Consider the following 576,716-nt stretch of genomic DNA (forward strand, 5'->3'; position numbering starts at 1 on the left):
AGCAATACAAAATTGATGAATAAATAATATGCTAAAAGTGGAAAAATATACTGCTGAGTAAACGAGTTGGTTGCTGCTGCTTTCCAAATGCCTGAGCTTTAGCTAGAACACAACTCATAAACCCAGAGATTTTCAGTATTGTTTTAACAATTTCCAGCTCTGTATTAAACTATGTGTACCCTCATTCAAGATAAAGTATTGGTGTAGTAAAATAGTTTTATTCCGTTGAAGGAGAAAAACGTATATTATTAAAAACAAAACACACACCTGGAATTTTCTGTAACTGTTCAGTTTTCACCATGTACGCAGTGCTCCTAATCATAAAACAGCTCTGTAGATTTTTGAAGGTTTAAAATATACTTTTTATTTTCCTGGCAATTACGAAAGATTGAAAGATCCCATGGCCTTAGGTAGATTCTGAATGTGAGCTGAGATGTAGCTCTGCTGAAGGCACATGCCACTTGCCTTTAGGCAACATGCAACGGCCAAGAATACCAAGCAGGGAAAATGTGGCTGCTGTTGTTAATAGCGGTTATTACAGCATGGTTGTGCTGCCTAGCTTGGGTGTACAAAGTTATCTTTTGCTCTCATCAGTGACACGGAAACACCTTTGCTACCCTGTGACCTTTTTCCGTGAGTTTTCTGGTGCTGTAGGTACAGCAGGTTGTGGTTTTACTGCAGAAGAAGGAAGTTCTTGGTGTTCACTTCAGAATAGACTTTGCTACATGTTAGGTTCATGTGGTGAAAACCATGGCCGTTTTTGAGCTCAGTAGCTTAAGTAGAGGCTTCGGTGCAATTAGAAATGGAAATGGGATGTAGAAGAGAGCTCAGGGCTCTGAGATGACTAAGGGAGGCGCAATGAAAAAAGTGAGACAGCTCCGAGACTAAGAAAGAAAATAGATGAGAGCTAAGGAAGTCGATGAGGAACAGTTTACTTCAGTCAAAATAGAAACCAGTCCTGGATGAGAGGAGATGTCAGAGAGAGATATGAGATAATATATAGTCTAGGTGATACAGAGCATTCTGCATATTGTGTTACTGAAAACAGCTTCCCAAAGGACTCTGGAGAGTTCCTGACGTCCCATCTCCTTCCTCTCCCTACTCGTTATCTCTTCTCAAGTAATGCTGCTTGCTTAGCTGTTTTCTTTAAACTCTTTCTTTCAGAATATTCCAGCATTTCATAACCTCAACAGTGCATTTTTTCCAAGAAGAAAGCTCTTATGCAAATACCCCATGGCACCTGGACCAGTTGTCCTAAGGCACCGTGAAGATCCAGTAAAAAAAAATCACCTTGATTTCTTGTCTGTAGAATGCTTCTTCCTAGAGTATAAGAGAAGGCAAAAGAAATTCTCCACAGGAGTTTAACATTCTGATTTCCGTGTACGTGTCCTGTCCTGGTGATTACAGCTGCTGCTCACATGGTGCTCTGAAAGGAAAATTTGACGCTGTAATTCTGAAGCTGAGGAAAAAGTAGAATTAAGATTTTGCCTAATTAGTGCTACCTTTCAAAGGTCTATTTTGAGCTGTCTTCCTCCAGCCTGAACTGTGTGATAGTTTCCGAAAATGTAATTTAATCATATCTGATTGCTTGTTGGAGTCTGCAATTAACTTAGGTGCAGGGGAATTAACAGTATTTGCCAGGTGCTGCATAATTTACCAGGAGCTGCTTGTGCCACATATATGTAAAGTGTGTTGGCTGTTTAAATTTATTGGCCAGAATATTATAAGCTTATGATTGACTAAATTTTATTGCTTCCTTTCATTTCTGTCCCCAGGATGAATCAGCCATGAAATACCATGTAATTATATACTCAGTACTACCCAACTATCCCTTGCAATTATGCCGCATTATAGCTGTTATTTTGGAAGATTCAAAACTACCTATCGAGGAAGTTATTTTTGGGATGCATTTGATTGCTAGGATGAAGCTAAATCTTCAAGTAATTCTAGACATGATATTGAATAAACATCCTCAATGAACTCATTGAAAAAGTAGCTTTCATCTCGGAAGACCTGTGAAATCCCTTCCTATCTAAAAGGGTAGAAGTCATTTTAGAAAAGATCTTGTTCTGTTAGGACTAACATTTTTGTCCTATTTGGGAGTCAGTTCTTGCATCGGTTGTATAATTAAAAATAGTAAGAGGAGGGAAAAATTGGCCGACTCCCTGCAGGAAGAGTTGTGGACTGTTTGGAGTGCCTTTCTGAGATCCAGATTTGTACCCTAATCCTACTCTCAGGCCTTCTTGCATTGTAAATTGCTGAATACTGGACAACCTCAGGAGACTTTCATGTAGTCTTTGTGCTTCTTTTTTTTTTTTTTTTTTACAGTGTCGGGAAGGTAAAGCTTTAGAGGAAAGTAACCCTCAGCTTAAGTCTTGGTTCAGGAATGAGAATTGTTACAACTTCCATGTCTCACTAGCTAGCAGAAAGGTTTCTACTGTCTGACACCTCTCTTCTCTGTCAAACTTGGAAATTTGCACCGTCATTGAAATTCCTTAGAAAATTATTGTGAAAAGAAATTGGGAAGGCAAATATTTTGACTGGAATAGTTGTCTAATCTAAACATCAGAAGCAACTCTGAAATTTAAAAAGGTCATATGCACTCTGCGGTGGTCAGGAGCTTATCAGAAACCATGGCTTTAGACACCATTTGTTGGAAGATCGTGCCATCAACCTGGGCACAAACGACAAAAAGGCTCTTCCCTCACGGTTTTGTCAGTCAGACACGCACGATTATACAGCTCTCATTTCCCACGTACAAAACAAGTGAATTCCGACAACAGAACAACGTGGGGATCTGAAGTCAGCTCTGCAAGTCTTGTATTATATGTTATTTACATTGAAACCAGGAAGAAAAGTGCTTGTTTTCATGCTTCTGAATCCATTTACAGCCCTTTTTCACTGTTCATAAAACTGGTGAATAATGTCTTTCACTGAAAAGACTGTGCAGATCTCAACTTTCCCAAGGAATAATGCATTCCCATAAAGCTGTCGCAGACTCCAAGAAGTGACAGATAAGAGGAAAACAACACAAATCCAACAGACTTGACAGTTTATTGTTGTGCGAACCAAACGTAATTGATGTCACCGTATCGGAGACTTGCAGGTGTTTAGATTTTAAGATGACATTTGAGACTGTAAAAGTACTATTTGCAGCAAGAACCTTGATAAATATAATACTGTCTGAAGCTCTGTGTGCCCCCCCCCAGCTGGTGCTTTAGAAGAGGAGAAAAGGTTAATTTAATCACATCCAGGGAAGTTAGCAAAGTTACTTACTGAAGGCTTAAAAATGAGACTGAACTGCCAAAACCTGCCAACTGCTCGAGCCAAAAAGGGCTGCCAAGTGGTGATTTGCACAAAGTGTGTGTGTGTGGAGATCCAGAAAGGCCAATCTAGAAAGTCAGATCTAGTTTTTGAGGGGTTTTTTTTTTTTGTTGTTGTTGTTTTTTTGTTTGGGGTTCTTTTTTTGGGGGGTGTATGGTAAATTCTACACACTTCAGGGAGCAATTGTCCATGGAAACTCGTGTCCCCTTCAGTTTGCAGCCTTTCTGGAAGAGCCCAAGACTGACTTCTCAAGTGACCCCTGAAGATCAGAGAACAAGATCATGTATGGCCAACTGACTGATATTTCTCTGTGTATATATCTAGATTTAGATACTTGACATCCTCCTTCTCTGCTTATGGAGGAGTAAGAGGAATATTCATTCCTATGCTTGCCCCTGAGCTTTTTTCCCATTCTGCCATCTTCTACCTGGTTTTGCCTACCCACTTTACCTTCTTCTGTTCTCTCTTATTTTCCTTCCTTCAAACGTTTAAACTATTGCATGTTGTTTTCTGTCTTTTTTTTCATCACTTTGTATATTTCTTATTATTGTTCCTAAGTCACTAAACCGGCTTCTTTCCTGCCTTGCAGAGTGAGCCTGTTTGGAGACATCACCTGCGATGAGTGATTTCCCGAAACACCGACTCAGTGGAGCCATGGCACAATCACGAAGGTTAACTCCCCAAAGGTAATTAGAAATCTCTCTACCATTTGATTACCATAGAAGCCTTGTTCCTGCCAAGGATGGTCTTGTTAAGAAGATGCCAAGTTTCAAGGAAGCAATTCAGAAATGCAAGTCGTACATTAGCAGACTCCTAAGCAGAATGTAACAGATCATAAAAACTTACAACACTCAATGCCCTCCTTGAAACAGGATTGGAAGGCAGTGATCCCTCATTGCATGGGAGATATTAGAGAAATGATCTTGCAGCGACAATTCAATAACTCCTAAGTTAAATCTCCTTTTAGATTTGAAGATGTTTATACATATATAGCAAAAACTTAGTTGAGGCAACAGATGCAGTAAAGTTTGCAGAAGCTACTCTGAGCCAGTAAAAAAAAAAAAAAAAGGCAGTTGATTTGCCAAGAGAAGCAAACACAACCCAGTATATCACACCAAAAAAAAAAAAAAAAAAAAAAAAAAAGTTAAAAAGCTATGCATAGTGAAAACCTAGAAATTTGGGTTTTAAAATGCTTTTATTAAGGATTTCAATTCAGCTGGGTTTGCAGAAGTGTTGATGCAGAGCTCTGCCTGCCATTTTGCTGGAACACTGCAGGTGGTTGAATATACTGGGAAAGATACATTTCACTGGGAACTTTGAATTCGGATTTTCCTGTGAATTGTCACAACTGTGTTTCAAGTACCTTGGTGGGCTGATACAGGTTTTTCAATGTGTTTCAGAAAAATCATTGTTATTTATTGCTTTGACTGAGTATGAGGAGACTTATCACCATTCTTTAATCTCTTTGCAGGTTTTCAAAAAAGCTCTTAATATACCACCTCATGTTAAAAGTTGTCAGCACCGTTGGCAAGCACTATAGAGGAACACGAAGGAGTTGTACTTTTCTGGATGTGATTAATTTTGGCACAGTGCTTGTTCCCATGGCTGAGCCCTGCGTGCACTGCTGTTCTTGTCAGGTTTGTTACGTGTATTTTCTCTTTCCAAGGTATTATGTCTTCACTGTGAAACATCCATCCAGACTCAGATTTGGCAAACTGGGTCTGAATCTAGCAGCATGTTGGTTTCCAGGAAAAAATAATTTGTTCCCTTGGAAAGAGAGAAGGGATTTGGATTTTAAAATGCTTCATTGTATTTTACAACACAAAACTCACTTTACATTTCTGTATGTAACATTTCACAGGCAGTTGCTTAGGAGCAACCTTGATGCTCACTGAGTAAATTATAACATGCGATGTGAAACTTCACGTTCTCTTTTTAAATGTTAAATTCTTAGAGAGTAATAATAGCTTCAGAATTTCGATGTTCCGAACATGACTGTTGACAATATGTTTTCCTTTCTAGCTAAGGGCAGTATATAGTCAGTGGAATTTTTAAGCAGGTTTTCCTCCCTAGGAAATTAGCCTTGAAATTATAACACAGCTAAGGAAACTGAGTAAAGACACAGGTGCTGTACATAATCTCCCAAGCTGTCTGTGAGAGACTTAAGAGGAAACAGAAGTGACTTAAAGCTTTTCTAAACTAGATTCTGTGTATACAGACAGAAACCCCTATATGGGGTTAATTTGAACATTCAACTAGTTCACTCTTTTGTTTCTAACAGAGGTTACATAGAAAATTCAAAGAAGCTCATATTAAACAGAGGTCGGATTTAATTGCCTCCATATTTATTTTATTTCTTACCTCAACTTGCTAATAAAGCATAGAGCTCATCATGGATATGACACAAATATGAAGCAGGATTAGTATTTAATACTGTGGTAACAGTCTCGAGTCAGATCTTCTGGTGGTGCATGAAGTGAACAATGTAAATAGCTTCTAAATATCAATACAGTTTTATTGCTGGGGGAAATATATATATTCCTGAAAAACCTGGATGATCAGTGCTAAATCTTGAGGGAAGTGTTTCTATTTGCATTGCAATATAAGCAATTAATTTATTACTAGTTGTCTTTCAACTGCTGTAATACTTTAAGATAAATGGATGGTTATCTCCAAAAGAAAAGTCTGTCACGGCCAGGGCAGGTCTGTGGTAAAATGGGAGTAGTTCAGTAGTGAACATGGAGGCTATAGGGATGTGTCTTCCAGGAATGGCTACCCATGGCTTCACTATAGCGATCCACACTTCTCCTGTTTTATCTTGGGCATAATTTTTTTACTTTATATAATACTGATATTCTGGGAAATTGTGCCTTCATGAAGGGCCTTTTAATGATAATAATGGATATTTGGGTGTGGTTTTGTGGCAGTTTAAGAAAAAAAAAAATCCTCCTCAAAAATACATATTTAAAGGAGGACTTCATATTTTGTTGACACCAGCAAACTCTTGATTTACCACAGATGAAGGATACCAAGTACACAGTCCAGGAGTCATAAATTCTGCTTACTCTCGGCTCAGTTCAGGGAGAGATTGCAGCGGTGATGTCCTTCCAGTTTCATTCTTGTTGTAAGTATTAGGATTTGGGAAGAGCTGACTATTTTTGTTCACGATATTTGGTGCTCTGAAGCTGCCAGCTTAGATGCTTGTTGTAAGGTGAATTATTGTCTGTTAGGCCTGGGGTGAAAAAAGTTTCATAGAAAGTAGAAAGCTAAGTATATTTTTGTAATAAAATAATTTTGAAATGAAAGTAATTCTTCTGTTTCTTGAATTGTTATTTCATCTGCTGATGAATAGGGAATGGTGTGCTGCAGTAGTTCTTATTTCAGTCAAATCTGCGTTAAGTTATGGTACAGACTTCAGCCCAACAGATTTAACAGTGTGTTAACTAGTCAGAGTCATCGTTATTAAATTATTATATTAATCATTGTGATGTTTCTGAGCTTTGTTATTCCAGTTAAATACAACTTTCTAGAAGTTAAGGGCTTGATTGTGTGTTACTTGGTTATTCAAAGCTGTTGGTATGCAGCTTTCAGCCAGTATATTTCTGATATGGTTATTGGCTTAAAAAAAAAAAAAAAAAAAAAAGACAGTTGTATATTTTAATTTTCTGTACTGCCAATATTGAAGGAAGTCTCCCTCATTTTTTGCTCAGGGAGATAACTCAGCTGATAACCTTTGTATAGTTCAGAGACTCACTTCATTGCTTTCTAATAGAGTTTCTGGAGAGTATAGATTTAGATTACAATGTCGAATGACCATAGGGCCTCAGGGAAATATGTTCTCATTAATGGACTTGTTAATGATTATCATTGAAGGGACGCTAATAGTATCAGATGTAAACGTTGTCACAGCCCTCTATCTTTATCAGGCAGATATGGAGATGCATCATTAATTCACACAGACTGATTCTCAGAGCTGTGCAAATGGATGATGCGGTATGATAATGTCTGAAGGAAATTAAAAGCTGTGCGTTATCAATTTAATATTTCAGATGACTATTTCCAATTCATACGGTCTAAGAGATAAGAGGAATTGAACCGTGACAGTAGTACGGATCATTCAAAAGAGATCAAAATCAGACTGTGCCTCCATCAGTTCCAGCTTCGCAGTGGTTGAGAGGGTTGTGACAAATGCAAACTTGTACCGGTGAAGTCTCTCAGCTGAAAAGTTAAACACACATACGCTATATAAACACAAAAAGCCTATGGCAATATGAAACAGTTTGCAGAATCTAGAATAATTTTAAAACAATCTCTTTTTCAGGAGTTACGTTTATTCAAGTACAGTAGTATCTTTTTTTCTTTATCTTGACTTCAATGGGTTTATTCATAATGCATTGAGAGCAATAAATCAGAATCCGTCTGAAATTTGTAGCTTTTGACACTACATATTAATAGCAAATTTGTTAATTCTTTGCTCAAATGTTATAACCATTTGATTATGAGTATTTGGTTGGGAAGCAGTGGTGGTGGTATTTCTTTGCTAGGAAACACCCTGGATTATTTCTTTGTTGTAATCACCTGAAATATCAGTATTTTCAGAACAAAGGAAAAATGTGATATTTTTTTTTTTTGTACGCAGTCATGAAGGTAAGCTTTTAGAAATAATAGTGCACTTATAACTATGCTGTCACTTTTGTTGGAAATGGTAAAGAGCTGGGTGCTAAGATCGAATCAAAAAGTTGCTTTTCAGTGATCTGTTTTGATATCAGCCTGTCCTATTGGATGGGTCTCCCTCAAGGGAAGGGAGGTAGAAGAGCAGATTTTACGAATGGTAACAGTGTTGAGTTGTCCTAAAAGGAGGACAAAATATGAGCAGCTAATACTGTCACTTGTGCTGAATTCTAAATGGTTGTAGAGTCCTGAATGAGGGAAATCACCAAGGGCAAATGTATGGGGTGTAAATGAATTTGCCTTTGAAATGGCAAATGGGATGTCCCTACTGAAAGATAAGCAAATTTAACAAACTACGGAGATATTCTTTTACGCCAGTGAGGAATTAACAGAACCCTGAACTAAGCATGTACGTCAAAGTAGGGAGCAATTGATTTCATATAGGAGAAAAATCACAGGATCGTGTAGAATAATGAAAAGATGAAAAGCACACTACTAGAATGCTACACACCATTGAAAGATACATAAATTCTCTCGAGTCTACTCAATTACATTCCTATTTTAGGAAAAAATGCTGTAAGAACATTTTTTGTGTGTGTCTCAAGGGTAAAGCTGCTACAGCATTAATCTGTTACAAACTATCAAACTTTGAAAGAATATTAGTGAAGTACTTTGGGAATTGATGAAAAGAGTCACAAGGTCCAGCTCCAGAAGAATGCTATCTCAGTCCACGTGCCCTGTGCTTTTATGGGTGCAGGTGAAAGATTACACCAAGTAAGGTCTTGCAGAACTGGAAAAGATGTAAAAACGAATATTGACAAAGGAAATTTACATCAGAGACTCTTCTTTCAAGCAGGACAGCAGCAAGGGAAGTTATCTGTGAAATCAGATCTCAACACATCTATGGTAGAAAATTCACGCTTAGTGCTATGCTCCCAGCAGCCAGCCTTGAGGGGACACCAGCCGTGGCTGTGCTGGCTGGGTTCGGTCGGCACGTGTAAGGTGCCACAGTTACTCTACCTGTTGCTAAGGCAGTGGGCGAGCAGAAGCCAAACCACAAAAAAAGTTAGGTAAGGCTTCAGTATTTTTAGCTTCACAAGAGGGGAAAAAAAAACAAAACTGAAGAAAAGCTTTATTTCTGGTATTTCCTGCCCACACTTACGTACACTTGATCTCACAGAACTTATACGTTGTTGATAAATCTATGAAATGAAGTATTCCAATTACTTATCTCTAATTAAAACATACAAACATCTGAAATTGGTCCAGTGCTGCTATAGATGTCATTTTATTAAATTATTTCTGTGCGGCAAGAGAGGAATTGGTGCTCTTTTTCTGAAGTCTTACGTATTCCTCTGGCACTATTCTTGCAGCAATACACTCTGCTCCTTTCTGAATTCCCAAGACTGGAGAATAATGCTCTCTTGCTTCCTCTCAGTTGTTTGGACATTGTCTTTTGTCCGGGGCTGCCAAACCTTGCAGATTTTTGAAAATGTGGGGAGTGTATTGTAAGGTCTGTAATGATTACCTGGCTTGCTGTGAAAATGTGGAGAAGTGAAACATTAGCATTTTTCGTGCCATGTGAACTCTACTTTTCACAAAGGTAGTTCTCTTTCTCTTATCCATACTGTTTTGATGTGGGTTTTATGTTGCACTCTGTGCAAGGTATAGAATTTGCCACCTATTCATCTCAGTCTCTCTGTCACACTTCTCACCTGCTTTTAATTTCCCCTTAGGAAGTCACTTTCTATCCCCATTGCAAGATTCTAATTTTAATAATCCTAATCTATCCAGAGCTTTTTCACCCAAGAAATATTTCACCGCACACATCACTTAGTGTGTTGATATTTCTTGTTAGTATGCAGTGTCAGGTTAGCACCTCTAGATAACCTTGATAAATTAAAAATTGGCTTATCAATATTCAATCAGCCTAGCTCATTTATCCAAATGTCTGACTTCCTTTCTGTCAGAGCTGAGCTAAAAAGGCACTGCAAAAGCAAATGGAATTAAAATTGTATATTTTCCTTTTAAACAGAAATTAAATCAGTCTGCTGCTATTGTCACCTTAAATGTCACGGTTTAGCAACAGTGAAATAATATACAGTGGTGTATATATATAATGATATCACAAAATGTTAATTTTCATCAGACTTATTTTTTGAATAAAGTGAACATTTAATAAACACTTCATCAAGAAAATTAGGGAAATGTGGGTCTGGTCTGCCCAGTTCTTTGTATTACTATTGAGTCTTGCTGATTCTTCTATGTTATTTCTTAAATTTATGGAATTTTCTGTCTTCCAAAGATCTGGGGGGCAGGTGAGGTGAGCACCTCCTGAACTCCTCTTCTTTTAGCATACCAACAGCTGCGTAGTTTTCCAAATCACATCTCCCTTCACCTTGTGCTTCATTGCCTTTGCAGCTTAGAAATCCTCAAACGTCCTTTGTGTTTGCACAGCAATTGTTAAACAGCAGTTTTCTGTAACTGTCCTACTCAGTCCGTCAGCTGCTTTTACTGCCTTGCACCAGTGCCTGCTGCCCATCATCTTGATTTTGCAAGTTGCAGCGTAAGTTATTCAAGGGAAACAATAGTGTTTTTTTTAACATTATAACAAAATCTAACAACACATGGTGTGAAAGGACAGGCCTAGAGAAACTCAGCAGGGCAAGGTTTGCAAGAGCCGTGGAGATGCCATAGATAGATCTGGTTGTTAGTAGACAGGTGGGCAGCAGCATTATCACTGAAGGGGCTCCTCTCCTCTCCCTGTGTGAGAGCAGCTCCCTGATGTTCTGGGGATTAGGCAGGAACCCTGAAGCTCCAGGATGCTCTGTGATATATTCCTAAAAACATTCACGTGCTCCTTGCTCAATGACTTTCTGTTGATGAAAACTGCCTACGCTGTCAGTCAATAGAAGCAAAAAAGAGGCCAATCTTTTATCTCAATACATAGACCTCATTAATTTACGTATAACATGAACCCTGAAGGCCCTAACTCATAAAATGAAAATTTCCTGGGAGTTTATCACCTAGGTTCATTTTGTATGTTTACAGCTGTCCAGGAAACAGACGGCATCGGCAATTCCTTAATTTACTTCTGTTTTCAATGTTCTCTAATTTTGTGTTGAAAATTAATTCCTGATGGAGCTCCAGAATTATTTGGGTTGATGTTTTTTGTTATCCCTGTTGCCAACTCAGAAATGCACTGTGAGCACTGCTTATTCTACTGAAGTTAACCTACATGGGGGTTTACATTAAGATAGTTAAAGTTATTTCAGCCCTGTAAATTGAAAAACGGAAGGTCAAGCTATTTCCCTTTGAATTAATGTAAGCAAAATATTTAAACAAAACCTTGTGGGTTTAAAACCTTCAATTTAAAAGTAAAAACCTTGCTGTAAAAAGAAAAAAGAAAAAAAAACAAACCAAAAATAATGGAAATTTACATGAAATATTTGTATGTGTTTGCTTTGCAAGGAATGTTGTTCTCTGAATTTAGCATCCTGGTGAAAGACTGAATTATTTGTATATTTCTAATGGCTTAACTGATGAACTGATTCAAGCATTCAAGTACATTTTGTATACCTAGACTGCTTCCATGACACTCTCCTTATCTGAACTTGACACAGCCTTATAACAGAAACCTAGTAAAACATGGAAGACAGAGTCAATTAAAAATAATTTTCAGGAAAGTCCCTCCCCAGATTTGAAAGTTTTCCTGGAAAATAGGCAAAAAGATCAACATTTTATTCTTTAAAATGTCCTGGTAATTTTAAAAGCATTACCTAGTAAATTAATTTCTGAATTTTGCAGCTGCCCAAGAACACTAATATTATAAAAAATTAAGACTGTTTTCTTAACTTAGAACTTTTCTTACATTAAAATTTGCCAACTGGTGTTTAGTAACTTCTCAGAGAGTCTTTACAAACACCCCTCCCCCATTTGAGTTTATTCATGCCCTAGGTCACTCATTGATTCTTCAGCTATTCTTGCCTTTCCCCATCCCAAGTGCAGTTATTTTAAAATTAAATAACTATGAGATGGTTTTAATTAAATCCTGCCAAGATTTAAAGGTTTGTTTCACTTTGAAAGCTCAGTACAATTGTTGCTAATTTTAAAGGAACCAACAAAAATGCTTCAGCCAGTCTATATGCACCATGGAGAAAAGATACAGGAGGAAATGCAGGCAAGGAATCACTGTTTGTACTTTTCTATCTCAGCAAGTTGATGCACTTTTATATTAGACAAATATTTTTGTGAGTTTCCTAGTGGGATTGGCAGTGCATTTTTAAAAAGTGAGCATTTGCAAAGCATATACAATATCAAAGATACCATTTGATATCATCAAAATCTTGCTCTGCTAGTTTCACTGTAATCTAGGTAGAAATGTAACATAGGAATGACCTTATTGTATGGTTTTGCATCAATAAGTTCTTTGTACTTTGGTCCAACCACACATTTACCCTGGGTTAAAGCTGCTAATTTGAATTCTATAAAACAATGGCCCCTTTTTTCATTGAAACAGTGCAGAGAAGCAGTGCTGTCCTGCTGCTGATGTTATTGATCACCAAACAGACTTCTAGAAGCAGGAAGGAAAAACATGCCCATTTCAAAGCTTGGTTATCTGCGTTTAGGATGCCTGGTGCTTCTTTAAATCACCAGCCCTGCAAAGCAGGGGTTTTGTGGTTAACCTGTACCTTGTCAGTGCATCAGACTGCTCTTTTGTGTAGTTTCTGCAGGCTAGGCAAGCCCCCAATAGGGGTGGATGGCTGGAAGATGCTCCGTGTCCTCTTCTTGGTAACTCATCTCCTTCCACTGCAGAACCAGTTTTTTCTTTAGGGTTTGGGATTATGGAGTAGGATGGAGTAAATTAAAGTAGCTGAAATGAACAGCAGGTGAGGAGGGAGTGCATCCTGGGACACTGGCCAGAGGATGGAAGTCAAATACTATTATAAAAGTACAAAATACTTATGCATTTGCATAACACCAAAGAGGAAAAACACAATTACCACTAACAGAAGTTTCAGATATCCAGACTGGAACATGATTCAGTGGGTGGGAAATTTTGGTAACCACAGCAACAGTAGGCAGCTTCAGCCTACTGCATCCTTGCAGCAGGAATGTAATAGAGCAGCGGTGGAATTTATGCTTGTTTCTTGGAAAAGTTGAACAGATCCTAAGGATGATATTGGAGAACAAAACTCTTACTCTTTCTGAGTCTGAATTTTAATAGAAAACCTAAAGTTTCCACACAACTTACTATCTTGTAATCAACTAGTCGAAAGTCTGTCCAACGAAGAAGAGAACCTCTTTGCTTTCATTTTGCAGTTCCATGCTAGCCGAGATCTGTGAAATGTATATTTTCATGATACTGTACTGGAAGCTGTGCTTACCTGGCTGTCTTTATACTATGTATTTCCTTTTACATATATAGAGATATATATTTATGTTACAAATACATAGAGATATATACGTATTTCTTTTTAGACAATGTTTAAATTTCATAGTAATCCACATTTTGAAGTTAACCTTAAAATCTGCAGTTATAACTGCTCTTGCTACTTCAACGGTATTAACAGATTGGATTACAACTCTGCCTATATTGCTTTGACTTTTGCAATACCTGTGATGTACGTTAGGGTTTAAAATCAGGTCTAATAACTAAAATGTGTGCTTGGTTGATAGCTAGGCACATAAAGCTAAAGGGAGATATTGTCTGATGAAAGTCATGGTAGTTACATACAAGGAGGGCTATCTAATGTCCTTATGATGCACTGTTTTCTTAATTAGCAGATTATCACCTTCTTCCTAAGAGTCTCTGAAGGTCTGGCCAAAACCCACATGCCCTAGCTTTACCTGCCTGCTTCTTCTTGAAGCATCCATTAGCAGAAGGTCCTAAGCGCTGCGGAAATATTGACTGTTGTTGCATAAATAATGGTGTTCTGAGGTACAGAGGGGTGACCCTCCAAGCAAGGAGGCTGTCAGTGGCCAAATCCACAATGTCTTGGCCCCTCTGTCTCCTGCCCTTCACTCAGAAAGCACTAATTCCTTTGGGCAACTGCAGGGGGAGGGAGGGAGAGAAAAAGTATGAAAAATAAAACTGATTTCAGTTTTATAAATATAGTTTTTAATAAAACTAATAAAAACAATATCGGGGTTTTTTTCCTCATACACAAAATGAAGATCAGTTACCTCAAAATACCGAAACCTTAAATCCAAATTCAAACCAGTTTGTTTAATTTTAAAAAAACAGTGGGTCGCCTTATGTCTTATAAAATATAAAATTGCAGAGTACTGGTTTTATCTCCTAATGATGGAAGGAGGGAATCAGATCTTTTGATGGGAATGTGGAGGTGGAAAACAGATGTGCTTAGGGCATTTCATGAGATAGCGTGCGCTGTAAGGTTAATGTACACATTAAAATACGTAGCACCTGTAGCCATGTGGAAGGGGTGAACATGGTGGCTGGCTGGACTTTCTTCCAAAACTGAATTTCACAGGAAGACCACACTGGTGTGTTAAGTCTGTGCGAGATGCTGGTGAGAGATGTATGTCAGCCTAACCTCAGGCAAGGGAAAACAGCCAGGGTCTGACAGCAAAATGAATCATACTATTTTGTGAATTTCTTTAATGTCCCACTAAATCAGATGGAGAGCAATTTGGCCCAGATTTAGCCCTAAACTATTTACTTTCAAATACCTTTCCATTAGACAGTGCGGAGCAAAGAAATGAACTCACTTAATGGATGCAAATTAAGCTTTTTCTCAATCTCTGGTTATCAATGGCTTTGTTGTATATTGACTACCGTACACATTTACAGGACTCCACAGATGAATATTTGCTGAGAAGGAGGTTTCAGTTGCTGCAATAGCTCGGTTGCTTGATAAGGCCATGTGAAGATACATTTCATGGTGGACTTTCACAGTATTCTTAGAATCTCTTTTAAACCTTCGAAGACGCTGAGCAAATTGCAAGTTGGGAGCATTCTTGGTTTAATGAGAGACCCAAATATGTTTGTAGTAGAAAAATAATTGGAGTGTTTGGGTATTATTAGTAATACAGACTTAGAAAACAGTATTTAGGAATTTTCAGTCTCCTTCTGCTGTAATTAATGCATATTTCATTTAAACAATTCTTAAAATATTCTCTCATTCTGTCTAGAAATTTTCTCCCATGAACTAGAGCTCCTTCAATGTAAGTGATGATAACGATGCCCTGGTTTTCATCTTAGCCAGTTACAGGTCTAATATGTGAATCATCACATATTCTTTGTATAATTGCCATTTCTGTCCTATACTTCATGTTTAGATGAAGTAAAATTGCTCTTATTTGTTCTCTATGTGATCCGACCTCTGGCCTCATTGGAGAAGGAAAAAAAAAAACCAAACCCAAATCATTTATTTCATTTCAGCAACTAATAATTCTAGGTTTTATTTCAGTCGGGGTAAACCTTAGGAAAAGATTTCAGTGTAGCTTCTGAAAAGAAAATCGCTTGAGCTGAAGAGGCATTAATTTCTACTGTGCTTTCAATTTCCTCTGGCATTTATGGAAACTGATAACTTTTAGAATTAACTTCCAAAAAGCTAATTACCAACACAAGGACACAACATATATTTTATCCTTTCTCATGGATGCATATATGCTCACCATCAGGTAGGAAGATACACATCCTTTACCTTGACAGACGGGTTATATATGGAAATTATATCCTGGTTTACTTCTGTTTGTGAGTTGCCAAGCATTTGGTCATCTTTGTGTGCCTTGCGATGGGTCTTTGGTTTTTTGACTTAAGCAAGATTCTTGGCAGACAACCATTTTGGTGGATGGCCACATCTGCAAATGATACTAATTAATAAAGTTTCCTTGCCTTCTGCAAGGAAAGAGTAATTTATAGTTGCATCAAGATGCTAACCCTCACTGGAGAAAGTACTATCTAGCAGGATAATTGGCATGGATTTCTTTCTCTAGAGAATACTGAAGAACCAAAACAAGGTAAAGGGTTGATTGTTTGGGGTTTTTTTTGAGTGTAACTAAATTCATACCTCAATTGCAGGTTTTTCTGCTAAAAGGTGTGAAGGTAAGAGCACTGGGCTTCACTCCTGAAACTGAATTAGGCTACAGTGTTAGCTTGCATGTCAAGCTTGACCGTGAGGATGCCTGCTGTTAATATCAAGTCAAGCATGACTTTGGAATAAGCTAAGTAAAAAGTGAGTTTACCTTTGCTCTCATCAGTTTCTTTTCATGATCACAAAGATATTAATGCATGAAAAAATAATTTCTGGCTAGTGATCCAAAATGCAGTTCTAGGCACGTATGGGAAAGCACTAAGACTGCTGGGGAATGACCCAGTCACCTCCAGAGCTGGGATGGCAGTGGTCCTCCTGGCCTTCTCACTCATCTCAGATCTCATGCTGTGTGTCTGCTTGCCAAGTGATGCTCTCCCTCAGCAGAGCCTGCCCAGCGAGAGTGTATTTCCCTGGGCACTTTGGTGATGGATCTCTGTGGACCCACCAGCTGGGCTGGGTGCTGATGTGCTGAGCTTAGAGAGTCCTAGTGTGTATCCTGGGTCTCCTCAGCTCCCCGGGGTGCCCTCTGCTCTGTCTCTGTGAGAAGAGTGCAAGTAAACCCTCAACGATTTAAACTTTTTAAATATTCTTAGGTAGGTAACAAAAATCTTCTTTAGACAATTAAAATTTAGACAATTAAAATGCTTAGCGATTAACTAAGCAGCTGATCGTGGCCAGCCAGTGCTGGCAGAGAATACTGGTGACTTTTATTTTAAAATGAGAAAATGAGAAACCTTGTAACTGAGACTTCTTGCTAGGATGAGAAAAACATTTCTTTGCCTTAACGTTGCGTTGTACATATTTTTCCACTTTAATGATAAGAGTAGCCAAAAAGCGTGAAAAAAAATCTATAATTAGCTCCAGCTATGTAAGTATAAATCCATCTGCTAGTTAGCCTTTAGAAAAAGAGCCGTTTATGTTAAATTCATTAAAACTTCTCCATTAAAAAAATGAGCACCCATGAATTAGTTTGACAGGAAAAAACTGCTGGAGCGTTTGCTTGGATTTGGCTTGGTGTGCTCCCAGCCTTTGTCTTCACTGCAAGCGTTGCTGCCAGTTACTTCACCCAGCCTAGCCACAGCCTTGGAGCCCAGAGTGATTTGATTAACAGATGATAAATTACGCTAACTCGAACCGTAGCTTGTGGTTGAAGTCCCACTGCATTATTGCTTTGGTTCTCAGCAGAGTTTGAATATTATACCACAGGACCTTCGAGGCTGGCAAGTTCAGATTTGAAGTGTTTCTTTAAGTTAGAAATATCAGTGACTGGATGGGAGTTTGTTTACAGTAAATATATACACGTATGGCTTTTGCTAATGTTGCAATGAAAGGAAGCTGAATAAAGAGGTAAGTCACTCAGATGTAAGCAGCTCATCAGAAATGTTCACAAAGTTGACAACCAATTCGGCTTGTGAGGCCGAAATGTTTTCATTGTGAGGTGTCAGTATTCTTGACACAAGCTGCTGCTTTTTTTTTTCCTGTTTACAAGAGAAAAATCTCCCCAAAAATCTACAAGTGTTTTTTTCTCTCAAAGCACACTCAAAGGAGAGGTGCGAGTGGGGAAGGAGAATGCTAAAATATGAATAGAATTTATAGTATCCCCTGTTCTCTTTAAGCAGAGTTCTCTGTATTATCATGAATTTCTGAACTCTCTTCAGAAGCTGCAATACTGAAGCTGATTTATTGTTATCTTTGCTTCAAAGCAGTTTAGACCATGACCTAAATTATCTGATTAATAAGCGAGTTAGCTGTGTGTTAAGTCCCACGCAGTTCAGGTAGGGAACTGCCTACTGCATTTATCTGTTTGTGCTCAGGAGAGCTTCACTTCTTCTGCCTTCTTGGTTTCTCTAAAGGTAAGCGTGCAGGGTTAAAAGAAAAAAGCTGTAACACTGAAGAAGTACTTATAATTGTGTTTTAGCAGTAGTTTCTGTCAACTTCATGACTACTATTCCAGGCATCCTTTGCCTGGTTGTTTTTTATTTAACATTGGCTAGTACACATTTTTCTGCACTTTTCCCTCTAAAATTTAAAGAAATTGAGAGCTTACAATTATTCCCCTGTTCATTATCACCCAGGCTCAGCTTGATTGAGTCACAGGAGATGGGAAGGGTAAACTAGAAAAGAAGAAATACACAAAAAGATGATGGTATTGCCATAAGTACCTTCACAATGCTTGTTGGAAACACATAGAAATGAATTATGTTATAAAGAATATTGTGCTTCCCAACCCTTGGATACTGCAAGTAAGTTTGTACTTTGCTCCCAAATCTATTTATAGTTCCTAGATTATGTGAAGTCCTTATGAAATTGTTTAGTACCCATGGTTACCAAACACATGTTGTAAACTAACACAATTCTAGTGCTGCGATAGATCAGCAATTCTTTGTCTTTTTTTTTTTTTTTTTTTTTTTTTTTTCAGTATTCTGGTACAAATCCTTACAGGTATAGATAATTAAATTAAAAAAAAAAATATTTCCTGTGTTTGCAATAAGCTGTATCTAATGTTACCTGTATGTATTCTACATGGCTTTACTGTCAGCATAGTATTGTGGCATTTTGGAAACATAAATAGTCTTGGCCTGCATTGTATTCCAATGAAAACTGTCCGTCTTTAGGACACACAAATTCTAAATAAATGAGAAAGAGCTGAAAAGCCTTCATGCTTAAATCTAAGATGGAAACTGCACCTCAGCCACATAAACCTTCCTTTTTATTGTCTTTTTCTATTGCAAATGTGAGCAGCCAGCAGCGACTGTTGGAGCTATAATAATTGTAGCGTTAGAGGTCCTGCGATATTTTCTTCAGCTGGTAAGATTCACACTTTTTTAATGTTTTGTTCTTTTCATCTGATGATTCAGGAAATGTGTGAAATTGAGCGAGGGTGCTGTGTCGTATGGATTCTCTGTGACAGAAAGATAGGGATAGTCACCAAAGATTTCTACAGCTATGAATGATTCCCTGTGAAGGGAAGAAAAACTGACATAATTGGCATACAGTGAAATTAAAGCTATTATTTCTTGATCCTGTTGTTTCTTTTTTCTTCTTTTTAATGCATTAAACCTTTGGGGGTTTTGTCTTTCTCTTGGCACCTCTGATATGTATCTCTTGCACACATACAAAAGTTGCATCATGCTAATGTGAACTATAACAGAAAAAAATATTTACAAACTGTGTTAGTTTTAGCTACTCCTTTCCTGTTTTCCTCTAATCCCTTCATATGCACTATGTATACATCTAATTAAATCAAGTAGCAAAAGCCAACATGACACCCGTATGTATCAGTAATTAGCAAGTACAGTCTGATTGCCATCAGAAGCGGGTAATGTTTTGGCACTAATGGGCCATTACAATAAGTGGGCATTACAGTCCCGGCACTTCTTTAGTGTAATCATCTTGTCCTGTGCATTTTCTGTTTTTCTTGCTGACAGCAGCTTGACGTAAAATCTCAACTAAACCAGGTAATCCATCTGATCCAAACCTGCTCGCTAAGGAAAAACTGTTGGGAAAAGGAAGTATTTGGAATATCGTTAATATTTCAGAAGTATGTTTAAATCATCTAGGCTTGTATTGTTTTCCACTCTAATCATGCTACTTGCTTTTAAACAAAAGTTTACAGGAATCCGTTCGATTCACAGGAGACCTACAAAACTGTAATGCATATATTCATTCCTATGAACTGTTTATTGTATCATTGCAATTCATCTCCCCCTTCAGCTATGTGTGGTATATGGTAAACACAGTAATTGGAAACATATCTGAAACGCCTGTTGCTCTAAATAGATTTCTGGAAGGGAGGGGAAAAAAGTAAATAGTTTGTACAGAGCTTTATTTGTAGAACATAGATTCTTGTTTCATCTGCTCGTTCTTTTCTAAGCAGTATACAGGGACTGGTAGGGGTAGTGTTGTTCTTTACCAATGGATAAAAAAATCACTTGCTGCACACTTCTGTCAGCATTTATGCTGTCTTTAGGGACTGGGAGGCTAAGGTAAGAGAGGCTCGTGGCTGGACAGGAGACAGCACCTGGTTCTGCCCTGGCTCAGCTGTTAGCACAACCTGCCCAGTGCTGAGCCTCGCCAGCAGCAGCTTCTCTTCTGCCTCACAGCGTGGGGCTGGAGCCACATCAGGCATTTTGCAAGGGCTGTGCAGAGTGGCCTCCCATCAGGAACGACTGAGCAAACACCCACTGTGCGTGTAGGGTTGTTTAGGAAGGGAGAGACTATTTAATTACGTGCTGCAAACCACATTATACCTGGAAGAAAGACAATTTTCCCTTCCCTTTTTAGCCTGGCTATGAAGCTTGGCACAGCTAGAGCATGGGAAGTCTGTGGGAGGAAAGTATTGTATGTCTTGAGATATAGGATGCCAACAGCTATGAGCCTCGCTCCCCATTTTATACCTCCCTTGGGCACAGCACGTGAAAGCAGCCCAAAGCTGCTAACGTAAGAGTGTGAAATGCCCAACTAGAGAGTGGGCAGCTGCTCGGAGAGTGAAATGCGGTGAAAATGGGTATGTCCAAATGGATATGTGATTGCACTGTGCTCCTCACCCCACCGTGGAGGAGCTCTAAGGTGGGAAAAGTGCAGCCACTGGCCTGTGCGGGAAGGACCCGCTCCCTCCGCTGCTTCCCCGGCTGCTACTACCTGATGCCTCCAGCCCACATCAGTGCAGCTGGTGCTGGCATCACCATGGCTCTGCCCTGAGCGAGCCCAGTGTGCCAGCGCAGGCTGCAACAGCTCAGGAGCTGCTCCTTGCTACCTCCTGGTTCAGGCTTGTTCTTCAGGAACTCCAAGTTATCCCAAACTGGAATGTGTTTGGGCAAATGCTTAGGATATGTAAATCCAGGACAACACTAAGGTGGTGATATTTGTGATCTGAGCCTCAGTATACTGCTGACAAGCTGATCTCAGCATCTGTTGTGTGAGATAATTGGTGTGTCTTGGCTTTGTGTCTAGCATTAGGCTGAGCAGAAAGATGAACATGCTGTGCAGATTTAAGGTTAAGCCAAGAACAACATTTCCATGAATGTCGCTGGAAGGAAGTTTGTCCGCAGCATGATCGTGCAAACGTGATGTGTCTCCCCATGAATTGTTTACTCTCTTCCTTCCAGATACTCTTAGGTTCTGTGTGGGTTTGTTTCTTTGTGATTTATGTGGAAAAATACCTGTCATCACACCGTTAACAGTTCCTGGACACTGTTCTTCTTTAATGTCACTGTCATCTGGGCCTTGTGAGATCACTCCCATTATAGGCTTGGGTAGTCGAACTCTTTTAACATGCAGTATTTGGTCTGTCTATCTAGAACGTTGCATGAGTAGTTTTAACTACATCAGCTGTGAGTAAAGCTATAGTTATAATCACAGAGCAGCAGAAGAAACAGCAGGAAAAACAGATATTCAAGAAAACAGGTAATTGATTGGAAGAAAAAGTGAATGAAGCCAAATCTGAATATGAGATTTTGGATTCCGTAGTGATTTATGCTTTAAAATCCATGTGGTTTTGGTGTAACTTGCAAGTGAAAAAGACTAGTAATTGATATCAAAGACCTACCTGTGGACTTTAAGTTGGGCTATGAATAACAGCAGGAACATCTCTATGTGCAAAAGTGATCACAGAAAACTTTTATAACTGTTAAGTTTTAATTGTAAAGGGGTTGTTTTGGGGTTTGCTGTGGGGTTTTTTTGTGTGTGGGTTTTGGTGTTGTTTTTTTTTTTTGTTTTTGTTTTTTTGTTTTTTTTTTGCTATGTCACTTGCTCTTCTGTAAAGACTTTCAAATAACTGAGAGAATTTACCAAAATTTTGAAACTAAACATGCTGGACTCTGTTAACTTCTTGCTTTTGCCTTGTCATGAGCAGTGAGATGATGGGCATCAATAGCAGTGATTTGAACTGAACATTTTAGCTTCAGATTTCAGTATTTATGGAAGGAAGAATACCTGTTTTATTGTGGTCCTCACGATTCTTGAAGTCATTCTTGAGGCATTTGTAATCAGATGCAATTTCTGCAATGGTAATGGGGTTTGTGAATTACTTGCAGACCTATCTAAAAATCTTGCTCTTGAATCTTTTTTTTTTATTTTCTGTAGTGATTATTCTCCCCCCACCCCACTCACCCACCACCCTCAAAGTAAGTTTGTTTTAAAGCCAAGTTTTCCCAGCTGAAACCTGCTCTCTACGTTTTTCCTGGGCTCACCACTGCAAAACTCATATACAGGGAAGGAGACTCTGCATCAGCTATAACAGAATTCAGGCTGAGTAAAGCGTATTGTGCTTTTCAGCAAAATGCTGTTTCTCCCTCCTTTTTTCTCACTCTTAAGTCTCTCCATTTACTTTATTTTTAATATATATATATATATATATTTAAGTCTGAATGTTCTTTCCTTCACTTTTTTTCCTATTTTATTTCCTCCTGAGTGGGATTTGATCCCAGTAGAGCTGGGTTTCAAGCTGATCTTCTAGAAACAGGATTTGGTTGGCTTAGACATTAACTACAGTAAATAAATTCTCCTCTTTAATATTCCTAAATTTAAAGTGAAAACTCAATTTCACTTCAGGAGATGCTACTAACACCTCTGTAACTTCATTGTTTAATAAGAAAAAAAAAGAACAAAAAGACCTAGAAACTTGCTCTTTATTTGTACAGATCTAAAATCTATGGCAGTTTCATACTGTAAATCCTACAATAATACTACAATTTCACACTATAAATCTGTAAATCATAAATTAGAAATGTAGCCTGTAGCTATATGACTGTGTGCAGCGGTCACATTTTTCCAAGTTTTTCCTGCAATAATGTAAGTCTTCTTTTAGTCTCATCTGACTACAGATTGTGTTGGCGATGACTTGGTACAAGGCACTCTTCCTTCTGGTTTGAAACAACATGGTGCTACAGTCCTATGGACAAAAGCAGAGCTCAGAACAAGTGGGCTGTGCTAACAGAGGGTGTTTACAATGGTCTGTGGATGATGATAATGGCTTTATCCATGGTCCTTACTTTGTTACTTTATCTTTGCTTTTTACAGGACTTCCAGTTAACAGATTGCATATGCCATTCCACTGAAGTATGAACTGTTGGTCAAGTCAACAAAGTCTTGCAACCTCCATGCATGGCAGAGCATGATCTTGGATATCATCAGCAAAGACTGTGAGTTCCTCCCAAAAGAGGTGCAATTTGTTTTCCAGGCATTAAAATGCAAGGTTGGTAGCAGAAAAGGGAAACTATGAAAAAGCACCGAGAATGCAGGTGCTTTGCAATAAAACCTGAGCAGACAGGATTTTATTTCATTCTGACTCTGATGACACTCTTCATTTAATCTGACAGAACATATTTGGACACACCTTTTCAGTTCTATTACTAACTTTTAACCGCTTTTAATTAAGATTAGATTTGATCATCACTGGTGTAAATAAATCTTCAAGCTTGCTTTCCCGGTGAATACAGTGAAGATGCCAAAACTGCTATGGGTTAGAATTATTACTGGGGGAAGTTGTAACGATTAATGGTAATGGATTGGGACGAAGAGTAATTAAACAGTAAGGAATTTTCCTATTTCATTACGTTTGGATTTCATGAAATCACTAGGTGAAGTTAAGCTTGCTTTGAAATCAGTAGGAGGTTTGCTTTGGACTTTAATGGCAGTGGATTTCACCCATCCCATTCTACAGCTGTCAAAATCAAAAGGGAAAACAAAGAAAACAATCTTCTTGTTCTTTTTGATTACAGCTGTCCCTCAGAAGCTGCTGACTAGCATTCTGTTCCTGCATGTATCTCCTGGAAGGATGGTAGATGTACCTGCACATGCAGATGCATTGCGGGTTTGTGCATCAGTTTTTAGTGCTCTCTAGTGGTTTCATTTTCCTTTTCCTTGGGGTTCAACATACCATTTACTAGACAAGCATGGTCCTTATCTCCTTTTTGTGGAAGACATCATATATCTATTGTGCATGTAAGACTAACTGTAGCAACATCCAGCATGTTCTCGAGACCATGTCCTCTATTTACAGTCTTTAAATGAGGTGACATGGATGTTTTTTGGATTTATTGTTGTGTTGTCAGCGGGTTAATTATCCCCTTCTCATTGTCCATGCCGCTGCAGCGATTTATTTTACACAGTTGGCGTCATTCTGCTTTTTTTACACAAAGCTTCTGAAGAAATCATGTTGCAGTATAAGCAGGGTTTCAGAAGCATATTTAATCCTTCTTTTTGCAGTAGTTTCATTTATCTTTTTAATTTTATAATTCACGTCGTCAGTTTTGCAAGAGGTTAGCTGCTCTTCTAACAGAGTATTTTACTGCAGCATCTTGTCATCATGAGTCTTTGTGCTGTCAGATGCTAGTCTGCCTGTCCTGAAAGCTTCCCACCCTCTGAGATACTAGCTGCATGGTTTATGTCCCAGATATCTTTATGTTAACTCTAGCCTATGTATTGTTAAAGATCTGGACAGATGCTTGTCTGACATCTCTTGAGCCTGCAAGAAAAAAAATATGCTAAAGGGAAAAGTACTTCAGTGAGAATGAGTACGTGTTTCTTCTTAAATCAAAGTTTTAGTAATTTCTCATCGGCCGTCTCAGAACATGCAAAACATGTTTTTGCAGCAGGAGATCTCCCTAAGGAAGGCTTTCTCAATTCTTGCTCAGTGCTGGCTGTGCCTACTGTATGACACTGCCAAAATGTTTGATAGCAGATAGGACTTCATTTCAATGTTTTATTTATTTTTGGCATAAAGTGTTCTTTAAGTGGTAACATCTATCTGTTCCAGGAAGCAGGTGTTTCCTCTGTCACTATCCATGAGGGGTAATAAAATAACAAGTGTACTCAGAATTACCTGGGATAGAAGCACCAGCTGATGTTAGGAGAGAGTTCCTATCAGGCTGTCAGGTGTAGGATGCACACCTGGTTGGCGGTGGTCTCACAGCTCCAGTCTCACAAGACTGAGCAGTCAGTCTCCTGAAATGAGGCAGGTATTACAGCACCTTCCAGTCTTTTTGGATCCTAGACTTCAGAGGTTAATTTCTGTCCCTCTAATTTCCTGGTGAGTGATGATGAACATGCAAACCTTACATTTGTCTCTTAGTCAAGAGATGCCCTCCCACATAAATACAGATATATTGGGAAATTTTGGTATATACTTAATATCAAACTAATTTTAACCTACTATGTTGTGGATTTCTTTTTTTTAATTCGGCATGCCACATCGTCTTACAAGTGCCAGGGCTGTTTCTTAAGCAAAGACTGAAAGGAATTTAATCTCATTTTAAGTTGCAGCTCTGTACAATTTAGAAGTCTGTAGCCATTCCTCATATTCTGGGGAGACCCCAGTGAGGGTTTCCATCAGTATTCCATCCTAAAATGAAAATGAAAATAATTCTGAGTTATGATTTTGGATACAGTTTATAGGATAACGTATGCATGTATACGTGTGTGTGTGTGTACCTGTATTTTATATATATAGGTATAAAATAGTGCTTGGTAGAATGGTCATCTTCTGTTTGCTTGGAAAGAATTTTTTTCCTCTTGCACAAAATCATTTTTCTTTGTATTGATCTTTTGGTTCTTGGCATTTTACTATCATAAATCTAAACAGGTATTCTTCCAAGGGCTTTTTTCTCTTACGCTCAACACATAGTGTCATGCAGGATTGGATCCCTTTTCCTCTTGATTTGTTCTACAGAACAATCCTAAACCACTGACTTTGTAAAACGGTGATCGATTCCAGAGGGACAGAGTGATGCTGCAAATACGGAATTACAACCTCACCCCTGGCTTAGGCACTAGAAGAAATGGGTTTCAGGGATCTACGTGTTTTCATATGTGTACAAATATCTAATGTACAACAAAGAAAAAGCAAAGGAGAGGACTGTTCGTTTCTTTTTCCGTAAATGTACTCTTTTCTTTTTGAAGCTTGCTGCAATGAGAAGGCTCAACTTTAATTCTAGTGACCTGAAATACAGTTTCTGAAGAGTCTGAAAGGCATAAATCATCTCTGGCACACAGGTTGCCCGCAGGAGGTGAAACGAGTGTCAAACTGAGGTTCCTCTTTAAGAGTTAAGGAGATTATATGGTGCTGTAGAAGCCCACTGTGCAATTACTTCACTTTCGTAGCCACAGATTGCTACTGGAATCCTTCTGTCTGATAGCGTTTGATGAAGCATTTAACATTTTGAATCCCAGTGGACTAATTCAGTTCAGAATGAATCTTGAATATTTTAACTGGATGAAATGCGTCTGAGAATTGATTGTCTCAATGTGCCATGCTTTTTTACCTTAAGAATATCTCAGGCATTTTAAAAATATAGTATTGAAAATTCCATATGCTGCTAGTGATGCTACAGAAGATTTAAAAAAAAAAAAGAACAACTTTCCTTGGTGGCTTTGGCCATTCCTTTTTCATCATGAAGTATGTATTAGCTCTTTGAGGCAGCTGAGCAATCCCTTTGTCCTGGGCACTGAAAAGCATAAAATCACTGGCAATCACTTTGCCATTGTATTTGGAGATTAAAGGACAGGACCTAACAAGTGAGGCAGACCTTGAGTCAGAAGATGAGGTAGCATCAGGTAATGAAGCTAAACAGTATGTCTAGCACAGACTGGCTCTGAATGAATTCTTAGCCAGTCAGCCCTTTGCCAACCTGTTTGCCCAGGTAAGGTCTTGATTTATCTTTCAGGTAGTATTGATTTTTATTTTTAAACTTTAATTGGGTTTTATATTCAATTTTCATTAAGAGTTGTGATGGTCTTGTACTCTTCCAGAAATGCATAAAGAGCACACTGTGTGTTAGAAAAATCCACCTGGACACCTGCTCCTGTGGTTGCTCTCTTTACTCCCATCCTGCCACCTGAATGGCCTGATCCTGGCAGCACATATTTTTATCAATTTATAAATTTTCTAATGTAAAAAGCAGTCTATAAGGGTTTATGTGACGGTCTTGAGATGACTCAACTATTGGCTCGCATCTCTGCAGCAGAAGGCTGTGGTTTCCATTGCCACCTCATGTACTAGGCTCATGCTCAACGCTTGGCACTGCATTTCAGTGACAGAGGGTATTTCATTGTGGAAGATGTCATCATGAAGATGATATGATGAACTCAGCTCTATTGTTTCTCCATCTGGAAATCACACACACACACACAGACAGGAATACTTCAGAAAGAGCAGGAGTTTAACTTAGGGCACTGCCAAACGTTCCTAGAATCATTGCCATGGCGATGTGCATGTGAGATGTTCAGTACATGACAACCGTGTTTCTGCCTGAAGAGTTTTTGCAGCATCACTGTCTACATCATTTTCATCAGTGTACTGCATCTGTTGTGCCATTTGTAAAATGCTCAGATTTCTATTACCAGAGCAGAAATTTGTCTTCTGTGCGAGTGACAGCGATTGTAACAAGTCAGCTGTGCTGCTGCCGCCTCTTCCTACCTCTGGAGAGGCATAGTCTTCCTCTTGCTGCAGCTGCGGGGTGAAAGGCAGTTGTAGAAGTTAGTGTGTGGCACCACTGGAGCATTTAAATCCATCTGCCAAGGGAAATGCTTTAGCTGATTGCATGTTTTTCAGTGATCTGGAGACAGAAATTCTTTTAATTGTGGTGCATGATGGAGGCGGTCACAAGGGGCCAATACTGACAGTTTATAAATGTCTTTAGTTAAAGGAGCTTGATGTATCTAGGGAATATAGAAGGGGTTTGGTTCATTAGAATAGTCTGCTTTTAATCTGCACTTAAAAAATTCCCACTTTATTTTTCTGAAGTCTATACAGTGGGTGTCATCTGCATCTCTCCATGTAACTCCCCGTTACCCCAGCTTTTCCATATTTCTCTGTAGAGCTTTCTGCCCGTTTCCTTCCTTCCCGATTCAGAGGAAGAAAGAAAGAAATCTTTCAAGTCATTCTTCCCTGTTTGCTTCTTTTTCCTTTGTTTTGAGAAAATGTTTGACCCTACCTATGAAAACTGTGATAGCTGAGGACCAGACTTCAGCCTTGTGTTTTCATGTTCTTCGGCAAGGAACATGCTGATGAATCCACCAGATCTGGTCATAGACCATTAATGAGCTCATTCTCACCCACTGAACTTTGACAGTAGCTTTCAGATAGGTTTGGGGTTAGGTATACACAAAGAAAAGGCTTCTGTTTGTTCTGTTCTCTTCAGGCTGGGCCATTGATATTATAGCACACAATATTTAGTGCAGTAGATTTTCACGCATTGAGGTCAGAACTTGCTCCCCTTAATCCTGAAATTATAACATGATCATTCCAAGACAATCTTTGCCATCGCCTTTCTACCTATCTACTTTCTGATAGTCTAAATGGTACTAAGGCACCTTATTGCAAACGTTTGCCCTAAATGGCTGTTTGGTTGGGGTTTTTGAGTTTCCTTTAGAAGTCTGCTTAAGAACTATACTAAATCAAAGCTGTAATTATATGTGAAGTCTTGCATCAAGATGATGTGATTGGACAATATTCAGAGTGCAATTCGGATGCTCATAGTGTTAAGAAAAATGAAAATTAAAAAACCCCAAGCCACCAAAGCAACAAACTCTAATCCATAGTTTCTTTGTATTTTTAATTTATATCTAAGTGATAATAATGAACACTTGTCTGCGAATGTGCATAGGTTTTATGTGAACAGCACTAAAGCTTGCATCGATGAGTTCCTATAAATTAGTCTTTCTTGTAAGTTTTTAATACCTTTGCCTTCAGTGACTATGGAAATAACTACCAAACAACTGTTTTTCTGGTGGTATGACAGATTCTTCCATTTACACTTGGAAGTATATGGGCACGGACAGCTGAGAAAATACTAAGAGGAAAATGAAATGTCAGGAAGCTCTCAGGTTAGAACACTGGTTGTCATCTGGCATGAGGGGTAACTAGAGTTTAACCTAAAAGCGTTGTTTTCTGTTGTGTATATCAGTGTATATTTTAAAAACACAGATATTTTGTTAGTGTTTTTGTCAGTTTCTGACTGTTCAGTGTTAGAGGGTCAGAATTATTACAGGTCATGTGGGTTATTACAGACAACACAAATTATTAATAAATGGACAGTTAGTCTTATTCCAGTATTTTTAGCAATGTAAAGAATTAACTGGAATTTATGACCAATAATACTGGGACAAAATTGAGGTTAAATAGCTTAAAAAGCTTTGTAGTGTACACAACTCCACGTATGTCGGATGTTTATGATCCCGTTGGACCGAAGCATCGGCGAGTGCTGTCTTACCCTTCTCGCAGCTAGAGTTTTGCTGCTCCTGCAAGTCAAATACCATCATTGGTCCTGTTCTGAAACGTATGTTGGCATTACGTAATGAAAATAGTTTTGAGCAAAGGTGTCTGGCTACTGAATACTGTCATGGATTTATACCATAGCAAATGCAAATATTCTCAGCTAAGTATGACATACTTCTAGTATCTACTTATACAGAACCATAGAGGTTTAATGCTTCTCTGGGGACATATCTCAACCTGCAGCTGACCAGTGTGCCAAACTTCTTCAGTAACTCTCTAGGTTTGATTAAAACTTAATTAAAAATTATTTTCTTGATAAATCAGGTATTAGGCAAAGCTATGGTCAGTAGTGACACTTCATTTTACTACAAATATTCGGTGAATGCGTTGGCTAGGACTGTTGGGTGATGGACCCATTGCATATTACAGTGAGTCATGCCAGCGACCAGGGCTAGGGGCAGCGTGCTGTGAAGTACGAGCCTTGCTGATACCAGTCGAATACTTGCTTGCTTCTCCCTTCACCACAAATCTAATTTTAAAGAACTATTAAAAACACACTTTAAAGGTATATTGTGATGACCTATTATCCATATGCAGGGGATACCAGGATCATACCAAGGATACCATCATGTTCTAAAATGCCAATATTCACAACCTGCTGATACTTTGGAGACCTGAACACTTCTCTGTCTCTGAGCTCAGAAATAATGCTTGATGGAAGTTTGTGGAAAATCAGTTCTGAAAAATATTGGCAAGTGAGAAAAAATAGGTTATTTAGCATCATGAAGAACATCATGCATCTTTATAGGTAGTATAATGTTCAAGTAAGATCATTTTTGTCCCTGCAGTTCTCATGACACAAAACACCATTGAAAATGCTAAATTACATTTGCCTTATAGTCCACAGAAATAAGAGAGATGGCATCTTCAAAAGGGTCTCGTGTGTGAGCAAAGTTGCATATAAAATAGGCTCCTGTTAGGGAATTTAAGTAGCTTTCTTCTTTGAGAAAAATATGGCAGTTAAATGTTCTGCCAAACTTTTAGTAGGTTAAACCACAAAGATCTCTACAGATATCTGGAAAGAAGCCACTTTGGAACATGATTTTTATCAACAGGGATTAGAAGGAATGATCAAAACAAATCTGAAGTTTTAATAAACAAACAAGTTTCCATCTTCATTGCTTGTTACTGTTTCCCTCTTACGCTATGCAGGTATTGCCAGATTGCAGGTAGCAGATGGGATTCTTGTTCTTCATTAGACTTTAATATCACTTCATATATATTTAAAATTTATAACAGGCCTCATGAATTCAAATGAGACGTTACAGTCCACAGATAGAACTGCAATAACAGTTATACAGCTTTTAGAAAATAGCCAACCCCAGGTGTTGACTCATGAATATTTATACACATCAGTCATCATGGAAGCAAAATACAATTTGGACCTGATCCTATTCCCAGTAAAAGGGATTAAAACCACCCAGAAACAATCCTTTAAAAGACATCTGAGAAAAAAATAATAATTCTTCCCCATTCTCTTGTGTTTCCCCAAAGAAATGGAATGGGGGAGACGGATCAGAAAATTAAAACATGACATGGTATTGTTTATTTTTTAAAAATTATTGAGAGGCTACATATTTTTCCTAAATTTGGAATATATTCTTATCTTAAGACATGTAAACAAACTCTTTTTTACACACAATTTTTTGAAATTGTGTCACAATGTTAGAACGTAAGCAAATATTCTTTGCATGCTAAATTTCAATAATTAAAGTAATTTTTATGATGCCCGTGGAAGTAAAAGCATGCATAATTTTTTGTTAAGTCAGTAAAGATTTTGTTTTATAATGCTGGAATACAGCCAAATTTATTTTTCTCAATTAAAAAAGCACTCACTCAAACCTGAAAAATTTCTATTCCAAAATAGGTTTTTTGGAATGTTCTAGGGGGAGAAAAAACAAAAAAAAAAAAACCAAAAAAGGTCTGTAACTAAACAAGATAAAACTAAATACCTGGTTAAAACAGGAGCTTTGGGCCAGATTCTGACTTTATTAGCACCCTGATAGCTACTGGGATATTTCCATAAAGTAAGATTGTTGGAGGTCTGCCTGGTGACATTGAGGTCGGTATCATGCAGGCAGATGTCTGACGGAGCAGAGGTGAGCTGCAGGGATTTTTAACCATTGGGAAAGCCGGGCAGTTCAACGGATCAGGAAAACAGGATCAAAACCGGACTTTACTTTGAGCTTACATTTTCACTCTTTTCTCATTTCTACTCGTTCCTCATGTCTGCTTTTCCTCCTGAAACCAAAACTCCTTGAACCAAGGAGACAGTAAAAGGTGTAGGAGAAAATGCTTGTGGCAACAAAAAGGCATGCAGCTACCTGAAAATAAATGAGGTACCTTTTCTATCCATTTAGAATGTAAATAAAAGCTTGTGAAACGCAATTTCTTAGAAAGACCCAAATCTGTTCTTTTTTTTTTTCTAGTGACTGTGGATGATGATGGAAGTCGTGCAGAACTGGTGACTGTGTTCTATGCCTTTTCCCAGCAGCCCATAATTTTCCTGCGTTGGCAGGTAGGATATTAAAGTATTAAAGCACTAATGATCAGCTCAGTCTGGTAAGTCTTCTCTATCTTCAGAGTTAAAGAACTGTACTGAGTTACAGAAGACAGTGATACAAGTGCAGTAGCCAGCAAAATTAGAAAAGAGTCACTTCTCATCTGTTTATTTCAATATGACAGTTCTCTGGGAATGGAGGAGAAAAGGTTGATTTCATGAGGTGATATCGCTGCTACTTAGAGGACCAGAACTATGCACTAAGAACTTGGTAGGTGTTCAGTTGTCTTTCAATTTTCTAACATCTGCCATCTTCCAAAGCTAACTACAGTTTCAGGAGCAATGTTACCTGAGTAAAACTTACAAATGTAAGAATTTTTTTTGAAAATATGGTGAAAATGGTACTTCAGTTCACTGTGACTTATCTTGAGGCCATATTATAGAAGAGTTTTTTAGTAGCCATTATATATTTGTGACAAAGACTTTGAATCCCAGAAGATTTACAGAAACCACATACGGATGTTATTTCATTATTCTTCCATTTAAAACATTTCACACTTATTTAGGTAACAGAAACAGTATCTGATTTTGGTGTTTAAATTTTAAGTGGGGTATAGTCAGCGTAAAAATACTTTGATGGAAAAAGAATTAACTTGGGAACTATTTTTAATGTGCAGTCAAGCCAAGAAATAATTGTTAAAGTTCTGCTTTAAAGGACATACAGGAGGACATATATGAAAACTCTTTCCTATGCACGATCAGAGAAGAACACTAAGTAGACTGCCCACGGGGCTATCATATAGGCAATCCTGCATTTTCTCTCATTTATTCTTGTTAAATGTGTTTTCAATAAAATATGAAGTTCTCCTTGAAGAGCACAGCGCTACATGTGCACAGGGCAATGTGCAGGTGACACATGACATTGTCATTACTTTTTTCAGTACAAGTGTGTAAGGAAGGGCAACCAGTTTGTATCACGTGGTCTCAAGACTGGTAATCAGGTACAGGCAAGTTGGGATCGATTCCATATCTAAGAAGGGATTCGCATCAGCAGGAGTAAGTGGCATAGAGGAGTTAGATGGCTGTTTGCAACCTGAGATCACGACAGAGCCTCAGCTGTGTTTGGATATCAAGGTAAAAGCAAGTGGTGCAGGCACCACAGGGTGTCTGTATCACCAGGGAATGTGGTTTGTATTTGCTTACTAACTGTAACTGCTAACACAAGTCTGCAATATCTAGAGAAACAGCTTAGTGCATATTAATTTATTGGAATTGCACAAAACAAAGCAGCAAGTACAGTTTCCCATGGACTCAAACAATTAAGGCAAATTAAAATAGGTTAAAACATCTATCTGTACTTATGCAGAAAAGGGATTAGGACTTAGATGTAACAGCATAACCTTGTACAGCTGTGTGTGAGGCAAAATTTGGAGCTCTGTGCTGCATGATGATTAGAATTCATACAGAAATATTGCTTAGAGAGGAAAGACAGAATCACAGCATCACAAGATGGTTTATATTGGAAAGGGCCTTGAAGATCACATAGTTCCAACATTTTAATTTATGTCTTCTGACTAATTATAAAGAAATGCGACATGCAGGCAGCATAACAGAAGAAAAGGATACAAGTCCTCCGAAGCTATAGCAGTTACTTTGTTACCATAAGGAACACCATCTTTAGTTTTACAGTTTCATGGCTCTGCATTGCTAGGATTGATAATTTCCAGTACACCAGAGCAATAGGTTTGTGTGGAACTTCATGAAATCTGGGTCTTCATCAGAAATGGGGTAACTGAATGTGTGCCATGTTCAGATTAGCAATTCAGGTGAACGGCAGTCCTCCAGAGAGACCATAATGTTCCCTGAGAAAATATAATTGAAACGTACCAGCAGTACATTTCATCCAAACAGCAATGCTGGAGATTGATGTGCTCTCTAGCCACAGAGCAGAGATACACTAGTGAAGACAAGCTTTGCCCTGTTCCCAGCAATGTGCTTTAATTCTGATGCATAAGGGCCACAGGTGGATCTGGAATAAATGTTTTGCAGCAGTAGAACTGCGTTTGAGGGACCATCGGTGTAGGCAGGACAGCAGTGTGGGTGTTTCATGGCTTTCGTCTGTATTGGTGGGGCTGGAAAGTGCTACATGATTTGGAGCTGAGAAATAAAAGTATTGGCAGGCTGGGGGAGGAATCCTATTTCCTTCTGACTCCATTACTGAACCTGGCAGCATCTCAGATGCCAGCAGGGATGATATTCTATATAATGTGGCTAAACCATCCATCACAGGGAAGCAGATTCCCCATCAGCAATAAAGCCTTTGTCGGACCAGTTGCTACTGGCCTAGACTGGTGGGAAGCGCTGGCTTCTCCCTCTGCTCACAGCACAGCCAGCTAGCTTTCCCAGGCTGGGGTTAAACAGCATTGCTGCCCGGCAAAGCATTCGCCTGGAGATAGCGACATCCTCTTCAGCCTGCTTCCCCTCTTCGTTATATATCCTGCAAAACCGTATAGGGTGGCTGTTTTCTGCCCCAAGAAATGACTGCTTTGTGCCGGGGTGGGCACAGGTGATGGTGAAGCCGAGGGAGCGTGGTGGGAGCTGCCGCCCTGCCTGGCTGCCCAGCACGCACAGCCTGCTCGGAGTCTGCTCCCAGACAGCTGCAAACTGCAGTCGCTTTCCCCCTGTTCCAAATGTACCAGAAACTTCGGAACATTTGGTTTCGGTACAGCTTATTCTCCCTTCACGACTGGCACAGTTATTTTCATCTGCTCTCCCAGCCGGTTTTCCCCTGGTCCTGCCTGATAGCAGCAGTGGGAAGTAGGAAGAAATCAAAACAGCGTTTTGCAAGGCTTAAATGCAGTAATCCAGCCTCCTCTTACGTGCTGAATAAATGCCGAAGAGCTTAGTAACTGCTCGGTCACGTTCAGTGGGGTGCTTCGGCTGCAGCCCAGCAGATAGGCAGCGCTCTCCTTATACTCGTCTTCTGCCACTGAAGACCCCGACTTTAGGAGTGGATCTCTGTGGAGTACTTCGATGGCGTTGATCTGGTTAGATCACACCTATGTCAATCTGTTCTGTCAGCACCTGAGCAGGCGTACAGCCTTTACAATTGGTTTCAAACCCTTACCACGATGCATTGTAGAAGCATATAAAAAGTGCAGCAGGTCCGAGAGCGCTGCGATGTGTGGGAGACAAGTTTGTGGTTAAAACTTTCTTCTGAAAAAGTAGTTGTTACTTTGCACGTTGTTTAAAAGTATATTTAAATTCAAAGGGCAATTAGATGATTTGGAAGGGAAAAAAACACCCCATGTCATAAAGTAGTATATCAGAAACTCGTATTACTGTAGTATACATTCATGTCTGTACTTCTGCTCCTCAGTGGGAAACCGTGAGATAAATTGATTTAAAGGGGGGAAAGTAACAGATATATAATTCTTGTGTTTAATTTTACAGGCCAGACTGAAGAAGAGCGCATAAAAGGCATACCAGGAGAGCTTGGCAGCCTGCACAAACCTATGGGAAGGTAGAGGGCGGAAAATGACACAAAAAACATGGACAATACTTCAAGAGAGTATATTTGAAGAAACTGGAGAAAATAAAGGCAAGTCAAAGAAAAAACACATACACACTCAGAAGTTTGTTTTAACTTTACTGTCAGCAGCTGGTGTTTAAGTTACTCAATATGTAGAAATCATACATTTTCCTGATTTATTTGACCATTTATCCAGTTTATACCCCAGCATGTTTTGATATGAACTTTAAATACTACTGGTAAACAAAAGAAGAGGATCAATATAATAACTTACATTCGCTTTATGGATTTAATTTTCTCCTCCTCTTTTCACAGTGACCTGGAGCTAGTACTTTAAATATCCTTGGCTCCAAAATACAAGACAATTCATATTTATGTCAAATAGTTAGGGGTTTAGATAGTAAGTAATACATTCATGTGCTTTGCAGTTAATACCTGTTTCCTGCTTTTTCTTGATATCTTGATACCTCTCCTTCCTGCAATCACCTCTGTGTGCCATTTAGAAAATATAGAAGCACCATAAAGACAAGTTTTAAAAGAACAATAGTGTTTTAGCTAAAGGAAGCCACAAAACCACTGCTGGGCTCTGATTAAACTGGGCTCTATGGCTCTGATTAAACTGATAGAGCTGATTCTAGGTCAGCAGATGAGACATGCCTTCTCAGTGATATCAGACCCTCTGTCATCTTTGCAGCCACTCTGTTTTTCTACCCACATCACACAAATTTATGTCTGTACACACCATTATTACACTGAACACAAATGAACGGAGAAAGAGTTTCCATAGAATGTTAGTTAACTGTCCATAGGAGCAAGAAAATGAAGTGGGTTTGCATGAATTCTGTACTGTACTGTCATCCCGTTTTTGTTATCAGAATATTTGTATTCCTTAGTTGTCTTTTGAAACTATACAGTGTGTTCCTGGTGAAAAACCAAAGATGATTAAGAGAACAGATCAGAGCAAGTATATTTTCCCAGAATAGTTATCCACAGTCCTTTGACAGGGTTTGTTAGTATACGTGTATAGGTAATTTTGGATGCAAAGGCATACAGATATACTTTCCTTTGGTTCTATGAGTACATCAGTTTTCAAGTTTAAATTATTGCTTTTAGTAAATAAGATGCACTTAGTAGATGATGTCTTTGTTATCTAATTGGCTAGAATAATGACTACAATTTGGCAGCAGTACCATTTCTTTCCCTATCTATCCCAAATTCAATTAAAAAAAATCTATTTTTGTGATACAAGTGACAATCTATGATAATTGCATTATAACAATTTAAACTACAACCTCTTTAATCTCATGTAATTTAGATGCATCTAAGGAAGAGTGTTTGAGGTACAAATTTTGTTTTCTAATATTGGAAGTAACATATGTAAATGGAAAGTGAATTATAAAAGTTTGTTTCAAATTACTTTTATGGCTGTGTAATGCTCTCTGTTAGATTGGTAGTACTTGAACTGTGCTCAGAATTTACAAAATTGTCCGTTAGTATATGATTAGCACTGTTATTTGTTTGAGTCCTTGTAATCTTAGAAGCCTGTGTTTAGGGATTTATTTTATCTGACGATAAAATGAGAAAACAGATATTAGGGAAAAGACTGCATTTGCGATGAGAGCTAGCTAATAGTTTTATCAGTCTTATTTTCTGCTCCAACATTTTGGCTAGAAGACAGGTCTAGAGACTTGGGATAACCTCACAACTTTATAGCTTTTAAAATGCTTCAGGAACCAGGAAGAACGATATGCTTTCACTTTGGAAACTATAGTTTCTGAACTGCTGTCTCATTCCAAACCAAGGCTAGGAGGAGAATGTCCAAAACAAAGAATCAGCTGAAAACTGAACAAGCTATTTTTGTGTTTAAGCAAACACAGAATATTAGGAAATGGTTAAGTGAATTACGACAAGAAGGGTGGGTAATTTGACCTTTTTGGCTTCTGCTAGATTGCATGCACTTGGGTAGGATTTGACACAGGACACCAAAAGTACACAAGAGGTCTCCAAGGAGAGTTCAAGGTCCAACATGTTCCTCAGTGCAGACACTGGCTGCCTTTTAATGGACATATTTTGCCAGCCAGGAAATTCTGCACAACAACAATGTCGTAGCAGAGTAGGTCTGTTGGATTTGGGTTTCAAGGAATGGATAAAAGTAATTATTTTCCTTAATTAGTTTCCCTACCCAGTGGGGTCGGTTGGTTTCTCAGTTTTTAACAAATGACACTCTGATTCATTTGTGTCTCCTTACGTTTGAGCAACTGGAACACGGACACGGGGATACAGCGAGCACGTTTTGGTTTATCTCAGTAGCACAAAGCAGCTCTTGCGGTAGTTGCTGCTGGGTGGTTACTGGTCTTCCTCAGGGCATTGCGTGTCTGCAGCAGAGCTGTGGGGAGAGTTGAAGCTCGAGCCAGCAGCCTTCTGCTGTGCTTGGGGAGGACTGGCAATGTTTCTGCTGCGTATTTCATTAGCATTAAGATGAAGCAAGCAGGCAGCATTGCTTTAAATACAAAGTCATCTCTCCTGCCTACTCTGGCTGCCTCTCTGAATTTTTCCTGATGCTTGACCCACTTATTTGGATCTATTCACCCTCCTACACGGATTTTTTTTTTCCCCAAAATTTCTGCAGAGTTGTTGTGCATGTAACTATGAAAACTGGACTTTAGAACACTGTGGAGGTTTACAGAAAATGAACCAAAGAGGTTGTGTTTTTTGTTTGTTTGTTTTAGAAAGTTGTTTTTATTTTTAAACTAATACCATGAGCTTCTGAGCATAAGACATCATCTTTTAAGGCCTAAAGGGAAACTAATGAACTGATTTGTGTAGGTAAAGGAAATATTTCTGTTTAGGAGTATATCGTGCATGAGATACTTAGCTAGACATATGGCCAAAGAGCCATTTATTTCAAGTAAGTATTGCATATATTTTATGCTAATTATCTTAACAGACATTAATTCCATCAGAGACAAATTAACCGATAACCCCAAATAACTTATGCTCGGTTTTCCTCACGTTGTTAGCTTAGATTTCATGTCAAAAGATTGATTGTTCTGCTTTTTCATGAAGAAAAATAACATAAAACCAGTCCTACATAATGTCATCACAGGTGCTCCAGTCAAAATACCTCTGTGCAGTATGACAGTCACAGGGCGAGCCTTGCTGATAAAGAGATAACAGTCTGCTTTCCTTTAGAGGCAGATCATTCATATCACGACACGAAACGCAAAATGGCAATAGATATTGTGACAAATATTCCAGCATCTCACATTTTGGTACCAAAGCCCAAACCACTTTGATCTGATTTTGAGATTACATAGTAATATGACCTTTCTTCTACTGGAGGAGGCAGCGGGTTCCACGTGCCCTGCCTTCTGCTCCGTCAACCATATCTCAGGAAGCATGGGAAGCAAAGTTATTGCGTTGCCCTCTATGCAAGCCCAGAAATGTGGAAAATGTTCCCCCTAATTCTCCCCACTCAGTCCTACTTCATTTGGTGAATGCAATGAGTCAGCTTGTATCAATATGGGATCATCTAATTGCTTATTGAAAAGAACAAGCTTGAAATAGCTTTGGCTATCTAAATACTTGGCTTTTTTGAGGATAAAGTGCTGCGGTGATGGCGTGAGCCTCAGCCTGGGCTGCATGTGTCTTCCTAGCATTGACACTGGATGGGTATACCTAGTTCATCTCTTAAAGCTTCCCTGCTCTTTGTCCCAGACTAACCAGGTTAAAATGAGGTTAATTTTGTCTGCACCATGGTTGCAGCATGCATTGCCTAAGGTCAGAGTAGTCCCCGTCTGATCTGCTCTAACTCCTTGCAGGTGGTGCAACATACTGCTCTCTCCTTGGGTTTTTAGAGACAGCTGTGTTTCTTGCATTGCTCTTAATTATACTGGAAAAGTAGATGCAAGTCAAATCATTTCTTTCTCATTTCCCTTTCAGATGTAAATGAAATGGTTAAAGTATAAGTAACGCGATAAAGTCATCAGGTTCCACAGTAAATTTTCTTTATATAATTCAGTGAGAGACTGTTGGTTTTAAGAGATCTAATTCAATAGGTTTCATCAATAACTTCTAAACAGAAATAGGATCACATCGTCTCGACTACAAAAATATCTGACTAATCTTTGTGTGTTGTGTTTTGGTTGGTTGTTTTTTTAACCTAAACACAGCTTTAAATCGCAAGGATTGTGGATTTATATGCTTTTCATCATAGTTTCTCAGAGGTCAAAATAACATGCAGACACTATGCAGCTGAGATGGCGTCTTTATCTTAAACATTTTGGGAACAAAATACTTGGTAAGGGTGGTTAGTATAAAGAGTGGAAAATTAGGGAAGAAATTGAAGTTGAGACAGTCCAGTCTGGTGTACCTCTTTCATTTGCCAGTAAAAATGTTTTTTTTAATACTTTCACAACTTTAATATCTCCTCATGTGAAGTTAATTTAAATAAATGATTCTTGAGTGTATCTGGCAATTTCCAAAGGCTAAGATGACCATGGGTGAGACGTGATCCTTAATTGCATGGAACTCCTTTAAACCTATACAAAGCTGAAGCAGGGACACACCTCCATAGTGGTCATCTGGGAGAGCTCTTTAAAAGAGTGATTGGAAAGGAAGATATCCTAACTTAATAGTCTAATAACGTTATGGGGGTCATTACAGTAAATCAGAAGTTGCCACCTTCTGGTTCCATAAAATAAATAACTGTAAGTGAGAAGGCTCATAATATATTGAAGCTCCCCTACTGAAGATGACCACAACTGACACATAACATGCAGTTTTACAAAAGGGTTGATTACAAAATATTAGAATAGCCCAGTATAAACAGCTGCCACAATATGTCTTGCAGGTGTAAAGGGACAGAAGAATCATGGTCCCTTCACTTATGTGCTGTATAATCTTGATGTATAAATGTAGCCTTAGCATATGTGCATCTTTTCCTTATCACCACTCGCTTATACCATTGGTACGTATTATGCTCTGTGTGCTTTTTATCCTCTATAATCCTTTTATTCTCTCTGTGACTTTGCAAATGTACTCCATAATGCTTTGAAGATTAATCCTATAATTAAAGGACAGATAAATAATGAAATTTTGGGTTGCTCACACTGAAGCAGCATGTACAATCTTAAACCATTAAAATACCTCTAAAACTGTATTTCACTTGAAGTAACAAAAGTACCAGCTAATGTTTTCAAAAGCAGGACTTACAGCTGCTGATCCATGACATACCAGCTAAGCATAAATATCATAACGTATATTATGCTTTGGCTGGAATATACGTCACTTAAGGTGTAACATCCCTACTATTGTCATGTGACTGTAGAAACACTTTTCCTGTTTACTAAACAGAAAAGGCTTAATTTTACCAGTACACCAGCACAAGAACCCACAACTGATTGAAGAGGCTGTGATGTGTGCTGAATCAAAATCTAAATATCCTACAGCACAAATGACTCCAGCTCCTATTTGATGCCTTGTCTGCCTATGGATAAGCTCATTCAAGTGGAGTCCTGTTTCTTCAGTTACCAATTTGATCTGATAGCTGCCTTCATTTTGGAAAGCTGTCCCACAACTCCTGCCGTAACTAAGCCATCCCGCTGACTGAACAATAATAGACTAAGCAGTCCTGCCTGCCACCGGGATTCAGCGAGGCACAGATGGAACTTAGTCATCAGATGTTTGAGCAACAGAATACCCTGCTTCTAGTCATTTGTACTGAAGTGTTTCACCTGGGGGATTACTTTATCCACTTGATCTCTTCAGTTTTGGCTTGAAATGGAACCCTGGTGGTGACCTTTTGTAGTTAATGGTCCATCAGATATCACTAGGACTTCCCTTAACTTGCAGCCGGGTAGGGGGGGCGGAAATGACGTGTTAAGAAAAAAATATGATTTTTGTCCTTTTTTTAGATAAAAAGCTGCATCTGTCATAGAAGTACTGAGCAAAATAGCGTCTGTCCTGTGAGTCAAACCCTGAGGCCAGAACTGACTGAATCGCAACAGATGTTTCACTAACTGCCAGCGTACCTGTAGGAAGCCTGACCTTGCTGGGTAACTAAGCACATGCAGTTTTGGATAAAGCCAGAAATACCATGTGCATTGCTTGAAAAAGGTTGAACAATATATTATAATGTACCAACCCTGTGCAAGTTATGTAGCGTAAGGGGGAATTTCAGGCAAACATGAGGGGGGAAAAGAAACAATGGAGAAGGTTCAATGGAAAAGGGTTTTATTGAATCTGAGGCCTTGACTGGAGAGGAGGAGGGGATCCAGAGAGGGTTGATAGGCTGTGGGAGGTGGAGCTGATTGAGTAACCCAAGCAGCATAGGCCATGCCCAAAAGTTCTTGGCCTCAATACATCTTAGCGAGCCAACATCCGTGAGCTATTTCAGTAGGATGACCTGTCATCCATAGATAGCTCTCCTTTTTTCCCTCTCATTCTCTGCCTGCAAGAAAGAACGCTCACACAGTTGCCCTACGTGATTTTTTTGCTTTTGGCAATCTCTGCTGTAAGGGAAAATAAAGAATCGAAAAGCAGTGCCCTCCCCATGGAACAGGTAGCAAAAATCTTGTAATCACTATTAGAAATCTATCGGTAACTGGAAGTAGGAATGTGATGGTCTTTCTCTTAGAATTTAAGAAAAGGTGCTGGACTGCCAAGATTAACTCTTGATGCTAGTGTTGGTCCTCCTGTGTTCCTTCTGAAATGTAATTTCTAAAAGAATTCCTGTTGCCGCAAACTTCAACTTTCTCACTTCCTGATTACTACTCTTAGCAAGGTCAGGTTGTAGGTTGATTTGTTATTTGGAAAGGTATAGAATTAAGATTTCTTAAAGGCTACCAAAGGCTGAAAATTATAGAAACAGTTCCAGCAGGAGGCGTGCAGTTGACCAGAACAGTGTTAAAGTCTGTTCTTAAGGGTCAGCTCTTGTGATATCCCAGAGTGATGAAATTCTCACAAAGCATAAGCCTTCTAGCAACTTAGTTTAATGTCTATATACTTGTATATATATTAATATATGTGTGTGTACGTGCATCATTTTTGTCTTTTCTTAATCTTTTTGCATCTGTAGAATGGGGTATGAGGGGAAAGGGGGACAGGGACAGGTGGGGGGGACACCCGGTTCAATCCAACGTTTTACACAGAAAGAGGGTAGCAACAAAAGAACTGGTTTAAATGGAGAGTAGCAAAGCCACATCTGTTGAAGCACATTGTACTAAGGACAATTTTTAGAAGATTCTGTGACCTTTGCAAGTAATGGGTCTTTGTGGCTGAAAAGCCAGGTGTGGATACAGGCAATGCAGAGCGAACCACCAGCACAACCTGCAGCAGGTGAAGCGGCAGTTCGGTGTGCTTTTTCCTTCTTTATTGTTTCAACACTAAACTTTCTCTTGCTTGTGCTCACTCATGCTGTCATAGCTTCAAGTATGGTAGGTGCCATTCCTGCTTACTGTAAACTGGCACAGCTTGAGAAACCAGAGATCCTGGCACTTCATATAATATACACGCATACATGTGTATGTATAAAGTGCCAGATTCTAAGCGAATGGTTTGTTATGGATTTTCTAAAACACAATGTCAAAATGACTTGTGTCTTTCATGTCTCTCAGTTATGTTCCTAAAAGGTGAAGCAGTATATAACTTGCCAAAATTGCTTTTCTTTAAAGTATTTGCATTGTAGATATTAAACATAGAGCTCTTTTTATGCAGCTGTTGCAGTGTGTGCTGATATCTTATTTGGGACACTAACACTCGATTTTAATTCTTCTCCTTTCCTGACAGCAGTCCAGAGCGCAGCCCTGAATTTATGTTGTTAATCCAGAAAACTTGGGATTGTTAGTACTGGCACAAAACTGTCAGTGTGACAAGCATGCAGTTAGGACTGCAGAGTGTAAATATTGCAAAAATAATTTTAAAGCACGTGCATGAGGCTGCAAATGCAGCAATTCATTTTCTTAAAAATATCTGCCTGCCTAAAGGTTGTGGTTACACAACTAGCTCTGTAGCACAGGAATGATTGTTAATGATAAATAGGATTGTTCGAATGTTAGAGACGTGCAGGCATTTTACTACAAGTTATAAATGCCTTAGGGGGCAAGTTCAACAAAGTGACTGTACAGACGTGAAGTAAGGAATGCTCAAACATGAGGAAGTGTTCAAACATTTATGATTTAACAGCACCTGCCTGAAAGACCACAGAATAAAAACATCTGTACGAGTTCCAAAACATTTGTTTGTACGTATGTATGCAAATAATTCCTGTTGTAGATGTTTAGCATGCCTTTAGCATTTTTGTAGTACTGAAACACATGTACGTTACTTTGCATCAAGATACCCTGATTGTAAGTAAACAGTTGAATGGTGCTGCTGCCACCAGTTCCCCAGCCTCCTGTCCTGGTGCAATCCCAAAATGTTAATAGCCAGCTTTAATCCGACTCAGACTTTCCCAAAGTAGGAACCAAATGTTTGTGTACTAATTAAAAATGGAAGAAATGGGATATAGGGCCTTAAAAGAGGAAAGATAGGTTGGGTTTTGCTATAATTTATTTTGAAGTTTATTCATGGCTCTACCTTCTTTTTAAGTTGATCTGAAGGATTACAATTTGATATCATGTAGTGCTATAAACCAACAAATTCTTGCTTAACTATGTGGATATACTTAATCTGTGATACATGTTAAACTCGGAACAAAAAGCAAAAGCAACGTTCAAAATCCAGATCAAAATGAGGTACATCGTGGGCCAGGATACCTGCGGCGTAGCACTGGGGGTGGCTCCGGGGAACGAGGGCTCCCGGGGTGGGACTCCAGCAGAGCCCTGCTCAGCCCGGGGAGCCTGGTGGGGACCTGGGCTCACCCAAGGGGCTGTGGCTGAAGATAGGCTTGGAGAGGGTCAGGGCAGGCATTGGGCTAGAGGTAATATCCCCAAGCATGTGATGCATGCATGGGAAAGGGGCCTGAGGCTGACCTTTGTGCCAGACCGGAGCGGAGAGTGCACAAAGTGTTCCTGGTCCTGCTAGTTGGGTGGCACCCTCAAGTGAAGAGGTGGGTGCTGCTGCAGCAGGATTTGGGGAAGCAATGCTTCAGAAGCATCTCAGTGCCAGCATTTAGGCAGGAAAGGCAGTGACAGCTGGAAAGAAATGTTGCTAAGCAAATTATAAAAGCAAAAAAAGTTGCTGCTCTTTCTTTGGAGTATTTGGTTGAAGTCAACAGCAGCGCTCCTTTTTCTGCTTGCTTTCTTTTGATAGGCAAAAAAGGAAGAACCTGGGAGATTCTGCATTGGCAAAATCAGATCAGTTAATTGCACCGTTAGCTCGTGGAATGCCAGTGAAAAGAAGACAGTTTTGAATAGGGCCATGAGAAGGGTTAGAAGGGCCACGTCAGTGTAGCTCTAGCAGGCATGATATGTACAAATTAAAATACATAGCTGGCATGTTTACTTTCTTATCACCATAAACATTCTTTTTTGCATCTGGAAATTTTTTTTTTTTTGCAGGCTTTTGAGAAGCATTTCTGACTAATGTAAAACTGGCTGTCAGAGTGCCTGCCAGCCTGCTACAGAACTAAGGTAAGTGCCAGGCTCTGACCTTGTCATTGCAGTGGGGTTGTCGCTGCTTAGACGCCAAAGTACGTTTCTTTAGACTAGAACCTCCTCAGTGTTTCTTTAATGTCAGTGAAATCACAAGTGGTATAACCTAGGTGATAAATTCAGAGCATACTCCATTTTTATTTGGACATTAGCCTATGTTTACAAAGTGTCAACATTTTAGAGCAGGATTAGAAACTCCAGGTTTCATTGAAAATGCTGTCTCCGAAAAGAAAATAATTTTAAACCTAAATCAGATATGAGAGTAATATGAAGAAGGAATAGAAGTTTAGGATCTGATTCACACCTAAATCTAACAAATGTGTTAAAATAAACTCAAGCTTGTCATTTAAGCCGGAGTTTAGAAGGTAGAAAATATTGTATTTAGACTCTCCATAACCAGGCACATGGGGACAACCTTTAAAGCACTAGCTGCCCCGAGGTCACAGGGACCTGTGTTGGAATAAATCATTGCCAAGTAGATGTGGAAATACTCTGCTAGAAGACACTGCAGAAAGCCCTATAATGACTATCTGTGGTAGGCAGCTTTATGTAGTTCTAATAATATTTTGATTATTCAGCTCTGATAGTTTTTAAGCATCGGCCTATAAATTAGTGAAATAGTAAAAACGGACATTTTGATTACAGGGGTAAAATCACTGGTGAAACTGAAAAGAAGCATCATCAGTTCTTTCACTTCTCTGCTGTAGATACGGGCATCGCTGTGGAACGTCTTCCACAGCAGCCCATAATTAGATACCCATTTTATATAATAGATGATAAAATGACAGCTGGGAGTGGGGAAAACACCCTGGGAATTCCAGATGTGATCTGAAGAATATGTACTGAGGTGAATATATTAGAAGAGAATTTATTTTTTTTATGTTCGTATTTCAGATTTTGGATTTACTGCTAAGTTCAGCATCATGCAAATTGGCTCAGAGAAGGTATGACTCAGAGTTGTTACAGTCCACAGAAATATTTTCCTTGCCTTTATTAGACTTTTGATCAGTCCTAACTGTAGAATTTGGATGGCCTTAAGCAGTAGCTTGCAGTAATTTACACAGACATTGTTTCTGGTATTACCAAATACTCTGGAAGCCTGATGAGGATATATATTTGGCCTCTATTATGCCTTGAAGTAGGAGCATCAGTTAATTAGCTATCAGCTGCAATTTCTTTGTTTCTACAATGGAATAGCTTACCATAAAAAAATATTTTTAGATTATTTGTTTAGATTAATTGTTTAAATATACCTGAAATAAAGTGGCTTAGGGAAGAAATTCAAGATCCTTTTCCTAATTGCTTAGCAGGCTAATGGAAGGCTGAATTGCAAAATTACTTGTGCAAAGAAACAAAGATTACAGAGTAAATAACCGAATATTCTCTCTGCCTCTAGGTTTTTCTGTGTTTTTTCAATGAAGCTCCATTTAGAAAAGGTGATTTTTTTTATTTTTTTTTTTTTATCCAGAGTATGTCTTTATGTGGATAACATTCTGATGACTTATCTAGTGTAATAATGCTGAATTTAACATAACATGTCACACCCATTAAATGTGTCTAAGGTAATTAATATTTCTGGCCTCCTGTTTAACAGAAGATATGTAGATTGCATCATCGTCTTACTATTGAGAGTTTATAATTCTGGATTTGATTTACATTGGTGTCATTCGCACAAAGCAGCTTATCTGTGCATATCTACCTCTTTTCATGGTTGGGAAGATAAATGTATATTTGATAGATCCAGGCTGTATGGTTTTTGGCTGCTGACTGTGAAACCTTAAGCTTAGTAAATTGGATTTTAGTGCAGTTCTGTTTCAGCAAACTCAGTGAATCCCAAGCAACTGTGATCTCAGATGCAATTAGGCATTAGATATAGCTAATGAGTAAGACAGCAAAAAAGGATATCATGAGGCGGGATTATAAGGGCTGAAGTTTGCTTTCAAGGAGGAACTTTATTGGCTTAGCAGAAATACCCCCACAGCTAAAGCCCTTGCCAAGCTCATCACCTTACACTCAAAGGATAAAGACTTCCAAGCATCCTGGATACCTGCTCCATCTCTGAAGTCCTCTCATTTTCAGGGGACATCGCAGACCTTTGAGCATGGGGAAATGCATCTGGGAGTACCTACATGCCAAGGCTATGGCACTGTAATGTGATGAAACTGTGGTTTACCACTTTGGGTTTCCAAATTTTAGATTATTTTTATTATTAACTTTATTTTTTGGTTTGTTTGTTTGTTTGTGGGTGGGTTTTTTTTTTTAAGAGATACTTTCTTAAAGGAGTTGTGTAGGAGCTGTCCAGGACCGCTCATGCTATGTATTGAAAAGCAGCAAATCAGAATGAGAAGTGGTAATCAACTCATCTTGATTTAATATAGTTACTTTATAGAGCATGAGCAGCTAAAAAGAGTCAACAGCTCTGGCAGTAACTCTGTCATTAAGTCTTCCAGACCAGACTGAGCAATGCTGCTGCACCCAGCGCTGAGCACATCGGTCCTAGGCAGGAGCGCTCCTGGTGACAGCTCCACCGCTGGAAACCCACGCCAGGCGGTGGCCCTGCTCACAAAGAAAAGCCAGGCAAAGAAATCAGAAATAGGGAGGAAACGGGAGTAGAAAGGGATCCAGGCACAGAAAAATGTCTTTCTCCAATTTGTCTCACTAGCAACTGCATTCAACTATCTTTCATTAGATGTACAGTCTTCCTCACCGTGCTGAGTATGGACAGCAGGTTTGTGAGCTTAGCTGATCTGAAGGTTTGTGGAATCTTCCAATTCCAGGTGATTCTGTGGTGAAAGGCTAGAGGAACGCAAGAGCACCGTGCAGAGTGTGAGTGGAATATTCCATGAGTATGTCTTGCTCTGTGGATCTTTCATTCTAGATTCACTGTATTGAAATTTGCTCTGGTCTGGTAGTGAATTAAATCTGTTCCTGGTGGAGTTGCATCAGAAAGTCTTTGAAGAATTCTTCATGCCTTTTTTTAAGGAAAATATGATGCTGACTACTATATATCCCAGTTCAATATTTCACACTAAAGCTGGAAACATCTATAAACATGTCAGAGTTGTTTGGGTGTTTTTTTTCCATAATATCAATAAGTGGGAAATGAAAGGCCAAAGTAAGAGTAGTTCTGTTGACTTAAGAACACTTTTCTATATAAGTTGTTGCTAATAATGAGGAATTTGTTGGCTACCTGGGAATGCTCATTCAACACCCTTACCAGGCATGCTCAAAATGACCTAAAGTTGAAGAACTTGTATTCATTATTAAAGCAATTAAAAATGCTTATGTTAAAACTTCAAGGAAGGGCTGAAGATTTCCCACTAGGAAGGTAAGAAGAAAAAAACCCCAAAAACTCAAATTCATGTGTCATTAGAGATTGATTTCTCATAAAACTAAGCTGCTTGCAAGAAAACAATATTAAGATGTAAACCAATTAAAAAAAACAGTGAAGAAGAGAGGGCTGCTGGAGGTTGTGACAGGTCATGTAAGCCATCTCTGTGCCTGAAGGAAGAATAGAATAGTGCTTTTAGAGCAAACCTGAAGGCGCTGTGCTTTACATCATCACTGAAGCTAGTTAGGCAGGAAAATGTAAACATCTCTGATTCGAGCAAGCAAGGCTTTTCACCACTTCCTCAGCCTTTTCACAGTGGTGGTGGCTTATTTTCGCTCATCCGTGCCAGCAGGCAGCTGAAGAGGACAGCATGGAAGATAAGAGACCACAACAGCTGGTCACGGACAGGCAGCCTCGTGCATCACTGCTGTAGCTTCAGTGGCCGAGGAGGAGGCAGGTTTGCCCTTTCTGCCCAGCAAATCCATCACTGCATTAGTTCTCCCCAAAAGTGTCTTCCGTGACTATATACCCTACCTCAGTTCTTGCAAAACTTATTATTGTCTCCAAATATTGTCAGGGTCTTTCCAGTTATTTTCAAATTTACTTTGTTACCAGACATCTGGAGTTTCTCTGTGGCTTTGCATTGGTGCTTCTTGTTGTTACCTTGTAAGCAGCCTGGAGAGAATGGCAGAAACGTCTCTCAAATATGCCATACTTGCAGACAATTCTCACCTTGCCATTGTCCTCCCAGGGCAAGTATTTGGGTAATACATTTTTCTCTTGCTTTCCATATTTTCCTCTTTAGAAACGTCATTGACAAGAGCTACTAATGTCATTCTATGCAAATATAAGGAGAAAGGAAATAATTTTTTGCACATTGGTTCCTTGCAGAATTCCTGAGAGCAGCAGAGATGGTGAGGAGGGTAGTAAGAAAGACAGGTAGGCCAAGGTAAAACAGCAGCCGTTTTCCAGCCAGAGCAGCTTTCCAGCTTAGCTAGTAATATTGACTAAAGTCAAGACACGCTTCTAAAGAGGCCATTTCTACTCACCATAATTACTTCACCTTACAGTAATGCTAATTCATTGTCACAGCACTCCTCTACATAGAATAACATCACTTTACATTTTCCAATAAATTCAATATATTCTGAAATTTACTAAGGCAGTAAAATTTGTGATTCCACACAGTAACACATAGCAATCACTATTTACCATAGAAACCCCTCATAATGAATGCAGTAGTAGGGGTTAGTGCCGATTTTAAATTTAGAAGAGACCGAATTTTCTTCTGAAATTACAATTTGTATATTCCCAGTATATCTAGGTCAGTGCAGTTGTTTAGTGTATTTGGAAAATTAACTGCTGTGTACATTCTTCTACAATGAAAGAAGAAATCCACTGTATAGCACTGAAGCCTTTTCACTTTGCTCCCTCCTCCCACCAGGTAACTACAAAGCCTTGACTGGGCAAACTTGCAGAGAAAGCAATGCCTCTTTTCCACTGAAATAATTTTACTGAGGCCAAATGGAAGGCTTAAAAAAACATTACTCAGGAAATGATAAGAATTTATTCAAGAAGAATGTAAATGCGAGCATCTGACCTTTTTGAATGTATTCAATTCCGGTATTCCGTGCAAGCTCCATGAGGATCGAACCTTGTACTTTGCATTTGTAGTTAAAAGATTAGGGCTTCCCTTCAGCTGTTACAGCCTGCATCTAGTGGCTTTAAGAGCAATCTGCAAATGTTTACTAAGCTGTGAGGCTAAAGTAATGATTAGCTTTATTTGCTCTGTTTCTCTTCAACTCATTCTCTTCAGCTTCTCTGGTTCAATTCATTGGGCCGTGAAGTGTTGAGTATCTTCTTGGAAAAAATGGGCCATGTGGACCAAAAAGGACAATGTTCAAAGACTCTAGAAGGTTTGGGAGCCATAGTTCAGCCTTCGCTTAAAGGAAACAAAAGACACATGAAAAGAGTAGCCTACCAAGGTAGACAGAAGCCTTGTAAGGTAAACCAACATGTTATAAAACTAGGAGAAAAAAGGTCCACTCCCTCTTTCCCGCATGAGATAACATCCTTGTTTAGATAGGAGAAGCTGGTGTAGCACAGGTATGGCAGCTTCTGTCAGACACTTCCCTCATGCAGAGACCTTTTGAAAGGTGAATCAGATTGAGACTGACTCTGCAAGTGGTTTGGGCACCTGTGGGGTTGTAGGTTTTGTTTTGTCCTCAGCTGAGAGATACAGCCAAGCTGTTGCATGGCTGGTGGTAATACACTGATGGCATAAACAACGGCAGGTCGGTACATATCAGAAATGCAACATTCCTCCAAGAAAAAATGTTTCCCAGAGCTACTGCAGCTTCCTCAGGGATCTGACTGAAGTAATTCTCCAGGATCTTAGTAACACCTGTGCAACATGAAGGCCATCTCAAAGGGCTTCTTGTTCCAGGACCTCTTTGATCCTGAACCCCCTACATCTTTCAGAGAACTGCAGAGCTGGAAACCCATTTAAACTTTTCATTTGGAATAGCAGTACTCAGCTGAACTGACATCAAAGTAAACTGGCAAATTAGCTATGCATTTGTATGCAGTGCTCTCACACGTGTGTCACTCGGGGAAATAATGTGGCCTTGCTCAGCAGGATCCTAGAAGCTGCTGCTCTGTGCTGTGCTGAAAGTAATTTAGATGTATTGTGCTTCTGGGTCCTTCTCATTCTCCTGTTCCCAAAAGGCATGATTGCTGTTGGAAAAATATTAAAAAGTGGTATTTTTTGAAGGTGACTTGAGACTTCAAAAGCTCTTCATTGCCAAGCTGCTGGGTAGTTGGCCTCTCTTAGAGAAGTCAGCAGAGAGCAGTGCTACAGAATAAACAGCAGCTCGGCATAACCCTTACCTGAAATAGAAGATACGCAGGCAGGAGAAATGCCTCGGCATGTCAGTAATAAAGTCCTACAACTCAAACTGGAAATCCATAGAAGCAAATAAAGTGGTAAAAAGGGAACAACACAATAGACAAACACATAAGTGAAAGGATAGGTCCTGCTAGTAATTTCTGACTCTTGAATCTACCTGCCCCTGGGTTATTTGTCACTTGGCATAAACGTGCACGTTGCTTTATATGTTGTTGGTGTGTCATAGTTAAGTAACCTTTTGGACTATATTGCATAAGTAATGTCCCCATTATGGCTGTGCTGTACTCTATCACAGTAACAGATTAACTATTTTGGCATTCCTGCTTGGATTCCACATTGAAGTTCAAGAGCTTTCTTCCTTCATTCATTTTGTCATCAGCGAAAATTAATTTTCTTGTATTCTCCCTTCTTACCACTTTTAGAAAAACAGAAACCGTCTGCTGGCTAGTGACTCACTGAAAGGAAATGAACATTCCTTCTCACTGCAAGGTGGTATTAGCGACAGTAAATTCTCCCATGACCTTATTTATCTATCATTTACCATTCAATTCACAGTTATGTGTGAAAAGCTGTGATGTATCCTATGATTACCTAAAAACAGGTTAGAAAACATTGGGTGAAAGTGATGGTTGTTTTTAGGGCTTCTTTTGTATGTATGAAAGCTGGTGGGGATCTTTTCCATATTTTTCAGAATTATGTCTGAATGTAGACACGCTTTTTAAGCCAACCTGTTAAAATTAGGCTGCTTCTTAAAAATAAATAAATAAATAAATAAGTGAGTAGGTTTTCAAAATTTCTGGAAACCCACAGCTCTCACTGAGGTCAATGAAAACTTTGGGATACCAGACTTTTTGAAAAGATGACAAATGTATTTAGGCTGTAGCAAAAAGAGGCTCCAGAGACTTAATGGTGTAGAGATTGCCCATCTACAGAGGCATTTACTAACAGAAAATAGTCTGCGCCAAAAGATCCTGTTCTATTAGATACCTCGCTTTGCATTATAAATTATATTCAAACTGCTGGTCACATAAAAATTATTCAGACTATAGGAGAGAAGCGACTAACAGAGTAACAGTCATTCTCACTGCACCAGAGCTGCAAACCTCCCACTGGATGGAACGTGGCTGAGAGGTATGTGAGAGCTAAGGGGTGTTGTCAAGGCACATTAACCAACCCATTTCTGTATTTCTGTCATCATATCAAGGTATCTTTGGCTCACACTTTTGGGGAAGATTTAGTGTTTCAATTCCTGGGTCTGGAAAATCTTGGTAACATCTGTATTTTGACAGCTGCCTTTTAAGAACAGTTACAATTCACCCCTTAGTGTTTTTCAAATACGAAGGCACATTTTGTGGAAAGATAATCTACCAATGCAACAGCTTTGTTTTCTAATGGGTAGTAACACTACCAAAGATTAATGATAACATCTAGTTGTTTGGTTGGTGTCTTACACAACCCAAACTGTGGGGAGGGGTTTAAAACAAACAACAAAAAAAATGAAAATAGAGGATCCATTTTGGGTTTAGTCCATAATGTGGGGAAATTGCACACAACACTTACAAAAGGCAAAACTTCGTCTCTGTTGTCCTTGGATTCAGAAGAGTTAGATCCAGAGGAGGCACGGGAGAGAACCAGCTCGTTCTGCATTGCTGTCCATCCACTGTGTAACAGCCTATGGATGCATCCCACAGAGCAGGTAAACTCAGAGGGTTTCTCTAATCGACTCAATCTGCAAAACGGCATCTGCCCTGTGGCAAAGGTGTGAAACTACTAAGTTCAGAACCTTAAAAGTGGTTTTGAAATAAAGAGGATGAGGATGAATAAGTGAGAACATAACAGGAAGTTATTTGTGCAATTCATGTTTATGTGTGACAAAGCGAACACAAGAGAACCTGTAAAATATTAGTGGAAAGTAGGTAGCAGGAGCTGCTGTACCAGGTGCGTACTGTATTTAATTTCTTTGCAAATATTAGCTGTTTGCTTTTTTTTTGTTTAGTTCGATATTATCCCTGATATGTGCTTAATCCACAGTCCAAAGAGTCAATGGAAAGCTTTACAGTGGTTTAACTGCTGGTCAAGCATCATATGCATTTTAATTAAATTCAAATGTTAAAAGTCAGCTGTTGAAGCCAGACTAGGTCTTTCTTCTGTTTTGGTAATAACTTTAGGGGATAATAATTGAGCAAGTTGTTCATTTGCAGACATTCCCCCTTACCTCCAGCAGTTCAAAAGCATCCAGTTTACTAAGGCTTCTATATAAACTGAGAAATTACAGAATAATTGACAAGAAAATGTCCCAAAGAACACCAGAAAATAGCAACGGAGTGATTACTTGAGTGACATGGAAACACATATTTGAAATCTACCTTAAATTCTATAAAGAACAGGCAATTTAAATTCAGCGGAAAAGGTTATACAAGACTGAGAGTTATGCTAGCCACTGTTTTACTGCATTGGTTTTACTGCATTGAAGCTGCATAGATGTGGATTATTTATTCATTAAATAAATCTTGTGTTCCTTCAACGTAATACACATTTAGTTCAGAACTGGTGCAGAGAAACGTGGAGTTTCTGCAGCGCAGTCGGTGCAAATCAAAGCTGCTCACTCTTTGGGCTTTTCCATAGCTAGCACTGAGCTGGGAGAAGCCGTGAGCTGAAACGCAGATGTGGTCAATCAGGCACCTGTGTGTGTGGGCATGCTTTTCTGTGCCCATATTGGAGATATTTTGCCAGCAGAGAAGGGACGGAGAGTTGAGGGAAAGGAGATCTGTATTTAAGGAAAAAAAAAAAAATCTTTCTTGAGGTTGCACATCCATCTGACTGGCAATAATGCCTAACTTTTCTTGTTGAAAGATTTTTATTTTTTTTTTTTTACTGAAAATGACATAGTTCTGGCAGAGTACATAGAAAAAGTTTTTGAGACAGCTGTCTAAGAGGCATGTGGAATCTGAATTTCCCAATTGCTTGTAGTTACTAAAAAGCGCAGCAACGCTGCTGGTACGGTACACCAATTCGAACTGTGCAGATGTACCACATATTGCAGTAGCTCCCAGCCTGAGGCGTTCGTTGCTAAATTCGATGTCCAAATGACTGTAGCAACGGACAATGGAAGTGCTTTAGCAGAGATAAAAAAGTGCATTCCCCCTTCTTTCCAGCTGTTTACTAAAAATTCTGAAAATGTTGATCCTAGAGAAGAAACATAGCTCTATACCATAAACGTACAATGCATTTGTTTAGCGTTTGAACCTTAAATTCTTTAAGAACGTTGCACAAACAGTGGGTTCTCCCCCCTTACCTCGCACCAGTCCTGTTTAGCGAGGGCTTGATCAGACCTAAACTGTTTGTCGCTGTGTCAGTGTTGTAGGGTTCAGTGCTTAACAGGAGTGTTGGGTTATATGCTAAAGAAGCATATGGCTTTGCAAATCAGGGAGGAATTTATTTAGTAGTAGAATTTTATTTAAAGATTGCTCATTAATTCGTTAAATCAGCTTTTGGTTACAAGTATTTGCTTAAGTTTATGCAACATAAATTGCGTACAACTACAGCTCAAATTAAATCTTATGAATAATGTATTTGAACAAATACGGGCCTTTAATGTGTTTGCAGTTGATTTGTAGTCAGTTCATAATTTTATGCCTAAGCTCATTTTTTCAAGTTGTTAACTCATTTAAGTTAAAAGTGGGATTTTATATATCTCCAAGTATTTACTATGCACTTTTCAGGCTGTATGATTTATTTTTGAGGTGCTTTTTTCCTCTCCTTGGAAGTCTCTGAATGTCCTAACAGCCTCCTGAAAGGTTTACTGTGTTTGAGTTCAGTGCTGGTAATGGAAAAAGAAGTGTAAACCGACGAAAAGCATTTCTCTGCTTCTTGTGCAAATATTAATTCATGCAATGGTTGTGCTATCATCTAAGAAACTCTTTTGCATTTCTCCTATATGAGGATGATTGTGTCCAAGTATTCGTGACTAAATAAATAATAATATGCATAGATTGGCATCACTCAGATTAAAGAAATAGAATGAATGATGAGAAATATTCTGAGAGGAAATAATTTTATTGCAAAGTCATGTTTTCTGAAACAGAAATGTTTGTTCCAGATCAGTTTCTGAGAAACTGCTGGGAATGCTGTTTCTGGAGCCGAGTGTCCTGGCACAGCCCTGCTCACCCTCGCTAGCCCTTTTGAGTGGGGGGCAACCCAGGTACTTCTCTTGTTTCTTCTAACTGATCTGTTTCAGCTTGCTGTAGTTGAAGTTTCTGCTCACCACTCAAGCCCTCGCTCATCATTCCGTTGCCCAGAGCCTCCAGTCACACGTGTCCTTTGAGACAGCCCGCTCAGAGATAAGAAGCCCGCCAAAATGAAATGGCTGTTTTCTGTCTCATTGCTTCACCCAAGAGGCAGAGTTTTGGGTGCTGCAGGTCTGTGGGCTGGGTGGGCAGCACCGGCTCTGCAGCCAAAGGGCTGCTCATCCTCCCAGTAAAGGAGAGCCGCTGTCCCAGCACAGCCACTCCATGGCCAGGTGGGGCTCACCTGGTGGGACACTTCAGACGTTCCTGGGGGTGCTGAGGCAGATGGTGCTTGGGCCTCTTAGAGGTGGGAATGGAAGGGGAAGAGGGAACGGCAGGCTTTGGCTGGGAGGTGAGGCTTCAAATGTCGTGTTCTTACACCGTGTGTGTGTGTGTGCGTGCGTGTGCAAATGGTGCTTCTGTTTCAGTCGGTGAGTGCTGGGCACATGCTGTACAGGAGAAGGAGCAGCAATTAATACAGCATGTGCTTTGTCCCAGAGTGATGTTAATTTGCGGTAAGGCCACTTCAGCAGAAAGAGCAAGCAAGTCCATAACAGGCAATGAGGGAGAGCGGAACACGGGAACCATGGGAACGCTCTCCAAGGCACAAGACCACTGTCCGAGCTCCTTGTTCCAAGCCTTGGGCTTCGTTGGGGCTCACGTCTGGGGCTGTGCAGTTACAAGAGCAGTGCTAACCCTGAGGAGCAGCCGTGGCACTCTCCACACGAGGTACGAAATAAAAAAAACTACAGCTCTTCAAAGCTTTCACACTGCCTTCTGAAAAGCTGCTTAGACAGAAATGTGCTCTGCCATTTTTATCTGTGCTTTGCTTAGTACTGTCACGGCTCTGTTGACTTATGTTCTGATGTGATTTTTCCAGTGCAATTTTCCTCTCCTGGTGAAGAGTTAAGCCAGCCCTTAATATGACTATCTAAAAAAAATTAAAATAAATTTTCTGTAAGGATGCTGCTGCCTATTAATATGCCTTGTAATTAGTACATCCTGGATCTGTGTCGAAGAGGCAGAATTGCAGTTAACCTCTTTGGCTGGTGGGAGTTCCCTGCTGGTGTGAGTGGTGGAGGAAAGCCACGTGGTGGGGGCTCTGCGGCTGTGTTCCCTAGCCCCTCTGGTCTCTGAGCAAAATGACTCATGGTTCGGTTTCCACGGATCAGTGGCCATCATCCTCTGTGAGGAGACTTAGTTGCCAGGACAACTGTTGCCAAGACAGACTGGTTTTCCTTGGGAACAATTTCAGAGCGTTATTTCTGTACCACAAACCATCTCCCGTGTCTATTGTTAAAGCCACGTGAGAAGCTGTTGGAGACTTAGCTCCAGGTTGAAATGAGGAAACAGTAGGAAGGAAAAACAATTACTATTGTTTACCAAAAAGGAGTTTTCAGTCCTACACGGAACTGCACAAAGTCTGTGGTCTCTCAGACTGTCCCTGAACTCTGCAACCGTGGGCCCCAAAGCCCAGTGTTGGAAGCCTCTTCAAGCCATGAGATCAATATGAATCCCCAAGCTTTTCTCTTAAAGCTGTGGTTCTCTTTAAAAACGTCTAGTTGGGAATAGGATAAGGTCCTTGGGGATATTCGTTATTGCAGTACATAGCTATATAAGCTCTTATGATTGAGTACGGTGGCTGTGATCAACAGCCTGCATGTGCTGGGAGCAACAGATTCCACTACCTCACCCAGCCTGGGAAATGCTGGTGGTGTCGGAAAGACTGATGTGCCCTCAAAGGAGTGCTCTGTTCCCTTCAAAACGGCTTGTGAGTTTTATATCACCTGAAAGATTGCCTTAGCTTTGCTTTGTCAGTGCTGTAATGTTAATAGTATATTTGCAACAGTCAAGAATCCCTTTTGTTACAGAGGCTTTGAAAGTTTATGATTCAAAACTTTACCATTGCTGTATTAGCTTCCAATTTTTTGCATGAAATACTTTTGGTTCAAGTGGAAAATGTCTTTGATTATTATATGATATTAGGTAATATTCAGCTGAATGGATGTAAGCTAGTTAAATAGACAAACCACTCTCCTGAGAAATACGAAGCAAACAATTTTAACGCTGTTCTTGTTGTCCACCAGAGGTCACTTAAGGCCACTTTATTCATTGTTGGCTGTGCTGTCACTTGCCTAGTTAGCATCTGTGTTATGGATCAGCCCTGCAAATGCAGGTCCTGAAGACCCTACTAATGACATTGAATCTTTTCTAGAATCATAAACGTTAGGAAACAGAAATGCAAAATCCTGCTGAAACATAAGAAAAATAATGAAAAACTGTAGGGACTTCATTGATCCCATGATTTCAGCACATAATCTCAGAAACTACAGCATGCTTTGCAGGCTTTGCTGTATGTATTAAAGAATTTTCAGTGCAAACGGATGCTACCCTATATTACTAAATCTATATGGGGTTCCTATGCGGATTCTTTTCTGCTCAATCTTCACAAAACATTTCTCAATGTGCATTTGAGAAGCAAAATGTGTTTACAGCTTCTGATACTTCAACCATGCGTGAATCTCAGGTGTTGCATGCTTGCAGAGGCCTTTGCTTCACAAATTTTTGTTGCAACATGAAGAAAACCCTCAAGAAGCCTTTACTTGACCGATCCAGTGTGATCAACTCATCCACCTTTGGCAAAAGATGCCATTCTGCATTTTCTATCAAGGAAGAATGAAGAGCTGGAAATCGAACATGGTGTTTTATGAACACTTAAGCATCAAAAAATGCCTGTGTTTGAAGCAGTCTGAACAGAAAATAACCCAAATTCCATTTGTGTTTCATTTACAGCAGATGAAAGAAAAGCAAAGGAGAAAAAAAAAAAAAAAAAAAAGAGCGAAGGATGTTCCTATTCCTCCAAGATGAATGAAGGGAAGAATATCCCCATTAGTCTGTAGACGCCAATAGTCAGATTGCACTCTCTGAGCTTTGTATGGATGGCTTTTTTTTGGTTTGGTTTGGTTTTTTTACTTTTTGATGGCAAGAGTTAACCACTTCTTGCACAGAGTAATATAGCACTGAACAGTTTGGCATCACACAGCCATGTAAGCATCAGCATTATTTATTTTTTTTTTTTTTTACAGGTGAGTAAATGTCAAGGTGTGAACTGTGGTTTTACTGTGAAGCACTATGATTTATCTTTGTATGGATATATGCTGAAGGGGGGAAAAAAGCATTAAATGCTCTGTCTCTCTAGCTCCCTAATTATTCTGATATTGGGGCAAGATTGTAGCTGCTTTCAAATACAAAAGTGTAAATATGTCATGATTTTACACTGTGTTTAGTTTTCCAGTTGCACCGATGCATTAATTGCAGATGTCAAACAGAAAGCTGGGTGAAAAGTGGGCTGGTGGCTTGATAAAAACCCTTCCTGATTGATGGATGGCCCATACACAGATACATTCCAAATGGTAAATTCCCTTAAATCTGAGTGATGGTGAGGACAAAAGTTGTTTGACTATGAAGTCAAACTTTTACAATATGAGCAGAACAGCTGACTAGGGATGGTAAGAATAGCATCTTGATGTTATCTTCTTTCTAAAACTCATGCTTTTGAAGCTCAGATCACTTTGAGCTCAGGTAACAAAAAGCTCAGTCAGCAAATGTTCAAAAGAAGAGGAGAAACTTGGTGCATGTGTTCTTAATAGTCAGTACCCCGAGTGAGGAATCCTGTGTGAATTGTAAAATTTGTTCTGAATCTCAAACAGAACTTCCTCTGACTTCAGCAGGTTGTTTGGATTTTTTTTATTTTATTTTTTTTTGGTCTGGTCTGCTTCAGAACTGTCCTCCCTCTCTCACAGCTTCTGCAAAGACTATCTGCTTGGTCTTGCAAACTCCAAAGTACAGACTCAGCACCTCTGAAAAGTCTGATTTTAATAAGAAACAGGAATAGGGTTTTGGTTTATAAGCTTAAATCTGGACGAACATGCAGTCATTTAAATTTTGAGGGAGTGAAAGTAGTACAAAATTCTGCTTTGCTCCTGCTTTGTCAGCTGTCTGGCCCAGGACAGAAAATCAAAATTATCTGACTCTCATTAATGTCCACTGGAAACTTGCTGGACTCTGCTTATTTAGGTCTTTATTTTTATACAGAGGCATGAACTCAGAGTATTATATGTGCTGATTCTTATGCTGTCTATTTTCTACCATGAACGAAGGGTGAGACTTTAATAATAATTACAGTATTGTTCCTATTTCTACCTATCTGTGTTATTACTAGGGCATCGTTCCTAGTGTGTCCTGCTATATAAATTTCCTCCTCTCTCACAAGCAATTGACACTTTCATCTTGCTCTTAATATACAGAGTGGACACAAGACATCCAAAGATTCTGTCATTAATGAGGGTTGACTCAGGGTATCAGCCCAAAACAGGAATGAACTGTTAATCTGCATAGTCTCCGTGGCAGGCTGGCAAGTGAAAAGAAATAGATGAAGAGCTTCAGCTCTGCTTCATCCTTCTTACTGTGCAGAAGTTCAGAGGCACGGTAGATTTCACAGGCAAGGGATAAATTGCTACCCATTCAGAAGAAAAAGATTCTGCACACAGGACAGCTTCCACTTTATATCTTCCTAAGAGCTCTAATTAAACTCACTGTATGAGCACCTATTAAGAATGGTGCTCCATAATGCCCGGTCTGAGGTTCTTCTGAAACAAGGTTATTCCTAGGGTTTTGTTCTTCAAAAGTCTTTAATCCTGACTCTAGTTGTCTCAATGAAAAGTTTGAAATGCTTTGTAAACTCCTGGTTTGGGGATAAGAGCGCTCTGTTGGTCTGACATCAAAGTGAATCAATGAGCTAGCTGTGCATATCTACCCACTGCTTTAGCCATAGATCCTTTTGCAAGTGTCTAGAAACTGTCACCCTGCTATGCTGTGATGAAAATAATTGGATATGGCTCCCACTTCTGTTATTCCCACATGATACTGCTGCTGGTGAAGAATACTCAAAACTGATGGCTCCAAAGGCAAGTCTGAAACTTCAAAAGCCAAGCGTTCTCACGTGCTGAGCTGCTTGCTTCTCCAAGGAAAACTGCAGAGCGCTGCACCATATATCAAAGAGCAGCCAGACATAAGACCATTCCCCCAAATGAACAATATGCAGAAAGAAGGTACATTCAAGGATCTATACGGTGAGGAACTCGATACTCAAACTGGGAATCGGGAGAACCAAATAATTCTGGAAAAAAAAGGTAGGCTGTATAGAAATAAGGAGATAGAAAATGAAATTACAAATCTAGTAAAGACAGACATTTAATAATTTGGGAATACTAAGCCACCTACCCTTATCATTTTTGTTTGTTACTTGGCGCAGGTCACTTGGTTGGTTACTTGATGCAATGGTCTTGTGGATTTGGATACTACAAATAAACATGCCGGGTTTGCCACAGCTTAGTGCCATTTCTACTGTGTGATAATGTTTCAAGATGGTGTCCTGACCAGGTGAGAACCTAGGGGTGGGGAAACTGCTGAGAATCCTATCTGCTTTATACTTCTGCTTTTGCAGGCGAGCAACCTTCAGGGAAGTTCAACAGACATTCAACAAGCCAGACATTTTTGTGGGCTACAAGGTTACAAGTCGAGCCCTGGATTCCATGTGCCGACAGCATATAGACACCATATTTGGTTCTTGGCCAAAACAACAAAGGTCAGTGTGAAAATTTCAGCTTCCTATTTAAAAAAAAAAAAAAATAAAAATAAATAGATCTCTAGTTCCAAATCTCCGTTTAATGATGTTGGCTCTGCAATGTTTTTATCAAATCATGGCTGACAAACAGCACTGCTCTGAACTGATGTTTTCATTTTCTTTCTACTGAGACGAAATTTATTCTAGCTCCTAAACAGGAAAGATACAAAGGCAGCCTGACAGCCTACAACCTCTCTATCTGATACCACCGTATCAGAGAACAACAGCCCAAGAAATGGGATCTTGGAAACAAAATCACTCCTGACACTGCTGCAGGGATGGAGAGTTTGAATTGTGTTTTGCAGCTGGAGGCATCTAACAGACCTTCCACTGGGCAGTGAAATTTTCTGCAAGCAGAATTGCCTGAGACATCCCTTTCTCAGCGTTATATTTTATGTTATTAATTTTGCAGAGCTACCCATGGCAACATCCCACACACTGTTCTCGCTACTGTATTTTTCATGTCCACACAGTAGTACCGGAGCCAGCTGGACAGTACAAGCTCTACTGAGAAGTTTATTCTAACCACTAACTGTATCACTGGCATTATAGGAAGACAAGTAGTAAGTGATTTACTTTAAAGTTTAAAGCTATATTCGTTCACCCCATGTTGTTTTTTTCCAAATTCCGTATCCTATTTTCAAACATAAAAGTGTGTGTGTGAGTTGGACAGGTGTTTTCCACAGATAATTCAGAATATATTGCAGGAAAGGCAGTCACTGCAGTCAGGCAAGCCTCAAATATCCTTCTCTCTCCTAGGTTATTAAAAAATTAATCCATTGACTGAATAAAGGAAAAAAACTTACAGTCACAACTTTCAGTGCCTCCAGTTGTTCTGATTTTTTGGTTGTTCATTTGTACTGTAACACAGCCAATGTCTGTCCAAGGCCAGGCAAAGAGCAAAGGGCTCCCTCCGAAAATGTCATATGCAGTACCTGTAAATAGGGGTGGTAAGATTGAGGTAGGCAATCATTAAGATTGTGCAAGACAGAGATAAGCCAGTAAGCAACCTCTTCCCAAAATAAAGCTCGAAATTACAGCTTTTAGTAGAAATTTAGGGGATTTTTTTTTCCCCTCTTGGTGGGCTCATCCTCATGGTCAAAATCCAGCAGGTTTCTGTTCCGTTTCTTCTCTCCTGCATCCTATTGTGCTGGCTGTCAGGGAAGCCAGTGGTGCAGTAAGAGTTTCACTGTGTAATGATCAAGTAAACGTGCTGGTAAGTAAAAATCTCTTTGGCTGTGACAATTTGACCACACTGAGGCCATGCAACCCTTGCAGGTGCAGGCATGCTGGTTCAAAAGGACTTTTGCCGGCTGCCCCACTGGAGCACAGCAAGCTGAGGACTCTTAGCAGGACGTAATCTTATCAGTTTAACAGTCCCTGACTATTCTCTGCATAATCTGCTTTTGAGGAGCTGTTTCCCTAGTACTTGACTTAGTAGAGCTGTCCTACGCTGTCAGACTCTAAGGGTTCAGGTTAAGGACTGAGAGCTGTCACCTCCAAGACTCGATGTGGAACAAGGACTCCCAGTTGCCTCTTGCAGGATCCCTTCTCTGCTGTTATCTGCATCAAGTGAATTGTGTCCTAAAGCACTTTTTATGGAGGAAGAAAAGAATTACCAGAGATCTTTGTCTTTAATTAGGAACTTCCAGAATTAACTATATCCTAAATATAAAAGTCTCACATCATCTTTCAAGACCTAATTCTGATCTCCGCTCAGAAAGTCTGAAACTGTGCAAGCCTTGGGACCTGAGGGCTGTAATTGCACCCACACTCAGTGGGATTCTTCATGTGGGATTCTCCACCTTTTCTAAATATAAATATGGATTGCAAAACCTGCTTTTTCTGTGTTAGCTCCCTAAGATTTACTCCATTTTTTGTTACAAGTTTGGAACATTTTGCTTTTTTATCTAAAGCATTGTTGGTACAAACTATAGTTAGTCTCATTGGGAAGCGATTTCACTGCTAGGAAACCCTGCCACCAATTTGCCAAAGGTAAACAGGCACTTCGGCTCTCCTGGAATAAAGGATTGGGGCAGTCAACTTGGGAAACTTTGGAGGTAAATAGATCTTAGCTCCTGACAGGCAAAACCAACAAAGGTTTGTGTGAGGCTGAATCTCTGCAGGGAGCAGGCTTCTCTGAGAGCTTAATTTTTTTTTATTTTCAAGTTTTCTTTTATTGTGCCACTGTGTTGAGCTTTGTCTTGCTGCCTTCATGGGAGACAGCAGCAATGTCAACTTCCCCAGTATTGGATAACTGACATAGTATAAAAATTCACATCAGGAAGTCCTTAGAGGGCTGTTAAGAACTGGCTTGAGACCAGGAAGCTGGATAAGAAATATAAACCAGGATTCAAACTTAGTTATCTTAGTTAGCTAAATACTTTTCCTTATTTTTTTTTATTGTATGCCATTGCCCCAAATTACAATGTGAGCCTAATGGAGGAAGCACAAAGGAGCATATAGAAAAGTGGTGCTTTTAAAACTGTTTTTTATCCTAATGATAATATTCTCACCATAATATGCTAGTGATTATACCTTATATCGTACTTTATCAGATGAAACGTGACGGGGAAGCTGCTCTCTGTGGGTAATCTTTTTTGAAGCTTAGAAGAAAGAAATAATTGAGGTGACTAGCAAAATTCATGCTGGATTCCATTTTTTCTCTTTAACCCAATCTGACAACCAAATGATGCTTCCTTACACTTGTTTCTCATTTTGACTGGTAGATCTGGGAGAAAAATAAGGCAAATTCACCTAGGAATGGGGCTTATTTACTATAAAAGTTTGTCAGCTCATGTCCGTGGTAGCTTCATTTTGGTGTTTCTTCAAGTTAAACACAGAATACATGGGAATTTGATGGTTGCATCAAATCTGACCCTCATACTAAGGACAAAACCCAAGCTGCTGTGGTGCAACTTGTCAGAACATCACACGGAGCTTTACTTTACGATATTAATGCCTGTTAGCTTTCTGCTCAGAGAGGGCAGCAAAGCATTGCAGATCTGGGATGCAAGAGGACTTCGGCTCTGAGGTGTAAGGCTGAGGAAGAAATCTGTCTTCTAACATGCAAGGTCTGAAAGGAGAAATTGGGAGGCAAACAGATCATTGCTGCTTAAACACACTTAAGCTTTTTGTCCCTTAAGCTCCTGGTGTTTGCTAGTAGTGGAGATGCTATCAAGAGAAACAACTTAACCACTCTAAGCTTAGGCATACAGCCATCCTGATAGCTGTGGAAAGAATAGTGCCAGCAGAAATACAGCAGCTGGAGAGTTCAGGATTCATCCCAAACTGGAATATCAAATAAGTAATTTAGCATGAAGAGAAGTGCTTTAAATTTAGACATACAATGAAGAAAACACTGGAATGGATTTACAGCACAGTGAGGTTGATGACTATTGCTATATGAGGTATTTTCATTACACCTTGAGATTTTCAGATTCTTATAAGCTTGGTTGTTTGTCTTCTGCTTTCCATTTGTAAAGGTACAATCAGAGGCTAGACAAAATGGTTCAGACATTATCCCTTCTTCTTGGTCTTTTGCCTGAAGACAGGAGTGTATTTCCTAGGCAATGCAGGCAGCGCTTTCCTAGGCAGCACTTTAAATAGATGTAAATGGAGAGATTCATGAAATTACTCTGCTTGACTTGTCACAGATCTGTGGACTTGGCAATGACTCTTCTTCAGCCTTTCGATACCTCAGTGCTTTGGCTCTCACTGTTGATGGTAACAGGTTCAGTTAGCACAGATAAACACAAAGAGAAAATGTATTGCTGCCCAGTACTTCAGCGCAGTGCTCCTGCAGTCAATGGCTTGCCTGGCAGAGATGGAAGAGATGGTCCCAAAGGTGAGAAGGGAGAACCAGGTACCGGACTATGGCCATTTAGTAATATCGTGGGTTTGACACTCCTTATCATCCCTTTAGTCTCCTTTCACGCCTCCTTTGTTCTTTCATTTTGTCATTTTACTGCTCTCCTTTCCTTCTGCTCCATTAACCTTTTGCAGGCTCTGTAGCTAAAAAATGCTTTCTGCATTTATAATGTTCCTCTAGATACTTGGCTTTTAATAAATAAAAATACACAATACATTTTCTCAGCAGCCCATAAAACAGAGACATAATGAGACTTTAATCTGATTGTACCATTTGTACTCTGAATCAGAGAGTTCCCTGTGATACCCTACTTAAATGGTTATTGCTTTTTCTTTCCAGGGGCCAGCTCTCAAAACCAGAAATCACGCTTGCGAGAGTTGGCTGCTAATCTGATGACCATAACTTGATTGCTCCATACTCACTAAGTCCCAGCAACAGAATTCCCCCAAGGCATGATTTGTCAGTTAGGTAACTTTTTTCATGCACTGCTGCAAACAGCAAATAGAACAGCAAGTGGTTTCTGTCATGTGGTAGAACCAAGTCACCTGCTCTCCCTAGTTGCCAAATCATCGTTTCTGTCCACACTTAATAAGTACATGTGGAATCGTACACTTTCTCACAGTGTCCAGTCTGTTGTTATGTGTATACCACACATCTTGTCACCTGCTCTCCCAAGTTGCCAAATCATCGTTTCTGTCCAAACACTATGTTTTGTATACATATGGAATTGTATACTTTCTCACAGTATGCTGTCTGCGTTGTTATATGTATGCCACACATCCTGGAATTAGATAACTGCTTTTCAACCTGCAAGCACACTCCCATCCTTATCACTACCACTTGATGTGAACTGTGACCTATATTGATATTCCTTATAGACATTTTCTGGTCCACATACCCTCAGCATGCCTTCTGCAATTTCATGGTCGACGTAAGTAAAGCCAGCACTATCTGTTTCAACAAACTGCTTCAGGAGGCATCCTTAGTCTTATGATTTAGCTCATTTGCTAGATCATATACTGTGATGTGTGATTGGATTGCAGCTGAGGTATATTGGCTTTCTGGTTTTAGAGCATGGGTGCCTCTGCAATAACATGAGACAGCATTTATTTCATTGGATTTTCAGTGCCATATGTAGGTGTAGTAAAGATTTTTTTCATCGAAGTAATGCATTTCCTAGAAAATTAAGCTTTCCACAGGAACAATTCAATTTTCCTGAGCTGGATGTTTGGGTTGTTGGGTTTTTTTTTTTGCTGAGGAGGGAAGGAGTCAGTGTCTTCTACTCTCTCTAAGGACTAAGAAAAAGGAGTGGGTGAAAAACTTACAAAACATTTTTTATTATTATTATTTTAGATCAGACTCTAGAAGAATTGAGAGGTCTACAGCATTTCTTTAGAGAAGTAGGACCTCTAGGAATAAAAGGACATTTGGGACCATAAGGAGAAAAAGGAGACCATGGAAGTATGAAATAAATTTCTCATGTTTTTATAATTTGGTTTTCAACGTTTTAATGTATTTTCCAAAAAAATATTTGGGTTATATTATCTTTTGAGGAGAGGCATGATTTTCAGAGGTGTGAGGAGCATCAAGGTAAACAATCTGTTGCATAGCAGATGAGTTGACCATCATAACTGGGGGGGAAAAGTGTCTGGCATGAGTCCCTATTTCATTGCTGCCTGTGGGTGAAATAACAAAGCCTCTATTTCAAATCATAAGCAGCATTTTTTCTTTCATTCTCTGCCTGTTGTTCATGTGTTTTTTACTTCAACTTTAATTATGTTTTCATGTGCGTTTTGCCTTTGAGAACTGGGCTTTTCTCTCTGAATAGAACATGACCTTGGCAGTCCTGAGAATTCAAAGCCCACCTGAACATTCATCCCGGTCAGGGATAAGGCTCTGCCAGTGGGACAAATTCCCATGGAACAACTCTGCCTGTGGATTCTGCTCTGGAAACCAAACAGCACGCTCGCATAGCATCAGGTTACAGAGAGCTAAGCATCTCTGAGACAGTTGTTCTGAGTCATTTTACTATAAATTACTAAAAAAACACCCTTAACTCCTAATTGTAATAGCCGACGACCTGCAGAGACAAGTAACTGCTTTGGAAACAAAAATACAGGGGTTTGGAGGCTGGATTAGACAGATAAAGGTAGGGTCCGACCACTGATTAGTTTTCTTTTTGGCCTGTTGAAATGATGGACATGTTTGTGCTGGGGAAGGAGTGGAAAACAGGAGGTTGAAACATATGTTACACATTTCTCTTGTGTTGCTCATGGGAGATGGTCATTAATGAAACGCTGTCTCACTGAGTACATCCTTCCTGAACTGACTGACCTGCCAAACTTTAAGGACCACTTTGCCAACACACAGGGCAGGGGCTTCCTTACATGGACTGCAGGATCAGCTACTGTCCTCCAGGTGCTTATGCTTTAAGCATCACATTGCATTTATTGTCTTGCCTCAGTTCTAGATAACTTTCTAGCAGTAGACATGGATTGGGATGTTTTCTGCCTGGGCCTGGCTGCAAGTAATTTCTCAAGAGATACGGTGTGAAAACTTTCAAAGACTGTCTCGTCAGTGCACTACTAGTCCTGATAGAAAGTCTTATGGCTTTTTTTTTTTTTTTGAATTGGTTGGAAGCAAATATGCTGAGGTACTAACAGACTGACTCCTGTTCTTACCTCTGCTGTCAAGAGTGGTTCCAAAGAATGTTTATCAGTATGGTGATAGGTGCTTCATATATATATAAATTATGCATTTCTATATTATTTCCATATTAGGAAAAGCACAAAGTCCATCACTGTTTTTAAATTAACTTGGGAGGAAATGACACAGGGTGCAATTTACCACATCATGAGCGTTAGCAGGATAAAGCCATATAGCTCCCCACCACCCGCTGGCCCTCCTTCCAAGGGGGCGTATTCCCTGGAGAAAGCACAACGTTGTAGCTATAGTTGTGTGTAAAGCCTGAAAGTTAACGTGAAACTGGGGCAAGTAACTGAAGAGCACAGAGAAGCTGAGCAGCTGGTAGCTGTAACCTCTTCAGGTAGCTCCCTCTTGTCCGGCGTTGATGTATTAGTGCCCTAGAACAGGGTGTCTGAAGCCATCGTGGAGGTTGTACCCAGCACGGAAGGGTAGCAGGTTCCCTGCCCACAGGAGTGTTGTGCTGGTACCATTCCCACAGTGTTGGGGGAAAAGTTAGCTATGCATATGTCCCAGTTTTTGAGTCATTGTTATAAGGTGGGAGACTTCCTTCACACCAATCCCAAAAACTTCAAGACAATAACAAGAAACAATTTGCCCATTAAAGACAGCTGCTAAATTAACAGGAGCTTCACTTTCCATTGGCTTTTCATGAAAGCTTGTCAAGCACATGAGCTATATATTCCTACTTCTCCTAAGATAATTCGTATTTCCTGAAGAAATAGCTTCCCAGGCTCACTAACACTGTCCCTATGTCTCCTCTTTCTACTCTGTTGCTCAAGCCCTGAACTCCATTACAGCCCCTCAGCTTCGGTTCCTGTGACAAAGCTGATGAGTACAGAAGATCTAACTGCAGCTCTGTTCCTTTGTATGATTGTAACGGATCTGTGATTTTTGCATTGAAACCTGGCAAGCTGTTTTGTCATGCTTGCAATCTGGGCGTGAATTCTTTCAGATCCTAATTCGAGAGCTGTGATAAGATATGAGCTGGAGATGGAAAACATGAGAACGCGACTTGTGATCCAGTTTCCTGGGAAACTCCAGTTTTCTTGAAGTGTGGGCTTGATATTTTCAGGTGTCTATTTTGTTTAACTTCTGCTGGGTTCCGCCTACTCCTTCAATAGTCTGTTTGTAGCTGGTAGTAGCTACTTCTGAAGTACAATTGTGATATGGGTAAATAACTATAGCAAGCTCAATTTTTGGTACAATACCATTATGTTCACTTTTGTTTCAAGCTTTGATTTGAAAGACCATCAGGAGTATTGGCAAAAAATATTTCTCTCAGCTGGAAAAGAAGATACTTTTGACAAGGGAAAATCCCTTTGTGCAAAAGCTGGAAGTGCACTTGCCTGTGCTAGGAAAGAGGCTGAGAATACAGCTTTAAAAGACTTACTAAGACCTTCACAGCAGGCTCATATAGAGATACTGATGAACTGACTGAAGGCAGGTTTGTGTATATGACTGGAGGGGCTGTAGTTTACAGACACTGGAATGCTGGAGAACCAAATAACCTAAAAACTTAAGACGGTGCAATAGTACAAGACTCCAGCAAATGTAATTATATTAATTGTCCAAATTCACGTGCCTTAATTATCTGTGAATTCTTGAGCTGATGAATCGAAGAAAACCCAAAGTTTTTGTTCTCAATTATGTGGCCGATATAGAAGTGTCTTCCCCAAAAAGTGGCCTGGAGTAAACAGAGCCTGAGTGTATTTATAATTGTTTTCTTTTTCACATTCAGTTTTCAATCTCTAAGTAAAATAGAGATCTAATTTTTTTCAATTATTATGAATTAGATTGCATTTATCATAGTGGTCCTAAGGTTAATAAGTTATAGCACGCTCGGCAGGCTGGTTGTTATACCTTCCTATGAGTTCCCCATAAATGCAGCGTGAGGGAAGCATTTTTAAATAACCTTCAAAGTCAATGATTTTTTTTAATGTATTCTGTCTTTGAGCTGAGCTGTAAACTTGGAGAGATTACTCTCCACATGTTGCATCTGATACATTCTTTTATCATGTAAAGAGTGGACAGTGCATACAGTCCTATATTACTTCAGTATTTGATGATGACTTTGTTCCTAGTATGCTTTTACTGTAGTTTGCAAATTCACTGATAATGGTCACTTAAAGCCTAGAGTGGTATTTGTCATCTGGATACAGAGGTCTCTTGCACACAAGTGGTTACTGCAATGCAGATAATTTCTTTTTTGAAGTTTCAGCTGTTTTCTTGCTTTTTTTTCTCCATGTGATAGGAAAATGAAGTGTGCTGTAACTACAAAGAGGAATAAAAGAGTAAAATGCCCAGCCAGGTTGCTTTATGTGCAGTGGAACAACCACAAGAGAACAAGATCTTTTTTTGGCAATCTATAAGCATCATTTGAAGTACAGGTCATATAGATCAAGACATATTCAATAGAAAGCAGAAAAATTTTGTCTTAAACACAAGAGCCCACTGGTGAAGTGTACTCCAAGTGGAATTTAGCTCATGCAGAAAAACAGCAAAATGTTTATTAATGTTAATTTATGTGAATAGGTCCTTAATGTGAGAGAAGTGATACCATACCTTTGTATGATTTTCTTGATGAGAGCTTCTTTCCCCTCGAGTGAACTGCAAAAAGGTGACCCACAGACTGGATTAATTAGGATTAGATGAATACCGTGACAACAAAGCCTAATACCAGAAGTTTGCCAATTAAGAACAATGTTTGCATGCAGGCTTTAAGTTTTTGACCATGGGAGAATAGAACATTTTCAATTCCTCTTCCACTTAAAGACACGGAAGCAAAGTTCCTCTATGGCAAGAAAGGTTGTGCCTACACTGGCCAGGTATGTGGACCTATGGAACAACATATCTTTACAGAGGGGCATTTGGTGCCCGGCTCATCTGTTTTATAGCCGGTTCTTTTCATTGCCTAAGTCAATGTCTGTCTTTGTGAGTAAGGACATTTCTTTTCTTTGCACCAGATTATACAGGTACTCAAAAAAGCAATTACTGAAATTGGTGAAGGTATGAATTTTCTAGAGTAGAATTTATCTGCTGATCTGCATCATGTTCTCCTTGTCATTACTGGTGACATACCTTTGCAGTTCTCAAGTGAACTGCATTCCATTTCTTGATTAATTGGTGTCCTGCAGCTATGAAAGCAACTGTTTAAATTTTGCCTGGGAGTTTTTAATCAGTATTTATTATATGAGAGCACATGATATGGTGCAATATTTAAAAGACAGACTTGGGTTAATTTAGGACAAGAGACATTCTAGAGAGTCGGTACAATCCTGTTGGGCTTCCAGTGTAGGCATTAGTGGTCATTCAGTCTCCAATGCATTTATTTGGAATGTTTATGTAAGTCTACTTTGAGAATGTGCCTAAAACCCACTGTGATATGTTTTGTGACCATTTCATTTGGAGCTGGACTAAGAGCAATGATGTACTATGCCCCCAGTGCATTAGCCAGTAGGTTATAATGACTAAACTGCTGATGTGAAAAAGATTCAGAATAGTATTTTGCAGATGTGAATGATTGTGTTCTTTCAATTCAGTTTTTCTAGAAACATTATTCCTAATTGCCATATCAATCACTCTCTCTAGAGTCCAGCTCTGGAACATAAGACTAATTTTTACATGACTTTGCCCAGCAAATCTCCAATACAGTTGGTAGAAATCCATGAGGCATCTTGTAACCTTATGTTACGATTGTTCATGTTTGGAGAGCATGACACATCATTCAAATGGGATCTATGAAAACTGCACAACTGTTTGCAGGCAAGTGGAAAAATAATCTTATGCTAAAACATTGGGAGTTCACAAAAGCAGGACAGAACATTCATACTGTTATGCTCACTTTCATACAGCCCAGAGGTACAGATAACTAACTTTTTTACCAGGCTGTGTACATGAAAGGTGTATTTGGCCCCGGATGGGTGTATAAGGTAAATCTGAACTGCATTTCTTGAATCTGCTTGGAATAAATGCCGGTCAGCTCATTTCTTGTGTCCTTAAGCTCTTGGGCTTCAGTCTGGTATCACTTTTGCTATTCCAAACGTTCCCTGTCTTGTAGGTTTACACTGGTGTAGACCATCACAAAGTTTACATAGATCATCACAGAATCATAGAATGGTTTAGGTTGGAAGGGACCTTAAAGATCACCTGGCTCCAAGCCACGGGCCGGGACACCTTCCACTAGCCCAGGTTGCCCACAGCCCCGTCCAGCCTGGCCTTGAGCACTGCCAGGGATGGGGCACCCCCAGCTGCTTCTGGGCAGCCTGGGCCAGTGCCTCACCGCCCTCATTGGGAAGAATTACGAAGTAGTAGTGAAGAACTGCATCACGTAGGCTCCCTGGCTGAAACACCTCCAGTGCAGAAGGGAAGCCCCTAGCTTCCCTTCCTCTCTAGAAAACCAAGCTCTGCTCTGTATTGCACTGATGGAAATCCATCTCTGGTGGTGTTGCCCTAGAATTGCAGCTTTGTAAGTAAAAGTATAGCTCTGTTAGCCTGGGCTTACCCAGTGAATGGTCCTGTCCTGAACCATTGCTCAGAGAGGCAGAATAGCGGTGTTGAAACCTGTGAGCTTTTGCAGGCCATTGTGTCGATTCAGGCTTAACTCCTGACTGCACACAAGTCCACAGGGCAGGAACGAGACCTAGCTTTTATTAAGTCATATTGCTTGAAACTTTTAAGCTCAGCAAGGTACCATCTGATGTACCCTAAGTTCCAACCTTCCTCACCATGTATGCTGGGGACACCTTTCTTCAGCAGGTGCTGAAAAGAGAGGAAGAAGTTTGAAATTATGTTCTATTATCTTCCAAGAGGCTTAAATCAGCATCCCTGATGACCACTTAATTTTGCATTAATTATAAACTAATCTGTATTTGCTGTTATACCCCTGATTAGAACCATCTCATTTGGTGCTAATATGACCTCTGCAGAGCTGCTGAGTAATTCAGGATGAGAGCAGCGTTTGTTAATCAGCTGCTGGGTTTATCTTTCTAAAACACAATTTCAGGCTAAGTACAGGCTAAGGAAAACCTATCCTGTCACATGTGAAAAACCACAATCTCGGAAAAGCTCTTTTGCTTCTTTTTATTTTTCAAGTGGCAATTTTCAGCGGGAGCTACAAGGTGGAAACGGGAAGCTATTTCAATCAGTGGCAACTTGTATTCCCTGCTTTATTTTTTAATTGTAACACATAAATATGGGGAAAGGGGTGGTTAACATGCTCAGAACAACGGAGAAACACGCCCTTTGCTCTGGCTTGCTTCTTAGTGTGAAGGCATCACCATCTATGTGAAACACGCAGAGAAGAAGTGTTACACAGGGAAGTCTGTGGCTTTAAGGTTACCAAAGGGGCTCTACCCTATGGCCCAGCACCTGGAGACATAAGGAAAGAAAAATAATCCCTGAATTGTAGTTAGACCAATAATGCCCCGGAGAAGAAATAAGGCAGGAGAGCCTGGAAACCTAAGTGCCGTCTCCTATCTCTTTCAAGCTCTCTGCTAAACCTCAGCACTAGCAGCATGGCTGGGTCCTCTGTGTTATCTCCAGGGAATTAATTTATCCTGAGGCACCTACAGTTAACATCTCTTTTCATGGTCTGTGACCCTGGTGATGTTTCAGACATCAGTAGCTTGAGCTGTTTAGATCAGTGCTTCAGGGTAGGCAGTTGTGAGAGCTTTTTCCTGGCTGGCCGTGGGCTCTGGTTTCTTTACGGCTTTCACTGGTGACACACTGCCCCACGGAGCTGCACTTACCCTTATCCTGCAATAAGCTTCTGGCAGCTTTGCAGTGGGAGGAAGACTGCTGTGTCTAACAGGCTGGTGTGCTCTTCCAGTGGGCTTAAATACAGATAAAATGTCAAGCAGCTGGACTAAGTATACAGAATGTGAGAGCGGAGGGCAACCCACACGTAGGTGTCTGATGCCCGAGTCTGGGTGGGCTAATGCTGGGCTTCATGGAAGTGGGCGTGCAGCAGGCTGAACTTCAGTGAGCAGCCTTAACATAAAATACTACTACGGAGCCACAAAAAATGTGTATGTATACTGTCTCACAGGATTCAAAACCCTAAAGCTGCCCTCTGTTCCCGTGTTGTTTCGTCTTAGTTTGGTCTCCTATTCACCCTTTACTATTTGGATACTCAGGACAACTTTACCTTGATGGGTCCGAGTTGTTTACATTCCTGTCCCACCCCACCTCACAGCTTGTACTTGAGCACATTTCAGAGATGTGCCCAAGGCAACGAGAAAGGGAAGGAGGGGTAAAAGCACCTGCTCCTGCTGCAGCTTTCCCTGCCGGGCTGCCCGGCGCTTGGCATACCTCTGGGCAGCACCTCTGCCCCTCCCTCCCCTCCGCACTGTTGGCCACCTTGGCCTTGTGCTGAGATATGTATCAAAAAAGGCTTCGTGCAACCTTCCCCGCCCGCCCCAGGAATTACTCTCCAGCATATTTTCCGTTGAACTTTTCTTCTGATATAACAAAGGAAGCTAAACTACTCCAAGCTGCCTTAGCTGAGAAGGGCAAAGCACCAAATTTAGTTGGAAATCCTGAAATCTCCTAAACAACGCTGTAATGAATACATTGGTTACTGTCTTGATTATCTCCTACTTTGCACTTTATGGATCCAAGAACACCTGTGCAAGGGTGTCCCACTCAGAAGTGGTTTGATCAATGCTACTTCGTTTATAGATCACAACCTTTTAACCCCTCTGTTTCCCCTTATGCCTCCCCACCCTGCTTAAGCAGCTACGTGCATTCACAGAAGCAAGGTAAAGAGCGTAAAAACAGGAAAACAGAAAGGCAGGGGGGGAGAAGTGATGCATTTTTTGAACCTTTTTACCTTTTATTATAGACAGCTACAGCTAAACTTCCTAAGCTTGCTGAGTAGACCTTTTATTTGTGCATCAGAAACTAGCAGAGCAAACATTATCCTGAAGCCTCAGATTGTCCTCTCTGCGCTGTATTTTTCTAGGACGGGGTGTTTAGCTGAAAGCACAATTGCCAGCATCTGGAGAATCTCTGATTTCACTTTCAAGACTAAAGCATGTTTCTAGCTTTCATGACTAGTAGTGAAAAAAAGTTAAAAGTCTTTCAATTCTTTGTTCAACAAAGAAAGTGAAAGTGTTTGTTTCTTTTTAATCTCGTATTTTAAAGTCTACCCTAAAGCAGAACTTGTATTTTTAACAAACGGGGATTAGATGCCAGGATCAGCATGGGCTGCTGTGGACACTGTGGGGCGAGAAGAGCTGCCAGCTCATCACGCAATAGCAGTTGTGAGAAGTTTCAAACGTTGTCTGCAACACTGAAGTGTATTATATATCACTTTACTGAAAATTGTATACTACGCTCTGTCTTGAGTTACTGGGAGTTCTCCAGTGGTTTTGAATGCTGGCAGCCGGGAGGTTTATCTTTGTCAAGTGCTCTCGGAATAGTTCTGAATTTGGCCTTTATTTTTGGCACATTGTGTGAGGCGTTGGGAAGTATAATAGTTTATGTCATTTATCTCTGTTACAGTGGCACAGTATGTCACTCTGGGAAGGTAAAAGAATGTAAAAGATGGGAGTTATTAGACAGTTGAGCCCCATTTGTGTGGAAACATAGCTGGGAAAAGAGATGCCTGAGGAATGTGATGTACCATTTGCATGGTAACGCTGTTGCTGAAAGAGTCAGGAGCACAGTTGTTCCCTCCAGGTTTTGCAAACTAAATTTTAGAAATCAAATACTTAAAATCCACTTCAGCTTTAGAGGATTGCCCAAGATAATAGTGGAAAGGGACTGAAAGGGGCGCTCCGTATACCCAGCAGGCTGGGCTCTGCACAGGGCTGAGCACGCAGCTGAAAAGGCACAATTAGGAAAAACCTATGCTACGCTGATTCTGATTTTCTAGCTTGAACCCCTGGAGACAGTTTGGTATGACAGACAAGCAATGAGACTGCTTTTTTTTTTTTTTTTTTTAAAAAAAAAAAGCATAATTGAAGTGCTCTTGTGCAGATTCCCACTGCTGACAAACAAGCATATTCCGCCCACCAGCTGCTCATGCTGCAGGTGTGTCCCTGTCGCAGCCTGGTCCCTCACAAAGCTGAGGCTACAAGGTACTCAGCCCACTTTTATAGAGAGGATGCTACAGCCTGCTTCCCTCTCATGAACATAGGCAAGAATATTCAGAGAACAGGCAAGTATAAGGCTGGTGATAGACATGGGAAACCACCAAGGCTTTCAGGAGATGGAAGAAAGGCAGGAAAAGGAAAATATTATGAGCAGAACAGCTGCACCCATGATTTAGCACAGTTACCCGAGACTATAGGTCTAGACCTTTAGGTAGGCTTCACTGTACTTGTGGCATGTGTGGTACCCTGATGTGAACAGGCTTGATATAGTTTGGGACTTGTTTGGAATCTCATGCCTCAGCTAAAATGAATGGAAAAAAACAGGCAACAAAAAAGCACCCAAAGCTGTGCCGCAGTTTGGTAACAGTATGGGTAAGCCAGCAATCTGTAACAACTTCCATACTCACTGCTGGGGAGATAATATTTGAACTAGCTAATGGCTTCGTAGTTGCATGGTACATACCTGTGTTGGGACCCAAGACAAAATGACCAGAAGCTGCTGTTTGCACTTTTGCATTTCGGATGGAAAAAGTAATGGAGACGCACATAGACCACTGTACAGGCATGCATATATTCGTCACACGTAGCAGAACAGGTTTGAAATCTCTAGGGCAGGCTGCACTTTGTATTGCCTCACTGAGAACAGGACAAGTGCTCTTTAACCAGGCAGCGAGCAGCTGGAGCACAGGGGCGAGATTTCTGCATGCCAGCCTCCTAGAACGACTCCTCAAATCAGAGTGGTGAATGCCACACCAAATTTAAACATAAACAAATAAAATTCAACAGGTAGGTGAAATGGTTATTAATAATTTTGTAGAGTTTCTCTTGTCTTACTAAGAAAAATGTTTAAGCTTCAAAACTGCACCTAAAGCTGCTATACAGGCTGTAAGGAGTGACCCCCTTGGAATAACAAAAGTATATTTTATTAGTTAAGTAGTTGACATTCATAGTTATTACAATTCTCAGAGTTATTAAACATGCTCTTTGATTTGTCATGCAAGCTAAGTCTGCTCTGTTTTAATAACCTACTAAACAGTTTTAGTTTGAATCATTCTGGCCTCAAGCAAAATTCAAGATCTCCTAGTTCCTCCCAAGAGAATCTGAGATCGCAGGGCTCTGTTCATTCCCATTTGTTTTCTTTTTATTTCTCTGGGTCTTTATTCCTTGCTTTTATTTGCTAGATGAATTCCAAGGGGCTTTAATTAGCTAGCTAAAAAAGAAAATGCACTACTGAAAGGAAGCAGATGGGAATGTGTTTCTTCATGCAACTTGCGCTGCAGGTTGCAGTGGCTTGTGCCCTGGCTGAAGGACCGTGCTAGGTGGCTGTTATCCTAACCAGCAATGGAACAGCCCACCTTTTCCCTCTCGATATCCGATTAGAGAGAAGAATTTCCTTCCAGTGATTTCTCAGCCTGTCCTTCTCCAAGTTTTCCCATCCCGTACTGTTTTTCATTCTTCTCCTCCACATTTTACGTGCCTAAGGAAGCTTTCAAAAGGCAATTAAGTACACAATCCCTTTGAAGGTCACTGGAAATCAGAAGATTTTTGGAAGCGCAGGTGTTAGGTGTGAGACTGAAAGTCATTTGCATGTTCCAACCTTACTACATAGTGTTCCCTGAACCATTCTGTTCAGTACAAGAATACTCTTTGCTGATGAAAAAGGGGAAAAGTTAAGTACTTGGCACTGTTTTGTTCTGTTCTGTGTGGATATTTTCGTGAAATCTTAAAAAAAAACAATCAGGGGAAAAATACTACTGGATGTTACAATGCTTTTTGAAAACGCCATAGATTCGGCTGCTTGAATTTCAGTTACAGTGCAACAGTCTTCTAAGCCTCACAAGTGAACAAATATATTATGGTTCATTGTGCTAATCTTTCAAGTTCTCGATATCAGTTTTTCACATTTTATAATCAGAGCAAGACTTTCAGTATAGCCCAGACTTAACAACAACAGGCAAAATGGTATAAGAGGAGTATAGTTTCAGCAACTATTATATATCTCATACATATATATATGGGGATATATAAGCATGGCAAAAGTTTGCAGGGACAGGTCATACTTTTTATTAGGGCACCAAACGTAGGCCATAAGCTTCTATTTTGGATGTGAAGAATTTTTGTGATCACATCTCACCATTTTTTACTGTGTCAAAGATGGCGAAAACACGAGTTACTGTTCTTCAGGGAGCATCTCTAAATATGTGTTGAAGCAATGCAACAAGCATTGCAAACAATGCCAATTTGGTGGGAAAAAAATTCTCTGTTGAGGGAATCCTCTCAATTTTAACCTGTTTCCTTAGTCAGTTGCTAATTATGAAGTGAACTTGCCCTCCAATTACATCCTTTGTATTATCTCTTAGCAGATGAGTAGTCTTGATCAAATCTCACTCTGTAGGAAAATCCAAAGAATTTCAACAAGCCCTGTTTACTTTCTTTAAGGGTTTGGCTTGCAACGTCTTTCAGAGAACTTAGCAAGGAAACTGTCTTGTAAACAATGAGCAAAACTCTAAGCATCTTTCAAAATTTCAATATCTTTTTTCATCTAGGATTTCTGAAAATTTAGTAATAAACAAAATTTCTGCAGAAAATTGTGAAATACCTCTCTTTAGTAGTTGGGCTCCAGAATATTCTGTTGTGGATGCCCAGCTACAGTCAGGGAATGCTCAGGGTGAAAGGAAAAGGGTTTTAATAGATGTATCTGGCCCCTCGGGGAGCCAGAGCTGCTTCTCTGGAGGTGAAGCACAAAGCCCTCAGTGGGATTGCAGAGGCTGGGTGGCTGCACGGCTGTGCCTGCCCAGCCCAGGCAGGTGCCCCAGAGCTCTGCTTGCATGGAAACTGAAATACTGAAGTGCCTTAATATCTATCTGCTGCCAAAGAGAGAGAAAGTGTTCCTCTATAATTTTGCACTAATTAGAATCTACAAATGTGCCATTACAAAAGAAACAGATTCAGTATATTAAATGCTATATGCTTCAAGCAACACAATTAGCTAAAACATACAGAGTTTTGTGTTCAATCTCCTAAAAAGTTCTGCGCAAAATGAACTTCTGTGATACCCATCATCTTAATTTTCAGCTCATAACGGCAATAACAACCACGATATGTGGTGCTTCCTGGGAATTTATTACCAGTTGGGGTCCCCTCAGTAAGATGCAAAATGGCTTCATTTTACGGTGACCATCAGATCTTAACAACAGCTTGGTGAGTTTATTATTTTCATGTGTAACTCTGTATTTTCTGCCATGTGTTTTCAATAACACATTTCTCCCAAGGACTTTGAATTTCAATTGCAAATCAAATGTTGACAATGCTTTTGGATATATACGTTGTGACACTTATCAGCAAGACATTAGATGGGCCATTTCCCAGCAATAGCAATGTAATAACAGTTTAGCAGGATTTTTTTTTGCTATCTGCAGGCAAGATTATATTTATTTTAAATTGATAACAAGGGCCAGGTGGCTGTTTATAAGGGCAAGATATGAATTACGAGCATATGTTTCCTAGGCAATGTTGGCCAGTGGCTGCTCAAGCATAAATTGCTTCCTATTACCACTTTGGATAGGAGGGACACAGTACAGTTCATCTCCATGGGAACACGACATGGCAGGACACCTCTGTGATTACTCTTCGCACTATTTCCAGTAAAAAAGCCAACCCAGTATTTATTCCACCATGACACTACTAATTGATATTGCGGTGTGTAATTTTGTTGTGTTGTTGGCCAAGGATAAGGAATCATCTCCCCGTACTGTCGTGTAGCGTTCCCAGAGGGCTACATGCTTGGCATGGAAGAAGCAAGGAACTACAAAGTCAGTAATATGGCCTAAAGGATATACAAATGAATTGATGCTGGGGGGGTGGGGAGGGGGGGTGTGGGGAATGGACTTTTTCAATGATCCTAGGGATAGCATCTCCCTAAACTTTAGTTCCTTTAGCTGTGAGAAACAGGTAACATATACAGACCTGCTGGAAATCATTATTAGGTTGTGAAGTTGCAATGAGATTATTTCTGGGATTCTGTTTGTTTCTAAAAGGACAAGTCAGATGCTGATTACAGCATGGTTCAATTTTTGCTAAACCTGGAGAGAGAATATGAGAAGGGAGAAGGTGAGAGTATTTGTCCTGCCTCAAGGAAGGCAGAAGGCTCTCTCTAAAATCTGCTATGCTATGCCAAAGCAGGAGCTGCTTGCTGGTTTTGTTCTAATGTGCTCTGGTTGATTTTCTCTCATTTTTTTTCGAGGTGTAGAAATAATCGTTCGGTCAAAATGACTTGTCTAACTGCTTGCTTAACATTTTTGTATAATCCAAGAGGCCCCTTTGCTGATGTCCTCTAGTATGCTGATAATGAATCTGTGCTTTAAATCAATTGCTTCAAGTGTATGAGGAAGAAGGAATGAGATATAATCTGAAAACAAAGGACGAGTAGTTCTGTTAACATAGTTTTAAGTTACAAGTTTTTGGCAGGACAGAACCGTGCCTGGTTTTTTAACAAAAGCTCTGAAAGACCTGAGCACCCCTTTTCTTGGTAGTATAGTTTGAATTTGCTCTTCCTAGAATGGGAAATAGATTGAAAAGGATGTGGGTTTTTGAAATTGAATTTCTTGAAGTTTAATTTTTCTTTTTGTCTCTTAAGCTTATGTTTTCTGTACTTCATAAGAGCAATGCCATGCAAGGGCTCTTCAGTACAGTGTGGTGGTGCCAGTTTTTTTTAAATCCGCTACTCCAAGCTCTGTTCCCCATCTTTGCTGTCCTCTCTTTAGGATTCTCATCATTTATATTCAGCATTCCTTCTTCTCCTCCATCCACCTACTTACACCCAAACCTAGGCATCTCTGCCCTGGGATCCACTCCCCAAAACAACTGTGTGTTACTAGGCTGACAGCATGTCGGTGGTACCGTGCTTGTTCATAAATATAAACATGGCTCATCAGCAACTACATTCTTCTTGTGAGATGCTTATCCTCAAGTTAAAGTGGCATGTCTAGCTTACACGCAGCAACAATACAAATGTTAAGACTTACCCACAGAAGACCTTTCAGTATTGGCAGTGTAGTAAGGTCCCACACTCTCTACATTTTTCATATCTTATTCCTGCATGGATGCACTGTAAACTAGCACAAAACTAATTGCCAGTGTTTGTTGTTTTCCAAAGGCAGGGGGACTGTTGACCTTCCCGAATGTATTGTTTAGATTTGTCTCAATAAATTTAAACTGCAAGCAGGGAGGAGACAGCACTTTATCCATTGGGTTGTTTCATTACTTAACAGGGCACATGTGTTTAGTTCCCTATATTTCTGGTGAGGGCTTAAGCTGATGCCAATGAGTCTTCTTAAAATGGACTATAGGCAACAGAGTCTGGATGATTTTAAGATTTGTAGCAGCAGAGCAAATAGATTACAGTGGGAATACTAGACAAATATAGAAAAAAAGAAGAATGTTGTTTTGAACAAGGTAAAGATGGAGAATTGACTGTACCTCCTTACCACGCAGATGCTGTGCCAAGGACAAGCCCAGAGACCTGGTATCAGGAACTTGCAGCACAGCAACACATTTAAGCTTGACGTCTCACAGACTGCTTAAATAAACTAGTGTGGCTGCACAGCACTGCATTTTACGTGAAAGAGCGAGGCATATCTTTACGCAGATCAGGCTGTGATAAGGTGGTTACTGATCAGCTCATTTCAAAACAGTGTGCTGAGCAAAATGGAGAGTTCGCTTTGTTTTCTGAAAATTAGAGGTTTGAAGTCTATATAAAATTGGTTCTGATTTTGAAACCACCTTGGCAGTTATCAGTTTCCAAATTACTCTTTGAAGAGTGGCATGCACAGCTGCTATATAAAGAAGCAGGCTTTCTGGGTACAGGGCATCTCTGAAAATCAGTTTTTCAAAGATGTTTTTCAAATTCCCCCAAGTTCTCCTTCGCTAACACTTGAGCCAGGCCATTGCGGTGTTTGGGTTTAATTTGCTGGCATTAACAACACAGCGTTAGGGGACATCAGAAGGAATCTTACCGTTCAGAAAGGATCTGGGGCCTGCTGAAACCATTCCGGTTTCCCTGGCTGGGTTTTGTGCATGTTAACCAGCTGAAGAACTTCAGCCCTTACTACACAGGTTTACCTATAGATTTCAGAATACCGTGACCCCTACCTATTCTACAGGGTTGCAGAAAAAATATTTGCTTGCTTTCTTCCTTATTCTAGTATATTTGTTTTTCTTAATCCTCTGCCACATAAGCAAGGAAAGTAAATCTAATTATTAAGTAATCTCACATGCTGGAATACGTTTTAGATTTCTTATCAGCTTCCATTGTGCAAGTATAATCTGACTCATGGGAGAAGAACTGTTATCAAACGTATGTTTCTTTGGAAGTTTTGGTACAAGATAATAATTTATAAAGTTTTTCTACATCTTAAGCCATTATAAGTCATGTTTTGCTCATGCTACGCGTGCCTGAATGGACAGAAATAGTGTGTAGCTGGTGGGGCTTTACTGATTTCCCTGATTAATCTTGCAATTCTTTATTTAATTTTTCTATTAAGTGTAAACTATATTAGGTGGAAGGAATAATATAAATCTGCAAAGATTTACCATGCTGCTCATGTATCAAAGTTGTATGTATATGTGGGGAGGATGTGCAGGGGCAGGGATGCCACAGAAGAGCATTAACCATTACAGCTGCTGCAGAGTTACCTGGAAACTGGATTTGTGTGAGACTCTGTTCTAGTTTCGGCTGGTGGGATTAGAGGTTCTGTAAAATGACTAACCTCCGTTTGAAGATTTGCTGCATATCGGGTAGAGGAAGGACTTGAACAGATCATTTTTAACACATATTTGTGAGTGTTAATTGATCGTTTGCTAAAAAGGACACTGGTATTGCCTCAATTGGCTGCCTTTCTTTTCTTTTTTCTTTTTTTTTTTCTTCTTTTTTTCTTGGCTTTTTTTCCCTTTCTTTTCTTTCCTCCTTTTTAAGATGGAGAACAAACCAAGCCGAGCACTTTTAACTGCAAGGAAAAGCTCACAGTTGTGAATGGAAGTGGATTTAAGTGACTAAGTGACTTCTAAAAGGAATCACAGAAACATCGAGTACACACAGCTAGAAAATGGTGTTAAGGTAAGTACATTAGATACAGAGATGGGAAGCAAAGTCTACAGTTATTATCAGATCACACTATCTGGAAGGTAACGTGCTTCCTTGCTTAACAAGAGCACCTTTCCTTCTACAAAAGCCACTCGTGGTCATGTGCCATTTTTACTTCTTTAAAAACAAGAAATTTTTACAATATCACTTAGAATCATCAAAAGTTTCTTTAAAATGGTATACATTCTGTATGCATCTAAAAATCTGGAGTTTTCTAATAGTTCTAGGTTGTTTTGTCTCCAGCTTTGGCTTTCTATTATAAAAGAAAGAGACATTTCTCAACACTTAAAATTGTTCTCAGTATTTACATACTAAGTGTGTAAGCAAAACCAAAAAGGCTCATTCATGATCCCATTATCCAGTCCCTACTTGAGGGTGTCATTTAACAGACACACCACTATATAAATGTGGAACTTGGGTGAACTGCCTGTTCATTGCACTTTGAAGGCAAAGGGTAAGTTGAATTTCCTTTTAATAAATCACAAGGGACTTCAGCTAGAAGGCAAACCTGTTCTTTTTAATTTCTGTGGTCATATTTCCATTTTAAAATGAAAATTTCCTTTGTTAGTATTTTTTTACTTTGCTTGTATTAGCAATTTTAGTAGATGAGGAGATGGTTGAAGGACACCAGATTGTAATGACTGATGAAGGTCATTAAAACCAAAGAGCTGTTTTTTCCTTTTTGCTGTATAACCGCTCAGGACTTTGACTCTGCATCATAATCCAATTATGAGCTGGATGCAGCGGTCCATTCCCTGAATGATCAGCACCAGATGAAGAGTACCTGTTGTAATTGCATTTCCTTATCTCAGGGATGTTAAGTATTCCTAGCTACCTAAGGTAGGTTTCTGTTAGAGACTTTAATAATCTGCTCTCTGAGTCATTGGCCAGCATTGTCAGAGGTGTCTGCTAGCCTTCAGTATAGCAAAGGGTAAACAACCTGAGACACTTCAGATTCAACACATGAAACTTTTAGTACAGCATGTGCGTTCCTAGGTGGACTTGAAATTTCCGCTTGTTAAAGTGGAATAGGAATAGAGACGCTGCTATTAAACAGATTCTATATGCAACAAAATGCTGAAATTCATGATGTGATTGAATATTCTTATGTTCAAGAGTATGTCCCGCTGAATCGATATTGAGACATTCCCTTTGAAAAAACAAGTGAACTTTGCCCTCAAAAATAGTTGATACTGATGCAGATTTAGAATAATGTCAAAAGCCTTCTACGATGGAGTCAGTCTGCAAGACAGAAACAGTCCTTTGTTTTTTTTAAAACTCAGTCCAGTTTTAGTTTATCCATTTTATAAATGGTAATAATAATAAACTGATATTTTTATTTTGCTTGGCTTATATGCTTTAAGACAAATACCTTGTTTTAACTGATGAACCCAGGTGTTAATAACCTTGCAGCATTCAAGCCAGCCAAAGTTTTATTCCCAACTCTAAGTGGAGCCGATTTAGAACGTATTATGTGTCAGTTACAATATTCAACTTTTTAAGGATAGAAGTTGTTAAGACAGCCTCTCTAATTTGTGCCAAAAGAAAAGTTAAGTCGTGGGTGTTAAGTTAGATATTCTGTGTGAGAGTCAACCCATCAGGGTCATCTCATTAGAAAGGAATACCCATTCTGGCATCTTGAACCTTTCTTTATCTCTCATTATTTTAACCGAATGATGCCAATGATTAGATATCTCCATGCCATAGTCTCTTATAGCCCATCAGTCCAGGTTTTATAACTGCATTTATAATGCTGCATAGCAAAGCTGCATTGTAAATCCATGATCTATATAGTTCCAGAGTGCTTTTTAGTCATGGTATCTCAGCACTGAAATTAAAACTCTACTTAATGTTCTATCTGAAAGGATAAAATAAGATGAATAGGCCTATTGCCAAACAGCAAAAATGTATTTTCTACAAGACTAACTGACATTTTCAAGCTTGTGGAATTTTGTTCAAAACAAGATAGGAATGTCAATTGAGCTATAAAATTTTGCCCATGTGGAAAAACCCTATCACTCTACTTATTTCAAATAAATGTGTTTCAATAGTACTGTGCTTAAAGAGATTGCTAACTAGCTCTGAACCACCACAACAACCACTGTAACAGATTGTGCCTTTCAGGTTGGCAGGAGATGCATCTATGTTTCATTGAGTGATTATAGCCCTTACAGACAGCTAATGGCTTAAGCGTGATCGGTTGCATCTGAGCCCATCATTTCTCCGGGATTAATCCAACAAATAGTCAGTGATAGCAAAAAGGATAATTTGTCTTCACTACTCCCAAATGTGTGGCTGTCGTTTGGTAATGAGCATACCAATCTCCATCAGTTTAGAAACAGGTTTGTGTGTAAGCCTTGCAATGGTAGCAGAATAAATCTGGGTAATCTCTTATACCTAAACTATAGGCTCTATTTAAACAAGGGAAGAATTGTAATTTTCAAGAAGGGATGAAGGGACAGGAGAAAAAAAAAGTGTTCTGTTATATAAGCCAATGCCTACAATTTCTTACAGAATCATTACCTGACAAATCTGTGGGGTTTCTTACAGCTGGCCTGAGCAATCATGTTGTCTTACTCGTCCTACATGCTCACAGCAGTAGCTGCTTTGCTAGTGACTTGTGATGCACAGCATAAAGGTCCAGGGATTCCCGGGCTGCCTAGAAAACATGGCCTGAAAGGACAGACATATCTGCCTAGTAAGTACACTTCCCCCCCCCTTTTTTTTTTTTTTTTTTTTTTAAGAAGTCCTTGTCACGAAGGCTGCATGAATAAAAACAGTTATAATACAGAAGGACATGTGCCCTCAAGGAAGGAACTGCATTAAGCAGAGGCAGGAAAACTGAATGGAGGAAATGGTCAATTAAGTATTTTTTTTTCCTAAAATATAGGCCTCCTCTCTTCTGGTAGAGGTGAGGAAATGAACAGGTTATCAATATGTAAACATGTAAATATAATATATATATACACACACACACACAAATCTTTGTACTTCTTTTCCATTGACTTTCCAAAAGGAATTGCTTCATTCACTGCAGAAGCTTTTAAGTATGAAAATAAATATTAATCAAGTTTTTACAAGTGCAATTAAAAGGAGTCTAGCATGTTTCTCTAGTATTCAAAGATGGTATGTGCAACAGTATTCTGGTAAGGAGCACACTTTGCACTTTCAAATTTTCTAGGTAGAAATTTTTTGTTCGGGTCCATTACCAAGGCTAAAGCACTATCAAAATTATTCATACATGTAATGCATTTTAGTTTCAGATTAATTTCCATTTTATCCTGAGGTTCCCAAAATATGCATCAATTGGAAAGAAAATTATGCATCCCTTTTCCAGGGGATCCTATGAGACCTGGAACCCTGATGGGACCTCCTAGAAGAGGCAATCGTCCTTGGGCACAAGGTGAGAAAGGAGCAAAGGGGATATTGGACCAACACGTGAAAAAGGCTGATGTCCGTGTAATGTTCTGTTGGTCAAATATGTTGTTTTCTACAGTCTGTGAAGTGCAGTGAGAGCTGCAACACTGCAACTCAAAGAGAAGGAGATGCAGCAATATTTTGTACTTCGATACTGCCATTTGTTTTAGTTGTGAATAATGAGAACACGATCATGGGAGCACACTAGTAACTATTCTACATGTAGGACCTTTGCTACCCACAGAAATTTGTATGAAAAAAGTATCTACCTTTCCAGTGAGTTCCCTTCTGCAGTGAGCAGTGCTGGATGGACTGTATTTTACACAGTCTATGCAGAAACCCTGCTATACCAGTGTTTATGGGTACCATTTAAAATAAAATCCCATTGTAAAACCACAAAGCATCCACCTAGCAGATAAAAACCAAAATGGCATGGTGCCATAGGAACTGTTCCCTCCCCAAAATCTCATTTGTTCCTGTTCAGTAACAATTATTAGAATGAAATAAGAGGAGTGGCGGGGGGGCTCAGCCTGGAGAGGAGGGGGCTCGGGGGGGCCCTTATCGCTCCCTGCAGCTGCCTGACAGGGGCTGTAGGCAGGGGGGGTCGGGCTCTGCTCCCAGGGAACAAGGGACAGGACAGGAGGGAACGGCCTCAGGTGGCACCAGGGGAGGGTTAGATTGGGTGTGAGGGGACATGTCTTCACTGAAAGGGTGGTCAGGCACTGGAACGGGCTGCCCGGGGAGGCGGTGGAGTCACCGTCCCTGGTGGTGTTTAAAAGCCGTGTAGATGTGGCACCTGGGGACATGGTTTAGTGGTGGGCTTGGCAGTGCTGGGTTAACGGTTGGACTCTATGATCTTAAAGTTTTTTTCCAACCTAAACAAGTCTATGATTCTGAACAAATTCTCTTTGGTAAAGCCACTTTCACAGACACGACAAGCATAAGGCTTCAACCTAAAAAAGTTAATTTTCTTCGGTGCAAAGAGGAATTGTCAGCATTTCAAAGGGCTGGAAGGTTCTGTTTGTTTGCTTTAAGATACATAACAACAGTGTGAAAAAATACTGAGGAAATATTTATTTTACACCAGATGTTAAAAAAATCCATTGTATGCTAATTCGTTTTAGAAAATAATCAGGTTTATCCAAGGAATATTTCTTATCAGCAGATCCTAGTTTTGTTTTTGTGTAACTTCTGTTTTTATCTGTGTAGCTCTACCTGAACTCTACAATGCTTTGGCAATATTGAAGCACCGACTTTCCCAACTTGAAGGCGGTAATTTTTCCCATTTTTACTTTTTCAGCTCACAATCACAATTTAATGCAATAGGCAATATTAATTATAGAACCATAACTTGCAGGAAAGAAATCACACTTGGCAATGGTACTAAATCCCAGCCTCCATTTTCTCATCCAAAGCAGGGGAGATCCAGACTCATTTTTTCCTGGAGAAGCAGATTTCTCTCAGGAACACTACCGTGTATTCATTCAAGTTTGATTTAGTAAAAAACCAACCAAACAAACAAAACAAAAGAATCACACTGAAGTTGCACTTTCCACATGGATTCATGGGACCTCCTCAGCTTTGTATCACATTGCTAGTATTTTTATCTATCAACAATCAGATTGTTAAAGGTGGGTAAATTGTTTTGTACAGAGAAGGAATTAATAAAAATTATCATTTCTCTCTTCCATGTGCACAAATTGATCCTCTCTAGGGAGTGCACACAATATAATAGGGCCGATGGCGTCTGTAGCAAATGTTAATGGGGTCATCCTTGTTTTGGAGACCAGGAGAGATGGTCACAAGCAGCATAACAACATACTTAGTCGACAACTAGTGAATTGATAAAGTTTATATTTACTCCTCTTCATCCCTTACTCTCATCAGTCTTGCCCTCTGTTCCTCTTACCACTTTTCAATTTCTCTTCCTTTCTTGATTTCTCTTCCTTTGCTTTCTCATGAATATGCCACAGGAAATTTGAAAAGCTAACTAGGTTTTTTCCTTTCATGTTTTAGTGCTTGCTTTGAATGGGAAAATAAGAGAAGCAGGAGAGAAAATAATTGCCAGCAATGGGAAGGTAGTTGGTTTTACATCTGCACTAGAATCCTGTGAAAAGGCTGGAGGAACTCTTGCAAGACCCACAAACAAGGAGGAGAATGAAGCTATTTTGAGTTTTGTGCAACAGTATAACAAATATGCTTACTTGGGCATTAAAGAGCATGAGAATTCAGGTCAATTTAGGCATATATATGGCACACCTCTAAATTACACCAACTGGCACAGAAATGAGCCTAATGGCAAAGGGACAGAACAATGTGTAGAGATGTACAGTGATGGGAGCTGGAATGACAAAAATTGCAACCAGCATCGCCTCATAATCTGTGAATTTTAAAGACTGGCCCTTCAGCCACCTCAGAGTACCGAGACAATGAAATTGCCTGTGGCTCAGGTTTATGCAATTTTTGCAATTATTCAATGTCAGAAAATCTAAAATGAATCATCTTACGGTATTTTTTATCCTTAAGAAAATGCCAAATGTGGTAGCTGATTAACTTTAATTAAAGTGTGCCTAGTCTGATGTGTTTGTCTCTTTTGGAGGGTTGGGAATAGCTTGGAAATAATTTTTCATGGCAGATCGTCACTGTAGCTTTGTGAAGATCTAAGGAAAATTCCAGGGTTTGGCTTGGGATATTGGAAAAGTCTGAAGTTGAATTGTTTCTGCCTTAAGAGATGCACAGAGGTTGATCTCAGTGGAGCAACTATGGTCTCTGAGTTTAGGGTTTGTATTGTGTCATACTGAAGCAATCACCAATTCATTCAGCATCCATATTTAACTTTTGCTTTATAAAAATGTTAATATTACCAGTTGCAATTAATTTTCATAGTTTCAGAAGCTACTTTCAATAAAACACTAAGGTAAACATTGTATTAGATCCATGTAGACAGAGAGATATGCGTATAAAATACTAAAGATTGCATTTTGTTACTAAAACGTCGCATTCCCCTACAAAACTATGACCATTGCAGTGTCAGAAGGCCACCTGTCTTCTACCAAACCACTGAACAACCACATAATATTATGGGGGGGGAGCAGGTAAGACTGGAAGTCCAAGCAGTTCAAACACGAGCTATTTGTCTGCTGGTGTCGTGCCGAGCCACCACACAGTCAGACTGATAGCTCATGTGATCAGCTGGGATCAAGAAGCATCTTTTCACAAAAGATTTTCACCACTACTCAGTTTGGGTAGCTGGCGAGCAGTGGGAGCTCAGCAGAGCACCACAAGCAGCAAATCCTCACACCCCTACCTTGCAGTGAGAAAGTCCTGGCATCAGCCCGTTAACGTTTTTATGCCACCTGAGGCTCCCCTCAGGAAGAACTGGAGGCAAAAATATATGCATAAATACTTCTACTTCATCTTCTCCTCCTTCCCTATGTTTGGCTCCAAGCAGGAAGCCCATCGGAACCCAGGCTTGAATCTGGGCACTGTTGTCCCTTGTCCCTAGCCTGCAGTAGGAAAAGATGGGATCTATTCACGTGGTCATTTCAAGCCCTATGAAGCAGGGAAGCTTTCGCATCTTCAGATGCAGGAGGCAAGGGGATGTTTTTGGCAGCAAAGGATTTATGTCCAGCGCCAGCATACAGCACTCCAGCTGTTCTGAGAGCAGGCGGGGACTTTGACAGTACACCCAGTGCCAGGTGTGAACCTGCTTTACAGAATAGCTTCCTTTCACACCTCTGACCATGATACCATTTAAAATGGGGAGGGAACAGATCACACCATGACCAAAACTGTGACTTGGGTTATTCTGAGAAACAAAAAGGCTAAACTAATGCCTTTTAAGCCTGCTTGAACGGGTGGGAGGTTTACTTAAAACTACCTCTACCTCTTGCATTTTAATTATTAGTATTTTAATGAGTAAACCTTGTTAGCAATTTCTGCGACTTTCAGCTGCACAGATTCTTTGTTAGAGCAAGGCGATTACCTGGCATAAGGTGGCATCGTGGTGGAGAAAGACAAAACAGAACCCCCCCACTCTCCTAAGATGACCTTTCATTACCTGAACCCATTTCAGAAATTCATTTACAGAGATTTCCAACTAGATTATCCTATTCCTTTACTTAATAGATTATTTCCACCACCTTTGTGTTTGCAAAATGACTATACAAATCTCATCTTGTTAAAATCCTTAATGTGTAAAATCTTAAAATGGCTTAAAACACTATATCAATCACCTATTTCTAAACAGATTTAGACTTTAAGACTTGGGTGCTTTTTATCCAGTTAAGAAAAATAAGATTTTTTTTTTCAGTCAAAAGCTATTTTTAATCACATCAATAAGTAGAGTATCTAAGCTAGGTCTCAGAATCAAATTTCTTTCTGCTTAAGCCATTAGTATTGGGGGGAAAGAAAAAAAAAAAAAAAAAAATCAAACACACACATGCTGCTTAAAAATACAAACGCCCCAGATCCAGTCAAAGAACTGCCACGGAGCCCTTACCACTTGGTAAGGGCTGTAACCACTGAGAGCTGTACCATTTCAGGTAATTGAATGAAACTCCGCAGTTATTTTCATAAATTCTCTCCATAAAACATCATACTCAGCTCTTCCTTTGCTATAGTCAAGCCTTCCCCCTGTACCACGCTGAAGCCGCCCTCCTTGTTCTGTCCAGTCTTGACTGTGCCTCGTATTTCAAAAGGACACCTGCCAGTTTCCTGCCACCTTTATAAAAGAAGACCTGTGTCCATTTTCTTTTTCATGGCCTCTTATCCAATACTGATGAACTTCAGAGAGGAAAAAAAAGGTCCAATGTCAACCATCATACGCAGAAGAAATAAAACTGGCTAATAAAAAGCAATATTCTACAGACAGGCTTGGAATGTATTTGTATCTCATGGGTTTCGTATGTGGTAATTAAAATCCTGGTGAAGGTACCTGCACATTAGAATGCTACTTGATTATTCCTTGCACTTCCACAGAGGAACAGAAAACTATCCAGAAATAATTATTTTGGTCTTTTAGATGGCTTTATTTTTTTTAATAATATGTGTATAACTCTATTAAACCCTCAAATGCTGTTTAAAACACTTTAAGCATTTGTCTATTTTTTGTGAAAGATCTAAATTCTGCATTCATGAATGGAATTATTATTTTAAATGGGCAGAGATGTCAGGCAAAAGAAGAAATAGAACACATTCTTTCTGTGTTCTGTTATTGTAGGATAAAAAATTTTGATAAAATCTTTCCTTAAAAATGCAACGAGCAAAAATAATCCTCGGTGCATAATGACCAGCCTGGGAAAAATCTAGGTTAGTCTTTTTTTTCTTCATTTGTAATAGCTGGCTGCAGAAAAGCAACCTAACAGTAATATCTTTAATCAGAAAATAACTTATTCACTGCTCAAATACTATAAAAGCAGATTTTGAGAATTAAGATCTTAGTACAAGTTAAAAAGTCATAAAAATTCAGTCTCTTCTGAAGCAAATGGGTTCCGCATCACCTAAGAGATATTTAATACAACTGTTATTACAGTGTATTTAACAGTGAGAGTTTTGTCTGGCCATAAAAATGATGGATATTGATTTCAGAGAGAATCCTCTCTGGTCTAGGGTGATATCCCCTTTTATAACTGTATAATCTAATTAGGTGATTTAGCTTAGAAATACTATTAGCAATTTTGAGCACTCAAAACCGTCTCCCCCACCGCCATCAATCCCTACCACACATAAAGAAACTAACCTTCGATTACAGCAAATAAATATTTTCCTGTGGCTTCCTTATTTCTGTAGAAATTTGATTAAAAAAAAAAAAACAACTCCCATGGTTCTTACAAAACTTGAGAAGTGGTGGAAAGACTAATGGTTCTATTACAACTCTTCCGAACCAGAGGAAAGCAATGTGCTTGTAGGTATTGTCTAATGGTATAACAGACGGGTTTGTCTGGACCTCAAAAAGTATCGGATTGCAAGCGACTTTCGTTATCAGAAGTTGAAATGTACCGTTATAAAATTGGATTAACCAACAGTTGTACAAACATACCTGAGTTTAAAGCATAATCAATACAGGGTGCCTGGAAATTAGAGTAGCACCTTTGAAAATAAAGGGACTTTGATTTGATTTGAAGTCTCTGTTAGGAAACCAGCGTTTGGCAAAATTTGGCTCTAGGGGGATATGCCAGGTGTGATGCCAGGTGAGACCTGGCGTGAAACTTTCACCCACCCCTGCCCTTGTGGCTCAGGAGCCAAAAGGAACTGTACAGCAAGGGTGCCTTAACCCCTGAGGAGGCTGCAGCAATGGTAATGATGGTAGTAGAGGCTGCAGTGAACAATTTAACCTTCTGCTCCAGAGAACGGAGGACGACTGCAGAATATATGGAATAATAGTTTCATCTGGTACACAAACATGAGCGTTCTTTTCCCCTCTCTCATTAGGATGCTGTTTTGCTATTAACAACTTTTGAAGAGATGAGATATTGTCTTGCTTTCTATTTCTAATAACCACAAAACTCTTTTGTGTTTTTCAGCTGAGCTGCACCAAGTGACATACCAGAGACAGCTAGTGACCTCTGCTTGGATCCCTCACACAAATCAGTGGAGTAAGATGGTGGTAGTATTTACAAGCACTGATCACACTGTCTGTGGGTAAAATTAAGATTTTCTGCTCTAAAATGCTGCTCAAAACAAAAAAAAAACCCAACCAAACAAACAAAAAAAGCTATATTAAAATTTACCATATCTTTGAATTCTTTCCTTCCTGTTTTTAAACCTCAACAAAAACAGCCTCAGCCCTCCTCTGAGAAGGCAAGATACCGGGTCCCATGTGCTCTGCGCTCTTTCTGATATTGCCACGTGAAAGGGAGCTGCTAGGAACAGTCTGACAGTGATTTGGAAAAGAAAAGGAAATGCAGGGAAGCAGAGGACAAGGTGGTGGCAAGGTAGGATGGAAACAGCAGCAGAATGGCATAAAATCAATGTAAACAGAAAATACAAGTGGGGTTGGCATCACTTAAATACAAACTAAGGGAACAAGAAAAGAATTTTCAAGGTTATCTGAAGCGTGACTAGCACTATAAAAAAACCAAAAACCAACAACAACGAACTTTCAGGAGGTTGAGTATCTAAAGGAAAACCTAACACTCATGGAAGGAACACACACCCACTTCCAAGAGCTGAATTTCAACTCTGGCATCTATATTTCTTGAAGCGGCCAAGAAAGCAGTGTTGACCAATGTCCTTAGCATGGTTTGCACTTACCTACCTACATTGTGCAACACAACCTACTGCCAGAATATCCTTCATTTGCTGCACTAGCACTGAAATTCTAAAACCTCTTCATGACAGATGTGGAAACACAGAAGAAAAGCTGCCTCAATACTCAAAAATCTTTTGTTCTTTTTCAGAACTGTATCTTTGAATCTTTCCAAGTCTGTGATATGCAGCTCAAAGCAAAAATCAGAAAACAGTTTACAAGTTATGATAGTTACACAGAACAGTCTGTTAGGCAATCATAAACAAGCATAGTAGAAATGCAAGTATTTTTAAATATCTATTTTAGCTCGCTCCAGCTTATCAGTACACTGATGAAAGTCAAGACAAGAAAAGTTTAGAAATTATCAAATCTACATCACTTCTTCCCAGGAGTCTATCACGGAAAAAAAACCTTCTGTCTCCCTCCAGGTTTCCCAGGCCATCAGCCAGCTTGTGGAACCCACTCATGGAGGCCAAGCCTCCCACTTGCCCCACCTGCGGCTTCTTCCAGATGCAGCTGAAGTGCTAAAGCTGGTCTCACCACGGATGCAAAGACCCAATAGTCTCTGCCAGTGACTTTTCCTACGGTTCATCTGGATCCCAGGAAATGGCTTGCCTCATGTTCTTTCTTTTGGTTCTTGTTTGGGTTTGTTTCTTTTTCTTTCCACCCCATAAAACAATCAGAAAATGCTTCTAACATTCTTTTGACTGAGGTTAAGTCAAACACTCAAAAGAAACTAAGAAATGTAGAATTTAACTAGAAACTTTAAACAAAGGCTACTCATGCAGGTTTAAAATGGCCTTCTTCTGCCAGGGTACACACAACTGGGTCCTGCTTTTTTATTTTTCCCAGGGCTGGTACCTCTTCTGGGGCACACAAACAGTGAAGCAGGAGTCAATCAGGCTTCAGTGGGCATAACGCCAATGACAAAGGGCTCCACATCAGTTGTTGAGGTAAGTATGAAAGTGCAAGCTACAGGCACAGACTTGCTCAGATCCAGCAGCATCTTCCACTAATATATGGATAATTATGGATAATTTCTGAATAAAAAAATATGGATATTGCTCGCATTCCCCACCTCATCTCAAAGCATCTATTCCTCAACCAACTTGGCTGTTAGCCTTCCTGCAACATCAGGATGCTGGCCTGACACCAGAAGGACGGTATGACCACATCTTCCCTTTCTGAAATGCAGCACAGCCTTAAACTGCTTTCCTAGAAGTCTCCATTGGACAGAAACAGCCCTCAGCGGTAACCCTCAGACACCTGGCAACGCAGCTCCATCTCACCAGCTCAGCATCCCGAGGGCTCTACCTACAGCACCGGTTTAGAGCAGCTTTTTCCTTCACTGAAACACCTTTGTTCTGTTGCATAAAACATTATTTATGATATATAGACATCCTCTGGAGTATAATTTATTTCAGTACATGCTTCTGTGCCTGTTACCTCTACGTGTGCTGCAAATGTACTGTTGTCTTTTGGCTTTGCTCTACAGTTATGAGATTTTTATTTAGTTACAAGGCTTCAGTAATTATCACTGATAAGCCCTCAGTCTGTAATGAAAATGATGGTGATGTTCCTGTTGCATATTATATTTCAGGTGAACTTCTTTTGGCTTGCCTTCAGTGACATTTACAATTTAACATTTACACAGCCATTTAACATTTACGTTAGGGGGTTCAAATATGTATTGAGAAATTGCTTTGTTCTGTTCCAGCATTGGGTTTTTTTTAAAATATGTGAAAGTGTTTCTACAAGTCAAGAAAGTACCCTCAAATATTTTCCGCACATTTTAAGTGTTTACCTCTTGAAGAAAGCACACGCGCACACACCCCATCACTGAAGTTAAAGTGCATTACACTTCTATTCAGATGCAAATTCCTATCATATTACATGCTCTTTGTATTTCCCGTAAGTAACTAGGTGAATCTCAAGTTACATGCCCTATAAATTTGACCATTTAATTAGTCGTCTTTTTTTTTTTTTTTTCATATTGTAGCTGCTAGGTAAATTGTACATCTTTAAATAGGTTTCTGTTTAAATTATGTTGAATCTGATTAAACTGTATCACAAACCTTTCCACTTTGGATTTTTTTTATCTTTGTGTCTCAACATTTGTATTAAAACTTCCGCCTGCTTTTACAGAGGATACCACCTGAGGTGAGGACTTTAAAAGATGGAGGAATAAGCATTAAACAATTATTTGCTCTTAAACCATTTGATAAAGGTAGCACGTCCCAGTTTATCTTAACCTGGCTTTCACTTACTAATTCAGCCATGTGTATATTGCTCCCCTGTCAAATTAGGACTGAAACTATTTAACTTTTTGTAGGGGAGAAATGGCATATAATGGTATCTGCTGTACAAAAAAGCACTTTGAAAGGGATGTGGGTTTTGGTTGGAGGAGGGTGTGTGTGTGTGTGTAGTGGGTTTGGGTTTTTTTTTCCCCAATCTGTAGACTAGCAGACTAGGTCTTTTGGAAAAATATTTTATTTATTTGAAATAACCTAACTTTGCAACTACATCCATGACACTCATGTCACTGGAGGCAAAGCCTAAGGTACATAAAACTTCAAACTTAGACAGAAAAATTTTGAAACATTGAGTTTTTTTAGTGTAGTACTCTACGCTGGATAGTAAAGCAGCCTGTTTTATATCTGGCTTTAAATAATGCTGTCTCCACAATTGTTCCACAAAATCTTAGGAGCAGCTTTGTTCCTGTTCCCATGCTGTGCTCAACATAAACCTGCAGGAATTCCTTTAACTGCCCAGTTTCATGCACTTGCCTGAAGATGGGATAGGTGAAGGATTTATGCCAGGTGCATGCAGTTACCATCTCTGTTTTTATCTAGATGTACTGTTGTGTTCTATTCTCATGCTTTGTAAACTCAGTGCTACCTTGTATAATCTGATGTGGGTTGTACTCTATAGAAAAACCCCAGATCTTTATTAATTCCTTGTATGAAGCAAGATGCTTAAACCTCTCCTACTTAATGACACAACAGTGAGATTCACAGAGAAAAGGGTATCCTTTCCCATTACACAGGACGCAAGAAACTTGTTGCTAGGTGTTAGGTTGAAGCTGCGAGTGCTTAAACAGCCTGAAAGATTCTGTCAACAATCCCTAGACACAGTTAAAAATCAACTAAACCTACCGCACAACTGCCAGCGTTTTGCCTGGAGTGGCTTAGTCACTTATAGAGTGAAGACTGACTCAGTTTGCTAATTCAAGTTTTCCATAAACATCACTGCTCTGCAGGTAGTTTCCAGGAATGCATTCCCTATCCTTGCAAAGATCAGTGTGTGAAAAGATCCCCCATTTGAAGCACAGCAGAAAACTAAAACAGGTCAAACAAACATTTTAGCAGTTCGTATTAATTTCACATGATTACCCCTGCTTTATCTCGAAAGCCAAGATTCAAACTATAAGGCAAAGTGCCTAATAGCTGGGTTTGTTCATAGGTTTCCTACCATTTGTTGATAATGAAATGGAAAATGTTAGCTGTCAGTTAGAGCATTGGATTTCCAGACTTGAAAGACCGTGCCTGGATTACTGGGCATAAACAAGCTAAACAAAATGGCTTCTTAGGGAAAAGGCAGAACTTTCTGCAGTTTTATTGCATTCTGGTTTATTCCATTTACATTGGGAGACAAGAGAGTAATAACTCTCAAACGCAGGGAGGAGAAGACTAGTTTTTCATAACTAGTGGGAGACGTCTAGGTAACAGCTCTGAAGTATGGGTGCAAGTCAGAAAATGATCGCATCATTAAAATTCCCCATCTATGCACAAGTGCTCCATGGGCACCCCATACTCCTAACAAACAAATAAAATGAACACTAAAAACGTACCAAACAATCACAACCAAATCACATCTAAGATCTTATGATCGTACTCACTTAGGACTGACATGCACCCCTGCATACTGCAAACCCATCTCAGAGAGCTTACACAGAGTCTCAAAGAAAATGATAATATACTTCTTCTGAAAATAGACCTCCTCATTTCCTTTCCTCCTTTTCCAACTTCTTTTGTGCTTCACCTATTTCATTGTCTGTGTATTTATGTGTTTCTTCTCTTTCCCCTCCCCTCATGCTTCCAGATTTATTTTGGCTTTGGGGGATTGTCTCTTTTTTTCTTTTTTAATTTTTGGTTTCAAATTTTCCTCTCCTTTACCTCTTCCTGGATTTAATCTAAAGTTATGGAGGAAAACAGCAGGAAGTACAATTAGCAACAAAGTGACCACACAGCTATGCATAAAAGCTTATCAGCTTTCACTGCATCTTGCGGTCCTCCACTTGGAAAAGATAACAGCAGCGTCTGGAGGAAAAAATATTTGCTATGAAGAGAGGGGTGTCCATGCTACTATAAAAATGGCGAGAAGCTGGAGGGTCTATTGCCACTCAGAGGAACGCTGGCAAGAATGATGCCATTCTCTCCATTGTGAAGAGTTTTAATACCTGGAGATATGCCTACCTGGAGATAAAGGAAACCCTAATTCCAAGCAAATTCTAGTTCCTGGATGGTACACAGCTGAGCTATACTAACTGGCATTTAAATGAACCTTCTGGCAAAGGGGAAGGGGAACATGTGGAGGTGTACACTGATGGCACAAGGTGCAACCAGAATCACCTTATGCCTGCCAGCTTTAGTGCTGCTCTCTGGCGAGCTCCCTGGGCTGCACTTGCCTATCCCTTATCTCTTTATTCATAGCTAGTGAACTCAGATGATGCAGCATGAAAAAATAAGTTGCTCTTTCCCAGCCTGCCAGCCATAAAGAGGAAATTACTTATAATGAAAGCACTGGCCTTTTTGGCTGTTCTGTCAGTCATTGCCCACTTGACACAACTGCCTATGGGTTCCCACTGCTCCTTCAGCCTGCTAACTTACAACAAGAGCAAAAAGTAAGATTTCTCAGGCACATAATGAAAGTGACTTGCAGCCACAAGATCTTCCGGCACCCCTTAACCCACAAGCCTCTAAGCTGCGTGCATTTTGATCCCTTTCTGGAAGTTTCCCTTACCAAGTCTACCTCTACAGACACTCCTGCTACCACTGCTGTTGCGCCGGCTGCATTTCTTTGGCCATCTTCACCCATAGCAGATCCCCTGACGGAGATATAAGCAGTGCTGCTAGGGTGACGCAGAGCTATGAGCACAAGGGGGACTCACCCACCTCATCTTTCCCATGGAAAAGCTTTGGAGTCAGCACGTCTTTAACCTTTGTATACCTGAAATGTGGTGGCCAGAAGCCACCTGTCTTGAGCCCCTCAGGCAAAAATCTCTCCTAAAAGAAACCTAACACTCCCCTAAAAAAAAAAAAAAAAAAAAAAAAAAAAAAAAAAAAAAAAAAAAAAGAATACCAAACCAACACACTTCTAAAAAAACACCAAAAAAACACCAAACCTCTTAATCCCTTTCCTGACTCAAAATGGTAGCAGCACAAGAAGCCCAGGGTGCCACACCGTGCAGGCTGTGTGCTTATGTGGTTTAAGAAGATCAGTAGAGATACAACAAGGCCTTTTTTTTTTTTTTTTTTTTTAAAGCTAGATATAGAGAGGTTCAAATACAGCTAATCTGTGGGCACCACAGAGCTGCTTGTCAAACCCTTGCTGGGATTCCCCTGGGCCTGTGTTTCTAAAGCAGCCCGTACCCTGCACTTGCTGCAGAAAGTGCTCAGAGCCCTCACGCTCCAGCTCGAGCTGAGGCATTAAGACAAAGCTTTCTGAGCTGCTTTACTGCTGAGTCCAGTCACCTACCGAAGCTGAGTATTCCCAAGGTTAGATCTACAGTTGTGCAGTTTAACAGGCACATCCAGAGAAACCCATGATTTATTTTTTTTTCTACCCTCCCTCTAGGGCAGTTGACTTCAACATAGCTAAGGTGAGTCACAGAAGCATTTAGGTTGGAAAAGACCTTTGAGGTGATCAGTTCCAACCCTTAACCCAGCACTGCCAAGCCCACCACTAAACCATGTCCCCGGTGCCACATCTACACGGCTTTTAAACACCTCCAGGGAGGGTGACTCCACCACCGCCCCGGGCAGCCCGTTCCAGTGCCTGACCACCCTTTCGGTGAAGACATGTCCCCTCACACCCAATCTAACCCTCCCCTGGTGCCACCTGAGGCCGTTCCCTCCTGTCCTGTCCCTTGTTCCCTGGGAGCAGAGCCCGACCCCCCCTGCCTACAGCCCCTGTCAGGCAGCTGCAGGGAGCGATAAGGGCCCCCCCGAGCCCCCCCCCCTCCAGGCTGAGCCCCCCCAGCCCCTGCCCGGCTCTGGACACGCTCCAGCCCCTCTGCGTCCCTCTGGCCGTGCGGGGCCACAGCTGGACACAGCGTTCCAGGGGCGGCCTCGCCGGTGCCGAGCGCAGGGGGACGGTCCCTGCCCCGGGCCTGCTGGCCACGCTGTTTCGGGCACCAGCCCGGTGCCGCTGGCCTCCTGGGCCACCTGGGCACGTGGGAGGCTCATGTTCAGCCATGAAGGTTCTGCATAAGCTCCATGACATGGTACAAAGGCTGGTTGAGCACCTCAGCATGCCTCCACGTATACAGAAAGCCAAATGCCTGGCTACCCGTCACACTGACGTGTGCTTTGTCAGCTCCAGCTTGGTCACGGAAAGCTGAGCAAGCGAACACCCAGTTCTAGAGCCAGACCAGCTCCTCTCGCCCTCTGTGTGACAGGGGCATGGAACACTCCCAGCACAAAGGTAACTGCTTGGAGGGAAGGTGAGCTCATGGTTGGTGTGAACGCAGGGGCTGCTTGGAGCCTCATCGCTGCACACTTCGCTGCAATTCCAGAGCAGCAACTGGCCATGCACAACAATCCTTAAATCCAATTACTCAAATATTTTGAGTACACATTCTTGCCACCTGCTCTGTGACAAGGCATTGGTCTTCCTGGCCTTCACTCAGCCCTCTGCTTGATGTCACAGTTCGTGATTCATTCTTGCTGCTGTTCTCTGCAAACCAGGCAATTTATCTTACAGGTATTTATTCAGGATGATTAACGCAACAGGGCCAATGTCAAACTAAGACAGCTTTTTGCTCAAACAATTCGGCACCTGCAGGTGGTCTGCCTCCACAGGTTACTTAATTATTCACTCCAGCAAGATTCAAATCCTCTATCACAACAATCCATGCTAAATAGGACCACATTTCCCTCTTCCAGGAATTGTAAAGTTATCCCAACATATGCAAAGAGAAAACTTTCCTGAGCAAAGTCCTCAGTTTATCCAGTGCATCTGTTCAGCACTTGAGATCTACAAGCTGTTAACTAATGCCTTATTTTCGGACAACACAGCCAAAATATAAACTAGTGAATCCTGTGTCATGCAAGGTCTAGGCAGACTGTTCAGTCGCTATGCTAACCCAGCTGAAACAGGTACACGGAGGGGAAATGAGGGCTCAGGAGTCCATAGGCACTGCTTCACTTTCAAACTCAATTCTTACTCTTACTCACAACAGTTTTACAGCTCACCCACCCACAGCCTTCAGCCTTGCGTGACTCTTGTTGTGAAACTAACTCTGCCACAAGCATGAGGAAACCGGAACACAGGCATCACCTCATACAGTAGTTTTCCACTCATCGTATTCCAATAAAGTTTGGGAAGTTTACAGTGATTAACATCAACCTGAGAATGAAGATGGACCCCTCCCCAGACACTTAAAGCCATGGTAAGTTTTTGTTATTTTATCCTGCTTATCTCTGGGGGGTTTAGAGTTACCTCAAAGTTAGAGCTGATTGCAGGTGTGTGAAAGAAAGTGGCTTCCTGCAGTGTCAGTCTGAATGTGACACAGCAGAAATGTCCCCCCACCACCTCACATTGGGCATTTTCCTCTGTGGCCTCCCAGGGAAGAGGGAAAGGACTCAGTGAGTTACTTCACAGCCACAGATGTCAGCCCCCTTCAGACACTAGCTACTTGCGGTACTAGATAAGGACCAAAAATGCCAAACAAAGCAAATATTTCTCACCCTGCCTATGGCTGCTCCCTTAGCAACCCTGCTGTCAGCAGGCAGGTCTGGAACCAGCAGTACCAGCCTGAGAGGTAAATCAGTTCAGCATTTAGGCACCTCATTTATTTCCTAAGTCTGAGTGAGGCAGCACAGCATCCTCTGATTTGTAGAAAGACAGGACTCCCCAAGGCTGGCAACCCCTCACTTCAAAGTTATTTCCTGAAACATTTATGAACTTGTTTTAAAAGCCTAATCCACCCTATCCTGACCTTAAATACTAGTTGTGCCTTATAAGACTGCCACTGTTTGCCATGTATTTGTGAGTACTTGTGCACGTACTGGACCACCCAGCTTGCTGACAGCCAAGCTGCCTGATGATGTTCACTTTGCAGCCAATGGAGAGCACCACTTCCAAAGGTGAGAGTAATGACACCACCACCAGAATTACGCAAGATTAAAATCTTACTAAGTTTAAACAAGATAAGTAGACTTCTTGGAAAGAAACTGTAAAAGGAACTTGGTTTTGGCAAGATCAATGAAATATTAGTGTCAAATATCAAGAGATAGAAGTCGCATGTCAGATATGGGGGGGAAAGTGTTACTGAACCTCCTTTATACAGCCGAAAAAAATTCTTTTTCCCCCAACAAATGTTCAGAAAATTGTTTGTAACACTATAAAGATATCCATCATGCGAAAAATTCTCAACAGTTACTTTCTGTAAAAATACCCTAATTCATATGTTCTGTAAGAACATAAGTTTTGTAAGTTTTTTTTTAAAAAAACCAAAAACTATTGCCAGTTAAGTGACTTGAAGGTCTAAAGGGACATGCTTGAAGTCTGAACTTTGGTTTCGGTCAGTGCAAACACACATCCATTTGGATGTACCCATTTCAAGAGAGGTAGTTGCACAGACTTCACTGTTCCCACCGATGGATTTTTAACCCAGGCTGCATTTTGGCCTTGGCACCTTTCCTCGCCACCAAAGAAGTGCTAGGTGCAGTACTGTGCGCAGATGGGAGGGCCAGTTCTCAGGGACTGTAATGCAACCCCCCACCCCCCACCCCCCCTTCAGCAGCATGGAGCCGAGCCAGAGCTAGCTTAGCTAAGCCTCCAAAAAGGTTTCTATGTACTTTTTACTCCATAAAATAGGTACTACAGCAGCCTGACCATAGCCACAATATTTAAATAAACCTCAGCTTGTACTTAGCAAGTGGGTTGTTGAACATACGTAGCTAGAAGAGAGTTGGGTGTATGAACCCCTTGGATCTGCAGTAACCTTAGGGACATCAGCCTTCACGCTCTGAAGGCTGCATGTACTACTCATTAAATAACTTAGATTCTGACTAGCTGTTACTATCAGATTATTCACTTTAAGTAAGATGATATACAAGGAAAGCCTAAGTGGTTTCCTGACAAAAGAAAGGGCCATCACTTTTCACAGGTGACTGTCTCCCAAGGCAGCGTGTACACGTGTGAACAGCCAGCTATTGTTTTGCTGATCCTGAGCAAAGCGTAGTCAAGGCAGAATGGCTTCATCCCTTCCTTGGAGAGGATTGTGCCACTTTAAGAACACCAAGTGGGAGGTGATATAGGCACTGCTGTACAAACAAGTACCTGTGCATGCTGCCACACTCACCAGAGCCTCGCACAGCTGAGGGGATGCTGCCCTCGCCCTCCCTGGTTTGTCTGGTAGGTTGGACACCTTCTTCTCTAACATGTGGTTTTGCTGCCTGACAGAAGAGGGTGGACACCCAGAGTGACTCGATTTTATCTACAAGACTCGCAAGACACCTTAGGACGCTGAGAAGGCGAGGGTGGACTGAAAAGAGCTGAAAGACTACGGGACCCGCAAGCTTTAGGGAAAGCCAGAACTTATTTCAGGTTTGCATCTTTTCGAGTTGGCTACATTCAACTCAAATTCATCTGCAAAGAGAGCTGAATTATCTCTAACTTGGTTAAGAGGTTGACAGCAGGGAAGGGATGAAGAGGAAAAATAATTTATATGAGTAGCAACTCTGTATTTAAGTTCACTGATGTCAAAAATAGTTTGCTAAATGGTTATAGTTATGCCTGCAAATGCACTGTGTAAAGCAAGCCTTTATTTTCCTTTTAAAGTTTCAAGACCTTTGGCTTGTGTAAGTTTACTCAAAAGTGTTTAAAGCCTGAGTATTTCTGAACAGAAAATGTCTACCTGACTCATAGACGCATATAACCTCTCTCTGCGATACATTCAAGAGTCAGAAAATTAAGACCATATGCCAAGAACTCTAAAATAACACGTAAAGCCACCTTATTAGCTGAAATACAAAAATCAGAATTGACTTGTTCATAAAAATAAAAAAAAAAAATAGTGATTTATGCATATTTTAAATGACATCTGGGAAACTTCTGTTGCATTTTAACTTTCATTGTAGTTACCTGCTTACTTTGGAAGTGAGATGAAACACACAGCAACTAAAGGCATGATCAGCAAAATCCCAGCAGTGTGCTATACTACTTTTGCATTATTAAATATACTCCATCTTACCTTCCTTTAACATCTCAGAAATTTTATACATCTGATTTCTACACCCAATGTCATATAGGTTTTAGACTTCTTTAAGCTAGATTTGCATCCCATAGTGACTTTACTTACGGAAAGTTAAATATACATGCGGTTTACTTAAATGTATATCAGACTAAACAACAATTTGCTTTATAAAAGCTGAAATCCTTTTAAAAATTAATACTGAAATGTTTATAATTAGCATTTCACTCAGTTGTTACTTGTAGAGGAGATATTTATAACACAAGGAAATTCAGTTATATTTCTTTTAATATTTTATGATTTTGCGCAGTTTCATAACAGTCACTTGGATTGAAAGGTTTGGCCCTCTAGAGATTGAAGCAGCATTATTAGATCTTTCTGAGGTTTTACACAATCGAAACACAGCCTTTTCTCTAAGGTGCTAAACTCACAAATTTGATGTCAGGTTTTTACAGGAGTTTTATGTGACGCTTTTAACTTGCAGTACAGTTGTTTCTTGATCATCATCCTCAGTTCAAGTCAATTATTGTGCAAGAATTCCAGGTCTGGAAACTTTTCACATTCCTACCTCTGCTTATAACATACAGGCACAGAAGCAGCATAGGGATTTACATTTCTGCAGCTGCACACTAAGGACATTGCAGCACTGATGACCTCTTCAGAACACTAGTCTAGACACGTGTAATTATCTTTAAATATTAATAGAAAGTTGGCAGTTGTGTTAGAAAACATGTACACAGTAACACTTGTTTGCCCTGCTCAAAGGCGAAAGATTTAAATCACAGCGAGTGGAACGGGAAGCAGAACAAGCTCATTGCTGTCGCTGGTTTAGCCCTTTTGACTTGTTCTTCTGTCAAATAAGTACGTGCCTGAGAGAAGGCGTTCACACCTCTGAGAAATGGAAAGCATTCTGCAGCTCCCCTCCTGCTAAAGCAACTGAGGTCAATCTTTGTATCTAACTGGGCAGTTCTCACAGCTAGATAACAAATCCCCTCCCCATCGAGAGCTATGAGCACTGCCTCTGTAAGATACCAGAAATTCAATATCACATATCTGGGTTTATCTGATATCATTGATCAGCATAACTTAGTGGCATTGCTGACCTGCTAAAGTATGAAAAATTATTGCGTAAAGAAATAACTAATACTCAGCCTTTAACATTTCAGATATGTTTTTGTTTAGTACTATTGATTGTGGGGTTTTCATCCAATCTGACTTTATTAATCTCCACCAAATAGCAACTGAGCACTGTCACTCGATTACACAAAGGTAAGACTGTGGCCAAGAGATTCTCAAAAGTGCTAATACAACTTCGTTATATTCTTTTGTACTGTCTGCTCTAGCATCAGCCTGTTTCGGTAATAATGAGACTCCAAGCTTATGCCGAGTAGGACCCTGCCTTTGGGGATGGAGAAGGAAAAGGGAAGGATTATTTCTCACTTACTTGATTGCCAAACAGTACAATGAATGGCCGAGAGATCTTGCAGGAAAATTGTCCTGGCTGACTGGCCTTTCTTAAAGCCACAGTCATTTAAAGCCACAGTCATTTTCTTTGGTGTAGGGATAATTTTTCTTTCCTCCTCTCCTCCCCCCCCCCCCCCCCCCCCCAACATGGAATGTGGGAGAGGCTAAATGAGTTGTGATTCCTTGACAAGATCATGATAAACACCAGTGCTCTGCTACCCACTCCAGGGACAGCAGCAAAACCAAACCTCCCAGTAAGTGTTTCCAGCCAGGTCTTTGCAAACGATACTGCTGAGATCCATATGCCTACATTTATCAGTGTTTTCTTGCTTACAAGAACATCTGGGGTAGAACCTAATGCTGTTGCCAAGAGTTCCAAGTAACACTAGAAAGAAAAATCTTAGAGCAGGCCACCCAGCACAAAATTGAACACCAAATTCACCTGTTTGGGTATTAGTCAAGGGTCTAATTTCCTCAATGTGCTTCCATAAATACTCAGACACACAAGCCTACAAGCAAGTACCAGCCTGAGGCATGTTTATGCTTGCTTTACAAATATTTAGCAGCAAGGTTTTTACTCAGTAAGAGCACTAAGTCATTCACTGGTAGGGAATTTGTTCTGTTGCAGGGACCGAGGTCTAAACCTAAATCTGCCTAAAGTCATTCACCTCCAGAAACCATCTGAGAGTCACAGGACTTACACAGAATCAGTTCTTTCCAAAAGCACATAAATATTGGTGTAAACCTGAAATGCTGTGTTGAGGGAGACAAAGGAATTGCAGGTTTTCTGCAGACGAGGAACAGCAAACAGTCTTTGCCCGCATTTCTTGTGGGCTTCCAGCTGAGTGAGTCTTTTGCTCTCAGATGCTTTTGATTGACGTTAAGTGCTGTAGTTACTAATCAGGATATCCTGACAGAAACAAGAGGAAAATCTATTTCGATTCACTGACATGAAACAGACCTTGCAAACTTTGATCCTTTCTGCCTTTTGGCAGCGGTACTTACAAATTTCCTAGCCTCTCAAAGTATTTTTTAAAACATTTCTGTTCCCAGAGGTTAGCCAGCAGTACTAAATTTGTGACCTCTCCCAGTAGAGAGAAAATAATTATGACATGACAGTCAGTTATCCTGAGGTTTGGAGGACAACAAATTGTATAAAGAGGTGCCAGTTCAGACACCAGATCATCTTTTTGCCCCATGGAAGACATCTTCAGAAGAACCACAACTGAGAGCAAGTAACAGCCTGGGAGGCCACTGCCTTCCACAAGCATCTTGCTCAGGGACCTTCTCATCTTACAGTGACCCCTGTAAGCTTTGGAAGGCTGTCTTAAAGCTTTACACTACTTCTGTAGACTGCAAATAAGCCTTTTTGCATAAGAGTATTGCTGCCTTCAGCATTCAGCCTCATCATATATTGAGGAAGTATAGCTTCACCATCTAGTTCCAATAAGGTGATTAAAACATCTGGGTTTTCATAAGGTTTCCCTACCGTTAGTTCTCTAAAATCAAAAGACATTCATGAGTAACTTGGAGGGAAAAAACGCAAAGCTAGCAGAGAAAAATAACTGCCTTTTTAGTACAGGTTTATTACAGCTAGAACCAAAGATTACATTCCACACAGCACTACCTGCAGCAGGCAGGACAAGCACTCTTAAGTATTTTCAGCTGGTGGGGAATGATTGGGGCAGATTCCTTGGAGGACAGAAGCCACAAAGCAGCTGTCTCAGCTGCACCCTGCCCACCTGCTCCACTGCAAAAGAGCAGCCCATGCCAAAGAGTAAAGCACCCTGTCTGCCTATACATGGTTTTGCTTTCTCCTAATAATCAAAAGTTAAGACTTCAAATCAAATGGTGAAAAAATATTTTCTGGCTTTTCTGTATTGCAGCAGACTGCAAGCTGGCAAACAAGTACATCAGCTAAATACACTATAGTGCAAGTCTTTTGTTTCCTGCTTATATAGTCCTCTGCAACAGTTGCGTGCCGTGATCTTAAAGATATTGCAATTCATAAATGGATCTTTGCTAAGATAAGGGGAGCAGCGAAGCAATTGACAAGCTAAGACATACATTTTTACAAGGTCTACTTTGGATCGCGTTAAGCATACACGGTTAACTAAGCATACCAGCTTCATTTCCAGAATTATGTAACAAGGTTATATATATATATATATATATATAATTTTGTTTTCTGTGGAGGGTGTAAGGATAGAATTGTGATTTTCCTAAGGGAAACATTCTGTCCACCATGCTAAGATGACTCCTTCCTTAGTGTCCTAAAAGGTCTTCCATCAACTATAGCTCAAAGAAAACCCCTTTAAATTCACGTAGCCCTAGGGCAAATCTTAAATTAAACACTGGAAATAGAAGGTACGCCCAGAAATCACACTTAATAGGCCTCTTTTTTCCCCCTCCCCAAATACCTTTATTATTGTATACTTCTCTAAGTTTATTGCATTCCATTTGTGCCTTCAGCTCCAGTCCTTGCAGAGGCCTTTACTTTTCTACCCAGTTGCTAAAGTTAGGGGATAGGTCTAGAGCATCCTTCACTGCAGGCTATTTTGTGGTTTAGAGACCAGGTTTGACGTGCTCACACATTCACTCATGAGGATTTTAGTTGAGACAGAACTTGCAAAGCCCCAGTGACAGCGTCTATTTCTTCTGAAAGAAGCACTGCTGCTTTTGTATTTCTACAGCTATGTTCTGGTTGACCACTATTTTGATTTATTCATATGCTCCCACCATCAAATTTTAGAGGTTTAGAAAGTTGGTAGGGCTGCTGGCTCTTTGGAAAGATTATTTAACCACACACAGCCAGTGTGCATCAAACAGTGAAGATAAGAAACACCTTGTTAACGAAGCCACCCCAGATCTCTTACAGCTGTGCTTAATGAAGCTCAGGCAAGCGGCATTCAGAAGGGGCATTAGGTCATGGGCTCCATCCAGCCTCCATCCCTGCTGCTTGCACAGCACCACACTTCAGCACACTCACTTGTCAGTGCACCTGTATCTATTTGGGATGGATTCCACTGCCATGAATGTACTTTATTTATGATGTATCTTACTGAAAATTATGTAATATAGTAGTACTGATGCATGACGCGACCCTCTTATCATACAGGCATACTTATGAAGGTTTGCTGATGTATTCAGTCCCCAAAAGACCAAAACAAGCTGCACATGCACCCCGGGGCTGTGCAGCACTTGTTCACTTACAAGCTAGGAGCCCAAAGCCTTAAGACATGAGAAGGAGTTTGCAAGACTCGTCATTAATCTAAAACTTGACACAGCCAGGCAAGAGCTGAGGTTCATGGAAAGGTCTTGGTACTGCTGTGAGGTAGGTACCAACCCTGGCTGGGTAGGCACAACTGAGTCTGGAGAGAGCATGCTTCCCACTGTCAAAGCCTGTGTGTCTCTCTCAAAAAAGGCTGAGCTGATACCTCAGGAACAAGAGGAGAAGGTAAATGAGAGGTTGGCACCAGAAAGCTACAGTCTGCCCCAGCAGCACAGCCCAGTCCATTTAGCAGCCCAGAGAAGCTCCACCTAGAGCCTAGCTAACAGCCAGCCAGCCTTCATTAAGGCACAGCACTGCCTGAACCCTCCAGGATTTGTTGCCAGGCACCTGCTGCTTCCCCTCACAGGCCACAGCACAAAACTGAGCCGAGAGAAATTTTAACACCATTAAGCCAGGTACAAAATTGCTGGCAACTCATTAGCTTCGCATGCATACTTAAACTCTTCTACTCCCTCTAAGTAAGCATATTCTATCAATCCTGTTTCAGTCTTCTCCTTCACACAAGGTCAGGATTTAGCACCAGAAACCTAGTTTACCACCCACTCTGAAAAAAAATAGACAAACCTGAGATCTCCAGTGTCTTTGAAGCCAAACTCCCAGACTAAAAGTAGTACTGAAGCCTCTCAGGAAACCTCCTTGCTGTCAGGGTGCAGAGACAAGACATCAGGAAGAACACAAAAGCCCTGGTCACCACTTTTTTTCACTTTCCTCACAGCTTCGGCTCCGTGATGGCTTTCAGGTGTGTGGGTCCTGTGCTGAAGGAATTGCATCAAGCCCTCCATCAACCAGACACACCTGTTAACAATTCTGGCTCCTCGTCTCAAAACCAACACAACTTAACTCCTTCCTAGCTGGCCTACTCTTTCTTTTTCTATTTTGCAAAATTATAGACTTGAGACTTACTAGCTCTGCCTCTTCTCTGCATGTACATCCCGCTGCTTGGCTGCTAAACCACCCTGCATCTTAAGCTCATACTTGTTTGAATAAATCATTTCAAATAGAAATCAATTTTCAGCAGTTTCATTAAAATATATATGCATTAATTTTCAAAGCACAAAATTCTTTACTGAGTGTCCATTGAAGCTTTCTGGCAAGCAAAAGGTTTTTAAAGCCTACTTTATATGAAGAAAAAAACCCACACACTCCGACAGCAGTTAACTTACAGTTCTCCCTCTTCTTCAGCATATCCTTTTATTCTCAGCTTTAGCTTTGATGCATGTCAGTGTAATAATCATTTTGTGTCATGATGCTCTAAGTGGGAGGGGAGGGCCTCAAAAATCAAAGTTTTGAAGACAAAGTGACAAAGGCTTGCCCAGGAGTCGGGCACGGCATTCCAGGGTGGACATAGTGTCTTACACCAGCAACAGCAGCAGAGCCAAAAGGGAAAGGCAGGCTGGCGCTCCAGGGAGGCTCTCGAGGGGAAAGAGAGAGAGCAGGAGCTCTGCTAGGGCCTGCAGCCAGGGAAAATGGGGTTCTTCTTCAGGATGAGAAAATAATAGGCCAAGGAGGCTGACAGCCCTGTGTTGGCTAAAACAAATCTATACAGGTGCAACAATTGCAAAAAAGTAATGCAGTATATTTTTTTGCTTTACAGCTTCAGCCTCTTGGCATGAAGGAAACCATGTTGGAGACGAACCTGGCCCTATGGGAAATAATGCTGGTCATTTTTGCTGCCGTGCTGATAATGAGTTTCCTCATGTTTCTGCCCCCCGCTGCAGTGGTGATCTGGAGAATGAAGCACGTGCCACAGATCTCGCTGCATGGCTCTGTGTGAGGCAGCCCTGGCACGAGCCGTGACACCGCCAGTCCCTTGAAAGGATGGTTCAGAATGATGACAGCTCTCAGGGTCACTCTTACTGCCTAGGATCCATCCAAAAGCAATAGGTTTTCCAGCCTATTGCTGCTAAGTTCCTGTGGAAAGAGAACATGTATAGTTTTGTCCTCATTTACCACAGTTCTCAGCACTTTGCCTTCCATTCTTTGGCTATGTTGTAATTACTGTTGTTGGCTTAGTTCCTAGACCGACTTCTTCTCTTGCATTATAATGGACTGAAAATAAGACTGGAAAAGAAGCAAGCGTGATACAGCATTGTATTCCCTTAATTTCAGGAAAGCCTCCCTTTCTACTAGTTACACTGTAAATATTATCAAAGCCTTGAGCTGATGTGACTGTCAGTTATGCAGGTGGACATACCAAAAGCTCGGAATGTACTCCAGGAAGGTAGTGGTTTGGTCTGGTTTTACTGTGAAACCTAAAAAAAACCCCGAAACCCGAACTCATGACAAATGGGGTAATAAATAAGCATCTTGCGCTTCTCTCACCTGATCTGAAAATTCGCTAGCCTAAAATGTTTTTCTTGTCTTTCCTTATGCATGAATTTCCTGTCTCTGCAAATCCAGAGTGCCAGAACACAAAGCCCTCAGCATCCCAGGGTTAGAGCAGGAGCGTGAGGGATGGCCCGATGCTCAGACATGCCTGGCCAGACACTGGCTCGAAGTTAATGCAAACATAGAGCAACTATTTGCCTGAACTACATTATGCAAATTTACTCTGGGAAATAATGTGATTAAGATTACTTTAGTTTTTAACTGTTGTATAGGTTTATTGGTGCAGCTTCCCTTTCTCATATATAAATAATAGCTTGGACGGCGGGAATAGAACAAAACTGTTTCTCTGCAAGTTCATGAAAAAAAAAAAAACACCCGAACAACCCAATCTCCAGCCTAATGTCATATTCATGCCAGATCAAATTAAAGCTTTCCAGTCTAATTCCTCCACACTCTGGGACGCTCATTAGAAGGATTTCTGAGGCACAGAAGTAACAGTTTCTGTCAGTTTACAAGAGCAATGGGTTTGATTTCCTCATGAAATTCAATGCTGGGCTGCTTTGCTTTTGTTGGTTGGTTTGGAAAGCCACTAGAATTGCTTAATATAACTCAGAGGAAAATGGTTTTTAGCACCAGTAGGAAAATGATACTGGGAAGTGCTCAGTGCTTCAGCTATTTTATTTGAGCATCAGCAGATAATGAATTGGCTGGAAATGACTCAAAGACATTATAATTTCATTTGATAGAGATTATTTGTTTGCCAGAAATAAACAAACCCACCAGTGATTGAAAAACGTTGCTTTTCTTTAAGACTACAGCACTTTTGTCTCCAACACAATGACTTAAGCTACTGCCTCATCATTTATAAGCAGCCAACTCATCCCTTTGTTGGTGTAATTGCCTGCTACACTCATAGTCATATGACTGTCTGGTCCCAGGCCCAAAAGCAACCGATGGTTTTTTTGCTAATGATGACTGCATTCTGAGCCTGAAAGATAGTGGGTAATTTTATATATCTGAATCATTTCACTGACTGACGAGGTAAAGGTCAATTATACACCATGTACCGCATAACTGGGCTGTGTCTGAGAGATTCACAGGAATAGGGAAAAGGTAAAGAAGAGAGAGGAAACACAAACAGATGAGCTGGCTGCCTTCAGATCTACGGCGTCAGTGTTTGCTCAACAGAAGAAAATTAAAACAAAACCTCAAGTACGGATTCCACTGAAAAACAAGCAAGCAGTAACTAAGTTTCTTGTTTAGATTTCATAATAATTCACATGCTTGTCTGTTCTGTAGCTACAGCTCCACACAAATAAACAGGATCACCAGAGCTAAGTTGTCTTTGGTCTTCACTTGCACCGGGTGCCACGTGGACAACAACCCCTGTTTTCTGCTCTTCCCACTTCTTACTCCTTGCCTTTGGTTTTCCAGAGCACACAATGCACGTGGAGGGTGTGCAGGAGAAGTGTAAAAGAGGCAGAGCTCACAGAAGAATGGGGATTAGAGCAGGAACAAGAGTTTTTTGTATTTCATGAGATGAATCAAATACAAAAAATCACGGCTATTTGTTCTTATTTAGAACTGTTGCAAATGCAGATAACCAGCTAAATTTTTGCTAACTTTGGCAACAGCTAAACCTGCCCCAGCTTAAACCAAGTTTAGAAAGATAATGAAGGGAAAAAGTGGAGAGGATGAGTAGCCAGAAGCTGTGGAAATATTGGACTAGGACCAGCAGCTGCCCCAGCCCTACTCTGCTGAGACCAGAGCATCTCAGCAGGTCAGCCCAAAGCCCTAGAGCTCTACCCTAAGTATTGTCCATCCCAACTCTAGCACCAAGCAGGCCTTGTTTGCTTTTGTATTTTCCCTCCAAAGCTAAGCCATCGATTGTGGTACCCACAACATGGGCCTAAGGGAGGCCCCGCAGGTGTGTGCCGCATGAGCCCAGGGAGTGCAAGGAAGTGTGATTGCAGAAGGGCACGTGCAGCCCTGGACCCCACATGGCAGGCACAGCTCTTGTTGGAGCAAACCAGGGGTCAATCGGATTTTCTTTCCAGAACCACCACGGTTTGATCCCACAGGGTTTGAGCAGAGGAGACTGAAGCTGATCCCTGGCACATGAACTAGAGAGCTTCTCATGCAGGTCCCTCAGCACCCACCTCCTTCATCTTTATAGCAGAGAAGATAGGATGCAAATACATGTGAATTTAGGCCAGTCTCAGTTCTCACATTTTGTACTGGACAGAGATGTTACATTTTTCCTGCCATTTTGCCTGGTTACAGCAAGCATACAGGGCACTTTTTGACACCTAGAAGTGGATTGAAGTATACCTATAGTCTGTGTCTTTCTGTGGGTTGTCCTCAAGGTGGTAAATAAGGGAGAAACCTTTCAGCTGTCGCACCAATGAACTGCAGTGCTCCAGGTTTGTAGCTCATGCGGAACACAGCCTGATGTAACCCCCAATCAAGCAGGCACATGAGTACAGAATGATACCCCTGCAGCCAGTAACTGTTGTGACTTGCATTGCTTTAATGGTCATCAGAGCAACAATAGTGATTAACTGGCAACTGTAAAAGCAACTAAAAGTATGGCCCTTTCTCAGTAAAGATGAAGCCTGACAGAAGATGATTTTTGATAATTATTGTGTTTAATGACCACATCCATTAACCATCTCTAATTCTTATTAAATTCCAGCTAGACAAATTTAAGCCATAGAAGTGATCTTTCTTTGAAACATCTCTGCCAAGAGCTACGTGATCACGTTTAGCCTATATATCTGTATCCAAGAGCTGAGGTCAAATTGTGACGATGATCTCTAGTCCTTTAACCAAATAAAAGCTGTATGTTTACATGCCTTAGCCATGATTTCACTGCTCCGCTTCTCTTGTTGAAATACCCATGCCAAATTGCAAATGGCCCGCTGGTCCGTGGCACCAGCTTTTCGCTGCTAGTAACCACAGCTGATACAATCAGCCTCCTTGTCACGGTCGGAGCTGTTGATGCCTTGCTCACTGAGCTCTTTGAGGAAGATGTTTAGCTGTTCTCTCTCAGTTTCAGCGAAGGCTAGCGTGTGCAGACAGGTGCTGTTGGCGGGGAAATAGGCAGATTTAGCTCCACTGATGGCCACCTCAGAGGCTGGAAAGATCAAAGATGAAAACAAAACAAAACCGAAAAAAGAGCAGCTGAATGATTTAGCTTAGATTCATCCTAATTGTTAAACAAGTGCTAGCATTCCCATTTTCTGGACTAAAGGCTTCAACCTGGGATGAAAGTGCCTAGATGATTGCTTTTGGTAAGCCTTGCAAAACAACTGCTCTAGCACCGACACACTGTCAACAGTAAAATACTTTGCATTAGCCGTTGAAGAGGTAGGTTGGCCCTTTTGTGTATCTATCTGCACATTTATTTTTAAATTAAGGCAGTAACAACGGAGTCAGACAGCGTGCTTCAGGTCACAGATTGCTCACGGGATGCAATGGGAGCAGCATGAAAACCCCTGGGCTGCCACATGAAATAGGCAGCATTGCTGGCTGGGGGCCAGCTGCTGGGTTTTATTGTGTGTACATACAGTGCATAGTGCAGGTGTTAGCCAATTTCGCTGAGGTTCTTCAAGTACGGTTGCAAGCTAAACATCAGTTTTATGTTATACTGCTGTCTGTCAGGGTCACACAGCCCTTGTGCAACATAGTATTTGTGTTAAGACAATACCTATTTACCGTTTTTTAAAAAAAGTGCATCTTCCCACAAGCATTGCATATGTGTTATGTTTGCTACCCCCAGCTGAAAGAGCAGTGCTCAGGCCTTCATGATAATTTTAAAGCTAATGTGATTTCTTGTTCAAAAATTTACCAGCCCAGCACTAGCTCTTACAATGTTACACGTGCCAAGAAAAGAGAAACTTCTCTTGCCTACTTTTTTTAAACAAAACAGATGGAGCCTCCTGTTCCTGTGACCAGATGTGCCTGAGAATTACTCACGGATACAAACAGCCAGTGTCTTGTCCCCAGCAAACTGTGTTGTCCAGGAAAACCCAGTGGTGTTGCCACATACTTCATACAGTTTACTTCTTCTAAGGAATTGAAAGTCATAACCCTTGGGAAACAAAGATGGGGAAAAAACAAACAGTGTCTTAGTCTACATCATGGCAACTGTAAGTTGAAGAAACATCAGTGAAGGTCTACACAGATTCTACAACTTCTCCCTGCCCCAAAGGAGAAAAAAAAAAAGGTATAACAAGGAAAATCATGCATTACACAATAAATACCTGCAAATGGGTGAATAGATACAGCAGTAAACCATGAATGTTACCTGGTTGCACATGGGTTTGCAGTACTGTGTGTTGTCAATGGTGACACACACCAGCCCACCATTTCTAGGGGCTAGTGGGAGTGGGCAGAGAGGTAGCTGCTTGCAAACTGTTGGGTGGATTAGAAAGAAAAGATGAGAGTGAGAAAACAATATGTCAGAGTGCAAGTGATGATGAAAGTCTCCCCCCTTCCCAAGCAAGCCATAGGCATAGTCATTGACCCGAGTATGGGTGATATCTGCCCCCAGTACCTGACTCTGTCAAAGTAAATATTTTTTTTTTCTTTTCTTCCAGCAATACCCAATTTTTCCATCACTTCTCCCTGTGACAGCAAGTCCTTGTCAGCCCCAGTTACACTTTAAAAGTGGCTCCAAGCAGCATTTGCATTCACAGCACTGACATTCAGCACTATTGTGGCCAAAACCATCCAAATATTTCACTCCCAGACACCAGAGCGGCTCTTGCTGCAGGGCAGCGCATGCCCTGCTGCCCCTGCGGCTCTGCACTGCTCTTGGTGGCAGGGGTGGTGACACCCCATGCCTGGGTGCTGCCGTGCACCCCAGGTGCCTGCCAGCACAGTGGCTGAGCACCCTTGTTTTCTGGCTTGTTGCTGAGATGTCTTTTAGCTTATTCTCCCCACCCCCCATCCTCAAGAAATGCAGACACTTAGCTCACTCTGACTGTAGGTTAAAAACGTTCTTAGTGCTTCTCCACCTCCCCTTTGTTCAACACCCAGCAAAGAGGAGCATCAGCTTGGGGGAGGGCCTCACATTTCTGTTGGACAGGGCGCACGAGATCAAGTATTTCTTGCAGGGTCCAGACAAGGTAATTGACTGAAGCTTTTTCACCTTTGGCAATCATTTCATTAAAGCATTTTGAGTATTTCTATGGAGTTAGAGGAGAAAAAGGCTAAGATGAAGATGAAAGGCCTCCGAATTAGTTTATGAAAGTGTTCAAATATTTTTATTTTTTTTCTAAAATGCAGAATAAGACCCATCCTGAAAATTATATAGCTTTAAGTAACACTAATTTCCCTACAACATTTTTGGAAGAAATCCGGTAACGTTTTTTGAAAAAAACTTGCTAGATAGGGTTTTTCCATTATATTGAGTTCAAGAGGGAGGACTGGTATGGGTTAGGGTTTCTTTTTGCAATATACAAAAAGATGCCCTTATAAACAACTGTATGTATCTTTTTTCTATACAAAGTACTGGTTTGTTATTCTTATCTTCTTAGTGCTGTCATCGCATAGACTTTCTCTGTGTGTATAAAAATATACATTTGTAAACATGTGTAAACTAAAATGTTCCCGTGTGTTTATCTAAGCTCCATGCCCATATAAATAGCTTTCAGTCCATATGTGCATGCCTATGCACATATGTGGATAGTGCAGAGCTGTGGTAAACTCCACAACCAAACCACAAATGTGTGCCACCATTATAACTGACACCAGTTACTTTGAACTTACACAGATGCCAGACAAAGAGCAAGACCAATTTTCCGTAGCAGCTGCTGAAGCACCAGCCAGCAATGGCTAACTCCACTTCTCAGGCTGAAGCTTACAGAAACATTGTTGAAAGTGATGGGCATCAGCCATACAAAGACAATAATATAATTAATAACTCTAGAGGGAAAAAACCTCAAAGACCTGGGAGAACATCTCCTTGGCAAGTGCTGCCCTCAGCTTCCCTGCCCCACCCCACCCCCCTCAAAAAAAAACCAAAACAAAACCCAAAACAAAAAAAAAAAACCAAAAAACCCAAAACAACCGTGTGATGAGAACGATGCTCCAGGTAGAAGCTCAGTATGTAGTGGTATGTGAACCCAGCTCCAGCTATTTGTTCTGTGTTATTGTTTTACAGGCAGAAGTTTTAACCGTGTGTGAAAATTTTTATAGGCTCTGCCCTGGTATTTCTTTACCATTTCTGCCATATTCAAGTGTCACTGTCTGATCAGTCCCTTGTGATATGCCTCTCCCATAGAAGACAGGCACTAACTCATAAAACATAGGCTTTCATTTGACTGTCTCTACTAGTATTTAAAATATTTAGCACTTCTTTACATTTGAAAGTGGGATTGAAAAAAACATTATGCATGGTAAAGCAAAAGACAACAATCTGGATCAAAGCAAAACTAGAAAATACACCTACAAGGACTTTTTTTTTTTTACTAGCAATAGCAGGACAAAAGACATGGCAGGTCAAATGACACTAATAATTTTTTTTGTTTTTTCATGTTGCTCCCCTCCTCACCATGTGCTCTTGTTTTGAGCCAGGCATTGGTGGTGCTTGCCCAGCCAGCACATCTCATCTGCTGCACCGGCACCCGCAGCAGGGCCCTGCTCGTCCCACCACCAGATCCTGGGCTGGCCAATGCAACCAACCTCTTACCTCAAGGCTCTGATTCACATCATCTACGGTTGCACTTTTGCATTCACTTGGACTGGCAAAAGCTCTGACATCAGCAAAATCTGAAAGACAAACAGAAGCTGGTACACAGCCAGGTAATAACCCCTCCTGCCACATGAACAAACCCCAGGTACCCCACAACTGCACTTGTTTATCAGAACTGTGCCACTATTCTGTAGTCTTAGTACTACCTTGTATACCTGAGGCGATCAGGGCTCAAATGTGAATTAACTGTGGAAATATTGATTTATTCTAAACAGTCGGCTATCTGGCTGCCTGTTTGTGGCCACCCAGGGCTCGGTTCCCAAGCGGGATGCTTCACTTCTCTAAGACATCCGCTATTTAACTAATTGTTAGCTATATTCAGGAATGGTAATATCTTACCTCCAAAAAGGACTGCTAAACTTGTAAAAAACAGTGTTTTCCCGAGCAGGCAGGAGCTGAACAGCATTTTTTCTGTGGGAGACCAGGGGCTAGTCACTTGTCGCTTGTGGAGCCTAAGAGCTGAAGCACTGGAGTCAGGCACAAAGCTGCATGTGGGTCACCAGTTGTTTACTGTGTGGCTGGTGTGATAAGGCATTAGGGGGATGCAGCTATTGCCCAACTTGCTGGGAAGCTAGCGGAGAGTTTGCCAGCACGGTTTAGGGAGGGCAAGGGGAGGTCTTTCATCATGGTACTGAGGCGGTCTGGCTTTCCTGCTGCTGCCAACCCCACAGAGAAATTTTCAGATTAACTGATTTACTGTAAACATGTTTAGTGTATGCACACTCTGGCATGCTCTTGCTCTCTCCCCACCTCTCTCCCCTGCTCTATCTGTCTGTCTGTTTGTTTGTCTGTCTGTCTCTCTCTCTCACTCACACACATATAAAGACCTATATAGAAGACGTAAGTATGCCCTACCTACAGGGCTGAACTGTGTATCTCATGCTCCAGGAGAAAGCTCAGAACATGAAAAGATGGTTCAACTGCTTTCGACCAAGGGGATATGCTCTATACTCTGTAGCATCCAGAGCTTAGCTACTTGGTAGCGAGAGCCGTTACATTTCCAACTTCCAGCTTCTGGGTTATTAAATACAGATATATATTTTTAATTGAGCCATGAACCTCATATGCTTATATCCATTTGTGGGAGAAGCTCATAACTAGCAAAATTACCACAAAAGTTCAGTTATTTCTACCCTATACATTTACTAGCAGATTAATCCAGTTACCCCGATAATGCTCATGGTTAGGGGTGTGACCGAGCCCATCTGTAAAATGCAGGTTTCAGAGTCATGATCATTCAACCAACAGCCTGTCACCCCTCCAGCCTCTGTGCTGAGCTCACCTGCCCGCCCAGCCAGCGAGACACACACCCACTCCCCCTCCAACAAACCCTTTAGTGGCTGGTATCGTCACCGCCAGAGCAGAACTGCTTGTCTTCTCTGCAGATGTTTGCTTTTGCTGAGACAGGGATGTTCTGCTTTCATGTTACCTTACGCAACACATTTATTTAAGCAGCCCTTTTTCAGGTTTCTTTTCATTTATTCTTCAGCCGCTTGCTTCTGCTAGTGGTAGTACAACACATTATGACCAGGAGATTCTGTAGTGAAGCCAACTGTAAGGTCTCCATCACATCCACAAAGACATGCTGCCTTAGGCCATGTCAGGGACATCTTGATAAACAGGTCCGTGTAGGACTGTAACACTTCCACAAACCAGCTCTGTGGCAGCCTGAATGGCGACTTCCTTATTATTAGTAAAATGTCATTGTATACATTACTGATCGGCAAAAGTTCATTAACAAAACAAGTTAATAACACAGGCTGAGGTTTGTATTTCTAGGCAGACCAACAGGACCCGGCTCCAAACGGTTTAGATTTTTGAGGCTGACACACACAACAATCTTCTTCCTTGTGAGATGAGCAATATACAGCTGGGAAAATAGCGGCTGGGAAATTCTTGCCAATACATTCTTTAAGACGCAGCTGTGCTTTAAGATATTTTCCTGCCAAAATGTATCCAGGTGCCCAACAAGGGCCACTGATTCATACTGTAAGTCCTTGGGAGATCAGGAGCGACACAGAAACCCACTACTTGTTCATCTCAACTTATACAGGACATATAAAACATTAGCATAATTAATAAAATGGAGCAACTTCTGGCTTGAACAGATAAAAGTTGTGTCTGTGACATACCTGAAGAGGATGAATGGCAGCTTTTCTTTAATGACCCTCTTTCCACAGCAACACCGGTTTGGGAGACACTGTACGAAGGAATTTAGTTAGGACAGAAGCAGGGGATGGCAACATTTCTCCAGTGTAGCAGATTTAACAGTCTGCTGCTGAAACCACAAAGCCAGGATCGCCTCGTGGGTTAAACCTCCCGATTTAAACAAACCTGGGCTTAATCCGCAGTTCTTTGCAAAAAGTAGTTTGTCACTTTGCAGGACAATACACCTTGTTCTCAGCCTAGACCCTACCCAAACCACCGTGCACACCGGCCACCCTAATCTGTCAGAAGGAAGGCTGTCACCATCTCCAGCAGGGGTGACAGGGTACCAGCACCCACACTTAGCTCAGCCCGGGCACGGACAGGGCCACCGCTCCGCACAGGCTTGCTCCCCCAGCTGTGGGGGACACAGCCACCTAGCGGCTTGTTCTTCAGTGAGGGACTAATTTAACCTCATGCTATATATATATATATATATATATATATATATATGGATGCTTTGCAGTTCACAAAATCACAGCACGGTCAGGGCTGGAAGGGACCTCTGGAGATCACCTAGCCCACCCCCCTGCCAAAGCAGGCTCACCTGGAGCAGGCTGCACAGGGTGGTGTCCAGGCGGGTTTGAGTGTCTCCAGAGAAGGAGACCCCACAGCCTCTCTGGGCAGCCTGTTCCAGGGCTCCGTCACCCTCAGGGGAAAGAAGTTCTTCCCCATATTCAGAAGGAACCGCCTGTGGTGCAGCCTGTGCCCGTCGCCCTCGTCCCGTCACTGGGCACCGCTGAAAAGAGCCCGGCCCGTCCTCCTGACACTGGCCCTTCAGGTATTTGTCGACATCGAGAAGATCCCCCCTCAGCCTTCTCCTCTCCAGGCTAAACAGGCCCAGCTCCCTCAGCCTTTCCTCCCCAGGGAGATGCTCCAGCCCCCTCAGCATCTTCGCAGCCTCCGCTGGACCCTCCCCAGCAGTTCCCAGTCTCTCCTGAACTGGGGAGCCCAGCACCGGAGCCAGCGCTCCAGCTGTGGCCTCACCGGGGCAGAGCAGAGGGTGAGGATCACCTCCCTGGGCCTGCTGGCCCCGCTGCCCCTAATGCCCCCAGGGCACCACTGGCCTCCTCGGCCACCAGGGCACACTGCTGGCTCGGGGGCAACTGGCTGCCCAGCAGCACTGCCAGGTCCCTCTCCGCAGAGCTGCCCCCCAGCAGCTCAGCCCCAGCCCGTACTGGTGGTGGGGCTGTTCCCCCCAGGTGCAGGACCCTACACTTGCCTTGGTGGAACTCCATCGGGTCCCTCCACACCCAGCTCTCCAGCCGGCCCAGTCTCGCTGAACGGCCGCGCAGCCTTCGGGTGCACCCGCCGCTCCCCCAGCCCGGCCCCTCAGCCTTGCTGAGGCACCCTCTGCCCCTCGCCCAGGGCGCCGGTGGAGAAGTGGAACAGGGCTGGGCCCAGCGCTGACCCTGGCAGCACCGGAGCTACAGGCCTCCAGCTGGGCCCTGCGCCGCTGACCACAGCCCCTGAGCTCTGCCCTCCGGCCAGTCCTCGGCCCACCTCACCGCCCGCTCATCTGACCCGCGCTCCCTGAGCTCACCCGCAGCCGTGGTATGGCAGACCGCGTCACAAGCCTTGCTGAGGCCAAGGTAGACATGGTAGTTACTTCTATGCTCTTTATTTTATTCCAAAACTACACCAAACCTAGAAAGCCATGCAATAAACCTAACACTTGGCAGCAAAAATTTTGAGAGAATGCTTTTCACCAAGTTTCTATTACACACAAGGTCTAAATAGCAATCACATGTAGTGAAAGATAAATTCAGATCACAATTCCAAAATCTAATAAAATTCAGTTATGTTGGTAAACTAAAATCCTACAAGAGTATAAAAGGCTGAGTTCAGATGGACCGTTTTCCTACAACATCAAAAACCAACTAGAAAAAGAGGCACCTTTACATACATGGTAGGAAAAAGCTTTTTATTCTATGATTGTTGTTTTATGGGGGAACACTTATGTTTCAAAACCACAGGTAATTGAAACACAACAGTAACAGCACATACGCAGTGAAGGTGATTTAAATATTACATATATGTTAACATCTTCTATAAAAGAGGCTGAGATACAGTTATGTGGTGTTCAGCCTTCTCCCCTCAACGCAACCCCCAGCTGTATGCAATGCTAACTCCAGTAAGGAAATTGGACCCCAGAATTTCCTGTTGTCTGATTAGAAGCAAGAGATCTGCTGATCTTTAGTCAGAGTTGGGAAAGTTGTCTTTGCTTTTGCCCGTGAAAGGTTTGAGGTTCAGCCACTGGTTTGCGTACCTGAGTCATACTTCACCTTTATAAAAAGAACCAACAGAGCAGCAATAAAAAGTAAACTGTATTTTGTTTTCTTACGCTGATTAAAAAAACAGACTCTGTCCTTTATATCGTAGATGACGAAAGACACTGAGGGTTAAAAAAAAAAATCAATTTCCAAGAAAATATCCTTTTCTTTCCTTCCATTTAAAATCTAAAATTCCTTTCCTTGAATACAAAGCTGTCAAATTTTATTTTTGGAAGCATCCTCATCATTAATGGACTTCTCTTCCTTTTTGTTTTTAAAGGGTGACTGCTAGTGTCAAAACACAAGTTTTTTAGGCACCTCCCATGAGAATTCATTTCTTCCAAAGTGACCATAACATGCAGTCTTCTGGTAAATGGGCTTTTTTAGGTCCAAATCCCTGTGTGTGTAATAAAAAGAAGAGAAAATTATTCACATTGAGATATTTCATGATAATTACATTAAAATCCTGACACCGATACCTATTTCACATCCTTAGTTAAGCAAGCATATTCTGGATATATAAGCATACCAGCGAACATCTCCAATGGAGAACCATAAAAATGACAACAAAACTTAAATGTGAAGTACTTTAGGGCTACAGGAGAAGATGAAATAACCTTCAATTCCTTTTGTAAAACAAAACATATCTTTTTTTCACAGCAAAATAACTTAAAATTCTTGGAATATAAAAGTTGTTTTATTTTATTTGAATTCCACATACTATATAAGGCCAAATGTTGAAAGTATATGCTTCATATGAAACTTGAAAAGTACATTTGTTATACTAAAAGATATGGCACACTGGTAGATCTGTAAAAAGTATCAACAGTGAAGTCTGGCAGAATGACAGAATGAGGGAAAGTCTCTTGTACTGCATGGAACAATCTCATGTCAGTTCAAGAGGCTGACTCTTACATTGTAACATCTAATGGCTTTGTAAGAAACCGTTTCTAGGATGTCATCATCAAGATGTTTTCCTTTTTATGTGTTTCTGTACCTGACAATGACTCCAGGCCGAAGATCAAAGTTTTTGTGCACAATGTCCAGCAGCTCTTTCTCTGTTTTTTGGGAAGTTCCGTAAGTGAACAGTGAAATGGACAGTGGATGAGCAACCCCAATGGCATAAGAAACCTATGGCAAAAAAGACACCATCGTTAGCAAATAAACACCACACCTCAAAGGGCTACAGTACACCAAAGAAGAAAGCATTCATTCATGAATCGTTTCAGGAAAACTAAGGCCTCTCCTCCACTTCCATACTTGCTCAATCTGTATTTCTAGAAAAAAGAGAAAACTTGGAAAATGCTGAGGTCTCAGGATAACTTTCTTCCCTGTCAACCAATCATCCCATGATCATTTCCGTGACAGTACGCATCACAGGGTTGAGGGCTCACTAAAAGTCCAGAAAAACAGACCATAAAATGAAAGCTAAATGAAAATTTCCACCTTCAAGAAGCTGATAGGCTATTAGTGATATTGCAGTGGCCTTGAACCAAGCACATCAAGGTCTTCCTTCCTTCCTTCAACCCCAAGCCATCACCAAGACTGCTTCTACTACAATGTCTTGTATGATGTGTATTCAAAGCTGAAAAGGAAAAACCTTTCTGAGACAAGCCACATTCATAGCAAACCATACCTGCACCAGAACGCGGCGACAGAGCCCAGCTTTCACAAGAGACTTGGCCACCCAACGGGCCGCGTACGCAGCTGATCGGTCGACCTTCGTATAGTCTTTGCCAGAAAAGGCACCTCCTCCGTGGGCTCCCCAGCCACCGTAGGTATCCACAATGATCTTTCGACCAGTAACACCTGCATCACCCTGAATCAGTAAAAGAATTTGTCTGGTTTTGCAATCCATCTTATTACAAGTCTCGTGCAAGGCTATGCCTCCTCCTGAAGACTACAACAACATGTAAGTTCACCACATAGGATTAATGTGAGGTAGTGGAAGGAATGAACTTGTCTCACCGAGCTACAACAGTGGCTATAAATGTTCTTTAAAGCCAGATTTGTAAAACAAGCCATTCATAAACTGTGTTTGGTAATCAAGCAAACAGGCTTACACTCAGATAGCCAGAGCATGCTGTCTGTTTCAAAAGTCAATGTTCCAGGCAATATGGCAACTTTGGCTTTGAAGTGACCTATCTACCACATCCAAACTGAATACAGAATATTGCCAACAAGCTATGTGCTATAGAGGGACCACTGAGAGATTTTACACTGTTAGAAGAAGAAATAAATAAAATCAGGCTTTGACATCTTTTGGCCAAAATCAGAAGTTGTGTGACTATTAAACAGCAGATGTCTTTTTGTATTTATTATTGAAAGGTATGTCAGTGCTACCTTATGTACACCATTAGACGAAGGCTGGCACCCAACACTTCCCGTACAATACCATTACAGAGACCGTCATGCAAATATGTCCTAAAAAACACATTTTCAACTCCAAAATATTTATAGTCTAATTTAAACTATACCCAACAGGTATGGAGTAGTAGGCAATTATACGTAATTGGGAAAGAAGGATTATTTCTTTCTAAGAACAGATACTTAGAGGTGAATATTCTAAAATATTAAATAAAGGATGCAGATAACCTTCTAACTGCCACACAGCTATCCTGATTGCTTCTCACAAGTACTTGATATTTTCATTTTATCTTGGTTAGATGATCACTACCTGGTTAACTGTCTGACCCCTCAATTTACTAAATGCTTAAGCTTTCTGATGTAAATGGAAACAAGTCAAATTTGAAATTCAGTCTCCACCTGTGCAGGCAAGTTTGGAATTCTTTGTCTACAGAATATCATGTCAGTAAAATTCAACTGCTGGAATGTTTGCATGGCAAACACAAGTGAGGAGTCAAAGTTTTTCTTAGAAAGACTGTGCACATACACAGAAGAAAACCTTTGGCACTGTTTGTTCCAATCTGCTAAGAAAGCAGTGAGGTGTAAGCCTGAATGGCAGATAGCTGACCTTGCCTAAAGGATCCTGTCCTCCTGGGATTCTCGCAAACCTTAACTTGTGATAGCACAGACAGTTGCACTAAGGACACCTGGTGTGCTAACAGAACTGCAGAACTGAGTGGGAGGAAGAGAAATGTACAGGTGAAAGGAAAAAAAACCCAACCCCCCAACCCCACCCCCATCCCACTTTAAAGGTGCTGAAAGAGCACAAATGCATTTGTAAAGTGTGTGGAAGTCAGTTTTGCAATGACTGTAATGTTCTCACAATACCAGCGGGTGTTGCTGTTGGGAAAATGGCGACAGCAGCAAAATGACTAATTTTGCCACAGCCAGAATTCAAGGTACCACCAAGATCAAAAATGTAAGGTGAAAATCCCAAGCTAAATACACATGTCTCCCTTAGGTGAACTGCACTGGTGATTAAGACAGCCTTCTATAGCTAGAATTGTTAAAAATGAGTAATACTTTCATGAAAAGAAATCAGAAAGTTCAAGATGTAAAAGACAAGGAAAGAAACAGTTATTTTCTGGTTGCTGCAATGCTATTGTAAATTGCGTAAGTGATGATAGCAGTTGTAAGGCCATGGACACACAGGGAGATTGACCCATACTAAGTAAACTTATCCCAGGTTTAAAAAGCTGCAAGCAGACACTGCAATGTGCCTGTGTTTGCATGTGCAAACACAAGCAATACAGTTCCACCACAAGTGTAGAAAAGGTATTCCCGGCTGGCTTACCAAACATAATTACATTACATTTTTAAATGGGTGCAAATCGGTGCACACCTGAAAGTTTTCATATGTGTAGCCTTTTTGTAAGTAGCTATGATGGCTGCATTGGTTCACTTGCTCCAAAGTTACAGTTCAAGTTTGCCTCTCCATTGTCCATAGTCTAGGACGTCAATAATACACAAAATTACAGCAATGCAACCAATTCAACTACCAACTACACAAAACCACATTTTTTTGTGTAATCATTATTATAACGATTGATCTCAACACCTTCCAACTTGTTCCACTGCACTAATGTAAAAAAGTCACAGCACCTTCGAAATAATTCTGGCAAATTCCAGTAAATGAACTGGACCTAATTTCAGGAAGGAGCTTTGAAACTTTGCTGTGATAGTTCTGAAGACTAAAACATTGGGAAAGATAATTTTGTTTTTGAAAACTAAATCTCAAAAGTCCTGCTCCTGCAGAGCGTGGAAGTTCTGCCTGACTTCTGTTGAGTGCAGGATCAAATTATATATCCCAGCTTCTGCATTGCCTAGATAAAGCAAAAGCAACATTTATTTTCCCACCAGGAGAAGCCTATCAGAGCAGACCAGCATCTTCAGCTCTCACTGGCGCCAGGTGGAACGTGAGACTACAGATCTGAAAACCAGGTTCACTGTAAGAGATGTGTCTCTTGGCCGTATCTCTGTAAGGACCGCTCTCCATGAGAAAGGTCTGCGTGTCTCACTTGGTGCTGGGCTTGAGGGTGTGAGGAAAGCCAGAGCTGGGCTGTACATTCCACATGCAATGGAAGCTTCAGCTCAACTTGCCTGCCTAGTGACAGGATGCATGACATAACCATGCCTCAAAGGTTACTTTGGCATACAGCACATGAAAACCTGGGTGCTTCTCCCATACATAACTGCAGTTTTATATCTATATCTATACATAACTGCACTAGGCAGCTTGCTTCTTACACCCTAGGACAGACATGCCAAAGAGCTGAACATTTCTTTAAAGACAAACACCCAATGACAAAGGCAAGCTGATAAAAGCCCCAAAATAATACAACACAAACCTGAGGCCCTCCAATAACAAAACGTCCACTAGGCTGAAGGTGATAAATAGTTTTCTCATCCAAGTATTTTGCAGGGACAACAGCTTGGATCACGCGATCCTTCAGGGTCCTGCGCATATTCTCCAGCGAAATGGTTTCATCATGCTGCACAGATATCACAATGGTGTGAACACGCACTGGGATGACTGCTCCATTCTCCTGGATGTACTGAACTGTGACCTGGATAGAACCAGGAGAAGGAGGAAGAAAAAGAACAAAGTTGCTATAAAACTTATTACTGGTCTACATCAAATGTCGTGCTGTGCTATTCTAAGAGGAAATTTATAGCAAAATGTCAATGCTGACATTACAACAATTACTGCGCGCATTGTTGCCAAGGTATGAGAAATGAAGCCTGTTTTCTCATTCTTCATTTTTGCTGTGCTGAGAAAAAAAAAATAAAAAGACTCAATATGGACAATCTGATTTTCTATGTAATTGTCCAAAATGTTGTCTTTTGGTTGGGATTTCCAGTGAAACTCCCAAGCCTCAGAAATTTATGTTCTCAGCATATCTTCAAAAAGGCCAACCCAAATCCCTACGTATAAAAAAAATCCTTTGGATCTCCTGTCACTTTTTCAATGAAAACCGACCATTTAGGTCTGAAGGGTTAAATGTTTCTTCACCAGTAGGTGGTTCAGTGCTCCTAGCACTCTGATACAGGTTAACCACCTACCAACACTCAAGGAGACAGTATCACAAGCAGTGGAAATGTGTTATCTGCTACTTGTACGTTATTCTGATACTCTGAACAACATCAATTGCTGTCTTTAAATATACTTAAGATTTATGGAAAGGAACAGTGTTAGCTTTCAACTATTTGGACTATCCATAGCAGTATTTACCTGTGTCTTAGAGTCAGGCCTCAGCCAAGGAAGTTCTCCATTACGCCTCAGCTCTGCTAACCTGGCATTCAGTTTATGAGCAAGAATAATTGTTAGAGGCATACATTCTTCTGTCTCATCTGTTGCATAACCAAACATCAAACCCTACAGGAGGAGAAGACATACTTCAATCACTGTTGAAAGCACTACAACCAAAGGCGGCGAGATTTCATCTGAAGCAAAGAGTAAACAGTACCCTCAGGTTTATTTTTTACTGTCTTACATTGCAGTGCAAGAAGCCTAAACTCAGATCAGGCTCCAACATGTTATGGTGTAATGAGAAACAAACCACATTCCTAGAATTTTTCACTGAAAGCCTGAAGGTTTACATGTTGAGCTGGAAACCTGGACAAAAATGGAGAAGTTTCTGTGAAAAAATCTGGTTCTTTCATAAAAAAAAACCTCTCAACCTGTTGGAACAAAATAATTTCAGGACTATTCTGTCATGGGAAAGGTGTTATAATTAGCCTGGAAACGCTGTAGAGGCTTTTATGTGCAAGTACAGACACACTTATACTGCAACTGGCATCTGAAATTTCAGGGGAATGGGATGTGAATGCTCCATGAAGGACATACCATTCAACAGTTTAAGGCACCTGCCTCAGATTTTCAATGCCACATGCTTCTAGTCACAGCTTCTACTGCTTTTCAGCCATGTTCCCTGCACCAGATTATCATTTGTTAAATAGCGTTAGCAGCATTTTCTTTCTCCTCATCCATTGTATGTTGTGATAAAAAAAAAAAAAAAAAAAAAAAAAGACAGGAAGGTACTTTGATACCATTTGATACTTTTGAGGCCATCAAAATGCCAAATAAAGTCAGATATCTTTTCATCTTACGTAGTATTATGTCCCCATGACAGCATAAAAGCATTTTAATTTAGTCCTCAAGGGCTTTTTGAACAATATTAGCTTGGCTCCTAGACTCTGATATCTCCACTTATGATTCTCGACAGTATTGTTATAAACTAGATATTACTACTAATGACAACAGTAGTAAATGTTAAACTCACTCATATTGGCATCAGTCAGATTATGGAGTTTTTATGGTAGCATCTTTCTCTTGGGAACATACCATAATTATCTACATGTGTTATTTAGCTCATAGAAATGCAGCTTGGACAGTCTTAATTATGTGGAACACCTATTACAATAGCTGCCTCTGGGAAATAAATGAGAATGAAAAGTACTCTGGTGTATTTGCCTTCATTGTACTAATGCTGAAGACAGTTGAAACAGCGCCTAATTTTTTGCTGTGTAAAATCTCAAGTGCTCAGTGAAAGTGAAAAAATCCTTTGTTTATTCCATCTTACAGGACAAGCCTGGCTGCAAGATGAATGCTCTAATGAATCTAAAGCTACTCAACAGAAACATGAAATACATATGCAAAAGACTTGCTAAGTTCTAAAGGACACATCCTTGGCTACTACAAACTGACAGAGCATTCCTGACTTGCATGGAGTGCTATGACAAACACCGGGCAAAAGTCTGTCCTCTATGGATTTCTAACTGTTTTAATAAAAAATATGTTCGCTATTCTGGGGTAGCCAAGATGGAAACATGGAACTCTTCACATGGGTTTGGATTTAGAAAATAGGGCAATAAAATGGGATAAACTTTTTCCATTCAGACAGCTTTGATGTTTTTGATGTGGTTAGGTCTACCTGATCTCCGGCACCAACATCCTCTTCATTCCTGTGTAGATGAACACCCTGGGCAATATCAGGTGACTGCTGTTCGAGTGCCACTAAAACATTACAAGTCTTGTAGTCAAAGCCTATTTGGAGAAAAGAATAGCGGTAAATTAGCTTTTTCTGTCACAATTAAGTAACATGGAACCATATGACAAAATTTTCATTCTGAAGGGTACTGCATTCAGAACTCAAAACTTAAATTATTTTTAGGTTGTTGGGTTTGGGTTGGTTTTTTTTGTCAATACAACACTTGAAACCTTTTCTGGGAGGAGGTGGGGTATACAGGGTTGCCTTTATTGCTTGTTACTGCTTGTTTTCTCTTGCACTGGTACCCTGTGCCAAGCCAATTCATATTATGAATTGTTAACTGCAGAAAAGTAGTCTCTAAAAGAAAGTAAATAATGACCCTCTCCCAAATAAATAGTATTAAAAACCTCTACATAAATTCCTAGGCGCTGATGTTTTGAGCAGCTGAAGGCTCTGCACTCTGATATATTATTTGTAAAGCAGCATCTAGACCTAAACCTCTTATGAGAGTTCATGCGAGAGCTACAGAGAGGAAAAAAAAAACAGATTCAAGTCTCACAACATATTTGGAAGTGGGAATGTATTTACATTACTTTCAAAGACTAAAAGGAAGCTTTTAAAGAGAAATAGAAAGACTTAGAGAAGATTGTGGCAAAATTTTCCACCTGTTCCTAGGTGTATTAATAGTAACTTGCTACTCTCCAAATTCAGCCTTTCCTAGAACTGTAGCTACTGGCAGCTGCTGACCAAACTCACGTTCAGCCAATACAACATCCATACACATCCATATGCATATGATCCACTTGGAGAATGCTCTTCACCCTCTTTCAAGTAGGCTATGTGGAAGAGAAAATTTTATTTCTGCGTGCAATTGTTTGTTTTAACTTTTTGTTTTACTTCTGCATAGAAATTGTTTTTTATGGGTCGCTGCATCTTCCTTTATAATTTTTGGCAGTTAGGATAAGAAGGAGATTTATGACCTACTACATTTGCCAGCATTTTCTGAAAGCACTGCTGTTATGTGACAGTAGAGGTAACTTGCAGATGTGCTCCTATAATATTCTCCCACCACAATTTCCCTGCAAATTCAATAGCAATTAAAGGCCTGCAGGAAAAAACTTTTTTTAACCAAATGCTCTTGAAAGATACACTTCACTGTAACAGTGGAATATTTGTAATGTATAAACAGATACATGGCAAACCAGAAAGTTTAATGTGTCTTTTTTTATCATTTGTACGTTACACAAACTGGATTTGGACTGCAGACTCCTCAGCGTAGGAGTTGTTCAGAGCTAAGTGAGTACCTTGCACAGTGAGAACCCGCTTTACGCCTGGGAATTCTAGGTGCTACCACAATACAAATATATAATGGTACAATGAAATTAACTAGGTTTCTTCTTCCCTCACTTTCACATCCAGATGCATCGATCGGCTTCCCAAATGGATAACTAAGATTAAAGTTCTCGCAGGTTTGAAGGAGTGGTAGGTTCTGTGGCTCAAGTTGCCATTAACTATCCTGGCCTAATACTACAGTTCAAAGTATATTCTGCCTAGTGCCTTTCAGTTTTTCTGCTTACTGGGATAAAGCCAAAAGGTGTATCACGTAGTGTCATGTAAGCAGCTTTGACAGAGGATATTCAGTTTTTATCAGGCTTGCTAAAGCCCGTGTATGGAAGTGGTGCCAGACTTGGGCTGCAGTTGCCTATCGCTTGCCCTTCAAGGATTTCATGAGTTTTTCCACCAACCTTTAGCTGAGTCATCATAGCCAATATGTCTAATTGCATCTCGGACAACTCGTTGATAATCCACAATAGCACGAGATGTGATCTCACCACAGAGCAACACCATTCCTGTCTTACATACTGTCTCTGAAATGAGAGATGAAAACAGGATTACAACAGCAGAATAACCCAGCCAACTAAGGCAAATAACGATGTTTGTGATGATAGTGATTTTGAGAGACTACTAGATATATACAGTGTAAGTCCTTTCTACCCATATTTTTAGTATTATTAGCTCCTTCTACAACAAATTCTTTTCATATCCACTGTCTGCCTGACGATAAGGAAAAGACCAATATGTCCAATTTACAAATGGGAAAGTCAAAACACTGAGCCTGATTCAGCGATATGCACAGATTTTAGGGAAATACAGCACTAAGCCGTGATTTCTAAATCCACTTCGTCATTCTAAGATAGATACTGAGGCTAAATAAAACTCAGAAGGGATCAACTATTTGGAAAACTTGCCTCCAGTCCCAGGAGGAAGAATCTGAAGATGGGGTTTAGTTACCTAATACATGAACTGGGCTGAAAACCTGAGAGCTGATGGTACAACTCTTTCTGAAGAGATTTTTTTTCAAACCAGTAGTTATGGGCACTTGGACTGAAAAATTAATACCTTATTAAATACAGTAAATGAGCTTTTCAACAAAACATTCAAATATTCTTTAAAAAACCCACTGTAATGAAGCCAAATCTGTTTCTCCCAGGAAAATTCAGTCCACACACAAAATAAACTATCCTACCCTTCTACAGCCTGCTTAGGCTTTATCGAAACTTCGTTTCTTCTCATCTCTCCTTTACTTGAAGACTGTAATTCTTACTTAATTTTTTGAGAGCAAAATGAGTTAGCAAATGCTAGCAGCATGTTCTCTGCAAACATCATTAAAAAAGAACGGTGACTGGGTGCTGACTTAAAGCAAAGCAGCAAAGAACTTACCACAAGCAACCTTGGCATTTGGGTCCTGCTTGAGATGGGCGTCTAGTACAGCATCGCTGATTTGATCACAGATTTTATCTGAAAGACATCAAAGTTGTGATTCAAAACCATAGCACTCAAATAAAAACATGGACTGTTTGTGTTTCTTTGAATGGGTAGGCATTTCAGCAAGGAATTCTTTTATTGCTTAGTACTGGAGTATTTAAAGTTAACTAAGTAGAAAAACATGAAACATCCTGCAATCAAAGTCAGTAGATGCAACGGGGAATTAATTTACTGGTGTAAACTAATACTGACTATAACTTTATCTGTAGTTTTCTGCACCTAAGTGTGAAACAAGTATGTTATGCATAGATTTACCTGAGAGGCCCGAGAGGCTAAGAGGCTTTATTCCCAGCCTTCTCCTTCGCTAACACCACGAGCCAATACAGCACACACTCCACATCAGCAGCATTCTAACAAGGTCATATTCCACCACCAGCTTCCATCTCCCCAGCAGAAAGTTAGAATGCACCGGACCAGCACTGCTGGTAAAACCTGAGAAAGTGTTTAAACTAGTACAGATAATGCGCAGCTCAGAGTCAAGTGCCTGTTTCACCTTTGCTGCTTTTCACTGCTTCCTACTACCCTGCAATGCAAACCTCTCAATACTCACTGCAACCCGCCTAAGGCAGGGGGGCGAGCAGCACATGCAGAAAGCAAGAAGGGGTCACCAAGCAGTTTGCCTGAGGTAAATCTTGAGTTTATCTTCAGTTACATCCCATATACAAAGGTTTCAGCTGAGGTTTACCATCATAATCTTTTCTCTTTTTCTTTCTTTCTTTTCCTACCATTCTAATAAATAATGAATCTTTATCAAATAATGTAGCTAATCTAAAAGGCAGCACGCATAACAATGCCTTCCACATGAAAATGGTATTTTTTTCTCATATTTTGATTGTATTCTTGTTCAAAAAAGTGTAGTATTGCATACTATGTTTAGATGTTGCCACAACATGCTGTGTGGCAAAATAATCTCCTGCCTTGCCATTTGCAGCACCATGTGTTGGAAAGCAATGTTTTGTAACAGTATGTCATTAGAGACTTAATACATTTAAAACCTCAAGTCAAACTAGTTTCTCATTTATTTTCATGAGGATGGTGTACCTTTAGCTAAGAGAGACAAATCAGACTAGAGAACTAATGTGATCCTGACGCTCTTACCTCCCATATTAACCCCTTCAACACAAAAGACAACTAGCCAACGTAGGCTGCATTGGCAATGTCCGTCTTGCAAGAGCTGTGCATGGATTATTAAATTGGGACAATTATTACCAAACAGGAATCAGACACCATTCTTGCAATTCAGTTAGAAGTCCAAATGAACCTTGTTTAGCAAGACTGGGGACAAAGGTAGCAGAAGTTATCAAAATGCATCTCTGCTTGCTCTCTTCAAAGTTTCCATTTTTATAAGGAAATATAGCCATATTTTCAAGCAGAAAATCCAAAACATATTAATGAATATATGTAATTTTTTTATTACTTGCATGGGACAACAAAGCAACTGGTATAGGATGACCTTCTTAGTGCAGGTTCAATGCCCTGCAGTAAACTCCTAGTGACTGGGACTGCTTGGTAGTCTTTATTTCAATGTCCGGAGTTTCTATGCCAGGAACAACCTCTATCCCTGTCCTTGCTCCACATGAAGCATGTCCCACCTGCATTAGATGCCAGTGTCCCATGTTTGTCTAAGTTCCCTATATGGCACATAGAAGGGTATTATATGCCTTCTTTCCAAAACATTCAAGAAGAGTGCAGGCAATTCCATATGCCTAATTCATCCTCATCTCTCCTCATGGCACCTACTTGGTACAAAGAACCTTATGCTGGTTTTGCATGCTGTGGTTGAAATTAATTTATAAACTAAAATTTTCATGAAATATCTTAAGGAAGCATTAGCCTTACTAGGTAGTGAAATCAATAAGTGAAGATTTAACAGGATGCTTTCATGGTTTTGGGTTTGTTTTTTTTTGCATGAACTGTATCATTAGTACCTACCGAATTTCAAGGATATTGGTAGATGGAAAGGCAGCTCTTTTGCTTCCCTCTCAGAGAAATAACACGGCAAACACTCACGAACAAAAAGCGCAGTCCACATTTACAGAAGGGGAGAATTCATCTTACAAAACTGTTACTCCAAGAAGATCACGACAGAGAATCAGATTAACAGTCATCCATAGAAATTAAGTTATCTCCATACAATAGCATTAGTGAGACTGCTACAGAAATGCTAGATTCTGGTGGTGGTGTTCCAAAGGTGGCATTACAAAGCAGTGGGAAGGCTTAGGGCAGACTGACAAGAATGGCCCCAAATCAGAAGAGATTCATCTTACAAGATGAAATCAATCAAGCTCAATCTAGTTTTGAAAGGCTGAAGGAAAGGTGACCTACCAGAGGAAATCTCTATAGGCACTGGAATCACAGTCTCTAAGAACTCAAAAATAATATGCTGAGAGAAAAGGTTTTGTCTGATGGACAATAAGGTAACTACAGTTGATAGCTGAAAATTAGAGACACAGTTAAAGATTCAAAAATGAAAATCTTAAAAAGGTGAAAGCCATTGAAACCATTCATTTCGAGGTGTGCAGGATTCCTTGTTCCTTCAAACCTCTAGATGAAAATCGGGTATTTTTTAACAGGTATGAATGAATTTCAACCATCATCTACAAGCACGTTTAGAATTATTGCATGAAATATTATTACCCAAGTATGAAGGTATGACCAGATATCAAAGGTCCCTTCTGGTCTTTAAAATCTATGTGAGAATTTAATAAATTAAAATAATAAATTAGAATAATTCAATCTGCTATACCAATAGCACACTTTTAGATTAAAATAGGCTGAGACAAATCAGTTTGACAATTCATGTTGTTGGTGCAACACCCAGCAGCTCTAGTGCAACTAGATCCAAATACAGCCACAGATATATCTATCCAGCCTGGAAAGAGAAATCTAGCTGAATGATTGGCTGAATAATGCATTAAATTAAAGGCATGCCTATTAGTAAAGGTCTCTGGTGTAAAATAAAACCAGGCATTCTATTTTTAGCAATGCTTAGCAGGCTTTGTGCACCCTTCATTCTGTTCTTTGAATTTCTCATCTCAAACGACACATTTCTTTTATTAGTTGCTAAATGTGACAAGATAGGTTTGTCCATTATTTCCTTCCTTTTTTTCATTCCTTCTTTTTTGGAAATGGGGAGAGTATAATGGACAACTTGTAGTGAGGCTTTATCGTCTAAAAAAAAAAAAAGATGTAATAGGTAAGAATTCAGTTCATGCATACCTTCATATAGCAAATTACTATCCAATAGGACAAATACTGCAAAAGGGATGTCCATGCTGAGGATTTCTTAACTGAGCAGGAAAGTATTAGATAACCACAAATTCTTTTCATTAAATCCAAACATCTCACAGACCCAGCCTTATGGCAGAGATGCCAATTAGCTGTAAAGCAGCTCTTGCTAACTATACAAGGAATGAATGAGTCTAGGGGAGCTGATGAGAAACCCTACTCAAATGGCCAGTTGTCAAATTACGAAGCAAAGGAAGCATTCAACAACAAAAGTGATCTCCAATAATTCGAAGGAACTCCACAGTTTTCCAGATAGCTATATGTAAGTTTGTTAGTTGAAGCTAGACTATGTAAGAGCCCAACACAAGCCACTACATCTGCAAGTTCTCAGGATCTCCCCAAGAATTCAGTTTCAGGGATTCACCTCACACACACACAGAAAAATCTTTGAACAGTAGTAACAACTGAAAATTTAATTCAAAAAAGCTCCACCCTTCGAAGTACAACAAACAGGTACAACCACACTCCTAGCTTTGATGGGGTAGTAAATATAATAACCACTGAAAACTTCAAAAGGTAAGGTTGGTTTTCTTAAAAACATGTGATCATCAAAATAAAAATCAGTATTTTCAATGATACATTAATTATATCAACAGAAAAAATAATTTAAAACTAGAATATGAAATTATATTTTCTAAATATGATAAACTGAGCAATTCTGAGTTTTCTGGTAAAAAATTAAAACAGTGAAGAAATGCAGATACTTATCATAAGTACTTCATCAAAAAATTTTCCACCAAAAAATGTTTCACTAGAAAGCCTGAATAGCTGAATTGTGCTGGTTTACATTTTTCCTATTTAAAAGACTCTTGAGGAGTGCTAGGTGATAACCGCAGTAGTACTTCAATATTAACACTACACTGTTTAAATATCTTGTACATCTGTTCTCTTTGTTCAATACACCGTTTGCTGAAGTATTGTGTATACTGTTAAGTATATATGAAGTTAGATATTGTTAAGTATATATAATGTTAGATATGAGACATGCAAGCATCAACTTGCTGGGAAGATCTGCATTTTCTGTTTGTTCTGTTGGGTTTTTTTTCTTTTGCGATTTTTTTCCGTGAATATCCAGAAGATAAACATATGTTTTTAATAAGGTTGAAAATCTAAATATCTGAGGGTGGTTTTGGCAGATGTCTTCTCTTATACCTTTAAAGAGATTCCTTGATACTTACTGGAAAACTGAATGACATTCTGTTTGCGGGCAATTCCACCTGAAGTCACACCAGATAGGAGAAGGAATTAATCCTAAGTGGTTTGGCACCTGTAAGACATTGTGGGTCAGAGAAACACACAATGCCTTTCAAAGCACAGTGAAACCATTGTGCACCATGGACAGACACTACTGGACAAAGCAAAATGGAGCAGTGACAAAAAAACACTATCTAAAGAAAAAAAAATACCAAACTTTCTCTCCCCATGCTGCTATCTATGTGCTTTTATTATATTGAAATAAAGAGATCATGTGTTAAGTCTTCAGAGAATTTGGAATTTACCTCACTAAATGCCACGATTAAAGACCTGGAAGGAAGTCCCAAATTTCACACCCAAGTGATTTTGGAGAATTTGGACTGAGAAGATGGGATAAACAGACTCTTCTACAATACCTGCACATTAATTATTGCCAGCTACCACTTGCTTCTATGTAATCTGGGCTTCTTGGCAATACACAACTCTTAGGCATTGCACAGGTATATGGCTGCTCTCTGTATACCCAAATAAATGCGTATGTAATCGCTCCTGCTTTGTTTATTAAGAAGGAGGTCTCCCTTAAAGCATTCAATCCCCAGCTAACGTAATCAGAACAATTCACATTTCCACCAGACAAAGACCTGCTTCAGGATCTTTACTTCACATAATGCCCTCTGGCAAAACTGTACTATCACATACAGAAGAGAAATAATCAAGAACACACAAATTACCCGCTTGGTAGCAAAGAGAGGAACTCAAATCTCACCCTAAAATTCCAGTGCTACTGACAATGTCAGAAGCTCAGTTACAGCCTTGGCCCCATTTTAAGAAATAGCCAAGACTTTCCCAGGTGATAAAACTTAATGGCATATATACACCTCTCGTGTAAAACCGCAGACAGGGAAAGGGGGGGTTGCCTAGGATGTAAGGGTGAGCACTGCTGTCAGAAACCAGAGCTATCGCTGAGACCATTAAGACCTATTGCTGGGCTGTGTTCAGGAACAAGAATTTGCAGGAGCACCCAGAGTTACTTACTGTCAATCTGACCTCCCCTGACCTGGAAAATCTGCATCTTTCCTTCATCATAAGCATCTGGGTTTTCAGTACCCTATGTGAAAACCTAGGCTGCTTAACAAAGTATGAGCATCACAGTCTTGAATACATCCGAGTGAATTCCAGCTTTCCACTCCCTCTACAACAAGCCTCTCAGGCAGCCACTCTGCATTTCCCCGCCCCAGAGATCTGGTACCCTCTGCCCACGGGAGGATGCACACGAATCTGACAAGTGATAACATCCTTTCCCAAAGGCCTGCCCAGTACTTCAGCGCAGGATGGAAATAATGTTCATGGGGCTTACAAGAAGGCCTGCTAAGGGCCAATAGAGTTTTTGGAGATAAAGAAAGGAATGTGAAGAAGAAGTAAAAAATAGGCCAAATTCTAAAACAGGAAACAAGACAAAGAGAGAATCAGTAAAGGAAGGAAACCAAGGGACAAAGCTAAACCTGGGGACTCAGCTGAACTCCCCCTGTTCTGAGACTTATCTATTATTGACCCATGGGATTAACAATAATGATTAGAGGAGCATAAATTCTGACCTGTCATCTTTGGAAATACAATCATCCACTTAAAACTACCATATTGTAGAATGTCATTTTTCCTACGAAACTACACTGCGCTACAGACGCTGAATGTAATTATATAGAAATTTGAGATGGGACCTATGTCCCAGGGACCGAATGGGGTTGTCATTTTCTGATTGTGTTACATCAGAAAGAACCCCAACTGGCTTAACCTGATGTAGCTGCCTTGACATTGACAGAGATGGACTCAATTGCATCAGCCATGGATTTGATGTGCAGTAATAAGTTAATATTATAGAAGAGTATCAGAATTATAGACACAAAATTCTCATTTGTGACCTTTTGATTCTCTGCTATGCCATTCCACCCATTTGTGATTTATTCACATAGCACAAGTACAGACCTGAAAAAGCTTTATTATAGCAAAAGGTGCAGCATGCCAAATTGGCTTTTAAAAATAAATACACTTTTCAGGACATCAAACAGTCTATTGTCCCCTGGCCTCATTTGGGGGGACACTTGCTGTTGACATAAGGTACATGTTTATGGCGGATGAACATTTGTTTTCAATAAAATCAAACTAAGCTCTGCTGACCATACAGAAAGTTTAGCAAATAACTGTCCACTATTTGCTTAAGCAATTCCATATATTGCATCAGATAATGGTATGGGGGGGTGGGAAATCAGCAACTTTGCCATGTACAGCTGCTGGGACCATTGATTTTTAAAGGCTTTAAAACAGCCTGCTTAGAGATATTCCTGTCATGGGTGACAGTTTTAGAGCATAGCATATATGCAGGACAGTTTCACAAGGCTCCTAAAGATACGGAACTTGAGAAGCAAGCTATGCGTTCTTATCCATATGTGAAACTCGAGTCTATCAGAGTGATAGTACTGTCCCCACAGTAATACTGAAAGAAATTCAGATGAAAAGAAAGGAGCAGCAACCATAAACCCTACTGCCCTCCTCAGTGTAATACACACCCAGCAAAAGTACGTAAACTCCCGCTGGAAGCACCCTAGGTATAGCGGTTCTATAGTCTATATGGACAAGGTCCAATAGAAATAAAGTAAAAAGCGCTCTGTTACAAATAACTTCCATAATAAGATTAATAGTAGATGAATTCAGGCTTTTACAACTTTTAAAATGAAAATATTACTCTTTTTAAACATTTGCCAGAGCTGGTTTCTTACCTGGATGTCCCTCTCCCACCGACTCCGATGTGAACATGAAAGCCCCTTCATCATCCAGCGTGTAATCACATAAACCATCCACTGGCCCATTCATGACTGTGATGCTTTTCCTGACGGATTATTAGAAAGTGGTTGAAGAGTTCTAACTTTAGTGCCTTCTCTTAAAGGAGAAGGTTTTTTATCAGCACGACTATTGCTGTCTTCACTTATTACCTCTTAGACTAACTTGAATTTCAGTGTGTGAAGTGAGCATGTGCTTGCACCTGTGTACACACGCAAGGAGTATGCATGTGCCTGAAGTCTGTATCCCTACCTAGCCTGATCTGTCAGTCCCTGAGCTGCTCCTATATATGGAAAAGTGAAAGTGCCTAGATAATCATGTGAGGAAAATGGAAGAGCCCATTTCTTGGCAGGGGAGTTAGTTAACTTTAGGATATTTCACTAATTAACTCAGTTCTTGGAAACATTCTGCATTCAACCTGTGCAAGACTGGTTATCTTAGCAACTCAGCTGAGCACGAAGTAACGCAGGAATACTGGTGACAGTTCAGGTCAGCTGCTTCTTCAGTTTGTCTCTCCCCTAATTCTGGGATCTATGGTGTGCTTCCAACTGCGTGTTGTGGTTTTACAAGGATAGATTAAAAATATGTAAATGCATGTCTTTCCTAGCAGAGACTGGAAGAAGTTTACTGTGCATCATGTAACTGCATTTTCATGTTACTTTTTCATCTCCTGAAAAGTACAGTTCTCTCCTGAAATATTTTTTTTTCATTTCCATTCATTCTTCATGCACATTTGAGAGACGAAACATCTGATAAGATCTAGCGTGATGACTGCTTCTCATTCAGATGCAGACCTCTCCCTTCAGCCTTTGCTTTTCTTTTCCTCTGTCCTCTCTCCTACTAATTCAGATCCATCTTAATTCTTTTTGTATCGTATTCTCATATTATATTCCATAACCCTTAGAAATACAATGACTGCCACATCTGAGTACTCAGCACTTGTTTTGCTACTGAAAATTACTTCTAGTCAGATGGCTCGTGTCTGGAATATGCTGATGGTATGACAGGTATGAAGACAGATGGCATTTTGTGGGTATACATGTCTTTAAGTTAGCATACATTAAAAAAAAAGTAAACCTACCCATGGGGCAGATCCAGAAAATGCCCAGCATTACTGCACCATTATAAAATAATGTAATTATTCTTAATTCCTTTAAAGAAACCACCCTAGTCTCAGTCTCAGACCAAATCATTGGTCTACCAAAATAAAAATTTCCCTTTACTTCAACAAACACTGAATCATACTCTCTTAATCATTCAAAGTGCATCTGATACTTGGATTATAATGAGCAACACACTGCTTGTTCAACAGCCCTTGCAATTTTGACAGCAATGAAATCCTTAGAACTCATCAGTTTAAAAACTGACTTAGTTTACTTCAAAACCTTGGTCAGTATTCTTTTCAAAGATCACTTTATACAGCCCCTTGGAGTCTAATTTCTTCACTGTTACATATTTAAGTAAGAATTCATTAGAATTTTCACTTTCCACCTACATTCCTGAAAACAATAACCAATGCCTGTGAATGTTCAGCAGTTATTTGCTGTAGTATTGGCCCCTCTCTAATTATCATTGACATGGAATTGTTAACTTCAAGGACATTTTCTTGGTCTTCTGCTGTATAGAATTCATTTCACAGGATGAAAAGCACTAGTTGTACTTAAAAATGCAGAATTCACACATCAGATACACACTATGAGACATAGCTTTCTCTGGAGTAAACTGTCATCACCCTACTGACACGAACATTCTATTCCAGTCTGAATAAATTATGCATTAACACCAGTAAAAAAAATAAATAGAATTTGTAAGAAAAACAGAAGACCAAAGAGTAACTCATGATACTAACCGTAGTTAAATGGGTAACATTCAAAAATTATATTAACTTTTAAAGTAAAGTAACACCAGTAATAAGCATCCATTCTTAAATGCAAATGCTTTTTCTTTATGTAAGCACCGGAAGACAGGATTGGAATACATGAAACACGTCTGACAAAACCTCTTTTTATACACATAAGAGTTTTCATTCTAATTCCACAAACAATCCTCCCAAAAAAAGCAGAAAAGATTGAAGATTGTCCGTTTGTGAGTTCCATTCTCTCTGGCTTCTGTTTTTGCTTTCTCTTGGTTTTCAGTGCCACTTCAGGACAGAAATTGCATTTTGGGAATCTGCATTTTTGTTTTTAAGGTAACACTTAAACAGAATGCAGAAGCAAGCGTCTCACATAGTCCTCTTATCCCATATAAAACCAAAAAAGCACAAGTTCTTAAAATGCTGTAGAGTGCAAGTTATTTGTCATACAAGATTAATGAGTTACAGTCCCCTTTTTGGACTCACTTCTGGTGAGTGAAATGCATTGGTCCTTGAGAACTTTGGAGGGTCACCCTTCCTTAAAATATCCTCTCTGGTAATAGTGTTCTAGAAATGCTGCACACCTGCATTTCACATAGCTTGTGTAAAAACTCCAGCCTGAACAGCTTCCAGTTGTGGTTTTACTATCAAGAGCAACACATTTGCTTTATGTCCACGAAGCATCTCAGCATGTTCTCTTCTAGGACACCTGCGACCAACTCTAAACCACTGCAGGGTTAGGTAATGTTTAATTTGGCTTTTCTTCCCAGACAATTTGACTTGTTAAATATTTGTAAAAACTTAAGATAGTGCTCTACCATCATGTCTTTCTGGCACATACCTTCTGCCTATCCAAAAAAAAAAAAAAAAAAAGAGGATGATAAAATAATGATTGATATCAGTGTTTCTCCCTATTCCATTTTATTGATAATGATTCACCAGTCATGTAACAGGCTTCCAATTTTTTTGTTAACTTTATTGCCGTACTCAACAGCTTTATGGGCTGAGCCCTAAGAAAGTCAGTTTCTCTGCAAATCAATTTATAATTTGTATATTGCCCAGCATTGTAGTATCTTTTGACTACATTCTATAACTTTTACTCAGAAGATACCTAATGGCAAAATCTTCTCAACCAATACAGCTCCTGTGCTTTGAAATGAGGTGAAAGACAGGAAAATCACAATGTAATAGTATCACTGTCCTTCTGTATTGCTCTAAGTATTTATTCATACTGACTATAATGTCCGTTGTCACCACTGGAATAACCACACAGTGAAACTATTAACTGTAAGTCTTCATATTTGGAACATCCCACAGTTTTGCTACTTTTACTCACAGGAATCCTGCAAAACCATCCCCCTTCTAGTTCATGTAACACTTAACAGCTGTCAGAAGGGATGGTTTTATCGTAGCCTTGAGAAAGCGCTGAAAATAATGATGTGAAAAGATTTAACTGAGAAAAGAATTTTATGAATGATTGCTATTGATGCTGCTGATTCTCTAGACAGATATGACTAATAAATTGTCTTGACCTTCGAACTCTCATGACATATTCTCATCTGATCGTTTTACTTGCTCATCCTCTCCTTTCCTACCCTTACCTGATTTTCTCCTATACTCCCCTTCCCTCTTTTTGTCTTGCATATATTCTTTTGATTAAAACACATATCCCTTTCTTTGTTTATCTTCCTTTTACTTACTCCTTTCCACCACCCTACCTGTCTCTACTGATGTCCCATTCATTTTATAAACCAGTGAGAATGGAGCCTTCATGGATGAATGGTTTCTGTAGAAATGAGAAAATGTGTCTGAGCTAACGGCTTACAGAAAACACAGGTTTAACTATCACAGCAGAAGGGGAAGGAAGAAAGTAGGCATCCTTATTCAGTACAGGTTTAGACTCACTCACTTTTATTGTTTCACCACCATGGAAACTTTCAGGTGACTTCTTTTGAGTGAGGAGGAAATTGTATCAAGAACTCTGAAGCACTTCTACATGACTAGAATCAGTCGTGGGAAAACCATTGCTTAAGCTATGCAATTTGTCTCTCTCACCACAACTCTCAAACGCAAAGGACAAGGACTTGCTTTGCAGAGAGCACACACTTCACAGTAACTGAAAACTGCAATTCCATTATCATTAAAGGACTCAAACACGCTTAACTAACAATATACAGAAACACTTTGTGCATACAAATAACACATAGGAAAGTGTTTCCCTAAATACTTCTCTTTTGTTATCTCAACTTTATCATCAGGCAAGACTTTATTTTACTAAAGTTAACTGTTTAACAGGTTAACAGTTTAAGTTTTTATCCTGCTATTTTGTTATCACTTTATAAAACCATGCAAGGAATTCACTCCTAATTCATGCCTGTGGGGAAAAAAAAGTTTTCCAGGTGTTTACAAAACCAACTTTAATACTAGTTTCATTTATGCTGTTTAGTAGAAGTAATTCATATAATACAAATAGTGTTGTTTCACCACACTGCAGTTACTAACTACAGTTCACCTTTTTTCCTGTTGGAAATAAGCACTAAATTATGCAAGCCTCATGGGCATGCCTTTGAGGGCTTTTTGGTTTGTTGGTGAAAAGACTTGATTTAGTCTGTACCTTTTGGGTTGGGGGAGGTGGATGTTTTGTTTTGCTTTTAAAGTTAACATACAGAAAATGTTAGCTGGGTTTGTTTCTTTTGCACAAAGAACGACAAAACTGGTCAGAGCAATAAAGGTTGAACGTCAGGAACTTAACACAGAACTCCCACCTGCTTCAGAACTCTCAGCTCTGTTACCTGAAAATGAGAGCGGCTCAAGGCCTCTCAAATGTGCAGGTGTAGAATTTCACTAGCCCATAAACGTTCAGGTTAAAATAAATACCGTGGGGCAGAAAAAAACCTGTCGTGACTGCAAGAGGAGAGGAGGTAGTATGTATTCTGATGGGCGCTCATCACCCAGCGTTTGTTCTTTCACATCACCTTTTTCCTTCTCTGGAGCACCGGACCTCCTGCAACCTCCACACACAACCATAAGCAGTTCAGATCTTTCATTCCTGAGTTTTCTGATACCTTTTTGAGTAAATACCAGATCCACTCAAGCAATTTCTTGGTGTGCAATCTATGTAAGTTATTCCACAGTTACTTCAGCTTCAGAGAGATTCTCTGCTGTCTCCCATCTGCCTTCCCCTGCCTAAGAAGTCTTTCATTACTAACATCAAAGAAAATAATTTTGCTCCTCTCCCATGTGCTTGTCCTCTTTGCATTCATTTGACCTCTAATTCTCTATTCTGACACATCACTGAATCATGGAATCCTTGAGGCTGGATGGTCTCTAGTCCAACCCTCTGCTCAAAGCAGCCCCAACTTGAACAGGTTGCTCATGGCTGTGTCATGAAGTAGCATGTGCTAGGGCCTTAGACGTGAAGTAGCAACTTTGAGTTGCTTCTGAGGAAATATTTAAAGCTACTTCAGGGGCTAAATTCTGCCTTCACCCAAGTTAGCTGTAGTCTTGGCACTAATTTCACTAGAAGCATTATTTCCACAGAACTGGAAATCTAGGTAGAATTGAATACAACTTAAAGAGCTAGGACTTTTATTGAGTAAACAGAAAATTAAGTCTCAACCTCTAGATCGTTCCTTAAGGCTCTAAATGAAACACCTGTTTACAAACACAGGCATTTTTAACACCTCAGATATACACCTCAGTTTCTTCCATAATAACAAATAGAAAAGTCTGTTTTCTAATCAGTCTTCACAAATTAGCATTGTTGTATCAGAAATGGTGGAAAAATAGCAAGATTAGTTAAAGTTTAAGGTTTCCCTTACGCTGATTGTTTTTTATTGCTTCATTTAAACAGCATTAAACCACACTGGTATATAATTAGTTCTGCCTTTAGTCTTTGGCAATTTTTCCTGTTTAAGTTATAAGCTCTACAGAGCAACACAGAAGCATTTGTTTGTGTTACGTCCTTACGTGGAGTCCTGTTACAGCAGAATCACAAATCCCCTGGGTCCCCCATAAATGATGAGGGGGTAGATGAGAAGGAATGGAGCCCTATTCTATCTTTGTCTCACACAGCAAAGTTTTTTCAGTTTGCAAATGTAAGAGTATATAACTTACAGATTTAGCATTTTGCTCATATGCTATTATGCTAAGTTGAATAAATTAAACCATTCATTGTTAAAGTTATGCCTTGGACAGGGACGGAAAAATCTTTGATTAGGAACAGTCTCTCTTTAACCTTACAGAAAGCCATCTATGCATTTCCCCTGGATGCTTTTTCCAGTCGATAGTCAGTTGTTTGGCTGGAGAAAGACTGTCATCTGACATGTAATAAAGCAAAACCCTTAATTTCAATTGCGTAGGGTGTGACCACACATCAGATACACGCACAGCCACAGTTCCTTTCGGGGAGAATAGTTAGGACTCCTTGCTGTTCATGACAGGTCTGATCACCTGTCCAGACTAAACCCCATTTACAGCCATAGATTTAGATCTCAAAAACAGTTTGGCTAGGGAAGATCTGTACGACCTGCTTCCACGTGTCTTGTGACATTATTAGTGTATATATGTAAACCATTAGGATTTCCTCAGTACCTTAGGAAACAGACTGATGCATTTAAACAGCCATTACCCAAGAGTTTTTGCTGCAGTGTTTCACAGATGTTTACAGTACAGGTGGTCTTTGGACTTTGAAACAAATATTGACGCTAGTACATGAAGTCAGTTTTCAGGAACCTATCTGCAAGAACAGTTGTGGAATTCGTAAATTCTGGCTTCCTGACAAGGAACATTAGGTTAAATTCAGGCACTCTTGACTTTTTCTAGATAGGTAATGCCAGAAGAGACTCTTCTTTCATGTGGTATAGGACTATAATCACTTTTCTGAAACATTTAGTGATCAAAAACCTTCATAAGTCTACCCTATATGCATAGTGTATGAGAAACAATAACCAATATTTGCAGAAATACCTCTTTTATGCTTGCAATGAAAATATTTACATACTTTAACTGCTTGATACAGGCAAGCACATCTACTTACACACTCAGTACTAATCTAGTAAACAATGCATAGCAGAATTTTACATTCATTTTGCATGACTGAATAGGACTGCATAATGCTGTGAGCTGCAGAATTACGCTTGTATGGCTATCTGGAGAAAAATATATAACACACATCCAGCAACACTTTTTGTCATGATTCCTATCCGTAGGTTATTCACAGCTTTTTCACAAATGCTCCCACCATCACTGCTACAGAGCTCAAACACGCTAGTGGTGCTCAGAGGTCTGCAAAAACTGCAAACTAAATCTGATTGGTCACAATCACATTTCAGAAATTCACATTTCTGAAATCCCCCAACCTAACCTCCTAACTAACTGTTCCTACAGTTGGTTCAGCCAGGGAAGGCTGCCATTGAAATAGCAATTTCACTTACTCCACCTGGGCAAATATATTAGCAAACATCATTATCTTTCATCTGTGTCTGAAAGATTTTACTGCAACTAGTCATTTAGTAGTTTCAGATAAACAAGGATGAAATAAAACACCGCCAACTATATTCTTAGATATCTGTCTAAACAGGGGATGTTGTTTAATGGATGAAGGGTATGTAGCATCAACCAACACAAGTATATAAATGATACCAGACAAAAATGCATACAGTAACCAGAACACACAAACATTTCTACAGATTCCCATTCACAGATGGAATATAGAATGGAAAGTTTCAGTCTAACTAAAAGATCTTCAGGCTTACAGACACAGTTGCAATCTCAGAGTTTCATTATGAAACTTTTTTAAATTCTTTGCCCTGAAACAAACAAAAAGCCTCAGGATGTTTTCCAAATTTGTGAATAAATTTGGTTTCTTAAGACAAAGCAAATAAGAGTCCAACATCTATTACTGCAAGCTACTGACATTTTAAACAGCATTCTAGAAATGCTACCTTGCAATGTTTTGAATTAGTATTGTAACTTTATGTTCAGACGCAACTCTGGGGAATGTCAGCAAAAGCTCACAACATCTGCAGTGCAGGATATCACTATGCCCCCCGCCATCTTTGTTTTAGCTTTATTTTCCAAAGATTATCAAAATTATTACACTATTAATTGATTCATAACCAACTAGAAAGAAACAATAAGGGTAAGATGTCTCTGAAAATTTTCTTTCGTATGTATAAATATATATGTATTTGTACACATACTTTCTCTACAGCATAAGGAATTTTTCCTATTACTTTATCACTAAACAAGTATTTTGACACCACGGGATGCTTGAAAGCACCGAATCATGACAATACCTTGAAATAAGATAAGATGAAGCTGCTTAGAATAGTTAGGCTCCAAACTTTCAAGATGGTATCGTGGAGCTTGTTACAACTATTGTTATAAAATTTCATATATACCCGTTTAAGAGCACAACGGAGTCATGTTATCTATGCCATTGTTTTTCCAACAGAATACTTACCATAAGAGTGAAATAGAAGTAATACCCTTTCCAAAAGCATTTCTTTTTAAATTCACGTGCAGGATTATCGGTTTAAAATTTAAGAAAAGAGAATCTTATAATGTTCCTTCCAAAATTATTAGTAATAAAAACATAAGCACCTAGTGGCTTCTTATTCCCAGTGTTCTTCATGACTGACAGCCTACTCACTCTATTGGAAAACAGAGAAGAACCACCGAAGAATGATAAACCAAGCCAGGCACTTCTGCTACAAGTAGATATGTAACAACTTTGTCTTTTCTGTGAGGGCAAATTTTTACCCTTCTGCCAAGTGGCACTAGGTCTTACCTAAGAACTAACATTGGACTTGTGAGGTGTAACAACCTCATTTTGACCCTTAGCCACAAGAACACTTTTAGCAAAGAGAAAGAAGTGTCAGGACTAAGAATGCCACACCTTCCCTGTTGTAATGAAACATGCAAAAAATACTAAAACTAACTAAACCTTCTGAATACGATCTGGTATTAGTGTGAATTAAGGCTATAAAATTCAAAATCTGGTTCTTAAGGATTAAGATCTGTAAGTTTTTCACTTCTGCAATGAAAGTATTCAAGTTATGCTCATCACAAAAAAAAAAAAATAAAATCACAGCACTCCAGGAAACGGACCAGTAACATGAGATCTCAAGGAAGTAGACCCAGTTTTAGTCCTGTAAAGGGAAACTGAAGCCTGAAGTTCTACTATGCAGGAAAGAACAGAACCACCAAGTATTCTCTTTACCTTCCTAAACTCTACCCTACATAAGAGTACCCATGGGTAGTGGCTCATAGCTTAACATGTGCAAGAGCTGCTCTGAGGCTGCATCTCTTCTTCCACTCCAGTATTTTCTCATTCATTGGTAGTTCTTTTCTCCCTCTTCCAGCTTCTCCTACTAATGGATTTCAGGAGTGCCTTAATTTTCTGAATTCATACCAATCATTGATTCCGTTTCCTAGGCAGAGGGTCATTTCCTGTTTCTGAGGTTGACAACTTACAGAATTACTACTACTGCTCCTTTCTTATTTTCACAATCCACGTTGCTTGTAATTAAACACCAGTGTTGCCTTTGGTCTCTCAACAGTTAGCAAAGAAGTCAACCAGAAAACAGAGAACAGAGCAGACCTGCCATAAACAAAACCTATCAACTATTCCTATCAACTCTTGAAAGAAAAAGCATTTGAACCATACATATTAGAATGTATGGGCAGTGAAGTGAAAGTCCACCACACTTCCTGCTTTTGAAAATTAGTACTGAAACTGGCACTCATAAAGCACTGCTCTAAGACGTCCTCTCTTCTGTATCTTTAGAAATCTTGGCTAATGAGAAAACTAATAGTAAGTCTATACTGCGGTTTATTATTAAAGATTTGCCAGTTACCAACAGCTTAGCATCCCAACAGCAACAGTCAGAGAACAAGGCCTTTGGAGTTTTAAATCGATCAGTTCTATTTTGTTACGTCTCCACCTCTGCAGTACTGTAAAAATATGTCACTGGGATTCTGCAAATCTTTAGAAGCAAGGCCAGCAAAGTGATTCCAATGTGTAATTATTTTTAAGACATACAGATATTCCCACGCAGCTGGCATGAATGTTTTACCAGCACTCAAGTGGGAATCCTGCCAGTAAGTACAGACCTGCCCTCCTTAGAAACTAAAATATTGTCTACGCTGACAGAAAACGAGAACACAGAATTCATTTCCAGATTTTGAATTCACAAAAATTCAAACCTGTTCAAAACTGCAGGTTTCACTTTTACAGCTTATATCATTGAAATACTGTAAGTAGTAAAATTTTCTTTTACTTAATACTAGGAATTTATTTGTCCTACCAAAGCAAAATACAGAATAGTCAATGGATCATTTTTAAAGGTTAGATGGCTCTTGGATTTAAAAAAAAGTGCGAAAAAGAATATTGGTGTATTGCTCCCAGCAGCATGAGCTTCCCACACATACAAGTAGCAACTTTCTTGTAGTCACAGAATAGTGAGACTTGTAGCTGCTGGAGAGACAGCTGAAGAAGCTGTGGCAAAAAAAGGAAACCTGCCTTTATAGTACTCTATGTAAAGAGTCAGGCCAAGTATATAGAAATATATAAGTCTGGCTGTATTCTCCTGGGTTTTTGTACCAAGGAAAGCTTGTGCACATTCTAAGACAGACTTGTACACCATGTAACTATGCTGAGTTTCCAAGTGCTAGTTTGAAAAAAAAATAAAAATTTAAAGAGTCAAGTAAAGGGATAAGGGGAATAGTTGTTTGAGTTAACAGTGGCCTATGCCTGAGCAGTGGTGAAAACATTTATCCTAAAGATATAGAGACCAGTGTCTATAAAAACACAATCTATTGAGGTAAGAGAATAGTGTTGCAGAGGGATGACTGATCATCATTCTTGCTGAGAAACCTGACTAAATAATTTTAAAATACAAGCAAATACAATAACACTTAACTCAAGCCCAAGTGAGAGACAAAACAGTAGTGCATTTTCTTCTATAGACTCCACTTAAGATACATATGCCCACCAAAAAATGTTGAAGAACAGCTGTCTCAGGATTTCGCAGCAGTCCCAGCCCTAGAAATTTTCAGCTGTTAGTGCCTAAGGGTAACTTTTCAGTGCAGCTAGGTTTACAATGAAACAAACAACAGATCCTGTTTCCAGGGTTACTATTATCAGCTAAATAAATAGCATTTTTTAAACTTATCTACTAAACACATCAGTGGCAAAACCGCAATTGCTTAAGATAATAATGAACCAAATACAGGTGTGTCTGCATGCAGCCAGTCATTTCTGGAAGAAAGTACATTCAGGAGGTGGAGTAGAAATGAAGCAGAATGATTGGAGAAGCCCAACACACTCCCAGGAATGTGACTTGAAACAGCAAAGGGGAGCTGCAGTGGGAATGATTTATTGCCTGAATGTTTCCCCTCTCCCACCCACCCCACAACAATTATTCTCATTTCATTTCTGCAGTACCTTTCCTTACATGTAGTTTGAGTCAATCGATTCTCTCATGTTTTAATGTTAAGTATATTAAAAGTTTAATAAATAGGATACAGCTTCTCAGAGGTAGAACTTTCAACTACAGCTTTTTCAGTAACTTCAATGAGAACAAAATTCAGGTTCTTGCAAGACTACTTTCTCAAGGCACCAAAAAATGTTTTGCTTCAATTTTTTGTGAAAACAAACCCACTACAATCAGCTCTATAAGAGCTGCAAATGATTCAGTTCATTAAGAAAACCGGACTAGCCAAGATACTGATCAAGTTCAGACATTCTCCTCCTGCCACAGAAGCAGCTGATTTCTTTGTCTGGAATCTGCTAGACTATGTCTAAATTATAGAGGAACCACTGAGTAAAATAATTCCTTTTGTCCAGAAAACAAATTGCTGAACTCAAACAGCAGTGGAATCTTGCATCAAACTAAAATCACATATTTTTCACACTTAACTTTCTCAAGATTTCAGAAAAAAAGTGATAGTCCTTTGTAATAGCAACTTCTGTTGAGATCCATGAATGACTACGTGCAGAAAGCAGCAAAATCTCCTTGGAGAGCTTGTTAAAAGATACCTAAACCTTCTAAATAGTCCTTGGAGAGGGTAAGATTATTCAGATAACTTTGATATGACATCCCTAAATACTTTTTTATTTTTCCTAAATCAAACCCAAGCTTTACATCATCATTTAAAGTACACTGAAATTTTAAATTATGCCAAATGCAAAACAAGGATATAATTCTGCATCAGCACAGAGACATCAATACAGCCTTTGTAATAAGTAACAACTCAAATAAGGTTAACCAAGAAGCAGCAAACTGCAACCTTCTCTACTTATTACTTGACCATTTACCTGTGGATTTACTTTCAGGTTATCATAAAAACATGCTTGGTATTAATACTAAAAAAAAAAAAAAAAAAAAAAAAAAAAAAAAAAAAAGAGGACTGTGTTAAACCATTTATTTACCTCCTCTTCAGTTAACTCATGTCCATACAGTCAAAAGACTAACCTAAGGAACTGGTCAGCACAACTTTTATATTTTTTTTTCAAAATGGCCATTGACTGTGAGAGCTCTACAACTAAAGATAAACCAAAAGCACTCAGCATTTCCACACAGGCCCTAGTAAATGTAATTTTTCATGACATAGCACCTTCTAGAGTAACTTATTTCAAATAAAAAAATAGTCATACAAGTGACAACAATTCTGATCTCTGATCCAAGTTAAACGCTGACTTTGGTTTATGATAGTGATTCTACAAGGTGCAGGTTAACGGGGAAGACCCACAGCCTTTAAGTTGAATATACATCTCAGAGCTCTCAAATTCTGTGAATCTGTCTCTTGCTTCTTATAAAGTTTGCTACACTGTGACAGCTCAATTAAGTGGCACATTCCTCTCTTCTCCGCTTTTCTTCCACTACTAGCCCAGTAATACCTATATATGCTTATAATTGTATAGCTTCTTCCATCACATGAATTGAAACAAGCAGACAAGTATAAAGCACAAAGACCGCATGAGGGTTTATAATGGTAATGCCAGAAAACAAACAAAAGTTTAAAAAAAAAATAATAATCAAACAAGTGTACTGGTAAGACATTTTAAGAAGTGGATCAGTCCTTATCAGCAGGTAACAGGTTTAGACTTTTCAAGCTGTAGTCAATAGAAAACACTGTTCTTTATCTTTAAGTACAGGAAAAACTTCACAGAAGTAAAGCAATTAATAGCTGACTTCAAATATGACTAAACTGCATTAGCAAAGTTCAGGGGAATTCAATTTTACATTTAATCCAGACTAATTCATCCGACTCTCATTACCATTAGTAAATTACTGTATAAAGCTTTTGCTTACAAAAAGATAAGTTAGTTCCTTTAGACTATGAAAGAAAATCATCCATCATAAGAGGCTGCAGACTTAATAAAGCCTGTTCTGTTAAAAGGTAACATTAAAATGTGCTTGCTACAACATGTATTTCTCCTTGCATGAAAAAAGCTTCTCACATTGCAGAGCTGTTTCCATCTTTGTGAGCAGACTGATAGTTAATCTGATTCATTTTGTCCTATTCTGGGCTTCATATCTGTTTTCATCCTTATGCTTCACTATTGCTGGAATGAGAACAGCTGTGAACGGGCACGTTACTATCAGCACATTCTTTGGAGGATCTGTACATGGGGTCTGATAGCAGCCTAAATAAGTTGCTCCCGTTCTGAAGAAAGGAAAATGACAATTTCATAAATCTTCTGTCAGTATTTAGCATCTTATTTTCAGCAACATTTTCCATCATCTGCTTCTGAATTCCATCTTCTTTGTTCCACAAAAATGTGTCTGAAGGGAATGTAATCTGTAGCTGAAGTTGCATTAGGTAACTGCATTTTTTTTTCCAATATATGACCTTAGATTTTATGCAGAGGTTAAATTGTATTAACACTTCTGAAATTGCATCATGTGTGGTAACAATAAAATAGTATCTTCTCTTCTGTTCTTTGCCTGTTCCAAGCTCTAGCTTGCTATACTCCAAAGAAGGTTAAAGTTCAGAAGGAGAAGGAAAAGATGATTGTAAGCTGCCTTAATTTCCCTCCAGGCTTAGACACCCAAGCAGAAGTCATCTTTGCTGTGAACTACATTTCTAAGTTACCTACAGGCTGTTTTGCACCTTAAAGCATGGAGCCAAGAACTGTCTATCCAGCCTAAGAATTCCTATAAAGCTACAGAAGGTGATCAACGCACAACTCCTGAAAAATTTCTATAAATAACATTTGAAAAACTTGAGTCTTCTGTATGTAACAGCAAAGAAATAGGTAAACTGGAATCCACCATTTTATTTTGACACTTGCTAAGCAATTTTCTGATAAAAGTTTCCATCCAAATATTCAATATTTATCTAACAAAGAGAATGGGGAATACAAACTGCAGGATCACAAAGAAAAAAGTCATAGTTAAAAATAAGCTGAAACAAAATGACAGCAAGTTGTAGTTTTCCTGGATTGTAACTGACAAAGCCACCAGTGTGTTTATTTAGGATGCACTCTAGTGGACACACAAAATCAAAGAAAGATACAAATGTTATGACAAGATAGAAAGTGAAAGCTGCATGTTGGAAGTAGTAATAAGAATTATTTTTGCTTTAAAATACTGCCTTGTAACTTGAACATATTTCCTGATTAAATATGAAGGCTGTATGAAATTGTCACAGTTGACATGACTGGACATAAACCGCAGATGGACACAAGTTACTTACCACTTTTTGAAATTTTTAGTCTAAATAACAAGAATCAGTTATACATACTGGCTCAAAAGAAAACTCCATCTATTAATCCAGTTACTCTATCCCTTTGAGATTGGCACAAGAACCTGCTGTGCATACAGTGTTAACAGGTGTAATTACATCTGTAGTATCTTAAAATGCTATTTCAACTATTACTAATAGATAAAACCATAAAATGTGACAAAAACAGTTTACTGGAATATCAGCCACAAGGGCATATTCACTCCACAGAAAAGGTTCTTGACTGTCATGGAAATCACAAACCTATACCAATGCAGAATGAATGTAGACAGCAAAGCCTGACCACCTCGTCACAAAAGTAGTTCCATTTCTCATTACTTAAGAAGTTACACAAACATTTCTGCACATTTATACTTGGAAAGTGAAATTTTTCTCTTTTGACATTAAGGATGTTCATATAAGATGTGCCAATTAACAGCATCCAAAAAGCAATGTAGCAATAAAAAGGGCAACAGGACTTGTTAAATAAACGTATTTTATTATTTTTGAGGGCAAAATGATGTATTACTATACTAAAAACCAATAGTGCTTATGCTTGTCTTTTTAAAAGTTACTAGGATTATGCCTAGTATGAGCTACATGAACAGAACAAGTTATTTAGAGCAGAAAAATACTTATTACATGGTTGACCTTTGCTTTTTGGGCATATAGATATTTTTAACATCAAAATCCTTAAAACTAGATATAATATAAACAAATCAAAAGAGAAATTATCACAAAAATCTCTTCCATGCCAAAACCGATGCAATGAATGCACTAACTATGCACTGAATTTGTAATAAAAGTATTCTCACTCTATAATATTGGCAACGACTTAATGTTAATTGTCCGACTAACCTGTATTATTAGAAGCCATTGAGATGGAAAGGCATGTTTTAGCCAAGACGCATAGGATTTCTTAATGCTGGTGTCTTTTCCATTTATAATTAACAGACACAGAATATTCTTGACAACCTATACCAAGACAACAGCCATTATAGAAATTTGTTCTTATAAAACTTAATGCAAGCTTTAAGGATTATAAAACTTATTTTTTATCAGATAAATATGGATCAAAATAAATATTCTTCCAAATTTTTTTTAGAAGTAAAGCTTTGAGAACTAATGATATTTAGTAAAAACACAGAAGTAATTTTGTGATCTGCAAATTCAAGAAAAATGCAGAAAAATCACTTTAAGACTTGACTAATCAAAACTGATATGCAGACACTTGCAACTCACCTAATATCACATAATAACCAGAAAAAGGTATTATACACAGCAAACACCTAGTGTTACAAGAAGCACCTCATGATTTGTAAGACAGAGAAGATCTTTTAGTACATCTGTCTACTAAGTCACAGAGTTCAATTTATCTCTTCCAGATAAACGGGAAAACCTTGTGATTTGATTTTTGCATCTAGTTTTATGTGCAGAACCCCCTCCATCTTCTAATCCACAGAGCATTCCCTCTTTCTATTAGAAACCGCTCAAATCCTTGAAAAATCCTTTTTCAATATCTTTTATTCTTTTAATATTGATTCAAATTATCATATTGTAGCCTCTACTCCAAAATAACCTTGACTCAATTATATCTACAATTATTATGATTACACTGCAAGAATCAATGCACAATAAGTAGAAATATATTCACTGCTTTCATTTCAATTGCAGTTTTCTTCCTGAGTCAGCTGTGCTAGCTACAATGGTTTCAGAACAAAAAGAAAGCATCACATGGCAGAATTAACAGACTTTATACAAGCACCCAGAAAGCACAGAAACGGAAGCAACAGGTATGTAAATCAGCTCTCTATATAAAATACATAAATATTACCCTTCAGGTTCAGCAAGTAATGAGTAGAAAAATATATTTACTGCTTTCAGATCAGTTGGGAACTTTCTTGTTCTGCTTCTGCCATGAGATCTGTTATACTCTACAAAATAAAAAAAGAAATTCTATCAGTTACCAGCATTAACTGAACTTCATAAAAAGTAAAAAAGAGGGAAAAAAACCCACATGACAGACCATCAATATAATTATGACCTCTTTCATTCAGTGAAATACCATGAAGTTTATCACCAGACTTTTGTTATAAAATCCAACGAATCTGGATGAAGTATTAGGATTCTGAGAGCAGTACAGTTTCAAGAGTACAAATCTATATATTTTAATTTTATTGATCTGTTCTTAATTTTTAGTTTAATTCAACATACATATCACTGTAAAATCTGAAATAATATTACCAAAGGCCAATGTAATCCAACTTTAAATGACTTCAGGCATGAAAACTTGGGAGACGGCACATATAACCAGCAGCAGGTAACTTTATTACTCGTTTTCATAGAATCATGAAATGGTTTGAGTTGGAAGGGACCTTAAAGATCGTCTAGCTCCAAGCCCCCTGCCACCGGCAGGGACACCTTCCATAAGATCAGGTTGTTCACAGCCCCATCCAACCTGGCCTTGAGCACTGCCAGGGATGGGGCACCCCCAGCTGCTCTGGGCAACCTGTGCCAGTGCCTCACTGCCCTCACAGTGAAGAATTGCTTCCTAATATCTAGTCTAAACCTACCCTCTTTCAGTTTAAAACCATTCTCCCTTGTCCTATCACAACAGGCCCTACTAAAACATCTGTCCCCACCTTTCTTAGAGGCCCCTTTAGGTACTGGCAGGCTGTCCTAAGGTGTCCCCGGAGCCTTCCCTTCTCCAGGCTCAACTGCTCCAGCTCTCTCAGCCTGTCATCACAGGAGAAGTGCTTGGGCCCCCTGATCATCTGCGTAGCCTCCTCTGGGCTTGCTCCAACAGGCCCATGTCCTTCTTACGTTGGGGGCCCTAGAGCTAAATGCAGCATTCTTTACTTCTGTGAAGCAGTACGTAGTACTTTTCACATCTGGTTTTGCAATTAACTTATTTAAGAATGCATAAAATATGCATGAAGCCTCAAGAATACTTTCTAATATGTAATTATCAGAAAATTATAAAAAATGGGGCTATACAACACCCTGAGAACTCATCTGATTTACCATAGTGAAAAAAACACCTCTGAAAACCTGATCCTAAGAATAGTCATAAGTATGTTCATAAATATATTTACACCTATAAAACAGGCTATTATTAAAGTAACCTTAAGCATAAAGCATATTAATATCACAATATAAATTCTGAGCTAGAATTACTCTACTGATACCAGAAATTAAGTGGGCAAATTATTAAGGCTAATAAAGGAAAAAGGGTTCTGATAATGACATACTAAAACTAATACATCAAAATCTCAAGTCGTACCACTTGGAATACTCTAACTGGAAAAAGTCAGATAGATATGAATATCTTCATGACCAGTGAATACTCATAAAGCCGAGTGATTTTGCAATATTTGGTATCATTTGTTAAAGGTATTGCCATGCCTTACAATAAATGAAGGCTGACTCATATTCTCTCATTTCCCTGGATTGTCAAGTATAAAAGGACTAATAAAAAAAATTAAGTAAAAAGCTGGGTGTAGAATATGCCTGAGGATCACAATACAGAGGTGTAGTTGTATTATTGAAAGCACTACATTCATGTTGGCATAAGGCTCAGATAACCTGGTTCTCTGCAAGTCCTAGCCGTAGCGAGCACTGTGTGTCTTTAGTATCTGGTGTTATTTGTTCAACGGTTGCTCACCTATCTCCGCACAAGAGTGCATTCTGCTATCCAAAAAATATAATTCACACCAGCCAGAAAAATATAAATAACTTCGGTCACTCAAAAGCAAGTCATCATTTGTGATTTAGTACATGTTGTATATGACTGTTCATACAGCAAAGGAAGGCTGCCTCCTCTCTGAGGATATTCATATTCTCATTTGTAACATGCCTGAATACAAAAGCACATTTTAAATCTTGAGGATTTAGTCAGCCATCACCACAGTCTTTTACAAGGGCTTAACTTTTACCAGAAAACAAGCTATCGGCAGTTTGCAGGTTGTGGCTAAAATACCATCCCTTAAAACCAAATGAACCAGCAGAGTCTTACCTGCAACAGTTTTAACCTTTGCACAGAAAAGCAAATCTGTAAGAATCAATCATTTATAATCTCCCTGTTCTTTCTAAACACTTACTTCTAACTGTTCATTCTCCTCAATTCTGGTCAGATTAGGTACTCCAGCTTTATCTGTAAGTTCAGCTATCGTCTTTCCAATTTCCTATGGTAATGGAAACCAGTTTCCAGTTAAAAGTATTCCACGCCGTGAATAATTGTTTATGAAGAATATTTCAGATGTGTTAAAAGCACATTACATATTAATATAAAGAGAATACTTTAGATGCATGCTATACAAATGTATTGGTATGTGAATATGGTCTTTGTATGCTCGTTAAGACTACTTTTACCAGTTTTTTTTAAATACCAGGAATTTTGGTTTAAATTTATACATATTAATTTTTTCTGTCTCTTTCAGGTCATCATCTTTCTACAATTATGTTCTGTCATTATTTTAACAGTGCACTAAAACATACATATCTCTAAAATATGACGTGCTGCATGTAAATTTAAGAGATAGTCACATTTAAAAGCCAATTATCAGCATAGGTTTTTACTGAAATAGCACTAAAAGACCATACATTCACATGGACATCTATATACACACTCTTCTGTTAGTATAAATTCCTGTGCACCAGATCTCAGAATCAAGAGCTATCCCAATTCCAAACCACAGTTCTTTTTCCAGGTACAGTAAATGGACTTTGTGTTGATACGTTGTAAAACATTACTGTCTAGACACTTAAATTAGGCATGCTCGAGTTACTTTTTCTCATAAATATCACCAAGGAACGTGAAAGCACCAGCTAAGCTACCCTTACGCTCAGTTTTGCAATGAATTTATGCTCTATTCTGAATATAAATAAAATAAGCCTAATATGACAGACCAAAATTCAAGTATAAAACTCAGAATGGAAGCAAGGTATTAGACATTCTTAGTCCTTTTTCACCTTTTTAAAAATAATAATTATGTGTTAGTTCAACACTCATGGGCTTCTGCCCATGTTATTTAGTGCCTGCATCTTGAAAAAGACGGCTGATTAACAGCATTTTCAAACCACTGACTAAGCTTTGGCTTAAACCTCTTGATCTTTCTGCTGAAACAGCATTTTGTCATCTTCATTCTGCAGTTCCAACTCCTCACGTTCTTGTTCCAACTGGCCCTGCAGTCAGTTTAAGAAATGACAAATTAGAAGGCAAAAAACCCCAACCCTCATTCACCTTCCCCACCCCATCTCTTACAATGTATTTAATGACTGAAACCTTACATAAAATAAAAAGGGAGCATAAAACGTAACTGCAATGCCAATAACATAAAGCCCTTTCCATATCATCAGATTCAACATTTTCATAGGTTTTGGACTTGCGTGGATAGAAAGGCTTTACTACCAAGAGGAAAAAGAAACAGACAACCGAAGTTAGGGCACACACTTAAGATATTGTCTCATTCCCCACGTTCTTTATCAGTCTATATTCATTATGTTCTATGCTTTGGATTAAGCTCTCTGATACTTCACGTAGTATCTAGCACAGACAGATGAATCCATATAGAATCACATCTACAGAAAGATTGGTAAGCAATGTCATTAACATTAATCATCAGCAGCAACCTTTAGTACTTCCAATTGGAAATATCTAATACAAAGTGTTTATTCTTTATTCTTTATGAGCTTAAGTCAAAACTTCAGAAACTGCATAATCTAAGTGTTCACATTCAACAGTCCCGGGGCCTAGAGATACTGTTTGCTGTAGCATTTCGTAGGCAGTTACAACAGATACAGTCATACTGTAGTAAGCAGTTTTCACATTCCCTTTTGGTACACACAATCAAAACATGTCTGAAAACATGAACATACCCAAAACTGTGAGTTAGGTTAAAAAAATGTGTCTAATGTGACTATTGTTGAACATCTTTCCTGTAGTTTACATGAAATAATTCATTTAATTCTCTGTCAATTACCTCTAGACACGATCTAATATTCTTGTTTCCATTTGCTATTTTGAATGACTCATGAAATCCTTAAGCACATAACTTTTGGTCTGCAAGTTAGTAAACTCCAAATTTAAAAAGTACAAGTGAAACAGAGTGAATGTATTGTATACTAGAACTGGGCTCGACAAGATCAGCACAGATTTAGTTACACCTTCGAATTTAACGTTGTGAAAGTCAGCCATGTTAAAAAATCCACTCAGATAATATCAACATTAGCACAAACACCACCAAGGCTGTCACACACGTGGTCAAATTCACATGACTCCTTTTATAAAGTATCACTAGAAACACAAATGTTATCTGTATTTCATATATTTAAAGTCCACAAAGTATAGCATTCAAAAATCTTCATGCCAACAGAATGCTCAGGTAGTTAAGGAAAGGAAAAGGCATCTCACTGGAGCAGGCTATCTGATACATACTGCTTAAATATGCAATCTTCATTCATTGATTCCCAGCTGCTTTAAGGACACTAATTACACATACATTCTCATTACCTTCTTTTGCATCACAGGTATCACACCGAAGCAGCTGGAGACAATGATTGGTTATTACTCCCAGGCCTCCTAGCAGGCCACAAATTTTTGCAACTGTTTCTAGCTTTATTTACAGCAGCTCTTGTTCATAACTACCTACAGAAGAGAGTCTACTTAAAGCTATTACTTGTGTCAGTCTCAGACTGGTTGTTTTTTATCTTAGGCTCCTTCATATTTTATTGCAGAGTTTGAAATTTTACTTCCTATATGCTGACTAGTATTTCAGTTATTATTTAAAAAAGTGAGATTAAAATACTTGTTTTATGCTACCCTCTATCAAAATCATTATACAGAGATTAGAGATATATACTGAGGTACCAGATGCCACTCCACCATACACTATCTATAATTATCTATTATTAACTATTACTAACCTGACATTGTTCTTCAAGTTTCCGCTGGATGATTAGCTCTTCTTCCTTCATTTTTCTTAATATTTCGACTTCTACCAGGGCTGCCTCCCGTTCTTGTTCCAGTTCAGTCCTCTCCAACATTCTCTGTTTCAGAAGTAACATCAATTAAAAAATAAAGAGAAATTAAATAGCATGAGTTATATCACTATTAATTTTTATTCCCCCAAGATGGATCCACCTTTTTTTCTTCATGTAAAATTCTTCTGTAATTGTAAATCCAGTGTGCCAGATACTCTATTGGATCTGCTGGCCGATGCTCTACCACCTCTGCCAGTCCCTTTTTCAAGCAACTCCCCAGGCATCTCTTCAGATACTGTGACTCCATTCACACCTACTAACAACAGACAGAAAGACATTAGCCACCAAGGTCAAAATTAAACTAAGGGTTTTAAGAATTACTGATTTAGGGACCAAATATCGAATACAACATTACTCTTCTTATTAATCTAGCAATTAAGATTAGAAAGTTATTTAAATTTAATATTGGTGTAGTTCTTAAAAAGCTCCAGTGACAGCTCAGTTATATGAAGCATTACAGAAAAAAATGCTATAAAAAGTCCCTTCTTCTTTGGGCACATCTAATTCAGAAACTGCTTGGAAATAGGCTGGCGATGCCAGCTTAGCATAATGGCAAAACCCCCTCAAAACCACAACAGGACATAGAAAACTTCTGTACAGATCATCTGTAGAACGGCCAAGTAGTTCTGCAAACGATTAAGGTCAGATTTTAGTTTGAACTAACAAAACTATGCATTAGGATATGCATGCAAGACCAGGGCCTGAAGCAATCGCTCCATCCTGTTCCCGAAGGCACAAATCTCTGTGCATACATGCAAGACTTTACTACCCCTATGCCAGTAAACACATCGCATAGCTGAAATCCGATGTCTACAACGCTCAAACACCCTCCGTTTGCCGTCGAAGGGCCCGGGGGCAGGTCCGCCCGGCGCTGGCCCTCCGCGCCCTCAGCGGCCCCTGCCCCGACCCCTTCCACCTGCAGCCCCCACCCACGCCCTCTGCCCCCGGGTTCCACTCAAGCACAGGCCGGGCCCTTACCCCTTCCCTAAGCTCGGCGCTGGGCAGGCCTGTTCCTCAGTCCCACTCCCGTAGCGCTGTTCCGGCTCCTGCCAGACACGGCGCGTCCCCCTGCCGCACCCGGTGCTCCGAGGGCCGTCACTAGGACCCGCTGCCGCCGCCACCCCACCTCTGGTGCTGCGCGCTGCGGTAACCACCTGGCCTGCGCTCCCCCGCTCGCCTTCCCTCAGAGCGCAGCGCCGCTCCCTGATAGAAGCCCCCACAGCCCCGGGACGGCAGCAGTCCGCCCGCCCGCGGCCTACCGGGCACCTCTGCGCCGGCTCCCCGCCCGCAGCGGCCGCCCCGGAACGCGGTGGGTTACTAAGCAACGCCGCTCGCGACCGCGCCGCGACCTCCACATCGCTGTTAGGAGGCACCCGATTGGGCGGGGGGCGGGGCCGCGGGTCAGTCACCGCCCCGCGGGGGCGGTCCGGGCCCTCACAGGGGTGGGGCCGGCGGCAACGCACGGCTCCTCCCCGGTTAATTTAAAGATTAAATCGTTGGGTGCATTCCGGTTACAGGTTACGTTTTTAATTACGGCGGTGGTCTCCCAAAGGTCGGGCTCCAGCATTAAGGCAGAGCGGTCGCTTCTCCTCGCTGACAAGCTCCTCGGCAGACGTTCGCCTCTGACCCAGCCGGCTGCTTGTTGCATTAGCATCCGGTATTCAAAAATCCCTGAAATAATTTTGCAAGTGAAATAATTGATTCAGCGCCTGTATGAATCCCGAAGCTCGATGACACTAACGTTATCTTGGTCTTTCCCTAGCAGACGTGAGGCTGCCGGACCGATTCCTTCAGAGCAGAAGCCTGCCTCGCGGCAGCGAAGCACCCAGCTCGGGGAACCTGACTTTTGAACGGTAAGGAGGATTTCTCCTCCTTCAGTATTTCTCAGCGTGTTAAGAAGCTGGCGTCGGTGTTTCTTAGTGTATTTCGTTGGTATTTTTCTCGCAGGGCCGCCGGCAGCGCTGCGGCCGGAGGGTGCCGCTGGCGCTCCGCGGACACGCTGCGGAGGGGGCAGAGGCTCGGCCGCCTCCCCGCGGGGGCTGAAGCGGGGCCGCCCGCGGAGCTGAGGGAAAGCCCCCCGCGCTGCCCCCGCGCTGTCGGCAGCGGCTGGCAGAGGGGGGACCCCCCCCCCGCCCGCGCGGTGACCCCGCGCCCCCCGCCCGGGCCGCGCCCCTCCCGCGCCTGCGCGGCGCCCGGCGGCCGTTCCGCGCCGGCGCGGTCATGGCGGCGGCCGAGGCGTGCGTGGGGCAGGTGGTGCTGCCCGGGGACGTGCTGCTCCTGCCCGCCCACCCCGATGAGGACGGGGAGCGGCTGCGGCTGGGCGGCGGTGCGGCCCCGCGGGGCCGGCTGCTGTGCGGGCCGGGGCTGCGGCGGTGCGCGGCGGGGCTGCTGGTGACCAAGTGCGGCCTGCTGAGGCACCGCCAGACGGGCGGCGGCGCGGCGGCGGGCGGCGCCTACTGGGTGGACTCGCAGCAGAAGCGGGTAGGGGCCGGAGGGACCGGGCGGGGGGGGAGCCCGGGGCGCGGAGGGACCGGGTCGGCCGGGGGTATGGGGGGAGCCCCCCCTCGTCCGCGCTTGCCTGACCCCTTTGTCCCCCAACCCCCTCTGCAGTATGTTCCGGTCAAGGGCGACCACGTCATAGGAGTGGTGACGGCCAAGGCGGGAGACGTGTTCAAGCTGGACGTCGGTGGGAGCGAGCAGGCATCGCTGTCCTACTTGGCCTTTGAAGGCGCCACGAAGAGGAACAGGCCCAACGTGCAGGTTAATGCCTTTCTTTATCAGCTAATACGTTAGCGATGTCGTTTGGTGCTTCTGCTACGTTTTAGTGGTTCTTCTTAGTAAAATTATTTTTATAAGCCACGTGGAAAAGGAGGTATGCAGGCTTACTCATAATCATTTTGCCTCTGCCCTCCTTGAAGGCTTTTTTCACGATTAGGCAGTGGGCTTTGAGAATGTGAAACTAGTGTGGTTTGATACCTGTCAGGTGGCAGGCTTTTTCACTCCTAACTTTTTAACTGTACCATAACCCTGCCAGCAGCAGATGCTGTTGATAACTGATGTGTCCAAGGAGGCACTCAGAAGTTAAGGTTTTAAACCAAGCTTTTCCACCATCTGGTAATAGTAGAAAATGTTTTCTTAATAGTGCTGTTATAAACAGGTGTGGCACATGCTTGCCACAGCTGCAGCATTCAACTGAAATGCCATCACCAGAATGTGAAAATAGACACTGAAGAAAAACAAGGTAGGTTACAATGATTTTTGTTGTTGTTGTTGTTATCAGCCTGATAAATGATTATAAGAGCAGGTTGCTTAAACTTTGAATACCCTTAAAGTTTGAAGAAAGTGAATTCATGTTTGGTATTTAAAAAAAGAGAAATATTCCATGAAATAGAATTCTGTACTTTTTTTGTATTTTTCAAAGTCTGGTAGCGATGCAAGGTAACTTTTCTGAGAGGATGTTGCCTTTATTAGAGGGAAATGTAAAATCCCTGTTATACTGGTTTATTTTTCTACCAACAATATGTAAACACTATTTTGTGGCCTCACGAGAGGATCTTTATTAGCTGAGTATTTCTTGCAAATGCAGTATTATCTTTTTTACTACTTTTGCTTTTTGGCGCTGCTTTGTTTAGGTGGGAGATCTTATTTATGGTCAGTTCCTTGTAGCAAATAAAGACATGGAACCAGAGATGGTCTGTATAGACAGCAGTGGAAGATCAAATGGAATGGGAATAATTGGACAAGATGGCTTCCTCATTAAAGTTTCCTTAGGTTTAATAAGAAAGTAAGTACTAAGAAAAGTAAGTAGTCACTTTAACATTTGTGGTATGAGGGATAGAATTCACACAACTATTTCCTCTGAGCAGTGTGGACAATTTGGTAATCAGGGCATGTAATTGCTTCAGTGCACTTATACCAGTTTTACTGAATAGAGTATGGATATTGACCTGGAAGAAGCATTTATTTTTCCCCATTGAGAGATTTAGATGCTCTTGTATGTGGCATTGTGTGACCTGTTTAGAAAAAGTGATGTGGTTGCCAAGGCAGTATGGAAAATAAAACTAGTGACCTGGGGAAATCAAACATTCAAGATAGTTTCATGTGCGTACACAATACCTTGGAGTTTAAAAATTGTAAATGCTTACTGTCACTTTTCTGCTTAATGGGATAGTGGGGGATGTGCATTTGGCTGACAGTAGATTAAAAGGGGGCTTTCCACATCAATGCATATTTTCAGACTTATAACGAAAAACGAATTGCATTGAAATAAGGATACAGATTAAAAATTCATGGGATTTTCATTTAGAACTCACATGTTAATCCAGGAAGTGTTTCATAAGCTTTTAAACGTGTTGTGAACTTTGGAATTACTTAAGCTGATGTAAATAAAGACTTTTGTGACTATCAAAGAATATGAGATAGTAGGGAGAAACGGTAGTCAATCTTTGTTGCTTTTGGTGGGGGGTTTTGTTTGTTGTTCTTTGGAAAAGCAATGCGGAGGTGCAGTACAGCTTTCATTCCTGGGTTTGTAAGTAATGGTTTGTCTTTTTTACACATCCCATCAGATGTCAGTGTGAACTGATGACAACTATTTTTTGCAGCCACACAGCTTGTTTTCAGAATTTTGTCTGTATGCAAATAAATAACAGTATGTTACGAGTAAATGCTAAATCATGATATGTTTGTTTCTTCTTTGAGGAAGTCTGTTGAAGCTTGATTTAATCCTAGACGAGTTACAATATTCTTAATCGTTTTATTTTTCAGTATGCTGCTAGCTAATAAAGTATTCAGTATTTACTGCTGTTAATACAGTCTCCTGAAGGAGAAGGGAAGTTGTGTTTTGAAGGACACACCTTTAACTCTGGTGTCAAATTTACAAATAACCTCAGTTTAGAAATGTTACTTTATCAAACAATGTATTTTTAGAATTCATTAAATCATAGAATTGGTATAAAAGTATTGATTCACTTGAAATTTGTCAGGCATCACTTCTGAATCTAATTAGTTTAAACATAATTTCACAAGTGCTCAATGTGGCTTTTTAGATGTATTTAATGAGAAGAGAATTAAAAATCTGTTACTGTATTGCTGGTTTTGAATCCATATGCAATGTGATCATCTTAACCTTTTGGTGTTGCTTTAATAGTTCCCAGAACACCAGTACTGTGTTTTAGTTATTGAAAATGTGTCTATCAAATATGAGCACTTCTTTCTCTGACTTTTTTTAAATTCTGTTTACAGACTCTTGGCTCCCAAAAGTGAAATAATTCAGGAGTTGTCACAATTGTACCCATTTGAGCTGGTGCTGGGAATGAATGGAAGAATATGGGTAAAAGCAAAAACAGTTCAACAGACTTTAATTATAGTGAATATTTTGGAAGCCTGTGAGTATATGACTGCAGAGCAGAGAAAACAAGCGCTTGCGAAATTTTCAGGGAATTGACAAGAGAAAACCTTGTTGCGCATTTGTTCGAGATGGCTGTAGGGTGTTTTCGTCATTTTTGTATTCCAATTTATATTAAAAGCCACTTTTTTAAATAAAGTACTAGACTTTTATTCTTTAGTTCCCTTCTTCATCCTCTCTGCTTTTTTTTGTCTTGTTTAGGAACTTTGGTTTTACTCACTTTTGTGATTATGAAATGCTGTTTGTATTTGAATTCTGACTGATGTGGAGACATTCTTCAAAACTTGTTTAGCTGTGAGTTTTGAGGTGTAACTGAAGTCTTCAGTGAGAAAACTGGTTGATTTGTAAGCTGCATATATTTGGTTTTTTAATAATTATAAACAATTGTTTTTTACTTGGGGTAGCGGAAATTATCCTGCAGGCCATTCATTCTGGTAAGGTGCTCTACTTAAACAGTGACAAGAAGTTGTTATTTAATATTTTACAAAATCTGGGAATAAAAACACAGGTCAAAAATACCAGAAGATAATTATAGGGTGCAGCACAAAATAATCATACGGCGGTTAAAGCAGATGATCAGATAAGACGTAACATATGGTCACAGTGACTACCACTTTATCTACAAGATAACCTGGGTAGTAGTATTAAGTATAATTCAGTATCAACATTGAGGAAGCTTGATTGCTGTGAAGTCTGTTTTATCTCCAGTGAGCTATGTCATTTGAAGTCATCACAGCATCATGGAATGGTTTGGGTTGGAAGGGACCTTAAAGATCATTAGTTCCAATTCCCCTGCCTTACCAGCTCCACTAGACCAGGTTGCCCAAAGCCCCATCCAACCTGGCACTTGCAACTTTTTCGTAAGTGCTTTGTAACTAGAGATTAGCTGGAGAACCACTGCAGCAATAGCAACGTTATTTCTCAATTCTACATACTTTAGACTGGTTTTCTTTAGTTACAGCATGGAGATTCCGTCTAGCTTTGCTTCATGTTTAACAAAACAAGCATTTCTAATAAAAGCCTATGTTAGGCTTCCTTGTGTTAGTAGTTCCTCACATGCATACAGAGGAAATGCTGTCCTAGGAAGGATAAGCTGTCAGTCTGTGTTCATGTGTGCATGGTTTGCTACTGTTCTTTTGAAAGTGAAAGAGAACCCTAGAGTAACAGAAGGGGAGTTACCGATTCCTGCTTTCTGTGGGAGAATTTGGCTGTATGTACCCAATGAACTGGGAATTGGAGCTGTTTTTAAGTAGTTAACTTGGATCTCTTTTGTGGTTCTTGATAAGCTGAATAATTTGATAGCAATAGTTTAAAAAAAATGGATTGGAGTAAGCCTGAATACTAACTTAATTCCAAGTGGAAATAAAATGTTCCTTACTGTACATTTCATCCAAAGTTTAGCCTGCAGTATTTGATGATAGTTTTCTTTGGCATTTCTTGCATTTAGAAATTGCTTCAATTCAGAACCCCTTCTGAGTCATCTTTAATACGCTTACCTAGGGCTTCCCCTGATTCAATAAAAACACAACTAATGGTTTCCATGTGAGCCTAATGGCTACAATTCAGAATTATTTCTGGGTTTCACTGCCTTCCCTATTTAGCATTTAGGGTATTGCTCATCTGGCTTGGTAGACCTTTAGTCATCTTTTTTTCACCTGTCTTCTCCCAGCTGAAGTGACTCTCATTCACATCCCATAAATCTTTTAGCCTATAATCTCTCTCTTAGTACAGGTGAAAACCTGTAATTTAATAAAGATCCCACAAAAGGATTTCACTAACTCTGTTCTCAGTGTTTTTTCAGCTTTAGCTAACCAGAGCCCCTACAGGTTGTCTTAATAGAATAGCTGGCGTAAGCAGAAAAATACTTGCCAGATAATCTCAGGGTGCCAGCTTTGTTTCTGTGGCTGTTCTTGGATCGTCATGGTAAAACCACGGGAATGAGGCATGACAGATCATTTCCTGAAGAGCTGTGGGTTGAAATGCAGTTAGCTTTTCCACTCCCCCTTTTACCTGTCTAAGCAGCCTCCTTTCTCTCCCAAAAGTCTTGAGTTTTAAGCTGAAGCCGTAAGATACGTGATCGGTCACCAGTTTAAAAATGCTTTTCTGGTAATGCAACATAGCAAATGTTGACCTTAAAAGAATTTGATGTTGTCAGTGCCCTATTTCACACTACCCACTGTTCCATCCCACTGTTAACTGCTTATCACCCAAATACAATCTTAGTTAAATCAAGAGCTGGAAACAAAATCTATTAAAATTATGCTGGTTTTTAACTTAATAAAATGGTGTATCCACAAAGTACTTGATTTTTACCCCCTACTCAACCATTTTAGGTATGCACTACACTTGTTTGTGTGTGTTTGTTGTTTTTTTTTTAACTTAGAGAAAAGTTATATTCCTTAAACTAATTGCTAGCTTTGACAAGCTTTAGCTGTTGAACAAAATATTCAGGCAAAATCTATATAATGTCTTTGTGAACTTCTAGTTCTGGCTCGGTGACTAAACTAGCATCACCAAAAAGAGTGACATGAAATGTAACTTGGTTCTGGGAAGACTCCTCGTGAATTAATTATGTATTCTGCTGGGAATGTTACAGGAAGCCCTTCACACTCCTATTAAAGGCACAGTAACACATATGTTTCAGGAAATGGAACTTGCAGAAGTGATGCTGTGGACTTGAAAGGTACCTTGCTTAGTAAAATGTCTTTCTCTTGCATTTATCTGCATGAGATATGCCTTTGTCAGTTTAAGTCATTAGAGTTCATTTCCAGATGTTTGGTGATTGTGCCTTTGGTGCTTTGTTACGTTGTTTTTCTTTCAGGTTGTTGTGACGACAGTTAGGAAGTACAAATTGTTCAGCACAACCCCTTAAAAATAAAGTTCACAAAGACTTAATTGGAAACCATACATCAAAAATACGAAATACATAGTTTGTGGCCCTTCCTAGGTTGATGTATTGTATAAAGACAAGAATAAATGCTAAAAGAAAGAACAGATATGCAGTGTTGAAATTTGAATAGTAAAACATTTGTATTTTGCTCTAGCACAAGGAGATATCACAGGCAAATAGTTCAACATAGCAAGAGGATTAAGAGCTTACCTCTAAGGCTATGGTTGGAGTGTGGCTGTAACTCTGCTTGATAAGAAGTTTACTTGTGCCCAACTACTCTATCACCTTACCACCAGAAGTTGCAACTGAGGTTAGCTGGCATGTAGATTTGAGTCTGTAGCCAGGTTCTATCAACATTAGCAAATTGGCATCAACACTTCTAATAGCAGGGTTATTTCGTTTTTGTATACCTGAATGTTCTTTCAACAGATGAGATCATGGAATTTTTTTCTCAGATTTTAAATATTAAAAGCAGCTCATCTACTACTGGAGAAGCTCAAATGTGTTAGAGGAGGCCCAGTTTTCTTCCTTAGTGCTTGAACAAATAATTCTGAATAACAGCTAAATCAACCAGTAAATCAAGTTATTTTGAACTTTACAAAATTGGTCATCTCCAAGCTTTACACACTTACATAAAAAAATACACCTGTTTTTTTAGCTACATACAACCAACTTGACGGACTATAGAAACTAGCTGTCTTAAGGACAATGTAGGACACTATTTAGCTGTACTAGTGACACAAGCAGCCTTGTCCCTTACTGATGAGTTCTATGGGTTGCAAGGTGTGTAACTACTATTGAAGTCTATAGTAAGGAATTAACAGGTCAGTTTTGCCCCAACAACTTGAAAGAGAAAAAGCTTAGGAACATGTTGGCTGCCTGGATTTTAAGAACAACTGTGTAGTACTGGGTGGTTAACCAGAACCACTGCAGAATGACTGTTTTCCTCTGATGTCCTGATCTTGCAGAAGTGCTATCAATATGGGTATTTTGGGATGTTCAAGAGCCTGGTTTTGCTTATAGAGCCTGAAACTTGATTACTGTTCTTCTAGTGCTTGAATAGTCATTAAAAATAACTTTTTTTACTAGGCCTCGATGTCCTACCTAGCATGAGAAAAAAAGAAAAAATTCAAATAGAATAACAATATAGCTAGCACTGCAGTAAACAGGACAAAGAAAAACTATAGGCCACTGAGATTCAATTCTGCTTTAATTACACTTGCCTGACGTAAAGATATTAAAAGGCTGATGGACAGAGAGGACTAATGACCTCATCTACTCTTTCCGAAGGCTTTAGTTATCTATTGTATTGTTCTAAATGGTAGGTTTTTCTGTGATTCACTGTTTAGTAGGCTATTGCCAAGGGGGATTTGTTATAAGCATCTGTGTAGCAGTTAAAAAGACTTGCTAATTCTTTCTTCCTGTTCCTGTCCAGATGGCGGGTGTTGCACAAATCTCTTCTTGGTGTCCCACTGTGAACTGCTCATGTGGGTGAAACTGATTTCAAAAGACCTGTAGGTCCTTCGGTTTCTTCTGTGCCTACTGCACCCTGATCTACCTTAAGATAAATCTGAGATCCTGTGTCCAGACTGGCTGTGGACAGACTGGTGCTTTTATTTCCTGAGGATCAGGATGGGGTTGAAAACACTACCACATGCATCGTACAGCCTCCAAACAGGAGATTACTTTTGCCTGGTCTAGTTGAAATCTATGCCAGTTTGCATCTGTGTAGATATGCCTTTAGAAGCACATGGCTGAAAAGTTCAAGAGGTGTTTTTGTCTATCTGCACCCAGTCTTAGTGGCTCAATATTGAAAATCTCAGTTAGTCTGGAAACCCTTCTACAGACTCTACTACTGTAGGACCTGGATCCTGCCTTAGCCCACCACTGTCTTGTTTCCTGGTTGCTTTTGAGATCTCGTGTTTCCTGATAGAAAAGACAGTTTGTTTAGTATAAGCCATTTGTCTAACAACGCCCTTGGTCTAAAGCTGATCTATGGAAGCATGATCTGACAAGAAATAGAAATAATTAACTTCTGAAGTAACACACAGCTTTGTCATTCTGTACATGAATTGAAAATTTCGTAATGCTAAATCATGTTTTAGCATAGATACTGATACAGTGCATGCTGGGTGACTTATGCACAGACATGCTCGGGAAATCTAATTAACTGATATACTAGCAGTTTACAGACTGATCCTCTTCAGTCAGTTTAACTGCTATAAAATTGAATTAGGAAAGCAGGTAGAGAATAGTGCTTTTTAAGAACACTATTCAAAACCTGAGAACTAGAAAATAAAATGTTGGTGCCTGTTGCTTTGTGAAATGTTCTTTTCATGTGTGTTAGGGACTTTATTGTTCACTTTTTTTTTTTAAGAGGAAACATAAGAGAATAACATCTGAATAGGTGTATGGAAAACCTGAACTACTATGGATCAATTACCATATGATTTTATCCAGTGGCAAAACCAGAAAACCAAAGAAGTGAAATTTCCATTTGACTTCCCTGCCAAAATCTCAATAACTTTCTGAAGCAGTAAAGGCAAGGTTAGTCTAATAAGGACAAAATAATTGTTGCTGCAACTCCAGTTATGCAACACAGTAGGTTTTCATGGAAAGCAGACTTTTCTGGAGATGTAGTCAAGAGAAGGTTAGATTCCAGTATTTTCATGACACCGTTTTCCTTTGAGTTCTGCATCTACTAGAAGTGCGCATGCATTCAAGGGATTTCACTGCTTTGTGAAGTAGGAAGATACTGATGCAATCCAGATGCATGGGCTCAGATTTTTCTGCATTTTTCATTTTTACAGTAGAGACAAATGAAGTCAGTAATTTTTGTGATTAACTGCTTATTGCTCTTGCCTGATGCCTTGTAATGGACTCCTACCCAGAGCAAAGAATGTTTTTTTTTTTAAAAAAAGATGTTTTCATCTTGTCATAGGTTCATAGATGATTCCCCCCCCCGCGGAATACTGGCTGCCTTTGCATCGTGAAGACCAGATGCCAGATAGTTAAGAGGTGTAACTTCTTGCTTAAGAAAAAAATAATGGGCTTTTTGTTTTGTGTGCTTACCATGACAACAAAAATAATGGAGCTGCAATTCTACCATTGCCAAATGTTGACAGCTGAAGCCACAACCATTATAAAATTCAGAAGAGAAGAATGTTGACAGCCTGCAGAAATCAGGGTTTTAATTACATGATCATGGCTGAAAAAATTCATCAGTCAGTTTTTTGTTGTAGTGTTTTTCCGAAGATTGCTGTGTCACAGTGGCAAAGCTATGTATACGCTAACTTTGACTGCATTTCAGAAATGGTGATAAAGCCCCTTTAACCTATTATGTTTGGTATTGGCAGAGACCCTTCCCACATTGGTTAGAGAAAAAATACAGATATTAATTGGTTTCATATATTTCCAAGGAAGAAAAGGAGCCCCAAACCCTTCAGTCCTGCCAGATTCCCCAGCTCTTTCAGGTAGTCTGGTAATGCTGTTTCTGCCATGAAGTTTCCTTAGGTTATTTTTTAATTGCTGGCAAGTCTGAGTGACTTCAGTGCTTTTTAGAATCCATCTGATTTGTAAAAGCACATGTATAGATGAAAGCATAGCTACCACAATTTCGGGCAAGAAGACCCCAAATCTTTTCCCTGCAGCTGCCTGGGACTGTGCCATTCTGACGTGTACTAAGCCACATGATGCCACGGGGCTGTGTCTTGTAAAGCCGCCAGTCGGTGTGGCTTTCCAGCAGCGCAGGGCCACTGTGCCCTCCTGTAGGGGCAAGGCAATGTGCCCACCGAGCAGCCAGCCGCTGGGCTTGGGCTCAGAGGGCTCTGCCGGGGTGTCCAGGCAGGCTTCCAGGTGATGGTCTCTGAAGCATCGCACCACAAGTGGCATGTTGTCGCCTCCAGTTTGATCAGTGCTAGATCAGAATCCCAAGGCTGTTGTTGCTTCCAGTTAGAGAACTTGTTCTGTGGTGAGATTCCTCAAAAAAAAGGCATGTGCTGAAGATAAGCTGCAAATAAGAAGTAAACTGAGCAGGTCTAACCAGAGTGGCCAGTGACTCCCAATTAAGAGAGAGGTCAGAAAAGGCCATTTGGTCTAGAAAAGTTTGGGATATGCTGAAAACCAGTGGCTCTCAGTCATTTGGAATGTAGACTCTCTGGTACCATCAAAAAGATGGCATTCGTTGTCCTGAGCTGCTGTTGTTACTGGCCAGACTGTGCTGTCACTGCTACTACTGTTTTTGGTTTTCACTATTTTAAGTGCCAGGTAAGTGGAGACCTCAGGAAACAGTCCCAAGGTAGTGAAGATGAGTCCCCTTGGGTTTCTGGCTGGAGCAGTGCCTAATGACCACAAGCAACTGAAGAGCGCATTCGTTACATGATGTTGTGACATGTTACTGGCTGGATTCTCTGAACAAGTATATTCTTGAATGCAATATATGTAAGCATTCTGAGTGCTCCATTAATCAGAGTACTGGAATGATAAGCTCACTACATTCTTAGACTTAAGTCATTAAGTTGGGGGGGGTGGGGGGTGCCTTAAGTATATTTAAGTGCTGTCTCTTAGCATATATTTCGTTTCTTTCTTAGCGTTGTCAGAAGCTAAGAAAATCCCGAGTGGGGAAAAATAGGTCCCGGGAGGCAGTGAGAGGTTGCTCCGCAGCCCGTCCCTGACGCCGGGGATATAAGCCCCTGCGCCGCCGGGCCGAAGGGCACCCAGCGCAGCTGGGCCTGCGCGGGGGGCAGCGGGGCGGTGCCCGGCGCCGCATGTGGCCTGCGGGAGCGGCGGCGGCGCGGTGCGGGGTCGCAGTGTGAGTGAGTGCGGGCCGGCGGGGGGGGGGGGGGGGGGGGGGGGTGTGCGGCGGGCGGCCTGTCCCCGCAGCGGCGCGGGGCTGCGCTGCCTCCTCGCCGCAGGCAGCGGCTGCCGAGGCGTGGGGGCCGGGGGCGGCAGCGCCGCGGGCCGCGCAGGGCAGGCGTGGGGCGCCACCCCTCCGCGCTGCAGGGCCGCGGTGGCCTGGGCAGCTCCGCGCCGGCCGAGCCCCGCAGCTTCCCCCGACCTCTGAAGCCTGCGGTCCTGATGAGGTCATTCCTGGTGATGACTGAGTGTTTCGGTGCATCCCCGTTTGCCGTGTAACTTAACCTGGGTGTAAGCAGGGCAGCAGGCCCGGCGAAGAGGCTCCGTGCTCCGTTTCTGGCGTCATTCCTACCGCTGTGGTCCAGCCTCAGGTGCGATCGCTCCGCTCGGACTGAGGAAACGCCCTGACCGCGCCTTCGGGCTGCTTGAAGCACCAGCCTGGAGCGGCCTCAGCGCAGGGAGCATCTCCCCGGGCCGGCTGAGGGCCGCCAGGCGGTGGGGAAGGTTCCTGGCCGGGTGTACCAGCAGACTGGCCTTCCCGTGAGTTACAGCCTGGCTTATGCATAGAGCATCCCCTGCCCTGTGGGTTTGAGTTGAAATGTGTAGTGATCATCTTGGGTTTTTGCTTTTAGCGATGAATAATTGTGCTGTTGGGAATGGCAAGAGGAATGTTGGGAATGTGAGGAATGTGGAAGTTAAAATACAAGAGAGGCCTAAGGGTCCCAAAAGATGGGAAAGTAGTTTAAGTTTGGATTTGCAGGAGTTATGGCTGGGTTGGAACGGGAGGGACCACTTGCTGCCGTGTATCACTTGGGTCCCTGTGTTTTTAGTGAGCACTGATTTGCACCATTAGTGGGTCTGTTGGCCTTCCCCTTCTTTCCCCATCGCTGCAGCCTGCAGCTGTCCTGCTCTGGGTCCCCAGCAGACCCCACAGTGAGTTTAGCCAGTATTATCTTCACGTAAGGACTTTTTGCAGTTCTGTGCTCAAGGTATTTCCTCCTGTCTCCATGGTATCTCCATTTTGTTGATCGAGCAGAGATGTGAATTTTCCCCTACATGGTATCTATCTGCCAGTTCCCTCTGAATACATTTGGAGAGCTGGAAGACTTCCAAAAGCGTTGGGCCATAGCTCTTTGCTCTCCCTTGCTCAAAAGAAAAGGGTTGTTGAGATGTTGGGTTTCTTTAAAAAAATCTCAGAATGGGGGAGATTATTTGGTCTAACAATTAACTTCCTTTCAAAGGAAGGAGTGTGGTTTGGGTGCTTGACACAGCAACTTTCCCTTCAGCTAAAGTCAAGAGCTGTTTTGTACTGGAGTAATGAAACATTTGCAGACTGGGAAGAAGTGTAAAAAGATGCCCGTTACTCTCAACACAAGGAATTTACAGGATCTTTACAATGGTGAAAAGACAAAAATCCCTTCACATTGTGAAAATTACGTTCATACCATCAGAAATGTTAAGAGGCTTCTTTGTGTGTTGATTTTTTGCATTTAAAGGACAGTTTAGGTTGGAAGGGACCTCTCAAGTTTCTTCGGTCAAATCCCCACTTAAAGCAGGGCTAATCTTGAAGATGGGTCAGGATGCTGTATTTTGTCATCCTTAATGGTATTTAAAAGCTCATGAAATCTTGATGAGCATGTTACCAGGTTATTGTGAATTGTAAATTTTCTTTACGGGACTAAATATATTTGTAATCATATGACTCATTTGGGGGAGAATGTCTCATAAAAAATAATCAGCTCAACTTGTTTGGGGTATGCAAGTTGTGACAAAGCTCTGAAAGATTTTTAAGCTTAATATGGAATGTCTTGGGGTAGTTGGCAGCAGAAGAGAAGGGAATAATAAGCAATGGTCAAAGCCATTTTAGACTAGGGTATATGTGTTGGTGCAATCTTGCTTGAGAAAGTACCCATTGAGTGTTTCCACTTTTGCTCCACTGTCGTCTTAGGAAAAGTATGTGAGGAAATCTGTGTGCTACCCTGAGTTTTACTGACAACTTGAAAACACAGGCTTTCCAGATTTTTGACACAGCTGCAATGGGTCATGTTTACACTGCTAAAATAAATGTTTAGGGATAGCTATCCCCTTCATGACAATTTTTTCTCCAGTTGTAGGTGGAAGGGAAATGAGACATCTAGAAAGCCATGTTTAAACTGGTCGTCTTGACACAAAGTGAAGACCATCAACTGGCACTTCAAAAAGGATTAAGACTAGGCTTGTTTAAATTCTGGGTAGCTGAGTACTAATAGACTATAAAATTACTCACTGTGATCTTGAACATCTCGTGTGGTCACCACAAAAACACAAAAAGATGTTTTTCCTTTTTACTTTGGCCTCTGCTTTCTGTAAAGAGAAGTGCTGGTTCCCTGCTGGAGGTTTTAGCAGGGTTGAGAGCCTGCAGATGTGATAGTTCTAGAAAAAATGCAGTTCTTCAGCAAAAGGATGTTACCACTAAAGCAAGTAACAGAGCATAGAAATGCTGGGTTAACTCACCAGTACAGCCTCTATATTGAAACTTTTTTCCAACATTGTGCAGGCTTTGTAATTGTTTCCAGGGTTGTTTGTATTGTAATGGCATGTAGTGTGCATGTGTGTGGGGATTAGAAATAGTATAAGCCGAAACATTGGGAAAATACTACTTGTGAAAAACGCAGACTTGAAGCACACAGTTTATCATGCAAATCTTAAAAGTTTAGTGCTGTGTTCCCAGCTTCAAAACAGCTTTGTGTAATTCCTGTTCCCTGTACCCACCCACCCCATAAAGAGGGTAACCATGTGTTTGCTTAAAAAAAAAAAAAAAAAAAAAAAAAGTTAAATGATTAAGATACATTTAGAACAGTCTTGCTGTGGATTGGACAGCCGTTCTTTCGTAACTGTTGCAGGGTGACTGTGGCATGTATTGCTCAAAGTCGCTGAGAACTGGGTCTGGTCCACCAGGCTTAAGAGCTGGACTCCTGCCTGGTCCTGCCTGCCAGTGCAGTTTGTCTTCTCTCTTGCCAGCGCTTGCATTCAGGGGGAGCTGGTGGTGGCTGATGCTTGTGCAGGCTGCATGGGTTCTGGTGAGTGCCTGCTTCTGAATGTTAAAGTCTTACGGGATGCCCTGTTGTATATTCTCCTCATGGATTATGGATTATGGGATGCTTTGTTGTATTTTCTTACTGTGCATTGCCATTTCATGTCTAAAAGTTCATAGAGTTGGATCGCAAGGTGGTAGCATTTGTGTTTTAAGGTGGGGTGGAGGATTGTGAAGTTTTTTGGAGCTTCAGATTTCCTTAATAAACGGCAGCTAAACAGAAACGAAACTGCTAGTTGCAAATGCTCAGCTGTTTTGCATTTCATCTCTTCACATGGGGTTCAGTGACATAGATATGTTGGGGCTCAGCCTGTCTTAGCAAATGTTTTAATAATCCTGGTGGCTCTTTCCCATGCATATTATTCAGAGTGGCTCACCATGGTGCTTGCTTAGAAGGAGAGGAATTTCAGTATCACCATGCAAAGCTGCTTCTTCCATTCCCTTATTTACTTAAATAGCAAAAGATCTTGCATATTTGAATAGGGGTTTGGGTTTTTTTTGTCACTGAGGGGACATCAAAGAGTCCCTCTGAACTAAAAAGGTGTGTTGACTACGCTTAATGATCTCTCTCTCAGCTACAACTGAGAGGAAGCTGGCTTTTAGCAATGATAATAATGCCAATAAAAAGCTATGGGGGATCCACTCATTAATCAGTTGCCACAGATTTCATAGCATTTGTATATACAAATGACATGCACAAGGGATTAATACTTGGTTTTTACTCCCTTCTCTTTTTTTAATTAATTAATTACTTTTTAAAAAATAATTTAAAAAATTAAGAGAAAAAGAGTTCTTTACCAGACAAGATCCAAGTCCAAAAAATAGTTGAATAATCCAGCTCTGGGAGGCAGCAGGGCTGTAGCCTTTTGAGTATGCCACAGAGATTTTAAGTGTTAACACGAGGATATTGCTGCATTATGGCAATACATTTTGAACTACACTTTGATTATTCCTAAGGCTGGAGTCAGGATGACCTCTGATACGAGTGAAAGGCAGATACCAAAAACTTGTCAGTACATTATGACTTTGATAAAATGTAGAAAAAGCAGATATGGTCAAGGAAAGTTTCCCTTGGTTGGAAATAAGTGAGGTGGGGTAGAATCTGTTCTTTTATCTGTGTTGTGTTTGTGTAGACTGGCCTTGTTTCCTGCTTGGGATCATGGCTTGCTCACATTTCTAGATACTGTGATATTGCCTTCCTTGGAGCCAAGTACACTGTTAAAAGAACAAAACAATCTTTTTCTTTTTTTTCCCTTTTCTTTTTTCAACCAAATGCTTTCTAGCTGTTTTTGCAGGTAAGCAGCTGGTTGTATTTGTTTGTCAGTAGTATTCTGGAGCTAGTTTTAAGGATGGAAAGGGATTTTCTCCCAGAAAATCCTAGGCACAAAAGCGAGGAGCTACTAGTTCTTGCTTTCTGAATTCTGGCAACAGCTAGCTGTGGGGATAAATACTAAGTGTGTCTCTGGTTTATTGCAGTCACAGTTCAAAATAGTAATATTTTCCTATATTTATGATAGAAAAAAGACCTCTGCCATACAAAAATATATACAGACAGCAATATTTACCAAAACAGTCTTGTCAGGGAATAGGGTTTTGCAGATGGCTCTGGAAAAAATTTGATTCTCTGTATTGTGTAATACTAAAATTGGGTGGCTGCAAATCTATAGCCCTTTGTAACACATAACTGCTGTGATGTAAGTGTACACTGACTTCTTATACTGCCAAAACTCCAATGACTCTTGTACCAGTTGTTGCTCAGAGCTGGATCTTGAATTTTGTCCATGAGACAGGGCTAAGTGTGCTTTCCTGCATCCTCTTAACTGGTACTGCCTCCCGGGAAGGTGGCTGGCAGATCTTTCCAGGCTTGTGAAACATGTGCAAGGGTCAGGATTGGGCTGTAGGGTGTTTGTGGATGGATGACAGTTAAACAAAACTGCCACCGAACCGGAGTCATTGGTAACAAGAAGTATGTTTGTACTTTAAGACTTGGAAACGTGTATATAATGGCTTCCATTGCAATGTTATCAGTTCTAACTGATGGGTGTGAGTTTAAGTTGTTTGTTCCCGATGTCATATCTTCTTTAGCAAGAGTGGAAATGGGTTAGTATGTAGAAGGTGCTGTCCAAGGCATGTTTGTAATGTTGGATCACTGTGTCTAATAAAATGGTTGCAAGTCTACATATTTCTGTCTGCAGGCATGACTGATGGTCTCTGCTTTTTGGCTTGGTGCCTGTTTTGGTTCTAGTGGTGAACTGTAAGGAACAGGAAAGGTTACCAGTTATGGTGAACCAGATAAAAAGTTTGGTGGGTTTTTTTTTTTTAATTCTTCTGTGGTATAGTTGTAAACTGCACAAATATATATTGGGGAGAGGGAAACATTTACTTTACAAACGTTTCTTTTTGGAAAAAAAATGAACTAAAAAACTCTACCACTGTCATACTGTAATAATTTAAGTTACTGGCTATCATAAAGGTCATCATGTTAGATGCTCTTTATTACACATGTATACTTCAATCATCTTTCTCCTCATTGCAACTAAGCACTTTAATCATTAATGTTTTTGTGAGTCCAGTAGCTGGAAAAGGCAAGATTATCTTGTTAATAGTTTTGGTGTGGGTCAGGCACAGAACTGGAATGTAATCTAGATCTTCTAAAACCCAGTTGAGTATATTAATAAATCATAGATTTATTTAGGTTGGAAAAGACCCTTAAGATCGTCAAGTCCAACCACCAAGTCCACCACAATATAACTGCAAAAGTTAATTAAAAAAAATTTTCAAATTAAGATCACATAAAATAAAACTGCTATCTAACACTAGCAGTTTAGAGGTAATGTATCTTATGAAAACCTAACACTTAATGATGGTAAATGAAATAAGAAGCATGAAAATGATAACTGAACATTACTCCCTCCAATACATCCACATATACAGATTGTCTACAGTCAAACCAAAAATATCTGTGTGAGGTTTTAGTTGGTTTTTTTAATCCAGTTCCTCTTTGTCTGGGATCATTGTTGTCCAGTTTAAGAACTGCTTGTTTCTTTCTCTTTCCAGAAATGTCCTTCCTGCCTGACTTTGGGATCTTCACCATGGGCATGTGGTCTGTTGGTCTTGGAGCCATCGGTGCAGCTGTGACAGGGATTGTCCTTGCTAATACTGACTTGTTTTTGTCCAAGCCAGAAAAGGCTACACTGGAGTTTTTGGAGGAGATAGAGCTAAAAACTTTGGGGTCAGGTAAGATTATGGATGTTTTAGCCCACATTCTTCAGTAACTGGGCTTTTATAAGAATGTTTGTAAGGCCAGGGTTGGAAGAGTTTTTCTTAGTCTTTCCTAGTTATAACTCTTAGTTGGGTGTCTTAATAGCCAATAATTCTGATGAAGGAAAAGCAATCAAAAGCTGTTATTTCTGGATGAAACATGACACACTTTTAAAAATCAGCAAAGTAATAATACCCTGTTATGCATATAGAATTTTTCTTTTTTATATAGAACTGTGTTTGAATGTGGAATTTTTTGTGGTGTTCTATGTTGCTCCTTAAAGCTTTAATCATTATAAACAAGAATGGCTGAAGTTTTTGTTGATGCTTTCTTCCTGCATAAACAGAACAAAGAACATTCAAAGCAGGAGAACTATGGAAGAAGAATGGTGCAGTGATCATGGCTGTGCGAAGACCTGGATGATTTTTGTGCAGAGAGGTACTTGCTGGGCTTGGGGATTAATTAGGGAGAGCTGAGCTCTACTTGCACAGATTCCCTTTAAGTAAAGGGAGGTGGTGAGTAGGATGGTCATCAAATACATCTGAGATATCTGAAAGGTCTTGTTTCCTAGCCCAAACTTGTCACCAGCTAACAGCATACTTAGTTCTCTTTGGTGGTTTGTATAGTCTAGGTTCTGAGCATTTTCCTTCTGAAGGTAGTGGTTATGTGATTTTTACATCTGCCAGACCTAGGCCATGGTAATTAGAAAGGGAGATTACACAAAATCCGATTGGTAATGAGTCTTATGAGCTAGTTGTGTTCCACATGTCCAAAATAAATCTCTGTAAGCCAGGTAGTTTCTGGTCAAAAGCAGCCCCAGACTGGACTGGCAGAAAGCCATCAGGTAAAGCTCATCAGAAAAAAAAAAAAAAAAAAAAAAAAGCAAACAACAAAACCCCAAGGAAAACAAGTGCATAAAGAGGAGTCCCTTGCTGTTCTGAATGCTGAATGTGAAGCAGGAAAGTAAGGAGTCTGAAGACAAGGGGTTACTGTTCCATAACAAGGTGGGTTGGAACACGAAGCTGGCATTAGGCTCCTTGCGTGGAGGCACAAGGAGACACTTAAAATATAATCTGAACATACCATGTGCCTAAGAACAGCCATAACTTGCACATTATTTTTCTCATAGCTATGGGGAAAAATAGCTATTATGTTGTTACTCACCGCTCTGTAACATGGAGTAATTAATATTGCAACCACTTAATTAAGGAATCCGCTCCCATCAGTAGTAACTGCTTAAGTATGTGTAGCATTCATGGAAGGTTAAAGATTAAAGTACTTTGCTTTCTGAACAGGTGTAGCGTAGGCAGGAGGAGAACGCGCTAAATGCCTGACTGTGGCTTTTGCATACAGACAGGGATTCATTAATTATTTATATATATATTTTTAATGCTAACCACCTAAATAGAAATAAAGCACAAAATTCAAACAATTGTTGTTTTTCTTATTCCAGAAAAAATTGAGGTGAGAGAAATTTAATTTTCTAATTCTTGGTTTTGGTTCAAAACTTTAAAAACAGCAAAAAAAACAACAAAAAAAATCCAAACAAAAAAAATGCCAAAACAGAGGCAGTTACAGCACTGATCAGCTAATTAGGGCAAAGACTAATTTTGTATTTTAACTGTGAAAGTGTTTGAAAAAGCTTTTAAATTGTCTAAAGTGAACTTATTGTTGATTGTTGTATATTCAAAGCATTTTTGTGAGTTGACTCCTGCTTTTCTCCTAGGAACAGTTCAGTTGCATTTTATTTTTTTTTTTGGTCTGTTAATTTTTCTCTATAGTGTGACAGCAGCTTATTTCCCCACTGTCACTGACTTTGAGCTGGTAGAATGGTTGAGTACGGGTGACTTGCCATACCTGTTAACCTGCAGGCGATAGGTTTTTATTTTTTTGCAAGAGACAAAATATACTGTTTTCCTGCCATCTTACACCTTGGAAAAGATATTGAACTTTGTCCTTTTTGACAGCACCATGAAGGAATATGTACTTCCCTGGACACAGTGGTGGCATAGAAAAGAGGCTATTTTAACTTATAGATCACCGGCCTGGTACCAGTGGGAGGACTTGCTTCCATTATCTACTATAAAGGATCTCAGAAATCCTACTGGAATGATGCCCTTGGATCCTTGAGAATTGAGGCCTGTAGATTTAAGAAATACGGTGTCTTTTATCTTTATCATCTACATCCTAAATTGTCAGATTCCTTTTTTGTTATTTAAGATACTTTAACAGGACTGCACTTGTACATCTTATAGTCTGGAGCCAGCTGTGGAGCGATCCAGTACTCCAGTCATTGTGAAAGTGCCATGGGCTTGCTAAATATTGTAGGTATCAACTCAAGCAGTCTGAAGTAGCAGAAGAGCCACAGTTGAACTGTCCGAGCGACAAAGTGAAATGGGAATTGTTCTTTTGGGTTGTCCCTGCTTGGGGGAGAGAGAAAGTACTCTGCTAGGGTGTGCTTGTCTGCTTTTTACAAAAAGAAGGGAACAGTTGCACAGACTAAATGAAATGGTCACAGCCCCATGATAAGGCTGCACAGCTTTTTTGTGATACAGTTTGCCCACAAAAAAAAAAAAAAAAATAGACTTTGCTTTGTCTTATTATATCAATTTTAAATAGCGGTAGAGAAAAACAAACCAGGTCTAGTCCCAAGATGCTGCTTGGAGTCTAATCTCTTGAGAATTTTAAAACTTAACTATGCTTTTACATCATTCTTGCTCTCTCCCCTCCCAAAAGCCAAGCAGGAAGACCTAAAATAAACCCCACCAAACTGCTGAAGTGCCTTTCTCCAAAAGGTTAAACAAGGTTTGATGGTATTGCTCACTGTCTAGAGACTGTGGCTTTACAGGGCACCCCATTGGAACATCGGTTCTCAAACATGTTAGGCTCCAATACAGATCTTTTTTGGTTTGTTTGTTATGAGAGTTTTGAACTGTATAAAAAATGCCAGGTAAAATTGTCATTAACCTCCCTTTTAGGAAGATCATAAGGCATTTTGTTGAGGGGAAAACAGAAAATAAATAATTACCAGTTTTTTAAGAAAAGAGAGGAAAGATCCAACAAGCATAAGCTATGATCCTTAAACTCCAACCACTCACTACTCAGTGTTTGGTTGTGATGCTGATGCATCCTTCTTAATTTCTTCTGAAAAAGAGTAGTGGACTGGAAAGCTGCCCTTACCCTTTCACCTACTGATGTCTTTCTCTAATATCTTTTCTCTTGTTTGTTCACCCCTATCTGTCTCCTGCTTGATACTCGCTAAATTCTAATGTCCTTCAAGCCTTTGAGTTAAGGCTTTTTGGTTAGGTGGCTAAGGGACGGTCCTGTAAACTGTGTCTACTTTTCAAAGCATGGAGTTTTTTGTGGGAGTTTTGTCAAGTAAAAATGGCCTTTCTCCACTGGAGATGAGAAGAAACATAGTTTCAATGCGTACTCTAATCTGTTGGAAACCTCAGAGGTCTTTGCGCAAATTTTGGGAGCAGGAGTTCCTTCAGCAGAACAAAAAAACCCAGCAGATGAGCAGTGACACCTTATACTTCCCTTATTCACCAGAAAAAGCAGTAGTGCTTTTTTAAGTTTCTTAAGGCAACAAGCTGCAGAAGGGTCTGCCCAGTCTTATGGGCAGCAGCTGAGGGAGCTGGGGGGTTCAGCCTGGAGAGGGGGGGGCTCGGGGGGGCCCTTATCGCTCCCTGCAGCTGCCTGACAGGGGCTGTAGGCAGGGGGGGTCGGGCTCTGTTCCCAGGGAACAAGGGACAGGACAGGAGGGAACGGCCTCAGGTGGCACCAGGGGAGGATTAGATTGGGTGTGAGGGGACATGTCTTCACCGAAAGGGTGGTCAGGCACTGGAACGGGCTGCCCGGGGAGGTGGTGGAGTCGCGTTCCCTGGAGGTGTTTAAAAGCCGTGTAGATGTGGCACTTGGGGACGTGGCTTGGTGCTGGGCTTGGCAGTGCTGGGTTAATGGTTGAACTCGATGATCTTAAAGGTCTTTTCCAACCTAAATGATTCTATGATTCTGGAATACTGAAGGTGTGTGAAGAAATTCCCTGATTATTTTTGCTGGGGGATCTAGGTAGGAGAGTACATCTTCACTCCATTACTTGTTCTAGACTTGTATAGCCTGCTCTTGCACAGAGCCCTCTAAATATTTTGCAAAAAGCCTGATAAGGTGTATTTCTACTTGGAAAAAAATTAGAAATTCTGGCCTTGGAAGAAAGTTAAGCGAAGTGCAGGCAGTATCTTTTTACTGTTCTGTAAACACTTCAAAAGATAGTTGTAGCCCTAGCTACAGGCAAGGTGTATCTGCAGCTTTGAGTTAAAAATACGTTTTCTTCAGGATTTTAATATCTTATCCAGTAAACTGAAAAAAATCTCCCTCCGTGCTTAATGAAAAAAATTTTAGTAAATTTAATGAAGACCTGCCCAAGAGTAGAACTAGCTTAAATGTCTGATTTACAGGTCTGTTTCTGCTTTGTGCCTCAAGCTAGAATTTACGTGTGTTTCTGATGCTTTTGAGGTTCAAGGTGAAGCTTTCCAACCTCCGTTTACTGCCTGACATGTTTGGGTCTTTTTTACTTTCTTAGGAGGCTTCTGAGCTCTCCTCTCTGCAACCTCAGCTGTCCAAGCTGGGTGTCCCTCTCTATGCTGTTGTGAAAGAGAAGATAGGGACTGAAGTGGAGGATTTCCAGCATTATTTCAGAGGAGAAATCTTTCTGGATGAAAAGGTATAGTGAAGTCAGTGTTCTCCTTTTGTTTAAAAACAAGCTGTTGAATGTCCTCTTTGAAGACCTTGTATAAATAATATAGATAGAATGTGGTCTCAATGAAAAAGGATTTAGTAGCATTGTAGTTTAAGAAGTTAATTAGCTTTGCTTTTCTATATATATATATATCCTGCTCAGCTTACAAACTGTTCTGTAGCTGTGCACTGATAACATGCTGTTGCAGCATTATTCCTCCCCTCCCCTTTAACAGGTAAACAATATGGCCTATTAATATTTATTCTTTCTTCCAATGGCTGTGTGACTTGCTGGTGTTTATGGTGTATGAATCAAGGTGTGAAGCTGACAGAAATAATTAATTCATGATGTACAGGCCAAATTGCAGTGATGTGGCTTGTCCCAGTGCACTGGCACATGCTGTATTGCCCATCTCATGTCCTAGAAAACCACAGCCCTGCTTACTCCTTAACCCAGAAGATGCATTTAGAAATCATTTGGCTTCTGAAGGAAAAAGAATACATAGTTCTCAAAATCAACTAGAAAGATACCTTTACTTTTCCTCCTCACTCTGCCTGTGTGAAAGAATCATTGTGATATAAAAAAAAAACCAAACGCAAAATCCCATAAAAAACAAACACACACAAAACCAAAAACAGATGGCTGATAAAGTTTCAAGGACTTGGCACCACTGTTATCTCTTTACCAGCATTTTTATTGCCATACTTCAAAAACAAGAAAAAATATGTTTAGCGCAAAGAACCCTTGTTGTCAGCAGTAGGGATATGGATGTACATGGGGCTTAAATAAATGTGGATTAGCTTAAAATCCACATGAATGGTGGCAGTACCACTAGCTGGCTGTGTGGAGGTAAATGGTCAGGTATTGCGTTAAAGAGGTTAGTTCAGGTGCAATTTCTTTTTAGATATGCTTGGTTAGCTTTTGTGTGTTGCAGCCTTTCTTGGATACCGGATCAGCTGGTTTCCTGAATTTCATTTGGTAGGAAAAGTCTTTTTAACTTTGTTTGCTGAGATGAGTTTCTGTTTCCCTGCAGAAAGGCTTCTATGGTCCACGCAGACGAAAAATGATGATGTCAGGATTCTTCCGCTTTGGAGTCTGGCAAAATTTCTTCCGTGCTTGGAGAAGTGGATATAGTGGTAACCTAGAAGGGGAAGGATTCACCCTGGGAGGAGTATATGTGATTGGGGCAGGAAGACAGGTACTGCAGGCCGTCTAGGAGGCTTTTATGCCTCCTGTGAGACCAAGTTTCTTTTCTGGAATTGTTCAGGTGCTGGTCAGTTGTTCTCCCATGGGGATACTAGTGTATGAACTTCTCTCTTGTGTCTTCAACTAGGGTGTTTTACTGGAGCATCGTGAGAAAGAATTTGGAGACAAAGTCAGCCTTCCATCTGTCCTTGAAGCTGCTGAGAAGATAAACCCACAAGCTTCATAAGTGGAAAATTAGTTGCACATGTTTCTGATCACAGCTTGAAATGTAGAGTGCATCCGTTTCTTGAACATGCAGTTTAATTGCTTCTTAACTAGTGATCAGCGCAAAGGAAAGATTCTCTAATCTCTAATCAAATTATGAAAATCCTCCTGGATCTTTTTTTGTTTTGTTGTTTTGCAGCCTTTCAGGTGGTCAGGATTTCAACTGCTCTTTTGTGTCTGACTGTATTAATGAAAGGCTGGGTCTAAAATTTGACCTAGCCTAGATGTTTTCAGTCAGAGACAGTCGGTTGAAAACTTGTCTACCTAGGGGAGCAAAATCTGCTAAGGCTGGAGTAATGCAGTACCAGCTGAGGTTGAAGGATAATAAAACTTCTATGTAAATGAAACGCTATTGCCTTTTGTTTTTTCATTAATGTGTAGACACATCTGTGTTTCTAGAAGACTAAATCTTGTCACTCCTCTAGATTATTCTGAGATTCTGCATTCAAGACATGCCACCCAGTAAGTTTCTTGGTAGTTAACTGCTGGCTCTAGTTCTTCCAGGTCTTTGTGTGATTCCTTGCAAGAAAGGGTGAAGACATCTAGTGTTCATTTCAGAAGATAACTGTGATGAGGGCAAGTTCCTTCTTGTGTTTAAGATTCTAAGAAAAAGGAACAATATCACAGAGCAGTCTGGGTAAAGTTTCCATCCTGGCTTGAGTCTGCAGTAGAAATGTGGGTAGTGTTGCACAATATGATCCATGAGAGCCAGTACGATGCATAGCCAAATATGTGTACCTAGACTGAAGTATGAACAGGACAATGTGAATTTTCGAAATACGCTGATGTTTCAAAGTCTGAACAAATCTTTAACATTCCACTTAAAAAGGATTATCAAGTGTTGCATATCCTTTGTTAGCTGGTGTATGTAAAAGGCTAGGTAATTGGAAAAATATGCAGGCTAGAACGTATTAAGCTAGCAGAAGAATTAAAGGGAAGGCTTTTTTTGTTCTAGCAGCAGGTCAGTCCAAACAGCTGTTGTGACTTCTTCTGAGTGTAAAATTAATGAAACCTTCATGTATCTGAGGGCAGGGATACTTTGCACCTCTGAAACATTGGTAATATGGCTATTTTTGTTCTGTGTGCCAGTGCCTATCTGCCTCTATTACTGAGCTGGGTGCAAAAAAATGGTCAAACATGACACTGACTCCATGAAACCTACAATGCCAGAAGCTCTAAAACTTCACAAACATTGGGGCTTGGCTTTGTTCTGTGTTAAATCAGTTACGTAGGCTTTAAAACTGCATCATTATGGATGAAATCCTGACCTCTCTTTTTTTTTTTTTTTTTTTTTTTATAATATTTGTGTCCAGGCAGAACTATTGTTAACTAAAAGTATATGCTCTTCAGAGTCTGTTCTTCACAGTTCCCTGAAACACCCCTAGCAGTGAGAATTTTGAGTAATTCGTATGTTCATGAAAATATTTTGTTTAAAAACTAAATGGAAATTGGGCTCAATGCATGCAGCTGTCAGCAGAAATTTGTGGTTTGACTGTTTTGGAGGATGGGGGGAAAGAACAGGAGTTTGGAGAGTAGAGCAGCAGAGTCTAGAACATATTAACTACATGATACGGACTTCATAAGGGCTCTTCTAGGAGCCATGGACAGGTGCAAGGCACCATGTATTGTCTCTGTCCATGTTCTGAGCTGCCCAGGTAAGTATGTCTGTAAGATGGTGTCAAAAAGCTGTTGGGTGTTCAAAGACATGAAATGACTTGACTGGAGGTGGGCTCCTCTGAGAGTTTGCTCCGTGAAATAAAGGAATTGTGCCTGAAGGCTTTTTGTCCCAGGTTTTACCAGTGAAAGTAAGTATGTGTATCATGAGTTCTTGCCTGACACGAGGCACCTAAAGCTCTGTGCAAATATGCAGTTTGAAGCATTGTGTAAGTGTCCCTTCGTCAGCAGGTTTGGAGGGCATGTGGTAGGAAACACAAAAGATGCTAAAAGAAATGGGTGTGGTGTGAGCTACTGTTTCTTACAGTTGCAAGATGCTACTAATAACAAAGATCTTTCTCACAATAGGAGGAGAAATCTGGATCATGGCTCCTATAGAGTTTTGCATTTTCTTCCCAGTGGAAATTGGTAGAGCTTTGCTATTTGTAGAAAACATCTTGCACAGACGCAGGCAAAGAAGGTACTGATCTTAGACCCGGCTCTCAGGCCTTGTTCCAAGGGCTGCTTATACATTGCACATAAACATTTAAGTACGAAAGGCATAAACAGTCCTTGGAGAATGGGCTGAATGGAGAATGAATCTATCTGGGAAGCCAGATAGATTCCAAGGAATTTAACATAAAGTGCCTTTAGAACCTGCCAAATCTGGGGAGCATCTACTTAAAATGCTGTGTACATGCAATTGAATTCCACCCACTTTGATAGAGCTGGCTGCCAGTTCTTTCAATCAGACTACAGGAAGTCCTAAACGATGACATGGATGCCCTGGTGTTGCGGCTCTGCTGTTAGCCCACCCAAAGGGGCTGTGTTTTGTTATTTTTGGAAACAAGCAGCAAGCCATCGTGTCCAGCATTTGGCATGTTTAGCTAAAACATAATAGCTGTTAAATATACAAATCCCTAATGCTACAACATGATGAAATATTCCTTTAGCGTAGAAATATTTTAGAAAGACCTGTGAAGTCCTTTTGAAGGAGATATATATATATTTATGTGTATAAAGCACCTACCACATTGAGAAGCTTTCTTTGGAAAGTATTTATTAAAATACGGAGATTAAGGTTTTCAGCTCTGTGAAGCTCAGCTTCAGCAGAGGCTGATGTATGGTAACCATGTCAGATCTAGGTCTGGGAGAGTGTGTTTTCCTGCTGTTAACACTGATAGTTCCCATAAACAGCTAGTGGGACAGTGTACTTCTTGATTTGAAAATTATGTAAGCTTATCCACATTTCAAAGTTTTCCAACCTTGTCTTTCAGAGATAAGTCAAAATTTGGAGTTAACAAAAGGTCCAAATGGCATTTGAAAATGTTCTGAAGAATTGTTATTGATAAATCTGATAATTTTTTTTAGCCAACCTTGGGATTATTTGGAGCTGACTCATCTTTCGGAACTCTACATTGACAAAATACAAATGGAGAGGATAGAAGGTACCCAGTGACTAGGAGCTTGGAACAGTTAACAGCAACTGGAAATGGGCAGTGTCAAATAAAAATGACAGCAAAATAGCAAAGGATTAACAAATTCTAAGTGAATTTTCAGTGCTGGAGATGGCAAGGTCTGACTGGTTGTAAAGCTTTTCTTCAGATGAGGAATGTTCATTGAACAAAACTGTCATAGTTGTTGATTTTTTAGTACCAACAGCTACCTCTGCTGGCCCAGTTCATGATATGCATTTAATGTTTTAATTCGGTTTTTTTTTCCCTTATAAAGCACAACGTGTGCACAAAGTCTAAATCACTTCTCAGTGCATCAACTATCACATCACAGTTCAACACTCAGCTAGTTAGTGGAAACTCTAATAATTGAAAGTTTATTTAGGCTAGGCTTGAGAAACAAAACTCCCCCGTAGCAATTTCTCTTCAATCAAATTTCCCTTCTTTGTTTGCCCTGTTTCCCCATACAAAAAGAGGGTTAATAAATAGGTTTTTTTTTGTTTTTTTTAAGAAGGAAAATGCTGTGAAGTCAATGGGGTAGGTGTAATATAGGAAGGTTCTTTTTTACTGGAACTTTTAAAAATACCAATTATATTTTGTACTTGCGGTGTCCTTTTAAAGCCATTAGAAGGATGGCTTGCCTTGGGGATGTTTTCTATTTATTTCCTGTTCCGCATTTTTGTTTCCCCGTGTGGGTTATCCATACCCACGGCTGTCAAACTGCCTGCAGTTGGTGCCATTTACGAATATCCACAAAGAAGGGAATGACAAGGGATCCCTGCTATGTTCTGATGCGTTTCCTGCCGTGCATTGTGGTGGAAAGAATGAGCGAATTTCTTTATTTCTCTGAACCGCTGGATGTCACTGCTACCCCAGCCAAAATGAAGGTCAGCCGTAAACCCGTGGGTTTTTTGTGCAGTAAGATTTGCATAATAAAGATGCCAGGAGGAGACCACTATAGATTCCGATGAGGCTAGAAGAAAGCTGTTAGAAAATACATCTGCTCCTGCGATCTTTTTACTTGTACGGACATTTTCTCTGTAAAATAAGCAACTTAAAGGAAGTTTCTGATACAGTCTGTGGTATATAGATATTTCTAAATGAGTGTGGAGGGAATAAATTATTAACAGACTCACTGTACAGTGAGTCTTATGTTTTAGTAACATTAATTTTAAATACTGCCAGCGTGTGAGTGGCTTGCTTTGTCCCACAAAGCTCCGTCAAAGCCTCGATGTAGTGGAGCTGGAGCAGCGAGGTGCAATAGCCACCTGATAGCGGCAGAGGGAGCTTGGGAGACGGAGTAAACTTTGTGGCGACATGATGAATGAAGTTAAATCATTGATTCAGTTTAATCCACTCTAATTTTACTTGATACCTGAGTAGTTCCATCCTAATTTATTCTTCTTGTAATTTATCTCGAAAATGTTAAAAAGGTTTTCCCTGAAATATTTCTACTTTCTCTTTTAGGTCCAGGTACTGTTTTCTTTGTCTTTGAAGTTGTTTAAAGCCTCACGGTAGCTTCTGTGGGCTTTTTTTCCCTGCGCACCTTCTTCTCTCTTAGCCTCATAATTATCGAAACCACATGATAATTCCAACTTTAACTCTGATTTCCAGAAACCTCCCTGCATAAATAGAAATTTCTTCCACTAAAAAGTTTTATTTGATGATAATAATGATGCTGAGCAGATACAGTGGAATTGGTGAATAGGTAATGCCATTTTCTACCAGCTAGTCCTCATAATGAGTCATTCATATTTCAGGAAATGTTTTGTAGTGGTCAGAGGAAAAAGCATTGACAAACCATACATTAACATTGGCCTGCATGAGTTCACTAAAAAATCAGATTTTCCATTTTCATTCCTGCAGTATTATTATACCCTTTTACTGCCAAAGTTACTATTTTTTAAAAGTCTTCCAATTTGCCCTAGCACTTAGTTAATGTTTTTGTGATGGATGACATTTTTACCCTAATTGTCTCGGCAACACTGCGAAGCACACAGAACAGAGATAATGTCAAAGGCAAATAAATGGGACATAGAGCGGTTGTTCGAACTATCTCCATGCTAGCAGCACAGTCAATTTAACTACTCTGCGGACTGCTAACACAAACCATTTTACAAGACTATTTTAAGCTGCCAGAGAACCTTACTTTACTGCCAAACGCCCTTCCTAATTCCACAGTCCTTGCATCCTAAAGCTGTTGAATTTCCCTGAAATTTCCCCATTTCCCCTGCTGAATCTTAACACTTACTATTGCATTCTCCATCTTCCTACCTCTTACAGAAGCAGCACACTGAAGCTTTCTGCCTTGGCTCTGGACTTTCTGGAGATGTGACTCTGTAAGATGACTTAAGTACTTCTGAGATGGAAAAAGGATCTGTTCTAGTTCTTTTAACCACCTGGGCATCCAGTGACCTTTGCTAGCTCCCCTTACTCACTTTGCTCCTCCCTAAAGTTCAGTTGATTCTTCTAGCATCTTCTTTCAGCTTTACCAGTCAATTCCATTTTACTTTGGTTTCTGAGAAGCCTCGAGCAAGCTGGGGGAGGTCTACAACACACACACATTTTTTTGTTTCTCTCCACATTTCTTTGAACAACTGCTGTAGGAGATGAGGAGGAATCTTGATAATGCAGCCGGTGGGTGGGTGACACTGGTGTCTATCTGCTTTCTCTGACTTCAGATTGGTGTGGGTGAGGGGAACTGTGTGTTTGCAACATAGTAATTCTAGCATAGTTTTGGTTGTCAGCCTTGACCTAGTGAAGAATTACCACACAAGAGAAGCACTAAGCCACCCCCGTTTAATTGCTCAGCAGTTCCTTTCCACTTTTAGCTGAGCACCAGGTGGGGTGGCTGCTGCCTTTGCAATTCTTGAGCTCAGGGGAACGAGGAAGTCCTCAAAGTCCAAGGCCTGGAGCAGGTGAAGGAAGCACAGAGAATATGAGGCAGCCTGTACCCAACACCTCTGGTGCTGAACTGCCTTCACCTTGCCTACCCGCGCACAAGTGTATATTCATAGTCAGGTGCTGAAGTATAAAGAGTTTTGCTCTACATTTGACAAAGAGAACAAAAGCAACAGAAGTGCTTCCCTGTGCCAGGAGGTTGCGATGCCTGGGAAAGAAGGGCCCGGGAGCAGTGCATGAAGTCAGGAGCTAAGCTGGGCAGGGACGGGGCAGGCGCTTCCCCACCTGCCGGGCCCAGCCACCTCAGGTGTGAGCCATCACTTGCTCACCACATGGGTTTAAAAACCCCATGACTCAGCCCCCTCCTGCCTTCCCAGCAACCTCGAAAGAGAGGTTTAGAAGCCCCAGGACGTCTAAAGTTTCAAAATACTCTTCAGGGTAGGCTCGCTTTATTTTATTCCGTCGCCTTCTAGCTTCCCAGGTAGAGGCCGGCCGCTCACCCCGCCGCGCGCCCGCGCCTGGCCGTTTCCCGCCGAAGCCCCACGGCAGCAGGAAGCGGCGCTGAGGGGCCGAGGGGAGCGCGGATGTGGCCGGCCCGGCCCGGAGGCGGAGCTGCTGGCGGAGCCTCTTCCGCAGGGCGGGGGGCGCAGCCATCTCCACCAGAAAACGAGCCTCAAATAAAAAAGCCGAGAGCCTTCCTGAGCGGCCGCGGGCTTCCTCCAGCTGAGCCGCCGGAGGGGGCTGCGGGGGTCGCCCGCCGGGAAGGGGCGGTGGGAACGTGAGGCGCTCGCAGCCTCCGCCCGGCCTCGGGGGCCGCCGGCACTCCATCGCCAGCTCGGGGGACGCCCGCGCGGATCACGGCAGGCGGAGCGGCCCACGGAAGCCCAGCGGTCCGGGGAGAGCGCTGGGCCTCTGGCGCTCCCCTTTGTGTGGAGCGGAGCTACGCGCGGGCGTGGCTGCAGGACGTGCGTCCGCTCGCACGGCAGCGGCGGGGCGGCGCGGCTCGGCTCGGCGGAGAGGCACCCCCGGCGCTGGTGGCCGGCCGCGCTCAGGCGGGGAAGGTCCGGGAGCGCCGCCGTGCCGTGTCCATGGACTAGCTGAGGCAGCGGAGAGATCCCCTATTACGCCGACGGCCGCCTCGCCCTCCGCCCAACTTGGCGAAACTTAGCGAGCAGGCTGCTGCCCCGGTGAGTCCCTGCCCGCCCCGCCGCCGGCCCGGGCATCCCCCTCAGCCGTCTGCCCCGGGGGTCGCGCCGCGTCCCCGCCGTACGGAATGCCCTTTCCTCCCCACGCCGTCTTTAAGCACCGGCATTTTGACACACAGCCCAGCCCACCCCCCGCGCCCCGGAGCACGGCTGTCCCCTGCGATATCCCCCGGGAGCCGGCAGCCGTGGGAGCGGGCGGGCAGCAGCCTTCAGGCTTCCCAAGTTTCCGAAACTGCGGGGCTATGGCGAGCCTCTGCCATTGTCCTTGTCCATTAAAGGAAGCCGGGCGAGGCTTCCTCTGGGAGTTCAGGCGAAGTTGTTGTTTCGTTGTGAGGTGCGACGAGGGAGAAAAATATTTAGCAAACAAACAAACAAAAAAAGGCCTTTCGGGGTGCTGCAGCCGCCGGGCAGTGTGTGCCTGCTCCTTACCCTGCCACAGCACCGGCTGCTGCCGGCCCCAGCCCTCCGTCCGGGCTGCTGTGAGCAGGAGCAGCCACTCTGTGTGTGCGAGGGCTGAGATCTGTAACTTTTTGGGTTTAGATTTTATTTTAACTTTAATTGCTTGTAGACTGTGTTAATAAAGGACCTCTCTGACACCCCTCCAGCTTCCCGCCGAAGGAGGCCCGGCCGTTGGGCGGGTGTCACCTGAGGTGATGCCGGGCCTGCTTTGGCTCCTGTGGGGTCCGGGCATGGGTGTCTGGAAAACTTACGCATCACCGGTTCCGGTTTGGTCATTTACCTGCTGCCTGGTTGCCTCTGTAGTTCCAGGTGAATGTTTTATTTCTGGTCTGTGACCACTACAGAGTGCTGCTGAGGAGCTGCTGCATACAGACCCTGCCAGGGGGGTGCAAGTCAAATGCGTTATGTACGGTTAGTGTGGGGAAAGTTTGTTGGGTTTTTTTCCCCCCTTTGTAAACTTTTTTGTTAAAGAAAGGGATGGCCCTTGTGCCTTTCTAGAGAGATACTTTAAGCAAAGCTGGAAAAGGCTTGGTGTTATGGAGACCTGCCTAAGTTCAATACTGGCTTTTCTTGTGTAGAATAAACTGCAATTTTACACTTTCAGCATATCTGCATGAGGCTGTTAAGTGTCCATCTGACTTAACCTCACATCGATGTAGAGTTAATGGTTTCATATTGACCACTTTCCTAATAATAAAAAAAAGCTGTAAAAAATAAGTTACTTACTGTGTTGGGTTTCTCTTCCATAATAGCTCTTCAAAGGCACAACAAGATTTTTCCAGCACTGCACTTTTATTTATTTATTTATTTATTTCTAAATAGGGACATAAAGCTTGTGACCTAGAGCTTTAGTTAAAATGGAAGGAAACCAGCTCCTAGAGAACGGAAATACTGGGTATATCTTGTTCATAAATGTTCAGTGGCTTGATGATCTCCTTTCTGGCAGCGAGTTAGGCATGGGTACTCACGTGTTTTTAGGACTTTCTGAGCCACTTTATACTTAGAATAAATGTGTGAAACTTTAAATGCTTCTGTGTGGATGGTTGAGATGCAACCCCTGTCTGCTTGACTGAGGAATTGTGTGGGGACAGAAAGGGTCAGGTGGGAATTTCAAGTCTAGTCATTGGTGTGAAGTAGGAATGAGCTGTAGGAGGAACTGCTTTGCAGCTTTTGTTTTTTGGTTGGTCTGGTTTATTTTTTTTAAACAAATCCAGAACATCTGTGTTGGTGCAATGGTGTTCTTTATCCTCTAGCTAATGACCCTGGAAGAAGGTAATTTCTGGGGGTGTGATGTATGTCCTTTTAGCTCTGTTCTTGTGGAGTGGGGAGGGAAGAATGAAGTAATAATGCCTGTCCGTAGAAGATTTTTGTGTTCAAAATTACACCACCACATAAAGAGCAGTTTTTATAAATAGCTTCCCAAAAGCTTGGAAATGTGCTTATAATAGTCTTGAAAAACAATATGCAAAGTAAGTTACGTGGTTGGCATCTTGCTTTATTTTTTTTTCATCTTGCTCATAGATGGACTTGATAAGTGAGGTCTATGACTAAATCAGTCATTGAAAGTCACTCTTCTTTATCTGGTGTGTGCTATGTGTGATTTTTTAGTGTAAGTTGATCCAGTTAGCTTCCTTTGTATCCTTATCTCCAATACCTAGCTAAGACCAAATCAGAAGAAACCTCACTTGAGTCTTATTCTTGTCTCTGGGTAGGCTTAGTGGATTGTAAAATAATTAGTCATACACTGTTCTCCTGCTTAAAGCCTCTTTCCCCTCATCCCTGCCCCCTTGCAAGGGGCGGGACAGGGGGTGGCAGAAAAAAAAGAGGAAAAATACTATCTTTTGTTAGGAGCAGCATCTGTGTGAGAGCCTTCAAAACATACCTGACAGGACTGAAATGGGGGGGTATGTTCTGAGCTACCTTTTACTACTTTAGGCCTTGTAATACTTAATGAAAGGATCATAAAAAGCCCTTGCTCTGAGCCCTAAAATGCTATCTAATTTGGACACTCTTTGGTATTGAAGATGTTACTTTTTTCCTCTTAGATGTAGTGAGAAAATTGTTGACATGGTGTGTTTTGAATTTCGTCATGTTTGGATACAAACGTGTAGATAATCTGGATGAAGAAGCTTAAATTGTAGGCTAACTTCTAATGAGTAATTGAGGAATATTCCTTTTGATCTCTCATAGATTGTTTCATCTTGAGGATGACCTGATTTTCTTAGAGGGTAGTTATGTTTAGTTTATGAAGCTTTGGTGTGTGGCTAACAGTTCGCCATTACCTGGATGTTTGGGGAGGAAAAAAAAGGGGGGGGAGGGGGTGAATTTTTCTGCTGACAAACTCCTACAATTAATTCTTACAGTTTTCCATCAAGTTACCCGTGGTATATTAGGTGTGGCACAGTTTGAGCACTGCTGAGTGTGAATAAATTAAACTCTTGTTCTAATCTCACTGTATTAGGTTAGAAATCTCATTGAGGTGTGTGTTGTTGGTGGTAGTGAGCAGAGTTCACAGAGCGATTGTCAAAACTGTTCCTACAGATCTTCCCTTTATGTCATTTTCTGCTTGTACAAAAAAAAAATTCCACTTGGGTGGGTTATGGTAAAATATGTGGGTTTCAGACACCAGACAAAGGAGACATTTATGCCTCACTCGCGTGTGAATCGAGAATGTTTTTACTTGTGGGCTTTTTGTGCCATGCTGCTTCATGCTGTGGCTTCCTGGGTCAAAACTTCCTGTTTCTGAAGGAAAGAATGGACTTTGGTATTTTGGCATCTGTGGTGCATTTCCAAGGTGTACGGGCTGCAATTCACAAAATCCATGAACATGCTATGGTTCTTATGTTGCTTAAGTATCATGGATAAATTAAATAAAAATCGTTTTTACTTCCGAGTAAATGTTGCAGACATAAGAGGGAGTTAAGAAATGGTCCTTTCCCAGGTGGCTTCTGATCATACATCCAAAGGACAGTTGAGTCTGTCCCCTGGTATTGCATGTCCTAAATTCTGTAGCTCTTCTGGAACTGACACAGCCTTCCAGCCCCTACCACACTTTGGGCAAGAGCAGGATCCTTCTCCTTGGCCCTTTGGCTCATGCTCAGCCAAAAGCATCTGGTAAAGGAAACATTAAGAACAATGTTGGAGATGATCAGAGTAAGCTAATCAAAATTAGATATGTGTGGGTTTTCAAGTTTAATAGCTTGGGTCGCCCCAAAAAGGCTGAGATCTGATTTTTAATGTAGCAATGAAAAAAAAAAAAAAGAGGGGGTGAGGCAGGGGAGCGGGCTGAAGCATCTAGGTTCAGGTGGGTCCATCCACAACTTAATTACTGATAGCTGAACATCTTGTATTTGATTTTTTTGCATTGTAAAACAGTTTCTCTTTATTCTGGATGACTGAACAAAACCTGTTTTCAGTATGGTCAGTGAGCTGAAAAATCATTGTTGGGTAAATACTTCTATTTTAGGCATGTCACAGGTGAGGATTATGGTAAAGGATTTAACCTGCAGAAAATGGTGATCTTCAAATATTGACAGGGTAAAGGATTGCAGTGTTTGCAGCTGAAACCACTGACTTGAATGGCCGGGCTTTAGATTATCTTCATTACCAATGTGACATAGATCTTGGAATTGAAGCCCTTTGAGAGAGGTGAAGTATCATTCTACTTGATTATTCACACTTGAATTCTGTTGTCACTTATGCAGAAAAATTTTAGCAAATGAACATAAAATGTGCTGACCACAAGAGGAACTGTATCCAAACCCAAAGCTCTTAGCAGGATTTAAAAGTTTATGTATTTTGAACCTTTCTGGTTCAAAGTGTCCCTCAGCCCCTCTTTGGAATGGGGGGACCAGCACTTGTTTTGCTTCAATGTTTCCTGTCTGTCATCTTTTTTGGGGAGCAAAACAAGTGTTTTATCCCTTTCTTTGTATCATGTATGAGCTGTACTATGTGTAGATGAATTAATTTTTGTTCTTAGCCAGAGTGCCTGCTTACATGTATTTCTTAGAGCTCTTTCTGTGCCCTTGTCTTTAGAAGTCTGTGCAAAAGCTGAACATCTTAGAGGTGTCTTCACCCTCAATCTGAACCTGAATGTGAAAGGCAAGGGTGTAATAAATGTAGGGCTTTGCTTCCTCTTGATCTTTGCAGTAAGCATTTTGAATGTTTCAGAGTTCTGGTATTACAGAGGAGCTTTTATGCTTGTCTGGAGAGCAGACATTTATTACAAATTGATGAAGGTCTTCCAAGTGAAGACCTGTGCTGAAGCACCCTGATGCAGTTAGGGCTCTTCCTTTGGCAGTAGGAGGCTCAGGCACTCGCTGCGCTTCTGTGTGTACTTTTGCTTTTTTATCCTGTTTCAGACAGGTTGCTAGCATACAAAACCAAATTTGTTCATGTGGCCCAACAGTCCTTTCCAGAAATCATTTTTCCTGTTTTAAAAGTTTTTGATTCCTGCTCCAAAACTAAATAATTGATACTTGAGAGTGCTTGAGTGTCTCTGGAAAGGTGTTTTCTCTAAATAATTGATGGACTTGGAGGTAAAAAGACAGCTTCCAGTTGCTGCAGTTGCAGCTACAGGAAGCAGAATGAAGCACAATATTCAAAGGCAGCTGAATGCTGTGAATTTTAATATTTCAAAAAGAGTGTGATTTGTTCCGCTTGGTGAGAGCGGTCTACTTTTGTTTTAGGGTATAAAATCAGTGCTGAAACATGTGCACTGACATCTAGAAACTCCTGGTATAGAAAACAAAGGGAATAGCCTTAAGTAACTTGCACCTGAAGGAAGACACCTGAGATGGTGGACTTTGGTCTCTATGTGACAGCAGCCTTCTGACTGTCGGGACATGGGGCCGATTCTCTTGATGCACGTTTCTTTCCCTTCAACAATTTGTTATTAAACAGCGCTCATGGAAGTACTTAATGTTGTGTGGAGTATGAATGCAGTGGTATAGCTATAAATAATAAAGGGTACAAAATGACAAAGCTTTCTACCCTGCCCTGAGTATTAAGTTACTTCAGTTTGTCTGCATGGCAAGCCTGTGGAGGAGGAAGGTTAATCTAAAAAGTTGTTTGACTTGAAACTAATGGATAGGCAATTAGTGAGATGACTCTCAGAAGACAATGAGGTGGCTTTCTTTGCAAAGTATACAGTGTGCTGAGGTTGCAGAGGGGTTTTTGACAAAGTGATCATAGCAGCGGTCTGATGTAAAGCAGAAGGGAGTTTGAAAGACTGTCTAGCTTGGGCAAGTGAGAAGGGAAGGTGGTGTTCAGCTCCCATCTTTTTTTTCTGAGCTGTGCTGCTTGTGTAACCAGTCATGCTGTCAGCCTGTTAAGATGGCAGTTTCCTGTGTTCTCACTTTTTTTTTTTCCCTCTGGAGGTATTTGGGGTTTTTTCCTTTAATAAAAGCCGCAGATTAGGAAGTGTTTGTGTCTAACCTCTGCACCTTCCAATTCTGCTATTGTGTTTGCTATTAGGTATTGCAGAGACTTGATGTCTGCATTGGAAGGAGCTCCAACAGTGTCACTTCGCAGCTTTTGCTGCCTCGGTCTCTTAATGGCACCCTGTTGTTCTTGGCATAATCCTGAGAGGTGGAAAGCCTGTTTTTCCTCCTTCCCCTGGGGCGGATGTAGAGTCTTCCAGTGAGACAGTCAAGGGTTTCTCATGACCTGCCTGAGCACTGGCTCTTGGGGGAAGGGCTGAAGCTGTTCAAGCACAGGCTTGGCCTGGAGCAGCTTTGGTCTTTGTCTTTTTTTAAATTCTTTTTCCTCGTGTTGTGGTGGGGTGTGCAGGTTGCTTTGCAAACCTACCTGCTGTGTCTCCTAAAGCATTAGCTTATTTCTGTGTCTTTGGGCTGAGACATCTAGTTTGCTGAAGAGTTGGCAGTGGTTAAGACTGTGAGGTGTTTAGTGAATGCCATTTGGTCACATCTCTAACATTTTCTGATGTTGCGTTAAGAGATTTATATGCTAGTTGATTTTTGAAAGTTGCACAAGTGTGTTTCTTTACCAGAAAGTCAGTCAGTAGGGAGAATAGCTGCATAGTGGTTGAGCTGTCTATGGGACCACAAATAGCCTTTTTCTTTTGTGGCCTTTGAGCTGGTGACTGCTCTGCTCAGCATATAAAATAAGGTTCCCCTGGGTGTGCTGAGAATGCAGGTGGTGTACAAGGTGGAGGGCAGCAAAGGAAAGCAAGGTTTGAAAGTGTTGTCCCCAAACCCAACATGTATTAACACTCCATTCCCCCAACAAGTAGCTTGCCCTGGTACTAGGAGGGCACCTCCTTGGAATGACTCTTCCTCTGGTGTTTGAAAGGATGGGTCCTGTTACTTGGGGTGGGAGGGGAGAAAAAATTGAATTTTTATGGATTCAGCTCCACTTCATGTCTCCACGACATGGAGACAACCTTGTTTAACCTGAACAAATAGTGAATATAACTAGTATTGTACAAATACACGCATTCATTTCTTAGCATGCTCATTATTGGAGTTGTCAATGCTGGAATTCTTTTTTTTTTTTTTTTTTTTTTTTTTTTTAACTTAGAGACCCCTTTATCTGGTTTAAATTATTAAATATATATATTTTTTGTATATATACACACATATTATGTATACATATTATATATGTTTTTAAATACATATATAGGAACATTCAGCGTAAAGGCTAAGAAATATGGTGTGGACGTGGACAGACTGCATGTTATACCCAAAGCAAGGCATGTTTTTAGGAAAAGAAAAAAACCACCCACCAAACAAAAACCCGAAACAAATTATATACTCGTCATTTCTTTAGGGTGTATTACTATAATCAGTCTCCTGTTCTTCTCTCTTACGAAAAAAGAAAATGAATGGATATCAATTTTGGCTGAAATGTAACTGGAAACTCAAACAAGTAGCTTTTCTGGAAACAGAGGAAAGCCACAATATGGTAAAAGTTTAGGATGTTCTCTGAAGAAAGCGTGCATTTATCAGCAAAGAAAGTTGATGGCTTCCTGTCTTTTCTTAAGTTGTGACTTATTTTTGTGATATAAAGTGGTATAGCAGGACCTATTTTGTTCTTGAAACATTTTGGTCTGTATGGAGGTATGGGAAGGAGCCGACAGTGTATATGGAATAGATTCTGTTACTGTTGGATCACTAAACAGAAATAAAATTATTCCCTGATCACTAAATAGGAATAAAATTGTTCCCCAAACTGGAAGATCTGGCTCCTCAAATAAAATATTTGCTTTGTTAGGGTTCCAAAACCTTCTGTTGGAGGGAAAAAAAAGTCAAATTACAAGCTTGCTTTAATTTGAGACCTTGAGTTTTGCCTTGCTACTGTTATGTTAAAGGCAGTGGATATGTATCCGAGCCTCATGAGAGGCAGTAGAAAGCAGCCAAGGAGTTTTGATCGGCTGAGATTATTCTGGCTACTTGTTCTAACAGGCGCTTTGCTCCCTGGGGTGAATAACCTTCTGGTCAGAATGACTGACATGCTTCTATGCATTTCACAATACCTGAACTTTCTGTGAAGTAAAAGGAAAACATGGCTTGTGGTTTCTTGCACATACTAAATAAGTTACAGCACAGGCAAGCTCCTATTCAGGTGAAACTGGTTGACAGCTTTGTTAAAAAAATTTTCATAGACATGAAAGATTTTTTTCCAAACTTTACCAAGATGTTAACAAGCCATCCATTGAACTGCAGTGATGGTGTCTAGTGTTGGTTTCACCTACTCTGGTGTAATCCAACTGAGTTTTAACTTGCATGAGCATGGGTAATTCCCAAGTGCTTTTGAGGATAAGGTCAGTGAAGGCTCTACATCCTCTACTCCTGCTGTTACCTCAATTCTTTAATATTAATAAAGAGCCTGATGGCTTACAACAGGTTCTCTCTTCTGTCTTTTACTCTTCTGCTCATGTTTGGAAAGTCACTGGCTGTTAAGATGCAGTTTACTTGTGGTATTTCCTTTTCTTTCTGCTTCCTGTGCTACCTCGTACTTTAAGTCAGAATGGAGTATACACTTTATTTGTAGTCAGCTACTTTGAGCAGATTTCCCTTGAACTAGGTAAAAGACCCATACCTTTTAGTTGGTGCCTTTGTCAAGTGCTGCTGTATGTTGGAGCGGAAAGTCTCTTATCTGTTCACTTATTACCTCAGTGGAGCAGAAGTAGCATAAACCTAGTGAAACTCAGTGGATAGCTGAGTACAGTTGTATGTCTCCTCATTGTCAATTAAAATTATTTGCAGTTTGGATTTACGTAGTCAATACTTGAATTCTACAGTGTCGTTGGTTTTCATTCTGACTTGTGTGTGTAAATGAAAATAAGGATTTCTTGGAGCTGCTTCTGTTTTGTGGATGTATTTTTTAGCATTACTAGTAGCTTTCATAGCTAAGTAAGAATAAAAATTTTAAGATGTGAAAGCAAGGCCAGCCAGCTATATCTTTTGGTAGCTTCTTTGAAGAATGATGAAAAGTAAAATTGTTACAACTGCTATTGTCCTCTGTCACTGCTTTTTAATTGCTGTGGGAGTGATCCCTAATTCTACTCTGCTTTTTCAAATCTTCCTGAAGTATATTTCTATTAAAGTAATTTAGTGAAGCTGAAAATATTCCGTGAATGATAGCTTGACTAGCTCCTTGAGTTACAGCTGTGCAATGTAGAGCTTTTATGTTGAATTATTGGTCATGTTAGTCAAGTGGATGGTTCCGAAGAGGTTAAAAGATGATGCTTTTTGATGCCCATGTAGATTATTTTTCATAATTTAAGGTCTCTACATTCTGAATGTTAGTCTAAGGTCAGAGTAATTTTACATGGTATTTCAGATGCAACTCATCCACATAAAAGGCCAAAAAGCACATGCATATAGTGTGATTTGTCTGTAGAGCTGGAGTGGAGCTCTTCTGAATTACTGCTTCTTTGTTTTGGGTTTGGGAACACTGGTGTATGTATGTTACTTAAAAGTTTTCCAAAGTTGCAATTTGTGCCATAGCAAATGAAGCCCGATCATTTTCTCTTCCAATTTATAGGGGATTGGATCTGCTCTGAGGGATTGTTTTGTAGAGTATGTATCAGAGCAACTTGTGCTTGAAATATTCTTCAAATACTTTAAGAACTTTGAGTCTTCAGCACACTACAAAAATAAAAGCCTCAAAAGATGGTGTCTTAAGGAATCTGTCTGGCTTTGGTCATGTTTTCCATTGAGTTCAGAGATCTGCTATCTGACGTTATTTTTTTAGTAAACCCAGGGATAACCTATTAGCAATATCTGTCTTGCATCATGAGTCTTTCAGGATAAAAAAAATACCCTTTTGTTGAATAGTTCCCAGCTTTCCTCTAAAAATGAGCAAATATTTTGCTGCTTTTCTGGACTGTAGCAGAAGTAAATACACTATACTTTTATTGCTTAAGAGAAGCTTGCATTTTCTTTGGGAGGCTCCAGTCAGAGTTCCTTAGAGACAAAATTACGAAAATAAAGATGACACATGCTTGCACGGAGTTCTTGAATCATCGCAGGGCTACTATCTCTGTTTCCAGGAACAGATAAGCCTGTAAGAGCTCCAAATCCCGTCAGTTTTTCTTTCCTTTGTGTTGCACCAGATCAGCCCTTAACACTTGAAGATTTGATCCTCAGCACCCAGGTGTAGTACTGAACATTAAGACCTCTCTGGCATGTGGAAAGAACAGTCTATAGGTGCTGCTAAGTTGCTCCATTTCAGAAGGTTATGAGAAAATCTATGATCTCTGGTCAGGGAGAAGTCTTCCTTTGAACTTCACAAAAAAAACCCAACCCTATTGATTGAGCATGTCCAAAGAATATGGCAATTATTTTTAATGGCACCATTTCTTGAATAAACTTGAATGGTTTTGATAAAGTACTGGAATTAAGTAGTCATATTGAAACAAACCATAGGCCAAAGTGCATCTCTGGCTGTGTTGTAAAATTTTTTCTTGCTCCTCAGTGTGTTCTTTCAACTTGATTTGTTTCACCAGCTTCATATAGACTTGATGCTTTGTACTGATGAATGATGAGGGAGCAGCAAACAGCTTATAAAATGACAGGTTTTTTTCTTTGTTTTCTCTTGCCTCAGTTCTGCCCCTGTTCCCCCAGTATCACCCATTTCAGCCTGTTAGCCTCAAGTGTGATGTAGCCTGCGGTGCTGCTGTGTGCTGTCATTACAGGGGTGTTGCATTCCCAGGAGCACTCTCAGAAGCTAGTACTGCTTCTGGCCTCCCATCCTGTTCTCCTGCCACCTCCCAACTGCACCCACACTGGCATTTATATGAGTTCCAGGGAGGTAGATTGGGAAGCTTAAAAATGTTTTCTCCGTGGTGCATGGTACAAGATCACAGGATTGTTCTCGAGATTTGCTGTGTGATTTGCTCTGTGACTGTTTGCTCCACAGAGTAGGATGATTAGTGGTTGTGGATTTTAGGAAGGAGTAGGGAAGGGATCAGGACTACACACGGTGGCAGTAGTGACTGAACCTTGAACTTCAGTGTGACTTAGGTCAGCCTTGTAAAGTTAACATCTCCTGAGGGTCAAAAGAATTAGTAGACCTACGTCTAGAGATGTGAATTAGTGTTCCAGTTGTTCTTGTTCTATATTTAACATCTTATCTGTGAGGGTTTTCCTGCATACCTAAATTAGATTCATATATCACAACTTTGGCTTTATGAGAGTTAAAATATATAGACTATGAATATCAGTGCTGTAAACATTTTGAAGGTAAGAGTGGAATCTGTGGGTGTAGAAACACTTTGGAAATGGCAGTAGCCTCTTGATGAATGTCTACATTTTTTTTTGCTCCTTAGTAAAGCTGTAAACACAAAGACAAAATTATATGTTCTACCAAAGCAGCAGTGCTCTGTATTTAACTGTTAGAAATTCCTGTTGTCATGAGTGGGTGAAAACTGTCAGCTGACACAATGTGACTTGCTTTGTTTGAAACACTGTAGAGAAAGTTCCTTGTCTATGCTGCCCACATACTACTTTAATCTTCCAAGTGTTTTGTACTATTGCCTAACCATAGATGTGTAACCTGTGATGTAAATTCAACGAAGTACTGATGTAGCAGATTTCTAGGCTGGTAACAGATGCCTCCTACACTAGGAAACATGACTGCTTTTAGTGTAAACACAGGGAAGGCAGCTGTGTGGCCTTGACTGGATTGTTGGTCTGTTTATTTGTAGGGTTAGGGGAAAAAACTGGATTCACCTACTATTGAGATTTATTATGTCAGAATGTCACTCCCACACCAGTAGTGATTATACCGCACTATATGATGTTCAGTGTCAAGAGGAACCAAAAGACTCCTGATAAGGATAAGCAAAGAGATTAAGTCAAATTTACTCTTAATATAGGCGGGTGTCCAGAAGGTAACATCTGTCTGGGCAGCCACGTGCTGTTCCTTGCAACAAGGAACCAGTGCTGGTAGTACTGGGCCCCTGTTACTTCGGAGCACTAAAAAACCCCAAACAGTATATAATTATTTTTTTTTCTTTTTCGTTCTGTGAGAATACTGTAATTGGTATTGACTGGAGTATCTTGCCAGTTGTATGGGGAAGTGGGGAGAAATGTGGTCAAAATGGTGAGGTAGGTGGGGAATGGTGCTTACCAGTAAAGATACTTCTGATGCTCTTATTCCTGTGAATAGCTTCCCTGACAACAGCTGGATGTCAGTCCCTATGCCAGGGAGGGCAACCTAACAAAAAGTAAGACTTCAGACTTTATATATTTTAGGTCCTGAAATGGTATACTTGCCTTTCTGCCTCAGATTATATTTTAAGCCTCTTTGTTTAGTAGAAGCCCCTTTTTACGGAATTTAGTGATGTGCTAGCTAAATGCCACCTGCTGCCTCTGCTTTTGCTGCCACTACCACTACAAAAGAGATGTTTCTTATTAGTAGTATGTACATCTTAGAGTTGCTGCTCCTGTCATTTGCCAGGATCCTGATTTTCAGAGGGAGGGAGGCAAACCCGTGATGGAGGCCTTGGTGTGCCTGCATCCAGAGAATGTTTGCACTGGTAGCCAGTGTATTGCTGTAATACACATTTACACTGATGCAAATTGAGTTTTGAACTCTGCTCAGACTAGTGGCATTCTGCTGTTGTCTCCTAGTGCCCCCTCTTTTCCCTCTCTTCTGCAGGCCCATCAGACTTACTGACTTGGTCCAGTGTATGGCTATTGACTGCTGAAATATAAATTGCCATTTGGAGCTAGAGACTAAAATAAAGAAGTTCAGAAACCCAACCATTTGTTCTTTCTGTATTCTCTCAGCTGCAAGCTTAATAAAGCATGTCAGGAGAGTGGTTTTTAAACAAGTTTTCTTTACTAGATGTCATAATAGTAATATTCCTAAGTATTGTCTGTGAAGATAGATGGGTTGAAAAGGTCAGTAAATATAGCTGAACCAGGGCATGAGGAAACCAAACTGTCTATTTAGGAATGTATGTGGCAAAAATCAGCTTATGTAGATGACTGGGTCACATGCAGGAAAATCGTTTCCAGTCACTGCCTATACTGTCACAAAGTACAACTTTGTTTTAACACTGTTCAAGTGCTTTTTGTTATAAGTGAACTGTGAGCGTTAGGACCTAGTTGTAAGATGAGAGTTTGGAAGGCAAAAAAACCCCTTGTTTTCAGTATTTGGTTAAAACTGTATGGAAATAAACATCTAAACTGTGGAAATACCAAGCTCAGGTGTTAATGGTGAATGCTCACACTCTCTAGCCTGACAAATTTTGCAGGTATTGTTTCTGTAAGAATGTGCAATTTATTTTTTTAATCTTTCTCCAGACTGCCATTTCTCTGGAACCAGCTAAGTAGTTCATTCTGTGTATTCAGTCCCTTTACTGGGGCTATTGAGGAAAAAATCTTTTAGTTCTGACTTAACTCAGTTTTACTCTATCTCGTATAGAATTTTTTACTCCATTTTGGATGGAATCAGGATGAGTAATTCCTTTTAAAATGATTTTTCTGTTGCTATTTTGTCTGTCCAGATGCACTAATCTGGAGATGCCTGTGGGTAATGTATCTTAAGCAGCCTGCGTAAGTGTAACATATGCATGAAGGCTACTTAAGTGATGCCTGACTTTATATACAAATTAATCTACTTCATGTCAGGTGGATCACTAGGAGTTGTATAATACCTGCCACCTGTCAGTAGGATCTGAAAATTCCTTTTATGCACATGCAGGTCATCTTAGCTTGGAAAAAGCAGAAATTATTTTCTGTCCACAATTGCAATTCTACTTTGGTATGACAAGTTACATGAATTTCCACTTGTTTTTTCCATAACTTCTTAAAGCTCTGGAGTATTCTACCAAAACAAAACCCCCCAAAATCTAAAGCTTTAGATTTTTCTCCATGGTCTCTGAAAACTATTTCCATTTAGTTGGGCAGCAAAGAAACTTCCTGGCTGGGCTCAAAGAGGGATGGGAGGATGTGTCTGGACCAAGAAGAAGGGATTCTCAGTCTGCTTCCAGATGGAAGCCAAGCCTGGCATGGGGAGACCTCTGGAAGGAAAATCAAAGCTTGTTTGGGATTTCTGTCTATGGCCTTATGGGCTAGAGATGTCTGTTGTGTGTCCTTGATCTGTTGAGTGTATTGTTTCACCTTCAGGAGAAAACCAGCTCAAGGTAAGGCTTGAAACATTTTTATTGAGATTTCAAAAAACAAGCTCCTCCAAGGAGACACTAATGGTAGTACTCCATAATTGTCTCAGAAAATAATTTGGTATTTTGCTAAAAAGCTAAAGCAAGCCGTTCATTGTATTGAATGGGATTCTTAAACCTGGCAGGTATTTGCTTGTGTTCCTTTTTTCAGTGGGATTGGTTTTTATACCCAGGTGCAAATTGCCTTCTAAAAAAAAATTAGTTTCCCTTCTCATAGCTGTGGATGTGGTGGAAATTTTTAGTTCTCTGTTCCATGGTTTCAGATTTTTGCTGGGTAGGCTTGGGTTTTGCATGCTGTCTGTGAATGTCCAGGTCAGTGTAGTTGAAGTCTCTTTCTTAGTTATGAGGTGTTTGAAAATTCTCTTTGCTTGCTTCCCTGTCATAAACCTTCCACTATTATCTTATGGGAGGAAAACTTTTACCTCACATGTGTGGAGGGTTAAATGTGGAGCTGGTTCTTATCTGCCATAGGCAGCAGTGGTGTAGTCAGCTCTCTAGAATGCAAGGGCTGTAGGAGTGTTTTGTTTTTCCAGGTCTGGCTTTTGATTTAACAGATTGTCCTGTGTGTCTTTTCTTATGTGTGGCATTCCTGCAGAGGTTGGTTTATTTGTTATATTCTGAAAAACTGTAGTTCTCTGAAATATTTGAGCAACAGCTGTGGCTGAACCTTATCTCTAGTGTACTTAAGGAAGTGGGAATACCAAACTGCCAGCTGTTTCATGGTGGGGCCGTTATTCTTGACAATAAAACATCTTGTGGAGTACTGATTTGGAAAAGACACATTAAAGTATGGAAAAGGCAGAATACAACTACCTTTAGCAGCCTGTAGATGCTGAGGTTTTCCAGGTAACTGCTTCTAATGTCTTGCTAGCTGGGTTGTTGGATGTGTAATCCACAGGGTGTATGTTCAGACTGTTGCGTAAGTCCAAGCAGCCATCTGTAAGTAAAATGGTTTTGAAGGAGTGAGAAAGCGCATGAATGTCAGCTTGCAGATGCAGATCTTCCTAGGCTAACTGTATAGCTAGTTTCCTTTTTGGGTGTCCCTCCCCGTTACCACATAAGGGTGCTTAAAAAAGATAGGATTATTAAGCAACAAATACTTATAGGGAATTTAGGGTCAGCAGAAGTTTCTAAGCTGACGTTGAACATACCTCTGAATGGCATACAGTACAGGTTACTATAGTCCCTTTCTCTGGAAAAAAATATCTTTATTTGTCAAATCTTTCGCTGCCTAATTCTTCGCATTCGTTTTCTTCTGTGCAGACACTGTGCTATAGAAGATGCACTATTACAGATATTCTAATGCAGAAGTCAGCTGTTGGTACAAATACCTGCTCTTCAGCTACAACATTGTCTTCTGGGTGAGTACAAAATGTAGAAACTGAAATAGTTTAGGCATACCTCATTGTTACTAACTTTTCTGCTCAAGGGAACAGGCTGAAGTATTTTATCTGAAAGCAGGAAGCTGATGTATAGTGTATGTCCTGGGTGTTTTGGAACTGAAGCCAATCCCATGTGAGAAAGTAATTACTGAAAATTATACTGATACAGATTACTCACAATTTTCCCCTTCCTCCTGTCTTACTTTCTGAGTGAAGATAGAAGACTGAAGCAGATAAAACTGGTTTTCTTGGTTTGGGTTGTGGGTTATTTTTTGATGGAGAAAGAAAGAAAATAGCATCTCTACTGTTGCTGACAAGGCCTATGTCTTTTGAATGATGGAGGCCATTAAATGCTGGTTATGTTTGGGGCAAAGGTTAAAGCTACATTAACATACCACTCAAGTGCACTTAAAAGTTGCTTCCCTGTTAAGAGGCGTCTCTTCTAATATCTCCTTTCAGATCATCTTTGATCTCTATGTTGGGGTGGTATAACTGTAAATACATTATGCAAAAGAGAGGAAAGGAAGTGCCCCAGACATGTTAACAGCTGGCATTACAACATAGTCAGGATCTTAAATGTCATGAAGTTATCTGGTAGTGTCTTGAAATACTTAGCTAGGGACTAGCCTGCCTGTAACATTTGTTTAGAATTGTGAATGTGAAAAGGGTGCAAAAACAAGTAAGCGTGTGTGTGTTACGTGTGTATGATGGTCAAGATCACTGAAGCACCTGACTACTTTGGAAAAGAAGGCTATTCAAAGGTTAATGCATAGTGTTGCATTAGAAATAGTTAATGTATCTGTGAGGGGAAGTTGAAGGTTAGGATGCAGTTCAGAATTTTTCAGAACTTGCAGGTCAAGCATAGGACTTTGCACCTGAAGTTATGTAAATGCATGGGTAGTCATGGAGAGGTGCAGACACCGTGACTTGCCCACGCTAGCAGCTTAGATTAATGTTCTGATTCAGAATTGAAATATTTGTTAATATGGATAGCTTTTTCTGAAATGTTTAGGTTTTTTTCAAAGCTGAAAGGATCAAGTGGTAAGAATGAAAGTTGTGGTATGTGGTTGACACAACTTGAGTGAAATATCAATTTCCTGATCCTGAGTTGTCTGAGATCAGTAGACATGCTCGAAAAGACTGTATTAGTTCTGCTTGTTTACTGTGATTCCTTGAACAGTGTCAGCTTTTTGCTACCTAAAATTTAAGATATACAGAATTATTACACAAATCTGTATTTAACTTCAGTAAAAAAGGGGGTTTAGTATCCAAACACAAATTGTAGGCTGCAGAAACTTGTTTGTACTTGTCAATAATGGCTTGGTATCTTGTTTGATTAAACCACATCAACCTCCGGTAAACTAGGCTGGTGTTTCTGCACATTTTGGCTGTTTTGGCAGTATTTATGGTAGAAAATAAGGTCTTTTGAAAGCTGCATGTATGATGGAAAAAAATGAATTAATTTAGAATCATAGAAAAGTGTATGTTTGGAACAAACCACCAGATGGAAGGCTAGATTGGATGGGACTTTGAGCAACCTGGTCTGGTGGAAGGTGCCCCTGCCTGTGGCGAGGAGATGGATCTAGATGATCTTTAAGCTCCCTTCCAACGCAAACCATTCTATAATCCTATGAACTTCTGGAGGTCATCTGGCCCAATTTTCTGTTTAAAGCAAGACCCATAGAGTGGATTCACTGCCTGAAGGAATTGCTGGGAGTCTTGTGAGCTTCTTACTCATCAGTTTTCTGCTGTCTTCAACCTAATAGAAAGCCAGGTAATATTCCGAGACTGCAATGTTTGGCTGTTGAAAATCACAGAAGTTTTTGCTACTGTTACCACCTCTTGTCTCCTAGTGCAGTGTTTTGACATGATACTGTAATACTGTAGCATTAAGCCACAGGAGAGTTTATCCTTTTGTGGATAACTGCAGAAAAGGTGTGTGGCTTAAGTAAAACTTTTTTCCAGTAAGGATTATTTGCCACAGTATTGCCATAGTGCAAATGTTGGTTAGTGATAATTATTGTTCCCCTAGTAATTGAGGATTGCTATCATGGCTTAATGTGTCAAAAAATGTATGTGCCTAAAGTCCATCAGTTCTGTAGTTATTTTTCTTCTATGTAGTACAACTCCCATGTACCCGTAGTGGAGTGTGGTGCAATGAGGAGTAATATTTGTTAACCTGTTGTGGTTTTCAGAGAAATTGCTTTAACTAGGTGGATGCTTTTCAGCAGGTAGTGTGGGGGTATGTGAGAAATTGACAGACTCTTTTGTTCATGAATTTATGGTTGTTCTAGATCTCTGCTTGCTTGATAGTGAGTGTCTTATCAAGTGGGGTCTATTACTGTTTTTGCTGGGTAAACAACTTTTGAAAAACTGAATTTTTTTGTCTTTACTGGGAAGACTATTGAGAATTCACCTCTGCTTTTTCATAGAAATTAATATTTTCTCTTTTTTTTCCCTGCAGAGTAATTTTATTTCAATTTTTTCAAATTTCTTTTTTTAACTGTATTCTCTTGAAATTAATGATGAAGTTCCAAGGATTTTTCTGTGCCTTAAAGAATCACTTTTAAAGAAAGAGATGCAGAAAAATTGAGGAGAATTTGAAATACAGCTTTTGTGTTTCAGATCATCTGTTGGCTGGAGGAATTTTTGTTCTGAACAGGTACTAGTAGCCTTGCTCAATGAATGGTCTGAGGCTTCTTCTGAGAAGCTACTATCAGGCTGACCTAGTAAATTATGTGTAACTACAGCTCTTTCTTGATAAGAGTTCAGCACCTGTAGTTGTAGAACAAGCTATGTAAATGTTGAATGGGAGGAGAGACACTCCTGTAGGCGATGCATGAATCATTTAGCTGACATGATGATTCGGGAGTCTATGATGTCCTGCGGGCTGGGATGACTAGTCTCACAGTGTCTTTAATTGGACAAATTCATCATGTGTAGAACAAAGTAAACTTTCTATGTGCCTTAAAAGAACTGAAGGACTGCAAAATCAGAAGGGAAATGTAACCATGATTCAAAAAAGCATCACTTAAGTGAATCGTCTAACATTCCCTCCTCTTCTTGGCTTGCAGGAGAGGTGCTTGTGGGAGCAGGTTTTGTGTTTATGTTAGTAAGGGTGGCCGCTATATAATGGGTGTGAGGGATGGTATTTAGATAGGAGTGCAGACAGCCTTTTGCCTGTGTAAGCTGTTACTGGAGGTATGATGGTAGCTCACCTGTGTCTCGGCTTGTGACAGGCTTTATTCACAAGCCAGGTAATTCGCATGTAAGCGAAGAGCTGCATTTATTTTTCTGTCAGGCTTACTTAAAGATGCATGTTGACTTCCCTGTTGTAGCTCTAAAGACAGTACCAGTGACTGTGTAAACTTTAAAGGTAAAGCATATGGTGACTTAGTGAGTAGTTTACAGAATATTTAAACTTTTTAGTAGGTGGCTGCTTTTCTTCAGTTTGTGCCATGTTTCAAGTGCAGTTCACATAGAATGGGGTGGAACAAAATACTGAACTTGGAGGACAAATATGAATATTTTAATAATAGCAAGCACACAGTTTAATCAGCCTTTAGAAATCTGTAAATCTTCATCGTCCTTTGGAGGTTTGGTGGTTTGTTTTTCTCCCCAGAGGGGCAACTTGGCAATAGAAGCAGCTTGGAAATAGAACGTTCAGTTCTGATGCTTTGAGTTAGTTGTGTATGACTGGCTTGCAAAGTCACTATTCTTTTTGCTTCGCTTTCCCTTGCAAGAAAGGGAATGGAGATTATAGGAAGGCTCTGTCTTCCTGAGCATGATTTTAATGTGATATTACTTTATTTTCATCTTGCTTTTTAAGCATGCTAATAAGATTTATCTTCTGCAAGTATTCTTGTTTTAGTGAGTAGTGATGAGGCAGTGTTGCAACCATTAAGATAACTGCAGTTTTCTTAGGCAGTGCTCAGAAGCTTAAGTGAAATTACCTTGTTACAGCAAGACTGGACCTCCTTTTGAATTTGAAAGTTGGGGTTTTGGTTGGTGGGTTTTGTTTGGGTGGTTTTGTTTGGTGGGTTTTTTTTTCCAAATACCTTCATTTGTCATAATGAAATCAAGCCTGCAGTAATACCAAATGAAGAGCTTGGTTTTGGCACCTTTCTGTTCTGAGTCATTTTGCAATGGAGTTCTGTTGTGGAGGCAGGGGTTGGATAACTGACTCCAGGCGTGCATGGGTGCCCTGTCTTGGGGTGCAGCGCTGCTCTATATCTTCCAGCCTGTACTTGGGAAGGCCTTAGGAATTAAAAGGTGATGCCTCAATCACCTGTCTCTGGTGCTTGCTTCTTTGTCGCCAGCTGAAGGATTTTTTTTTTTTTTTTTTTTTTTTTTTTTTTTTTTTGGTGGTGGGGGTAGTCCAAGAATTGCACCTCAGCCAGAACACGGCTGTTTCAGTGAAGTGTAGGATTGCGTGTGTGCTCTGCCAAAGCCTTTTAGGTTGCATGTGAGCTCACTGTTACTCAGTGCTATAGGAGATGGGGCATTGATGCCCTGAACATGATGATTACGGGCAAAAAATCTCTTTTAAGTTCTGGAAAAGAATTCTGAGCTTACTTTTCAAAAGTAAAAGAAGACTTAGGCTAGCATAAGATTTTCTTTTGCAGTGTCTGTATGTTTTTCAGGGATGTCTAAAACAGCAAGGCTGTGCCCAGTAGAGGAAGGAATCCCCCACCAGGTGGTTTCCTGACCCTGAGAGGGAAAGATCAGGGTAGGAAGGAAGGGCTGTAGGCTGCTGATTGCTACAGCATGGGTGGAGCTACAGTGGGAAATAGGATTGTCCAGTGGGTGGAAGGTGTTCCCTGTAAGAGTAACACTTTGTGCTTATGCAAACTGAGCACAATAAGAATGCATTCCCATTGCTTCTAACCAGACCTTGAGGCAGACTGACCCAAAATCAGTTTATTTGCAAAGGGTTCTCTTGCAAGAATTATGCTTAGCTGCAACTTAGATTTTGAGAAACAAATTAAACCTGTTTTCTCAGTAGGGTGATTCTGATAGCATAATCAAAGGAATTTAAACTGTTGTTGGGAACAGATAATGCTTAAACTAAGTGGTCTTGTGCATGGTGTGGGTGAGTTGGCATCAGTATTGCACATCTCCTGAGTAGAGCTTACAGCTCAATGCAATATGCTAATAATGTGGATTTTTCAGTACTAAAGCAGGAAATGACAAAATGTTGGTTACTAGTTCGAGTTTCCTGTTCAAAGGGGTACAGCTGAGGTGCTTTATGTATGTTTCCATCTAACCTTTCATGCAGGATATGGCTTAAATGGCTCTTTTATAGAAGTGAATTGTGTAGTCCAGTTTGTTCTTGCTTACACCTTGTCCAGATTCTGGTGAAAAGCAAATTTCAAAATTCCGCTCTTGAAATAGCGGTCTTGCTCACTATCACCTTGGGAGCACTTTCGGTTAGAGTTGCTATTTCTCAGCAGCCTGTTCTCCTATTCTTGTGACAAGTTAGTTCAGTGAGCTGATGAAGGGTTAAACTTGTCCTTCAGTTCAGGCTGGATTAGTTCCCTGGTCTGCCTCATAGCAGTCACTTGAAAAAGTGGTAAAGAGAGGGTGTTTTCCTGGTGCTAATTGTCTGTAGAACTCTGTATTGGGTGTGCTCAATCATGCTAACTTCTGAGGTAGTATTATCACCATGGTGTGTTCTACAATAATTTTCAGTGAGATACTTAAAGTATCTTGCACGTGGTATTTAAAGCAAAGGAATTTCATTGGGTTAAACAGCTACTATTTTACTTCCTTGCAAATTGGTTGTCTTGGTGATTGTGCACGTAAAAGTAGCAGCTAATGGCTTTGGTTCTTCTGCTAGTGCACCATACTTCATTGTCTTTTTGCTAAAGAAACATAATGTATATGATTTGGCTGCTTCTAGTGAGAATTATGAATCATCTGTCTTTGAATTAAGTATTAGATTTATCCATGTTGATTCTATGAGACTATTTTTCTGCTGAAAGTTTTACTTGTAGCTAGTTTGCATAGGTGCTCATGGAAATAACTTCACAAAAATAGCATAGTTTGTGAACCTGAACACTTCATAAAAATGAGAGCAATGTTTGTGTTCTGAGGTGAAAATGAAGCATGCTGGTGAAAATTCTGCTTAATCGAGAATCTATTATAATGTAATTAAGATGGCAGTTGTGATGAAAGGCAGCCAGTCTGAAGAGGATGTCTTGTTTGTGCATTCAATAGCACAGTATTAGCGTTACACTAACATTAGCTTGTGTACGGACTGTGGAGGATGTGTGTCTTCTCAATTGTTTTTTTTCCTCATATCTTTAGAAAACATTCCCAAAGAACCATCTGTATCTACTGTGTAATTTACCTTGATTACTGCAAATTATACCAGCTGTCTTCAACTGCCTTGGCATTTCTGGAGCCTTTGGAATGAGAAAGTGTGAAGGATGCATCAATTGCATGCATGGTGTAACTTAGTGATATGCAAGTTTGAGTATTACCCTCACCAGTGTTGCTGCTTCATCTGAAAATAACTGGGTTAAGATTTAAGGGTAATCTGGGTCAATATTTTGTTTATATCTGTGTGGGTTTTAATAGTATTTTTAAAGTTGTGCTTTGATCCAAATCATCACTTCAAATGTTTGTAGTTCATGCACAGTCCGAGATGAGTAGTCGTTGTGCTGTCTATTAAGCAACACATGGAAATTTAACTTACTTAGCACTACTTTGTAGCTCTTTCCATGTTACTAGTAGTCAATTTGGTGCTTAAAACCTATACATATATTCTTGTGAATGAGACCCTGTAAGAGGGTCTCATTATTTATTTATTCTTTTTGCTTCTTGCCTGTGATGCCTGTTTAGCTCATACGAGATGCTGCGTTTCCTAGAGGAAAGGGCACCTTTTCAAGGCATTTTTCAGTTGTTGGGATCTGCTTGTCAATCTGTGTAAGGCTTGGCGGTGGGAGCAACCTCAGTACTTTATATAGAATCGTTTAGGTTGGAAAAAGACCTTTAAGATCAAGTCCAACCATTAACCCAGCACTGTCAAGTCCATCACTAAACCATGTCCCCAGGTGGCACATCTACACGGCTTTTGAACACCTCCAGGGAGGGTGACTCCACCACCTCCTCGGGCAGCCTGTTCCGGTGCCTGACCACCCTTTCGGTGAAGACATGTCCCCTCACACCCAATCTAACCCTCCCCTGGTGCCACCTGAGGCCGTTCCCTCCTGTCCTGTCCCTTGTTCCCTGGGAGCAGAGCCCGACCCCCCCTGCCTACAGCCCCTGTCAGGCAGCTGCAGGGAGCGATAGTCCCCGCTGAGCCTCCTTTTTTCCAGGCTGAACACCCCCATTTCCCTCAGCCGCTCATAAGATTTGCGCTCTAGACCCTTCACCATCTTCATTGCTTTTCTTTGGACACATTTCAGCACCTCAATGTCTTATAAGGTTATATGGACACAGCAGAGTAGAATGCCGCTTTAGAGTAGTGAGGGGGAGCTGCCCTCACTTTGTAGAAAGGCCATTTTAGTTTGATTATTGAAATTGGGTCTTCAGACAAACAACCCGAGAATGGAGAAAGGAAATAAAAGACTAGAATGAGGATCTCTTGCTTCGTTTGGATGAATGTAATTCAGACATAGTTATTATAGAAACACATATATTGGTGTAATGTTTATATGTTGACAATTAGTTTTGCTATTGAAAGTAGATGGACCATTACTTCAGCTTAATTCAAAAGGGCTTAAACAAGGTAAGGATTCAGGAGACAAACTATCTTACTTGAGGAGAGGCTAATACAATGAGCCTTGACACTGAGAAGTTATGAAGAGTCAAGTATGGCTACTGTCTGGCAGTGGTACTACAAAATGGCTAAATAGGGATTAAAGTCAAAATGCATTAAATATTCTGAAATCTTCATTAGTGTGCCAGGAATAAGGTTTAGAGCAAGTCATTGGAACATGGATAACTTGCACACTACTGTATAGAACTGTTAATTTAGGACTGTGTGCTTCTTGAGTAATCATGAAAAATCAAATTGAAATAATTTAAAAAAAATGCAAGAATGCTATGGAATAAAGCACTCTAAATCCTTTTTGCAAGAGATTGATTAATGGGGAGGAATGTCCCATGGCTATTGTCTGAGATTACAGAGAATATTTTACTTGAGCAACAGTGCTACTGGCTGTGTTTTGAGAATGTGTTTAGAATAGCTAATTCTTTTTTTTTTTTCCTTTTTGTTTTAGCTAGCTGGGGTGGCCTTCCTTGCAGCTGGTCTCTGGGCATGGAGTGAAAAGGTAAGTGTAGAAATGACTGGTCTTTGCTTGATGGCTGCACCCCCCTGCTCCCTGCCCCAGTGAAACTACTTCCTTAAGGAGTCAGCAAAGGTTAGATGTAGCATCTGAGCTCAGGACCATGTTCAAATGATCTAAACTGGTTTTAATTAGTTTCATTCTTGTCCCTCATCAGGTGTTAAGCTGTGAGCCTTGATTTCTAGACCTTTTTTGTAAACTTGTAAGAGCAGGCTGCTAGGGAGATTTTAACCTTTATGAATAGTCTTTAGGAACTGGTTCTCTTTTGAAAGCCTGTTTTCTAAAATACGCATGTCTACCCACCTCTTTTTATTAAAAACAAGAAGCATTTGGGAGGAATGTAAAAGATATATCTTTTTCTATTTAAAACAGTGTTTTTGGGACCATTTTTCTGAAGTATTCCAATCTGCAGGCCATCTGTTGTCTTCTACTTTACTCTCCTTGTATTATTGTGTTATTGCATCTCCATGTAGAGAGACAAAATTGGGGAGCATGATCAATCTGAATAACACCTTTATTTTTGGCAAAGGTTTCTTTCAGCTGAATAACTTCCTCAATCACAGAAGGTCTGTGTGGGCATGTACCTATGGAGTTCTTTTACAAGAGAAGAGATGGTTTAGGTATAGAAATGAATGGTTCACCCTCTTGTTATGAATGTAGTAGCATGCCTTTAATATGACTGCAAGCAGTAGGAAAAAGTGACAACTTCTAGCAGATTTACTGATCTGCATCTTAATTAACAGCGACGGGCAGGTGCCCTCAGTTGTTCCATTGTGCTGCTGAGTAGGAACACTTCAATACCATTGTAGAGTAACAGTTCCTTTAGAGTGCTTGTATGCAGCAGCTACCCACATAGAGAGAGGTTCTGGGATTGTTCTGCTTTTTGGAAGTGAAAGAGTTTGATGGTGATGATCTTAATGCTGGGATGTTTATTCTCCTTCTCCCTGCAGCCTATGTGCATGCGCACCTTCCCACAACTAGATAGTGTTATTGATGTACAGTAAGCAGCCTATCTCCGCACACAAATGCATTTACCTTCTATTATGTTGTTACAAAAGGATTTTCTTTCCAACCCTTCAGGGAGGGTGTTAAACTTGTCTTGAATTTGTATTCTTTCATGGTCAGACATTATCCTCTGTTCTGTAAAGAGGCATGTAGGATCTGTGTGGTTGGAAATTACTAGCTTACAACTACCTCCACTTGCCAAACGGACTTTATGGTATGCTGAAGTTACTAAAAGGCAAGGACAGGCTCTTTCTATCTTGACTTCTTAAATTTTGCCTAAACTATTTCTGCTCTCTGTCATATCTTGCAGATAAGGGCTTCAAAGCTTCTTCTGTGGTTTTGAACTTCTGAATGTCTTGTGAAATCTGTACATGCTTTTCATGTCTGTTCTGTGCTGTGTGGATAGTCTTTCACAGTAGTGCCATTCTTCAGCCATAGGGGATATGGATATGTGGATCTGTGTGTTTACAGATAAACATCTTCGTGAACAATAGATAGGAAGAAGGAGTAAAACATTCCAGAAGCTGTGCTGCAGTGGTAAACTGAAAGATAAACTACAGGTGGTGGAAGTTTCAAACATCCTGTCTCCCAGTGCAACATGAAGTATATTGGGTGCCTTTAACTTCCCTGTTTTTTTTCTTCTTTTTTTTTTTTTTTTTTTTCTGCTGGGATTACACTTCTTGATGATTCCTCAGCAGCCTTTTTTTCTGGCTATAAATCCTGTGCATCTTTTTCTTACAAAATATCAAAATGAGAATAGTGGTTTGTGAGAAATGTTGAAAATACTATATGTAAAAATGTTACTCATCCTGATTTGTGTTACCTTTTTGAGCCAAATCCAGTCTCTTTAACTGGTGTACCTAATTAACAAAACCCAGTTACAAGGTCATAAGGAAATATTTGGAACGGTCACGTCAATGTTAAACTGCACAAAATTTTAAGTCTCCACAATAAAAACTGGATAGATGTTTATCTCTCACCCAAGAGAGTGCAAAAGTCACTAAAGAGAAAGTTAATGGGAGCAATGTGAATAACACTGAACCCTTTCATCAGGAAACCAGTTTTTATTGGTAAAACCACTTCAAAAAAGACACAAAGGGGGATCTGGAAAACTAGAGACTAGTCAGCCTAACTTCATTCCAGCAAGCTCATGGCTAATAACAAATGGAGAGGGAGCAGTCAGTCTACTTCAAAGCAAGACTTATTTAGAGGGAATTCAAAAGCATGGAGAAATAGGTTGACAGGAACCTGATGGAAGTCTATTTAAAAAAGAAAAAAGGCAAGTGCAAAATCCTGTGCCTGAGATTGAGCAACCCAATGTGTCAGTAGGGGATGAGGGTTGACCACCTAGAAAGCAGCTTTTTGAGGGAAAAACCCTGAGTTCCTGTTGATCAGTATGTTGAATATCAAGTGTGCCCCCATGTCAAGGCCAGCAGCATACTGGGTTATATTAGCACCGATGTGGCCAGTGGTTGAGGGAGAGCTTTTTCCAACAGTATTCATCACACATGAGGCTGGATCTGGAGTATTGTGTCTGGGTTTGGGATTGCCTGTGTTAGACAGGACTTTTCCAACCCTAATTTACTCTGTGATGAAGTGTACTTATTCTTTAGTCTGCTGATCTTTGTGTTTGTATATACAGCGTTATGTAAACTAAAGGTATGTCCGTGTAATTTGTGTTATAATTAGTGGCAGTGTGATACTGTGACAATCAACATCCAGTTTACAGAACTTCATTGTAAGAAATAAACTCTGTCCTTAGATGTAGTTTGTAGTTTCCCTACTAGTGTACCTCAAGACAGTAACTGGCTTGGCTTTTGGTATTTTAAACACTTCTTTTAAGGGCAATCCATGCTTGCTTTCTGCCAACATACTTCAGTTGAGATGGTGGCATAATGCTTACAAAATTAAAGAAAGCGGAAAACAGGTTAAGTATTGTGCAGTTGAACTCTTAGCTTGCTGGAAAGGAAGTCTTGAAGGCTGAGTTTTGTTCTTGGATTTTTTTGACACTGACTTCAGGTATCAGACCTCATTCCTGTATGCTGGTATGAAATATAGGTGCTGTTATAAAGGGCAGCCTGTGCTTTGGAGAGCTTTTACTATCCTGCAGATGGCACAGGCAGAAGCATCCTTGGAGAGATAAGTGAGGTGGAATGAGATAGTCCCCTGAATTAATCCTCTTGTTTGCTTCCTTAAGGATTTTTCACTTAACATCTTTTGTTTGGCAAAAAAACCAACCCACAAGCTTCTCTTCAAAAGAGAATATTATAAAATGTGAACATGAAGAAACTGTTGTGAACCAGCAACATCTGAGGGTGAATAATAAAGCACAGTTCCTGCGAGCTTTTCTTCATAACATGCTTTGATCAGAGGAAGTTTTCTTCCAAAAAATGTTGCTTGAGTGAGATTGTCTGGGGGGAAAAAAGCTTGAGTTTGGGTGTGGAAAGGAGATGGCTGGAAATAGTTGTGAAAGTTTCAATATCCGTCATACAGGGTTTGGTTTCATAGTGTTGGTTCTACAAAGACACTGAATTAGCCTAGCTAATCTTGGCATATTTTCCTTGGTCGTGGGTCTGAGCCAAGGCTTGATTAGGTGGGACACTCATAATTAACCCAGTAGACCAAGTTTGATAGTTAGCTGTGAGGTCTTACAGTTTGTAAGAATGAAGTGCGTCACTGGTGACACGAACGAGGAAAGTCTTTGCTTCCCAAGACTTTCTGAATGCTGGGAAATTTATAAACAGAGACCACTTTTTAATAGGCTCTTTTGACTGTTAGTCACCAGGTATTGCAAGGCAATTCTGAGTTCTACAGTTGAATATTTTTCTTATTTTCTTTCCTTCAACCAGTTTTGGTAAAAATAACTCTATTGTTTTGCCAAGTTAACAGGTCTAACAAGATCTGTTATGGAACACATTATAAAAGGAAGATGAACTCCTGTGTATCGCTATAGTGCTGTTAATCATTGTCTTTTCAGCACCTCATGAAGTTTCTCCATGTATACATTATTTTCTAATTGTATATTGAAAACATTTTTTTTGTTAAGTAAGCATTTAAATACAAAGTGATAGGGATTTTTCCAAGGTATTCTTTTAGCATGTGTATTCTTTGCACTTTAGCACAAATACCTGAGTAGCAAGATGAGAATTTACATTCCTTTGACTGCTTGTATTGATTACTTCGAGTCTTTCCTATATCTTCCTCTTAGACTAAACATAGTTAGCTTCAGAATGTACTTTACAAAGGAAAAAAAAAGTAAACATACTCTATTTATTTATTACAAAGCATATTGTACTGTGGTTTTTTTGCTACTTCTGTTTTAAAGGGAAAGTATTCCCTTATTAAAATGTTCTGTTTGTTGATGATGTGTATGACAAACAGACTATTGCAAGGCTGCATGGATGTCCCTACAAGTTGTTCTTGTTAACTTTAAGAGTTTCAGCTGTTTGTTCCTTCTGTCTTCTGCATGTTGCATCTTGTTCTTGCACATTAGATGAGAAGCTTGTGTTATATGTATTTGATGGAATTTTAATGGTAGCTGGTATATAAAAATTTCTTTAAAACCTAATCTAGAAATAAGAGCTTCACTGTGTTAACATTACATTTACATAGAATTTCTGTCCTAAGTTCTAGGCAGACAAGCTTAATAGGCAAGATCATGCCAAGATAAGTTGTGCCTCTGGATAGTTTTTTTTTTTTAAAAAAAAAGTTGCTGCTAAACTGGGAAAATTGCAACTATCTAATAGGGAATAGATAACCTCTTTTGGTGTAAGAATTTTATCTGGGGTGAAAGGGGAATATTTAGACTATACTTCTCCCAACTCTTGCAAAAATACGGGATCATTCCTAAGACTATTCAGCACTAGAAGGAGTATAACTAAAACAATGAGAGGAAAAATCATCTTCCCTTGAAAACCAAACCAAGATTGCTTCCCTCGAAGTTTCACCCATATCCATGTCTCTCCCTTTCTGCCACTTAAACATGAGGACTGGAAAAATTCCTTAGCTTTTTTAAAGAGACTGGAATTGGAGTGCCCTTCTTATTGATGTACTTCAAGTTGATATAGAGCATAAATTCTTTTGCCTTAAAACTAGAAGAGTATTCAGTAATAGTACTTAGCTTTTGGCATCATCTTGTGAAAGCTTGTTTGACAAATAGACCTAGGAGAATGTTGCAACAGATTCATCTGGAATCATGGACACCCAGAAGGAATGTTAAATGAAAAACGCTTTTAAGTGTTCACCTTTCTCTGTTACCCTGTTTCTCTTTCAGGGTGTATTGTCTGATCTGACGAAGGTGACTGGTCTTCATGGTCTGGACCCAGTGGTTCTTGTCTTACTGGTGGGAATAGTGATGTTTACATTGGGATTTGCTGGTTGTGTAGGGGCACTAAGAGAAAACATCTGCCTTCTGAAGTTCGTAAGTACCATCATTATATAAGTGGACTGTTAGGTTTGTGAAAGCAGGGAACAATGGGTGAAGAACTAGTATCAAACCCAGATAATTAATTTATACAGTTTGGTTTGTTACAATATATATGGTAAACTTACTATTACTCAAAGGCTTTTCAGGGGAGTATTAAAAGCAGTGTAGGTTCAAACCTTCGTATGTTTTCCCCTTTCTGGAAAACATTTCCTTTCTCATTCATTCTGCTATACAGTGATGTTATAGTATATATACTGGAATCTAACATTGTGTATGTAAGAAACCAAATACGGTGTTCTGGAACATATTTAGTCAGTTAAGAATTATGGAGAGGAGACGATATAGTGACTTAGGAAGAGCAAAGTCTCTTACACTTTAAAATTTCTTCTAAATGTTTGGTGGACAAAACTTGGACTTTGACTGGTGTGAAATCTTCTTAAATGGCTCTTGTGGTACTGAGCCTTCTTTTTGGCTTTAGATCTGAAAACAGTGGAGCTGGACAAAAAATTAAAAAAACTAGAAACAATCCAAGAGGTAACATCAAGACTACTTTGGCCCTGTGTTTTGCACGTTCTTGCTTATTATTATTTTCAGTGCTGTGCATAATGACTGTGGTATGGTGCTTATTTTAGCGTCAAGTTCAGGTGACCAAATCAAAAAGATAACTGTACTACTTTTGGGGTTTCTTTATGTTGTATTCTCGTTTAACGGGCTGTGTTCTCATGGTATCTGTACTGAATGAGAATCTTAACCTAATTCTATGTCTGTTTCTGGTGGAGCTGAAGTAGGGATGCACTCAAAATGAATGGATATTTCCTAATTGGGACTTTTTTTTTTTTTTACAGTTCTGTGGAGCTATTGTGTTTATATTCCTGCTGGAGCTGGCAGTGGCAGTTTTGGCTTTCCTGTTCCAGGACTGGGTGAGGGACAGGGTCAAGGAGTTCTTTGAGAATAACATTAAATCCTACCGCGACGATATTGACCTTCAGAACCTCATTGATTCGCTGCAGAAAATTGTAAGTTTATATCCTGTCACTTTTCATGCATTCTAGGAGAATACGTAGATTTGGAAGTTTTCCTTTCTGAAATAAATTTATCATATTCTACAATATGAATAGATATTTTATATAATAATATATACACATCTGTGTATACATTATATACATTTAATAGTGCCATGTTACAGATGTGCTGTTTTGCTCTTTCTGCATTGAAAGCATCACGGAGGCAATATATTCTAAGACATGGTGCTGTTCTGACTGTAAATGTGGAAGCTCTGCCAAGCATCTGTCTGCCTTTTGACCTTCTTGACTTGTTCCCCTGCTCTGATCAGTGTTGCACCAGTTTAAGTGAGAAGTGAGCAACAAAAATAGCCTGAAAAAATTGTGCAATGGAACTGGTAGTCTGCACTGTCATTTTAAGAGGCACTGCAGTCTTGTTCAGGGATCCAGCATAGGGCCTTTTGTCTTTGGAGATGTACCTCATCTTGAAGCAAAATAGGATTTTGGTTAACTGGGAAAGGCTAGTCTCTAGTCAGTTAGTTGTCAAAAAAGGATGAAATAATTTTATGCTCCTCTGTACCTAAAAGCGTTCAGTTGCCAGAAGATAGTGATGTACACCAGGACATGACAAGACTTGTTCTCGTAAGGGCCTGATGGTTTTCATTCAATCAGCTGCTTCTGTAATCATGCCCAGGAAACAACCAGTGAGTGTGACTCTTCTGATTTTTATTTATTTGTGTGTGGTTAAAAAAAACCATATGGAGAGAAACAGAGTACTTCACAAAGAGGTAAAATGTTTGTCTCCTTCAAATTTATTTTTTTTTTCCTTTTATGGAAGAAGGTTGGTTTTGTCTGTTTCATCTGCTAGAAGATCATGTTTAAAAATCACAGCTCAGTTTGATAGCAAAGCGCATTTTAGAGTGATTACTGGTTTGGTCGGCTGTATATTACCAGCAGCTTAACTGTTTTGTTCATTCAGTCTTGTACACATTGATACGAAAGCATCCTCTAAGCTGCCTGGATGGATTTCAGTGCTGCTTTGCCTTAGCTTTTGGTAAGGTAGGGCTTCTCCTGGCCATGACCAACACCAGTAATTCTCTCAGTGTTGTCTACTCAGTTGTTGCTCTTTCTATCTAGTTTCAGTATAGTCAGCCAGGCCAATATGCTAAGCTGATTTACAGTTGAACTCCAGTTAAATACTTTTTCAATGAAAGTAAAAGGAGATCACTAGCCAGGTTAACAAGCTAATAAAACACAAAAAGGAAAAAAACCAGAAAAATGTGAGTCAGCCTGTTGTTGATCCGTACCTGAAAGTACTGAGGAAGGAGGGGAAGTATGCAGTGTGGATTAGCAAGGGCAGTTCTGCAAGGGTTGAACAACAAGGTGCAGCAGTGTGTTCAAATGCCTCACTGAAGCCTGTCTTTAAAGGAGCTGTGCTCCTTAGGCTGACTTGCTCTGTTCGCAGTGTGTGCCTTAGGACCCGAAGGGCTTTTTGTAGGCAGCTCCTTGCTCTGGCTAATTATATTACTTTCAGACCTGAAAGTGCATGACCTCATAGTCTCTTCCTTACTAAAATAGATTAGCCTGTTTAGTGCTTGTATGGCCTTTTACTAAGGTTTAGGTGTGTGAGGGAGGAGGGAGTAGGAAGGCAAAAATGAACCTCTTTTGCTTTTTCTGGTAAATGAATTAGTGACTTAATATAATTTTTCTTTTCTTGGTGTTTTTTTCTGTTCTGACTGTTCTGTTCAGCTCTCTCATCATATTTCCTGTGGGAACTGTGCAAACAGTTCTGCTCTCTGTTTGCATCTGTGTCTGTCACAACTTGGTAATTTCTGAATCCATTTACTGACTTCAGGTTTTGGTGGACTTGCAGGCAGTTTAATACAAGGTGCAATGTATTATACTACTTCCTTTTTTGGAGATGGGCAGCGGGCATAGGAGAGAGGTTAGAGATATCCCGAAAGGATGGGACTTCACGTACCAGGAAAATCTCTGTGATGGTATAACATTTCAAGAACTCACGTTACAGGGAAAGATTTACACCCTTAAATACTGAGGCCAGTAGACTGCAAAACATAACTTAATAAGAAACTAGCTTTTATTATTTCCAGGAATTGAACATTCCTTGAAAGGTTGGGATTTCTCCAACCTGCAATTATGATAATTACCTTATGCTGTTTAGGTCAAGAAACTTATGTGAAATACTTATGCAGCTGACTGACCTTTGCACTAGTGAGACTTCACTAGTTATTTCACTTGGATATGAAAATCTTTTCATTCAGAAGAAAGCAAGTATATTCACAAATGTCTGGATCCAGTTTTTACAAGAAGTAAACAAGAAGAAAACTTGTTGACATGAATATTTAAGGATGGAGTCAAAGAAACATTCTTCGCAGTTGTTCTGGTTTTGGTTGACTTGGAGATAATGGGGCACAAAGCGTTTGTATAAACTATTTCGTTGCAGCATTTATAGATGTACATCTAGCAATTACATCTAAAGTGATAACTTATGATTTCGCTTGTCATGCTGACACATATTTAGAGTAGTATGCCAAATGTATTGCTTTGATTTCATAAAGCTGCAGTATTGTTTGCTTTTTTTTTTTCCCCACTCTGCCATTAATTCTTCACACTCTTAAAGTGAAGGTCATGAATGAATGCCATTCCAGAGACTTAGTTTAATGTATAAATTGTCTCTAACATACCCCCAAATGCCAAGTGTGTGTTTATCTGTTGCAGAACCATTGCTGTGGTGCCCAAGGTCCAGATGACTGGGACTTTAACATATACTTCAACTGCAGCAGTGAAAGCAAAAGTCGTGAGAAGTGTGGCGTTCCTTTTTCCTGTTGTATACCTGATCCTGCTGTAAGTTGTTTCCTGGCTTTGTATTGATGTGATGTTATTGGAGAGTTATGAAAGGAAGGAATTCCTGAATAAGGTGTGATGACTAGGGCTTTAAAAGGTCTCCTAGGTGATCAAAAATTACTCTTGGGCAGACAAACTCTTTTCATGTTTCTGCTCCATCCTTTTTAGAGTCCAGATGTGGTAACCTGTTATACAGCTGAAAATGTATTGTCATCAGGTATTCAAGCTATTTTTGTATGGCTTGAGTCTGCAAGTATTGGTGACTGTTACACTGGGAATAAAAAAAAAAAGTATTGTTTACTTGAATTCCTGACCTCTTATTTAGTTTGTAGGGATCTGAGAGTGCTGTCTAAGCTCTGTCCTTGCCCCAGTTAGAATTAATGTTACACCATCTCTCTGCCAGATAAGTAGGAATAACTGCATTTGCTGATGATTTTTTTTTGTTTTTGTTTTTTATCGGCAACTAATAAAGTGCGCATGCAGAAACTCAGTTTGAACCAATTCTGTTTCTGGCAAGATTTAGGTGCTTATTGGTTAGATCTGTTTACTAAACTAGGAATCTGACCCTTTGACTGGAAGCAAAAACGTGGAGGTAGGAACTAACATAAATGCTTTATAGTATTAGTGGGAATAGTTCTAGTTCTAAATGAGTCCAGCAGTCCTTGTGTGGTGCAGGTTGTACTATGGCTTTTGCTTGTCTTGGAAGTGAGCCAAGGAAAAACTTTGACAAGGAATTATTCAGTGTTCACATTCCCCAGTAATTATTTTCTACTTTAATTTGGAGCAGTACTATTCCACTACAACTTTCTGGTGCTGTGTTTAAGGAGACATAAGCACATGTAAATCTTTTAATATGAGATTCTGCTCTTAGTATTTCTATATAACTCACTATGCCTTGTGTATATTATGCTGTAATTGTGCAATACATACGTTTTCATAAGTCTTACACAGAGAAAACAAAAAATGCCTTAAAAGGAATGTCTTTGCATCTTTGGAGATATATACTGTCATTGTGTTGTGTAGGGTTGTGATCTAGAAGGTGTTTATGACCTTCCTACGTGGGATCTGCAACTGGAGTGTTTTGTCTTCAAGTCTGGGTGTATCTTGGCGGTTGGCTTTGCGTGAGCTTCAGCTGTTGACTGAGGGGGCTCAAATGGCTTGCAGCTGTTACTTGTTTTAACTTATTGGGATAGCAAGTTGTATACCGCTTGAAATGATGGAGTTGTAAGGCATGTTTTTGCACAGCAGGTTTAAATAAATCAGCCTGATACCTCTATTGTTACCTCAATGTTTAGGTGTTATGTGAAATAGCTAACATGAAACTGATCTTGGAAATGCAGATGTCTTATCTGTATGCTGCCAGTACAGTTGCTATGCTTCATGCTAAAAAGTCATTGCTAGTTGAAAGCGAAACGGTAGAAGCAGCTGGGATTTCTGTTGGAGGATGCTTTCCTGGTAGTATACACCTCTGCATTGTAATTACTTTTCTTGTGTTCTGCTAGTGCTTTGCTGAGTATTAGTAAAAAAGTTTCTTAAAATGGTTGGCTCTGACAGTCTTGATGTGTTAATCTAAAAGAGAAAAATTTCCTGTGAACATTAAGTGACTAGAATTCATTTGACTTAAAATATTTTTTTTTTTTTCCTTTGCAGCAAAAAGTTGTGAATACACAGTGTGGCTATGATGTCAGGAAGAAGGTAAGCTGCTGGGATCTTTCTGTTCGTTATGTTCTATGCCTTCATAGGCAAAACTGTAAAAACGGTGGAATTGCTGTCAACTCTGTGAACCAGTTGGCAGTGCTACATCATACTATGAGTGGAGTGGTAGAGATTTGCCTTTGTTTGAAGTAAACTTCTACTGTGGGAGAGTGGAGAAAACAAGTGATGGAATGGAGAAAGGGAAAGGTGTGTTACAAAAAGGGGTAGGACTTGCATTTCAAATGTTATTAGTTATAATAGTCTAACTCTGAATTGTGTTATCTGCCAATTCAAAAATATTCTATTAGGATTTGCAGGAAGATGCTAACATCCATGTCCAACATCCCCTGGTTTAATCTGGGCATACATTTATTTCTGAAGTTTGGTTAAATTCTTCTTCTTCCTCTCTACATTCAGAGCAAGAGTCAATGGGATGATCAGATTTTTGTCAAAGGATGTATTCTTGCACTTGAAGCTTGGTTACCCCGAAATATCTACATTGTTGCAGGTGTCTTCATAGCTATCTCACTGCTCCAGGTTAGTTGTTTTTGTTATGCTACCCTGAAAAGTTTCAAGTTTGCAGATGCAGACCTGCTGAAGTTTAAAGTAGTCATGGGGAGAGGTAGAGTAAATATTTTGACACTGGGATTTTTTTATGTATGGGAATAATATGGTAAAAAAAAACCTATAGGGATGTGGGGATTCTAGAGTGAAAATATCTGATATCAACTAATTTAATTCTGTTGAAATTATGTTCCTCAAAGCAATGAAGGCTATTATAAAAATATATCATGATTACAATATATACACTAATGATGATTGTGATGTATATTGTTATATATTAATATAGCAATATGCCAATATATGATGATGATATAAAATAATGTGATATCATAATATTTCTTACGTTTCAGTATACTGTGAGGGAGGGGAGATCTTCTGGTTATCTAATCCAGTAGATCTGAACTACAGCCTTCTGTCAGAAATGTGAAATGACTAAAATACAGTTCTGTCCTTCATGCTAACATTACCGCTCAGCTGGCTGCGTTAACATGTAGCACACTGCTAAAAAAACCCAAACCCCAACAACAAAACAACAAAAAAACCCGAAAACCAAACCACCCAAAACAAACAAACAAAAGAAACCCAAAACCCAAATGCTGAGAATGGAAGAGTAGGGACATTGGTGAACAGGTTGCAAATGTGATATTAGCAGAATCAGATGAAGGAGTTGCTGTGATTTCTTCTAGTACCTTGTTTTGTTGTTGGTACATCAAAAAAAGTATAAAGTATACCAGATTACTATTTTTGAGGTGGATCCTGCTTTCATTGTGGCAGTTGTTTACACATGCCTAAGTTTCTTTGCTACAGTACTGCTTCACTTTGGTGGGAAATAAAATTGTAAATGTTCTGTAGAATGTATTTCCCATTTAACTGAAAATAGTTGCACGTAGAGTATTGGCAAAATACTTTTTCCCAGCCATGGCAGTGCTGCCCTCTGTTGCTTGGCTTTTGATATTTTATCACCATCTAGTGATGGTGCTTCCAGGGCTCAAGAGCTGCTGTCCTGAGAACACCACTTTCTGCTAGGAAGGCACTCAAGATACGAAGTCTAATCTTTTGGCGGCATGTTGACAACAACTTGATTTTGTTCTTGTTCTTGTCCTGAGTCTCTGTGAAGCCACTTGCAGTTGCTTATATTTTCAAATTGGCTCTTTCTTGTGGATTAAACTATTTCATGGTGAGACTGAGAGTTAGACATAACCTGACTCCTTCTAAAACGAATCTTCTGGCTTTTCTGAAGCTTCACCCCAGTCTTTTGTTTTTCCAAGAATGTTTCATGAAATGTGCTGAGTTGTGAATTTATCTTCAACTTGTAAAGGAAGATTCCCCTGAGAACTTGAGTGAACATTGAAATTGCAAACTTAAATGTCTCAGAATAATCTGAACTTTTTTCACTACTGTTTCTGATAAGAATTTCATTTTAGTACAGGCAATTGTACATTATGTATGTATTTTAAAAAAAATTGATCAGAAAATTGACTGGATTATCCAAAGTTGTGGAATGAATGCAAATGCCTGATTTGTAACTTTAGCAATAGGTGTGTTACAAGATTCAGACTTGAAGTGGATTTCTTCCAGATCTAAGGTACCTAGAAGCTTATTATTTTGAATGCTTCTGAAGTGTTATGTGAAAGCACCTTTTTCTCATGAGTTTTATTTGCTGCAAGATTCTGCTGCCTTTACTGTTTAGTAATAGCCATGCTTTGATGGATGATCCTGGCTATGAAATGATACCTGAATCTACAAACAAACATCTGGCAGACTGGTAGGTTATAAGTGTTTCATCTCACAAATGGTTATTTTTTTTGTCTTTTTAGATTTTTGGGATTTTCCTAGCCAGGACGTTGATTTCTGATATTGAAGCTGTAAAGGCAGGTAATGCCTTCTGAATATAAAAGCAGACACATGTTGCAAAAAAAGTGTATTTTACGGTTATTGGTCGGACACCAAGGTAGAAGAAATGCACAGACCATGAAATAATCCTGTTACTAAAAGTCTTATGTGGATTTTACCCTGCTTATGCTTTTTTGTTGGAAGCTGGTACAGAAGAAAACCAACCCTGAACACACACACACCCCTGCCTACCTTTTTTCTAATGAGACAACTTGATGCACCAGCATTGATCTCTGAGGAAGAAATGGAATTTCCCAAGACATTGGTGGAACAGATTTTAAAGGTTGTTGCAAGGAGTTGTGAAACTGCTGTAAATCCTTTCCTTGAAGGATTACTGTGAAGATTGTTCTGTTTTCACTCCCAACCAGCATCAATCTCAATGTAATCTTTTCAGAAGGCATGCTGATTTCTTCATGATCTTGAAATATTTTTAATCTCTACAGTAGAGTCATGCAGTCATTTTTTGGCAAGATATCCAGCAATGTAATTGTCATGATATTGGAAATTGGAGGGGAAAAAAGTCACAAATTATCTGGTCCTCTAATTCGTTTTCAGCTGTACAGAAACAGTGATAGTTCTGTTTGACTGGGAAAAATGTGATGTCTTGGGAGCAGGAACTTGTGCTCAGCATCAGAGCTTGAGTAAACAATGCTGTTTGAAAATGGAAGCCTTTTCTCAAGAGGGGAAAAATCTTGACTATCTGTACCGCTGTGTGTTAGAAATCTCCATTTAAGGCAAGGGGGTGTAAATCCCTGATGCTGTTTCATGTCAAAAAAATGTAAATATTCTTTATTTATAGAAGAAAAAACTCTTTAACGATACTTAGCTTTTTATTCATCAGAAATACCTTTTACAAGTGCTGTCTGCAGAAATTTCAAAATGCAGCTTGTTTCAGTTGGTAGCAAGCATGCTGTACTAGCTGTTGATGGTTTTGCTTTTCCTCTGGTTTCTCTCAGCTGCTGTACTGATCTTCACAAGTCCTAACTGCTAATATCAGGATTGATGAAAAACATTTAAATTAGTCATTGATCCCTATTGAAATCGCCATTTGATGAGGAAATACACATTTAGTGAAAGATTAGTAGTTGCTGAATGTTTAAATCTTCTGTAAAGCTATTGAATCATCAGTTCTGCTTGCATTCAGATACCTGGTTCAAACGCCTGTCACGATGTGGTGAACCAGAATGACTTCTTCACAGTAATCTTCTGCACCAAACTGAACTACTCCTGCTGAAGTGATTATTTTTTTTTAATATTTTTTTATTTTTTATCGGAAGAAATCTAAACTCTCTTCTTCCTGCCCTCCCTTCTTGGGGATTCAGTAGATGGATCTGTATGTAGTTCAGTAAGAGTTCTGGACTACTTTAAAAGGCTTTGGCATAGTATGTTTAGCTATAAGGTAGAAGTAATAAAAGCGCAGAGTTCTTGGAAGTAGTTGTAGCTGTCAGTTTTACTGTGGGGCATACAACTAACATTGTTTGCTGCTTCCAGTGACACCACTTTCTTCAGGGAGAGCAGGTTAATTTACAGTGCCTAACATAGTGTAAATTTTAGAAAAGTATATATTTTTACTATGATATTTTACTACATGTAGTCTGCCTGAAGGATTTAATACTTCTATTTCCAAAATATATGGCTTTCTTGGGAAGCTAAACTTCTAAATATCTCTCTACTGTCCTTTTTTCCATTATGCATGTATTAATGAATGTTTCACTGGCAAAAGCAAATCAACAGTAAGAATCTTTTTGTCTGTATTGGTTGTCGAGACATCCTTCTGGCTTTTAATCTGAGCAGCACTTCACAGTCAATGCTGTACGTCTCATGTGTACTTCAATTCAGCTTTCATAGTCCTTTTTCTGGCCAGTGATTGAGGCACAACAGGAAGGAAAAGGAAGCTTGTCTAAGGATGGCTGATTTCCTTACAGTAGAGAGAGAGCAGTCTGCTGTTACTCATCTGAAAACCTGAAAGTAAAATCGCTAGAAGTGCACTGTGATTATTTTTTCTTTTGTTTTAGCTTTGATATACAACAAGGAAACAATAGCAGTAAATCACTGAGGGGAGATCAAGTGACATTTCTTCTGTAGAGTCTTGAATTTGAGGTTTTTATTACTTATTTGTTGAATCTAATGCATTAAGAGCAGCCAAAAATTTCCTGCTGTTACTGCTATTTTTTAAGCAGTGAGGAAGTGTCCAGCAACCTTTGCTTTAAATTTTGGTGCTTGAAACTTTACAACACCTCATCGACCAACTAAAGTGTAATGGTTTTGTGTAATAATCTGATGTATGTAAAATAGGGGAAGGATGTTTTTGTAACTTTTTATTTGTAAAACATTGCATTGACAATTGCATCTAGGGAGTACTTTTCCCTTTGCCACTTTCTGACACAGAAAGCTCCTAATACTGGGAAGTAATTTCAGCAGTTGGTGAGAATCATCATGGTGTCAAAGATACCTGTGGAGTTTGTACACTGAAATGAGCTGCTGATGAGCCAGTGTCTTGGATCAGGATTCCAGTGTCTGCAAGTCTTGCCAAGTTGCCTGAAGACAAATGAATACTTGGTTTCTTCTTGAAGTACTGTTTGTATGCAAAACAGAATTTAATTGAAGTGTTGTCTTTCCACAGCTTGTTTGTACTGGCTTTGGCCACATTGACACCAGCTTTGTATCAATGCTGCAGTTATTTGGAACTGAATTCAAGAGAGCAACTTCAGCCTATTTGAGGATCTTTAAATTCATGGGGTGATTTTCCCCCCACACACACACACACACACTGTGGATGAACTGCTCTGTGCTTATTCAGTATCACTTTTAAAACCCTAGGGCTCTAAACTGGTTTACTCCTAGACGTCTTGAAGTGCACCCCAACTGGTGGCACACATGGCTAGTATAATTTCAGACTTGGAATGGGAATACTTTCTTACCACGTTCTGGTTAGTTGTATTTAGCACCTTCTCTGTGGACCTGCAATGATTTCATGGCTAAAGATCTAGGCTATGGTTTAAAAGTCTTGTCAGCAGAAGCAGTTGGGTGTGAGCTTGCCTCTAAAACCTCGAAGGAGAAGCAATTCAATGATCTCGCCCAGAGAGGTTTGAAAAATTGTTGATGTCTAGATTCCAGTGGTTGCATTTGGAACAACTCCACAAACACTACAATGGAAACAGGGTTTTTAATGATGTCAAAGATGAGATCAGACATGAATAACTAGACTGAGAGAAGGAAACTTTTCAGTGTGATCACTTTTATTTCTCAGAAATGAGCACAATTTATTTCTGTGAAACAATGTATTTATTTGTCAGTATGTTTGACAGTGCAACTGCCCTTTTGTTTCTGTTAATATACCTGCATTTGGACACAGTTTCCCTGTATGTGAAGATGAGGGAGGACGGTGAATATAAGCACTGGAAAAATTGCCATGACCAAAGGAGCTTTGGTTGCCTCCTGAAGACCTGAATACTTCCTCCAAAGGGGCCTTTAGTTTTGGTGACCCTCATACAGTGCCATGTGGATAGACTTGTACCTCTGGTCCATTCAGGTTGATGTGGCAGTTGGCTTATGCGTAGAATTGCCTTGTTTTTTGTCTCCCCATTGCACCCATTCCTCTTCCTTCCCCCTAACGCGTGTGGGTTATCATGCAGCTTGAACATTGTGTAGCCAGTGGAAGGGGAAGTTCTGTCTCCTCTTCTGAGATGGCTTTTTTGAGTGACTTTCAGTATATTTTTTTTTTTCTCAAGCCTTAAGTTTGATTAAATAAAATTTAATGTTTTGTATGCCTGGAGTTTGATTTCTAAGATTTCTTGCTTCTAGTCATTAGTATTTCCTTCTGTACAGTTTAGGCTGGCTACTGAGACTGCAGTTTGTGGATAACTACAGAAATGGTAAAGATCTGCCGGTGCTCATGTGTATGTTTTGCCAAAACTAATTATTGATTATTTTTTTTTCCAGTCTGGGCTGCTGAATAATAGGGTAACACTGGTGCTTTTCTTTCCATTGTTAATGGAAAGCCAAACAAGTGAGGAGTTGCAGAATGGTGTACAGAAGTTATGAAATATCTAGACACCTAAAAAGTTAGCACTGCTGTTTGCACTTTGACTGCTATTATCCACAGTTATTGCTCTTGTGATTTGCGCAGTCTGTGCTCTGTCATTTCTGAGCAATGTTCCTGAAATTGCTCTTTAAGGGTGCAGAAGGGAACTTCCAGATTAGAAGATGAGGCTTGCAGAAATAGGCTTGTGTCTGCTTCTTTGGCCATTTTAACATTTCTTCAATGCATTAAAACCTGATTTTAGTTTTGATAAGGTCAGAGAGACATTTAACCAATAGATAATTACTGTATTTGAATAATGCAATATCCAGAATTGGATACTCTAGAATATTAAGACTGGATCATTTCTGCTAACAATGAGTTCGCTTGAATGTGGCTATTTGGTGTGTATCTATAGAACTTGTAATAGATCCTGGTCTGTCTCATACTAATGCCTTGTTTAGGCACAACCCCAGATCTCATTTTGAAGTTGAGATTGTTGGAAGCTGTGCTGATTTTGACACCCCTATCACTGTGTGCTTTAAACTAGAGAAGATTGCGTGTGGTTCATCTCAGGTTTTTTTGTTGTGTGTTTTGTTTTGTTTTTTTTTCTTCTACAATGTGGTCAAAGCTTGCTTGGGTGGTTTTATGAAATTCCTCTTTCTCAAGAGTACTCCTCAAGGTGATATTTGGTGGCAAATGTGGTGAGCTAAATGGTGTTAACAAATTCTGCAAGTGGGAAAGCTTTTGCACTTTTTTGTTTGCAGGCATAAGCCAGTTAGACTCAAATTGTTCGAGTACAGGAGGCCTTGTTGACTTTTAAATATTCCCTGCTTCGTAATAATTTTTGAAGGTCAATACTCTCTGTTGTTGTTTTCTCAATAACTTTTACTGCTGGCTCAAAAGAGTAATTGTTACTTAGCTCTTCAGCATCTACCACTACATTTTTACTTTGATCTCCTACCTCTTGGCAGTGGGGCTCTGCAACATGCTTGCAATGGCTTCAGGAAGTTCCCATAAGAACACGTTGTGCAATAGATCCGGTTAGCTTTTTTTGTCAAGTGACCATTTTTAAATAAGAAAAGTTTCTGTAGAAATGTTCAGAGGCATTTTTCATACTACAGTTTTTTAATTTTTAAAGTTAAACCTAGGGTTTCTTACTGGAGATAACTTAATGAAATGCCAGCTGCCTCCAAATCCTCACATGTCCGCTTTGTAATTTGTAACTGTCGTTAATTTGTACCTTGTCCAAGCACTGTATGGAGGTTGACTGCAGTTTCTTGTAAACTTTGCTTCTACTGAGTGTCATTCAGCATTACAATAGCTGCAACTTTGAAAAGAACAAGACTGTGACCTCAGATATTTAGGAATATAGCTTGTGACACTAGTAGGTAAAAACTTGGACGTGAGTTTTAAAATTGGCAGTTGAAAGGGGAATTGGTTTACATTTAGTTTTGTGGCAGTGTGCAGAGATTGGATTGGTGCCAGTTAGCCCTTTGCATTGTTTAAGCTACAGCTCTCACTAATCTAAAACCCCATTGTTTCAGGTTGCATAATATAATGTATAAAATGTATTTACACAAGTGGTAATTGCCTGATGCTTCTCACGTGATGTTTAAGACCACTTGCTTGACAGCCCTCGTTCCTACTGCCACGTGTTAGTAGCTCAGTGAAGAGCAGCAGTGATACAAGCATCTGTAGGCCAAAGAGATGAGCAAATGACTTTTTTTTTTGTATGTGTAGCTTTAAAAGCAGGAACTGTACCTGGGCTTTTGTAGTGTTGGTTATGTGGCAGCATGACAAATGCAAGGTAGGGTTGACTAAGCTGGCATTTTATTGCATTTGCAGCAGCAGCAGTGCAGGGTTGCAATGAGGAAGAAGGGAGGCTAGTGGGGTATCTCTCCTCTCAAAACCTGTAATGTTGTGACAGCTTCCTTGACTACATTTGCATTGCTGTGACTGCAGAGTTGTTCGAGGGTTTCTTTAATCTTGTCCTCTTCTATTTCTTGTCTCAGATCACCTGAATTGGAGATGAAATGGTGACTTTTAGTGATGTGCCATGGCATAGTGACTCCCAATAATTGCTGTAAGATAAGTTTGGAGTACTTGCTGTTTAAAATGAACTGCTTTAATTTAAACAAATTTCTTTCAATAGATACCCTTTCAGCCATTGAAAGTCTTGAACCAGTTAAGATGTTGTTTTCTCCTGTTTGACTTCCAAGAAGTGACTGAACAGAGGAAAAGTACTTTGGTGAAAATATAATATAGGACAAGTTCCAGCATTCTTTTGCCTGTAGGCTTTCTGTTAGCCTTTCATATTAAGACACAACTCCTAATGTTAGTTAGTCTATAAAGTACTATGTATATGGACCTCTGGAAGAAGTCTTAAATCACGTTAATCGTGTCAATACTCTGTAGTAGCACTGAAGGATGCAAATGCTTATTCCTATTCCAATATCTGAATGGCTACAGGGAAAAAAATAGAGTACTACAAAATCCAGCTTGTCTGCCAATATAAGGTAGCTCCAGGATTTGAAAAGCAGCTCCCTGTGTGGCAGATCCTTGCTTGAGCACAATCATTATTTTCAACTTATATCATCTATGTATTAAGATGTGAGAACATGGCATGAGATCTTTGGACTCCTGGTTTCAGGGTGTTTTTTTCAGTTAGTGCCACGTATCCAGGATGAGTCTGATCTTGCTTGAAGCATTTTAAGTCTGCCCTAACCATGGAGTGAGAATCTGAAAGCATATCCTTCCTACGTTTTACTAAAAGTTGCTGTGCAAAGACAGCATTGCTAAACCCGCTGTTTTATCTCTGCTTCTAGTTTACTTACAGCATAGGGAGAACAAATGCATGCCTGCCTGTGGAAGATAACACAGACTCTTTATTTCTTTGAACACAAAAATACTGGGGTACATACAGGACCTGGGACTGCCAGACACTTGTGCATGGTGAATTTGGACAAAGATGCCTTTATTCCAAGGCTCTAATTCTGCTGTTTCATGACTTGATTATGCCACTGACTCACTGGAATAAAGCCTTTCTTTTTTTATTCAGCTGATGGTTTAATCAACTTTCCAAAAACAAAGAAGCTACTTGACTGGGATTTTTGGTGATCAGTAAAGAATGAACCTCTTGAATATCTTTTACTACTCACTGACTGTAACATCACAAGCAGCACATTTTGGTAACAGAAAACACTTGTCTTTGCCACAAATTCCCATCTTTTCATCACAGACAACTTAAAATTATGTTACCTGAATTAAGAAGACTGCACAAAAGACCCATTGAATTATATTTCACCTCAGGACTTGTATTATCATCTTGTAGAAGTTTGTGTAAGCTTTGAACTAACTGTGATTCTTTAAAAGATTCTTCAAGGGTTTCTGAAAAATAAGTAAACAAATACATGAGCTGTTACCTGAGAAGAAGCTAGAAAGTGAACATGCTTGCTTTTTTAAAAATAAAATCCCTGACTGGCCTTATTTCAAATTGGCTTTACACTGATGTCTTGGGCATCTGTTTTCTGTACTGGAGAATTACTGTATTTTCTGTAGTGTTTCTTTGCTGGCCTCATTCTGGAAGACAGAACGTGTATACTATAGACTGTATAAAATAACCTCATCATAGATAAAACTTTGCGATGATCAGTGCTGGAAAAGTTGGTTCACATTAGTTACCCAACTGAGTTTGAGAGCTTTATTGGTGGACCAAGCAGTGAAATGGGTGCTTTACTGTCTTGCTTTGTTGATGCAAGAAATTGCAAGTTGATAGTTCTTTTCAATTTATCTCTTGATGTATGTAGATTTGTGGTGAAAATCTTTATTGTAATAAATTGAGACCCATTTTCAAACGTGATCAGTCATACATGGAAAAAAAACCTGGGAAAAAATTATACTCAATCTCTGAAAATAAGCACAGTAAAAGTAGCTAGAACCTTCAGTTTTTCACTTTTTTCATTTGCAGCTTCTTATAAGGCCCTTTTATCTATGTTTCTGCTTTGTCTCTTGCATTCAGTTATCTGTCTTCTGAAGATTATTTCCTCCACTTTTAGGCTTCACTGACTATTCAAGTCCAGAATTTATCCTTAATTTTGTGTTCATTTAGACTTTCTCATCTCTTTCTCTAGTCTTTCATCTTTACTTCTGCGCTTTGTGTGTGTAGGTTTCTAGCATCGTACCATGCAACTTAAGGTTGTCCCTGTCCAGACAGCTTGATCATTTGACTCTACCCTAAATCTTCAGGCAATTCTTGAAGCCTGTTGCTTTTGTGATCTTCTGGATGGCTGACCTTTATTTCATGCTGAAGAGCTAAATCTAGACAAGAAATATGCTTTATCTTCCATGTTATGTAGAATTAACAGCATGACAAAGTTTCTTTAACTGAAGATCTTGCATAGCTCTAATACTTTTAGCAGAAAAAAATACCTAAATCGATTGCAGATGCTATTGCCAAGGCATTCAGAGCCTCATTCTGCATGGCAGCATGTTTACTTGTTGTCATGGAAACCAGATGCTTCACTCCTTGCGCCTCCTGGATGGCTCTGACCACTTCCTGTTAAAGCAAAGGTAAAATATCACAGACGGAAATCTTTACAAATAAAATAGAATGAAGAGAGAAATGAGATTATACTCTTCAGCCTTTGAAGAGATGGAAAATTATTTGCCTGGTGCAATGCAAATTGATGATAATTGGAGACTAGAGATAACATTGCTTTTGGCATTGATCATTCATGTCTGCTTAGAGGTAGTCTGTTTTGGAATATCAATACTTACAATTATGAATGTGCATATCTATAAGAAAAATGTGTGTTTTGTCTTGGTATTGAGGCAGACTAGAGGAGGTTTTACTGTGAACTTTTGTGTTTTTAACAATAAAGCTGTGTGTGCTGTTTAACACTGCACACCTAGCTGTATCAACAAGCTTTAAAAAGATTTGCGAAAGATATAAAGTAGAAACATATCAGACCAATAGTAGTCATACTTGGGATCTGTTGTGATGCATGATGGATGCTAGCAGCCGATTTGCTTCTCCATGAATGCCGGTGTGGTCGTTGGCATCGCACCACTGCACAAGTCTGTTGAGCAGCGTGGGGTCTTGGCCCAAGATTTCAGCTGCGTCGGCTGAGGAGAAAAGCATCATCAGGAGACATTCAAAATTAGACCTTGCAATGTTTCTGTCAAAGAATTGTGAGTATAGAACTCGGTATGCTTTAAAAGCTGTAACTAAAGTGTTGGGCTTTTAAGGGATCTTAGAGATCTTTACCTGAGGAATGCTAGTTGTGTTAGGGCAGCTCTTGGAGGTAAAGAACAAAGTAAGGTCTTCTGATAGACCTATCTAAGGGGCTGCTGGAGCAGGGCTTAAAATGAACAGCTTCATATTGAAAGCATTTCATTTGAAAGCAGATATTCTGTTGCTATACTGAAGTCTTCATGACGAGTGTCCCTTTCCTGTTTGGTTTCTTGCATTTGCTCTTTGAGCCCTGCACAAATGTAATCATGGGCTCCTCGGAGCCTGTTCTGGTTGAGTGCTCTTGGTAGTGGTAATAATAACTGTTGGTAGCAGGTGGGAAGCTAAGTCTTGGTACAGAATTGCAGCATGTCTGTAATTGCATGTTTCAAGAATGTGTGGTGAACTGTGTATTGGGCATCATCAAAATTTCCCAGTGTTTGGAGGAGCCTTATAGTTAGGACTCCTGAAACACAAGGGAATGCAATCTTAAAACTTGCTAGAAGTATTAATCTGTGGCTGACATCTGGAAAAACCCTCACTAGATTGAACTTTTTCTAAGAAGTGGAACTCTAGTGATATGCCATGGTTTAAATCTTGTTGCTGTTAAGGGAGACTACTCCCAAAAATCTTAAAAAGTTCAACAGCAAAAGGGATTTAAGTCATGCTCTTTAAATATTGCATCAGTCTCACACATGGTTCTGTGTGAATCTTATTGCAGTTTAATAATGCATCTTTAAAGTGCTGTGGATCAAAAGTGACTAACTGTTGGAAAGTGATTTCCTAAGCCAAAGAAAAATGCAGTTAAGGGTGCTGAAGGCTGACATACTCTATTTTAACCAAATATGTTAAGCAAGGGTTCAGTCCAGAGAAAATCCTGGTAGACGCTGCTTCAGTGATTTCAGTTAGTTGATTCTGTTCGGTACTTAAGACTTTGAAATTCTACATCTTGATTCAACTGGAATTTTCTTCTAAGTGAGGAGTACTAGGAGAAAGATAAGAAAGTAGTAATGTGCAAAACTTAATGTGCCTTTTTGTAGGAACTGAGTGTTCACCCATTTGGCTTTGAGCACAAAAGAGCTGGTTTTGTAAACTGCCTAAGTGCTGGTTCCATGTGTTCCGTTTGATCGTTAACTGAGGATATAAATGCACAGCACTTCCAGTTAGCCAACAGATGTAGCAACTGAGAGGCAAGAGTAGCCACCAGACAGATGCTAACTTTGGGTGTAGAAATACCCTGTTTGCAAAATTACACTGTGGCATGTAGTTATTTGTAATTAAGGGGTTTTCTTGTTGACTTAATTTTGGTCATATTGAGTCCTGTCCCATGTCCGCCCCCTACCTCTTGGTGCTGGAGGACCAGAGCAGATGAGCATGAAATGTGCATTGGGTGCTCCAAAGGAGGAAAGGTGTGGTAGAGGCCTTCATGGGAAGTGTACATTCCCTGAGAAGGGCTATAAAGGGTCTGTGAGCTTTTCCCAATCTTTCTGCTTTTCCAATCTCTTTAGATAGTTCCAGGCCTGAAAGAAAGTAACCGGGGAGATCCCTGCTTTTGGAAGCAAATTCAGAAAGGGAAAAATGTGGGGGAAAGTCTGCGTGGTTTTAAGATACTAGGAAGTTTTGTGTCTCAGAGCTTTGCTGAAGCAAAGACTTGAGGAAGAACCACCATTAACACATGGAACAGAAGGGATAGTTTTAGCTGATAGGGGCATCACCCTGGTCCTGTTTGTAGCTTAGCTGAACATCTTTGTTTTGAGTTGAGTTACTTGTCGCAGAACCACCTGCATCTTACCTCCTTTTGTTTCTGGGTCAGATGTTACATAGATGTTACATGTTAGTCTGAGGAGATTACGGTAATCCAGTTAAATACAGTAAGATGGAATTTGTAAGAGGGTGGTGAGTGGAACCTCAGCCTGAGGCTTGTTCAGCAAAAGCATCCTGAAGCAGTCTGATAGGGACTTCCTGATGTCTACCAGCAATAGAGCTCTTTGAGATAAAAATCTAATTAGTTATTCTTAACAGGAACAGGAGGACCTTTTAATTTACAAAACACCAGATTTGAATGAACTGTGTGCATGATCGAACTTTCAGTTGATCTGAAAGTCCTTTGCCTGTTGAAGTGCACAAACTCTTTTGCTCAGAAGCAAAACAGTGGATTTTCTCCTGCCTCTCTCCATCCCAGCTCCCTGTGATTGTTTCATATTCTCCATGTTTTTTTTTCTGTTGATTTGCTTTCCTGTGACTTGGCACTGCAAAGCCTCAGCCTGACTCTTTTTCCATCAAACTCATGCCTTGCTGGTGTATCTCTGGTAGAAAACACTTTTGGTTTAGGCCTTTGCCGTTTTTCACTGGCTACTGCAGACTCTTCCATTTTGTTTGTTTCTCATCTGTCTGTGAGGGTGCCTGGGTTAGTATGGAAGGCTTGCAGCCCCTAGCAATCATCTCTGTTGGAACCTCTCCAGGCTGAATGGAATTAGGTTAGCAGGACACTTAGCCTGTAATCTCTTTCACATCCGTTGTATTGCAGAAGGAGGGGAGCATGTAGTTGACATCATTGAACATTGGCAATTCCTTACCTTGACCATCTGCTAACATCCGTAGTGTCCCAAGAAGTTTAAGCTGCACAGGAGGCACCTCTGATCTTAGAAGTACCTGAATCCGTTCTGCCACACCTTCCTCTAGCACTTGAACCTTGTTAACAACTAGAAAATGGAAAAAAAGAATGTGAATGTGAAGCTCAGTGACTACACATCTGAAAAATGTAGATAGGACATAACTGTTTTTCAGAATTTTATGCTCTGTTATGCTCTTAGCAAAAGGTCTAACATGTTAGAGAACTTGGAAATGAAGTTAGGACTAACAAACTGTTTAGGCTCCTTTTGAGCTAAAAACTTCCTAGGAATTGCTGTTACTATACTCTGGTTACTTTTGATCTCAGCTATGCCCTGAACGAAGTACTCAAGAGGATAAGCACAGCATTGTTTCTCTTTGTTTTTTCTACTTGTAATAGATTATCCATCTACTCACCCACTGTGCTTGCTCATTTTAACTGAACTAGGTGGCAGAAGTCATTTACGTAACTATTTCCTGAGAAAGAATTTTGGTTTCATATTTGAGCTTACTGATCCCGTGTTGTTCATGCCTTTGTTTCTGTACTTCCCTCTCCTAATTCTTGCATCTTTCCTCCAGTTGTTAATGCATTAATCCCTGGTGATAATCAGAAGCTTGTCTGGAAAGAATCCTAATGCTTCTTAACTGGGCTACCAAAAGCTGCTTCCTCCAGAGGAATTTTCCTCCCATCTTCTTCATGTCCTGTTGTTTAGGTTTTGTGGGTTTTTTTTGAGGGGGTGGGGTGGTGGCATGGCAGTGAAATTAGGGAGATAACTGTTCTATCTCTTCGTCCTATTGGGCAAATTGGGAAGTAGACACTGTTAAGTAAATTGCTCTTAATGTCCTTGACTGGTTCCATTCACTTAGAGCATAACGACTTTTTTCAATTCTTTTATAAGCACCTATTCTCTTTTAAGATTGCTCTTGAATTGAAGACTTCCCCTGTGTACCTTTGTAAGTATTAGCCCATCTTTGATTTAATTTTATGATTTATTTGGATTTGCACTCAGTCTTTTTTTTGTTTTGTTTTGTTTGGTGTTTGGTTTTTTTTCCAGGTAGCAGACTATATTGTTGAAAGTGATAGAATTTCTGTATCTATAGAGCAGTGTATTATCATGAAGGAATGTCTTACAGCTTCCCTGTTATGAAATTTTTATGAATTGATGAGCAAAAGTGTGGTGCAGAAATAGCATTTTAAGTGCCTACATTGCCTACATACTTAGAAAGATCTAAAATAGTTTGTAACACACTTGAACAGAACAAATAACCAAAATAGACTCCATATTGATACATTGATATTTTATAATTCAGAGCTTAGCCTTTGCAAGTACAGCTGCAAAGAACATGAAGATGTACTGGTAACTCTGTAACAGGCAGTGATAGAGGGATGAAGTTGTAGGCTGCAACCACATTTTTCTGGAGTTCTGGGACCTATCATCTTTGCAGATCATCTGCATTCATTGCTTTGTTAAGGGGTTCCCAAGGAATGCTTGGGCTTGGCACTACAAAAAGCAGACCTTAGTATTTGTTGAGGAATGCGTTCTGTTTTGAGTTAGAATGTGATCATCTCTGCTTGTTTTCAAGGGAAACTACATCAAAATTGTTATCTTTCAAATGAGATTAATAGGTTTCTTTGCTCCTTGTAATCGTTGAATCCTATTGTACACATTACAGGAGGGAAGTCAATGAGAACTAAGTGTGAGCCCATGCCTAGGCTTATAGAAAAAAAAAAATCCTTCTTTTCATTCTAATAAAATTAGTCACATTTTGCCTACAAAACTACTCTCCAAGTTTCAGCTGGATGGCTTTCTGTGATTATCTTCTAACAGCTCTATGTTAGGTTGTAATTGATGTAAGGTAGCTAGCATGCATGGTCAAGAAGCTGTATACTCTTAGCACCAAAAAGCAATTTGCACAGGCCTCTGTGTGGATGTGGATGGTGGTAGAACATCTCTTCACAGAAAAATAGAATACACATAGAAGCAGTGAGGGGCTTATGGTGTGAACGTTTATGAAAATACTGAGTAGAAAGATGTGACTGGCTATTGTGATCCAAAGGATGTGATGATCCTGTAAGCCAAACTAAATAAATTACTTGAAAGCATATAAAAAACCAGTTGAAAGCAATAAGTGAAGTTCTGAGGAGAGCTACATGCAAGAAGAAATGAGTGTAACAGGCTTTAAAAGGAAGTAGTGGAGGCTAAGTAGCAACTAGTACATTCTGGGGCTCTCACTGTTCAAAGCAATGATTATAGCACGCAAATTCAAGTTTTTGTTTTCACAAAATAATTTTGCTGTCACGCTCTTCTCTAGGGCACTGTAGAGCTGTGTAAGGACTGCGTTGCAGGGTAACGTACCGTTAAGTCTCTAGCAAAACGTGTCTGGCCTTTACATGGAAGCAGTAAATTTGCAATAAGAAGCAGCGTAACTTTCTGACGTGTATTAACAAAATATCACAAGAGTAAAATCGTAGAATAGTTTGGATTGGAAGGAACCTTTTAAAGCTCATCCAGTCCAACCCCCTTGCAATGAACAGGGACATCTTCAACTAGGTCAGGTTGCTCAGAGCTCCATCCAACCTGGTCTTCTTGAATGTTTCCAGGGATGGGGTGTCTACCACCTCTCTGGGCAACCTGTGCCAGTGTCTCACCACCCTCATCATAAAAAATTTCTTCCTTATGTAGTCTAAATCTACCTCTTTCGGTTTAAAACCATTACCCCTTGTCCTGTCACAACAGATCCTGCTAAAAAGTCTGTCCCCATCTTTCTTACATGCCCCCTTTTAAGTACTGTGGTTTTTAAGCGTGTTACAAAAGCCAAATAAGCAATGAATATTGGCTTTATAGGAGAGGAGCAGGTTGAGGAAATCCCTTCCAGTTGTGATGTGATAGCTCCACCCCCTACTCTGTAGTTTAAGCTATAAACCTTATTCTGAATTTTTGTCTTGAACTGCTGTATGCTGTTAATATGAAAACATTTCAGCAGCTGCCAATGAGATCACACTTTATTATATTTAGACCTTTTATGTAGATGAGAAGTCCTGATGAATTATTCAAATATATATGTCTCTACAGGGGGAAAAATGGTCAATTGCCCCTCAAAATACAAAGAACTGGAGTTGGTGACTTGGACAGAGCTGCACACATCTCCATTAAATGACCTGTCTTTACAAAGAATTACAGTAAGTCAGTTGTCTTCAAACTCTGTACCTGGTATGGCAAGGTTTCGAAGTGCACTGAGAGCAGCATGTTGAACAGAGATGTCCCCACTCTCTACATGCTTCTCCAAAAGATCCAGAAGCTGATCTATGACTCCCAGCTGTACCATTCGTACACAGTTGCCATCTGAAGAAAGAGGCAAAACCAAGCAGGTGAGCGAGATAAGAAACAGTGATAGACATTAATCATGCAGATTGAGAGCTTGAAGAATTCTTGCCTTGACTTTTCATGTCTTGATAAGATGGACACTGTAGCTTTTGCATTGGTTTTTACAACAACTCTAGAGATAAGTGGGCATCAGCCACTTGTGAACTGATGCTGAGACGCCCTCTAGTAAAGCTTAGCTTGAGAGAGCTTTTTAGGGACAGTCACTGTCAAATTCAGGCCCATGTGTTTTCCCATCAATTTCTTCCTCAGTGCTGCTTTACTTTCCACTATATATGTAGTGGAATACTGGTGGCATTTTCCGTTTCTCCACAGGATAGCTTTAATAATCCAGTTTTGCTATTCTACTCATTTAAGAGACTCTTGTGAGACCAAGGATCTTATCTAGCAAGGTGAGTGAGTGATTACTAGTTTTGTACTGCTGTTAATTCTTGTATTAATCAAAAATCTTTTCATTAACTAATCGTAAAAAGAATTGGGCCTAGGCTTTTCTTACCTGTTTTGAGAAACCCACTTTCTGAAATGAGAAGTTTTATTGTGTTGCACTCGTATGAAGCTAGGAAAATGAGTTGACTTAGAGAGTTCTGATCTATTTAATGCTGGTGAAAGTGATTTTTATGTTCCAAAGAACTACCATTTTGCCCAGTACGTGCTCTGCACTGTTTTGTTAACATATGTCTGTATCTTTCCCCCTGCCCAAGAACTTGATCTGCAGGGGTAACAGCCCTTTTGGTATCAGGAGGCATCTTAGCTCACCTTTGATAGGAAATGAGAAAGCATTCTCCTAAAGAGCAAAAGAAAACCCTCCATATTACAGTTTGCAGCCTTCCTGAAGGAAGTGTTTTGAAGATGCCATCTGTCAAATATTTTCCTGTATTTTATTTTACACAATTTATTATACCTCAAATGGAGCATTTTCCTGACACTGGCCATTTCCATATTGCTGTGCTGTTACCACGTGGGTGCTGTTTGTTAAAATGTGGCAAAAAAGTGTGAATGCCATATCGGAAGATCACATCTTCACCTGGAGTAAACAATTATCCATGTACCTATACAGACTTTGTGCAAATACAGAATCTGGCCAAAAGTAGCTTTAAGTGCTTCTCATGGTACTAACTGCTGCATGCCTAAGATGCACAGGCTTCTAAATTTTGTGTGTATACCACTTGAAAATGGGTCTAGTAATTTTAATGCCTTTGGTTGGAATATTATTTCCACCCCAAAGTAACAAACTCCTGAGTTGTCTTTTGAACTAATGCCTACTATTCCTTTAATCTCATAGCATTTCTGTTGTTAGCATATTTTTTTCCCATGTATTACTGCATATGTTAAATAAGAATTTGTCAAATGTTCATACAATCTAAGTGGATATTTTCATGATAGAACTGTAACTGAAATAGTTTGAACTCTGATCATGCAAAAAGCTTTCTATAGTAATTTATGCATATGTTTTCTAAAGCTGATGGGCTTGCTTGTGATTCTTCAGATGTTCTGTTGCCTGGTCCTAATCTTTAGAGATGAAAGTATATGAAAGAAATCACCCAGTCCTCTTTAGGAACAGGTTTTCTAGGAATAGATAATCTCTTTTGGTGTGACAAAATTCTACAAGCAAAATATTTTGATCTTCATGTAGACTAACCTTAACTGAACTTAATTTCTCTTCTTCCCCCACCTTTCAAACCAAAGAATGGTAGAGCATTTTTTTCTCTTGTAGTAAAGTGAGAATAGGCAGAACCCTTTAGTGATTGCCTTGCTTTGATGTTCACAGAGCTCCAAACTGGTGTTCCCTCCTATGGATTTTTGCTTGTATAACAGCAGAACCTTGAATGTAATGGCTCATAGTTAAAGTCTGGTAGGAACAACCCCTTTCATAGCTCAAAAGCTGTCTGTTGTCTTTTCACTGCCTCAGAAGACATATAATGTCAAGATCAGATTTCCATAGGATTTTTTTCCTCTTAGATTAAGGCCTGTGCATACATCAGTGGCTTATGCGGGGGCCTGAGAGCAATTACTCACTTTTTCCACATGAACATATAATGGGGTTGTGGGGGAGGTGGAGGGAGAAGAGTGACAGACAAAGCAAGCCATTCAGCTGAATACATTGAAGATAGCCAGTTTAAAGGCACCGAGGGCATGTCTCTGGCCCTTGTGGAACCATGGTGCACAGTGGGTGATTCAGAGCAAGGTATAAGACAAGGAAGAAAGGATGGGAGTGGGAAGGTGGTGAGCATGTATGATAGCTTGCTCTAAAAACAAACAAAAAGCCCCCAACAAATAAAAAAATGTCCAAATACATTAGACTGACTAGCTAAATATTGAGACGGATGTGAGGGAATCTTCTATGATAACTAAGCACATATTAATGCAGAAAGTTGAGCAATGTTGAAAAAGTTCCTTTTTGTTAATTGAGTTTGAACCCAGTACAGTAGCTATCTGTGAGAAAGGACAGAAAACATGGTGGGGTATTGTCTGCTGACTGATTCTGCACAGCATGCCTTCCAGGAATCTGTGTTTCTCTCCACATAGTATTAAGGCTCATTGCTTCCTATAATTGGAAAGTGCAAAAGATAAAATGACTTACCTTGAGATTTCTTTTTTTCCCTGATTTGTCTGAATAACCCTCCCTTCCTAAAGGTGACTTAAAATCTAAAACATCAATAACTGTGTGTTGTTTGTTTGTGTTTTTTTTTTGTTTCTAACAAATATATTTGCTGTGAAACATTCCTAGAGTCTCGCCTCTAATAATATGTGATTGGGGGGGGGGGGGGGGGGGGGGGAACAAACAACAAAAAAGAACACAAAACAAAAAGAAAACCCAACGCAAAAACGCAAAACTCGCATGCCTAACTACCTCATTTTTCACTATTATGTCCTTCAAACTGCTTCAATATCATTAGCATCTGTAACTTAAAGGTGTGCGCATCTGCAGAAAAGCAAGAATGTTACCATTTCAGAGCCAGGTAGCAATGAAACCTAATAGCATTGTTTTTTTCTCCACTCACAAACATTGGCCCACTCACAAACATTGGCTTTCCATCTTTGAAGGGCAGAGAATAATCAACCTTACCATTTTTTTTGTAAAATTAGCAATAGCCCTTGCTCCTGTCTCTGTAGCTGCATGTATTGAGATGTGATGCAAGTACCAGTGTTCTGGGAGATGATGTCACATCCCTTAGCAAAAAAAAAAAAAAAAAAAAAAAAATATTCTGTATGCGCTTGTCTGTTGCACAATAAATAGAGGGGACATCTCATGTCTGTTTGTAATTAGCCCCAAAGTAAACTGTTCTGTCTGCCTTTGGGGAAGTTCAAATCAATGATGACTTAAGATTGTTGTTATTAATATTTTAAAACTTTTAAACTGTTGGTTGCTCTGGGATTGGGCATGATGGGATGCAGTATTAAGTGGTCCCGTTCCTGATGTTTTATTCTTTAACCTGTATTGTCCAAAATACAACATAGCAGGGCTCCCTAAATTAAGTTGTTGTTAGGTCTTCAGCCTTTTTGTGTTATTCCTGAAATCAGCTTAAAGACTTAGTGAAAAATCTAGGTCAGCAATGTATGTAGTCTGTTCCTAATAGATGCAGAACTTACATTATAAGAAAGTTCTTATATTTCATTTGTTAATCCAAGTTTTTTTATGTACACAGATTTGGAATAGTGAATGAGGAAACATGAGTAGTTGGATACCATGTGAACTTAACCTGATGATTAGCTTAAATTTAAAAACCAGCTCTTAGGGCAGCTTTGAAAGTGAAGTTATAGAAGCAGGGTGTGAATTGACAACCACAGGTACAGTTACAACGACCTGAAGTGCTTGTGTTTGTGTTCTGCGCAGGAGTGGTTGCAGTGGTGTTAGATGACCTGTGGCAACATATTCATATGCTTGAAGGAAAGCATGGCACTGTGAGTACTAGGCTCCTATAAAATGAAAAAGTGTGGTGTCTGAGAATTCCCCTAAGGATCATGAAACAGGGGGCAGATGTGTCCCTGTTAAGGAGATGAAAGCGACAGAGCAGATGGCAACTTCTCTGCTAAGGAGACTTTTTGGTGTGGTTTCTTTAAGTATCTGGACTGTCAGTACTCTGAGGTTTTTTTTGTTGTTTGTTTTTTGGGTTGGTTTGTTTGTTTGTTTGTTTTTACCTCCAACCAGCAGAGAGACAATGAGATCTGATGCAGCCTTCAAAATGCATGTGTCTTCAGCTTGTGAACTACCCTGGAGCCTCAGCAGGATCTCGGACAGCACCTCTTGCACCCCTGCCTCCACCAGCTGCACTTTCAGAGAATCTGTAGAGATCACAGTAAAAGCACACTAAAGCTTCTTGGGTCTTTGAAGTGTTTCAAACTAGGAAGCTAAATCCTTGAACTTTAGCCAGTGTGTTTTTCAGACGTAGTCACTGGTTTGGTTTTATTTGTAAGGAGCGTTCTGGTGCTTGGATAACACCAAGGCAGAATTGATCTCTGACATTTCTTGTATTACTGGTCATGGGTTTTCATTTCTTTTAAGATCTGTTCAGGTATCTGGATGTTTTTAGTGGATTCTTGTTGGTGCCTGTTACACCACTGCTTAGAACAGACATCCTCTATGCTACTTTGTTGTAATTTTTTTTTATAAAAAGCAATCTTTCTAGTCTGCTTTCCTGTTAGCACTATGGAGAACATTAGTTTGAATCTGCTGTCTTATGGATCCACTGAAATAGAATGGAATGCTATGCTCTCCCTCCTTTCTTTTTTGCCTCACCTATTAAGCTTCGAAGTCCTTCTTAGGCCAGAATTTTCTATGTTCTTGTGGCTTATTTCCACTGAAGGGATTGCTGGTTCCATTAGTAAGATCCCATGGCAAACACTGAACCTGGGGCTGAAGCTAAGTGCCAGCACCCAGTCTCCCCTCATTCCCCCAGGCTGAAAGGAGCCTTACCATTTTCTGCAAGTGCTTGCAGGACCTCAAACACAATTTCTAACCTCTCATGGTTCGCTGCTCTTCTCAGTTGTCTCACCAGCTGTTCAGCAATGTTGGTCTTGCTTAGAGCTTCCTTGGCTGTATCTGTGTATTTGATAAAGTCAGGATTTGGAATGTTTATCTGATTTAATGTTGAAAGCATATCTCCCTATATTCTGAAGTGATTAGACATACTTTGGTCTTGAATGTTTTTTCTGTTCTTATAGACACTTCTGTCCCTTTGGACAGCACTGAGATAGCAAAACTCTACTCCATCCCTTCTTCCCCCCACTTTCTTTAACACTATTTTTGTGTAATTCCTGTAGCTGTGACTTTATAACAGCTTTCAAATTAATCCTGGCTTAATTTCACTGACTTTTATGAATCCCTCTGTAGTATGATTATTTAATACATCAAACTGGCACATGCTACTTGGCTGTAGTAGTACATTTTTTGCCTCTATTAGACACATCTAGTCTTGCTGGGATCCTAAATATCTACAGGATGTTAACAAAATTTTTTTTTTTTTTTTGGAAGCTTGCTGGTATCTGTTGTAGTACAGATTTGAATGGAGTATGGTATTAAGTAATGTGAAATCTACAAAGGACAGACCTCACTGGAGGATGATGTGACAGTGTTGGTACCATACCCACTTCCCTGCCTCTCCCTCCCCCTAAATGCAGGGAGCAGTAAATCAAATTGTAGTTAGACCATATACGAAGCGTGGTAATAGTTTTCTACTTGGTCTTTTTCTTCTGTCACAACTTGTTTAAAGTAAGGTAGATGCATTTTAAATCAGTGAGGACACCTTTGGTTTGAAAATTGCATAAATGAAAAGGGAAACTGTTTCATTAAGGTATATAAACTTAATAGTTAAATAAATTTTTAATAAATGAATACTTAAGATACCATATCTGACATAGCTGAAACTGCCAATTTATTACATAAAGTTATGCCCTCTGTACTTTTTTCTGGGTCAAAACTTGTCTCTTAAATCTTAATTGTGTTAATAGAGTACCTGCAATAGCTGGTACTCCAGGAAAAATACAAAGCATCCAATACAGATACGGTGGCCTGTCCCTGATTAGGTATCAGTAGTATTTAAAAAAAAAAAAAAAAACAAAAACAAAACCCAAATCAACCAACCAAAATAACCCCCAAACCAAAACCCCTCCCCCAATAACCCAACAACAAAAAAAGAAACAAAATCCCTAAAACAAAACAAGACAAAAAAAACCCCAGAACAAAAACCTGTGGGTGTTCTGCATGTACATAGAAAGGCAGTGACAGTGTGAAGATGATATTTTACTTGAAGATATGAAAACATTTACTTACCAAGGTCTGCAAGATTGCATAAGGCCAGTAGATCAACGTGGACAAGGGGTTCACTGTCTGCATAATCAGTTAATATTCGAACTAGCGATGTGATTACTCCTACCTTCACCAGCTCTTCCTGAAGATCCCCTGGTAACAGTAAGCATAGATGTTAAAGGGGACCAATATATAGGAGACCCTTTTATAGGGGTCCAATTCGATCAGTAAAAAGGGTCCAACTGAGATGGTTTGCAGCAGTATAGTCCGGTTCTGTCACACACTGTTAGAATTTATACAGCTTTTGTGCTGTGGGTCTAAGTGAATGCATGTGTGTGAGAAATGCAGGTTCAGGGCAGTTTTGCTAAACCTCCCGGTTCTACTTTGACTGAAGGAATTAAGCCACTGTAAAAATACATAAAGCCAACTGCATGAGCATCTCTATTACTACTACAGCTACTAATGCAAGTTCTGATGGACTGTATCTGTTGGTGTGTACCTGAAAATTGAGTGAGGAACAGACAGTTGGCTTATTTCTTTCAGGGGATGGGAATCTCAGCCTTGTCCTGTGGATGCTTTTGTTCTGAAGGGCAGGGAGAGGGAAGGGACTGGAAACTCAGGATAAAGCATGGTCTAGTGACAGGTCTGCTTTCCGGGATCAGTAGTGTTTTGACTCATAGCAAACGTCCATATACCTGCTTTTTGCATGTTAGAATTACTTTTTTTTTTTTAAGGAAAAAAAATACTATTTGTAAAACAAGACACTTTACAAATACCTGGGCTATTACAAGAAATCACTGTGAGACAGACTGCTTTAAAGTTGATCCAGGGGAATCATCCTCTTTCAGTGTTTTGAATGCTAGCTGATCAGCATGTAGGAATGAAGAGTGGTTGAATTCAAGGTATCATTGGGATTTTTATGGGCTGATAAGGTTTCCAAGCAGGTGTAAATTCATGTCCCTTAAGGGAAGTCAGTGAAGTAAAGTAAGTAAAAACTAATTTGATCCTGGTTTTAGTATACTAACTACAGTTGTCTCCACCCACATGTAGAGTTGCTGAGGAAAACACTGATAATCTGTTTTCTTTTTGTAGTTTGTCTTGTAAAGAATGAAAGCTTAATATCTAAAATGACTTTAAGAATGCCAAGAGCTATGAAATACAAAGTTGGACAGTGGTTGCTTAACAGTATGATGGCACGGCTTTTGCAGCAGTGTCTTGCTGAGAACTAGTCAAACATGGATGATGGCATATATGACAGACTCCAGAAGGTACCTGAGTGCTGTTGCAGCATACACAATTGTAGTTCAGTCAGGGAATCAGTGAAGTTAATTTTTCTGTGATGTATTTATTGTTGTGTTAGAAATTATTAAAGCACATATCTTAAAGTCATAGTCATCTTGTTAAATCTATGCTGGGCCTGGTTCTGACGGAAGTGAAGCAGACTTGGAGTATGGCCATATGCTGTAGTAATGCTGGTTTTACAGTAGTTACATGAGGCTTGCGTGTAATCATATGGGGAAGTTTTTATAAAATTGCTGCAAATACACATAACTTGCAGGGGACTGGTAGAATCTATACAGTACCTATTATGCTTGGGTTTTATAGGAAGAATGCAGAGGCAAAACCATAGCTTTCTAGGTAAAGCTATGCAGGTCCATGCTAGAAAGGTAAGAGAAGGTAGGTCGAAGGTAGAAGGAAATAGATAGAAGGTACAGTGTAAAAAGTTCCATATTACCTCCAGTATGCAATAAATAATTTTGGTCAGTCTGGGGATTAAAGGTAGAAAAAGTCTTAATTTGTTGGGGCAAGTAAATGGAAAGGGTTTAATTCTTGAGACCAACAGGCAAGCTAGTGTACTGGCTTTATGGAAAAATCTGGAGCACAGAGATCTCCTATATGCAAGCAATGGTCCTCAGGGAGGACAATTCCTTGCAGAGATAAATATATCAGTATTTTTTATTTTTTAGATATGTTTTTTTCTGACTCTTTTAAAAAAAGTGCTTTGCTTTATAGACACTGTTATTACTCTGAAAGAAAACAAAACCGTTCAGGATTTGATCCCAAGGCAGTTCTGCAGGATTAAGGTATATATGAGGCTCTACTACTCTTGTACTTGCAGAGCAGTTTTGACAAAGATGTATTACCTTGAAGTCAAAAATATAGGGGGAAGCCCAGAGTTCTGGAGGTGTTTGGGATGCATTCAGCCTGGTGTCTGTGAGCTGTGTAAACTGTATGTTTAACTGGAGGCTGAAGTACATTATGTGCTCGGGTCTCATAAAACTGAGAGTTACAGGTTATAATACCTTAGAGCTAGGGAAAATAGGGTTCTGGCAAGTCCATACTTACGATTATCATAACAGATACGGCCAATAGCCCTCCCAGCATGCAGCAACATTTCTTGGTCTGTACTCTCCAGCAAAGGTATCAAAACTGGAACCAAATCTGCTTCAATACATGGTTTCTTCATTTCCTCTGTGTAGGTAAAGGAGAGGAACTTGTGGGGTTTTGCCATGTTGGAATGAAACAGTTGCAAGACCAGTAGCCGGTAGCCATGAAACAAAACTCAAGAGTGGAAACATACAGCTAATGTGCTGTAGTATGTCTTGTAGTAACACTTTAGTAGAACATACCATTCTTAGCTATCTCTGAAAGCACCTGGGCTGCTTTCACTGCACATCGTGGATTGCCCTTCAGGATTTTTGCCAATGTTAGGAAGATTCCACTCTCTCTGAGTAGGCTGAGGGATCTCTGCTCTGTAATGATAAGAGTGTTAACAATACCTGCAGTAGGTTTGCAGCTGTTTTATTTAGATGTTGTTTGTTTCCTAGAATTCTGAGTGGACATCTATGGGATCCAAGGTTCTGATTTAACAAGGTATTTGAAGGCTTAGTCTAAATATATGGAAGCAGTCATCTGCTTGAATTGCAGCAAGTGTAGTTCCAGCTGATTATTCTGCCTCATGCGGAATTGAAGCACAGGTGGCAAAGCAAAGAGGAAGGCAGTTTGATCTTCTCTGACTATAAAAGGATGCTTGCATAAAGCATGGGAAGTAAGGGATTAAGACTATTCCTGAGGTATGGCCTAGCGATTCATTTTGTAGGTAGGCACATCTTCTTTTATTAGACCAGCAATGAGAGCAGTCAATTCTCTTAGCCTTTTTTTCATAAAAAATATGGCTAATTGTCCTTAAGGTAGCAAATTACCATCTGCCAGGAGATCCAAGTAAATGCAAGTTTATGTCATTTCAGGAGAATGTGCAGAGACCTTAAGGACTTTCTTATAAGGAAACTAGGAACTGCTTTTTTAAAATTCCTAACCCGATAGGGTCACTCTAATTTAATCCTAGGAGTTTGTAGGAAATATTAACTTTGGAATTTCTCTGCAGCTTCAGGTGCTCTAGTGAGTAGTAGCTTTATCTGGTCACAGGTTGATTTATGTGTATACAAAGAGAAAGGATAGCAACAAAACAGGCTGAGGGCAGCTATATTTCCAGCAGCAGTCACTTGTAATACAGATTACCACAATAGATGAAAACCTCCAGCGAATGCTTTTGGATTGTGCAAAGGGTCAAACAGTGATCTGGAGTGATACTTAGCTGTCTTCAGTAAGAGCCAGCAGAATCCTGTTCAGACTTTCAAGGATCTGATCTTCAGCTTTTGGGTCATCTCCGCAGAGCCCAAGGTACTCCAGGTGCTGACTCAGGGTTTCTAAACAGAAACAGAACTGTGGTGAGCCAGTATGGACAATATTTTTAGTTCTTTCTGGTATTTTTCAGTGACAATGGCTGACCGTAAGATCAGCTCCTGAAGAGTCCAGATCTAAATAGGCTCACTAAATAACTCGTTTAATCCAAAAGTGTGAGGGCAAAGGCTCCGTCTGCTTCTTAGCACATAGCTCTTGTGCAGGTATAGACGTGCAGAGATAAGTTACATCTGGAAGGATAAACCAACATATAAAATAACTGTGGCAGAGTTTGAAGTGGGGAGGAGAGAGGAATGGTTAGAGAACCCAAATGGAGCCTGTCATTTCTAAGTACCTCCTTATCCTAACCACAGCACTTGCAGTTCGATTACATGTGTATCTGGTCTGACAGTGGCCAGTAGCAGGCACTGAAAGAATGCAAGCATGAAACAGATACAGTAACATACTTCTCCCTTAGTTTCCGGCAACCTTGGCTTTTAGAAATGTGCCTTGTATTTACATCAATGTACTTGATACATTTTGATGGACTTCTATTCCATAATGTTTTTAATTGCCTATTTAAGATAATTCATACTTTTTATCTCCTTAGCACACTATGACATTAAGTTCCACAGTTTCGCTGTTGTAAAAGACAGGTACTTCATTTTGTTTTAAAATAGCTACCAAAAAGCTCAAAGTTAATAGCCTTTGAGTTTCTGTAGTAAGAGAAAGGAATGATGCTTCACTATTTGCCTTTCCCATACTTGGCATGATTAAATGGATTTTTATTATAACCCTCCCTTGTAATTCTTCTGCCAGTTCATTTAACGTTTCCTCTACAGAAGCTTTGATATAACTTGTCTCAATCTTTCTCCAGTTCACTTTTATTTTTTTTATTTGTTTTTTTTTTTTTTTTAGGTGAGGAGCTAGAATTCGAAAGTGTTTTCAAGATATAGGTGGACTGGGATTAAGACAGAGATAGGGTTTTTTTTTTTGTTTGTTTGTTTTCTCTTTTAATCCTTTGTCTATTTGAGGATGTGTTTTCTGCAGCTATTCACAATGACTTTCTGTCTTCTGGGCAGAGAGACTTAATTTAGATCCCCACCATGATTCATAATTAGGCCGTGTTTTCCCCATCTGTGTTCTGTATTTACAGACACTGAACTTGATGTGCCTCTCTGTCCCAAGTTATACAGGATGATAATATGTTTCTGCAACTGTCTGCAGTTCTTTTTAGCTGTGTACTCCAAATAATCCAAAACCTCTTCACCATTCTGCTATTTCTGGATTGTTTATGAATGTATTGAATGATGCAGGTTCCAGCAAAGGTAACCTCTAATAATTGTGTCTCTCTATTGTGAAAGCTGTCTTTATTTTGCCCTTCAAACTTCATCAGATAACCTTATCTCTTATCCCAAGATAGCGTATATGATAAACCTTACTGAAAGGCTTGTAGAAATTGAAATGCATAGTTAATAGTATCTCCTTTATTCACCCTCTTGCCAGCTCCTTAAAAATACATTTAAAGCAAGAGAGGCTGAGCATTACTTGCCTCCACAGAAGTCGGAGACTCTCTCCTTTTTTTATCATATCTGTGTTTAGTAATTTTATACTTTACTATAATTCTGCAATTTACCTATGCAGATATCAGATTACTGTTTTTAAATTCCTGCATTCCTTGCAACTGCTTTTGTAAACTCATGCCACCCTTAACTGCATTCCACCCTGTTAATCCTGTAGTTGATTTAAATGGCGTTCTGCGTATCACAGTCAGTGACTTGATGATTCATTTCTTTAATGCCTTAAACTCTGTGGAATAACATCCAGTCATGACAGTTGGTTACCGTTTCTTTTACTGATTTGTCCTAAATCTTCTGTCCTTTCAATCTGAAGGCTCCTCCATGTACTTCCTTAAAGGGAAAAGACCTGAAGTGGTTGAATGAATGTAAGAAATAATGTTGGGAAAACTGATGGCTGAAGTAGTTAATTATAGTAGAATGTAATGTAAAGTGCTACCAAAACTGTAGTAAAATAGCATTTTTACTTCACAAACTATTTCATTGAAAAAGATGAGTTATGAGTTTTAGTCTAGAAATTCTTCAGCCCAGGATTAATAATTCATACTACTTGTTGTTTGATGGCTTCACTATTTTCTCTTTTCTTAATGTGTCCATTAGTTAATGTGGTGTTGTTTTAAAAAGTAGAAGCCATGAATTTAGTGCATACAGGAATCTACTTCAGAGGAACCAGAAGCGTCTTGAGTTGTTTTGAAGAGAGGATGAATTAAAGGGAGGGAAGTAGAATGTAATTAAAGGCTGTTACTGTCCTTCGAGAAGAAAAGTTATTTGGTTTAAAAAAAATCAAAAGCTGTTACTTAAGAACAACAATTTTGGTTTTGTGCTTTAAACAAGATTCTGTCTGTAGAAAAATGAATGGATTCATCAGGTTAAAAATCTTTATGGGGAAGTGTCAATAATATTTTTTTTTTATTATTAAGAAACTGAAGCTGTATGTGTTGATGTCTCGTGGAAAGGCTTTGTAGTTCAAAGTAACTGTCTTTTGTGGCCTCTTCAAAATCATGTGCTAAGGGCAACCCATGCATAAAATTGATGGGAGATCAATGGCTTTTTAAAGAAATAGATGACTTCAGATTTGTTGCCATTTTCTTAATAAGAACAGGCTGAAAGCTCCTGGAGTAGATGGAAATTAACCTTGTTGTACATCTTTTGACCTGCTTTAAAAAATTAATGTTTCCATTTCTGTCCACATTCTCCTGCCACAACTTGCTGAATAAATGATTTTTGCATGAATGAAACACATGTAGAAAACAGGGGGGGTTGCAAGAAAAAAAAAAAAAAAATCACCTGAGCAACCTGACAGTTGAATCAGCTTTGATCTTAAACTAGATCCAGTGGGAGTGGGCAGAAGGCTACAGTTGCTGGTAGAGCAACATCAAATAAGTTAGGATCCTGTGAGAATGAATTATCTGCTGAACTCTGACTTCGTCCTAATGAAGACTCAAAATGTGTTGGCATGAGGTAATGCATTTAACTTCTAGTACTCTCTCCTCTAATTAGAACAGTAGTGATATTTGCAACTACGTTTCTGATACAGTTAGTATATATAGAAAGATGAAAAGGTGAATCGCACTCTCTAAAGTGGGGAGGTTGTTTTACAAATAGCAGGGAACAGGCTACATTACTGGTCACTTGTTAGGTTGGTATAGTGGTAATTAGAAATCCAGGTGCGTTGTTATTTTTCCAGGGAATAGATCAGTAGAATAACACCATATGCATGATGACAAAGTCCTCGTAAAATATCTCTCTGGTTACAGTCTGTAGTATTGTGAAATTAGTACTATAAGCAGGAGACTCAACCAAGTAGCTGACTGAAGAGCTATTTTTATAAAAGTTTTGCAGGAAGGCAGTGTTTAACTGTAACACTTTTAAAATACTGAACCCTTTTCTTAGGTACTCAGAATTTCATCATGTAATTTTTGTTTTGTTTATAAAACTTGTTTTAAAACACGTTATAAAACGTGTTGTTTATAAAAACTTGATTAATTTTATTGACATGGCACTGATTCCTCAATACTCGTTGCCTTTAAGTCCATGCTTTTAAAGTGGAATTAAAGCAGACGTCAGAAGAGACAGTTAAGAGACAGTTATTTTTGTGGAGAGGCACACATACAGACTGTGACTAAAATTGTCCAGAGAAGGATATTTCTGTTTTGTGTAAAATTCTGTGGTGTTGACATTTTGTCTCATCCTGTGCTGGAACAGAATGTTGATGAGGTGGAACTTCAGGCAAAACAGAACAATTTGTTTCAGTTTTCTTGCAAATGTGTTTCTCCCCCCGCCGGGGGCTGCCTGGCATACTGGTCTGCTGCCTGGCAAGCTGGAAAGAAGCCAGCCAGGCTAGCGGGCTTGTTGGGCAGTGGGAGTGCCTGCCCGCCTACCTTCTGAGGAGGGTTTTAGCAGAATAAACATGTTCCTAAGAAATATTTTGTTTGTTCTCTTGAATCAGCATTTTTATCAGAATATTGTTGATCAGCTTTAATTCACTGTAGAAATAAGGGAAATGGACTCGGGCTCTGTCCTGGAAAGCTCTAATTTTACATTTTCACCGATTACCTGCAGGGCCTGAATTTAAAAATCCCTGGAGACTGAAGTTCAAAAGGCTGCTTTTTTTTTTTTTTTTTTTTTTCCTCCTTTACCTGAAGGGTTAGGTTATTGTTTCACACATAAATCTGTGCATAAGCTACTAAATAAAGGCACAGAAACCAGACTTCCACTGTGGGAGATGGTTTTGGATCATCTTGAGAGCAGAAACAATGCAGAAAACATTCTGGACCATGGAGGTTTCATCTGGCTTCTGCAATGGGGGAAGAACATGAGGTGTGAGCTCTTTGGATCCCTTGGACTATTGCTGTGCCAGTTCCTAGCACAAGTTTTGACCTATGAAGTCCTCAGGGACCTAGAGAGAAGGAATCTCACACATCTCTCTTATTCAGTGACTGATTATGCACTCCCTAAACCAGGAATGCCTTATCTGATTTTTTTTTCTCATTTTCTCCCCTTTCACACGTGTAGGAACTATTTTGTGGTTTGGATTGTTTTGTTTGTTTGGTTGGTTGGTTTTTTCTAGAGGAAATATAGACCTTATGTTGCAATGCCAAGTGCTACATTTGGTGTCAGTTATTACTGTTTGGATCCTGAGCAGTGTGAAGTCAGTATGATCCAGTTTGAGGGCTTGAAACAAATTAGTCCAGTTGAATGTAGAGTCTTGTGTGTCTGCTTTTTCTGCTGCCTCTTCCTTTAGTAATTTCACATACTAAACTTATTCTTCTGCCTCTTACCTTCAGTATATTTTAGATGATTCTTCTGTGGATTTTATTATTATTATTATTATTCAAAGCTGGAAAACAGGTTAATATGATTTTCCAGAACATAAAGATGTGGTAATTGTTTACAGTATAGATCCATTTGGCTCAGTGTAATGTCTCTTGTAATAGATGATTAAAAACCAGTAAAAAAGACAGTACATATCCTTTCCCTGTTATGCTTTCTCAACTTTTAGTATTCAACTCCTTAGGGATTTTCTTTGCTGGAAGTTTCATTGTGTTTAATTGCACTTAAATTCATGAAAGTATTTGTTTTGAGCTTGTTGAATTTAGCTTCCAGAACACACGTTAGTAATGAGTTCCACAAAGTAATTTTTGATTGAGAGAGAAAACAACACATTTTTATTTCTTGTCTCTGAAATCATTGTTCTCTTGTCTCTGATTTTCTGAAAATTGTATTACCAGGGCAGGGAGCACAAGTCTCCATTAAATGCATCCTGTGTAACAGCTGAGAGGAAGAGTCCATGCTGATAAACTGCTAGAGTTCTGCATGTCAAGAGTAGCTGGAAGGCATAAGAGGAGACCTGAAGAAACAAAACTTTCAAGTCATAATACTGGAAAATAGCTTTTTGGTCTGTCTAGCAGTTTAATAATAAACAAAATGAGAAGGTGACCTGCATTCATACTCATGTGGCTGCCTGCAAAATCATGTCACTGTAAGCCTCTGTTTTCTCGCAGCGGTTTTTTTAATGCTCTTCCCTGAAATAACAAAAATAATTCCTGGTCCATGTCAACACCCATATAAACCTATGGTAACAAATGTGCCTGTATGCTAAGTACAAGAATTAGCAATGGTAATAGAAGTAAGGCTCCAGGTCTCCTCATCTAAGAATGTGCTATTATATTTATTTTATAATGAAACATAAAAAAGATGTAAATTGGAGATGGAGAAATCTAGAAGGGCTGGTCAGCATATGTGTCTTAAGAGCAAATAAAGCCTCCAAGGTGAAATACTTACGTTCCTGCCGACTGTGTATGGTACAGCTATATGATTACAACAGTTCTGCTGTAACCAAGGGAAGCAAAAGCTGCTGCTTTTGACTGTGGTGGCCCTACCAGGAAAGGGAGGAGAAAGGTACAATTCAATCTGAGGAAAGGTTTTTTGATTTCTCCAGTGGTGAATTATTGTATTCCATCTCTAGAAAGGCATGCAACTGTTTTGGGACAGGGCTGACTTACATGCTTTCCAATAGAACTATCTTATCTTGGTGCATAAAATAAAATATTGGAAAAGAATAGTTCCTCCATCTCTTCAGACTTTCAAACCTATGGCAAGGAAATTGTCCTATAAATCATCTAAGCTATTACCTATGTCTCCATGAAAAGTCACTTATGGCCATGCTAAAAGATACGTTTTGTGTCTTTGTCACTGCACTCAAGGGTGATGAGATGTAGGAGAAAAAATCATTAGATTAAAAAGGAGCTGGGGAGAGACTTTAAAACCAATATCCTAAGGATGACAGGGGATATAATTATGAGCAGCTCATCACCTGACTTTTTTTTTTTTTTTTTACACTTGTTTCTCTATGAAGTGTGGTTGATTACTCTTGTCTATTCTGTAATTGTAAAGATTTCACAATGAAAGTAAATTTTAAGGATTCCTTTGATGTTTTTAGCTTTTTCTGAATGGAAGTTACTTGACAGAAAACATCTGTGGACAAGAAAGGATTTCTACTTTGTGGACACATTGGCTTTATTAAAATTCTTAAATTAGAAAAGCAGAAATTTTTTTTCTTTAAATACTTTTGAAAGCTTGAGACGGTGTTTTAATTTGTGGTTCTCTTGGTGGATGTTCACTGGAATGTCCTTGATTTAATTAAGCTGAACTGAGCTTAAGGCTCGATCCTATGTGTATGGCAGCATGGGGATGAAATCTAAGATGTTGTTTGGAATGGCACCTAACACTAACTCTAAATTAACCGGGACAGTCCTGTAGTTTATGATCATGTGAGGCATATATAACCTTTCTGCCTTGCCCCTGCACCCTGCAGCAACCTCCTCCAAGGAGGAAAAGGGGTAGGAATTAGATGGTTTGTAGAGGTTGTCCTAGAAAACTGGAGCCATGTTGCTATCTGGGAATTGAAATATTTCCTCCTGCCCTCTCAGAATCTGAAAAGGGCAGTATTTTCCCCAATATTCTCTTATCCAGGTTTAGACTAAAGGTAAATATTCTCATTGTTAATGGACAAATACGTACAGTTTCTAAGCGTGTTTTAAAAATGCCAGCTGCCAAAGACTAAAAAGATAGATGAAAGCTCAGTGTATTGTCCACAAAAACTAGCCTTTGCCCATTGCTTTTGCAACCTTTCTGGACTGCGTTGACCCATACTGAACTCCTTTGAGCATTGTTCAGTGGCTATGATCCTGTAGGATGCGCCTTTGAACTTTTTACTATTCAAAGAACATGAGAATGCAGCGAGTTTTTAAGGAGATTTTGATTGTTTAGCCTGAGCTGCAGGTGGAAGGGATGATAAAAACAGGAATTTAAGCCTGACTGGCTAGTACTTACACTAACGTTCTCTATTAATCTCAAGGATTTAAGAAAGCTTTCTATAATCCATGTCTAAAATTCTCTTAATTGTCATAGATCAGCCAGGACAGCCACAAATACTCTTTCTTTACATGCTGTAATGTGTGGCATTATTTTTTTAAAAAAAATGAGGTAAAGAATAATAGGATATTACCTAGCGGTAAAGTAGAAAAAGAAAATAGATGTAGAACACAAATGGGTCAGCATGTGGTTGCCATGGCTGGATATTGAGTGTTGAATTTTTAATGCCTGAGCACCAACCATTAAACAGAAGAGCATTGCAAGGGGTTGGGGAGCAGCAAGTATTAGAGGGAGTTCACTATGGTGTCGGTATGCCTACAAGATGTGCATCAGCTGGACTTAGACTGTTCCTTACTCTCCCAGCTGCTGATCACCACCACTCAGCATTTACTTCTGAAGGGTTCCCTACTGTCCGTCTGCTGCTTGGCCTGCAATTTGTCCGGAAATCTTAGTTCTCCTTTGGCCTTTGATGTCAGGTTTGTTTTCAGGCATGTTCAGAGAGGGGTGTTAGAAAACAGATGGGTGGACAGAGGGGTTCGCTTTTGAGCACATGTTTTACTAACAATATGATTGCATTGTGTGGTAGGAGACAACTTCATCATATGGTTGAGAGTGTGCTGATGCAGGAAGGCATTTAAATTTTATCCTTTGAGAACCTGTGCATAGCTTTAACTTAAGAAAAACAGAAGTGAGCAAAGAACTTGAAAATTTAGGCAGTTAAAGGAGATCTAGAAATATTGGATTATTTGGATGGGAATTACATGGTTGAAGCTGAGAGTTTCACAGTGCAATGACTGAAGTACAAAGTTGTAAGTGCCTGAACAAAGGCTTTTTTCATTGTTAAAAGCAAGAGACTCAGCCATGTTTCTCATGATGAGAAGATTGTATTTGCAGAAATTTGCAGTGGAGAAATTCAGGCTCAGAGGAAGGGGCCCTGGTAAAAGGGGGTACTGATATTCCTTGTCGTAACACACATCAATACGCTGTTGATGGTGAGAAAAATAGCAATTGATTGTGAAATGGAGATTGATTGGGAGGAGGAAAACAACTTTTCCTTGGCAAATTTATTCTTGGATAACTGCATTCCACCAAGGAGGGAATACAGGAAAGGGGGGGGAGCGCAGGGGGGAGGTAGGGGTAGAAAGCAGTTCCAACTGGTCTGTGGCTTACGCTGTGCCCTGTGGAGTCATCAAGAAAAATGCTGGAGAACCCTGACTGAAAACAGATAAGAGGAAAAATATGATTATCCTAGGATTAACCTAAAACAGGTCAGTGAGATAAGTCGGAAGAAAGCCAGCTGAGTGCAGTCAGGGAGAACATATGTGCTGAAGAGATGACCCGTAGCATGAAAAGCTGCTTAATCATATTCTTCTAAACTTAGTCCTTTTTTGAGGGATGGAGAATAGGAATAAAATTCACTTTAGCGTAAAGGAATCAAAATGTTTTAAATTTGTGTAGAAGTATGCACCATTTCACGTGCCTGGTAATTTAACTGTGACACTTGGTGTTTATGGAATAGGCCTGTTTGACAGGTGACAGCTTCACAGGCTAATGCAGAGCCTGAGCTCCCAGATGCTTTCCTTCCTTATGCAAGGGAAGGGGAACGCCAGCTTTCAGGTTTAGAAATCAGACTTGCAAGAATAGCAACGAATGTACTATGCTCAAAAGGAATGAGTAATGCACCTAAAATTACTTTCCTCTTCTGTGAGCAACAGTTTGGGTCATGTTTTCAGGTTTTTCTTTGTAAACAACAGGTCAGGAAACTTTCTGGTTTAAATGAAAGTTCAGCTTTTTCCATAGCTGTTTAGTTCCAGAAGGTGTTGATTTCTCCAAGTATTGTGAAGCACAGGGGTAAATTGTCAGAGCTGGCAAAGCTACATGCTGACTAGGACAATGTGAGCAGCAAAGTAATCAGAAAAATTGTGACAGCTGGGTATAAATTGACTGACTTATGGAAATGAATGAAATCCCTCTGCCTTGCTTGCTCACTGGAGATCTGGTTTTCTGCATTTTCTTGTGAGTGATGTTGCCCTCTAAAAGTACCTTTGATCACACGGTTAATATACATCTTAAGCATAGATCTTTTATATGATAGGCTTGCTATTTGCTCACATTCTGTAGTTCTGCTGCACAAAAGGAATTAAAGGAATCCTTCCCTTTGGTCATTATGTGTGTATGGGGAAGTAGGCCGTAGTTTCAGCCAAATAGTGTTCAGTCTAATTTCCCTGGCTCCCTAAATTTAGCTTGAAGAGCTGTCAGTGGAGGAAAAACCAATTAGACTCCATAGCAGAGAAAACACTAATTTCCGTTGGCTGACAACTCCTACAAGGGGTTTTTCAGCCAAGTAAAAGAGCAGCTGTGAAAAAATAAGCCATTGTGCTGGTATCAAAGCATCAGCCCAGTCCTCAACTATCCCTGCTAAACAGTCATACATGTTGTCATAAGAAAAGCTGTTGGCAGGTGTAGGAGGTAGACTGCAGAACGGTGGGCTGGATAGCTGGGAAGATGTGCCATCCCTCACCTCCAGCTGTCTGCTGCCTCTGCGGTGAAGCAGAAAAGTCTCATCCCCCTGGCCATGGCAGTGTGTGTAATCCCGTTCTCCACAGGGACTTGTTGCAAAGCCAGCTGGTTGATTGCAGATGTTTTGGTTGGTGTACAGGTATTGCTGGAGCACGGCAATGCACAGCTGAAACCAGAATGCGTGTTTGCAGTGGAGAGAGCATCACCAGGTAGACTCCAGGGAGTAGGACTGGCTCCAAACAGTGGCAAGCCATCATGTGGCGTGGCTGGCAGAGCAAGGAGGCCCCACCAGCACGCCCGGTAGCGTGGGAGCTACATGGACAGATGATAAATAATGAGGCACATTCAATTATTGGTCTTTTGTGCCTGGATTCCACCTAAACAGGCACAACACAAAGGTCTTACAGTCCAGACTAAAACTCCTGAACTGTAGGGTTTAATTAATTACTGTTGTCTGTGCAAGGGAACTCACAGGCCCAAGCGTTTGTCTGTTCCACTTCTGTGTGACAAATGCTGTTTGAGGTGGGTGTATCATGTAAATTTAGGAGGCTATAGTACAAAGCTACGTTGTCAGACTTTAAGGGACATTCCTTTCTTCTTTGCTTTCTGGTACAGTGCCGAAAAAAAAGAGTATATTTCTAGAATTCTTGAAAGGACAGAGCTTTTGTCTGCAACTCCTCCTCCACCTATCTTGTCCGTGCTAACTGCTTGTTCCAGTTTCCACTCAAGATCTGGAGAAAAGCCACTGAGAGGAGGATCTTGTCTCTGCACTGTTGAGAAGGTTGTTACACGATCTGTGGTGTAGTTAGTGAGGCTCTTGACTAATCTGAAGTTTCCAGAATAAAGCAGACTGTAGTGGGAACTTGCATAAATTCTGGCAACTTTTCCTGTGCGCACTGTCTGAAGGTTTTGTAGTGCTCAGTATCATAGTGTCAATCCAGATGTGTATTTGACCTGTTTTATAACTTCATAGGGATGGGAAGATCATCCTTGGAAGATAGCCTCAAAGTTGATTCATGATGGACGTGCTAGGAATACTTTTTTCCTAGTTAGTGGAGGGTGTGTGTGGCTATTTTTGTGCAGTAGAAGATACCTCATACTGAAAAGAGGATCATTCTGAGGTCTGACACATAGTTTAAAAATTACGGCCTTACGAGATCTGTCAGTGCTTAATACAAGTAACCTGTTGCTGCAGTATATAACCTATATTTTAGTCCTGTGCTCCAAAACCTGAGTTGCTCAGCAGAATCTGCTCATCGGTACGTCACATTATCAATGCCTATAAAGTGCTACTTCAGTGCTTGTTCCCAGTGGAGCAAGAAGGATCAGATTTAAAGGTATGTAGACAAGCACAGGTGTCCTAATGCTTTTGAAAATTCAATTTGGGTAACTTTTTTGTTTGTTTTGAAAGGAAGCAGGCTTATATAGACTGACATCTTGGAAAAAAAAACCCTGGTTGTATCAATGAAATAAATTCAATAAAGCAGTTACCCCACAATCAGTTCTAAAGCATTTTAGACAGATTTAATGGCTACAATAGCTCCAGCCTGCACAAGATGACATGAATGACTTCTGTCTTGGGTGTCTTTTCTGGGCTGAATATTGCAATGAGGTTTTAATGCACAAACTTCTGTTTATGTAACACACTATATAAGCTTTTTTGACAGTGCCTAGAACTATCACATTCAAAAATCTTTGCAGGTTCTTTCACTTCTGTTTGCCTGGAAGAAATGCTTACAGTCGTTAGAAATTATCTAAGTCAGTGTTTTAATATTGAAGTGTATAGGAGGGGATTTGGAGAAAGGAGAAAAGGAAGAGTTTAATAAAGGGGGGAAGGAAGTGTCTGCAAACAAGTCATAACACTCTTTTGCTGTGGTGAGCTTGTGCATTTTTAAGTACTTTGTGACTAATTTCTTCTTATTGTTCTACTTTTTCTTGCAAAGTTAAAGAATGATGAAATGCTTTTCATGAAATAGTTTTGGGTTGCTAAATGTTTTGACTAATGGGTTGAACAGTGCTGATCAGAAAAATTTATTTGTGATATTTCTTGCTGCCTTAAAGGTGAATTATTCTATAATTTGTAACATGGGCTAATTTCTCTTAAATGGATAAGCATTTCCTTTTTCTTTCTGGAATTGGTGTCTTTGAAGGAGTTTCTAGATGTATTCCAGTAAAGGTGAGCAACTTCTATTCCCAAATACTTTTAAAGTAAACAGAACAGTAATTTTACATTTCAGTCTATAAGGGGCCCTAGGAAAGTCCCCACACCAGTTTACAAACAGGAATTATGCTGTCACAATATTTTTACTGGACTGAGTCCTGAATGAAGTAATCTTTCTGTATGGATTTTATTTTAAATATGCTCTTCATTAGAAAATAGCTCCCCCAAAAAGTGGATTTTCTTATTAGAATAGTGAGAAGAGAATTCGGCTTTTTCCAGGTGGCACTATATTGTATTTCCTTAATGTAGCCTTTTCAATGAAGGGGAGGGGGGATCCCAAAGCTCAGAAATGATAGTTTAAAATGAATGGGTATTAAAAGTTACTTGGACCATCACAGAGCAAAAGAACACTAACAACAGTGGGAATAAGCACTTTTAGCCACAATCAACAAATATTTCAGAAGAGTAAGTCTTCTGAATGGAACGTTTGGAAAGCAGGACAGGTACACATAAACTATGTAGGAGCAGGAGAAGAAACAATCCACAAAGTTTAGTTATCTCTACCTGAATCACACTAGAAAGTCAGTCCTACAGCAGTAATTCTGTACAAATTGAGCTGGTTTAGCCAGAAGCAGTACCTGTGTAATACTGGTTTAGTCCACCTACACCTTGTGTCCATCTCTCTGACTGCTTAAGGTGCTTTTAGATTAAATTTAAACCTGCTTTTTTATCAGTGTTCCGAAACTATTGAGATGTTTAACTTCACTTGAATAATTACTTAATTGACTAGGAGGGCGATTACTCTAAGTAGCTGCTCAGTTGTTATACTCAGACAAATTATTTCACCTTTAAACATGTTGAGTAATACTAAGATTAGTTCCACTGATGTCATGAGGTCTAATTGTGGAGTAAGTTACCATTATGTGAATGAAGGTGGAAGGCTGAACCCTTTGATCCAGTTACCTGATGCCTTGGAATGATCTGGAGAAAAATGGAAATAAAATCTCAAAGGTGTATTTTAAATCCACTGTGAATGTCATTCCTTTCGTGTGGCATGGTCATAACCAAGGGCTTACACTCCAGCTTTATGTAGGCCTAGAGCTGAGTCATAGAGAAACATATTCAAAGGCCAGACAGCTTCAATGCAGCTTTTCAGTAGCACTTGACAAAATGCAGACCTGTTCGTGAGCAGCTTCGCTTTGATGTATGTTGTACTGTCAGTAGAGAGCCATGAATTTTAGTTCCCTTCAAAATACTTAAATTCATGAGTACTCACATTTTTCCAATGCTTTAAGTTCATTTTTCATTGCTATTCTCATAATTTTCTAGTGATCTTTAAACAAACCTTAATTTTCATATGACTTTGTGTTACATATTGTTTGAAATAAGACACACAAGAATTTCAGGTCACCTATAATACTGCATTTGTCATAGAACTACACTTCTAATGATCCTAAATTAGTTTTCTATTTCTATACATTTACAATTCCTATATGAGAGAAAATTAATCACGTTAGAGATCATATCTATCTATAGTTAACAAGAGCTTTACTTACCCATAAAAGCTGTAGCTCTCCAGAATGGGGACAATAAAGAATAGCTGATCTGTACTGTGAGCCTTTGTCCTTTCCAGCTAGCAAGCTGTGAATACGAGGGGATATTTTATAGCTTTCAAGCTGATGAGCAGCCCACAGCATGCTCACTCTCTTCTGTCTTTTTCTGTGACCCTGCTCTTCAAATGCATCTAATACTCTGTAATTACTTAATCCTCCACTGTTGCTTGTGTTTCCAGTTCTTAGATGTCATTAACAGCAATGGAAACACAGTAATTATCATGCTGGGAGAGAATCTTTCAGATCTTCAAAATAATTTATATTGAATTTCCTTCTATTGTCATTCAGAAGAGTGATTGTTGAATCTAACGAGGGACAGATTTCTAAAAGAGACCAGATCCTTCATTGGCATCTAGGTACACCAGCCAGGTTTAAAAAGTGTTTGGCTCCTAGAAGCTACTTCTATAAAGTCTAGCCAAACTATATCAATGCCTGAATCTTGCCTGATGGATGCTAAGTTCTTGAGAAAGCCTGATCCAAACTCATCTTACTCTGCTACACACTCACCTTTCAAGTTTATGTAGCTGAGACAAATGGGAGCGCTCTTTTCCATAAAAATAATGCTAGAGTCTGAAGCTGTGATTTCTGGCTTACTACTATTTTATTGTGGTGTTTTGTTTGTTTTTGTTTTTTAATAATCTTGGTAGTTATTGAAAAAAAAAATGCTGGTTTTTGAACAGTAGTTAAAAAAATGTACACATTTTCTGTTGCCTTTTTCAGCCCACTTTATCGGAGAGTTGAACCTCTAACAAATAAGAGCCAGTTATATGATGGCTTACGAACTATGTGCTGTGTTCTGTTCAGGATGCATGACAACCCCCTAATGCTGCTGCAGCATGAGTTAGAGGAACCACTGTCTGCCAGTTAATACTATTTAAAGATTGTTCCAGTAAGCAGATTGAGCTTCCCAGTATGGTGCTGCCTGGCCACGGCTGTGTATCGCAGTGTTTGTGGTAGTAACAGTGGGCTCCAAATCTGTAGTGTTCTAAAACTTTGCTGCACTGTGGAGCTATAATCGCTATGGTGATTATAACACTGGAGGGAGCTTAAATTGCTGACTCTTAAAGATAAAAAGCAATCTGATAATGAGTTTGGAGCCTGCGGATCCTGTTAAGGAGGATGGGACATTTTACTGACTCTTGCTAGATAATTAAAAAGCTGGTCCCTTTGGCTGGGCTTATGGAGAGGGAGGGGAAGCTGAATGCTTTCAGGATCTTTTTTTTCCCCCAATCCTAATGACATGTTTTGCAAAATTGCAAATGAATTGGAAAAGTCCTAAGGTAAAGACTGCTACGTGACATCTTGTAATGGGGAAAATTGCTTATGTGTATATCAGTCATTTGCATTGGCACATTCAGAAAAAAACATGTGCTACGGATACTGAAGAAATACAGCATGAATGTTTGACTGCCTGAAAAGGGCCAAGGTCAGTCATGGGTTAAGCTGCATATCACAGCTTCCTGCCAGTTCAGGGGTGGACAAGATGAATTGGTTCTTGACCGCTTTGGGATATTAAAGGTGCTGGGTTTTATTGATATTATGGTGCCAGCTGAGCCTGAAGCAGGATTGCCATGTGCTGTCAGCATGGGCAGAGGCTGTGACACTTCTGAAAGGCACGCAAGAGGGGTGAATGTTAGCATTTTATTGGCAGGCATGGTAAACTGTGAAGCCCCAAAAGAGACAAAATACAGAGGGGACAAGTAGGTGGTGTTACTGCAATATTAAGTATGCCAGAAGCATTCAGCCTCCAGAAGAATTCAATCTCCATAGGGGCAAGTTCCAGTGTCTTTTGAAGTCAATGAGAGTTTTTTCAAAGGAACACTGGATCAGGCTCATGGATATGTAGAAAACAGTAATAATGAGGAAAAAAAAAAAAAGCTTTCCTTTGTAAAAGACTGAAGATAACAAAGGAAACAAAATGAGGTATACAGTAAATGGGTGAAGACAAGTAAGAAATCACATCAGATAAACTCATCTTCAGTGTCATTCATCATCTTGCTGCAGTGAATACTAATGGAAAAACAGAGGTTCATAATATTGCACAAAGCACTGACAGGCAGCCAGGGACGGAAATCCCATTTGAAATGAACAGTGATTTTATACACAAACTAATCAGTTACAAAGATTATGGCAAAATAAGACAGTATGGGAATCCAGATTTATAGAATAGTGCCCTCAAGCTAAAGTGCTTTTTCTGTCTGAATATAATCCTGCAAACCTGGTATAAGGCACTGCAGAAGGTTCTTACCAACATCAGGTGCTGATTACACTAGGTACCGTACAAATGCACAGCAAGGCATTTTTGTGTTGGGAAAGTTTACAACCAAACTGAAAAATCAGAAAATATCTGGGCAGCAACCTGGCGGAGGGTTAGTGGCAGAGGTGGTGAGAGGACCCAGTGATTTTCCACTGGTGAGGGAGGCCCAAGCTTTGCTCTGCTGGAGCGTTAGCTCGTCAGCACTGCTGAGAGGGACAATGTGCTGTGGTCTGAGACTTGTTGTGCGCCCATACAGCGATGCAGCTTGGTCCTTAGGGACTCTGCCTGTGGGACTGGAGGTAAGCTAATGCCTCTTCTAGGCACATCCCAGGACCTACAGACGTGGAGAAAGCATTTTCTTGCAGATGCCAATGAGAAAACTTCCTTTCAGCAAAAGAGATTATCTAGAATCAATGGAGAAGTGTTTCTTTCTTAGTTGATGTATTACTTTAAGTTAATCTAATAGTCTGCATTGTGATGGATCTCTCATCTGAAGGTTAACTTGCGGGTTTAATTTTTTACAAGGTGGAAATGTCATTTATTTGATCGCAGCTTTAAGTAAACTGGCATCTTTTCAGAAAAAAAGTGGACAGTGGATACCTGTGTTGATCTGAGCAGTAAAATACCAGAACTCTTTACACTGGGGAATATACAGTGCTGAGGAATATATACTATTGTTTTTGTTCTCTGCCTTTGAATGCTAGTGCAAGGATATTCTGGTGTGGTTCACAGGTCTAGTAGATGCAGTTATCTTGGGAAAATCAAAAGCTTGTTAGAAAAGGAACTATCATCAGCTTACTTGCTCAGCGTGAAATTTCTGTAACTATGATAAAAATAAACCTAACAGAAGAGAAAGTGGAGGAGTTAGAGCAGAGGGTGAACATATTGGAGAGTAAGAGCCAAGGGCTTTGTCATGCTTCAGCAAACTTTTTTTGGGGAAAGAGTTGGAAATAAGCTGATCTACAGCATCCCATTAAAATTCACAGCAAGTCCTATTCTTTTTGTGGGGGCGTATCATCACACAGAGCAGTGCACAACATCACAGTGCTATGAGAGATGTGGCTGCAGTTCTCCCAGTGTGCTGCAATACTGCTCCAGCTGGGTAGAGGATATTGAAGACTTACTACTCTTTGCAATTCAGATTACTCTGAAGTACTTTGATGAGGAATCCGTGTTAGCAGATACCGTTATTTGGCTTAGAGGTACACTTTTGATTTTTTATGACAATTGTTTATTCTTATTTGTAAAAACAACAAGTATCTACAGTTACTGGAATTCTGTCCAAAATTTCCTGGAAAGAAACATACACATCTACTGTGCTCTGGATTTACTCTACATGCTCCTGTGCATGTTGGATGTGACGTGAGCACACTGCTTGCCTTGTAACTCCAGCGCTGAGTGGGCTAAAGATACCCCCAAATCCAGGACAAATTGTTATTGTGTACCTGGAGCACTCCGGTCCTAACACACATGCTGGACACCCTATTTGTGCATATTTAGGGGCCACATTTGGAGTTCTGGCAGGGTTGTATTGGGATGTACCTAATGGTCATGTTCTCAAATTAAGTACAATACTTCCTGATGGCAAAAAAGGACTTGGTCAGTGGAAGAGTGTATGAATTGCTGCTGTCACTGCTAGTTCTTTTCAAGCAGTTTTTAACAATAAGCCCTCAATATTATGAGAGGAATTTGAACACCAAAAGCTTGTCTACCCCTTCAAGAGTCATGGCTTTATGAAAGTGAGGCAGTGGGCCATCTGAGTACTCATCTCACTTTCTGACAGACTTAGGTTGGTATTCCTAATTAATCAAAAGCAGCAACCATCATGTTCATAAAGGAGACACTCCTACCAAAGATTTTACATTCATTGATTATAAATGGATTGCATTAAGTTGGAGACATGGTTCAGTGTAACGAAGTTCAACTGACCATGGCAACTCCTTGGACCTTTTTTTTTTTTCTTTTTTTTTTTTTTTTCTTCTTCTTCCTTGGCCACTGAAAAAAGAAAAGGGTGATAGCCTCTCCTTTTGTATGTGTCTCATTCACTTTAGAGATATGGTCATTGAACTTTGGGTCATTAGAGTTTTTCTCTGGTTATTTTCAAGTTGTGCGTTTGTTGGATTGTTGGTGTGTTGGGTTTTTTTGTCACGTGTCCATGTTATAAGTTTTATCTTTCTCTAGAATAGGGTCTTCCCATAATACTGAAATGTGGAGATGGTTAGTTTGTAATATACTTGTTTCATCCTCTTGTGTTGCACGATTATACTTTTTCTATAAAGCATCATCCAGAGTCCAGGATTCATTTAATGCCGTGAAGTTCCAGGCAGGTTAGTAATCATAGCTACTTGGAAAATGTGGTGTCTGTACTGTTGTAAACTGACTGAGAACCTTAGAGCATACCTCTAGGCAGCATATCTGCTGAAGGTTGTTATTTTTGAAAGTCTGATTATGGGTATCTACTGAGAAGAGTAAGGGCTGATGTTACAAACTCTTCTGTAATCCTTTCAGTGTTTGTGTTTTGACAATGAGTAGTCAGGGAACTCTACAAAGAAAAGTATGTTAACCAAGATGATGAAAATAAGATATAGAAAAGAATAATGTCTTTTAGCAAATAACGTGTTAAGTGTGAAAAACTGGATTTATACTCAAGTCAGTCGTCATTTCCTCTCCCATCTTTACTACTTGAATTTGTAGTACTTCAGGGACAGAGGTTTGTCCTTTCCTGTGCATTCACAAAGTACCTAGATGCTTCAAGTTTATTCATCTTTCAATAGTTTTCTCTGTCTTTCTCCCTTGCTGCAATTTTAATGTACCACTTTTTGCTTCCTGTTTTGTGTTATGCTGGTGCAATAAATATACACACCCCCACAGATTTCTATGCTTTTTAGTATGGAACAAGAATATCCAATTGAAATGGAAAAGCATCAGATACCTGTCAACCTGAGTATCTTCAGCTGAGGAAAAACCACTACCAATACCCTGCCTTTCTCTTGACTTGCATTTCAAAGAAGCGTATCTGGAGTTTTTCTATGATGGACAGAGACCTGAAGGAATTGAAGCCTGTGGTTTTGGGGACCAGAAAGAAGCTCCCCCTTTAAAGAGAACACAGATGAAAAATGCCAGTCATTTCAGTCATCATTTTTAAGAGATGTTTCCGGAAGGCAAAGAAATTACTAGCAGGAATAGATGTGATAGTTTGATCCTGGCTGAATTTTAGTCAGGAAGCTTGCATGTGGAGGTTCAAGTTGGTGGTAACAACGCAGTGCTCTGGTTTCTTATTTTAAGAGTCACTCTTACCAGGCCCACATACTAATGTTTTTCAGAGTTGTCAAAACACCATTTCTAGCCTTGTGTGATGCTGTAGCAGTGTTGTGGAAGAAATTCAGGTTAGCTCTAAGTCATAAGCACTGTTAGTTTTAGGATGTTGGCCAGATTACTTTGTGCTGAAGAGCAGCTCTATTCCACCCATATGTGGATTTGTTGTCCTTCACTCCCATAACATTTTAAGGAGTGGTGGTGGCGGCGCAAAACGGTTGCTGTGGTGTCAGTCCCGAAGGTTGTTCACGCTCGAGTTTAATTTCTAATTTGGCAGTCTTGTACTTTTGTACAAGTGGACCAGTACAAGACTTTATTGTGATACTGTTTCTTTGCTGTTGTCTCTGTTTATTTGGAAGTCTGGTGGTTTTGTGCAGGGGCTGCCAGTGGAAGTCCTCAGGCTGTTTGAAAAGCCGTTGTGTAGACTGGCACATACGGAGCTGCTTCTGACCTGCTGTGTGATGAGATTTGTTTCATTACAGTTTTTAGTTAAAGGGGCTAAAACAGAGGGCTAATACTTTCCTCTCTCTCTGGAATATTGAGGCCTTACTGTTTTGGCAGTGAATAAACTGAATTGTAGTGAATTAGAAATCTGTGAATTGCATTAAGGTAGTAAACCCTACATAATCTTAATATGCATGCTTCTGAGCTCTGCTCAGTGGGGCAAGATCTGTGTGACCAAGGACAAGTATAATTGCTCACTAGTACAATCTTCTTTTACCTAGGAATCCTTTATTAAGATGAATACAGGTCAGATTTCCATTCCTTGATTTTCTGGCTGTAATGTTATAGTGTAGGTGAAATCCTAGGCTGTTGTTTGTTCACTGTGAGAGTTTATTCATATATATTAAACAACAAAAAAAGGATATTAACTTTTCTATTGGTTCTCTAACTTTGCTAAGTCTGTGAGATGTTGTGTCCTTCCATATAACTCACTTTTAAATCCTTTTTCCCTCAGGATATTAAGCAAGAAACTTTCTGAGAGAAAATTAATGAACTTACTAATTCCTTTTCACAGACTAAGGGACTGTAAAAGGGGTATCGGTGATGACTTGGAGACTAACTGAGCAAATCCCTTGTTTAGGAGAACTGTTCTGCCACTATGCATTTGCAAAATACTCTAGGAGTTGTGTGTACCAGGCAGATTTTAAATTAGCTATAGATTTTTCATTCTTCCTATCTGGTCCAGTAAAAAGATAATTTGCCTTATAACATGTGTTACAACAGCAGCTGGCTCCACACCACCAACTTGGTTTTGGAACAGTTTTTTGAGGTTTTGACACTTTATTTTCTTCTACATTGGGATGATTTTTGCTTCATTTTTATGTTTCCACAACCAGAGCTGTACTGGGGGGTCATCTCTGGGATTGAAACCTTGCCATTATGGTTAGAAGACTGTGCATACGTATCCAGCTAGACTGGTAAAGCTGATTTAGGAACGGACAGATGCACACATCTGTTACGCCTGCTATCTTCTGAGAGTAGGTTTTGAATGAAGAGTTCATCCGTGTACATCAAAGACTTCAATACTGGAGTCGGTGCAATGAGAATGCCTCACTTTCATACTTAGACGTAACCCCAGCCGCCCTTTCTTAATGAAATGTTTATTGGTATTTAAAGATTCTGAAATATTTAAGCTTTCACAGAACTTTTTTTAGTTGAAACCATTCTGATAATCTCTAATTATTTCCATCCATGTGTGACAGCATGTACAGCACAAAAGGAAAGCTAGATCCTGCTTTCTACATTTAGTGCGTTTATTGCTCAAGGGGAAGATTTAAAAGCAGGCATAAGATTCGGTTGTTTGTACTTTATCTCTGTCAGGCTCAGAGAACTCATATATTTGACTTCAGAATTCAAACAGCACTGTAATAAGTAATATTAGTGAAATATTCAATACTATGCCACTTTTTAATTACCTATTGTGATATAAATCCTGCTGTTCTTTTTCATTTTATAATGGAGATCAAGGAACTTCTTCACTGCTGAGATTAATTTTTGGTGTCAATTCTTTTCTTAGGTACTCTGAGTATTTAAGAGTTTGCTTCCTATAATTTTCATTAGTAGTTGGTGGGTTGTTTTTGGTTTGGTTTTTTTTCTTTTTGCCTCGTGATATTCTCATCAAGAGAATGAAGCAGACAGGTCCTGCAGCTCAGCTGTATAAAAAATGACCGTAGTCTTTGCTTAGGCATATTGGAGGATCATTCCAGCTGACCTTTGGAGGTACTCTGGAAGATAGAGAACTCGAGCATGCTTCTTCCTTGTAATACCTTCCTGAAATGAAATAGTCTTTTAAATCATTGAGAGAAGAATTGTCTATTCTTAAATAGATATCTGAAGAGCAATAAAACAATCCAGTAGCTGCTTTGTTCAAAGAAAAGGGCTGGTGCATTATGTTTATGGTATTATAAAACTGTTTGGAAATTAAAAAAATTGTATTGGTATTATTTTTTCTAAAGAAAACATGTGAAATGATTGAAAATACCTGAACCTCTGACTCCGTGGGGCATATAAGAGCCTGTAAAATGCATTGTAAATCCACAAAAAGATTTGTTGCCGATACACATGAACTTAAAAAGAGCAAAGGCAAAGGAAGTATGTGCAAGTATTTATGAAGCTCAGAACTGCTTGTTTTCTTCTGAGATTGTGGATTTTGTTCATCTTGTTCCACTCTGGTGATGACAATATATCATTAGACGTAAAAAGTTAGGAGATGAGGGTTTTTTCTTTTAGAATAATTTTTTACAACACTTGTATGATAAAGAAGTGTGTAAACACAGAAACATATCCTTGTGTGTGATTTTGGTTATTGAATGTTTAGCAAAGACCACGGAATATCTTTGCTCACAAGAAGATCAGGTATTGTTAGTGGTATGAGCTATTATGTTAAAATATAAAGCTGCAAATACAGTGATATATCAGTCACAGAGAACTGGCTTTGTATTCAACCTGCTGTTGAATTAAAGAAAGAGAACTTGTTCGTAATGGAGAATAGGCCACAGTAAGTCTAGAAGGTTATGAATTTCTTGGAGGCAAACATCATGGAAGTCTGGATCTTGGTTGGATTTTCAGAATTTCTACCTGTCCAGCCCCTGTAGTCTTTAAGCCACAAAGGGATCCTTCTAGCAGAATAGTTTCTGCCTATTGCAGATTACAATATTATTTTTGTAGTTAAATTCTGGGATCTCACTTTATTAAACCAGGGTGTAGTCTGGTTCTTTTAATTTTAGTTTGTAACACTATTAGCTCTTCCTTTCTCTCTCTTTTTTTTTTTTTTTTTTAAATGCAGATCCGACTTTAAGATGACTTTGTATATCAACCACCTGCATCTTCCTGCAGCTTATTTTTTTTCTAAATAGACAATTTAGTCCCTGTTCTACATACTGAATGTAGTGTCGCTCCTAGAGAATGCAAATATTGTCCATCTTGTTCTATGATGGATTTTGTTTCCAGAAAATAAGTTTTAAGGCAGCATTCCTGTAATGGAATAATAACAGCTAAAGAAATATTGGTCTCTGAATTTTTCCATAAAATCATATGAAACGAGGCTGAAACAGAAAGTAAGAACATGCAGTAAATGACAGTCTCAAGGACCTAGTCTTCAGTTTAGCTGAGCTGAACTTTTTGTATAGCCTTGGGGTCTGTGGGAAGGGCCTGGAGTGAAATTGGGGCAGTTTACATTCCTGTGTAGCCTAGAGAAGTCTCAAGGTTGTTATAGTGCTCTGCTGGCTTTTTATTGGCCCAAAGGCACCTGGATATATGCATCTTTTCTCTAAATAAGCCACCTGATCTATAGCATTCTGCCGATGCCTTGTAGCTTGTTCTTAAACTGATGTTTACTTGTTTTCGTGAGCTGCTGTATGGACTGTACAGAGCAATGGAACCTATGGAATGGGGAGTCCTTTGAAAACTAAGCTGGCTGCATACAACCCTGTGGCTTCCGAAGAGCTATACTGGTGATAAGTTAGGCCTGTATTTCCCTATTTTCACACATGCCGCAAAATACTCCCTTGTACTTACTGGGCTTTTTTCATGGAAGATGCAGTGTCTGATCCCATTTCTTCTGCAGCCTACAAAGCTTTTCGATATTACACATGCTAGCTAATCCCATAGATTTTACTAGAGTTGACTCTACAGCATAAAGTTAAGTGCTTGCCTCAGTCTATATTTCTATTAACAGCTGGGCCAACAAAGGGAGACTGCTGGTGACAAATCTGCAAGCAAATCCAATAAATTTTAGTGTGGAATAGAAAGCTGCTTTGGTTTTGTTTCTTTAATGGTTACGGTTATAAGGATTATTACTTCATATGATCAAAGTAAAGACTAAATAAAATTATCAGCACAAGTACTGCATTACCCCAGTGCCTTCTGGCAGTTATGTTTAAGTGCTAACTTCTTTGTGTTATTTAGTGACATCTCCACTTGGGAGCAGTCTATCTCACTCTTGAGTAAGTTTATCTTGAGTAAGTTTATAGACTCATAGTAAATAAGCCAGCAGAGACTATTTGATCATCTTGATCATAACAGGACATTAAAACTTCACCCAGTTATCCATGTAGCATTTGTTCATAAGGCCGGATATAACAGACCTACAACCTTTCTGAATTCAATAGGAGAAAATGGAGTGGCTTCACGGGGCTGCTGGAGCACTCTGGCACTCAGAATTGATGGTTAATGTAGTTTGCAAAGAACTGTTTGTGGTGCCAGTAGAGAAAAAGTAGAAACGTCCTGCAAACCTGGGCCTTCAACTTCACGTTAGTGTATGACCGGTCTCACTGTGAGACTAATGATTATCAGTATAATTTAATCAAAGCAGCTCCTTGTATCTGTAAGGTATAACCCACTGGATGACTCAGTTGAAACTCCCAATAGTATTAATGTAAAAAATCCCTTTTGTAGTAAATAAATCACATTTCACCGGTCAAATCAGAGGGACTGGGTCTTCCTCCATAGTCGAGGCTGAGCCAGATACGCTCAAGGGCAGCGTAAGCCCAGTTTCTTTGGAAGTGCCAGCCTTGTGGCTAGCACGGAGAGCTGGGCTACAGCTGTGCAGACTATCATCAGAATGTGTGCTGGCCTGGCCTGGACATGGGAGCTGTGAGGAGAGAACTGGAAAAAGGCTAGGGAAAGGCCCAGTCGGTTTCTTTGTAGATTGGAGCAGAACAATTAGTTAAGGCTTCTGGAGTTGATGGCAGTGTGGGTGGACGAGACCTCTGAGCTACTTAGTAGGGCAAGTGGTCTGTGGAAAAGATAGGACTCTGTAGGATGGCATCTACCAGTGGGGAGTATGGTAAGTGAGCCTTGGTATGAGACATCGGAATCCTGAAAATATCACAGGAGCTGAACTGGCAATGTACTAACAAAGTTCAGGGAGCTCTGGTTATTCCAGCTCTAATGGAAGGGGACCTCTAGGTAGCTGCAGCTGCCTGTGAGTGACTTCAACCGGAGGCTGTAACCATTACGGGCGTGACTGTGCCCATGACTGGGGTACACTTTGGTAACTGAAGTGCAGCAGCTGACTGAGCTCTACCCCAAATTTCTGAGGACAGCTGACAGCAGTTTGTCATGCAGTACTTTGCAGAGAATGGAAGAGACCTGAATTACTGATGATTCATACAGGTAGCAGTGAGAGAGTAGATAAAGGTGGATCATTAGTAGCATGCTGTCTCCTGCCCAGACTCCACACTCAGTGCCCAATGGTAAGAAAAAGAGGGACTTGAATTCTAAGGTGGGCACATGAAAATGATCTTGTTTGGCAATTGGAGATAATCTTATTTTTGGAAAACTCAGAATTATCTTCCTGAGGGCACATAGGTGGCTTAAGATGACTTAATAAAAGGAAAGAAAGGCCTGGAGCAGCAGCCATAACCTGCTTCAATCCACTCTTACTCAAGAATGGCTAGAAAATTTGGCCAACATAAGGTAGGTATCTCTTTGCATGAACTAGCTTGTAGCTTCCAAAGCAAGAGTTTCTGTAGGAAGAAATTTCTCAGTCACCTGCCTACTTTAGTCATTTTGTGGCCCTATTGTATAATGTCTTTAATATAATAAAGTCTATTACCCCTGCATGTTTAGTTTTTGAGGAATGTAGAGGGGCTTGTCTTCCTGTTGGGAGAAGGGACAGGTGCGATGCTACAGGGGCAGTGCAGTTGTATGTTGCAGTGAGATGAGTAGGGATGAATTTACTTGAGCTGGTCCTCTTTCTCAGGAGTTACCTACTGGCAGTAAGTAGAGTCTTAATGCAGGAAGCAGCAGTAGAAATCTAAAATGCAGATGTTTAGAAGAAAGGAGAAAATAAACAAAAGCATGAAGAACGGCACTGCCTGGAAAAGAATGAGGAGGTGACTGTCATGACTGAGGATATGACGAGAAAATGAGGAGACATAGAGCTGCCTTAACTTCAAAATTCCAACATAACGGATTGACTGGGACACATCCGTATTATGAAACTTGTATGTGTCATAATTTTGCCAGCACCTTTGAAGAATGTATTTTCTGTCAGGTGAATGGAGCACAGACATGAATGACAAAACTGCTAATGCTTGTGTCGTGAAAATGAATCTGTGGGCTTAATCCAGCTTTTGTGATTTGAAACTGCGAAGATGATTAGAGTTAAAAAAAAAAAAAAAAAATAGTTTCAACAATGCCCTGAGCTGTTCTTTGTCCCACAGTATATGACAGGAGTGGAGAAGGTCTTAAAAAAAAAAACCTATGAAGTAAAAAAGAAGGATTTTCAGAATACTTTAGGTATTGTTTTTTAAACCTTTTGAACAGCACCTCAGTGTTAAGACTTGGCAAGTGCCGAATATGACCTGCACAGAAAGTTAGGGGTCTCTTGCAACAGAGGTTTTGTCACCTTAGGAGGTAGGTGGCAAGTGAAGCTGAAAGGGCTTTGAAGAAGAGTATCTCATGCCAAAAGTGTTTGTGGATTTTTCTACCTGACCCTTGAAAACCAAAGAAAAGTCTGTCTTCTTATGGTGAATGAACTATTAAAAATGAAACAGAACAAACCCACAAAAAAACCCACCAGAAACAAAACCCAAAACAGAAATCATCAAAAGCTTGGTGGTGCAATTCAGAATGGCAACTAGCTTTGGCTAGATTGTTGATCGGGTCTTGCAAGTAAGAATCCAATAGTCAAAAAAAATCCTATATAGTCTGCATGCAGAATATGCTCTGCCTTTTGTAAATCTGTAAGATTTTATTGCCAATAAAGATGATAAGAATACGAAGTGGCTTAAATGGGCAAAATGCTATGCCCTGAAAGGAAATCACTTGCATGATGCCACTAAAGCAAGACATTTTGTATATAAAGCTGATGAGTCATTTAAATGATTAAAAATTTTCCTATCAGTAGCCTTCAATTACACAAGTAATCAATTTAGCTGCCATAATGCAGAGTCTAATATGATGTGAAGCTGATATGATACTACTGCTGCATTATACATAATGCAGCTAAATTGTACCAGGGAGTATATTAAAGAAAATTAGCTCTCACATGATACATTTTGATGCACTTAACGGTTAGATGGAAAAAGGTGAATTTACCAAGCATCTTCATAAGTTAATATATATCTGAGAGAAAAAAACTCACATAATTTAGAGCGTGATATCTCTTGGGTAGCTTATTGGAATGAATTTCATTGAAAATGTACCAAATGCTGGAATAATTTCATGTAGCAATTGGGTCATGGAATCCAAAGGTCTCGTGGGCCTTGCAGATACACAAAGCGAATAATTCATGTAAAGGAGAATATTGAATTTGTGCTTGAAGATATGTATCCTGTTGTACTGCAGACAGCTGGGTCTTGGAGAGGTGTGTGTGAGGGGCAGGGGAGGAAGAGCAGGCTATACCAGTATTCTTTAGGAAGCTGCCTGTACCTGGAGTTTTGTCCTAGGTTAACAGTTCATTGTAAGGATCCGGTAGATCAATAAAAATGAAAGGTGTTAGAGTCATAAGGAAAGCCTGTCACTCAGAAGTTAAAAGGCAACCAGTTCTGCTTTAGAGAGTTGTGGATGGCCTCCTTCAGCTGTGGAGACTTCTGCTGAGGAACAGATGGACTGATGTGTTTTGTACAGCACAAAGCTGAACTGCAGTGTGCAGTGTAAGCACACACTGCATTTAATACAGTGAAGTATAGCGTCAGGATCTGACAGGAGCAAGGAAGTGTAAATAGGCGAGCAGGGGGCAGTGCATCCTGCATATCTTCTTGAACTGAGAAGTTCCATGGAGACTGTTGCCGGCAGGCCTTTTAACCTATGTTAAGGAGAGATCTCTGCAGACGCTTAGTGAGTTGTAATTGCTTCCTCAGTAGAGCCTGCTACCTGCCAACCAAGTACACCCCATTTGTAGCTGAGTGTTCAACCTGATGATCCTGATTACTATTTTGTAAATAAGATATACACCAATTGAATTAGAGAGCGCAATCCAAGTGAGAGGGTGGCGGAGGATGGAGAGCTCTGTTTCAGTTACCTGCAGCATGTTGGAAGTGTTTTGCTGCCTTTTTCTGCTCCTCGCCTGGGAAGTTTCTCTCTGCAGTGCTTGGCTTACAGGACAGTAGCCGTTGCTTGCAAGCCTATGAGCCATGTTTTGTCAGATGAACTCTCTTAAGGAAGCTTGGCTTCTTTTCTGTGTGGTTTACTTTACTAATTTTCACTCTGAATTATTTTAATGGTGGATGTTTCATTCTCCATTTGAAAAATTATAATGGGACTTGCCAGCTCTTTAATGTATCTTGCTTTTGTGAGTGTATTAATAGCGATAAACATCAAGTACATAATTTTCTAGTTTGGGTTGCATTACTATAGAGGCATTAAAATTAAAACAAGTCTAAGCAAAACTGACAAACTTGTTTTATCCTCAGACCTTTGTAACATAGGTCAGAATTTCAAGTATCTACTATCAACTCGAAGAAAAATCGCAGTGCTGCCCTTTTTACCCAGCTCCCCAAATCTCTGATAAATTGTGCTGAACCATGAAGGCATTACAGGCTCCAATGTAATCGTGTGTACAACAGCTGTAGCTGTAGCACAGAACACAAAGTGATAGACCTAAAGTAATCTTGCTGGGTATGATTGCCATGCTGCCAGGCAAAAATAATCACTGATATGACTTCTTCTGAAGGGCAAGTAGTGTTGCACAGTACAGAATTAACCTTGGGAGAGTGGAGTAATGACAGGTTGTTCTATTGTCTGCAGCCCTGGACTTTCAATACTACTTTCTCTGGGTTAGTTCCAATCCCCTTTCTTTCCGTACTGTCAGCGTTATCTATATTTGGGATCGTCTTAATTTCTGTGAGGGGCTGAGGAGTAACAGATTTGAAATTGGGGAAAAAACCCACAAACCAAAACCCAGCTATCTGATGAATCTCCTGCCACTATAAATCATCATTACACCATTAAAATCCCAAGTTACATCACTTCGCTTACAGCTATGTGACTGACAGTATGATAAGACATCTTTTCTCATTAATTGGTCTGTAGCTCTTCTGCTGCTTTTCATTTCTTTCACATAGGTTTTAATTTATCTATTTAGTTCCTATTTTTCTATACAGACCTCAAGGTTTTTTTCCTTTTTTTTTTTTTTTTTTTTTTTTATTATTATTTATTATGACAGTGCCTTGTAGAAATACTATTCTTCAACCAGTACAGAGAAGACGAGAAACACACAAAGCCAGTCCATGCTCCAAAACATTATATAGTCTGATTTCCTGATACTAGCTCCCTATGGAAAAGGAAGGTCTGGAAAAACATACCCTCATTCTTGCCCTGCGTGATGCTTTTTTAATGGAATAGCAGCTCCAGGGAAATGATCGTTCTGGTCCAGCTGCAGGTCGTGCTGTGGAGGAGCTCATTTTAGCCCTTAGAGGGAGCCACAGACTTGACTATGGAAGCGGAGGAAAAGCAGGCAGGTTTTTGTGATAGAGGAGGTGGGGAGGGGATGGTTCTCAATTGCTTTTGTTTTTTCTAGTTCTTAATTGACAGCAATGTGTAAATCAGACACAAGACTGGTTTGTTGTGTGAGCGCCCTACTGCATTCACTTTTCTAGTGACAGATTTGTAGGGTTCAGAAGGCCTCAAACCAATGTTAATTTTACCTTCCCCATTTCACGTGGTCAGCTCCCTCCTGCAGCATTCAGTTCCAGATTCCACTGTTCTTCTTTTGCTGCTGACACAGCAGGACTTGAAAAATTCAGATACTGTACACTGCTTCCTCTTAAAAAATAAAAAATATTTTAAAAATTGATTAAGGCTGCAGAGTTCAGCCTGGAAAACATATGATTGCCATCTTTTCTCTTTTTTTGTTTGTTTGTTTCTTAATCGTATCCCTTTCTTGAAGGAGAGAGGTGCATTACCCCCCAGTCTTTCCCTGCAATGGTAGGTTATAGCAGAATATTTTTGTGTAAATGATAGGGATGAAGTAGGTTATATGTCTGTGTCGTAAAATCCAAATGAAAATGCTGTTCTGCTGTCTCAGCATTCATTAGCATTGCCAGTGAGCTATTCAGTTCAGGGAATGGGAGATGCACATGCGTGGAAGAAAATGGATGAGGAGATTTGCAGGCCTTGGACAATTAAGCACTTCCCCTTTTCCTAAAAATGAGATTAAAATGTTCTTCTGTGCCTTTTCCCTTCCCTCCCTTCCCCAGCAGATGAATTCTAGTGGCAGCACTGAGGAGTGCTTAGCCAGAAAGATGCTATGCCAGAGATGGGACAGAATGTGTCGAGTTCCAGAAGATACTGTTAAAGATTAAAGGAAACCCCAAACTTAAATTTTAAACAGCTCTGAGCTCCTTGCAGAGACTGCTGCTAATTAGAGCATCAAGTTGTGTGGCAGTTCTTTTAAGGTAATGGCTGCCAACAAAAACCTGCATTAGTAGTAATCTTTTATTTTGTGTATAGGCTGTAGAGGTGTCGTGTCTTTCTGTAATGATTTTAGCTTAGTTTGGACTGTTGAACTCGGGGTAACCAAGATAGAAAAGCAGTGAAGAGGTCACTGTCCTTCTAAACTATTCAAAATACTTGTGGGAAATGCTGGGAAGAGGGTGAACAGCCACAGTCAGGAAACAGTCACCCCTACTTCAGATTTCCCTGCTCAGAGTCATTAATTCATCCATAACTTAATCAGGTCTGGGAAAGGAGGGGAAGAAAGGAAATTTTTATTTCACGCTAGAAAGTCTTAATTTGTGTTTTCTCCTGTTGGTCAGCTTTCTGGCTCTGGGTTGTCTGGAACCATGGCAAAGCCCATCCATTCCAAAATATGAGCTAATCCTAGAAGTAGCAAGAGTTTTTAAAGTAGGTGTTTCTTCAAGGTTGCCTTTTGAGTTTTGGACCTCACAGATTTTTCCAAATTTCTGAGAAATCAGGAGAGTTGATAATTTCTTCATGATAATTCAGACTATTTGTTTGGAATATTTATGGAAAGGTGAACTGTAATGAGAATTGGTGTCTACTAGGTTAAAAATCCAGTCTTGGATTTGCATGGATACTGCTGAGAACACTTCATGTTCACCGACATAGCCAAGAGGGAAGCAGCCTTTTTATGCCTTTAACAGGACTGTCTTCAGTGACTAGAAAAATTGTTTTCTGGTAGACGGGCATTTCTTCTTCCTCTGACAGGATAGGTTTAGAATTGGAATTTCTGTTTTTGAGTATGCAAAGAAATTTGTGACCATTTTTTTTAAATTTTTTTTTTACTTTAACTGTGCGGACTGAGTGTTTTCTTTGGTTTTTTGATAGTCAGATATCTCTCTCATACCAGAATATGCTAAATTTTACCTGAGGTCATTCTAGACATCATCGTTCTTCGAGGAAGCTAGTGTCTAGCTTTCCCATGGTGAAGAGGATGAGCAAGAAGCAGAGCTGCACAGATGCCTGGCTCTCACGGGTCATCCTGACACCCCTGTGAGTTCTGGGAATGGGCTGTGAAAACAGTCTACATTTAAAAAGCACTAAAGGCCAGATGTGAGGATGGCATTAACATCTAAAGTGATGTCTCCCACAGGAAGACAAGCAGTGTGGAAGAGAACATTTTTGCACACGTGTTCTTTCATTCCGGATAAAGGGTTACAGCTAATCAGGAAGGCTCTGACGTTTGGGCCACCAGCTGAGGGAAGTGGCCTCTCGGGAAGCTTCATCACAGTGGGCAGGAAAGCAAGAGGAGAGGGTTCAAAATAAACTGAGCTGGAAAAAGCACGAGCAGGAGAATTTCCCTGCTGTCGTTTTCCCCATGATGGCTTTTACAAGGGGACAGATGACTATATCTTATGCAGTCAGATTTTTTTAGTCCTTGCAGTGCTTGTTTGGGGTCATTCTGCCTGTATCAGAGAGGTTGTTTAATTGTTTTCTGATGGTTCTTCAAGAGTATTTCTTCACAGAGGAGAAATGTGATTACGAAAGGATTTGTGGCAGATGCAGAAGAGATTTGAGGGTCTGGAATGGTGGTTAGTGACTACACTTTGTTGTCTGAATTATTTATTGCTCCTTAGCACTTCTAGTCTGGTAAGCATATATGGAAGGTGGACCTGCTGTGTAATTCTTTTACCTCCTGCAAGGTGCTCAGCATTAGATGGGTTGGGTGTTGCTAGCTCCTGATAAAGCCGAGAGGCTAGGCCTAGTTTGGGCCAAATACTTCATTGGCCTAAAATATTCAAAGCTTGTATTTCTGGGAACACCATCCACCATTAGTCTTTTCTGTTAAGTGGAATGTTGGATGGTTTCTCAAGCATGTCAAGTATTTACTTACATGACTGAGGTTGTCTACCTTTAGGATCTGCAGCTAGGTAACCATCTCTCTCCCTCCATTTACTCCATTCCCAAATTGTTGTCAAATCAAGTGTTAATTTGTAAGGGAAAGGAAGGGACTGCTGAAAACATTTGATTCTTCCCATTGGTCCTGTTGAATTTTCCACCCCATAAAGAAATGTAAGACTTAAACTTAGCAACCAGTGAAGGCAAAGGGAGGGAGTTGATGGAAAACTGCCACCCATGTAAGAGCTCGAAGACCCAATGCTCTGAGGCAGAGTATTTTTATGTTGGACAAGAAATTAAAGGCAGACTTGGTGATGTATTTTTCTACTTCTTTTGGGTTTTGGCTTATGTCAGATAGAGTATTTATTTATCTTCCTAATTTCCCCTTTGTGTGTCTGCAATTTTTATTTTGGGGTTGCTACGATCCAAAGAAGAAAAGCTACAACAGAGGAAGTTAATCACACTCATTGCTGTGATTAGAAGATAACACTTCCATATGTGACTTTAAAAAAAAAAAAAAAAAAAAGCACAAAAATTCTCATACAGATTAATTCTACTTGATCATTTGGTTACCGTTCTCAAATATGTTTGGTGAATAACCTTCAGGCAGTGGGTTCTTCGTGACGTATTCATTTCATTTCCTTGATTTCACTATTTTTGTTCTGTGTTTGCTCATTGAGTGTTACCAGTAGTTGCCTGAAAATTTGTTTGTATGCTGTCTTGTATCTATCCTGAGCTACTTCTGCAGCTAAATGCAGTTCAGAAATGGTGGTTCTTATCATGCTTAAATGCACATAATCCTTGATGAAGAGTTTGTTCTTTGCACTGTGATAGCTTCTGATCAGGATTTGATTTCTGTTCTGTGAAGTCAAGTAAAATAAAATAAGAAAGATGACAAATGGGTAGAACAGCAAAAGTGCTTGCCCTGAAGCCTTTGTGAAGGCGAGTCTTTTTCAATTAGTGCCAGAATGTGGAGCCACAGCTCTAATATAATTGAATAAAAGCAGAGAAACAAAGGCCAACCCCCCTGGCTCTCCCCATTCTATACCCGACCAAGTAAAATAGAAGAAAGAAGTAGTACCAAAGTCCTCCTTATCAGAGTTTTTTTCCTTGCCAAACAGTATTTCTTAAAAAAAAAAGTAAAAAAAAAAAAAGTAAGTATTTTATTTTAGGAGAGAAAGTCTGCACATAAGAGAGAACCTGAATTGCAGAGTAGCTTGGATGTGAACCAAACACTCTAAAGTCCAAACGTGATGGGTTCCGAAATTGTTTCAGCTGAAGGCGTCGTTCAAGTATAATCTTTGGATTCATGCTTCTAGGTTATACAGTGTCTTCTCTTGAAATTTAGTTTACATCAGCATCAGATGTGTTTTCTGCCTAAATTAAGATGTTAGTATTTTGGATACCTCAGAAGAATGTTACATGAATAGATGCATTAACAGTACAGTTTTTGAATATAAAGATCATGGGAGTCATATGAGAGTTTGGCAGATACCTATCTAGAAAGCAGGTTTCTTCTAAGGAAATACAGATCTGCTTTCAAGCTTCATTCTTGTGTAAACGTCACGCAGTGGGATGCAGCTCAGCCTGCAAACATGATCTGGGTTTATTACGACTCCGAGTGGCCACATCTTGGTTCTCCTTAGAAGATGGCCCCCTCCCCACGAAGTGCCACCGCTCTCTGCAGGGGCCGGACCCCTGCCCAGTGAAAGCTGGCTCTGGAATAAAGAGAGTTTGTTTTTTGGTGTCTTGTGGTGTTTGGTTTGGTTTCGTTTTTTACATGATTAAGTGCCTGTTGTCCCTGGTGCTGAAATAGTATTATCTTACTGATTTTGGTAAAACTCTGTTACATTGTGAAACCCCACGATTTGCTTGAAAAGCAACATTATAACTTTCTGCAGTCACTAAGTGGAAAATTAATTAACAGCAGGACTTGCACAGTCCGCGTGAACTCCTGAGAACTTACTCTTGTTTAATTAATATTAATTTACTATTTATAAAGTGATAAAAACATTCTTGTGGCTTATGTTACAACTGCTTTTAATTCTGGAGGCATTTTAATCAGTTTGCATGACAATTTTTGTCAACACCAGGTAAATAGGACCTTTAATATGACCTACCCTGTTGAGACTAGATAACGGGCTAGACTGGGAAATAATATGCAAACTCGTTTCTCCCCTCTTATCAGAAGAGATCCGTTCCCAAAGTGACATAGATATTGTTGGTGTAGGTGATACCTTTAACCGTGACATCACTTTAAACCCCAGGGCAGCACTTACACCCTTGGGAGTGTATTGCTGCTGAAGGGAATGACTTGAGCTGAAAGTCTGAGACTTTACATTGGATATCCTTCTTCTCAGGGGAGCAAAGCTGATGGGTTTTTTCAATAATCTCTTATTTTTACCGACTTGCACTCAGGAGCACTGAAGCGACTTTTTTTTTTTTTCTCCTGGTCTTCAATTTTTTTCCCTTATCCTTGTTTGTTCCTCCCCCTTCCTTTCACTTGACACCTGTCCCTACCTTTGGAGGATGAGATAAGCAGAGGACTCTGTCCTTGTAAGAGACGAGGAGCAGAATATGCCTGCACAAAGAGGGCCAGAGCAAGACTCAAACCTCTCCTGGGCAGGCACAGGCAGGTGTGGGAGAGCTCCTTTGCTGCAGGTTGCTTTCTGGAGTGCTGTTGGTGGAGTTTGGTCACTGTAGCGAGTGTAAGTGGAAGCAGGTTCATCTCTTTTTTTGTTGTTGTTTTTTGAGTCATCATGCTGCAGCAAATTTTGCGTGATATGTATATTGACCCTGAGCTCCTGGCAGAGCTGAATGAAGAACAAAAGCAAATCTTGTTCTATAAAATGAGAGAAGAGCAGCTGAGGCGCTGGAAGGAGAGGGAAGAAAAAGCACAAATGGAGGAGGCTGTGCTGAGAAAGACAGCGAGGCGGAACCAGAGTAAGATTTGTGTCTTTCTTCTATACTTAAATGGCTGGGGATGGTGGGCTTGCGACTGGCTGTGGTGCAGCATGTGTCTGGAAAAGATTACAAGAAAGAGTGCCAGCTGTCCCCATAGGCAAAAAGTCTGGGGCAGCAAACCCACCGTGTTCCTGCCCCTTGTCTCTTGAGGCTGGTTCTTCATCTAGGGGAACAGTTTAGTGTGGGAGAAAGGGGAATTGTTTTGAAGTGCCCCTTTCAGTCAGGAGTCACTGCTCCTGTTCTCTCAGTGGTGACAGATGCACCATGACCAAGTTTCCATCCACTCCTAAGGCTTTTTTCTTCACCTACCATCCCCACCCCTCACCCTCAATCAGGCAAAAGGCAGTCTTGCCTGTGCTGTTGAGGTTTCTTGACTTGGCATTAAATGTTTCCAGGTGGCTGGAGTAGGAGATAAATTCATGAATTTGGGCTTGTTGTGAAGGGCTGTTTGTGAGTAAGCCATACCATATGAGACTAAATTTCCAACTGTACTAGTAAACAGTCTCCAGAAGTTTATGTCTAGAGAATAGGATAATAGCGGGGCAAACATGTAAAAAAGAACCCCAGCAACCAAAAGCAAAAAACAGAAATATGTTTTCATGCAATATGTAGTTAAACTATGGAGCTCCTTCCACAGCTGTTACAGATGCTAAATGTGTGTGTTGCCTTGAAAAGCAAATAAGCAAAATCACGGAAGAAAACATTGAAAAAGAACTTCTCCAAGTCATTTCCAAGTATGTGGTCTGGGGTCCAAGTTGTTTGGAATAAAAAGAAATACTTATTTCCTTGCTCTCTGCTCTGAACAAGTGGCTTTTAACTCTTTCCCCATTTACTGGACGAAGTTGTTAGGCTGATGCAAGATAGAAAACATTTTTGCCTTGGAAATAAATGTAGTTGCAGTGATTCCTCACTCAACAAGGAAGTGTCACAGAGACATGTCAAACACTCCTTTCCCTGTAAAATGCCAAAGATCTTATCCTATCTTTAAATTTATGAAAAGTTCAATATTTAAAATTTCTGATAATTTTGAGTAGCTGATTTTGAGACAGCACTCTAGTAGCTATGTGACTCTGCAGTCAGTGTTTAAAGTGTTGCTTATCTTAACATACCCATGGTAGAAAGCTTTGCTTGGAGCACCTCAATACAGATTATTAAATTCAATTGTCAGACTTCTGCAAATGTGTAGAGCCTCTGAACCCTACAAAGTGTCCATTAGATAGTTAGCAATTCAAAGCCTGTTGTTGAAGAAATGTGTTGCAAAGCAAAACTAGTTTCCAAGACTCACTTGAAGCACAGGCCGTTATGAAATGACTCTAGAGTAAGTCACGATGGTAACCTTAAAATAAAGGGGGAATGTTCAGAACACCCTAATCAGTTGTAATAGGAGTTTAAAATGTCCCTCCACAGATGGCAAGGTGGATGTCGGAAAGCCTCATTCTGTTTAATTTCTATTTCTTTCATGTTTGTGTTCTTGCTGTGAATGGTGCTCTCCTAGAAGGGTGGCGTCAAAATAGCTTCTCTCATACAGCACAAAAACCTTGTTCATTTTGATTGATTTGTAGCTGAGAAAAAATTAAAAATGCAGTTCAGCTCCACATACCAAAACAACATTATATCATTGCGATCCGTATTATGTGCGTTCTTTGAGGAAGACAGATGCAGAAAAATCTAACTGCAAAAATATTTATGTGATGATTTGTCACACTGTTGACACCTAGATTTCCATATATAAATTATACATTAAACCTGTTCAGCTTCCTACTACAGGAGACCATTTTCTGCGTAATTAATTTTCTGATTTATAAAGAAAAAAGCAAAAGGAGAGCAGCAGAGTAACCTGTAGATTATATTTGCCCTGACAAAAGCATTCACAAATATACATGGAGATAAATTTCATAATAGCGCAGTTCCATTTTAGCTTCTTAAATTGGCAGTTTAAGGTATTGCTTAGGTTTGACTTTTGCCCACTGTTAGAAACTTTCTACTTCCTTCACAACTATACTAAAGAGCTGATATCACCATTTATTTTTTTTTGTAGAGAGGACTATTGGAATTAGATGTGCAAGTCAGGCATTTGGTTCCACTAAAAATATATTTTGACTTCCATGAACTGATGTGGGCCAGAGTTGCAAGGTAATTTCCATCTTTAGGCATGCTGGTCATTAACTCTACAGATACTTGTAACTGATTTCTACTGCATAGTTCCATAATATGATGGTAAATGGTCTCATAGGGGAGCTAGTTTCCCATTTAAAATAAAAAAAGAAAAAAGGCAAAAAAGTCAACCAGAGATTACTGGTGTAAGGTAAGAATTACTGTGCAGTATTTTTGCCTGGATGATTCAAAGGGTCAGAGTAGGTGACTGTAATAATCCTTTCCTATCTTAAAATATGTGATTTATTTTTTTCCCCCTAAAAGACATTTGGCATCAACATTTTTTGGACCTTGAAGCTGCTTAGTTTTCAGTTTCCATTGATGTATAAGTGAATTTCCAAACATTCTCTCCCTGCTACACAGTATAGAACATGGAATATTTTTATTCCTGTTTAAAATTAGTGGCTACCAGAAAATTTAGAGCTACTGCAATTACATGTCCTATATTCCTTTCAAATTGAGGGATTTGAGCAGTTTCATCTGCAAGTTTCATTGACATTCTACTGCATGACACGGGTTTTATGTTCATGCTGGTTTGTTAAAGCCAAGAGTTTCTCTGGCTTTATAAAGATCTTTGTAGCCTGACGTAGTAAAACACAGAGGTGAGACTTTAATCTCTCTAATGTTGTGCTGAGTTTCTGAATTTTTCTAGTTGACAGAAAAATGTGTATGTTGTTTATGAATATAGCATTTGTAGAAAATAAAGTTTTTACTAATTTGATCAGAATTATACGTGTAGGACTACCTTTCAAATCCTTCTGTTTTCCTCATAGTTTGAATAGCTATATACGAGAACTTTGCCTCACCTCTTTAGGATGGGATAGGGTGAGATAGAACAAAAAAGAATTAATGACAACAGGCACTTCTCCAATTAAAAATGCTCCAAAAAGTGCTTGGGCTTGATGTGGAGTCCTATATTCCAACTGGTTCAAACCTCAGTCAGTTCAGGAGTTTACCTGCAATGCTATGTGTGACCCCAGCAGCGTAGAAGAAGAGGTGGATTTTTTGAAACAGAGCAGTGATTGTGAATCCGGGTTTGATTCTCTACAGTGACTTGAGGGATGAAGGGTTCTTGTGCCAGGTTTAGATGTGTTGTCTTACAGAAACCACAAGTGCAGAGCTGGGGAGGTAAAAAGTGGCGTATTCAGATCAGATTGGCCTTGTGCTACAGGTAAAATCATCAGCAGGTTTAGGGAATGCTCTTTTGAATTGTTTGGAAACTAACTAGGAAAGGACCAGTATCTGCAGTGATTTATACAGAACCACCACTGAATGCAGGTTGTCCATAAACATCCTATTCAGTGCAATGAAATTTGCTTCTCAGAAAACAAAACCAACGTAAGTTCCTGAGAGTGTTTAGCAAGTTAAATAGCTTAACAGTCTGTGTGTAATTAGTCTTATTCTTAATTTCTAAAGAAAATAGTATTAGTCACCTTCAGTAAATGCTAAATTGTGCTTTCCCATTTGGATTGTTTGGTTCCATGTGTCTTGAGGAAAGGTTAAAATTGAAATTTGTATCAGAATGAGTCAATGTTAAAAAATTGTTTCACTTTGCGGGTAAATGAGATGTTTTCAGATTATTTGACAGTGTTAATTTCCTTCTCTTTTTAGAAACACAGACTGATGTCTAAATGGGAACAATAGATAAATGTCACTTCAGAGTGAGATATTTCCTGTAGAAGATACTGAATAAACCCTTCCCAGACTTTTGCTGTTTGTACCTCGCCTACATTTGTACCTTACCTAAAAATACTAGTAGATTCTGAGCATTATTTGGGTCCTCCCAAAAGTGCAGTGTTTAGTGAACTTATTCAAGGTAAAAAAAAAAAGGTATTTTTTAGCTTTAATTAAATCATGACTGCTGGCTTGTACTGAAATGGCTTCACAAGTGAGTTGAACTCTTGCAGGTCCATCTCAGGTTCATTTACAAATTACTCCTGGAACTCAGGAACATATTTTCATTGTAATAAAATAAGATTGCATTTTCTTATTGTGCTAAAATCACTAAGGGAAGTCTCCTCAAAATTTCAAGATCCCCTTGGGATTTGCTGAGAGTTGACTGGCAGGAAGCTTTGCCATTTGCAAATAAACATGTTTACTTAATTAGGCAGGAGCCCTTTACCCAGTATAGCTGAGTTAGGAGTAAGCGAAGCACTGTGCCAATTTTGATTTTGATCCTGATGCAGTATCCAGAGCTGTCAGCATCCCCAAAATGAGATCTCAAAGACTGTTGAGCATTAGGTAGCTGAAGGACATCCACGCGGGAGGGAAGACAATGCTGGTCTGCTGCTGCTTATTTTGACATTACTCATGGGGAACTGCAGCTTGTGATGTTCAGGGAGGAGCTATTTGTAAACACTTATATTTACCTGTCCTTAACGAGAGTAGCTAGGAGAAAATTAGGTAGGCTTACCCATTGTGGCTAGAAAATAATTTCTTTATCTAAATGGCATTTGTGTTAGAAAATCATTAGAGAATAGATGAAGCTATTTGGAAACAAGTATTTCAAATATCACAAGTGGGTGGTTGGAGGATACATCAGTGTCACATGTGAAGGCCAGCGAGTGGGAGTGTGTTTCAGTGTGTGTGAAGTGTTAGTGGGTGTACAAGCAGTGACATTTTTTTCTATGTTTTTGAACTCAGAAATGAATTCTTCATTTATACTAGGGCCTCCACACACTCTGGTAATGCTTAGCTAAGATTTTATCTCCTACAGAGGTGTGCTCCTGGCAGTGGTCATTGTATCTTTCTCTGTATCACTGGGCATGGGTCTAAACAGAGACATCAGGCTTCAGTATTTCTGAAATTTCTGGCTGCACGTGGTCTGGAATTCTGTAAAGCCCTATCTTTTGTTTACTTTTTCAGTTGTATCTGAGTTGGAACAGGAAAACATCAGCAGGAACTTTAGAATAATTTTTATTAGGGGACCAAACCAACTGATTTGAAGTCATTGGAAAAGTTTTAATGTAACATTCGCGACGTGTATAGCAGCTTGTGATATGATGCGGTTTTGTTAGTGCTGTATTCCTTGGGGCCAGAACTCAGTGGCTCAGAGCTCGTGCTCAGTGTGGCTGCGCACCGAGGTACAGTTAAACAGCAGCTTCTCAGCTGTTCGCTTCTCTGAACCTGGGGCTAGAGAGAGACCTCCAACCGCCGCATGACCTAAATACGTACCCAATGGAACAAATCCAGAGGGACTTCTCTGCTTGCTTAGGATTAGCTGTAAGTCTCTGCTTTTTAGTCTTATATCCTGCCCTGCAGCTGACTTCTCTGTTTTGCAGAAAAGTGAAAGCAGAATATTGCTGGCTACCTGGGCCGTATTACACTGGAGGTTTCTCTTGCATGCGTGTGATCCTCATCGTTCCTGTTGTCTGAAGCATCTGGCATCAGCCGTTTGCTGAGAGAGGCTACTGGGTTAATTGAGCCACTGGCGTGGAGAGCATTCCCGTGTTTCTCCATGGCATTATGTTCCTCAGCCTGTCTGAACACAGTGGTGTTAGATGGGCTTTCTTGTACATACTGGTGCTCTGGTAATGATATGAGGTTGTGACTGTCTGCAAGCTCATGAATACTTGATACGGAAAGAGCAGTACTGTGGCTAAGGGGAGAAGAGGATTCGCCCAAGCTAATTCAGTATTTCCTTGTTGATTTTGCCAGCTTGTAGCGTAAATGACTAAAACATTCAAGGACAGAGGTACCAGGTTTTGATAGTAGGATGTGGAAGACATGAGAAAACTCCCTGTATTCAAGTCAGCAGTGGATTTAGCCAGATGCTGATGGTGGTTCAATAACCTCTAAGTCCGCTCATGTGCTGTGGTGCTAGAAAATCTCAATGCAGTGATATAGTTCTCCCTGCTTTTGTGGTCCTGTGTGCCTGATAAAAGGAGTCGGTGCAAACCTGCCATGCTGCATTAAGTAAGGGAGTCTGGTGCAGAAAGTGATCCATGGTTCTCTGTCCAGTCTTAGACAGAGAACCCTTTTCCTTCTGCTTTGAGTTTCCAGCAGACCCTGAAGTAGCCATGCAGACTTTTGTTTGTTCTCTAGCAGTGGGAAAACCTGGATGCTTTGTGACAGCTCTGTGTGAGAAACCAAGCCTTTTGGCTTTTACACTTTACGAGAGACAGTTGGGATCAGGAATCAGAAATTAATGTGCTATGTTCTTGACTTAATTTTTATAATGTAGGAAAAAAACAAAACAAATGAATGATACTGATGTGAATGATTTTACAACCTTGGAGCTAATCTTATGTGTATCTGCATTTTTATACTGCTTATAGTGAAAGTCATTAAAATGGACAGACGAGGGACTACATCTAGATTGTAGACGGAGTTAGAACAATATCTTTAAGAATGAGTTCTGAACGTTAACTCCCTGGTGAAGGCGGGCAAACTACAAAATTGTTATATGTAACAGCGTGCTTTGGCCAGGGAGCCAGGAAAATACCTGGGATGTACTAGATAGAGAGCACATAAATGATACTTCATTTCTGTGTTTCTTTTGGGTTTTTTTCCTTCTTTTTTAGTTTACAGTATGCAAACCTATATATACATATTGCATATATGCATACCATGTGGTAAGGCAAGCCCACTTACCTCTGAGTGTTATGTACAGTTATCTTTGCTGCATTTCTTAATTACCATAGTCTTATTTGAGTAACTGTTCCCTCCCTTAATGTTTGCTGTCTTCAGTCACTCTTCCTTTATTTGATCCTGCAGGGGTATTGCAGCATAATTATTTCCATGGTAACAGTTTGTAATTCCATAAACAGAAGATTGACTTTGTTATATGATCAGGAAGCATCTGGAGAGCCATGAAGGCTGATTTTTCAGCGATGCTGAGATCCTGCAACCCTTATTGATATATTAATATAAATCAGCTGAATTTCTTTCTCCTTCTGCGAATCCTCCTTTAACTAGAAAGGCACACAACAGTGTTGAAAATGGAGGGTGAGCAAACTGAAATGTTGGGGGGATGCTTGAGAAGTTCAGAATTTTCCCCCATTTTCTTGTTGTTTTAAGAATCGAAGTGACCGGGGTTTTGAGAGAAGTTCACGGTCCTCTGAGTATTAGCAGGGGCAGACCACAGCATTAGTTATAGCAGATCTTCAGTTGCTTGTGGCATTATGTTATTTTCATTACTTTCATCATGACGATCTAATTATTCTATATGTATTTTAATAGATTTACAGCAGCTAATGTTTGGAAAAGTGCATTCTGTCCTTTGAACAGTCTCAGAAGCATTCACAGTAATTTCCTAGGTTTTCTCCTTACAAAGACGTGAAATTGTATGTGTGTGTTAGTATAAATAGAAATAAATAAAATACTTGTACAGGGTAAGCTCAAGGATCTGAGAACAGCCTAAGGTTTCTCATTTTCATCCTAATCAATGTGCTTGTAACACATGTCCTGCAGCTAATGAAACCGAATGGAACCTCATCTACTCTGCACACGATCAAAATTCAAGCTTCTACTTTGAAGAAGCCACAAAAATATCTTTCTGGGAGAGCCAAGGGTAAAACCTCACGTAAAACACACTGTGCTTAGGCCCAAGTATACCAGACATCTAAACTCCAAAAGCACAAAACCACCCCAACCCTTGCAAACACCCCAACCTTACAAACACCCCAACCCTTACAAACCAGACTCCACAAGCTAGGGTTTATCTCTGAATGACAAAAGGAGATCAGGCTGCTCAGCTTGATGTCAGCAGTGAATGCTTAGGCAGCCTCTTTCAAATGCAGAATAAGTTTCAAGAGCCTTGTCTAGCACAGAAAGAGAAAAGAAAAGGAATATTTTTTAAAGAGAGAGTCAAAGGATATTTGTATGACTACAAAGCTTTCCAGCAAGTGAGGAAGGAGAGTCAATTGGTATCACAGAGATCTGTAGCTTCCAAGCAGCACTATGGTGGGAAGCCCAACCTCAGAGAAACAACTGTTCATGGAAATAGCAGGCTCTTTTGAGAAAGTTTCAGCAGACTTTGAATGCCATTCCACGTTTCTGAGATTATAAATCAATGATCTTCCAATATTCTGAATTTACACCTGGCACAGCCTGTACTGCTCCCTGTGACGGCAGTCAGGGCTGCTTGGTGCTTTGCTGGACTGAGCAGGCAGGGTGGCTGGGTGACAGCACAGCTGGGAGCCTTCACACCAAGTCAGGCATCTAGTGGTCCTTGCAGTGGTTCCCTTGTAAACACTACCATTTGGATCACAAATGGGAATTGTTGGGGATGCTGTAACTGTTAAAGCAACGACGAACAAGCTTGGAGGAAGGAAGCTGACTCCAACAGTATTCCATTTGCTCTGATTACTGTTGTTTTTTAAAGCACTTTTAATTAGAAGCACATGTGAAAATGAAGCCAGATATAACCCAAAAGCAATACCACAAAAAACAACCCAGAAAGCCAAACCCATAGAAATCCCAAGCCCAATCTGTGGTTCTGCTCCTCTGTCCTGGTTAGAAGAGGCAGCGTAAGGCCCAGTTCTCCTTTGTGCAACTTCATTTCTTTTAAGCCTTAGTCATGGTGTGGAAGTCTGGGCTGCTTGGAGCTGGAGCCTGGTTTAGCCTGAGCATTGCATGCAGCCAGGATTTGCCCTCCCAAGCACCTTCAGGTGCTGCTTTTCCTCTCTCTCCTAAGGTGGGTGGCAGTGGTCAGCTGTGGCAGCCAGGATACCCTGCCTACACCAGGGACTGCTGAAGGGGAGCAGAAATGCCAAGAGCAGTGTGTGATGCCATGTAGCACAACGCACAGTTGCACTCCAGCACTGCTGGAGTGTGTATGAGATTAGTAGTGCTGCTGGTAGAGACTAATAATTTCTTACAGGTGAGAGCCTTGGGTTTACTGTTGCTCTCTAGGGCATTGTTTTATACTTTAATTGCTGTTATAGAATTGACTGCATAAATACAAAACAATAGAAAACATGTTCTAGTCTTATTTTTGACTATGTGTGTTTATATGTGTGCATTTGTGTTGCTGTTGGTTCAAGGTGTAGGTCTCCAAGAAGGCTTTTGCTGTAATCCCTTTGTGCTGCAAATTGGAGGTATCTGATTTTGCATTTGTCTGGAGTAAGGAGCAATATCCAGAAACCAATTTTCATGTCTTAAAGCAGTACAGATATACATTTAGGGGAACTCCATGGGAGGTCCTAATTCATGAAGGAGCTACAGGTGAAAAGAACTGCAAAAATTGATGTTGCCTTCTTGTGGTGCTGCAGTGTTGTTTCAGACAAAAAAAAAAAACCAACTGGTAGAATACTACAGCTGGTAAATTGTTGGTTTGAAGAATAGAGATGGAAAAGACTTGGTAAATTATTCAGTACGTTTTCCTGATAAAGCAAGTGTTTGTTTCTGAAACACTTTCATTTCAAATCCAGACTAATCTTGATGTCCACTGCTTCCTAATAGCAGTAATATTTGCAGCCTGGCACAGTGTCTCCAGGAAAAAGAATAGTACTTTTGTGGTCAAGGCACAAGGCTGGGGTTCAAAGATTTAATTTTTATTCCCTGACTCTGCATTAGCCTTTGTGACTGGGCTTAGAAGCCTGCTTCTGGGCAGGAAACCTAAGGCTCCCTTGCCTCCTCCTCACCTAGATTTCAAATTTGTTTAGTCAGGACCCGTCTCTTCCTTTTAGATTTAATTGATTTTTTTTTTCCCTATTTCTGTTTTATTTGTAAATAAAGTGTGTTAATTTTATTAACTATATAACAAAATGTGTCTTATTTTGCAGAAGAATATAATACTTGAGAGTCATCTTAAAGGAGAAATTATTTTATTATAAGCAGCCCTCAATGGTGGTAATACTCTGCTTGCAAAGCAGACAACACTGGTATCCTAAAACTATTAAGGAAAATAATTTTCTGTACTTTCAGCTCAGATTTTGCAATTGGTTCTACAATTTAAAAGTGCAAACCCAGTATCGTTAGCCTAGCAGAGCTGACACTGACCACTGTGAACTTGATTCTGCAAGCTGCAAAGACTTTTTGTATGGCAGGAATTCCATTTGCACAGTGCCAGATTTTCTCCCTGAGCTGCGTACTTCTTTTCTGGCACACTCATTTTTGAATGTTATTTTGTGCTAAGAAACTACCAAGTTTTATGATCAGAATGTACAGTAAAACTTTTCTCCAAATTTTTAGGAGCGTAGGAGTAGTCAGCATGGATTCACCAAGGGGAAATCATGGCTGAGCGACCGAATAGTCTTCCATGATGGAATGACTGGCTGGGTAGATGAGGGGAGAGCGGTGGGTGTTGTCTACCTTGGCCTCAGCAAGGCTTGTGACGCGGTCTGCCATACCACGGCTGCGGGTGAGCTCAGGGAGCGCGGGTCAGATGAGCGGGCGGTGAGGTGGGCCGAGGACTGGCCGGAGGGCAGAGCTCAGGGGCTGTGGTCAGCGGCGCAGGGCCCAGCTGGAGGCCTGTAGCTCCGGTGCTGCCAGGGTCAGCGCTGGGCCCAGCCCTGTTCCACTTCTCCACCGGCGCCCTGGGCGAGGGGCAGAGGGTGCCTCAGCAAGGCTGAGGGGCCGGGCTGGGGGAGCGGCGGGTGCACCCGAAGGCTGCGCGGCCGTTCAGCGAGACTGGGCCGGCTGGAGAGCTGGGTGTGGAGGGACCCGATGGAGTTCCACCAAGGCAAGTGTAGGGTCCTGCACCTGGGGGGAACAGCCCCACCACCAGTACGGGCTGGGGCTGAGCTGCTGGGGGGCAGCTCTGGGGAGAGGGACCTGGCAGTGCTGCTGGGCAGCCAGTTGCCCCCGAGCCAGCAGTGTGCCCTGGTGGCCGAGGAGGCCAGTGGTGCCCTGGGGGCATTAGGGGCAGCGGGGCCAGCAGGCCCAGGGAGGTGATCCTCACCCTCTGCTCTGCCCCGGTGAGGCCACAGCTGGAGCGCTGGCTCTGGTGCTGGGCTCCCCAGTTCAGGAGAGACTGGGAACTGCTGGGGAGGGTCCAGCGGAGGCTGCGAAGATGCTGAGGGGGCTGGAGCATCTCCCTGGGGAGGAAAGGCTGAGGGAGCTGGGCCTGTTTAGCCTGGAGAGGAGAAGGCTGAGGGGGGATCTTCTCGATGCCGACAAATACCTGAAGGGCCAGTGTCAGGAGGACGGGCCGGGCTCTTTTCAGCGGTGCCCAGCGACGGGACGAGGGCGACGGGCACAGGCTGCACCACAGGCGGTTCCTTCTGAATATGGGGAAGAACTTCTTTCCCCTGAGGGTGACGGAGCCCTGGAACAGGCTGCCCAGAGAGGCTGTGGGGTCTCCTTCTCTGGAGACACTCAAACCCGCCTGGACACCACCCTGTGCAGCCTGCTCCAGGTGCCTTCCAACCCAGACCTATTCTGTGATTCTGTAGGTTTAAGGGAAGATTTGAATGGAAGTTGTTTCTTGAAGTATACTAGAAAGGGTGGTTGGTTGTGAAAAAACGTTCTCTTTGTCTAAAGAAGAAAATGGAATAAAGGCATATGTACTCAAGTTGAATTGCTTTAAAATTGTATGTATGGAGGTATGTCTGTTTAATGCTGAAGCTTAAAATTGCAGACTGTTTGATACTGCTATTACCTTTCAACTTGAGCTATGGATGTGTATGCAGTAGTATACTGTACTGTAGTATACAGTAGTTAGTGCTTAAGCAACAATATGTTATACTGATGTTTTCAGAAGAGTTTATACATCTAGTGTCTGTAGTTTCAGAAGAGAGATCCATTGTTTTAAAAGGAAGAAAAAGAACAATTTCTCAAGACATGTCTGCAAATCAGCTATTTGTTTTATGGAGCTGGGTAGTAATGGCTAAGTAACACCTCTGAGAACTGTTAATAACTGGCACAGAAAACCTGGAAAGGAGCAAAGATAAAATTTACCTGCTTACCTGAGGAGGGGTTTATTTATTTTCTTTCCATTTGGTAAGCTCATAAATGAGCAGAAGTAGTGAAGTTGTCTCAGAACAGTAGAAGTATTTGCTATCTACCACTTATGATGCAAATAAATTAACACGAGGCATGTTTGCAGTGTTTTCTTTAAAGAATTAAATAAAAGGGAACAACTAGAATATCCAGATTCCTTCCAGGAAACACAACTTTGGCTGCTTTTAAAAGAAAACCTGCCACTGGTTAGGTGGGATCAGTACTCCTGGGAAATCATTCCATACTTGTCAAGATACTTTAACATAAAATGCAGGAGGTGAAAACCTTGCAGGCAAATACTGATATGGCCAGTCAGTTCTCAGCAGACAGCATTCAAATGTTGTATCCAAAAAGTACAACATGAATGTGGTGTTGACAGGAACACAGAAATGTACAGAATAGGAACCACAATAAAATACATTAACCTGAGACATAATCTGATAGACTGTGAAAGAGCAAATGGTTTTGAGAGTTACTGAAGGAAAACATTAGCTTAAATTTCCACCCCCACTCCCCCCTTGAAGTCAGTACTGTTAGGCCAACGCTGGGAATTTGTATAAATCACATTTCCAAATTTGATATAGAATATTAGCTTTCATTGAGAGATCTGATATGTTTGTTGCCTTCAGTTCGTACTGTCAACACTTGAGAATGTGGGCTGGCACTGGCACTGCCTGCTGTCAACAGCCCTGCATCATTCCCTCCTGCAGTTTTCTCTCTTCAGTCTGGGATGTCAAAAGCATGTTACTGATTGTGTATTGGGAAACTTAATCTGGTTAAATGGATACTGTCCTATTGCAGAACAACAGGAGCTGAAAGTGAGAGCAGCTAAGCTGATGCTGGTAGAGAAAGATGTAGAAAGAGCAGAAGCAAAGACTGGCCATTCAAGTAGGACAAGGTTTCTTTTAACTCTTCCAGGAACGTCCAAGAAAAAATCCCTGGGAAAATGGTGGACTGTCCATTTCTTCATATTTTCAAATGTGACAAGATGCCTTTTAGAAGCTATGTGGTGATGCACAATTTGCTGCCCTCAGTATTTGGGTGAAAGGGGGAAATCTAGTGTACCGTAGTATAAAGGAAGTGAGATGATCTGTCAAGCATTTATGGCCTTTTAGTGTGTGTTCTTTAAAATAAATCCATTGCCTCTTTTGGGAATGCGCTTTGTGGAGGAATCTCCTTTCGTGAAGAGCAGTTTTAACAGATTTGTGAGAAATAAAATACCAAAAATGGATGCATAAGAGATCTTTATATCAGTTCCTTATTATGATCCTCTAAAATGCATAGTATCTGATAGTTATACATATAAAAGCAGAAGGAAAAGACCAAACGACATGAAGTCAGGTAATTTATATGACTTTTAAAATGTATTCAGATAGAATCTAATCTATTGATTACCGCTGCGCTCGGCACTGGTGAGGCCGCCCCTGGAACGCTGTGTCCAGCTGTGGCCCCGCACGGCCAGAGGGACGCAGAGGGGCTGGAGCGTGTCCAGAGCTGGGCAGGGGCTGGGGGGGCTCAGCCTGGAGAGGAGGGGGCTCGGGGGGGCCCTTATCGCTCCCTGCAGCTGCCTGACAGGGGCTGTAGGCAGGGGGGGTCGGGCTCTGCTCCCAGGGAACAAGGGACAGGACAGGAGGGAACGGCCTCAGGTGGCACCAGGGGAGGGTTAGATTGGGTGTGAGGGGACATGTCTTCACCGAAAGGGTGGTCAGGCACTGGAACGGGCTGCCCGGGGAGGTGGTGGAGTCACCCTCCCTGGAGGTGTTTAAAAAATGTGTAGATGTGGTGCTGAGAGGTATGGCTTAGTGGTGGGCTTGGCAGTGCTGGGTTAACAGTTGGACTTGATGATGTTAAAGCTATGTTCCGACCTAAATGATTCTGTGATTTTAGTGCTCTTTGTAGTCAGCAGAAGTCCTGTAGTTGGTCCTTGGACATGACATTCATCAAATATAGTCTGTTTTGTAAAGAGCACTCAGGCTTTTTTGGTATTTTTAAAATCACTCTATCAACACAGTAACTGTAGATTTTTGCATGGTGTCTTCCATGAAAATTGAACCAGAAACTTAATCCCTTTCAGTTGCCTACCTGAGCAGAAAAGCCTCTGCAGTGTTGAGTAGTGTGCTCTGCAGGTTGCTGAAACTCCTCCTTCACACTGTGGGAGATGAAATCCTGAATTTTTGGCAGGGGTTCTGATAAAGTCTCTATAAGCTCAGCCATCAACAATCCCTATGTGCTGAAGCATTGCTGGTCACATAATGTCACTGGTTATTGTTGTTGCTCCATCTCTTTCCATTCTCTTCATATATCCTTTGCTGAGCGAAGCAAGAAAATACAACTAAAAAGGGATCATAATACCTAAATTCTGGGAAATGCATGTCAGAATTAATAATTTCTTATTTTTGCATGATAGCAAGTCTTTAAATACTGTGTGATCTGGAGTGTACGAACCCTTTTGTTTCCCCAGCATGATAGATTATTCGAATCTGAAGATTTCATCCACTTCTTAGTAATGTGTTCTTCTGAATTGTAAATTGCAAGCTTATCGTTTCCAAATTGCAGATTTCCCGTCTTTTCATCTACATTTATGTAAGAATTTGAGGTAGTATTTATATTTTTGGTTTGTTCTTGGTGGCTGTTGCAGGTAACAGCAAACATGTGCAGTGGCTGCGTGGGAAGGATGGTGAGGTCTGGGTCTGGGTTATGGGAGAAGCCCCCGGCGACAAGCCGTATGAACAGATATCAGAGGAGCTCATAGCAGAGCGAGCCAGGCAACAAGCGCAGAAGGAGGCAGAAGAACTATGGTGAGGATTTAAGAATCTTGAATTCAGGGTCCACTTGGCATAATGGGAGACATGGCCTTGTAGAAAGGCAGCAGGTAATGGTGGGTAAAACTGGTAAGTATGTTTTGTGAACATTAGTTTTCACTTGTTTTGGCAATTTTTCAGCACGGGAAAAACATGAATTTCATTTTTGTTGAATACTGAAAAACAAAAATCCTCTTCCGCAAAAAAAGTGAAGCAAACTTTTCTTTCGGGGAATTTTGCTAAACCATTGACCAGTTTGTAAATAAATAAAAATAAAGCAATCTGTGTTTGAGATGATTAAATTAGGTATGTTTGTTGTATTGCGCATCTATGCCCACAATGGGTATTGGTACATAAAGTCCTTTTTGAAATTGGTTTTATTTACATATTGCTTGTATTAATTCTTATCCCAGCAGTTCAGAAACTGATTACACAAAGTGCCCTGCTGGTATTTCCAGCAGGGCCTCTTCAAGCTTTGGGAAAGATTCAAAAGTGTTTGGATGCCTGATATGGTTAGGAAGTTGGCCACCTGCCTCCCGTGCTTCCTTTTGTAGTGCAGCGCTGAAAAGTGACACTTTAAATGTCAGACTATTCTGTATTATTCTTTTTCATAGGAGATTCTTCTTGATTATAGTGATTGCATATTGAAGCAGGGATTAGAAGCTTCAACCTGTGCTCTGCATTCCTTTTACATTGTCAGTACTAATAAACAATCTACTGTAAAAATCTGGCAGACATTTGCATTGATATTTGAGAGACAATACATTCCCAATCATGCTTTGCTAGGCTGACAGAAAAATCTATATTTTCAGCCAGGGAAGGAAAAATATAGGGTATGACTCAACATCCGCAAACTACTTCTCTAATTTAGAAGGTACTCTTCTAATTAGTCATTTATCAAAAACTGAGGCTGTCTGCTTTCGGGATAGTTTCCTCAAATCTGATTGGAAGTAGGTCTCTTGTTAAATACATTTTAAGTATTTCCTTTTATGTTTCCATGAAGTCTTGTGCTAATTATTTGTTGCAACCAGTGAGCAAGTATTGATCCTCAATTAAAAAAAAAAAAAAAATCAGTGTCTTAAATTATTTTCATTTTCAAATTCTTTTCTGAAGGAGACAAAAGGAGGCTGAAATAACAAAGAAATTCCGGGATGCTATGGCTCAAGAAAAAGCCAGAATAGTGGCAGAAAAATGGAAAATAGAAATAGAAGATCGGAAAGCTGCCAAATTGGAGGAGGAAAAAATTCAGGAGGAACTGAAGGTTTGCACAGAGTACTTTAGCTTTTCTAATAGTCTTTTTGTATAGTTTCAAAGTTCTTGTCACCTTCAGTGCATGTTTATTAATAAGCTTTAAAACCCAGAGTTGTAATTTTTCATCCTGGAATATACAAATAGCTACATGGTGTTCACCAGAACAGCTGGGTGAGTGATGCAAAAAAATTATATATCTCATTCAAAAGTGTCAGGACAATCAAACTGGTTATTCAGCTCACACATTAACAGGATTGTTCAGTCAGCTGTGCCGAGTGAGTCATACTGGGGGGAAAAATGTACAATTGTGAAACGTCTCATTTAAAGTTAGTTTGCTTGAACATATTTTGTGTATTTTGGGTGAGTTCACATATTGAACTTTAAAATTTTGTCACTACTTTCTTTAAGGTAATGAGAGGTGGATCCTCCTAATCAACAGATGGGAAAAACCCAGTCGGCTTTGTGGGGAGAAGTTAATTTGTCTGATTTTACTGACTTCATCATGAATTTTCTATGGGCTCCGTTATAGTATTTTAATGTTTGTTTGAAATAATATTTTTTTCACATTCTTTTGTTGAGAAAAACAATTTGAAAACTAAACAGGAAAAGATGGCCTTTGCCTTCCCTTTTCATATTACTTTATAAAGATAAAAAATTGTTTAAAAATGGGAAAATAAAATATAATTGGTTTAGTGTGCAGAGAAATTATCAGAGAGTTCTGAGTCTGGGATGTGCACACTGGGACTGCACAAGATTAGTGAGGCTGGGTTTCCATGGAGAAAGCCTGTAGCAAAATATGACTCCTAGGAGATCTGCATCCAGTAACTCATGTCTACACGCCTCTGCCCTGCTGACAGCTTGCTATGTCATTTTTCCCGTCCTGAGATGGTGATTAAAAGTGTGGAAAGTGTGGATAGCCTCCTCCCTTGTCCCTCTGTGATGGGAGGAATGCTGAAAAACTCGGTGTTAAATTTATGCAGTTTGATTACAAACTAGAGTCAGCAACTTACTTGTTATTCTATAAATTGTGGCCTGGGATTTGAAGGTGGTTTTGTAGCACAAAGCAAGGGCGGTTCCTGTAGCCTCCTCTGCACAAAGTTGCCGATTTACCTTTGCACGATTAATTTGAATTCATAGGAGAGAACAGGGCCTTTGAAATTTGATGTCAATGAGTAATGAAACTATACCTTTCAAGTGCTTTATTAATGTATGAATAATGAGCAGAGCAACTAATTAAATGCTCTTTTCTCTGCTTTCCGGAAAGCAAAGCCCTCTTGAACAAAGACTGTTCACTTATATCTCTGTGGTTGATTTACAGTGCACTTGATGGGGTAAATGTCCACAAGCTCACTGTTGTTATTCTGTTTCAAAAAGACTTTTCAAAAAGCAGAATGAGCAACTTGCGAGACTTTTAGTGGCCAGCAGTCATAATTCTCTATTAAGGGAAACTAGTCTTTCAGTTGTTGATGCAATTTAAAAGGAATAGCACCACATTCTGCTCATTTTTGTACTGGTGGAAAGGCAATGTCGCAGTGATCTGTGTTCCCACTGTTTCTCAGGAAGTGAGCAGGTATCCTCCATCCAGCTGTGTGCCTGGTAGGAGCAAGAATTGCATTGCTGTTAAGTGGGATGAGAATTTGGGTCAGTTTCTACTTTGAATTTCAAATACTAACCTTCAGCCAGGATTTCTTTAGTCCTGTTCATAAAGTTGCCAACATCTTTATTTTATCAAAGAAACAGAAACCTTTTTTTCCCCCTATTTTTTCCTTTAAGTCAAAAATTTGAAGAGAATATTTGCAGAAAGATTAAATAAATGGATGAAATTTTTTAAGGCAAGACCCAGCAGAAATTAACCTTTTGTCTTCAAATATTAGTTTGAAAACAAGATATTATGCAGCGGGTTTTGTTTTTTTTTAAATGCACCTTTATTGAGCATGCTCTCCTGGCATTTTCTGTATTAATACAACAACATAGTCTAATTACAATTCCAGCCCTGGGTCTTCAATTAGGTTTATAACTTGAGATCTGTTAGAAGGGACTTGGGCTAACATAGGGTTCCACCAGCAGAGATCCAAATGCAGGGTTGATCCCTGGTACTATAACACCACACCTTTGCCACTCAGAAAAGCAGCTTAGCTATTCCTTGGTCTTGGAAGAGCAGATCCTGTACGTGGTGCTGTAGAACTATTTAGAAACAGTAAAGGCGTTTCAAAGACAAGTGGATCTCACAGGCTAGTGTGGGGGAGTTGTTAACCTCTGTCTGCTGGCTTATTTAAGCTCACTTGGCTCTCCTTCTCCTTCCCATTTTACTCTTTTTATAACTACTCTTGTGCAGCGGAAAAAGCATGTGAAATATTTACAAGCCGAATGAGTGGAAAGGTACCTAGACAGGGAAACAGGAAAGTTATGTTTCTGGCATCTGCCTCGAACTACAAAAGGCGGTAAGAACTACGGTGTTGGGGAAAAAGATTAATTAATGAATGTACTGAGGTATGACTGAAGTCATTGAAATCACAAAGAAATGTACCTTTCATGAATGATCCAGGGTGTGGAATGGGATGCAGATCAGTCAGCAAGCCCACTTTCACAGGTTTAGAATATTTAATACATTGGTAATCATCCTTCTGTGATGATAACCAGACTGTTTAAAGCAATCTCCAAAGTGGAGTATGAAAAGTTCAGTCTCTACTAATGCTTCATCCTCTTGAAGCATTTTGACTTGGGAGATTGAAACTCTGTCCTTTCTGCTGATGTGTTTAATTTCTAACCGTATTGTATCACAAACACTCCTGTTTAAAATGCTTTTATTCCTCTTGACCTATCATGGGACTTCAGGGCTGTCTGCACTAGATAAATGATATCTCACATATCAAAGTGAATGATGATCCCTGGTTCCTTTTCCAACACTATCAGAAAAGTATTGCTTTCCTTAGTGTTTCTTAAGCAGAAATGCCTTTAATTTATGATGCTAGAATATAAATGTTGACTGCTCTATTTTTGCAGTTCTTTTATGTGCCTATTGCAAAGGGCAAATAAGAGAGCCAATTACTATCATTAATCTTTTTGCTAATTCACAAAGGCTATGAGATCATAGGCATAATTTCCTACTGTTATCAGTTGCTGTCATTAAGAGTCTGGAACAATGTGCAGAGCTAGGGCAAATTAAAGGTATGAGTGTCAGCCAGCCAGGGGCGGGTGGTATCCTTCAGCTACATTTGGAAATTAGAGAGAGATACTCTCTCAGCTCGCTTTTCATGTGGTCTGCATAAAGCCAGAGAATATTGACAGTAAAGTACTATCTGTATGACAACATAAGATACTGCCAAATTCAGTAATATAAGCACAGTTGAAAGTGAAGCTAGATTGCTTTTTAAAAATTCCTTCGGAGATGAAACGTGTGATAACCAAAAGCTGCATATAAACTTTGTGGGTATTGTTTTTCTTCATGCATCAAAAAGTATTTAGTAGGCATTTTAATGAGAGTGGCACTTAAGGAGAAATAATGCTTATTCTTTTGATAGGCAACAAGAGAGTCAGAGTGCGTTTTCATTTCCTTCATATATATATATATATATATATTTTTTTTTTTTTTTTAAAATGCAAGTTCATGACCTTTACTTGCTGTTGGGATTGTGGTGAGTGAGATGAGCTTTTTTTAAAGTCTGGATCCAAGAATTTCTATGTCCTAGCTGTTTCCATTCTCATCAAAGACGACAGGTTTAGAATCAGCCTTCAGAGAAGAACAGAATAATGAGTGCTTCAGTTCAGGAGATCTCTAATAAGGACAGTTTATGCTTAATAGAACGAAAGTGCCTCAGTCCTATTGACTTAGGTGTCTCTTCAGCACATGTCTGAGTGCTTTACGGTGTCCAAAAGTGCTGTGGACCTGATGCTTCAGATAACTGCTGCCAGGTACAGAGTTTAGGGATGCAGTAAAATATCGCCGTCACCACCTACAGTACCGTGGGCTTCTTATGATGTAACAGCAAGCGTTCTGTCCTGATCTAAAAAAAACAAACCCTCTTGTCTCCAAGTAAACATCAAACACTTGAGTGGGCCTGTTATCTTTAAGTGCAAATAAGCTGTAAGTTCAGCTCTGTGCTTTGCGGTGCCAAGAAAACGCTGAACTCTTTCCAAAGGACAGCTTATTTAGAATCCAGGAATATGACAACAGCTTCTTGCTGGAGTTTGGCACCCAGTTCATTCTGAAAATGCCTCAGTTGGGTTCATTCAATCGCAATTAGAATAATTCGGTAATACATCATTTTGTTTTCTTTTGTGCTAACACAGTTCAGAAATTTTTTCTCTATGCAGTTGTCTCTTGAATAATGTTGGAAGCGAGGCAGCTGTTAGTTTCTGCTGGGAATCAGGCCTTCAGATTTTTCTATCCTGCTTGTGAGGAACTGCAATATTAATTTTAAGAAAAATCTTTTCCCCAGTGATATCAGTAATGGTTGCACTGCTGAAGCTGCTGTCTTTATTCTGGATTGCTGGTAAAAACTAGCAAAGCTCTGATCTTCTCCATGGATAAATGGGAAAATCTGAGCCGCTAATGATAGTTTACATATCAGGAATTCAAGCTGTGAAGAGGCCCTAAGATCCAGAGACAAAATTTTAGTAGATTGTCACTGGATCTATGGCAAGTTACCCAAGCAGGGTCTGCCCAGCACATGCCGTAAGTCTCAGATCTCTCCCAGTCAGGAATAGTCCTTAGTTCTGTTTTCTGTCTGATCTAAAATGTCTTTGTGAACCAGACTGTATTGTTACCCCCTAAATGAGCCGTGTGTGAGTAGCATGTCCTGGGGCAATCCATGACTGAAACACAACTTTTTCTATGTATAGCATGACTGAATTCCGTACATTTGTCTCTGTGCAAATACATGAGCAGTGAAGTGATGCAAACCCTGTGCTCCTTTTGAGACACTGGCAACAGAGAATTAAAAATCTCTCTGCAAACAGTTTCTTTTTTGATGCAAAAGAGAGAATTTTCTCAGAAAAATGTTGGGAAGGAGCTGGGCATATTTCTGCTGATACTCACTCACAGCTCTGTTGGAAACTGTCAGGTGGGTTTGTGGAGAACTCTGATCTCTGAATTCAGCCTCCTGTGCCAGCCTTGCTGAGAGCAGGCTGCCCTGGAGCTGGGAACCGTGGGATTTCCAGATTCCCTTCTTCAGAGCAGGGAGTCCTAGGGGCTCCAGTCTGAAGACAAGCTGTGCTCTCAGCTCTGGGGCAGGTAGCCTGAATACCTGCCCTGGCTCAGGGGTGATTGCTGAGGCGGCTCAGGAGATTCACAGCAGGTGTAATACAGCCGACTAGCTGCAGCTTTCAGGGCTGCCAAGGTCACCTCCTGCCAGCCTGAAGCTTTGAGGGAATCCCAGGCATCCTTTGCTTTGGAGAGGATTGTTGTAGCAAATATGTCTTTCAGGTTTTGCCCTGAGCAGGATGGCTGTCATGCTGCTGCCCTACATCCCACAGCACTCCCCAGAGAGACCCCAAGAGCCATGCCAGCCAGAAGCTCAGTTTTCCACTGTAAATAAACAACCGTTGTATTTTGGCTTTTCCTCAGTGTATTTTCTAAATCTTTCAGCAGCAAAACCCGAACGTTGACCTAATCTCCCCTCATCAGCACTTGACTGAAACATGCAAAGTTAACCATGGCTAATATTAAATATTATTTAGAGCTGGTTGTAGTAAAGCTATCAAACGTTGCGAGGCACACATTTACAGTAATAAGTAACAAGTTTGTGGTATAATGTTCAACTGCCAGAGGCCAGATAAGATCATTTAGCATGTTTAAATTCTCCAGTGGAGTTAAAGCTGGAGAGGATTACTGCTGCCTATTGAATTGCCAGCCTGAATTATTGCAGCACGTTGGTATTTGATGGCAATTTGCAACCATGTACTCACTTGTCACCTTCCTAATTATTCTGGAAAGGCTGAAAGGGTCACAGGACACAGTGCAATGTCTCTCTACTGTCAGGCTGGAAGTGATGTTTGTAGGTTACTGCAGCTCTTGGCTCTCAGCTCTAATGCGCAGGATTGCATTCACGGGGCAGGGGAAGCAGAGAAACTGGTTGCTGTAGTCTTCCAGTGGAGTAAATGTGAACAGTTCAGTTGGTCATCTTAAATGCAAATTATGCTTTTTAGTCATATTTGACAAAAGGATGACTTTTCTTTCCTGTGTCATTCTAGCATGGGTTGTTTCTCCTCACACACATCTGTAAGGAGTTGTACAAATATACTTACACATGCATCTATGTGCTAATTAAAATAAATAGGATTAAAAAATGTTTTTCTTTTAAAAAGGAAAATGATAGGAAAAAGTGTTGTGAATTCAGAATCAGGTGTCAGCGTTAAGTTTGTTGTTGTCTCTTCTTTGACTTAAATCTCCTTCACACACACACAAAAAGGTAGACATTTCTTAGTAGGCATTACTGCTTTCCATTAAGAAGTAAAACTGTACCTGAATTCTATTTTTTGGGTTTTGGTTGGGTTTTTTTGGACACTTTCATCTTTTTACTACACATGGTTCAACAATACCTACATCAAAAAAACCCAGATTTGTGGCAAAACTGGTGTGATTCAGGGAAACTGCTGTGAAATTGATCCCCCCTCCCCACCCCCATTAAGCTAACCTTGTGTTTTGAAATGTTAAATAGAAACCATTGTGATAACCCAGGATTACTCGGGTGTCCATACATCTTTCTGAAAAGATAGCCTAGATATATTGGATTTTTTTAGGTAGTGAAACCAAGTGAATAAATATTCTCCTCGTAAGAATAAAGAACAGCTGATTGCATACTTTTTCCAAGAGGGGAATAGAGCCATTTACTAGCAACTGAAGTATGGAATCCCTAATTCTACAGGGTATTTAAAAAGATTTTTTGTTGTTGTTTGTTTGTTCTGAAGAAGCTGCTGGGCTTTGAAATTAGTGCTTCCTAAAAGCATTGACTTTTCAAAAATAATGAACTGTCTGCTCAACTAATATTTTTAGGACTTGGGGGATAACAGTGAGAGGATGATGTTAGCAGTATTCAAAGATACTAGCCTTAAAACTGACTGAAGAACAATACTAGGCTTTTATTTCTTATAAATAATAAGACCAGCCTAATGTGCTGTTCATCATGTGTGTTATGGAACCATTATTCACTGCTCAGATACATCACTATTAATGCTCAATATTTCAGGTCTTTTGAATTGTTGTATTATCAAGAAGACAGGTCCTCTGCTGGTGTTACCTGGTGGAGCTCAGCCGTGCTAAACGGAGAAATGTTGATTTATGTTACTTAGGGAAATGAAAAAGTGGTTGATTTCTTTCAGAGGATAGAGTTTTGCATTTCTTCCATGTTCCCACTCTGAAGATGGTGTTGCTTGTCACTGCTAAATTGCTTGCTTCTTTTCAGTCTTTTTGTCATTCTTCCTTAAACATGTCGTTGTGTGCTCCATGACCAGAACACCCAAACAGTCCTGATTCCTTCTGCTGCTTCTGGCCCTCGCTGAGCTTGTAGAGGTTGCGAACTGCAATGTTCTCTTGGAAAGCTGTCTTCTGAAAAGAATTGGCATTGTCATCCTTTAATTCCAGATGTCTGGTTAAAACCAGAAAACTTCTGCAGAGCTAGAGAGAACTGCAGTGGAGAGAGGAGAGAAAAAAGTGCCTTTCCTTCCCCAGGGTGGACAAAAGTTTGTTTCTGTTTCCCACACAGACATTCCAGACACCTGTTTCACCACTGGGAAAACTTGCATGAGTCCCTCTTCGAGGCATTAAAACACATTGTTTGGACATTCATATATTCGGATTGCTTTTGATACTTCTGTCCTGGCAGATGTTAAGATAGGACAAACAACCTTCGAATGAGTACTTTTCTAATGTATTATAAAATATAATTTGCTGCAGGGAAGTGTTAATCAATTTATATACACTTTTACTGAATTAATATTGCTTTTGGGTAGTTCAGCCCCTTTCAGCCTGCAAAGAGGCTGAATTGTAACAAACATTTAAACATAGTGTGAACTTTCATATCAGTAGAATAAAAAAAAAATGTTATGCAAGTTGCTTTTTGCAGGATTATGAGCAACGGCATGAAAGCTTAGTAACAGAAGTCATATTTTGATCCCATTTTTTAAATCTCTCACTCATATTTGCAGTACTTACTAAAATAGAACATGGATTGTTTTGGTCAAGTTGTGAATCCTGCTGTTATGAAAGCTTGTTTTCAAACTTACAAAATATGCCCTTCCACAAAGTTCATAGTGGAATTATACGATATATCATACGATATAATAAAAAAAAAGCTAAGTGTGTCTGCCCTTTGAGAGCAGGAGCAATCCCATCTGAACATAATTTTCAGACTTTACATCATACCGTATCGTAAGAAAAAGAAAATATTACCAGCTCAAAGTCTGTAACTAAGAAACATTTGCTCAAATATGTCATCTCAGCTGATTGATAGAATGTCTTGGTGCATTTCAGAAAATGTTTTCCAGTTTAAAGTAACAATGGTTTTTTTTGGTTATGGGTTTGGTGGGTTTTGCGTTTTTGTGTTTCCCTGTGCTCAACTATTACTGCTTCCATTGCAATGAAACATTAAAATCCCTCCAAAAGGGAGCAAAGTTAGGAAAGTGCAAAACTCATGAAATCCCTTTTTTGACATTTAGTAAACAAAAGGTATTTAAGGAAGACAGAATTATGTCCCCCAGACCTCCAAATGTAAAAAGCAGAGTTTCACCAGGTTTTACTCAACTGGATGGCAGTTGCTTCACCCTAGAAATTTGATTTTGCAACAACTCACAATCTACTTTGGGCCTCACTTATAGTTTAGGTTTGGTAAATAGGTTAGTAGTTTAGGGTGATTATACTCAGTGACTGACAGTAAAATTATTATCTGTAAGATTGTTACGCAAAAGGGTATAGTGTTGGTTCGATTATAAAATGAAATAAAAAAATTCTTATTCCTAATTCAAGTTATTTTGATAATATAAATAAAGCTTCATGAGGTTTGGTTTTGTGGGTTTTTTGGGTTCGATTAAACAGTGAACTAAATCTGTTTCTTTGCTACCTAAGGAATTTGGGAAAATTTATCAGCAATCAGGTACAGACACCTGTTTCTGCACTAATCAAGCTCCGTTGTTACTGATAGTATGTGGAAGGCCAGCTGCAGAGGCAATCTTTATCAGATTTTCATCTCCTTTAAGGTCGTCTTGGCAGGAAACTTTGTATTTTTAGCCAAGTTTTGCAAAGTGACTGGTGTGTGCTGAAGGATGTGGTTTTTCTTCCAGAGTGCAATGGTCTTGATATTTTGAAAATGTTCTTCTCTTTCTTGGTTATGACGATACATGGTGACAGTTGCTAAACTAAGAACACCAGTAAATCAGTTACTGAATTCTACAGATTCGGTGGATGGTGTGTTTACTGCTTGAGTGAGAGTGATCTCTCCCATGGGAATACGTGTGGACTTAAGATGAGCACTGCTTATGGATTGTAGAATAGCACAGGCTTGCGTGCCACCTGATAAAACATGTTTTCTGTATAGATTTCAGGTCTTAAATACTTCATGTTCCTTATTCCCATGATACCAGTGCATCTCAAAACACACCTTCTTCAGAAATTCCTAGGAGGTAGGAAACTTCTATTATGGCTGATGTGATACGTGAGGAACCCAAAGTTAGAAGAGACAGTGATTTGTCCAAGGAAATGTAGCTATTCTGTGGGAGGAAGCAACTGTCCGAACTTTTGGCACATTCTTTTTCTTTAATCACCTCTGTTGTACTCTTTATTTGCCTAGAAAAGAGAAGAAGAGGAAAGACAAAAGGGTGAAGAACAAATAAGGCAGCAGGAAGAAATCCGAGCAAAGGAGTTGTATCTGAGCCTTAAGCAAGCTCAGCAGCATAGTCAACACAGCGATGATGACCAGGAGTGGGAAGAACAGTGTGAGTAAAATTACCTTCACAGGATTAATGTATATCTGAAAATAAAAGGGCACTTGTAGAATGGAAAAAGGTATTGCTGAAAATCTCTTCTACCTAGAGCAATGCAAAATACTGTATTATTTTGCAGAAAATTACCAGCTTGACCTTACAAAGAGAAGTTACCATGAGTTTACCATTTTCACATTTCTTTCTGAAGAAGAATCCATGTCAATGCCTTATAGAAAATTTTTCACATACAGTGACCGAAAGAATTAATTTTTGTTTTATGTGATTATTTAGATATTTTGGCTTAGTAACAATAGCTCTGGACACAGTTATTTTGACAGCTTGTCCTCAGCTATCTCTGAAAAGGTAAAATCTGTCTTCACCTGTATTTTAATTGCTTCCATATGGTAACGGGATCAAGCTACGATATCAGCACTGAAACTCACTTAATTTCAAAAGATTACAGTAAATAATGCTTAATTGTTGCCCTGAAAAAAAAATCCTCATGATGATGATCTCACTCTATGGAGGTACTGTTCCTTTGTAGCCAGCCTGAAATTCTTTGTTAATATCAATGTGATTAATTTCAAAATACATTAGCAATTTTTAAAAGCCTATAAGGAACAGAACAAATATATTACTCTATATATGTATACATACATACTGTAGGTAAGTGAAGGCCCACATTGTGAGTAATAAGACTTAATAGGTTATTGTGAGTAAAATGTACATCTATTCCATCTGGAGTCTATTGTATAGTTGGCTTTAGAAGTAGAAAATAATTTTTCTATAAGAATTATGCATTTTTGTTGGGGAAAGAATGTTTTTTTATTTCCCACATCTGTACGGATTTGATTACTCTGCAAAAAGGGAAATTTAATGGATGGAAAGTTTTAGCTCATATGGGGTTATTGTAGTAATTAGGTGTAACACAAAGATTAAGCAACGAATACTAACAATGTAGTTTTAGGGAGCTGCTAGTATGTGTTGCACAAAATACCTCATGAAGTAGGAAAAAAATATTGCTGTAGTGTTACTTGTTTCCTGACAAGTAAAATAAATGTTTCAAAATATGCTGTGAGTTTATTTTATGGTTTTAGTCATCATTTCAGGAGTTCCTGAGGACTAATTACTGAAGGCCTATTACCTGGAATTGATGTGATAGTGAATCATTCTGTACAACATGAATTAAATCTATATAAGATACACTGGTGCCATTTTCCAAGCTCGTAGCAGGCTACTCTTATTTTTGATCAATAAAACCTCTGTATATTACACTGTCAATAAAGAGAAGATAATTATTTCCTGGAGAATTATCTAAATCCAGCTGTATGTTTATTCAGAAAGGAAAACTGTAGCTTTCTGTATTTTGGGTGTTTAGAAGCAGAATGAGTTGGGGTAAAAATAACCATTTAGTTTTGTAGAAAATTAGCATCAGCTGGCAAGCAAGTGTAGAGTATGGTATTATGTACTTTAGCATTTCTTTGATGGTATATAAGTAAAGAAAATACTTTTTCAACTGTGTTATAAAAAATTAAAAATTGAACAACACCCAGCCTATCGTTACAGTGAAATAGGCAATAAAACAAAATCCTATAAACATTACTAAACCCAGTTATCATTTCCTTACTATTACATTAAAGAGGTAACTGAGGTTTTAAATTTTTGTCTGTTTTCTCAAGCAATGCTGGTTGTACAGGGACAGATATCAGAAATGCAATAGAGGAATTACGGGAGAAGGCAGAGAGGAAAGGAATGAGCTGGGGAAGGTTTTGGCCATGATTTCTGCAATGGCACCCTCGATCTGTGAAAGCACTTTCAGCTGCATCATATGCTGATGGGTATAATCTACCATCAGTATTTTTTCCTGTGTAACCTTTGGAGTATTCTGTATGCTCTGAAGGACTCTATCACCTTCAGTCTGTGTGCCTCAATACCTGTAGACTTGTCTGCTTGGGGTCAAAATGACTGCAGCTCATGTAATTTCAAGCTATCTAGCCTGATCGCCAATAATAGTGCTGCCGTGGCCAAACGAAAGCTCAGCACCTTCGGCTGGTGGCACCACAGCTGGGTTTTGCAGCCTACTATGAATTCTGTGCTGCAAGAATTTATGCTGTTATCAGTAATTGATACAGCATTAAACTAACTGCAGACTAATGACTGGAGTGTATCACATCCTTGTTTATCCTCTTACGCTTATCTCAGTGTCTCAATTTTTCCCAGTTGGTTTGAGGGCTTAGAACTGTGTTCCATTAGCAAATGGGTGTGACAACTTAAGATATGAAGATGCAGTGTTTAGTGCCTTATCTGAAACCAGTTCCTGGCTGGTTTAGACTATGCCATCAGACTTTGCATTGAGCTTCCTGAGGAGCGTTAACATCATCTGTTTCCTTTACTTTGCTGCAGAAGGCAGAACCGCCAGCAGACAGGCAATAACAAATATTTGGAAGTGGGAGCATCTGAGTTGCTGTGGAGTGAACTAATACCTCAAGTTCACCAGACTTCTCACTTTTTATTTCAGTTCCAGATTTTTTTTTTTCCTTTTTATGGTAATCCTTCATTTTATCTTCAAATACTCCTTCGGGATGCTGAGAGGAAATTCAGTGCAGTTGGGCAAAGCCATCCACTTGTCATCTTTTCTAAGCAATAAATAAATGCATGAATTCATAAGAGAATTACAAGCAGATGTAATATTAACGTCTTTTGTCTCTACACACCTGCAATGGAAACCATATTGCCCATTAGGAACAAGGCCAGGCTCCTGTGTGTCTTACCTCCTTGAAGTCAGCCCTTCAGATTCAACAGTGCTGGGGGGTCAGTACTGAAGAGGAGCAGGAGTGCTAGAGCAGCTATTGTGGAGAGCAAATGAAGCAATGATATTGATGACACTACTAATTTATTTAGTAGATGGAATTTAGAATGTGATGAGGATTCATCTCTCCTCATCACATTATCGCTCAGCTGTTTATTGCCAAGGCAATAAGCAAAGTGTTACTAATATTAGTTTCTGTTGTTCAGTTCAGTTTGCTTCTGCTGTTTGCCTGATTGTGCCAAATAACAGTAAAAGCCTATAGAATCACTGCATTAATTGAAATTTTAGTGGGGTTTAATATACAAAGTGATGAATGTAGAATAACTTGAGAAATCAGTACTAAAAGGAAAAAAGATGTGAGAGCAATTATACACTTTGATTTCATGTAATGGATATATGTTGGGGTATTTTAGAGGGCAGTTGGGAGTTAGTGTGGGGAGCAGTGTATCAGCTGACAAATGAGAAGACGAATAGTGGAAAAGACTGATTCGAAGAGTCTGCTGTTCAAGGCTCTTCTTTGAAACTGAGAAGTGGCAACTGAGGCAAAGCCTGGAGAGAGGAATATGTATATTCTCATCAGGTTTGGACCTTTCTGTGGGCTGTTCCAATTTGTAGGTTTCTAGAGTATTCAGTAAACAATCTGTGAGAGAACTGTAGCATAAATTTTCACCTGATTGAATATTGCAAAAGGCATTCTGTTAGTACACTTACAAACCCCTGAAAACTGCATCAAGCACTGAAGTGCTCAGATACCATCTTACCAGCTGTACTCATCTCCAGACAAAACTTATTCCAGCAAAAATCTAAACAGAGTTGAGTAACTTGATCTATTCTTACGTCTTTCCCTAAGCACTCACTTTTGGTCTCTGTTGGAAGCAGGCTGCCTCATTACAGTGTCTTTTATATTGTATTTTTCTGTTCTTCTACAAACTGTGTCTGTGAATTTATTTTTGTCTGAATTTTAAAGGAATTTATATATGTTTGTTGCTTATCTTCCGCAGAAATTCAAGTGAGTGAGTTTACTGGCAGGAGCATTTGATAAAATGCTGATTTTTAAAGCGAGTAGTCCCCAGTTCAGCTACGTATTAACTAAGCAAGTGTTCAGCCTTAAGTATGTTGCTTGCTGAACTTCAATAGGTCTTAGAGTGTGTTGTTGAATAGGGACAGGATTATTCACATGCTTTCAGATAAGAAGACTGGTGAACTGGAGCCATATTGCAGAGTATTTGTGGGAAGTTATTTTCCAATTAGGAAAGGGAAAAACGCTGTGTGACTTGTATGCGCACTCAGAAAATCTGAAGATTGAGTTTTATCTATTAAGTAGTTGTTTTGAATTGCTCATAAATGAGCTTCCAGGAATTATTAACAAGGATAAAGCTGAAACAAAATAATTTAAAAATGAAGATGCATATTCATAGCAGATTTATTTTTTTTCTGCTTTCACATAGTTCTGACTGTAACTCAGCTCTTCAAAGCACAAAATAGATTATACAAAACGGAGAGTTCCTAGTCCTTCACAAATTATGTGATCAAGTTCAGCTGCAGCACAGCATGAATTAATCCTCATCTATATAAAAAGACATGGTATTAGAACTTTGCCAGGACTGCTAATAGGATTTTCCCAATCCTAAGTGAAAATACAAAAGGCAATCTTGCATTTTCACTCAAAAGACAACTTAGGTTAGCATAGGGGAATAATAGATTCTCATAAACTGTTCAAGGAAAACAAGGCAAACTTAAACTGTGACCTATAGGATCATAAAAGCTATTGCGTACACAAGCTTTTGGGTTTCTTTGTTGTTAGAGTATGTTCACGCTGCAGGCCATGTAGACATATCCAAGCTGGCTTTAAACTATTAATTTCTAGCAACGATGAGTTGTATAATCAGGACAGCACAGACCTCAGTCTGGATGTTTTTACCAATTTTACAGGAAGGTTTGGTAACCCATTTTTGGCCTGTTCTACTGCAGCTGTAATCATATTGGCACCTAACCTACGTAAACAGCTCAGGCATTTCTACACAAGCTACAGTGCCACCAGGGCAGAAGTAATTTTACAAGCACTGAAGAAGGATGTTCCTGTCGTTGCTATCACCAACACCTGAAGCAAAAACTGGTAGTGGACATGGACCTGGCTGTACCATAAATTTCCTGTGAGCTTGACAAATGAATCAAATTCCTCAGTTTTCAGTCTTGTCAGTCCTGACATTATTCCATAATATAACAAGAAGATGAAGAAAATGTAAACTATTATTTGTAGTAATTCTTGATGGTAGATATATGGACCTATGGTGGTGATTCAGGGGTTTTAAGGATGGAAGATATCATTCAGCTATCTAATCCCCCTACTGAAAATATTGACTATTGAATTTAATGCTTTGCACAGGGGTCATGCCAGAAGTGCGTTTACTGTAAAAGGACAGCCAGTCAAGAAAAGTAATCTGTTCCTACTTAAGATATTACTAGAAGTCCTGACTGCTTTTACTTTCTTATTGTGAGAAAGGCTATGATGTGTCCTGAAATTCAACAAGTAACGCAGAATTTGTGGCTTCTTTGGTCTTAGAATATTTGTGCTAGACTCAATCCAGACATTAATTTCTTATTTCTAGTGAGATGGTTCAGAGTGAAATATGAATAATCACTAAATCCTATTGTAAAATAAACCTGCTGCAGAAATATGCCCAGATTTATCTTCAGACTTTGAGTAACTCTCTCAAGATAGATAAATTTTTGGGAGGTGTCTGTATGGGAGGACAGTTCATGTGGCACACATCATCTTGTCTGGAGTGCAGTGGAAAACTTTTGTGTAGATTCCTGACTGCAGTGACTGGATGAATCTTTATCCACAGTACTATTTCCAGTCACCAAAACCAGTTATTGTGCCAGTGACTTTGATTATTTACCCAACACAAAGTCCCTTGGCCAGTCAGAGAGGTTTAAAATAAAATTGGGATAACAGCAACACAGATCAATGGTAGGAGCTGTACTAGACTACTCCTAAAGATAGAGAAAGAGAGAGAGGGTTCTGGGAATAACTATAAGGAACAGAATACAGAGAAAATCAGAACTCCAGTAATGAAAAAAATGGATTAAGAGACCCTGTGCATCCCTATGTCAATGATACAATTCTTCAGATACCTCAGTTGGAAATTTCAATAAAAATACATCATGACATTAAAGAGATGCCTATGTATGTGTGTGTGTATAGAGATATATATATATAATCTATATGCATGCATTTAGATATCTGTGGCATGCAGCCTTCCCTATCCCAACATACATGCAGACACAAATACACATGTATGAATGTATACATAGATATATTTAAACACATATACATGTATGGATAAGGGAAGGCTGCATGTCATACATACTTTCAAAGTTTTCTGAATGTTGATATGTAACACTTGATAACTATGCTACCTCTCCACATTGTTTTGTGATAAGAAATATTAAAATTTGATAGTTTGGGAAAATGTAGTCCACGTCACTAGCTTCTGATGGTATTAATTTATTAGCTAGCAAAAATGCAGTAGGAACGTCTGTTGAAAAGAGTGTCTGTTGCTGAAGAAAGTGGGGCACGAAGCTACCTTGCCTTTCTCGTTACCAGGCAGCCTGTACAACAGTAGAAAAGAATCCCAGGAAGCTCCAGGCAGTCTGCCCTCACTCTGTATACCGTGACTGTGACAAAAAATGACTCGTCTCTAAAGGTCTTACCAAGTTGCATTGCACTCAGCTTCCTTGCTGCCTCTCGTGTTGTTGAAAACACAAAGTCCGCATTTAAAGCAGCCGTTATGGAGTAGCGTTACAAAGGATAAATCACAGAAATTTTGTAACTAATATATTTGAGCCATTGAAGTAGCATATCTAGATGACGTTATCTACCCTTTAAATTAATGACCTGTAAGATCCATAGTGAAGCCTGTTACTCATGTTTTCTGTGCTGTACAATTGTCTGTTACTGTGTTTAGCTAAAACTACAGGGGATGTAGTTAAGTGAAACTGAAATCCTGCCAGTTGTATAAATATGAAGTGTCTATGACTTGTTTACTGTGCTATCTTGATAAGCTTTTAGTTCTGTATATCTTTCTACCTATGGTAATATATAACTCTAAGTTTAAAGGTCTCTTCTCTTTCCCTCATTTGCCCTGAGGTTTTTATTTTGCTTCATTTTGCTTTGAGAGCTTTTATTTTTTGATTTCATCAAACCTTTTCATAACTTAGACAAATCCATTTATACTTCTGCTTGCTTTAGACCAGGACTGTTAAACCAGAGGCATGCAAACAGCATGCATGAAATGCAGCTGTCGGGTATTGTATCATGCACTCCTAGTCACAGGTACAATCACAGTAGTGTAAGAAATAGTGTGCGCACTTTATGAATTGGGTATGATCTAAGCCAGGATAGTCATGGCAGGATTGATAATTGCTGCTGGAGGCAATAGCTTGCTGCTTTAATACTTGCTTCATTGGATGTTAAAGGTTTGTTTTGCACTGGAATAATTTGCCTGCCTGAAGTTATTTGTGTCTGAAAAAAAATTAAAATCATCAAAATGGGGCTTGAGGCACCAGAAAAGACCTGACAGATAACAAATACTGCAGCACAATTCTTGGCGCATTTAAGTGATACCATCTTGAAGACAGATTCAAAATGAAAAAACCTTAAATGAAAGATGCCTGACCTGCAATGGCCAGAGCAGCAGTCTCATTTCAGGTTATGGAAATATGTAACTCCCTGGTCAGTGCCATTAATAGGTGTGTATTAAATCTTCCATTACAGATGCTGGTTCTTTATATGCAATTTCAGAGACTCGAGTGTGAGACAACCCCATCCATAGTATCAGTGTGCCTTTTCCAATGGCTGTTAATTTCTTCATTGTTACTGAAACCATTTTTGGACTGCAATTTTCAAGGTGGAGACTACTTTGACTTTAAGTACTGTAACAAAGATAGCATAGGCCTTTCAGAAAGAAAGCCACATGAACAACAAAAAATGCGGCCTACATGTTAGTTTTTATAATTGTAAATCTTTGGAGTAGCTCTTGCAATTCTTGTTACATGCATAGTTGCAATTTTAAGCCATAGTTAACATTCTTTCTTGAAACATAAACCTTGGTACACTGCCAGTGGAAAAGATGTCCCAAAGCAGAATTTCTCTTCTTACAGCCCAAGCAAGTGTCAGATGTAATCGCAGTATGTAGAGGCTCAGTTATTGCCAATAGTGATCAGATCATTGATAGCTCGAGTCTGGCATGCTTATTCTACTGGTGGGCCTGTATTTGAAGCATCAGGGAAGTCATCCAGTTAGCCATCTCTTTGATAGAGCATTGCAATATGAACGCTCTTAAAATCAGGTCATATAAGGAATAAAGGTAATTGTTCTATAAAGAAAGGTGTAAATGGCTGTTTGTATTTCTAAAGTCTCTCCTCCCTACCCTTCCCATTCATCCCCCGCAGTGCGCCGCTCCAAAGCTGCAGATGAGGAAAGGAGCCACAAAGCACGCAGGGCCCGGGATGAATACCGACGACAATCCTTGCGTGCCATCCAGAAGGGAAGAGTGGCTGGCCTGAGTAATCTGTTCCAGGGGACAAGCCTGAATAATGATCAGGAGATAAAACTGCACAACAATAGTGCAAGTTCTTTGCTGCCTCTCTCTGCAGCATCCAGGTTAGTTAGTACCAGAGTGACCTTGAAATAACTTTCTGTTGAATTGCTCTCTCTCCAATCCCCACCATTTCAACAAGCTCTTCTTCAGTTGCTGGAAGTTCTCAGTGCCATGCTTTTTTGCTACAACCAGAAAAGGAATGTTTAAAGAAAGGTGAAAACAGATTGAATACTTAAACTAAACACCATTTATTTTTCAGACAGATTTCTTTGAGTTCACATGGTGGGGGATGGGTCCTTCAAAAATCAGTATTAGATCAGTATGGAAGGCTGCGATATGGAGAATTCAAATAGACAAAATCTTAGACAAGCCTAAGCCTCAAGCCTAGAACTGCCTGCTGCTTAACAGCTCTTTGAAATGTTTTGCAGAGAGCTGTCATACTCTTAAGTTTCAGGGGGTTTAAGATTTTTTTTCAGGCAAAATCAAGTGACTTTGGTGTTTATTAATCTCTTGACTATTTAGGGAGCACCACGAATTGCAGAAGGGGAAAAGAATCTGAACTGGCAGATGGGTGCTAGAAAGTTGACTAGTCACTCTACTCTTGTCCTGGTTATTTCTTATACCATTAATTTGGCCTCATGTGGTGATAAAGGCAATGTGAACACTTGCAGGATGGTGGTATTAAATGAAAAAAAAAAAATCCAGAGACACAGAAACTCTCCCATAACAGTAGGCAAAACTCCTAGTTTGAGGAGGAATCAGAAATTCAATCTCAGAGCGCACAGGATCTTTAAAGTTATCATCAAATCAAATTATCAAAGAAAGGAATTCTCTTATTGCTTTTCCAAACCACTTGAATTTTTCTTCAATTTGAAGTAGTAAAACCACTAGTGACAGTGGCAGATTTTGAAAAATACAGCCCATAACTTTGTTTGACCTGCAGTTCTGAGCTTCTGAGGTGATTTACTACAGGATTTGGAGGGGCTAGATGCAATCCTTTTCAAAAAGGACCTGAAAAAAAGCTGGAAAATATTCTAATCATTATCCAGCTCATATTCGATAGTATTTACCTGTTTCTAAGCTATACCTGTATTACAAAAAATAGACAGTATTTATTTTTCTTATCTCTTAAGGCTCCTCTTTGTCCATGACTTGATTGTGAAGGTATCAAGAAAAATAAAAGTTGCTTTAATAGTGAATAGGTAGAACCTGACCCAGTAATTTTGAGATTTGGCCTAGGGCAGAAAAAATTATGGATTTGACAAGTTTTTCAAAGCTGAACTGAATTAGAGAGAAATAAGTTAAGAAACAAGAACGGACTGTTAAGCCCTGGAATTCAATGGCTTTCTTGTCTCTTTATAGAAAATATTCAAAACCAAAAATAATGAACACATGTAGGTGTGTTTCTTTAATGTGTGTTTATAACTGAATTCTCATTTTCTTTCCTCACTCATGGCTGTATCTTCAAATTGTATCATGAATGTTGGTCAGATCTGCTCACATGGGTTCGTGCAATTGAACAATAACTTACATTCACTGTGGGCTTCATGACTTGGTATCAACTGAATCAATCACTGGTTTTAGTAATAGTAAGGCAAGCTGAAAGGAGGACTCAGTTGCATATCATCAAGCAGACAGCATGTACCTTTTTGCTTTTATTCCTTTTTAAAGAGCACCTTGCTGTCCTGAATTGCAGAACCTTGACTGGTTTTGTGGGTTCTTGATTATCTCACAAATTAGTTTAACACTCTTTGGTGATTTCTGAGCTGACATTCTAATTTTAGTAATAGTTCTCTGTTACATTGTCTAGAAATATACAGCATTAACGGGCAGCTGTATGGCAGGTGGAGTGGGAAAGCTAGAAGCAGGTAGCCAGCTGCTGTACGCTGTGAAATGTATATCTCACCAAATGAGTGAAATTATAGTACAGGTACACATACAGTCATGAAGATCTGGTAATTTGTGCTAACAGTTTGAGCACCCAGAAACCCGTGGGATTTGGCACTATACAGAAATGCATTATAAAGCCTCCCTTTTACTACTGTTTTCAGGAAAAGTGAGATTGTGTGCTTAATTGGAATGCAGTCATACATTCTTTTGATATAATATCCTTAGTAGTTATTTGGGGTAGCTGGATAGATTTTCCACATATTTTACCTGCTTTGCCTCCTACTCACTAAAATGCATAGAAAGTAGAAGAAACAGTAAGGGAGGCTGTCAAGTAGAGAATGCAAAGGGGACATAAGAGTCTAAACAAAACGCTGCCTCTATCATGCTCAATGGTTTGGATACGCAACCTGAGATACAGCTGAGAATTGCTTGCCAGTGAAAAGTAGTATGCTCTAGGCAAAAAAAACTTTACTTGTCAATATGTACATTGGAATAAAATTTAAGTGGAAAAAGAGCTAACTGAAATGTCCATTGCCTCTTTTGTGGTAAATTATTTTTCTATTTAAGTTGTGTGCTTAAGAAAATGTTTAAGATTCCATTGCAAAGGTGAAATCAAAATATTCTGGTTTCCATAAAAACGAACAATATTTTTAACAGATTTTAAAAAGGTTAAAATTATTCAGTGAGCTATACTGAACAGCAGTTATAATGACCATTTTGTAGCTGTACATTTTGTAAATGTATATAGAAAAGAGATACTGTCCCTTGTGTTCATACACTGCTAATTATCTGTATGACTTTGCTCTAATTACTTGCCTTTCAATGCAGTAACATCTGGGAGCGTCCTTCCAGACCCTTTTCCCGAGATGTCATCATTCGCTGGTTCAAAGAAGAGCAGATCCCTCGACGTGCTGGGTTTGAGAGGAACACCAACAGGATTGCTCAATGGTTTCATGGTAATACACTGATCCTTCATTTCTTGTATAATAGAGCTGTAAGCATACACTCAGGAAATAAATCTTGCCAGCTTTCATCACAAAAAGGAACCTCTACTGGCATTGTGAAACCTAGTGCCTGTTAAAACAAGGTGTTAGCATCATTCCTGTCATTAGTATGTGATTTTCCTGTTTTCTTTTTTTCTGATTAAGTAGACTAATTTGTGACCCATAGCACTAAAGTTGTTTTTTTTTTTATGAGTATTTTGGCCAAAATATACTTGCTGTAAAATAGCAAGCCAAGCAGGGGGAATGAGACGAAGATAGGGGGAGGGGGACTCCAAAATAAACTGGTGAATACTCTAGTGGTATGGTGTGTGGGTGACTGACATTCAAGTTTTTGCCTTACCTGATTTGCAAGAGGGACGTGAACTCATGTTTGTTAAATCCCTGTTGTACTTTCTAAACTGGGGTAGCATTCTTTCTTGCTTGCTTTCTTCTGCAAACAAAAATTATTGAAAGGTCTTGATCTTTCTCAAAAAGAATTGGGAGTGTATGATTTTAGACAGTTTTCATGAAATGGGCAAACCAGTTCCTGTTCAGATCCATAATTTGCTGTCATATCTGCTGGAGTTCCTAGCGTCTCTGAGGCTTTTGCTCTGTATAGCATTTTCTATGCAGCTGAATCTTTGATATCAAATTCAGAGGTAAGTCATCTTACTTTCATAGGTATCTAAACATGAAAAAAATAATTCTGGCTTAATAGCTGACATAATTGAGGGACTGGAAAGACTTTGAAGTAAATCTTAATAATTTTTCATTGCTGTCTTTGGTGAGTCTCACATTTCTTTGTTCAAAGCACTAAGCTGACCCTGATCCTGTTTTCATGATTCTCTCAGTAAAAGATGAAGATGTGTGGGTGTTCTAAACTGAACCAGGCAAGGAAGATTTCTGAACAAGTTTAGTGTTTCATGTATTGCAGATTTCTTTGTGTGATACACAGATCCTTATGTGTTAAAAGACATCAACAAGCTACTGTTTTCAGTGCCTAATTAGCCAAAGACACTGAAGTCAGTCATGAATAGCTTGTAAATGCTACAATACTTCCATTTCTTATGAATAGTGATGTAGACAGGGGTTTTTTTTTGTTTTCTTACAAAAGACATTTGGTGTGGTTTCTTTGAGAGACAAACTGATTAAAATTTCATCTGTGGACATTTTTCAAAAGTATTTTCAACCATGATCTTTCTGTGTGGTCCAATGGTAAATGTTTTCCCGGCTTGTGGGAAGTTCACGTCCATATAAATTGATGTGACTAGGACGTTATTATTGATGTGAATGTGTTAGGAACATAATTCACGCCTTCAGTGAAGAAGGACCTGAGCTTAAGCTAATGCTTGTGCAGTCTTTCTGCAAACTTCAGTGGCTTTTATTTTAGTCTGTTAATCACTACAAGAATTGAGAAATTCATCATCTTTCTTTAGTTTCTCCGATCATGCCATACATATCTTAAGAAACTGCAACTATCCAACAACATTTATAGAAGTGTGCAAAGTACCTTGCTTGTCCTCCCCCCACTCAAGGAGCCTGACAAAGATAATCAAGATAGATTCCCAGCACAAAGTTCAGTGGTTTTCTTTGCAGAGATCCACATGAATGCTGCTTTGGTACCTGGTTGCTGGGTTAGCTGCTTTAGCTTCTGCAGCTCTGGTCAGGTTCATCGGAATCCTTAGTGAACAATTCCAATACCTTGTAACTCTCCTGGAGCTGTGGAAGCTAAACATCAGGTTGTTACAGGTGTGGTAGTCAATGTTTTGTTGTGTTATATAGCATCTGTGTTACATTTTGTAATGTAGACAAACTTTGACGAAACAAAAACAAAAACCCCAAAGCAAAATACTGGAAAGCATTGACATACTTTTCCTTCTTTTTTCTAGAAAAAAACCCAAACCCTCTTCATTGCATTGGCCTCCAGTTTTGGGCTGGGGGAGGTGGGGAAGGGAAGGCAGCCAGAAGATTTTTGATCCAACCAGTAATCTTTATTTCTGTTCTCTGTTTAATTCTTATTAAAATAAAGATTATGACTTCTGTTGTATAAGCCTATTTAGGATCTTCTGCGTGTTCATGTTTTGTATTGTATTCATGGAACCAGAACAATATATATGGGTTTTGTGTATGAATGAAAATACAGCAGAATATATCTGACTGGTATAAGAAATTGGCCATACAAGTGACAGCCATTCTGCAGAGCCCAGAATTAAGGCTAATCACTTGAGCCAATGGAGTAATAATACAATCATCATTTGGATAGGTAGATAACTGCTGCCTAGTATTTAAAGTTGTCTAGTGTTATGATGACAGGTTCTTAAAACTTCAAGCATCTCTCAAAAGAAGTATAATCAGGTCCTTCACATCTTGGAACTTCTGTATTTTCTAGTATACCAATTTTAGACCATAAAATTGGAGTATAATATTCTGCCTCATGTTAAGGGCTTTTTGAATGTAATGCACTGAGAGATCCATTACGGCAGTACTGAAAAAGTAGATATTAGTTACAGAATTACATGGTTTTGCCGAGGTCAATAGACCTTTTCTTACCTGTTTTGACTCTCAGGTTTTTCAACTTTTTAACTGAAGTTAAGCATTAGCCAATTCACTGTCTTCAAATTGTAGTATGGACATATGGTATTTTCTAATCATACAGAGATGAAGGTTGGAGGCAGATGTGTTTAGATAATATAGCGAAGTCCAAATAACAATGTAAAAATGTCTTTACCCTCATATATTTGGTATATTTCTCACATTACATCATCAAAAATGATCTGGATTCTGTTTTAAAATATGTATTGTCTAGGCCACTTTCATGGTATGCGAGACAGGGTAATGTAGGGCATACTTAATGTACCTGAAGTTTTCCTTTTATCTTCATATGAAGAATCACTACAAAATGTTTCATTTGAAGTGGAGCAGTAAAATCTGTGGTAAGGAGAAGTCTTTTTCTAATCTGAGCATTTCCTTCCTTGTATGCAAAGTTACTTCTTAAACAAATACCAGCTTTGACTTTATCTCTGTTTGCCTTTTGATATTATCATCCATTACCTGAACTCCACTAACAGATGATTTTAGCTCATTTTGAATAGGTTTTACTGTTTTCTTGATTTAAAAAGTTATCATGTTAAAGATACAAAATGTAATGTTCATTTACATATTATTATGACTTTTGGATGTATATTCTACTCTTTTTGTATGTTTTTGTAGTAGATCCCTGCCAAGAAGCAGATCATATACCTCTTCAATATAGGATGATTTTTTAACGTTTTGTTTTTTTTTTTTAAAATAAATAGCTATTTTAAAACGTTGTTTGTAATTCAAAACATTTAATATTTAATCCCTTCAGAAATCATAAAATTAGATGATATTTACTTCATTTGGATTGGGAAAAAATGAACCTTTTTTTTAAGTGGCTTATGCTCACTTAGTGGCCACAGTGAAATGATGCTCAGTTCTCAAACTGCTACATTGAAGGAGAATTGGAACAAATGGTTAAGGTGTCACTGAGACTTATCTTGGGATATAAGGTGTCTATATCTTTTGTAGAAAAAACAGCTGTTTCTTTGGTATTATTTAATAGTTGCTTTAATAGTTGCTTTAAGTTTGAGTGAAAAGAATTATGCCTTGATTTTTTTTTTTTTTTTTTTACTATGAAAACTAAATATAGTTAAAGGTAAAAGAATCCCTTCCTGGCACCTTCTGTGTGGGAGTTTTACTATGAAAACTAAATATAGTTAAAGGTAAAAGAATCCCTTCCTGGCACCTTCTGTGTGGGAGTGGTGGCTGGACATTTTCAATTTAGAAGCTGGGCTATTTTCATAATTGTGACAACCAGGAAGTTAATAATTGTAATATGATTTCTTATCTGCTAACTGATGAATATGGGCTGTTGAATCTAATTTACAAGGGCATCCTAGTGTTGTATCAAGATGTATGAAACATTTTTTGTAAATCTGAATTCAGAACATTCTTAGCCAATATCTCAGTTGCTGGTACAGTTTGAAAACTGGGAGTTAATCTGGTGTTAAGGGTAGGAGGTCTGTCTCTCAGAAGGGCTAGAAAGGGAGACATGCCCATTGTTTCGGCCAAGTTTAGCTTTGAACTGGAATTTTCAAACCTCTGTGCGACCCCTGCAAAATAAAGGGAAAGTTACCACCCTTCCCTGTATATGTTGAAGAGTTTTGCCAAACACTATCATAGACATTGGCAAATTGTAGTTTTCAGTTTACTGCAAGCATAAGACACTGAGAATAGAATTCCATATGGCAACAAAACTAGAGGCCTCTTCATCCTGTAAGTGTTTAACAAAAGGGTGCTGGTGGCTGAGCCAGGTAATATTTCCATTTCTTTGCTCTATCTTTCATTTCTCCTTTAATCTCTCTCTTTTGCTAGAAATCTGTTTCAGCATTTTTTTTTTCCATTCCCACTGGTTTGTCAGCTGTTACTTCTGATATTTTTGATTATTTTTTAAAAACTTCAGATGTTAGATTTTTCGCTCTCACGTATTCTGTTTTGCACTTGGTTATTTTCCATTCAGAACATCGGAGAACTGTTTGCAGCATGGGCTGTTCTCTAATTATTTCCCTAGCTTTAGTTGAAACTGATGTTTTATGATGGTTGGTGTTATTTATTCATGATATAGAGGGCATCTCTCAGAGATACAGTGAGTACAATACTGTATGACAAAATGAGTGATTTATTCATTGCCTGTCTATGAGGTGGCTGTGTGCATGTTTGCTAAGCATCTACTGTAGCACTATCAGATCTCTACTTGCCTTCAGGTTGAAAGGAAAGTTTCAGAGGCTGATATCACGGATCTGGAAACATGAGGTAGTTGCCCTAAAGGTGGTACCTTTAAAATGTAATTTCAGTAGCATGGTTTGTGTTGTGGAGAACTATTTTATCAAGGGAAGTCAGGGTGGCAGTGCAGTTACTGGCTAAGGGAGTTGCAAGCTGTGAAGAAGCTGATCATAGCAAGCTGAAGGATGGATTGAAAAATGCTGAGAGAAGCAGAAGCTGCATAATCCCTGAGGTCAGGGGAGCCAGGGAAGGCAATTTTCATTTTGAACAGGATCATGTTGTAAATGTTTATAGATCAAGGTTTAATTTCAGGTGGTGACTATTGTTTTCAAGGAGAAAATCTAGCAGAACTAAATAGTGGCAATGGTTCTGCAAATCAGATGCTCTCACTAAAGGATTGAAGGCAATATTTCTGAAAGTCTACTAATTTCAAGTCCTTGAACAGCAGTGGCAATGCTAGACATATTGGTATAGCTGAACTGTGGGAAATATATCTTACAAAATGTAGTTTGTATTGTAATATTTTCTAAGGGACACAGAAATGGCAGTGGTTTGGTTTGGAAAAATGTCTGAGAGTGAATACAGTTTGCTGTTTTGAACATAAAAGCACACTTCTTCTTCTGCTCTTGAAGAAGAACCTTCCAGTCGTTCAATAAATGCATGTTAGAAAGATACAAAGCAAGTGGTGTAAATCCAGCAGAAGTACAGCCTTCTTGATGTTAACAGTCTATTTTCTAATTCACTGCTTTATTGTTATCTAGCTTTTAGTTCTCTTTGAGAAAGTGCACAGATAGATTCTCTGCTTAAGTAAACTGAGCCCCAGGGGTCTGGGACGTTCTAGAATTGTTGTTGTTGGGGTATTTTGTTGGGAAAAAGATACAAGGTCTTGTTAAAAATTTCCTGAATTCACTGAGAGCTTTTCCACTGTCTTCCATAGGCCTTGAAAGACACAATTGAAAAATAACTGTATGCAAAGCTTGGTATCTAAACCATCCTGTGATTGGAAACATATGGAATGCCATCAGAGAATTCCTGACTCACATGATAAACACAGCTAAGACAAAAGTTGCTACAATGTACCTGTTACTTTGCACACAGTTGCAGGACAGCTGTGGGTCTCCAATTTCTACAACAAAATGAAGAAGGGGAAGTGTGAGGTTAAAATAGAGCTACAGATTATCAAAATTTATTTTGAACAATTGCCTGGCAAAGATTAAAAATTGAAGATTATGTTCATTATAGATTTTAGCAGAGACTATGTCTTAGTTTCTTTATCAAAAAGGTAGATTCCTCTGTTTTCTACTTTGCCAGCCTGTTCTCAAAGAGAGGGCTGATGGTGATCAGCAGTTCATGTATCTGTAGACTTTGTGGCTTGTGGCAGCTGCAGGGATATACCCAGGCCCACACAGGCTGGTCGTTATTGCCACCTGCTTGGTTTTGTGTGAAACAAGTAGTACCACAGTCATTTAGTATTAACCATCGTTCCTAATCTGTGTGGACTTCTCCAAAAACATTGTTAGAAACGAGTGTTACCTTTGCCGGGATTCTTGGCAGGAAGAACAAGTACAGAAGAAGCGTGGACACCACATTTCACTCTGGTCACGTAACCCTAGCTTAGAGGGTGGAGGCATACTGTTGGCCTGCGTGGGGAGGCACACACTGCTGTCACCTGTCCTGGAGTTAAAAAGAGTACTTGAGTTTCCAAGGCTGCATAGTCCTGTGTTTTTCGTCACTGTTGAATTCAGACACACAGATGAATGATACTCATATCACAGTGGTTACGCAGGATGAATGAGAGCCCTCTGTTGTATTCTGTAGAGGGGTTGCTGAACACTGAGAGAGACAAGTCAGGCTGGAAAATCTGTCTCTAGCATTTGAAAGACTAATGATAGGCTTGCTCTGGTTTTGCACCATGGCCTTTAAATAGTAATAATATGGCAATTTTGCTTTACTTTGAAATAACTATAAAGCAGTAATGTTTACAACCTACGCATACAGATTTTATTGGGGCACTATACATGAACCGCTTTGTCTTGCAGTTTTATATATATTCTTTATATGGGTGGGTTTGCACATAGTTATTAGAGCCATGACCATCTGTTTCCTTGATGTGAGATGGAACACTATTTTTTGTATTTCCAAAACATATTCCTATCAAACATCTACTGGCCGTTCTTTTCAAAGATAGTACGGTATTGGAAGTGTTTAGATCCTGTGGTAGATTCTGGTACTTGATTATGGAAGTCTCAAGTCAAGTAAGACCCATAACATGACAAAGCCCAAATACTTCATCAGCTCTTGTTCAGTTCTCAGCTTCTTCTTTAAGAAATGAGAGGTGGTTTTCTGTTTTCTGAGAAATAAGATAATCCTTCATATTCTAAGTCATTTCACTTAGCTTGTAATGATTGTTTCAGTCTGTCAGTTCTTTTGCAGGCTTTGGAATGGTTTTCTAGTGCCATTACAGCTCCAAAGTGTCTACACAGACAGGTTATTAGCAAACAAAATAAATGTTTTAGACTCATGGCTCCCCTTGGAAGGGAGCAAAGTATCAAAGTGAGGTAATGTGAGCTGTAACATGCTGCAAGGAGAAAGGAAGCACAAAAGAACAGCAGGGAAATTGTAGAATGAGGCAATTGAATAATTAATGTAAATAGGCTAATTGCTAATATGAAATGAGCTTTCTTATTCTTTTACAATACATTGTCCTTCTTGACTGCTTTTTAACTGGAAGCTATATTCTAAAGATTAGGCATGTTCTAAAGATAGAAGGCAGCAATTCTAAACAGGTATTGCAGTCACTAAAAATGAGAGATAATAAAGCGCATGCGACCACAAAAGGGAAACAAGTTTGATGAAGTGTTACTGGTTTCATGGATACAAATGGGTCAGGTGCAGTGCCCATACAGTGCACTGCTAGTCAAAAATTTAAAAAAAAAAAAAAAAAAAAGTCCGTTCAAGTTTCTGCCAGACGATTCTTTGCATTTGTAAAGAATATGCAGCAGCTTTTTCATTGAGTTTACTCGCAGGTGAATTTATGAATATCTTAATGAACAAATATTTTCCTATTGAAACCCAAATTGCTTTACATTCTGAAGACTTCTTGCCCCCTTTAATTAAAACACTTCAAGGTTGTCTTCTCCATGTGCTACTATTAGAGTATGACATAGTGAGCAATTATAATTTCATTTAGTAAGCCATTGTGGTAGTTTAATATATTTACCTGTAATTTTACATTACAGTTCTGTGTTCTGTCTTCTTAATGAACTGGACTGTGTGTGAGAACATTTCTCTGTTACTGCAGCTCCTTCGGTCAGGCTTTATCACATTACATAAAACAGGAGAGGTGTTGCTGAGTGGAAAGCTCTGCTCTTAGTGTTTGGAAATGAAGATTCATTTATAAAAACCAAGTGATAAAAGAGCATGTATTATTTGGAAGAAATCATATATGAGGACTTAGAACTGACCCATTTTAAAGAAAATAAGGAATGTTACATTCAAGTAAAAAGCCTTGACATCTACAAAGGTTGTTCATGCTGACTGGAAGAAACTTTTATGGTGACCAAAGCTAATGCAGAAGGCCTTGTTCATCTGTCCAGAAGCCTGAATCTGAGCTGTGGTACCCTTTTACATATATCATAATCTGTTCCTTAAATACTGGATCATGCTTTCTCCTCTCAGAGTCAATTGTGTATGTGTGTGTTAGTTTGTCCATGCAGAAGGTGCGCTTAGTCATCAGTCACTACCAGCACAAGACATTCAGCTCATGCTGTGTGTCTTTAAATGCTGCATCTAGATGTTCCTGATCACCCCCTCTAGCATACCACAGGTGTCCTGCATAGAAACTCATTGGTCTTGGATGAATTGCTGATATCCTGCTTATTGTTGGTCCATATTTGTTTATCAGCCGTACCTCCAGCTCTTGTTCCTTTGCTTGCACGCTTACAATAACATGCTTTCTATTTCACAGGCTTCCATACATTTTCTTCAGCTTATGCTAGACAAAGTTATATTTATTACCTGTAGTATTTTCCATTTAAAGCCCAGCACAGCAAATACTTGCAGGCCCAAGGTCAGAAAATTTTACTGGTTTCCCAGCAGATGTCTGCCTTACTGGTCCTACTGTCTTGCTATGCAAAGTGTCGAAACCGCAGTCCTATTGATCCAGCCTTAAGGCAAAAGATTAAAAGTTATTAGTTTGAAAGCTCCTTTGAAACAATGCTGTTTCCCTGCTAAGAAAACACAACTCTCTCAAACAGTATCAGCAGGTATGGTGTGTAGTTATGCAGGGGGAAAAGCATGTGATTGCACAAAATTATGTTGCTGGTTTAACTTAATTCCAGTTCACCCAGTTAAAAAGCAGAGTGAAACACGTAAACTGCTTTCACTGGAGGAGATAAACGGTAGGAGATGATATGAAAACAAAGGCAAGAGATTTCCGGAACTCTGCGGGTAACTAACCTGTATGTGCAACTTCACCATGTGACGCTGGCGTAGAGGCAGAGTGCAGTGGTGTGGGAAACATAAATTTACCCTTCCCCTGCAAAAGTTAAGGGAATGGCAGCTCCTTTTCTTCCCTTTTGGATTTCAGAAAGGTCGGCTCTTCCTTCTTCTCCTGGCCTTTCAGTGAATGGGACTGTCAAATCACACACTCCTGAGTCTTTTTAAGAGGTAAAACTCCAAAAGTGCTATGCAGATTAGCATGCTGATCAGCGCTGGCTCTGAATGGATCATACCCTACCTCTCTATCCAAGACTAGCATATGTAACGTAATACACAAGAGTTCTTAATCTGTCATAAGGAGGACTTGAGTCTAAATCATGTACAATTCTATGGAACATTCTGCCACTGCTGTTACCACTGCTTCTCACAATTAAACACAGCATGGATCTTTCATGAGTGCATACGGCTATTGTAAATTCATTCTAGTATGCTTGATAAAAAGCTTGAAGTGAGCTGCAAAGATGTCTAGAAACTTCAGTCCAAGATACAAGAGAGTAATAGTTCATTAGTCATGGGATGGAGCTCCCTCTCCTTTTTTCTCTCTTAACCCACGCTACTGTTTACAGAGCGGGGATGGAATCTTTGAGAGCTAAGGTGGTGGTAGCAACAAATGATTCTGCACACTTGCTGTCTGTGTCCAGATCCTCTTATCACGTAAACTGGAATAGTTCCATTGATGAAATTTAGCATAAATGAAGGACTCTTAGTCTCAGAGTTTGTATTACAAATAAAGTAAAAAAATATGTTTGCTTCTGTTTGTAACTTCTTCAGAACCTCAGATGAAGTTGGTCCCTCCTTTGAAGCCATTTCTGCTTATTGAGTAGTGGCTTTGAACACCTGATTCAGATTATTCTGCTATGAGTTTGAGCCTAGCTGCTAGCTCGCTCACCTTCCAGTGCTGGTAGGAAATGAGGCTATTTAGTGGCTGTTTTTTAGTGGCTTAACTGAGAACTGGGTCACACCCCAGAGGATGTCCAGAACTGGATCATTGTAAGAGCTACACGCGGTTATTATACTGCCGCTCATTGGGTGTGAAGTTTTTATTGTCCCAATGTTATTCTCATTTGACTTTCAACAGTGCTTCGGTGTCTGGTTCACTTTATTGAGTGATTAAAGGTAACTTTTTTTCCCCGAGGAACAGTGCACTAAATCAATATGCAAGAATGTTGCAAGCAGCTAGAAAGCACTGTAATTAACAAAATTAACTTAAAGTTCCCAAATCTAGCCAAGTGTGAGAAGAAAAATCAATTATCAATATTACCCCTAGATTTGCTTTTCTTTGAGCTAGATAAAGTATAGTTTCTTAAGTACTTACAGAAAATACTGCAATCAAACTGCTTTGTAGAAATCTGTCTGGAACTGCTATTCTAATTTGAATATGGGCAAATATTCCAGATACAGCATGATTTAAATTTTTATCCCTTTTAACAGAAAAAGTTCTAATGATTACTTGATTAAAAAACAGGTAGAAAGATTTCTTCTAAGCTGATACCATCTGGAAGATTCTCACAGTTGTAAATAGATTTTGTATTTGACTGCCAGTGTACCTAAAAAAAATGTATGCGTTGTTAAACCTTACACAAGTGGGATATATCTAAGGCAAAACTTTTTTCCGTTAGCTATGAAAAAAGCATGAAAAGCAAACAACACAGTATATTTTCTGCTTAGTTTTATCTGTTTTAACACCAGCTATAACATTTGAATTCCAGGGCTCCATGTTACTGTGACTTTCATTTTTGTCCTTCTCTTTTGTGATCTCTGCTGACACTGTGATTTACTATTGGAGTTGTCATTTAGGTTTACGGAAAACGTGTCTTGACAGCTTCTTCACCACCTGTGAGATTATAGTATTCTAGGTAAACCATAAAATATACGTGCTTTTGAAGACAATCATGGGCACATGTAAAATTTTCATAATTTTTTAATCTATTAATTTCATCATAGAAAGGAGAAGGGTTGATTGGTTATTTTTGAGTGTGATCTATTTTTATTAATAACCAAGGGGGTTTTATTCTTTAAAAATGAATTGAAATTGCATTTAATTGCTTTTCTTCTAATTCACAATAAAGAACATTACCATTAAAGCCTCCTGAGAAGTTTTTATACCTTATACTCATAAATTGTGGGGATTGCAGAGCCAATTGGACTATATATTTGCCATGATATCTACTCAGTATATTCATGATAGTGTGTCAAATTGGCTATAAGCTGTGGGCCAAATTTATAACAATAGCCCAAGTTCTTCCTAAAATTAATAGTTTCATGCTGGGAGCATACAGGAACCCTCAGCTATCTTATAAAGTACAGGGCAACATACCATGGGAAGAGAGAAGCTGGAGCTTACTGCACCCTAGTGACAATGCCATTGTCCTCCCTACCCACCGGAATGAGCCTTGGGCTGCCTTTCTAGGGCTGATGTAGATGGACCCCAGAATCAAAAAGTTAACTCTTGTTACTTGTGGAGATGGAGGTTCAACTGGATGTTTAATGAGTCTTGTTGGATGTCATGAAGAATCAAAATCTAACTTCCATATACTCAGATAAAAAGCAAATTAAAATTAAAATAGCATAGCTACATCAATACAAATCAGTAACAATATAAAAAGGCCAGTGGAAAATATTAGCAACTCTAGCAAATTAGCAGCTTCTCAGAGGCTGTAACGTGATATTTTGTTTGCTGCCATGTAACACAATTAACTTCTAGGCATTTCAGTGTCCATTCACTGCGCAAATGCTCTTACGGTGAGACCACTAAATTGATGAAGTTGTATTCATAATGCATTCCCAGTGTACTGAATGACAAATCAATACTAGCGTAAAATAAAGCCATTTAAACTAGCAATATACCAGGAAGACTCTCGAAGAAGACTCTGAACGTTCCTAATGCTCAAAAACCGTGATCAACCTAGACAGCGCCTTTGTCATTAACCAGTAGAATTACAAAACCTTTCCTACACAGACACGCATTTTGTGTTACACTGTTCAAGACGTTTGTTCACAGAAATGTGACATTTGCATAAATCTTACTAAGTATGTATGTATATATATACAAACATACGGTTTTCAGTTTATATACAAACAGATTTTGAGTATCTAATAGTCCTTCCTGATGTCAAAATCTTACTTCTCTGTTTCACAGTAGTAATTGTGAAGCTCATTTGTTTTAGGTAGAACTGCAAATTAACTGCCTTTATGGAAGTAATTTAAGTATTTATTCAATATTATTTCTGCTGTCTAGATGCATCATGTAGAAAACTATTTGGATCCATAGATGTGTCAGTGACATCTGCTAGTCTAAAGCCAATGCAGTTGCCTTCCTTTTTATTCACTAGGATGATTGTTGTTCTTCAGATGTTCTTAAAATGTGCTTTCATTCAGTAAATTTCATTTATTTTTTTAAGTTTAATTATGAATAGAATTAGGATATATTTCCTGATTTCCTGAAACTGTAATCTGTATTTTTGGTTGCTTTATTGCACCCAGATAAAATATGTCAATCCTCTAATGAAGACAGTAAGTTCAGTTTCCAAGTCCAAGTTTGAAGTGTTGGGCTTTGTCTTAATTCACAAAAATTGTAAAAAGCTTAAGTATGTACGAAGATATTTTTAAATGTACTTTGTTTTTTTAATGAAGCAATTATATTGTTTTTATAAAACACATATTGGTGAGCTTCATGGCAATATGGAGAAGGAAAGAATGCCTGAGAATGCCTGAGAACATGGATCTTTCTTGTTGTTGGTTTTTTTTGTTTGTTTGGTTGTTTGTTTTGTTTGTTTGTTTGTTTTTTCCCCCTAGGGATGAGCTTGAGAAAGTGGCACTGCTGATCTTCCCTGAGTTTTAACCATTAAAAAAATCAGGCTTTTCATAATTTAGCTCATGACTGAATGCACTGCTTTTCCTTCCTGTTTTTTTTGTTTGTTTTTTTTTTTTTTTTTTTTTGTATGGTTCTTGGAGATGCTTTGATAAAGACAGGAGCACCCACAAAATGTGGTGATATAGATAGGGCTGCTTTGCATTTGTTTGTCTTTTTATTGTTAATCTCTGCACCATGCAGCCTCCAGTGCAATTAACTTAAGATATAAGAATTACCGTATTGTTCATTTTGCTACTTCTCCCTTGGCTTGATGAAATTTGCCAGTATCATCCTATTAACTAATTTGTTCATTTTCTTCATTTAGTAAATTCAGTGGCTATGTTTCATAGGTATTTACAGCTATAGTAATAGTGGCACAGGAAAACTGCACTCGAACTTAATGTTCATGTCTTACTTATTCCTTTTGATATGAAATCACAGCATATTACAATTCTCAGTCATTTATTAGTATTATTAGAAAGCTTTTTGGCAGGTTGTCTCAATACAGTCTGTGTGGACAAGGGCCTGATGTTTTAATTTCTCTGTATTTTCTGTACTCTGTTACATGATGGGAAAATGGGTATAATGGGTCGCAAAACCGCCACAGAATAAATGACTGCATGACATCCAAGGCAAAAGCAAATCCGGCCCTAACTGTTCTGCCAGAGTTTATGTTGATTTATTATATCATTTATTCAGTATAATGTCATACTCACAGCCTAAACATTAAGAATTTAATAGGCACTGAATTCAGTCCCCTGTTTTCCTCTAGAAGTGATATATTCATGATAAAGCATGCAGATGGTGGGCTAACCACAGTGGGCTTTTTAATGAACGTGCATTATTGCTCTCTGTTTTATACAACCTTAAATGTGGCCATGTTTTCAGAAGAGGGGCTGATTACATAAAGGATCCAGTCTGCATTTGCAAACATAAATGATTGTTTGCCTAAGCATCCATGTATTCACAATTTGGAAGCATCAAAAAAGATTTACATATCAATACTGTAAGACTGTAAGTGAAACCATATATAATTTGGTTTAGCATATTTTGTTTTTCTTATGTCAGAATTATCTGAGGAGGAACATCTTACTTCTTAAGAAGCATCAGTATGTAAAATGTGTAGTAGAGAAGCAGAACCTGGTGCCAAAATAAATATATTGTATATGTTTTAGCATTTAATTTTTTAAATAGTGCTTATGGAATTACATGCTTTGAAAAGTATTCCACGCTTCAGTCAGTAATGCTTATTTTGGAGCTAGTAAAATATGCATGCTGTTTTAAAGGTTGGCATGGTTTATCCTTCTAGGTAGAAGTTTTGTGTTTGACTTGTCTTTCTTGTTGAGATTAAACACCTGTTGATCTGCAAGTGCAAGTATTTCTTCTGGCACTGGTTTTCAAAGAAAATCTCGATGGTTAAATGTACACATATACTTGAGGGAAGGGAGAAGTGGCAAGCTGATAAACATCTGAGACATGTTTTTTTCAGAAGCGCTCTCTGAGACTGACAGCAGTTTTAACGCTTGCAATTTTTTCATTCTTGTCTTCCACTTGCAGAAAGCGGGAAATGGTAACATTTACACACACAAGTGAGCAGGTGTCTAGATTTTTAAGTTCCAGATGCAGCTTGCATTGAACTTGTGCTCAATTCTGACTCTAATGCCTCCAGCATTCAAAGTGTCCAGCGATCGATGATTTTGAAATTATTTGAATTGCTAATAATTTCTACTTCTACATAAATATTTCTTAAAATTCTTTTTTAAAGGAGCCTTTGATTCGAGATAGAATTTCCCCCAACCTCACAATCTTTTCTCAGTTTCTGTGTGTTCAGACCTGTACCTTCCAACTCTCCTTCAGCAACTACCTATCAGCCAGTAATGGGCCCTTTGAAGCCATGTCTCAAATCGTGTCTCTGTAGGAATGTCATCCCAGCTAAGGCTATCTGGGCGTAGTGCTGTCCCATGCACTATTCTTGTCTTTGGTCCACGTGTTCCCCCTGGAGTGTCATCTGGAAGTGTTGCTTCAGAATGGGTTGTGCAAAGCCAGGAAGGGGCTACAAAGAGACTACCTTTAACTAATCCTTCTACTTTACCTTTGCTTTAGATTTCTGTAAAAAAAAATCTCACACTGGGCTTTATTCAGTTTTGTGCAATTGGTTTGGTAAAAGCTCAGTCTTCTGTATATTTTCATGTCTGCGCTGCCCTCAGAAGTGTTTAGGAGGAACAAGGACTTTTGATGGCTGGATTTATGAGAATGTAAATAGATCCCAGGAGAGCTTTTGCTCTCTCATCCTCTCACGGGTCAGCTTTCTCATCTTTTTTTCCTTGATTTAGATCTAATTTGTATACCAGAAATTTTTTTTTCTCTCATTTTCAAATTCAGCAAAATTTGAGGATTAATGAATGAGAAGTAACAACGTGAGTAACATAAACAAGTGAAGTGGATAAGAAGTGCTTGTGAATGATGCCCACAAGCTAGAATTTCCCTCTCTTTTTCCTCTGTTGCTTTCAAGACCAAGACTGAATGAATGTATTTTGCCTGCCTGGAGAAAGGATGGTGAATACTGACTGCTAACCTTCTAAAAAACTGCCCCGCTTTTCAATTTTCACACAAAACACAGTATCAGTGACTATTGTACCAGAACAGATGTGTTTTTCTTTGCTGGACCAGGATCAGAGCTTAAAATCAGCTTCTTTGGTCTACTGTGTTTTTGTATTACATCACCGTACTATTTCTAGCCCTGCCAGGCTGTTCTAGTGAGGTATTTCTGTGTGCTTTACTGATTAAGCAAAAGTTGATGTTTCAGAAGATACAGTAAAGTCTTAATATCTACTTCACATGTGTCACATCAGGCACCTATCACAAAAGTTTATTAATAGTCTGTATAGTCAGCTGTCTTTTCCACACATAATAGGAATTAAAATTCAATCCCGTTTGTATTGTAAGGGGGTGAACACATCTTACAGGAATAATGTTTGTAACAAAGTTCCGTATTCGGATTAGTGTATTTTCTCAAGGCATGTTTGTTTCTTATTTGGAGTTGGCAGACATCCTCATGAATATGCTTATTTTCCATGCCATTTACAGGAAATGTCAATACACCTATGTATGTAGCAGCATCTAGGATAGGCCTGGAAGTATTTACTGGGTTTTTTTGTTTGTTTTATTTTTTAGTTTTTTTAAAAGACACACCTGCATATTTTCCAGTCATCCTATCAGCAAAGAAGAAACCATCATTATCAATAATATTTGTACTGTTGATGTAATGCATCCTATTTAGGTTCTTGGAAACCTCCCTGTTGTTGGTCTTGCATTGACTTTACTAGAAAATAGAGGCTTCTAACTTCAGTCAGTGAAAACATTACAAAATTAAATATTCTTGCACCTAAATTTCTGTCAATTTACTGATCATACATGATGAACTACACAGAGAATGTAGTTTGAGAAACCACAGAAAACGGAATGGTTATCTTCCATTTTTAAAAATTAGCTTCTTTTCAGAAGCTGTTCAGATGGGAAAACTCACAAAAATTAAATGGTAATAGCAGAGGTTTAATGAAGGGATTTCATGTCAGAAGAGCCCATCTCTAAAGCAACAAGTCAGAAAATATATATATGAGATAAAAGGTTAAAGGTCTTCTGTGCTACCTTTTCTCCTCTGATAGGTGACAATAATGTGCAAAGAGAAGAGGGAGTTTGAAATCTTTGTTTTCTTCCTGGCTAATGGTGTCTATATGGCATTCTATAGGCTGATGTGAAAGAAAGAAAGGAAAGAAACCAGCACTAGGTTTTGAGGAGACATTAACAGAAAAAATTATAGCTCTATTATACCAGCGGTGTATTCAGACAAGTAATGCAAACGCCTATCTCTTATGTGCTGCACTGCCTGTTAGTGAATATGGTATAAATATTTTGACAGTGAGTGTAAAGGGTTTTTAGAGTATTTGATAGTTTGGGTATAGAATGAACTTTAAAGGAGAAAATTAAGGGGTATATTTTCTCCAGAGTGCATAGGGAATTAACTGTGAGCCACACTGGCAACAATGGATGTAGCACATCTGATTTTCTGTAAACCTGAAGAGGAATACCCCTTATAACAGTCACTTGCTGAGGCGATCGGCTCCAGAGCAGGCATGTTCTGTGGAGGTCGCAGCCTACGCAGGCTCCTGAGCTGGGGAACCCCAGGGGAGTGCCCAGACCCACAGGGTAATGGCAGCCACCCCCTGCTCCCACAGCGTCAGCCCCGGGGATCACGGCCGGTGGCAGTTTGGGCGGGAGGGTGCCCCTTCGAGGGAGGGACGTTCCGCTGGCTGCGTGAAGGGGCTGGAACCCACATAACCCACATAACCCACCCCTGGAAGTGTTCAAAGCCAGCTGAGCGACCTGGGCTGGTGGAAGGTGTCCCTGCCCATGGCCAAGGGGCTTGGAACTAGATGATCTTTAAGGTCCCTTCCAACCCAAACCATTCTGTGATTCTAACTGCATTGCTCATTTAGATAGGATTTTCAAAGATTCCCAGGGGAGTCAGGCACCCATTTCTTTCAGTGTGTTAGTAGGTTTTTAATTGCTTTAAGGCATCTCAGCCTTAGGGAATTAAGAAAGCTTCTGAGGTCTGAGTTTTCTTTATTCTGAGACTTACTTTATCCTGACAGAACAGAGATATGAATACATATTATTAAAAAAGAGAAGAAAAAGAGAAAAAAAACCACAACAAAACAGGCCTATATATATTTTACAGATGATACTTTTCCTTGGTGAATTTCTCCTGTTTAAAGGCTCAAGATAGTCCTATGACCACATAAGTCTTCAAGGAGAGCTTCTTTAGGGCATGGTGCATTATCAGTATGCCTCATCCTTGCCTGAAGAGATCTCTTCCTATCAGAAAAACATTATTCCTCTGGGCTTTGATTTTCTATACATGTCTGTAAGTAGCCCAGGCATACTTTCCATACCAAATGAGGCCCACTGGGGAGGTTGCTGGGGTTCACTGGTGTATCTTAAATGTACCAGAATGGTTACAAAGGAGAGGAATGGTGAAGGTAACAGACTCCTGCTCACCTTTCAACAGCAAACAGCACAGGTTTATCTCTATCTTAGGCACGCTACTGTGCGCATTGCTCCTGAGCTTGCGCAGAAGAAAAGGTGGTGAATGTGAAACAAAGAAGTGTTTTTCCAGGGCCTCCCTAGCCAGTGTCACTTCACTCTGCCTATGTAGCTCAGAGAGGAGTCGTGCCCTGCACTGACCACTGAGTACTCAGATAACCTATCCATGACACAGCCAGTGTATTTCAGATGTGCATTTCACTTGTTGATTTCTAAATACATTCCAGCTTTGCCTCCTGTTGCGGTTCTATGCAGAAAAGAAGGTTTTAGTTTATTTACTCATATTTTAGGTTTTGCTTTTTTGTGATGCTATTGTCAGCACAGAGTCCTATAGTCCTTTATATAGTAACATTTATGGATACTATGCAGTTTACTAGAACTTAGATTACCAATGTGCAGCACAGCATGAAATACCTGTCTTCTCAACAGCCCCTTGGCTCTTCCCTTGGGCTCTTGCCACAACACTTGTGGCCAGGTTTGGGGGGAAAAAAGGAAAAAAGAAAAACAGTCATTGTGCTGAGGTTGTTGGTTTATTTTTTGTTGGTTGTTGGGTTTTTGGTTTTGTGGGGTTTTTTAGTTGTGTTTGGGTTTTTTTTTCTTAAAGCCTGGCCATTTATTTTGGTGCCTAAATGGGAAGAGAACTCTTTTGATGACCTAGTCCCACGTGAGCTTGTCCTGCCTTAACAGCAGATGGTGAATAGCTTCAACAGCTTTGTTTCTATTACCAGCTGTCTTTGATTTACTCCCTTGCTTTGCTTTGCAGTCTTTATTGCTTCTATTCTGAAATAGCAGAGGCAGAGCTATTGTTATCTCTCAGCCATAGTTTTTCTCACACGATGCTATTGATCTCTTCTTCCGCTATTTGTTTTGTTGCACTATCCAAAAAGTATTGTGACTAAAAGGAAGGAGAAGAAGGAGAGGATGAAACCTTTTTAATACAGTAGCATGCTGTAAGATCCTACTGCTGCAAATGTTTGTGCATGTATTTAATTTTGCATGCTTCTCCTGCTGTAAATGCTGGAGAAATCACAAGGTATGACCTAGATATGTACATTATCCTTTGGCTATTTCAGTTGCAGATCAGTCCATAAACCATCATTACTGATAACAGTGTTCTTTAAGTTATATGTGACATCAATAGTCTGGAGGATAACAAAGCATTCAGTCTAGACGTCATAGTTTTGTAGATTGTGTCCTTCTGAATGAACAACCAGAAGTATGTTCAGCCAGCTTAAGAGTCCACATATAGACTTGCACCTGTGGGAGAGAATTGAAAAACTCAGCCTGAGGAAACTGTTGCTTTGAGTGATGTAGAGACTGCTTTTCTTTGAGAGCATAAACCACAGCTGCTCTAGTTCTTGCACTGCAGGGAAGCAATCACTTCATCTTCCCTGCTTTTATGCTTTTGATCTTTCTGAGCGGTTGAAGGAGCCGGATTTTTCAACTTCTAGATCAGAGCTGGTTGCTACTGTCACGCATTTGAACATTTGTTTCAAGCCTTTACTGTCCCACCTTATTATGAGATCTAAAAAAGTTCAGATCTATTCTAAACCTTAGTTCCCCAACTTCAGTTTTCATCTTAGCTTGTGTTTGTTCCTCCTGTATATCTTCCTTTGCTGTGGTCTCTGAAATCTATGACCCCCTCCATTAGGTTCGTAGACTAGCGTTCTTACAAGCTGTTCCTGCGCCTCCTGACAGTGGTTTATGTTAATGCTGGGATGCTAACACAGGCTGTCAGCTCTTCCAAAACCAACTGGCTGCAGTTGGCTTAATCCCTTCTGAATTTCTGTTTACTTTTCTGATTATTTCTTTCAAAACTGATTGCCTTTATTCATATTTTGGTCCAGAGTAGGTAGGGTCTTTACTTCCAACTACTGGTGTTTTATTATTCTAAAGAAGTAGACAGAAAAAACTATGAATTATGTATTTTCCTCTCCTCAAACTGGAACTTTCCTGTTTTGATTAAAAATACCCAGGACCCTAAAAGCTGTTCTAAACAAATTTATTTTCTGGCTTTTATAGCAGTTTGTTTTGAAATTGGTTTCAGCTTTTTTCAAGGTGAGGTGTAATCCAACTTTTGACTCTCAAATTAAGTCTCATAGAGAGGAAATTTATTTGAAATTTTTTTGAAAATTTGCTTGTTTATTCCTCTTTGGGAAACGTTTTATTCCAAAGTAGCACAGTTATAGTAGTATGTCTGTCTAGCTCAGATTTTCAGTTCCTTAAAATACGGAAGGGATTGGCTGGTGCTTAGCAGACTGATCCTTCTAACCCTTGTGCCAATTTATCACTATCTTTCAAATTACTGTTTAGATCTGCCTGTATAATCAGACAAATATACTCCTTTACATTAGTCGGGAGTTATCTGCTAATTCCTCATAATTCCTTGTGTTTACTCATTTATTTATTTATTGTTTACACTTGCTCTAGTGTAATGTGTCTGTATGACCTTTAGCATGTGAATTTTTCATGTAATGATTGCCAAGGATATTTGTATTCATATGGGCTTTGATCTAATCCCACTGAAAACAAAAGAGATACTGGTATTAGCTTCTCTTGCTCCTAATTTTGATTGGTGACCTAAATCACACACCTTGCTGGTTAGATGTCTTAAGTTGTATAAACAGGATAAGTCTCTTTACTCTCATGACTACCTGTGAATATTCATAATTGTTCAACAAATCAATTTTGCATGAAATAGAAAGCTTTTCATAATGGTCATGAAAGCACTTTTGGCATGAATGCTCTCATTAATATTTATTCATGCCACTATTTGTGATGCTTTGCTCTGTGAGTAAAACCTCATGCACTAGAGTGTTTGAGATCAAGGTAATGAAAAAATATGAAAAGAGAAAACATCAGCTAAGCAAATATTTCTATTGCAGAAGGGTAAATGAAAACTTCAATGTGTTCGTCCTGTATTTTCCCCTCTAATTTTACTCGACTTCTTGGCATATATAAATGCACATATGCATTTTAAAAATATATGGATCATGAAAGGCCAAATTATCTTTATGTATTGACATTGTTATTACACGCAGTACATTTGACCACTGGTAGATTACAACAATGGACATGGTGTAACTTTGTGCTCTGTATAATCGAAAGAGTAATTTTAGACTTCTAGTATATAGTCTTGCCTTGTTGCCAATGTTTATCAGCTTTTCTGGTTTGGATTCATGCTTGTTATGGCATTTTCTTAGCAAATATTTATGTATTTTATCTCCTGAGTTTCACTCAAGGAAGTATGTAGGATAATGCTGAGAGAGGAGTGGGAAGCTGAAGTGTCATTGCATAATATTTCCAAATAGCATTTTCTGGTATTGAGGCTGCTGTAAACTTGGAAGGCAGCATCAAGATTTTTTAGCTGTGCCCACTAAACTCAAAACGGACACTCCATGCACTTAATATACTTTAAATGTTAGGATGTTCTTTCCCCTTTTTGGAAGATTAGTGGCAGTAAAAAGAACATAATTCAAAAATATTAAGACTTGCCTATCTACAAATTGTCATTACAGGAACTGTTTTTAGAAATGAAGCTGTTAATTAGGAACAAGTCAGTTGATGATGAATGTCCTATGATTTGAAATAACTGTCTTGCAAAATGTTATTTTCTTGCTAAGGATCAAAAATGTTACTAGGTATAAGCACTGCAAAACCAATATGTTTAAAGTGTACAGGTAGATGCTTGTAACATAGATAGGTGCATGCAGTGAATTTGGGGGGCAAGGGGCTAAAATTCAAGCCAGCTGATAGAGTTTCCATGCTTTCAAGAGGAGCTGCATACACTTTTGATCCTGTCCCAGTCAAAACCTTACAGTTCTCTTACAGTTTACTATAGACAGCAGCAGTTTGTATACTCTATTATTTGGCATGACAGGTAGAAGATGTGGGTGAGGTTCAGTGGGGTAGCTAACTGCTGTCCAATATGCTAGTCTGTATTTGGCCACGTGACAATCTGAAACTATGATACTGATGGTAATTAATTGTGAGGTATATATTTTAAAACAAATTTGCAAAGTTGTGCTTATGTGAAAGGATTATTGCTTTTGACACAGTGTCACTTTACACCGAGTGAAGATGTTAAGATGTTGCCTTTTTTTTTTTTTCCTAAGAGATTAGCAAGAATTAGAGGGGAACATCAGCTTTCAAAGCACCAGTGGTTTCTTTTCCAGTTAATATTTCAAATTAATATCCTAACTAGCACAAATAAGAGCACTGATGGATCTAAACTTCTTACCAGAGTCTTGGGAAACCAAGGTTTCTTGACCTCAATTCAGACAATATTAAATGTTCATGTAGGGGTTTCACAGATGTTGTCTATTTCTCTACAACTTTTCTCAGGAGTGAACAGTGCCACTGTTTTTCTAGTGATCTTGAGAACAGTATAACATTTTTTAAAGGGTGGAGGGAGACTTTCAGTGCTGCAATCACCACCCACTGAAGAATTGAACCAGAGAAAAATAAAATAACTGGGAGGCAGAGAGGGGGAGGAGGTGGCGGGGAAAGATGGTTTCTCATGAGCTGTTAACAGAATCAGGAGAGAAAAAAGGAAGAGAGCAGCTGGCTGATAAATTATTACACCATCTTTAGCAGAAAAGAGAATAAAAACAGAAAAGAACTTGGCTGTAAGCGATGTAGCATTTCTCACCTACTCAATGATATAAAGCACCCAGAACAAAAATAAGGTCTGGCAAAGAAGATAACATCATGTGGAAGCCTGCAGTGCTTTACCTGTACTGGTGAGAGTTAAGAGTAGATGAACAGATTGTTCAGCATTAAACTAATCAATGCTAAATAAATTTCATATTATATGCCTGATAGTGATGGTCATTCAAACCCTTTAAATATCCTAAGAATAATTTTCACCGTATAATACAAAACCTCTTTTTCTACAACTCTCTTTTTTTACCAACCCTCTGTTTTTATAGGTGCTAAATTGTCTAGGCCACCTCATTCCCTGGCAGGGCTGCATAAACAGTTCTAACGCTGCTTAGAGAAGGGGTAGTTGTAACAGCACCCAGTTCCTATCCCAGACGTTACCAGCATGATTGTAATCTAGCATTACAGTATGAACGTTGATTATTGGAATTGATGTAGGATTTGCTGGTGATGGATTCCTGTATCGTTGAATGCTCTGAGGTTCTTAGTGTGGCTCATCTACATGTATTTCTAGCAGAGATTTGTCAAGGAAGTAGGCATCATAATCACTAATAAAACCTTTCATTGTATTTTTAAATAAGGTCAATTTGAGAGAAGACTGGATTAACAAAGCATGTAATTTCAGAATAATTCTTGTGTAATTCTTGGCACGTGGTACCTGGTATTGGAATCTAGTGATACAGCTTCACGTAACATGCTGTGTCATATGGATTCATATTAGTACTATCTTTTCATTTGAACAGAGTTCAAGACTTTATAACAATTCATTTTGGAATAGTTTTAATAAAAAAATAGATCTGCAAAGTGCAGTAAATGACACTGTTGGCTGAGCAGTTGCATGCTCTTTCTAAACAAAAGCGTATGTTTGCATGTTTATTGCCTGTTTTGCATGGCTGGTGCAAAGATGATGTAATATCCTCCAGCATCATTCAGCAGAGTATGTATGTGTATGTTTCTTCTTGGTACTGAGGATGTTTCAGTAGTGACTTCTTGAGCCCCGCTGAGATTGAGCCCTTGCTGTGTTCATCACTGCACCAAGTAAAACCGTAAAAGAAATTCATTGTCTCAAAGTAGACAAAAGCTGAAAGAAGATGCTTTTTTACTTTTCCTAACATCAGACAGTGCTTGCTTTTAGGACCCAGATCTCCCCAGTCCCTTCCTATGTCTCCCAGAGGCATAATTTTCCTTGTGGGCTTAATTAGAGCATCCTAAAAGTTGGTCTTTCAGGTAGGCCCTGGGCATGGTTAGCATTACAGTAAACCAATGTGGCTTTTCAGTACCCAGACTCCATGGATCTCTCACTAGGACAGGTGTAGGAATCTATCCTATCCTACAAGTTCCATTAAAATACTACATGCATTGTTTTGAGAAAGTTTAGCTTCACAGAGAGTAACTTTGGAACATGTACATATATTATTTATTGAAATTGGTGTCATGTTCATGTTCAGGATGGCCTAATTCAACATCTGTTCCTGATTAAAGTGAGCATCTGGTATTTCACAAATAATTGTGAGGCATGAGCTCACTGTCCTCTAGGCCTACCAGACAAATTAGAACCCAGCTCTCTAGGATGGTACAACCAGTTCACTGCTTGGTGAAATTCTGATCACACCTTTTACATGGGGTGTGATCAGAGTGGGGGTTATCTGTTATACCCTGTTTGCAAGCAAGTACCAGCAACTTCAGTGTTGTGTCCCAGGATCAGGAAGAAAGAAAGGAAGATTTTTCCAACACAGCAGAATAAAATGAGAAAGTTCTTGAAAGCTCTACCCCTGTTAAACTTTTTTCCCTTGCATACTCTGATAATCTGAATTTGTGATCCTTCTGTTGCGCTGACAAATAAGTTTGTTGTACAGCAAAGGAAGGAATTAATCTATAAAAGAACTGTTTGGTGACCAGGATATGGGGAGACAGTTTGTTCCCTGAGAGGTAAATTGGCTCATAGAGAAAATGACCACCGGGTGGTGACAGTTACGCACTGCAAGAAGCCCCAGCTAATTTTCTTTTCTCTTGTCCTGGAGCAGGGTGCATAACTTATTATTGTTTGTTATGAATTGTAAAGATGAGCTCACATCTAGTCAACAAATACAGTATTCAATCTTTTCTTTGTGTTGGTACTCTGTTTAGCTCATGGCTACAGTTTGTAGCTAGAGGACACTGATTCTACTGATACGTACTCCGATATTAAGCCTGAAATGCCCCAGAAGGAAAGGACTGTGATCTTTGTTTCTTGTTTTGCTCTGTGACAGTGTTCCCTAGAAATACAAGCCCATCTATGGATGAGTGTGTATGGATGGATGTACAAAATGAGAAAAATGCTTTTTCTCCTGGCACTTGCTTTATATTCCTTCTGTAAGACCTATAAAGCAGTTGTAAGGCAACAGTCAGAAGTACTGCAATAAAATTGCAAGTATCTGTGCAATCACTTGTACAGAGGTCACTGGTCTGATAGGCCAGTTGTGTTTGTGCACTTCCCTTGAAAAAGCAGTAAGGATGGGAAAAAGCAGTTCTTAGTCAGATAATTAAAAAGCATATCCCACCAGACTCCACCAAAACTCTTACAGCTGTCCTTCGGAAAAGAGTAGCATAAATGGTGTCTCCATAGCTCTAACTCCTCCTACAGACATTTCAATCTGGGGAAGTTATGCCACTTTCATTACACTTCTGCTCTGCGTTTGTTGTATTTTATTTACTCTGACAGACCTGTTTTCTGCATAACTATAGGGTTTTTTCTTGCCAGGTATTATCAGCCGCCAGGAGGCAGAAGAGTTGTTGATGAATAAATCTGAAGGAACATTCCTAGTGCGGGTCAGCGAGAAGATCTGGGGCTATGCATTGTCTTATCGCCAGCAAAGTGGGTTCAAACACTTCCTGGTTGATGCTTCGGGGGATTTTTACAGCTTCTTGGGGGTAGATCCAAACCGACATGCAACACTGACAGATCTTATTGATTTTCACAAGGTAACACTTGCTAGGTAGAGGTCAATAGCTGAGTGGAATGGATTAATAATTTAGAAAGGAATCATGTAATTTGAAACCACACTGAAAAGTAGTAGTAACCATAGTGGGGAAAAGAATATACATACATGTTCTACACTAAGCCAAGCTGTAACATTTGTAGTTTGTGTCTTTTGTTGCAGTGAATCAGAAGGCTTTTCCCCTTCTTTTGAATGCTTCAGCATGTATTTGTGTCCCCTTCTAAGCAGATTCTTACACAATGTGTGCTCTCCTGGGCTGAAAATGGACCTTATTATAAGGACTGACAGAGCTAACACTTTTTGGCCCGCTTTGCTGTGCAAAATTGGACTGGAAATACCGTAGAATGGTCTCTCAATGAAATTTCAGCATTTTTGATCTTTAACGTGGGAGCTGTAACATGCAAAAGCAAAGGAGTGGGGCCCTGCAGTAAAGAAGAGAACATGGAAGGGTTCTCTTGGAGATGTGCTAAGGTCATTCCTTTATCCGAAAAACTCTTACAGGAGTAATTTACTACTGTTCTTTGACTTTAGATGAGTTTGAATTACTCTGCTTCTAACTTGTGTTTCTTTTTGTCAGACTGACTAAACAGTAGCACTGTTTCTGATAGCATAGCTTGTTTTCATCATCTTGCATGTCTCCACATCTTCATCAGTTTTAATTCTGCTTTTTTCTTAGCCACCCTTACAACTTCTATTCATCCTCTCTTTTCTAGTTCCCTTGCCTTTTTTATGCTTTTCTCACTGTTGTTTCATATGAATTCTGTTAACATTTTGCTCCTCCTTCACAGCTTTTCATTTTTTCAGTATTCAGTCTCACAGACACTAAGCAGAGGTTATTTTTCTTCTAATTTCCCTTCTTTTTAAGAATACTTCTTTTTTTGCAGCTACTTCACAACATTTCTTCGGTGTTGCCTTAGCATCCCGTCACAGATCACTATGACATTATATTTCCAAAGATTATATTTCCACATGGGAGGTGACACATTTGACCAAAAAATACATCCTCCCCTGATTTGATGAAATTCTTTCTCAATGGCCACGTTGGAAGCCAAACTCCCCAAGGCCCTTCTTCCTCTATCCCAGTTTTTATTGCTGTGTGTGACACACAGTATGGAATATCCTTTTGGCCAGTTTGGGTCAACCAACTGGTCTGTGTCCCCTCTCAGCTTCTCCCTTAGTGCCAGCCTACTCATTGCCAGAAGGGCCTGAGTAGGAAAATGAGAAAGCTTTGTGTGCTGTGCAAGCACTGATCAACAACAGCCAAAACACTAGTGTGTTATCAACACTGTTTTATAAAGCCACAAATTCAAAACACACTACTATACAGACTGCTGAGAAGAAAGTCAACTCCATCCCAGCCAGACCCTGTACAACTGGAAAGAGTCTATAAACCAGGGCCCTGTCAGAGAAAGAAAAGCACACGTACAACACCTCAAATGCAGATTATCAGCCATTGGATATAGGAGCTCTGGCTAAAGTAGTGTCTGCTGTGCTGCTGGAGAGGAGTGATGGTGACAACTGATTCCAACCATCTCTGCTCCAGCTGTGTTCCTGTGTTATCATCACAGCTCATCCTCGGCAATCATTGTACTAGAAACACAGCTATTTACAGACAGCAGCAGGGCACTTGTCAGAAGCAGAATGGCTTTTGGTTCCTGACATTTAAAAAAAAAAAAAAGTTTTCTTAGCTGTCCCCTGATAATAGTTAACAGCTCCCACTGTAGTAAGCCCATCAGAGAAACTAGTTCAACTTTAACATCACCACACAATTCTCTTGTAACCGTCTAGCTTAATAGCTATATTAAAACTGGTCTCTGGCAATCCCTTCAGGAGGCATCTTATCCTGTCTCTCACATGGTTTTCTCTGAAGCTTTTCTGCCTGACCTTTCTGGTGAAGTACATTGTCAAGTGTCCCAAACCTTCTGGTAACCAACTCTGCAGTCTTCAAGTAAATGGTTGCGCTGCAGGCATACTTTCTCTTGCGGCTATTGCTATATTGTTTGGAAAAGTTACCACTTCCTCAGGACTATTTTTGGCAAGAAAAAACTTCCCCACCCCAAAAGTTGCATGGACTTCTCCTTGAGGGTCCTTTTCACTTTCAATCAAAACGAGCAGGGCTCATCTAAAACTGCTTCGTTTTGCTTTAAAATATATTAAGAAGAGGTCACTTAAGCAACTCAGTTGACAGAAGGGGGTGCTAACCATTAGCTGGAAGAACAAACTTCCTACAGAAGAGGGTATGAGTGTGCATTTTCTCTTATTATTAATTGCACTTAAATACTGTGTGCAAAGCAGCAATAACCTAATGCAAGATCATTGCTAAATCTTTGTGTTTACTTCCACATGACCTTCTCAAAAACATGTGATGTGGTTTGTACTTCACCAAGCATTTACTCATAATTGTTTACCAATTACAGTGGAGTGATGGTCTTTATTGCTATCAGTTGCTTTTCTTAGAAGACAGGGAAAGTCTTATACCTTTGACATTTTAATCGGTTTTATCTTTCTAGGAAGAAATTATCACATCCTCAGGTGGGGAGCTACTACTGGAGCCATGTGGACAGCAGAGGAATCCACCAGACTACAGCCCTTTATTTGAATAACGGATCCAGGACTAACAGGAATGCATTCTGGATATCTGTAGTAATAGATAGCTACAAAATTAAACATTGAAAAATAGTTAACAAACTTTCAAAGCCACTGGTCTTGTGGCCAAAAATTATCCTCATTAGAAGGCCCAAAATTTTTCTGGTTTGCATCTGAATTATCATCATTATTTGTATTGCTAACATTTTAAAGGTGAGAAAATACTGGCACATTACAAATGAGGACTATTCCCAGAATTTTTTCAAGGGGTTGTGGCCAATTGCGCTGGATGCTAAGTTCCTATCTTAATTTTCTTAATGTCTGAGATTGAAAATGCAAAATGCAGCAACAAGTATGGGCGGTAACTACTCACAGTATTGTATGAAGTTCTGGTATTGGAGAACAGATTCTTTTTTCCAAAGAAAGGTTTGCCGGTTGGTGCACTTTTGATAACAAAAGAGACAGTCTTAGAACATCCTTTTGCAGTTTGTGATTGCTTAAGTGGTTAGGTGTAGCTGGAAACTTGCCATCTGTTTTTGAGTTCAGGCCTACAAAGTTCCCCACAGTAGAGACAGAATAAGGTCATTCACATTTTATTTACAATTTCATGCAGTCCAACAGCCTTGGAAAGAATTTTACTCCTGGACAGAAAGTGGTCAGTTTATTCTGAACTAGTTATTCTGATGAAAGCAGTTTGATTTGCAGTAACAACAGCTCCTCTCACTGGCCTTGTCATGTTTTCTGCCTTCTGCTGTGCAAGATACGTGCTGGAGATTCCTAGCTTTACTTTGCTATAGGGCCAGGTATTTTTCCTTAGCTAAGCTATGAGTGAAGGTGAGGGTGGTATATTTATCCATAGAAAAGATACAACTAATTATATTATCATTACGCTATTTCAAGTTTGTTTTTGTTTTTTTTTAAAAAGCCACACAATGTGTTCTTGATCCATTTGTTATACATACTAAACCCCATGGAAACAGAGTTTTAGTCTAGATCTGTGGAGCAGTTGCTTAGTGTTTGGACTATAAACAAAATAATCTCATCGCAGTAGTTGACTTGCCCTCCTGAAATTTGTGTCTTAGCAATCCTTTCACTCTGGGCTGACACACGGTATAGATACAGTCCTGTATTGTTTTACTGGTGAGCTGGATACTATTGAGGCAGCCAGTTCAGGAAATGTAGTGAAACTGTTACTATTACCTTCCCGTGCTCCTTGCTCTGTTCCCATGAATGGCCAGATAGATAACTGCTGGGTATAGAATTGTTCTTTTCAGTTCCCAACATCTGTTTTGCAGGGCAACGTTTCAAGTAACAGGGTTGTGACGGTTTTGTATGCAACTGATTTGTTTGAGTGAGGTGGGACGCGAGGGAAATAGTTGTATACCTATTGCTTAGTCTCATAGTCATGCCTTTAACAGGCGGTTTCTCAGTACCTTTTTGTATGTGATGTGTATTTTGAGATGTAAAGTAGACCGCTACATATATTTGTTATCCATGGTTCATTTTCTCCTGGGAATCTCTGAACACGTAGGAAAGGCACACTGAGTATATTTCTGTATGCTACTGTTTTGGGCAGTCTCTGAATTCCTGCGTGGTTCCCTTCCAAATCCCAGTGTAGAGTTCCCTCCCAAACCCCATGTAAATCTATCTCTCCTCAAGTAGTCATTTCTCTGGACTCACGGTTGCCTTCTGTACTTTGACCTAGATGGTAAGCTCATTTAAGAAAAGAAACTTGTCCAAGCTTATAAAGCACATCATCTATTTAAGGTGCCACAATAATAATAAATACCTGTGGAAATATCAACTTTTTTTCATAATTAATTATGCAGTTAGCCCATGTTAAAGTTCAGATTTTTGCACACAAACTTCATTGTTCAGGAAAATTTTCTTTTGTTAACATTGCTTTTTGTGTGATTTAATCCATCAATGTTTGTGACCCATGAAAAGAAAATTCTAACAAACTTTCCCACAGAGACTTAGCTGGACAGTTGCTGTATTAAATCACTTGGGAGACTGGCTCTGGAGGTTTTAAATAGTTATTGTTAGTACCTCATAACAAAGAAAACCAGGACACAGCAAATAAGCAATGCTTATTTGCTGGAGCAGCTGTTCTTAGTGCACAGTGCTCAGATAAGATGACAGCTGGGCTTTTCACAGCAAGTAGGCTTACAGAAGTAGGACATTCTTTAGGTATGTCTGATACCTTAAGAAACAAAGTGACTTGGCAGCTAACTAAAGGGTCAAGGTACCCAAATGGTCTTGGAATTTTGTTAAAGTGTGCTCCTTTGCAGGTCACCAGGGGCTAGATTCTTGAAGTGGAATACAGCTCTGCAATTCTGAACATAGTAACCTTATGTAGGCCTCCAGCAGGATTTATAGTTTCCATTAAATGAGAAGCCTGGAATGTGTGATCTGGGATCAGAATACACCTGTATTCTATATACCTGTATATAGAAACATTGAATCCAGCAAACAGAATGTGAAGTTCAGCACAGAGTAATTCACTGTGCTTCAAATATGGACTCTGTAAAAGAAATCACAGAGTAAGTTGCTTTTTTCTAATAGGATGTTCACTAAGTACAATCTACCTCCTCCGAAGAGCCCCACTATCTACCAGCTGCTTCCTTTGAGAAACTAGCTCTGCTCTTGCTCCCTCTGTATACGCATCTCAGGAAGCACCTCAGCCTCAGGTTCTTCACAGCTGCACATGTTCCCTCACAGAACAACTGGAGCTCTGCTTTAAAGGAGAACAGAAAGGGAATTTTTTTTAAGTAAAAAATGTAGGTACCTATAGACTGTATCTCTGAGGCCAGAGAGCAGCAGCTGGCTGCATAGGGCTGAGGGTCTAAAGGTGGTACTGAGTAATTAAGGTGGTATTTAAACACCTAGACATCCTTGCAGACTGGTGTTTTACCTTCATGAACTGTTGAAAAGAAAAGAAAAAAAAAAGGTGGCAGGAAATGCCTCCTTCTCTTTAGAAAAGGTGCTAGGTAAGCTGGAAAAGAAGACATGCAATTTCCAAAGTTTTTGGAAGTTTACTCAACCTATTATACACAGTGTTGGGAATGTTTATAGACAGAATATTGAAGAACATGTTCCATAAGGAATTCACATTCAGAGACTGATAATCATCCAGCTATTTATTTTTAGTGACACACTTCAACTGCTTGTGTTTTGTTTATCTGATAAGCAGGCTTGGAAATACTAGCTACTTAGTTTATGTGTCCTTTTGTGATGTAATTAACACCACAACAGCATCATCATTTTCACTTTGGAGCACATTTCCTACTTTTAATTTTCTATTTTTTTCTTTCTGAATCCCATTCATTTCTCATTCTAGGTTTTACCTGGCTTTAAAATAAATCCCTTGTAAATTCTCCTGCAAATGAAATTACTTGGAAAACTGCAATTTCACCTGAGAGTTTTATTATGCTAATAAATGTCAGAATTCTCAAGTGAAGGAATGGCTTTTTTTTTCCCTTTTTTCATAGCCCTACAGAAATAATGAAAAATAGCCAGCCAATTCATAGTTACCAGGAAAGAAAAACTGAACAATACATAACCAGAAACAGCAGCAATAAAATGCAGTGCATCTTAACCGAAGATAAATTTTGAAGGAAATAAAAGGAGATCAGAGCAAGCAGAAGTTAAGAAGAACAGAATCTTTCCTTGGTAGAGATGTGCAGCTGCTGTCAATATACTTGAGAGCTGTGAGCAAAGTACAGGTGTAGAGATGTTTTCTAAGCTAACAAATGCTTCTTGTTGCCTTCGGAAAAAGAATTAAAAATTGGACTATTGAAAGGTAACCAGTTAGTAGGAAGTATAGAGGAGAAAGCAGTGGAGTAAAAATGGAAAATTAATAAGGAAGAGAAAAATGTGCTTATCCCATTGTTTTGAAAGCATGTTGTAGTTTTGCTGCTCTGAAAGACTGGGCGCTGCTACCTCCCTTTCACTCTGCAAGTGTTTTGAGCTAAATCTACATTTGAGCTAGATTTTACACTCTCAGTCTGTAAGAGCTGGGATGGTCCATACTGCAGCCTTGAATGCTGCATGTGCTTCACACTGTCTGCCTCTACATTTAGTGCTGTCTGAAGCTGTCCATCACTGTATACAAATGTTTTTAGTGCTGCACTTTCATTGTCTGGAAAGGCTAGCTTTATTCTGTTACAGAGTGATCTTCTAGTCTTGCTTTCTGATCCGTTTTTCTAGTGTTAGCTATTGTTGAGTTGGAAGAGGTGCATGTTATGGATTTCCATTATAAGATTTCCTGTCAATATTTCTTGTCAACGAGACTGCTGGGAATGTACTGAGATACCTATTATGGTAATTCTGTTTCATATGGAAAAATGTTACAGCAGTAAGGAAAACTTTAAAACTTCTAAATGAGCTGAACTTTTCTTCATATCTGTTTCACAGCAATAAAATATGGCACACAAGGTCCCAAGCTTGGTTGCAAATATTGTTGAAAAAGCAGCTCTTAGGGATTTATTCTTGCTTCTTCTTGGATCCACATATGCATCTGTTCTTTATAATTTTGTTTTAATCTGTTATTGTACATGGACATCTCCAATTTAATACTTCTCTCTTCTCTAAAAGACAGCAAAAACCAAGCAAAGAAATTGACAGCAACCATGGGTGAGATTTTCAAGGCTATTCGAGAAATGTCGATGCCAGTCTATTACCTCTTATAATTACTGTAATGAAACAATTATGTAGTATGTGTATTTGCATATTAGCTTTATAAAAGATCCAGGGCAACTATTAAGTGGTAAATCTCTATTGTGCTGAGCAAGTACCGTGCAAAAGAATATAGCCTGTGCATTAAGAAAGAGAGACCTATGCATTAAGAAAGAGAGACCTAAAAATTTTAGTTATAACAGGGATTGTTTTCAGATTTACTGAGTAGAAACTGTTTCCAAAGACCAGATTTGGAGTGAGAAATTCCACTGGATTTCAATGACTTTGAATCAAATTAACAAAATCTATTTCGTTGCTGAGGTGAGCCAAGATTAATACACTGACTACAGTAAAACAATTCAGTTTTGTATGAACTAGGGATCCACTTCTGCTCATTCTTCCCTCAAGTCCCCACTGAATATAGAGCATTAATAGAGTTACACCACATTTCACTGCAGTCTAAATTCTTCTCTTTACATAATGCCACAACACAAACCTGGTTTCAGGTGTAATGCGGTAATTCACAGTGGAAGAAATTTTTCTCTTCTCTTCTCTTCTCTTGTATGAATAAATTTGTTTGCGTAATTAACAGCTTGGACTTTATTTTTCAACGATTTTCAAGGACTGACTTTTCTATTTTATTAAGCCTTCGTTTTAAGATTCCTTTTTCCCTTCCGAAGGGGATAGGGTCAGTGACCTCCTATAAGTAATGTGTCCCTGGCTGGGCTATCAATTGGAGAATGAGGTGTTTGCACTTGACCAAATGTTTGATTTGTGTTTCCTGAGTCTTCTGGATACATAGTCTCATGGTAATGATGCGTAATGGATTTTTATAGCTAATTTCTTGCCATGTAAGTGCTGTGTTAAACCTTCTCTTCAAATATTTGTTTACTGCTAGTGATTAGTCCTGCAGCTTGTGTGTTTACATTATGACCCATAGCTAGTGCAAATTTTCTACTAGACTGGAGCCTTCAATGAGTTTGGTTTCTTCTGTCTTGGAATTTCTTCCAGTAGTTTTAAATGAAGATAACATCATTTTATCATATTTTTACTAAACATCAATAAGTGATTTTTCTTATGGAGGGAAAAATAATTTCAAAAGAGATTGGACATTTAGTTTGCTCCTAATTGTGTGTGCTTGATCTATATGTAAAGAAAACTCTTGGCATGTTAATGTCTTCTTTAAAGTTTAGCTGCCATTTCTCCCCTGTTCTCAGTTTTAATGAGAATTGTATGTGGGAGAAGGTCATACGCTCACAAGCAGCAAATGGAGAAGAGGGTAGGACTGTCTTATTTCATATAATTTTACAAATAACAGGAGGCAAGTCTTGAATTAAATATTTCCTGAGATGCAGTGTTTTTCCTGCTTAGCATTCAGAGGACCTAGGCTGAGACCTATCGTCACCACTTTTCCCTTACACAACAGCAGCAGGAAGGTATGGGTGTGAAAAGGGCACAAATAAGTAACATTACAGTGCCTCAGAAATGGTACAGAAGCAGTGCAGATCAAGAATATGGTAAGGACATATTTTGTATATAGGTGTGCAGAGCTAGGAGTGATTGCAAATGCTTGTTTGTTAGGAGATAATTTTTATAATTATGCAATTCTCATTAATGGCCAATGCATGTGAAGACATGGCTGATCCCAATGCACTTCCTATCCCACAAATTCATATAACATAGATTGCCTGAAAGAAAAATCAGAAATACTTGTCTTAGACAAGGGTTAATATGCATTATTCTATGATATTTGGGGCAGAGAATTTTAAAATGTATTACGCATTGCAATCAGGATATGAGAATGTAGAAGGTAAACACTGCTTACCACATAAAGCATAATGAACTTCTCAATGTAATTTTTATAGCACTTAAAAAGTCAACAAAGAATAAAGCTGTCCCCGGTTATATTCGTCTCCTGTAGGAAATGCTGTCAATACTGTAAACAAGAAAATGTCTTCTCATCTAGAAGTTTAAGCTTAATAATGGACGTAAACTACAGCAAATCATTTCAGAGTGCTGTACACTGAACACTGCACTCCAGTTAGTAAGATAACCTGTTGCACTTATACTTGGTGTTGGTTCTCAAACTCATCTTACTTTGTGATGGTCTGATGCTAATGAAAAATATATTTTTAGTAAGTCATTCAAATCCAATTTTATGGAAGATGTATTAAGGTATATGTTTTGTTATAATTTTTAACATTAATATTTTCTCTCAGGGAATCTCAGCAAAAATAAAAAATTCTAAGAGCAATGACTAAATGCACACAGTTCTGGTCTGGCTGCTAGACAGTATTTTGTTACATTTTATGTGCTGCACTCATAGCACATTGGTTCATTCATTTTGAATTTCAGTATGCTATGTGCTACATTAGAATCTATCTACATTTTTTAATAAGAAAACAGTAAAGAGCTGTGCACGTGAGCAAACTGTTCTATGGGATGAACATGTTCACTGAATTCCAATGCTGAGCCCCAACAAGAACCCCTGCTGGAGTTCATGTGGCAATCCTTAGATAATAAATATGAGAATCTTTTATAAGGACTGCCTGTCAGAATCACTTTTCACTTCCCCCAGAAATAAAATGAGCTACTCTAAAATCTTCCATTGACACATTTAATGGAGAAATATTCTATTTTCAAAATGCAAAGCTTCATGAAATGGTTTCAATTTTTTAAGTGAAAAAAGATTAGAAGTATCTAAAGGCATTTTTTAATTGCAGAAAATATGAAAGGTATGCACAAATTTAACACACACAAGATCAATTTTTTTATTCAGCCTTAAAAGAAAATATGCTGCATTAGGCTCCAAAATCAATACAAATATTCAATGTTTTTGACATTTCATTAGGTATCCGTTCTCTCCCTTAATACTAGTTTCCTTTTAAGAGAGAAAGGAAATACCTGGGGAACAGTTATTCAAAATGCCAAGCCCATTAAATATCTGATTTGACAACTGAAATAAATTCATGAAGGTTTAAAGAAGACCCCAGATAATGTTTTGTCCAGAAAAAATCAAGCTAGCAAGGTGGATGAGTTCCAAAAAAAGAACTGATGTATCTTGTTCACAGTTTTGAATATTTTGTGTTACATGCTTGGAACCTTACAGTATGATTTCCATTTACGCACTACTAAAAAGTGTGAGCACTGAAAAATAATGAATTTAAATGGAATAATAAATAACAATGGAAATTGTCTGCTATTCCAATTTCTCTGAAAAAGCCTAATTCTGTCAACCCTATGGTTATGTAAAAGACTAAGCCTATTCATGAACTTTTGCAGGAGAAAGGATCTAATTTTCCAAGCTGTCATTGTGACTAATCACAACAGAAATCTCCTCCTGGATGAAGGTCTCTGATTGAGAAATACGAAGTTCTGACTACACATTCAAATACCAAACAGAAACGTTTTCAATGAGCCAGTTTCATGCAAATGTGAAACATCCCACAGAATAGCCATTGCCATGTAGTAAAAATAAATAGCTTGGATTCCAGTTGTTCACCTTAAGCAGGACTAGAAACACTGACTTCACCCAGAGTTCCAGGTCAGTGTGGTATCAGCTCCTCTATCAAAGATCACTGGTTATTTGAGGAGACATGGGGTCAGGAGAGAGTGTGAAGACTTTTGAAACCTTGAAATATTTTCATGATAGAAAAAAAATACTTCCCTTTTCACCACCCTAGATAAGAGTCAGTTTACAATGGAAAAAAAAAAAAGAGGCTTTGTGAAACTGTTGCAGACATCTTTTTTCCTGTTGGTAAGCAGACATTTAGACAATTTGTTGAAGTCAATGAGAAGTAAGTGGGGAAAAAGGATTTCACAGCCAGGTCATTTTTTATTCATTCTGTTCTACAGCACCACACATACAGTCATGAAGTGCTAACCCATCTGTTCTCGGAAGTTGTTCAAATCCAATGGACTAAAAATACTCTGTCTGCCAAGGAGACAGTCAAGGTGATTTGAAAAGGCTTGGATGCTTTAACTTTGGGCCAGTCTGCAGATAGATTAAGAGGCATAAGGGCTTCCCTCCCCCCCCCCCCCCCCCCCCATTAATAATGAACTAAATTCACAACAACCAAGGAGAAACCTGCCTGCTGGCTAATAGTCTGTTTGTAATACCGTGTCTGCACCTGCCCACAGTGCTAAAATCCATTTCAAGTTACACTTTAGTAATTGGTGATCACTTGCCTTATTCCTTTATAAAGCTTTTTTATCAATGTCTGTGGTGGTTTATTTTATATCAGCAGCAAATCCAATGAAATTTCAATGGAACGGAGTACTCGAGGCTGAATTAATGTTGCTTTACCTGTTTCAATATCAAAGACCAGAAGGAAAATAGCTTTTCAGATTTTTTTTCTTTGATAACTTTGTTCCTGCACAATGGTGGTGGCATCCTTGTAATCATCTGTAATAAAGATGAAATGCATTAATGAACTTAGTTTAACATTAACAATGTGCTGTGAGAGGCAATGGGAAAAGGGTGGGGTTTGAAGCTGGTGGCTGGTCATTCTAAATGTAAATGTCAGAGATGTAGCAGGGAACACATTAACTCCTAGCATACTAGCTGGGGAGTCGGGGAAGATCTGAAATGGTTTAAAAATCTCCAAGGTAATGCAGTAATTAACGCAGGGAAGTACAAAGTCATGAATTGAGTTCCCTTCTTTATAACTGCAGGAGGAGCCTGGGGTGTTGCCAGAATAATCCCACAGCGCTGCAGGAGTAACACCAACCCCTGCACCCACCTCGGAGGAGCCCGTGAGGTGCAGGGGTCTTGCCTGTGAGCTGGCACAGGGGGAGCGCTGGGGCTTTCCCTGCCTGAGTCCTGCCAGTCTGTCTATTGCAAATTAGGAAACTTAGAAGTCTCCAGAAGCTCCATCAACTCTTGCTTCCTCTTGGAGGCACCTGTACAGAAAACTGTTTTCTTCCCTTGTAGAAATGGTTTGTTTGTGGTCCTCTAAGCCGTATGAACTAGTTCTGTGGTATTTCGTGTTATTTTTCGCTACTGTAGATGACTAAAAAGCATATGACAAAAGAAAATTACTTCCACTCAAGCTTGAATAGACTAGGAGGAGACACAAACTTTCCGACAATTTCGCTCAAGGCTTGTGTGGCCAGTTGGGTGCGGGTTCCTGCATAGCTGGAGCTGGGGTGGCCTGTGGGCTGCCATGGGGCGCAGCAGGTGGCGCTGGGGACGAGCCGCTCTCAGGGCTGTCACAGCACCGGGCACGGGCTCACGGCTCGCGGCCACTTGGTGGCTAAATAAAACCTGAGAGCAGAACCAGCGGGGAAGGCAGTCCGGTGCACCAGAGAGTCCCTTAAAGTGAAACCTCCTCACAAACCGAGGCTCTCAGGAGCGTTTTGGGATTCCCGCTCATTTTCTAGCACAGCGATGAGGCCTCAGGTGCTAAAGCTGCCCCTCCCCTCAGGCTGGCGCCCCGCAGCCGGCGCTGCCAGCGCCCACCCGCGGCAGCCGGGCCGCCGAAGCCAGGCCTGTTAGACTTTCATCCTTCAGATCTGGCAATTTTTAGCCGTTCTAAAAAAAAGCCCCCAAACCCTCTTTGCAAATGAGAGAAAAATTGAGGTCAGCATAAAGCAGACGCTTCTATTTTTGTGCTGGATAAAAGTCGTTGAATCACTCTAAATTCACCTGAACCGATCTGGATTCATCGCTTGGTTTTGTTTCTGTCACTAGTTTTGACAGACTTCCCTCATTTTCCCAGCCCGCTCCCCCGAGCCTGGTCTCAGCGTGGCAGTTGGATGGAGGGGCTGTCCCCCAACCCAGCTTGGTCCCCCAGCCCAGCCCTGTCCCCAAGCCCAGCCTTGTCCCCATGTGGATTCTGGGGTGAGAGGTGCCAGGCACTACTGAGGTGGCCCGAGGAGCCGGCAGTGGAGGAGGAGGAGGCGGTGGGATGGAGCTGTGGTGGCACGGTTTGCTCATCAGTGCTCCAAAGCGAAGGCTTGGAGGTTGAGGGCTTAATCTCGCAGCTTGACTGAAGGAAAATTTCAACATCAGTTTTCATCTGCCCAAAGCCTCCTATTTACTGAGTCCTGTCTGAACCAGGGCCCAAAATGTGGGCTGGATAAAAACTTTTTCCATGGGTTGATTCTTCTCAGGCTGAAGGTAGCAGATAATTTACAGATTGACAGGATAAAACTGGCAGTATGAAAAACATGAGGGAACGCTGAACTATCCAGGTTTAAGGACTCTTCATCTGCTGAAAAGGACTTAACTCAGTTGTGCTACCTGTGGCTGGACAATAGAACCGGGAAGACTATGAGGAAGGCAGCTGCCATGTTGCCTCCAAAGGCAATGGGAAAGAACCCTCTTCTCCAGTAATACTAACCTGATGGAGGCGGACTGGTAGGTAAGATGCATTTTTTTGTTGTTGTTGTTTGGCTTATCTTCCCAGAATTGCCAGAGTAATGGTGTTGGAAAGATACTGGCTGATTTTTGAAATAGGAGAAATAGGAAAACCCTCAGTGGTTGCTAAGGAGGTTGGCGTTCATTGTCGACCAAATCCACAATTCAAGTCTGATCTAGAAAAAATCTGAAGGAAAAATATTGTCCAACATGTTCCTATCTCCATGAATCGCTAAAAGAAAATAAAATATTAGTTCAGTATGGAGGATATTTACAAAGCCGTGAATGTTTTCCAATGTTTCCAACGGATGTTGGATCAAGCTTTGAATTCAAAAGATGGTAAATCTCCCTCCTCACCTTCACAGTCACAGCTGGAACACACATTATCAGGGCAGCTTGTGTTTCCCTGAATGGAACTGTTTCTATTCAATGAAATGAAGTGTATCAGTCTCTGAAATTGTAAATCTAAATCTTATCACTAACACCTTTCCATACAGCACTAAACACAATTTCAGGTACAGGAGAGGGAGAACTGTCTGAACACTTAGAAATGTCAAAATAAGAAATGTTTAAAATGGAATTGTTGTGGTAGAGAAAGTAGAGTGGCACACAGCTATGTTCTGGTTGATTTGATGTGCTCTCCTACAGTCTATAAATTTTTAAAAACTGGGACTATTTAATACATACTGAAGTAATGCTCAGTAATGTAATGTAATAAAGCTTTTCCATAATAAGGAATGTTGTAAATAGCTAGCAAGAATGCCATGATGCCTGTTTTTCATAATGAAATTATTTGGTTTTGATTTCATTTTCTAAAGTAATCTTGATATGCATCCTTTCACTACAGAAGAAAAAAGCTAGAGAACATCTAAATGAAGTTCAAGTTTTCTTAAATAGTTCAGATGAAATGTGTATGCTTATTTAATATTTTGTGGGTATTTTCCATGGTAATTTAATTTTTAACAAGCCAAGGAGTCCAACAGAGAAAATAAAACGTAGACATATGATATTATAATTTTAGTTGATTAGAAGCAGCAGGTAAAAGATGAAGAATCTCCTGCCCTTATTCTGCACAGCAAACACTAGGCTAAAGAGCCACTTCATGACATAAAAGAAGGAAGCTGCTTTTAATTTAGATTGGAAGAATTGTAGAATCATAGAATAATTTGAGGTTTTTAAGGGGTCTTCAGAAGTCATGTTTGTACTAAAGTTTTAGGATAGCTTCCCTGGGACTTGTGTTGAGTTTTCTCCTTTTTTTTTTTTTTTTAATCTTTCAGTACCTGGTAATCTTTTTGTTTTTCCTTCATTGTCACCATATCCTATGGAGGATCCATAGTTGACTAATTTGTTGGTCCAACCAATATGTTTTCTATGTCCTTGTATTGTTACTTTTTTTTTTTTTTCAGACAGTCATTCTTGGAGCTCATCTTTCAATACAGTTTTTGCATACACTTTTTTTTTTTTTTTTTTTAATCTTAGATTACAGCAGAGATGCTGAATTTTATTATGTGTGAATATGGGCAGAAGTTCTACTGAAAAGAAGCTGAAAAGTATTTTACAGAACCCAACTAGGAATTCTGGGCCATGTTTCATTTTTGTATTGTATTTCTTTAATATGTACGTGATAAAGGTACAGAGGTGGTTTTGTTGTTGTTGGGGTTTTTTTTTGTTGTTTGTTTTTTTTACAAGAACTATTTGATGGGATACAAGAGGATTTGTTGAAGGCTTCATTTTAGCCTAGAAAGCTGGAGTTCCTTCTTCAAGCTTGGTATTTTACAGTGAGTGCTGTTGTTGCATGTCTAATAAAATGCTGTTGCTATGAGCTCTGTAACAACTACAGACATGACTGAGAAAGTGTGGGGTGTTGGGAGGTATAAAGAAAAAAAGGAAAAAAAAAAAAAGCAGCTCATTTCTAACCCAAGAACGCCAGGAAACAATTTGTCACTACTGACAGCAGGAAAATGAATAAATATTGCAATAGATATATGTCTACCCAATGAATTTATATTAGCATCTGAGTGATGTCCTGTCTCAGGAAGGCTACTAGACCAGCGTTGTTAACTTCCTTGATGGAGATCTTTCCTTCCAGACAGTGAATTTGTGGTGTGAAATCAACATCTTTATTGTTTTTCTTGCTTTCTTTTACTTCCTAAAGGGGTATTACATATTAGTACCTTATAATATATTTTAAAAAAAATAAAATAAAAAAGGTCTTAGTTGCATGTCCTCAGCTAGGCTCCAAAAGTCACATTTTGGCACCACAATAGAAGTAACCAAACTGAAAAGTCTCAGATATTCTGCAGGACTTAGTATGTACAATAGATGTTCATCAAATTGGAAAATTTATGAGGCAGTATAGATGCAAAGTAACAAATTTGGAGCCTATGTTGAGTCACAGAAAGTCACAAAAAGTTCTGACAGTTCTTGTCAATCTATTTAGACACACATTATAAGAGTCCCTTGTCAACAGCAATCATAAGGCTAATAAAAGGAGACAATGGAACATATTTTCTGGGACAATAAACAGCTAATTGTAGCACAACTCAGCCTATGAACTGGTTCAGTGTTTCTGCTTGATTATTGTTGCTCAGTTTGTCAGGTCCAAGATCTTCTGCTTCTTTTCAGAGACATGAATATCTTCCCCTTCTGGTTCCTCCCTCCTGCATTTATCTATTTATTTATTTATCTATCTATCTATTTATCTATCTATCTATCTATCTATCTATTTATTTATTTATATGTCCTGTGTTTGCCAATAGGTTGTAGTCACTTGAGTGCACCATTAAAGTGTGCTTGAAGCATTCCTTTGGCAACCATGCCAGAATAGTTATTGTAGAAAAGTTATTGTAGAAGAAGTAAGAAAGAAAAACTCAGACAATTTAGTTAAACTAAGAAAAACAATTTCAGGCATACTGAATTTGTTCTGATTTTATATGTAACAGTACCAGAACTCTTTTGAAGTTTAAGAAAAGCTCAGTGCCTCCAATTCCAGTGACGCTTAGGCTCTCTTAATTTTCTGGTTCTTACTAGTTTTGAACTGAGTGCTAAAGGAATGCTCTGTTAGTGCCTGCCTGATCCAAAACTCCTGGAAAGCCATGCAAGACTGCTTTTATCCTCATTTTCCAACTTGTTAAACATCCGATGCAAGAAGATCTGTAAAGAATTGGAAGTCTCAAAAGAAGACCTTTCCAGGAATAAACCTGATGGACCCCAGAAACCTGAATTCCATGAAACAATTTCAGAGGAATGTCTGAACTCTTGTGCTTCACATAAAAACATCTGAACTTTTTGAGAACAGCCAATCTCTAATGAAAATGTCCTTACGTATTTTTTAATCTATCCTATTACTTTGGATGTTAAGTCCTTTAATAACTTCAGAATACATCAAAATGTCATGTTGTGCCAAATGCCTACTTTTTTCCCTCTGGATCCTAGCTTATAAATGAATGCAGTACAGTATGAGATCATTTTGGATTACAGAAAAACTTCTCAAAATGTCAGTGGTAAATAGTCAGCAAATCCCTCATTATCAATAAAATGGCCCTGATATTCAGTAAAAAGCCATTTGTAATGCTTCAAATCCATATCCTCACAAACCTTTTATCTTGTAGCAATCCCACCAGCACCAAGCAAAATACAGTTTAGATCTTTGGGTTTTTTGCATACCTAACGTACTTGAGTAAAGATTTTAGAAACTATTACTGGATAAAGGACTTTGATTTTAATAGTGTTTTAAATTAAACTATTTAAAGATGTTTTTAATTCTCCATCTTTCATCACTGTAATAGATATAAAATCCTTTAGTATGTGTCCAAATGCCATTCATTTTCTGAATAAGAGTCTGTTATTGTTTATGAAACTGCTTTGCTCCGAACAGTATCTTGAATGTCACCAAATTAATCTTGTCGAGGCTTTTGGTCTCTGACTTGTTAACTTATTAATTTACAAATCTTCCTGAAAACCTCTCTGTCTTGTGTGAAGAGAAAAAAACCACCTCTCTAGCAATACTTGCGTGGAAATGGTAAGTCAGGAGGCCTGAAGCCAGTATTTGATGTAGGTCAGCTGTAAAATTCCCATTGACTTCATTGGCAGAGGAGTTAGACCCATATGAGGAGCACTGAAAGAAAACAAGTCAGTGGAAAAAATACTATGAAAATTTTATACCGTCTGAGAAAATGTTGTGATGTTCAAGACAAAAAGTGTGAGTGCAGTGATAGCCATTGGTGTTGAATTTAAGAGTGCAAGTTTGTTTAGCTGCAGTGCTGGGCTTTCTGCAGAACATTACTGTACAATTCATCTTGGTTCTATAGATTTTGTGACTGGGAGGATGAATTTGACTTTATGCTTTTGACTCACCTGCTGAGGTTTTGTGATTGGCGATTAGGTAGCTGTTTAATGTGAATCCCATTAACGTAAGACAGCTCATCTTAACATTAACTTCCGTAAGTCATCAGCCTGAACTGAGCTATCCTTGAATAAATGGCTCACCAGGGCAAGTCTAGGTATCTGGTTGCAAGCTGCTAGCCAGTTAATCATATGTGAAGTATTAAGAGAGATTGTAAACTGTAACTCAAAAAAAAAAAAAAAAAAAAAAAAGTTTCCCAGGCAATAAGAGGGTCTGTAACATTTTTGCCAAAAGAATAACAATGAAACAATCTTGTAAAATGCATCTGCTACACCTTAGATGTTGTTGCTTACAAGGCAATGTTCTTTCAATAACATGCAGTACTAGACCTTCAAATAAAGATGTTTTGAAAAGGAAAAAGCTCTCAAATTTTTGAATCAAAAATGGCTAGATTTGATTCCAGTAATGATCCAGTCTAAGTAGAACAGTGCCACAAATGGTGTCAAACTCATTCTCAAATACCAAACCATTTAAAAATCAGATTCATGAATAGTAGCTAAGTTTCAATCATATACATTCTCTTTTTTTATAACTTATTACTCACATGCTCATGACAAAAATTTGCAGACCTCTGGCTGACTTCACTAAAGTCTGGACTATTTGCACAGCTTGCTTTGTCAAACCAGTGGTTCCTGAAATTTTTTTTACGATTCTTTCTCCAGCTTCTTATTCCTTCTAAACTGCCAGTCATGGTCCATAATTGAGCAGTCAGAAATGTTGACAGTTAGTGAAATGCATAGTTGAATCTCAAAGCACTTTCTGCTAGGAGTACAGACTAGGTTATTGCAGTGGTATGCCTCATCTAACACTTGAGCAGATTTGGAAACATCTAGGGGTGAACTTACTTGAGTAACTCCATCCAGAGGGGAGAGAGAGCCTGCAAGCTCCAGAGAATAATCTAGACACACTTCAAAATGTGGAAAGCAGAGCTTTAAGATGTAAAAATGGGACTATAAGGTTTGGTGATCATCACAACAGCTCCTTTAAGGTGAAAGGAAGTAAATGCATGTCAAGCCATTTCCACAGTCTATGCCTTGGGTATTATGACTCTATAGAACATAATCCTCATCTTCAATTCATTCCCTGCATGGGGACTTAGATGATTTTCTTTCCTTGGCATGGTCTAGTCCTCTTGTCCTACCAGAGAAAAATTCAGCCCTATTCAGAAGGCCGGCACACAGCCAACACAGATCTCAAGTACCGTTTTGAAGCTCCCGAGCAGCTGTGCAGGGGGAATTGGTAGACTGGGAGAACTGTAATGGTGCCTTACCAAGAACACGGTGTTTCCACAACCTGTAGAACAAGCCAGTTGGATGTGGGCTGGAGACAGAATTGGAAAGAGTGTTTGCTACGTGATGGGCTGCATTCCAGTCAAGGTCCACCATAGCATAAGTTAGTGATGGAACAATTCCAAGCCAAATACTAAATACTTTAATACAAAATGTTATGTGCCAAACATTTGCTTTGCTGAGGGAGTTTTTATGTTACACAAACAGTACATCAAGTTTGTGAAAAGGTATGCACTGTCCAAGGAAGAGAAGGTTAATTAAAACCTCATTAAAACTGATGGAAAGAGAAGGGCTTTGAAAAACTGACTCCCTCAGAAGTTGAGCACATCTAATTTCATTCCCTTTGAGCATAGTGTACAGAATCTGAAAACGAGAATATAGTCTGAATAGTCTTATTCACACAGATATGAGTGAACTCTGTTGCTTTGCATATTCCTGCTGCAAGCAGACATGAATGTATTCCTCCTGTGCTCAGAGATCTGAAGTCAGTGAACATAGTGCTGAGTCAAACTAATAAACCCTGAACCAAGTGAGCATATATTAGCTCAGCTTTGACACTGTGCAAATCATTAAGACCAGCTCATCATTTTTGGTGCTCAACTTGATGATCATCTATAACTCATAATGCTGGAGTCAGGAAACTCCTGATGGGCCAGAGCTGGAGAAGGAAGAAAGGGGAAGGAGATCTTGCCAGACTTGCTCCGTTTGGCTTTATCTTCCCTTTTTTACTGTGCATCAACATGCACTTGATTTTGTTCAATTTGCATAATTCAACAGTGATAATTATTCTCAGCATTCTGTTACCATATTACTTGTAAGTGTTCTTCTAAAAAAACATTTTTGTGACTTATTCAAAGAGGTGTAGTCACTAGAACAAGCCTGCTGAACTCTGATTGTCCTGCTCACAGAATCCCAGTACTCTGGCTAGTTGCCACATCTTTTAAAATAGTATTTTACTGAACCAGGCTGCCAGATCAATTTTTTTCCCATTTGTTCTTTGTATAATAGGAGATCTTTGAGTGACTGTAACATCCTCTTGTAGCTGGCTTAGTTTTGTAAAATATATATATTGGAATAGAGCCTTTCTCTTTATAAGATAAGGAACCTCCTGCTGCAATAATCTGCCAAGATTTGCCAAGGGTGTATAACTTGTCATAAACATATAATTAGAGTAGTTTTGACAGGCATGGAGTCAAATAGCTTGCATTCTGGTTTTGTCTGGACATCACAATTAAACCCTTCTCAGGGTTTGGCAGATACAGGCAATTTAAAATGTTTCAGATCACACTAAAATGGGAACAGGCATAAAATCCTCCTTAGCTAGTGTGTCACTGTCACTGCAAAAGGCCTGAGTATTGAAACATCAGTGAATTCACTTTCTCATCACCCTTCTACTTGGGAGACAAGCAGACAGCATGGTCTGTTAAAAAATATTTTAATAGCATTTGGTACTTTGGCTTGCATGTGATGTTATGCCTTTGAAATTAAAGCCAGAGAATAAGACAAAAATTGACTCGTTTTGTAGATACAGTAGCCATTTATGAACTAGGACAATTATATGTTCTTCCAAGAAATAGAACAGACAGGGCTGATCATCTTGCCAGACAGCACTCTGTAGTTCATTTATTTGTATCTCAGTGAGTATTTCAAGCACAGTCTTGGTTAGGAACATACTACAGCCCAGCTTTTCAAATGTGATGAGTGGTTCTGTTAGTTAGAGAAATTTGGTAGGTTTTTATATGTGCTAGTGCTTTGCAGAACAAAACCTTTCAAAGGAACTCAGGCGAAAAATTGAGGCATCCAAAATCATTAGTAATTTTTGAACAATCTTTCTTTCCTTGTTATTTGATAAAATGCTTCTCAACAGTTATTGGTTAGAACTTCTGAGGAAAAGTAAGGGTCCAGAATATGGTTATCAACAAGAATGCTCAATTAATTGATGATCTCCATTTTGATGGATACTTTTAATGTATGTTAAATATAGTACACAGATGTAATGCTGTAAGGCAGCCTAATTAAGAAGAGAGTCTAGCTCCTATCTGGCCCACCACCATCTTTTTGAGAAGACACAGGGATGTGTTGCCCAAACAGTAAATGCTGTTCCTGACCCAATGATGCATAGAGAAGAGGTTGTTTCTGCAGGAACAGAAATGCATTTGCCTACAAAGGAAAGGAATGCTAAGTAATACATCAGCCCTTTTGGCTGACTTACCCTCCAGTGGGTGTGGAGCAATGGGAAGGTAACAGATGCTAGAGCCTTGGTACTCAGGTGAGAGGGATGATGAGTACCATTTTGCCCCACCAGTCCATTGCTAACTCCATTGGCTGATTCAAATGCAGACCCTCTCCCCTTTGATAAGAATGCCTGGGAAAGTTCAGTGCAAGGTAAAAAGCCTCACAGACAGAAAGGATGTGCAAAGAAGATTGATCCCTACTAGTAAGTTGCTAGGTGGTAATTCCTCTAGGAGTCAGGTTAAAGTTCTTGTCCCTCTTTCATGATTTGTTGCTATTACTTCTTCTCTTGTACATTATCGCTACAAAAAGCTGTCCTTTCAACTGTGTAAGCTTTCAAGGTCTCTGGGTAAGTGTTAATAGGAAATACTTTTTTTTTCATGAAGACTATGATGGGCTAAAAATACAGCTTTTCTTTTGATACCTCAAATTAGTGTTTGAAAGTTACATTAAAAATGTGAAAGAAAATTGCCCAGAGTTTCACAGTTATGATGACTATTGAAAACAGTCAATTTCATGAAGACCATTGAGAGCTGACTTAAAACAAGAACTTGAATTTCAGTCTCCTATATTGCATTGCTGTTTTAATAATTAGCAGGCTTTTGACTATCTTGGATAAAAGCTTTTCCTCTGTTTCTCCCTTCTTTTTCTTTACTTCTGTATTCAAAGAAACTGAATTTGCGTAACCAGCTCGTCTTCCTGATGTACCTTTGAGCCCTCTGGCTGTGCTGTCAACACTGGATGAAGGCGGCAGAAGTAGATTTGTTGTTTCTGTGGGGGTTTTTGTGTGGTTTTGGTATGTTCTTCTGACATACTTTCTCCCATAACTTGAGCAAGAGATTCCTAACTGGGGAAAAACTGGGCTCATCAAGTTAATCAAGAGAGTAACTGGAGGAGGATTGGCAATGAAAGGTGGCAAAAGTAATTCATCACGTGATCAGAAGGCAGGTGTGGATGTTTGTATGCTTATTCACATATCTTAAGCAAATACTTGTAGAGATGGTAAAATTGCTAAGCAATCCTACATTTTGGGAATATGTCTGTAATATACCACAGCACTGCCAAGGCTAAATTACAGGCATAATAGCTTGAACAACATAGCATTATTAATCACATTTACTAATTAAGAAAATTGCACTGTTCCCCCCAAATATCATTAGAGAGAAATTATACAGTATTGACATTTCCATGAGAAATCAACATTAAAAATAGTGGGTTTTTCCTCATAATACAAGTAATTAAATAGGAGGGAAAAAACAGCAGCAGCACTACATTCCATGGGTTTCAGACATATGGCAGCAATAGACATTGTGAATCAGGGTTTAAAAAGAACATGTCTACTGTGAACACTTTGTATTTTTTTTACAAGGTTCACCTACAAAATGCCAGGCAGATATAAACTATTTATCTGAATAGCATAAAATGGCTTAGCAGTTACTGCAACTCTCCCAATGACTTAGAAATAAGCCTTAAAAAGCAAGCAAATAAGCTTCTTATGGTCAAAAGCTCTATTCAGGAGTGGCATATGCATTAGCAGTCAAAGATTACTATTACCTATCATTCTACTGTAAAGCTGTATGAATGTGTACGGTGTTCACAGTTTAAGTGTGCAAAGGAATGTAGTCTGTATGCAGAAGGGGTGATGATCAGTACAACGGGAGCACTTCATTGACTATCTGGGCTTTCATTTATTTTTAGATGGAGAAAACTGCTTGACTTGTTGATCACAAAGCTGCAAATAGTAGTATTGCACAATATTTTTCAGTATTTAGTTTTGTGTCTTTTAAAGAATGAATGCATGCGAAACTTAAAGAAGGTCTTGTAATAATGCTACATTTCTATCTCTCTCATCTCCTTTCAGTGAGACAAGATTAATGACCGATGTTTTGTCCTTCATGGCCTAAGCAGTGACAGAACTTCCGTGGCCATTCCAATGATAGATACTGGAAGAAACTTTCTAGTTTAGAGTGTTTCTGCGTTTATCTGAAATCTCTGCTGCAACTGAAGTTTGTTTCTCTTTTTTCTTTCTTCCAGTGAGACTGCAGAACTATTCATCACTAGAGCATATTTACCAACCATGACAGTAGAGAACTGTTGTCATGTCACTTCTAAAATTTCTCTTCTTTAGACTAACTCTACTGAATTCCTGCAGCTTTTCCTTTTAGTTCACATTTTTAAAACCTTTTATTACTTTTAATCATCTTATCAGGACTCAGTAATTTGCTCTTGTCTGCCTTAAGCAGACTGGCCAAACTGCAGTTCTAGCTGAGCTCTCACCAGGATGAAGCAAAGCAGAGTAATTTCCTCCATTTCAGATTTATGATATTCCTGTTAGTGCAGTTAGAATAAGTACCCTGTATGGATGATGCTTATTCAGGTTTAATCTTAACAACCAGACTCTTTCCTGACTTAATCCGGCTGTTTGTTTCCCTTCTTTGTATTTTTGCTCTTTATTTCCCCTTCCTATGGGTAGTGCTTTGCACTGGTCCTCACTGAATTTATCTTGCTGACTTTAAACCATTTCTCTGACTCACCAGGGTCACTTCAAATTCTGATCATCTCCTCCAAAATGCTTGTAAAGTTTCCCAACGTGATGCCACATGTGGATTTCGTGTGTTTATTTCATTACTCAAATAATTTACAGATATTATGGTTTTAATAGTTTTAAAAAAGTATCTCAGGACAGACCTCTGAAAGACCTCACCTAGTTTCTTAGTTTGATGAGTCATAAACTATTAATTTTTGAGATTATTATTTTGCTTGCCATTCTGCAAATATTTCCAGTTTCTTATGTCACAGTGTCAAATACCTCACTAAAGCTGAGGTGTGGCACACCTATTGCTTAACCTTGTTCATGAAGCTAGAAGGAAATTAAATTGCTCTAGTAACATGTTTTTGATAAGAGTGTATGTCATGGAAGGGATAATTTTATTTACTTAACACTAGTCTCTGAATACTTAGCAACTCTTCCAGGATCTTCCTGGGTGTCAGATAAAGCTGGGTCATCTGTGATTGTCAGGTACTTCTTTACCCTTTTAAAAATAGCTGGTATTTTCCCCTTCCATTTTTGAAGTCTCAGTCATACTTTTCCCTAAAAACCAGGATCAGTTTCTGATCATGAGGCACAAGTGTATACACCTGTGTTTCTGGGGGAGCTCCTTGCAGCTGTAACTTTATTCACCTTGCAGACTCATTGCATTTCTCTCCTAGCTTTCACTAGCTACATATGCTTATATTCAGGCACTCATAGAAATCTTTACAAGAAAGAACTGACTTCAGAAAAAGTAGGACAGAGCCCACAGAACAATATAGGCGTTTCAAAAACTATCTCATGATATCAGTATTTTAAAAATATGCATAAAGGATTGTTATTAGCGATGGAAATGTATTTTTACCCTGCAAAATGGATGAGTTATTTGCTAAGGCTCCACATTATACATAGATGTCAGTGACCATGCAAGGTACAGGACACTGGATAATTGTTCTCTTTGATTCCATATCTCAGACCTATGAAGAAAATGAAAAGAAGTATCTCAGAAAAATGTGAGCTATGACTGTGACTATCAGATAGCCAGAGCTCCTTCTTGGGATAAAAGCATGCATAAGATACTGGAAGCTGTTAGCATAGGAAAGTCCTAATTCCCTGCCTGAATTATCTAATTACGGTAAAAGAAGGATTTTTACTCTTAAGCAAAACTTAGTTTGTGTAAATGAATATGGAACTGCAAACATTCCACAACCCCCTCAACAATCAAACAGCTATTGGCTTGTTCCATAATTTGGGGAGTGGGGCAGGGGGCAAGGACACAGGTGTGTTTGTATTTTTATTAATATCATGCATTTGATGTAGTCTGATTATAGATCATAATCTAGTGGGTGAATTAAGATGTTTTTAGTGAAATACATATTAAAGGAAGTCACCAATTTAACGAGATGGTGCAAAATTATATCAAAATACTAAAGCATGAGTTAAGAAAGTTGCAAAATCTAGCTTTGCTCTGTAATGTTTATTTTAATTTAACAAAACATTGTTGCATGGGTGGTTATTTGTTACTGTTTATTTAAGGACTGAAACAAGAATGCCTGCATTGTTAGAACCCAATCATCGCCACTGCGTATGTGCAAGGAAATAAAGTGAGAGCAAAGGCTTAAGAAAATGTTCGGTACATTTTCACCGAATAACTGCAGCTGGCCAAATTATCCTGAGCATATCTAAGTCCTCAGGCATGGTCAGGGGAAAACTGTTAAGCGTATGATGTCAATACATAAAGCATATCTCTGAATTCCATGCAAGGGCAACTACAAATAGAGGTCTTCCTGAAGGAAGCACTACAGTGGGTTGAGATGGCAATCCTGACTGAATGGTGTCAAAGCACTGTTCCTGACGTTGTCATATGCTGACACGGGTCAACTCAAAGAACAGCTGAACATAGAAGATTTTTTTAATGTACTGAAATTATGAATAACACTAGTTAAAATTATTATGTCAGAATGGTGAGAAAGTATGTCCTTAAGCTCTGGAAAGCGCCCTGTGGTTTTATTATTGCAGGTGAAATGTATCTGTTGCGAAGGAGTAGTTCACACATTTGACACAGTGTGTTTTGTTTTGTTTTTTTCATTTGTGGATTTTGGTTGGGGTTGTTTTTTGGTTTTTTTATGAGAAATTTCTAAGCACTTCCTCACTTTCACTGAGAATCTTTGTGGGAGGCTGACTGCTACAAAGTTAGTGAAAAGACTCTGAAAGGAGGATTTATTTTTAAGTAATCTAAATGACTAATTAGATAATCGATATACAGCTTGGAGCAAGGCATCTAGAAGTAGCCAATACTCTATTCCAAACTGAGAACTCTGTTGGAGTCTCACAACAGAACAGAGTTTTGCAAATTCTCGTAACAAATGCCAGAGTTTCAGTGCAAGTTGCTCAGCTGCTGTAGCATCAGCTGAATTGTATCAGTGTACATCAGCTGAGGATTTCTCCCATAGACTTGTAACAACAGAAGCATGGACAGCAAGATAAACAAAACTGGCATGCTAGGTTTCCTTTTCAGGAGCTACAGTTGATCTGGGAATTAAGCTTTAGCATTATAGGAGAGAAAAAGCTTTTAAAACATGAAAATAATTGATGAACATTAAGCAGCAATTAAAGCAAACTTAAAAGTGAATAATCATGCCTTTCACTAGTAGTTCAGATATAATGTGTTGTTATTTTTCTTTCAGAATGCTCTGTCAAAAGGATTGAATTAAGAAAGGAAAGCAAGATAATAATAGCCTCCTACTTTCCTACTTTAATTGTAAATACTGATTTCTACATCAAAGGCTCCATTTCTGCTTTCAATACTAAGCAGAGAATGTTTTAAGGACTTAATATTTTTCCCAAGCCTATATTTTTCTACTCCAGCATTCCAAAAGTGATTCCACTCTCCCAGTATGTGGTCTTTCATCACACTGTTAACTTTGAGAAAATTCTTTCCGACATTTCAGAAATTCTTTAATAGAATAAATCACCACAGCTACAATAACTGGTTGTTCTAGCCCATGGGGATTCATGTTTCTGATAGCTGAGGAGCAAACATCTTTTTGTATGTTGAAAGAGAAGCACAACACATTCAAGCTGTGATATGTTTTATTGCCCGAGACTTCATCATGTTAGTTAGGCTTTGAAATTAAAGTTTCTTGTAAAACTGAACATACTTCTAAGATTTGCCTGCATAGATGCAAAAGCATAGTTGTACTGCATAGAAGCCAAATCACACCTTTTTTATTTAATTTTTTTTAACATCAAAAGTTACAAGCCACATGTTCGGTTTTTAGGTTAAGTCAGAAGCTACTGTTCTCTGAAGCATTAACATGGCTTTAGGGATGGTAGATCAACATGATAATTAATTTTCACATATTCACTAAAGGACCTTCTTCATGCTGGAGATGTGGGACAGAAAGCCTCTTTATATGCATTCTTTATAGTAGAAACGTCATGACTATAATTTTATAGCGTGACTTATGTTTTACCTCATCATACCAACATGGAGAATGAGAGCTGAAAATGTCTGGTGCTATTTTTTTAATGCAATAGCTATGTTCAAATTGACAAAAGTCTCAAGTCTTTCCATTAATTTCAGTGATTTGCTATCCGTGTGTTTTAGAGGCTGATTTGATGGCCTAGCACTGCAAAAGGACTTCAGAAATTATTCGTGCTATTGTTTTAATTGCTGTTACTACTAAAAACTGTTTTACTTTTTTACTAATTTTTTATAACTATGAATCTAACTATGCCCAAGTGGATATTAGTGCCATGACTTCTTCAGGTTATTTGATGCTTCCAACAAAAACCTTGGTTTTTTTCTGAGGGTGGGGACGGGAAATTACTTTTGACTTTTCTAAGTATGTGTGATGACAGAGAAGAAAAAAAGGAGAGGTTCCAAAAAAGCTGTATCAAACTTCCCATTTTGTAACAAACTGTATACAAGTTTTCCATGACTGTGAAGTAACTTCTTTCTCTTGCTGTAGTTTTGAATTGTTTTAAAACACAAACAGTATCTTAAAAAAGAATAGTGTTATGACAGAGGACCATATCAAGTACATCTAGCTAAATAAGCAAACTCTAATCCCTAGCAATTTGATGGAGCACCAAGATTTTTTATGTTGCCACCATTTAGAATTAAGAATATACCATCCTCACTTTTTTATTTCTAGATTTGTATGCACACCTACTTGCACAACATGTATGTGAATATGTATAATCTGCAGTGAGATCTGTGGCACATGTTGGAGCCATGCAAGTGGAATTATTAATTCTGTTTGTTCTCAGTCTGAAATATCCATTATTCTATAAGAGGAAAGTACGTGATCTAAGCCTCAAAATGAAGCTGGTGTCTCATCCATAGAATCAAGTAGGAGACAATGTTTAACCTAGAGAATGTTTTTAGTAGTTAATACACAAAGGAAATGGTCTATTTACAACAGTCTCAGTAGTAATGTAAAAATAGGATTTCCATGCTTTAGATTAGTTAGACTAGGTATTTTCTTTCTTACACCTTGCTAAACATTTATTCAGCATGAGTCAAATGAGTAATCATTCAGAATGATACCTATAAACTACTAACACTCAAGAACCCTTTGGTTAATTTTTGGTTGGTCAATTGGGAAATTGTAGAGGTACACCATGGAAATACTAAAAATAAGTATATTATGCTGGCTTAGCTGACATTAAAGCACTGGAATGGAACTGTACACTACTTGAACACCTTAAGGAGCTCAGTGTATTTTTATTTGCTAAAGTCGTTAGGAGTGGTAACTTAGGAAGTTTCTAGTGCCATGCAGCTGTTGATGGTTGCGGTGTGTGTAGTGGAACTGCATTCCCATGTTCTTGGAGCACATGCTTACAAGCAACTATATAATAGTTCATGCTATGGTGGCACAGTTGCCATACAGAGAGATAGCTTCATGCTGCTTCTGCCGGGACTAGAACTTGAGTGGAGTAATCAAGCTACTTTTCTCTATTTCATCTAGGCTCCAATACCCACGGTTAAGGGTCAAGACCCTTAATCAATTCTCTGGGAGTCCTATGTATCTGATTTCATGCTGCCCTGAGCCCTTCCATAGAGAATTCTGGCAATCTCTCGCCTACTGCTATTACCACCAAGAATTTCTGTTGGCATCCAGCAAAATGAGGTCAACAGAACTGAAAGCGAATCAGGAAAAGTCTCGTGCATTTTAGGCAATCACTGTTGTACTTCAATGGACACCTTGCAGGAACACAGGGAAACCAGTTAAATAACAGTTAGAAAACACTGTTTATTTTAACAGCTCAACAAGAGGTTACAATCTTGAAAAACAGATATACCAAACATTTAATATATGTCTATTCCCAGTACAGGGGAAAAAACCCTAAATCTTCATGGCTTCAGATTGAGGGGAGGAAAAAAAAAAAAAGTCTTCCCAGAGAAGTTTGGGAAATAGATGGTCTATGATGAGATCAAGAATGGGGAAACTGGGGAAAAAAACCCCAAAAAGTCCCACACATAGCGTCAAAAATAGCTTGCAAGATGAAACTTTGTACTGTATGAGATGTCCCCAACATATTGCAGCTTTTTGCCATATCCTGTTACGTGAAGGATAATCCATTTTGCAGTGTTAACTTTTGCTCATGGTATACCTGCTTTCACAAGCACCGCTGTTTCTAGCTCTGATTTCATACTGTTTCTAGTTCCTTTCTAATATTTACAGGACTTCTGGAATTTTCTGGCTTGGTATGGCATAGCATAATGCTGGTAGGGTAAATGTCTCCTTTACACAATGCCAAAGCTGTTGTACTACAGAAGTGTTAAGTAACGACTCCTGTTTGCAGATTTGGGCAGGCTACAGGTCTGTCAAAAGAACAGGTTATACAGTTGTGGAAATAGTGGAAGCAGTGTTGATGATTAATCATATTATAACAGAAGTATGTTGGCTGGGGTGTGTGTGTGGAACATTGTGTTGGATATATGTGAAATTCCTAGTGGGTGCATGTTCCTGATCAAGTTCCTCAGGAGACCCTGATCTAGGAAGACAAATGAGCATGGAACTAGGTTGCTGCTGTTCTGCCCCTTAGTGTGAGTAGTGACTACATATCATGGTGCTCTTATTCTGCCTAATTTGGTCTCCACGTCTAATAATACTCTTAACTGCTATTGTTCACACGTCTTTCCTAGCACAGTATGTAGGTAGGCTCCAGAGGCACATACTGCCTAATGAGCTCTACTGAGAACATTCTGGCTTCTTCCAATCAAGTATCAATTTCATTTATCCAGCATGGTTTTAAAATATATAACCTAATATTATTCAATACATTTTAATATGCGGGAGTCTTGCAGCATTCATTGTGATGGAAAAAAATATGGCTGTAAAATCAATGATAATATTTAGAGTAAAGCCAGTCCTTACTGAAGCTAATGACAAAATCCCAAACACAGCAGTAAGACCAGTGCTTGTGGCCTTAGACAAAATTTATCAGGATGTTATAAAATCATATAGAGTTTTATAACAAGATAAATGTTTTAGTTAAAATCCTGAGGATAGGTCAAACATTTAGATAGAGTTCTGTTCTCTATTGAAGTTCTACAAGGAAACCTTACATTTGAAAGGCTCTTCACAAGATGAATATTCTTACTGTCTTTAAAGGTCTGATTGCTTTTCTTTGCATAGGGTGACTGTGATCAATAGATATTTAGTGTGTGTGTGCGCTTTTCAGCCTAGAGAATAGGACATTAAATAGAACTTTAATGAGTTTTCCTCCTGTAAAGAGTTTTGGATTGGATCTAGATATTTTTTTTTTTTTTTTTTGTAAATAGTATCTGGCTTTATATATGTACCAAAAAGAGCTTGACTTGCTGTTGTTTTCCAGAGCCTTTGATAGTTTTGTACCCTTCATCCATTATTATTCAAATATTACGGTGTTTTGTTGTTGTTGCCCATGAAATTACTATCTGATCAGAAACAGACCAGCAGAAAGTGTTACAGGTAAATATTTAAAAAGACTCCTTTTGAAAGAGGGTTAACATTTATAGCAATGATTTATATCATCTTGGCCTGATTTGGGGTAATGAAGGACCGACCACAGGGCAAAATTGTCTTTTGGGAACAATTTAGCTCATAATTGCATTGGGCCAAGAATGTGAAGTAGGGATTAGCCACCTCCTGATATGTGATAGCGGCAGCTTTCTGAAAAGTAGGCACAAAATTTTGTCAAAAGGTGCATCTTTGCCCATATCCAACTAAAATGCGTAAGACCTGAGGTGACGAAGTCTAACTGGAATCTAATTTAGCAAGTTCAGCCTTTGTTTGAGTTGTAATTAAAGGTTTGATTCCTCTGGCAAATTACCCTGGTTCTATGGCTTGGTTCTGTTTGTAGAGTGGCAATAATACTAACAGGCAGAAGCACATGCTGTGAAAGAACAAGGAGGCTGACACTGCGTGCCTCTTTGGATGCCCACCTCTGCATGGTCCTTCAGGTTGGTTGTATGATTGGTACTGCTGATTTGCCTTAGAACATCCATCTGCTTTTCCTGTCACTGTTGTTATATAAATAGCCCTGGCATCCCTTGAGTATGGGGTTTTTTTTTTGTGTTCTTTTGGAAATCTAAATAAGTTAAAGTTGTTAATAAAACAGATCTTTCCATGACTCTTCATCAGGCTGCTCACCTGTCTCGCCAACACAGAGAGCTAAAATTCTGTAGAGGGAAGCTTTTTATTCCTTCTGCCAGCACCATCCAGAGGCAGAAAAAAGTTATCTTGAAAAATGAGTGAGGCTTCTCTTTGCAAAATTTCAAATAAATCCCTATCAGTGGAAATTTTTTCAAAACGAAAAGGTTTAAAAAATTCACTCTGCCATTGTTTTGGCAATTGATGAGGCCTGAAGTTTAAATGTAGCTGAACCCAAACAAATTCATATTGTCCCCTTGAGGAGTATAAGGAAAAACTAAGTAATGAAAAAGAGATAACTGAGGAATTATTTCATATTATTATTATCTGTTTGAGATTATTCTGTCTGTCCTCATTGCTTTGGATGTGATCATCTTTTGTCTTTCTTCCATTTCTGGCTGAATAATACCATGCAACTCTGAAGGTCTTACAAAGCGAACAAATAAGCAAGTCTAGGTAAACTGATGAGGCCACAATTCCACTGCTTTATGTATGTAGCTGACTTAAAGAAGCCACCTAAGTAGACTGGAACTTGAAGTGTAAGCCAAAATTTGAGCTTGTTTTGTGTGTGTGTGTTGTTGTGTTTGTGTGTGTTTGTTTGTTTGTTTTTTAAGATAGGATATAACGTGAGGTAACTTTAACACATACCAACCCACTTACATGATGTATTAAATCTCAGGAAAATGTAGATCTCTGGGTTCTACATTCATGGCTCCACTACAAAATTATACATAAGGTATAGAGTTCACTAGCTTGCTCTAGCTGCCTCTGATGTAGAACAAAAGAGATATTTTGGTTTATTATTTAAGATAACATCTTATAGAAATGGCCTCACAGGAATTAGTGGCTACCTGCCTAGCCAGTCACTTCAATGCATATATTCCTTATTTTCTTGTACGTTCACATTTGCATAAGCAAAGTTGAATTCAGCTGACACTGTCATCCTGATAAGAACTATAAGAAAATTTCCTCATCATGTGAAACTAAATGGGAAATTATATTTTGACAGAATGGTCATCAAGATAGAATTAGTATAGATTGAAAAATTAGCAGTAGCATGGATGGGGAAAATTAAGTGCATGTACCTGAAATGTAGATTAATTTTTCTCCAAAATGGGGTTGTTCAGTCTGGAGAAGGCAAGGCTTCAAGGAAACTTTAGAGCAGCCTTTCAGTACCTAAAAGGGACCTACAAGAAAGCTGCAGAGGGACTTTTTACAGGGGAGTGTAGTGATAGGACAAGGAAGAATGACTTTAAACTGAAAGAGGGTAGATTTAGATTGGATACTAGGAAGAAATTCTCCACTCTGCAGCTGGTGAGACACTGAGACAGGTTGCCCAGGGAAGCTGTGGATGCCCCATCCCTGGAAGATGACAACCTGATCTAGTGGTAGGTGTCCCTGCCCACAGCAAGGGGCTTGGAAGTAGGTGATCTCTAAGGTCCCTTCCAACCCAAACCTTTCCATGATTCCATGAAAACAGCTTTGCATTTGCTTGCATATGGTGAAAGAAATCAGGAGACCCATGGCAGAACAGGACCTTTTTCTCCTTTGAAAGAATTTACTTGTGGAACAGGATATTTTATATGGTATACTAGAGATAATAAAATTCAAAATACTTATGAAAATAGTTCTGCATGTCATACTTGAAAGCTTTCACACACCATGTGTTCTTGTGTGTACCGTGAAAGTTCATGTCACAGTTATACAAAGGAAAAAAATTAGAAGACTAGGATAATACTGTGAAGCTCGGTGATAGTCTGCCTGTGAGTTGATACAAATAGTTAACACATTGTTAGCATCTGCTATTCAGACTGTAATTCATTCTTCATCGCAGAAAAAGAGAACTGTATTTTTTTCCAGGAAATTGTTAGTGAGGGGATGGCTACTCCCCTATAGATAAGTCACTTAAGAACTCGTAGGCATTATCAACATACTTGACTTCCACTAAAGAACTTGAATATTCATGGAAAAGAACTGCTTTTTCTCTCTGAATGGTATAGTAAACTATTTCAAAAGTATCATGCCAGAGGAGGAGACCAAGCAGTTTGGTAATGTAATTTTTGGAACACAGCATTTGAAAGCAAAAAAACCCCAAACAAACAAACAAAAAAACCCCAAACAAACAAACAAAAAAACCCCAAACAAACAAACAAAAAAACCCCAAACAAACAAACCCAACAACAAACAAAACCACAAAAAAAAACACCAAACAAACAAAAAAAAAACAACAAAAAACCAACCACAGAAATACTTTTATTAGAAAACAATATCGTGTTCTGGTTTCATTTATTCAGACATCATGGTGGTTAGAACAGAAAATTCAGATAAAACCAAATAAGCTGGATCAAAGCATCTGTGGCTACTTCATTTTGTAATTTGATTATTTAAAATTATGGCACATTTCTTGCATGGAACCCAATTAATAACTTTTGCAATGAAATGTGAGTGACAAAGTAATCTAGCAACCTGGGCTCTAACTGCTTAGAACGCGGGCTCGCTCTACCTACCTACCTACCTACAAAGACTTCAAGGAAAATCCTTAGGTCTGAGTTACTGGGTTCAGTGCAGTGGAAACTGGGTGCTTGCTGCTGGTTCGTATTACATAATAGAACTTGGCAGTTAACTGAGTTTACCGGTTTTATTTTAAAATGTGTGGATCGAGATGTCCTTCCTTGTTGTACCTCTAGAGGCTGTGTACTGCAAACTGTTAGAGCTGCACTTGATTTTTCTTTTCAGAACATTTACTGAATTAGGCTTGCTAACAGGCTATTCATGTAGGCTTCATTTCCACACTAGGGAGTACCGTTTACAATCTGTGGAACAGATCACCCTGACTGCAGCCTTGTCCTTCTTCTTTATGGTTTCATTACTTTGAAAGCAGACACGGTTCGTGTTTTCCCCCTTCTTATTCTACTCTTTACCGTGACAAGAAAAAGCAAAATCTATGTGCTTCAGGCACCCGAATTATCCCTCTGTTCCAGGGCAGTGTATGTCAAGGGTAATGGTAAGTATATGCATATAGGGACAGTAGGCTATGTCCTACAAGCGGTAGTCCATGTCTTCTAGAAGTATATGAGATTTCTGGTGCTTGGACTCCTTTCGGCTGTTTGAAAAAGTCCTTCCCGGTTTCTGAGTGGCTATGGCACTATGATGAGATAAGCTCTGTCCGAAAGAGGATTTAGCTCTTCAGCTCAGTATTTGCCCTTTGCTGGTGCATGACCTTGACTGTAAGAATTTTGTTTTGAGGTTTAACAGGAAGACTGTGCTAGGTGGTATAGAAGCTGAGCAGTGTTGACATACATTGAGATCTTTTGATGTGAAAACACAAGCATTCGCTTACAGATGATGATCTGTATAGTCTCTTAAATTTTATGAGCTGCAGGGTGGAAACTGTGTTTTGTGTCTACTTCCCTTCCTTTCCTTACCTTCACCCACAATGTGTTTGTCTCTCTTTGAAATAACTTGTCTCTTAGCTGGAAAAGAGCTCCTATTGCTTGAGCTGCTTACTCATACAGGATGACAAAAGCATGATTAAGCTAGGAAAGGAGACCATATTAAGAATAAGGAATGACTTGAAGATAGATCCTTTAAACCCGCTGTTGTAACCTGAGGAAGAGACAGATGGCTAACATGTTACCTTCTAAATCCACAGCTCATTTGCACCTCAGCTGAGACAGATTTCTAGACAACTGCTGGACAGATGCTGTCCTCGTTTGTGTTTGTCCACCTCTAAAAGAGGATGAAACCTGGCCAGGGGAAGGGAGCCTTACTGTGGTATGCTATGCAGAGCAGGACTGTGGAGAGGTCCGATCATGTGCAGGCGGTGTGAAGTGAGATGTTCTGTTTGAACGAGCCACTGGCCTGAGGCACAAACGCCTTAACTTTTTCTCAGCAGGTGGCACTATTGAGCTTTCCTGTTAGCGGCGCTGGCTCCTCACTAGATTTCTCCCTTTCACCCGTTTTTATTTTTGTGTGGTGTGGGGGGTGTGTTTTGTGGTGTTGGGGTTTTTTTGTGTGTGTTTTGGTTTGGTTTTTTTTTTGTTGTTGTTTGGTTTTTGGTTTTTTTTTAATTGTTGTATTTTAATATCGTGGTGATGCATTCTACATGTGTCTCAAACTGCCAGTCATGACTGGGTGGTGGTGTACCACTTTAAGTGCCGGGGGCAGCAAAAACTCTGTACAGGAACAAAGTTTCTCCCATTGCTCATGCTGGAAGTCCATTTCTTTCTGTTACTAGAATGAAACGCGTTCTGATTCTGGGTAGAGCCTATTTGTGGTATAATTTTGATGACTAATTCTATTCCTTAGTTGAAAGAAATTGCGTGCATATTGATTGAATACATAATGGCATAGCAAACGACTTATGGACAGAGTTTAAGACTGCTAAAGTCCTCTTGATATCTTGCTCTGTGTTCCAGCTGCAAAATACATCCTACAGGGGGGACCTACATGGTCTTTATGAATATTGGCTCCAGTCTTGTAAGTAGCTGTCTCCCAAGCAGCCTATTGCCAACACTTTCAGTGTCATTCTGCAGAAGAACTCATGTATGGAATACTTTAAAGACCAGGAATATTGTGGTTACTGTAGTTACATTTTTGTAATTTCCCTGCACCTGTCAAAATGGTTTCCAATGGTTGAATGCTCACATTTCACCCCTGCTGGCTCACAAGCTATGAGATCTTAGGGTTGTCATTGATGTAAAACTGAACATAATGAAGGTCTAATCTGCTCAGTTTGATTTGTATTACAGCAAGGTTTGGGTTTAAAGGAGCTAACTTCCTGATTTGTTCCTGTGTGGCTGCTGACTGAATTGGCTTATTCTGTTTAAATGAAGTGTAAGCTAATTCAGATCTGTATACTTTTTTTACTTGCAAAGATGAAGGCCAATGACAGATGATGAATAAGAAGAATCAGGAATAACAACTAAGAATAATTATCCCCGCAAAAAAAGTTCCTCAGTATAATTTGTAGGAGATACTCTGCATTAAAACTGAAAAGAAAAAAAGAAAGACAGTCAATTGAAAATGCTTACAAGTGGAATGTTGGTATTCTTAGCAGGTAAATAATAACATCCTTCATACATCCTCATTTATGTGCATAACACTTCACAAATAAAATACAGGTTCCTCAAAGCAATTAGGTGTGTCTGTGTTCAGCATTTGAACCCAGGGGTTACCTCCACTGTTTTTTATGTAGATCACATCCACTCTGGGGTAAACTGTGCCCATGACACAATACAATGCGGATGTGTCTGAATTATTCCTATGCATAATGCCTTCTTTGCCTCAGTCCTTAGTAGTAAGACCAGTTATTTGCTGGAAACCCAGCCCTCTGGGTTTGGGATGGGGACATGGAGCAGAATGAAGCCCCATAATCCAAGGGGAATGATCAGTGACTTGCCACACCACTTGGACACATACAAGTCTATGGGGCCAGGTGGGATCCACCCAAGGGTGTTAAGGGAGCTGTCAGAAGTGCTCTGCCACTTTTAATCATTTATCATCAGCCCTGGCTACACGGAGAGGTCCCAGCTGACTGGAAGTTAGCAAATGTGATGCATATCTACAAAAAGGGCTGGAAGGAGGATCCAGGGAACTAAAGGCCTGTCAGCCTGACCTTGGTGCTGGGGAAGGTTATGGAGCAGATCATCCTGAGCCCCTCACACAGCATGTGCAGAACAGCCAGGGGATCAGGCCCAGCCACCATGAGTTTATGAAAGGTGGGTCCTTCTTGACTAACCTGATCTACTTCTATGACAAGACCTGCTTAGTGGATGAAGGAAAGGCTGTGGATGTTCTGTTGATCTACCGGAGGGCAGGAGGGCTCTGCAGAGGGATTTGGACAGGCTGAATTGATGGGCTGGGGCTGGCTATATGAGATTCAACCAGGCCTAGTGCCAGGTCCTGCACTTGGGTCACAACAACCCCAGGTACCACTGCAGGCCTGGGGTGGAGTGGCTGGAAAATTGCCCAGCCAAAAAGGATCTAGGGCTGTTGGTCAATGGCCAGCTGAACATAAGCCAACAGTGTGCCCAGGTGGCCAAGAAGGCCAACAACAACCTGGCTTGCATCAGAAACAGAAATCGGAAATCCAAGAGAGCTAAGGAAGTGATTGTCCCCCCATACTTGACGCTGGAGAGGCTGCACCTCAGATGCTGTGTTAATTTTTGGGGTGCTCAGTACAAGAGGTGTTGGAGTGTGTCCAGAGAAGGGCAACGATGCTGGTCTAGAGCACAAGTCTTATGAGGAGCAGCTGAGGGAACTGGGGGTGTTCAGGCTGGAGAAAAGGAGGCTCAGGGTGTACCTTATCACTCTCTACAACTATCTGAAAGGAGTTTGTAGGCAGGTAAGGGTTAGTCTTTTCTCTCAGAAATAGGCAACAGGAAAAGAGAAAATGGCCTGAAGCAGTGCCAGGGGAGGTTTAGGTTGGATATTAGGAAAAATGTCTTCACTGAAAGGTTTTTGAAGCACTGGGACAGGCTGCCCAGAGAAGTGGTTGAGTTGCCATCCCTGGGGAGGTTTGAGACGTGTAGATGTGGTAATTGGGGACGTGGTTTAGTGATGAACTTGGCAGTATTGTGTTAATGGCTGGACTTGATGAAGTTAAAGGTCTTTTCCAACCTATACAATTCTATGATTCCATATATTGTGGTGCGTTACTTGATATTTTTAACACCTTTTTTTCTGCAAATGTCATCTATATTCCTATATTCAATAATGTGAAGCTAGAGCATATTGTGTATTATGTGTTCAGTTTTGTTTCACTTTTTATGGGCAAGTAAGAAGTGAAAAGTTACTAAGAGGCATGGTACATGTAGTTCTGATTGTAGTCTGTCCTAGCTACTTGAAAATATGGGTGTGGTCATGATATATTAAAAAATTATTATGGAGAGCTGGAATAATACTGACTGCTTTTAGTAAGAATCTTGATATTCTGTTCAGAAACCATCCACTGCCCTATCAGTTGCTGCCTAGGTTTTCACCTCATGAAAAATAGAGTACGTTTCTTTACTCATCACTTCTGAGACACCAGCAGCTTTTCAGGCAAGTATTCCAAATAACTGGAAATTCAAAAGATATAGGCGTTTTAGAGCAGATGTTTTACCAACATCTGATATGACTAATCATGGGTGATTGCTTCAGCAACTAAGAGATGCTGCTGGAATATCAGAGCATATCCTCTCTTAAGACCAGTAAGAAATAATCAAACTGCAAAGATGGTGCCCAGAGGTATGAAACATGACATGATTCAAGGATCTATCTCCAAACCTTTGTTGCTCAAAGGACATGTGAAGCCTCTACACAAAATTGTTTCCTAACACAGCATAGAATAACATCAACACTCTCATAATGCACAGCTGTGTATCTTGTACCCTGTGGAGTTTAGTTTCTGCTCTGGAGAATTGCTTACATGACATTGCCATCTGGATGCATACAGATTATTTTGTTCTTAGTTTTACAAAAAACATTAGCCTGGCTGCCAAGGAGAGGTCATTCAGGGTGTCTTTATCAACATGTACATAAACACATGTTCCCTGCCCAGACAAGCTTACAATGTATTTTTGCAAGGACACAAGAATTGCTTGACACAAACAATAGTGATACTACAGGTGTGTAAAGAATGTAGTAGTTTGCCTACTTTATTTTACTAGTGAAGGCTGTCATTGCAGCAAGCCTCTTCTAATTCTGTCACTTGTTGCAAACTACATCTGTTCTATGGCAATCCCAGTTTGCTGGACACGATATGAAAATGTCTTAAACTGTCCATTTTTGTCATCCTGTGCTCTGTCTCATGTTGACCTTGCAATTGCAAGACGTCCTCCTCATAAGCACAGTGCTTTATTTATTGCAATTCCCTTTCAGTCAGTCTTCCAGCAGAGTAGCTGCTCTGCTTATGCCTCTTCATAGTTCAGGGACATATTTGCTCTCTGGTTTTGAACAATCCAAAGCAACTTACACCTCTTTCGTCTTATATGTTTTCTGCTTGTAAATTAGCAAACAGGCTGTAACAGCTATAAATAAGGGGTAATTCAAAACAAATTACATTGTCCAGTTTCTGTCAATTTGTTTTGGTTTATGGTTTGGTTCATTTTGTCTTTTAAGAAAATTCTTTCATGAAAATATGTGTTGGGACATGTTTGTATGTGCAATGCATGCCTCAGGAATTTGGCAAGTTGTGTGAGTATGCTGAGATGTTTGCCAGCCTCACAAAAGGAATTGCATTTTCCTGTATTAGCATGGTCAGTGAGGAAAGGGTGTTCACCACCTTCAAATACTTCTGTTTATGGTATTTTTTTTCCTCCAAGCAATTAGAAAGTAATGGCAATAGCAGCACTGTTTCATATGTGGGCTGAGATTTCAAATTCCTTTTAGAAAGAAGTGTCAAGGTATAAAAGCACTTCACACTCTTCAGCTGTGTCATCCTGACAGCTACTCTTTGGCAATAAATTAATCCGTTTGCACACAGAGAAACTGAGGCACAAATTGGTAGATTAAATATACTGTCTGGGTTATTCCAGAAAACTACAGCTTCACTACAGCTGTCTGAGCCAACGTTTGGGAATGTGACAAAAGAGGAATTTCTCTTGGACCTGTGGTTTACCTGCAGTTGCACAGAATCATAGAAATTTTGGCTGGGAGTGACTTGTAGTGATCACAAAGTCCAAATTTCTGCTCCAAATAGGACTTTGGCCAACAGTAGATCAGGCCAGTTGAGGCTTTGTCTAGCTGAGTTCCAAAAAACCTCTAAAGCTAGAGACATCTCAGCCTCTTTGGTCATCTCTTCTGGTGCTGTGCCATCCTCTTATGAAAATGTTTTTCTCATGTCCAGCCTGTACTTGCTGATGTGCACTTTGCAACTGTACTCAAAGAACTGAGAAAAGGGTGATGCCTGAACAGAGGTATCTGTTGGCCCTCCTACCACAGAGGAAGAAGTTTCACAAAAACTGCCTCTCCTTTTGACTGCTGAGGACATTTGAAGATCCATGAGTGCTTAAGCTTAGACAGTTCTCTTATTCTTCCTTATCTGATGAATAAGTTGACAGATATTTAGGCTGTTTGGAGAATAAAAAATGAAAGGGAAATAAGCAAAAATATGGAAAAAAACATTTCACCATTTTCTAGTCACAAAATGGAGTCTGCCAGAATGAAGCTGTTTAGTTGTGTCAGAATAATAAAAGGCTATCTGACTTGATCATCCCTTGTTTGTAAATAAGATTAATTTAGTATCGTTGCTATTTATTTTTTCACAACCACATAACTTGTTAAATGGCAAAATACTACTCCACTCCAGGCCCTATTTATTGTACTATCAACCATCTAAGGAACTTGGAGGGACTAAAAAGTTGGCAGGCTCAAATGTGACACTACTTATTTATGTATTCAGCAGCTCAGTGAAGAGTGCTCTGTTGATCTTAGTACAGCAGCCGCAAAACCATTTGATTGAAAGACAGCAGGTAAGATGATACGGAAATGACCCTCATGGATACTACATACAGCACAAACTGTCCATGCTACTGAAGAAGCACACAAGTAGCAGATCTGGACAACTAGCTCTAGGAGTAGAATTAATATGACTGGCTAGGAAGTTTCAGAAAAGGGTGTTCTTACAATAATTACTCTGAGAAAAAGGAAGAATATTTTTCAGGTTGCTGTTGTGCTTCAGTCATTTTAACCTTTAACAGCAATTCAACAGCACTGTAGATGAAGTACATTTCCCTACCGGTTCCCCTGGTTCATAGCACTCAGCTGTTGAGGTCTACTTAAACATTAAATGATTCCACCCTGAACTCAAATTAAGGCTTAAATTCTTGGACACCAACATGTGACAGGTCATGAAATGGAGCTAACCTATGCTTCTTTATTTAGAGGACACTAAGTAAAAGAGGTGACAGATTTGGGGGACAAATACAATCTTTTAGAGGCAGGAATACTGAAACCTTCTTGCTATTCTAATTTTGTCAGAAGAATATAGAACAAGAGAAATACAAAAAGATAGCTGATGCTGTTTCTTCATCTCTTACAGAGTAATTTTCTGGATGAGTTCAACAGGCTATATCAAGCTATGAAATGCTGGTGTTGTGTTTTAAATAACTATCACTGAAAGTATTCAAGACACACTTACCCTTGGTCTCCCCAAGTTACACTACGTCAGTTTGTCTCAGAAAGAGGTAATGAGCAAATATGGTTGCTGTTACTATATGGTAACTCATTTTCCTTTGTTCTACAAGGAAATATGTTATCCAAGCTGTTTACTTCACTCATGAGTTCCTGTCTTTACTGGCGCAGCTTTTCTGCCCGGTGCAACCAGTTCTCAGTTCTTTTGGTAGAAACCCCCTAAGTTCTGTTTTGGTCAGACACAATGAAAAAACTTTGTGTAAACATAAGTTTAAGTAGGAAAGCTGGTTTTTTCACAGTCTCGTGGCAGAGCATTTCCTTCATTCTTCCCTTCCTCCTCCTTCCCTGGCTTTATTAACATGTTGACTTTTAGAAGACGTGGCTGCTAACAGTATTTTATGGTGCTAAAAAGAAATTACTGGAGGATATTAAGTGCTCTTAACTTCTGCCCTTTTGATCAGTAATTACCTAAACTACACTGGATTAGTCTGTCCCTGATTGGAAGAATCACTTGATCAGTTTATTAAGTCTGGATGGTGAATATTGACTCCATATGAGTCTTTCTATTTTCTATAAAAAGGTGAGTTTTATAATAAACATGGACGTAAGGGTGGATAGACAAAAATGAGCTTTCAAGACAAAGCTATGGAAAGAGGTTTAGCAGAGTCCTTGGCTGTTTACAGTGGAGATTGGTGGGAAGGGAAGGACTTTCATCTCCCTTTGCCACAGGTAAGGGTGATACTGAAATTCTGTGTGAAGTTCCAGTACTCATGTTCTTCAAAAGGATGTAGAAAATCTGACAGTGCAAAAAAGAAACAAAACCCCTGTGTATATGCATTGGAGATTTTTATACGCAGACACAAAAGAGGTCAGCCCGATTAGCTGACCACTGGTGAAGACTGAAAGATGCCATTTGTTACAGTGTATGAGTATTAAAAAAAAAAAAAAAGTACTTTGTAGGAAAAGGCTGTTTAGTGGAGAATGACTTGCTGAAATTGGATGTCTGGAAACTGAAGCCTGAATGAAAGTGAAGTAACTCTAAAATGCAAACTTCTAACTTTGAGATTATATTTTGCCATCCTTGTATCAGGCACCAACATATTTTGCTAACCAGTTACTAACCCAGAACAGAGGGAAATACAGTATAATCACCTTGGAAAAAGAAAGGGACATGGAAGAAGATATGTCAGAGTTTTCTGTATTCAGCTGTATAATTTATGCACCGCATAATTGTAGGTGCTTGTCATGGAGCATCTACAGTTCCCATCAGTTAATTTCAATGTTAACTTTTTTTAATATAACTGATAATTATATTTTTCGATCTGATCTTAATGAGCAGTGACTTTGCATAACTGTTCTCATTTCAGACTACAATGTAATTCAATGAAGTTAAAATAGTGGTAGGTTGACATTTGAAGGGAATTATTGTTGACTTCCTGGCTTGTTTGTCCATGGAAACAGAAGCAAGATTTCTGTGTTTAAATCAGAAGTCAATGAAGGACACCCCTTATCAGTCTGAAGACAGTATCAGGTCATCAGGCCCCACTGTGCCACCAGATAGGAAAAAGTGAACAATAAATGCACACTTACTTAGCATTTTAATGTGATAAAATAATTCTGTTTATATGACTGTCTTCTCCAATGACTACCAACAGTGCATAATAAATAACCTAAATTATATCTAGAGAGTCTTACTGTTCTATAATTGCTGCAATAGAGTGTTTTGTATGCTGCAATTGCTTGCTACTATGCTTGTTTCACTTGGAAGACATTGAACCTCTTACCCAAACAAATTTTCATCTGGTACTGTGTTTCCTAGACTGCACAGCACATGATACTTTTAAAAGAGGGGAGGTCAGCAGAGGGAAGCAGAGTGAAAAAGTGAATACTGAGAAAAATCTAAATATGTTGTCTCGCCAAGAGCAAAGCAGTAACAGTCTGAACAATAACTAGGGCTTCTTATGATGATTTCTTTCCTCTTCCTTCTATGAATTCTAGACCAGCATGCAAGGTGAAAGCTTAACTACAGTGCTTTACTTCAGAGATGCTCATAGGCAGTGGAGCATGCCGGACTTTATTGGAATTTAGAACCGCAGTCAATGGCATTTTCTGCTATTCTGATGCTCAGCCTATTCAAACAGTAAATTTACTATCTAATCACAAGTTGCCTTGTCAGTCTAAACAGAGTAATGTTGGGCTTCAATGCATAAGATAATCCAACAAGAATGATAGCCAGTAAAATTACTCTTCTATTTGCTTTTCCATTATGGAGGGAGCCTTTGAGCTTTCAAAATTAGTGGCCTTATATTCTTTGGGGCTAGATGCGTGAGTCCAGATTATACATGGCAATCAGAAAGGTGGTCAGCTACCACTTTCCAAGGCTAGTGGAATAAGACTGATGGAAAGCAAAATATAATATCATGATCACTCTGTAATTGCTACATCAGAGGTTATAGCCCTTCTTTGCTCCCTTTCACTTTGTGTAGTTGCTTGCAAAGACTCTGTACTTCACCTGGGTGAAGAGTTCATGGTCCATGACCCAGTGAGTACTCTCTAATTACTGATGCCCACTGTAACATTTGGTATTCTCTTGGTGCAAGTTTAAGCAGACATAGGAGATCATCAGCCTGATTCTCCAGGGCTATTAGTGTTGCTGGAAGTCATTATCGGCCTTTTAATTTTGTGCATTATGCACCCTCAGGACAATGATATTTTAAAATAACATCAATATTTTGACATGAAAACCTAACAAAGACACGAATGCAAGCTTAAATGAGAGGTGTTGCAAGCAATTCATGTACAGCCAGATGCAGAAAGGCTATATTCAGTCCTGGAGGCTGCATAACTTTCTGTTGTGCGTTACTCCTTTTGGATGGTTAGCCTTGAATGTAATGTTACTGAAGTAATTTATGAAGTGCACTTCTAATGATTTACACAAATATTTAGAGGAAACAGTAAATACAATAAGTAAGAATTAATTCTGCCGAGAAATGTAACTTTGAACTTTTCTATTTCTCATACATATTATCTGTAATATTAGTTCCTCAAGATAAAATGTGCTTATCTAGAGGTTGAATAAGGTAGCCTAGCATACCGGACACCTGAATCTATAGTAATCTAGAAGTCTATTCAGTTAAGTGCGAATCAGGAACTTGACATTGTTTTCCTGTTTCTGAACAGAGCCTTGCCAGGTAACTTAACTTGAATCACTTAATCTTGTATGGTAATTTTGTATTACAGATATAAGACTTTCAGCAGCATGAAATAAATACTGTGGAATAAAGACCAGAGATAATTTGTTGGTTTTTTACTTGTTTTGCGCATTTGTCATGATGGTGGTTTTTTATATGTACATTTATAGAGGATCATTGGTCTCCTGTCTTGAGGACATGCATGAATGCAATGCAGAAGTAGCTGTTCGAGCCATTGTAAAATCTACCAAGTCAAAACAGCTGACAGCTGCACAAGGGACAAGGGATTGGACTAAGAACTATTAGACTTGCAGAATCAAGATTCTCCACGGTTCCATTTCAAGCACAATACATTTAGGGAGCTTGTACTTCCACTGTACATGCCATACCTGTCCTGAGATGTATGAAGAATTCATATTCTAGAGCCATTCATCTGGCAGTTTTTATCCAGAAACAGATTCACCTGTTCTGAAGCCATTCCTTCCTACCCAGCAGGAATGAAGCAGCTGTCTGAGGTAGCACATTACTTTTGGAAACAAAATAGCAATGGTACCCCTGTCTGTTTTGCCTAGTTGTCCGTTTTGAGAAGTGGGCCTTGCTACTGTTTCTGTTAAGCTGCTGCTGTTACTGCCATGGGGCATGTGAGATTTTAGACTGACTACAGCTGCTGGTTGCTGCTGCCAGTTGCAGCAGTATCAGTCACCAAGAAGCTTGGCTCTTTAAATCTTTGTCAGCTGCCATCCATAAAACATTGGTACCCTGACTTTTTTTCCCCCTTTCTTAGTCCCTCATCTCTGTGGTAGCTAAATTCAGTGTCACCTTCAAGTTTTCTTCCAACCATTCATTGTTGTTTAATCAAAGCTCTTTTGAGAAGTACTACAAAACGTATGAAATTAATATTTTAATTAACTGAGAATATAATTATATATATTTAAAGGCGATAATGCAATACAGGCTAGGATGATTTGTGCTCTCGTTGGCCTAAATTTTAGAAAATTGCATAGCAAACTAAAGAGATATTTTAAGAGTCCATTAACTTTTAATACAATGACAAGTGACTTTCTCTTTTATGAAAGAAATCAAGGTTGTAACAAAGGTTGACACATCCTACAAGACTAATTGTTTGCATGACTTGAATCAGGAACAATGACAAATCAGTTTTCCAGTGGTTATTTTTATGGGATGTGGTTTTAAATCTACCCAAATTGTATTAGCCCAGACCTTTTACTCAAAAGCTATTACCTGAGTCTGTTACCCTGAAACTAACCAGAAAGAAGGATAAATGTTTCAGTGCCAGATGATAGCCATTTTTATGGATGTGCTTAAGTACACAACAGGATTTTGATTTATCTGACAAAACCCCCAAACTCTCCCCCCTCACCAGAGGGGTCTAGTGGTTAAGATCTAAGGTATGATTTTATATGATTCATAATTGGTCAGGTGACACCCTAAAGAAACAATCCATCCTATAGATAAATGGCTTGAAAGATCTAAGCTCAAACTAAAAAATAATAAATATAAAAATATAAAGCCAAGCAACATACACTTATGTCATTATGAGAAGAATAGCATCTAACAGTATACGTCATTTTACACTTTTATTCTTGCCTCTGCATTTATTTTCATTTTTAAAATTAAATGTGAGTTGAAATCATTGCCTTTTGTGCCATTAATGCTCAAAAAAATAAACTGCAAAGAAGAGATGAAAGAGTCCATTTTGTAATAGAACTGGGGTAGTTGAATATATATGATAGCACCTTGTTTGGGTCCATTATCCAGTTTGCAAATAAGTAATTATGGACTTTTAACAACTTGTATTATTTATGAATGGCTTTCCTACTTAGCAACAGAATTACAGAGTTATTTAAGCCACATAGAATTATTGGTTTGCACCACTGTGTAATTAATAAGTTGTGCAGAATAAGTATTTTTTTTACTGCCAACATCCGTCATGGTTTTTTTAGGGTCAACACATACTGCTGCATGAGGGTCTAACAATCTCTGGCAATTTTTGCTTTCTAGATTAGCAACCTCACAATCCATATGATATTTCATGTTTCTTCCCTGCACTAACTTACAAAGTAAAAGGTATGACTTTCCATAAGTGGCACACGTAATGAGTCATGAGAAGATATGGGTTCACATTCAGGCAAACCCCCCATAAAGTCAATTGAGCAATGTGTGTTAAAAAACTATAATAATTGTTCTTCAGTCTTTTGCTACGTACCTACTGATCCTACACTGAATCTATACTTGCATTGGTCCATACGTGGAGAAAGCCATCTAACTGTGTAACTTGCTGGTTCATAAGAAAACTACTTATAGTGGAGAAATGAGAACTTTGTATGTGTGAGGAGTTCTGAGCCTAGGCTTGGTCTAAATGGTTCAGAGTTGGAGCACATGACTGTAAGGGGCTTCAACACTTTTTGCATCCAGAAAAGGAGTAATACTTGGCCAATTTACTCTTATAATGCTTAGAACATCTTTTATCCAAGATTCTTGAAGAGCTTGTATTGTACCAGCTAGTCTGTGCATACTATGGGAGCAAGGTTCATAGAGATAAATTATGTTCATATGAATTTTAGCAATGACTAAAGCTACAAAATATAAGCTCTTAACACTTCTAAATTTTTTTTTTTTCACTGAAAGGGTAAAGAATACTATGAAAAATCATATTTTCTACAAGGTTGTGTAATACTTATTGCATACAGTATTGTTGTGTTGTAAGGATTGTGGATGGGAAAACAGACACCTTCATAAAGTCTGCTATTCTAGATGAGGTATGTCTCTGGTAATCAACTGCAGCTTCTCCTTAGACTGAATGTAAGGATATTTTGCATCAGTTGTGGATTTATCTCAAATTTGTGATTTGCTGACTAATTTATTCATGTGATAAAAGTGTAGCTTTATTGTAACACAAATTGAGGTGCAGACTTTTAAGTGATTACACAAAGGTGTTCTAGTGTTAATAATCTGCTGTTACAGGTGTGAAATGCAGAGTATGTTTTCATAACAGATAATGCTGAGTGACAGCTGAAGGCATTTATAAGAGATACACAAGTATTAAGCTCCACCATTAGAATCACTGTGACAGGATCCAGTCAAATTGTCTACTTGACATGTTAACTCTTTCCTTTTTTTTTTTTTTTTTTTTTTTGTGGTTTTTATTCATCTAACAGTAACATCAATTACATGGGTAAAAAAAACCCTACCTTGAGTATGTGTGGGAAGCCTGCTTCTCAAAAGTTCCTGTTTGATTTGTTGCATTGATCCAGTTTTGTGTGTTATTCAATATAGGAGAAGTAAAGAAACCAGTTTTTCATAGTTTAGAATGAGTGACATTATTAAAGGCTGGCTTCTACTTGCTAGCCACTGTTTAGACTTTCTGTCACTGTCTGTTGAATTCATATAGATTGGCACAGCGTGATTCTTTTCCCATACTCCACTTGCTGAAGGGTCAAAATAACTCCTTTAATTACAGAACGTTGGAATGTCTCACTATAATTCAATGCACCTAAATATCCTGTGCCATTTACAATTTATCTAAGTGTACAAAACTCAATGCATGACAATAGACCACTTGCCAGCTTCTCTTTGCTTTGTAATGCAGTGCATAATGTCTAATACTGTCAAACTTTAATGCCTTTTTCCAAACCTTTGTGCCCTTTTTATTGCAGCCAGAAGGGACATGTTTTGAAGGCTCATCCTTTCTCTGAGTGGACTCAGTAGGAATGGAAGTGGAGCAAGACAAGTCTCTAAATACAGTGATGACTTATGTTAATTATTTATAGATTTTGTGGAAAAGAAGGTGATATCACTGGTAAAAGGCAGTGTGTCACAACCTCCCATCCTACTCAGACTAAATGGTGTAAAGATTTGGGACTTAACCATTATTTAACTTTCAGAAACGTTCAAGCCACTTCACTGAGTGAGGGTAGCCTAAAAGATCTCTCTTCATAATCGGTACTTTTTACTTTTAGTCATGGATATGGAAAAGTCCAGGAGTGAGAGCTGGGGTGTGTCTGTGTCTAAAACAAGCTCAAGATGAAGGAACATAAGAACATCATGACAGGTGGTAAAATTTCAAGGCTTAGTGATGTGTTTTCATCTCGCTAGATGCTGTCTGGTTTTCCTTCACTTTATTGGTGCAAATCAACTTGAGATACCAAAGTACTAGAAGATCAGACCAGTGGTTTGTTATGGAACCGCTGTAGTAATTTCAATAATAGCAAACTTCTCAGCTATTCAAGTAAATACCATGTATAGTTCTATGGCAATTATATGATAACCTATCATAAATCACAAATATCCACCTATATAGCATTAAAAAGTCTCATCTAGGGGTTTCCTTAATCTTTGAGAAAGACAAACTTTGTATTTGCATGAGAGAACCTCTAGAAGATCAGGATCAGTTGTATTTAATTCACGTGGTATAATTAGAAGAAAATATTTATTCATACTGAATAGCTGTGAAATTATTTGATCATTTGCTGCTAATGCATGAACAATGTTTACTGCCCTGTAACATCAGTGAATGCAAACATTTCACAATACGAAAAGAAAAAACCTGAAAGAACCTCACTCAGATTTCTGTTTTTCAGTTACAAAAAAACGAAGTGCTGTAGTAACTTCCCTGGAGCCAGAGTGTGTAGCCTATGTAATATGCCTTTGTTAAGGGGTTGAGGAGAAATAAGTCACCTCCTTATTTTCCTGTGACAGCTAGCAATATTTATAGTATATCTGCAAAGCTGCTGCTATCCCTCTAGATAAATCATAGTAGGCCCAAACATTTGAAATATTTTTGAACAAATTATAAATATGGCTTTCTTCTATTTTTAAAGCCTTTAGTGTTTTAAAGATTTCTCCAACACCTTGAAACCTAACCTCATTTTTTTAAATTGACATTATCTCAGAATGACATGCTACAAAGACCAGGTACTTACAAGGAAAACAAACCGAGCATTGCAGGATCTGGATAAGAGGTATGACACATAGTCATGCAGGGAGGCAAGGAGTGAATGGACAAAACCAGGCACTTCTCTCTGACATGCCAAGCAAAACAGACACCATAGAAAGTCATGTTGCATTAGTTCTGTACAGTATCTCCCCTGAAGAACAATGAGGCAGGCCACTACTGTCACTCTGTGTTTCTCAGGTTCCTCTCAAAATGCCAAGTCCACATGTAGGATTTGTGGGAAATCAAACAGCAGTTCATTCTGTTCTGTCATAGCTTCAGAAAGCTATGAAAATAATTTCACTTGAGAAGAAACAATTACATTGAGGAAGTAGAAAAAGAGGTGGCATGCTTGTATGTGAGAAAGTAAACAAAAAACCAGACTTTGGGAGAGCCTTTAAAACTTCTCATTACAGTGTGAAAAATTTCCAGTGCTCTGTGGCATGGTTGTGGATGTTTATCAGACAAGAAATGTCAGAAACTTATAGAACTGGCACAGATTTGATACTTGCCTTTTTAATGTCTGGGTGTTTATATCAGCACTTCTTTTGTTGGGAAGGAACAGTGGAAACAGAACGTTTTCTTTAACTTGTCACTAAGGTTTTGAGAAAGGTGTTCTTACTGACTTTTTTTTTTTTTCTCCCCAGGACTGACATAAAACAGGCCCCTAGGGCCCAGATCCTGCTGGTTTTTATGTCTCTGTTTCTTTGGAGATGCACTAAGTTCACTGGACAGGGATATACCGATGGGGAAATCACCTTGGATTCAGATTTTTCACTTGATTGAGGGTTTTATTTTCTTTATATGGTAGATAGTGGTCTAATGTAGCAAAAAAAAACCACTTAGTTTTTGCTGCTGAGGACTGACTTCTGGCAAACAGTGAGGGGTTAATTTCAGGTTACTTGCCAAGCTATCCTTACTTGGGAGTTGAATTAATGTATTGTACTACTGTGTATTGTCTTCTAAAAAGGGGCTGTGTGGGTAGTTTATTTCTATTGTTACTTTCCATTGAATATTAAGCATCTCACTCCTGTACAGGTACTATCTTAGGGGTTTACACACTGCTTTTTTTCACAGCACATTGTGGAGTTTATGCCTGTGTGATTTTATTGAAGTGATTGCTATCATATACCTGGTTTACTAGGGTAGTGGAGGGTGCCATTACTTGGTTTGGTGTGGAGGAGTGGTGTGAAGTAGATAAGAGTTGAGAAGTGGGTGTGAGTGGCTGTGATCCTGGAGTGCTGGAATGAGAGCATTGGGGTGTAGGGGTGGGGAGAATGAAATTAGTGCCTTTGAATTGCTTTGAAACTGCTTGACTAATAACCAGCTCAATTTCTAAGGCTGATAAGTGGCTTTCTACCTTCTGTTAGACTGTAACAAGTGAATAGAAACCATTTCAGTCTCATGAGAGAGATTTCTATTGTCCTCAATAAATTTGGAGAGCTTGTCTTGCTAATTTATATTTATAGTGTAAATATACACACATACATATATGCACACATATAATTACAAGTATATATCTTCACTGTTTGCCCATAATAAATTAAGTCCTTTCCTAAGAATTCTCTGAAATATGGTGACCAGGCTAAAGGGCTCCCAGCTTCTGACAGTGCAGCTATTGACAGTATTCTAAATTAAATTCTCCAACCTCCCAAAACATTCTAAATGAAATTTTTTTCATCTCCTTTTCAGTTGGCACATTTTTTTCCATCTTAAAAGGCAAGTACTGTAGCATTAGGACTAGAAGCTCATGCAGTACAAAATAAATGACAATGACATTAAAAATGAAAATGTTTACTATAAGATGCATAAATATCCCAAGTCTGATTTCAGCTTTAGCGTTGCTTACATACCCACTTAACAACCCCATGCCAAATCAGGACTAGTGCTGTGTGTACGACACTATAACTTTAATTTAGCAGTTACACAGTGGTTTTGTATCTGACATGTATTTAGGCACTCTGTCCAGTAATGATATAAGAATTAGTCACTTTAAAAAGAAATACGTAAATAGCTATAACGAAAAACAAGAAAGAATTCAAAACCCAAGATGTTAGTTAGTTCTTAACAAATAGTTAAATTTGGAGAAGGCATAAACACCATAAACAAGTTAAGCTAGGAAGTAACAATGTAAACTCTAGGAAAACCAAATGGCTAATGAGACCAAACAAAATTATTTGAATTGTGTGAACTATCCTAATTAGCATACTAAAAGATCCACCCTGGAGCAAAAAAAGCCCCCTACTAACAAAGCACCCTCCCCACAGAACATGCGCGGTGAAAAGAATGAGCACCGTACCTTTAAACGGAGAGGAGACTCGTAAGAATTGTGACTAAACGTAATTGTAAACGATTGTTCAAAGTGTATAAAGTGTTTTCGCATGTGTTAAGAGATGTGCTAGCTTTGTGCATTTGCTGCCTAGCACCCATCTCTGCAGGGACTTGCAAAAAAGTATCTCGACTCTGTGTGTGGATTGGCTCTTGCACACGGGGTGAGGAACCCAGATTAAGGGTAACTGCAGTAATAGCAGCATAGAGAGGAGCATGATATAAGAATCTTATACTGTGACAAAACCTAAGGTTAAAAAGGCAATAAGCTTCAATGTGATTTAAAGTACTGAGCATTTCAGAAATGAATTGTCTCTGAAATGTTCAAAGGGTTTACTTAAGATCTGTAAAGCTGGAGAGAAAAAGGAATTCCTATTCTTCCCTCAGCTTCAGCACTTTTATTTCTCCTGCTTCAATCTTTCATTTATACATTAGAATGAAAATTGAATTATCATTACTAAAATCTAATTTCATTTAATCAGATAACATCCTGAACTCACATGATTTAAAATATTTTTACTTGGAAAGGAGAAACCAATGGTTGCATCACATGCTGGGACTTCAGTGCTACAGTTTGCTCTTTTCTGTGCTACAGTTTACTTGAAAATACCTTTTCTATCTTGAAACCACTGTTTTCACCATTGAAGAAATCACATAAAAGCTCTTATTGCATTGTGCTATCTCTCTTATCCCCAGCAGTGGGAAAATGCAGAGCAATACAAAAACATTACCATTTATTTTTTTATTAATTTTTCAAGTTAAACATGGACATGTGGTGGAGGGAGAAGTATTTCAAATCCTTAGCTAGAATGAAATCTTTCTTAATTTATGTGTGATCAAGAGGAGCAATATTTGATTTATAATGATGATATAATTACCCTACTTAAGATAAAAACTCACTGTGCATTTAGGGAAATGCTTGACTGTTTGCTGGCTGGATCTGTCTCCTGAGAGCTTGTTGACAGACGCAGATTAGCTAAGAATTTGTTGGTCTTCAATTCAATACTAGCATTACTACTGTGAATTTAGTAGATATATGAAGCTCTGATTCAATGCTCAGGTGTCAAACAGACTAAAAAGAATTTTAGAATTTTTCAGGAAACTTGATGAAGGAAACGGATAAATTAATTATGCCTGCTTCTACAACCATGGTCTATCCATATTATTAACACCATACATGTCTGTTGCTTTAGCTCAGAGTAGAAGGAAAGGCCTCTTCACAGACAACTAGGGGGAGGATATGAAAGAAGTCTGTGAAGTCTTGGATAGCTTCCTGCTCTCAGAGATTTTTGGCAGCAGGTGGACTGTAATAGGCGAAATGACCATGAATAGGATATGACTGTAGGAAAGGATCATCAGATTTCCAAATGATAGCACAGAATTACTAATTTTAATATTTCACAGTAATATTATTACAATGTCACCATTTCTGATTTTTTATCTCTTCTTATTGTAGGACAAATTAGATTCATATGTGTCATTTCTCATCCACTTTCAAATACTTGTACTCAAACTAATGCCATTCAAAATTTGCCATGTGTTTGGCCCAGGTATCACAAAACTTGAAACTCTACTGTATTCTGTAATTTCACTGCCTGTCCTTTTCATTTTCCTTCTGTATAAAATTCTAGTATAAGTAACTTGTGAAGAATTAGTAGAGTGGGCACCCAGTAAAATTGTTTCTAAAAAATCCTGGTTTTGACCTAATTCCTTGATGTAGAAATTAGATTTCAGAGAATTAAAAACAGATGCAGTAAGGACAGCTAATAACACAGTCTATAAAGATCCATGTAAAAATCTGTACTTTTTTTCTTCTGTTTTTTCCTGTTGTTCTGTTAGATTCCATATTTTGTTCCCACTCCTCCTTCATGTCAGGAACTTTTTATCCCTTCTCACAACTCAGATTTGAAGTTTTGAATACTGTGCACCATGGATTTCAAAGTATTGGAAGATCCAAAATGCATTCTGAAACAGACTTCAGAAATATTAACTTACGTTTCCATGACTGCATACTTTGGTCTTTTTTTGCATCAAACTGAATGTCTGTGTGTAGACAAACTTATTTCCCACTTTGACTGTCTGATCCTGTGCAGTAACTCATTTCACTCTTGAACAGATGCCACACAACTTTCATTTCATGTGATGTGAATCACTTTCACTTGAATGTATAAAACTGAGTCAGGTGTTTTAATTCAAGGCCCAAGAGGGCAAAAGATTTCCTAATTAATCAGTGCCCCTTGCTGAAATGCTGACTAGAAAGTGTCTGCTTATCAGCCTGCTAAATGGTAAGAAATAATATTTATATGTGCAGTTAGTATGTAACCTTTTCCCTGCCTCCCTGTGCCTTACATTCCTGATGTCTTTTTCAGATGTCATTCTGAAAATGTCATAGATCAAATTATAAGAAAGTAATAGAGAACAAAACTGACTTGTTACAACTTTAAGACTGATTTTGTTGAGTTGCACTCTATTTCCAGAATATGGCTTCCTAATCTGCATAAGTTGTTTTGGTTTTGTGTTTGTTTTTTTGTTGTTGTTGTTGTTGTTTTGGGTTTTTGTTTTGGTTCATGATGTTTGAACTTAGCATAAAAATGCTCCTAGCTAGTAGAAAGAACCTTCTTGCACCATAAACAACTTCCTTAAATAGGAAATGAGCAGCAAGTATGGACATGCATTATACTTTCAGGGAAATACCCTCCTATAGCCCCTCCTGTTGCATCTACACTAATAAAGCTTCATAGGAAGGAAAGAAGCTTGTAACTGTAGTTTATGTTTATTCATATTTTACCAGTTGCTCTGGCAGGACATTAAAAATGTTTCCTCTTGGTGTCCTGTTTTCAAATCAGCCAAACTGAATTTCAAACAAGTCCTTTTACAAAACATGTCAATAACAGATTAAAGATAGCAGCTGTTAGCTAGTGTGGTTATTCCTATCAGCGATATAAACAGTGCCACTGTCACCTGTGTTATTTTGATACTGGAATACTGGAGTCTTGACTGTAGATCCTAAGAAAGCTTGGCTACACAGGGAAAGCTATGTTTGGATTGAGGAACTCCAGATAATAGAGCACTGATTAATCTGTAGGATAATGCTTATTTATATATTATTGGATTAATTTATTTTTTTAAGCAGTTATAGCACAATAATTATAAAGCACCTTCTAGATGTTGTCATAATTGCTGCTTCCCCAGAGAAAAGTACCATTGAAAACATAAAACATGCACATTGAAGCTAAATGCAAAAAAAAGTGTTTTGTCGTATGCTGTGCAGTGTCTGTGAAAGCAAGAATTGTTTTTTTTACATTATTCATGTATTTAGAAAGTGCAACTGGTCTACTTCTATGTGCAAGTCCTCTGACACTTGCCTTAATGTCAGACTCCACTTTAATAACCCACGTTGCAAAATTAATTCTCATCTGCTTACATATTCAGACACTTGGAAAGGTAGTGACAAAAATCCTTCTTTACCAAGCATAGATTACAAGGGAATAACTTTGAATCAGTCCTTTTGCAGAAGGAAGCAATTATAAGGTTTTGCTTCTGAAAACTTTCAAGCACACCATGATGGTTGTCTTCCTGCCTGAACACAGGCTGTGCACCATAATCTGCTTCCTGGTTCTGGTGTCAAGAAAGGACTCTGTTTTGCTGATGGCAGCTTCTGGCAAATAAAACATCTATTGTGAAATTGTGGTAATCCAGATTAATACTTTCCTTAGAAGACAGAAAAATCCATGCAAGGTGTGGTATAACTGCAAAAGCAAAAGGAACCCGTGATCACTCTTTAGCTCCTCTATCACATTACTGAAGCAAAGGGTAGTGTGGCACCATCCTGGGAGTGGTGTGATGACTGCACCAAGAGAAAAGGAATTGGGGGCACTAATGTTTCTTTTTGGCTGAAGCTGTGCATGTTTTGTCCTGCTACCTGACCATTGTGTGATACGAAGGGGTGTCCATTGTGACCTCTGTGCATTTGTGGATGAGGTGTAACAGAGGGTTACTTTGAAACTTCGCTTGTTTCATGGTCTAGAAACTGCCAAATTAGCCAAAATTGACCTGTCATATATCATCCAATATTCTAATTAAGTCATAAAGAAACCTGTTAGTTTAATTCTTTGTGTTTCAGTCTGCCTTTTTAAAACCCTTTCTCTGGGAGGGGTTATGATTTTTCTATTTGAGATACCTGAGGGAATGCAAAAGATTTCCCTCCCATGCAAGCAAATTCCAATCTACTAGTATTTGTGTGGTAATTAATTTGGTTTTAATCACAGTAAATTTTGCCTATACAGCTATAAGCAATGTGGCAGTTAATTACAAAAACACTCAAGTAATTGTTACTGAGGGAGTGTAATATGGAGGAATAGTATTAACCTAGCACACCAAAATTAAATGAGCCAACATGAAAAAAAAAAACACCTAAAATCCCTCCCTAAGAAACCTTTTTCAGTTCTTCAAGAATTTATTCTTTCTGTTCCCACTCTTCCCCAAGTACTGTCAAAAATTTGGCTAGAAAACATTTTTTTCCTCAGAAATGTAATTGAAAAGGGCATCTCATTTGCAGACGAATTATGTCACTGAATACATTAGTGAAATATACAGCAGCCAAATCACCAAAAGAACATGTATAATGAAGAGATCGTGAGCTAGTTCTAGGGTGTCATCTATTTGTAAATTCATGTGTCAAAAGCTTTAAACAATGAACAACACTTCACCTCAGTCAAACCTATGGTACCTGTTTGACTTCAAATGTATTCTTGAGGCCCAGTGAGGCCAAAAAGATTTTCCCACATTGCTAGTCATTTCTCAGCCAGGGTCAAAAAGACATAGAGTTCACAAGAGTGACAAAGGGTTGAATGTGTTGACATAATTTTTCAGTATGCCAAATTTATAAACAAAAGGACTTTGCAGTTGTTCAACAAATACAAATACTGACCTTTTTCCTTTTGCCCTGATAGTCTCATCAGATCAGTGAAACTTGCATTTTTTCTACTATTCTAAAATGTGTCCACTTCTACTTGGGTATCAATTTTAAAAGCAGGAATGAATATGTTTTAAGATGACAGATTCAGAGCTCTGTGTAACTATCAAATTTAATGCAATTTTTGCTTATACAAATCTAACAGTTTTGTGGGTTTTTTTTTTTTTTTTTTTTAGAAATTTTACAACTTTGCCATTTATACAAAGTAAAAACAACTCTTAAAGGTTTTCCTAGCCAAACCCATCTTTTATTTTTAGCAGTAAACAGTAAAAAGTACCCAATGAAAATAGAATTTTCTTTCTGCTGGCTTTCTCATCAAAGTGAATTTTTTTGACAGTGCTTAGAAAATGTACCACATAATTATTCCATGATTTGAACATGCAATTTAATTTCAATGCTAATTAACAAAGAATGCTTAATTAGAATAACAATGCATATCCAACTTTATTCTCTTTCTTGCCTGATCCAGGATACAAGCTTTATTTTAAAGCCCTATTAAAAATACATCAAATACCTGTACTGCTGCAGTGCCATAGCTTGCAGAGTTTTTAAGCCATGCTATGACACATACACATAAATTTTTTTATACCTCTGTGCACCCCTTTTGAAACTGTGTTCCACAGAGCTATGATCAGAAGGACTGTTAGGTTCTGCTGCTATGTATAGCCTTTGGTGTATCTGTGTTTGGGAAAATGCTGAGTTTTGAGAGAACAAGCTGCGATATTCTTAATTTTTGCAACACTGTGCTGATAGAAGATGTATGTTGTACAAGGAAGTAACAAAAGAATTTAATCACCCATTGGAGCATTAATTCCAGTGAGGTCTTAAGGAAGAGTTATGTCAGAGAAATGATTGCTGTCTTTGGCTGGAGTCTCCCCAGAAATGTTTGCCTAGAATACATTTGGGTTTTTTTCCCCTGCCTGGGGTATATGTGCAACACTACACATTACTCAGACTTCCTCCAGGGCTGAAATGAAAGGTCTCAGCTACAGGTTCTGAGAGGAAATGGAATGCTAGATGAGAAGAAGACACTCAGTATCGGAAAATTGATTGCCAAAGGGCCAAATGTACATATAAAATGTCATATTCTCCAAGTTAGTTTGTAAGGTGGTTGGTTCTGCTGAGTAGCTGTTTCACTTTCAGGTGACCGCCTCAGGCCTCGAGGTTCTGGTGACAATTGGGCTATTCAGCACCAACAGCAAGAGGCAATTTCAAAGAGCAAAAAGCAATGTGCAACATAACGCTTTTCCCTTCTCAAAGGAAAATTTCCATCAGATCCTAAAATATGAGTGTCCAGTTCATGACATTTCTAAATTTCTTAGAGTATTTGACATCAAATGATTAAGGGACTGATTAATTAAGCTAAGCACTTCATTAAGCACCGATACATTCTTTGTCCAAAAGAGTAACTTCAAAAGGAACACCCTCACAAGATGACTTCCAGTCAGTCCATTCATAAGGAACAGGATTAGCAAAAACCAGGGGAAAGGTAATTGCAGCAGAGGAGATCACAACCAGACTCATTGATCGCCGACCCAAGAAACCCCCCAGACAGACCCCAAAAGAATTTAAGACTGAGCGTGTGAACTCATTCATATGAGAAAGGAAATAATTACTTGACATATAGGAAACTGAGTACTAATGAAGGAATTGGGTAATTCTAACCAATGAAGGCTGATGTCTGCTTAGAGAATTGTATAAATACTGTAAAATTTTAACAGTCAGGGAGCTAGGCATTTGTGGGTGACCCCCTAGCTCCCTACTTTGCATGAACTAGAATAAAGGGATAGAAATACCTGGAGTCAGTGTGTGAATTGGTGCTGTGAACTGGTTAATGGGCCTGCTTATGGGATAACATATTAATAGAAATTATTAATCATATTCATAGATTTGAGAATCCGGATGCTTTGTCTGTGTGCTTAAATTAAGTCTTTTAGTGATGAACTATGATTTAAAACCTGATCTTTGTTTCTCAGCTGCAGTTATATTTCTTGGACAAACAGAAAGTCAGAGAAATCATGAATATCCTGAGTATTGTCAACTTAAGCTTTGAGACGTAAAGGTTCTCCTAAAAAAAAAAAAAAAAAAAAAAAAAAAAGAAAAGAGAAAGCCACCTTTAGTGAATGCTGTATACAGTAGCACAAAGGCAACCCAACAGAGTGAGGACTGCCAAAAGATATTGCCCTGACACTGAAAAATACCGTAGCCAGAAGGAAGTGTGCTTTATTACCATGAGATTAAGAATAATAACCGTAGCATTGATTTTATTCTTTTTATAACTTTGTGGAAAAAATCAAATAATAAAATGTAAATTGTAATCTAATTAGAGAGGAAAACGCAGCACAGTTCACTGTTATTTCAGCTCCTGTAGACAGTGAGCAAAGAAAGTCAAGATCCAAGTCGATGATAAGTAATGTATTGCTCTCATATGATCCCACAAGATATTAGAAGCTTAATGAACACTAACAGAAACTCCCCTTGTATCTTTTAACAAATTCATTTAAATCTGGAAATAATGCATATTACTTGGGTCGCAGTGGGAAAAGAATTCTAGCAACTTCAAAAATAATGCCACCGCCAGAAGGCTAAAGAAAGGTGAGGAAAGCTGAGCAGGACAAAACCACAATAGACCAGTAAAATCAGTCTTCAGAGCCACAAATGAACCACTAATCTCATTGGTTGCCGACATTTACACTAAGTTCAGTGTAATTTGAATCTCATAGAAAAATGTGCCAGGCGATGCAAATAGATGCATCTTTGGAGGCTAGTGGGCTAAAATGCTGTAATTTCAGAGGGGTTTGAAGTACAGGACAAAGGAAAAGACAGCATTTGGCTTCTCAAAAAACTGCCAGTAGACACTAGAGTTCCACCGTTGTTCGCCCAGCCTTTATCTTGTCAAATTTCTCATTCGTCAGTGGTAGAGTACAGCTATGATTAAGTATAAATAAGGAAGCGTAGGCGGTATGCAACTTGGTCTCTGTTGTCTCCACATTCACTTGCGATTACAGGCTGTTGCATTATGTTGGAGAGAACATATATAAAATAACTACCATCTTTTGTGGATATTTCTTTATTTCATGAAGCTAAGGTTTAGTTTATGTGAACAATGAATAAGTGGGCTTGGTAGTCACAAATTTCAAACGCTTCCAAGGAGTCCAGCTCTTGGTTTTGTACTGTCAAATAAGGATCTTTTGGTAAAACTTCAAGGATATATTATGTGAATATTCTGCAGAGTTGCAAATAATGCAAAATGCGTTAGCATTTAAAGAGGTTGTTACTATAGCCGTACAGAAAGGTGAGAAAATGAACAGATAATTGATTCAAAACAGGTTTTAGTTAGGGGTTATCCATATTAATTTTCCCTTTTAGTAATGATTGTTTCAAATATTATATTCACCTTTTCATTTCAAAATTTCCATCTTTGTCTTTTTCATATTGCTTCTTAACACATATCACTTTTCTGAGATACCACAAAACAAGAAAAATATTCGTAGTAAGTGTTGCAGTTAATTTATTGGTAATTAAATATTTCACAAATATAATAAGCATTTTGTTGATAGTTTTATCCATCATAAAATAATTGAAATATCTTTCAAAAAAGAAGCCCAAAGAACAAATCGAGGGACAATATGGTCATCTTGGTTCAGATTGGAAGCTAAGTGAACTCATGAAGAACCTTTCTACTTTTTTTCCATTGATGGCCATGCTCAGTAGAAGCTGTTTGAGTCATGCCTGAGTATGTGACTCAGCTGAATAGTTTATTAAAATAACTGCATTATTTGCACTGATTTATTGAAATAACTGTATGACATATTTTTAACTGTTCATTCATAAATAACTCCTTAGGAAAATCTGTGGTCTTTGTTCTTCTATGTACATTATGCTTCAAATCTCTATCTACCTGTTTTATAATGAGTTATGTCTGGTTTGGCTTATATTGTGAGCAGATGGAAGTATTTCTTTTTAGAACATATTAAAATAAATTGTCAGATTCATATCTTATCAAAATGCATTGTTTCCTCTGGGCTTACATGTTACAATATGTGATGAACAGCATTTCTTTGTTCACATTTGAGTCAATGCTCTTCTCAGAAGTCTGGGAAGAGGGATAGGAGATTGTTTCTTACTTGACAACTTCTGAGCCTGCCCAAGGTAGAAGAGGCTCCAGACCTACATGTTAGAATATGGAATCACAGCAGCGAGCTGAGAGCCTGCAGCTCCAGCAGACAGTGTCAGACTTGAAGGAGGAGCAGAGGCAAGACAACCAGGCTTAACTGGCAAGAGAAGCTGAAACTTTCTTGGAACGAGGAGATGGTGATTTCACTGTTTATTTGAGTAAGACTGGGATTTCATATCAAGTTTTGTTCCATTAGAGTATCCTAAAGTATGGATGCAGATGCATGAATATACTAAAGTTAACTGATCCTTCTAACAAACTCTGTTCCTTCAGAGGCATTTTTATCTAAATGAAAAAGAAAAAATATATGCTCTGAACTGAAAGAAAAAACAGGCTATAGACATAAAGTGAGCGTGTAATTCTCTTCATTTTCTTTTAAGGAAACAGCTTTCATTGCAGAGAAGGAAGAGAAGAAACATTGCTGGGGTAATTTAGAGTTAACTAAGAGAATGTAGGAAATGGTATAAAGGAAAACGATATTTTTCTTTGTGTTCAGTGTAACATGAAATAAAAGGACTTTCATTCTAATTTATCACACCATTTAAGAAGGGTTATTCTTCAGCTCAGTGTTTGTAATTTTTAGGTAACTAGCTAGGCAGAAGTCTATTCTAGACTGGCAACTTGTGCTTATTTGTGGGGAAGTAACTTCTGCTCATTTCTCAAAGGACAGGTGCTGACACTCAGACTCGATACCACAGCTACCCTGCTAACTTCCATCATCATTAATACAGGTAATTGTGTTCCTCTGTCTGGGAAAGGTTCTGGGCTTCATCTGAGCTGACTAGTATAAGCGCAGCCTATTTTCTTAGCCAAGGTGCTGCTTCCTAGGAGCTGGTAAGTAGAGAAAGGAGGTGCTTTTGCTTAATTTATGTACCTGCATCTCAAACACAAAAAAGATCCCTGCCCAGGGAAGTGGTTGAGTTGCCATTCCTGGAGGTATTTGAAAGCCGTGTAGATGTGACATCTGGGGACATGGTTTAGTGGTGGACTTGGCAGCGCTACGTTGTCATGGTTTAACCCTGGCTGGTGACTGAGTCACACAAAGCTGCTTGTTCACTCCCCCCACAGTGGGATGAGGGAGAGAATCAGTAAAGGTGAGAAAACTTGTGGGTTGAGATGAAGGCAGTTTAATAGGTAAAGCAAAAAGCTGTATGTGAGCAAACAAAGCAAAACAAGGAATTCATTTGCTACTTCCCATTGACAGCAGGTGTTCAGCCATCCCCGGGGAAACAGGGCTCCATCACATGTAATGGTTACTTTGGAATAAACACCATCACTCCAAACATCCCTCCCTTTCTTCTTCCCGCAGCTTATATACTCAGCATGATGTCATATGGTATGGAATATCCCTTTGGCTAAATTCGGTCAGCTGTCCTGGCTATGTCCCCTCCTAATCTCCTGTGCCTCTCCAGCCCTATTGCTGACAGGGCCTGGGAAACTAAAAAGTCCTTGAATTAGTATAAACATTACCTAGCAACAACTAAAATACCTGTGCGTTATCAACATTGTTCTTACACTAAATCCCAAACACAGCACTGCACCAGCTACTTGGAAAAAAATTAACTCTATCACAGCCAAAACCAGGACATAGATTAACGGTTGGACTCGATGATCTTAAAGGTCTTTTCCAATTTACATGATTCTAGGATTCTTTGTTTTCAGCAGCAGCAGCCAAGTCCAAGCACAGACCTAGTTTTGGTTCCTTCAGGTCAATATGCTACATTAGTAGCACTGTTACACGCTACTGCGTGCTGCCTCCTAGCACGCTTCTATCCATTTTGCAGATGAATAAAGAACTTTGATCATTGGAGCAGGGTACCTGAAATGGCAGCAGTCAGGCTACCTAGAGTGTATGAGACATCCTAATAGCTCACAGGAATGAGTGTCATGAATGGATTATAACTAATATAATTAAAATTAATTTTTAATTTAATATCCTGAGTTGGAAGGGACCCACAAGGATCATAGAGTCCAACTCCTGACTCCACACAGAGCAACCTAGAAGTTAATCTATCTAAGAACGTTGTGCAAATGCTTCTTGAACAATGACAGGCTTAGGGCCATGGCTACTTCCCTGGGGAGATTGTTCCAGCATTTGGCCACCATCTCAGTGAAGAACTTTTTAATAATATCCGATCTGAACTTCCAGTGATGCACCTATGAGACATTCCCTTGTGTCCCTATCACTGGACACCAGGAAGAAGAGATCATTACCTCTCTCTCTGCTATCCCTCATGACGAAGTTGTAGAAAGCAATGAGGTCATCCATCAGTCTCCTTTTTGCTAAGCTGAACAAACCTGGTACCCTCAGCTGCTCCTCATAAATCATGCCCTCTAGTCCTTTCATCATCTTTGTTGCTTTTAATAATTTTGTGTACGGCATTGGAGGGGGAACCAGGAATTACCTCTATCTCTTCATGTGATGTCTAATAAGGAAGTAATGACTTCCTTACATCAACTTAGGCCTTGCTTCCCACATCTATAATGTGATATACAATTTTCAGTGGTAAAGGTATTGGTAAGAAAAGTCTTTTGTTTTGGTTTGACCATGAAAGATATGTGAAAAACCCCAGAAGTTTCATTTTTGAAATCCCATTGTGATTAAAGCAATTAATTGTTTGCTGTCCCAGCCTAAACTAGATTATTTCTTATATCAGTTGAAATTTATAAAAGATGTGCCTCTTGTAAGAAGGAAATGTTTATGTGGAGAAAGAAAGCCCTTAAAATAATTTCTGACTGAATATTTATAGCTGCAATGAGACTGATACATGGTGGAAATTCTCAGGGTACCATGGATTTTATTTATAAACTATAACAATCTTCAGGTCAGGAAGAAAGTGGGATTTTAAAAAAAATCTGTGGTGTTTGGTAATCCTTTGGAAAAAAAGTGTGAAAGTGGATACATGGTTTTTACAAACGGAATTTATGTTAGAAGAATCAATATATTACCTATGTGTGACAAAACCTTATTCCTCCCTTTGCTTTTACCTTGGTATGTATTGATAGAGCCCCAAGGCGATAGAAGCATATTTCAAATTCGGGTAGCTATGGCTGACAATGCAGTGAGCTAGTGCAAAGTGTCAGGATGATGAAGCAGCACTCCACAGTGCTTCATTTGCAGAGTAGGAAGAAAGGAGGAAAGTTGGAATGAGCTATAAGTAGGGGCAAAGGATCTCCATAGTCATAGATCATCTGCCAGATGTGATGTTATGGGATGAATACCACCTTGAGTCGTTAGCAGTATCTCTCATATGCTTATAGCTGTCCTTTGTGATCTGTGGAAACATTCCACTATATTCAGTAACCTTGTAAAAATCCTATTTAACTGGAATTTGCAGAAGGGAACACTAGGATGCTAGGTTAATATATGCCTAAAAATATATGTTGTATATGATATTGTATATGGTGGTATGTATATGATATGGTATATGATAATGCTATTAAATGGCAATCTATGTACTGTTTAGGGTGCTGCATGATTTCATGATGTCTTTTATTGCCATAATTATTGCATATATAACAGGAAGGGAGGTTTCATTTTTCTTTTCTTTCTCTGTCAATAAGGAAATAAATTACAAGTCTTAACAGATAAGGTCTAAAGCAGGGGTCCTCAAACTTTTTAACCAGGGGGCCGGCGCGCGGGTGAAGTGGCAGGCAGCCATCTGCGGCTGCTTGGTTTCCCCCCCCAACCCCCGGCGGGGTCTGTAAATACCGGGGGCCAGACTGAGGACCCTGGGGGCCGTGGTTTGAGGACCCCTGGTCTAAATCAATTATTATCCTTTTTATAGTGGAGACACTGAATGAGTCGATAGTTGGTAATAAGGAGTGACCAAAGTAGCATCTATTGTTTCTTCTCTGAAACATAGTTTGCCAAAGTGCTAGATGCTGATTTGCAAATAGATTTACATCTTTCTGTGTTATTTACATGCTATTTCAAAATCTGCATTTATTGGATAGCCTTGATATAACATTTAGGAAACCAGTGTGATGAGACTAATTTCCTTCCTTCAAGTATTCCACCACAGATTACTCTGCTTTGCAAATCTAATCATAATCAGTGCAATAATAAAGTTCTTTCCATTCAAACTTATTTTTACATTACATTATGATATTTTAATATAGCACATTTTTTTCACCTGACTCTTGATTTTCTTCTGCAAAGATACTAGATTTTGGAAAAGGTTGAGTTTTCAGATGAATTGCATTTCACTTTTTGGTTTGAATGGTAAAGCTGTAGCTGATACATCTGAGTTATGACCTAAACTGCAATACATAGAATGGATTAGAATTAGGACAAGTGATGTTTCAGACTCACTGTGGCTGCTTTTATATATTTGGTATTTTAGATATAAAATTCCGTTCCGCCTGAATATTAAGTAGTCAGACTCGTAGGATCTGCAAAACGGTGCTATCAACCTCAACAGAGTTTCTGTCACTTCCTCTGTCAAAAAACCCAAAAACCCAAACCAAACCAACAAAATTTTAAAAATTTAGAACTCTCTGGTTTGTTTCCAGCAGGGAATATTGCAAAATTCAGTTCTTAACAACATTGTTCTCTCTCCACTGCAATATTGGTCAAACCCAGAAGTATCAACTCACAGATTTAGAACATACTTTTTGACTGGAATTTGTTCTGTTGAAGATCACGCTAGGATGTGCTAGAGCCAGAGAAAAGGAAATTCTAGTCTTTGTTTTCAAAACTTGCGTGGGTGAGTTTGACTATAAATAATGCATATTATTTAAGCCTGTTGATATAGATTGTCAATATATTTCTCAAATTGAAGAAATCTCAATGTTTTCTTCTGAGAAGAACCACATTGCAAAGATACGAGAATAAACACTTCTGGATGGTCATTTGCAGGTGCTATTAAATGGATCTGTTCTACACTTCACTATTTTTATCTGTGCTATGCACTTCTAAACTACCTTCCCTTCATAATACCTGTGCTATTATTATACTCATCTTGGAAACACTGCCTTCTGAAAGCTCTTCTGCTAGAATGGTGTCAAAATAAACCAGCCCCTACTAAGAGCTGTGATACTGAGTAATTAGCACATCCTGTATTTAGGTTCCCAGGCCTCTCCCTCTGCTTTGTTTAAAGGCAGTAGACATGAACCATAACATGTGATCTCTTTTGTCCTTCACCTCTCCTAATTGTGTGAAAGTTTCAGCAGTGTGAGATACAATTCATTAATAACATAGTAGGTTTACAAAATCTGTTATAATTAAGCCTGTTCTGTCTTCTAGAGTTTGGTAATCAAATGTGATGTTTTGTATTGTAATTGTAGTGCTCAGAAGTAAGCTTCCGAATGTGTGGGAGAATTCTAATCGTAAATCCCATTTTAATTTCATGAGAACAGCGTGAAAAGATGTAGTATGAAAAACACTTGTAACTGACAACTTGACATATATTAAATAATTTTCACCTTTGAAAATACATTGTTTTATTAGCTTCTATTAAATGTAGTACATAACTGCAACTAAAATAATTATCTCAGGAAATGTTAGACCTTTGTTTTTATACATTAAATATCTGCATCAAATTTGGGGGGAGTGGTGAATACATAAGAAAGAGCATCTCTTTCTAGTTTTCTTTGGATTATTTTTTCTTATATACATTATAGTCCTGAAATAACAGGTTAAGGAATGTTGTGGAGAACTGGTTTTGCAGAGAGAAATATCTTCGCTTGGTAGCACTTCACACTGGCAAAATCCAAATTATAGCTGAATTTTTAGATTTTCTACTTTTAGTCATCTTTTAATTGTAATTTTTTTCCCCTTCATGTAACGTTTCATCTAAATACTACTTAATTTAAAAAGAATCAGCTCTAGAAATATTTGGAATTTTCAGGCATTTAAATTGTTATTGCAAGAGCAGGTCACATGGTAGAAGATGTCTGTAGCAGCTCCTACCCCACTGCTCACACCCCAGGCCCAGAATCAGAATGCATCGAGCTGTTTGGTTAGATCAACAATAAGCAAAAGCTGAAATATCACAGTTTCAGAGCACAGCGTATTAAGGTAAACCAAAACTGCTCTTTGGTTTTCTGTGATACATCAGGCTGTAATTTGTGGTTATTCAGTAACTGCCACACAAGTAACTACGCTTTCCCTATAGTCAGCTGGAGCAGGGTTGCATGATTGCCACCTCAATGCAAGCCACCCCGGTCATGAATCAGAGCCCTGAATATTTTCAGAAGCTAGGATTTAGCAAATTATTCCCATCACTCTTCTCTCCTTACTAGTTTTAGCAAGTTCTGAGAACTAATTAATCAACCCAGTCACCAAATGCTGGAACCAGCAAATGGATTGGCAGGTTTGGATTAAGGAAGACAGCTAAGGAGTACTGACCTCTGTGCTGTAGGCAATCAAGTATTACTGTGTCTTTCTCAGTGGTGGGGAAACTGAAATCAAGAAAGTTAAATTAGTTCACAGAAGTCCCTAAAATTAAATGGGGATAGATTTTTCTCAGAAAGATTAAATAACTTGCCTCCAGAATTGGGCCCCACCTGCATGAACTTGGATTATTCTTCACTTAACTTTTCTGAATTGTCCACTGCAAATAAAGTTACTAATGATTTAACTTTCCCTGGAAGTGTTTTGAGCAAAATCTAAATAATTTTTATGGAGTTGTAAAAAGTATAAAGTTAGTTACATGATTGTCTACAACTGATGGAATTTAGGAGCTGCTGGTTCTCAGGTTTTAAAGTATTCCTGTGAAATGTGGGTTATCATGCACACAAAAAAATGCCACTACCACCAGCTGAAAATTGCCAAGATGAAATTTTATTTTTTTGACTGTTCAGAGTTCCTGTATATAACCTTTGTCCAGCTGAAATGTTAGGAAGAAAAAAAGTAAAGTGTTGAGATACCTGAAAGTATGCTTTGCAGAGAACCTCTGTTCAGATCACATAGTTTAAACCAAATCAGGATCAAAACATTTCATTGAATGCTTAACAACAGGCAATTAACAGAAAATCAGTGAACTATACTTTCAGGATTAATGTTAGATAATCCACAAAAATAAACTCTTACAAAATGTTAACAAATGTCCACAAATTTCTAAACACCCCTATATAACTTACCCCCAAAATTTTAATACTCCCAAACCCCAGTGATGGGCTCCCTACTTGGTGCACCCTGAGGTCTTGCTTTCCTGGCTGCAGTGTGGCTGCTTATCACGTCTGATGGTGAAGATGCTCTGTCCAGCCTTGATAGAGGATGTGCTTCTTGTGGGACAACTTGTGGCAGTGTCAAACCAGGTTTTGATGATCTCTCTGTCAACCTCAAGGTTTCCTCTCTGTTGCAAATGTTTGTGCTTCTGTAATTCTTCGCAGGTTGAATTATTTGTTTCAGAAGTCTCTGTAATTTCTCAGTTGTTTTTTATTCCAGTTGATGGTTGGTACTCTTTCGCTTTAACACGGACAATTTGGGGCAAATGTCCTCCCAGGTAGTTTTGTGGTTTGATTCACTCATGCAGTTTACACTCGCATTCCTATTTTTACTAGCATTGTTATCCAGGCCATTTGTCAAAGGTGGACCATGAAAGCACTCTCATACTATGCAGTTGAAAATATTTACAGTAAGTGTTTTGAAAGCGTTTGGTTAGTTTTCAGCTGTGGGCAGATGGAAACATTGGTGTTGAAAATGTCAATTCAGATCTTAAAAGATGAATGTGAATGCTTTGGAAATTTTCACCCTGTCATAGCTTTGTCATGTACTTGCCCATGCTTGTCTGTCTGTTGGCAGTGTTCATCTTTCTACCCTTAATAGAACAGAACCATATTGAAAAATCAAGGATATATGTGACTGGTGTTGTGTGTCCTTGAAAACAGATATGTATATATGGCTCCCATGCTAGCCAATTATACTAATTCTTATATAACATACTTTCCAGCTTTGTCTTTATTTTCATTTATATCTTACAGTGCATTAGGGCACTTCAAGTCTTGCATTATGTTTACATAATAAGCTGTTGATAAGATGAATTATGCTCCATTCTTTGGCTTATATGAATTAATTAACATTGTATTTTCCACTGGAAAGGACACTTGCTGTCTGTTCTATTATGTATTTACTGTGTCTGCTTTGTAGTGATATTTTATAAAAGCTACAAAACTGAATCCTACCTGTGTGTTCATACATTTATATTATGGTGATATCAAAAACTATTTTCACCTTTTAGGATCCCTCTTAAATCACCTTTTGCTTAACAAAGGTAAATAAAAGGATATTTAAATTCTTGGTTAAGGTAACTTTGCACTTGCTTATATTTCACAGGTTTGTTTATTTGTAAAAGTTAAATGGTGAATAGGAAAGAGCAAATAGAACTGATGAGAGCATTGCTTTCTTCCTAGCTTACCTGCAGTGGACACATTAAAGGATATATAAAGGTGAACAGAGATTCCATTTCTGTGTTTTATTTATTTTATCTACAGGCCTCTAGTGCATTACCTAGAGGAGAATTTAGATATTATTTGCAGTGTCAGTAGTTTGTAGGAGTGAAGAAACTTCTCACGTTTAGCACAAGGCTGAGTACATTCAACAGTCATGACAATGTTACAGCTAGAAAATATCACAGCTCCTCTCATGGGCTTCATGAAAGTCATTTGCAGTGTTTCAGTCAAAGACTGAAAAATCGTCCCTGCAAAGACATAGGTTCCAAATTCACATGGAGAGCAAAGCAAAGTCATGGTCTTTACAATCCAGAACAGTGATCTTTCCTTCTCTCTATAGGCAAAGTAGCACAAAATAAGAAGAACACGTTTGTGTTGCAGAAGCAGTTGAAGTACCTTGGGACTAAAGAAAACTGCTCTCTCCAGTCCTGTCAGAAGAGGGAATAATGAACCTTGACACAACAAGGTAAGTACTTTTTCCTTTTCCTTCACGGTTGGCATTTTGCAACAGTGTGTATATCGTTGATAGAGACTTGATTATGGTACTAAAGAAGATTCATACATTCTAGCAGGAATGATAACTTTCTGGCTTCTTGAGGCTTCTGAGGTATTTTTCAGTCACTAATATTGCTGTGTATTTCTTGTTTGACTTTAGCTAAAGTAACCGATAGTTTTCTATCTCCCTAGTTTGTAAAATGGATTTTATAGTATTTCCTTTGCCTTCTTTTATTGTAAACACTTATGGTACAAGAGGGCTGTTGAGTTTGGCTTCTGATCTTTATTTTAGTATAAATAAAAAAAAAATCCATGAGGAAAAGAATGATCTTTATTACTTTTCTCTAGACTGTTGTATACAGCAAATCTGACTGGATCAAAGGCCCTCATCAACTTCCAGAAAATTCAGTGCACGGTGTTTCTATGCACTACTGCCCAACACAGGACTCATCATAGTCTTTCTCTGTACAAACCAGCTTATCTTTAACAAATAAATCTGCTAGATTCCAGAGTATATACACAGTTGAAACAAGAGTTACAGCAGATATTAAAAGGCAATGTAGATAACACATCTGAAAATGATAATGCAAAAGACATAGCTTTGAAACACTATTGCAGCTCTCACTGCAGTCACTGTTATGTAGGAGGAACTTAACCATAGCCACAGGAACAAACACTGGCAAAGATATCTTTGTCAAATTTTCTTCCTTTAAAAAAATGTGATCAATGACAGCTAACTATTAAAGATGCAAAAGTTTCCATGATCTAAAGTGAATAAAAAATATCTCCTCACAAATTACGAAGAAATGTAAATACTATAAATAATGATTCAAACAGGAAATAGATAAGAGAAAACCATTATTTAAGCACTGAGTGGGCCACAAGGATGTTACGTAGTGTATATGCACCAATATTGTGGTTTATATGTCTCAAGTTCTTGGGCAGAATTTCCATGATCGTAGAATCATGGAATAGTTTGGGTTGGAAGCAACCTATAAAGCTCATGTCGTCGACTCCTACCCCTCACCTCCCAATCCCCGCAATGAGCAGGATCATCTTCAACTAGATCAGGTTGCTCAGAGCCCAGTCCCACCTGACCTTGAAAGTTTCCAGGGATGGGGTATCTACTACCTCTCTGTTCATAGTAAAAGAAATTTCTTCCTTATATCTAGATTTAGTCTAAATCTACCCTCTTCTAGTTTAAAATCATTAACCCTTGTCCTATTGCAACAGGCTCTGCTAAAAAGTTTGTCCTCATCTTTCATATAGGCCTTCTTTAGGTACTGGCAGGCTGCTCTGGGGTTTCCCCTTCTCTTCTCCAGGCTGAACAACCCCAGCTCTCTCTGCCTTTCTTCATGGCAGAGGTGCTCCATCCCTCTGATCTTTTTTGTGGCCCTCCTCTGGACCCGCTCCAATGAGTCCATGCCTTTCCTGTTCTGAAGGCTCCAGAGCTGGATGCAGTACTCCAAGTGGAGTCATGAGAATGGAGTAGTGGGGCAGAATCACCTCCCTCAACCTGCTGGCCACACTTCTTTACGTTGGCCTTCTTGGTTGTGAGCACACATTGTCAGCTTTTCATCCACCAGTACCCCCAAGCCCTTCTCAGCAGGGCTGCTCTCAATCCCTTCATCCCCCAGCCTGTATTGATACTGGGCGTTATCATGACAATGTTTGGTATCATACCAGTTCCACAACAAAATGAGGGTTACACTTTGAACCAGGTGTGGTGATTGATGAATAATGACAAGGTGTATTTAGGATGAATACTGAATATCCAACAACATCAAAATACTGTATTTTATTTTCACACTTTGAAGTGTATTTTTGTGTTCTATATTTTTGGTATTAGATATTAACATTTATAACATAACCATGTACATACAGGCTTCTTTTATTCCTTTAAGAATTCTGAAAACTTTAGTCTTCACTTAGAGCTTGAATGAATATTTATTTTTAAATCTCACTTCTTCAGTGAAACAGCCATTTTGCCCTCTGCACATTTCTAATTGTGCTTCTCTCCAGTGCTATATTATGCACAGTGATTTTTGATTATACTCTTTGAAACAGTGCTTAATTTGTAAAGAGATTTGTAAATGTGTCGCTTTCAGCCCCAGTAACTACTGAAATGAAACAACTCTTGTTCTTGTTTGTGAATCTCCCTTTCTTTAATCAAGAAACCAGCATCATTATTTTTTCCATGACCACGTGTTAACTTTCTCTGATCCATTTTTTTTCTCTATGCTTTTTCTGTACTTCCTGATTTTACCATAACCATGGCTGTTTGCTAAACTGTAAACAGAACATGTACAGGTGATTTATATTTTGTAGCCACTGAAATTCAAGGCCAGTCCAAAGACAGTGTCAAATGAGATCAATGTATTCAAGACAAAACCATGAATCATCACAACTGGAGGAATGGCCCATTTGCAGAGCTCACCACTCTTCCCTTCTTTGCTTTTATTGCTTTGGAGATATGGCACATGCTGTGGATGATGGTGTTTATTCAAAAGCACCTGCTCCCAGTTCAGGATGGAGTCTGAATTTCAATTCTGATGCATTGACAGTAGAAACAAATGGCTGCGAGGTCACTGGTATAAAATAGCTGCTTAGAGAGGTTAGCTGGGTTTCTGTCTTGTCTTTTGAAAACAGGAGTGTCAAGAGCCAAGGAGATTTATCTCTATTTCCTAAACTGAAAGCATCTAGTATCTTGTATTACTTATTTTGATACACAATATACATTTTTAAATAATTTAGAGAATTCTTTGTAGTTGGTATTTCTCTAAGTAGCAGTATGGAAGAGGTGAAAAACTGATGCCCTGTCTCATGGGAATCAATACATCCTCGCACTTTGCAGAATGGTTTGAAGCTAACTTTGACTTAAATCTGATTTGTATGAGAAAAGTGAATGTGATTCATTTTGATATAGATAGCAATAAGTATTGGGAATTTAGCAGTATAAATAATACAGCAACTAAACTGGAGGTCAAAAACTCAAGCTCCTTAACTTCAACTGTAAATCTTTGTAAACTGTTGCTGGGAATTTTTTCTAAACTCAAAATTTATTTATTTGTTAAAAAGAGCTAAGATGTATTTGAAACATGCAGTGCCAAACTCCTGGGACTGAATGATACCGGGAATTTATGCCAGGGCAATAATTATTTTTCAGAAGTATCTGTAGGCCTCAACTACTATCAGGATCTCAGTACGTGGGAAAAAAGTATAAGAACCGCTTCCTCCAGAAGTATATGTCCTACAGAAACATAGTGAACACAGGCAACAGCCAGGTAGCAAAAACCAAGAGGGACGTCAAGCTGGAAGGCCCCCTTCCTTCCTGCAGGCACAACTGAGATCCCTGAACCCTGCTCGAACCCTGGAGTGCCTGCAGAGAAGTTGGCATGAGCTAGTTGAAGCTTGCTGCACCCACGGTGCTCCCTACTTGTCTGCTGTGTCTTCAGCTGGTACTATTCACCAGCTCTAAATTACTTAAGTGAAGAGAACAACAAATTAACAGTCTGAAGAGTCTTTGCAGAAACATATTGGATTTTCTGGTTACTACCTTCCCTCCTCACTCTCCCTCTTCTAAGCCTCCAAGGACACAATAAAATTACAGTGCCAAACTGGAAGTCTTTCTTGATAGATTTCTTGAAGTGTATATGTTAGTAAAGCTCTTCTGAATCTTCATTCTTAAATAATCATATACCCTGGAAATGGTCTTCAAAGTGCTTTGAAATATTTTCCAGACCTATTAAAAAAATGGAAAGCTGTGCATATTTTTCTGAAATACAGTGAAATGAAAACAATTTACAACTTCATGCTGCAATACTATTTAAACAAGCATAAAGCAGGTTGTTGAGCAAAGTACTAGCAGGGAAAACATAGTGAAATTAGTATTCACTAAACTGACAAAACTCACTCCTGTTACTTCTGCATAGAAGTGAGTTAAGCTTTCAAGGGAAGTACCTAGATTAAGAAAAAAAACTATTTTAGTGGACTGACATTGTCTCAAAATCACCTTTTATTAAGTTTGATTTGAAAAATATCCCATAATAATAGTAATAAAAGATCAACAACCACAGAGGAAAAAAGTGCTGCAAAAAAAATAATTCAAAGTCAATTTTTAAAGATTAACATTTTTACATTACATATTAGCATGTTTCAAGATTGGAACACTTCAAAACTGAAATTTTAAAAAAAGTTAAAAATTACACCTCCCTAAAATTGAATAATCCATCTTTTGTTCATGTCACAAGATTATTTTTGCTCCCAAGTTTTCATTTTAGTGGGAAAAAACATAATTAAACTTCATATCAATTACTTTTCCTTACCAGCTTTTTTCAATCTCCTTTTGATTTAGTCACTGTATCAAAAAAAAAAAAAAAAAAAAAAAAAAGAGTGATATATACAGTTCAACTTAGCAAAGAGTTTATGTAGTTCTTTTAAGATACCTATTTGTGGGAATAACATTATCAAGCCTGTAATATCTAGTGGTTTTCATCTCCTGGAATCTCGGGTTCCTGTGAGAAGCACAGACAGCTTCCTTTACTGAAATGGATGCTGAAATCGTCTTTGCAGAGCAAAACATGGTAACATGTTCCTCAGAAGTTCAAACAACAGCTGAAAGGAACCCATGCATTCTATTTGCAAGATGCCAATTGTTATTCTTTGGAGGGCAATGTGAATTTGATTCATGGTTCTTGAATGTTTGAAGTTTCTTTAGTGTGTCAGTTTTCTGTGGCTCAGGCATTTCCATAGTTATTCGGTGTCTAACAGACAGTACTGGTGTAGACCGAGTACAAATCCTAGAGGGCATTGGTTCCAGGTTTATCTAACTCTCCCCTTCAGAGCTCTAGGAAGTGCAGAGTTTTCTTTTATACTAAAAAGTTGTATGGGACAGAAATTGTTGTGGCACCAAAGCTGTAGGCTAGGATTTTACAAATCTGGATTTAAGCAGATTAAAATATCAAACACCATGTCCCATATCTCAGCCATAGACTTCTGTGGCAGGAAAATAGTTAACATCACCTTTGCTGGCCTTGCAACAATATTAACAAAGGAGTGTCTTATTTGTAAAAAGCAGGGGATGCTTTTTTTTTTTTTTTTTTTTTTTACGAATCTTGGAAGTTTTTGTAAAAGGATGCCTTGTTTAGAGTCTCCATCTGAAGGTTTCTGAGTTTTGGTGAAGGAGTTTTATAACCCGGAGGTATATAAATTCTGTAACTGTCCCATTTCAGCAGAGTTCTTACCAGCAGAGGCTGTCACTCCATTGCTGTGTTCTCTCTACAGCTGTAGTAATAAGCTGCTTCTGTTCTGACCTGATGTAAATTGGAACTGGCTATTTCATTGCCATTCCTATGAATAAAAAAGTGAGGCTTTGCCTGAGTGAGAATTCATTGAGTGCATTCAGATAGATTGTTCCTGTTCTGTTATTTGTCTCTGTAGAAATGGTTATGCAAACCGGATTTAAATGAACTTGTAAATATGTCTTGGTTGTGTTTCCAAGTACTTGCAAAGCTCTGTTGTTCGTCGCCTGTTGACCATAAAGTTGCAGTGAGACCTTGCCACTAGAGCATGCTAGAGGGCATAGAACACTTACACCCATCGCTAGTTACTTTCTTCTTGCTGTCATGGGCTTACTGAAAATATGTTACCATATATTAAATAAAACTCTCGAAAACATTGGAATGGAAATAAAAAGGGTTAAAACCCAAATGAAAAGTGTGTTAAGTACAAAAGAATTCAGCAGCCACTGTATTAATTCACAAGGAACATGCTGTTTTCCTACAAGTCATAATTACAGTCAAACAGTGGTAAATGCACAACCTTGTTTCATACAGTCATGCCTTTAACAAGGTTATTCCCCTCCCCTATCTTTATTTAACAGAGCCCATTGTGTTCTTGTGTATGGTTTGATACAAATCCTCAGTATTCTTTAATAGCTTTTGAAGAAAATTTCTTCAACAGGTATTCACAGAAGCGCTTGTGGAATTGATATATTTACATTTCAATACACCCTTGTTTAACTGGTTTCTATGATCAAGATCAGGTTGACTGTTCCACAACTTGGCTCTGCAGAAAAGCTTTTTTTTTTTTTTTTCTGCCTTGAGGTAATTTTTCTACTTTGCAATGCTTGAACACAGTTACGTACTGAGCCATGGTTGCGTATACATTATATTACTATTTTTATGAGGCAGGTAGAGATATGTGAGAAACAGATGATGGTGAAAACATTAATGTAAAGGCTTTGAAGAGATTTTCTTATTTTTAAAGAGATTTTGACTCAGAAAATCTTAAACCCCCACATTTTCCTAAAGATATTAGAATGTGTTGCTATTTCTTCACACACACACCCATTATACACAATAATATCAGTAGCAGCAGTTGTCTCACATAGCTAGTACCTGCTTCAGTGTTGGCAGAAGCAGCAGCAAACGTGGGGCTTCCAGGAGCAAGGAACAATGATACCAGACTGTCACGTCAAGTCAGCCTTACCCTAAGAAACTGCTTATTTTGCCTAGAATTAGAGACAGCAAAAACTGGAGCGTGCTGCAATGTTGCTTAATAGAGACTTACCACCTCTGATCATTTTGTAGATGATAACATAACTTCTTCGACATTTGGTCTATATAGGTATGCAGGGAGTCTTCCCACACATGTTGAGAGTTAGGCTGGTTTATTTTTTGTTGTTTTTTTTTGTTTTGTTTTGTTTTAAAGCTAGGTCATTCCTGAGTGTGTATAATTGTTGAGTTTAGAAGTTTAGAAAATACTTCCTCTCCCTTTCAGGAAATTTTTTATTTGGGAAAGCACTACAACTCTGGTATAAGAAATCATTGAAACATTGCTTTACTTTTAATCACACATTGGAACAGCAAAGGAGATTTTTAAATGTCAGAGACAATGACATTTCTTGCAGTGGTACAAATTACTGAACATCAGCTTTGCACTACATTTAGGTATTGTATTAATGGAACATTTGATTCAAAGTAACTACCTTTCAACTTTTGTTTTGTGAAAGCTTGTAGTCTATGCATAGCTTGAATGATGTAAACAAAAGGTAGATTCAGAAATAAGTCTTTGGTCATCTGCTTCCATCACAAAAATACTTAAAAAGGAATGCATGATGAAAAAGCAAAACTAAAGGAAAAATTTACCGTCAAGTTGTTTGCTGGAAAGATAGGCATAAGTTAGAAACTGAATGGCGTAGAGATACATATATGTGTAAGCCTTAGACAATTGGTAATAGGAGATTAAACAAAAAGATCAAAAGATATTAAGAGAAAAATCAGGCAACTTAAAAAAAATGCTGATTCATCTATTTATGGTAATGCTGGAGAGATCATTGTAATTACCCAGTCTAACTACTTGTATAACTCCTAGTTTGAACTTTGTAAATAGAAGGAATCATTACAGACCTGACTGTAGATTGTCCCTCCCTGGGACTAGCAGCGCTCTCATTCACTTGCAGTTCTACTGAACATGACGGTGTACAGGGACCTCTGTTCGAGTACATTAGCATCTCCCATCCGCTTATTCCCTGTTGTGATGGGCAGTTGAGTTCATGTTTGTGTGTTTCATGAACATCATTTAATTCAAACAACTTTTACCTGATTTAAAGAGCTATAGCTGTCCAGAGATACCAGCAGCATTCGTGAATGAATTTCTTTTTATTTATAATAGAATGTTGTCTTTGATTTATAAACATATGTAAATGTATGCATAAACATAGACAGAAACATATGTAAATATATAGGGATGCTTAGGGAATGGAATATAAGGATCAATTTTTTGTTAGTATAGTGCAATTAGTTCCGTGAAACAGTATATAACAGTAAACTAAAAGTATTTCACCTCAGTATGGTGTGCATTTGTTAAAAATACTTAGTGTTTCCACGAGTAAAGCAATTGACATCCTTTAAGTATGTATTCCAAAGGGAGTTAGAGAAGATCCTAATCCTTTACCAGGAAAACTGATTTACAGCTTCCTAAAGATGCCTGGTGAATAAAAGGATCGACCATGCTGTTGAGCTAGGAAAAGGAACAAGTGTGGAACATGACAGATTTTGCAAGAAAATGAAAATAAAATTAAAATTGGTTGTATAAGTAGATGTTTGACCACTGAGACAAATGATCTTTTCAGTTATGGTCTTATTTTCACGGTTCTTCAAAATCTGTGCTTGGTAAAAAAAAATTCCTAAAGAACTCTTTCCCACCTCCCAGAAACCTCATACTTTCTGCTTTAACTTTTTTTTGGGTTTTGTTTCTGTTTTTAATTGTTTTTAGTGTTTTAATGTGGTTTTGTTTAGATGATCAAAATAGTTGGTTTATTAAGAAAAACACAAGCAGAGAGAATGATTTCTATAAGTAGCTTTACTTGTAATCACAGCTAGTTTATGGATGCATGGTATAAGCCCTTTCCAGTTTTAAGGAGTTTTAAAGGAAAAGTTATCTTCTCCTTAGATATTAAAAAATAGTTTCCTCATTTAAAACTCTTTCCTTACTACTGAATTTACACAGGATGTAGGCATCTCAATGTATACCATTCCTCCTTTTTTCTTCTAGGGCCTCACACTTCTGATGTTCTAGTCTGTAAATTCTCTAGCAGTTTCTACCCTAGGAAATCACACATTACTGTATAGTCTCTTTGCTAAACACTTCTGTAATGCTAAGCATAGCTATTTCCTTGTTCTTATCACTGAAAGAGCAGGATGAAGCACAGCTTCTCCCAGAGCTCCTAGCAGAGAAGAGTTGAAATGTCAACATCACATTAGAGGAGTAACAGTGTCTGTTCACTGTGGCAAAGGGTTTACAGACCAGTATCATTGTGTTGTTCTTTTTTCCTTTTAGAAGCTTTCGAAAGAGCATCTAGCAGTTTTTGCCTGCAGGCCCTGCTCTTGTAATTGGCCCTGGTACAAATGAAGGAGAGAAGCGTCTTTGGTTGTCTCCTCCAAGCCTTGTTCTCCTTTACAGTTCACCCCAGTACTAGGTAGCCAGTTGACTGTTTCTGGCAGTAGGTACCTTAACCTTGCACTCTGCAAGTGAACGTGATCAGTGCCCCACAGGGAAGGCAAGGATTTTTCATTTCATGCCTTGTTTACATACTGTATCACTGAGCCTGTGAAGTTGAAGCTGATATTTAAAAAAGGAAACAAAGTTAATGAGCGTAAGAACCTGTATTTATTTATTTTGGATTCCCAGGACAAGGAAATGCACATGGAAGTGTTTACTATTGTATAGTTTTTGAGTCTTTTAATGGAAGAGAACAAAAACATAAAAGTTATAGGTTGTAGCTTGTGATGAATAACTGAATTTCTCAAATCAAAGTGTCATCAATGTGCACTTCAGAACTTGTGTAATGAAGTTTTACTTGTATGGTGAGTAAGATTATTTTTTTTTCCCGTATTCTTAGCTGCTGCCATCAGCGGGAACTCTGATGATGGCTTGATTTTAAACAAGACTCTCCTTCCCCCCTTCATCCTGTGATGTGTGGCAGGCAGATCACATCCTGCATGCAGACAGCAGCACACTTTCTCTGGCTGTAGAGATCGCCTCTATTCAGCTCCAGGGCAGCAACAATTTGCAGATTAAAATGCCCAGATGTTGCACTTGTATCTTATTGGTGATAGGAAGATCAGCATACTCAACCTAAAGCCAGTATAATTTTTGAGCTGTTGTGTGAATTACCATGATGTGTGGCAAAACATAGACCAGTAGTTTTGAGCTCCATCACAGCCTGTAATTATGCCCCTGTTTTTAATCGTCATATTTCATAAAAGTTTAGTTGAAATCAGAGGCTATGACTTAAGATTTCCCATCTAGAAAGTTTCCTAACCACTATCCTGACTTCATTAACCTTCTGGCCTTCTTAATACTGCATCCCTGGACCTCAGCTTCTGTGTTTATGAAAATGGAGGCAGAAATTTACTTTCAGAAGAGGATTCAGGGCTGTGATTCTGTGTTGAATGAAGCACCTTCTTTCATCCCTCGGTTAGGCTTTACCAATGGGTTCTCTGGAGATTGTGAGATGTAGATCATTACCTCTCTGAGTCACTGACCCATTCAATTGTTGCTTTTTAAAACAAGGGGCTGTGCTATGCTTTTGATGGAAGTTCAGTGTGGTTCAGTGGTAATGTAAGTGGAAACCCCTGCTGAAATATTATACTTGTCCTCGATAATAAAGTGCAAGTCTGCTATTTAGTTTTAGATACGTAAACTAGCAGGAAAATTTACATTAATAGAGTAGGCAAGAGAAGGCAAGGCTTCTCTTATTTAACTACTTATTTAACAAATTATTTAACTACGAAAGTTTCCCCTTTAAATCAATGTCTAGTTTCTGAGAAAAGGGGGGGGGGGAAATGACTGCACTGTGGATTTTTTTTTCAGAGTCTTCTACTTCCAGTTATTACAAGCCTGTATTTTCCTTCAGTATTGAGTGTATTAAGGGAAAACACAACTGAGTATCTTTCAGATACTCATTAGAAGCAGCAATCACTTTTTTAACCTTTGACAGTTAACAATGTGGAATTTAATCTCAGATGTAGGCTTTGGAACAATAAAGGTTAATAAAAACTTATTGTCAAGGCTGTATTGTTTTCTGTGATGAAATCATTGGAACCTGAAAACTGAGTTCTACAACTGCAGGAAAGTAAAGGAGGGAGGAAAACATTACATCTAGATGAAATTTAATTCAAAGGCAAGAGGAATACTGAAGTCATAACCAAAGTCATAACCATTTGAGCTGTCCTACTCTAGTTATTGATTTATTAAGCAAATAAATAAACAAACAGGAAATGCCTATGGAACATTTAATTTTTATGGATATTCTCAGATATGGAAAAGCATTCCTTGTGCTCAGCTTTCAAGAGCCGAATTTGTAACACAATGAAAACAAAGATTTTAAGTAAGAGGAATGTCTCAGTATCTGTTGTTGATATATTTATCAGAACAGCTCAGAGCTTTTTACTTTTGGGTGTGTATATGGGTGTGTAAATATATATGCAAATATACACACCAATACTAATACCTTGTAATTTTTATGTTGTATAATGTAAAACTTGTTTGGCCACAAAACTGCTAGTTTTTGGAGAAAGCCTAAAAACCTGTCTTTAAGTAATAGTAATGTAATAGCAGGGATGTACTCAGCCTATTGACATGGGGAAGATTGCTCCACCTTTAAATCTGAAGTGAGATTACACAGTTTTACAATTTCTGAACAGGGTTATCTTGTGACTATTTTAACGTCAGAGCTATGCTGTGATGCTGATTTCTGTAAGACTGCACAGAGGGTAAGCAAATAGGAAAGTCTCAACCATCAGATTAGACGCCCACATTAATGTTTCCATAGAGGAATGAAATATGTTTACACATAGACTAAAGCTCTTAGGTTGGTGAGTTGCTTAGAAAATAATATCATGCATTGCTTATATTTATGGTATAATCCATGTAAACAAATGGTATGCATATATGTCTTTTTGATAATAGCTTAAGACTGGAATGCCAGGGTGTTGACTGATAAGATATCATTGCTGCTACTGACAGCAAAGGTTATATTTTTACATAAACGCAGGATGGTTTTTTGATAAATTTTTTTACAAACAGAGCGAATGTATGTAGCTGTGCTCAAGACCTATCTTCAGGGAGTACTGAACTTTCATCTTCCCCTGTATTCTTAGGCATTCTTTTCAAATTTTTCAGTTTCCTTAATTTGGGTGGGTTTTTTTCCCAATCATTCAAGTGTTGTCTTCATTTTTTTTTTTCCTTATTACATGCCTGCTAATCAGGAAGAATATATAAATAAGACACCATTAATATTCAGACACATTCAATGAATTAAATTAAACTATTTTGTTTTTAAGGTGAAATTGATTATCTTTTAACAATAGTTAAAATTAAGGTTAGGTAATTAAGACTTTTCTGTAGGCTCAGGAAATTGTTTTTGTAAAGTTACCATGAATATAGGGTAACTATTTCTCCTGAGCGAAGAAGGCTGGAGTTAGAATAGCAGACAACCTAAAGATAACTGAATTACTAACACTGCAGTTTGTTTTTCAAGTTTTAACTAAAATATTCAATTTGATGGTTAAACTACAAATCACAGACAGTGATGCACTACAGCTGATATTTGTTTCCCCATTTTAAGTTTGTCTTAAAAGGTAGAGAGACTTTTTGCTCTGTTAAAGCAAAGGATTGACAGTTGTAGTAAATCTGGTCTTTTCAATATTGTACAGCAATTAAGAATAAAACAGGGTTCCTGCTGAGAGCTCATTATCAGAAATTGTTTTCTACCAGAAGAGAATAATTGGTCTGCTTTTTGTTTGTAAAAAGCTTTTTTAAAAATTTCTTTTTTGTCCCCTTTTCTGCCTTTTTATCTTTGTTTTATTCTTTTCATTAGATCTATACATTCTTTTTTTCTGAAAGGGATCCCAAGGTCCTTAAGATAAAAGTTGAAAGAGCTGGGAAAACTGTGAGGAACTTTCCCTATTAGAGGAGATGGGATTCATACATACCTTATGTTTAAGTGTAAATAGGAGTAATCACCATCATAACATGGACTACCTTCGATATAAGGTCTATATTCTTCATGTAATGATTTTTCTATATTCCCACAATGACACATTATGTTTCTGCTTTTGGAACATATCAGTATGAGAAGCAAATCCAACCCCCCGAGAATATCTTAAGGAATGATGAAAACATTACCTCTGTACAGCTATATGGCAGCAAATTTAGTAGGAACGTGATGTTCCAAGTCCATAGGAGCTTGCACAAAGCAACAGTAAGCTAAGCATCTACAGTTTCTCTAGCCTGGAACCACAATGAAAGATCAGTTGCAAAAAGCTTTTTTATTTGATTGACACTTTCCCTTTTACTCACACACATGCACACACACCAATACACACAGAAAGAAAGAGCAAGTGAACAATCCTAGATTTCACATATTTTCCTTTCCTTGGTTCATCTACTGAGAAGAATGACAAAATGTTAAGGTTCCCATTTTTGATTTTACTGCTTATTAACAATCTACCACAAACTCTGCAATCAGGTTTGATAAAGGCACAAAGGAAGTTATGATACCTACTATGTATGAGGCAATTGCAACCTGCACATGTCAGAGGAAGAAACATAAATACCATACTTTAAATATATGACTGTGTTTTCAGCAAAGCAATTTCAAATGATAAAATGCATAATAATATCTATATACAATAACTATAGTAATAATACTAGAATTTGTCCTTTACAAACAGTATTTTAAGATGACATTAATATCATAATTTTAACAAAAATGTTGGTTCAGATTTCTGGAAGCAAGTGTCATTGAAAGCATGTGAGAAGGTCTAATCTGCAGAAACCTTTGGAAAATCATAATACAGCTAGTTGTGCACTCCAAAAACGGAAATGTCTTTCTAATAACAAAAGGCAATCTACAGTTTTCCCAGAGTAGTACACTCACTTTTGGTTGTATTAAAACATAAGGCAAAAGGCATTCTAGAACAAATCTTTACATATATAATAGGAATTAAGAAAATTGGTTTGTTTTATCCTGGCAGTCAATGAACAGTGTTTTTTCTTAAAATAACTAAGATATCTTCTTAAGATGGCAACAATGTGGACAGCTGCTATAGGGAATACAGGTAAAATTAATGTTAAAATCTACATGACCCAACAGCGTTCAAGCCTCATGGGATCATTTAATATCACTTCCTGTGAGTGGATTAGACCTCCAGTTAGAAAAATATCCAGCAGTTCACCATTCATTAGCCTGAGAGTTGCAAATGAAGTGCTTAGAGTTTATGCACCGTTTAATCTCAGGGCTATGAAAAGGTAGGAGAATGTGAAGGCCTTTGTGCATCTATATGTTTGGAACTTTGACTGAGAAACAATATTTTAGGAATATTCTTACAGTAATAACATAGGTTGCCAAATGTTTTTTTTTTTTTTTCTGAAGTGAATGAGGTTATCTGCTTTGTGGACATTTAATTGACATTTCTATTTGATAAAAATATTCCTGGAATATTGTGAATGCTCTCACTTCCGGGTTATTTTTGTGATAAATGACCTAGCTTTCTTCCTCTCAGGAGTGAATCCTTACAGTTTGAATCCTAACAGAGCAAAAGAGTAAGTTTTGAAAAATTAGTCCCGTGTCTAGGGAACAGTATTGTGAAGTGTCCACATGTCCCTTTTAAACTCAGTCATACAGGATTGTATGCTGTGATCTTGGGAAAAGACATTTCAGTAGTTTTCAGTGGAAAAGGCAGGAGTATTTTGGTTTCATTACTTACCCGAGACAAGACATTATTGTTTTTCAGGCGAATTTCTCACTGACTTAATAAGGACTGCATCAGTTCCTGTCTCATGTGCAGGGTGGTAAGTTCAGTAATGGTTATTGGATTGTATTGGTGATTTTGTTGTTTAAGAAAAGCTAAAGTCAGTATGTAAAAGGGATGTGAAATACAAATATACTGTTCAAGGTCATTGACACAATGAAGGTCAGCATATTGCAGGCTGTCAGACATGCCAGGTGTAATATTTTGACAGAGCAGATTGACATTGACAACATTACTGAATAGGTTTTTTCCTGGGAGTTCATAAAAGATAATGGTGGGGAACAGATGTCAGAAGCATATAGATTTTTCTGAGAAAAGAAGAAGAAATGCTAAAAGAAATGAGGTTTACATGAGAACAGGTGATCACCAAATTAGAATGTCTGCAGGCTGACAGCCATAGGAACAGATGGAAACAGAATTCAGACTGAAGTAGAAAGGAAATAAAGAAAAAACACAGTCTTAGGGTATAGTTCACATATGATCCTCTGTACTATACATATGTAGGTGTGAATACAAAAATAAAAGGCAAAACCAAGCCCTATACATGTGAATAAACCTGTGGCTTTAAATGTGATAGAACAGTACAATGCTTAAGTCAATTGGCCCAATTCTTACTTGTTTTTCACATTTCAAAGTGGAGCTAAAGCGTTACTATACTGATTTGGTCCAGAGTAAATTACTTCCAAAAGGGAGAACAATGGAGCAATGAAAAATTCAACACAGTGTCAACATGAGTGAGATTTGCATAATTAGAATTTTGTACAGCGTCTAGCTCTATGATCAGGCTTCTCCCGAGCTGAGCAGTTACATTAGAGTGATGAAAAAGAGCAGATGGAAGAAAGGAGGTTAAACGACATGACTAAGAAGAATGAGGAAGGAGAGGGCTGCCATCTCCCTTGTAGTTACGGTTGTGTGGATACAAAACATTCACAGAGCTGCCGCTGATATTCCTGCATTATTGGAACTCTGCTATGGAAAAAAGAGAGCTGAAGTACATAGGCCATCAAAAAGACTTTCACCGCCATGGCCTTCTGATTCTCCATAAGAAAGTGTCCCAGCCCAGCTAAAGCAGCAGACGTTTTGTGAGATCAGTAAGCCCTCCAGAGCTAGGTGCCTAACTGCCTCTGAATTTGTAGGCATAGCAGGATGAGAATAATAGGCTCTTCCTGGTATTACAAAGGTATTTGGAGGTTACATTCATTAAAGGCTGGAAGGTGGGGGCATAATCTGGTAATGGGGCCAATGTGAGCGCTTTTTTTAGACAGATTGTTACCACCTGGGTATTAAGAGGAAACTCATAATCCTCTGATTTTTCATGGACTTTGAGTGAGTTTGCATGTCTCAGTTAAACAAGAGCACACCATTAAAAAACCTTGCAATAAATAATATACTTGCTGGAAGACTCAACAGAAAGGTAAGGGTTCTTGTTTCTCATTTAAAAAAAAATAATCTACTTTTTTTCTCTGCTAGAAGTGTACTAAACTTGAATTCTATGAGCAAATTTAGTTTCATTAATCCAGTATGAAAATGTCACTGCATTAGCTGATTTTGAGTGTGTCCCAAGTCACACGCCCCCCCATAGTCTCCCATGAATCTCTATTAGCACAATATGACTAATCCTACGTAGGTTAACGGTATTTCAGCTGGTTGTTCTCAACATCAGCACACAGACAATTTATATCATTACAGAAAATGGGTTTTGTTATCCCCTTCAACACAGGCAGAGGGAAATTGTGAGGATGCATCTTAGGATGTGTCTGCAATATTCAGGTTAATAACCTATTAATAAAAAACTGTTTAGGCTAGCATGTTGCCTTTACGAGACCGCGGAGTGTGATATTCAATAGCAGTTACTCTTACCAGCAGATATGATCAAATTGCAGGGTGTTCCTTTGTTAGTGACTGCCTCTTTCACATGGACCCTTTCCTGATCTACTTGTTTCTCATGACTACATCTGCTTACTAAAGGCAGTCATTTATAACTTCGCATTTCACTGCTAAAAGAGTCTTCACGAACATCCATGTATTCTCTGCATAGGGTGGGACTGAAGGCAAACACATCCTGAGTACCTTGTTTTCTTGTATTTAATATTACAGTGCAGCATGTGACAAGTATACCATTGTTGCATGAATGTTATGTGGACATAACAGAGCTAATTTCAAAATGGAGAATGAGAAAAGATTTAATGACAGTTATTGTGAGGTGAATGTCTTTTCTGATTTGTGATTGTGAAGCAGTATTTCATGATGACTTTGTTACAAGGATCACCAGAAAAACTTCTATGGTAACAGATATGTCATGCTTATTTTAGATTACAATTAAATTTATCCATTCCATCATACGATTTACTGTGCTTGTATAGACAGCTGTGTAAAAAAGTACCATAGTATCATTTGATCTACAGAAGTGTATTTTTTACTTAGGAATCTTTGCTTTGATTTGCTATTTCACATTCTTATTATTTTATTGTAAGATGAAACCAGAGAGTTTTATTACTATTATTAAGCATTTTCCTACCTAAAGAGTGGCAAAACAAGCTGTTTCTATCAATGAAATCAAGACACAGACACATATCAGTTAGAACAAATGTTTACAATGCAAGGTAGACTTTTCTTTTTTTTTTTTTTTTTTTTTTTTTTTCTTTAATAAGGCAAACTACATTGAATACCATATGGGAATTCATCAAATTGCTGCAGTTCTGTGCTTTGGTGTGAGTATGATAAGTGGTAGAAGTTGCAGAGCCAGGCTGTTCAGCATTGTAGTCAAATAGTACAATAAATACAGAGGAATATAATTTACATCTAATATCTTTCAGGATAAACTTGGCAAATGTAATTCTCACCCCTAGGGAATGGTGTATTCAGAAAGAGACTTTTAAAGCATCTAGCAGAACATGTATATTCTTGTTTCTATAAACTTGACAATGGCATTGTTTTGCTGTACGAGTTCTCTTATATCATGAGTTGCTCATTGTATTTTTCATTATCTCAGAATTTTGTGACTGTTCCTTGTCAGATGAGGAAAGAAAGAGGCATTATTTTAGAGCTGGTCTTTTGAGGAAAAGGATAGTGACAGAGCTAACATCCTGTACATGGAGTAGAATAGCCTTCCTCAACCTTTCTCAAGAATTTACAGTCCATTTTCTAAAGGTGCTTTAAAGTACCTAGAGAATAAAAAGAGGATTTCCAGGGCATTTTGAAGGGCATACATACTTCTATTCTGTGTTGTATTGTTCAGCATCACTGCTCTGATTTCTGGTATCTGGCACTCTGAATTGACTGCTAACCAAACTTCTATTTTAACACAGAATGCCTAAATTCATACCCACCAATATAAAATGCTGCTCACTAATGGCCCAATCCAATAAAATATCCTCTCGATCTGGTTTGATCTATGGTATCTACTGTTTGTCATGATTTCATCCCACCCGTTTGCTCTTGTGGCATTCGTATCTCTGCTTTCTGGATAGAGACCCAAGTAGCAGGTGGTGATTGGGATGGGGATGAAAGGCAAAAGGGGTGGGGGAGTGAGAGGGAGGGGAGAAAGAGGTCTGAAGGAGAGAATGAATCACACTGGTTCAGGAAAAGGTACAGTGAGGGAGGACAAAACAGCAGGGAGAGAAAGTGCGCAGGGTGGTGCACAGAGTGGTGGTAACCTGTGCTGAATCAGTGATTCCACACCATGGAAAACACCAGAAATGTCATTATATTGCCATGCAAGTCAAAACATTTTTTCAGAGGTTGCTTTGGGAAGGGGGAGGGGAAGTCCCCAGTGATCGAAGAATAATATGATTTCATACACCTAGTTGCATATCAATTTACCTTAGACTAAATATTTCTGAAAGTATTGGGGGAAGCTGCCTAAAGAAATTAAAATCAGGTTTTTTTTGTAAATACCAGAATAGGAATGCATTCTAAAACTAACTTAACTGTAGATGGGGAATAAAACCCTTGGTGCCCAGCATGTTCTTACACACGCAGTTTAATTACACCTATTTAATATTATTTGAGATTCCCAGGTGGATGATGAGTATTGCACCAAAATAAGGGTTCTTAACATCTTGTTCAGGAACCCAAAATTCAATTGCAATTAGCATTCATTAGAAAAATAGAAAAATATGAAAACAAAGCAGAATGAAAAAGAAAAGGTATTCTATGAAAAAATGTTTAAAAATTGAGAGACATCCATTAGAACCTTTTTGCAATATTCACTCACTTATTTAGATTATTCAGTTTCTTTAAAGTGTTTGCCAATATATTTTTACATCCAAGGGTATTCAGAAAAGAATGGAAAAGGGTGATAAGCACATTAAAAATATGTCTGTACATTAATGAACAAATTTATGTGTAATATATACCATGTAATATGTTAGTGAGGTAGGGAGCAAGCTACTGAATTTTTACAAGAAAGACATGTACCTCTCTTGTGTATCAAGATGGTTAAAGAATGTGGTTTATTACTGAAGAATGGTAGTCTACAAGGCTACAATAGTCCTGTAGATGGAAGTGCACAGGCACTTCAATACGAAATTTATTTTTTTAAAAAATACTAAAAAAAATAACGGTATTGGTAAAGCAGTCAATTAATATCTTAATTTGTCTGACAAAACATGCAAACAGGTTTTCAGGGACTGAAAAACACCACTTCTGATAGTGGCATGTGGTTTGGTCTGTTGCTTTTTTCTTTTTCCTCCTAATTATTAGTTGTAAAAGATCTACAGCTATTTTTAAGGCACGAGGCATGATGATGGGCTGAATTACCCTAGGCAAAGATAATGCAAAATTTATATAATTTTTAAGCTGTTTTATTTGGGGAAAGAGCTATGCTAGCCTACAGAAATGACACACAATATTTTCTAGATGTTGACATTCTGTTTTCCGTTATCTCTGCGTTCACTTAAAAAAACCCCAAAACACAACAGAAAAGCAGAAAACCACCAAAACCTTCACTCTGAATTCAGAGATAAAACCTTCAAGAAAACCTGTTCAGTTTTCTTGATGACAGCCTCACCCTGCAGTTTTTCTGAAAGAAGTCTTCATTTTTCTGTGATCTCAGCCCTTCTGTGATATTTACAGAATTTGTGTGGAATGCGGTCTGGAAGATGATTGGGTAAATGGCAGCAGCTGTGATCTGCTGATAATCAGTTCCCTGTCTTTTTTTCTCAAGCATGGGAAAAGGGCTTTTTGTTGTTGTTGTTGTTTTTTGGTAATGAATATTACAAAATATTCAGCAAATTACCTTTTTTTGGCCTTTTTGGGAAAAGGACTTTTAGTTCATTTTTTGATAACTGGAAATAACAGAAGTCTTGTCCAAAACTTCCATAGGAATTTGAATACATTATAAGATTGCATTCTCATTCCCCATTTTTTTATGGATTTTCAAAGAAATGAAACTAATCTACACTGCCAACTACCTAAGAGATAAGCTAATTCCCCAAGGTTATGAGCATTTGGGTTTTTTTCTTGAATCTACTGGAACTGCCATGCAAGTAACCTACAGTTTTAATCCACATTTGAGTATGTATTCCATCTGTCATTCATGAAATGCATTCTATTGTGTCATAAGAACCAAGTTAATACTGTTGCTATAGTTCATAACCACTTTCCAAGAATAAGATATCTTGCATAAGTATAAAGAAGGGTAACAGCCTCTTGGGGTGTTCCCAGTTACATTGTGAGTGAAATGCTATAACGCAATTCCTGTCTATTGTAGCTAGTAGGTTCACTATTCAGCCTCAGCTTGTGTGGTAATGTACACTTAATATAATTAAACACTGGGACTTAATATTTAAAAGTTTGTTTATGATGGTGAGACATCACATGTGTGAGACAGCTGTGCTGATCTAGTTTAGGATCTATCTCTGTAGTAAAATTTAAGGACATATTTCTACAGGTACTTAATCTTGAAAGATGTAAATTCATCTCTAGCAGCATTCTTCAAAGCTCATATGCCTCTAATTACCTTTGACTTTTCATTGAGCATGTTTTTATTCTGCTTACAAGCATACATATATTTTTAATTATGTAGCTCAAATACTTTCTAGTGGCAGATATGCATTGAATTTAAAGAAAAAGAACAAAGGAAAAAATGAGTGCCTGTACCGGAAAATATATGCAATATGAATTTCAGGGGTGTGAAGCATACACAGATTTGTTTGATATCAGTGGCAGCTGAGGTTCCTCAGCATCTCTAAAAGTGAAGCAAAAGAACAGTTACCATGGAAATGTTATTTTTTAAGTGCTGGCTTAGGTGGAAGACAGGTCAAGATAAAATGTTTTTAGAAAAATAAGCAAAGTACTTTTTCCTTTCTGGAATATTTTCTTTTTTAAGTCAATATCAGCTTTAGATTAATCCTTTTGTGCAGTTTGCATTGAAAAAAAGCCTTTGCATTAATCACAATTACTCCATACATATTGTCCAGTTAGCTTTCAGCCTGGTCTGGAAGCACACCTATTTAAAAGCAAATGGTACATGGTAGTTTCTTAATTAAGGAGAAGATATCATGAAATGAACTAAAAATGAAAAATGAAAGGAATTTTAACGGAAATATGTTTACACCGTAGATGATGACCTTGAACTGTTTCCAGTTACTTGCATTTTTATATATATACAGACAAGATAACTAATTATTTATAATATTAATAATTAATATAAATCATGTAAAGCTTCATATTTGCATGAACTGTTGTGAATACTTTTTACAGATGTGCAAATGGGGGAAAAACACCCCAGTAATTAACATTGTCTAAGGTAGCACAAAATACTTACATGACTGTTAAATTATGTAATTTTAGATATGTTTGTGTTCTGTATATGTTAAAGACAAAAAAAATAAAAGTCAGATGAACCACATGAAAGAATTATTTGCTAGGTCCGTATCTCAGGTATTGCCTTTATCAGCTAATAAAGAGCAGATAACAGAATATAGGATGAGGCATTCCTTTGCACAGGAGGCATCTAGAAAATCATGTCTAATTTGAAGTCAGTGAGAGTGCGACGTCACTGATTTCCATCTCTGCTGTGAGCTGTGGCTACCAGAGGTGCTTTCTTTTGCTTTCTTTAAACTGGCCTGAGTGGCCAGTGTTACATTAGCATTTTAGATTAAATTTGTTATTATATTATGTATATATAATATATATCACCCCACCCAGAGCTGAATTACAGCCTAGTACAGAATTTTAGTTGCTTTGTCAGCAATGGCCTATAAATTAGAAAGCTGTCGTCACTAACAGTGGGAGGGAACATCACTAGGATGGCCGACTTAGTATACTGAGTTCCATTTCTGTTTGTGTATTTGGAAGTTCAAATTTTTACCTTTTTCATATATATATATTTTTTTTAGCAAAATGGAAAGCTCTATTTTGAGTAAGCTTATGATAATGTCTCAGAGGTTGTGCCTAGAGTTTCTTTGGTAGCTGGGCATGAGTTTAGAGGGGTATCTCAAGCTGGTTGGGCTGACACTACTGCTAGTGTGGTTTGCTTGTCACAAAGTTTGTGAATGAGCCAGCAAATTCACTGCCAATGAACTGGAGTGAGAGTCATGTGTAGACAGTAAGAATCGTCAAGAGGTCTGGGGTTGAATAGAAAGCAATCCTCAACTGCACATGAAATGATGAAGGTACTAATAACACATGTGCAATGCGAGAAGGAAGCAAAGGCGCAAAAGGTGCAAGGTTCCCTCCCCCCGCCCCCCCCCCCCCCCCCCCCCCCCCATCCCCTTTTGTGATCTAATCTCGCTGAGCTTGCTTGCTAGTTTGTGACAGCTTGCAAGGGAACTAGCACATTTGTGGGTATACATGACAATGGGGGGCAGGCAGGAATCTGGAATGTGATAGCAATGGCAAAATGTCAACATATACAAAATAACAGAGACCCCCGGAAGAGTCGAACGTTACAGAAGATTCACCATTTTTATCGAATCAGTTATTTGTTCTTTGAACAACCTGCTTCTGCTATCAGCCAACTTTCTAGAACTTGTTGGCAGCTCAGCATGCAGCAGGCAGGCATGGGCTTCTGCCAGGACTTATACCATGAGAATTTCCACATTTTGCAAGGAGAAGGAAGACAAGGAAGCATCTTGTTATATGCACATCGTGGTGTGTTCTTCACCCACAATGAAGAGCTAGAACTTTATCCTTTCTTTGTTTACATTATCATCCTAGCAATGAATCCACAGTTATGTTCAGAAGAAAAAAAAATGATTGCAACAGGAAAGCCTATCTGGACAGATACTGAGGAAAACACTGGAAACTTTTACTCCTGTCAAGAGGTGGAGTCCTATTTCTCAAACATTCCTGCAAACTCACATGTTTTTAACAGGAAGCAACCAAATTCTTCCCTCCTCCTCTCTAGCTGACCCACAAATCTGCCTCCTCTCCCCCTCCTCTTCCTTTTTGTTGGTTCCAGGGTTGCTTTGTCACTTACAGGAAAAGCTATTTGAAGAACAAATTTGGCAAAGCATCTATTAATCAGCTCTCTTTTAGCTCGTGAAGAGAAGTAAACATGACCAAACAGGGATTCTGCTTGCATTTTAAAGAGCAAAGGCTTTGAGCAATACTGCTACTCAGATGTAGCCTACACAACGTGGTAGAGAGGTTGCAGTAAAAGTGTTCTTTCTCATTAAATAAATAAATAATAATAACAAAACAAAAAAACCAACAAAAAAAAAACCTTGCTGGGGAGATTCTTTTTCTAAGCAAAAAGTTCATAGCCAATAAAAATGGAGAAAGAGCATTTTTCTTAAATCATTTAACCTGACAAATAAGATGAATCAGCTGTCATTACACAGTGACAAAACGGGTTTGTCTGTAGTAAAGACCATTTGTATGACACAAAACATTTGACCGGTGGTTCAGTGAAGTCGGTGAGGATATCATTCCTGACCTGAGTATTTTACTTTCTTTGAAAGACAGGACAAATATACCCAGGCACAACAGGGGAGTGAAACTGGTTAGAAGGCACATGGGAAGCACCAGTTAGCCAGGCATGGGAGTGTGCTTCTAGCTAATCCTGTTACTTGGATCAACATTTGACCAATGCTGACAGTGACACCCTACCCTGAGGACTAATAAACCCTTGGCAGGCAGTCCCATGTTTGCTCAGTGTTGCTGGTATTTTGGATCAGATTTCCTGGGTTCTGTCATTCTTGCTTCTCCCTCCTTGCTAGATTCTATCATAAAGATTTTAAATAAGGATTTAGTGGGAAGCATAATTAGAACAAGGTGTTCCCTATGATACAGAGGGCAGCATTGTATGAGCAGTCCATCTTAGGGAGCATGAGAAGATGATCTGATAAAGTTGTTCAAGAAAAGCAGGATTCATATTTTATGCTGTAAATGCCCAAAGTGGTAGATTTAGGAGGAAAGGGTTTGATTAAAGCAAGAAATAATAAGATTTGGACAGCCTGAAGCAGAGGCAAAGGGTGAGTTTAAAAAAAAATCACATCTAATTATTTTTCCAACAGATTGAACTCCTCAGGAAAATGTTTTTCTTTATAACTTTTATAATTCCTTATTTTGTTTTCATCTGTAACTGTAAGAAACATGCTATTTTGATGCTATAAAGTGCATGTCTACTCCTAAAACAGTAGCATCAAGCTACCTCTGGAGTGGAAGTACTGCAGCTGTTTCCCAGAAACGAGGGTTCTTTCTCCACTGCTAGTCATTCTCTCACATCTAGAATTAATTCTGGCACGGTCCCAATTTGTATTCTCTTTTGCGGAGGAGGGGCGTGGTAAGATCAGTTCTGGGTGCTGTTGAATGTATAAGAATACATCAAATGATAAACAACACAAAACAATAATTCTAATTAGTATTTATTTTGCAGAGTATTCTGTGTAATTACAACTGGAGGGAAAAACTATTTTGCAGCCATAAATTGCAGGGGTCCCTGGGTTATTCTGGTACTCTAATATCTTAAAAAATTGTTCTTTTGGATATAAAAATGTTGTCAGAATATTTCTGTGGTACTTTGTATGGTTAATAAGAGTATTTCAAAACAAAACAAAAAAATCAATGCTTAATAATACAAAAAACTGCCTCAAGTGGGGCGTACAGTAAGCGTTTTGTGATTTATCTTTCTAGCTAATTGCAATGTGTACTACTGCAAATCGTCATATACGCACTTTCTGTTAAAATACTTCACTTGTCCATGAAACAGCAATTCATGCATAGTGTGTAAGTATTTTTCTTACATGTTATCTCGCAGTAAAGGCAAAGTTTTTTAATTAATAGAAAATCCCTATTTAAATTATTTGCTTATCCTTATAATGAGCTTATCCTTCCATGTAAATAATTTTAGAGTTTTACTTAGATAATTCTTTAATCAGTTAAATTAATAATTCAGTAATCATCTAATAAAAAAAACAAAAACCAAACCTGAAACCACAAACCTAAACACAACCTCAGTCTATGTATAAACAATGTAAGTGATCTCGGCAATAGCCTGAGATCACTTTGTTTGGGTATAATTTATAGAAATGCTCAATTGACTTCAAAAGCACGTTTCAATGGAAGACTTAAGTATATGCAAGAGTGATATCTTCAAAATGTATGATATATTGTTCAGTCTTACTGAAATATAATGGAAATAATGCTAAAGATGCAGGTCCTGTTGTATTTAGGGGAGTTTACATGATCTTTTGAAAACCTGACCTTCATTGTTTCTGTATGAATTCCATACAGCTCTGGAGTCAACAAGTTGTAAGAGGAAAATAAGACCCAGGGCACCATATTCTTCTTTCCCCTGCATCTCCCATAATCACACGTGAGGGCAAAGTATGCGTACAATGCAAGTAAATCAGGATGGGAATGAGATACAAGCTTTCTGCAGAGGTATAAACAATATTGCAGAGAAATGCACCAGCATCTAAGATTTAAAGTAATATTTAATATTGTCCCAAGCAATAGAGTTAAGCTGGGAATTTACTCCAAGTTCAGACTACAGGATTCAAATTATCTGCAAAATCCAGTTTATCTGAAATTAGGAGATCTTCAGTAAATCCAGTAAATTATTTATTAGCTTTTAATACTTTATTAATTTTCAGCAGTTCTCAACAGCTGGCACTGGATTTTCATTTGGAATACAAATTATTATAGCACTTCTGAAGTACATTGAGATGGGCTAAACTTGTGATACTTAAGAAGGAAATTCTGTAGAGTTAGAAAAAATTTAACAACTGATTTTTCTCTGGTGTCTTGTGTTTTCCCAGTGTGCAGTATTTATTTGATCTAGAAAATAGTAAGAACTATAATTTAGGACATTCAATCTAGCGTATCAGTCACAGGCACATCCAAATCTTGAGTGAAGAGCATCAAAAGCAGTTTTCAAATCACTGCAAGATAAAATGCTGGTACAGTTGCAGTTACACCAGACACCCTGTTCCCCCAGGTGGCTGTATCTTGTTTCATTTGGGTCCTATTGCAAGATCTGTAAAAATGGTGCTGGCAAATCTGGAAACAAATAATTACTGTAATCCAACCTGGATGCAACAAAAAACAATCTGGCTGCAACAAAATATTTCCTAAATCCTCTGAAGTGGAACAAGGTTTAATCCTTGTTGTTTCTTTAAGATGATAACAAGCTGCTTTAAAATGCAGTTGCAATGACTTAGCAGGTGGCAATGTTGGAATGGGTGCATTTAGTTTTGAATCATTGCATAACAGAATGAGGCTCTGGTTTTAGGCAATGATAACTGCAGGCATGAAGAATCTGCAGATTTTTCTGGACTAGTGTTTCCTTCCATAACTTTTTCAGCAAAAAAGGCTCATTTGTGCCTTGATTTATTTGAGCTGCATTGTTTACCTGGAACCTCTCTGTCCTTGTACCAGTCCTATGAATAAAATAGAAACTGAAAATGGAAATTCATGGAGGAAACTCCCAAAACTAACAGCAATAAAGAGCTGTGTAACAGACTTGAAACCTGCATATCAAAATACTTTTTTGTTGTTGATTATTTTCACATTATAGTTTTTTTCTCAGTTTTATTTTGGTTTATTGTCTTTTATGGAATTCTGTATCTAAATACATTTTGTATTTCAAAGACATTTTACAAAGTCAGAATTGTCTGATATGAAAGCAAAATTACAATGTCTTGCTGCCATTGGCATCTGTGAAGCTGGAGAAATCTATATGCAAGTTATCATGAATGGACTCACGGGGCAGCATGTACATATATGCAGAAGAGCATAAACAAAAAGAGATGAGAGCCTTGTGGCATTTTCTTGATTTGCAAAAATGCTTTTAGCAAAGTTCATCAAAATTACAATGATTGAATTCATATCAAAATAGCAAGTTTAGGTCCTTCAGTTTTCAGTGACTAACCTTTGCAAGGCAGGCTATTGTTAGTACCTGCAGTGCTGGGATAATTAAAACCCTTATCTAAGCTGACCAGGAAGGCAGCCTCTGCAGCACAGGCTTGATACCTGGTCTTGGGTAAGGTACAAAGAGGAGACTGCACCTGGTCTATTACTGCATATATGGAAAACTCAAAATCTGAACATTTGGAGATTCATTCCATCTTCTTATGAATAATAGGTTTAGGTTTTGGTTTTGTGGTAGATTTTTGTTTTTTGTGGTGTGGTTTTTTGTTGTTGGTTTTATTTATTTAAACACAACTATTTCATTTAGAGATGCAGCTTTGGAGATTTTTTACTAGTTCTAGTCTTTCCACACTTAGATTGCTTGCTACGTTTTTTATATTCTGCCTCTGTCTCCCTCTGCCTCCCCATTTTCTTCTTCCTGTTAAGGCTGAGCAAATAATAGAGAGTTAAAATGCTGCTCCCAGTGTGCAGCGGTTGGAGTGGGGGTGGTCTTCCCAGGGAGCACATACTGTTTGGAACTGTTACTAAGTGTGGAAGTTCTGAAGTTGAGACCGAAATACAGACAGCACATTATACAGTATGTTATCTGCAGCTTTGTCATCACTACCTAATGTGTGTTACAGCAAACCACAAACCATTTATATCTTCATGGAAGGAGACTGCAACATGTTTGGTGTAAATGTGTATGGGTTAATGAAAGCTTAATTATAGCAAATGAAGAGAACATTTGCAGTCTTCACTGGAGGAAATGAATTAGAAATGACCAGCCAGAGGAGGCTATAAAGAAAACAATCAATAGTATTAAAGTGGGGAAAATGGCTCATTCTTACTCTTAAAAGAGCAAAAAATTAAAAAAAAAAGTTACATTAGTGTTGGAAATTACATTCTGGTAAAATGATAGATATATTTTCAAATTTTATAACTGACAGAAAGATCTGATTCCCCATTTAGTTTCTAATCTTTGACCTAAAGCTTTCAGTTTAGCAGGTGTACCAGTGACCCAGAGTGATCTAATTTAAGTGTTATTGGAATTACTACAGCACTGTAACGTGAGGGTATAAATAATACAAGAAAGAGAACAATTACAGCAATTAACCATGGCATGCACCAGAGAAAAATCACCCTGCAGCAACCTAGAATTCATTAAAGTAGCAGAGAAATTACTGAGCTTTCAAAACCTGGTGCTGTAGTGCTGCAAAGGAGAAGAAACCTTGACAGTATTATCTATATCATAAGAATGAGATCAAAAAGATTCTTTGTGTGACCAGAGAGAAAGTCATAAAAAAATGAAAGGAAGGTATTTGGCAAGAATAAAGTTAAAAGTGTGAGAAAAATGTAATAATATTTTCTTAGGCTTGAGTAAGTAATAACGTGTAGATTCTGAATTAGAGACCTCTTGATGCAAAGGTGAGACTATGTAAGCCAAATGTAATGGAAAGACTGTGAATGAGCCTGACATTTCTGGTTACTTATGATGCAGTAAAAGAAAACACTGTCTGAAAAGAATAGATCCCTATGAGAATAAGAATTACACATTAATAGAGAGATAGATTCCAGACAAAACAAGAAATCTCACAGACAACCTGTACGTTTGGGTTAGTTTTGTTTCTCTCTGTCTCTGCCACAAAACCACTTTCTAGTAAAACAGAGCTTAACTACAGCCAGACTGGTACCGTGATAGTGATAAGACATACAGAAGATGAAATTGCCCATATTGATGACATATTTCATAGGTCTGGAGACAGATCAGTACTAAGTCAAGGGGTGAAGCCTTCGTCTTTTCTATGGAATCAGGAAACCCCTTTGTGGTTGATGAATATGATGAACACATGGGTATTTCAAAAGGTATCCTTTCCTTCAGGACCTCAGCTCCCTCAGGGAGCTCCTCAGTGCACAATTCTTGTACTTATTTTAACCAAATCTTAATAACAGAATGATTAAAAAATTACTTTTGTCCTAGTTGAGGTTGTGACCCACCTTCTCCCCTGCCTTCTTGACGCTGTGTTAGAATTGCACTGAGCAAACATGGTGGAAGTAAGGCACAGGGAACAGATCAGTGTGTTTGAACAGATGATAGGAAACCATGGGCAAATGAAGTATGCTCCAAAGACATTAGCCATTGCAAATAAAACTATCGTTTTGGGACTAGGGTAAGGACAAAACAAAAAATAATTAATATGGTAATAAGCTGTTCCAGTGAATTCACTATGTGTACTGAATGCAGCTGGTTAATACTCTGTGGAAACACATTAAGTGCTGCATTAGCAAGAAACCCATGATGTAGAATGCATATGAAGAAAGATATGTATGGGCAGATATTTATTCACTTATATTAGGAATAAGGGTAGGAAGTGCATAGAACCACTGTGTGTGTGGCAGGGGCAGCAAGGGCATAATGTGGAATATTCAGCTGCAGAAGTTGATGTGTTTGTGTGATGATTAGTGCTGGATTTGGAGGCTGCTGTTATTCCATTCATGTAATGCCATTGCCCAAGACTACCACATAGCTTTTACAGTCTGTGAGGATAAAGTGGGGTCTAAACCCACCAGACAAATATCTGTTTGGCCAGACTCTTCACTGAGAGTTTTATAAGTTTTAATGCAATAAAGAGAGCTAGACTTTAGTACATAATAATATCTAAAAATTAACAGAGCTGATAACCAGAAGTCAGAGAGACATCAGTTTAGTGGGGTTACTTGAGTGTGCTAGAAGGCCTGTATATATTTAAGTGCTTGTATGGGTTGAGGTGTAAAACCAATAAGCTTTATTGTCTCTTCAAGTAATACTATTAAGGTCAGACTGCCATAAATTATGTAAGATTCTTTCCCTGACGACGTTTTCTCTATTACATTCTTGGCATCTCATCTCCTTGTGGGTCTTTCCTTAATTTTTCTCTTAATAAGATAGTTGGGGTTGACAATTCTTTTATTATGCACCTCACAGTTATGGGTTGTTTTTCTTAACTCTTCAGGTCCCAGAGCAATGAGGTAACTTGAGAACCTTACTTTCCATTTAAAAAAAAAAAAAATATTGAATTTTTAGCCCTGATGATTTCAGAGAGAATTTTGAAATTATAAGGTAAAGTCTCAATAGCTGTAAAAATAAATATGTCTCTTTCTAAAGTTGTTAATATTTTTAAACCAATAGCATGATATTTTCCCTATTTATGTATTCCAAAATAAGCAATGTTATTTTCTTTACAAGTTTTCCATGTGGATGGCTCTCATGAAACACAACTGTAAGTTTCCTTTGTAGTAGGTATTTGAGCAAGTTTGGTCATCTCTATAGTTTAAATTAAGCATAGTCTGCCTGAGTCCTGTCTGTTTAACATTTTATGTATGCATCATGCACTGGAATCTGAGAAATTTTTTGGATGCAGATTTCCAGAGCAAAAGATTCAAAGAGAAACATCTTTCTGTCTAGGTACAGTCATTCATACTTGCTTCTGTGAAAAGCTCTATTCCCCATTTTTTATTTCTTTCTGGGTTGAAGCAGTAAAGAATATCTCTTGACACCTGCTTGTTGCCAGAGGAGCACTATTTTGTATTTGTTGGAGTAGTTTTCGTTAAGCCTTGTGTAGTATTACTATTCTTTCAACACTGGCCTTTGGATCTTGTAAGGAAACATTCCTTATTTCCATGTTCCTCAGAAAAAAACCCCTGTAATATGCTTATTGTGGGAGTGTATGCCTACACCAGCCTTTACTGGATTTACTGCCACTGCAGATAGAAATCCCAGTTTGTTAGTGTTACCCAAATTCACCTTGCTTATTAATAAGGCATGGTAACTCAGAAGTAAAACTTAGTAGGGCTAAGGCTCATCTTTTGTGTAATCCTGGTGTACACTTTGCATACAGATGCCTAGTTGCCTAGTTTCTCTTGCTCAAAAACTGTGTGTCAGTAAAACTGAAGTTTCAAAGTACGTAGCAACACATTTTCCACCGTGTTCTGAATAGCTGGTGTACCAAACTACAAGTGCTTGGATTTTTTAGGTTACCTTTTGTAGTACAAATGCAGTTGTTTCTGATGAACCATCCCATAAGTTATTGGGCAGTTAAATTTAATTTCCTTGCCCCGTTTTGTGCTTAGGGAAGAGCAAGTGAATGCTACTAATAGCTGCGCTTGCTGAGCTTGGTCCTGAAAACTTACCCTTTGACTTTAGTCAAGTTCCCAATCAGTATCACACATATTGTCTTATACACAGGTGCTATTTTTATGAATTGTTATTCAGCATAACAACAAATCTCTCTGAAACCCACTGTGTACAGTTTTATCCAGCTTCTAAAAGAGATCAGGTGTTTTCTGAAGGACCTGGGCCCAAATGCTTGCTTGTTTCAAGTTGATATATCAGTATTTCAACTGTTTGATACTTACGCAGCGCATTGGTGGTCATACATCACATACTAATTTTGCAGACAAGGAGACTGTCATTTAACACATCTCCCATATGTCACTGGGCCACCTGAGAATACCACCCGTGCATGATGATAATAGGAACAATTTTCAGCATGAAGATTTGTGTAAGGTGGTATATATACCTCTATAGATTTACATAAAAGCAGTGTCAGTTCAAAAGCAAACCTTTTTTAATTCCTGCAAAATTAGATACTGGCTAGCTCAAGGACTTGACCATACATATACTGTATGCAGTGAATACAGTTGAAAAATGCACAGTTATAAAGAAGGGGTTTGGATTTGCACCAAATTCTAAAAATCTTTACATCCACCTCGTTTCAATGGAGGTTGAGTGTTCCCAGTGCTATTTCACATTATGATACTGCTGAGGAGCCACTGTCTGTAGCCACCTATTTGATTGTAAAATATCCTTTAAAAATTCTTTTAAAATTTTAAATTGTTAGATTTACTGCCTTTTGCAGTTTGTTGCAGCAATTACTATTTTATATCACTCAGGAGATTTCCTTTAGAGAGCAAATAGTTTTCCTCTGACTTCTATTGGCATGTATAAGAAATACAACAGAAGGAACTGCCTAGGTCATAAACCACCAAATGTTCAAGACTGGCTCAGGGAAGCACCACAATAAATGCTAATTGATAGGGGAAAAAATATATGCAACTTCCAACCAGAGGAGTTTGCAATCTGCTATATTGTCCTGGAATACAATTAAAGGTAGCCAGTATAGCTCAGATTTTGAGTATAAGATACTTACCCTAATCCATTAGGAAATGACAGACGAGGAATTTCTAATATCTATATTATTACAGGAATTATTCTGCAACTAACAAGTACATTCAGAAATAGCAGAGAATTCTGAACATATAGGAACACATGATTAAATAGTGGAGTGGAAGTAAATTGGTCTTTATGGCAACCAGCATCTTGATTTACCTTGAAGTCATGTGGCCACCTTAGCTTGGTGCCGAGCTCATTAACATAGCTTCTTCTAACCTTGATTCTATGACTTTCAGTTGGTGCCAAGCAGACCAACCTGCTTTGTATCTGTGCATAGAATTTCACATCAGCTTTACCTTATTTTGCCCTTCTCTTAAGGAGAGAACAAATTGTCAATAGCATTATAAAAGGCAAAGAGTGTGTGTATGTATAATAATCTACATATACATAAATAAAAAGAAATATATGCATAAATATTTTATATGCATATATATGAATAGAAAATGTAGAATTGAATTCTGGAATAGGAAAACAAATTTTTGTAATTTATGGACTAATGAGAACCTTGACGGGTTGAAATTATATTATGATATAACGATAAACTATTGGTTTTAAGTTTGCACTACGTAGAATGAAAATCATAAGATATTTTATCTCATGTTTTAGCACAAAGGGAATCACTAATATTAAATTTACATTATTTAAAGGAGATTGTATGTGTGCTGCTAAGTGCTGCAACAGGCTAAAGAACTAAATAGCCTTGTTTTTGGCAGAAGTTAGCAATCTGCAGAATAAGGTGTTATTTACTGGATTTTCAAGAATTATAAAGGTATGCAGATGTGGAGGAGCACTCATGAGATGCAGATTCTAACTGTATTATGAGTACTCTGTATCCAGAATATCTCGCAGCACTGGAGATCTGAATTCATTTTGTGATACACTGTGGATTTCCAATGCCATGCCCATAGTTCACCTTATTTTAGATACATTTCTTCATTATTTCATTTTTTTAGTCATAGTTTTTTTGCTTGTGGAAGTGATGACTGGTTACAGAAAGAATGGAGCCTGCCATATTTTATGCTGTGACAGACTGGTTATTAGGGATGGGAGACAGGACGAGAGAAGGCAAAAGTAGGGATTAAATTCAAAGCAATTAACTGAAGAAGACAGACAGAGAGCACCAAAGAGAGTGTGGATGGGCTGGGGAAGCTGCGAAAGGAGCCAGGCCACAGAGACAGTACAGAAACTGTCTGCGGGAAATACTGGATGATACCATCTGTCTTCTACATTCTTTGCTTCTTATTCCCTTCAGTTCCCTTTAACAAAACCTCTGTGAACGAGTGGTGAGGCAGTGTGAAGGGCATGCTGTAGTAGATGTGTGTTTGGGAACAGGCCTCCTGATGCACATAGTTAGCAGGCAGCCTCAGTATCTTTCTTCCAATCTTGTACTCTACACTGCTCTGAAACAACTACTTGTGTAGGACAAAGCACATTGTTGTACAGGGGAACCTGAGAGCTATAATGTCTACTGGATGCAACTTGGAATTATGAAAAGGCTCGCGTACCTCGATAGAAATGTTTGTACTGTAATTTCCAATGTTTTACCCACAAACCATACTGATAGCCCTTCTTTTTCATGTGAAAAAGATTGTTAAGTTATTAGAGTAAACAAGCACAGAAAATGTTATCATCAGCTTACCACTAATGAGTTTTGGATTTGCTGCATCAGTATGACCTGCATATGTGAAAAACGACTACATAGAAAAGTTATCCTTGGTTCTTAATATTTAGACTTCATTAAATAGAAGATTTTTATTTAGTGCTATTTGGATAACATAAAAGCATAGCAACAAACCCTATTTCAGAATGGTGGACTATGGTGGTTTTTTGGTTTGTTTGTTTTTTTTTTTTTTTTTTTTTTCCTCACCAGGAATGCCCTGTGCAATGTCAGTTACATGCCTTTTTTAATCTGTAGAATGAGCAATGCTAGTTTTAATTTAGTTCTAAGATATAACTCTATTTGAAGTCTATTTATTAAAATTTCTAAAACTTTATAATCATCTTTACGTTCTCAAGAAGCACTTGATCAGACAACTCAAAGTCACTCAATTGCCAAATCATGCGAACAGTATGCTATTCCAGTCGAAAGGGGAGTAAAACACTGATTCAGTTCTCTATAGGTAAAATAGAAATAGTGCTATAGTAATTTTCATAGCAAATAAAGAGCACTTTAGCTGTTAAATTCTCATGGAATAATTAGTAGATTTGGATGAATAATGGATTCCTCAGCTTGAATGGCTGAACTGGAAAATGAAGGAAAATCTTGAGTGAGCTAGAACAGCATGTTTGTGTGTTTTTGTGTGTGGGGTTTTTTTTGTGTCATGTGTCTCCTTGTGTCCACCCCAAGGTGAAGAAAACCTGTCTATTAAGGTTACCTGGAAACACTTTTTGCCATCCAAAGAAAAGTTTTGGGGTGATTTATTCCTTTTTTGGGTAATGCAGGTCAGTTTGCAAATTAAGTTTGTTGTTTCAAAAAGAAAGTCTAAAGGTTTCATTTAAAAACTATAAAATCAACATGTTAGTGTGATTAAAGTCCATGAAAATTATTGGTGTCATCCCCCACCCTCCCAAATTCTTTTTCATGTGAATTTAGATTTAATAATTATCTCCTGGCTGCTCTTGACTTCCAGCTTCAGTTTTCACTAGAGTCACAAGGTGCTGTGAAATGCCACAGTTGTGTGCACTTAAATTTTGAAGGCTATAAGAACTTCAGGGCATAAGCCAGTGTTTTGTGTTTTGCTTCTCTTCTTCCCCCTTCTTCCCCCCTCCCGCCCCCCCCCCCCCCCCCCCCCCGGGTTTTTTTTTTCCCTCCTATGCGTGTCTGTGACATTGCATAAATAATTAAGAATGCAAATAATTATCTTCACACTTTTCCTTTCTTTCTCAACGCCCCCTGGAGTCCCATTTGTAGAAATATAATTAACAGCTAGCTAATTTTGGCAGAAATTTTTCATTTTGAATTGTAAATGACGGTAACCCAGGATTCAGGGAGCTGTTTTGCTTGCAAAACCCCTTAGCACAGAATAGGTGGTAGAGTGGAATTTTACTGGTTGTTTTTAAGAATAAGGCCAACTGAATATAAAGTGTGTTGAAAGTAGGACTGCTTGAGAATTTTGAGTGCTAAAGATTTATGAATTTTTAACCAAGAGACTGCATGCAATACAAGATATTCAGCAAATAGAAAGAAAAATGGTTTCCTTTCTCTTGTTCAAAGTTTTCTGTTGCAAATGTGCAACATAATATTCTCTGAGGGCAGGCTCTGAAGACATAACAAAGCTAGTGTCCCTTTAGGCTTAATTATACTGATATCCTTGTTTAAGTCAGCTTCTCAGTTTTCTTCCAAGGTTCTGGTTGCTTCACCTAACAGCAATTTCACTAGCATACAGTAGGCATGACTACATACCCACTACAGAAAGCAAAGGCGATATGGCTGTCATCTTTTACTCACTCCCCTTCTGCTTCTGTTGTGGCATCTTTATGACTGTCTTGCTAAGACTGTAGGCAGTACAGCTATTACATTGAATGGTCACTAATCTGCAAAATACTGCTGCTTTTAACAGATCTCGCCACATTAGCACAGGGCTTATTCTGTAATCATAGCTCTATTTTACCAGCCTAACACCTCATCTTTATACCACTGCGGTTATGTCTTGTATGTATTTCAGGTTTTTGTAGACTGAATGATTTTTTTAGGATTGTTCTTCAGTTTATGCTCAGGCTCAAATCAGCAAAATTATAGAATGATCAGAACATTAATAATTCGCACCTACTCTAGGTGTAGGTACTTATAATAACAGCTAAACAGTTTTTAGATATTATTTAGGAAGTATCAAAGTGCAAACAGCATGTTTTCTCTCTTTAACTCATTTGTATTCATTTAATATCATTATAGGATATAATTTGGGTATAATATTATCAGGGTACAGCCCTGTCAACATCCTCTTCCTTTGCCACTATGACAGCTATTATGTTAGAATGTTTGAGCTCACCAGTAGGAAAAGGATTGCTGATACTCCTTTCTAAAAGGGATGGTGAGCTGGAAAAGAACCGTTGAGAGAGATAATTACCATTTGTCCATAAACTAAATCAGTGATCTAAATCATCTAGCAAAATCTGTGTATCATGTCTGCTAAATCTGACATTACAGGAACTGCTTATCATGGCAGCAAGTAACAACATTCTTGTATGGATGGTAATGGTGTAAAAGACCTGCTCTCCTATTGTGCATCTTATGTTCCATTACCACCATAGTTTGGGAAAGCACTATCAACTGATTACGCAGCAAAGTTAACACAGGCTTAATTTCTTTCATAAATTACCATGGAAAAGAGACATCTTTTATGCATAACTGAAAAATATCTCTCTCCTAGTGTGAAATGATACATTTCAAGCAAAACATGGCACTCCAAAGCTCTGACATACAGATGACAAAAAAAAGCAGGATTTGGTGATTTAGAAGTAATCCTAGCCAAAGTATGTGAATATTAACTTGGAAATTATTTGATTAACCATTGTTAGGAACACTTCTGTGTGTCTGGCCCTTTGTGATATTCCTAGATCTTTGGTTTAGGTTGCTATGGCTGCCATAAATTTTGTGACATGAAAATGTACAGAAAACACTAGTTATTTCACAGATAGATTGGGAACAGTTTAACTGTGTGTAGCACAAGTAGGTGTTTACCTACTTAAACTATTGTCCAGGAAAAATAGATTCAAAGAACACTTTATTCACTTAATTCAATGAGGTGCTACAGAAAGGAAGAAGAAAATTTAATTATAAGGACTATTATCAAAATTTAAACATTTACTCTTACTAGCTGCTATAGTGTTTGCCTGTGGTTCCCTTGTGTAGGAGACACCTGTGCTGTACAAAAAAAAAAAAAAAAAAAGTCAAAAGTGGTTGCATACAGGATAAAATTAAGATTATGGACAATGCTACTAGTAAAATGGAAGTGAACGGCTCTTGCTGTCACTTCTGGAAAGACAGGCTATCCATTTTCAATTAACTCTTTCCCCTTGCTTTTAATTTTCATCAGGTATAGATTTTGGGGATGTGATCTAGAATCTTGCTTTATAGCACCACAGAGAACTTCCACGCTTTACTGATACTCCCTATCTCTTCCATGCCCTGTCCAGGCAAGGTCTATCCAGAAGGCATGAAGCCTTGGCGCAACAAAGAAGCTGTGGGTCTGGGAAATACCCCATACTCTACACATAGGGGCCTGGCTGCAGCACCACTCTGACTGCAGATGTGGTGTGACCTGATACCCAGCATGGGACATGAGTGCCTGGTGGAGGATCTGCTAGGGCCACTTTAATCAGAGTTCAACTGAATGTTTTCCTTTACATTTTATTCCTTCTTGGAGCCATAAATTATTACATTGAAGCTTTCACCTTTTCTAGGGTGTCCCTCAGTGTTGTCCCTTTCTCTTGTTTTGTAGGCGAATGGTGGTACTGCCTGACTCTGGAAGTTTTCTAGTGTAGACACGACTTGTGGATTTTTCCTCCTTTTTGTACCCCAACTTGTTGTCCCGTCCACCCCTCGTCCGCGCCCCCCCCCCCCCCCCCCCCCGCCCATTTCCAAGGAAAATACAACGTACTCTGAGAAACTGTTGATTCAAGTGTCATATGCCCCAAAGGTTGGATTTTTTTATTATACTAAGAGCCTTGAAAACAGAAAGGAAAAATCAGTGGTGTTGCATACATGTGAAAACTAATTCTGATTCGGTTTTCTTACTAACTCATAAAACCTCAATATAATCATTACAGATAAAACCAGCAGATCTAAACAACCTACAAGTAGCTACCTAGCTCTGACTGAGCAGTTTTATGAGTAAAGGAAAAAAAAAAAATCAACATAAAACTGACGTACTCCTGATCCTTCCTTTGAATCAACACCTGCCTCATTTTACCCTTCTGTTAACCTTGGACAGTGTTAACAATCGTATTGACTCTGAACGTGGCTGAGAACTGCTGGGTTAAATGCAGTGTCACTGTCAGGGCAAACGGACCTGTTACGTTTAGCACAATGATACCTTAACATGCCGAAATCTGTCTCCAGTGTAATGCTGAAGACAACAAATGAATCTTTATATATATATATATATATGCATACATACAGTTTGCTCTTAATCTTTACGCTAGTTTTCATGGTTGCTTACAATAAACAGCATGCCAACATACTAACATTTTGCAATAGAGAACAGGTACTCTGTGAATTAAATACTTTTAGCTTTGGGAGATGTTGTAAAACTTAATCATTTGGCAATTATGAAGTGCTTTATGTTCTTCAGATGAAATGTGCTATGTAAGTGTGAATTAGTATTATTGATGATCTTAAGCTCCAAGTTTGAATGCAAATGAGAACTTTTCAAGATAATAAATACCCATTATTCATCATGAAGGGTGATGAAAAAATTAAATACCTTTCACAGGAGGTAGCCAACATATGAAATTCAGCTGTGAGCTGAATCAAGCACAGTGGTTGAGTCAACCCAAGTCTATTGTTACCATGCCACAGATGTGGACCAAAAAAGTAAGAAAAACCCATGTGCAATGGGAGAGAGAGCAGCACAGAAATTCATGTCAAGGTGCATCCATGTCTGTGTTGCATTCTTTTGTACTGGTGGTCTTGGAGATAAGCAGGTATATTTAAGAGAGAGATTATAAAGTGGCAGCCTGCAGCAGTGGAAGCATGCGCCTTAAGTGAAAGTGGGACAAAGGGAAAACATATAAATAGCTTTGAACCTTTTTTAAAGGTTCATAAATCTCTTTTACTGAATGTCTGGTGTCATTGGACTGCCAAATACAACATGCTCATGCTTGCAGTTGAGCAACGCATTTTGGACTTTTGTAAGTGACTAATTTTCAGTATTTCGCACAGTCAGTATATCAGCTCTGTCTCATCTTTGCTGGATTGTTAGGAGTGCAGATGGTCTTTCCTGAGTCCGAAAGCCATTTGAAGTGATTTTTGCCTGCTTTGAAAACAATAGAAAGCTTTACCTAGCAAATTTTTGGTCTTGTGAAGCAAATGTGTATTAGCTACACTTTCATATGTTGGTTTCATTTGTTTTACATCTTTTTATATCTCTTTAATAAAGCTAGTATGAAAAAGGGTAGTTTTTAGAGACTACTGATCTTTAATTGAAAAGACAAGTTGTGTTTATTCTTTTTTTTCTGAAAACTATCCATTCATGTTCATGTCTATTTACTTCTGTCAGTTGATCCCCCCCATGTAATTACTCTTTTCTCATTTAGTAGCTTCTTATGCATTATTTGGATAGACGGTTTAATTGAACACTCTGTACTATTTCTTTTATTTTAGAACTCTATGCAGTACAAAAATTGTTGCTTTCCTTAAAAGTCTGTGATCTAGACATATGCAAGAACTGATGAGACATTAAAAAACATTATTATGTGGAAGGGACCGTTAGCATAAAAAGAGCATGACTTCCCACAGGAGAGAGCAGATTTCTTGTTTGCCTTAGCTGTTGCAGTTAGTTTGCAAGGCACTACAAGAGGGGTGAATGAATTTACTTTACAAATGGCAGTAAAGTAAATGTTGAGAAGGCAAACCCATGACTGTTATAAATTACTCATATATCATTGGGGTGGCGTTCATCTGAATGAAGGTGTGTATCACAGGAGATATGTATGTACATCTAAGTTAGTTACCCTAGGCAGCCCATGTAATCAGTGGTGCAGTTCATATCATCAGAAGTTGATGTCTATTTTAAGACGGCTTAGGGGTAAACCGTTGGCACCCTTTTATTGTCTAGATCACACTCAGTATAAGGGAGCTTGTGCTGATCAGCTTAGATACAGATACCAACACAGCAGGCTCCAAAAGTTAAACAAACATATCCATGCACATGTTTCTCTAATAAGTTGCTATCTTTGGTTGCTGTCAGGAAACTGGTAAGTACCTAGGATACATAATGGAAAATTGCTACTGCATTCTTCCACTGTGTCAGCATCTTCTGCTCAAAACCAAGGTAACTCAATATGTAGCAAATCATGGAGTGAAATTCCAAGTTTTCTGCAGGAGGCTTATGCCTTGGTGCTGTGAAGTGCTCTGGATTCTGGTGTAATCCACTGGAGAAATTAAACATATGCACAACTTCAAATGTGTTAACAGTAAAGCTAAAGCCAGTCTAATGCTGGCTAACTTTGTGCATGTAGTTTTAAACTAGAGTTCGGCATCTTTCTGGATTTGGGGATAGATGCAGTCCAGGCATCTACTCTATAACTGATCCAAGGTTAGTTGAAGTATAATGAGTCACTTGTTCAGTTTTCTTAACACAGTAATCTATGTTTCTTGCCATAAACCAGAAGTACTAAACCCCATATTTAAATGGAATAAAACTTCTGCTAGAAACATTGCAATTCACAAAGCCTTGACAAAGTGAAGTCTGACAGAACCATTTATTCTCATTTATTTAAAAAGGAAAAGAAAAAAGGTCCAAGTCAAATTCTTTAGCTTGTTTTTACCAGGAAATTCTTTTGTAGCTTCTGTGTTTTGGGCTCCTTGTGTCATATAGTTACATTGTATGTCTTTATAGGAATTCATATTTTGGTATGAGGCCCATATTTTGACAGCATCAGGAGTATTAAAAGCAAAACTAAAATGAATTAGGGCTCTAAGAACACCAGTTTAAACAGAAAGAAGTCCCTTTAGTCTTATAAAATTCAATGCAAGTATGAAACATTTAAAATGTGGCTACTGCAATGATGTGATGCTGCTGAGTTAAACTCCATATTGAGGATAGAAAATAGAGAAAATTAGTTTGGTGGTATTGCACATGAAAGAATAGAATCATTCTTAACTGAGAATTTTTCTCCCTCAAAGGAAAAAAACAAAAGCAAATTAAAACCCCCCAACCACTTATGAATGGAAACATGATGCAGCTATTCTTTAATAATTGTGTTTGTTTATGCAGGACCGTTTGAAGTGTATGAATCATACGCAAATCAGCTAGCATCCAGGCTGCTTTCCTGTTAGAACCATCCTCTTAAAAGTGGTGTGTCTTTCAGCATAGAAATATTATCCTTTTTTCAAATACTTCTCCCCTCAACCAGCAGCTGTTCTAAGAAAATGGCTGTCTGAATTCAGATGGGTGTTTGTTTATATGCTGCCAATACACAAGGCAGATTTTACCCTTTATAAGAATGTTTCTCATCACTAAAGTTGAGTGAATGTATGAGATAGGGCTGTGGTTCTCCATTCCCAGGTGCTGAACTTGGGAATAATTGGCACTTTCCTGAACAACCTTGATTTCTTACATTAGCATTAAACATCTAGCTGAACCTAAGCCAAGATGAAAGGAGGACTTCTCACACCATATTCACATCTCAGCATTCCCTCTTACAATGAGACGCTGTAGCCAGGAACTTCTCTTACCATGAGGCCTCTGTGCATTTAGGGATTGTTTAAGCTACCCGAGGGGTACAAAAGGTTTTTACCTTCTGAAAACTCAGCTTTCAATGGCAATCTGAGTTCTGCTTACTGTTACTTACCTGGATATCTCTTGGCCTTGCTGAAGAAAAGCAATCCCTTTTGATACTCGCAAATGTTAAAATAGCCTCCACTGAGAGAAAGCAAACATTGTTCTATCACTTTGTGTTGAAATTGCGTAGTCACATACACAAACTCAATTGTGATGAAAATGAAAAGGAAGGAGAAAATGTTCACAGCTAAAATCTTATAGAATTGTATATTTTATCCCCAGTTTTTTGCTTCTCATATTAATGTCTGTATAAATCTTATGTAAAATCAAAAAAGGCAGTAGGAAGTTAAGAGGTTAATATTAACAAGGTAGCATGTAAGGGTGACTTTTTTTATGTTTCTGAACTGATCACATGACGGAATTTGTCAGTCATATTTTTCCCTTTAAACGATATTAGTTTTTCTTTCACATCTGAATGTTTGTACTTGCTTTGAAAAATAGAACCAATAGTTTAGAGTATCTTAGGTCTGTTTTTCATCATTCTGTACTTGATAATGACATTAATATGTTCTATTGCAAAAAGAAAAAGACCAGGATGAAAGAGTTCTACTTGTTCACCTGTTCATGTAAGTCCTGTTTTGAGGTTAGGATCATCTGGAAATGGTATCATGTGCAAAAAAGAAACTGTATTTGTAAATTCTTTTTTCCTGCTACAGAACTGGAGTTAATCTCATTATTTTCCCATCCTTATGTTAGGATTTCATCCCACTGACTTTTCAAAACCAGAATTCAGCTGACGTATTGGAGAGGGGGTTGTTTTAATCTCTTCACTCCTTGTCCAAGTAGAAAATTCTCTCCCAGTACATAAGTTTTGAGTTCATGCACACTTCTCTGTTTCAAGATAATCAATTTATTACAGTGTCACAAGCATGAGCAAAAATTAGTTACACAGGTCTCTCAGTGTTATAATTGTTACATATATATAAAATCTATATTCATTTATATGTGGAAACATAATAATAAGGATAATTGTATCTGAAACTGCTTTTAATTGCATGTATGCTGAAATCGTCAGTTTGTATGTTTGCATCCCAGTTTCTTTTTTTTGTTTTGTTTTTAAATTTGTAGAATGGTGTTCTAGTCTAGTTGATATCAATGGGACTCAGACATGCTGAAACTTTGGGTGAGAGAAGAGACACGATCAGTCTCCCATGAAAACAATTTCAACTTACTGGAATTCTGGGTATTTTCCATATAAGGACTCTTAGTCAATGGCATAACTAAGAAATTTCATTCCAGGATTTTTCTTTATTTGACATCAGAAAATTAAACCATCAGTAGGAACTATGGATTTATTTGATCCTTTCTCACTCTTACATACTGCCTGTATTTTTCTTTTAAATAAAGTGGCATTCATCTGAGAAGAGTAAGGAATATTGTTCTCCTATACTTTCTACTCTCTTGCTCTCACTGCTAAAGTTCACACTGAAGGTCTGGTTGCCTTTAACTACTGTAGGCTTCTGTCTTTGTCCTTCACTCTCCCAACTCTCTTCAGTCTCTTTAAATTGCTAATGTATGCTTTCAGATACATTAGTATTTAGTTGAGAAGGACAGCTCTTTGTTGCTGCAGTTCTGTATTTCCCCTTTGGCCTCCATCTTACCTTTCATTTTTCCTCATTGCCATTTTCTAAGCAGCAGAAATGTTAACAGCAGTATTGAAGATGATCTGGCTATGACCGATTTTAAGCTAAGGGGAAACTGTATGTGTGGGAAATTGATGTAAACCAGCTGCCAAAACATGACTAAAGGATGCTGTGAGAGGCGGTGGTATGAGATAGTAAGCAGAGAAGAACTTAAGGTATATTGCCAGAGCCTACAAAGTCAGTGCTGCATGAGTAAAACAGTCTTGAAAGACTGAAGTGTACTTCTAACCTTTGCCCTTCGGCAACAGGCATTCCAGTTCTCTTTTAATTATTAAGTAAATGGCTTTATGTGGCAAAGTGCAAAACATCCATCTTAATAGACCCCTCACAGACTTGAATCATGTCTTTAGATGTACTTAATTCAGTCAAAATCTCAGTGCAATAAGCAGTTTGGTGGTGTATGACATTCTTGCCTCTCATCCTGTCCCCTAATTCTTTTTTCTCTCTCTAATTTCCAAAGTCCATTTCACAGATAGAAAATAGAAAAGGCAGAAAAGTTTGAAATTTGATGAAAAGTAATTGGTGCCAAAGATATGTGGCCAGCAGTTCCATTTGAAGGCCACTCAATTATAAATTCAGTAGGTATTCCCTATCACAGGGCAAATGCTAATGAACTCATTTGGTATTCATGAGAATGTCAATATCTATCTATTGGTACAAGTTTCATTGAAATTCAGATGCACACCTAGGAACATTCAAGAATTATATTAAATACAGAGAGCAGCCAACTCTTCATAACTTAATTAGTAGTATACTTTTTGAAGACAGATTCTCATCTGTTGTAAATCATTAACAGTCAATGAGGTAATACTGAAGATCTGGCCAATTGCTTGCATTAAGGTCTTGGCACATGTTGAAAAAAAAAAACATCCATTACATATAGAATTAATTACTACTTAAAGCGAAAGAAGGACATAAGGTAGAAGGGGAATTGTTACGGTTGTGGCTGCTGGAGGTTGAAGTTCATTAAGAAATGGAGCAGAGCTTGAGTTACTGCTCCATGTCTGTTATTTGTAAGGAGAAAGTCCATGGGAGTAGTAACACTGAGAGAGCTTAGTTGGTTCATAGTTTTGCCATTGCAACACACCACTATGAGTACTATAGGCATTGAAAACAGTTTAAGGTAGGCTGGAGCTTTGGTTATGTACAAAAGGCACAATATGAACCTTTTGTGTCCTAGCAGGAATTTTTTAAAACCTAAAATCATGGGCTTCTGCATAATTTATGGAAACCAAATTGACAAACAAGCTTTGAATATTTTCTTGGTTGCTTGAGTGTTTTATAGTTTGTGCCTATTTTCTACTAATAATACCCCTGCTATCCACCTTTTCGTTTCTACTGAGAAATCTGATAAGATATTTGATATCGTATCTCTGTTTACTCTTGTGCTCTGTTTTTCTACAGCAAAAATATCTGTAGTTCATGTAAACACAGCCCAAGGTCATGTGGTATCATATCTTCTCCCAGCTGAGCTTTTCAGAATAGTTTTGGTTTAAGAGGCAGTCCTGATTGTCTTAAACCATCTCTAAAAACACATGCAGACACCTTGCATTAGTTCATGGTAATATTTTAATGAAAAATCAAAAAGTTGCAATGTTTACCATGTTGTTCTTACCTTGTGGCTGAACTAAAGTGTGCTGTCAATTATGACAATAAGCCATGCATTTTAATTTTCTTCACTTTCTTGTATATGCTGACTTTGGTGTGAGGGTAGTTATGCATTCTTTTAAAATCATGGAAAGTAGATTGTTTTCAAAATCTTGCCTCTTAACATGGAAATATGCCAGGAAAAACCCAATGCCTCTTCTAAAGTCTGAAAGCTGTGAGTGTAGACAAAAATCTGCATACTTGTCTGTCAGATTAAATCAGATTAAGCAATGATCTGTTTTTAAAGTAAACCTGGTGTAGGTCTCTTAGGTCCTGTAGCTCTGTCACAGATTCCTTCTTATTAAAAGCAGCAGGTTATGTTTTTCAAGAGAGCTCATATACCTTGTGATACAATCTGGATCGTAATCTAGTTTGTGTAGTATTGTACTCAGCCTTACTTAAACATCTGTCTGCACATCTTTCAGCAGATGTATTCATGGACCATTTATACAAAGAATAACTCAGCTTGGGAGGGTCCTCGGAAGGTATTTAATCTAAATTCATACTCAAATCAGACCAGGTTACCCTGGTTAAAGTTATTCACTCTGGTCTTGAAATTTCCTACTAAAAATCATTTTGACCTCAACTTTCTAGAAGTCTTTTGATACAGCAAGTAGCTATGTTTATAAGCTAAGATTTTCAAGGCTATCTAAGGAATTTGAATGCCTCAGTGGGCATCTGTGGATTATCCAATTTTTTATAGCACAGTATCCAATTATTGAGTCCCAGTGTTTCTATAGCAACCAAATTAAAGGTGAATCAGGCCTTAAAGTGAAAATTATTGCAGTTCTTTATAAATATCCAGATTTAAAAAGGAATAGTTTAATAATTTATAAACAGCAATTATGATTTTTTTTCTGTTTAACAATTTTTGCATTTACAATAATGCTTTTCTTGCAGTTGGTCTAAGTTCTTTATTTCTTTAGGTTGTTTTGTTCTACTGTGAGGTAGCATCATAATTCTTGAGGACTTATAAAGTATTGCTGACACCGGGAATGTCTCTTTCAAATGTCTTTTCCAGTCTGGCTGTACTAACAGAATGTATGTGGAAATAAGTAATCATTCTTTTACCTTTTGACTTTTGTATATGTAATGTAAAGGAGTACATATAACAGAGTATCCCCCATAGATGATCTCATTATAGTCTCCATACAGCATCTTCCAAAGCAGTTTGTATAATCATCTTAGGGTGTAGTATAAAATGTGATTAACTGTGTTATTTTATTGGATATAAACTTGATAGAGCAGGAGCAAATGCAGTCTGGTTTAATAAGCCAATAAATATTTTTGAATGACCCCGTGTGTCTTAAAATGTTGTATGACATTAAAATAAAAACGATAAGGAAAAAAGACAATAGGGCAAAATGGGAACTGTAGATGCTGCTTAGATTTTTGGTCTGGATTTATTTTTGTTTGTTTGTTGTTGTTTGGGTTTTTTTAATTGTTGACTATAACATTTCTAGAAATCTGTTTCCTGTAACACATTGACTGCAAATAGATTATTTAGACCATGAACTAATTTTACTGTATGAGCTTTGAGATTTTGCACTATTCAAACCACAACAGGAATACGCTCTGGTTGTAAAAGGTACATATGGAGCTATGGACATTTGTATGATGCTGATGAGGGCATATCAGTTGCATGAACTGATACTTAAATTAATTTTTAGTTGTGTATATGGTTTGCTTTGCATCTCTATGTAAGTCACATTTCTATCCTGACTGTAAAAATGAAAGTCAGTAGGGTTTTGGCTTCAGCGGGTTGTGTACCTCTTGTGCTTTCAGCTCTATGGAATTCTTCAAGCCTGATTTGTCATGTGATCAAAACAAAAGTTTTGGAAGTGAACTTACAATATTTAAGTGTTGTAGATTTCACTGCAAATACTGCAAGTATGAAGATGTTATCTTCTGGAGTAATGTTTCATTACTGGGGAATGTAGATTCCCTGGTGATGTATTTTTGTTATTGTGGCACTAGGAAGACAGTTCTAAAACAAATAACTTCAAATAACAAAAGAGATTATTTTTAATGAAAAATGAACTTTTCTTAATTTTCTATAGGTTTCATTAAATATGGGTAACACTGTAACTCTTAGCCTTTGTCTAAGAGAATTACTGAGGAAATGGTGTCATTTGTTTAAAAGCACCTAGATGCCTGCAGAAAATGTTTGTAAAGGACATTCTTTTATATGAAGTTCTGTGCAATTTTTTTCTTTTTTTTTTTTTCCTTCTTGTAAAAAATATAGTTAATGTTTCCAAAGTTTTCCTATATGGTTCAAATGACTTCAGTTTAGATCTGCAGAGCTAGTAGCTTCCAGTTCTACAAACATTTACAGCATAATGCCATGCACATGCATTCACTACATAGTCTGTTGCAGAGTTCAATGCTACTGAAAAGAAAATCACTGTTGATGTACGGCATGGTTTAATTTCATTTTCAGCTCTCCACCCTACTGTAGTTTACTAGTTTACACAAAATATAATGAAAACTGCATTTTAATATTTTACCAGCTGTTATTTCATCAAGTACATGGTAACTTTCTGGATTTTTTCTTCCTTTGCATCAGTTGATAGTATCTACCTGCAGCAATATACTGCTTACCTTTCCTTCCTTTGCTTTCTTAATGAGTTGGAAAATCACAGTTTTAGGGGAAACTAGAGAAGCATGAAATTTAGCTTTTCTGAACTGAAAGAACTGAAATGCATACTGTTGATGCAATAAAATATAGCACAGATTTGCTTGACAATTTATTTTTGCATATGTAGCAAAGAAAGGAAAATCATCTTATTATCTATTCTGTATGATTATGTCTATATACAGAGCTAGTATATGGATTTTTACAGACAGGCTTTTTTATGAATTGTTCCAGACTGTACCTCTGACTGCCTAGCACATATTTCAGGGATCAGCAGTTTGCTTGAAAAATAGTCCATAATCCTATAAAATTAATTTCTCAAAACATTTAAATTTCTGCAGTATTTGAGAAGTGTATATGGTCTGTAAATTCTTGGAAATAACAATGGAAAGAAAGAATAGTCACTATTGCATTGTGTACATCACCTTTTGATGCTTTCTGAGAAGAGCCTATGTCTCGTGATACATTCTACAAGCAAATGGCATTTTTTTTTGTAAAAGTGATTTTACCAAGATAGCATTTGTTTAATTTTGATTCTCACTTCATCCATACTGTAATGTAAAATTACAGCCTAAAATAAAATTCCTAACAATCATCTATTTCTTGAAAATAGGTAGAATAGGGTTAGTACTTAGAAATTAGTCTTTTGTTTTGACTTGGGAAGGAGTAAGATGACAAGAGTTTGCATGAATAGTTTGTTCATCTCCACATACTCTTGTCTCTGCACCACTGTTGTGGTTGACCTCAAACTGTCTTTGTAAGAGAAATGCACTTTCCATCACAGTCCAGGCATTCAAAACTTTGATTTTTGTGGTGCTAATAGGATAACAGGCTATGCATATGCACACTGTCAGGGCAAACCCTGCAGCAAACCAGAAGGCATACAACTGACTACCTTTAAGAGGCAGATAAGACCTTTCCACAAAAAATAGTTTGTCAGAAATGTTATAATCACTGCCAGGGTCATTTGATTACACCATGTAATTATCAGAAGTCCTCCTCTCAAGTAGGTTTCACTTGTGAACAAAATGTGACATGTCATAAATTTGCAATTATTTTGTCAAAGGGCATTTTGTCATGTCTTTTACTCTTGATGGTTAAAGAAAACTATTTAGGCTGACACTTCGTTGCCTGTATGGACAGGTAACTTCAACTCTACTGTTGAATCATTGTGATGTGCTATAAATAGATGGAATATGAAGAAGAATTTTATTACAGAGGAGGAAGCATAATTCTTCTGTATTTTAATTAAAACATTTATTATTAGTTTATTAATAATAATATTACTGTTTCATAGTACTGTTTCACAGATCTAACAGTGCCCTCACCAGAGATTTTAATGTGTATATTATAGAAGTTATCTAAACGTGATATCTAAAGTTATCTATAGGTCTGAAATGTGATCAGTAATTCAAACTGATTTAAACTTCATAATGGCTTCTAACCTTAGAACATTCTTTTTAGTACAACGGATATGAAGGTGGAATTAAGTTCAATTTAAAGTGCTATTAAAAAGCACGTGATTCTAAGCCAGAGGTATTGCATAAGGAAGGGAATACAACCTGTATGGTAAAATCGGGCAGATCTAAACAACCTCCAGTATTTATTTTCTTTTATTTTTAGCATTAAATTTAAGATTGGTTCTTGGGTTCCGTTGTTTAAATAAGAGATTAGATTTTACGCATTTATTTGCCACGACAAATTTAAACCAGTCTGTTTTATACTCTGTGAAGTGAGGTACCAGTGGACAGCAGAGACCTTCAGCATCTAAAATACGTAAATAAATACTAGCATTAAAATATGTAAATAAAAAATAGCTTGATAGTTAGAAATTGCTAGTGTTTGTTCATTTAAAGTTGTGTTTTGTTGACATTTTTTGCTTCTTTTTCTTTCTCTAAAAAGAGCTAGAGGCATCCAGACTATCACTTATGTTTAGCAGAGATGAGTATTTACTAGAATGTTCAGTGGCGGCATTCCATACACATCCACATAATATGTTAAATCTCATAAGGGTCAGGGCCCAGGGCCTCTGGAGGTCACCTAGTCCAACCACCTGCCAAAGCAGGCTCACCTAGAGAGGGTTGTACAGAGATGCATCCAGGAGTATTTTGAATGTTTCCAGAGGAGACTCAAGAACCTCTCTGGGCAGCCAATTCCAGTAAACTGAATTTATTCCTACTGAGTTGACATCTGTTTGGATGTTCTTCCTGTAAAACATTACCTAATGATTTCATTGTTAGAAAAATCTGGAAAGCTCATTACTACTTAAAGGGAAATGCCAAATATTTCTGTGAAAAACTTTTAGTTGTAGGAACTTGATCTTGCCCAAAAAGAAAATCAAAGCATAGCATGTAACCATACAGTTTAATGACCATAGTTCATATTTCAAATAGCGATTAACTGCTTATGAATAAGAAACATAATAATGAATCATTCTGTTGACTATTTTCAACTAATGAATAGTTTTTTTTAAAAATTGATCTATTTAAGAATAAATCCTGAACACTAAGGGAGGTAAAATTCTGTCATTTACCGTGTTGTATATAGGTGTTAATGATAGCATAGAACAGTACAGTCTGTAGAATTAACTACTTTGGTTGTTCATTAAAAGAAGTGCAAATCAGCTGTAGATCATTAACTTATAATGCAGTGAGTCATCTGAAAAATTGTGATTATTATTCTGACTATGAATGGTAAATTATTTTTGTTACACTATTTCACTGTCTATAACTATGTACAATCTACTTTCTGTATCTTTTAATCTCGATTGCAAATGTGTGACCTTTACTGACACTGAGAGGATGTATCCTACTTTTCCTTCAGCTCATTTCCCTCATTTTTTATTGAAGTCCTTGCTAGGGAATGAGACTGCAATGTGAGTAGCATGAACCTTAAACAACAAAAAAATCCAGCAAAAAAATAACCACCGCCACCCCAAAACCAAAGAAATAAACTAATTGTAACTTGAGCACTTCATTAAATTGTGACCATCATTAGGCCTGACTAAAAATAAATGTGGTAAACTCTTAGCTCTTAAGATGCTAGACATGAAAACCTTGTTCTCCAAGTGATTTCAGTGAATCCAATCCATTTCTTCTTTTTCATTCTTTTCAGACCAACTTTTTCACAAATCCACAAAGCATTTTAATTTACTGCAGTTGCCTTAGGAACTGCGATCAGTTATAGTATCTATCAAACAGTAACTACTGTTGTGCTTACAAGTTTACTGTATTCTTTGCATCCACAGCAATCTTGTCATTTTGAAGGTTACATACCTATTGTATTCAGGAAGTGCAGCTGTACCATCAAGAGACTCAATGCACGTATGACTTACAGCTTTAGCTATACCAAGTGTTAATACTGATGAAGCTCAGGGACCTCTGCTTCAGGTCAGGCTCCAACATTTTGTCTGTCTTGCTGCGTAATACAGAAAAACGGCAGGCTGTTTCCCTATGGTAAGTACTACCCTTGGTTAAATTTTGTAAAAGCTGGAAATTGGCTACAGGGAAGTGACAATATTTTGAAGTATTTTTTAATCGGAATATTTTTTATTAACATAGCTGTTCTTTGCATCATATTTGTTTTTTTGGTTTTTTTTTTTTGGTTTTTTGTTTTCTTTTGTTTTCTTTTTTTTTTTTTTTAAATAAGTTCATATAAATAACAAAATATAAAACACAGCTTTCTAATAGATTCCTGGCATATAACAATGGGGAAGGATAACCCTTGATATGATGGCACTTCCCCTTCAACAGCAGCACTGCATGATCAAAAATATTGTAATTTCACTTTGATGTCAACTAATATCACTTAGGCTTGGGATTTTTTGCCATAGTCTTCCTTTTTCTGATTAAAAAAATAAGTGCCTAAGAGACTTGAACAACAGAGCAGTTTTCCTCTGTTAAAGAAGCTCAGTAGAGAATTCTCATGGGGTATACATCTGGTGCCCTGAAATTTAAGTTGTCTTGGGAGATTGCTTGCGTTGAAAGTCAAAATAATTTCAATGTATATAGGCCCTTACAAGCTGCAGAAGTTAATTTCTGTGATGAGAGAGATTACTCTTTGAGTGTCAGAAGAGCGGTGGGCTGGTGCAGTAGAATAAAAGATTTCTAAATTAGAATTGCTGAGTATCTCCATGCTTGCCTCAAAACTGATTGCTGTTTTTAATCTGTGCTGGAAATTGCAAATATCAGCTGACTGGTGAAAGCAGATCCACATTGGCTGTTTTACCAGCAGGTTTTCAAATAAGCAGTTCTAGGGTGGTGGCTAAAAGAACATATTACAATGAAGTGAATTAATGTAAACCCTACACAATAATGTGGGAAGTGTTTTGGTTCTTTTGATTGGGACTGTGTATTTTCCCACTTGACCAGCTAAGAGTTAGACAACTTCTTAACAGATATTGCTCTGCCCATAAGTAGAACAATATAAGTAAAATAATTAGTGCTAGTCACTGTAAAGCCATTCTCAGACAGATGATTCCCAGTCATGGATGTGTGTAGGGGAAGTCAGGTGGGTAGTTGCTGCCATAAAAGGATATTAATTGTGTTCATCTTTTAAATGTGAACTGGAAAGGATTTCCTGGATTAGTTATGTCACAAGATAAAAACTTTTTTTTAATATATTAGTTCAAACATATATTTTGAAAATCAAAGCAATGGTTAAAATAACTGAAATCAACATGATTCAGGAAGAAGCCTGCATTGTAGTAAGCTAGTTTATTTCTATTAATTGAAGAAATCAGGAAAACAAGCTGTGTGCAAATTTCTATACATACAGAAATTTTCATTCTCAATTGACAATTAGAAACGACATATAGAAATATGTCATTCACATATTTCAAATGTCATTCTCTGTACATTTTTGTTAAGTTAATTACAAATCACTGTAATTCTTTTCATTTCAGGAATGCTTGTAGCCATACAAAGTAGAAAAAAACCCCAGGCTACAAGGATCTGGGACTTCATCCTTAACTAAATGGTTTTGCAAATACAAATGTGTATAAATGTTTTTTAGCGTCTATATACAAATAAATCATTATACAGATAAACAAAAAAATTGTGTGTATATAATACAACATATATTTATATAGTTTGTTTCACATGTCTGCTTTAGTAAGTCTTCAGCATTCATATAAAATGCATTTGTAAAGCACAGCATCATTTTTTGAATCTCGCATCTGAGTATGCATTCTGTCTAGCCTTAGGGCTAGCCTTAGGCACATGTGATGTCTTCTATCTGCTAACAATTTAAATGCAGCATTTAATAGGACAGAAATATTGTTAAAAGTAATTGAGAAGTGATAGGTCTGGGGCTTCTGTGTCTGCCAAAGAAGAAAATTTAAAGGAGCTTAAATATTGCTGATGGACCAAAGACTGAGGGAAATTCTTGATTTAGAGAAATGATGTAAATAAGAAATGTAATGAATAAAATCCTAACAGAACGTTCAATAGAACTTATGTACATAGATCTTCTCAGCCCTGCTGAAAATTCAAAATGGAAAATTTAAATTATCAGTGAATTCTGCCTCTCTCATGCTAGCCTGGAATAACAGAAGTATGAAAAGACTTAGATTTTAAATTTAAAATAAAAATATTTCTTGTCACTGTTAACAAGTTTATGTGGAAACCACCAAACATAGTGAAGGAAGGAAATTGAAACTGACCTGAGAACATTATCTAGAAAGATCTTTTTGTAAATACTGAGTTATAGGGGTTTTGTTGTTAATTTCTACATCTATTTGTCTTCTGCCACCTTCATTCTTCCTTACTGCCACCTGCCTTTTATCAACTTACTTGCCTTCCCCCGGCTCTTCTTTGCATTACTTTGTAATTTTTCTTGTATCTGTACTTATTTTTATTTTTTTTAATCCTTGCCTGTTTCTTGAGTCTGTTCTTCAATGTCTTTTTTTCCTTTTTGTTCAGAAACTATTCTCTAACCATAACTTCTTATTTTTACCTTAGTCACAAGGCATGCATTCCTTCCTAAAAAGGAAAAAATAGGGTAATTTCAAAAGTAAAAAAATTGCATCTATACTAGCATAAATAAAAGTGGAAGTCAAACTACTATGTTTTGAAGGAGAGAAAAATACCCACTTTGCTTTTTGTAACTTTACCTATTGTTCCTCCAGAGGATTTGAATAAATGCATATTAAGAGAATTGCAGTGGCCTATGAACTAGGAAATTTATGCTAGGAATACATGTACAACTGATGCAAAAATTTTTGTTGGGGATTCACTTAGTGTTGCTTGCTGGTTGGAATTCTATAGTTAAAGAGAGCAGGGAACACGCACAGCACCATGCACTTTAGACTCTGAGACTTTAGTGCTGCTTCTGTGTACCTTCAGATCTCAAAATAGTACAGATGTGACCCAGATAACTCTAAGCACATGATCTATTTTCTGGGGGAACACCCAGGACACTGTTAGAAAGCTTAGGCAGCCTGTACTTAACTGAAGGAAGACCAACTAACCCACATAAAATTAGAGTGGTGTTGACTAACAAAACTGGATCTGACTCAACCCCTGTGTGTCACAGTAGAGACAAAATTCCCCGCAAGCTCGCAAAACAACTCCCTCTTAAGCAATAGAAGGAGTTTAGAGCAGATGCGTGTTCACTATTTTGTGACTGTATAATTTTCAATCTGGTGCTAGGATTCTGAAAGTCAGACTTGCTCCATTGTCAAACCACAGGCTTAGATAAATCACCAGCCAATAGAAGCAGTGAAACACTGTGAGTCACTCCTCAAAGAAGTGAATCTATAACAGATTATGGACAGTGAAAGATTCCACTTTGTTTACAGGTTAGTTGTCGTGGTTGTCATTCTGCTCCCCTTTGCTTTGACATTCTGCCCACTTTCCTGTGTTCCCTGCAATTTTTTAGATTTAATTTGAAAAAACACCAACCAGCCAACCAAACACTACCCCACCACAACCTTGACCCCAAAATTATTTATCTGAAAAATAGATATAGCTTGGTAGGAACTGAATAATCACTAAATGGCAGTTTCTGTTCCCACAGGAATCGTTGAACATTGTTTATAAGAGAGCAGAAGAATGAGATAATAAGACTTCTGTTTCTGCAACAGTGTAGCCTCAAAAACCCGCTTCTAGAACTGATTGCTTTCCCTGCAGTTTGTCATTGCAGAAAAAAATCCAGGTCTGCAAGGAATGCATTTGTCCTGTCATTAAAGCGGCTCTGAGAAGCCTAGCTGAGACTAAATTTTAATACATTTATGTCTTTATCCATATAAAAACATAGGCAACAGACATCTAGGTATGCCATCTAAGTACCTAATGTGAGCAGAGTATATCGATACTTCCTAGAACCACTGATGGCCCCTAATGAGTAGGATGGTGTTTACTAGGTATTCACTTGTGTGCCTTCACTCGAAGGGACTGGTAAGGTTTCCAGCCTATTGCCAGTGATGCACAATGCTCCTACATCTGACACAGCTTTATGAAAGTCAGCGATGTTAAGTGTGTTTCTTCAGTCTCCTTTACCTCTTCCAACCTGTGTAACATGTTTCATTACTATGCTTTGACATTCTCCTCGCAGTTGTGTATCAAATTAATTCACAATGTAAAAACGCCATTTTGGACAAAACTAGATATTTGGCCATTTAGTTCTATAGAACTTATTGTCTATATTTTATTTTTACAAATAATAGTTTCCAATAACTTGAATATGATTTTTTTTTCCCCTGTGAGAAGTACTAGGGGAAGATAAATATTTAAAAAGAACTCATACATACTTGGGAATGGGGGGTGGGTGTTAATATTTCTCAGGTATGTAAAAAATTTTCCCCTCTCTGTCCTCTGGGCATCAATCTGCTATTTTTTTCCCTTTTGAACCTCTATAGGCATTCTTGTAAACAAATTGGTGAGTGTTGGTATGTTTTTTTTTCTTCCCTTTTTTTCCCCAAAACCCTCAAAACTGTGAACATTATTCATGGAGATAGCTTGCCATATTTCATTTTGGTTCACTGGGTTAGAAGATATTCATGATTTTTTAGCAGAGAATTAACAAGCCCATGTGACTGAGCTGCTCAGTCATACATGACAAGGAAGAGTTTGTATAACTCCTGTGCAATTTAAAGATGAAGTAAATGGTTTTAGGTATATGAAGAACTTTCAATAATGAAAAATAATTGAGCAGCAATCTATCAATTAATATATTTTATGTCAGCATTAAAATGATTTGTTTTTTGAGTACAAATGATAATAATGTATTAAATGTACTATTGAGTTTAACCTTTAGACTTGATAGTAATGAAAACAAACAAATAGTTTGTATCAGAATCAGTATGACACATAAAAGCCTTAGGTCTTGGAAAGTTAGCACTGCTGTGTTTTGCAGAGGAAAGCAGGGACAAATGTGATCAATTAATGATTATTTTGTTTCCATGCTTTTAAAAATTGGAGGGCACTAGAGGGGTTAATTTAATGAGGCAGTGGTCGTTGAATGGCATGGATGCTGTGGAAAGAGAACTAGAGGAATTATGAACTAAGTAGTGTGGGAATAACCTCACAAAAGAATGGAAAGCAGAGAAACAATGAAGGATGACAATATTCAATATTATTTCCAGTTTTAGGATCAGTGATGTTTTTTTCCCCAGACACCCCCCCAACACTCCACCCCAGCCACCCACCCCAACCCCAGTTAGGGCATGAGCTCTGTTGAACTGAGATGCATGTTAATATAAGAAATAGGAAATAAAGGAAGATGTAGAGGCAGTAGTGGAATCATGGTTCAGAATGTCAGTGCATGTGAACTAGCAGACCAGTCTGTTTTCCAGTTTATACAAGGGGAAGGTCTCAATTGTATACCTGGGAATGATAAATACAATATTTCAATGCACAGACTGAATGAAATTTTGTTGGGAAACAACACCTTCATTTACTAGAAAAGCTTACTTTACCCATAAAGGAAATAATTTGGTTTTATTATACATACTTTGATTTCAACAGGGAACTTGAAAATACTTATTATTTCTAATCAGGTTGAATATTTTATGGTGGGTTTTTTTCCTCCATTTTTCTGTTTTATGAAGAGCTGTCTGACATACTTCACAGGAATGTTATACTTCACTTTTCATTTTGATATATAGATTATAAAATGTGGCTTAGGACATAGCCCAGGTTCTGCTATTATTGTTTGTTTTCTATTTCTTTAGGGAGGTCCTCTACTTCAGTACATTTCTTAAATGTTTGCCTCTATTTTTAATAGGTACTGTTTTGATGGAGATACCCTTCTAGTGTGTCCCCCACCCCTGGGCCATATCTGGTATAGGAAATTCTTTGACTTAATTCTTCATACAGGTCCAAGACATTTCTTTCTCCTTTTCTGAGTAAGATTAGAGATTAAAGAAAAAAAATCATCAATCAGTTTGACAAACCTTGGCATTTGTTGGCATTTGCTCTGCTGCTAATCCACAGAAATGTAGTAGTTTTTGTGAGCATTTGCCTTTTGAAAGTATTTAAAAGTCTCTCTGTAAAGTTGGTGGATTTCCAGCTCTTAAATCCATATGCTAAGATGGGAAATGACATTTGAGTTGAATATTTTTGGATTTTATTTTTTCTAATGAATGGATATTTTTAAGCTGTTGAATGCCAGTGTGTTTTGGTTTTTTGTTTTAGTGTTGTTTGTTTGTTTGTTTGTTTGTTTGTTTTTCTTTTCCTTTCTTTCTGTACAGCTTTATAGATTTGGCAAAGTCTTTGAACATGTTCACTTCTATGACTTTTCACATTGTATCTGAGTGAAGCTGTGGGCTATCGTTGCTTCAGAACTATGAACAACATCCCTTTTGATGCTGGACAAATCTTTCAAGATTTGCTTCCATGATGGTTGAGCTCTTGGAAGAGCTGTAGATAACAGCAGAATCTAATTCTAATATATTGTTGTGTGTCTCTAGAAGTTTGTTACACCTTTCTAACTGAAAGCAATAAAAAAAATAGAACAGGTGAGGGAATATTGATGTCTGTATTAACTTTTTTAAACTCTGTCTGTGTTTACCTCTTTATTAGTGAGCTGAAAAATCTTAATAAAGCTGATAAATTTTACTAGAATACTGTACTTCCAGGTAGTGAAGTATGTTTCCTTATTTCTCAACAGTCAGGAAACCCAAGACTTTAATGCAGCATTTCTTCACATAGAATGTGCTATACTTCTGTTAGCCTGGAAGTGCTGCACACTTACAGTGAGTTTTAATTGAAATTACTTGATTCATTTGGTTAAAGAGAAAAAAAAAAAAAAAAAAAAAAAAGAAAAAAATATCCTTGAAAGACCACTGCTGGCTTTTGATTTGAAGAGAGATATTTTGAAATATTTAGCTAATTAGCAAACCTGAAGCAATTAACTGGGAATTAGTGAATCCTGTGGACAGAAAAATGATTCAGGCTTTGCTGGCAACCATGATTGAGGTCCACAGAAAAGCCTTGTGTCACAGCTGAATCAATTCCATGTACGCCTTCTGCAGAGGTGCCTCACTTGCGTTTTGAACTTCTGAGCATCTCAGTGTGATGGGATGCTCTATGCTTGCCAAAATGCAACAGCATGATTTTCTTTTAAACTGAGACCCTTTCTTGATACTCAGACCATGTGTACAGGGCCTGAATATGTCTTCAAATGTATTTACATGCTCTTTAATCTGGGAAGAAAGTGTAAAGGACACTTAATACTACTGAAAAGCAGATTTTGCTGACAGTTACAGAGGCAATGGATGAAGAAACTTTCAACCTGTTGTTATTTTCCGAATGCTGCTAAACTCTATATTGACTTGTTTATTTTTAGTGACTATGTGTCTAGAATGCCATTAAAATAAGAATTATATTTTTAGTTCAGATCAGTAGAGAACAGGAAAGTTGACTTTTTACAGCAAAACAATTGAAATCATCATTTTGTGTTCAGACTTCTTAGCCAAGACATTGGAGAAATCAAACATAAAAGAAAGTACTAATTTAATGTAATGTAAATTAAAATCATGTCCAGAGCAAAATGTGCTTAATAGGCTAACTCCAAACTCCTTTCCATCCCTCTGGATTTAACAATCATTTTCAAATACGGTGACTCAGAATATGCAATTTAGTTCCACTTGACCAACAAAGAAATACAAGAAGAAATTACTTTAGCAATACACTGTTCAGTTAATGGTCAAGTATATTGAGATTTATCATCAAAATTCTAGATACATGCATATAGCATTAATCAAACCTATTGTTGTTCTTTGAGCTCTTGTATACAAGCATTCCAAGCGAAAAACCATTTTCGTCTAGAACATGACAGACACATTAATGAATGAGGAAGGAACATATTTTAAAAAATTCTCATAGCAAGCTGAAAAGGTTTTATTGCTATTCAGGTCTTGGAATAGAGTGTTGGACTCATACGGATCCTTCAAATAGGATCAATGTAGAAAATAAATAGAACAAATCAATGGAATGCAATGGAGAATATAGGTATTTCTAGAAATTACTCACAAACTTTTTAATACAATTATGATAAAATTTGGCAAATTATAGGTTTCCCTGAATAATAAACATGGTTGTTTTTTAATACACTTCCTAGAAACATCTAATTGAGGGATTTTTCATGATTTTGGCAATAAACCTGCGTTTTGTTCAGACACAGATTGACTTGAGAAGTGCTCTCTACAAAATTTTTCTTCAATTGAGTAAGAACAGTAACTTCTGTTATGAAGGCACCCAGTCACATGGAAGGAAAAACATGAAGAAAACATAGCCACAGTACAGCATTTGTGAGTTAGTCATAAGCTGACACTGTGAGAGAATAATATCCTTTATTTCCTGTAATTTGTTTCTTTGGATGGGATCCCCAGGAAGCATACGTTAGAAGAGTTGCAGTATGCTTAGATGTCAAAATTTTAACTCTATTCCTGTTACATACCTCACCAGTTTGAAAGTTTCAAGAACCATTATGGGATTTACAAATTGCAACGTTTCCCCCAACATTTTCAACCCTTCAAACAGAGCCCTGTATCTCAGAATAACGATATTTCTTGCAGGACGCTGACAACAGATTTCATATTAACAAACTGACTTAAGAAGAAAAGCACCCATTGAACCCTGCAGACATGAAACCATTTTATTCTCTGACAGTAAAAGATTATTCTTTTTTTTTAACTTTTAAGTAGAATTTTCCCCTGTGTACTCTGATCTCGTCAGTAAGAGTCAATGGGCAAAAGACCTTGATTTCTTTCCTCTTTTACAGTAGCACATTTTTAACAGTGTGCAGCTAGTCATTAACTTACAAAAGTCTTTTGTCACCTCTTGAGAAATGTGATAGCTTTCAGTAGATTATATAATCCTCTGCAGGGTTTTTTTTTTGTTGTTGTTTTTTTTTGTTTGTTTGTTTGGTTGCTCAATGAAAACCCAAAACAAACCAACAGTGAGTTTAGAGGAAATTTGAAAGAATCCATCTGAAAAGCATTTAAAAGTGTTTTCCATCAATAAACCAGCATGGTTTTTTTATTAATGTCAATATATATGAATAATTTTGACATTTATTTAGGAAGCCTATAATTTATGACATAGAGGCCAAAAATTTTCAGTTTATAAATGACAGCACAGGATTAGTTGGTTTGGAACGCAACCTTTCAATCTAGTCCCAAATACAAAATAGGAGCGTGGTTGTATAATAAAAAGATACTGACAATATAGTAAATTCCCATGATACCATAATAACAGTTTATTTTATAATTTTGTCAATTTTCTAAAACTGCACAAAGGACTTGGTCAAAACCATCCAGTTTTGAAATAAAGTGGCTATTCACTCCACAGTTGTAATCTGTAAATTTCAGACTTATATTAGGTGATGTACAGTCCAAAACAAAAACTATCTCTACCCCAGAAAGTATAAAAATAGATGGAGGTAAGAGGGACATAAACTTGCTCAGGGAACAAGTTTTTTGTCATGAAAGTCTGTCGTCTTATTGTCCCTAGCAGCCCATTTGTTGTTAAGATTTTTAGAAGTATTGTGGAAAGAGAGAAATTGGACAAAGTGTGTGAGTGAAAGCCATGAGCCACGTGACTGGTTATAGAGAGATTTTTCCATATGTGAGGTGCAGCCTGGAAGATATAGCAATATGTTTATTTGAAAATTGAATGGACAGGTGATGGGTGCTGCCCTTACACATTGCTCTGAGAAAACCTTTATTTCCTGACACTGAACCAGGATGGGATGAGGGTTGAGGTTCTGGAAATGAAAACATACAGCTAATACTTCTGTAGGACAGGAAAAGGGAACTAGAAGAATGCTGAGTTGTAACTAATACACTAAGAAAAGGATATTTGCAGCAAGATTCAGAATGTAAATTCATAGGATCAAACTGCATTTCCTGTGTTCAAAGGAAAGTACACTGTGGTTGTGTGGTTGTTGACATCCATGGTAGTGAAAAGGTGGATGAACCCTAACTCTGTCAGTGGTTCATCACCATTCCTGTCAGTGCACATGCATCCAGGGGTGTAGCTCTAAAAGGCTTCATAGAAAATCAACTTGACCTGCCACTATGCATGAGCAGTGAAATGCTTTTCATAGAAGCAGTGAGGTTGGAAAAGACCTTTAAGATTAGCGGGTCCTGTACCTCATATTTGTGGTATTTCAGATTCATTATTTCAAGGAAATTATGTGTTTGGGGATTATAGAATAAGGCAACACAATTCTATTCTCGTCTTTCCCCCCAGTGACTGACAGCTAAACTAAATCCTGCTCTCTTGAACTGTAGCTGAGTGGTACCAAACTCAAATGATCTGGACATTGTAGTCTTAGTCTAAGCCTCATGTCATATTGAGTTTCCTCCCTGTTTTCAGTGGGCTTTGCTTTCAGACTCTTTTTTTCTTTCTTTCTTCCCCCGCTCCACCACCCCCCCCCCCCCCCCCCCCGCCTTGTTTTGCTTTATCTTGTAAATTCATTTTTGTTTGTAATTCTTATCTTCAGATTACTGATGAAGCTGCTTGATTTCGGGTACTAAAGAAATATCGTTCTGTCTAAAACTAAAGTATTTGCAGAGTAAACAAACTTGTAAACTGTTAGAAGTAGTTGTGCCTTTATCTTCCATTGCTTGTTTTATGCCAATATTTATAACAGAAAACAAGGGGGATAATTCTGTCTTAGCACATCTCTAGCTGTTTTATAATAGGGGTTTTAGGAAGAAAAAAACTTCTATTACCCGCCCAAGTTAGGAAATGTAAGCCCATTTTAAGGAAATATTTTTCTACAATCAGAGGATGCAAGAGGGAGGTAAAAGACGATTTTCCATTTTCTCTGAGTAGCACAGTTTCCACTGAAAATGTTCATCCTAATTCCTTTTGAGTTGATATATACATTTTTAAATGAGTAAGGAGAATTTATAAACAAAAGTATGTTGCTTGAGTAGTTTCATCCAGTTGGCATAAGAGTTGATTTTAACACACGGAATACCTGAGTGCTACTTCTGCCTTCCATAATACAGTGGTTTCTGCACCAACGTGGATCTGAAACTAGGTCTTTGGTGCTCTATTGCTGCCACATCTTCAATGCTGTCATACAATATTGTTTAACTTTCCAGCAGGGATATTATCTATACAATGCTATCAAAATTCCAGTGTATTGTCCATAAAATGTCACATTATTATCTTTATTGTTCAGGGATTTAAATGCATTTTAATCTGTGAGAGACTGTTCCCACTCTTTCTGCTAAGTATCTTGTTCGGTAATCCTTGTCCACTTTCACCACAGACATAACTCTTGTGAAAAAAAAAAAAAAAAAGGGGTGGTGGTGATGGTGGTGTTCCAACAGGTGTTATATATCTTAGTTACGTATATCTTAGTGGCTTAGTTATCTCTGTAGGATTTCCAGGAGTGGATGATCACTCCTTATTGTGAACTATCCTTACTTAGGTAATGGCTAATGAGCTTTGCAGCCCCTAAAGGAGGGCACTGAATAAGACATCTTCTAGTGAGTTAAATAGTTGAGCATAAAATAGAAGCTAGAATGTGTAAGATTTTTGCCAGGATGCAGTGCGACGAGTATCTAAAGATTGAGAGACAGTAAGGTGTATACAAGAATTGAATTTGGTATGTAATTACCTTGCCTAGTTGCCTCAACAATGTATTCAAGTTAAGTTTCACATTTGCAAGTAACTAACCGTGCATCTGACTGGCAGTTTGAGTATGGAAATATCCATTTTACATACAATCAACTTCACACAGAAATATTTGGGCATTTAGAGACCGCAGACCATTTCTAGTTTATTTTGAAATATGGATGTGTTCTTTGAAGCTGCATTTCTTGGGATATAGATGAATGAAATCAAGTGAAACTTCACTGAAGTCTAATGTTTCCATTCTTCAGAGTTCAAGAGGCCACAATGCACACATGTGCCTAACGCAAGTTCCAACAGCCAGCATCAAACCTGTTCTTAGGACTTTCATCAAGATCTTTTCTATTAGTCTCTCTAATAAGACAACTAGCTGCAAAATACTGCCACTATTCTCATCTAATGATTATAACTCCTCCTTGGAATCTGTGATGAAGTTTTATCATTTCTCTAAATAACTGCAATTAAAATAAACAACAAAACAATCAAAAAACTGGACAAAATTAATTGTATGTTGCAGTTGTAAGCTGATAAACGACTTCTCTTAAGCATTTTCTTTTGTGGTAAATCTGATGTCAAAATTACTTTCAATCAAAGTGACATCAGAAATGCTGTACTTTCATGGTAGATTTGCTATTTCCTTCCTTTTTCTTTAACAGTTCCAAAAAAAAAAAAAACCCAAGAAAAAAGGTAAATTCAAAGGTAATTTTTACTACTAATTTACAAAAGTATACAAACACATTTTCCTCTGAGGTCTCCACACCACCTCCCCTGAATTTACATAGTGTACTTCTACTACCTAGAAAACTATTCTGACTCCGGAATAGCAACTGTATCTGCTTTATTGCTGCAGACAGGGTGGTACTTTATCAGCAAACCTTACTTATAGTCTAAGTACGTTGGAAAAAGTTCTAAAGTATTTCTGGAATGCTAATGGTGGAAATTTTAGTAAAAAGGAGGGCTCCCAAGGGTTTTTTACCTATGGCAAGTGCAAAAGGAAAATGAAAACGTGTTAAGTAGAAGTGCCTGCAGAGCAAAGATCTTTGGATTCCATCATAGTGTCCTATTCACAAGCACAGTGAATGATATGAAGTATTGTCATACCTAATTATTTTTACAGGTACCTGGAAAACATAATGTCAGATTCCCTGCTTTGCTTGGTACAAGACATAAAAGGTGATTCTTAATTCTTAGCATCTGCCTTTAGGTCTGGTGGTGGGTAGAGTACATTTAAGACATAGCTGTAGGACTTCTGTAGGTTTGCAACACATACACTTGCTGGAGGGGAAAGAGCAGCACAGGAAATGTATTTAGTGTTCTTTTAAGCTGGAGAATCTCTCTATTGACTACTGGTTGTTCTTTTGTTACTTACTTCTGTTCCCTGAGTTGGACAGATAACAGCCTGTAATGCCTCTTATAGCCAATATTTCCCATAACTCAAATTTACATCTCAATGAAAGATAGGAGAGAGTTACTGGCTTTCCTTTTCTGTTTAATAACTATGGGGAAGGAATGTATTGGTGTGCTCTTTGTTTTGTAAAAACAGAAAAGATCTCTTGCATTTTGCTGTCAATGAGAATTTCTCCTGCTCAAATGCTTGATACTAAAGATGGGCAAGTTTTTATTGGATTTCTTCAGCAATATTTCTGGCTCAGGGACGTTTCTCCTTCTTTTTGTCAGAATGTATTTGACTATCAATTATCCTGACTCTGTGTGTGTGTTTATGTATGTATGGCATAGTGTATGTATATTATGCCTCTATCCTATGGATATTAAAGATGCATGCATATAATATAGATATATGGAATTTAATTTGTTTTATAAAGTATTCTATGTGTCACCTTGGAAATGTTGGGAAATTTCTATAGAGGCTGTTGATCCATGAATTCCTAAAAAGCTCCAGAAGATTAGAAGAAAGATTCTGCATCCTAGAAATTCCTGGAAAGTAGTGCATGTTCCTGGAAAAGTATTGGGAGTATTAGAGGAAAGGAAAACAAAAATTTGTAGGGTGCATCTGCAGTTTCCTAGCAAGCACATGTAAGATTCCAAGAAAGCAGTTGGAAATTTCCTAGGAAGCATTTAAAATTCCTAGAAACCATAGAGACAAAACTCCCAGAAAGCAGCAAAGAGAATTCAAGAAAGCACCCAGAAACTCTTAGAGAGCACAAGAAAAAGTTATGGAAAGCATTGGGAAGATTCCTTTATGAAGGTTCTAAGAAAAAAATTGTAGAAAGTTGTGGGGGAATTCATAGAAAGCAAATTAAAAAGTTCTAGTAAGTACAGGGGATATTTGTGGAAAAACAGTGGTAAGACATTCTGGGAATTCATCAGGAGTATTACTAGAAATAATTGGGAAAATTCCTAGAAAGGAACAACAAAATTTCCTGGAGAGCAAAGGAAGAAATCTTAGAATAGGCAAAAAAGAAATTCCTAGAAGGAAGTTATGGAATGGTTTTATTGAATGTTTAAGAAAAAAAAAAAAGTCTTTGAGATTACCCACTAAGAAAACATGCACTATCTCTGAAAGAGTTTAAATGTTTGTTCTTACTGTAATTCTACTGTGACTTGAATGTGCAAATTCCTGTATAGAATGTTTTCAAAGATGTGTTCGTTAGTTGGCTGTACCAAGGAGAAGGGTTTGATGTTAATAGGGAGTTCATTTCGGGATTTGGGTCCAAGCTACCTATAGAGTCTTTAAGAGTGCTGAGAAGATTGGATTGTCTTACCTGGGGCTTTGAAGGCTCTGTGATTGTATCCCATCAGCTCTCAGAGTATTGCTACTTTTCATGAAGTTAAAAATCGTCAGTTACTAGCAGATTGCTTCTACAGAGCTAATTTTCTTTCAATACACTTAGAAGCCATGTTCAAAATCCATGTGGTCATTAGTTCTCTGTTAGCCACAATAAGTTATAAAAGTAGTAAACCTTAAGATACAAGGGTTCCCCTTCCCTACCCTCTTTTTTAATTCACTTTATCGTATTCCGTTTGGCCTTCCAAGCATTTCTCTACAACAATTCTTTATCCTGGTTTGTATTTTTATGCCATTTTTAGCAAGATTGTGTATCTGAGAACAATAGCTACTATCCTACAATCATGATGTAGTAGTACTTAGTAGAATCAAGGTGTAGTTTGGAATTTGAACGATTTCTTCTAACTACCATTATAATTTAGGATTGTCTACTCCCTAGTGACCTTCACTTTAACAATTGTCGTCTTTTTTCTTACAGTAAAAAGATACTTTATGATTCTTGATTAAGTTTTTAGAAGATTAGCGTAAGATCATCACAAAACAGCTAGTTTTAAAGGCTGTGTTTACATAGTAATTCTCTGTAGGACACTAAGGCATTCCATTACCGTGCCTCCTTTCCACTCCACTCGAGCCCTGTCTACTTTAGAGAAATGTTGTAAAAGTATCCTACTGTCCATAACACCAAATTAACAGCTTTACTGCAGAAACGCAGGCACTAGTATAGTGTTTCTGCTTGGCTAGAAAGATTAATTCCATCAGCAGCTGCTATTCTACTTTAGGAATTCCAGCTTTATTACAGTACTAGGTGATCTTGTGCTCTTTGTGATCTTAGATGCTAAAATGTTAGTCTAAATTCAATGGAAGGCTTTAGAAAATAATTTCTGTGCCTTAAACTGGTAAACCATTTGCATTTTATGGTTTATTAAAGGATATTGTAAGCTAATACACCTTATCTGCAATTGTCACACCAGACTTCTCAGAATAATATTTAGAGTAGGTCCTAGTTTATGTATGCATTAGCAAGGGTAAGAGAAAAATGTTTTTCAGTAGCCCAGAGTTGCTTTGCATTGTTAAAATGTGATCTTATTTGAAATAAGCCTATAAGCTGAGAAAACAAGCATATGTGAGTTCAAAGACATGGATCTTAAGAAGGTTTCATAAAGATTTTGTGCCCCTCTCAGCTTATATCTTTCTTAGTTCCTTTTCAAAACCCTTCCTGTTTTCTTTTATCCTCTTTATTGTTAGGGTATTTTCTGCCTCACCTGTATGTCTTTCATTGCCACAGATGGAGTTTCTGTATCTGCCAGGAGTGACCCTTTTGTCCCTTATTCCCTGTGCAATTTTCAGTGTTTCATTCGTCATGAACCCTCTGTTCGCTTCTCTTTGCCTGGGCTGATTCCAGCACGATGCATCCCCTGTGATATCCCATCCTGTTTTCCCTAACTTTCTGGGAACTGGTGTTCAGTGTCATTCTTTGCCTCTGACTGAGTTGAGCTGAAGATGAAGATGTTGACCACATACAGTATCATTAATTTTGTAGATTGTCAATACATAGTACTGTAATTTTGTAGATTGTTGCATGTTGCCTGTCTTTTACTAACAGGCAAAAAGGTTATGAAAGTCTTCCCTGCTGATCATTTAGAAATGGTCAAATGCCAGGCAGCACAGAAAACATTTCAAGTTTAAAGGAATAAAAATAAAAAAAAAATGAATGAACATCAATATATTCACACATAAACCTCACCAGTTTTACAGTATACAAAAATCAGGGCTGCAAATCGTCAAACCAAAATAGACAAGAAAATGAAAGCAGAAAGATTGAACCGGTAGTTCATCTGCTCCAGCATTGTATCTCTGATGCTGAGTAGCAACAGCTCCTTCCAGCTAGAAGCAGCTAACCTTAATGTTCACAGGTTATATCTTTCAAAGCCTTTAAAAAAATACCTTTGTATATTCGAAGAAGGGAAAAATGCATGTATATAAATAGTCATGGTAACTGAATAGTCTTGTTATTTTTTTGCATACATAAATATATTCGCTCTTTGACAAGTATGGAAGTTCTCCTTTGCATTTTTCACCACCAGGCTTCATTTTTAGAATTAAATGCAAATAAAATGGAGTGTAAGGAAACAAAAACTGAATAGCATTTCAAGAAAAGTATCTTTCGGAGGGAGCTGGGATTTTTTTTTAGTGCTTTTCAGTTTTTATACAGTTTTGCTTTTGAAAATCTCCAGTGGCTGCATATATTTTTTTTTATTCCCAGTATCGTTGGTGTAAGTTATTGCAAATGGTGTCATATATTTGTAATTATTGTAAATTATTGCAAACGGTGCCAAGCAATGAGAGTTATGAGAGCAAACAACTGCAAAAAATGCAAGGATAAACTTAGAGATTGATTTATAGGCTCAACTTGTTTTTTCTACAATGTAAGGTTGGATCTTCTACATTACCAAAATAATTTTTGCAAATTTTTATAATCTTTAATTTAAAAGTCGTTTTAAATTCTACATTCTTTCCTTCTTGTCTTTTATTGTGGAAGCTGCTTTTTAGTTAAAATTAAGGTGTGTTGGAAAGTCTGAAAAATTTCACTATTTTAATGTAATTCAATCTAAGTCAAAAGCATGATGGAATGATGATGAATCAAACAGGTATTTATTATACAATAATACCAGGGATCTAAACCCCATTAAAAAGTAGAATTATACTTGTACATATATAGGGAGAAAAAGGACCTGTAAAAGGAAAGGATCAAAGGCACAACTAATTATGTATACACACCACATTGCCTCCAGTTTTCAAAATATAATACCTTCCCATATATATAAAAAATAAATTAAAAGGATATGGTTTTGTCTTTGCAGGAGAGAGGTTTGAGCTCCAGGGGATGGGCTTTTTCCACCCTTTCTTATTGCTGCCTACCTTTCACTGTGTGTTGTTTCTAACCTTATTTCTGAATTGAATTTCATTTAGTAACATTGGAACACAGGACGAAAACAAATGATGGAAAGTTAGCTATATGAAAGTGCATTCCTAAAAGCACCAAAGAAAAAAATTACATCAGAAAAATTGCCTCCAACACAAAGAGAAGTCAGAGCAGCAGTTAGAGAACTCATTTCTTAAACAGGTGTCAGTACTTCTAGCCTGACTTGGTCTCCAAATTGCACTACTTAAATTGCCAAAACTCCTACTAAAGCCATTCATGAAATGTTGTGCGCAAAAGGAAAAAATTCTTGGTATTCTGATTTGTGATGCTGTGATTGACAAAACTACAAAATAACAGACATACACTATTCACAGAAAAACTCAGCATCTTCCTAATGAAAAGAATGCAATGTCAGTCTCTTGAAGTTTTATTTCCAGTGCAAGTATTGGTGAAAATTAGAGATCAGCATATCAAACTAATGAGTCAAAGCCATTTTTAGTGTTCAGTGTTTGAAGTGGAATGGCCTACCCATATCATGGGCGTAAGCCCAACAAAAATCAGTTTCCTGCTTATGTATGCAAATAAGATCCCTATTGTATGATTTTCAGCAAAGTTGTAAATAAGTATAAGGTTATTAATGCTTTTTGTATTCTATTTTAAGGGCCTTTTGGAAACATTTTCAAACACTCAAAAGGTTTATTACACTTCCATAATTAGCTATGAAATGGGCAGAACCATAATATGGGGTGTTTTTTTTTCCTAACTGCAGAGGATCTTGAATCATGGGAAAGAATGAGAGCTGAAACCTTTCTTGATCTCTTCCCTTGGGTATTCTAGCATCTAATTCAACTTATCCCATTTACCTGCTGTTTGGATTTGGATAAATTGCTCTGCCCTTCTGCACCTTGTTTTTCATCTCCTTTTTTGTCCAACGTTCAGACCAGTAAGTGCCAAACAGAAGCTAGCACTGCCTCTGCCTCTTTGCTTTCTAGGCCAGGAAACTGACAGGGCTGGAACAGTGCAAGGCAAGTTTTGGACCATGTGAAGTAAGTCTGTTTTCTATAAAATTGTTGGCAGAAATGATCAGTTGTAATCAGGAAGGACAGCCCTTCGTATCTAAAGAAGAATGGATATGTACAGGAGGAGATCCTTAAGTTGTTGGTTGAGATGGAAATGGTAATATGTTCTAGTATGGTTTTGTAAAGTTTTTTCTTGTTGCTTGTCCACAATGTTTTAAGGATTTTTCTGTATTTTTTTTTTTTAAGTTCTAAATCTTTTTCATGAGCATGTATCAAATATAACTTAGTTTAAACTATATCTTCATTCTGCACAGTTTCATGGAAATCATGGACTACACGTCTTTTAGCCAGAGCTCTGATCTTGTCTGTCTGTTCAGCGGCGATACTGTTGCACGAAGATTTCTAAAATAGCATCCTTACCTGGTTTTCTTTCTGACATGGATATATACTAAAGGAAATGGAGCTCATAATCTCTAGTGTTTCTGTATCTGTTTCCAGAAGTCTTAGCCATGCAGCTCTGACTGCCTCTGAATAGAAGTTAAGGGTGTTAATTACCTTGAACACTGAGACCCATCTGTAATAGCAGTTTTCAGGAGCAATGGTAAACATCAAGGTGGGAATACAGTCAAGCTATGAAAGGAAAGAGTGAAAAGAGGTTGTATCAACATTGATCCAAAAAACCCAGATTGCTTTGAAACAGGATTGTTTAATATGATTTGTCAAAACAGAACAAAAACTGAAAAAAGAAATCCAATCCAAAAATAAGAAATTGGGGAATGAAATAATGCTTCACTACTACATTTTTTGAAGAGAATATTTTGTTGTCATTACCAAGGATCTGAATTAGTTTCAGCGTTGTGTTGCCATGCCAACAGAGGACTCATCAGTTTGTTTGCTCCTGCTGTCAGAATAATATGTTTCTGAGTTTAGTCCTTTGAGGAAGTCAGCTGTAGCCTGAGTGAAACATCACAAGCTTCTTTCAAAATTGAAAACAGTATCTTCAAATATATGTATTTGTAATGCTCAGACGATAAAGATTATGTCATAGGTAGAATAGTTTTGGGTTTTTTTTAAATGCTCCTTCTTTATTATTAATAAAATTTATAAACAATCAAATCATTTAGGCAAAAATAAATTTTCATGGAATTTGGTACCACAGTCATGGATACTAGAAATATGTAGGTAACAGAAATAAATTGGGCATCCTCTAAAGGCTTGAGAACTTTGACCAAGATGCAATTAATTACCCAGAGCAAGAGTTTATAAAGCTAAAACCTGTAGAGGTTCAGCATGTACACAACAGTTATCTGAGTAGGCTGAGTGAAGAAATCTTGGTATATCCTGGTGGATGATACTCATCTTAAACTAGTCCATCCAGTGATGCTCCCTGCCTTCTATTGCTACCAAATTGTGCACACTAGAGGCATTAATATTAATCTGGCTCTTGACATTGATATACCACCTCTGGAATCTAGAAATCATCTCTCCTCCAACATTTATGAAGCTAGCTACCAAGGTCATCTTCTTATTTTCCTGACCACAGAAAATATTGATTTTACTGAGTTTTTAGACAGCTCCATTCCATGTTTAAAGTTACGCTTTTTACCTGATTAGGCTTTTCCTCCAGCTTTCCATCAGATGCATTTTAGATACTGGTCAATTATCAAAGACCATCATATTTCAGTAACCCATTTGTATCCAGATAAACTGTCAGCATATTTTGTAGCTCTACTCTGCTTACTAATGAAGATGGGATCAAAAGATAGCTGGTGATACATCTACACAAGGGAGGTGTAGGTATAACAGTCCCCAGAATTTCAAAATTGTCCCTGTTGTAACAGGCCAGTGGACAGAATCAGGCCCCAAGGTAACAAAGTGGGGATGGTGTGGGAATAAATACACTGTACTTAGTTACATAACAGGCACCTAAAGTCCTTTGTGAATATTGAACCAGAGTACATACTAGTTTGTTATGTCTACCTAAGAATGTAACTGAATCTTAGCTCCAGCACAAGCGTCCACATTGTCATCTAGAGATTGCTAAATAAGGGTAATTACATCTAAATGGATAGCTTAGAAGTACTCCCAGAATTGCTTGGGTCTAGGTCTGTGTTCTTGCTCTCTCCTAGCCATGTATCTGGCAAGTCCTGAGTGCACGCTAACTCCTTTCCCTACATACATATGGTTTTGATTTTATAGGAAGAAAACTTAAGGAAGGATCTGGAAAAAAGCTGTGGTGGGCTGCATGTTTGTGATATAGATCACTAGAAGAGTGGAAGTCTGGATGCCTTGTGGCACAGACTGGCTGCTCACTCCAAAAGTAATTTGGAAGTCCTTTCATTGACTACGGTGAACTCTGGATCAGTCTAAAGGTTCAAAAAAGATCTGGGTATTTCTGTGACTTAAGGAAAATCTAGAGTTTTCATAACAAAAACACATTTTGGAAGTGATAGTATATCTTATGTATTGGGGTAAAAGCCAGTATCTTTACAGATCAAAATAAGACCCATGTTGCTAACTTTTTTGTTAAAGAGGCATATTCCCCAGCTCCCTGCTGTTTGCACTTCACATTGCTATGTGATACTACCATTTTCAGAGATGGAGTAACATATCCTGGATCTGATCCAATATGACAATTCCTGTATTTCCATTTACTCTTTGATTTGAGTAGGGATGCTGTGATGAATAAGAGCATCCAGAATCAGGCTCATAATAAATATAAATTATGTCTTTTGTTTGTTGTATAATTTATTGTTCATTTATGCATTCCTCTTTGCATGAGTTAGCCTTTCATACTAATTTCTGTGATGGCTGGATTCATCAAAGGGATAAACAGAAGATATTTTTCATTTTAACAAATACAAATGGCAACCTGGTGTTTCCTTATCTGTTTTTTGAAGCATACAGAATAGCTTTTGGAATAATTATTAGGTGTTGTATTGGTTAGGAAAAAAAAGAAAAAGAGAAAAGCAGCAATTTCATAAATATTAAGTCATAGAATTCAGAGCCAGATAAAGCCCATTAGTTGATGGAATATGTCTCTTGTGTGAAATGGATATAGAGCAAGTTGGGGGCCTGTTAGGCATTAAACTGGTCATGCGTGTGTATAGTACATTGGTAGTATTCAGTTTCAATACGGTATATGCTAAATTCTGCTCAGTGAAATCCCTGCTACAGAGATAAAATTTTACATGGTGATAACAGACCTATTGCAAACTAGAATGTAATTGTGAATTCTGTGTATTATTAGTACTTTTTATTATTATTATTATTATTTTATTAACCCCTGGATATTGCATAGTAAAAATGAGAACTTACTGGCTATTTTTTTAGGCTAGAACCAGTAATGAAAGGAGTCACATGTTTTCTGTTGAAGCTAATGAAATTGCAATCAACTAACACCAATTTTAGCTAATGTAGGAGAGAAAACCAGTGCTGAAACTTCAGGGAAAACCACATCCCATCTCCCTGGAAGAGAAGTGTGTTGGGTTTGTGTGGCGAGGTTTTGGTATGGGGGGCTACAGGGGTGGATTCTGTAAGAAGGTGCCAGAAGCTTCCCCCATGCCCAATGGAGCCAATGCCAGCCCGCTCCGAGATGGACCCACTGCTGGCCAAGGCCAAGCCCATCAGTGACGATGGCAGCGCCTCTGGGATAGCGTATTTAAGAGGGTAAAAAACACTGCACAACAAAAATTACACTCGGAGAGAGGAGCGAGAGTATGTGAGAGCAACAACTCTGCAGACCCCCTGGCAGGGCCCATGGCCCCGTGGGGAGAGGAGCCCGGGCTGGGGCAGGGCTGGGGCAGGGGCTGCGACCCCGCGGGGACCCTGGCTGGGGCAGCGTGTGCCTGAGGGGCTGCACCCACGGGGGGACACACGCTGGGGCAGGGCAGGGTGCGAGGACCCTCCCCGTGGGGGGAAGTGGCTTCAGAGACAGCGTGTGAGGGACTGACCCCAGCCCCATTCCCTGTTCCCCTGCGCCATGAGGTGGGAGGATGGAGAGACACCGGGGGTGAGGTTGAGCCTGGGAAGAAAGGAGGGGTGAGGGGAAGGTGCTTTTAAGTTTTGGGTTTATTTCTCAATATCCTACTCTGACTTGATAGGTAATAAATTAATTTTCCCAGAGTTGAGTCTGTTTTGCCCATGACAGTGACTGGTGAGTGACCTCCCTGCCCTTATCTCAGCCCATGAGCTTCTTGTTATACGTTCTCTCCCCTGCCCAGCTGAGGAGGGAGGTGATGGAACAGCTTTGGTGGGCACCTGCTGTCCAGCCAAGGTCAAACCACCACAAGAAGCAAGACATTCTGACATGTCTGAATCCCTGAGGGAAATGAGGGGAAATCAGATGACAGTAAATGTGATAGATGGAAAAAAAAAAAAAAAAAAAGAAAAAGCCAGTTTATTCTTGGTTTCTTCAGAAAAGCACATCAGGATGTTTAAATAGTCATATTAGGACTTATTTTCAGCAGATTTTATTTGTTTGCATGTTGTTTTATACAACTCAGAAAAGTTCTAGTCTTTGTGATAGATTTGACACTTCGTGGTGCAATAGCAAAGATACAAAAGGGTCTAACAGTCACCCCAGCTCTTCACCTGAGTCTTGAATTTATCTACTCGCCATTGTGTTTCAACTACACAGTAGCTTAAGGAAAAGTGAAGAAAAATGTCACACCATCTGCAAAGTACAAGTGAGGTCTGAGGTGTGCTGAAGGGGAAATGCTTTTGTCACACACAGCCAAGTCCTTAGTGGGAGCATGGCGTGTACTCCTGTGCCAGTACCACAGGGCCAGTATGAGGTAAAAAATCACCTCCAGAGTGCTCACATGTCTCAAACTGCTCAAATGTTGTAGACTAGTACTGAGGCTGGCAGCTTAGTGCCACAAGCCCCCAACATCTACTTATGCAGATGTGCCTGCTGAGACTGTACTTAGCCCTCTTGCCCAGCCTGCATTTCTGAATCACATCCAAGGCTGCAGGGCCGACAGGGTAGGGAGGAAATTCTACAAGCACAGCAGGGAATGCTATCTCCCATGTCCCGTCCGCATCCAGAATAAATGAATGCCTACTAGGAATAAATATATCATTCACACAAATAAAAACCATGCATGAGATTTGTCCAGAGAATTCTGTGTTTAACCTCAGCAATGAAGAAAGCTATTTTTAATATGAAGGATGCATTTTTTACTAGTAATTCAGTTCTTGTCCAGTAATACACAGTTTTTCAACGATATGTACAGAATACAAATTTAATTATATGTATCAAGTAAATTTTTATTTGGAGTAGAGGAAATTAGATGTATTCTTTAAGCTGTATTTAATTCTATTTTTTAAGATTTTGTGTGGCATTTACAGTATGATCTCTCTAGAATTCATAATTTTTGTCCATGGAGGAAAGAATCTACAATTAGGTAAAGGAATGAAAAGATAAAGGCAGGAGAAAAGGGGTTAATTTATAAATAAATAAGTAAAAAGATAGAAGGGGTGACTGTGCTATGTCTTAACTCTATGAATACACTAATTTCTTCATGTTTGGGGTACCTATCAGAGCAGAAGTCAAGTACAATTACTTTAAAATTAATGCAATAAACAAATGGATTGGAACATTAAAGGAGATTGTTTCCTGCTCTGCATGTTTTAATTTTAATTTGTTTCCTATTTAACAATTAAACCCAAGGATTTCATTAATAAATTTTATATTTGTTAATCAGGCTTAAATTCTATCTCTCTAATTAATTCTGCAAGGAATTTAATGGATCAGGTTATTGGAAAACTGACAAAGCAGGTGAAAAATGAGTTTTCAGTTTTAAAATCCTGTTTTAGGGTTTTATAGTTAGAGCTTGTTAAAAGTGATCGTATCATAAGAAAATAATTAAATTAAAAACGTTAAAAGTAGTGCAACTTTGACACCTGCTTCCTGTCTTGAAAGCGTCCCAGCTAGGTATTTCAGGTATTTCCATTCTACTGAACGTCACATATCAAGTGCCTTTAGTATGGAATATATGCACCATATGTAGGATAAGTGGTAGAAGTTTCCCTCAGCGTGCTGCAGTGTGGCCAGAAGTATTCATTGCCTTAGAGGGTGTGCACATGGGCTCAGCTGGTGCCTGTGTCAGTCTGCCCAGGAATACTGGAAGACGGTGCTGGTGGAAGCAATGTTCTTTCTCTGCAGTAAAGGGCGCAAAAGAAAGGCACTTCTGGAAATGGCTAATTGTGAAAGTTTTCACCTCTGTTGCTTTTAAAAACCATTTCTACAGTTTAGGAAATCTGAATTTTCTCAGAAAGAAGGATAAGAGGACTCCTTGAAATGCTTCATTGCATAACAAATATTCAGCACAGCCTGGCCATGAAGAAGAAATTAATGTTAGTGTGGGAATGAGGGGGAAACAACAAAAGCTTTCTGGATGTTTTTGTAAATACTAAGCAATTCACTATATGAAGTCTCCTTGTATAGAAGTGTTTTTATGTAAACTATTAAAACTGTGTGACTTGGAGCTTTCCATGAATGCTTTGCAACTGAGTGAATGAGAATGTTAAAGCCTCTAATCTGTCCCAAAAATAACAGCCAAACTGAAGGCCATGAATAAGTGCCATTAGCTGTCCATTAACGTTTTTAAAAACCGTGCTGTACCACCGTCACTGCTTTTCAAAGACAGTAAGAGGAAGCTATACAGCTCTAAATACAGGTAGCTATTTCATATATGTATCACTGTAAAAATTAATCATACGTTTGGAAATTCAGGCCCGTGGTATCCTTTCATTCAAGAGACTGGCCTAAAGCTTTTAGTGCTGAAAAAGCAGCTGTGAGGATAGTTTTCTCTTGGCAACCTGGTTTGATTTTAGTAAGACGCATGAGGGGGAGATGGTGATCTTGTTTCCCAAGGAAACAGCTGTGTGCACACTTGTGTACTGGTGATATATTTCCTCTCCATCAGAGGGTTTTACTGGACAAATTGCAAAGGGTGTTGAAAGTGATAAAAGGAATGCATCACTGCATGTTTGCTTTACAAGCAAGATACATAAACAGAATGTTTTCTCACAGCCTCCATGCAGAAGCATTGCCAATGCCTTTATAAAAATTGATCTGCCTTTTGAAGCCATGTGCAGTCTGAAATGACAAGATTTCAGTCCCCAAAAAGGGGATTAAGGAACTGGCCTCCAGATAATGCTGAGAGCCCTCTAACTCCATACTATTTGACTATTTTTTTTTATATTTGACCAAAATTTTCATGCGATCATTAAACAGAGATGTAACAGGAAGATTAAATCTTCAACGGGCACGTTGATTTTAAATATATATATGTATGTATACATTTTAGAGCTGCATAATTCTTAATTTGGTTTAATTTTCTGTAGAGTGATAAAAAAGATGACAACTGAACTTAGTGAATGAGGAACTAGCAATTACTTTTAATGAAGAGTGCCTTAGAGACACTGACCTAATACAAAATCTGTGAAAAAATGAAGGTTGCTTATCTAAAACTAAAGTGTCAACTGTTTACAGGGTACATGTTTTCTCTCAACACTGTAATTTAATAGTACCTTTTCAAAAAGCTGAAATGTGGAGTTGTAAAATGTGGATGCATTCAGCAAGATAGACACCAAGCACTGAAAAAAGAGAGTATTAATAAAGGCTGGAATCTGCTTATTTCCTGGCAGGTGCTTGTAGCTTCCTGCTCTCACTTAGAGGCTGTTCTTTTATTTGCTGGAATGAACAAAGAGAAGCTATATTCAGAAAAAAAAGTTTTAGGTAATTTTCATAAAGCAAAGTCCAAATATCGCTCCTGTAATGCTAGCAGATATTGTTATAACTTTTGTTAAAGGCAAAAGTAAAAAATACTTTAAAAAGCTGCTGGATAAGGATATCTACCGCAACAAAGAGATCAATGCAAACATTAAAGATAAGATTTCATTAAAATGTGTATTTAAGACATCTTTTTAAAGATTTCTCTGAATGTTTTACTTTTACATTTTATAATGTGGAGGCTACATTTCTTTTTTAAAAGTCCTTGCTTGTGTTACACTGAAATTTCACAACCATGTAAATGCCCAGTTTACAGCTGGCTTGTAAGTCAATATGTTCCAGTTAGAGCTGGTCTGAGACAATGTTTCTTAGCCCTGGAAAATACTGTTTTTAACAAAAGATAATAGTCAAATTTTGCCCCAGTACCTCTACCTGTAAAGGTGTATTGCAAAGTGGGATCTTACTCAGTATTTTCTGCAATGAAATCAAGCAGTGTAAATGGCTTTTAGTAAAAAATAGGAAAATAATAACACAACAAATCTTATTAACATGTGGAAAGAACAAGAAATAGCATATCAAGCAAACTTCCTGTGCTTTTGTGCCAAAGTGGTATCTTTCAAAGGCAGTTATAAAACTGTGTGAAACATTCAAAGATGTTACATGCTTAAAATCAAAGGTTTTATTTGTGAAAAATTTAAATTTTACCATGTTTGGAGGAATCAGTTCCTCTTTTGCTCTGCCACTTTCAGTTTCTACAGTCTGTATAGAATGGTGGAATAATATTCTGGCAGAGATTAGACACGTTTAGGAAAGATAATGAAAATTAAAATCATTAAAGATTGTATTTTAATATAATCCTGTATCCCACTGATAGTAGTGTGTTACTCTTAAGAAAAGGGATAGCATGGGTATCTATACATGGTGGGTTTTTTTTCCATCCAAATACAAAACACATCAATAAACCCTGCATAGTAAAGGAGGCAGAAGATTTGTGATTTTTCTGTAAATTACTAAGAACTAATAGATGTTACACATTCTTTGTTTTGTTACACCTTTGCATTTTACCATGCAAATTGTCATACTTGGAATCTTTAGATTCTAGGCTAAATGAAATACACCTATATGTCTAGGACATTTATAAAACAAAAAAAAGTGAAAGTTTGATTAAAATCTCTCTAAAATTACCAGAATTTTGTGTTAAGTTTCAGAATCCTCATACTGAAATATGTCAAGGTTTTAATAAATGTTCTTTCACTTGCCATTTTAATAAAAAATGTACTGTTTCTCAAACTCTGCTAGCTGCCATTGAGATATGTGGACTATGTCAAGAATACCATTCCTCTATAAAGATGATGTGAAATTTCTATTATATTAGTGATTTTGCATCATATCATGCTACTGTTGATAGGGCAAAAGTCCTAACATGTTAGTAAACATCCACTAAACAGTAATTTTGTACTGTATTTATCTTCTACTACGATAAGCAAGTCACTAGTGCACTTGATGCGTTTCTTAAATTAAATTAATGTTTTGAAACATAATGACAAAAGGCAGGGGTTTGTACATTTATAGGAAAAGTTAATTTGTTTGGGGAAGACAAAACTCAAAAAATTGAACTGGAATTTTACTTCTTTTTTTCTCTAATATGGTTCAGTCCCTTCTGGATCTTTTAAGTCCAGAATCACCAGTGATGCATTCAGATGAAAAGCTTTTGTGTTTTAAGCACAATTTGGAAAAAGTCAGTGATTTACAGTGATCCAGAAATAAAATGCTGTTATCTACATATATGAGTAATCTTAAAGGAAAGGACATACTAATTTTACATAATACGCTTGCTTTCTTCTATGACCATCTATATTCTGAGTATTGAAAGCAAAAATTATTTCCTTTCACAGTTCTCAATCTTGTGCTCAACTGAAATGTTAATGCTCGTATAAAGAAAAAATTAAATGTTTTACTATAGTACATAATTTATTGGATTATTGCAGGTGGAATTACAAAGTGATCTTTGAGTCAATGGGATGAAGTGCTTGCTTTCATCTTCACTGACATGTTTCACAGTATGTCAAGAGCTGAATCAATAAATGCTTATTTCTTACAGTATAAGAGTAATCTTGTTAGTCAACACTTTCAAATACAAATACCCTAAATAAATTTAATGACGTGCCAGTATTTTGGGGTTGAATACTTATGAGAGAACCATTTGTAATCCTATAAAGACAAGTAACAAAGCTAGTCTGTGCTTAGCATTTAGTAGGTTATAGAGTCAATTTTTAAGATCAGAAGGGACAATCTGAGTCATATAAACTGATTTCCTGTATGGCATAGGAGAAAGAATCTCACCCTGCAGTTTCTGTGTCAAAATCCACAATTTTTGTTTGAGGTAGAACATGTATTTTGAAGAATATGTCCAGATCTGTTGTAAAGATTTCAAGCAATGGAGAATTCCACCCTGAATAAATTGCCTCAAGAACTTGCTCATTCTTTAAGGGACAGAAAAATCAGTAGCAGAAAGATATACATTTATAGATGGTTATTCTCTTCAGAAGCACATTGAGTTCAGAAAAGAAGACATTTTCTTGCTCAGAGATACTAGAGTATAAATAGTAAACACTTTGCTGGATGATCCACAGGAGAAAAGACAGAGATTTTGTTGTTCTTAAATTTAAAAGCCGATCTCAATAAAGAATGTTCCCTGAAGGATATTTTATCTCTGAAACCGTTTTATCACATTGGAGAGCAATGGTTCTTTCAGAGTTTCACAAGCAACTTTCTGAAACACCTGAAATGTCACTATTTTTCCATGACAGAAAAAGTGTTAGTTCAAAAATATAAAGACAAAAAATTGTCCATTTGACTTTGCAGATGTTGTCACACTCAGGATTAAGTTCCTAACAGTAAGATAAAGCAGGTAAAGAAAGTCTTTGCTGAAAAAATAGAAGACCTTTAGAAGATATAGTGGTGTATATTAGAAACATAATATACTGCTTTTCATATTTTCATCCTCTTCTAAATTGCATAGATGATTTTTTTGGTTTGTTTTCTCAATATTTTTAGACAATTATATTCACAATTGGTAAAAACGATGGAGAGGTCATCTCCGTTAAGTTGTAAATAAATGTAGTACTAGGTGAAAAAAAGCCTACCTGAGTGACTTGAGAATACTCTTTATTGGAGGTAGGATTCTACTTGTGGCATCATATATCTTTGCTGTTCTCACAGGTTGTGAGTTTTCCCACATCTCCACCTTTTCCAAGGCTAAGAGTTTTCCATTATTTCCATTACCTATTAACTGCTATGGACTGTAGCTTCTATTGGATTGGGCTTAAACAATTGCTAACTATGTGTAATACAGGAATATTCACCTGCAAGTTCATTCAATTAGGGTGATTTTGTTGTTATTGTTTTTGTTGTTGGTTGGTTGGTTGGTTGTTTTAGGTTGAAGGTTTTTTGTGTTTTTAATTACTATTTGGAGTGGTATTTTACTGTATTGGGCACTTTTTGTTAAACTGAATGTTTAAGCATATTAACTCATTCTTTTATTTTCTTCTTACCTTAGCTTGAAACTTGCATAACGTACACAACTTTTTCAGGTTAGCTATAAACCAATACACTATTGCAAGCACCATACTTTCTGTTGTATTTTCAGTCTCATGTTACATACCGATTCATCGTTTTCTTCTAAAGTTTTAGTATCTTACTTCTTTTAAAACTGATTTCTTACAACAGAACTAGGCTAGCAACTGGAAAAAGGTGATGAAAAGGATCTTGTAGTCAAGACAGAACCAGGTTGGAATTCTGGTATTACTGCTGATTTGAGAGCTTAAACAGCTGGTTCCATCATTCTTTTACTTTAAGGCTATCTTTAAGCACCCTTTTATCTGTATTATTTAGCTATAACACCTAGTATATTGCAAATCCATTAGTAGTTATCAGTGACTTTTCATTAAATTCTTGGAATTGTACATTCTTGGAACCGCCAGAGAAATAGACCAGGCAAAGTAGCGTACTATGCTTGAAAAAAGATGGTTCTGTTTTCAAGGGCTGTCAATTTTAGTGTTCTTTGAGTAACCAGGTTATTGTGACTTTATTTAGGTAGTTGTTTCATAGTCATAGCACATCCCATTATCAGCAAGTTTTCTGTGTTATTTAACCTACTCATATTCTCAGTTCTATTTAATTATGACGGGATATATAGAACTTCCAACAAACAATGCATCAAGAGATAATATCATCTGAAGTATTCTGACTTTACCATAGCGTACTAGAGATTTTACAAGGACAGTAAGCACTCTCAGAAGACAAATAGTCTGGAAGGGGAGTTGACCTATGATTTTAACAAAGGGACAAACTACTCTTATTCTTAGAAACTCCACATGTTTCTTTGAAAAGGAGATAGGCTGGATTAAGAGCTAGTGTTTTAACAACTGATGAGTGATACTTTATTACTGTATTGGCATGTTCCCTCTGAAAGGAAGAACTCTTCTCCCAAAGGAAGACAGTGTAACCTGTAAGGGTAGTCACTCTATTCCTCTTCTCTTTTTCTTTCTTTGTTTTTGCTTTCTCTTATTCTTGGAAGAGTTAACTCCAGAGTAAGGGGAGCAGATAGCTCCCACTCTGCATCCTGTTGGAAAATCTGTCTCAGCCTTGTCAAGAGAGGATGGAAATATGGGCTTATCTTTACTAAAGGGTGTACTGGAGAAAGTTTTTATCTGCAATAATCCTATAACTGGTATTCCCACATTTAAAAATTTTGTAGATTGCAGTGCACTCTGACTGTCCATTGATTTTTAAGGGATTTGTTTATGATGATCAACAGCAATGCATACTTAGCGTAACCTCACATTGCTCTACTTTCCTGTAATCCTGCACTGCAAACTTTTATCTTCTTTGTTATCTATTATTCTGTTTATATCCATTCTGTCACTGCTGGTGTTTAAGGTCTGCTCTTTCATCACTTGATCCTTACTGAATGTTTTTTTCTTAATTTTTTTTTCTAACACTAATTCTAGCAGTAATTTTTAACTCTTTATGTTACATTAGGACCACAATTCAATACTGACCCAGCCTTATCAGTGTCATTTGATTACTGTCTTTTTCTATCATGGTCATTACCAATAGAAATTCACAAAATCTACTATCAGCAAGTTTAATTGAATTCCAGAATTAAACAATTTTATATGGCATCTACAATCTGAAAAATGCTATCATTTTTCATACCATATGTTATAAAGTCCTTGTTGCTATAGTTCCTTTACAAATTTCTTTTTCCTCACAATGAATGTAGTTTTATCTAGATTAATTCATCTATATGTGAATCTAATATGTTTCTTCAGGATCATGCAGTGTAAATTCTGATTAGGACACAGCACATTAGTTGAGTTTCTTTATTTCTTCCTCCCCCACCCTTAACAGTCCAGTCATTAATTATAAAACACTTTACATGCAGACAGGCATTAGTAAGTAATTAAAGGTGCCTTTCTGTACACCCTCGTCTTCTGGTTCTTCACATATATATATATATATATGTGTGTGTGTGTGTGTGTGTGTGTCCTTAATTTTGCAGTTTGCACTGTCCTCATTTGTTCCCAACTTCTTGACACAACATATTTTATTTACTTCAAACAATGTATGCAAGGTCAGGATCTGCTGGTAACTCATGGACAGTTTTCAGCTCACATTACCAAACAAGACCAATAGCAGTAATGGTACAGTGAACATGTAATTAAGAGTATCAAGCCAAATTAGAATTTAATTGATGACCTAATGATGAAAGTATCCACTTCTCATTGACTGTTCCCTGAGCCAACCAGTCTCTTTCGGTGCGCTGAATTTTCATTAATGCTTATGTAAAGAACAAAGCAAAGAACAGCTGTTGCATCATAGGTAGAAAAAATTGTATAATAATTTCATACATTTTGATTATTTTAGAATTACGGAGATGAAGAATTCTGAAGCAAAAATGAGACTACTTTGCTTACATAGTTAAAGGCTGAAATATGTACATGTATATTTTGATAAAGGTAATTATAGGGGGCAACATTATCTAGCCTTATGTTTTTTACTGGAAAGTAGTGGGTACTGAGTAATGTCAGCTCTCAAGGTCAATTATTTTTTAGCATCTAGTCAGTCATAACACTCATAGAAATCATATTGCACCTTAGTAAAGATTTCTGCATTTGATTTTCTCACTTTCTCTGCGTTTCTTGGTATGTGTTAAGTCATGTCTTAAGTGGCATACATCTTATGTATGCCAAGACATACATCTTGATTTTACGTCACTTTGATAAAGTAAATGTATATGGTTTGTTTTCTTGCTGTATTGTCCTAAAATACCATATGCAAAAAAAAGCTGAATATTAACTTTTTCCTATTATGCAGCTGTTTCTGATGGAACATTGTGTAGCAAAAATAGAAGGAAGTGTGAAGTTCATAAGAAAAGCTCAGCCACAAGGCCATCAACGTTTACTTCATTTTTTTGACTGTGAAAATGAACAATTCTGACACGGCAGCCAGGGGTAAACGTATCTTTCCAAAGAGACCTTTGTCGCATTGGAAGGATATATTGTGAGAATCTGATTAAGTCTGAAAATCCCACAGAATAGTAACATCTGGTGAAAGGGAAGGTTAGTTATTGGTAAAGTTGCTTTGCAAAATAGATGGCTTTATTAACATTTTTGGTAAGAGAAGACAGATGTATATGAAAATTCATAAGTAAGGTATTCCAAGTGTCAGAAGTAAACAGCAGGCAATTCTTTCTGGAAGCATACATAGATTATTAAAATCACTCAGATGATTGTCTGTCTTTAATCTGCAAAAAAGTTTAACAATAAAAAGGTAGGAGGAGGTACTATTTTTTAAATATGCAGGATAACAATGAACGATCATTTTCCTTTTAAAATAAAAGAAAATGGCCTTATTTTCACCAGTGGCACTGGACTGATCTTGGTGAATATGTGTATGAGTTCATACCGTACCAAGTGAAACAGGAACAAAACCCAGCTACTCTGTGAAGAACCCACAATTCAAGGATCTGTAGCTCCAAGACAGCACACTATTACCATTGAACATATATGCTAATGAAACAAGAGGAAGAGCTGAGATGTCGGGGGGGTGGGGGTGGGGGGTTTGGCTTTTTTACCGAGGGAAGCTTACACTAGAGGGAGTCATTTTCTTAATTATGATGGTGTTCTGGGAGCGGTACCAAAATGAATGTTGCATCAATCTTGATACTCTCTGATGTACTGAATGTGGCCCATAAACCCAGAAATTTCTCATTACATAGGTGAAGATGTCTTCATCTGTATCTTCTCTTTTGCTGTAAATGGAAGATGCAACTCACAGAATTAAAATCAAATAAAACTTTTGAATCCAGGTTCTCAGCTGCTGCCAAACATTAGAGCTTTATGCCCTTGAAGATAACAAATGCATATTCTATCTATACTTATAACTATGGACTTTGTGTCATTTACTGTTTACTTGTGTTCTGTATAGAGTCATAACTTTTCTTTGGGAATATTGTAATTCCTTCAGAACCTTGCAAAAGTGTATCTGTGGAATAAGGTAAGTGTGCTCACTGCAAAAAGTACTATCATATATTCTTGAACCACAGGTGTTTGACTTATTTCTGTGCAATGCTTTACTCTTACCACTAATTGCTTTAGTGACTTGGTTTTACAAAACATCCTTTTAGTGATTTTGCAAGTCTTACTGCACTTATACTAATACTACATGCATAATTGCAGTAAATGGTTCATAATTTCAATCAAAAGGCTATTAAATAAGTCCTAAAGATAGATCACACACTTCAATCACACACAAGGATCTAGTATCCATGCAGATCTTCTGAAGAACTTAAATTTATGCTTCTTTTAAAATGTGAGAAGCCTTCAAAGCTGCTAAGGAATTATGTGACAAAGGGAATAGCTGTAATTGTTTCCCACAGGAGGTGTGGGTGAGTCATTGAATTCAGTAAGGTTATTTGATGTTATGCTTAATTAGATTAAGCATTAGAGAATTTCTAAACAAATTAGTGTTCAGCATGACAAAACTGATGTTCTAGCTGAGACATGCACTAAATTGTTCCAGATTATTGTGATAAATCACTGAAATAATACTGTACATATTTTAAAAAAGTTAGAAAGGGCACCAGCTGATGGTCCTGGAATATTAGAGTAAAAGATTTGACATCAGTACAGATGTTAGCTTGCTGAATTGCACTTGATTTGCTGTGAACAAAGAATATTGTATTGCCTGCATTCAGGACTCCCATCTAAATATCCCAGAATCTCAGTGATGGTGAGTGGCTATTTGCATTTGAAAAGAGAATACTTTAATGTAAAATAACAGTATGGTAAAAAAGATTTCATAGAAAAGATAGAGGCTATCAGGAGAGTTATCAAATTGAATCAAGATGGAGCACAAGTAAAAAAGGTGCTTGCAAATGGGCAACAACTTTGCGTTGAAGTTTTGTTAAAGGTATGTGCACAAGTCTCTTTTTAAAGTGCAGATAAAATTTCTGGGGAATTCTAAAAAAACTCTGGAGTGATTTTGAAAATGCAAATGGTGTGTTTAACTGTGAAGGAAAAAATATCTTTACCAGAAGCCATTTAAAATTTAAAACTATTTTGGTCTAAATGAAATCTGAATTCTATGAAGTGAACTTTTAAACTAGAATCCACCTCAGAGACTTTCAGCCACCTGACAAAAATAATTCTTTATCCCTAAAAGTGTACCTTACATGGGAATTGGAGCAGGCATCTAGAAAAAAAGTCCGAAAAAGACCTTGAATGCACAGACTGTTTATTTAATAATCTTCATTAACAAACTAATGAGCCTTACATTGTTTCATTGTAATTTACCTACACAACTAGGAAGTGATTCCACCCCTTGAAAGACCTCCATCAATTCATTTTTCACATAGTATTTGACAGATGACCCTATTTGATCCTAAGCCAATGCCAGGTGGAGAAGCAGGAGAGCTCCCAGCTGTTCCAGGGTGACTAACGTTGTGGAAACTGGCAAAGAACAGTGTGAGGATTGATTTGTACATTAAAGTGAGAAAGAAAGTGAATAAGTTATCTTCTTGCTATGACAGGGCAATCCCCTTCTTTTATTCCTCATTTCTGCTTCTAGCTTTTGTAGAAGAATAAAAACACTGATTTCTCACACCAGCTAATGTTAAATGCGTGCTGTGTGAACTTCCTACTCTTTCTATCCCTGTAGTCACCATAGTGTACTATTCAGGAATACTGGACACTTTTACTATACTGCAAGGTAAAAAGAAAGTTGACATAAAATGATACCGTGTGCTGTTTTAATGTTAGGATTACATTTTAATGTCATCTTGAAATATGACAGCACAATACAATTTTTTGTGCATTCCAGACTTTTGCAATTAGATTTTATGTTAATATCTTATCATCTAACTGGTATTTATATGCTAATTTGTTATTAACACACCAGTGTACTCTTTTAACATACAAGTGAATTTGTGCTATCTCACAGAAAGGCATTTAAGGAGACACAGGGTTGATAAGATTATTTAACAAAGAAAACACAAAGCCACGTGCTACTCACACCTATTAGCATTACTTAGCATTAGATAAATTCATCCTGCTTCTCTGAATTTTATGCAGCAAGCCAATGTGAGGGCGACAATGCCGAGGAATATCGTCTGTATCCTCACAGCTGTGCAGCCCTATCAAATTCATTCCCTAAGGGACTAAATCCTGTGTGGATTATATTGGGAGGGGCAGGATGGATGGGTAACCCACTCTTCTTTGTCTCTATAAACAAGTAAAGACCATGAAGGGGCATAGAGGGATGAATTGAGTTGAGTGGTATTTCATAGCAGACCAGTGCAAAGTACTCAACACTCCTCAGCATGCCAGGGAAGGGCAACTCCAGTGCAACTGTGTCTCTCAGAAGACCCCTGAGGCTCTGCACTCTTACATTCTTTCCAGAAAGACCTGGACTGAAAGATGAACAAATGTCTTGATTTTAGCAATGGTAAGTTTTTTAGTAGGTAGGTGAATATTGGCTACTTTCTGCATAACAAGAGCAAGGTTCTTTTTTTCCTCCCTGTCCCCACCTCCCCTTCCATCCTTCAGCTGAACTCCTTCAACTTGCATTGTAATCGGTTTATTTAAACTTACTTACTTATAGGACTCCAAAGTCTGTATTGGGGGAAGGAAATTACTGCAGATACAGACCTCTGCAGTACTAGGTTTTTGCAGAGCTTAAGAAACCTGATTTGGTATGATGGCTTTTCTGTTTCTTAATCCTTTTGTCCTGTAAAATGTTTATAGACTTGTATGTGCTTTGATCGCTTCACTATTGCCATACTTAGACTCTTGCTTTTCCTGTAAGGATTGAAGTGAACGTGTAAGACAGGATAGTGGGAGGTGAGAATTTCACACACATCCTACCCAGTACTCAGAGATGCTTGGGAACTCTGCCATCGCCCAACTACAAACACTGTGCGTCATACCTTTTTGGATATGCATCGCATGATTCAGAAATATGTATTTATAGTTAGCTGCAGCTACTTCTAATTATTGTATCCAAATATTTACTATGTCCAAAACCATTACAAAACGGAACTTCATAAAGGCTGTACATATATGGAAGCATAACTGCCATAGCACAGTGTATGAGTGATGTGTCTGCTAGGGTGACCTTGCAGGTCAGGCTTCCTACTACGATTGGCTTTAATTAGAAGCTGTCCTATTCTCTACATGCACCAGAGAGGCAGCCAGAAAACTGAAATTCTGTGTTACCTTTGAAAACATGAAAGTAAAGGACGAGAGATTCTGCAGAAATGAATAAGGAAAAGGCAAGCACATGGAATTGCGGGACTAAGAAGAAATTTTTTTTGTATATTTATAGTTGCACTATAGTTTAAACTTGTGAACAATGGTCAGTAGAATAAAATGTCGTTTTCTCTGTTGAGATGGAAAGAAGGATATTTTTGAAAGTTTATTATGTCATAATTTTTTGCAATGATTTTTAAAGTTTTTATTTGCATTTGTCCTGTGGGCTTGCAAGGAATGACAGATATAATTCTGAAGTTTGGGGCTGCAGACTTCTTCTAAGGGTACTAATTGCGAGTGATGATTTTCTTTCATATGTGACTCAGCTCCTATTCAATTAAGAATGCCAGGGAGCTCACTCATTTGCTAGTTACTAATGAGCTAAAGGAATTTATTTCCTAAGTCAGTTGTTTGAAAATTAATTTCCTCACTGCTTTTGTAGACAGTAAATTGAAGTTTCAGTTGGTTTCTGGCTGCTAAATCCTTCCTATCAGTTCTCAGGCATGCAGACTTGCCTTACCCATTTATTGGTTATTAGGAGATTCCCTTCTCATAACACTGAATGCATTTCCAGTTCAAAGGCATACCCATATGGTGTCTTGCAGATTAGGAAATTCCTTCGGATGGTATCTCACAGCACAGAGGTGCTGGGGCCCAATAAAGGGTGTGGACACTCAACTGCATCGTTTGGAGAGAGTTTTGAAATTATTAGCTCAGGCACCGGTAATAGGAACACAGGACTCAAAGACAAGATTGTTTACTTCTTCCAAAAGCTGCTGAGGCTGTATTGTAGACCTAACCTGTGAATCACAGACTCTTACTTCACAAGGAAGAAGTGGTGGAAAAATACAAAGCCAGGAATGTGCTTTCACACAGAGATTAAATACTGTATGCTTATATAGCATGGAAATATATATGAAGCAAGGCAAGCGAAGGGAAAAGACCCAAGAACATCAAAACTTCATGTGGTACTAATATGGTACAGTGCTGATTTTCAGCTTGCAGAGGAATATATGTTTTAGAGATGTCAGAGTACGCTGACGTTACTGCTTTTTCATAAAAAATTCATAGTAAATTAACAGAAGTTACCATTAGTGATGGTTATTCCTCAGCGTATACAAAGTAAGCTGTTTTAGGCCAGTTGTCCACACTATGATATCGTCCTTTTCCCATAATGACATGAGCTGGCAGCACTGCTGACATATTATACAAGCCAGTAATTAGATAGGCATAGCAAGAGAGTATCTTCTCAACACTAGTAGTGATGTCTCAGTAATTATATTGAGTCACATTGCTGTGGGTGGTGTGGGGAATCTTACATTTGTTTCTGGCAATGCTAAAACTGCTCTGTTGTGTAAAATAATGTAGACATTACATAGTAAGGTATTTTTGTAAATGTAAGAGTATATTACAAATAATGTATTTTTAACACATTTTTAGGAAATGTGGGTAACGACATTTAATAAGAATATTTACAAGGTGTTACATGGCATGTGTTAAAGTGGGTGCTTGTTGTTTTTGAATAGCACAACTTTCTGTAAACTGTTCAAGAAGATGGGGTAGGGGGAATGTAAAGTGTGTGCTAAACCAAAATAGAGCTGGTCAGAAAAAGGTAAATATGTTTTCCAGAAAATTTCAATATTTCATAAGCTTCTGATAGGTGTAGTAAAATACAGAATGGATTTATCCTGTCTCCTGGAAGATCTGGCAAGCTCCTCTTTTTCTAAAACCATTCATCTGTCCACCCCTTTGACTTTACAGAAAAGTTCATCCATTACCTCTAAACTTGTTTTACCCTTGGTTTGCAACATCTCCTGTGAAATCCTCAGGAATTTTAAAATAGTCTGCAAAATATTCTTCTATTAAGGGATGGAAATTGCAAGGAAGGTAATAAATCCTTCCATGTGAGTATGATGTATCTTTTATTATATGAATTATTTGGTTCGTTTGAACTACATGTATTATATGAAATCCACCTCCATATTTTTCCTTATCTCATTTTTTAGAGATAGTAGTCAATCATGGGGAATTTTGAATTGCTTTTAAGAATTACCTTAATTCTGTTTCTGTTGTAACTAAGGAAATGTTCAATGGCTGAAAAATTGGCTGAGTTAAAATTACTTCTTGAGAAAATGTTACAGTCCAAAGTACTTTATTGCAAATTAGCGTGGATTGTATAGCATGAACCATTGCTTCTGTACCTAATATGGTTTATGAAATGTGTAGCAGAAGTATCAAGTTTCTTCTTCCCATATTGTTCTAGAATTTTGGTAATGGTCTTGATTTTTTTTTCTGCTGTCTTCCAATAATGCATTATAGTTTGCCTTTCCTGTGGGTCTTAAAATTCTCATAGTATTTTGTTTTATGACCTATGGGTTCTGAATATACAAAGTGTAGATGTATTGTGAGCTCTTCTGGAACAGACGTTGTAAATGATTCGTGGCTGCTGGGACTGGATCCAGCTGTCAAACAGTGCTTCCCAGCTGTGTGTCTCCACAGCCCCTCTAGAACTATGTTGTTCCTTCTGGGGACCATGTCGAGTGACTGAGCCATGAACTAAATGCATAGGAAGATGTGCTGGTGCTTGCTAAGTGTAAACTTCAGGAAGCCTTTTTGGTACAGAAATGTTCTTTTGTAACTGCAAGGTCAGACTCATTTCCTTCTGTCTTTAGCTAGTGAACTGATTATCTTTTGAATATTTCCTACTGGTTCAAGTATTCCTTGTACCTGCTTTGTAAGGGAAGAGTCTTTTGGTCTGCAGTGTTGTTGCATGCTGTATTATTAGCATCAACTACTCTTACACTCATGAGATATTGCATAGACAATAAATATCTGAGCCTGCTGTTTCAAAGGTTTCTAGCAGATCTACTAAACCCCTCTAAAAGTTACAGCTAATCAGCAATACTGAAAATCAGTCCTTTTAAATAAAACTTTGTGTATTCACAAATCTATACTTTCAATCCACACACTGGGATTGACTTTCACTTCATTTATATATGCTTATATAATTTATAAACAAAAACAGATTTACTAAAATTTACTTTAAAGTTTGTTTTACAATTATTTACTTCTTCATTTTCGATTTATCCTTTCTATATACTCTTACTGCCTGATAAAATAGAAGTTTTACAATCCTGTTTGTCCCATATTACAGTCAACAGTTCAAGATCATCCATCCTTCTCTATTTCATCTCACTACTTTATAGACTAGTGGAGAATTGAACTTTCAGAGCTACTAAGGATTACTGTGATGGGTGGTTAGTATGGTTGATCTTAAAACATTTTGAGATAGAAGTAGTCATCAGAAATCTGGGCCTCCATACAGTGCACAGCACTGAAGGAGTTTATGGCTGACTTGCTGCGTATTTCCTTTCATTAATTTTAAGTACTTATTTAAGTACAATAGCTAATGGAAGCATGACAGAAGAAGTAATTCCATATAAAGGAGCACTGGAGGTTTAATTTATAATAAAACAGTCCAACTGAAAAATTGAAGGAAGTGCAGTGTATTAGTAAAAGCCATACATATGGGTGGAATAGGTAGGGATTTAAAGCCTCTGCTACTCTGTGCAGGTAGTCCCCTTCAGATATATGGAATTGTGCATTTCCGCTAGAGTGATTTCTATATGGAGCAACTTGGAAGAATGACACAAGGCAAAAAAGCACAAAAAAGTTTAAAGTCACTGAATAAATCAAAAATTTAAGCCTGAATGGAAGCCCATAATTGCCTTTGCTTGCAGTGTTAGAGCAGAACAGTTAAAACACTGGACCAAGAGGCCTGGTTTCAAGTCCCATAAGCAATTTCAAATGCACATCTACTTTCTAGGAGAGGAAAAAAGAAACCAAAAACCAAAAAAAGAAACTATACATTATTTCATGGCAGTGTTTACATTTCTGCTGAGCAACCCTGTGAAATGCACTAGCAAGAGCATCACAGACCAGGCTCCAACTCTTGGAGCACCCTTCTACAGAACTGTGCTTCCTCCTGTGGTTTCTCAGATAATACTTCAGCAATAGCCAGGGAGACTGCATATGTTTGCCAAACATGTTGTGTGTCAAATTCACCCTACTTAGGCCATTCTTCCATGTTGTGGTTCAACCCCAACCAACAACTCAGCCTACCGCACCTGCTCGCTCACTCTCTGCCTGGTGGGATGGCACAGGGAATCAAAAGGGTAAAACAGAAAAGTCATGGGTTGAGATAGAGGCAGTTTAATAGGTAAAGCAAAAGCCGTGTGTGCAAGCAAAGCAGAACAAGGAATTCATTTACCACTTGCCATCTGCAGGCAAGTGCTCAGCCATCCCCAGGGAAGCAGGGCTCCATCACGCATTAACAGTTACCTGAGAAGACAAATGCCACCACTTTGAACATCCCTCCCTCCCTTCTTCTTCTTCCAGCTTTACGGCCTGAGCATGAGGCCATACGGTATGGGATACCCCCTGGGCAAGCGGGGGTCAGCTGTCCCGGCCGTGTCCCCTCCCAGCTCCTGGTGCCCCCCAGCCCCTCGCTTATGGGGCGCTGAGAGGAGCAGAAAGGGCCTCGGCTCCGGGCAGGCTCTGCGCAGCAGTCACCAAACAGCCCTGCGCTGTCAGCCCTGTTCCAGCACGCATCCAAAGCACGGCCCCACACTGGCTGTTATGAAGAAAATGAACTCTATCCCAGCCAAAACCAGCACATGCAAATGGTGGAAATTATGGTATAACTGCTTATGAACTCAGTTCTTTTGTAGTGATTGAGTATTCTCAGTATGGGATTTCTGTGTACTGGGGATCATAACACCACGAATTAAAAATTACTCAAGACTGCAGCTACACTCCATATAAAAACCAATCTCTGTTAATTTGTGTTGGACATCACCTGCAAAAGTCTATCAGACCAGGTTATTATGGAAACTCAAGCTATAGGAATGCTTAGCTTTTGGCTCCTGATGGAGGACTGTGAGAGAGCCTTTTAAAGCTGAACAGTTGTGAGGATGTGTCAAAAAACTTTTTGGAAATTTTAGGAAAAAAAAGTAGTTTCACAGTTGCCTCTTGGTGGGACTTTTCAGAAGCACAGTTGAGCATGTAGGCAAAATTTAGGTGCCTCAGGCTTACTTTAAAAACCTGAATACTGGATTTGGATGGACAGCTCTTTCAACTTTTCAGACAATAAGAATAAATTTTCGAATGTTAAGTAACTGAAATACTTAAATTTCTTTCTTCTCCCTTAGCAGAAAATAGGATAATTTTTCTTTTTCACCTGTAAAGTGCAGCAGAAGCAGTTCAGTAACTCTATGTCCCACTGGGATACTAATGCAGGGAACCCAGTCATTAGGGAAATAAAAAAGTGCTTTGCTGTACTGAACTAGTGGACCCTATAAGAGATATTAAAAAAAAATAAGCTGGGAGAGAGATAAAGTTGTCTAAGCTGTCTAAGGAATCAGTGATTCTTTAGGTGGTAGAGGTGTCTTTAGTGGAAATAGGTCCTTTTTATGTTATTTTAGCTTTTGTTGCTTAAACCTGTCATGTTATATGAAAAGCCTGGCTGAAAGATACCTTTCCTTCTCAACAAATTGTCTTGACCTCTGAAGACAAAACCTATTTCATTTAATTTCAGTCTTTAAGAATCTCTTTTGCTTATAATCATTTAACTAATTAAAAACTTAGTGCTAAATTAAACGTCTGTTACAGAGGAGATATGTAACTCTTGTAGTAGTGCAAAAATCTGATTGCCTATATTGAACACAGGCTAATTTTAAGTTGAGAGAGCTTGGGTATGTTTGAAATTAGGAAAAAAATTGTCTATCTCCTATCTACATGCCTTTAGTGGCATTTCACAGTGCATTAAATATGGCTTGTCTTCTTTTGTACAAGGTACAGAAGTCCCATTGATGAGGATTTTTTATTATTTTTTGTTTCATTCTGTGAATTTAGCAGTGGCTGAAGGTTGGACAGTACTGCAACAGATTGAGTATAGTGACGAATGGCTCATTGCTTGCACTGTCCTGCTTTCCCATCTATTTTTTCTACTTAAAGAATTACCAAGTGCATGGAAGATCTGACAAAAGTCTGTTTTGACACATAAGAAGCAGAGTTAACGTGCAGGGCAGACGGAAGAGACCCTGTATTCTTATGTGATCATATCTTCCCACCAATACTGAAAAATATTCTGGAACAAGAGGCATCTAGCAGTGCTTTTATTGTTGCTTTCTCACTCATTCTGTAAGGAGAATGAGTCAGCAGTATGATTTTCAACTGTCTTTGTGCTTGTGCTCCTTTCTAAGTTGAAGTCAATACACTGCAAGATGTTTCCTCCAGCCCCCTTCCCAGTGGGATGGAGCAGAATGTCTAATCAGCCATCTCCTTATACCCTTAATGAATCATTACAACAAAAATACAGTGATGATTATTCAACATCATTGCTAGTTAGTGATGGTGATTATGGTATCCCTAACAAAGCATTATGATTTTCAAACAGGGATTAAGTAGCAAGAGCAAATATATTTACAATTATTTCCTCTCACAACAATTTCCAAAGGAAGAGGAAGAGAAGAAAAGTGAATCAGCCCAAACCCACATCACCTCTATCGAAAATAGGATAAGCCAATAGAATAATTTCTAGAGACCTTTTCATGCAGTTTCAAATGGCTTTTTAATCCTAGAACTGTTTTCCAAATCAATGAAACAATGACGGAGTTAATATTGACTATGAAGCAGATCAAGTACAAATAAGAGAGTTTTAAATACTGGTCAATACAGGAGTAGCAAATACGACATGAAATACGACGAGAAATATCCACAACAAAAATGTTAATACTATTCACTTCACCAAATCATTCCCTCCTTTTCTTCTTCCTCTTCATAGCTAATGTATACTTAATAAAAAAAAAAAAAACACCAAACCTTTTCATTTCTGTAAAACAAAGGAAGAAGCAGGAATTTAGGGGAGAGATTGTTAAGGAATGCAGTCTTACAAAACAGAAATTAATTAGACCAGTATAAAGAAGAGTGAGGCAGTCCAACGAAGTCTAAAATTATTGTGTGGTATTCAGCTGTTTTGAAGGGTGAAAAGTCAGCAGAATAGGCCACATGAACCAGTCATTGAAAACAAAGAGGGTATAGGAGGTGTAGGAGGAAATTTTATGTACATATATATATATATATAAGTATATATATATATACACACAGCTATAGTTTCTATTTGTCCTCTATACATAGGAAGGGGCTTAAGCATTCAAAAATATTTCAGGCATGGGGATTGTAAATATTCCCTGCTTGTTTATCAATGTTTTATCAATTAATTAAATCTGAAACTTCCTAAGGAGTTCAAGAGGTTTGGGTGAGGTAGATCAAACTTTAACATTACTAGGTATAGAAGAAGCTTTGTAACTTACAGATGATATTACAAAAGTATCTAGAAAAATAGAACTCTTCATTGTCAAGGAAGAAGTTACACACTTTAGATTCTTACAGTAATTGAGAAACAGCATCAATGGAATCAGGTAACTAATTAAGAAAAAAACCCATTTGAAATTAGGAGTGAGGTGAAGGACCACAAATGATCTCATGAGTAGAGAAGGAAATTTTATAATGTAGCGCTGTAGATAGTTGGTGACATGGGTGGAAAGGCACTGTCCTCTAATCATGACTTGTTCCAGCTAAGATGTGAAGTTTTCCTTGAAAGAACTGGCAACACAACTGCTTTAAGAATTCTGGGTTTACTGCTGACTTTCTTATTACTCGTTGAGGTAATTTTTTTTCTTCCACAGATGGGAGTGTGGTCCCTGCAATGGCATTAAAGAGAGGCAGGAAGCTTCTAGTGCCTACTAGATGTTTTAACTTACAGGTGTTTCTTGGCTCATCACGAGTGAAAAGGGTGAGGTGTCAGGTTTGTCCTGTCTATATAGCCTAAACTCCTTAATGGAACTAAAACAAGGGTGCATAAGCTACAGGACACTTTTCAGTAAAATCCAACAAGGTATTGAAAATTAAAGGCTAATGTCTCATCTGAAAACTGTCTTTACATATCTGCTGTATTAAAGACTTTTGAATGAAAAGGAGTAAAACCAGGCTGAACCCTTTTTTGGACTCTGGAGTTAGATGAGCAAATATCACCGTTGCATGTACTTAAAGCGCATTGAATCTATGGTGTTTTGTAACCTACCTGCAGGAAGTTTACAATTATTGATTTAAATCTTATTCAGGGACTGCTGATTTGGATTTTTTTTTTTTTTTTTTTAAATATATGCATTGTTCTCCTCCTGAAGAGGAAGTTAGATTTTATATTTTAAGTTATCAAACCTTTTGCTTAGCTTTACTCTCATACTAAGTAGTTATTGTTCTTTTGCTTACTTAGCAAAAATGCCTCTAGCACTTTATGTTGGATCTCATGTCTATCTTTGAGAAATGTAGCTCTGCTACCTTAGGGTAGAGAAGTTAAAACCAACTATCACTATAAAAACAGAACTATGGTTTTGGTTTTTTTTTTCATATTTGTTACATCTTGCACTGATCTGTAAACATTTATATTACATTAAGGTGCCTGATTTTGAAATCACTGAATGAGAAACTCTGTGAGGAAAAAGAATGAAAATCTGTGACAATAGCTTATGGAAAACTACAATGTTTTACTGTCACAATTTGTCCATGATTCTTTTCTTAATTATTTTTGCTTTTACAATGTAATACTTATAATACACGCTACTAATAGAATAATACCTAACACAGAGAAAAGAACTTTAATGCACCACATCTGCTGAAAGTTGATGAAAATTCACAGAAATCTTAAACTGTTATCTTTGTTAATTAGAAGCTTTAGTTCCTTAGTTATTTAGAAAGCACCAACCCTTGAACAGTTTGGGGACTAAAATATCTAAGTCAAAATCTTCATATAAAGATACTAAAATTGGCCAACTATATTGCTGGCTGAAAGAACCAAAGGATGAGTAAACATAAAGCCAAAAGAGGTTTAGAATTATGATATTGGTTTTTGCTTGATAGGGAGTGGTAATACAAATAATAGTTTGGCTGAACCAAAAAGGCAAAGTATAATGGAAATAGACTGCTAAATCATTAGAAGACAAAAAATCAAATGTAGAATCAAAGCCTTTTTTCAACCAAATGGCACAGGTTTATCTGAGTGAAATCTTACTGACTTGGTAGAATTCCACCTAAAATTAAATCTGATTCATTTCTTTTCCATTGAGGATAATCTGCAATAGGGGCACATAACAATTTTTGGGGAAACATAGGAGGAATAAGCCTATTGAAAAAAACAAGAAAAACAAAAGCTGAGGGAAAGGCTTACACAGCAGACAGTTTAATCGTTGACCCTTTCAAGAATGGCTTAAAATATTTTGTTTTCCTCTTTATGGATCATCACAGTGAAATTCTAGCTGATAACTGGGAATCACTCTCATTCAAAATACGAGGACATATGGTCAATAGCATTGAGGGCACCAACCTTCAACCAGAAGAAATGGGCCCTTCCTTGAAATCAGTGGAAGTAAAATGATTTTCATACACGAGTATCTTATTACAATGGAGTCTGGAAGAAATGGATTATGCTTTGTCATTTTAATGCATAGCTGTTTATCTTGATTAAGAGATATATGCTATTATATGTTGAATCTAAAATGGCCTCTGAAATCAGTATCTTCCTGATCATTTTTGCAACTTCTTCGTTCCATAACCAAAGCTTGGTTAGCTTTCTCAGCTATTGATTCCAACTGACATTAGTCAGTTTGAACAATATTTAACAAATAAACTAAATTAAAAGCCAGGTTGAGTGGCCCCTTCTTATTTTTCATATTATAATTATATATAAACAATTTGATGGTAAGTTTCTGGGATTTCTATTTTGCTTTGCCCTCTCCAAACATGGTCTAGATTAATAGTAGCTCTATGAATAACTTGGTCAAAGTATTACCAAAAATATTCTGTTGCTGCCTTACTGAAGGACTTGGACTTCCTATTTTAAGACAGTGTGAAACAGAGGGAACTGGGAATCAAGCATATAAATATATACTTTTATTAGTCCTTTCTGAAAATTTCAGCAAAAGGTTGTGAAGTGTGTATGTGCATGAGATTGCACATCTGCTAAACTGAAAGGAGTAACTGAAGTTTATAGCTGTGTGGTAAAAAGTATGTATTTAAGACTGCAGGTGCCACTTTATGCACATTTTAGTCTTATTCGTACTGCAGAAGCAAAATGTACAGGCAATTTCATCAGATTATTCAAAAGAAAGCTAACATTAGAATCAAGAGTTTCAAACTGGGAGGATTGTAAAAGGTTGGATAATTCCATGCTGGGGAATATGGGAGGCAGCTGCAGCTACGAAGAGGTGGAGGGGAGGTGTAGGTAACAGCTGATTGCCCCCTTTTTGGGGCAACCTGTGTTATTCCTACTGGACACTTTTTGAACCTTGTTATCCCATTGAAGGTTTCAAGAACTACCAATGAAACAAGGGTTCACTGTTAAAAATGTCTTGCTTAACACCTATTTTGGATCTTCCTTCATGTGTTTTAAACCTAAAGCTCCTTGTCTTATCCAACACGTAGAACAGGTACTTCCCTTACTCTCTGCAGCTCTTCTAGGTTTTTTAAAATTGTTAGGTGTTCAGTCTCCTTTCTTCAGACTAATCAGCATTAATTTGTTTAGTCATTCATCATTATCATTGCTTCCCAAGCTGGATGTAGTATCCCAGCTGAGACTTACCAAAGCTGAACAAATTATGCTCTCACTAAACTGAAATTCAGAACATACGGGAGGTGTTTCTCTCCTACGAACCATTTGCCCACACCCACTAAGAAGGCAACAGACTTCAATGTGAGCAGAAAATATGAAAGTCAGTTTTTAGTACAAAAAAAGCCTTAAAGCCTGTAGTCCCAAGATAAAGAGCTTTGTGATGCTTCTGTATCAGAGCATATTCTGGTACCATGAAAATGATCCTTTACCAGGGAACCACAAACCCCAAGCTCAGAGTTTAATGAGCCTTGGGATACTGAGCCTTCCATTGTGATCTGCTAGAGGGTTTTGTATACCTGCTACCCTGTGGTACAATCAGAGCAGTTTATCCCAGATTTAATCAGGACAAATGCAACAGCAAAATAGATTTTATAGAAAGATTAATGCTCTAAGAGAAGGACCAACAACCTTCATTCAAGCAACAATTTCAAAATTATTCCATTTTTACCTTTTTGAAAAAAAAAATAATCTCCCTTTTCTTTCAGAAACTTACCCTGTCATTGAACCTACATTATACACCTATATTCAATAATGGGATTAAAAGCCAGAAAATAAATATACTGCTGGCATGGAATCTGGAAAGTGGTTAGGTTTTAATATTAAAAAGGAATAGATATGTTTTCAGGGTATGGATCCCAATGAGGAGACAAGAAATAGAGTTGTAATCATAAGCACATTCTTGGGACCATTTTTGTATGAAATGGCACTTTGGCTGAGGCCCAAATAAGCAAGCTTATAGTGGTCTAAGAGTCTCATTAGGCATGAATGAAAAATATATTGCTATAAATATTTCTGTTGCCCTAAAGTGGGTGTCTTCGTTTCCACTGGGATAGAGTTATTAGTAGCTGGCACAGTGCTGCGTTTTGGGTTTAGTGTAAGAACAATGTTGGTAACAAACGGATGTTTTTAGTTGTTGTTAGACAATGTTTATACTAATTCAAGGATTTTTTAGTTTCTCAGGCCTTGCCAGCAAAAGGGCTGGAGGGGCACAAGAAACTGGAATGGGACACAGCCAGGACAGCTGACCCAATTAGCCAAAGGGGTATTCCATACCATATGACATGATGCTGAGTATATATAAGCTGGGGGAAGAAGAAGGAAGGGAGTTGGAAGATCAGAAGATATTTGGAGTGATGGCATTTGTTTTCCTGAGTAACCATTACACGTGATGGAGCACTTCTTCCCCAGGGATGGCTGAGCACCTGCCTGCAGATGGCAAGTGGTGAATGTATTCCGCGTTTTGTTTTGCTTGCACGCATGGCTTTCACTTTACTTATCAAACTACCTTTATTTCAACTGACAAGTTTTCTCACTTTCACCCTTTTGATTCCCTGCCCCATCCCACCAGGGAGGGAGGGAAGGAGTGAGCAGCTGCGTGAGGCTGAGTTGTCAGTTGGGTTTAAACCACGAAAGTGGGACAATTGGCATGCGAAAAAAGAAGGCAGTTATATAGAAAATGCTAGTTCTATCTCATTCCAGATCCTGAAGGGTTCATATAATGCAGTGATTCTGGAAAATTAAGACTGATTAACTAAATGATTAACTGGGAAGTGTGATGAAACTTCTGGTGCTCTTATTCAGAAGCCTTTGCTTGTGAGAGTTGTTATCCAAGTTATGTCATTTAATATGTATATTAATACTTTTAATATATTTTTACTTTCTAATTGTCTCTATATTGTTGCTTATACAAAAAAGCTTTACAGAAAACTGGAAGAATGATTGAATTTGGAAATCCTGCTTGATTTCATTTTCTTCTCTTACACAACAGAATTCAAGTAACTCCACTCCAGCCAACATCCTTTATGTTAATGGTAGGATGTTTGTTTGTTGGTACTTATGCTGGAGGATACTGAATAGAATTACATCTTCCTAGTCTTTCAGAATTTTACATCCTGTCTAATATGTATGTTTTCAGGGGTCAGCTCTATGAATTTCTTCTATTAACTTCAGAAGCTGATGTGCTTTGCTTAGAAAGTCGGTGATTTGTTCACAGTGAACAAATGAGTATAAAGAAATTGGTTTTGAGCAAAAACAGGAACATTGTTTGCTACAAATTGAGTTATATGCTAGGAGGTCAAAGTTAGCTCCCCTTTCAGCAACACCATCAAATGATGCCACTTGAGCTCTTATTTGCCATCTCTTCTGAACATATTTGAAGACAAATCTTGGGGTTGCTGGAAGGGTTAAAGTGCTTATGGTTTGACAGGGCTAAAGCAGTCAAACCTGATTATAATAGTTTCCTACGATAGTACTTTCTTCACTTACTTTGTTGGTTGCTTTATGATTTTAAGAGGCCCACAATATTTGGTGATGCAGAAAAATCTTGGACTTATAGAACAGTGTTTATTCTCCCTATTTAGAGGAAGATTATCCCTTTATTAGCCAGCTATTTTCCTACTTCAGTCTTTGCGAGCTACTTTTATTTCTACGGTGTTGGAAGAATGCAATATAATAGTATCTCAGAAACACTAAACTTTGTGGTGCCAGGTAAATTAAGACAAAACATGAAATTAAAATGTGCACATCCACATGTGGAAAGGAGTTTGAAGATAACATTTCTGTGTTACAACCCAATCACTTGCCCTCTTGATTAAAATGTCAAAAGGCAATCTTTTGATTGAAATGTATCAAATGTTGCAGATGCGGTTTTCTATGATTTCTTACCTCATGTAACTTGGAAAAAAGGCTGTGTGATCCAGTATGATTTTGCTCTCTTTAGGACAACTTGGAAGGGAATAGTCAGTCAGCTCCAGGACTAATGCATAGTGATAGCAAGAATTTAGAAAGCCTAAATTAAAAATCTACTTCTTGATTTAGGTTAATATTAGTACTCATTGAGATGTTTCATGCTTCTAAATACAATTTAAAGCCAAAATATAAAAAGTTTCAATTTTTTCAAAGTAATTTGCTTTATTACAAAATCTTTTTGTCTGGGAAAAAAAAATATAGCGTTAATTTCCTTTGAATTACGTTTCAAGAAAGAAGATAAAGCAGGATATCTCCCTGGCAAAGAAGTAGTCTGTGGCATAACCAAAACTAACCCCAGTCCCAAAACACAGTCCCAAAGTCAGTGCTGTAAACCATTCTTCCTGCAGCAGGTCCTTGTTACAGACCATATGAACATTTCTTTCTATCCCTCGGCTTTATTTGTTAGCTTTTTGGAAACATTGACTCCACTGAAGGCTCTCACAGAGCTGCCTGTATTCTTCTAGCTCAAGCTGACAGCTGTCTTACACTCACTTGGGTTTTAGAGATCAGTTCCAGAATTAGCTGTATTTTACTTTGTGAAAAACCTAAAGTATACAAAATTGCCATGTCATCTGCTCTGTCAACGGCATTGCTGCCTGTTATAAAAACTTCTGACATCCAAGGTGATTTTTGCAATATATTTGCCCAGAATGACTTGAAGAATAGATTTTTGGAAAGGAGCATGTAACCAGCACCACCCAGCTGGCTCAGGGGCTGTTCTCTTTGCCTGTGGTTGTACCACAGTTCCAGCAGATTCTTACTCTTACTTCTCCCTGGCCCAGTAGATGCTTGCTTGCTTTAAATTTTTCAGAGCTATTTGCCACTAACAGAAAATTAGTTACCTTTGCGGTATCCAACACAGTGTGGTCTAACCTCACCATATAATTATCTTCAGAAAACCGTGACCCATTGTTACAATGGATGGAAAAATAAATTAACCATTGTTTTATCAGCATCGTCTGTGGTGTGCCTAAAATTCTGGGTGCTAGATTATCACTTTGATTGACTCTCTCTGAGTTTGAGCATGCAGAGTACTATCTGCTTAACAGGTATCATTTGAATTCTATTGTCCAGGAATTCTGTTCTTAGATCTATTTGTTTACTAAAACATAAAGCAAACTTTACTGAACTAGAATGTCCGGGATGTTGGAAGACTGCCACAGGGACCTGAGACTTGGGGAAATGTGATTTTACCACTCCAGTACTTACATGTTTGCATTTTTGAGATATAAAAACACCACAAAAATGCCAGTCAAAACTGTTATTTTTCACTGACTCAATGCTTTCTTTTTTTGTGATATTTAGATGTTTTTCGTATTCTGGATAGGTTACAGCCTTTCATAATTCAGTACCACAACATCTGATTTGCCCATGCTGAGACATGTTCTGCTCTGTTCTGGCCTCACCATTTTCCCGTAAAATGGAATTAACCATGCATTTTACACATGATTTATCTGCCAATATGCAAAGCGGTATCTGCTTAGTTCTAGATATCAATATCTGTCAGCAAAATCTTATTTTTTAGAAAAATGTTTCCACCCCTTACAGCCATTGGCACACTGAATGAGTGCATTATTCAGTTTTGTCTTTTTTCTGTGGCTTCATCCAAAGACTTCAGCACTCCATACTGCTGCATTGTTCGCTCCAAAGTCTACCCTTGGTGCAGGTACCTGTCATGAACTTGAATGATAGTTTCCCAACAGCTGCGGATGCTTTCTTGGGCTCACGCAATTCTGACCCTAACCTAGCAATATAACTGCTGCTGTGTTCTGCTTGCCAAAAGCACTACTCTTTAATTATATACACTGTTATAGGGTTATAGTATATAGTACATTCAGTAGAGTTGAGAAATTGTTACCAGCTGTTATTGCAATTAGATCCAATACCCAAAGCAAGATTGTAGCACTTAATTCCAAGCTGGTAAAGTAGAGGAAGTGTTTAGTGAAGGAGAAAAAAAAATCAGTATTCAGTTCCTCTCTCCCCTCTGCCCCAACTTGCTGCTGTTCCTTTTCTGCGTTATCTCTTCTCTTTCTCACTTGCTCTAAACCACAAATTGTAATAATTTGAAGAATCAGGAATCAGATCCTACCCTATTTTAAATCATATGTAAAAACTACTACTTTGTGTTTCTGTCAGATACATCATTCTATGAATTGAATGCTGTGACTCACAGTTAAGCTTTTGACTTCAGAATTCTGGACGCACTTAGTACACAAGAGTTGACCAGGAAAGTTAGTTTCCTACATAGTATACATATGTCTATTCAGATATTTTTCTAACTTTAATAATTTTTTTTTCCCAAAAAAATCCCATGTTATTTTTAAGAATAGCTATTAAGAGCATTTAAAAGAAAAATATTGACTGCCTTTGTTACTGTGTGACCTAGTCACTGTGACCATTATAGCAAATGTGGCAAATTGCAGGAAAAGGAGAATGAGAAATGTTAGATGGTGCCTTATATTTTGTGTCATACAAAATGGGCTGGTAACATTGCTGAAAAAAACAACGGTCATTATTTTGTTGATGGGAAGTGACACCTTAGCTGAGATTTTTGAAGCTGAAAGTTGGCTTTGTATGTGTTTGTTGTAGTGTTTAGACTACAAATCGTCAACAATGTGAAGCAGCTTTGAAAGGTGATCAAGAAGGGACATCATTGCTTTCTTTGAGGAGCCGAAACAGTCCAAGGACCCAGTGATACTACAGTAAAACCGGTTTGGAATTTTTCAACAGAAGAGTTATTGAAACTATTTATAAAGAAGATAAAGCCAGATTTGACTATGAAAAGTACTTCAATCCATTGGTTACTGAGTCTTTTTCTGAAATGAGGCTTTCTGATTACTTTGGGGACTAGAAGAGTTTGGTGCTTGAAAACAAAAAGCTTTATTGGGAACTGGAAGAGTTTGGTGCTTGGAAAGAAAACAAACTGTTTTTTATCTTCATGCAGAACACGAAGATATGATTATTATTTCCAAAATGGAAGTAATGTCATGTACAGCTCGGATTTTTGCAGTGGTTTTCAGTAAGTGTTTAGACACAGAATACCCACTCAGACATTTATGGCTCGCATCCAGCCACGATTTATTTATGTACTCATTTGGGTTTTGTATGACTAATACAATCAGTTTGCATGATTTTGTGCACAGAAAATATTATTATTGTTTACTGGCAAACCATGTCCACATGCAGGTTTATCTACCTGACTTTATCTGTTCAAAGTAAACATTGATTCCCCTCTCCTCTCATGTTAATCTTGTTGATGGAATGACATCTTCTTAGCTGGCTGTAGTAATTATTTTTCATTACGACTGTATCAAAAATACTTTCTAAATATAGATTCTTTTTTTTTTTTTTTGGGCGGGGGGGGGGGGGGGTGGGGTGGGTGCTGGGGGAGGGCATTTGTTTGTTGCTTTTTTTCCCCCAGTTTCCAGGAAAAATTAGAATATAGTTTTCTTTACAATGGATTTCTCCTTGTTAGGGTTCTCATCCTCAGCTCTGTAACAGTCATAGTTTTGACTTCTGCGGTATTTCCAGAGCATGACACTTTACAGGCCTTATCACAGTTTCAGAAATTCCTTGTGTAAATGTGTCCAGAAAAGACAGTTTGGACCAACGTTATGGCATGGTATAAATGAGCTTATATGCATCAGTTGGGAGTCATCCTTACTTCTTTAGTTTTCCAGTAAAGATGACAGCCTTTGCAAGTCACAAGAGATAGTAGAAATATATGTCATTAAAATTATATACTAAATAGAAGACATTTTATTTTTTTTTTCACATATTAATGTAGATACTCTGTTCTGAGATAAATTTCTTGAACATACCAAAATCAGAGGCAATATGACCGTCAAAAGGCCCCTAGCTTAGTAGCTAGATGGAGAGCTTCACTTTGTAATTCTTTTTTAACAAGGAAACAGCTATATGACTAAACATCTGTGTCAGACAATGAGACAATGGAAATCCTTAAACTGATTCTCCTCTGTTTTGTAACCACGTTAACTTGTGAGTAACTCCACTGACCTCATGTTAATTCTGGTGCGTGCAAAAGAAGAGTGAGGGTACAAAAACATCTGTGCTGTCAAGAAATTTGCATTATGTCAACTATTATCAGGGATAGGGAAGGAAAATCTGCTGTAATCATTTGAAAATGCTCCTGTTAACAAATATTCATATAAGCTTTATCTTGGGACTACCCCAAATTGGCTAGTTTCCCTTGCAATGGAATAAAATTGCTGCTTATCATCTGCTACCAAAAGTCTTAATGGTTGCATATTTCTTTATAGAAATATAGCTGTCAGAAAGCAAATTGAAGCTATTACTGTTCTGGAACCCATATTTATAAGACTCTGTATATAACCATAGGGACATACAGGCTTACGTAAATATTTGTTTCTCCAGTGCACATCATGTTTTATCCTTAGCAGAGCAAACACAAAGAGACATACCCAAGAATCAGAGTCCTCCTGAGAGGGGAATTGGCTACACTGAAGACATTTGTCACTTCTTTCTGGGTGGTTGATATATTCTGTAATGTCGGTACATTCTTTATATGGGATATGCGGGACAAAAAATAGCAAGAATAATGTATTACGAGCCAGTGTATAGAACTGGTGAGCTAAACCACATAATCCAATTATAGGGTATTAAGCTATTTGTAAATGTAGCCTCTAATATAGCTACCTGTTTCTCTAGAATTCTTTTTAATGTTTTGTTTTGATTATATGGAATCATAAGAACTAATGCTGAACACCAGGGTGCTCTGGATTTTTTTTGATGAAAGTGCCTTTTTCTCTGTTATAATCCCAAGTGAAATTACAGCTTTTGGGAGAAACAGACTAAAAGGAATGGACTGAGCAATCAGGTCTAGTTTTGTGTATTATTTCTTTCTTTACATTTGAAGACAGGTTATCAATCTGAGATATTCTAGGGAAAAAAAGTATTCAAAACCAACATATGGACATTTTGATTGGAAAATTTCTGGCCAGCACTATTTTAGAAGGTCATTAGTTTGTTATCATAGATTGCCAAACTGCTTCTCATCTTCATAACCGAGCCATTTAATTCGAATTGTAAAGCAGTAACCAGAAATTAAGGAGACTAAATGTTTTGCATACGTCTTGAAGTTCATTTACTGCCTATGCTCATCTGGTTTGCTGTAGGCAATATTACTTTTCCTACTGACCTGTGAGAAAACATAAGACCTGTGCTAACCTTCAGTGTGGCTGGAAGGGGAAGTGAAATGAGGTTACTTTCCAGCCTTGCTGTTGTTCATTTGCTACTGTCTGTGTTCCCTGTCAAATCCTCTGTGTCATGCAGATATTTGCCCAGGATGTGATTTTCTAAAAGAGTAACTAAGTCTTTGCTCTCTTCAATGGCTTATAATTTATCATTGTCAAAAATATGCAAGCGTTTCTTTTTGTTAGATGGATGAGAACAGAATATAAATGCAAGTGTGTGTGTGACACTTTCAGCACTGATGTCTATGGTGGCAATCAATCACAAGTGGTTCAGCGAAGCAAGGTTACCGAAATGATGTGCTGCAAAACAAGCAATATTGCAGTAGGTTGGGATAACTGGAGCTTTTATTAGTGTTATTACACTGTGATGCTTAAACAGTTTACTGCTTGCCTTACATACTCCATGACTGGAATGATTCCGGGAATGTGCCTTTGCTTTTTCAGGCACATGTACAACACAAGAGTTAAAAGAGACTTATCCATAGACTGGACAGGTTAAGTTAAATGGTAGCAGCTTGCTTTTGTGACTGTAAGGGAAATACTTTCCCTGTAGCCATAAAATGGAAAAAGAGTAGGAAAAAAGGTGGTGGATTTTTGTTTTGATTCCCCACCCCCACCCCCCCGCCTGAAGGTTTTTTTATTTTGTCTTGGTCTGAATGTCTATATATAAAGGCAAAGGCATGTAACTCATCCTGTGAATACCACTGGGTCACTGTGGCTTCATGAAGGAATGTAATTGCAGGAAACAAAAGAGGTGTATATTTTTAAGCTGGTTACAACCTCTCAGCTTTTCAGTCCAAAATCATCCCCTGTCCTTCATAACTAGGAGGGATGTGACCTGCGTTCTAATTGCAAGGTGGCCAAAGCAGCTGCCATGTAACTCTGCATTGCTTCACAAGCCATGGGGAAGACTAACGTGCTTGGAGGAAGGTCACACTACTGGAACTAAACCAGTAAATTTCTGTGTAAACTGAAGTGATTTATCTTGCACCCTAATTATGAAGGGGAGGATAATTGCTGAGTAGTAGGCTGGAGGAAGCATAAAACAGAAGCTTGAGTACATAGTACAAGGGAACAAAAGATTTCTATATCTTTCATAAGCATAAGGCTTGTGATGTACACAGTGATGTTAAAGTCACCATGCTGATGCCAAGTGATTATCTACTTACCCACAGTATTTAAATTTAGTTTTACTCTATGTTAAAGTGAAAAAAGAAACCTAAACCTTCATATAAAAAAGGTGAAGATAAGTATATCCATGTATATACCACTGTTTTCCTGTTCCAAAAAGAATATATATTATATATATAAAAATATATTAAACCCCCCCCAAAAATTTAGGAAAAAAAATATATTGCTGACACAAGTAACCTTCTTTCCTATATGAATGCATAAAGAACACTCCAAAACCAGCATTATTGCAGAAAATAGCTCTTGATGATAAGTGGACAGTATTCTACCTTATAGCAGTAAGCAATAATTAAGGTTTGTATAGGAATATGATCTCTTCCAAGTGACAATAGATCTGAGTCTTTTACCACATGGTGTTGTGCAAAGGAGACCGAACTAGTGGAGACTCAAACAAAAATGTCCAGACTATCCACTTCAGAATTTGTTTCTCAGACATGCTATGAAGTCCTGTTGCTCACTGCTTTTGAGACTGACAAATTCTATGCAGCACTCTGTTATCTTGTGTGAATCAGTCACCCTGGGCTTCTTTTCAACATATTCTATTTTCCAGGAAGTCTCAATGAGCTTGTCCCACACTGCTTTTTTCTGTGTTATTTTGCACTGCACCATGGAATCAGAAGACATGCAAAGGTGGTTACCATGACACATAGAGATGTTAGCTCAGACTTGATGCTTTTTCCACACGCTCACATGCTCTCTGGAGGATTTCTCCATTTTTCTTCACACTTTCCGTGATTCAAGAATTTCTCAGTCAGTAGGTGAACCTCTTCCTACTATCTGCATTTCCTTTCAGTTCAAGGAGTATAATGTTAGAAACTTTCAAAGAAGGATTGCATCTTTCCAGTTCAGTTTGTCTTTCATTCTGTAAATAGCTTTGGAATCCCTTGCGGTGACAGATATTTGTTGCATGTAAAGTTATTACTATTGCCGAGTATGTTCTCAGCAAAGCTAACTCTCCATTTAGAACAAAAAAGGATGCCATCTGTATTTCCAATATTGAGAACAGTTGATTAGATTTCTGTTACTAACCCAGTCTCTTTCTCTGACTTTGCTTTATACCACATACTTTACTTTGAAAGAATGCTAACTTTTTCCCAAGAAAAAGAGATATATCATGGAACAGCCACTATAGACCATCACTGTAAAAATCAGCAAGAAAATTCCATTAACTCACAAAATAACTGCAAAATAGTAGCCAAGTCCTAGCATGAGATAATGGATCTGCAAGCCTTTATCCTGTTTAAGAAGTACAATTATATTAGTTTGGGTTTGGTCTTTTACAAAGCTATTGTGAGTTGATGGGCTCATGGTATAGCATGAGGCCAGTGTCACGGTTTAAATCCAGCCAGCAGCTAAGTGCCATGCAGCTGTTTGATCACTCCCCCCACCAGCGGGATGGGGAGGAGAATCAGAAAAAAGGTAAAACTCATGGGTTAAGATAAAAACACCTTAATAATTGAAATAAATAATAATAATAGCAACAACAATAACCATTGTAATGAAAAGGAGTGAGAAGAGGGAGAAGAATAAAATCCAAAGGGAAGGGAGGAAAAAAACCCCTAGGTTGTGCACAATAACATTTGCTTACCACCTGCTGACCGATGGCCAGCCAGTCCCCCAGCATGATCAGCACCACCTGCCCCAACACACACACACACACCCTGCAGTTTATATACTGAGCATTATGTTCTATGATTTGGAATATCCCTTTGGCTAGTTTGGGTCAGCTGTGCTGGCTGTGTCCCCTCCCAATTCCTTGTGCCCTTCCAGCCCTTTTGCTGGTGGCCCCTGAGAAACTGAAAAGTCCTTGACTTCCCATAAACATAACTTAGCAACAAGTAAAAACATGAGTGTGTTATCAACATTATTCTCATATTAAGTCCAAAACACAGTATTGTACTAGCTACTAAGAAGCAAATTAACTCTATCCTAGTCAAAACCAGGACACAGAGCAAGACTGGCAGAGAACAGTAATAAGGTAGATAAATACGTATGCCTTGTTGGTATTTGCTAATCGTGAAATTTACAGTGCTATTTCATTTACATGAGAGTTACGAATATCTAGAATAAGCGCATTTTAAATATTTCACTTTATAATGGCTGTCACTATGAGGAGCACTTAGCTTTCAAAGTGCTATTCTAGTGGCTTCATAGCTAATCTTTTCTTTTGCGTAGAGGGCAAAAATATTGTTCACTGCTGTGAAGGACAGACCAGGTCATTGATGTGAAAGAAGGCTCAGACGAGATCCTGCCTGCCATCCATGACAAAAATATAGCAGGCATAATTTTATTTCTCTAGGAAGTAATCTGCAGACATTATTGGAGGAACAGGAGAGTTACATTTTGCTTTAACAAATATCCAGTTGGTCACCATACATTTAGTGTAGCAAATTCAAGTACATGTGACTTTTCACCATTTTTTTGCATATACATAAATAATGATGGAGTACAGTTATCGTCAAGTATATAGGTTTAATTCTGTTCTCAGTTGAATGATATAAAACAGAGACTGCAGTAAGGAAACATTTGAATTCTATTTATTCTCCTGTTTACAAATTACTTGTAAACATATTTTTTAAAATTTAATCATTCACTTTTTTCAAGACATAATACTGTAATATTGCATTTTCCCTGAAGGTCACTTACATATGATTCATTTTTCGCATGTACTGTTGCTACAGTTCTCTATAAAGATTGTATGATGTTTATTCTGTTCACTGATGAATAAAAAATAGAAAAATGGAGGCAATATTACCAGGGAACACCCACACTATAGTATTAGTAAAATTAACTGGGAGGTTCCCCAGAGCACGTGAGCCAGGTATGTCATGTGGCAGCACTGGAAATAAAATGACAAGCGATACATTCTCTGGGAGAAGCCACATTAGCACATATATTTAATCAACTGTAGGATGAAATTAAAAAAGGGATGTAGTATAACAAGGTACAAAGGCTATTCATGTATCTTGAGACCGTGTTTCTGCGTTTTGGGAATGTCTTCCCCAAATGCTGCCAGATGTAATGGAGTATAAATAATTGGCTCAGAGTACTTTGGTCAGGGAAGCACAAATGAAGCCTGAAACAGAAGCATTTTTGCTAACAGATTTCATCCCTGCCACAGGCATCATGGAGTCTTCTTCCTTCATTATATCGCAGATATAGACATATATCTGTGCTTCTTAACTATCCCATCCTGGCCAAGGGCTGACTGACCCCTGCTTCAGTCAGTGGTGTACGAGCATGGATAAAGGGGAGAGAAGTAAATCAGCAGACATACTAGTCTGCAAGTGATCATCAAGTGAAACCATGATGTGCACAGGAGTTCCAGAGATGTATATAGTAATCTTTTGTTAATGTGTAAATGGATATCTGGATTATTGCGTTAAAAAAATAATAAATGAGAGCAAATCCACTGGTAGCTACAGCAGGTTTTGATGTAAGTTGGAGTAGCTTGGGTAGCTACAATACCTTACAGATGAACAGTCTTGGGCTTTATTCTTGGACCCAGTTCACAAAATCACCACAATGAGTATCCCTGAACATTGGTAAAACACATTTTCTAGTCAACCTAGGCATGAGACAAACTCTTAATTTCTAATAAGGATGATATCTAGCGCTCAATTCTGTATAATACTATTGTCATAACAAAAAATATAGGATATGTTTTGTGTTACATTCCAGATGCTTTCAGATAGTGTATATTTTAGGTGAGATTATATATTAATTAAAACAAACAGTGTTAAAAATATGTAAAGTAAGCAATAGCACAAACGTTTCTCATTTTATCACCTTGCCTAATAAATGGAGTCTAGAGCTTATCACTTTATTTCTGCTCTGTTTTTACTTTCATTATATGTATTGTTTTCCTCATTTACCAGGGTAAATGTTTTCAGTTATTCCTAAATTGCAGTGTCGCAAAACATTAGAAAAAGGAACTGATTGTATTTAATATTAAAGATGATTAATACATCTGCTTTCTGTTCCCCTGGATCTCAATGCTGCATAGTGATGTTAGCCCCTGCCTTGACTACAGTGACAAGAAGTCATTCTAGATGAAAGCTTTTAAAGAATGCTAAGAGTGTTAGTTCAAGCGGCATTTAGTCCAAATCCAGCAATATTTCAGCTTACTGGATCAGAGTTACATGTGTAGAAAGAAAGAAGGATTGGGACGCTCTATTACATTGTTGCTTTAGCAGGGTCTGTCATTACCTATAATTTCAGATACACACATACACACACAAATCTGGATGTAAACTAAAGCTGTACCTTAAAACAGCATTTAAATATTTCAGGTGGGCTCCAATTCTCCAGTGGGGCACTTGCTCTAGAAAAGACAGTTATATTTGTAATTGTTATCTACAGAAAGCTGAAAAACAGCTTTTAAGACCCACCTTCCTCCAAAATGTCCTCAATGTGATGAACCAATTTTCCTTCATTTCCTCTATTTCTGGCTGAAATTAGGAGTCACTGTGTGAGGAATACTTGAGGCAAAATGCAAGGTACCTATGGACCATTTTTTACAGTATTTTCACAGGTGGGAAAGGAGAAAAGACATTCAGTCATCTGGATTAGATGGTCCTTGGACCTGCTTCAGTTTGTTTCAGAATCTGAAAAATACTTTTTACCTCATCCCCTTAGAGATGCCAGAAGGTGCCAGTGGGACATCCAAAGGCCCTTGTACCAAAATCCAATGAAATTATATATTACCTATTTGAATAATCAGCCAGGTGTCTGCTGGTTTGAAAATCTGTCCCTTAGCCAAAACCACTGAGGAATGTTTGGAAAAGCAATTGAAATCCATCTGTCAAGAGGATGCATTGTTGACACAATTATAAATAACACTTAAAAGTTAACGTTATACCACCACTGTAAGCGTTCAGATTTGAATGATTCTAAAAATCTGTGAATGCTTACTAAACAGCTATGAAAGCATTTGTTTCCTATATGGTATTAAAAATCGTATTATAAAAGGTAGATTTACATGGTTATTATAGTCACACTTTTAAACTTATTTCACTCATGTTTATTTGCTTCAAAGAGGCTTTAATTTCAATTCTGAGGATGATGACTGACTTTAGCCAAATGCCATCTCTGCCTGCTAAGAAATGGTTGAACTTTTCAGAGAGAACCTTTAAAGGTTCTTTTAGGTCCACAGAGTGGGAGAATAATGTCTAAAATGATTTCTAGAAGTATTAGAAATAGATCAACAAACATTTACTTCAGGAGTTAAAAAAAAACAAACAAAAAAACCCAAACCCCATTTACAATCTGCCTGCTTAGTATACAGTGAAAGTATGAAATGCAACACACCCGGTTTTACTTCATCCAGAAGGTTCTTCTAGCTGCAAGTGGTGTCTGAACACTGGGAACTAAATAACTGTTCAGCCATCCATGATTTTGGAAATATTTCCTCATTTTTACTTCTATCTCTTGCACTAATTCCATCTTGGTTGCAACTGCTGATTCAATCAGCATTTTGCAAGTATTTAAAAAGGAATAAAAAGATATATGGTGTTTACAGTGCAATTTGTCCACAGAATGAATTGCTGTGCACTATGATTGAGACAAAGTTTTTTGAAAGTTTTATTAAAAAAAGGCAGTTTTGATGTAAAAGGGGACTTTCCAGAGTTAGTTACCTTTTAACATAAAAACTAAACAACCGAACCCACAAAACAGGTGGAATAATACAAATTACTGATTCTCCAAGTAATTAGGACTTCTTGCCCTTTTCTTTGAAGCAGCTGAGGACGTGGGTGACTGTCACTGATGGAATAGCTCACTGAACTAAGTATTGATCTTAACTGAGTACAATGGACACAGTGCCCTTAAGAATTTCAGCCATGAAATTCTGATAATATTAAAGTACTGTACCAAAATAAAATATATATATATATATATATATATATATATATATATAAGAATCTTCCAAATGCTAACTCAAAATCTTTTCCTGAATTTTGAATTTGATCTAGAAAAGGAATCATTCACCACATGAGCAAGATTTATATCAGACAAAGCTAACGCTGGTTCATGTGATCCAGACTCCAGCAATGAAATAGAAATTCTGGTGCTAAGTAGGATTGATTGACACTCAGTCTCCCAGACTCAAAATCATCTGAAAGAGGAGTTACACCATGACCTGAGAGCATACAGGAGAAGAAACCAGCTGATTTATTGAGGCTTGTTTTCTATATAAATATTCAAATCAAATGGAGCAATTCAGGAAATGCTTTTGTGTAGTTAGACACTCAATTTACAAAACCTGCATTTTTACCTTAATATACAGTATTTTCTTTTGTTCCCATTGTAACACTACTGTGTGCCTTATCTGCCTTTCTGTGGGTTTTGATTTTGGTCTTTGTACAAAATACATCAGCTCATACCAATGCAGGTATTTTGCTGTTAAAAAAAAAGAAGAATAGGTTGATTTTGTTCTTTCTTCTACAGAAACTTTGAGAATAATGCAGCTGGTGATGTGAGACAGACATTTTTCTTTTCTCAGCTCAGAAATGATTGTTGGCTTTCCAGCCACACTGTGAACACAGAGCCCAGTTCAATCATTCCAAGAAGAGAGCATGTTGTTCAGTCTGAGGACATGTTACACCCCGACAGATAAATCTAACGCAGAGAATTAACGTGCCCCTAGCTTGATAGTACACATCTTCAAGTAACTGCCAATTTCTCTTTTGGATATGGTGAATACGTAGAAACTGAAATTCACAGGATTATTTCAATTTGCTTTGTTCTTAGAAGTTATTGGAATTCCCTAAGGGAAAATGAAATCCTGTCATCTTGAGAACTAAAAACATTAGTAAACTCTTAGTCTCCTGTAAATAAGTAAAATGTTTGAAAGAGTAGTTCCAAATTAAAGACTGGCAAACCCATATGGTTACATATATACCACCATGGTGTACATCATGCTGTGAACCTCAAGGCTAAAAATCATGATTCATTTATAAATTATGAGATAAAAAATTAATAACACCTTTGGGCTTTTTCATTTTTTCCTATAATTTTCTAATTCTTAGCTCTGCACACTATTCACATATTCAGGCTTTTCTCCACAATCATAAGGGCCAGAAGTATACGTTTTTTTGGTCAATTTACTCCAGAAGACAATTAAAAGGTCTTAAAAAAGTAACAAAACTTGTAACACACTCATGCGATGTCACAGGAAAGCAGGATAAATCTCAAGCTTGTATGACAGAGTCACAGATAAAAAGCATAGTCATAAAGGCAAAAGAATCTCTTACATAAACCAAAACCTACTAAAAGGATCAAACATAGTACATAGGTACTCTGGAGAACTTGGAGTTTAAATGTCTGTTCAGCGACTTTTAAGACTCATAGCTGAGTGAAATACAATTAATACATTTTCACTAAATACCTTCTAATGGAAAACTTTAGGAAAAGTTTGACTATGCCCTTTCCACCTCAGAAGGCTTGCTAGGTTGTACAGCAGTGGAAGAACAGCACACAGTCCTGCTCACGTTCTGGCTCATTCTCACTCTGTCAGTCCATCTGCACAAGGAAAAGTTGAAACTGGCTCTTCAGTGGTCTCCTGTTTATGTAAAAGGAAGCCAGCTGAGATCCATATACCCTTCGACACATGAATCTGGCTTGTATCTGTAATAGTAAAAGTAGTAGTCCTTGCTTTTGCATCCAGCTGCAGCCTTTTGTCTTCTTACAGTTTCTAACATGCAGAGGAGTAATATATAAGAGCTAATTCCCAGGTTCCTAATCACTGGGACTCTTTCATGGAAGGGGTGGGGGGGTGGGGGTAAAAACCGAATAAATTACAAGACTACACAAAAAATGAACACTCCAACTGCTAACAACAACAAAATTTAGATCAGAATATTTTCTCTTTTTTTTTGACCTAAGAAGTTTATTTAAGTTTAGCCAAGCCATCTATGTTTCATACCACAAGTTTAAATAAAAATAAAAATTAAAGAAAAGGAAGGTTAGAAGTTCTTTTGCAGAAGTGTACTTCAGAAGTGTTAAGCAGGTTTTGCTTAGGATTCCTGTTATACCTGAGTTAGTTGACTGATACCTTACACACTGCTCTGACCGTGTAGTCTGAAAGGGGCAGTTCTGACTAACGGCACAGAAGTTCCCTGTGAAAAGCTATGACCCCTAAATTAAGTTCAAAACATACTGCAGTATAAGTCAATGTGTTTCATGCTGTGCTGTATGCCAATGATTCTGTGACTTGATTCAAGTTAATTCTGTGTCTACTCCTATCTCAGCTGACTGAATGGTGTGCTGTACTTCATGGCATACTTTGTCAGTTTAGATTCTTTGTGATATACAGGCAAAACAGTAAAGCAACGATTGAAGACAGGACATACATGTTTTGTTTAAATCTTTGCTTAAGGAAGAAAAAACGACCGACGTATGACTGCTTAGATATGATAGGATTTCCCAAGAAGGGAAAGGGGAACCTGAGGGATACAAATGATCAGATTTTTCCAGTAGATGAACAATTCAATCAAATCATGGGTAACATACATGCACAAACAAAGAATCACCTCCTGACATGTAAGCCACCAAATAAATGTTCAGAGGAAAAAAAACTTTTGTAATGGGGGATATGGAGCGTTCATGCTGAAGTGTAATGACATGATCTACAGGTGCTGTTCAAGAGAGAGGGTAATACGTCACTCCTTCCAGTTTCAGCTTCACAAGAAGCCAGCGTTATTTAATTACTATGGTCAGGGACTAAATTGGCAGGAACTCCAATTCCTTCTGCCTCATGTATAGGCACTGAATCAGGGTCTGAGCTTGGGCAAATCTTCTAATTGCTTATGCCTTAATTTTTTTCCTATGTAAAACAGGTAAAATATGATTCGCTATTTTGAGGGGAAAAAAGGAAATAAATCAGATCACTTACTTAGAGTAGGTTGAGAATATCCAGTAGGCTGGATTAGACTGTGATGGGGATGTTCTTGCCCTGGAGCCAGTCACAGTTATGCTGCGGGTTTTATGTCACTCTCCTGCATACACAATATTCTCTGTCAAAAGTTGCTGTGAATTCTCACATCAGATAAAATAAACCAACCAGAAATCTACATGGATTCTGTCAATAGACAGTGACTTTCTCTAATAAAAATTTTAATATATTAATAAAGATATATATACTTTTGCTTTAACTTGTACCTGTGCAGACACATACGCGTGTGTCTATATTTATCTATAGTGAATTTTTATACATATATATATATACATATATATGTATACCCAGCTCTATCAAGGTAAATATTTTCCCTCTGATTATAAGAAATACTTAGGATCTTAATAAATGTATAGGTAAGGATATCCTAGATGATGTCAAAAAAGCCTGAAGCACCAGATCATACAATGTGAGGTCATATGCAGATTAATATAGCACTAAAAATTGAGTCAAAATGGTAATTGTCATTGGTCTTTTGAAGAGTTACAAAACTTTACATTGTAAGAATTGTCCTCTGGATGTCCCAGTAACAAAGATTTTGGCATAAATAAGTAAGAGAAGGAAATACCCATTAACTATGTGCCTTGTCTCATGTGAAATGTAGGAAGACAGTTGTTCATATTTGGAATGGAAATATTAATATCATAGTGTCCCCTGGCATCCTTCCAAGCATGTAATCATCAGCAGAGTCAACGATGGAGAAGTATGTTAGGTTATGTCTCACTGGGCTAAAACACTATAACAATTTTTTGCGCTACGCCATACAAGAAAAACAAGGTGAGGTATGATATTTCCAAGTCTACAGGGCACTTAATGAAAATGATAGCTTGTGTAGTATGTTTTGATAGCTACAAAATGTGTATCATTCTTTAAAATGCAACTTCACTGAAAGGCTCTAAAATGTGCTTCTCCACATCTGATTAACTGAACACACATTATCATAGAAGAAATGCCTCCTTGATTTTTCACTTTGAAACCAGTTATCATTGGCTCAATACTAACGATCCAGTTACGGTGCTTAGATTCCTGCATCTGTGAAATCTTCATGCACTAGATGACAGTTTATGTAAAGAGCTAGGTCCTCACCTGTTATAAAGCATTGAAACTGATGTGAATAGAATGCTGTCTTCATCTCTATTGGTAATCCAAATAAGTGCATTCATGCCATATACACTTTTTATGTAGGAGTCTCGTTTACACATTTCCTTTTATCGGTGTTGTAAGAAAAGCCAGATGATGATAGGAAAGTATTTTGGCAGAGGTGTGGTGAGGTGGAGATATGCTGGGAACCTACAAACATTTTATTAAGTTATGTCACCACAGTCACAATCTCCACCAGTCCTACATAGCTACGGCCATTTCCACACCTCCTTTATTCAGGTGATGTCTATAATTAAAACTGATTCTAGGATACAGTATGAATAAGTGAATTTCTAAAGCCTGTTTATTTTAGCCATTTTCCAATAGTGACATAAAGTGGTAGTAAATAAAATGCTGTTCAAGTACAACAGAGCCTAGTAAACTGCTACCATCTTTCCTTCAGGTAAAAATAACAACATGGGTGCTAACTCACACACATTAAATAGATTTATTATGGTGGGCAATCATGTATGCACTCAAAATAGTAATCTTACAGTTTGAACTGCTAAATAGACATCCAGCTTATGTGATGTTGGGAATCACCTATGAGGAGCAGTAGCTATATATAGTAGCTTGCATGACAGATTTTTATACTTTTTATGGAGTTCAAGCCAGTACTCCAGCCTCTTGCTTTCGAGAGCAAGTTTCTAGGTCAGATGTTTTCTCTAAAAAGAATGCAAACACAATAAGGAGGTATTCCTGCAGCTCCAGCTTGCAAATTTAGGGCATAGAATACAGCACAAATTGTACAAATATAAGGAAAAAAAAAAAAAAAAAAGAAATCAGGATTGCACGGAGTATGAGCATTGTCTTATGGCCATTTTGTTGCTGAAGAACTCCAGTTTGTTGGTACCTGCACCTCTCTAACTCCTTTCTTTTCCTCTGTACTAAAAATGTACTACAAATTGATAATGTAATCAGCCCCTTATGTTTATATAGCAGCATTCTTGCAAACAACTTGAAGCGCTTTATAAGCATTAAAATAAAACTGAAATACTATCTCAATAAATGGAAGAATGTGCATAGTAATTCTCATTTGAATATTAACCCAGCCTAAATACTGACTTCTTTCTGGAAAATTCTAATGAAGAAAACAACTCATGACAACATACTTTCTCTTTGATGTATTCTACAGAGAGCAGAATCTTCAGACTCAATTCTACTCCAGCACTCATAAGTAACTGCATAATATAATTAGAGTCAATAGAGCTATGCTGGTACTTAAAGTTAGGTTCAAACTTAACTAATGTGTCAGGTGGGTTTTAATATTGTTTAAATGCTCATGAAATAATGATGAGAGCAAAATCTAAATCGTTTATCCACCATGCACAGAACACAACTTCATTAATGATTACTTACTGTATATTGCATATGCTAAGGAACCATCTCCAAGTATTTTTTCTTCTCCCAGTCCTGAGGAATTTGGTGAATTTGTTGCCTGACCACAGTAAATCACACCAGAGGCATGGATCCCCTTCTTTTCTTTGATCTGTTTCTTCACTGGCGCACAGAATGTGCAGCAGCACTCACCTCAGGGAACTCTGATGAATCCAGTTAGTCCAGCTGGTGGTGGTCCATGTATTCATCTTCTTTTTAGTGTAACATCTCATTCATTGATATTTTTAAATAATGTTGGCCATCAGTCTGCTTCTTATTTGTTGGTGACAGCATATGGAAACCGAGAGCAACAGCTAGTGGTTCCCAATTTTCATCACTTAAAACAACAATCATTTTGCAAAATATTCCACAGCTGCTTAGCTGTTCTGCAAGCAAGCAGATGACATTTGACTGCACTTGGCTGCAAGTAGGAAGCCTTCCTAAGATGCGCTTCTTTATTTCCTATCTACATTTGTATTAAATTATTGGCATGCATTTGTCCATGACCTCTGCTAGACTGACAGAGTTATTTTCCCTCTCTGTTTCTCTGAAACTCTATGTTGAACAGGGTTTAAGCAGGAATCATTCAAACAAGGAACATATTTATCAGTGGATCTTCCTTGATATCTGTGGGTGAAAAAATTTGCAAAGCAGTGATTATGTCTTCTCACTTAATTTTATGTTATTTCTTGAAATTCATCAGAAGCAGAGAAAATTCACGCTACCAATTTAAAAAAAAATATTTAGGGGCTTATGAGATTAACTGGTTTTAGTGCAAAGTCTGTTCCTTTGACTGGAAGCTCCTCCCTAGTCACAGTTTTTATGAAACAAAATCAGAAACCAATAACTAAAAAATTACTGAAAAAAAAAGGAAAAAAGGTATTAGAGGAAAAAGACTATCAGCTGAAATTAAAAATGCATTATCAATCCTTTCAGAAAAGGAATGAAATTACAGATTCAGCATGAATCAACCATCTGAGTAGAAACTGATAGCATCCTGAGGATAAATAACATGGCTCTGTGGTTTATTGCGGTGTGGTTTATTTTCTCTGCAAAGCTTCTTCTGGAGCTCTCCTTACAGAAACACCATCTGTGGTTTAACTGGGATTCTTTTCAGCCATGAAGTAGTGTTGGGTGAGGTGAGATTCTGTGGTATTACAGTGTTTTGGGTAGGAAGCTCTAAACAGTGGAGGGAAGAATGAACCACTCCTTCAGGGCCCATTAGCAATGTAAAACAATATTCTCACACTATAGGAGATTAGATCTAATACTTGGCAATTAATGGAAGGTTATGTAGTTCCCTGGGGGTGTCATAGCACTAATTGATACCTAGTGCCTGGACTGAGCTTATTCCCTGTATTCCTCACTCATGTTTCAGAAGCACATTTAATATTGTGATACGATCTCCTCTGTAATTCCCTCATAGTCAACAGTCTGCACGTAAGGAGTAAAGTGTCCTGCTCCTAACAGACCTAATTTCATGAGCTTTGAAATGGTTTTCCTTTCGATTGAACTGGGGGATATTCTAAACTTACGAAGAAGTGATACTTGGCAGCTTTCAGAATAATTTTTAGGACAACTACAATATTTTCAAAGCTGAAGTACAATATCTTAGTTGTTCTGTATCAAAGCAGAACTTAAGTGTGAAGAAATTGCTAGTGGCTAGAAATAGCCAACAATCTGTTACGATGATGAAGAAAGGGAAAATAATCATATTGTGTCATTCCAGCTGTCTCCATTTCAGATCCAGTAGATACCTACCATTTTCTGGGTGTAATAGAGGGCTGGCTTTTTTGGTTACTCACATTAACAAAAAATGAATCCACCACTATTGAATGTTGCCATGAGATTGCAAACTACAGGAAGAATTCTACTAGGCAACACTTGATCAATTTTCTGGTAGAAGATCAAGCACTTTTAATGTTTCTTGCTGTTGTAAAACTGTGAAAAGCTTGTGACAATGTAGCTCAAATCCAGAAATAGTTTCTCATTTCTTAGGGTAGATGAAGCATCACCATATGTACAGAACCTTTACAGATGACCGTGTTCAACCACAAAACAACAAAAATGTAAGAAGCATTTTGAAACCAATGTGTAGGTGGTTGAGGGGACTAGATGCCTAATAATCATTAAAACTAATTGTAAAGTGCCTATAGTGCTACTGTATAGAAGAAGATCTTTACATTTAAAAGATTGCTTTTGGGGGATTGTTATGAGAGCCCTAATCCAGACTGAACATATGCTTAGCTTTAGGAGCACCAATTAATTAATGTGAAGGGAGCTGATTAGTTGCCTAAAAATAAACAGATGCTTTCATATGCTGGTGTATCCACACTTGCTTTCTATTTTCATATAATATGAAAGAAAGCACAATAATGAAAATATTCAAAAAATCATAACAAATTGCTAGTTTACATGCTTGGAACCCTATTCTCATGTGCATCCAATGAGACCACAGCTCCAGAGTCACAGATGTGTGTCTAAAACCATTAAGTAGGCTGATAATTTTCAAATTTTGTGTGCATCAAGTTCTCTAGATATGTTAGCATCAGGACACTATTGAAAATTTCAGCAGACATATAGCTCACTTTAAAACATTAAAATCCATCTTCGAGATATGTGTTTTAAAATCTCATTTATGTCCTTTAAAGACTAGCACTTGTTCATTTCAAACCTTGATTTTATTTGGGAGTCTATAGGTCCTTGTGATGCGATCCATGTAATTTCTGTGATCTGTGCCCTGTAAGCTCACAAGACTATATTGAAAATAAATTAAAAATCATTATTCCACAAAAACGTATAACAAAAATCTTCTATAGTCAAAATATTATGACTAAAATATCTGTTCTTCTAAGCTCTTACAGAGCCAGAAGGCAAGATATTAGGCAGGATTTGTTAGTTGTCATTCATGTGTAGGTAATCTTTTTCTCCACTTAAATCTTTGAAAATTTATGGTACTGTTCATCCTAAATTTTGGGAACGTGATTTTCTCAATATTGGAACACTTAGAACAGTCTTAAAAGGTGTTGAAGACTCCAATCTGCATGCAACAAATTAGATCACAAGTAATTCCATTTTAAATTTACGTTGTTCACAAAGCAGGTAGTCCAACATGTGCAAAAGTTTTACAATTAAAAAAAATACTGGTTTGCTGAAGTGTCAAAACTAAGATTATGAAGTGTATTACATATGAGTTTGAGAACTTGGCATAACTCAAGCAATCCGATGTTTTAGTACAAATGTAGCTTTAGTAGAAGATCTATATGGGATGTATAGGGCAACATTTTGCGTTGCAATTTATATTTTACAGATAAATATTCAATTGACTTTAAAACTTAATTCCTTTCCCAAGTATGACACTGATGTAGGCTATATGTAGATCTGTCCTGTGGTTAATTAAGTGGCTTAAATAAGTAATACATTGTGTTTTCTTATTCTCTGAAGGATAATCATCTGACTCTTTTCTGACCTATACTTCATTTACAAATATAAGTTTATTAAATATTAAATGGAAAATGGATGTTTCCACACTAACTAATTTCAACATACTCAAAAAGAAAACATTTTTTATAAAGAGATTTTAATAGAGGAATATTTTGCAGGTATAATCCAGACTTTTAGTTAATTACTGTCTATGTTGGAGTGCATGATTATGAGAGCTGAAAAACTAAATGTCTTTAAGCTTCACTCATGTTCTGTAGCAAGATTTCATATATTATATATATTCTGTATATCTTAATATTTAGATGTTCAAGATTTTCTGATCTTGTATTTGCAGCATTTGCCTTAATTAGCACAATTTAGATGTCATATTTATAGTATTGCAGAACTGCATTACTTACTTTTTAATGAAAATACAAAGTGGGACAAACAGAATTACTTCTGTAACATTTTGTGTATACACAATGGGTTTTGTAATGATGTCACAGTGGTTCCAGCTTGTTTAGAACAGAGGAAAAGTCTGTCCAAATAAACTTAAAATTTCTGCCTGCCACACATAGCTGAGGTAGCCAATTTTTAAGAACTAAATACAGCCTTTGTCTATGAATTAAGTACAGATATGCAATACAATACACAGTAGAAATACACATTGAAAAGTGGTTCAGTTAACTTTTTTCCAGTTTCATGATGGTTATATTTTTTTTTCTTTCTCATCCTTTTTCTCCTGTCTCCTTTTTAGTTTTTATTTATTTGATCTTCAAATAATTGCCAGCTTCTTTCTATCCAAATCAGCATCTTCTAACTGATTGTCTCACCAGGTGAACTAAGATTGTCTAGAACTATTTGATTTTTTCAATGTTGTTTGTCTTGAGACCAACCTAATCCTCTGGCTGTTTTTTTAGTCATTTGTATCCTTCTTTCTCCCTTTTACATCACAACTTTAAAAATTCTGTTTCAAAAGATACAGCAGCATTAGAATTCATATTATCCCTTCCTCTTAAAATAAGCTATTGAGAAAATCAAAGGAGGACATTGATAATCCAGTTAAAAGATCAGAAGGAGAAAAAATATTCCCACCATCTAATTCACTACTTTATGCAGAGAGAGACAGATAAAAAATCACTGATGTTTCTGGGCTAAGTCTGTCTCTTTGCTTGATTCTTGCATGCTTTGAGTCACGCTGTTGATTAGCATGCAGTAGAAGTGAAGATAAAAAATATCAAAGAAAATATTAATACGACCTTTTGGATCCTTTCTTTCAGTCTGGCTTACTAGGTCATAGGGCAGATGTGTAGAATGGTGTCCAATTAGTAGTTAAATGAATGAAACCTGGAACAAATCCCATTAGGAACAGTACTGAAGTATGTTGTTCTACATCTATGGACGGTTGAAATAATAAGTAAGTCTGACAATACAGAGGCTCTGACAGTTGAAACACAGATTTAGAGTAGAAGAAATGATTGAAAGTGAGCTAGGATGATTCATTCCTTATCACACATCTGTCACTCTTAATGTTTTGCTGTCTATCTGTAGGCAGTGAAAAGGGGAGATAACATCTATTATTTAATGAATGCTATGTTTTTGCTCTTTCTTAAAAAGTTAAACTTTTCAAATAGTTATACCTCTATTAATTTTTAGAAAAAGAATAAAAATATCAGTTGATCAACATAAATTACAACTGTGTCTCTCTTCTCACAACTGAGACATTGTCAAGGAAGTGAGGCATGAAATACAGGAATTGTAAGCTTTAGAGTTGCATGTGAAGAGATAAGATGAATATATTCAGATTTCCATCTAGAGCTAAAACATTAATATAGAACTTTAGGCAATGCATGATGGGCTTCTATATCTATCTGTTGCCAATGGCCATGGAAAGAGGCTAAGGGAGCTGGTTTCGCTGGTCCTATCCTTGCCTTGAAGGGCTGGTATAATAGTGCATCTATCATGGCTTCGATTTTCTCTTTGGAAATGGACTCTAACAAGGTTATCGTTGTAAGTTACAAATAAGGTTTACATAGTTAATGGAAAGCACCATTATTCACACAGTGCCACAGGCCCAAATATCAACCCAGTAATACATCTTAGGAACTAAGAAACAGAAAAAAATGGATGCTGTAAGAATGATTAAATTCAAGTGATGCTTTCTAGCTCAGTGTCAGTTCAGTGTAACCTACATGGAGGCAATCTGAAGTCCACAGCAAGGAGGATGGAAGGTGATACGAAGGTCTGAGGCACAGGTAGTGAAACCTGTGACTAGGCAAAAGGAATTAGTTCTGCTTAAGACCTAGGAATTTCTAGGAAGTGAAAAATTAGGTATTCAGCTGGCATGAAAAAACAACGAAGAAGTTCCTGACCTAACGTTGCCAAGGAGCAATACTAGGAAACAAAGAACTGCACAAGAACGTGGTGCCTCTAGTAGCAAAACCTAAGACCCGATCAAAACTCATATAACACTACCCGTGCTTATTTGTATTGCCTGTAGAGTAAATTTAGCATGTGTGGTAGCTATTGATAATAGTCACCAGGTGACATGTGGCATAATATGTCACTCTTTCTATTTTGAACTGCTGTAGTAAGTCAGAGTAGCTATTTTCTGATGTTGAAGGGATTTTCTTGCTCACCTACCTTAAGGATCAACTAGTGAGTGGACCAAAAGTTTTCTTTAAATGACTGGCTGGCTGGTGACACACAGGTGCTCTCAGCTGGGGTAAAACACGGAATAAGCAAATAATTGTTTATAAAAGCATTCCCAAATATGCAAGAAATAACATTCAGAACATGCACAAATATAATGCGATTTCCCCAGTGTGAATGTACTAAAGATTAACTGATTTGTACTGTTTATGCAGTTATTTGGAGAGTTTCTGGAGATGCCGTTATGAAAACAATGCTATACGATGCAGACTGCAGTGAAGTATACAAATGATCTAGCTACATGCTTAAAAGTGAGCAACTAAATTAACTTATTTCAAAAGCTTGAACAATGTGGTGCAATTTGCTTGAGTTGCAAAAATTGTAGCTTACATTTCTCTCCTGTAAACTCAAATACTATGTGCTTGGTGGAAGCTGAGAAAGACTCACAGAAATACACAATACTACACCTACAATATCCTGCACAATACTAGCTGTTTAAGCCTTGTTTTAGAATATAACACTCCCAGGAAAAATCTGATCAAAGCCACTTGCATTTGTCAGAATAAGCTATCTAGCAGCTCAATCATGAGAGACACACAGATCCAACTCACTCCTTTTATTAGTACTTTATTTTCTAACATCTGTTAATGTCTTTAGAATCTGATTTAGAGTTCATACACACTAAACCAGATACCACCTGAGGCCTCTTAGGGACTTGGGATGGGGCAGGGCTGAGCTTACAAAAGACATCTGGGAGTAACCTTCAGCTCATTGAGTGCTTCCTGTGACTCACCTCACCAAAGTGTACTGGCTATCCAGAAATTTCCATTAGCTACAGGATAAATTTCATCCACTACCTCTAAAGTATCTCAGCAGAAGGTAAGATGGATCTCAAAGTATATTGTTGGAGAAGAGAGAGTAGGGGACAGTGATGCAAAGGGGTAGAGAGAAAATTTTGTCCTCACTAGCTGCTCTTTCAGCTGCTGCATTTCACTGTCTTTATAGGTCTTAACTTCAGTGAAATCATATTTTTAGGGTGATGCAGGGGGTATATGCATTCTTCTGTGTGTTTCCAGCGTTCATGATAATTTGTACATTGTTACACAATTTGTATGATAATGTGTAATTTTCACTAATACCAATAAACAAAAGCATATTCGATTTCAGCACTCAGATAGGAGAATCCCACTTTCTAAAGGCTTCCTCTGGTACTAAGTCAGGAATTTTCAAGAACTGTTTACTTTCAACGTTGATAGCTTTCACTTTTTTTAAACTGAACCCTCCCTACCTAATCTCTAAACATTTTGTGTCACACTTGAAGAGGAAGCTTAACGTTTGTACTAACTGATGCTTTTAAATTCCACCTCTGTAAAGTTTTGAAATCGACTTTAACCAGGTGTAACAGATTATACAAAGATAACATCTTTATCACTGTATTGGGATCATGTTTGCTTGCCAATAACCATTTCTGCATGGCATTGGGTAGCTTCTCTGTTGCTTTTATAGCAAAGGTATGCCTGTGCAAAAGCAGTGTCCATACAAGTGCATGTTTTAATAGTATCTGTGAGAACATTTCTGTTTAGGTATACCTTAGACACTCTAGCTCCTTACAGACATGCTGGAATAAAATTGGTATGCTTTAATATTGTTGGAAGCCGTAAGAGACGTAGTGGTAGCCAGACTAATACAGATTTTAGCAAGATTAATTATAGAAAAGCAATTTGGAAACTGGCTATTTTTCCTTGTTCTTTAAATTTACACAACTTTTCTTACGGGAGTTTTAGTGGGTAACATTCAAAGAAGTACAATGTTGCACTGCCGTTTCCAAATTGTCTCACTGCTTTGGGGACAGGGTAGGTGCCTTGCAGAGCAAAGCAATAAGAACAAAGGTTATTTTTAAAGGAGCAAAACCTGTTTGGTGATGTTAGTTACTTTCTCAAGAAACAGTGCAAGTAAGGAATAGTAATTCTTAAAAAGCATTGCGCATTTTCTAAACTTTTGGCCTTGTGTCATCTATTGTAACCTGCTGTCAGATGTTTCCTTAGATCACATCATTTTGTGATCTAATGATTTATGACAGATGTAACCTGCTATGACAACTTAAAGGAAATGTTAAAAACATGCACCTGCCCCAGGGTTGGACTCTTACAGTTTCTAGAGAAAGACAAACCAGCTTTGGAGAATTCAGGACTCTGGAAAATTAAATAGAAGGGGAGATTAAAATAATAAAGGGGGCAAGGAAACCTTACAAGGTACTGCTGATTATAGTGTGCATACCACACACACAAAAAAAAAAAAAAAAAAAAAAAAGTTACTTATAAGATTAGTCAGGTGGAAAACGTATTTAGGAACTATATACAGATGAATGCAATGGATTATCTCCCTGAAACAGAGAAAGAGATATAACAGCAGATATTAAGTACAAGTCATGCTATAGCCACAGTTGTGTTAGGTTACAGCAACTGTCAATGTAGTGCAACGTCCAGATGTCCAGCAGTGCTAAATTCATGCCTCAGAAAAAAATGGGAAGCCTTTATAAAGACTTGAACTGTACAGGGTTATTATTTGAGACAAATAACAATTCCTGACCTGAGGCAAAATTCAAGTTATGACCTAACCCCAAAAGTAAAGCATTTAATAGTTCTGTATTCTACTAGGAAATGCTTGCTGCAAAGTCTCATCTTTTCTTTGACCTGTACTAAACCACTTGTCTCAATGATATATTGTGATAGCAAGTTTTACACGATGTTACTCATCACTGTTTTATTGTGCCTGCCTTAAGTTTGTTTCCTGATATGTCTACAATGTATCATACTTGAATGGAGATTTTTTATAATTACATTTATCATGTCACAATTGGATTTTGCCTTCACACCTTATCTTCAAGCCAGGGGATCCTGGTCAGTGTAGTCACCACTAATATTAGGTTTTTGTGGAACACTTTTAATGGGCAGTACCTGTCAAAGGACAATGATGTTTTAGGAATGGGGACAGGGAGGAGAAAAAGTAACGAAGCTTAAAAGAATATCGAATTACTATTAACACAGAACATGAATCTGCATTGATCCCACACTGCACTTTCTAGTTGTGGGTGTGATGTATTATCATGAATCTGTGATATTATGCAAATAAAAGATACAGGTCAAAAGATTAAAAATTTAACAGAAGCAAAGGAAGACAAAAAAAAGAAATTAAATAAAAGAATTAGAACTATATGGATTAGAGATGTTATAAGAAGGCATGCTCTGAAGATATACAAGATATTTATTAGTACAGATAAGCTAGTCTAGGAACTTATATTCACTTTTCCATGTAGTGCATCAAAAAAACAAATACTTAAAATGGAAAGGCACCAAATTTAAACCAATACGCTGAATTTTCTTTAACAGCAAACATTCATTGTCATGCAAAATATCAAACCCAAGATTTAGGCGATCTCCAGAGAGAAGCCAATGTGTGTACAGAGAAGAAAATCATATAGTTAAAAGACAAGTTAGGAAGGGAGAAAAGCTTATGATACAGACGTAGAACTCGTGAGTCAAATTAGTAATGATGGCTGGTCCAGAAATTACTCTGATATTCTACAGAATTATCTGAAGTGTGCAGTGACTCTTCTGTTAGAGAATGCATAATGGGCTGCACAGACTGCTGGCCGGGATGCAATATGACAGTTCCCATAGTTCTCAACTCTGAAGTTGTGTCACAAATGTATTTATTTCTAAGATTATACTCATAATTCTTTTAACGTTGCCATAATGTGGCAGTACAGGGATTTTTTTGTGTTTTTTTTTTTTTTGTTTTTTTTTTTTTTTAACTGGGCAGTTCAATAACCAATCTCTTTTAACAGTCTTCTTGGAGCAGGGTTCTATATGACTCTTTTATTTTGCTTTTTCAATAGAATACAGACTTCCTATGAGCAATTGCTAATGAGGTCCATACCAGCTGCTGCTTTGTTTTCATCTCATTTATTAAGATTTTTATGAATGATTTAGTCACCTCTTGAGATGTGCAGAAACTGACTCTAAATAATATGGCGGATTGGTTCAGTCTGTTGCGGACTCAAGTTTAGGGCAAAGGCATCAAAAAAGAGACATCACAGTAGTTGCAGGATTCAGTGAAACAATTTATTGCCCTTTTTTGTAGACACTAGATCAGACATAAAATTTCAGAATGTTCTATAAAGTTTTCGCAGAGTCAGGATTGAAAATGTTCAAATATTTGCTGAATTAGGCAACAGAAATCATAGTGTGCCTATCCTGTAACCAAAGTAAAATGAATTAAAGGTTGACTTCTGAATCCTTTGATTGTCAAATCGTCCATGTACAGTATTTGCATATATAAAACTCCCATTTATGCTGTGGTTTTAATTTGGTCATATTGACAGAGAAGATTAGAATCTTATTACTTCAATGATTTAAAAGTACAGTGTCTAGTCTAGTAACCAGGACTCTTTCTAGAGAGTGGAAGGAGATGGTGCTTTTTGAGAACTATTAATCTCAGCTATTTTAAATGTCTTCCAGAACACAATTCCTCTCATATTACAGAAGTACTTAATTTCTTTCCACAAAAGAAAAAAAACATTGACTAGTTTTGCCAAATGCCTAAATTTTTGAAGCCAGAGTGCGGAGAGATGAACACCATTCGTAAGTAACCTATGTTTTGTTACAGACATGATTGTACGCCTGTTTCACTTTTTGACTAACCTTCCAAAGAGGCTTTTCTAACAGGTAGAAAGAGCCAATGTTCTAATGAAGTGTTAAATTCATTCTGCTGCAAAGAGTTTTTTGTCTTGCAAGAAATTAGTTTACAGCCCAAAGGACACCTGCAGTCAGCTAAATTTCCTGCAGTAACAGCAAAGTAGGCACTTGAAGAATAAAAAGTGGAAAGAAAAATCATTCAGGCTACATTAACGTAAAATAATTGTGATAATAAATTCCAACTAACTAATACATTCTGGCCATTCAAAGAACTGTTCTTTAAGGCTAATAAGGACAGAAATCTCTAAGTAAAGCTACTGTAAGGTTGTGTATCATAGAACATGTTATTAGTGCAAGAATGCCTGTACTGTGACGCATTAAAGGGAAGACCTAGCTGACACTGAAGTGATGATGCTATTGAGTAAGGAGATAGCCAAGAAAAAATAAGGAGAGCTCTTTTTGCCTTCGGTCCATTTTCTCTCCCATACCTCCATGACTTCTTTGCTGACAGCCTTATGGTAGTGTGGTCAGTGAAGCTGATTTGTTTCCCTACACTCAGAATGATTAGGTTATTGCTGTCAGTAAAGAAGATGGAAATAGTAAGCCCAGATTGTTTATTGCAGTTTTTTTCCCTATCTGATAGGAAAAGGCATGAATTCTTATATTTTTTAATATGGGAAATATTTATATATAAAAAAAAATAAAAGAACTAATAAATTCTTGTCCTTCTGAGTTACAAGACTATATTCCACATGGTCATGTAATAGCTCAGAACCTACATTTAGCCTGCTGAATTCCCATAGCATGTGGTACTAGATGTGGATACGGTCTGCAGTTCTAGCCTAGTGGTTAAACCCTTTTCTAAAATTGCTTACTGTATTTCGTCTCCAAGTAAATGTTAGCTAAACAGAATTTAGATAACTTCATTAAAAAGGCAGATTTTTTTTTTTATGTAAATATTAGGTTAGCTCTAAGCACTTGCCATTCCTTTTTCTTTGATGAGGAATAGGCAATCACCATGTTTATATTTTCTATGTTAAGAAAGAGCCTTATAATCAGAAAATTTATCAAGTTCTGGATTTTGCAAAAAGAAAATGCTTTCTTAACTCACCTTCTCATGTTGTAGTAGGGATATGGTTGTAAAGTTAAAAGAAAGCTGTCTGTCCAGCAATTAGTGTCAGCTTGAATTTGCCATGTGACATTTTGAAGTCAGAAATATTTAACTGGATGGGCATTGTAGCTTACTTAAAAATGTAATGAGTTCTAGGTTATTCTGATCTCATCTTGAATCACTAAAGAATTTAAAATATAATAAACTTAAAAAGTAAAAATAAAGCAAAGAATATTTTTAAATATGTGTCTGTACATATGTACACATAAATATTTTTTCCCTCTTTTTGCCTGCCACACACAGATTATTTTGGACATACTCAGATACTTTATTAAATAAGACAACTCAGTTTCAAGCAGTGTTAAACTGCAAGTATGGATAAAGAGCACTGTGATATAAAACTGGCACCTATTATACTACCTGAGGCTGTGGCACAAGCATATAGTACCATACTATACTTGCCTTCTTTTTCCCCACCTCTTCAACTGTCTCTCTATTTAGAAAACATGCTTTAAATAACCCTAGATAAAAAATATTGAATAGCTGAAAATAATGTGGTTGGATTTTAAGGCAGCAATATCGGGTAGCGAACAATTCTATGATTTATACAGAAAACAATGCATAATCTTTGAAATACTGTGAGCAATACACAAATGAGAGCTCTTAGTAATAATAAAATTGCTGTTATTGCTGTAAAGGCTCCCTATTTCATTGAATCATATATATAACCAGATAAAATGGGAAATTTATATTTCCTATACATACAAAATAACATTAACCTCTCATTTTCCTGAAGAAAGACATCTCTCTTTGCAGCATAAACAGAGTACAGCAAATGTGGCTTAACTATGAATAAAGCCTGAAACTGATACAGTAATAAGCCACAATCTCTGGAAATGCCAAACGCTAGAGCTTATGCAATTAGATTTAGATTGAAACAGTATTTTGGGTGCAAGGTCTTCTTAGAAGTGTAAAGGAGTTCAAAGCAGACTTTGGAGATGAGGATATAGTGGTGGTGTTGAATTTTCCCTCATAAGTTGTGAGGATCCCTTAGCACAAGCTAATAAGAGTCCCAAAGCAATTAATTTCCATTAGTGCAGATCTCAGTTAACACCCAGTAATGACCTGCATGTATTAATCCATTGAATGAGTCTGTCTGAAGCATTTTTCTATCAATTTACAAGCAGATGTAAAATACAAGGTTCAGTGACCAGAGATACTTCACGCTGAAATGCATGAATTGAGTCACCATGTGGAGGAAGTTTAACGACATTGAGTCAAGTTAGTGGGCTAGTCAGCTACTGGAGGTGGCATCTGATCTGCTAAAATGGCATCTGTATCTCCAAAGAGGTGAGGAAGCCTATAGTTTAGTGGGAGAAATGTCAAAACTAACTCCCAAATAGCTTAGAGTTAGAGAAACTTCAAAAGGAAACTGAGTCTGAATGGTACTGTGAATTGTTCCAAGGAATGAAATGGTGTAAACACTCCAGCAGGAAAGGCTTGTCTCTGATAAGTATATACATCTCTGCTATATATATATTTGGAAAATTATAAAGCAAGAGAGGATTTTCCCCCAAAATGGTAATACATCCACCAATCTAGTAAAAACAGCTAGCTAATGAAGTGACAAGCACTTTCAAATCCTCCACAAGTCTGAAGAATGTGAAGTATTTAGTACCTTGTCAGATCAGGCTCCTGGTTTTTAAAGTAAATCAGCACTTTATTTATAACACTAGAATTACTTATAACAGCTAGACCTGTATTGGGTAGCAAGCACATTTTCTGCACACAGATATGACTACAGAGTAGGCAAATTGCCGATATTCTGCACAGCTTTGGCAATATCACCTGCAGTGACAAGTGCTATAAATTCTTATCCTCAGACTAAATCTCTTTAAGATTTGACACAGTTTAACACAGCCATCATATTCTGGGAGAAGGGTTTGCGTGTAGTGCGTCACAAGTTCAGAAGGCCTGTGCTGCTGCTTCTAGATTTGTGAGCAAGTGGCTGGATACCCCTGAGCTTGACAGTATTTTTTCAATTTCAGTGAATACAAGTTGGCTGGGAATAACTTGCAGCTGGTACAGCTCTATTTTTAAATAGATTTATTAAAAGAAATTGAAATTAGCCTTTCTGCTTCCCCTCAAAATTCCATCTGCTACAATTAATATTAACACAATTTCTAACTTGTCCTTTTAGCTAATTATATTTTTAGAAAGACTCCATAAAAGGTTAGTGTGAAGAACACACATTTTGCATTCTTGTCAATCTACTCGCAGAAAATGTGATCCTCCATAGTAACATGTAGGTCAAAAGGAATTTTATTTAATACTTTCCAACTAATACACAGCACATGAAGCACCCTCAAGGATGTAGGTGTTTTGAGATATTGTTCAAGCCTTTATCACCATCACACAGTGGATTCCACGCCAACACTTGTGGGGAGGCTGGAAGAATTCAAAGGCAACTGAAATTCTGAGCTCAGAATTAAGTAGAAAACACTTGCCTACCCTTCATCAATAATACATGTCTTCACCATGTATGTGTGCTATAAATATAAAATAATCATTGGAAATGGGGAGCAGCTTTTCAAAGGTATTGTTGCTCTATGTTTCTAATGTTCTAGTGGGTATTAAAGGTCTTTTCTAAATTAAGTCCTGGCCTTTGTTGTTGTTTTATTTTTTTTTATTTGGAGAATACTGCCTTTAAATCTATAAGGAATTTTATCTAGAGGCTTCTAGTGAATTGTAGTAGTAGATTTGTACATGAAAATACTCTCCTAAAATTGTCAACCCAGAACTGATCCAAAGAAGCAGTTAACCATAAAAATGGCTGTATTTGGTCTGCTGTTATGAGAACTTTATAGCACATGGCTTTTTAAATGTTCTTTAATGCAAAAAAAAACCCCACCCTGGTATATACTATATTAATTTTAAGGACATGTAGGTGAGTGGAAGATTCAATAACAGTGTGTGCTTTTGGACGCCAAATAAACCCGTACTTCCTGCATTTAAAAATAACATTCTGCAGAATAAAATTTTGTGGAAATTGAGGCTGATCATGTAATCTTTTCCCATTCAAGTCTCGTTGACATGAATTTTACTGTTTATTTTTAGAAAAGGACTTATAGGACAAGTGCCATATTCACACTGTGGCCTAACTCATAGATCTCAGTACTAATGCAGCATTTAAAATACCCACCACAGCTATTGTATGTTTTGTGCAGATGAATCTGCAGTCACACACATAAAGCAACATCCACTCAGCACTCGGCTGCAAATTTTACACTTACTTTAAGGGCCCCTTTAGGGTATTGAGCATCAGCAGCACTCTCCATATCAACAATAATTCCCTAAAATATACACAATGCCGAAAAAAAGAGTACGGACAGTTATCTTTCTACTTCTAGAGTCTGAAAAACTTCAAAAAAATCTTTTTATTTTGCCGTCTCCTATTAAAGAATGACCTTTTTGGTTAATATCTAACCTTAAGAGTAACAGTAGAAGATGGAGGGAGTAGTAATTAAGCTGTGTGGGTACCTGAGTATGGCTGCTGCTGTGTGGGCAGTAAAGAAAGAGCACAGGGCAGGATGAGAGTGCTCACTTTTGAGGGCAGAGGTCCTGAGCCATGTGGTATTTGCATCTGTAAATCAAAACACATGGAAGAAACCAGCTGTTCCTGTTTAATAGTTTGGGTGTAGTTATAAAATTAAATTTGTAAGCTCTCGACTATCCTCTTTGCTGCCACTCAACTATTACAGTCTGCTGCATATTGAAGCAATTCTAAGCCGTACCTTAGCTATTGCTGAGTAAATAAATGAGTAAACACAATGACTGCAATAATGAGCTTGGAACACAGTTTCTGGTTTGAAAATATTTTCAAAAAGGAGACATTCATTAGCACTCACTTAACAACACCTCTCCTTTTCCTATGTTGAAAGTACAACAAGAGGAGGGGGAAGAAAGGGAAGCAGAAATGTTCTTTTTATTTGGTGGGAATTTCCTAAACAAAGACACCAACGAAGCTGATCTGCTTAATACAGTTTTGCTGATGTTTACTTAATAATACACTTAAAAATAACTGTCTACATCTTTAAAGTTAGTTTCTTGATTGAACATTTAAAGTTTTATATAGTTTGTATAATCTGTCATACAAAAAAAACAATAACCAAGTTGGCCTTGGGTCAGAAATCATATATGTAGTACTTAACTTTAAATACATGCCAAAGTGATAATTAAATCATTGCTAATTAACAGTAACATGGGAATCTGATTTACGTTGTTTTCCAAACAGAAGAATGTGAGGTATAAAAGTAAAGACAATTTGGAAAGTATTGTAACCAATATTTGTAAAGAAAAAGATGCTATCCCTACAATGAACTGAAGTCCAACTGTCTCTTTCAGGTAGCAAATAAATTGAGTTGACCCAGATTGGTCCTGTTTCTGTTTTATATAAATAAGATCTGCCAGTTTCAGTTGGAAAAATAAATATAACCTGTCTTTGTGCAGGTGCGCAAGACTAATAAAGTTTAAAGTAAAAGCTGTCAAGGGCATAGTCTTATTGTAGCATCATCAGATAATAGCAGCATACTCCCTGGAAGCAGATGCTGGGTTCAGAAAATACAGGGAATGAGTTATTTGTGTGCTGAAAAAGCTTTTGTGCAGCTGCTAGTTCAATACAAGGGTCCTGGGTGCTGTCAAGGGATTGGGCTAGATTGCTGTAAATTCCTACAGCTAACTTCACACCTCTCTAGAATGCCTTGGGAATAAACAAATTGGAGGTCTCAGAAACTTCAGGGCAAGCATGATGCTGCCTTCTATTTTGTCCTAGAGACAGGTTCTTTTAACGTGGATTTACCACAACCTGCTTACTTATTAGAAAGAATCACAGTGTAAACCCTGCATTTCTCTGTCCCTCCTATGCTTTTACACTCTGGAAAGTCACGTGTCTGATTCTTCCACAGTCGCCATTTATAAATCTGCATTCCAAGGTGGTAGGGTGAAATATTCTGATTTTTTTTTTTCCTGATGCCCACCACCTTTCTGTAAGGAGTTTTAAAAGAACAATTAATTGTCATTACTGTTAAAGTGGCATTATTCTTCATGGATTTGGGCAAGTGCAGTACTAGTTTCTCTGGAGGTTTTCATGGTGAATGCAGGGTGCTCTCTGAAGAAGCCTGAAAAAATATGTTACAGTCCTTTCTGTCTGGTGGGACAACAGGAAGAAGGCATGACTGCAGTCTAGCCTCTGTCATGCCAAAACTCATATATATGGCCTTCTTCAGGAAGACAGTTCTCCTGGTATCCTACATATACAACCCACATAACCAAAATTTAGCATACCAAAGTACTTCAAATCAAATTTCCAATTTCCTGATGCAAGGTCTGGCTTCATAATTATCTCAGAAAGAAATAGTAACCTTTAAGAACTTATAAAATGCAACCGTTTCTGTCAGGAGCTATGTCCTTACAGTGAATAACTGTCAATGACTGTAAGCTTGCTTTCTGTAGCCAAGTAATCAGCAAATATGTTTTCATTTCAGTGAAATCATTCTTTACTGTAGTTTCAAATGAAAATTATATATGTATTTGTTTATTCTAGGGTTTGTTTCCAACTTTTTTCTATGGCTGTTTTCTCTGGTTAGAATTCCTCACTCGTGTATTGTTCGTTCATCTTGGTGATGTCGGTTTTTCTGCAAGTCACTTTGAAGTTGGATGGACATATGGGCTCCTGATGTTCCCTGTAAGTTTCCCTCTCTCTGAATAACATTGTCCCTCTTGATCATGTCTTATGTTTAATGGTGTCATTTGTGTGAGTCTCTAAAGTACCATTGCTCTGAACAAGCAATAGCATCATTAGTATTTTTTTTTTTTCCCCTGGAGAAAAGATGTGAATGAGAACTGAAGAAATTCAAAGTGTCAGGTGAAAATGTTTTGAAAATGGGCACCCCATATCATGAGGGGGAGGCAAAGGTACAGCTACAACACAGGCAGGCCAAAGTGCGTGTCACAGATCTCTTGCGCAGGAGGAGTGCAATGCTTTACAACAGGTGCCATCTTTACAATTTTATTTTTACTCGGGTTATAGCTTGTTACAACAGATTTATCATGAGCAACTGTGCAGGTGTCTCACAGGTAATTGCGTAAGACTTTGTGATAGCCAGAAACTTAACTCAACCCACTAACTTATAAGGTACTTCTGTAGTCGATGGAAATTAAAAGTGACTTGCAGAACACACAGTACTGTGTCACCTCTCTGTGCAGTGATGGAGTGTGTAGTTACTTTGGTAGCAAATCAGAAGACGGAACATCTCTCCAGTAAGCATAATCCCTATTCACCAGTGTGCTTGTTTCCATCTCCCTCTTTAGCACACATACAATTAGCTTCATAAGAAATTATCATTAACATGCAAAATACACAGAGTTTTCTAATATTTCACTAACCATGAGAGACCAAACCTTAAAAGGCAGCATTTGGGCTTTGGATGAGTAAATCATTTACTCATAACTTCTTCTGAGACTAATGAATCAGTAGGGTTTTGTCTCTATATAACCCATAATGAGTAAATAGTATTGATGAAGTTAGTTATAGTAGTAGTACAAAGAGGCTGGAGAACTGAGTTGGAACTGCCTGGATGTTACATGTGGGGGAAACTGTTAAACTGCATAATTGTCCCAAAACTGAAAAGAAAGATTTCCAGTGATTTCATGGGAAACTGATTCATGGTCAAAATTAGCTCTTTAAAGTTGTTTGAAGTTGCCTGTGTAAGCATCTTGCCAATTCATGGGACTGCTGCTGCCAAGAGAAACTGTGCAATGTATCTCCATGTACCAGCACCTGGTCTGCACTTTTCTGTGAACACACTTACTACGCGTGCTCAGTCCCAAACCTCGGTGTCAACAAGGCCTCTGAGTACTGTTTCAGTAGAGTTTGGGTTGTGTCTTCATCTGCTCCAAAGTTTTCAATTGGTCAACCATAATTTCTTAAGATCGCCTGTGCAGTCAACAAAATCTCGTATGCCGATGCATTAACTGCTCTTGTGTACAAATACAATCTATAAAAAGCTGTAAAACCTTGAACAAGTGTTTGCACAATATCAGTTTTCATTTTTCACTGAATAAATAAAAGATGAGATCATTAAAACATGCTAGAAATGTTCAATAGATAGTAATAACATTTTCTGAGACAACCTAAAATAAATAATATTAATGATCATCTCCATATTTTGTATTAGTACAAATATGATCATTAACTTAACCTTTTTATACTTTTTATGATGATGTTGTTAAACAGTCAATAATGTGTTTTTAATGAACTCTTACTTACCTAACAATGACATAGCTGAGTTAATAAATTTAATTAATCATGCAAAAATGTTAATTTAAAAAAAAAAAGCAAAGGAAAATTACATTTGTCTGGATTACTGCTGCTCCTGCAGCTTTATGTCAGAGAGGTTGCCAGTACCCACTCGCACAAACTGCGTCACAGACACCCAGAGTGACAGCAGTGCTGGAGCCCACCTATGGCAAGGGACCCTAAATGGTCCAGCACCCCAGAGCCTGGGACTCTGTATGGCTCTGGGGGTCTTCGTGACAAGCAGGTTCCTGGACAGCTGCAGTGCTTCCTGCTCCCTGTATATCTTGGAAGAACTTTAAAAGTTTTATCAAACTAAGACCTCAGATATCGCTGCTGAGTTTGTCTTTAAAGGAAGAAGTCTCGAAGGCTGACCTCAACATCAAACATTTATAAAACCACACTGTTTCATAAGAAAATGGTTTTTAAAAATCTGTGAGAATATGAAATCTGGTTTATAGTCCGATAGGATTTATTCCACTAGACTGTCCAAACCTTTTGTGTAAATTATTAGAAGACACAATGTAGGCACAATTTCTACGTGGTATTCACTAGAAAACATAAATTATTCTTCTTTTAAATTAAGGTAATTGGATTAGGCAGCTGGCTATGTGAGTGCAATACAAACCATGTGCTAATGTATTTTTTCTGAGGCTGTTGCCTGCCTAAGACTCTATATTATTGGATTTATCAGAGAAATTTCAATGCTATAGACTGTAGGAAACATTTTTCTTGCTTGACAAATGCCAGTAGACTCTGTGCAACTTTTTTCTGTGTTATCTGCATGCACTTAGATATGATTTTTTTTCTTCTTTTTCCCTGTCCTCAGAAAATGTGTTAAAAAGTGATTTCTCCAAGACAAAGTCTTCAACTAGTGAAGTTTGTATTGTATGGACTGAAAGTTTATTAATATTAATGGAGAGATTTCAGGAGTTTAGGTCGGGATATAGATAAGCAATTCTGGTGAAATACAAAAAAAGAATGAACAACCAAACTTTTCAAATACAGAATTATATATTCTGTACAATGGTTTAGTGAATTTTTCAAGGTGAAATCTACTGTTTTCACTGATATGGAATCCATGTTTTCACATTCACTCACCTCAGATTACTTTTACCAGTTTTACCATGCTTTTTTTAGTCTTCACATAAGATAGAAACATCTTAATTCAATTCACTGCCTTCCAGATGGCAACAGTGACTCAGTTTGGAGAATGGTCTGACTGAGGACAACCGTATTAATGCTCAAAGAAATTTAACATCATTCAAATTTGTCACGACACTTGAAAAATGGAATGTGGTAGCCTACAAATTCATGTAAGAAAATGAATTTCTGTAAATTTTTCTTAACTGCCATCTTTGAAAAGCCTTCCTTCCATTTACACTATAGAAACTCAATTGGATGTTTTTTGTTTTTTAAAAAAAACTTTTTTAAAAAAATAAGCATTTTACATATAATATTGGAATAGGTACAGTTTTAGCTGCAAGCATTGCTGTCTTCATTTTAACTAACTTCTATCATTTGACACCAGAAACATTTTGTAAAGCTGGAAACTAATTAGAACACTTCATGATTTCAGCTACTGTGCATGATCATATATGCCTAGATATTTCCGGTTTTGAAAATGAAATTTTACTACTCTGTCAGGAAAATGTTCAGTTTAAGAACGCAGTTTTTAAAAAAGTGATTTTTTTTTTTAAAGGGCTGTATCTTTTTATTCCTCAAAGCAAACATACACTTAAAACCAGTTTTACATTAAGTCATCCTAGTAGTCTGATTCCCAGTTAAAAAAACGGAGATTTAGACGATAAGATGTAAGTAAGCTATATTATATGTGAGAATACAATTCTGTACTGACTTTTACCCTATATTTTTAAAATGGAAAGCATATAAGTCATTTATAGTCTAAGGTAGACTCTGACTGTTGAGTGCTCAACTTATATAAATCTTTTTTACACGTCACACAAGTGATTGCTGTGTAATGAGCAGTTTGAGAAACCTTTTGGCAATTTGAAAATTTTACCATAAATGAGGCTGTGGAAGGAATGCTAATGAAGCCTATCAGTGTAATAAAATGAAAATAACATTAATAATTCTTATTAATATCAGAAGAGTCAGGTCTTTTCACAACATGAGGAGAATGAAACTATTTGTGTCCCACATCCTATCCATAAGCACAGAGCCAGACGTACCTGGGATGTGAGTGGCAGAAGGTAGGTACCACTAGTCTGTGGGCTTTTCAGTCTGTGTAATCTGTTCATAAGGAGCACAGAAAAGATTAGAATATATTAGAGTAGCTTCTGTGTAGCTGAGTAGCTTCTTGGTAAATTATAAAGGTTATGTTCTCTTTCATTTGGCTTGCTGAATTTCTGCACTCAATATAGAAGTGATTGCTTTGGGTTTTGTCATTTCTGAATTGGTATGGAAGGAAAAGAGACATTGTTTAACCATCACGGTTAAGGCATGCCATACCAACTTTGAATAATATGAATCATATCAAAGCAGATTTTAAAGATGGACCTTAAAAAGAGCAAAATATTTTTTTTTTTTTTTACATTTTATAATCTCAGTTGCTCTGAGGAAAGAATGATATGACCTATGCTATAAGAAAAAAAAGACCCTCTCACAGCTGATTTCACTTTAGGTTTTTTTACACTTGATTAGGGGTGAATTTTTCAAGTTCTTGTGCATAACATCTAATTTCTAAAAGATGGTGTGTAGTATACTCATGCAGTTAACATAATAACTTGGCTACTAATGTTAATCATCAGTGCACTTAAAAATGAGGATAATGCAAATGTGCATACAAGTAAATTCACATTATGTGAGACTTGTATAACATTTATAATTAGGATTCATTTTAAAAGTGCATGAAAAGCCCAGGAGGAAATTTAAAGTGACATGTATTACTATTATGCAAATCCAGAACTTACTAAACTCCTTATTCTCATACTAAAATCTGCTATCTAAATAATTGCTTCACAACTGGAAATTATCACCAGAAGCCAAATTCTCCTCTCCCTTCCAACCCTTCCCTTGATCATGTTTATTCAGTAATACAACAGAATTCAGCAGTGTTGATAAACATGCTTAGTGTTCATTTGGTTCAGCTTCAGTAAACTGAGCCTCTGGAATTAGCAATCATTGATTACAAGGGCCCAGTACATAGTGTAGTATATTTGGCTACTCTACCAGAACCTTAGCTAAAAGAGCACAGAACATTTCCAAGCTCAGTTGACAACTCTTACTTTTTTTCTTGGCAATATCAGTAGCTTTTCAATCTATCCACAAATCACTTTTAAGCTTAATGTAGTATCAAGCCTTCTTGTTTTGCAGCAATAACCAGGGCACTGCCCAACAGAGGGAACACAAATAGATACCCAGACTTAATTATTAGGAGACGTAATGGTCACTTATCTTCCTCAGCAAGTGAGAGAAAACCATCAGGATCTGATCATAAAAATAGATTCTTTTAAAAGATAATTAGAGATGGAGTAAGATAAGTAGAGAATAAACTTCCAAAATAAGTTGTAAAGATATCAGGCATACATAAAATAAACAGGTTTTCTACTTCATCTACCATATTGATACGTGAGCTGAGAGCACAAAAAGTTCCTCCTCAATTTTACTTGCTCTGCTTTTATAAGAAACATTAGATATGAGGCTTTCTTTAATGCTTTGAATTTAGAGATTGTCCAGGTAGACAACTGGCCAGCCAAGGCCAAGCAACCTCTGCCTAACTGTGGCTGGAATCAGTTTTCCTTTTCCTACTTATGAAAAGGCTAATCTACCATATTATGTACAAGTCCATAGCATTTGCCAGGAGCAGTTGCTGCAAAGTGCAACCTCCTATGTCAGCCACTGGAACGGAGCTGCCATGGCACTCCCGTGGGGTCAGTGGTTGTAAGAACAGCAATCCCATTAGAATTTGACCATGCTGCAGGGCAGGGTGGGAATCTCCACCACTGCTCCAACTATTGTGTTTCATGAGAAAAGCACAGGAAAATGAAAAGATGCTTTAATAACAAACACTACTTATTCAGAAAATTAATATTTAAAAGTTTTAAATATATAATGGTCATTTATTTCCCAACATAAGGGTCTATTACAGGTTTATATAGTGAGGTCTTGGTGTTTACTATTTAATCTTTACCTCAAAAACAATTAAGTGCTGAATTATTTGATATGGAGCTTGGTTTCGATTTGCTTGACTCTCTTGCTGGCATTTACACAGTTTTAATCTGAACACATGGAAGGTTCAACAGTAACGACATATTTTTACAAGCTACCAGTGGGCATTTCATTGAACAAGTATTTGTGGCAAAGTAATTAAAGAGCAGATTTTGCCACATGTACTCTCCAAACAGCTATAGGTAAATATTCCCAATAATGAACTGCCTGAATTATTTTAGTTAAATGAAGTGGCAACAGCAAGAAATTTCAAGACATATTTATGAAATATGAGCTCATATTTCCGGGTGACTGGTCTGATACTGATCCCACTGATGCCAATGTAGGTCTTGTATCACTGCTGTTGTCTCACGCACCTCCAGCTGTTATAAATTCACCATGCCCACTTTTGCAACTATGTCACTAGGAACGAGAATTTCACAGCTGAACTGTGGTTACATATCTGAAAAGGTGCAATTAAATAAGGAAAATACGTCAACAAACACAGGAGATTGGGAGGCAATCTTATGTGCTGTTTTGGAAACTTTTAATCCTCTGTCTAATAAAGGTAGAAATTTTGCAGCCTTTTAAACATTAAGAAAAGGAAATATGAAATAATTTATCAGAGCAATATAGGTTAATTCTACCACTGTGAAAAACCCCTTTGTACTTGGTTTTAATCCACACTCATAGTCTCTGAATATAGCTCCGATCATATCTGTGCTGTAGTTGCTATAACTGTAGAAGCTTAGCACATCTGCTATACAAATCTGGAATGAAAAGATGTAGTCTTGTAATTCCCAGAAAATACCAGCACTTCTACCATCTCTATGTGGAAAACGCCTACAGAGCTGGATTAAACTCACTTAGTGCTAGCTAAATGTAAAAAGACTATGAAGCCTGTCTACATCAGACATTTATGTTTTGTTTATAGCCATGGAGATAGAGAGAGGGAGATAACTCATCCTATTACATCTTGATGCTCAAGATTTTTTGGCTGTATTAACTGTTCTAGATAGTTTTTTTCCTTTGAACTGCAGTGGGACCCTGACTCTTAGACAAGCTGCTTGAAGTTCTGGTGGCTACAGGTGGGCTGACTGCTGGCCTTTCTCTCAATATAGTGCTATGGACTTCAACTGGATTGTCAAGAGTAAGATGTCAGTGATTCTTTGTAAAACGTGGCCCAACCTGCACTTTTAAGCAGTAGATATTTTTAAAGGAAGACTCTTTTCTTGTAACAGTTATGCCAAGTCTATTTTTGGAGGAACAGCATACAGCATGGGTTTGTTAATAGATTCTTCCCCCCGGAAAGAGAAGGCAATTTCTTAATTGCTTAAAAAAACATCTAAGATATTTTTGTTGTCTACTTCACTTCTTGTCGCATGTTAGAACTCTACCAGGAGAAGGGTCCTAAATGACAAGCCACGGCTTTTGCCTGTGTCACCCCTCCTGCTAATGGTAACAATATATACAAAGTGAAAAACATGACAAAAAGGAAAAGTCAAAGCTGTCTTGGAGTTATGAAGAAAAGTACATGCCAAAAAAAAAAAAAAAAAACCAAACCAAAAAACCAAGCTGTAGCTCAGCATTTCTTGTCAGTTGCAACAAAACTTATCCTCCTTTCCAAACAGTATAAATAGTAACTACTCGCTGACAGAAGGTAATTTCAGAAGCTAACAACTTCAAGACAGTTGAGTCCTTAATGGCACCAAATGGAGCTCCAGTACAAGTTGGTCTGCCAGTTCAGAAATGTCACATGATGCAAACCTCTCATTTTCTTACAGGAAATAAAGGATGAATCACTGACTTCTGTTAGGAATCAGATGTTAAAATATCAACACAGCGTATAACTTCAGTAGAATCTCAAGTGTTTTTCTGCATTTTAGAATTTAATTTCCTTCTGCATGGTTCATAACCAAATGTAGGTGCTGAGATAAATTAACTTTTAACCTGACTTCCTAAATAATCACTTGTACTGTGTGTGTGTGTGTGCCTGTCATGCTTTCTTCCAAAAACTTTTAAAGCTACTAGCCAATTTTAGCTAAATTGGTTAGAAAGATACAAGACTGAGATAAATTTAGCTCCTGGAAGATTTAGAAGAATATCTAGCTGTGGAACAAAGTGGAGGAAGAGAGGAGGGACAGATCTTTGTGGAAGCCCACCCCTGAGGACACAAGGTGTATGAGACATGTTACAGAACTTTGTTTATTACTGAGCTGGCCAGAGTACCAATGATAACATTTGTCTAGACAGTAAGACTTCCTAATAATTCATTGTGAACAGAGTACTTGAAAAGGAGGAACAAGGTAGGAACAAATTACTCTGTATTCATAGGATGTCTTCAACTTGTAAGAGTATAAATACAGTTCTGCTTCATATTGATGGGTGGGAGAGTTCCTTCAGGTTTCCGTGGTAAATATGCACGGCGGACTATAGTATGTATAGTATTTCTTACTTTAACAAGGAAATTCCCGGAAAGAAAATCAACTTGGCTAACTGAAAAATTATAATTGAGGCATTTTATTTCTATTTAAAAAAATGATAAGCTGAGTATATTATTATTAATAAAACATTGATTATAAAGTAGGGGAGTTGTCTGGTGAGTTAAAGGAGAGGAAAAATCAGACATAAGGTGACATGATCTCTTTGAGCTGGATACTAATTTTAAAGAAAGGACTACCTTGTAATAATCTTCCACAAGTATGTCAGCAGTTGGGTGCTCGCAAATTTGAGGCACCTAAGAATCACCTGACACTTTTTAATGTGCACGTATGTAAAGGAGGCAGACGCTTACAGAGATGTATGCAGAAGGCAGAAGCCTTGTATTTCCAAAGGCGTGAAGATTAAAGGTAGACTATTAGCAAGAAAATGGAACAAATAATACTGTAACTATTCTTTAGCAGATAAATGAGGGTGCTTAGAAATATGGTAATAAGGTTTGGAAAAGAGTGACAGTGTTTTGCAGCTGATGGTAATGCACAATGTAACAGATCATTGTTTCACAACTCAGTGCAATCATGAGCATGTTACTTGTCTAATGAATGTAAAATTATTTTTATTTAATTTTGTAGCCAATAAAATTTGCATAAACTACGTTAGGTTTGCTAGGAGTTTATGTTACCCAACCGTTATGGTAAACTACTTGTTGTCCTTTTAATATATAAACACATTATTCATATTAAAAATTCATTTCAAAAAATGTACTAAGTTACTTGTATTTTCTTTCTGCATCAAAAGCAACCATTGGAGACTAGCAAAAATACTTTTTATTAACAGAGCTGTGACAGATCATGACGCAAAATGAGTCAAATGTACCTTGGAAGATAATATTGCTTAATAGTCAATAACTTTACATAAAATCACGGCATTTTATGATACATGTTTTTCACTGTGCACTCTCAAAACTTTTTAACTTCCCTATTTAAGATCCACAGGGTAATGACGGTATATATAATAGCGAGGATAGAAGCAGTAGATTAAGTAAGTGAAACTTGTAGTTATCCCCTGTAGCAGGCGTGTCCCCTTCATTTCCTGAAAAGCTGGTGTGTTTACCTACATCAGGATCTCTGTGTTATATGAATTCAAGAACGTTAACTCTCTTTCAGGAGTTTCAGGAATGAATCTGGAAAAGATGCTGTATCTGCAATTCTAAATGGGGCTGCTGATCTTGGCCAAAGCAGTCATACTGACTGAGGCATCCAAAGACATCTCTAAGGAGCTCTGAAGTTTCTTTCAGAAATACTGACTGTTAAAATTCGATAAACATGCAATATTTGCATTACAGGTTGGAAAAGTGCCATGAACTTTGAATGATGTTCGTTCCCGAGCATCCTGCCTAATCTTGAGAAAGTCTGGTTAGAGAAAAAACCAATGTGGCATACCACATGTCTTCAAAACTCTGGAACTGTATGGGGTTTTCTGTCCCATAGCTGTTTCAACTGCTGCCTAGATGGAGTCCTAAACACTGGGAAAACCCCAGTGATTTCCCATCATTACTGAGTATTATTTCTCCTGATAGTTTCTATATTGGTATCACAAAGAACCATGAAGAAGTCATCAGAAACTTCTAAGTAGCAGTGGAGAATATTGCTAAAGAATATGTCATTATTATTAAAGCTTTAATAATGAGGTACATACATAAAAAGATAAAATTTTATTTCCTGGCTATGCATTTCTTTCTTCATCTATTTTTCTTTAGTCTTACAATCTGATTTTCATAAAGACCGATCAATTATGATATTGCTTAATAATTCTGCTGGATATTTTTCAGGCACACAGGCAATAAGCTTAGTAGAGTTTCAAATATGAGTTAAATTAACATCTTTATCAGCTAAACAATTATTCCTATGAGCTGATGCTTCTATATCAGTAAGTTTTCATTAATTAAAGTTAAAATTAACAAAAACACTGAGAAAATTTTGTCAGACTATGTTTCTGCCTGAAGAGACAAGCCTTTGTAATTACTTGGAAAGAAACTATTTCTCAGAATCAAAAAGCCAGACTTTATATAAATATTTTCTTATGAATACATTTAGAGTTTTATTAACTTGTCTGGAGAGGAACTGTCAAGTCTGGCACCAAAGGAATTACCCTTTAGTGTCCCTGTAACCACATAACAGTATAATGGCATAAGAGCTGGCTAAATTTGAGTTTAGCTGTATAACAACATATCAGGAAAAAAGGGTCTAATGGAATATTAGCAAATCTATACATATATTGTGACAATTATAGCCCCAAGGCTGCGTTTCTGCCACATTAACTCATTTCAGATTTCATTCACTACGTGGAGAGCCTGCAACTTGTTCTGTGAAAGGAATACCCTAAAGCTATGATCTATCAGTCTGGATATCTCATCTCTCTTTGTGAGTTAAACAAGGAAAAAACAATGAAAATAAACTATCTGAAATACGGAAAGGACCTTTGTGTAAGTGTAACATGGGTTCTCATTCTATCTTTCTGGATCAGTCTCTCTCTCTCCACCTTATTATTTCAGCTTAGAAAATTACTGAAGCATAATATAATAATAATAGATCTTTTTAAATAATTGGATGTCAAATACTTGCCTGAAAAAGTTAGTCTTCTAAGAAAATTTATATTATGTGCCAAGAAAACAAAATCACTACACTCTAGCACTCTATCATTACTGTTGTTACAGCTCCGCTGTTAAATTTGTGGTGTGATAGTATCTGGTTCAGAAAAATAAATAGAAAAAGGAAAACAATGAGATGGATCTTGAGTGGTATAACTCAATGGAATCTGATGAAAACCAATTTAACATACAAATGATCTGACCCATAACAGATCTGGAAATCATGCCTCCATCTTTACTTTGGAAGCAAAAATTACTAGTGGGAATTGACAATGAGGGCTTCTGGCAAATATTGACTTTTTCTAATGGTAATTACTGCACAGACTGTTTTAAAGCATCTGAAAGAAGGATCTGAACATGAAATGCTGCTAGGCGTTGATAATATAGCTTGTCTTCAGTAGCTGTAAGTAACTGTGACTGGTGGGGACCTACATTAGCAGCTCTGAGTTTTAAGCAAGAGGTCGTGCAAAGAACATTGGAAGGTATCCATAATGTAATTTATTTCCACTGACTAACAGTTTTCTGAGACTAAAACTAGCAAATCCTGGCTTCTGTTTATGCAAATGTTTATACTGAATTGAAAAATGATTTCACTTCCAATGAAATTCTGCAGAATGGCTTTACTGATGGAGAAAAATCCTGAACAAAGCTGCAGTTAACAGAGAGTAAGTGATACTGTCAAATTACAGGGGATTTGCCTTTTACATGTGTACATGGCAATCACTTCTAAGGTCACTTACAGGCCAACACTTACTAAACAGTGGATCTAGAAAGCTCTATTTCCTTTATGGACTTGGGGTATGTTATCTGTGTAAGGGCCTTTCACCAAGCTGCTTCATTCTCAGTTCTTCAGGTATAGCCTCTGTGGCTTAAATGGGTCTATGACATTTGACAACATATGCAGGTTCAGTACCTGAAAAATTAAAAATACATCACAGTAAAAGAATGAGTAGCCACTTAGGTATCTTAGGGGTTTATATATTGGTTCAGGGGAAGGAGGGATATCAGTATGGCAGTTCTTTTGCTTTATGCTTATGTATCCTAAAACAGGAGGTTTTGTAAAAACATATTTCATAACATTGACCTTCTGTGACTGACCAATAGACCCCTAAAATGGAAGAAGGGTCAGAGGGCGTGGAGAGGGTGATATGCTCCCAAAGCTCAGAGACTAATGCAGGGTGTGACAGCGGCGTTGGAAAGAAGCTGGTGTTACCCCTACACAAATGGGGCCCGAGGTGGCCTTCGGTTCAGATGAAATGATCAACAGCTGAGTGGATCAGCTGGGGCTGTAAATGTTTCTCCCGGAGCCTGTTAGAACAGTGTGAAGGTCTCCCCAATTTAGCCAGGCCAGCAGGGCAAGAACGAATAGGTGGCTTAGCACAACGAAGGTTATAAGACCTAAACAACTACTAGAAGTATTTCAAACAGAGCAATGCGCTTCATCTGACTGCAACCTACTTACTCCTTCCCAGCATAGTGTGGGTCAGTGTATTTCAGAGACTGGCAATGGGAATCACATCGGTGTTGTGATTGAACTGTATATTTCAATTCCTATATACATATTGCTAAATATGCCTTACATTTGTATTGTATTATGCAGTATATGTTGTGTCACTCTGCTAAATCACAACTCCTCTGTAATGACTACTATCTTTAAATAAGTAAATTTGATAAGAAACATAACACCCTTCGTGTATGGAATAGCTAGAAGAACCTGGTCAGAGTATTGGACTCTGAAAACTTTACATAACAAATATCATTTTAGTAATATCTGACAGGGCTGGGGAACCATGCAAATTGATCTGTATCAGGTGCCAGTAAGAACAGAGGATTCATGTAGCATCTTTGTACATCGATGTGCTTTTCAAGTATAACGGACATTTTTTCACAAAGTTTTAGATAATATTCTTCTGACTCACTGACCAAAAATTCCCTTTCCTAAATGAACTAATAAAACAAGCCTGGCATCAAAGGTTACAATTACTGTTTTGGTGAATGAAGGGGAAAGTGAAGCAAAGTTAACATTTTAAAATGTACTTTATAGTTATGCACTAAACTTTCTGAGTGTTAAATGGAGGATTAAATTCAGTATTAGAGCTCAAAAATGTGAAGTTTTATCAAATTATTCCTTCCATCTAAAAAGTCAAGTAAATCCAGTTTTATTTGATATCTGAACTATTTTAAGCTTAATAAGTTTTTTTTATGCATTAGGGTATTTGTTAGTTAGAAGGATGGTACTATCATTCTGTTTCTATATCTTATGTAAATGATGACATTTTTATGGTGACCACTGTTACAATAACATTGCTATTCTGAACTTATATTGGAATTCTTATATATGAACTCTGCTTAAACATGTGTGAGGATTATTAAGTCCAAGCAAAGATAGAGAAAGATTTGGAGACCAATATGTTAAACTGACATACTCAACACTGTTCATTTGATAGAATTAGCAACAAAATACAGGATATACTCATGTCTAACCATGAAAAACATAATGTAAACCGCTGTTTGTGATATAGTGTGGCAGTATTGTCTTGAGAGATGTATATATTATGTGTTTTTCTGTTATCATTTTTTTGTTGTTGTTTTTAAATGGAAATTAATCACAATATAACCCTATAATGTTGCCATTGCCACTCTTTTCCAAGTCAGAAAACTATTTGTTGTCATTACCAGGGCAAAGAAACATAGTCTTCTTGTCAGTACATTGCATTTTGCAGAACCGGTGTTATTCTAAAAAATCAGCGTTGATGACTTTTTAAAATAAGTTGCAGCCTGCACCTACGAGCATAACATATGTCCTAGAGAGGCTCTTCCAGATTCAGAACTATATAGTTTACTTCCAGACTCTGCCATCTAAACTTATTAACACAAAATTAGGTATTATACATATGCACCAATTCTTACTCATCATGGGTTATTTGGACACTTTGTTTATAAATGCAAATACATATAAAGTACAGCTTATAATTTTACTGTTTCCAAGAACATTTTGGCAGTTACTGCCTTTAATGAGTTGTTCGCTAGTGCCAGAATGTAAGTTTACCGATGCTGTCACTCTCCTCTGATATCCTTTCTCATGTCCTGGTATATGGGATACTTCAAGTATAAAAGCTGAGCTGGTTACATGGTTCATCTAATTTATCTTTACCTCTTCTGCATGTGGCTGTGTCACTGTTAAAATCTTCTTTCCTTATGCTTCACTGGTGAGATACAAAAACTGTGCAACGGAATAAGGTACTGGTGTCCCCTTACCAGCAAGATCATTGCCTGTTTCTGCAGGGACAGAATGAAGAACAAACTACAGATTTAAATATCTTTGCCATACAGTCATGCATCTAGATCCTTTTTCAGTTAGCTGTTAAAATGTGGTAGACTGTGCATGATAAAAACACTTTTAGTGTATTTGGCTTTTGTGTGTGTGTGTCTACTGCGGTGTTGATTTGTTTGCTCACCTTCAAAAAAGGGTCATGCTTGAATAATTTTGTGCCTAGCTATAACTTTGAAATTGTTTCTTATTAATATTATTTTGCTAGCTTCTACTTGAACTGTGTGATTGGTCTTCATCTGTTTATTTTCTCTGACTGGATGATTAATATTCCTGAAGTTACTATTGCTTCTGCCAGAATCATGTTCAGTTTTGTACTGTCTTTTCATTTAATCTGTTTAACTGGTTCAAATTCAAATCTCATAGAATGGATAGCATTGGAAGGCCTCCTAGGG

General features: G+C 38.5%; 8 protein-coding genes and 1 long non-coding RNA gene across 24 annotated transcripts; 6 read left to right on the forward strand and 3 right to left on the reverse strand.

Moving 5' to 3' along the window:
• The first annotated feature begins 246 nt into the window (after window positions 1-246).
• Window positions 247-38,468, forward strand: LOC308069139. Its single transcript, XR_013930293.1, has 3 exons — window positions 247-23,250; window positions 31,761-31,849; window positions 35,285-38,468. It is a non-coding gene; the product is annotated as an uncharacterized lncRNA (long non-coding RNA).
• A 63-nt stretch (window positions 38,469-38,531) lies between these two features.
• Window positions 38,532-99,911, forward strand: SFTPD (surfactant protein D). 4 transcript variants are annotated; one of them, XM_080400928.1, is made up of 11 exons: window positions 38,532-56,210; window positions 60,796-61,128; window positions 61,315-61,730; window positions 62,446-62,523; window positions 78,916-79,041; window positions 82,814-82,954; window positions 85,532-85,679; window positions 86,319-86,384; window positions 87,608-87,670; window positions 88,415-93,333; window positions 94,076-99,911. In XM_080400928.1, the coding sequence occupies exons 7-10, from the start codon at window positions 85,547-85,549 to the stop codon at window positions 88,789-88,791; spliced, it is 639 nt and encodes a 212-aa protein (XP_080257054.1). In that variant the 5' UTR covers window positions 38,532-56,210; window positions 60,796-61,128; window positions 61,315-61,730; window positions 62,446-62,523; window positions 78,916-79,041; window positions 82,814-82,954; window positions 85,532-85,546; the 3' UTR covers window positions 88,792-93,333; window positions 94,076-99,911. The 4 variants fall into 4 exon arrangements, with proteins under 4 accessions (XP_080257054.1, XP_080257051.1, XP_080257052.1 ...); XM_080400925.1 differs by having other exon boundaries at window positions 61,580-61,730; window positions 86,268-86,384; XM_080400926.1 differs by lacking the exons at window positions 61,315-61,730; window positions 62,446-62,523; window positions 78,916-79,041 and having other exon boundaries at window positions 86,268-86,384.
• Window positions 99,912-121,781: 21,870 nt separating this feature from the next.
• Window positions 121,782-152,684, reverse strand: MAT1A (methionine adenosyltransferase 1A). 2 transcript variants are annotated; one of them, XM_080400920.1, is made up of 10 exons: window positions 139,929-152,684; window positions 137,139-137,227; window positions 132,568-132,645; window positions 131,592-131,714; window positions 129,790-129,902; window positions 128,088-128,231; window positions 127,204-127,422; window positions 124,086-124,268; window positions 123,447-123,580; window positions 121,782-122,846 (listed from the first exon to the last, which is right to left on the reverse strand). In XM_080400920.1, the coding sequence occupies exons 4-10, from the start codon at window positions 131,692-131,694 to the stop codon at window positions 122,744-122,746; spliced, it is 999 nt and encodes a 332-aa protein (XP_080257046.1). In that variant the 5' UTR covers window positions 131,695-131,714; window positions 132,568-132,645; window positions 137,139-137,227; window positions 139,929-152,684; the 3' UTR covers window positions 121,782-122,743. The 2 variants fall into 2 exon arrangements, with proteins under 2 accessions (XP_080257046.1, XP_080257045.1); XM_080400919.1 differs by lacking the exon at window positions 137,139-137,227.
• Window positions 152,685-155,055: 2,371 nt separating this feature from the next.
• Window positions 155,056-163,470, reverse strand: LOC308069135 (DPY30 domain-containing protein 1-like). 7 transcript variants are annotated; one of them, XM_080400940.1, is made up of 6 exons: window positions 163,140-163,470; window positions 161,718-161,870; window positions 161,501-161,623; window positions 159,680-159,760; window positions 158,677-158,760; window positions 155,056-156,510 (listed from the first exon to the last, which is right to left on the reverse strand). In XM_080400940.1, exons 2-6 carry the CDS (start codon window positions 161,862-161,864, stop codon window positions 156,457-156,459), a joined length of 489 nt encoding a protein of 162 aa, XP_080257066.1. In that variant the 5' UTR covers window positions 161,865-161,870; window positions 163,140-163,470; the 3' UTR covers window positions 155,056-156,456. The 7 variants fall into 7 exon arrangements, with proteins under 7 accessions (XP_080257066.1, XP_080257067.1, XP_080257065.1 ...); XM_080400941.1 differs by having other exon boundaries at window positions 161,718-161,873; XM_080400939.1 differs by having other exon boundaries at window positions 162,877-163,470.
• A 324-nt stretch (window positions 163,471-163,794) lies between these two features.
• EXOSC3 (exosome component 3) lies at window positions 163,795-167,180 on the forward strand. Its single transcript, XM_080400943.1, has 4 exons — window positions 163,795-164,098; window positions 164,228-164,377; window positions 165,250-165,401; window positions 166,859-167,180. Exons 1-4 carry the CDS (start codon window positions 163,838-163,840, stop codon window positions 167,058-167,060), a joined length of 765 nt encoding a protein of 254 aa, XP_080257069.1. The 5' UTR covers window positions 163,795-163,837; the 3' UTR covers window positions 167,061-167,180.
• Window positions 167,181-174,551: 7,371 nt separating this feature from the next.
• On the forward strand, window positions 174,552-187,655 carry PRXL2A (peroxiredoxin like 2A). Of its 5 annotated transcripts, none has more exons than XM_080400931.1 (6): window positions 174,552-174,725; window positions 180,896-181,075; window positions 181,447-181,538; window positions 185,683-185,823; window positions 186,872-187,036; window positions 187,172-187,655. In XM_080400931.1, exons 2-6 carry the CDS (start codon window positions 180,898-180,900, stop codon window positions 187,268-187,270), a joined length of 675 nt encoding a protein of 224 aa, XP_080257057.1. In that variant the 5' UTR covers window positions 174,552-174,725; window positions 180,896-180,897; the 3' UTR covers window positions 187,271-187,655. The 5 variants fall into 5 exon arrangements, with proteins under 5 accessions (XP_080257057.1, XP_080257056.1, XP_080257058.1 ...); XM_080400930.1 differs by having other exon boundaries at window positions 174,554-174,721; XM_080400932.1 differs by lacking the exon at window positions 174,552-174,725 and adding an exon at window positions 174,852-174,992.
• Window positions 187,656-187,800: 145 nt separating this feature from the next.
• Window positions 187,801-235,537, forward strand: TSPAN14 (tetraspanin 14). Its single transcript, XM_080400923.1, has 9 exons — window positions 187,801-194,503; window positions 209,901-209,998; window positions 218,248-218,298; window positions 223,592-223,738; window positions 224,590-224,760; window positions 227,485-227,610; window positions 229,261-229,305; window positions 229,723-229,842; window positions 231,687-235,537. Exons 2-9 carry the CDS (start codon window positions 209,918-209,920, stop codon window positions 231,756-231,758), a joined length of 813 nt encoding a protein of 270 aa, XP_080257049.1. The 5' UTR covers window positions 187,801-194,503; window positions 209,901-209,917; the 3' UTR covers window positions 231,759-235,537.
• LOC308069123 (rap1 GTPase-GDP dissociation stimulator 1-like) lies at window positions 235,414-272,044 on the reverse strand. The gene is made up of 13 exons (XM_080400909.1): window positions 270,629-272,044; window positions 256,853-256,963; window positions 255,887-256,009; window positions 255,603-255,728; window positions 253,281-253,409; window positions 251,925-252,050; window positions 251,150-251,293; window positions 246,836-246,970; window positions 243,593-243,718; window positions 240,771-240,910; window positions 240,215-240,341; window positions 239,045-239,173; window positions 235,414-237,803 (listed from the first exon to the last, which is right to left on the reverse strand). Exons 1-13 carry the CDS (start codon window positions 270,630-270,632, stop codon window positions 237,670-237,672), a joined length of 1,554 nt encoding a protein of 517 aa, XP_080257035.1. The 5' UTR covers window positions 270,633-272,044; the 3' UTR covers window positions 235,414-237,669.
• SH2D4B (SH2 domain containing 4B) lies at window positions 246,879-358,663 on the forward strand. Of its 2 annotated transcripts, XM_080400918.1 has the most exons (10): window positions 246,879-246,996; window positions 247,325-247,401; window positions 291,762-291,950; window positions 306,649-306,808; window positions 307,925-308,072; window positions 317,845-317,989; window positions 326,244-326,454; window positions 329,111-329,238; window positions 354,927-355,147; window positions 357,675-358,663. In XM_080400918.1, the coding sequence occupies exons 3-10, from the start codon at window positions 291,767-291,769 to the stop codon at window positions 357,765-357,767; spliced, it is 1,290 nt and encodes a 429-aa protein (XP_080257044.1). In that variant the 5' UTR covers window positions 246,879-246,996; window positions 247,325-247,401; window positions 291,762-291,766; the 3' UTR covers window positions 357,768-358,663. The 2 variants fall into 2 exon arrangements, with proteins under 2 accessions (XP_080257044.1, XP_080257043.1); XM_080400917.1 differs by lacking the exons at window positions 246,879-246,996; window positions 247,325-247,401 and having other exon boundaries at window positions 278,359-291,950.
• The last annotated feature ends 218,053 nt before the right edge of the window (window positions 358,664-576,716 follow it).

The sequence above is a fragment of the Falco punctatus genome, assembly GCF_963210335.1.
Source record: "Falco punctatus genome assembly, chromosome: 9".
Classification (NCBI taxonomy): Eukaryota; Metazoa; Chordata; class Aves; order Falconiformes; family Falconidae; genus Falco; species Falco punctatus.

Bases quoted from the DNA above. Each gene is read 5' to 3' on its own strand.
- SH2D4B (XM_080400918.1), top strand. From the start codon at position 291,767: ATGCTGCAGCAAATTTTGCGTGATATGTATATTGACCCTGAGCTCCTG. The intron at 317,990-326,243 runs GTGAGTAAAATT...CATCCCCCGCAG, and splicing joins CCAGGAGTGGGAAGAACAGT to TGCGCCGCTCCAAAGCTGCA. The intron at 326,455-329,110 runs GTTAGTTAGTAC...CTTTCAATGCAG, and splicing joins CCTCTCTCTGCAGCATCCAG to TAACATCTGGGAGCGTCCTT.
- SFTPD (XM_080400925.1), top strand. From the start codon at position 85,547: ATGTTGTCTTACTCGTCCTACATGCTCACAGCAGTAGCTGCTTTGCTA. The intron at 85,680-86,267 runs GTAAGTACACTT...TTTTATCCTGAG, and splicing joins AGGACAGACATATCTGCCTA to GTTCCCAAAATATGCATCAA. The intron at 87,671-88,414 runs GTAATTTTTCCC...TTCATGTTTTAG, and splicing joins ACTTTCCCAACTTGAAGGCG to TGCTTGCTTTGAATGGGAAA.
- LOC308069123 (XM_080400909.1), bottom strand. The intron at 252,051-253,280 runs GTAAGTAAATGT...TCAAATACACAG, and splicing joins ATGCAATCTTGCAGACCTTG to ATACAGCCAAGGAAGCTCTA. The intron at 240,342-240,770 runs GTATGACTACTA...TTGCTTTAACAG, and splicing joins TGCATCACAACAGATCCCAA to GAAGTGGTCAGAGCCATCCA.
- EXOSC3 (XM_080400943.1), top strand. From the start codon at position 163,838: ATGGCGGCGGCCGAGGCGTGCGTGGGGCAGGTGGTGCTGCCCGGGGAC. The intron at 164,099-164,227 runs GTAGGGGCCGGA...CCCCCTCTGCAG, and splicing joins TGGACTCGCAGCAGAAGCGG to TATGTTCCGGTCAAGGGCGA. The intron at 164,378-165,249 runs GTTAATGCCTTT...TGCTTTGTTTAG, and splicing joins GGAACAGGCCCAACGTGCAG to GTGGGAGATCTTATTTATGG.
- LOC308069135 (XM_080400940.1), bottom strand. From the start codon at position 161,864: ATGGAGTCACAGTATCTGAAGAGATGCCTGGGGAGTTGCTTGAAAAAG. The intron at 159,761-161,500 runs GTTAGTAATAGT...AACTGACTGCAG, and splicing joins AACTTGAAGAACAATGTCAG to GGCCAGTTGGAACAAGAACG. The intron at 158,761-159,679 runs GTTTAAGCCAAA...CCATTACCATAG, and splicing joins TTCAGCAGAAAGATCAAGAG to GAAATTGGAAAGACGATAGC.
- TSPAN14 (XM_080400923.1), top strand. From the start codon at position 209,918: ATGCACTATTACAGATATTCTAATGCAGAAGTCAGCTGTTGGTACAAA. The intron at 227,611-229,260 runs GTAAGTTGTTTC...TTTCCTTTGCAG, and splicing joins GTTGTATACCTGATCCTGCT to CAAAAAGTTGTGAATACACA. The intron at 229,843-231,686 runs GTTAGTTGTTTT...TTGTCTTTTTAG, and splicing joins TAGCTATCTCACTGCTCCAG to ATTTTTGGGATTTTCCTAGC.
- MAT1A (XM_080400919.1), bottom strand. From the start codon at position 140,022: ATGAATGGGCCAGTGGATGGTTTATGTGATTACACGCTGGATGATGAA. The intron at 131,715-132,567 runs GTAAGTTCTTTG...CTCTCATTTCAG, and splicing joins AAATGCCAAGGTTGCTTGTG to AGACAGTATGTAAGACAGGA. The intron at 124,269-127,203 runs GTTTGTGTTGTA...TTACTGATTCAG, and splicing joins TTGTTATTGGAGGGCCTCAG to GGTGATGCAGGTGTTACTGG.